Genomic DNA, 575,163 nt, shown 5'->3' with positions numbered 1-575,163 from the left:
ATTAGCTCCTTGGCAGTGGGGACGTCAAATGCTTTCTTGTTTTGGGTTTTCTACGTATTCCTATATCTCCTCTATGTGCTCTCCCCTTGTCATGTGATCCAAGTCCAACCACATTGCTGCATTTGCCCTATATCTAAAGTCCACAAACGAGGGAGAACATATGATTTTTGGTCTTCTGAACCTGGCTAACCTCGCTCAGAATGATGTTCTCCAGTTCCATCAATTTACCTGCAGATGATAAGATTTCATTCTCCTTCATGGCTAAGTAAAATTCCATTGCGTACAAGTACCACTTTTTCATAATCTATTCATCAGTAGTGGGACATCTTGGTTGTTTCCATAACTTGGCTATTGTGAATAGTGCTGCAATAAACATGGGTGTGCAGGTGTATGGAGTGTCCTGTGTCACTTTCATTTGGGTATGTCCCCAGGAGTGAGATTGCTGGATCATATGGCAGGTCTATGTTTAGATTTGTAAGAAGGCTCCAAATTTTTTACAAGAGTGGTTGCCCCAGCTTGCACTCCCATCAGCAGTGTACCAGGGTTCCTTTTTTCCAACATCCTCACCAACACATGTTGTTGTTGGTGTTTTGGATGATGGCTATTCTAACAGGGGTGAGGTGGAATCTTAGTGTGGCTTTGATTTGCATTTCCTTTATGGCTAGAGATGATAAGCATTTTTCATGTGTTTTTTGGCCATTTGAATTTCTTGTTTTCAGAAAGTTCTGTTTAGTTCAGTTGCCTATTTCTTAATTGGTTCATTGATTTAGGAGAGTTTAGTTTCTTAAGTTCCCTATAGATTCTGCTTATCAGTCCCTTGTCTGATGTATAGCTGGCAAATATTTTCTCCCACTCTGTGGGTGGTCTCTTCAGTGTAGAGACCATTTCTTTTGTTGTGCAGAAGATTTTTAATTTTATGAAGTCCCATTTGTCCATCCTTTCTTTAGTTGCTGGGCTGCTGGGGTTCTGTTGAGGAAGTCTTTGCCTATACCTAATAGTTCCAGAGTGTTTCCTGCTCCACCCTGTAGTAACTTCAGAGTTTCAGGTCTGATATTTAGGTCCTTGATCCATTTTGAGTTGATACTAGTACAAGGTTATAGACATGGATCTAGTTTCAGTTTCTTGCAGACAGTTAACCACTTCCCAGCAATACTTGTTGAAAAGACTGTCTTTTCTCCATCATATATTTTTGGCACCTTTGTCAAAAATGAGGTGGGTATAGTTCTGTGGATTCACATCTGAGTCCTCTATTTTGTTCCACTGGTCTTCATGTCTGTTTTTGTGCCAGTGACATGCTATTTTTATTGCTATTGCTTTGTAATATAGTTTGAAGTCAGGTATTGTGATGCCTCCAGCATTGCTCTTTTTGTTGAGTATTGCCTTGGCTATTCGCGTTCTCTTGTGTTTCCAAATGAACATTAGTGTAGGTTTTTCAATCTCTGTGATGAATGTCATTGGGATTTTGATGGGAATTGCATTAAACATGTAGATTGTTTTTGATAGTATAGCCATTTTTGCTATGTTGATTTTACCAAGTTATGAGCACAGAGATCTTTCCATCTTCTGTAGTCTTCCTCGATCTCTTTCTTCAGGAGTATGCAGTTCTCTTTGTAGAGGTCATTCACATCCTTTGTTAAATTTACTCTGAGGTATTTGATTTTTTTTGAGGGTATTGTGAATTGAATTGTTTCCATGTATTCCTTCTCAGTTTGTTCATTATTAGTGTATAGAAAAGTTAATGAATTTTGTAAGTGATTTTCTTTTCTGCCACCTTGCTGTAGCTGTTTATGGTATCTAAGAGTATTTGGGTAGAATTTTTTGGGTCTTTAAGGTATAGGATCACATCATCTGCAAATAAGGATATTTGGGCAGTTTCTTTTGTATTCCTTTTATTTCTTCTTCTTGCCTAATTGCTCTGGCTAAAAGTTCCAGTACTACATTGAATGGGAGTGGAGATCGTGGGCACCTTTGTCTCCTTCCTGATTTTAGGGGAAATGGTTTCAGTTTTTCACCATTAAGTATGATGTTGGCTGTAGGTCTGTCATATATACCCTTTACAATGTTGAAATACATTCCTTCTAATCCTAGTTTTCTTAAAGCTTTTATCATGAAGTGGTGTTGGATCTTGTTGAAGGCATTTTCTCCATCTATTGGTATGATCAAGTGGTTACATCCAAAGGAAATAACAATTATTAACTGATATGCACCCAATGTCAATGCACTCAAATGTCATCAAACATACTCTGAAAGACCTGAACACATATATAAACTCCAACACAGAGGTAGTGGGAGACCTTAGTACCCCCATCCCATAACCAATAGATAGATTATCCAAACAAAAAATCAATAAAGAAATCCTAGAACTAAATCACACCATAGATCAAATGGACTTAGCTGATGTCTACAGAATAGTTCATCCAACTTCTGCACAATATACATTCTTCTCAGCAGCCCATGGAACCTTATCCAAAATTGATCACACCTTAGGGCACAAAGCAAGCCTCAGCCAATATAAGAAAATCCCATGCATTCTATGTGATCACAATGCATTAAAACTAGAAATCAACAACAAAAACAGCAGTAAAAACCATGCAAACAATTAGAAGCTGAACAACACATTGCTCAATGATCAATTGGTCATTGATGAAATAAAAGAGGAAATTAAAAGGTTCCTGGTAGTTAATGAAAATGAAAACATGACCACCAGAACCTATGGGACAGAGCAAAGGCAGTCCTAAGAGGAAAGTTTATACCCATGAGTGCATATATTAAAAGGACAGAAAGATCTCAAGTCAATGACCTAATACTACAGCTCAAACTCCTAGAAAAACAGAACAAGCACATCCCAAAACAAGCGGAAGAAAAGAAAAAACTGAAATAAGGGCTGAAATCAATGAAATAGAAACCAAAAAACCCATACAAAGAATCATTGAAACAAAAAGCTGGTTCATTGAAAAAATACATAAGATTGACAGACCCCTGGCAAACCAGACTAAAATGAGGAGAGAAAAAACCCAAATGAGTAAAATCATAAATGCAAAAGGGGAGATAACAAACCATGGAAATCCAGGAAATCATCAGAGTACTTTGAGAACCTATACTCTAATATATTTGAAAATTCTGAAGATTTTTAGAAACTTACAACCACCCAAAACTGAACCAAGAGGATATTAATCACCTGAATACATCTATAACACAAAATGAAATTGAAGCAGCAATCAAGAGTCTCCCAAAAAAGAAAAATTCAGGACCAGATGGATTCACTACTGAATTCTATCAGACATTTAAAGAAGAACTAATAGCAACTCTCCTTAAACTGTTCCATGAAATAGAAAGGGAAGGAACAGTACCTGACTCTTGTTATGAAGCCAATATTACTCTCATTCTCAAACCATACAAAGACACCTCCAAAATGGAGAACTATAGGCCAATTTTCTTAACGAATATCAATGCAAAAATTCTTAATAAAATAATGACAAACCAAATACAACAACACATCAGAAAGATCATACACTATGACCAAGTTGGCTTCATCCCTGGGAGCAGGGATGGTTCAACATACAAAAAAAACCACTTGACCTTGTCTGCATTTTAAATGAATCATGTCACTGACTTCAACTTCCTTGGTCATTGAAGAACAACCTGCTCTTGCTCATACTGAAGATTCTTTATGTGATGGGTGTCTATGAATTGCTGGTTTTCAACTCTTTCTGTGTGTTTTTTATTTTCAGCCCTTTTATTAAATATGGTTTAGTATGAATCTACTTGGCTGTATCCTTTTCATAGTTTATTGAACTTCCTACATGTATAGATTCATGATTTTCCTTAAATTTGAAAATTTTCAGACATTATTTCTTCAAATATTTTCTGTCTCTTTCTTCTTTCTCTAACCCCCTGAGACACCTATAAAGGTATGTTGATAGGTGTCTGTAGACTTTTCAGGCTCTATGCATTTTTGTATCTGAATATATTCTGTAGGCCTCTTAGGCTGTATTCATTCTACTTTTCTTTCTACTCTTCAGGTTATAAATTTTATGTTCTTTCTTTGTTTTAGCTGTTTACTTCCTCCTCTTATTTAAGTGTAATATGAATTTTTTTATCAATTGTATTTTAGCTCCCAAATATTTTTCCCTTTTAAGAGTTATTTTCTAAAATTGATCATCTTGACTTTTTCATAATTTGTTCTTTTTTATTTCTTGGTTACATGGTTTTCTGCAGCTCTCTAAGGATGCCGAAGACACATGTCATATGGTTATATCTAGGAAATTTGATATCTTGATTTCCTCAGTGGTGATTTCTATTATTTGCTTTTTAAAGCTATTAAGGATCATAATACTGGTTTCTTTTTTATACATGCAATTAATTTTCTTGTTGAGACTTGGAGATTTAGTATATCTTAATCTTTTAACTTAAGAAATAAGATTAGTTTTATTGTTCTAACAATTACCACTGTTATTTGATGAAGGCTGTAGTAATCCACTTATCTGTTGACTTTCCAAAATAATTTTTGCAGATGTATTTCTTGTCATTTGTGATCAATTACATTTCTGTTCTGTTCTGTTTGTACTAGTTCATTGAAATTATTCATATTTTCTTTTTTTTCCCTCTGGCAGTACTCAGGGCCTCACACTTGTTAGGCAGGCAATCTACCACTTCAGCCACTATGCCAGCCCTATATCATGTTAGATTTTTTTCCAATAGGTTTTCAGGAACTATTGGCCTAGGATTGCTCCTGATAACAATCTTCCTGATCTCTGCCTCCTGAGCAACTAGGATTACAGATGTGAACCACAATTGCCTGGCTAGATATTTTCTAATAATTCTGGACTCAATAAGAAAACAACAGATAAGCAGTAAGCCTTTTTTTATTAAATCTTTTGTTTTATGCCATTGTGGAAGTACTATATTCCATCAAGATGAAAGAATGGACAACATCTTTGGCATCTGATGAGTAATCAAATGCCACAACTTTGATCTATGAAAGACAAGGTTCTGATTGCCCTTCTGGGTCCAGAAAACTGTCCAGCAACACAGTATGCTATCCAGCAACACAGAATACTGTTCCCAAACATTTTACCATTTTGGCCTCTATGTGAGAGGACTAATGTACTGAAATTTATGAGATACTTTCTACTTTAAGCAGTTACCAGGATGCTTCAAGGGTTTGCCCAAACTTCAGTGTCCTAAAATAATTTTTTCAAAGTTTCACCAATTATTTATAGTCTTCATTGTATAGGTCTTTCACTGCTTTTGATGAATGTATTCCTAGATATTTTATTTTTTGAAGCTATTGTAAATGGCATTCTTTTTCTAAATTCTTTGTCTGTTCATTGTGATATATAGGAAAGCTATTGATTTTGTTTATTGATTTTGTACCCTGTTTCTTTGCTGAAAGTGTTTTTGGTGTCTCAGAGTGTTTGGTGGAGTTTTTAAGGACTGCTCAGTATAAGATCTTATCATCTGCATATAGGGATAATATTACTTCTTCTTTTCCTGTTTAAGTTTTTTTTTTCCTCCACCTGTCTCATTGCTCTGTCTAGCAATTCCAAAACTATTTTGAATAGGAATGGTAAGAGTGAACACCCTTGTCTCATTACTGTATTTCTAGGAATTGTTCTACCTTTTCCTAATTTAGTATGATGTTGGCTGTAAGTTTGCCACATGGCCTTATTAGGTTGAAATATGTTTCTTTTATTCCTAGTTTCATCAGCACTTTTATCAAGGAAGTTGTGGAAAAAAAGAAAAGATATTGAATTTTTTCAAAGGCCTTTTTTGCCTCTGTTGAGATGATCACATGATTTTTGTACTTGGTACTGTTTATGTGCTATATCCTACTTATTTATTTGCATATGTTGAACAAATTCTGCATCCTGGAATGAAACTGACTAGGTCATGGAGTATGATCATTTTAATATTTTGTTGTACTCGGTTTGCTAGTATTTTATTGACAATACTTGCATCTCTGTTAATTAGAAAAATTGGTATAGAATTCTCTTTTTCTGTCAAATCCTTCTTGGATTTTGAGATCAGTGCAATATTGGCTTCATTGAATGGATTTCGTCATTTTCCTATCCTTTCTGTATCATGGAAAAGTTTGAGGGGTATTCATATTAGTTATTTAAAAGTCTGGTAGAATTCAGCAGTGTATCCATCAGGTCTGGAGGGTTTTTTTGGTTGGGGAGAACTCTTTATTACTACTTCAATTTCCTTGCATGTTATGAATCTATTTAGGTGGATTATGTTATCTTGGTTCAATTTTGTTTTGTCAAAAACATCTAGAAATTTATCCTTTCCTCCTAGGTTTTCCAATTTATTTGAATATGGATTTTCAAAGTGTTCCCTTATGACACTCTGAACTTCATTGCTATTTGCTTGTTATAGTCTCTTTTTCATCACCAATTTTTATTAATTTGTGTCTTTTACTTTCCTTCTACTTTTATTTACCTTTTTTTTTGTGGTACTGGGGTTCCACAGGGCCTACTCCTTGAGCCACTTCACCTGCCCCCATTTTATGTGATGGGTCTTTTGAGATAGGATCTCAGCAACTATTTTCCTAGCCTGACTTCAAGCTAGGATCCTCATGATTTCTGCCTCCTGAGTATCTAGGATTACAAGCATGAGCCATAGGTGCTCAGCCTTTTTGTTTGTTTTGTCTTTTTGAAGTAACAACTTTTTCTTTGGTTCATTCTTTGTATAGTTTTTCTGATTTGTATTTCATTGATTTCAGTCCTTATTATTTCTCTTCTTCTGATCTTGTGTTAGCTTTTTCTCTTTTTTTCTAGGAGCTAGAGTCGCAGCTTTAGGTCATTTATTAGAGATTTCTCTATTTTTTAATGTAGGAACTTATAGGTATAAATTTTCTCCTTAGGACTGTCTTTGCCATATGCAATAGGTTCTTGTAGGTTGGTTTTTTAGTTCATTTTCATAAGACTTCAGAAACTTTTTGATATTCTTTCTTATTCATTTGATGACTCATTTATCATCCAATAATATACTAGTAAGTCTCCATATTTTCTGTAATTTATATTGTTCTTGAGTTCTAGTTTTACTTAACTGTGGTCAGACAGGACACAGGGGACTATTACAATTTTATTAATAATTTTTAAGATTTGCTTTGTGCAATAAAATATCCATTTTCAGAAAGTTCTGTCAGCTGCTGTGAATAACATATATCATGCTGCTGCTATATGAAATACTCTGTAGATATCTGTTAAGTCCTTTTGTTCTGTTGTTGCATTTAATTTGGAAGTATCTTTGTTAAGTTTTTTCTTTTGAGGGCTTATCTATTGAAGACAGTGGGATATCAAAATCTCCCGTGATAATTGTGTAGAATATATCTGTGCTTATCATTTCAGTAGTAGTGTTTGTATAAAAAAGTTGGGTTTGATGGCATTAGATGCACATAAGTTAACAACTGTTCTATCCTTTTAATGTTCCTTTTACTACTATAGAGTGACCTTCGTGTCTCTTCTGACCAATTTGGGCTTCAAATATCTCTTAGTAGATATAAGTATAGCTACTCCTGTCTGTTTTTTTAAAAATTTTATCAAATGGTTATTTGCATTTACCACTACCTTAAAATTAATAATGCAATATTCCAGAAATCATTGAATTTCTTTAATTAAGTGAATTATAATCTCAAAAATCTGTTTAAATTGACAGACAAAAGAAAATAAGGAAATATGAGGCTGTGTCAATGTTGGAAAACAGAATACAAGGACTAAAATTGTCCTTTGGTAGGTAGAATAAACATGGGTGTGCATGTGCCTTGGTAGTTACCTGACTCACATTTCTTCAGGTATATCTATGAGAGTAGTATTGCTGGATCTTATGACAGGTCTAATTTTAATATTTTAAGGAGCATCTGTCTTGTTTTCCATAGTGGTTCTACTGATTTACAGTCCCACCAGCAGTGTATGAGGGTTCATTTTTCCCTGCATCATCGCCAACATTTGTAGTTGCTGGTGTTCTTGATGATAGCTATTCTAACAGGAGTGTGGTGCAATCTTAGTGTGGTTTTGATTTGCATTTCCTTTATGGCCAGGAATGGTGAGCATTTTTTCATGCATTATTTTAGCTATTTGGACTTCTTTGAAAAAGTTCTGTTTGGTTCAGTTGCCCATTTCTTTTTTGGGTCACTGATTTTGGTTTTTTGAGTTCCCTATATACTGTTTATCAGTCCCTTGTCTCATGTATAGTTAGCAAACATTTTCTCCCATTCTGTGGGAGACCTCTTCAATTTAGAGGCCATTTTTTTTGTTGTGCAGAAGCTTTTAATTTCATCTTGTCCCATTTGTCAATCCCTTCTCATGGTTGATGAGCCACTTGGGTTCTGCTGAGGAAGTCCTTGCCTATGCTTATTGCTTATTGCTTCCATTGTATTCCCCACTCTTTCCTCTACTAGCTTGGTATTCCAGGTCTGATATTAAGGTCATTTATTCACTTTGAGTTGTACTAGAAGAGGGTGATAAGCATGGATCTAGTTTCAGTTTTCTTCAGGCAGATATCCAGTTTTCGTAGCAACATTTGTTGAAGCGGCTGTCTTTTCTCCATCAGATGTTTTGGAAGATGCATGGATTCATATCTGGGTCCTGTCTTCTTTTCTACTGGTCTTCATATCTGTTTTTGTACCAGTAACACACTGTTTTTATTACTATGGCTCTGTAGTATAGTTTGAAGTCGGGTATTGTGATAACTTCAGCATTGCTCTTTTTGCTCAGTATTGCCTTGGCTATTTGCAGTTTTTTGTGTTTCCAAATGAACTTTAGAGTAGAGTTTTCAAACTCTAAGATGAATGTGATTGGGGTTTTCATGGGAATTGCATTGAACACATAGATTGCTTTGAGTAGTATAGCCATTTTTACTATGTTGATTCTGCCAATCCATGAGCATGGAAGATCTTTCCACCTTCTGCAGTCTTCTTTGATCTGTTTCTTGAGTGGTTTATAGTTCTCCTTGTAGAGGTCATTCACATCCTTAGTTGAGTTTATTCCTAGGCATTTGATTTTTGTTGAGGCTACTAAAAATGGAATTGGTTTTCTATATTCTTGCTCAATCTGCTCCTTGTTTGTGTGTAGAAAGGCTACTGACTTTTGTTAGTTAATTTTGTATCCTGCTTCTTTGCTGAAGCAGTATATGGTGTCTAGGAGTTTTTGGGTCTTTAAGGCATAAGATCATGACATCTGTGAATAAGGGTAGTTTGACTACTTTTTGTCCATTTGTACTCCTTTTTTCTTCTTCTTTTTGCCTTATTGTTCTGGCTAGGACTTCTAGGGCTATGTTGAATAGAAGTGGGGAGTGTGGGCATCCTTATCTCATTCCTGACTTTAAGAGAAATGGATTCAGTTTTTCCCCATTAAGTATGACATTGGCTATAGGTTTGTCATATATAGCCTTTATAATGTTGAAGTGCATTCCTTCTATTCCTTGTTTCATCAGGGCTTGTATCATGAAATGGTGTTGCATCTTATTGATGTTTTTTTCTGTCTATGCAGATGATCTAGTGGTTTTTTCTTTGCTTCTGTTAATGTGCTGCATTACATTTAAAGATTTGCATATCTTGCACCATCCCTGCATTCCTGCAAGAAGCTGACTTGGTTATGGTGTATGATCTTTCCTCAAGGTTGCTGGATTCAGTTTGCTATTATTTTGTTGAGGATTTTTACATCAATGTTCCTTAAGGAGATTGGCCCTTAGTTCTCCTTTTTGATGTGTCCTTGTCCAGTTTGGGGATTATGGCTTCACGAAATGAGTTAGGCAGTGTTCCTTCCCCTTCTGTTTTGTGGAAAAATTGGTGAGGTGTTGATATTAGTAAAGGTCTGGTAGAATTCATCAGAGAGTCTGTCAGGTCTGGAACTTTTCTTTTGTTGGGATACTCTATTGCTGCTTCAATTTTCTTGTGTTATAGATCTTTTTTGTCATTAATATGCTCTTGGCTCAGTTTTGGATGGTCATATATACATAGAAATTTGTCCATTTTTCTAGATTTTCCAATTTATTGGAATATAGGTTCTCCAAGTAGTCACTCATAATTCCCTGGATTTCTGTGGTATTTGTTGTTATCTCCACTTTTTCCTTTCTGATTTTAGTAATTTTGGTGTTCTCCTTCCTCATTTTAGTCAGATTTGCCAGGAGTTTTTCTGTGCATTTACTTGCAAAGTGATCTTCACCCTTCTCATCAGAAAGCAATGTTTGTTTTTGTCAGTGAGATGTATTTCTTTTTTTTTCTTTCTTTCTTTTTGGCAGTGCTTATGTTTGAAGTTGGGAACTCATGCTTGCTAAGCATGCACTATATGACTTGAGCAAATCTGTCAGCCCAAGATGCATTCCTTGTAGGCAAAGCGTTCAAGTCTGGCTTTTCAATCCAGATTGCCAATCTATGGCTTTTGATAGGGAAGTTGAGACCATTAACATTCAGTGTTAACATTGAGAAGTATGTCTTATTCCATGCCATTTTTGTTGCTTGTGTGTGCGTGTGTGTGCGTGTGTGTGTGTGTGTGTGTGTGTGTGTGTGATTGATTCTTTCCTTCTCCACAGTGGCTTATGTGTGTACCTCATGAGATTTGTTTATTCCTATACTTTCTTGACTATGTTTTTCTTCATCTTCTGTGTAATATTCCTTTGAGCATCTTCAGGAGTGCTCATTTAGTCATCCTCAATTGCTTAAGTTTCTTTTCATAATGGAGGCATTTTGTTTCTCCCTCAATTGTGAATAATAGATTTGTTATTATTCACAATAGAATAAAAATTTCAAATTTTTTTTCAATGCTTGAAATATCTCATTCCATGCACTCCTTGCTTTTAAGGTTTGTCTAGAAAAATCTGATGTTATTCTGAGGTGTTCAGCTTTACAGGTGATTTGACAAATCTCCTTTAATATTTTCAATATTCTTTGGCTGTCCTCTGTGCATAATTATTTTTTAAATAAATTTAATATTTTAAAATTATTGTTGTACTGGATGCAAATTGTGGCATTTACCCAAGATTTACAACATGCCACCCCCATCATTCTCCTACATAACCCATACCCCCGTTTACATAAATATTTACAGAATATTTGCACCATATTAATCGTCTTACACCCTTGCCGTGAAACCTCCCCCCTCCCACTGGTACCAACCGACCAGACAGGACCTGTTCTGTTCTGCTTTTTTCTGTTTGTTAAAAAAAGCATGACATTTTTGTTTGATTAACACAGCTATGAAGGGAGTTTCAAGTGACCTATTCATATATATATATATATATATATATATATATATATGTGTGTGTGTATATATATGTATATATTCATATATATATATGTGTATATATATATATATATATATATCACATTCCTTCCTCCACTCTATTTTTCTTCTTTCTACCAATTATTCTTCCCTATACATGCATGTACACAGTGTGCAAATTCAGTGTCCCAATGCACTTTCTCCACTTCATCCTCCCTCCCAATGTTTTTAACACCCTCCCCCGGGAAAGACCTATTCAACCCTCCTGTTCTCTGATATTGTAAATGGAAAAATGAAAAAAATGTCTTCTTTTTTAAAGGTAGCAACACAAGGAGTTTCCTTGTGACATTTCCATATATCCATATGTTATATATATATTATGTTATACATAATATAACCAGATTATTAGATCTGAATTAATTTTCTCTTTCTACATTAGTACATTTTTTATGCTTTCTTTAGTAGGTTTAAAAATTCTATATTCATTCTTGTATAGAAAGTACATCAACCATATTCATCTTTTTACCTTCCTTCTTTTACACTTCCCCTCTTGTGTGACCTGTTTTTCGTAATACTGTTGTATTTGTATTAGGTCTATATTCCACATATAAGAGGAAACATGCAGCTTTGGGGCTGTTGAATCTGGCCAGCTTCACTTAAGATGTTTTCCAGTTCCATCTATTTCCCTGCAAAGGACAAAATTTCATTCTTTTTGTGGCTGAATGAAATTCTATTGTGTATATGTACCACATTTTCTTCATCCATTCAATTGTGGGGCATCTTAGCTGTTTCCATAGCTTAGCTACTGTGAATAATGCTACAATAAACATTAGTGTGTAGGTGTCTTTGTTGTAACCTGACTAACAATACTCTAATTATATCCCTAGGAATGGTATTGCTGGATCATATGGCTGTAATATTTTTGTGTATTGAGGAGCCTCTATACTTATTCCATAGTGGATGTATTAATTTACATTCTCACCAGCAGTGTATGTGGGTTTTGTTTTCTCACATTCTCGCCAACATTTGTTGTTGTTTGCTTTCTTGATGATGGCCCTTTCTGCAGAAGTGAGGAAGAATCTTAACTAAGGTTTTAACTTGGATTTCCTTTATTGACAGCGATGTTGAGCAGTCCTTCATGAGTTTCTTTTGTGCACTAGGACTTCTTCCTTTGTAAAAATTCGGATTAATTCATTTGCCCATTTCCTCACTGGGTCGTTGATTTCTGGGAAGTTTAGTTTTTGAGATCCCCATGTAGTCTGGTTATTTATCTTTTGTCAGACTTACAGCTTGCAAAGACTTTTCACTCATTATGTGGGTTGCATCTTCAACTTAGAATCCATTTCTTTATTGTGCAAAAGCTTTTTAATTTCTTTGTTCCCATTTGTCAGTGCTTTCTCTTACTTGCTGAGTCACTTGAGTTCATTGAGTAATTCATTGCCTATGCCTATTAATTCCAGTATGTTCCCTTCTCTTTCCTGCACTAGCTTCAAAGTTCCAGATCTTATATTAAGGTCCTCAAGTATCAATTGAGTTGATACTTGAACATGGTAAAAGATACAATCTAGTTTCAGTTTTCTGTATTCACATATCCAGTTTTCCCAGCAAAACTTGTTGAGGAGGCTGTTTTTCTCCATTGTATATTTTGGGCACCTTGTCAAAAATTAAGGGGGTGTATCAGGGAGAAATCATATCTGGGGTTTCTATTCTGTTCTACCTGTATTCATGTCTGCTTGTGTACCAGTACCATGTTGTTTTTATTGCTATGGCTCTGGTAATATATCTTGAAGTCAGTATTGTGATACCTCCAGCTTTGCTCTTTTTTGTTCAGTATTGCCATGGGTATTTGTGTTTTTTTGTGCTTCCACATGAACTTTAGACTTGAATTTTTTCAGTATCTGTGATGATTGTCAGTGGAATTTCATGAGGATTGCATTGAACTTGTAGACTACTTGTGGAAATATAGCCATCTTCACAATATTGATTCTGCCAATCCATGATCATGAGAAATCTTTCTATCTTCTGTTGTCTTCTTTGATTTCTTTCTTCAATAGTTTATAGTTTTTCATGTAGAGGTTTTTCCATCCTTTGTTAAGTGTATTTCTAAGCTGTAGTAAATGGGATTATTTTCCAAAATTCTTTCTCATTTTGTTCATTATTGGTATATTGAAAAGTTACTAATTTTTGTAAATTGAATTTGTATCCTGCTACTTTGCTGAAACTGTTTATGGTGTCCAGAAGTTTTTTGATGGAGTGTTTTGGGTCTTCTGTGTATAACATCATATCATCTACAAATATGGATAGTTTGGCTGCTACCTTTCAAATTCTATTCATTTTATATCTTCTTCCTATCTTATTGCTATGGATAGTAGTTCTAATACAATGTTGAATAAAAGTGAAGACAGTGGCCAGCTTTGTCTTGTTCTAGACTTTAGATGTAATGGTTTCAGTTTTTCCCCCTTTAGTATGATGTTGTCTATAGGCTTGTCACATAGAGTCTTTATTATATTATGGTACATTACTTTTATTACAAGTTTCATCAAATCTTTTATTAGGTAAGGATGTCAAATTTCAATCTATAGCTGTTGAATTGATCAAGTGGTTTTTGTCTTTGCTTCTGTTAATATGATGTACTACATTTGATGATTTGTGTATGTTGAACTATCCCTGCATCTCTGTTATGAAAAAACCAACTTGATCTTGAGGTATGATCTTTTTGATATTCTGTTGAATTCACTTTGCCAATATTTTATTCAGTTTTTTGCATCTATGTTCATTGAACAGATTGCCTGTAATTTTCTCTCTTTTTTACTTTTGTTGTGCCCTTTTCAAGTTTTGAGATGAGTGTAATATTGGCTTCATAGTGTGAGTTAGACAGTGTTTCTTCCCTTTCTATTTCATGGAAAAGTTTGAACACTGTTGCTATTAATTCTTGTTTTAAGAGCTAGTAGATTTCATCAGTGAATCTGTCAGTTCCTGGACTTTTCTTTTTGGGAGACTTTTTATTGCTTCTTAGATTTCATTGCTTGTTATAGATCTGTTCAGGAAATTAACTTCCTCTTGGTTCAACTTTGGATAGTCATATATCTCTAGAAATTTGTCCATTTCTTCTAGATTTTTCTAATTTATTTGAATACAGGTTTTCAAAGTAGTTCCTGATGACTTGTATTTTCATGGTGTTTTTTGTCCTTCCCTTTCCATTTCTAATTTTATTCATTATTTTGTTTCTATATCTTTTAGTCAGATATGCTAGACATTTGTCAATCTTGTTTATCTTTTCAAAGAACCAGCTTTTTTTTTCATTGATTCTTTGTATGGCTTTTTAGACTCTATTTCATTGATTTGAACCCTTATATTTAATTATTTCTCTCTTTTTGATAGTTTTGGGTTTAGCTTGTTTTCTTTTTCTGGGAGTTTGAGATGTAGCATAAGGTTATTTGATATCATTCAGTGTTTTTAATATATGAACTTTCAGCTATAAACTTTCCCCTTAGGACAGGATGGGTTCTAATAGGTTGTGCTTTAATTCTCATTAAATTCCAGGAACATTTTTATTTCCTCCTTTATTTGTTGATGACCCACTGCGCATGGAGCAATGTGTGGCCAGTCTCCAGTTGTTTATTTTTTGCTGCTTCCTTATTTGTTTAGTTCTAGTTTTATTGCATTGTGGTCAGACAGTATGCATGGGATTATTTTAAGTTTCTTTTTTTTTTCTCAAGCTCTCCTTTAATTCCACTTGAAATTCAGATGAAATAATCTGATTTTTTTTAAGTCAAAAAGCAATAGGATAAGGTTTTTCTTCATTTTCACACCATCCTGTTCCTTGAGAATAAATGTTAAATTGGTAAGATAAATAAGTTTGTGCATGTAAGATTTCCAAGTTTATAATCTTATTTAAGTTTTTTTTCTTTTATTATTCATATGTGCATACAAGGCTTGGTTCATTTCTCCCCCCCTGCCCCCACCCCCTCCCTTACCACCCACTCCACCCACTCCCTCTCCCCCCCACCCCCTCAATACCCAGCAGAAACTATTTTGCCCTTATCTCTAATTTTGTTGTAGAGGGAGTATACGCAGTAATAGGAGGGAACAAGGGTTTTTGCTGGTTGAGATAAGGATAGCTATACAGGGCATTGACTCACATTGATTTCCTGTGCGTGGGTGTTACCTTCTAGGTTAATATTTTTTGATCTAACCTTTTCTCTAGTTCCTGCTCCCCTTTTCCTGTTGGCTTCAGTTGCTTTTAAGGTATCTGCTTTAGTTTCTCTGCATTAAGGGCAACAAATGCTAGCTAATTTTTTAGGTGTCTTACCTATCCTCACCTCTTCCTTGTGTGCTCTCACTTTTATCATGTGCTCATAGCCCAATCCCATTGATAAGACTTGCTTTTTGACCTAAACTGTGATCTATTTTGGAGAAAGTTCCAGGAGTTGCTGAAAAGAGTGCATATTATGCTGTTGCAGGATAGAATACTCTGTACATGTCTGTCAGGTCCATTTGATTTATGGTGTCATTCAATTCTATAGTTTCTCTGTTGACTTTTTGTTTTCATGACTTATTTATTTGTGACAGAGCAATATACAAGTCTCCCACCATCATTGTGTTGTGGGTCTATATGTAGTTTTAAGTTCAGTAGTGTATGTTTAATGAAGTTGCATACACTGTCATTGGGTTTATGTACGTTAAGGATTATTTCCTCTTGTGTATTATTCCTTTTATCTCTTCTGCTCTCCTTCCCAGCCCTCCATTCCTGGAATAGTCACAAGTATCATTTTTGCATTTAGATACATGTGTACATAGTATTTGCACCATATTCACCCTCCCACCAACCTTTTGAGGAGTTATACTCCCCTGCCTTTTCTGATTTCTCAACCCTCTATGTTGAGATTTGCTTATCTGTTTTCAATTTTTGGTTGGTGGTTCTAGTGTGTGAATTCTTTCCCTTGGCTTAATTTCCACATTCTCACAGTACTGGTTATTGGCTATGCAGTTGTTTCATTTCTGTACAATGACATGGGGGCAGAAGTCAGCATGAATAAATTTACAAACTCAATATTAAACCATGTAGTAAAAATAGTATTTTTAGTGAAGGAGTTAAGATATAAAACTAATGGGGACAGGGGAGAACAGGTATGAGTTGTGGGTGCATCAGATAAATAAGAGCATAGTGTGTACAGATGTTGTTTAGTTGTTATAGAGAAGGGTGCTAGTGTGTACAGATGTTGTTTAGTTGTTATAGAGAAGGGTACTATTGCCAGGGTTGTAGGATAGAATGGATGGAAGTAATATAAGAAGTTTGTAGAACAAACCTCCAGTGAAGTGGATTATAATGAAGACATCAAGAAATTGAGGAAAAAGTAAGAAGAATGGAAAAAAGGCATGAGAAGCTTTTAATAAGTAAGGAGAAATTTTGGAATAAAAGAGGCATAGACAGCTGAATCTTTTAGAACAAGAAAAAAAACTTAAAATCTGAATTACACTTTGTTGACTAGAAAGATGGGTGTGTTCTGTGCTCACCCAATACCCTAAATACACCCCACCAATTGCTGTTCTTCAGGTTTTTGTCTACATTTTCCCTGATGTTTTTACTGATGTGTCACCTTAGGGTAGGTGCTATATTGCACATGTGTACCCTTCCCACCCAACTGTTTGAGGTCAGAAACTGGAGACTGGAGTCTGTATTTAGAGAGACAATGTTGAATGGCCAGCAGAACCTCTGCTCCTCTGTGGTGAAGTTCTAAGTCCCTTTAGTCAGAACCTTTCTCTCATTTCCTGCCCTTCCTTTGGATAGAGATGCAGGGCTTAGCAGCAACCAGAGGTACACTTCAACTTGCTGGAATCATATGGTAGCCTATGCACAGGGTGTTTCACCAATAGCTCTTCTTCCAGGGAAGAGGAGATGGGAAGCAGTCAGATTTAGCTCTCTTAGCTACAAGCCTTCTCAGAAAGGATTGAGGGAGTTATTATTTCTCTTAAACTGAGATCTAGCCTCCTAGCCTGCTTGCTCACTGCCCCTCCTTTGTATAGAGATAAACTGGGTTGAGCATTAGGCAGCAGCATGCCTGTCTTGCACTGAAAGTCCAGGAGATTTCTCTCAGTCTATTTGGCCAAAAGCAATCTCTTGGAGGAAGAGCAGGAATAGTTAGATTTCCAAGAGCTGAGCTGTTCTGTTCAGCAGCCTTCAAGACTTAAAAGTGGTTAGCTTACTTGAATGGTTTGTAGGCTCATCTCTCCCAATATCAGAGGGAAACCAGGTCAGCAGTCAGTGATTGTCCCTTTACTCTGCCATCTGAGAGTCCTAATGCTTCTGCCAGGCTCTCAGCATTGAGTGTCAGTGTTTAGGACTTTGGGTAGTCCTCATGAAGTAGAAGATATTCAGGTCCAGGCAAGAGAAGAAAGAGAAAAATGAAGAAAAAGGAAGAAGAAAGAAAAAAATAACCCACCAATAAAAGTCAAGTAGTGATGGTGACATGGTATGGAGTGGGTTCTTAGTGGTTCCCAAATGACTGGGATGCAGTTGAGCTTTAAAATGCTTCCTTAGATGTTGGTTTTTATACACATGGTCTATCTATATATTGTGATCTCTTTTCTTTTTTAGCAAATCAACTAGACCATTTACCATTGCCACCCAGATCCTGAGGTCTTATTATTTCAGGTTTCTGGATCCTCGGTCACTTGCAGGCTGTCAGGAATCAACCATCATGCCCCTCCCTTATTCATTTACTTGTTTAATTAATTTATGGGCAATACTGGAGCTCGAATTCAGAATATTGTGCTTAATTGAGAAGTGACTTATCATTTGAGCAGCACCCCTATCCTATCTACTTTAAGTATTTTTCAGATAGAGTCTCATGCTTATTGGACACCATCCTCATATTTAAATTTTACACATAGCTGTAACAAAAGATGCATGCCACTACATCCAGCTTTCATTTGTTGAGATAGAGTTTTATGAACCTTTTTTGCCTGGCTTGGTCTCAATCATAATTCACCTTACACCACAATCATACATATCTTTGCCTCCCAAGTAGCTGGAATTATAGCCATTAACCATATCCAGAAAGAACATAGCTTTAAAATAAAAATTAAATTTAAATTCACATTATATGCATTTTAAACATTCTTCATTGGAAACTGGAAATTTACTAGGCAACAGTGTAAGCAAACAGGCAGTCTTGTACACCAAAATAAATTCAGCTCCTCAGTGAGACATGTCCAGATGTCTTATTAAAATTGTGTTTTCCCCACCTTTACAACTACCCCAAACACTCATCTTCTAATATCCTTTCTGTTTCTTTTAGAAATTAGTTGTTTATTTACTTGGGCTTTCTCATAAAGGTGGAAGGTAGATGGTATTGATATTTGTTCCCATTGCTACTATAACAAAATTTTATACCATTTTAAAGTTAGCTGAATAAAACTATAAAAGATTATCTTACAATTCTATATTTCAAAAGTCCAATATCAGTTTCCTTGGGAAATGAAATATTGGCTGGAGTGGTTCCTTCTGGAGCCACTAGGAGGTAATTCTTTTATCTGAGTATTTCCCATTGGTAGTGGTGTCACACATTCCTTAGCTTGTGAAATTTTTCTTTCCATTTATGCAGCATTTTCTTGGGTTAGCATAGAATCTATTATTGACTTTTATCCTCATATTTTCCTCTCATGAGGACCTCTGTGACTTTATTAGGCTTATCAGGATAATCTAGTAAAATCTGTACTTGTCATGATACTTAGGATAATCACATCACATGTTTCATACTGTTTCTTACATTCAGTGTCCCTTTTATCAGGTAAAGTGACATATTTATTGGGTCAGAGTTTCCAAATGCTTGTGCATGGACAAATTTAGTGGGGTATGAGTTCATTATTCTACCAATTACAGTATTATAATACGCACTTTACCATTAAACACTGAGATGATATTTTCTTTAGTATCTTGTTTATAGTCATACAGCATTTAGGCACGTCATCTGACTAAAATGTAGTGTTCACTAAACACTGTGTGAATACCTTTTACCTGGTTAATTTTTAATGCTGATTTTCCTCCATTACCATACTTGTTCTGTGGTAAACACTTGTTGACTACCCAGGTATGGTTTCTGTTGACCACATCATAACCACCATGCTATGGTGGGGTCTAGATGGCCATGAGTCCTCTGTACCACACTAGATCACTATGAAGCAAATTGATCCTGCATGGGTTGTATAATTATTAAATTGCAATAGGTATGAAGAGCTTTATGGCAGAACCCCTTGTCAACAAGAGTGCAGGTCTCACTGTTCCTTGATATCCTTTGGAGATGATAGATATTGTCCTGATGTTTCAGTTGTTCACAGTTGTCTTGCTTTTAGTAAGAAATTTTATCCAGTAAATGAAAAGCTTTCTCTGACAAAAGGCAAGCAACCTCCCAGGCAATTCAGCAGCCCAGATCTATCACATTGTTATGTATTTCACAAGCTTCATACTTAGAGAGAACAACAGAAAATGCAGAAGTGTCTGTGGGCATGGACATGTCTACATGTGGCATGAAGAATTTATCAGCACCGTTGTAAAATATAATGAAAGAAGTGATCAGTATTTAATGTGAAAAGAGGTGATATTAACTCTTACGTGAAAGATACTGGCTCTGAATATGAATACTATTCCACCAAAATGCAAGTATAAGACCAAAACGGCAGTTAGTTATATTGGGAGCAACTGACAAAAGAATTAGGGTCTCCACAGTAAGCTGTAGGGGCTGTGTAGAGAGGGGGGCAATTTCTTTGTAGGACATTCGCTGAAGGTCAATGTCCTAGTGGCATCTGTGTGTGGGAGACTGGGATTCATATTAAGGGTTCGTGTGCTGGAAAGAATATTAAAAATGTAATGAGTAAATCCTATAGAATCCAGAGGGAAGCTGCACTGTCAAGTGCTCATTCAAATACCTCAAATAGCAAAAATCCTCATACATTTTTGGAGGGGTGCGGTACTGGTTTTGAACTCAGGATCATGTGCACGGTATATGACTTCACCACAGTCCTACCCCTAAACCTCCCTGTCTCAAACCAACACAGCTGAAGAATTGTGCTCATCTGACAGGACATTATGAAGAAGTCTAGGCTAACAAAGCCTGTATCTAATAAGAAAACCAAATTGATTCATTTTGGAACATATGCTGAAGTACTAAAGTGTAAATAAATATATTGACGTAGAAGACCAATGTATTTAGAAAGAAGAAAGAGTAGTTTCTGAGCCTCATAGGTTTTTCCTGACAAGACAGACAATGTCTTGCAGCAAGAGGTTGAAGGTTCTGAAGCAAATGACGCAATCAGGTGCTGTAGTCCTACACAAAGTGATTCAAACATTATGAACAGCAGGAAGGAAGCTTTTATTCTCAGTAGCTGATCTTGTCCCGGAACTGAAAGCTCATGATCATTTTAAGAGGAGTGTGGAAACAACACGATTCCAGGCACAAGTTCTAGATAGGCAATAACAATCACTAGTGAATATCTAATGTTGAGCTTGTAGAAGTGAATCTTGAGCATTTGATGATATTGGCATAGCATTTGTTACTGAGAATTTTCTCCCGATGTTTGGATACAGACTCACTTGAGACACCAGTATCCTTCCCATTTTTCTCAGATCTTTGCTTTATCCTCTAAACTCCTTGTTCTCTTTCACATTTCCCTCACCTGTTTCTGGCGAATATAAAAGGAGAGTTTCTTCCAGAATATGTCTGCTAGTCCCCAGTAATTCAAAGAACCTTGGATACTGCCATCTGGTCAATTTCTAGCAAGGTGCTCTTGTCTTCTTTTCTTTTCATCAGAGCCTGAGTTCTTCCAATGACACCACAACTCCATCCACAAAATGGCAGTCACATCCTGGGTCAAGCTGATATGACTCTGAGTATATAATACTATCACAAAGAAAGCCTACCCCAAACACTGGTTATTTCCATTTGTATAGTAACATTTATAATAGATATTTATTTTTACTTCAAAATAAATTTTCATGTTGGCTGTTTTACTGTTGTTGACTTGAATCTTATTTTGTTATTTTCAGGCCAGTTTAATTAAATAATCATACTCATTCAATCGTATTGATTTGCTAATATAGGTTGAAATTTAAATTTTATACATTCATATGATGATCTTTGATCATATTCATTCCCCATCACCCTCTCCTTTCCCCATCCCATTTCACTGGTTCTTACCCTCATGTGTTCCCCCTTTTATGTTCATGTCTTTTTTCAAGGTACAGATTCCACATGCGTTAAAAATATGTGATATCTACCTTTGTGAATTGTACTTGCTTTTCTAACATGATGATCCTTAGTTCCATCTGTTTTCCCAGAAAGCAACATAATTCCATTCCTGTTTAGGGGTGAATAATACTACATTATGTAAATGTACCACATTTTCTTTATATGCCCTAGGCTGATCCATAATTTGGGCTTTTGTGAAAAGTTCCTCAATATGCATTAATTTGTATGTGTCTCGCTGGTATGCAGATTTACATTAGTTTATGTTTATGCCCAAGAGTCATACAGCAGGATCACATGTTAATTGCCTTTTTAATTTTTGAGGAAATACCATGCTGATTTACATAGTGAGTATAATAATTTATATTCTCACCAACAGTGTATAAGAGTTCTTCCCCCCCACATTCTCAGTAGAATTTGTTACTGCCTATTTCTTTGATGATATGGTGGAATGAGAATGTCGTTTTGACTTGTGTTTTCCTTAGGATATTGAACCTTGCTTCATGTGTTTATCAGCCATTTGTTCTTTTGAAAGCTGTCTGTTCTATTTACTTGTGTATTTCATAATTGGATTATTTGTTGTTTTGGCTTTTCATATTTGACCTTTCTAAATATTCTTGGTATCTGTATATTATCTCTTCATTCAGATAATTATTTCTCTACCTGTGCAGAAGCTTTTTAATTTGATTCAATGCAATTTTTCTATTCTACCTCTTAATCTTGGCAATTCATGAAGTTTTTGCCTATGCATCTATAATTAATTATTTTCCTGTAGACATTTCAAAGATTGAGGTATTACATTAAGGTCTTTGATTCTCTTTGATTGGATTTTTATGCTGGGTGAAACATAGGAATACTGATTCAGTATCCTGCTTGTCGATATCTAGTTTTGAGCACTGTTATTGAAAAGGCTATCATTTCTCCAACTTATTTTTGGTTCTGCTGTCTACAATCCTTAGCCTGTAAGTGCATAAACTTATTCATGGGTCCTCTGTCCTTTTCTTTTTCCATTGGTTTCCACCATGCAGTTCTTGCTTCTATGGTTTTGAAGTGTAATTTGAACACAGGAATTGTGAAACCTCCAGCATTCCTTTTTTTTTTTCCAGTACTGGAGTTTTGCCTCTTTGCCTTGTGCTTGCTATGCACGAATACATACAAGTTGAGCCTTGCCTTCAACCATCAGCATTGCTCATTTTTCTCTGGATTGTTTTGGGTAGTCAGCCTATTTTATACTTCATTATGAGTTCTTTGTTTGTTTTTTCTGTGTCTATGAAGAGTGTCATTGGACTCTTGATGGGCATTACATTGAATCTACAGACTGATTTTGATAATATGGTTGTTTTCACAATTTTATTCTTCTGATCCATAAACATAGGAGAAAAACTGTTGTGAATGAGATTGTTCTCCTGATGTATTTCTCAGAATATTTGCTTTTGTTATATACAAGTGGTACGGGCTTTTGGTAATTTTGTAGCCTGCCAGTTTTCTGAAAGTATTTATCAGATTTAATAATTCTATATCTGTAAGGTCATATCTTCTACAAATAGGGAGATTTTGACTTTTTGCTTCCCTATTTTTATCCCTTTTATTTCTTCTTGCTTTATTGTTCTAGCTAATACTTCAAGCACCATATTGAATAAGAGTTGATATATTGGACATGCTTTTTTTGATTTTAGATAAAAACTTTCAGGTTTTCCTTATTTAGTAAAGCATTGACTAAAGTTTTAGTTTATATTGACTTCATGGTATTGTGGTATTTTCCATCTATTCCTAGTTTCTTCAGAGCTTTTATTATGAAGGGATGTTGAATTTTGTCAAAGGTTTTTTTGTTATCTATTGAAAAGATAATGTAATTTTTGCCTTTAATTCTATTTATGTGCTGTAATATATTTATTGACTTGCATATGCTAAATCATACTTACATTTCTGGAATGAAATCAACTTAGTCATGGTATGTGACCTGTTGTTTTAAATTTTAACTTTGAGTTAACATACATTAATAATATGAGGGATTTCCTTGTGATAATTCCATACAAGTTTGCAGTGCACCTTGAACAATTTCTTAATGTATTGTAGTCTTCACTTGGTAAATATTTCATTGATAATTTTTCATCTATGCTCATCAGGGAATTTAATCAAAGTAGATTATATGCATGCATGAAAATATCATAAAGATACACTTTTGTAAAATTAATATTCAATAACAAATACATGAAAAAGAAATTAGCATGTAATTTTCTTTTTTCTGTCTTCCTGTTTTGAAATCAGGTCAATACTGGCTTCACAGAATGGGTTTGGTAGCTTTCCTTCCCTTTCTATTTTATGAAATAGCTTTAGGAACATTGTCATTAATCTTCCTAAAAGGTCTGATAGAATTCAGTGTTGACTTGATTTCTGTTCTAGTGCTTTTATTTGTTATGTGAGTCTTTATATTACTGCATCAATCTCTTTGCTTGTTATAGATATGTTAAATTTGCATTCTTCTGGAGTCATGGTAGGTCATATGTACCCAGAAATTGAGCCATTTCTTCTAGATTTTCCAGTTTAATGGAGTATTTTAAAATACTCTGTAATATCCTCAGGATTTCATTGCTATCAGTTGTAGCATCCTCTTCTTCTCTAATTTATTATCATTTCATGTCTCTTCTTTTCCTTTTTTTGGTTATTTTGGCTAAGTTTCTGGTAATCTTATCTTTTTAAAGAATCAACTCTTTGTTTAACTGATTCCTTATATTTTTTGATGTTACTGTTTTGAACTCAGGGCATCATTCTTGCTGGACATATGCTCTACCACCTGAGCCATGCCTCCAACACGTTTTTGCTTTAGTTATTTGCAGATAACATCCTGCACTTTGTTCCCAGGTCCAGCCTCAGATCATTTTCTTCCTACTATGGTCTAACACATAGTTGGGAATATAGGTATGTAACCACCAAGCCCAGATTGTTTGTTCAGATGGAGTCTCACTACTTTTTTTTGCCAGAGCTGGCCTTGAATCTCTATCTGCCTTAGGAGCTTGGATTATAGGCAATTGCCTCCCTGTCACCTTTTACATTGGTCTTTTGTTCTCCTTTTCTGTAAGTTCTGCCACAGTGTTTGTAGATATTTATATTTACCTCATTGGGATTTTCTTTGTTTTTCTTTTTCTAAGACTTTGTGGTGTACCAAAAGTTTATTTATTTGAGATTCTTCTGAGTTTTTAATGTAAGCATTCATACCTATAAACTTCCTTCTTAGAACTTGACTGTATTCTGAAGGTCATGTTTTTGTTTTCATTTTATTCTAAGAATTTTTAAAATTTATTCCCTGATTTCTTCAATGGCCACTGATCATTCAAAAGCATATTATTCAATCACCATATGTATGCATATTTTATGTATTTTCTCTTGCTATTGATTTCTAGTTTTATTCTTCTATGATTTGATAAGGTTCATGAAATTATTTCAGTTTTGCCTTTATATGTTTTAAAACTTGTTTTCTGGACTAAATTGTACTCAATTTTGAGACTGTTCCATGTAATGATGAGAGGAATGTGCTATCTGCGTAAGGAATATTCTGTATATATGTGGAAATTTGCCAAATCTATGATGAGGTTAAATTCTTAAATTTCTTTTCTTTCCTTTTTTTACGTAGTACTGAAGTTTATACTCAGGGACTTGTTCTTGGTAGGTGGAGACTGTACCACTTGGGGCATAAGCACAAGTCTTCAATTTTTATTTGTTTTCCTGTCTGGATGATCTATCTATTCATGGAAGTGGTCATTGAAGTTACTCACTGTTGTTTTATCTGGACCTTTTCCCCCTTAAGTGCAGTAGAGATTAAATTAATTATTTGTTCATCTATTTATTTATATTACAGCACGGGGGATTGAGTCCAGGGCTTTAACTACAATAAGCAAACATTTTGCCACTGAACTATCTGGTCTAGTAATATTTAATTTATGAGACTAGGTGTACTAATGTTCAGTGCATTTATATTTAGAATAAGTATATATTTTTGATGGATTTGTTATTAATATATAGCAACCTTATTTATATTTTCTGAGCAATTTTGACTTGATATCTCCTTTGTCCAATATATGTTTACTTATTCAAGTTTGATTTCATCTTCTACTTGTTTGGTATATTGATTTCCATCGTTCCTCTTTTAATCCTATGTTTGTCACTGAGATATGCTTTTTACAGACAACAGAAGCTCTTGAACCCCTATCTACTCTGGCCTATTTGAACACTAATTGGTAAAATTTTATACGTTGAATCATTTGAAATGTGAAGGTGCATTATTCTGCTTCTGGTGTTTTTTGTTTGTTTTGGTAGATTATTTTCCCATTTGTATGTGCTTAGTTTCTCTTTTGACCTTGTTAGGATTCCTGGAATGATATTCAAGCAATTTGGTTCAAGAGGTCATCCTTATTATATTTCCGCTCTGCAAGAATGAGTGAAAGTTTACCATTGTGTTGTTAAAATGATGGTTTTAGTAGATTATTGAAGTTAGTTATCAAATTAGTGATGTTTTTCCTCCTGCCTTATTTTTATTTGAATTTTGGTCATAAATTCATGCATAATATTATCACATTGATATTTTGCATTTATGGAAATTATTTGTATATATGTGCATATATGTAACAAGTGTATTCATTTCTCTATATGTATCTATTGAATATAAATTATTGGATTTCATTTGCTATATATTATTCATGGATGATGTATTTATTATCATAAGAGATTTCAGTCTGAAATGTTTTTCTCCTCAAAGTTCTCTTCTAAGTTTTTTTTTAATATTGAGACAGTCACGATTCCAAAAATATGTCAAAAAATGTTCCCTTATGCACATTTGATTTCTTCTAATTCACAACTGGATATTGTAAGAGCACAGTTGAAAACTGGTTTTACTTTATTGGTCTGAAATGACTTTTGTGCCGTTCTTCTAGATGTGGATCAAGACATCAATTTTTGTCTTACATGCTTCAGATACTTTCTAAAGCAAGGTGCCTGCATTCATACGCACATTTGGGTTGCCATGTTATGTTCTGTTCTATTTCAGTGGATACCAGGTCATATTGTAATTAAATTAAAAATAATATAACTGAAAATTGCATTTTCCTAAGAATGACTTGGAAAAACAATTGTAAAAATGATCAATGATTTCAAAGAAGAAACAAAAAAGTTAGTATTTGACCTCAGAGGACTTGAATAAACAATTAAATGAGCTCAAAGAAAATACAAACAAACATGAATGAAATTGAGAAAACTATACAAGGTATGAAACAGAAAATAAACAAAAACATGGCAACTCTGAAAAATAATAAATCCTAAATAAACAACTCAATATCCCAAATAAATATCTGATTTGAAAACTTGGTGAACAGAGTGGAACAAGTTGAAAACAGGAGTACCAGGGACAGAAGACAAAGTATAGGATTTAGGCCAAACAGTAAAGGACCATGAAAAAATGCTAATACCAATGGAACATGCACAATATCTGGAATACCATGAAAAGATCAAACCTACAAATCATGGGTGTGGAAAAAGGAGAGGATATACAAACTAAAGCACTGACAACCTATTCAATATAATAATAGCTGAGAACTTCCCTAACCTCTAGAAAAAGAGAGTCACCCAGGTGCAGGAAGATTACAGAACACTAAACCATCAGTATCAAAAAAGAAACACCCCCAGACACATCATAATTAAAGCACTCAACACACAGAACTAGGAAAGAATTCTGAAAGCTGAAAAACAGAGAAGGCAAGTCACATATAAAGGCAAACCTATTAGAATAACAGCAGATTTCTCGACTCAAACTTTGCATGCAAGAAGGTTATGGTTAGACATAATTCAGGATCTGAAAGAAAGCAATTGTCAACTTAGACTAGTCTCCCAGCAAAACTCTCCCTCCTATTTGAAGGAGAAATTAAAACCTTCCACAATAAGGATAAACTAAGAAATCTGCAACTATGAAGCCAGCACTACAGAAAATACTTAAAGGATTTTTACATATAAAAGAAGAAAGTAGATTGAGACAAGAATACTCAAGAAAGAATAAACCATTTTGTGCAACTAACAAATAAACAGGGAATAGGTAAAACCAAACAACATGGCCATAATTAGGGTAATAACAAATGCTGGTGAGGATATGATGAAACAGGGACCTTTTTACACTGCTGGAGGTAAGGCAAGTTAGTACAACCACTATGGAAAGCAGTATGAAGATTCCTTAAAAATCTAGAGATAGAACTGCCATATGATCCAGTGATACCTCTCCTGGGCATCTACGCAAATCAACATAACATGGGATACAGTAGGGATAACTGTATACCGATGTTCATTGCAGCACTATTTACGATAACCAAGTTCTGGAAACAACCCTGATGCCCTAAAACTGATGAATGGATAGAGAAATTATGTTATATATACACAATGGAGTATTACTCAGCCATAAGGAATAATAATATGTGGTTTGCAGGTAAATGGATGCAATTGGAGGACATCAGGTTAAGTGAACTTATCATGGATCAGAAACAAAAGCCATATGTTTTCTCTCATTTGTGGAAAATAGATCCAATGATAAATGTATACACAAAAACAAGCATGATCTTATACAAACTCAGAAGAAGAACAAGTTTGTAATAGTGGCACTACTCTGGAACTCAGAGAAAGAAGGAAAGGAAAAGAGAATGATATAGCATGAGTAATATGGTATAAGATAAGATGTGAATTTAAAGGATATAAGAATGTGTAATGAAAGACGTTGAAGAATTGGGGGCAGGAGGTAAAGAGTTAAGGGAGAGCAACTGAAGGGATTAAACAGCTCAAAGTAAAGCGTACCCACCGTGGGCATACATTAAGACACAACTTTGAATGTCAACTTGAACATTAATGACGAAAACAAGTAAGCTATGTAAAATTGGCATAGTGTGGGGTGGTACTATAAGGAGTGAGGACTTGAAGGAAGATTAAAGTGATGACATATAGTTGATGGACTTCATGTACCTGTATGAAACAAAACTAAAAACCTCTTGCAATTGCTTTGGGTGGGGTGGGGAGTAGACTGAGGGGGAGAGACGAAGGGAGGTGGGAAGTACATAATTTAAAATATAAGTCTGATCAAAATTAACACTATGAATGCCTCTATATAATGAATATATCCTAATAAAAATTTACAATAAAAAAGTAATAGTAGCAGAAACTGAAGATAACATCTACTGTGAGCCAGTGTATAGAAATTACCCATAATAGAAAAATCCACAGAGACAGAAAGAAAACTAAAGTTTTCCAATGATGGTGTGGAGGAAAGGGCAGTGACCATTTAATATATAGATTATGTCGTTGTTAAATGTTGAAAAAGTTTTGAAACAAATGAGAGTGATTCTACAATATTGTGAATGCAACTAATACCATTAACATACACACAAAGCATGGTTATTTGCATGGTACATGACTTTCAACTCAATATTAAATGTCATCACTCACTGAACTGATCAACCTATTTAAGGCAATCCCTGTCAAAATCTCCACTGCCTTAATGAAAGACACTGACAAACACCTACTTAGTACCGTGGCCTAGGACACACACACACTGCAGTAATTGGAGCTGAGTGTGGAACTCACATCCCCTGCATCTTGCCCTCTTCCCTTCAAGTCAGGCAATCACTTCAACCTGGTTCACTACTTTCGTGACTGTGCGGTATGGTTCATTATTTGGTGATTGCTCTCAATCACTGATATTAAAAATATACACAAATTTAGTTAATGGTTAGCGCACCAGATTATTAAAATGGAAGTCAGAATATTTCGTTTTTATAACCTTTATAACTTCAGTGACCCTAGGTTTTGATGAGGTAATTGTTCAGAATAAAATAGGCAGTTTTTGCAGCCTGATTAATATAGGTCTAGACTCTAAACGGAGCACAACAGTTTATTTCTGATAATGTAAGCTCGATTATCTTTTCTAATATTTGTATCTTTCTTTTCCCTGAGAGATAAGTGTCACTGCTCTGCTTCTTCTTCCTTGTGCTGCCTGGACATTTTCTTTTACACAATGAAATATGGGAGGTCATTTGAAGATAAAAGGGATCTCTGAAATCAAGTATTCTAAATGTTGTTTTGGTTTAAGGAATGAGTAATTGATGGTGCACTAAAATATAGTAGACTTACTGTGCACCAGTGAAAGATTTGCCTCAGAATTGTGATTTGTCATCCTGTAGTTCTGTGACATCTCAATTCCTATTGTGCAGGATTCTGTTCCAAGTCCAAATGTACAGGAGGGTATCAGGCTTAAACCCTGGGATTCACAGAATAATATTTCTCAGCTGGCTGAAAATGTGGATTAGAGTTTGTTTTATAATTAGTTCTAAAACATATTTTATTAGAGTAGTTCTACATTCACAGAAAAACTAACGTACACAATTCCTGTATGAATTTTTCTGGCAATTCACACAGCCTCTCCCACATTCAACAATCCTCACCACTGATACAACTGGTTCATTCACACTGACATATCATTCAAAGTTCAGAGTACACAGGGATTACTCTTTGTAGTACATATTCTACAGATTTTCAGTAATGTGAAATTTTCATGTACACACCATTGCAGAATCATGACATTATCTTAAAAATTATCTTGCTCTACATAATCATCATTCTACCAAGCCCTGCCTAAAAATGATATTTTTTGTTTCCCCAGATTGTTGCATTTTCCAGGAGGGTATATATTTGAATCATATGGTATGTAATATTTTCAGTTTGGTTTCTTTTACTTAATAAGCTTCCTCCATGTTTTTATGCCTTGTATAGGTCATTGTCTTTAACAGTAAATAACATTGCATTGTGTGGCTGTACCACAGCTTGTTTACACATAAACCTATTAAGAGATTTTTGCTTGCTTCCAACTTCTGGCTGTGATGAAGACAGGTGTCTTAAATGTCTATGTGCAATAATTTTGCGGACATAAGTGTTTTACTTATTCAGATCAATGCAAAGGAGCAGAACTGGTTATTAAATAGGAAGCATATTCTCATATAATAAGAAACTGGAACAATATTGTCGAATATATTAGTATCATTCTCTCTCCCCAACAGCAATGACTTCCATTCCTCAGTGTATCATACATATCCTTGCCTACATTTGGTTTCATCAGTGTTTTGATTTTAGTCACATGATTTTAATAGAGTTGACCAATTTCTTATTGTTTAACTTATGCATTATTTTAAAGTTTAGGATTACAGTCCTTTATCAAGTATGTTATTTGAAATATTTCTTCTAGTCTTTAGCTTTCCTGCCCATTCCCTTGATTCTGCCATTTGCAGACTAGAAGTTTTTTATTATTTTAATGCAGTCAGCTTATTTCATGAATACTAATATTTTGCTATTTTTAAGAATGATTGCAAGACTAAGTGATCTAGTTTTTCTTGATTGCTATCTTCTCAAAATTTATAATTTTGTCCTTTATATTTATCTCTCTGAGCTATTTAAAGTTATCCTTTGTGAAGGGCATAAGGTCTACATATAGACTCATCTTTTTACATGTGAATGTCTAGTTGTTCCCAATACATTTGTTGCAAAGACTCTCCTTCCTTCATTGAATTGCTTTGGTCCTTTCATCAAGGATCAATTAAGCATACATTTGTAAATATATTATAGGCTCTCTATCCTCATTCATTTATCTTTTTGTGTACTATTTCCTCAATGTTACAGATTCTGGACCCCAGACTCAGTCTCCTGACTTTGTTCACATTCATTGACTATTTGTAGTTATTATGGGTTTCTTTGGTTCATTTTTTTCAATAAGTTTAAAATCAGACTATGAATATCTAAAATAGAATTTCCTTGAATGTTTGTTGGGGATTAATTGAATCTGACCTCAAATCATAAGACTGATGTGTGTACCCAACTCTCAGTGAATCTTTCATCAAATTAAGTGTGTGCATTAATTTGATTTTTGGTTCACATATATGGTATACTCTAAAAGATTGACACTGGTTTATATTGGATTAAAGAAAGTTAGATGCTCACTGTTGATCAATGACTCTCTTCCCAAAGACATGGGTATCTTTTTCTGATGCTCTTTCCATCTCAGGTTCTGCTTGATATGAAAATAACATAATGGAAAACTCTTAAAAAGGGGAGCATTAATGAGGATGGTCATTAAGAAAGAGTAGGTAGGAGGATGGAAGTTTTAAGATCAACTCCCAGGGAAAAACATAAGATTCTACCAGAAAATTAACTAAATAAAAAAGGGCTGCAATGAAAATGAGCTCAAGTAATAGAACATCTGCCTAGAAAGCTCAAGACCCTGAGATCAAAACTTAGTACCATCAAAAAATATTGTTATGGATATTTGGTTATATCCATTTTGTCATTATTATAAATATTGCTGTTTTGATCATTCCTATACAGACTCTTTTGTTCTTCTAAAGTATTGCATTTCTGATCAATGCATAATAATGCTTGCTATGTATGTCTTCATTTTCATTGACTCCTGACAAGAATTGTCCAAATGGTTTAACAAATGCACAGTGTTTTTGCACTTTTGGTGAGCTAACCCAAGACATGTTCATGCTAGGCAAACACTTTAACACTCAGCTACATCACCAGCCCCTATTCAAAACTTTTCTATGAATTATTGTTTCATTTTTTGCCTACATTTAGCATAGTGATTCTATTTACATTCCAAACAATTGATGGCTATTTAATAACATCTCAATATTGTTTTAATTTCCATCTCTCAGATAATAAAGTTAAGAAGTAAAATTATGCTATGGTAGTATATTTTTTCTCTATAACTCTTGTACATTGACTATGATCCAATTTTGTTAGACATGTATGTATATACACAATATACATACACAAACTTCAAAATTAACAATCAAATAAAAACAATGCAGTATTTTGTTTTCAAGGTGTTTGAGAGCAAATTACTGACCTGATGTCCAAATGTAATATATGTGCACACGTATTTCCTAATACATGGCCATTCATGTACATACCTGTAAAAATCTTTAAAATCAAGCAGTAATATTGATTCATAGTTGGCATAAAATCTCATTTTCATGTGTGTTTCACACAAAAATCAGAGTAATATCTTTTCTTCCCTATTTGACTCCAGTGCAGGACCCATCTCGTAGCTTTTCTTATTTATTTTGTAATAATTAGTTTGAAAAAAATTCTCATTATTTGTATGAATTTCATGATCTTGCCACACCTGAAAAACTCATTCCAGCTGTTTGTGTAACATAGGGCACACTGTAAGTGTCTTTTACTCCTTTGTGATTAGATCAGGTAATGCATCTAAACCAGGAATATTCCAGAAAAATGGTGCTATTCTTCCCATTACAATCTGGTAGATGACAATTTTAACCATTTTGTTATCTATATGTGTTTTGAGATTTCAATTTTGAGATTTTCCAGAGCTTGCGATTTCAACAGTAAAAGAAATGTCTCAGAAACAAAAGTGTGACAGTAACCAGAATTTGTTCAGAAAAACCTCAAACATTCTAAGAGAAATTATTTACAATCTAAAAAGTTAAGCTTAGGCATCTTTCAAATAAATGGAAGGAAGATACCAGAAAATTATCTTTCATTCACCTTTTTTTCAGGAAAATATGTATTCTTCCAGAGGAAAGCACAAAATGAGTCTGAGAAGAACTGATTTCAGAATGCTGGATCCAACATCAGGGTCAAAGGAAGAACTGCAGATGATGTTGAAGGTAGATCCTAAGAGGAGGAGCTAGTTCCAAAGGAACTGGAGCCTAGGAGTAGGTGAAATGTTTTTGGAGGATTTTTTAAGATAAAATTGGTAGGTAACATGTGATTGCACCAGTATTGATTTTCTGAATATGAGGGGTAAAATATCTCAACTCTTCAAGAGAATTAAGCACATGGGAACAGAGACATTTACTGTACCTATGTGCACAAAAATGTGGTAAGAATGAAAAATTACCATGTAGGCTAGTGGACTACAGGGAATTCATGGCAATATGAAAAGAGACTGGGAAAGGATGGAAAACCACCCAGGATAGTGTTTTTCTGGAATCAGACCTCCCCACCACTCATTTCTCATGACCCAAGTCAATTGCCATGTATCCAGGCTCAAAAGAAACTTCTCCTTACTGTTATCATGATGGTACATAAAAAATAATAGAAATGAAGTGTCCCTTGATATTTGACATTATTTTGGTGACTTACCCATTTGTCTTTAGGAAACTCTGGATAAGCTCACCTGATAAAATTTTTTATTTAAACACACTAGGGAATACAATTGAATGAGCACAGACTATGTAATGTATAAGAAATATTAGTAAAGTAAAAATCATAATATAGTCAATATGTAACAAAAGTAAAACAATTCCTTTGAAAATTAATTTTAATTGGAAATAAATATGTGCAATCCAAAATTATAATCGTATTGAGGAAATATCAAGAGGTTTTTGGTGCTTACCATTTTGAGGGTTTTACACCAAGGGTCATATCATACTGAAATAAGAGCTGACTGTCACTTTCTGAACAGGAGTGAGGAAGAACCCAGGGTGAGATAGACAGAATATAGAACATAAGGATATCACATGGAAGATATTAGAAATGGAAATATAAAGGCCCAGTAGAGAGTAATATAAATAACTATAAACGAACATATTGGGCTGCCTAGGAGAAATAGTTTTCTGTGCACATATAACTTATAAAAATTGACCAATAAAGGCATAAATTGCATAAACACTCCAATAATGAGCAGTGAGATTGAAAGTAAAAAAGTATATCCTGACAAAGTCTAGAAAATGATGACTTTACTTTTGATTCTATGAGACTTTTAAAGTTTTAAAAGTACAAATTAATGGATTTTTCTGTGACATTTCCATACATGAATATATCATTCTTTGATTGAATCTGGCCTGCCTAATAACATCTCTTCCCCGTTCCACTGTTCCTCTTTAGTTCCCTTTATCATCAATCATATGTGCTCTTCATCTTTCAAGTCAACATTTGTAAATGATTTTCTTACATATGTGAGAGAAAACAAGTAATACTATCTTTCTAGTCTGGTTACTTTGCTTAACATGATGACCTTAAGTTCCATTCATTTTCTTGAATAGAACATTTTTTTTGTTCTTCCTTTTGCCTTGATAATCAATTGGAGTTATATACCATATTTCTCTTATTTAATCCCCTTTTGACAAGCACCTAAACTGATTAAACATCTTGGCCATGGTCAATATCAAGGAAATAAACATGGATGTTCAGGGATTCTCTCTTCCATACTAACTTCATATCTTTCAACAATATACCCAGGAGTGGTGAGTTTGATCACATGGCAGTACTTTTTCAGATTTTTGAGGAAACTTCTTATGTTTTTGCATTCCTACCTTTAGCCCTTCGGGTCTCCTTTTACTTGATATTCTCACCAGAAGTTGCTATGTGTTTTTTGTTTGGTTGTTTTTTTTTTTTTTTGGTTTTGTTTTGTTTTTGCTTTTGAATAATTGTCATTTTAACTGGGTGGGATAAGATCTCAAAATGGTTTTTCCTGCTGTCTAAACATATTGAATATTTTTTCCACATATTTTTTGGCAATTTATATTTCTTATTTTTAAAGGTAGCTGTTCAAATCATTTGCCTGCTTGTTAACTGGGTTGCTTCTAATTTCTTGCTAACCTTTTTTGGGTCATTTTATATTTGGGATATTGATACTCTGTCAGAGGAATAGATGGTGAAAAAATCACTGTCTCTGTTGGTATCTTCAACTGTATACCCTATGTTTCTTTTTCCTGGTAGTTTCAGAGAATTGTGCTTTATTGTCTTTTACTAAATTTGCAGTGATTTTTTTTAATATGGTGAGAGACAGAGACCTAGCTCAAATCTTCCACATGTGGCTGTCTACTTTCCCTAGCAGGAACTGCTGAACAGGCTGCCTTTTATTCAAGGTATGTTTTTGGCACCTTTGTTAAGAATCAAATAGCTGTAAGCATATGGATTTATTTCTGCATCCTTTACTCTGTTCCATTTGTCTATGCATTCTTTTTGTGACAGTATCATGCTGTTTTGATTCTATGGTTGTAGAGTATATTTTGAGATCAAGTATTGGGATGTCTCCAGAATTTCTCTGTTTGCTCAGATTTGCTTTCACTATTCTGGGTCTTTTGTGATTGCATATTCATCTTAGCATCACATTTTCTATTTTTATAAAGAATGACATCAACATGTTGATGAGGATTACCTTGAATGTGTAGATTTCTTTTGTTAATATGGGCATTTAAAATATTAATTTTCTAATTCATGAACTTGGGATTTCTTTTCATCATCTAGTGTCTTCTACAATTCCTTTGCTCTGTTTTGTATAATTTTCATTTAAAAATTTTTCTCCTTGGTTATATATGTTTTGTGCATTTTATTTTATTTTAATTCATGCTTGCAGTACTGGGGATTGATCCCAGGGCCTAGATCATGTAAGCACCCTACCACTTGGACCATACCCTGTGCACTTTTGTTTGTATTAGGTTTTGGAGAAGTGGTCTTGCTAATGTTTCTTGGATCTGTCTCAAACTCATAGTCCTCCTGCTTGTATATCATGAATAGTTAAGAATATAAGTGTATACCACCATGCTCAGTTTCTTTTTGGTGTTATTGTGAGTGGGGTTGTTTTCCTCATATTTTTGCAGCAAATTTGCTATTGATGTACAGAGAAGCTATTGACTTTGGTAAGTTGATTTCCTGTCCTGGTACTTTGACAAATTTGTTAGTTCTAATAATCTTTCTGTGGGGTCTTTAGAGTATTTTAAGTATAAAATAAAATCACCTGAAAACAAGAATAACATTATTTCTTTCTTTCTTAATTGTATTCTTTTATATTTTAAGTATAAAATAAAATCATCTGAAAATAAGAACATTATTTCTTTCTTTCTTAATTGTATTCTTTTATTTTATTCTTCATGCCTAATTGTTCTGGCTAATATTTCAAGTATTATTTTGAGTAAGAGTGGTCACCTCTCTTTTATTCACAATTTTAGAGGAAATGCATTTATTGTTCTCTCCATTTGGTATGGTGCCAGCTGTTTTTAGCTTGGTTGAATGTAGCCTTTTATGTTGAATTATGACCCTCTTGAACATAAGTTTTTTCAAGGTTTTATCATGACCGGCTGTTGAGATATGAAAGACTTTTCTGCTTGTATCAAGCTGATAATGTGATTTTTGCTCTTAATTCTATTTATGTGTTGTTTTAAATGTATTGGTTTGGATATGTTGAACTATTTTTGAATCCCTGGGATGAAAGCAACGTAACCTTGTCATATGATATTTTTGATGAATTGTTGAAATCTATTTGAACATATTTTCCTGGGAATTTTACCAACTATACACATCAAGTATATTGTTATATTGTTTTGGTGCTGTCCTTATTAGTTGAATGCCATGTGATTTGAATGTTGAGTTTTGCTATGTCCGTGCTCATGCATCAACTGTATCTAATGAACCACACTGATGAGGGCTGCTGGTTATAGGAGAGACTGTGTGGGTGTGGGGACATTCATATTGGAATTGTGTACTTCACATTTAGTTTGTCTGTGAACTTCAACTTTCTCTAAAATATAATTTCTGTTAATTATTAAGAAATAAATTCAAAATCCTTGACTATACACAAGATGAGGTTTGTATTACACTGTAAATATCAAAGTATTAATGCTGAAATCCTCCATAGTATTTGGACTGAGATTAGAATTTGGTGTAGTAATAAGTGAGAGGAAAGCAAACTATAAGTTGGAGAACCAGGATTTTGAGAGAAGATTTCATACTGATGCACTGCTGACAGTTTACTTCAGTGTGTGACCAAGTGTTCATTCCTTAAAAAAAAGGTTTAGATTTCTTGATCTCAAATATCCCATTTACCTTTAAATTACCTCTTATTCTTCAGGGTATAAAGCAATAGCAGTAAAAACAGCATGGCACTGACATAAAAACAGACATGAAGACCAGTGGAGCAGGATAGAGGACCTGAGTATGAATCCACACAACTATACCCACCTCATTTTTGACAAAGGTGCCAAAACTATACAATGGAAAAAAGACAGACCCTTCAACAAATGTTGCTGGGAAAAGTGGTTATCAATCTGCAAGAAACTGAAACTAGATCATATCTATCACTCTGTACTAGTATTAACTCAAAATGGATCAAAGACCTTACTATCAGACCTGAAACTCTGAAGTTAGTAAAGGAAGGAGAAGTAAACACTCTGGAACTAATAGGTATAGGCAATGACTCTCTCAATAGAACTCCAGAATCGTAGCAACTAAGAGAAAGAATGGACAAATGGGACTTCATAAAATTAAAAAATCTTCTGCACAACAAAAGAAATGCTCTATGAACTAAAGAGACCACCCACAGAGTGGAAGAAAATATTTGCTAGGTATACATCAGACAAAGGACTGGTAACCAGAATGTAGAGGGAACTTAAGAAAACAGTCTCCCCAAATCAATGAACCAATTAAGAAATGGGCAACTGAAGTAAATAGAACTTTCTCAAAAGAAGAAATTCAAATGGCCAAAAAACACATTAAAAAATGTTCATCATCTCTAACCATAAAGGAAATGCAAATCAAAACCACACTAAGAATCCACCTCACCCCTCTTAGAATAGCCATCATCAAATACACCACCAGCAATATGTGTTGACGAGGACATGGGGAAAAAGTAGCCCTCGTACACTGCTGGGACAACCACTCTGGAAAAAAAATTTGGAGGCTTCTTAAAAATCTGAATGTAGATCTGCCATATGATCCGGCAATCCTACTTCAGGGGATATACCCAAAGGAATACGACACAGGTTACTCCAAAGGCATCTGCACACCCATGTTTATTGCAGTGATATTCACCTAGACAAGTTATGGAAACAACCAAGATGCCCCACTACTGATGAATTGATCAAGAAAATGGTATTTATACACAATGGAATTTTACTCAGCCATGAAGAAAAATGAAATCTTATCATTTGCAAGTAAACAGATGGAACTAATTCTGAGTGAGATTAGCCAATCAGAAGAACAAAAATCGTATGTTCTCCCTCACATGTGGTCTTTAGATCTAGGGCAAATACAGCAATGTTGTAGGACTCAGGTTACATGATCGGGGAGAACATATATGGGAGGTACATGGTTAGATAGAAAACCCAAAACATGAAAGCATTTGTCATCTCCACTCCAGAGGAATCAATACAGAAACCTTAAAGTGACAGAGGTCAACACGAGAAGGGGATCAGGAACCAGTGTAAAGATCAGTTAGAGATGAATCAACCTGGGTTGTAACACATTTCTAAATGAAAGCAATGCTAGGAATCTCTCTGTATAGCTGTCCTTCTCTCAACTAGCAAAAATGCTATGTCTTTCTTATTATTGCTTATTTCTACTCTTCAATGGAACTGGAGAAAAGTGCAGAACAGGTTCTGCCTGGAAGGGAGGGGGTTGGGGTGGAGAAGGTGGGAGTGGGGGCAGGAGGGAGAAATGACCCAAACAATGTATGCACGTGAATAAATGAATAAATAAAAAACAAGCTGTTGTGGTACTTTTGGAGCTTAGAGCTATATGGGTCAGGAACAAATTATGGCTTGTTTTGTTCAGGATAATGGACTCAAAGACTTGGGATCACTCTAGTTCTAAAGGTTAGAAAAGCAAACTTTTCTAACCTTTATTTTAGTGAGTGGTGCTGTAATTATTGACCATATTCATGTTTATTTTGAATGTAACTGATTAAGAACTATCAACCAGTACTAAACCATAGTGCACAGTCAGAAAAGTTTAGTGAAACTGTTAGAACTGTAAATCTTCCTTGAGGTGAATGTGAGTTACAGCCTCAGATCTAACAACTGTGGTCTGTGATTTTATTTTAGTTTCTGAAAACTACGTGTTTATTCATACATCTTTTAGTGGTTGTTTAATGGAATGGTTGAATGTGACATTGTCTGTGTTTTTAAAATTATTTAAAACTTGAAATATAATTTTGACTATGTAAGGATTTAATCTTGAAGATTGTACCAGTGCTGGGAAAGATTGATTTCTGTATCATATACAAGCCTTGCTGTACATAGAATCATTTCTGTTTGTTTGCTATTGTACTAAATATATAATATATTCATGCACATAAATAAATACAAACATGCTAAGTTATTGCCACATTACCAACTGGTGGCCTTTCATATTTTATTTAATTTTTAAATTTTTATTTATTTACATATTATTCCTTTTTTATAGCTGTGTTGTGTTGGGGTACATTAGGGTATTTAGAAAAGTTCTTATACTATATCAAATATATTATGCTTGAATGAACTCCCTCCACTATTCTCCTTTATACCCTTTCTCCCCATTCCTTGAGTAGTTTCAACACATACTATTTTTTCATTTACATACTTATGTACACAGTATAAGCATTGTTCTTAGCCAAGTAACGAATCTCTATGTTCCAGCTTCTCAGTCCTAATATAGGAAAAAGGAAGAGAACATTTTATTTTTATCTCTGCCATTGCGTCAATGTTCATTCCAAGGAGACCTTGACATAGACTAAAGTGCATCTAGCTGAGTGCTCAGTTAGTTGTCTACAAGTCACAGGTGAACTGGTAAAGGGTATATAAAAATTTGGGTTTTGAGCTTGCATGCATCATAGCAACAAGAGAATGCCCCACTGGATCCAGGATTAGTCTTGGGGTTCAGTGTGTTCTTTTTCTCCTTTCACTATGGAGACAGAGCCCTGGAAGAGACAAACTCCCTTCAGGACCCACTTCTCTCCCAATTATTGAAAATATCCTCCAGATAAATTTTAAAGACATGAAGAAATCCTTAATCAATGTAAGCATGCCTTATTATCCTCCATAGGCTTGCAATTGGGAGTAAATTGATTCCTTGTTTTAAATAAAATATGTTGTCTAAGATACACATAGATTGTGAAACTAAATACTTCCTGTAAGCTTTGACATACTTGTTACCTTTTTCAGTTTGTCCTAGTATGAAATTATGAAATGAAATTATGCATTCTCTGAGTAGAGAAATATTTAGCTCCTTGTACAAGAAAATCAAAACTACAAGGTGACAAATATCGTGAATGCTTCTTCTCTTCTTTGTCTTTTACACATATACATTCACTAACTCATGCAACATTTTAGCCATAAATTTTTGTTCAGCTTTCTTTTTTTCATGTCTGTGCCACTGAGTCAGGACCTACATGGGAAGCTATTTACAGGTTACACTGAAGCACCTATCTGTGTATTTATTTAAAGGTAGCTTTGGCATGAGGTAATTCCTTCTGTGCTTATCCAGAAAGGTTCACATTAAAATGATTATTTGTTAGTCATGGCACAATATAAATGATTTTCAAATTCTCTGACCTCATTTTTGTTTCTTAGAAAAATAGCCCAAAAACCCACTCTGACTGTGTTTATGTTAGGTTTATTTGCAATCTGTGTATCAATTTCATGGGCCACTGTGTAGCATATGATAGGTCACACAGATGTGACGGCTATCACATAAACTTCACAAATGTTTGAAGGTATGCTGATAAACATAAAAAATACAACTATAACATATCTTTGAATAAGGCAAATTGTATGTACTGAACATGAATTTTTTTATTAATATTTGCAATTCTCACCTACTTTCAGTTTTCAAAATTCTGTGGCCCTGTGTTCACTATGTATTTGGGAATGAAAGAAACCTTGGTTGATTACAGGAAGGAGTTTTCTGGAAGAGGTGAATTAGAAATGCCTGAAAAAAATTAATAAAGGCCTTGCAAATGTGGATTTGTGTGCAAGTGTGTGCTGGGCAATAGTCATGGAGATGAGGAAGATGGAAAATGAAGATGGAAAAGTTGCTCAGGCAGAGCTTGGCCATATCTGTTGTAGAAAGCAAAAAGCACCTTCTTCATTGCCTAGCATGTCCCTCTTACTTTATGATCCCTCTTTTTTAGGAATTGTTTCCAGTAATGGGAAATACTGGAAAGAGATGAGGCACTTCTCCCTCATGACTCTGAAGAATTTTGGGATGGGGAAGAGGAGCATTGAGGACTGCGTTCAAGAGGAAGCTCACTGCCTTGTGGAGGAGTTGAGAAAACCAATAGTGTGTGATATTTCGTGTCATGATTTCAATAGACTGATCTTTTCTCTAATATGGTCCCTGGGTTTATTGCAGAGGTGACTTGAGCTTTCAATTTGCATCCTGGCTGTGAGCTCCTGGGGGGAAGGGAAGATTTGAAGGCAGACCTCACAGATTGTTTAATATCCATGCTGTATGTGTGCAGACATGACTGTGCCTCCAGTGGGGGGTATAACATTCTTTTAATTTCACTCTGTTGCTAAATTTCTGTCTTTTTGTACAACTAAAAAGCTTGAATATAGGTTTTGAGCTTACTTTCTGAAGAGTAATGAGCTGTGTTTTTCTTATCACAAGTGTGGTTCACCTGTTACTGATCGTTTCACCAGAGAATTTGTGGTTATAGTGGCAGTGACTCCACCATCCACCTAAGTGGCAAGTTCTAAGTGATATATGCTTTCACTTAAATGAACAATTGTTGTATAACTGTTTTCACAGACATGTCTCACATTTTCTGGTAGGTTCATAAATATAATAGAAATGGTGCTCCGTACTGTTTTTGTTGTTGTTGTTATTGCTTGTTTAACTGGACCTTTCTCTTTTTTATTTTCTTTTGGGCAGCATTCTGGTTAGCTCAGGGTCTTACAACTTGAAGCAATGGGCCAGCCTTTTTTAGCTGTATTTAATAAATTTCTCCTCAATTATTGTTTTCTCTAAACTCATCACAAATACTTAGCATTATTTATTTCTTATTCCCCAATATTTCAAAGATTCATCTACATGTCTTAGATTAATATGTACTCTAGTAAAAATCTACAAAATAGAGAAATTGTAATTTATAAATTGATTCATTTACCTAGATTTCAACTCTTAATGGTAACTCTAATCTGATATTTCCAAATGTGATCTGGGTTTATATTCAGAGTTGCCTATCTGACCTGTTTATTGGAATTGGATTAGAAATTTATGAAGATTGTTTTTCTCCCACTGGCAGCTCAATTTACCTAAGAAGTGTTTGACAAAATAAACCTAATTATCACCTCAGATAATCATAATATCATAATTAATATTTTTTATTTGTTGTTGTTATTGTTGGTACCTGGAGTTTCAACACAGGACCTTGTACTTGGGAGGCAAAGGCTCTAACACTGTAGCCATACCCTAGCCCTAACAGTTTGAATTCTAAATGATCTATTTTTAAAATTCTTTGCAAATCAATTGAAAAGATCGATATCCTTTATTTCATTTGACTTATACACACACACACAGACACAAGCATACACAATCACCAAAGCTTCCAACTCCATGACTAAAATAAAACTTTTTCTATTTTTCCCTTTTTTATTGTGCGTTGTGGGAATACATTGTGACATTTTCACAGTTTCTTACAATGTATTAAATATACCATACCAAAAAAATTCTTCAATTCTATCACCTGTAAAGTAATAGATTTTCCCTAAGAGATGAATAAAAGCTTTAAATTATTAAGACATACCAATCTCTACATGGCTAAATATGGTTCTTCTTTAGTACTGTTGTTTGAACTCAGGGCTTCACACTCGCTAGGCAGGTGCTCCACCACTTGAGCTATGCTTCCAGTACTTCAGGCTTAATATGACAATATCATATTATCCATGAAATAACTTCGTCTATATGGGTTAATATGAAGTTTAAGTGGAGACAATGGACATTCACTTCTTTGACATTGTGGACATTCACTTCCAAAGAAAGAAAATTCCTTTTTGCTTTTCTATCTTTTTCTAAAGATCAAAATGGGAAATAATCAGACTACACTTAATAGTTTACTATATTTGTTTGTCTTATATGTGAATATATTTGAAATTTAGAACTCTCAATTTATTTCTGCTTCCTCCTTTTAATTCAGAAAAATCCTCTCCCAATACCCAGACAGCTGTGATTTTCTGCTCTAACACTTTTTATTAGGTTAAAACATCTTTCTTTTTCTTCCACAACAGCCGACAGCTGGGATTAAAGGTTTGGAAGTAAATGCAGTGGATGTGAACTGAATATATTTAACTCTGTTATTTAGCTAGATTATGATGGCCAACTCAGATTTAAGGTAAATGTGATATGTTGATTGAATATATGCTGAATATTTTACTGTTAGGGGAATGGGTATGAAATGTACTGCCTTAATTTCTTAAAGAATCCTACTGCTAAAAATGAAAGCATGTTTTATGTGCATTTTAATAGTTTGTAAGTTGTTTTATTCTCCAATTCTACAGGTTCACCTTGCGATCCCACCTTTATCCTGAGCTGCTCCCAGCAATGGGATCTGTTCTATTATCTTCCATAATCTCTTTGACTATAAAGATCAGAATTTTCTTATCTTTATGAAAAGATTCATTGAAAACCTCAGTATATTGAGCTCTCGATGGATTCAGGTGTGGCCCAAATCCTTTTTTCCTGACAAATCTAAGGCATTTTTGGTACAAAACTTTGTGTAAAAAATTCTATATGGACCAAGAGATGACATGAATGTTTAGACATCAGAGTGCTGGCAAAAACAGCCTTTAAAGTTATTTATTTTAAATTTAGGAAAAGAAATGTGAAGATATTTATCTGGCTTTCAACCTCTTAGCTATCTGTTCATGGTTTCCCCTTAAATTGCTATGTGCTTTTGTTACCTATGTAAAGGTATTCATTCCACACAAAGAGTATTCAGGAACTTTTTTCCCAAACCTTGTCTCTCAAACAACACTTAGATACTTCATCATAGGACTTTTCAGATATATTTTAATTTGGGAAGACAATATATTCTTCTACGAAAAAATGAAAGTTGCTAGGACTCACTGAGTAGGTTGGGACTTTTGATTTTCAATTAGCATTCTAGTCAAGAATATTGCTCAGTTAGGAAAGATTTATAGTGTTTGAATCATAAAAAGTGCAATTTTACCTGTTCTGTATTGGCATACTCTCAACTCTTCCTAAATAATACTTGTGTGATAAGAAAGAATTCTTATAACTATTCTAGATCACAAATGTTTTTCACGATATCTCAAGCACTTCCTACTTCCATCACACTCATTCTGTTTTATATCTGAAACTGACCCATAGAAATAAAAGCAAGGACTGCAGCTGGGCATAGTAGCACACGTCTTAGAATTCTGGATGTAGAGGCAAAAGGACCACAAGTTCCAGGCCAGTGTAAACCCAGAACAACTTGAGCTTCATAAAAAGACCATGCCTCAAACAAACAAAAAAAACATACATACATACATACATTCAAACAGTAGGGACTGGCTTTATACTCTAGATAAGAGTACTCCAGGTCCTTAATCTCTGTTCTCATCTACCAATTGTAGTCTGCAGTTTTTTTACTTTTCAACTTGAATGGAAGTATAGAATATGAGTGAATTGATGAAAATACTTTTGGAGAAAAATTATGCTCTTTGACTACTCATGGAATATTTTCATCTTTGAGGTTCTTGCCAAAATTTTCACCCAGAGATCTTTCTATGGGCATAGAATAACTTTATAGACTTGAAATACATTATACCTCAATAGAGACACCATAATTTATTATAAACCATGATTTCTAGCCAGTGATAACTATATGGGTCATTGTTAATTATTTGAGTAAGTTATTCTTTCCTTTTGTAGGTATGCAGAATTTTTCCTGATTTCAATTATTACTTCCAAGGAAGTCATAATAGACTGCTTAAAATATTTCTAAAATGAGAACTTATATTGTGGAGAAAGTAAAAGTATACCAAGCATCACTGGACATTAACAACCCTTTGGACTTTATTGATTGTTTCCGAGTGAAAATGGAGGAGATAAGATGTTACCATCAGCTCAGTTATTTCAATATTAGAGGATCTCATGGTTTATTGCATAGTTCTATACATTCTAGGGTTGTTTAAATGATCAGGACAGTTTTGTTTGAAAAACACACTGAGTAAGTTTTGTGTTCATGAATCTCTACTAAGCATCATGGAAGAAATAAAATTAAATTATGCAATAATTAGAATACCTTGACCATTTCCTTCAGAAAAAAAATATCTAAGCCATTAATGGTGACACACACTTACATTTCTTGCATTTTTTAATTATTCATTTATTCACATGTGCATACATTATTTGGGTCATTTCTCCCTCCTACCCCCACTCCCACCTTCTCCACCCAACCCCTTCCCTTCCAGGCAGAACCTGTTCTGTGCTTTTTTCCAGTTCCATTGAAGAGTAGAAATAAGCAATATTAAGAAAGACATCGCATTTTTGCTAGTTGAGATAAGGACAGCTATACAGAGAGATTCCTAGCATTGCTTTCATTTAGAAATGTGTTACAACCCAGGTTGATTCATCTCTAACTGATCTTTACACTGGTTCCTGATCCCCTTCTCATGTTGACCTCTGTCACTTTAAGGTTTCTGAATTGATTCCTCTGGAGTGGGAACATCAACTGCTTTCATGTTTTGGGTTTTCTATCTAACCCCGTATCTCCTGTATATGTTCTCCCCTTGTCATGTAACCCAAGTCCTACAACACTGCTGTATTTGCCCTAAATCTAAAGACCACATATTAGGGAGTATATTAGGGAGAATATATTTTTGGTCTTCTGAGTCTGGCTAACCTTGCTTAGAATGATGTTCTCCAGTTCCCTCCATTTACTTACAAATGATAAGATTTCATTTTCTTCATGGCTGAGTAAAATTCCATTGTGGATAAATACCACATTTTCTTGATCCATTCATAAGTAGTTGGTTGTTTCCATAACTTGGCTATTGTGAATAATGCTGCAATGAACATGGATGTGCAGGTGATTTTGGAGTAACCTCTATGACTGCACCATTTTTTACCTGCCAACAATGTATGGATGTCCCTATTTTTCCAAATAATTGTCAATTTCTGGTGTTCATCAAAACCAATCCAATGAGTATGAAGTGGAATATCATTTCAGACTTGATTTTCATTTCCTCAGTGACCAATGATAATGAACATCTTTTCATATGCTATTTTCCAACTCTTTACCTTCTTCAGAAAAATACTGGTCAAGTCTTTTTCCTGTTTTAAATTGGTTTGTTTGTTCAGATGTGAAAGTTGTTTATGTGTTCTTGGTATCAAAACCTTACCTATGAATAACTTGAAGTATTTTTTTATTATTTGGGTTGTCATTGTACACTCTTAATTATGTCATTGAATGCACAAACATTTTGATTTTGATGAGGTATTTTTTTGTAGCTTTGGTAACAAATCTATGAGTCTATTACCAAATTTGAAGTCATAAAGATTAACATGAAAGTAAATCTAAATTAATCATTTTCATGTGGTTATTCAGTTGTTTCAACATCATTTGTTAAAAAGACTCTGGGTTCAAAGGTTTTGGAACTCTTGTTTAAAGTGACACCACCATATTTGACTAGATATAGTTCTGGATTTCAACATTTTTTGTTGGTATTTTGTTATCATTTATTTGTTTGGTTTGATTACTGTGGCTTACTGTAAGTTTTGACATTAGAAAGTTAATATTCCAGTTCAATCTCATATGAGCTTGAGAACTGGTATTCACATTTATACAAAAAAGTTAATGTAATTTTAGGATGGTTATTAAATCTTTGGATTACTTTGGAGAGCAATGGCGATCTTAACAATATTAAGTGTTCTGATCTTTGAACATGAGAAAGTTTTTTATTTTCTTAGATGGTCTTTATTTCTTTACAACATTTAATAGTTTTCAGTGTATGAGACTTTCACCTTTTTGTATTCTCTTAGACATTTCTCCCTCCTGGTTGCTATTGTTAATGTAGTAATTTCTTGCTTTCCTTTTCATAGTGCTCATTTCTGTTGTAAAGACATGAGTGAATTCACATTAATTATATATCCTGAAATTGTACGAAAATCACTTATTAGTCTCAGGTGTTTCTTTGTGGTTTGTGTAGGATTCCCTATATGTTGATTCATGTTATCTTCAAATCAATATGATCTTACCTTTTCCTTTTCTATTGTAGGTGTTTTATTTCTTTTTGTCATCTAATTTTTCTGGTCAGGACTTCTAGTACTATGTACTATATAGTGAAAAAGTGGATGTTCCTATTTTACTTATTTGCATTTTCTCTTGGGATATACTTTTGGATCTTACCAGAAATATGCTACCATTTTGTTTTTTCTTTGATGGCACTTGGGCTTGATCTCAAGGCATCAAGCTTTGTAGACAGGCACTCTTACCCCTTGAGACACATTGCCAGCCCTTTCTTGTGATGTCTTTTTTGAGATATGGTCTGGTGAACTGTATGCCCAGGGCTGGCTTAGAACCAAAATACTCCTGATCTCTGCCTCCTTGATTTTTCTATTGAACCACACTTGTAATTCTGGTATAAATCCTATTTGATCATGGTTTACACTTCTTTGAAATATTTTTAATTATGTGGAATTTTCCATATGATTTTGTTACTTTTTGAAGTTCCTTATATATTCTATATATACTTCTCAGAACAACATATTCAAATGTACAAGAAACATGAAAAATGTTCATCATAGTCAGTTATCATGGACATACAAGTAAAAAGCAGAGTGAGTTATCACCTCTCCCCAACTGTCTTGGCTCTCATCAAGAACACACACACAGACACACACACACACACACAAACACACATACAAATGTTCGTGAGGATTATGATTAATGATATTAATTCATAAAATAGAATGATATCCCATCATAATCACTAAAGTAGATGGAAGTGGAGGATATTATGTTACATGAAATAAGTCAGATAAAGAAAGTGATGTTACATTTTGATCTCTTATTTGGACATTAAATAAATGTCTATAGAAATGTGTAGTAGTTATTCCTAGAGGTGGGAAGGATCCAGGGGCAGGAAAGTATAGTATTGAATACTAAGCACCCAATTCAGTTCTAATTTTCTTCAGAACAGCAGGGAGACTTTATTTCACAAGCATCTATTTCACGTTTTATGGCTATCTTAAAGAGAGGAGCTCAAAGCAAACAAACAAGTAGCTAAGGATGTGACAGATGATTTTCAAAGAACCCATACTTGGTTTCTTTGTTTGCGCTTTGATTTTTCTACTTCATTATACATTGATCTCTGCTGTCTTCTGCTGGCTACATTTAGTTTGTGGTTTTCCACTTCCTGATTCCTAAATCGTTAAGTTGCATGGTTTATTTAAGTTCTTTCTTCTCTTTTAATGTATATTTCAAAAATTTTAAAATAATTTTTAAAATTTGCAAAGTTTTAAAATATAATTTTATTATATTTGTGCATGTCATTATTTTGTTATGCTGTGTGGTGATTTTCATTATGTCTTAATATATTCTAGTTTTTCTAGATTTCTTATTTAACATATTACTTGTTCAAGGGTATGTTTGACATCTAAATTCCCTTTTGATATTAATTTCTAGTTTCATTCCAAAGTGTTCAGAAAAGTCATTTTTTATTATTTTCATATTTTAAACTTTACTGAGAATTATGCATGACCTAACATGTAGTTTATCCAGAAGAAAGTTCTATGTGGATTTTAGTAGCATTTTCTGCTGTTGTTGACTGAGTATTCTGCATGTGCCAGTTAAGTATAATGAATATCTAGTCTTTAAGACTTGTATTTCTTTTTTGATTTTTTTTTTGTGTGAGGCTTACCCGTTATCAAAAGTTGAGTATTGCAGTTTCCAGCTTGTATTGCAGAACTGTCTATCTGATTCTTTGAGTATCAGTGATTTTTTCATTTATGTTGGGGTTGTCTTGATGAATGTATATATGTTTATCATGTTAAATCTTTTCATGAATTCACCTTTTTTCTAATATAAAATATATTTCCTTTCTTTAACAATGTTACTTGAAATCTACTTTGTATTATATTAGTATAGCTATCCTATTGAATTTACTTATTTATTTGCATAAAAAAATAAATTTCCAGTTTTCATTTTTTAATATAATGTGTCTTTGAGAATGAAGTGTCTTTTAGACTGCATGAAATTTGTCAGAATCATGCTTTTAATATCTCTATTTCAAATGAAAATATTTAATCCTGGTATGATTCATTAATAATATTAGAGGAGTTCATTCTACTCCAATGTTCCCCTCCAAAGTCTTATGTTTAATGTCTCATATTTATTTGATCAATTTTATTCTATCGTATCTTTCTGATTACCTCGACTTTTTTCTCTATGTATTTTAAAGATATTTTCTTAATTTTTTTCCCTTCATAACTACTTTCCAAAATTCATTTTCACAAATATTTGTTAAATTGTTCTTTTGAATTCTTCGTATTTGGTTTCTTTAAACACTCTGAAAATATTTAAGACACTTAACAAAAAAGTTTTATGTAATATGTTTGATATCTGACCTCATCATGGATAATTTCTGTTAACCTAGTTTTTTAGCTATTAGAGAATCACATTACAGATTTTTTTGAATATTGTGTAATTTTTGTTGTTGTGAAGTAGACATTTAATATATTGTTATCTGTTAACTCAAGAAGATGCTTTACTTTTCCAGAAATTACTGTTGTTATTTGAATAAGACTGTAGAGATCCATTTGTCTACTGTTTATTCCAAGTTATCTTTGCTAAAACCATTTTTCTTGTCACATATGATCAATTCAATCTGTCTTCTTTTACATTTGCAGCCAGTCAATTACCAGAAAGATATTTCCTGTTACCCTGAATCCAGTAAGGAACAAAAAATCTAGTTATCCTGTTTCCTTATGTGCCACTGTGGAAGTACCTTGATTTCATGAGGCTGAGACAATGGCTAATGTCTTTACCAGTCCGTGAGCAATCAAAAACAGAACCTCAGCTTTATGAGAAAATGGTCACAGTTGCCCAGGCTGGGATCATCCAGCTATACACTAGCATGGTACATAGTATTAAAAACTGCCAGCCACATTGCTTGGGTATAAAAAATGCTAAGTTCTATGTGAGATGCCAAATATACTGGAATGTATATGGTGCTTTCTTCATCTTGTTCTCTTAAGGATGCCACAGGTGTTGCCTAAAATCTCAAGGTAATTTCTTCAGGTTAATATGCAAAAGTCAGTGGCTGTTTTGGCCAAGAAACAGTTCCTGAAATTCTTGAAATACCATCTTTGTGACATTACATCGTCAATGCTAATGTAAAATTATTAGTGATTCATTTAATCCATGGAATTAATTTTTACATATTTAAGATTTCTTTCATTTCCTTCAACATTGTTCAGCTCAGCTTAAGTCTAATATAGTATGTGCCTATAAACAGAAAATATCCACATTCACTCAAACAGATGAGAATATTAACATTGGCTTATGAGTGTACCACTTACAGTAATTTTAAATATACTTAAGACTTAAGAGAAACTAGAAAAACTAAGAAAACTACACGAAGGTAAAAATTTCAATCAAAATGATTATGTTTGTCTGGAACTTACCCAGATTGAGATAGTCCAATTTATTTTAGTGGTTTTGATTGCATAATGTTACATATAATGCAGATCACATGAAGATTATAAAAGCATCAACAATTTGATTCTGGCCTAGTGACTAGTTATAACATAATATATTCTTTTGTGTATTAACAAATAATGTATATAGTATTGTATATTAATGAACTATTTAATATATTCAATATTTAAAACATAAAATAAGTGACATTTAGTGGTCACATCACTTTCTAAGTTTTAAACCTTAACATTGGAATCTGCATTATCCTTACTCTGTTCTTTATCCCATTTGGGCTGTTAATGCCTCAACAACCTGTTTTCAAAATTCAGAGTATTTTTACTTCACACATTTCTATTGATTCCTCCACTTGGTCCTAGAGTTCCTTCCATTCAGACTATAATAGTGCTGAGTGATCCTCTCTTTGTGAAACCATTCTTACTCCTATTAAGCTTTGTGTTTTATAGATATATATATATGATATATGATAGATAGATACATACATACATAGGTACATAGATACATAGATACATAGGTGGGTTGATAAAATTTCATCTTCATCTTAACAAAGTAGTGAGTGGCAAATTGTCAACATGGGCTTAGAACAGTTAGATTGCTAGGTCCCTAAGATTCTTATTTGTACACAAATAAGAATAAATATACTTATTGATGGCTTAATCAGTGTCTATATTTATCTTTAATACAAGGACACTCCTTATGGGCCATCGTAGGGACACAATGGCTCCCAATCATGAGGGTCAAAAACCTGACATTTTTCTATACCATATTTAGAATACAAGCTTCGTTTTCATGATTGAATCTGCATATCTCTAGATAATGAATGCATGCAACCTTCTTCATGTCTGTGTTTAAGTGATAATAAGGAAATAGAAAATAGAAATAGAATTCTGTTTAAGATTTTGTGAAGCAAGTTCCTGCATCAGACACCTAAGTACAAAGAGTCTCATGGATAGCATTTTTAGGAAAGTAAGAAATAGGGAGCAGGAAATGAAGTTTGGGTCAACTGATCCACAATATCTTTGATATCATGTTAGCTTCTCTTCATACTGAGATCACTATCTAAGTTCTATGTTGGCTAAATTTATAACATTGTAAGTTTTTTTAAGACTTTTAAGATATGTCAATTTTTACTTCAAATGCAAATGTTCTAAGTATACCAATCCAAAAACAAAGATTGGAATAGTGGATGTAACATCATGATCAAATTATATGCTATTTACAAGGAACTCAATCAAATTCATCAACACAAATTAAAGAAAATGATGGAAAAATATATCTGAGCCAGGTACATTGCCTGAAGTCCCAGCTCCCTAGGAGGCTGGGACAGAAAGATTGTCTGAGCCCAGGAGTTTGAGACCAGCTTGGGCAGCATAGTGAAGTCCTGTCTCAAAAAAATAAAAATGATAGCCTATGAAAATGTAAATGAAAAACCAAAAAGCAGTAGTTTCTTTAATTATAAACAAAGTACATTTAAAAAAACGTAGAAAATTTCTACAGACAAGGATAGACTTTACATCATGGTAAAAGAATCAATCTACTAGGAGAATATAACAACCTGAAATGTACATAAAATAAATAGAGGCTCAAAGTACATGAAGCTATAGCTGATACAGCTGAAATAAACCCAGAGTTATAGTTGGAAAACTCAAAATCCCAGCTTTAGCAACAAATAAAATTGCTAAATAGAAAAGCAACAAGTATATAGAATAAATAAATAAATTAACCCAAGCTAACTGATAGACATATACAGAATATTTCTTACCACAACAGCAGAATATACATTCTTTTTAAGCATACTTACAACATTCACTAGGAAGACTTGGGGTGTGTCTCAAGTGGTAGAATGCTTGCTTAGCATGCTAGGCCCTAGGTTCAATCCCAACTATTATTTTAAAAAATCACTATGAAAGACTATATCCTGAGACTGGGGGCATGGCATAATTAGTAGAGCACCTGCTTAGCAAGCACAAGGCCCTGAGTTCAAACCACAGTATCACACACACACATACACACAAAACAACTGTATTCTAGGTCATAAACTAAAACTGAAGAAACATAAAAGAATTGAAGTCTTAGAAGATATGTTTTCTGACCATAACAAAAATAAACTAGAAATCAATAATAGAAAAGCAAAAGAAAATCATTAAACCCTTGGAAATTAAACAACACATACACAAATAATCCAAATATCAAGGAGGATGTCTCAAATATAATTTTAAATAAAGGCATGTAACTGAATAAAAGAGGAAAAATTTTAAATCAGTAATGTAAGTTGCTACTTGCAGAAACTAGAAAGAGGAGACAAAATAAAACAAGTCAAAGAAGGAAATGGTAATGGTAAAAGCAGAAATTATCAAATTGAAGATAACAAAACCACAAAGGAAAATCAATGAAATGAAAGCTACCTCCCTGCAAAAATCAAAACAATTGAAAAACATCCAGAAAGACCAACACAAAAGAGAAAAAAAATCATAAATATCAGATACAAGAGCGAGAACATCACTAAATATGTTACAGCCATTCATAATAAGAGACAACTGGGAAAAACAGCTTATTAGTTAGATGAATTAGAACATGGACCCATTTTTGAACACAAGAAGCTATAAAATTTCAACCAAGATAAAATAAATAATCTAAATGTAAGTTGTTTTTTAAAATTTTTATTTATTTTATTCATACATGCATACAATGTTTGGGTCATTTCTCCCCACTTCCCCCCACCCACATCCCCTTCCTCTCCTCCCTATCCCCTCACTTCTGAGCAGAAACTGTTTTGCCCTTACCTCAAATTTTGTTGAAGAGAGAGTATAAACAATGATAAGGAGAACCAAGGGTTTTGCTAATTGAGATAAGGATAACTGTACAGGGAGATTCCTAGAATAATTTCCATGTACATATGTGTTATATTCTAAGTTGATGCTTCTCCAACTAACCTTTTCTCTAGTTCCTGGTCCCCTCCTCCTATTGGCCTCTGTTGCTGTAAAGTTTCTGCATTAGTTCCTTTGCATTGAGGACATCAAATGCTTTCTTGTTTTTTGGGTTTCTTACCTATCCTCATACCTCCCTTGTGTGCTCTCGCCTTATCATGTGATCAAAGTCCAGACCTCTTGTTGTGTTTATCCTTGATCTAAAGTCCCCATATGAGGTAGAACATATGATTTTTGGTCTTTTTGGCCCGGCTAACCTCGCTGAGGATGATGTTCTCCAATTCCATCCATTCACTTGCAAATGATATGATTTCATTCTTCTTCATGCCTGCTTAAAATTCCATTATTTATAAATACCATATTTTCTTAATCCATTCGTCAGTAGTGGGGCATCTTGGCTGTTTCCATAACTTGGCTATAATGAATAGTGCTGCAATAAACATGAGTGTACAAGTGCCTCTGGAGTAACCTGTGTCACATTCTTTTGGGTATATGCCCAAGAGTGGTATTACTAGATCATATGGCAGATCTATGTTTAGATTTTTAAGAAACCTTCAAATTTTTTTCCAGAATTGTTGCCCCAGCTTGCATTCCCACCAGCAGTGTACAAGGGTTCTTTTTCCCCCACATACTCACCAACACCTGTTTTTTGGTGGTGTTTCTAATGATGGCTATTCCAACAGGGGTGAGGTGGAAACAGTGTGGTTTTGATTTGCATTTCCTTTATGGCTAGAGGTGGTGATCATTTTTTCATTGGCCATTTGAATTTCTTCTTTTGAGAAAGTTCTGTTTAGTTCACTTTGTGATTTCTTTATTGGTTCATTAATTCTGGGAGAGTTTAGTTCTTGGAGTTCCCCATATAGTCTGATTATCAGTCCTTTGGGTGATGTGTAGCTGGCACCCACTCTGTGGGTGGGCTTTTCAGTTTAGAGAGCATTAATTTTGTTGAGCAGAAGCTTTTAGTTTTATGAAGTCCCATTTGTCTATACTTTCTATTAGTTGCTGAGCTGCTGGGTTCCATTGAGGAAGTCCTTTCCTATACCTATTACTTCCAAAGTATTTTGTTCTTTTTCCTGTGTCAACTTTAGAGTTTGGGGTCTGATATTAAGGTCTTTGATCCATTTTGAGTTGTTAATAGTACAGGGTGATAAACATGGATCTAGTTTCAGTTTTTTGCAGACTGCTAACTAGTTTTCCCAACAGTATTTGTTGAAGAGGCTGTCTTGTCTCCATCATATATTTTTAGCGCCTTTGTCAAAAATAAGTTGGTTATAGTTGTATAGATTCATATCCGGGTCATCTATTCTGTTCCACTGGTCTTCATGTCTGTTTTTGTGCCAGTACCATGCTGTTTTTATTGCTATTGCTTTGTAATATAGTTTGAAATCCGGTATTGTGATACCTCCAGCATTGTTCTTTTTGCTCAGTATTACCTTGGCTATTCATGGTTTCTTGTGTTTCCAAATGATCTTTAGGGTAGATTTTTCAATGTCTGTGATGAGTGTCATTGGGCTTTTGATGGGAATTGCAATAAACGTGTAGATTGCTTTTGGTAGTATAGCCACTTTTACTATGTTGATTCTACCAATCCATGAGCATGGGAGATCTCTCCACCTTCTATAGTCTTCCTCAATATCTTTGTTCAGGAGTTTATAATTTTCCTTGTAGAGGTCATTCCCATCCTTTGTTAAGTTTACTCCTAGGTATTTGACTTTTTTGAGGCTATTGTGAATGGAATTGTTTTCATGTATTCTTTCTCAGGTTGCTCATTATTAGTGTATAAAAAAGCTAATGATATCTCTACATTTATTTTATATCCTGCTACTTTGCTATAGCTGTTGATGGTGGCTAGGAGTTTTAGGGTAGAGTTTTTTGAATCTTTAAGGTATAGGATCATATCGTCTGCAAATAGGGATATTTTGATAGTTTCTTTACCTATTTACGTTCCTTTTATTCCTTTTTCTTGCCTAATTGCTCTGGCTAGGAATTCCAGTACTATGTTGAATAGGAATGAGGATAATGGGCATCCTTATCTTGTTCTTGATTTTAGAGGGAATGGTTTCAGGTTTTCAGCATTATGTATAATGTTGGCTGCAAGTTTGTTATGTATAGCTTTTATAATGTTGAGGTAATTTCCTTCTATTCTTAGTTTTCTTAGAGCTTTTATCATGAAGTGGTGTTGGATCTTGTTGAAGGTTTTTTTCTGTATCTATTGAGATGATCAAGTGGTTTTTGTCTTTGCTTCTGTTAATATGGTTTATTACGTTTATTGATTTTCATATGTTGAAGCACCCCTGCATTCCTGGGATGAAGCCAGCTTGGTCGTGGTGAATGATCTTCCTGATGTGTTGTTGAATTTGTTTTGCCATTATTTATTGAGGATTTTTGCGTCAATGTTCGTTAAGGAGATTGGCCTATAGTTCTTCTTTTTGGAGGTGTCCTGGCCTGGTTTTGGGATGAGTGTAATACTGGCTTCATAAAATGTGTTTGGCAATTTTTCTTCCCTTTTAATTTCATGGAAAATTTCAAGGAGGGTTGGTATTAGTTCTCCTTTAAATGTCTAGTAGAATTCAGCAGAGAATCCATCAGGTCCTGGGCTTTTCTTTTTTGGGAGACTATTGCTGCTTCTATTTCATTTTGTGTTATAGATCTATTCAAGTGATTAATGTCCTCTTGGTTAAATTTTGGATAGTCATAAGTATCTAGATATCTGTCCATTTCTTCAAGATTTTCAAATTTATTAGAATATAGATTCTCAAATTACTCTCTGATGATTTCCTGGCGTTCTTTGGTGTTTCTTGTTATCTCCCCTTTTGCACTCATGGTTTCACTGATTCAGGTTTTTTCTCTCCTCATTTTAGTCAGGTTTCCCAGGGATCTGTCAATCTTTTTATTTTTTCAAACAAGCAACTTTTTGTTTCATTAATTCTTTGTATTTTTTTGTTTCTATTTCATTGATTTCAGCTCTTATTTTTATTTTTATTTTTATTATTTCTTCCCTGTTTGTTTTGGGATTTGCTTGTTCTTGTTTTTGTACGAGTTTCAGACATAGCATTAGATCATTGATTTGAGATCTTTCTGTCTTTTAAATATATGCCCTCATGGCTATAAACTTTCCTCTCATGACTGCCTTTGCTGTGTCCCATATGTTTCCATAGGTTGTTTTTCATTTTCATTAACTTCCAGGAACATTTTAATTTCCTCTTTTATTTCATTGATGACTCATTGGTCATTGAGCAATGTGTTGTTCAGTCTCCACCTGCTCGCATGTTTTTGTTATTATTTTTCTGGTTGATTTCTAGTTTTAATGCATTGTGATCAGATGGAATGCATGATATTATTTCTATTTTCTTATATTTGCTGATATTGCTTTGTGCCTTAGGATATGATTAATTTTGGAGAAATATCCCTGGGCTGCTAAGAAAATATATAGTCTGTGGAAGTTGGATGAAATGTTCTGTAGATATCAAATAGGTCCATTTGCTGTGTGATATGTTTTAGATCTTGAATTTCTTTATTGAAAGACCTATCTATTGCTGATGGGGGGTATTAAAGTCTCCCACTACCACTGTGTTGGTGTTTATATATGTTTTTAGGTCCCTCAGGATATGTTGATAAAATTGGGTTCATTGATATTGGGTGCATATAGGTTGATAATTTTTATTTCCTTTTGGTGTATTTCCCCTTTTAGTAGTATGGAATGCCCTTCTTTATCTTGTTTGATCAATGTAGGTTTGAAGTCTACTTTGTCCAAGACAAATATTGCTACTCCTGCCTGTTTTTGGGAACCATTGGCTTGGTAAATCTTCTTCCAGCCTTTCACCCTAAGCCTGTGTTTATTTCTATTGATGAGATGGGTCTCCTGTAAGCAACAAATTGTTGGATCTTTCTTTTTAATCCAGTTTGTCAAATGGTGTCTTTTGATGGGGGAATTAAGTCCATTAACATTGAGTGTTAGTATTGATAGGTATAAGGTGATTCCTGTCATTTAGTTTGAGGATTTTATTGTGTGTAGCTAAATCGATATTACTCCCTATTTTCTTGCCTTTTCTTATCCTATGGTTTGTTACTGACTGTCCTTTCATGGTTTTATTGGTTTTCACTTTTTGTGTGCAGAATCCCTTGAAGAATCTTTTGTAGCGGTGGCTTTGTGGTCACATATTGTTTTAGTTTCTGCTTATCATGGAAGACTTTTATTGCTCCATCTATTTGAATGACAGTTTTACTGGGTAGAGTATCCTGGGGTTAAAGTTATTTTCATTCAGTGCCCTGAATACCTCACCCCATGCTCTTCTTGCTTTTAATGTTTCTGTTGAGAAGTCTGACGTGATTTTGATGGGTTTACCTTTGTAAGTTATTTGTTTTTTCTCTCTTAGAGCCTTCAATATTCTTTCTCTATACTCTGTGCTTGCTGTTTTAATGATAATGTGTCATTGGGTAGTTCTTATTTGATCAAGTCTGTTTGGTGTACTGTAGGCTTTCTGAACCTGAATGGGCATAGTTTTCTCTAGATTTGGGAATTTTTCTGTTATTATTTTGTTGAATATATTACAAATTCCTTTTGTTTGCACCTCTTTTCCTTCTTCAATGCCCATGATTTTCAAGTTTGGTCTTTTGATGGAGTCATTGAATTCTTGCATGATCCTTTCACAGGTCTTGAGTTGTCTAAGTAGTAGTTCTTCAGTTTTTCCTATAATTAACAATTCATCTTTGAGTACTGAGATTCTGTCTTCTGCTTGCTCTTGTCTGCTGGACTGGCATTCCACTTTGTTTTGCATTTTTGTTTTGTTTTTTTTTCTGAGGTTTTCCATATCATGGGTCACTTTCTCTTTAATGTTGCCTATTTTCATTCTGAGTTCATTTATCTCTCTATTTATGGTGTTCTTTGTTTCACTTTCTTCTTTATACAGTGCTTCTATAGTTTCTTTTATTTGTTTTTGTGTTTTCTCAAATTCTCTATTTTTATTGTCTTGGAATTTCTTGAGTGTCTCCTGTACATTTTGGTTGACCATACCCAGTATTGTCTCTATAAAATTCTCATTGATTACTTGTAGAATTTCTTCTTTCAGGTTGTTCTTATGGTTTTCATTGAGATCTTTGGCATAGTTTATCTTTGTTTAGTTGGAGTCTGGATCTGGGCATCTGTTTTCTTGATTTCCCTCTGGTTCTGTACTAATTTATTATTGTGGGGACAATAGTTTCCATCCTTTTTCTGTCTTCCCATCATTCCACTTGCTACTGTTACTGTTCCTATACTATGTTTAATTTAGTGTTACCTACCTTGTAATAGTAAAAATAATGATATCTGGAATGGAAGGGTAAGAGGAAAAAGAAAGCAAAGAAGGTAAAGAAAAAAGAAAAAAATACAGAGCCAAAGAAAAAAAACAAAGAGAGATAATGCACTAATCAACAGTGAGCTAAACAGACATTAAAGAGACAGAGAAAGATAAAATGAAGAGAGAAAAAGAAAGAGAGGAAAAAATATCCCAGGTTCAAATGCAATAAAGTTTCAGTCTTAATAGTTCTGGTGTTACTCCTTCAGCCTCCAGTCCTGGTGTTGGTGTTTGAGTAGTAGTTTTGTCGTTGTCTCATCAAAGGAAAAACAAAACAAAAGAAAATGAAACAAAACAAAATAATAATAATAAAAAGAAAAGAAGAAAAAAATAATTAAAAAAATAGAAAAGGTCTGTAAAACTGTAAAAGAATAAATGTTTCAGTTCCAGAAACCATGCTGTTTCAGCCTTAGTAGTTGTGGTGTTGCTCCTTCAGCATCCAGTCCTGGTGTTGGTATTTAGTCAGTAGCAGTATGGTTGTTTCACCTGGTGGTTGGGTCTGGAGATAGCTTTGTGAGCCTCTATCTGCTCTGTTTGAGGTTGTATCTCACCTGCCACCTACTGTCAGCTGGCTGCAGCTGCAGGCTTTATTTATGTAGGCGCAGGGCTGAGCTGTCACACTTGCCTAATCCAGTTGGCTTTATTTATTTAGGGTTCTCCTGGGTGCATATCCCTTCTCTTTTCTCCAGTGTGAAGTCCTGCCAGGGTGCTCTATCACTTGAGCTATGCCTCCAGCCTCTCTGTGTACATTTTACATATTTGCATAATTGCATTGCTTATGCAATCCAAAATTTATTTCATTCAGTCAATAAATTCTCAAGATTTAGTCACTTAGGGAATTTGGATCTAGTTCATTTTATATTGTATGCTATTCCTTTGATTGTACTTTGTGCAACCATTCCCTGACTGTACAATACTTTCTTTGCCACTTTTTCAACCTATGTCACAAATAATCACTTCAGTTGTTCTTAGAATATGTGAACAAATGTTTTGATGATGATGTTAAACATCTTTAAATTTTTTATTGTGTTAAAATATGTATGGAACTTACATTTCAACTGCTTTATGTATAAATTCTGTTTCATTTAATACATGTGAAATATGTGTAAACATGACCACTTTCATTCTAGAACATTTTCCTCATTCCAAAAACAAACCCCTATATATCCAGAAGGCACTGTTCCCATCCTAGCCCTTGTATACCACTGATACACTTTCTATCTATATGAGATTATCTATTCTGGATATTTCCTGTAACTGGAATTATACAATACCTGGCCTTCAAAAAAAAAAAAAGTCCTTCCAGCCTATTTACAGTTGCAGACCTTGTTTATTTAGAATTCCCATGGGGAAGTGACCATCCCCCACTCTCTGTGCGAAGCATGCAACATGTCAACCACTGTTGGAAACCTTCCCCTCTCTAAGCTCTCTGGGTGGGGCTGCTAAACACTCCTTCTCCAGCAGGCTTGTTCATTCACAGCTCGGGTGGGGAACTGCCCCCTCCCACTCTCCGGCATAGTGTGCCAGAGGTCAGACACTGTTACAAGCCTTCCTCACTCCACACTCGCTGGAGGGCATCGCCACATCCGCCTTCTTGGCAGTCTTGTTTACAGTATGTGGGGGATGTGCCCCTCACCCTTTCTCTGGAGCTCAGGGTGCCCCGCCATCTTTGGTACATGCCTTTTTTTCAGTTGCTTGTTTATTATTCAGTATTTTTTGTTGTTGCTATTTTTATTTTTTATGGGACAGGGGTGGGTCTGTCCAGGGGGCTATGCTGTTTTATCCTAGGGGTGGCTGTGGGAGTACCATGTGGTGCTTATTTGATCACCTGTTGGTCTGTGTCTCCCAAGCAGGTTAGGAGCCTGTGCCTGGTGGCATGGGAGCCATCCTGTTTTCTGTGTATATCATGGCGTGGGGAAGCTATGTGCAGGCTGGGGTGCAGAGGTGTCAGAGTTTTGCCTCTTCTTGTTGGCTTTTCCTGCCAGTTGTGTCTCCAGCATCTCGGCAAGACTTTTACTTTAAGGAACACATGCTAGCTACTTCCTCCCTCTAGTTGCCATCTTGGATCCCCCTATAAGTTGGTTTTGATTCATTGTAATTACATACACCAGTAAATAATTTACAATTGCATGAAATTATTCCTAGGAAAATCACAATAAAGAGTTGGAGTTCACTTATGAAAAGTTGCTGATCTCTGTATCTGATATATTTGTGTGGGACAAAGTCCACAAGCATGATGCTGAGATATACTCTGCTACTCCTAATGAAGCACCCACATGTCACAGGTATGAACACAGAAATTTGGCAGAAAATTTCAGAGAGATGCTAGTTAGGCACTTCTAGTGGCCCTCATATTGCCTGCCTTAAAGGAGGTTTAGTATTATTTATTTAATCATTTATTTTTATTTTTCTTTCCTGGTGATTCTAGAATTTGAACTTGGGGTTTGTTCAGCAAGGAAACTGCCACTCCAGCCATGTCCTACTTTTTTGCATTATGTGTTTTAAATATAGTATCTTGCACATTTTGCTAAGGCTGGTCTTATTCCATTAACTTCCTACTTCTACCTCTAAGTACCTAGAATTGCAAGTATATGCCACCACATTCAGCTGGTATACTGAGATAGGGTTTTACCAGCATTTCATTTGAGCTGCCTTCAAAGTGTGATCCTACTAAATTCACCTACAAATTACAGGGATGGGTGACCAGCAAATCTGACTATTTTTTACTATTTACCCATCTGTGCCACAAATTATAATTTGCAAGATTACTGAGAGAAGACAGCATGGCATTATGTAAAAGAATAACATACTGGTATATTTTCTTACTGTTATGGAAGGTAATTTGTGGTAGGCACACCAACATAAATGGCATGGGATTACATACTGGTTTTAATGTATAAAAGGGCACTTTAAATAGTAGCTATATATTCTATAGGATATCTTTCTTCATTCTGACAATTCTGCTGCTGAGGCAGTTAAATGTAAACTCTTCTTCCTGAAGCATAAATGGAAATCCTTTTGTTTAATGCAGCTTCCCAGATAATTGCCACTCTAGGAAGGATTTTAGACAATTGGAATGATTGAAAAATGATTTCCATTTAGGAAGAAGATAATCTAAAGGAATTTTGTTATTTCAGAATTCTGTTTCCATAAACCTCCTAGTCAACAAGCAAAGGAATTTTTGATGGGAAGTAAATAACTGTGCAGTTTTTGAACATTACTGTACAAATATTGTCCTAAAAAGTTCTAGCTTTATAGGACATAAGAAGCATACCTACTTTGCATCTTGTGTCAGGATTTTACAAAAATGATAGTAATATACTTAGAAGTGGAAAACAGTCTTTTTAAGATAGGAGGAGAGTTGAATACTATATTCCAACAAATTTTGACCAAATTTCTGAACATAACAGAAGATTGATGTGTGACAACTCATGGAACAAAGAGGAGAATCCTATAACCTGAATGAGAAATTGAAGAAGATTTTTCAAGAAATAAAATTGATCTGTTTCCTTGTTTGGAAATTACAGATGTCAAAGGAAAAGAAAGTAAGTTTAAAAACAAGTTCCTTTATAGGTTCCCTCCACATTCCCATTCATCATATGGCTCATTTTTCCCCACAGGAAAAGAAAAGCTTTCTCTGGAGAGAAATTGAGTCCATGAAACCCTGTATTCAGGGAGCTTGGGTGGTAGAAAGAGTAAGGTATTGGGAAAGTTGATCCCTTGAATTTTGAGTCATGTGCTTTCTCCCTATTGCTTGTTGAATTCAGCAGTCAGACAGATTTCCCAGAGGTTTAAGTACTGTAAGGACAACTGTAACCTGTCATTTTAATAGAAATTTCTCTCCAAGCACCCATTACAATGACTGAAATAAAAGTACCCAACCATGATGTATGGTCATGGAATTTCAGAGCAGTAGGTTTGAAGACTAAATCACAAGTACTTTCAAGTAGAAATACCAAGCAATGAATAAATATTAACATTCATACTCCACCAGAATTCTTGAGAGTAACTATTTCCTTATATAGTGATAAAAAAAAGTGTAGGAAGAGAGTGTTTTTATAATCTCATATTTTCTATAATTTTCCCAATCTATATGTTTACAAATATAAGAGAATATGCTCCATCAAGCTGTTTGAAATCAAGTCAGAATGAATCATAGTCTCAAAAATCAGAACTTTGGCGAGAAGAAGACAATCTCAGAGATATAATAAAATGAAATTTATTATTTCCAACATAAAATGGTATAATGGTATATTAAACTGCTTATTAAATACCCACTTTAGAATGGAGCATGTGCATAATGAAGTTATGACAGAGATACCAGGAGTAAAATGAGTGCTTCATATTCTGAGGTTTTCAGAAATGAAGCATTTATTTTTGGGAGTCTGAAGTACTTCCCTGAGAGTTTGGAAATGATTGTAACTAAGGAAATAAAAAATTATGCACTTACCTATAGAACTCTATAGTACAAATAGAGAATACTCTATAAATAGAGTTTATTGTAACATAATCACAGCTTTGTTACTAAGGAAAATGTTTACATACTAACAGTGATGTAAAAATCATGTATACTTATAAAACCAAAAATTTTAGTCTAATGTACTCTGGTAAATGTAGCAAGGGTAATCTTTTGCATGTGTACATATTATTTATATGTAGATGTGTTGATATACGGGAGGATGTGTTAGTTTTTGTCACTGTGGCAAAGTAAATGAGAAAATAAACTTAAGGAAAAAATATTTATTTGGGCACATCGTTTCATCAGTTTCAGTCAGTGACCAGCTAGATCTCCAGTTGTGGGCTTGAGGTGAGGCAGAATATCATGGTAATGGGATTATGTGGTGGGGATGGAGGCCACTGCTCACTTCATGGCCACCAGCAATTAGAGACAGAGAGGAAACCAGCAAGATATAGTCCCCAACAAGGGACCGTGATTCCTCAAACCTTAATAGCTCCAGCATTCCTTTAATGTCGAAGCCCCAAATTTTCTCTGAGACTCAAAGTGTATCTTAGCTGTGAGCCCCTGTAAAAATAAAATGAAATTTATGTTTCCAACATATAATGGTATATGGTTAGCCTTACAATTACACAAGTTAAGAATGATTAAATAGCAAGGAAACATCAGACCAAAACAAGACCAAAATCAAACAGAGCAAACATTAAACTGTGTAGTTCCATTTACAGTTGAGCACATACTGGAATGAAATGAGTTTTAAAGGGCTTAGGTAAGTAGCCCTTTTGTGTCTCCATGAATCCTCAAGTAATGTATTGTGCATGCCTACAAAACAGCATCATGTAGTTGATACCAAGGTTTGGGCCAAGGCTGAAGTATCCTATGGGCAGCTGAGCAATTGAGCATGGTGAAAGGAATCCTGGGGAAACAATTTCCTAGGATGCCCTGTATGAGCATGGTACTTGAAGAGTATTCTTTTCTCAAGGAAGATCAATTTAAATGAGGTTACAATTTAACACCCTTGAGCCGGTAATGGATGAGGTCCTCCTGATTTCTTTGGTTTTCTTGAAGCATCTTTCTTATTGTGCTGGTAGAAAGCAGTCAACTTATTTTCATTGATGATTATCACTTCAGAAGCCATGGTGTCGTTAGACACTATTCTACAGGCGAATTTCTCATCAAAATGCAAGAGATTTTTTTCAAATCTTTTTTACTGATCTCTTGATGCTTAGTAAACATGGCTATAAGCAACCAGCAACACCCATGCAACAACCCTAATATTTGGCTACAGAAATTTCCCCCACCAGATGATTAGTCTTTAACCTTTAAACTCAGCCTCACACAAAATATTAAAACATGGACAAAAATGTGGATATGTTCTTGCCAGAAGGTAATGTGGATGACCTCAACTCTAATTCCCAATGGAGTCTTCATTTCCATATGAAACCTCATAAGTCCAGTTTTTATTGAGAAATTTTGATGAGCATTGTGGTCTTCTGAGCTCCCTCCAGAATCACTCATTAAGCTCTGTTTACAGAATTTTTGGGTTAATCAATCCCAAAACTCTAATATTGTCCACACTTTTTCATAGAAAGTTCCAAATGTTTCTGAACTACAAGCTCAACAATGTTACATCCTCCAGTAGTGATTTTCTGAGTTAGTTTTCATCACTGTAACAAATAAACTGACAAAAGCAACTTAAAGGAGGAAAGCGTTTATTTTGGCCTGTGGTTTCAGAGGTTTTAGCCTCATGGCCAAGCTGGTTCCATTGGTTTGGTTTGGTCTATAAAGAGGTAGCATTTCAAGGTGAGAGTGTGTGGTGGAAGATGGTGCACATATCAAAGTAGTCAGGAAAAAGACAGAGAAGAGCCCAGGACAAGATATCCACCCAAAGACTTAATCCCAGTGACCTATTTTCTCCAACTGGGTCCAGCCTTTGAAACATTCCATCACCTCTCCTTACTTCCTTCAAATTATGAATCCATAAGTGGATTAATCCATTGATTGTATCCGAGCCTTCATGATCATATCACCTCTCAGATACTGGATCCACCACCTGGAACCAAGGTTTCAACACATAGCCATTTTGGGAGACACTCTATATCTAACCCATAACAGATGGGTATAGAGATGAAAATTCTCAGTTCCCATTACAAGTCAGTAAATATTGTCTAACATATGTACAAGGAAGAACAGAGTTATTATTGAGAAATATGAATATAAGTTTCAGAAGCAGCTGCTAACCAGTAAGAAGTGTCCACATTTGAAAATAGGAAAATGATGAGAGTCTCACTGTAAGTTACCTTTCACCTAAAAAACACACACACGTGTATGTATAGATCCATTATAATTTAATCAAACCACATGTATTATTTTGATGAAAATTTAGTATTTCATTTCTATTTATCTTTCTGCCAGGACAGAAAATTTCCACTTATGTTCTTTTCATTTTAAAAATATTCCATTCCTTACATTTATGTTATCAATCATTGGTGCTAAATTATAGGGATAGTTTTATGTATCACAATGCCCATTTAGCACAAAGTGTTGTATACATATATTATGCCAACTTTCTTTACATGTGTAAGTGTACACCTTCTCATATGAATAAACATTTATAGTGTGTTGAGACACCTTCATCATTCTCCATGTAGTTCTTAATCATGCCATTTTACTCCTATTCCTTTATTACTTGTGTCTTATCAACTAAACTACAGGAAAAGAATTGAATGTGTGGTTGGCATACACTGGAGCCCCTCTATGCAGGATAAGAGCCAAATGCATACACAGATGCTGTGTTGCATGAGATCCAGAGATACCTGATCTCATCCCTAACAATCTGCCCCATGCAGTGACCTGTGACATAAAATTCATAAATGATATTCCTAAGGTAAGCCTGTTTTTCTATGCTGCACCTCAATGCTCTTAGTGTTCCTGAATTCACAGTATAATTCCAATCTCTGCCAATACAAGAAGAGAGAAGAGGAAAATCTTTGCTGTGGCACCTTGATTAACTCTGTGTTATTTCCAGTTTGAAGCTAAACATCTTTATCACAGTTCTCAGTATCTGGCACTGTGAGTCTTCTAAATTTGTTCTGCTTCTTTAAATAGTTTTTTCTACTCATATGTGTTTATAGTTCTAAATGTGTCATAAATACTCACTTTGCTAATGTCAAAAATACTCACTGGGATTTTTGTCAAAGTACCAGTACATCTGTAGATGAGTTTGGAAAGAATTGATATCTTGACCTGTTGATTCTTTGAATTAATAAATAAGAATATGCTTATTCACTTGGGCTTTGCTTTATCATCTCTGTAAAGTTTTGTTTTTAATGAAGATTCTTGCCATTTTTTTAGGTTTTCCTAGAAAATGAACTTTTTGTACTTGTTATAAATATTCATAATGACTTTAACATTTTACCCTTGGTTTATAAAAACATAATTGACTCAATAAATCCATTTTCCTTATATTTAGGAACCTTGTGAAATTTACTACTAGTTTCTAATGATGTATGTGTAAATGTTGGAATTTCAAGATGAATTTTCTTGCTATTTGTCTTAACATAATTTTATTTCTTGTCTTCCAGTTTGTATGCCCTTAACTTCTTCTTACTGCCACATTTCACCTGTCAGGATTCCCAGGATAGTGTTGAATAGATTTGTGACAGTGAGTAATCTTTTTTAATTTGTGATCTCAATGAAGACATAGGGATTTTCTGTCTCACTGTCAAGGAGAATACTTTATATGGAGTTAAGTAAATGTCAGATTAGGTAAATTTGACCTCTTCTCTTAAATTTCTTGAATTTTAGCTCAAAAAGTGAATACAATTTTATCAGATATATTCTTTAAATATATATGTGTGGTGAAAAATGCTCAGTCAATATACATATTGCAATTTTATAACTACATTGGGATTTGATATACTACTTATTATTACTGATTTATCCTTATTCTTGAGAAATTTTCCTTGATAATTATTTTTCTCAAAATTTCGCTGTCAGATATTTAATATTCAAACAGTGTTGGGTACATAAAATCAACTTAGAAATGTTCCATAAGATGATGATTATCTTTTTCCACTGTGGGTTTATTTCTCTCAGTTGGATAGTGAGAACAATGTAAAATATCTGTCTCAGATTTAGAATCGCATATGATTTATTGAAATTGAAATGACATGAACTTGATTTGTGCACTTGTGTCCTTTCTGAAGAAAATTGACCAATATTATGTAGCAAAATTCCCAATCTTTTGCTACATGTTTTATTGATTTAACTCTTGTAGTTACATCTTGGCCATTGCAACTTTTTTCTTGGTGGTGATACTAGTGTTTAACTCTGGCCCTTGCACTTGCTAGACATGTACTCTATCATTTGAGCAATGCTTCTCACTTTTAATTTTTTTGTGTTTCAGTTATTTTTCAGATAGAGTCACACTTTTTGCCAAGATAAACTTGGACTAAAATCCTCTTCCTATTGTTTCTCAGGTAGATTGGACGATAGGCATGACCAGCATGCAAAGTTTATTTCTTGAGATAGGATCTCATCAACTTTGCCTGGGTTGACTCAGAATCCGAATTCTCCACCTCCCCAGTAGCTAAGATTACAGGCATAAGCTACTATGACTGGATGCTTAAATTTTATTTATTGTGTGGACTGATAATGATGCTTAATTATTTGCAATGTATTTCCAATTGTTTCGATAGTTTCTGCTGAAAATATTTGCTCTACCTTAAGGATAAATTTTCATCAATCACTTGTTTAAGTCATTGACGGAATAATTTCATGAAATAAATTTGTCAAGATTTTATATGTTAAACTTAGGAAACAGGATGTTTCCTTGCATGTACATTCTTATTAAAATGAATCCAGATAAAATTAACACATGTATGCAACTGCTTTAGTAGATCTCTGTGTATTTATGTAGTAGCCCATATTTAGTGTGTAGATCTCAATGAATCACGAAAGTGAGAATGACCTATGATGATCAGGGAGTGTCCTGCTTAATCAGAACCATATGTCTTGGATAATGTCTGTCCATACCTGAACAGTGTGTGCTGATTTCTCTAATCATGGGACCTCATTCACTGACACCATGATTTTTGATTATTTGCTTCATATTTGTCACTGTGTCTACCTTGATTTGAAAGTAGGGATTGGTCTTCAAAAATTCACAGTTATACCCAAAGTAAAAATAAAAACAGTAATTAGAAAGTTTTGATTCCATTTGATCTGAGCCTCAGTGAAAATATAATGTTCAGGAAATAAAGTAACAGTATGACAATTTTTGCTTGAGAGTATCACAAAGAGTGAAAAAGAGGAAATGAAATTTGACCTGTGTCTTAATTGTTGGGTTAAGAAAAGTGCATCTGAGCCAAAATGAATAGCACAACATAACACTTGAAATTTATGTTGTGCTGCATATTGATGAAAAGTTTGGATACTTGGAATATAAAGAGAATGGTGTGATGAACAGGGAAAAATTTATGGAATATTACCCTAGAAACAGAAAACACAATCAATGTAGATATGTTTCTAGAACATAGATGGAAAATTGAAATTTCAAAACAACATTTATAATGTGAAAATAGTTAATGTAATCACATGAAGCTGGTGCTCAACAAGCATTTTGAATGATATATGTGTTAAGGTCACATGGTAACGTGTCATTACAGGAGAATCAGCCTGCCCATCATTTCACTATTTGTCTATCTAGCTGTCATTTCATCTCTCCAAATAGAGTGCCAAAAATGTTATTGAATAATTAATCATCTTCTCTTGACTCATTTCCAAACTAGTACTCAGTCTCAGTATCATACTAAGAGTAACTATACTCTTTATTTTTATTTTTAAGAAAGTGAATTTGTGCAGGACAGGGCGTAATCCACATGGAACTGTTTATAAACCGGACAACCATTTACAGAACTTTAATCTAAAATCTCTGGTTGTCCCAAAATACTTCAACTCCATCTGGGTTGCAGTGGATTAAGTTCTGTGCCATCCTCATGCAAGCTCTGCTTCCTTCTTATCTGAAAAAGAGAACTATGTGGATCCTGATCTACTGTCATCTAATATTTCTTCTCTGGGGCATTGTTCACCTCTTTTACCCATCAGGGATGCCTTACCTCATATCTCTTCCTCCTTATTGATCCAAGAAACATCCATCCTCTGTTCTAGAGTTTCCAGGGTCACTACACAAATATAAGTGCTATTCCTGATTATCTGTAACAGTTGTATAAATACATATCTAATGCTGAGTTATTAATATGTAATCACTGCAATACAGTGATGTGATTAGTATGTCAAAATATAGATTCACTTATCTTCTGCACAGTCACAATAATAAACATAATAAATATTTTTGCGGTTAGACTTTCTTTTTGAGTATAATTCAGTAAAGATGTGAAAGAAAATAGAATCCCAAAGGATATATTGGTCCATACAATTATAAACACAGAAGTTGTAAAAGTGAATATGGTAGAAAGCCTCCTTAGCTGAGTGTCACCCAGTGATTCTAGAGTTATGGATTTTAAACAGAGAAACAATGTCCAAATGAAGCTCTAACATGTAGGGAAATATTGAAATAAACAGTCATGGGAAAGAATTAACATCAAAGTTAGAATGCATGTCCATGTTTTCCATGCTTTGATATTACTATGAAGACAATATAAACATTTGAAATAATATATTTACTTCATTTTTCAATCTTAAAAGTGAGTAAAAATTTGTGCTTTCATAGTGCTTATCATGTGTTCTTAGTATATCCTTCTCTCCCAAACGAGAAAAAAAATATTCTTAGCAGGTAGAAAATCTGAAAAATGGATAAATTTCTAGAAGTGTATGACCTACTAAAATTGAAACAGGGTGATATAAAACACCTAAACAGATCATTAGAAAGAAAGAAATTGAAGCACTAATATTCTCCAACCAAAGAAAAGCCCAGGACTGGATGGATTTATATGAAAATTCTACAATACCTTTAAAGAAGAACTAACATCAATTCTCCTCAAAATGAAATAGATAGGGGAAGGAATGCTACCAAACTCATGGAATTACCATGATTTGATGGTATTAACATGAAACCAGTATTACACTTATACCAAAACAAGATAGGACTTGAAAAAAGAAAATTACATACTAATTTGCCAGATGAACATAGATTCAAAAATTCTTAATGAAATACTGACAAGTCAAAGTCAATAATACATTAGGAAGACTATATACCATCAAAGAGTTGGTTTCATTTCAATTATGTAAATATAGTTCAAAATATGAAAATCAATGAATATAATTATCACATAAAGAGAATAAAGGACAGATATCACTTCATTTTCTCAATACATGCAAAAATGCTTTTGATATAATTCAATATCTCTTCATTATATAAAGTCCTGTACAAATTAGGAATATATCTCAATTTAATAATGACTATATATGATAAACCTATAGCCAACAACATACAAAGTTGGGAAAAACTGAAACAATTTTCATAAAAGTCAGAAGAGATAAGGATGTCCATTTCTTCCACTTTTATTCATTATAATGATTTATTTCTTAGCTAGAACAATGAGGAAGGAGAAAGACACAAAAGGGATACTAACAAAAAAAGAAAAATTCAAATTATCCCTATTTGTAGCTGATATGACACTATGCTAAACTTAAAAATCCCTAAAAACTGTACCAAAAACACTCTAAGATCTGATGAACACTTTAGGTGAAGTAGCAGGATAGAATATCACATACAAAAATCAGTAGCTTTCTTATATGCTAATAACAGCATTCTGAGAAAAGAATCACGAAAAAAATCTCACTAACAATAACAATTGCCTCAAAAATATATAGGAATAAACTTTGGTTATTGTTCACTCACTTCATTTGCCCATTTTTTTTCTTTAATAACACTTATTTACTTTTATTTTTAATATTATTTATATGTGCATACAAGGATTGGGTCATTTCTCCCCCCTGCCCCCCACCCCCTCCCTTACCACCCACTTCGCCCCCTTCCTCTTCCCCCTACCCCCTCAATACCCAGCAGAAACTATTTTTCCCTTATTTCTAATTTTGTTGTAGAGAGAGTATAAGCCATAATAGGAAGGAACAAGTTTTTCGCTGGTTGAGATAAGGATAGCTATACAGGGAGTTGACTCACATTAATTTCCTGTGCGTGTGTGTTACCTTCTTGGTTAATTTTTTTGATCTCACCTTTTCTCATGTTCCTGATTCCCTTTTCCTATTGGCCTCAGTTGCTTTTAAGGTATCTGCTTTAGTTTCTCTGCGTTAAGGCATTTGCCCATTTTTGATTGGTGTTAATTTACTGAGTACTTTATATTCTCTGGATGTTAATACTCTGGTAGATGAATATCTGGCAAATATTTTTCCTCATTCTGTAGACTTGCTCTTCACTCTGCTTATGGTTTCTTTTGCTTTGTAGAAACTTTCATTTTGATAAAATCCCTGTTGTCAATTGTTGCTCTTATTTCCAAAGATCTTGGAGTCCTATTCACAAACCCTGGCCTATGTCTCTACCTTGAAGTGTATTCCCTATGTTTCCTTAAGTATTTCAGATATTCAGGATTTAGATTAAGTTCTTTGGTACATTTTGAGTTGATTTTTCTTTTTTGTCTTTTTTATTTGTTATGTCATTTATTGAATAGATGATAATAATTATAAATTACTGCAGTTGCTTTTTTCATTTTTATTAAAATACACAAGGGTTTATCTTTTACATTTCCATACATGTTTACAATGTATTTGGGTTAGATTCATCCCCCACATAATTCTTTCTAACCCTCTTGGCTCCTACTCAAAACAATCAAACACAAGTTCTATTGTTTTATATTCAAACAAGTATATAAAGTACATTGATCTTATTCTCCTTCCTTCACCCTCCCCAGTTACCCTCCCACACCCCCCATTAGTACATACGCAACAACTGTACCTGATTTTCATACCTTTCAGTTTTCAAGTGAATATTACTTTTTACTATGTTTTTTATTGATATACTTGTTATAGAAGCAAGAATCATAGTGACAATGCCAACTAGGTTTATATTGTACATTGGTTAGATTACTCCCATTGTCTCTCCTCATCAACCCCCTCCCTGCCTGACTTCAAGCAATTGCAAGAGGTTTCCTTGTTCAATTTCATATAAGTATATGAAGTCCGTTAACAATATACCCTCACCTTAATCTCCTTCATTCACTCTCCCACCTTCCACTAGTACCCTCCCCTACACACTGTACCTATTTTACAGTCTTGTTTTTCATTATTAATATTTAAGGTTATGTTCAAAGAGGTTCTTCAATGCATCCCTGCTGTGGGTATACTTTTCTTTGGTCTGTTCAATCCCTTTCATTACTCTCTTTTGTCTGTTTACCTCCCATCCCCTATTTTTCAACAGCTTTCAATACACTCCCTTATTACATCCTCAACCTTCACAGATGTTATGTTTTGCTGCATTGTTGATGCTGCTCTATCAATCTCTTTTCTTTATTCCTTTCCCAATTTCCATAGAGCAGTTCCACTATTGCAAACATGTTTTGCATATGAGTTTGAATATGATCATGCTTGTTTTTGTGTATAAATTTATCATTTGGATCTATCTTCCACATATGAGAGATAAACATGTGGCCTATGTCTTTCTTAAACTGGTTTACATCACTTAACATGATGTCGACTAATTGCATCCATTTACCTTTAAATCCCATGATGTCATTAGTCCTTATGGCTGAGTAAAACTCCATTTTATATGTATATACATACATATATATATATATATATATATATATATATATATGTCACATCTTCTTGATCTGTTCATCAATTATAGGGCATCTGGGTTGTATCCAAAGCTTGGCTATTGTGAATACTGCTACAATGAACATTGATGTACAGGTGTCTCTATTGTATACTGCCTTACTTTCCTTTGGGTAGATGGACAGAAGCAGTATCACTGGATTATATGGCATTTTTATCTTTAGCTTTTTGTGGAATCTCCATACTGCTTCCCATACCATAGTTGTTGTACTAATTTGCATTCCAGCCCACAGTGTATAAGGATTCGTGTTTCACCACATCCTCACCAGCATATGTTTTTGTTATCGCCCTTGAATATGGCCATTCTAACAGGAGTGATATGAAATCTAAGTGTAGTTTTGATTTGCATCTCTTCTTAACCAGGAAAGTTGAACATTTCTTCATGTTTTTATTGATTATTTGCACCTCTTCTTTTGAGAATTTCCTGTTTAATTCATATGCCCATTTCTTCATTGGGGTGTTAATTCTTTGGGGGTTGAGTTTTTTGACTTCCCTGTAGATTGTATATATTCGTCCCTTATCAGATGAATAGCTGACAAAGATTTCCTCTCATTCTATGGGCCATCTATTTATTCTAGTGACTGTTTCTTTTGCTGTGCAGAAGTTCATTTTTTTGATGCAGACCTATTTGTTCATTCTTTCTCTTAGATGCTGAGCCTTTTGAATTTTACTTAGGAAGCTTTTCCATAAGGGCATATTTCCTGGTGTATTTCCTATTACTTCCTGGAATTATTTCAAAGTATCAGGTCTTATATTAATATCTTTGATTCACTTTGACTTGATTTTGGTACAGTGTCAATGATAGGGATCTGGTTTCAGTCTTCTACATGTAGATAACTAGTTTTCCCACTAATAATTGTTAAAGAGGGTGTCTTTTCTCCATAATGTGTTCTGGGTGTCTCTGTTGACAACTATTTGTCTGTAGATGCATGGGTTTATGTCTGGGTATTCTATTTTAATCCAGTGGTTTTCCTGCCTGTTTTTGTGTCAATACCATGCTGTTTTTGTTGTATGGCTCTTTGGTATATTCGAAGTCACGCATTGTAATACCTTCAGCCTTGACTTTTTGCTCAGAATTGCTTTGTCTAGTCAAGGTTTTTTGTATTTCAATGCGTATTTCAGAATAGATTTTTCTATTTCTGTGCAGAAATTCATTGTTATTTTGATAGGGACTGTGTTGAATAGAAAGATTGCATTTGGTAATATGACCATTTTTACAATGTTGATTCCACTTATTCATGAACATGGGCTATCTTTCCATCTTCTCATGTCTTCACCAGCTTCTTTTTTCATTGGTTTATAGTTTCCATTGAAAAAGTCTTTGGTTTCCATCATTAAATTTATTCCAAGGTACTCTATTGTTTTTGAGGCTGTTGTAAATGGGAGGAGAACAATTTGAACAGGTTTCATTGTTATATTTTCACACAGAAATACAAAATACATGTGCATATTCATCCTCATTTACCTTCTTCTTATGCCCTTCCCTCTTCCACTGATATCCATCCCAGATGGGACCTGTTTTACCTTCTTGTCCTCCATTTTTTAAGTTTATGAGGGGAATTTGTGAGGGGAGTTGCCTTAGTATTTCAGACATGTATATATCATCCATTAATGAGATTAACTTCCTTATTATTTTTGTAGTCCTACTCTCCTATTTTTGAACAGCTTGCAGTGTATTGCCCTATATCATTTTCATACACATTTGCAATGTGTTTTAGTCTGTAATTTTCTCTTTTCTTCGCCCACATAAGAACTTCCTACAGAAAGCCTAATACAATCATGTTCTGGCTACCTCTCTCTTTCTCTCTCTTTCTGACTCTGTGTTTGTATGTATTTATAGTTATGTAACATGCTTTTAAAGAACTAATAGTTCCTCAAGTAGTCCATCAAATAAAAAAGGAAAGAATGCTACCAAACTCATTCTATGAAGCCATTATTACCCAAATATTACTAAAACACAAGGGCCACAACAAAACCAATATATGCCAATATCCTTGGTGAATGTAGACACAAAAATTCTCTAAAACATACTTTCAAACTCTGTTTAGCAACATATTAAAACATACACCATGAACAAGTTAGTCTCATTCCTACAATACAAAGAGTTCATATATGCAAATGAATAAATGTAATAGAAGGTTCAAACAGAACAAATCATAAAAATAACCTGATCATCTCAATTTACACAGAAAAAGTCTTTGACAACATTCACTGTCCGTTCATGATAACAGTTCTAAATAACCTAAGAATAGAAGAAATGTACCTCAACATAAGAGAGTCTTTATATGACACATTTATAGTGAACATCATATTAAATGGATGAAAACCAAAAGTTATTTCCTCTAAAGTGAGGAATAAGACAGAACTGTCTTCTCTCCTTACTACTATTCAAGATAGTACTGGAAATCCTAGACAGTGCAAAAAGACATGAGAAATTTAAAAAAAGGATTCAGAGTAGGAAGGAATAAGTTAAATTTTTCTTATTTTCAGATGACATGATCATATAGCAAAAAGACACTGAAGACTACAGAATATACTCTTAGAACTCATCAATTTCAGCAAAGTAGGGAGATATGAAATATTTTGCTTTATTCCAGCAATGAACAAGCTGAGAATAAACTAGGAATGTAATTCTATTCACAATGGCTTCATTAAATTAAGTATCTATTTATAAATCTAACTAAGGAAGTGAAAGAAATCGACAATGAAGACTGTAAAATTATGAAAGTAGAAAGTGAATAAGACACCATAGTTGGATTTTCCATGTTCATGGATTGGCAGAAGTATTATTGTGCAAATAAATATGCTGCCAAAAGTAATCTATATTCAGTGGAACTCCCACAAAAAAATTCCAATGTCATTGTTCACAGAATAGAAAATTCCATCTTAAAATTTATAGAGAACTATGAAAGATCCTGAATAATAAAATTAATCCAGACCAAAAGTAGAAATACTGAAGATATCATAACACCACACTTCAAATTATACTACAGAGCTATAGTAACAAAAACACCATGGTGCTGTCACAGAAACAGGCATGAAGACCAACAAAACAGACTAGAAGACCCAGGAATGATTCCATTCAGTTCTAGTTTTTGGTTTTTGACCAAAGAGTCAAAAACATAACACTAAGGAAATGACAGCTTCTTCAACATATGGTGCTGGACAAATTGGTTATCTATACATAGAAGACTGAAACTAGAGCCCTACTTCTCTCTTGTAACAGCAATCAACTCAAAATGGATCAAAGAAAATTATGTAATATTTGAAAATTTGAAACTAATATGGAACGCATACAGAAAAGTCTGGAATATATAAGCATAGGCAATTGTTTTCTGAGATGTCTTTAATTGTTCAAAAAGTAGAAGCAAGAATTGACAAATTGAATTTCATCAAAGGAAAAATATACCACACAGAATGGGAGAAAACCTTTGCTAGCTTTCATTAGATAAAATGTTCATTAGATAAAGCATTTTATCCAATTAATTGGATAATTTATTTTTATCCAATTAATTGGATAATTTATTATTATCCAATTAATAAATGATCATATGAATTGAACAGATGATTCTTGGATAAAGAGTTACAAATAGCTAATCAATCCATGAAGAAATGTTTACCATCCTTAGCCAAAAAGAAACATCAATGCAATTCCATCTCACCCTTGCCAGAATGATAATCATGAAGAAAATGAACAAGAACAATGCTGGTGAGTATCTAGGGAAAATGAATCCTCATACAATGCTGGTGTGAATGAAAACTAGTGAGGCTATTATAGAAGTCAATATGGAATTCATAAAAAGAATGAAATTAAGTTGTTTGAAGGAGAAATAATCTCACTGGAGATTGTCATGTTGAGAGAAACAAGCCAAGGGAAGAAAACTAAATATAACATTTTTATATACACAATCCAGACCTAAAATGATGGCAATGATAATGATAATTATAATAACTATGGAATGTGAGCTTAAAATGCAGAATGTTGGAAGGGAGAAGCAGTGAGAAAATGATAGGGAAAGAAGTGGATAGACTATGTCATATATGATATATATATATATATATATGTATATGTAGGTAGCATATTAAACCCACCAATTAGTGTTTGAAAAAGGAAAGAGAGTAGGGACAAAGCAAGTATAATAAAGGAGGTGAACTTTCTCAAAGATCACTGATTATATCTATTGAATTATCACAATGAAGCCCACTTTAATGTTAATTTGTGGTATTTAAAATTTTCATGGACTTAATATTTCTTTCATAATGTGGTATGTAACTGAATGCACAATATACATAGGTTATTGTAATGCATACATATTAATGTATTACTTGGGGTTAGGTGATATAAAATTGAATGCAGGGGATAGTTTAATTGTAAGAATATCAGCTTTGGGTGCTGATGGTGGGACTTTGTTTCCTCCCTGATGTCCTAAGGGGATATTTCCGCATTGTTGGTTTACAAGACCAAAGTAATGGTTTATACTATAAGGACTCTTCATTTAAGTATTTTGTTTTCAATTAGGCTAGTGGTGGGTATGAGAACGAGAATGATGAGAATGTATAGGATCGATGCTATTTGACCGATGATGATAAATGGGGGTTCAACAGGTTGTCCACCAATTCATGTTAGGGTGAGGAGGTCTGCAGTTAGTGCTCAGAATAGGCATTGGCTGATTGGGCAGAATATTAGGCTTCGTTGTTTTGATGTATGAAGGAGAGGGAAGGCTGCTAAGATTAGGATTGATAATACTAGGGCTATCACTCTGCCGAGTTTGTTGGGGATGGATCATAGGATTGCGTATGCAAATAGGAAATATCATTCTGGTTTAATATGTGGTGGTGTGTTTAGGGGGTTGACTGGTGTGTGGTTGTCTGGGTCTCCTAATAGGTCTGGTGAGAATAGTACTAGGACCAAGAGAAGGGCAAATAAAAGTAGAAATCCAAAGGAGTCTTTGATAGTAAAGTATGGGTGGAATGGGATTTTGTCGGAGTCTGAATTGATTCCTGATTGGTTGTTTGATCCTGTTTCGTGTAGGAATAGGAGGTGGACTATTGCTAGTGCTGCAATAATAAAGGGTAAGATAAAGTGGAATGTGAAGAATCGGGTTAGGGTGGCTTTGTCTACAGAGAATCCACCTCAAATTCATTCTACTAGATTGGATCCAATGTACAGGATTGCTGAAAGTAGATTGGTAATTACTGTGGCTCCTCAGAATGATATTTGTCCTCATGGGAGAACATAGCCTATGAACGCGGTGGCTATAACTGTGAATAGTAACATAATACCAATGTTTCATGTTTCTATGAAGGCATATGGTCCATAGTAAATTCCTCATCCTACATGTATGAATAGGCAAATAAAGAATATGGAAGCTCCGTTGGCATGGAGATACTGGATAATTCAACCATAGTTTACATCTCGGCAGATATGTTCGACTGAAGAGAATGCTGTTGTGGTGTCTCATGTGTAGTGTATTGCTAGAAATAATCCTGTTGCAATTTGTAGGATTAAGCAAATTCCTAATAGGAAGCCGAAGTTTCATCATGCTTAGATATTGGATGGCGTTGGGAGGTCAATGAATGAGTGGTTAATAATTTTTATTAATGGGTGTGTTTTTTGGATGTTTGTCTTTAAGAGTTTCTGTAGTTGAATTACAACGATGATTTTTCTTGTCATTAGTCTTGGTTTGAGTCCATGTGGAAATTATGACTTATTCTATGTATTTATTGAGTGTTATGTTTATGTTGGGCTTTGTAGGATTTTCTTCTAAACCTTCTCCTATTTATGGTGGTTTTGGGTTGGTCATCAGTGGTGAGGTTGGTTGTGGGTTGGTTTTAAGTTTTGGTGGTTCCTTTTTGGGTTTAATGGTGTTCTTGGTTTATTTAGGTGGGATGATAGTGGTGTTTGGTTATACTATGGCGATGGCTATTGAAGACTATCCTGAGACATGGGGTTCTAATGTGGTTATTTGAGGTGCTTTGGTGTTTGGTTTGTATGTTGAGTTGATTTTTTTGGTTTTATTGGTGAAGAATGATGAGGTGGATGTGTTGGGGGGTGTTTATAATACAAGTAATTGGGTTATTTGTAGTGGTGAGGGGGTGGAGTATGTTAATAAAGATGTTATGGGTGTTGTGGCTGGTTATAGTTATGGAAGTTGATTAATGGTGTTGGCTGGTTGGTCTTTGTAAGCATTTTTATTGTTCTTGAGACTACTTGTGGTAGTTAGATAATAATTGTTAGTACTAAGGCTATTGATAGTAGGAAGGATAGGAAGTATAGCTTCATTATTCCTTTTTGGTTGGATACGGTGATAGAGGCTTTAATTTGTATGTTGGCTATTAATTTGGGTGTGTTTTTTTCTATTCAGATTATGTCTAGGCGGGTTGATGCTGCTTTTTGACTGAGTGTTAGTGTGTTTTTGGGTGATGTACGGTGTATAATAGTTGGGAAAAATCCAAGTATTGTAGAAAATGATTTGGTGTTGGAGTTTAGGTTTAGTTTTAGGTTGTAGGTTATGTTGTTTAGTTCTATTGCGATAGTGAAACCTAGGATAGTGAATCCTAAGGCTATTAGTTTTAGGTATAATGTTATAGTGAGTGTGGGGTTATTTATGGGGGTGATGTTATTTGAGATAATAAAGCCAGCAAAAATGCTTCCTAAGAGTAATCGCTTTTCATTTATGTTGATGAGTGGGTAGAATCGGGGCTGTCTTAGGAGGGCAAAGAAGATGACTCATGTGCTGTATACAGCTGTAAGGGAGGTTGCAATCAGTGTAATTAGTAGGGCTCAGGCGTTGGTGTACGACATGTTGGCAGATTCGATGATAAGATCTTTGGGGTAAAATCCTGTTAGGAAGAGTATGCCTGTGAGTGCTAGACTTCCTACTGTTAGAGAGGAAGTCGTGAAAGGTATGGCTTTGGCTAATCCACCTAATTTGTGGATGTCTTGTTCATCGTTCCATGAATGTTGGATCCTGAACATATGAATACTATTGCTTTGAAGAATGCATGATTGCAGATGTGGAGGAATGAAAGGTAGGGTTGGTTAATTCCGAGGGTGACTATCATTAGACCTAGTTGACTGGAAGTTGAGAATGCAATGATTTTTTTTTATGTCATTCTGTGTTAGAGCACAGATTGCTGTGAAGAGGTTTGTGATAGCTCCTAGGCATAGTATAGTTGATATAATTAGTTGATTGGATTCTAGGAGGGGGTGGAATTGGATTAGGAGGAAGATTCCTGCTACAACCATTGTGCTTGAGTGGAGTAGGGCTGATACTGGTGTGGGACCTTCTATGGCTGAGGGGAATCATGGGTGGAGTCCGAATTGGGCTGATTTTCCAGTAGCAGCTAGTAGTAGGCCTAGTAGGGTGATTGTTGTTATTTTAGGGTCTATGAATAGTTGTTGTAGATCTCATGAGTTGGAGTAAATTAAAAATCATGCTATTGATAGGATGAATCCAATGTCTCCGATTTGGTTTTATAGGATTGCTTGTAGTGCGGAGATGTTGGCGTCAGTGCATCCGTATCATCATCTGATGAGGAGAAATGATATGATGCCTACTCCTTCCCACCCGATGAAGAGTTGGAATAGGTTATTTGCTGTGACTAGGATTAGTATGGTGATAAGGAAAAATAGTAGATATTTAAGGAATTGGTTGATGTTGGGGTCAGAGTGTATGTATCATAGGGAGAATTCTGTGATTGATCATGTTACAAATAGGGCTACTGGCACGAATAGTAATGAAAAATAGTCTAGTTTGAGGCTGAGTGAGAGTTTTGTGGTATGGATGGTGAGTCAGTGTCAATTGGATACAATGGTTTCATTACCTAGGTGGAGAAATATAATTATGGGGATTATGCTAGTGATGAATGCTAGTTTGAGGTTTTGGTGTATTCAGGATAGTTTTAGTTTTTGTAAAAGTCTGTTAGGGATATTAGGATGGGGTATATAAGGATGGTGAATATTATGATTATAGATGAGGTTAATACATTTATTACTTTTATTTGGAGTTGCACCAATTTTTTGGTTCCTAAGACCAACGGATAGCTACTATCCTTTAAAAGTAAAAAAACCATATTTTTAGGTATGGTGGCATGAGTTAGCAGTTCTTGCATACTTTCTTGGTAAATAAGAAAATTTTATTTTCTGATTCTAGATTCACAATCTAGTGTTTTTGTTAAACTGTATTTATAGAATATTGTGCTAAGAATGATCTTTGGATTTAAAGATAGTAGGAGCAGGGGGAGTAGGTGGAGGAGGACTAAGGAGTTTTCTCTTGTGAATGATGGGTGAATGTTATTTATGTGATAGGTAGGCTTGCCTTGTTGAGTCGTGGTTAATATATATAGGGTGTATAAAGCTGTGATTAGTGTGTTAGTTCCTATAAGGAGGATGGTGAAGTTGGATCATGAGAACGAAGAGGTGATGATTATTAGTTCTCCAATTAGACTAATTGTTGGGGGTAGTGAGAGGTTGGTTAAGCTTGCTGTAAGTCACCATAGAGTTATTAGTGGGAGTATTGTTTGCAGGCCTCGAGTTAGGAGCATGGTTCGACTATGTACTCATTCATAGTTTGTGTTTGCTAGGCAGAATAGGACTGATGAGTTTAGACCATGGGCTACTATTAGTGCTGTAGCTCCTATAAAGCTTCATGGGGATTGGATTAAGATGGCAATGATTACTAATGCTATGTGGCTGACTGATGAGTATGCAATTAGGGATTTTAGGTCTGTCTGTCATAAACAAGTTGAGCTGGTCATTACTATGCCTCATAGTGAGAGTAGTATAAATGGGTATATTATCTGGTTTGTGACGGGTGATAGGAGGATGGTGACTTGTATTATACCATATCCTCCTAGTTTTAGTAGAACGGCTGCTAGTACTATGGAGCCAGCAATAGGTGCTTCAACATGGGCTTTGGGTAGTCATAGGTGTAGTCCATATAATGGTATTTTAACTATAAATGCTATTATGCATGCTAGTCAGAGCAGGTAGTTTGATCATGATAGGACCCTAGCGAGTTTTGTGGGTAGATTAATGTGACTAAAAGGGGTAGGGATCCAATTAGTGTGTAGAATAGGAAGTATAGGCCTGCGTTAAGTCATTCTGTTTGGTTTCCTCATCATGTAATGATAATTAGTGTAGGAATTAGTGTGGCTTCAAATAAGATGTAAAATAAGATTAGTTCTGTGGATGTAAATGTTATAATTAATAGGACTTGTAGTAGTACTAGTATAGTAATATACATTTTTTTCCATTCTACTGGTTCTTTGTTCATGTGTTGTTGGCTAGCTATAATTATTAGTGGTAGTAATCAGGCTATTAGGATTAAGAGAGGGGTGGAGAGGGAGTCTGAGGAGAATAATAGTGAGAAGTTAAGGCTGTTTTCGTTTGATTGGTTTAGGATAAGTAAGCATAGTATACTTATTAGTAGACTGTAGGCAGTGGAGTTAATTCAGATTATGTTGTTCTTTGAGAATCATGTTATAGGGATGAGTATGATGTGGGTATAATAATTTTTAGCATTGTAAGAGGTTTAGGTTTTGTACATAGTCTGTTCCATATGAGTTTGATATTGTAACTAGTAGGGCCAGTCCTACTGCGGCTTCACAGGCTGCGAAGACTAGGACGATAATGGGGAACATAAATGATAAGGTGATGCTGAAGTTCAGGGTAATTAGGGTTGTAGTGATAAAAATTGATAATATTATACCCTGTAAGCATAGGAGTGAGGATATTAAGTGTGATTGATAAATTAGTGCTCCTAATAGGGATGCTGGGAAGGCTAAGAATAGGTTAATTAGGATAGGGGACATTTTGGTACTTATGAGTGGTTCATAATCTAATGAGTCGAAATCATTTGCTTTGTATTAAACTAAGCACCATATTCACTTCATTCTAATCCTTTTTGAGACCATTCGTAGGCTAGTCCTAATGATAGGATGATGATTAGGGCTAATGCTATAAGGATAACTGGGTAGAGGTTGTTTGTTTGTAGTGCTCAAGGGAGGGGAAGAAGTAGGGCAATTTCAAGGTCAAATAAGAGGAAGGTGGTTGCGATTAAGAAGAATTTTATTGAGAATGGGAGTCGTGCTGAGCCTATGGGGTCAAATCCGCATTCATAGGGGTTTGATTTTTCATTGTAAATGTTGATTTGTGGGACTCAGAATACGATAGTGATTAAGAGGGTTGCTAGGAGGGAATTTAGCATTAATGCAATGATTAGGTTGATTGCTCTTTTTTGGGTTTATACCAAATCTAGCTGATTGGAAGTCAGCTGTACTGATTAATACTAAGAGAGCATGAGCCTCATCAATAGATGGAGACGTATAGGAATAGTCATACTACATCAACAAAATGTCAGTATCAGGCTGCGGCCTCGAAACCAAAGTGATGTTTTGATGTAAAATGGAATTTTAGTTGTCGAGTTAGGCATACTAGTAGGAATGTGGAGCCAATAATTACATGTAGGCCATGAAATCCTGTTGCTATGAAGAAAGTTGAACCATAAATGCCATCAGAGATTGTGAATGAAGTTTCAAAATATTCTGAGGCTTGTAAGAGGATGAAGTAGATGCCTAGTAGAATAGTGATTGATAGTGCTTGGATTATATTTTTTCCGTTTCCTTCCATTAGACTGTGGTGGGCTCAGGTAATGGATATGCCTGATGCGAGAAGAACTGATGTGTTGAGAAGAGGGACATCTAAGGGGTCTGGTGGGTTAATGCCGGTGAGTGGTCAGCAACCTCCTAGTTCTGGGGTTGGGGCAAGGCTTGAATGGTAAAAGGCTCAGAAAAATCCAGCAAAGAATACTTCTGAAACAATAAACAGTACTATTCCGTATTGCAGCCTTTTTTGAACAACTGGGGTGTGGTGGCCTTGGAATGTGCCTTCTCATACCACATCCCATCACCATTGATATATAGTTAGTGAGTTGGTGAGCAGTCCTAGTATTAAAAGGGATTTAGAGTTAAAGTGGAATCATATTGCTAAGCCTGATGTTATTAGGAGGGTGGATAATGCTCCTGTTAGTGGTCATGGACTTGGGTTAACTATGTGGTAAGCATGGACTTGGTGGGTCATTATGTGTTGTCATGGAGATATAGGCTAACTAGGAGTGTAAATACATAGGCTTGGATTAGGGCTACCGCAAATTCAAGAATTGTGAGGAGAACTAGGATAATAAATGTCACGAAAGCTGTGGTTGGGTTAATAGTTAGTAGTGCTAGTGTAGCTCCACTGATTAGGTGGATTAATAGGTGACCTGCTGTGATGTTAGCTGTTAGTCGAATGGCTAGTGCTATTGGTTGAATAAGTAGGCTAATAGTTTCAATAATGACTAGTATTGGGATTAAGGGGTTCGGGGTTCCTTGTGGTAAGTGGGCTAGGGATGATTTTATTTTATGGCGGAAGCCTAGGATTACAGCTCCTGCTCAGATTGGGATAGTCATTCTTAGATTTATTGGTAGTTGAGTTGTTGGGGTGAAGGAGTATGGAAAAAGTCTGAGTAGGTTAGTTGACCCAATGAAAATAATAAGTGATATTAATATTAAAGATCAGGTACTTCCTTTAGAGTTGTGCATTGTTATTATTTGTTTAGTGATTAGTTTGATTGCTCATTGTTGGATGGAAGTTAGTCAGTTATTGATTAATCGGTTTGGAGCTGGGAGTATAATACTTGGGAAGAGGATTACTAAGGTGACAATAGGAAGTCCTATTATAGTAGGGGTAATGAAAGAGGTAAATAGATTTTCATTCATTTTTTTCTCAAGGGTTTTCTTGTTTTATAGATTCGACATTTTTGGGTGTAGGGTTGGGTGAAAAATTGAATGTTTTTACTTTTAATTGGAAGATAATAAACAGGGTGAGATTTATGGAGGTAATTGTAAATCATGTGGATGTGTCAAGTTGTGGCATATCATTATGGAGAGCTGGCTCTCTGTCTTTAACTTAAAAGGTTAACGCTGCAGTAGCTTCATAATGTACTTATAGTGTAGATAAGGATCAGTTTTCAAAGTATTTGAGTGGGACCATTTCTAATATGATTGGTATAAAGCTGTGGTTTGAGCTGCAAATTTTGGAGCATTGGCCATAGTAAAGTCTTGGTCATGTGGAGGTGAGGGTTGCTTGGTTGAGGCACTCTGGGATGGCATCTGTTTTTAGGCCTAATGATGGGATGGCTCATGAGTGTAGTACATCTTCAGATGAGATTAATATTCGGATTGGTACTTCTATTGGTAGTACGACTCGATGTCAACTTCAAGGATTTGGTGTTCTCCGGGTTTTAATTCTGATGTTGGGATCATGTAAGAGTCGAATGTTAGGTCTTCATAATCGGTATACTCATAGCTTCAGTATCATTGATGTCCTATGGTTTTTACTGTTAGTACTGGATTGTTGATTTCATCTATCATATATAGGATTCATAGGGATGGGAGAGCAATTATAATGAGAATAATTGCTGGGAGGATTGTTCAGATTGTGTCTACTTCTTGGGTGTCTATTGTGTTGGTGTGTGTTAATTTAGTGGTAAGCATAAGTGAAATGATATAAAGCACTAGGGAGCTAATGAGGTAGACAATTATTAGTGTATGATCATGGAAGTTTAATAATTCTTCTATGATGGGTGATGTTGCATCTTGTAGGCCTAGTTGGAGGGGGTGAGCCATGAAGATATACGGGGGATTAGCCTATAATTTAACTTTGACAAAGTTATGTAATTATTTTACTAATATCTTATGTAGAGAAAGACATATAGGATATGGGGCTGGCTTGAAACTAGTTCTAGGGTGTTCGATTCCTTCCTTTCTTGGTGTGTTTTTACGTATATGGGTTCTTTGAACGTGTGGTATGGTGGTGGACATCCATGGAGTCACTCTAGGTTTGTTGTTGTAAGCTCAACTACTCCTACTTCTTGTTTTGAGGCAAATGCTTCTCAGATTATGAAAACTGTAATAATTACCACAGTTAGGGAAATGAAAGAGCCTATTGATGATACTGTATTTCATGCTGTGTAGGCATCTGGGTAGTCAGAATAGCGTCGTGGTATGCCAGATAGGCCAAGGAAGTGTTGAGGGAAGAAGGTTAGATTTACTCCTACAAATATAATGGTAAAATGGATTTTTGCTCATATTTGATCTAGTGTATAGCCTGAGAATAGTGGGAATCAGTGCACAAATCCTCCTATGATTGCGAACACTGCTCCTATTGATAAAACGTAGTGAAAATGGGCTACTACATAGTATGTGTCATGCAGTACGATATCTAGGGATGAGTTGGATAGAACAATGCCTGTTAGGCCACCTACTGTGAAAAGGAAAATAAAGCCTAGGGCTCAAAGTAGAGCTGGAGATCATTTGATGTTACCTCCGTGAAGTGAAGCTAGTCAACTGAAGACTTTTACTCCTGTGGGAATGGCAGTAATTATAGTAGCAGATGTGAAGTAGGCTTGGGTATCAACGTCTATTCTGACAGTAAACATATGGTGTGCTCAAACAATGAACCCCAAGAAGCCAATAGACATCATAGCTCATACTATTCCTATATACCCAAATGGCTCCTTTTTACCAGAATAATAGGTAATGATGTGGGAGATTATGCTGAAGCCTGGGAGAATTAAGATGTATACTTCAGGGTGACCAAAAAATCAGAATAAGTATTGGTAGAGGATTGGGTCTCCTCCTCCTGCAGGGTCAAAGAAGGTAGTATTTAGGTTCCAGTCAGTTAAGAGTATTGTAATATTGGCTGCTAGGACAGGGAGGGAGAGTAGTAAGAGGATTGCAGTGACCAGGACTGATCATACAAATAATGGTGTTTGGCATTGTGATATTGCAGGGGCTTTTATATTAATAATTGTTGTGATAAAATTAACAGTGCCAAGGATTGAGGATATACCAGCTAAGTAAAGGGAAAAAATGGTGAGATCCACTAATGCTCCTGCATGGGCTAGATTACCTACTAATGGGGGGTATACAGTTCATCCAGTTCCCGCTCCGGCTTCTACTATTGAAGAGGCCAGTAGGAGGAGGAAAGATGGTGGGAGAAGTCAGAAGCTTATGTTATTCATTCGGGGAAATGCTATATCAGGGGCTCCAATTATTAGTGGTACTAATCAATTGCCAAATCCACCAATAAGGATTGGTATTACTATGAAGAAGATTATTACAAAAGCATGGGCTGTAATGATGACATTATAGATTTGGTCATCTCCTAATAGGGTTCCTGGTTGTCCTAATTCTGCACGAATTAATAAGCTTAGGGCAGTTACTACTATTCCTGCTCAGGCCCCAAATATTAAGTACAGGGTGCCGATATCTTTGTGGTTTGTTGAGAATAGTCAACGGTTGACAAACATAGGTAAAATGGCTGAGTAAGCATTAGACTGTAAATCTAAAGACAGGGGTTGAGTCCTCTTTTTACCAGGCTTCGAGGTGATGGATCACATTGAATTGCAAATTCAGAAGAGCAGCTTCAACTCTGCCAGGGCCTCTCCTGCCTTTTTTTTCTAGACGGCGGGAGAGGTAGATTGAAACCAGTTGTTTAGGGTATTTAGCTGTTAACTAAAATTTCGTGGGTTTGAATCCCATCAATCTAGCGAGGACTTAGCTTAGTAAAAGATTGATTTGCGTTCATGAGATGTAGGGTGGTATCCTGCAGTCCTTATTACAGGAATTAAGTTTATTTAACTTGCTTAGGGCTTTGAAGGCTCTTGGTCTATTTAACCTAAATTCCTAGTTTAGGGCAAATATGATAGGTGTTAGGGGTAGGGTTATAGTTGTAATGGTAAAAAGTGGGGGCAAAAGAATTGAGGGTTTGTTCTTGGGGTGTTGTCATTTTATTTTTGTGGTGTTTTTGGTTGGGAATAGGGTTAGGGTTGTTGAGTAAATTAGTCGTATATAGAAGTACAAGTTTAGTAAGGCTAGTATAGTTATAATTGTTGGTGTTAAGTTAGATTGTTTTTTGTTAACTCATTAATGATGATTCATTTTGGTAGGAACCCTGGTAGTGGTGGGAGTCCTCCAAGTGACATTAGTGAGATGAGTAGTATTAGGGTAATTACTGGGATTATGTTTCAGGAGTGAGCTAGAGTTAGTGTGTTGGTGTTTGTGTTAATAGTCGATTATTGTAAACATGGTAATAGTAGGATGTAGATGATTAGGTTTAGTATGAAGGCTATGGAGTTGTATGAGATGATGGCTATTATTCATCCTATATGGGCGATTGATGAATAGGCTATGATTTTACGCAGTTGTGTTTTGTTTAGTCCTCCTCAGCCACCTACAATGATTGAAAGTAGGGCTATTGATATGATGAGTTGATGGTTGATTGATGGCGTTACTTGGTATAGGATGGAGATTGGGGCTAGTTTTTGTCATGTTAGTAGTAGCATTCTTGACATTAGGGTGGTTCCTTGGGTGACTTCTGGTACTCATAGGTGAAATGGGGATAATCCAAGTTTTATAGTTAGTGCTACTAGGGCTATGAATGATGTAATGGGGTTTTGCATATAGATGATTGATCATTGGCCTGAGTCTAGTATGCTGATTACAATTGCTATTAGTAGTAGCATAGATGCTGTGACTTGTGTTATGAAGTACTTAGTTGCTGCTTCTGTGGATTGTGGGTTCCTTTATTGATTAATAGGAGGATGAATGATAATATATTAATTTCTAAACCCGCTCATATTACTAGTCAGTGGGAGCTTGTTATTGTAATTATTGTTCCTATAATTATAGTGGGTAAGATAATTAATTTGGCAGTGGGGTTGATTAGTACAGGAAGGATATAAACCAACATTTTCGGGGTATGGGCTTGATAGCTTAATTTAGCTGACCTTACTTTAGAGTTGGGTATGATATGGTAGCACGAAGAATTTTGAGTTCTTAAGATTAGGTTCGATTCCTGTAGCTCTAGAAATAAGAGGGTTTGAACCTCTATATTTTACTCTATCAAAGTAATTCTTCTGTCAGACATATTTCTATATTTGTGGGGGGATGCTTGATATGGCAATGGGGAGGGATACATATAGTATGCAGGTGGCCAAAGTGAGTGGGAGGAAGTTTTTTCATAGTAGGTGTATGAGTTGGTCATATCAGAATCAGGGGTATGATGCTCGGATTCATAGGAACAGTATGGTGAGGCAGAGGGTTTTGATGGTGAAGTTAATAGTGTATAATTCTACGGTTAGAGAGTGGTGAAATGCTCCTAGGAATATGATTGTTGTGAGAGCATTTATTATAATGATGTTCATATATTCTGCTATGAAGAATAAGGCAAATGGTCCGGTGGCATATTCTACATTGAACCCGGACACGAGTTCGGATTCTCCTTCAGTTAGGTCGAATGGGGCCCAGTTTGTTTCTGCTAATGTTGAGATAAATCATATGATTGCTAGTGGTCCTGTCGGGATGATGAGTCAGATATGTTCTTGTGTTGTAATTAGTGAGAATATAGTGAACGATCCATTTATAAGTATTACTGATAAAACGATGATGGCAAGGGATACTTCGTGTGAGATTGTCTGTGTGACAGCTCAGAGTGCTCCAATTAGAGCATATTTAGAATTTGATGATCAGCCTGATCATAGGATGGCATAGACGGATAGGCTAGAGGTTGCTAGAATAAATAGGATACCAAAGTTTATGTTGATTAAGGGTTGTGGTATTGGAAATGGGATTCATATAATAAGGGCTAGGGTTAGTGCTAGGGTTGGGGCAATGGAGAATAGTAGTGGGGAGGAGGCTAGTGGTCATATTGGTTGTTTAATGAATAGTTTTAGTGCATCAGCGAATGGTTGAAGGATGCCATAGGGGCATACTACATTTGGGCCTTTTCGTAATTGTGTATACCCTAGGAGTTTTCATTCTATGAGGGTTAAGAATGCTATTGCAAGTAGAATGGGGATAGTTAGGGTGAGGACATTTATAATGAACATGGAGTGTTAAGGAGAGGAGTTGAACCTCTGAGGGTAAAGTTTTAAGTCTTATGCAATTACCAGGCTCTGCCACCTTAACCAACCCTGTTTTAGGGTAGGTGAGTAGACAATTTACTAGATTAATGTTAGTGTATGTATTGGATTTAAGGCTCTGATGGGGAGTTGGCCTTGTTTCTCTTGTCCTTTTCTTGGGAAAAACTTGTAAATAGATAGAAACCGACCTGGATTACTCTGGTCTGAACTCAGATCACATAGGACTTTAATCGTTGAACAAACGAACCTTTAATAGCAGTTGCACCATTGGGGTGTCCTGATCCAACATCGAAGTTGTAAACCCTATTGTCAATATGGACTCTAGAATAGGATTGCGCTGTTATCCCTAGGGTAACTTGGTCTGTTGCTCAAGTGATGGGTCAATTTATGATTTTTTTCTGTATTTTGACTTGTTAGTCTAGATTTAAATCATTCGGAGGTTGTTTTGTGCTCCGAGGTCACCCCAACCAAAATTATTAAACCAGAAATTATAAGGTTAGGAAAATTAGGGATGGTTGAAAAATTAAAGCTCCATTGAGTCTTCTCATCTTATTGGTTTATTCCTATTCCCGCCTCTTCACGGGAAGGTCAATTTCACTGATCAAAAGTAAGAGACAGATAAATCCTCGTCAAGCTGTTCATACAAGTCCCTATTCAGGGAACAAATGATTATGCTACCTTTGCACGGTCAGGATACCACAGCCGTTTAACAATTGTCACTGGGCAGGTGGTGCCTCTAATAGTTGTAATGCTAGAGGTGATGTTTTTGGTAAACAGGTGGGATTTTTGTTTGCTGAGTTCCTTTTACTTTTTTAAATCTTTCCTTACAGCACTCCGGTGTCAGGTTAACATTTTGTTTTATAGGTTAGGCCTGTGTTTGTTTTTTTCTATATATATGTTAACTATCAGTGATTCATTCAGTCTGATATAAGTTTGTGCTTGGAGAATTTTTTCTTGTTACTAATATTAACATTAGCTCATCTATTGGGAAATAGATTAACTCAGTTTGTATTACAGGAGGCCATGTTGGTTCTTGTAATTTAGGGGTTGATGTGGTTGAGCTTGAACACTTTCTTAATTGGTGGCTGCTTTTTGGCCAACTATGGCTGTGTAGGTGATTTTACTCTCTATATAAGGGTGTATCCATATCTAAAGGGCTCTCCCTCTTTAGACTAACATTAAAATTTACATGTTGGAGTATTATTTCTTGTGGTAAATTTTAAGTGGAACTGAAATTCGGTTCTGAGTAACCAGCTATCATCAGGCTTGGTAGGCTTTTCACCTCTACCTAGAGGTCTTCTCACTATTTTGCCACATAGATGAGTGTGTTCATAGATAACTGTCTTTAGGTAGCTTGTCTGATTTTAGGGTGCTTAGCGAAGTTCTCTGTGTTAAGCTCTGTCTAGTTAAATCATTATGCAAAAGGTACAAGGTGTAATCTTTGCTTTTTAGTGCTTTGAATTAGTATTTCATCTTTCCCTTGCAGTACTGGCTCTATAGCTCCTGGTACGTATTTCTATCACCTATACTTTACAGATTGGTGAATGGTTTATTTTACAGGTTTGGTGTAGTTGTGGTTGTTGGTTTTTGGGCTACAATTAGCTCAAAATGTTCATTGTGTGAAATGTTCTGGTATAAGCCAGGTGCTTTATAGTTAAGCTACATTTTGATGTTCCAAGCACACTTTCCAGTATGCTTACCTTGTTACAACTTATCTCCTCTTAATTTTTGTGGCAGTAGTTTATGTAAGTCTTGTAGTAAAAATGTTGAGGAGGATGACGGGCGGTGTGTGTGTGCTTCATTGCTCGGTTCAATTGAGCTTTCTAAATTCAATTTACTGCTAAATCCTCTTTATCCTCTTCAGTTTCATAAGAGTGTCCATTGATTTTCTTAGGGTAAGAAAATGTAGCCCATTTCTTCCCATCTATTGGCTACACCTTGACCTAACGTTTTTATGTTGTATGTTTTAGCTTACTTTAAGTGTCTTAAGTAGGGTTTGCTGAAGATGGCGGTATATAGGCTGATTTAGCAAGAGATGGTGAGGTGAATCAGGGTTTATTGGTTATAGAACAGGCTCCTCTAGATGGATATAAAGCACTGCCAAGTTCTTTGAGTTTTAAGCTGTTGCTAGTAGTTCTCTGGTGAATATGTTTGTTGGGTTTGCATATTTAGGTTTATGGCTAAGCATAGTGGGGTATCTAATACCAGTTTGGGTCTTAGCTGTTGTGTTATCAGATTTGTTAAGATTACTTTCATAAGTTATTTTTTCTTTAGCTGTAGCTTTTACGGCCTAGGTAAAGTTTATTCTTATTGAGGATCAGAAATTCTTAAACACACTTTGTGCTGGGGTTTATTAGTTTGGGTCTATCGTATGACCGCGGTGGCTGGCACGAGATTTACCAACCCTTATAGTCAGTGTAACTTAGTCAAACTTTCGTTTGTTGCTTAATTTTTATCACTGCTGTGTCCCGTGGGTGTGTGGTGAAGCAAAGCGTCTTTAGCTACAAATTTTGTGTGCTTGATGTTTGCTCCGTTTGGTCTGTTAGACTTAGAGGGCATATTCACTGGGGCACGGAGATTTGCATGTGTAATTTCACTGAAAACTAATAAAAAGGCTAGGACCAAACCTTTATTTGTTTATGGGATTATGCAATCCATCTAGGCATTTTCAGTGCCTTGCTTTGATATATAAGCTACATTAACTTTTGTATTTGAGGTTAATCTTCTTCTTTTATGTGGTTAGTTATTTTAGGTATTTTACTAGTATGTAGGGAGGGAGTGTGGAGAAATCATGATGAATTTGAAATTTTGTGAAAGTTAAGATATCAGAAAAACCTACAATTAATCCTAGGAGGTAAGAATATCTTAACAAAGACCACTTCAACTGGCACTTTTATAGTGTAGCTTGAAAGTGAATAAGAACTTAGAATATAGAACAAATGGACAACTGAGTAAGATTGCAAAACTAAGCTGACTCCAAATTATTAAGACAGGTTGTTGACACTTTGCCTGAGCAAATAGGGGTATTAAATTTGCCAAGGCTAAGGTTTATGACTGAGAAGATGATATGAATTAGAATTGTCAAAAAGGTTTAGTTTTATATGTCTAGCCGTGGGATCATTAATATGAAAAATGTTTTGAGGGTGCTTAGAGCAGATTCATGCACATTATAGTTACCTAAAGATTTTTCTAAGCATTGCTGACCAGACTGTTTAAATACCTTTACTCAGTACGGAACTACTCCATGAATCACAAAATTCTCAAGCAAACAAATATCTGAGGTGATGTAAACATTTTACTTACTCCAATTTTACCAGGAAATAATCAATAAAGCTGTGAGAATTATTAACATCCAGCAAGTTTTTATGTTCTTTTACTTTCACCAAAATACAACTTTTTCTATAAGTAACATTTTTAGTGTTATGACTTGGAAGATAATCAATGAGAGCAGGGAAAATATTGCATATCTACAACAGAAAACAATGATTTATTAAATAAACATATAATGACCATATCTGTATAGATAACAAATATTTACACACACATATATGTATAACTTATAGACCTTACTAGAAATTATAGCTAGAAATATGAATGATATATGGTGGGAACCTTGAGAAGAAAACGTTTATTGCACATATAAAGCTGTTGGGGTTCAAAGATACCATTAAATACAATTATGTAAGAGCATTTAGGCGACTTCTCTTTGATCACACCATTATTATTTATGGAGTGTGTGGGACATGCAATTATGCACAGAGAAACTTATGAGGATTTTTTTTTGTTTCATACACCATAAAACCCAGCAATTTATTATTCCTTATTCACTTACCTTGTCAGCTAGGATCACCGTTAAAGAATTAAATACCCTGACCCTTTTCAGTGATTATTGGTAGCTTTCATTGTCCCAAAATTCTACTTTCTTGAGGATTTTTCTACTCTTAAGTTAGGACTTTTCTCCTCAGTAACTGGATGAAAATGAGCAGATGATTTATGAACAATCCTGTGGTAATGGAAGTTTTCATAAAAGATCTGGGTTTTCATAGAGTGATTGGGCATTGCTCTAGAAATTCACAAAATATTTTTTAAAATATTCCTTTTGAGGGAGAACATATGACTTTTGGTCTTTTGGGCCAGGCTAACCTCATTATTTAATGAGAAAACCAATACACAGTGAGCCAATAGGCTTGAGCAGGCCCAATATCTGCAGTTTTGTTTTACAGGGTAAAAAATAAAGCGATTAGATATCTTTCTCAGATATGCACTCTATGATTTTTTAGGTGGAAATGTGGTGTCCATTCATTCACTTCAATATTGGGTCCAATACTCATTAGAAAAGAAGACCACAAATGTTTCGCAGGAAGAAATGATCTTGGATTCATCTGTATCCATGGTGAGCCCCCAATCTTTATGTTCTCATTTAATTTTTTAATCATGTTAAGAAAATTCTTAGCTTTATAATCAAAGCAATTCTTCAAAATAATGGAGCAGATCACATTGCAGTGAGCACAGCTCGGGATAAAGGTGGAATTACAGGGTGAGCCTGAAAATTTGTAAATAATGTTAAAACACATTTAAATATACACATGAAACACTTTGCCTTTTTAACAGGTAAAGATACTTTAGAAAACTTAAGTATTATCTTACCCTCAAATTCCCCTAACAGCAAATATCCAGAATGAATTAAATCAAAGCATCACTTTTTACCATGAACCTGACTTTCCACTTCTAACCTAGCTAGTTAAATAATGTACATTAATAGTCATTGCCTCAACTACGCCCTTTTCATTCTAGCTCCCTGCTATGCTGGAAGAGAAATGATACTTTGAAAACTTAATAATTCAAATATTTAGTCTAAAATTGCATCTATCTCCAAAGCCTGTAAAGGTCATAGCACTGACATGATTAGGGAGAGAAAAGTAGATACCTGGAAACTTTTTATAGGTAATGAACACTTGAAAGAGTCTTGAGTTTAAATAGAGACATTGTGCATGAGTTCAAGTATTAAAATTGACAAATTAGAAAACAGGATGAATCTATGTTGCATGAAAAGAAAAATTAATATCAAGATAAAAGAAAGTACAATATAGATTTGTGTGTATTAATCAAAGAAATTTTAATTTCAAATTTCCAGTTTAGGAAAGCAAATTCATGAAAGATAAATGGAGATATTTTGTCATTTCTTTGTTGGCAACAATGAAATAGAAATTGAAAGTCCACCACTTCCAATCAAACTGTAAAATTAATTCATTTGAACATAGCTGAACCTTTAGGATTTTGGAATATTGCTCTATGTAGTCTTCAGTAGAATCACGTGTTCCAGTTCATTTGAAGAATTGTTTCTCAAGGAAGCCATGCCATCATTTTTCAGATAAAGAAATCACATTGAAGGATATATTTTTTATTGGGCTATCTTTACTTTGAAATTGTTATGATCAAATGAGCAACATATTTTATATCTATGGAGCCCCAAATATAAATCTGTAGGTCCTAAATAATTGAAGGGTTATTTGAAATTAAACTGTTCGGAATAAATGCTTGGACATTTGAGAAATATGAATCCCAATACAGTTGGTTGACTGTATGAAAGGCTGCCTAAATTTTGAACCTCTCTAACTTATCAGAAAGAATTTTATTTTTGTCAAGGAGGTTGGGGATAATTTGGAATGCCCATGGAATTTTCTCTGTGTGTGTGTGTGTGTTTCATAAGTAAATTATGCTTTTACTCTTTAATTTATTTGCAAGAGAAAATTTTAAAACAAAATCAATTTGAATACAAAGGATAACCTGATTCACTACAACAAGCACTTGATAAAGAGTGGCAGTAGGAAAAAAAATTACCATATATTTTCTAGTATAAAATACAATGAACATTGGGGAAAATAATAGGAAAAATTAATACAGAGCCAGAAAAATTTAAAAAAGACTAATAAAGAGTTACCAATAATAGTTGAAATTTGTGAAGTGAATCATGTATTTTTATTTTTGTATTTTGTAAATTTACGGTATAGCATGTATTCACTCAAAACATATAGAAAAGCAGTAAGGGTTGTAAAAAATGAAATAATTAATGATAAATTAAAAAATATTGAGCTTTGTTTATAGAAAAATTGATATAATAGTTGATAAAAATTATATGAAGAGAAATAAAAGCAATTAAAAACACTATATTATGCTATGACTTGTGAAAACTATAGGTATGGGCATTGAAGAATTCATGAGACATGTGAGTGTAGCTGGGCATACCAATACAGTTATATTAAATGAAAGCAAATGTCATCTGGTTTGGGCTCCACAATAGCTGAGGGTGTCACTGACAGCATGTTCACTTAGCAAGTATTCTCTCCTGTAATGATTGGAATGGGTAACCTATACTTTGCTAAGGGGAATGCACTGCATTGTTTCTTAACTCTTCAGAAATTAAATCTAAAACCTAGGTTCATGATTTCTACTTTGAAAACAAAAAGAAAAAGGTTGGTACAGAATATGATCAAGAGAACTTTTATACTCATATCTACCTGACTAGATTACTGTTAAAGTCAGTGATATAAAATGGTACTCACCATTGGTTTTCTTTAACAACTCCACAGGACAATGAGGTTCTTCTTAAACACAGTCTTCAATGCTCCTCTTCCCCATCCCGAAGTTCCTCAGTCATGAGAAAGAAACAACATCCATTGCTGAAAATTATTCCTAAATGAAGGGGAGCAAAACTAAGGATGAAAATCCCAATTGTGAAGTGGGAATTGACAAATAAGAGTCATAGAGATAGCAAAGCACTGCCTAAGAGACATTGAAGCCTCTTTTTTCCATCCTCCCCTTCTCCATGTTAACTGCCCAGTACACTCATGTGTGCCACATCAGCATGTACACTTACTAAGGACTTCATTAGTTCTTTCAGCTACTGGGAAACTACCTCTTGCAGCAAACTCCTTTCCTTGATAAATCAGAGCTTCATTCACTGCTTCATACCTATGCAACCCACAGTGGGCTTCATGCCCAAATATAGAGTGAAAACAGGGACATAGACTTTTGAGAACTTAAAAAAATGAAGGAAAATAAAAACACTAGGGAAAGAATTCATCATTTGTTTCATAGTGGTAGTATGATTAAGACCAATACTATCATTGTATTTTTTGTTTCTTTATTGTGGCACACAAAGCTTAAAATATTTTTCAGATATATTCATAATATGATGGTGATTATTATAGATTTCACTCATAGGTGTTCTTTAATGTGCCAGGAAATGGTATAGACAGTTGGTACACAAATAATTAATCCTTACATCATAATCTTCATTAGGTTTTTCATGTTTGACAAAGAAGCAGCTGAGGTCATAGTTTTCTAAATTCATTCAAGCATCCAATATAAACTGAAGAAAGGGCTCAAATTTGTAACTTAGCTTATTCAATATTTGGTGCTTATGAAATTTATCATCCTCCCCCTGCATACCTTCTCAATAATCATATACCTTCTTCAGGATCCCCTGTAAAGTTCTTAGTATGGACAGACTGATATCCCTGTGAAGGCAATAGCACTCTTTTCTTGAGTCACTGCAGGTAATTCTACTTACAAGCAGTTTTGGGCTTACTGGTAAAACAAACACAAATAATGGGCACAACAAAGACAAACCCAGAGCATGAAGCTATCTCTTACTCTACACAGCATACTTTGCTCTAGTCCAACAATTTGGGCAGAATCCATGTTTATTTGGTACCATCAATTTTGACCTAAATAATTGCTTCTTTCTATCATTCCTTTTGCTATTCCATATCCATAGGTGTTTTGTGACATCAAGCATCATTTGGTTTTTTAGAGAAGTTCAAGTTCAATTGTTATTCTGAATAAAAATGCATATCCAGTAATACAAATAATGTTTATTTAATAAAATACCTAATCATGATGCTTCCCTAAAAATTGCCCTTCAGAGAACAGTAAAGGCTATTTCTATAAATCAAAGATAGGAACAAATATCAACAATTTTTGCAATATTGTGATTTGGAAGAAATATAGAATGATTTAAACATTTTTATACTCACAAAATAACAGTACTTCATTCCTTGATTACTGACAAGGACAAACTGGATAAATCATCTGCACATCAAACAGTCAATGACTATTTTGCTGTATGACAATCTATTATAGCACTGTGCTTCTAATAGTAGATTTATACATTAAAACAGTGTTCAATTTATTACTTATACACATCAACATTTGAGGAATATAGAGTACATACACTGGTTAGGTACTTGCTGATGCATTTAACGTCAATATGGTGGAAATTTTCAGAGAGGAGTTGGACCAGGAGATAGCTTCCCTCTATCAGCGATAGAGATAAAAACTTACGTTCTTTACTCTTGACTCTCTTTCTGGATTGCACATGGGAGATTGTGGTTTAGATGTACTGGGTCATGAACAAATATTTCTAATTTGAACAAATGCAGATGTTTACAACATTATTGAGAAAGAGTAAATTGAGTGACCTGATACAAGAAAATTACACAAAGTTCTGCATTCCCAGAGTTGGGTTGGGAATTTATTGCATTGAGGATATTCTACATGATCTAGGAGGAGTATATAAATTTTTTTCTCTGCTATGTGAAACAATTTGAGATGTGTTCTCAATAATGGGAGCCTTTCAAATATTTAGTAAATAGTCTTTAAGAATTATGATAAATCATTGTATCTAACTTAGTAGGGCAGAAAGGTTCCAGCTAGCTTGCTTGTAATACTGGGCTGGTCTTCCACGAGGGGATGGAAGCTTCACTCCAGATCTTGTTGCCACCGATTCCCAATTTCTGTACTAATTTCCTCCCCACTTACTCGAGCTGTGGTACTGAATGCCGGGCTAGCACAGTTCATGCCCTCTTCATTATTTCATTCAATATATACAACTTCAAGTTAGGTAATCATCAGCATGGAGATTCTGCTCATCTACTCAAAGTCACCCCTGAAGCTGAACAACTTCTCTTCATAGCCCACATCTCATCTATCACTCCAGGATAGCCATACTTAGGTGTATTCTTTTCAATCTGAAATTCATTCTGAATTGAGTGTGTGTGTTCAAACTTTTAATTCTTTTATTAATCTTTTATGACATGGTTAGTGCTTTTTGTGTCATACTTAAGAAACATTTTTAAAGAGGGAAAATAGATAGTGGTAGAGTAACAGCCTCCAGTGATAATTTATAAAGACATGTTAATTTAAAGTTATTTGTACACAAATCTACTTTTGAAAGACCTAAGAAAGCCAGATAGAAGACTGCATTGCCAAATTTCAGTATAATAAAAGAAAAGAGACATTAAAGAAGGTAAGAAGGAAAGACGTCTTTGCATAAATATTCCTCAACTCCAAGCCAGGCAGCAAGAAGAGAAATCTCTCTTGGTTGGGGAAAAAGAAAGAACTGTTTCCAGGTGTTTTACTTGAAACCAGTAGCAGGCTGACCATGATGAAATCTCTTTGTGAGGAGAGCTCCATGACTCCTGTTCCTTGGGTTGCACTTTCATATGAAGCCACTTAAATGATAGCAGCCTAGCCTCCAAGGAACTGCCACTATTAACCATCTTCTGTATCTGGAAAATGGGAGGAGAGCAAGAATCTACTTACTGGAGATCAGGGCAAGAATTAGTCTTGGGTCTATATTTTGGGTCCAATTCAGGGGAGTCTAGCAACAGGCAGAAAATAAAAGTTGCTATATTTAGGCCAGAGGTTGCAGACAGACCCTCTACACCTGACACTGCACTAGTTACAGACCTATGTTCAATGGTGCATGGCAGTTCCATCTTTGTAAGTACTTGTGACTGTGAGAAAAAGATGTGACCAACTTAGTGTCAGCTTTGGGTCCAAGGAACTTTCTTCACAACCCTGGGCAGCATAGAATGGAATCAGTCTCTACTCATTGGGTTTAGTTCCCAGTAGCACATGGTCCTTGTCTTGCCAATATGGCAAACCCCAACAGGGGACAGATCCCAGTGGCTGCTGTCTCTGGGCTAACGCCTAAGGATAATGCCTCTGGAATAGCCAGAGCACCAGGTATCAACACGAGACTCCTAACTCTTGGACTTCTTTTCCAGCCAGGATCACTTGTATCTTGTTGCAGTAGTCTTGAGTTTCAAGTCCACCTTCTTAATAGGCAGTACATAGCAATGTGTGGTTTGATCCTACATCAGTGCTGTGCTGTTCTCAACAGATGTGGGCTTAGGTTATGACATAGATGTGTGGTGTTGGTTGTTATAGGATAACCCACAGTATTCCTCCTTTAAGTCCAGATACATGGTAACTGAAACTAAGGTAAGTACTAGTTTGTAAAGGACACAAGTGAGTATAATTAGTTATTTCAAGAATTTTTCAATGGATCTTTGGAGAGATAGAAGGACAGCTAGATAGGCAAATGTAGAAATGATGAGGAGGTTGGTTACTCCCCTGTAGTAATAAGTTTCCATGTGATCTTAACAAATACATTATTCAAAATGCTTATTGAGGATCAGCTTCATATGAATATATTTAAGTATTCTCACATTATAAATGCTATTTTCAAATTTGAGGTTTCCATCTACGTTTTTGAAGCACAACAATGCTGAGTATGTTTTCTGTTTCCAGGTAATGTTCCATGAATTTTTCTCCATTCATCATACACTCTATTCTATTCCAACTTTACATATTTTATATCATTCTGCAAGACAACATATAATTAGGGTGTCATCTTATGCTATTTCTTTAGGCTAAGATGTTCTTTTCTTATACAACAATAATGACAGGTCAAATTTCATTACCTCTTTCATTCTTTATGACACTGTCAAGCAAAAACAGTCTTGCCCTCAGTTGGCTTCCTAAGCACATCATATTCATATTTGCATTGAGGCATGGATTGCCTGAAATGGTACTTTCCTAATTAATATTTTTATTTTTCCCTTTTGAATACCTGAGAATTTCTGAAATGACATCTCTTCTTTGTAATCATGGTATCCACAGTGACAAATGTAAAGTACGTATCAAAAGTCAGTATGTCAATGAAGGTGGTTCCATGGACAGAGAGTCAGCACACACATTACATTTATAGAAATACAGTATTCAACACACTTGATTCTGATGAAGCAGGCCAATCTGTGATCTCCACAGTGCATTATGCTTTATATCTACTATTCTATAACCTCATGATCATTGAGCAGCATTCTGACATTCTTGACTAAAAGCAAATATCCTGATCCTTCATTACCTCCTTAACGGCCCACCCTTTACCTCTTTTGATTCTCTCTGTCCCCTTTAATGCAATTAAAATGCCATTTTAATGATGAGAATCTTACTCCATTTTATGCTTGATAGTGAGTTATGAAAGAATAAAACAGTGGTAGCTTCTTCCCAATAATCCCCAACCCAGAACTCTGTACTTCCTTCTTTCACAGCATTGGTCCCACTGAATTATAATCAACTATTTACTCACCTTCTTCCTTAATTGGATGTCAGGCACTTGCCACCTTTTTATGTATTTGAGAATTTATATCTCAAATAGCTGACTCAGCATCATAGCACAGAAGATGCTTAATTCAGATGTGGAGTGATACCACATTTTTCTTGGTGGGAAAGGAAATTATAAATGATATTAAACTTCTAGGATGAGCGCTTCAATACCTTTTTAATATATCTAAAGGAGAGTGCAAATAACCTACATGATATCTTTCTCGGTTTGCAAGAAATTCATCAACAATTTAAAGCACACAATTTTAGCACAATGGTGTGACTACAGCAGTAAATGGGCATTGGGAGTTGTACTCCTGGTCATGAACAGAAAACAAATCTGCTACCCCATAATTTGTAGCATGGAAGTTGCAACTGATACCCCAAAGTTATTTTGTCCTCTGAAGCACACATGGAATGCTTTCCTATTACCTGAAGAGAAAGGCATGAAGTAGTCACTTTTCTTGCAGTTGTTACTCTCATCCAGAAAGTTGTCATGGTCAGACATCTTTGGGCTGGGGAGTTCGTTGTTGCGTGCACCACAGAAGTCAGTGATGATAATATGTCTGTGCCCTGGAATAACACACACAGTTAAACCAAGTCATACAAGAGGCCCTTTTGCTGAAAGTGAAATGGAAATGGAAACAGCTTAATTCTTTTTTTTTTTTGTTCAATGTAAGGGAAGCCATGTCAAAAGAAGAATAGAAGATGTGGCAGAGTTGAATTTGAGGTCATTTACAGTGGTCTTGTTAATATACCCTCCAACAGCATTTGAAGTACTAAGTACTTTGGTATTTGTTGCCAAAACTCTGAATCTGCTCTTTTCATCAAGTGGTGTCTGTCCATAGCAGTGGCTGCTGTAGTTCATAACTTCACTTTATATACAACTCATGTGTATCATGTTTTCAATTAGCAGATTCCATTGAAACATGAACACTCAGAATAGACATGATTTTCATAAAAATACTTGATCTGTTCAACAATATTTGATCTATTCAACAAGGTGTTATTTTGGAGCAAAAGCCAGTCTATAGAAAATAAAAAAATGAATGTTTAGCATTGAAACATAGTTTGTCTTAATTTAAAAATGTGGAGGACTTCTTTATTATAGATTAAGCTACTCAAAAAAGTTTACATTTTGTATCATTTCTAATCAAATCATCAGCTCAGGAAATGATCGCACATTAAAGCCAAAACAGCTGGGTGGTTTATTTAAGAATCAGGATTTGCATCCACTCTGTCAGTACCACACCTTATATATAACAATATATAATACCAATTCCACATGAATGCCTAATTTGCTAGATGGAAAGACTAGCAAATATTGCCTTATTTATGAGACAATCAGCATATTTAATAATGTCTGAGGTGACATTAGTTTCTCCACCCCACTATTGTGATTCATTGAAAACTTCATACTAAATATAGGAAAATAGATAGGTACACAGGTGGATATTAATGTAGTTACATAAGCATGTTATTTTTACATAGGTTCTTTTTATTAGAAATGCCACTGGTAAGAAAATATCCCATCCCATTGGTGTCTTAAATAAGTTATTAATGCAAATTTATCATTAAGATATAAAAATTAAATATTTTCATAAAATACTATTGAAACAATTGGAAATTCACTGCAAGTGAAGCATCACCATTGGTCCACAAATAAATATTTGTTTATGTTGGTAATTCCACCTACTTGGGAGATGGATATTGGTAGGATTGTAGTTTCTAGTTAGCCCAGGCAAAATGTTATTGGATCCTTATTTCAGGAAACAAACTGGGCATATTGCTTGATAACTGAAATCCAACCTCCTGTTAGGTAGAAGAATTTGGGTCCAAGTTGATTTTGGAAAAAAAAGGGTGACACTATTGGAAAAATAACCAATGCAAAAAATAAAAAATGGAAGCCATGCTAAAGTGATAGAGCACCTGCCTAGCAGGTGCAAGGGCCTGAGTTCAAACATAAGAACCACCACTAAAACATAGTTGAAATAGTCAAGGTGTAAATATCAAAGATAAATAAATAAAACTTGCAGCAAACCTTGGTACCTAATTCTGGCAAATTTTTTTTAAACACCTATGTGTAGGCAAAACGATTGTAAGGAGCCAGAACAAATTTAGAAGACTCAGAGTGCCAGATACCGAGAACTGTGATAGAGATTTATAGCCTCAAACTGGAGAGAGCACAAAGTCTGTCAAGTTTCCTCACCTAAGATTTTCCACTTCTCTCTTTTTGTATTGGCAGAGGATTGGAATTACACTGTGAATTCTGGAACATTAGGAACACTGAGGTGAACATAGAAAAAACACGAATATTATACTTTGTGAATTTAATGTCACAGTTCACTGCATGGAGTGGGATGTTGTTAATGAGGTCAGTGTATCACTGGACCTCATGCAACATAATATCTGTGTAGGGCATGTGGCTCCTTTCCTGCATGGAGCATCTTAAGTGTCTACCAACTACACATTCAGTTTGTTTCTGGATATTAGCTGATAAGACACAAGTAAAAATGGTTGAATAAGAGTAAAATGGCATGCTTGTCCTAGCAATTAAGAGCTACAAGGAGAATAATGTAGGTGTTCCCAACACACTATAAATGTATCTCCTATGGCAAAAGGTACACTTAGACGCATAAAGAAAATTTGCAAAATATATGCATATACCACTCCATTACTAAATAGGCATTGTAAACCTATGACTATAATTTAACATCCATGATAGATAATATAAATATAAGAAATGAAATATTTCAAAAAGTAAATAGAACATAAGAGAAAAATTTCAATCCTCACAGAAAGACAAATAGGCATCAAGCATTAAAATTTCATCAACATAATACCTGTGATTTAAAATTAAATTATAATGGATCTATTCATACGTGTGACTATTTTATTTGACAGGAAATTTGCAAGGACACTCTCATCAATTTCCCAATTTCAAATTTGGGAACATTTACTATTTAGCAGCTGCTCCTGAAACATATTCATATTTCTCATTTCCTTACTTGTCAATGAACAAATTATCTGAGAAAAGAAACTTTTAAAACAGGAGAAAAGCTTTATTTTGGAGCATGTTTCAGAGAACTTGGATCCATGTTTAGCTGTTTCCATTGCTTTGGGCCTGAGAAGTGGTAAAATATAACAGTGGTAGGAGTGTGTTGGAAGATGGTGCTCATTTCAAAGTGGTAAGGGAAAATAGAGACAGAGAGGAACCCAGAATAATATATATCACCAATGATATAGCCCCAGTGACTTATTTTCTGTAACTGGATCCAGCCTTTGAAAGTTACTATCGACTTACAATACTTTCATTAGAATATGAATCTATCAGTGGATCAAAGATCAAACTGCTTGTTAATCATTGGCTCACCATCTAGAAACCAAAACGTCACACAGGTCTGCCTAGGAAATTGTTTTCCCAGGATTTATTTCCCCATGCTCAGATGCTCAGTCTTTCACAGGTCACTTCAGTCATCGTCCAATTATGACTGGAAGCAAATCTTAGTATCAACTACATGATGCTGGATTTGTGGGCATGCACAAGACTTAGTTGGAGGTTTATAGATGGAAAAAAGTCCACAGGGATAGGGTTGACCAAAGCCTTTGGAGCTCATGCCATATCACCATATGCAATAGATGTTGGGCATGGAGCCACAGTATCGTTTACTCTGCTTGGTTTTGCACTTGCAATGTCCCAATTTTTCCCTGTCATTTTCCCATTTCTACCTTTTTAAATTAGAAGGATAACCACATTCCATTGTATGTTTAAAATTGTAAATTTCTTTATTTTATTGCTAAACTTCACCTTGAGTCTCAGATGAAACAATGGACTTGTAATTTTGAACAATACTAGATCCATTAAGATGTTTAGGAATAATGGGGATAGAATGAAGGCATTTTGTATTTTGAAATTGGAATGATTCTAATTTTGGTCAGTGTGGATTATTTTGGTTTAAATATAAAGTATCCACTCAAAAGCTTCCTGTTGACACCTTATGATAGACCTAATCATTAAAAGGTGATTGTATTATGAAACAATTGATCTAATCAATGGAGTAAGCCACTGATGGCTTCATAATTTGATGGCAGTATTGGGAGGTGATGGAAACTTTTGGAAGTATAGTTTAGTATAACAAAGGAGTCATTGGGTAACCCTAGTTGGGGGCTATGTCTTACTGGGTTCCTTTCTGTCTCTCTCATTTCTGGTGGATATGAAGTGATAAACTACCTCTATCACACAATCATACTGCCATGATACTCTGCCCTCAACCCAGGAAAGTGGATCCAGATGGCCACTGACTGAAGCTGATCAAATTGTGAGTCTGAATAATATTTCCTCCTTAAGTTTTTTTCTCAGGTACTTTTCCACAGTACCAAAAAACTGAGAAATATAACACCTCTTATATACAACCACCTATAAATAAATAAAACACATGCACACACAAGCTTCCTCTCATTGCATTTACCAGAATATATTAGACTATAATTAGTGATTGTATAAATGTTCATCACTTACATCATTCTGAGCTGATAAATATTGTTCCCTAGTTACAAAGCTTTGATTATGTTACATTGTTGGTATTTTCTTAGATTTAAGCCTGTTTCTCTATCTGAGCTCATAAATGATTGTTTCTTGAGTTATGAAAATTTACAAATGCTCAGGGAGATAGTTCAGACATCAAAGAGTAAATGCCTGTTTACTGCCTCAGAATATGGAGTTTGTCTCTTTTGTTCTGTTGTCACACTCACAGTGTCATCATCCATCTGCTCTATTTTAAACCTGACAATCTAGCCTGTGCTGCTAGTGATCGCTCAGATTTTCATCCTCCCACCTGAGTTCTCCTGATTGCTGGAGCCCGTAATTTACTCTGACTTGATTTCAGATAGTTGAATGGAGAATATTCTCTATTATTTGTGAAAAATAGAGAAATGGAGAGAAAATTTATAACAAACTTGAAGATATAAAAGCACTTTCACCAAACATTTTCTTTTTTTCTGATTTACTTTTCCTTTGTTTTTTTTTAAATTCATTTATTCACATGTGTATACATTGTCACCAAACATTTTCTTATCAATATATAATGAAATATTCTTGAGAATTCTGGTGAGTGTGAAACTCATTTTACTCATGACTTGGAATATCAATTTGAAAGTATTTATAATTTTGTTTTCAAACCTGCTGCTCTGAAATTCCATGACCTCCTCCACCCAAGTTCCTTGAACAAATGGTTTCTTAGGCTCAGTTTCATTCCAAAGTGAGTTACTCTTTTCCTATGGGGGAAAATCAGTCATCTGATAAATGGGAATGTGGAGGAAACCTGCTTTTCCAACCTGCCCCTTTTTCTTTGACATCTATTATTTCCAAATGGGGATGCAAAATTGATTTTATTTCTTGATAAATCTCCCTATATTGCTATTTAGGATATAGGATTCCCCTCCCTTCTCCATAAATTATCTATTTTTAACTTACTACTGTATTTCAGGAATGCAGTGAAAATTTTGGTGATATAGTATTCTCTCTGCCTATCTTAAAATGACTGATCACCACTTCTAAAAATCATACTGTTATTTATGCGCAGTCCTGACATGAGGCCAAATAAGTATGCTTCACATAACTCTACTGAAAAAGTGGAACTCTTTAAGGCAATGTTTGTGAAGAAATTGTTTTTCAAAAATGATAAAAATTTTGCTCCAACTTTTCTCAAAAACTCCTTCCTTTCTCATTGGAAGTTTAATGGAAAGAGAATTCTGAAATAATAAAAATTCCTTTTAGTTACCTTCTACCTGAATTGAAATGTCTTTCTGATGAATATAATTTTCTGAAATATTTTCCAGAGTAGAAATCATTTCAGGCATTCTCACTAAATTTTAAGATTTCCAGTTATGCTTCAGTAAAAGAGTTTCCTTCTACTTGCCTCAGCAACAGAGTTCTTAGAGTGAAGAAAGGTATGCTCCAGAATATATCTCCTTTTCAAAGTGGCTCTTTTGTATTTAAAATCAATATGCAATCTCACACCATTTGTGCTGCTGTGCCTGTTGTAAATTACCTCCTATGAAAGATAATTATTACACCACTGTGTTATTGGTTTACCTATATCCATTCTGTCCTCTCTTCTCTCAGTTATCTTCCCGGTTACAAGTGGTAACACAGAAATGTGAATTATGAAGATTAATTTTGGTTGATGGTTCACTCCTGTACTATCAGCTAATTTGTAATTAGAGATATGAGTTTCCTGGTTTGAGGTCAGGAAAAAATTAGCAGGACTCTCTAAAAATCCATTTTGGATATAGTGGCATAAAAGTAAACCCTGATACTTCACGGTAGAGGTATGAAAACCATGGAGCAAGTCAAGCAGGAAACTGAGAGATACTATCCACAGAAAAAAACAACAAAAGCAAAAAAGGGTTTGGGAAGTGACTAAAATGGTAGAGCACTTGCTTAGGAAGCATTAGTTCAAATATCAGTACCACCAAAAAGAGATAAACAAATAAATAAATAATCAATCAGTCAATTGATGATAGTGAAGTTCTTTTAAAACAGACATCACAAGGGCCTCTAGAAGTGGATTCCAAATAGCTGTCAGATTTCTCTTGCTAAACTTCTATGGTCATACTGGTGACATGTTGGATGTTTTATCATGACCAGCAGAGTGTATCTCAGTGTTGTGCTTGTGGTCTCTGCCCCAGCATCAAAGAAATTACAGTCATCACCAAGTTTTTATAAGTAAACTCTGACTTTTAATTGTTCTTTTACAGAAATAATTTGGTGCAAATATCTTATATTCATTACCACATTAAATAACAATGAATCATTATTAATATTTAATTTGAGGTTCAAAGAGTTCTCTAAAAGTATGCCAACTGTGGCTATACATTACTTCGGTCTGTTCAACCCCTTCCATTACTCTTCCTTACTGCTTTACCTCTCACCTCCCATTTTTCAAAAGCTTTCATTACACATCCTTTTATACTCTACCTTCACAGCTTATGTTTGATGATATTACTGATACTCTATCATTCTCTTTTCCTTTCCCTATTTCCCTGAATTCCATAGAGTAGTTCTGCTGTTATAATCATGTTCAAAATCTGAGTTTGTATATGAGCATGCTTGTTTTTGTTTATATGTTTGTCTTTTGCATCTATCGTCCACACACACGAGAAAACATGCATTCTTTTTCTCTCTGAGACTGGCTTTTCTCACTTAACATGATGTCCTTCATCTGTATCCATTCACCTTCAAACCACATTCATTATTCTTCATGGCTGAGTAAAACTGAATTATATATATATATATATATATATGCCACCTTTTCTTGATTCATTCAACAGATATATGACACCTTGATTGTTTACAAACATTGGCTATTGTGAACAGTGATGCAATGAGCATCAGTATACAGATATCTCTATTGTATCCTGGCTTACATTCTTTTAGATCTTATGGCAGCTCTATCTTTACCTTCCTGAGGATGCTCCATACTGCTTTCCATAGAGGTTGTACTATTTTGCATTCCAACCAACACTGTCTAAGGGTTCCTGTTTCACTGAATCCTCACCATCAACTGTTGTTGCTAATGCCCTTGATTGTGGCTATTCTAACTGGCATGAGATGAAATCTAAGTGTTGTTTTGATTTGCATCTCTTTTCTAACCAGGGAAGTTGAACACTTCTTTGTGCATTTACTGGCAATTTGTGTCTCTTCTTTTGAGAATTCTCTGTTTAATTCATGTGCTCATTCCTTCACTGGGGTATTGATTCTTTGGGGATTGAGTTTTTGAGTTCCCTTAGTTTCTGTATAATAGTCCCTTATTGGATGAGTAGGTGGCAAAGATTTTCTCCAATTCTTTAGGCTGTCCTTCGAGTATGGTGACTGTTTCTTTTGCTGTGCAGAGTGTCTTTAGTTTGATTCAGTCTCATTTGTTCATTCTTTCTCTCAGATACCTTGCTTTTTGAGTTCTATTTAGGGAGTTTTTCACTAAGCCTATCTATTCCAGTGTATTTCCTACTACTTCCTGGAGTTGTTTCAAAGTTTCAGGATGTATATAAAGGTCTTTTATCCATTTGATTTGATTTTGGTACAGGGTTAAAGATAGGGATATAGTTTTTAAAAATAGGGATATAGTTTCACTATTCTATGTGTAGGTATCCAATTTTCCCAGCAACATTGGTTAAATAGGCTGTCTTTTCTCCATTGTGTGTTTTGTGCTCCTTTGTTGAAGACAAATTGACTCTAGATATGTGAGTTTGTGTTTGGGTTTTCTATTCTGGCCATTGGACTTCTGTCTGTTTTCATGCTATTTTAATTGTTATGGCTTTGTGGTATTGTTTAAAATCGGGTATTGTTATGCTTCCAGAATTGAACATTTTGTTCAGAATTGCTTTGGCAATTCAAGGTCTTTTGTGTTTCCATATCTATTTCTGTGTAGAATATCATTGGAATTTTGATAGGGATTGCTTTGAACATGTAAATTGATTTTGGTAGTATGGCCATTTTCATAATGTTGATTCTATGAATCCATGAGCATGGGAGATTTTTCCACCTTTTGATGTTTTCTTCAATTTCTTTCTTCAAGGGTTTATAGTTTTCATTGTAAAACTCTTTGGTTTCCTTCATTAAATTTACTTCAAGGTACTTTATTGCTTTTGAGACTATTGTAAATGGGATTGTTTTCCTGATTTCTTTCTCAATCTGTTTGTTGTTAGTATACAGAAAGCCTACTGATTTTTGTATATTAACTTTTTACTCTTCTACTTTGGTGAAAGAGTTTATGATTTATAATATTTTGGTTAGAATTTTTAGGGTCTTTTTGGTTCAGGGTCATGTCATCTGCAAATAAGGATAGTTTGACATCTTTCCTATTTGAATCCCTTTTATTTCTTGGTCTTGTCTTACTGCTCTGGTTAGGAGGTCTAAAACTAAATTGAATGGAACTAGAGAAAAGGACATCCTTGTCTTGTTCCTGACTTTAACAGGAACATTTTCACTTGCTTTCCATTTAGTATAGTATGGACTATATCTTTGTCTTATATAGCTTTTATTATTTTGAACATTCCATCTAGTCCTAATTTCCTCACAGCTTTTATCATGAAAGGGTGAAAAATTTTTTCAAAAGCTTTTTCTATGGCTATTAAGAGGATCATGTGGTTTTTGTCCTTGCTTCTCTTTATATGCTGTATTGCGCTTATGGATTTATGTATGTTGAATCATCCTTGCATCCCTAGAATGACACTGATTTGCTCATGGTGTATGATATGCTATTGAATTCTGTTTGCAAGTATTTTGGTGAGAATCTTTGCATGTATAGTCATTAAAGATATTGGTCTATAATTCTCCATTTTGGTCGCATATTTATTGGGTTTTGCAATGAGTCTATTGCTGGCATCATTAAATGAGTTTAGTAGTGTTCCTTCCCTTTCTATTTCCTGTAAAAGTGAGGAGTACAGCTGTTAGCTCTTCTTTAAAGATTTGGTAAATTCAACTGTGACTCCAGGTCACAGGTCCTGGGGTCTTGCTTGTAGGGAGGCTCATTATGACCGCTTCAATTTCTTTGGTTATATTTTAGGAACTATCTTCTGTGTTCAAATTTGGTTGTTTAGGTATCTAAGAATTTATCCATTTTATTGATATTTTCCAGGTTAGTTGAATATGAGTTTTCAAAATATTCTCCATGATTCTCTGGATTTCAGTATTTTTTGTGATTATGTACCCTTTTTCAACTCTGATTTTATTAGTGTGGGTCTTTTCTCTCCTTTGTTTTGCTGTGTTGGCTAAGGGTTGTTGATCTTGTTAATATTTTCAAAGAACAAACATTTTGTTTCATTAGTTATTTGTGTAGTTTGTTTGGTCTCAATCTCATTGATCTCAATCCTACTCTTTATTATTTCTCTCTATCTACTGTTTGGGGTTTGATTTGTTCTTGTTTTCCTAGAAGCTTAAGGTACATCATTAGGTCGTATATGTGAGCTGTCTCTGTTTTATTGGTGCAGGAACTTATAGCTGTAAAGTTTCCCCTTAGCATGGCCTTTGCTATGTTCCAGAGATTCTGGTAGGTTGTATTTTCATTTTCACTGGATTCTACAAACTTGGTGGATTCTTCTCTTATTTTTTTGGTCATTAACTTGTCTTTTATCAGTGTGATGTTCAGTCTCCATGTGTTTGAATATTTTCCATTGTGATTTGATATGATACAGGGGATTATTTCAATTTTCTTGAATTTGTTGAAACTTGCCCTGTGTCCTAAAACATGATCTATTTTGGAGACAGTTCCACGAGTTGCAGAAAACAATGTGTATTTTCTGGTTGTTGTGTGAAATATTCTGTAGATATATACCGTGTCTATTTGGTCTAATGTGTGGAGTAGCTCTTAAATTTCTTTGTTGCTCTTTTGCCTGAATTAACAATATATTCATTACAGTTGGGTTTTGTGGTGTCCTACTACCAGTGTGTTAGGATGTATCTGTACTCTTTGGTCTATTAGAGTTTTTTTAATGCAGATGGGTGCCCCATGTCTGATGCATGTATGTTAAGAGTTGATATTTCCTCTTGAACAATTGTTACTTTAATTAATATGAAGTGACATTCATTGTCTCTTCTGACTGATTTTAGTCTGAAGTCTACTTTGTCAAATATGATTATAGTTACCCCTGATTATTCATGGGGTGCCTTTGTTTGGAAAAACTTTTTACACCATTTGACTCTAAGCCAGTGTTTATTTTTTTATGTGACATGAGTCCTTCATAAGTAACATGTGGTTGGGCTTTGTTTTTTAACCTAGTTTGCTAGTCTATGTCTTATGATTGGGGCATTGTATCCATTTACATTCAGTGTTCATATTGAGAGGTTTCTGTTGTTTTTTGGCATTCATATTCCCATGTTGTTTAGTTTTTCCTATTCCTTGTTTACTGTGTTGCTTACTCAAAGGGTTCTTTCTTTCTTGAGTCTTTCTGTCTCACTCTAGTTTCTTCTTCTGTATGTAGAAGTCTTTTAAATATCTTCTGCAGTGCTGGCTTGTTAGTTGTCAGTTTCTTTAGTTTTTCCTTGCTGTGGAAGGTTTTAATTTATCATTCTATTATGAGGGATAGTTTTGCTGGATAGACTAGTCTAGGTTGAGAGATGCTTTTTTCAGGGGCTGAATTGGGACTTTCCATGATCTTCTTGCATTTATTGTTTGTGTTGAGAAAGCTGCCATTATTCTAATTGGTTTGCCTTTGTATGCGACTTGTCTTTTCTCTTTTGCAGCTTCTGTGCTCTTTGTTTGTTCTGTTCTGTGAGTATTTTGATTACAATGTGTCTAGAGGGTTTCTTTTTGGTCCTGATGGTTTGTTGTTCTGTAAGCTTCCTGTACCTGGATGACTCTTTCTTTCTAGAGGTTAAGGACATTTTCAGCAGTTGTTCTGAAGAGTAAGTTGTCAATGCCTTCAGTTGTAGCTCTTCTCCTTCATCTACAGGCATAATTCCTAGGTTTGGTCTTTTCATAGTGTCTTGGCTGTCTTGCATGTTCCATTCATATTTTCTTAGCATTCTTTTTTTGATTTTTTACTGTTTGGTCTAATTCTTCTACTTTGTCTTCCATTCCTGATACTATATTTTCAACTTGATCCAGTCTGTTTGCCAAGCTTTTGATTGAGAATTTTATTTGGGATATTGGGTTGTTTATTTCAGATTAATTATTTTTCAGGGTTCCCATACCTTTATTTATTTCATCTTTTATGTCTTGGATAGTCTTAATTTCATTCATCTGTTTGTTTGCATTCTCTTTGAGTGCATTTAATTGTTATTCGCATCCTTCTTGAGGTCAAATGTTAACTTTTGTGTTTCTTCTTTGAGATCATTAATCAGTTTTTTGAATTTTGTTTTTTGGAATTCAGTGTTTGTTATCTCTTCCTTTATATGGGTGCTTAGATCCTTAGTAGTGGAATTTGCTTTTGAGGGAGAGTGGTTGTCTTGCTGTTTCATTCTGTGTTGAGATTTAGGCATCTGCATTTGCTCTTGGTTAGGGTTTTAATCACTTTGCCCCTATGGTTGGGGCTTTGAGCTTTTTCTCCTGGGATTTCAGAAGTTTTCCTCAGAGGTGGGTATCTTGGAAACATTATCCTTTGCAGTGTTCTTGTTCTGGTGATTGTTCCTCTTTCCTCCCCTCAGTGAGGAAGTCCTACTCTTTGATGGGCTGTGGGGACTCTCCTGCTGTTGGGCCCATTGGGGAGTGATGGGCCTCTGTGCACTGTGTGAGGCAGGCTTCCTGACACTGGCAGAGTAGCAGAATACTGCTTAGTAGAGGATCTGGGATTTCAGCTCTTAGACAGGGAATTCAGGACTCTCCTGAAGGCAGGTGTGGAGTAAAGTGCTGGGCCTCTGTGCACTTTGGAGAAGCAGGACTTCTTGTGCTACCAACATAGTAGCAGGTTACAGCATTCCTCCCCTCAGTGGGAAATCTGGGATTCTTCTCTCAACAGGAGAGTGTGAGCTCTCTTATGGTCAGGTATGGTGGGGAGAGTTGGGCCATTTGTGTGCCTTAGGAATCATTTTGTGAATGATTTATGACATTTGCAGATCTGTACTTTTTCACATCTATAATATGTTATACAGTTTCTGAAAAGATAAATTACAAGATTAATGAATGGGTTAGAATAGTATCTAATGACAATATACAAACAGTTCTGTGTTTATAGAGAAATAGTAATTGGTGTTAATTATATTAACTGTAGCTAAGCAATTAAAACCACCCTCCATCATCATTGGGCAGAAATGTAAACATGAGCCTGGAATAAACACTGAGCCATGACAACGAAGCTGGAAATATCAGTGCAGTTCAATAAAATAAATTCAGATGTCATTAAGTATGTGCTTCATAAGGGTTCATGATGTCATTGCCAAGATTGATTGGCACTTACAAAACACTCTGATGAAATGATCTGGTAACCCACATTTTTGCTAAGGGGAAAATATTGCTTATTAGCTCAGAAAATAACCACAACATCTCCACTTATGAATTCTCATTTGAAAATAAAAATAACAAATTTTGGAAGAGAATAGGATTAGTATATCTTCATATCCATACTGAAGGCATAATCATGCCTACTCTCACACAGCATAGACATAAAACTATCAGGTTATAATTCTACTTCAAACCATCCCTCCTTTTCATGAGCTCACATCGGGGACACAGAAAGAACAGTCTTGCCACTGCAAAATGTACTCAAGGAGTTTAATAGAGAATAGAGTAATGTGTGGTGGTTAGGGCTATAAAACAGCACCTACCATTGGATTTTCTGACTCTCTCCATAAGACAGTGGACTTCAGCTTGAACACACTCCTCAATGCTCCTCGTCCTCAGACAAAAATTCCTGAAGGTCATGAGGGACAAAGTCTCATCTCTTTCCATTAGTAAAAACAATTCCTAAAAGAAAGGGTTGCAGCAGACTGTGAGGGAGTTCCCAGGAAAGGAAGAGGAAGATGACATATGTGACAACACCGCTTATGGCCAGGCTCTGCCTAATGAGAACATAATGTCTCTCTTTTCCATCTTTCAACATGACCAATATGACCACTACACAGTACACATAGTGCACACACACATTTACTATGTCCTTTTAAAACTTTATCCATCACTGGGAAGCTGCCTCTTTCAGCAAACTCCTTCCCATGCTCTATGAGAGCTTCCTTCACTGCAAAGAACTCATACAACACCAAAGTGGTTTTTGTGCCAAAATACACAGTGGACATAGGACCCTAGAGGTTTGATAACTGGAATAAAAATGCAAATATTAGCAAAAGAAGTCACTATTTGGTCTATATAAAGAATCATATTCAAAGTGACATTATCATTTTTTTATGTTTATCTTCTGGTGCACAGTTTCACATATTTTGGAACTTTATAGTAATGTATTTCATAACGATTTTCACAGTTATCATTGATGGATGGCCTACAATGTGACATGCAATGATTTAGGCAGTTGGATACAGATTACAATTAGGTTTCACATTGATATATTCAGCAGGTTTATTTTTCATGACTTTCCAAGAAAGATGCTAAGGATGACTAAATTCTCAATTAATTTCCAGTGTCCCTTGATTAATGAATAGAAGACAAACATTTGAACCTCTGGTTAGTCACCATATGATGCCTGAGCAATTTGTCACTTCTTGATGCTCAAGTTAAAATAAAAACCAAGATGACTGCTTCAGGATCATCTGTAAAATGCTTCCTGTGGAGAATCTGCCTTGAAGTCCAGTGATAAACAGTACAAATTTCTCTTTATATATTACTACAGGCTATTCTACATTCCATGGCAGATTGATTATATACCAAATGAATGTCTAATCAAAACACTTCCCATACTCTTGACTTTCAGGCAAAAATTATAGTAACTAGCTATAAACTCATGGATAAAAGCCCTCACAACTTTACTTAGTAAATTTTGATCTATTGACAAATATATTAATTTAGTCCATGATTTCTTATTACAACAAACTTAAAAATGCAGAAGGTACATCAAAGCTTACATGGAGTATTTTGTTTTGTAATCCTCTACATTACTGTGCCTCCAGCTAAGTGTTTTTATTGTTAAAATAAAGCATAGTTAGATTACTTAAGGAGATGCCAATATGTTAACATCTACCTGAAGTAAATTTCCAATAAGTGGTATAGGAGTAGATCCAGAAGACATTTTTTCTCTCCCAGAGCCCTACCCTCAGAGTGAAAGGAGAAGTAGGCAGGCAAGAACAAGTACCAGAGTCATTTCTGGATTCATAAAAGTCTTCTCTTTACCACAGTTTCCTAAAGAATAGTTGCAGGATACTCCTATTCTCATCACTGTAGAGTTGAAATGTGCTAGGTATAAATATGTGGCAATTTATTTGGGGGAAAGGCTTGAGGAACTATAGTTTCTCATTTTTCTTCACCAAAGACAAGAGTTTTTTCAAATTTAATTTGGATTCTCACTGTCAGGAATAAAAATTAAAACAATGCACAATAGAAAGAGTGGCATGATAACTATGAATGTAATTAAGGATGGAAAGTAGGGATGTTTAAACACAGCATGCCCACTAAGTGCCTACTATCCCCACTCCTATTCAACATAGTTCTGGAATTTCTAGCCAGAACAATTAGGAAAGAAGAAGAAATGAAAGGAATACAAATAGGTAAGAAACTGTCAAAATATCCTTATTTGCAGATGATATGATCTTATAGCTTAAAGTCCCAAAAAAACTCTACCCCAAAACTCTTAGATAATATAAACAGCTACAGCAAGGTGGCAGATACAAAATCAACTTACAAAAATCATTAGCTTTTCTATATACCAACAATGAACAAACACAGAAGGAATATATGGAAACAATTCTATTTATAATAGCCTCAAAAAAAATCAAATACCTAGGAGTAAACTTAACAAAGGATGTGAATGACCCCTACAAGGAGAATTACAAACTCCTGAAGAAAGAGATCAAGGAAGACTACAGAAGATGGAAAGATCTCCCAGGCTCATCGATTGGTAGAATCAACACAGTAAAAATGGCTATGCTACCAAACGCAATCTACATGTTTAATGCTATTCTCATCAAAATCCCAATGGCATTCATCATAGAGATTGAAAAATCTACCCTAAAGTTCATTTGGAAACACAAGAGAACACGAACAGCCAAAGCAATACTGAACAAAAAAGAGCAATGCTGAAGGTATCACAATACCTGACTTCAAATTATATTACAAAGCAATAGCAATAAAAACAGCATGGTACTGGCACAAAAACAGACATAAAGACCAGTGGAACAGAATAGAGGACCCAGATATGAATCCACAGAACTACATCAACCTCTTTTTTGACACAGGTGCCAAAAATATATGATGGAGAAAATATAGCCTGTTCAACAAATGTTTCTGGGAAAAGTGGTTACCCATCTGCAAGAAACTGAAACTAGATCCATGTCTATTACCTTGTACTAGTATCAACTCAAAATGTATCACGGACTTTAATATCCAACCAAAAACTCTGAAGTTACTACAAGAAGGAGAAGGAAACACTCTAGAACTAGTAGGTATAGGCAAGGACTTCCTCAATAGAACCCCAATAGCTCAGCAACTAAGAGAAAGAGTGGACAAATGGGACTTCATAAAACTAAAAAGCTTCTGCACAACAAAAGAAATGGTCTTTAAACTGAAGAGACCACCCACAGAGTGGGAGAAAATAATTGCCAGCTATACATCAGACAAGGGACTGATAACCAGAATATATAGGGAACTTAAGAAACTAAACTCTTCTAAAATCAATGAACCAATTAAGAAATAGGCAACTGAACTAAACATAACTTTCTCAATAGAAGAAATTCAAATGGCCAAAAAACACATGAAAAATGCTCACCATCTCTAGCCATAAATGAAATGCAAACCAAAACCACACTAAGATTCTACCTCACCACTGTTAGAATAGCCATCATCAAAATAACCACCAAGAACACGTGTTGGCAAGGATGTGGGGAAAAAGGAACCATAGCACTCTGCTGGTGGGAGTGCAAGCTGGTGCAACCACTCTGGAAAAAAATTTGGAGGCTTCTTCAAAATCTAAACATACACCTGCCATATGATTCGACAGTTCCACTCCTGGGGATATACCCAAAGGAATGCAACTCAGGTTACTCCAGAGGCACCTGCACACCCATGTTTATAGCCAAGTTATGGAAACAACCAAGATGTCCCACTATTGATGGATGGATCAAGAAAATGTGGTATTTACACACAATGAAATTTTACTTAGCCATGAAAAAGAATGAAATCTTATCATTCACAAGTAAATGGATGGAACTGGAGAATATTATCCTGAGTGAGGTTAGCCAGGCTCAGAAGACCAAAAATCATATATTCTCCCTCATATGCAGACTTTTGATCTAGGGCAAATGCAGCAATGTGGTTGGACTTGGATCACATGATGAGGGGAGAGCACATACAGCAGGCATGGGAATAGGTAGAAAACCCAAAACATGAAAGCATTTGATGTCCCCACTCCAGAGGAACTAATACAGAAACCTTAAAGCAACAGAGGTTAGCATGAGAAGGGGCTCAGGAACCAGTGCAAAGGTCAGTTAGAGTTGAATCCACATGGGTTGTAACATGTTTGTACATGAAATCAATGCTAGGAATTTCTCTATATAGCTATCCTTAACTCAACTAGCAAAAATGCTTTGTCTTCCTTATTAAGCTTATGTGTTCTCTTCAACAAAATTAGAGATAAGGGCAGAATATATTCTGCCTGGAAGTGATGAGGGGAGGGAGAGGTTGGGGGAAGGGGTAAGGGAGAGAAATGACCTAAAAAATGTATGAACATGTGAATAAATGAATAATTAAAAAATTTTACAAACACAGCATGCAAAACTGCACATTAGACAATATTTAGGCATCATGAGGATTCAAATACATTTGAAAATACGTATGTTATTAAATGGTTAAACCCTTGTTTTTAAAAGTCATTATCATATTTGTTCTAAATTGACTAGTGAAAGTATTTAGAAATTTTCTTAGTATAGAAAAGAGAGAGCACACAAGGGAGGGGTGAGGATAATTTTTTAGGTAAGACACCTAAAAAATTACCTAGCATTTGTTGCCCTTAACGCAGAGAATCTAAAGCAGATATCTTAAAAGCAACTGAGGCCAATAGGAAAAGGGGACCAGGAACTAGAGAAAAGGTGAGATCAAAAAGAATTAACCTAGAAGGTAACACACACGCACAGGAAATCAATGTGAGTCAATGCCCTGTATAGTTATCCCTATCTCAACCAGCAAAAACCCTTGTTCCTTCCTATTATTGCTTATACTCTCTCTTCAACAAATTAGGGATAAGGGCAAAATAGTTTCTGCTGGGTATCAAGGAGGTGGGGGGAAGAGAGAGGGGGCAGAGTGGGTGGTAAGGGAAGGGGTGGGGGCAGAGGGGAGAAATGACCCAAGCCTTGTATGCACATATGAATAATAAAAGAAAAAAAAAGAAATTTAAGTTGGTAAACCCTTTTATATAACAGATTATAGTCACGTTTATTGTGGTTTACAGAGAATTTTCACAACAGTCATACCCTTTTTGTTTCCCTCAGTTTAATTGCCTATGGTAAAATCATTCCCATTTTAGGGCTGAGATGTTGGGCCTTCGAAGTTTGGTACCATGGCTATGGGCACACACATGTTGCATTTGGTAGAGGTGAGAATGGAACCCATATTACCTGCATCTTACACCTTTCCCTGCAAGCAAGATATTCATTCCTTGCACACTGTTGATGGAAATATAAATTAGTACAGCCATTATGCAGAAGTGAATGGAAGCTATCCCTAAAATGATTCTGCTGTCTCACATTGGGGTTTATATCCCAAGGAAAATATATCAACATATCAAAATTTTATTTAATGTGTCATCTTCCTGCTACTGAGGTGAGGCTTCTGATGGATTTTTCCTGTAATCCAATGAATAATTTAAGGAGAGAAGAGATCTCTCAGATCAACTAGTCTCAACTTTGCTTTATTTGAAGGAATGAACAATTAATGACTTGTTGAAATCAACTATTAACAATGCAACAATAGGAGACTTTGTTCTAATTTTCCAAGTCACATTTCAGTGACTTCAGACTTGCATGGCAGAGAACTCCTGGGTCAGTCCAAGTGATCATGAAAGCATCATCATTAAGTGCTTGAGATTCATAAGGAATGGATACTTCAGATTGGCTAGACTTATGGATTGGAGTGGCATTTTACTAATTCATAAACTTACATTTTAAAGTAGTTTTATGCTCAGAGAAAAACTATAATGAAAATAAAGAGTTAAAATATGTACTTTTCCCATTGCAACACTGATTGTCCCACAATCTACAATGCTTGCCACAGTAAATCTTTAGATAAAATCAATGAATCAATATTGACATATCCTAATCATTGAATGCTATTAGTGTCTGTGGGGAGAACTCTGTGTTGTACATTCTATGGGTTTTGACTAATGTGTAATTACTTGTATATAAAATTGCTGATTCATGCTGCATATTTTCATTGCCCTCAAAACTCTGATTTGTCTATTGACCCCCCATTTTCTAAAGGCCTTGGCAACAAATAATATCTTCACCATAGTCTTAAATTTTTCAGAACGTTATATGGTTGAAATCATATAGTATAAAGCTATTTCATTTTTTTTATTTCCAAATATGCATATAGTTCATCCATAATTTTCTCTTGGCATATATTATTTATACTTAATAAAATGTTTTGCTATGGTAATTCCAAACATGCTTAAAATGTACTTTGTTCTTAATCACTCCTTCATTACTTTCTCTTATCCACCTGTCACATCACTTTTCTTTTTTCCTTCCATCACCCTGGTAGTTCCACTCTTTTCTTGACCCCTTTTTATTTTGTAGTTATTGTTGTTGTTTACCTTCTACCTAACTTCCAAACAATAGAGAATACATGTGATACTTGACTCAGTGGGACTGGCTTAATTCCCTCAATATGATAATCTCTAGTTCTATACATTTTCTTAAAAACGACATAATTTCATGCATCTTAATGACTCCACCATGTATGTAATCCACATTTCTTTATCCATTGACCTATTAATAGGCATATGTTATGATTCCATAATTTAGTTACTGTGAATATTGTTAGTATATGTGTATGTAGGTGTCACCAGAGTAAGCAGACCATGATTCTTTTGAGCATATGTCCAGAAGGTGTATGGTTGGATCACATAGGAGTGTTGTTTTAATTTGGGGAGGCACCTTCAAGCTGACTCCCATGGGCACATTACAAATTTACATTCCCACCAAGTGTTCATAAGAATACTTTTTCACCAGGCTCCCTCAGCAATTCTTATCATTCATTAGCTTGATGATAGTCATTCTTACTGGGGAGAGGTATTATCCTAATGTACTTCAGATATTCATTTCCCTGGTGGCTAAGGAGGTTGACCTTTTCCATGTATTTAGTAGACATTTGTACTTCTTCTTTTGAGACATGTCTATTGCATTCAATGGCTCAAGTATTAATTGGATAATTTTTATTTTGGTGTTTAATTTGATAGTTCTTCACATATTCAGGATATCAACACCTTGCTAGATGAATAAATTCTGTATGCAATCTCCTTACTCTTTTGGTTGTTTCCTCTCCTGTGTAGAAGCTTTTAAGTTTCATCTAATACCACTGGCAATTCTTGCTCTTATTTCCTGAGCTAGTCAGAATGTTGCTGCATATGCCTATATCTAAAAGTGTCTTCCATATACTTTCTTCTATAGATTTAATGTTTTAGATTTCACATTCAGGTTTTTAATCCATTTTGATTTTATTTTTATACAAGGTGAGAGATAGATATCTCATTTCATTTTCCTGTATGTGAATATTCAGTTATGAAACACATTGATAAAGAGGCTGTCTTTCTGCCAATGTGTGCTTTTGGCACATTGTCAAGTATCAGATCGCAGTACCTGTTTATGATTGTTTCTGGATATTCTATTCTCTTCTATTCCATGTGTCTGTTTTATTCAGAGCCATTTATTACTATGGCTCAGGAGTATAGTTTGAGACATTAAAATTCTTCTTTCAGCTCAGGATTGCTTTGGCAATTAAGGGTAGTTTGTGTTTCTATATGAATTTTGGCATTGTTTTTTCTAATTCTATAAAGAATGTCATTGGCATTCTAAGGGAAATGTATTAAATTTATATGTCATTTTTGTTAGAATAGCCATTTTCACAATATTTATTCTGCCCTGCTTTGATCCTATATATTATCGTGTGCTAGTCTGTGTTTCATTTATACCTATGAATTATGCATTTTCTCTCTACAGAGAGAGGGGAAGGGTAAGGGACAAGTTATACCCTTCAAAGGAACATTACCAATACCAGCTTCTTCCAACAAGAACTTATTTCCTAATATTTCATTCAGCAATGAATGCATTAATGAATTAATCCATTGATGAAATTGGAGCCCTTAACATAAATACCTTTTCAAAAGCCCATCAATTGGGGACATAGTCTCTAATACATGAGGCTTTGGGGGATGTTCTCAAGTATAGACGTGAAGCGGTCATATGAAGTACAGCCATAGGTGCTGGAGAGGTAAAGGGATAAAGAATAGATAGCAGCTTCAGCCTGGTCTAGCCGCTGGTCAGGTTTACTTTGATTCCCAGCACCACTTCTCTAATTTTATGAACAACTACACCATGGTATTATTAAATGGCCTAATGATGGCAACATTAAGAACACAAAGCAACATTCAAACCACAAAATAATATGGAGGTAAGCTAAATGCATTTTTTCTAAAGAAAACAAGCCTAAATGCAAGTTTCATATTCTTCTGAATTCCAAATACATAACACTCAAGAAAATTTACAACTGTTGATAGAGTAAAGAAAAGATTGGGGAGATGTCAGGATTTTTGTGACCCCTCCTTTATGTGGGCTTTTTCTCTCTTTTTGTCCTCTCTACTTAATAAAACTGTACTCATTAATTCAAAAAAAAAGGAGAAAGAAGATCAGTGAATACTACATCTTGGGAAAGGGGGTTGGTGGTGGTAAAGAGAGAGGAATTACCAAGTGAAGGAAAGAGAATATTAAGTGAATTTATTCTGAATGATATGAAAAAATTGAACAGATGATAGCATGCATTTAAAAAAATCTGTAAATTGTATAGCACAATTGTGAATCATAACATAAATTATGAGGCTTATTTAATAGGAAAGTATGAATATAGGGTCATTAATTTTAATAAATGGATCACTCCAGTACTAGGTAATAATGTGAAACTCTGGCCAGGAAGACAAAGACATGAAAACTCCCTAGACATTCTGATTAGATTTTATGTTTATGGTTAGTCTACAACTGCTCAAAAACATAATCCCTATTTTTTGAAGTAGCAAAAGGACTTCTGAATGTTAACTATGACATGAGGGACTGTGTGTGTTGCAATCACAACTACTCATGAGGTAGAGGCAGTAGGATTGACTTTTGAGGCTGGCTAAAGGAAATTTAGCAAGAACTTTTCTCAAAAACAAATTCAAAACAAGTGGACTTGGTGCATACTTAAAGTGCTATACTTTACTAGCAAGCAGGAGGCCCTGTATCAGATTTCCAGCATGAAATAAAATACTACTTCAAATATGCAAAACAGAACACTCAACCTAAGGATACAACTTAATTTTAACAAAAATGAATGACTTATATATGTGTAAATATATTAAAAATATGAAGAACAGAACAATTAAACATTTTAAATATCAGTCCAGATTTTCCAACATGTGAATAATAAAAATATCAGTTAGGGGGATCAAAGGAAACAAAGGGAGAATTCACTCTTAAAAATTCAAAGAGTTTGTTTTTAAATAATGTAATTTGGTTTTCAGATTGTAAGGGCTCTGAAAGATAAATGAGGCTTTATCTAGTGAAATGTTGAATAAATGTTAGAGATAGAGACAGGTATTTGTGGAATTCATGGGATAAGATAGCTTCATACAAAGGATCAAGATTCAGGAGGACATGCAGTTCCTCAAAATCATAAAATAAGTACCTTGAACATATCCGGAGATATTATTTAGATTCTGAAAACTTATGCCAAATCTAGCTTTGTTCCTCAAAATCATAAAATATGTACCTCGAACGTACCTGGAGATATTATTTAGATTCTGAAAACTTATGCCAAATCTAGTTTTGTTCCAATGACTAGATAAAATATTTGTTTACAATTACTCAAGCAAATGCTCTATGTATTTCATGTTCAAATAAAGACTTACATATGAAGCTGTAAACCACTTGTGAACATTTTAAGAAATGGATTGATTAACTAGAGCAGAATTGGGGTCAGACACCACTGTCCAAGCTTAATAATAGAGAGAAATTATTTAGAAATATTGGCACCAAGTACTCAGCACTTCACATGTTTTTCCACAGCACTTTAGCAAGATCACTGTCATTGACTTCAAACTCATTTTTGTTTGTTAAGTGATCTGAGTGGCTGGAGCCATCATTGCATTTTTTGGACTTGGTATGTCTTCTATAGATCAGAGCAATGTTCTAAGTGATTTCCATTAGATTTTCTTTATAACTTGACTTATAAGTGTATTTTACTTCCTGGGAACAATCATAATAACATCACTGTCATCTGTGATGACAAGGAATAGCCTAAACCAGAGATGTTCAATCCTCACTTATTTCTAAATGAGGATGGCAACTTTAAGAATAGTGATTGCTTTTCTAGTAACACCAGAAACCTCCCTGAGTGGTTGGAGCCACACATGGGTAATTCTGATTGCTCCTAGCCAAAATAATAACTTCCATCACATTAGTTGCAGATAAAATTCAAAGGCTTACCCTTAAATCAGCCTTTAATTGCACCTAAAAGCTTCAATGTCAGGAAGGCATTTTCAGCCTCCAGCTCTGTGGAAAAAGCCCCTGACCACTTCTCCTTTTTTTCCTTCTTTCTTCTCCAAACAAGCAGAAGACAGAGCATCAATAAGAATCAAACTCTGCAACATCCTGGTCCCCTAACCCATGGAAAGCCTCCCTATGTCATGCCAAAATGAAAAGAGTGGCAACATTTTTCCCTGCCTTCTGGCTCCAAAGCTTCCTGTGTGAAAATGCAGAAAGAACAGGAAAGCATCATGCACCACAGGAGGCTCCACTACCTCACCACCAATAAAATAATCCAGCACAGCCTCTGGGCAGATTGAACGCCCTCCCCCGCCCCAGCCACACTGGAAAACATGTACAAGAACTGTAATCTAACACCAAAATCAAAGGTGGTGGTGGAATGCTGAACCTGCCTCATTGAATAGGGGTGGGGCAAAGAGATGAATTCTCAGTTCTGAACTCTCAGGGGTGGGGCAAGGAGCTGAACTCTCAGTGCTTAATTCTCAATGACACACACATAAAGCAGTAAAGGCTGAGCATGGAAGTGGAGCAACAAGCCAACTTCCAAGAGAAGCCACCAACACCCAGAAGAGATTGGGAGAAGCATAAAGGCTGAGAGAGGGAGTAGAGTGAGAAACTAACCTCCCAGAGATGCTGCCAGCACTCAGCAGAGATCAGGAAAAGCACAAAGGCTGATAGTGGGGGTGGGAGGACAAAGGAGAGAAGGAAGTGGATCCCAGAACTGATCTTTGGGACTAAGGCAGCACTCAAAATTGAATAGCTCCACTCTGCTGGGGGAACAGCTGACCAAACAGAGTTGTAGTTGTAGGGCAACATAACTGCTGCCTGCTGAAAACAACTCTGACCACCCTGCATGAGCTGGCAGTCTTACCTCATCTTACAATTCCAACTAATCTTGTGGAAAGAAGGTCCAAATACTACTCACAAGATCTGGTAAGACTACATCAGAGCTTCCAGTTGATAATCAATACTAAGACTGTACACCTAAGGAATAACTCCAGAACTTTTATGAACAGACTTTCTGTGGTCCCTGAATCTGGTGTTTTTTAACTTGTATTTCTTTTTTCTTTTTTATTCTTATATTATTAACTCCATAATCACCATTCTCTTATCCTTATTCTCACTCTCTTTACTTCCCCTTCTTCTGTTCTACAATCCATTGTTCTCCCTCCCAACTACTCTTTCAGCAATTTCTCCTCCTCTCTTTCCCTTGTCTTCACCTCCTCTTTCTGCCCTCCCCCAACCTGTCAGCACACTACTCCTCCCTACTACGTACTTACCACTTGCTGACAAATCTACTGTACCAATTGTACATAATCCCAGCATGGATTGCAGAGGTGCAATCCATGAAAAAAACACCTTCCACTACAACAACAGAAATACACAGAAACACACACGAGGGCCATAAAAACCAGCAGCCACCATAACTTTTAACCAACCCCCACTCATTTTCCTGTCCCCCCATTTTAGTGCCATCTTTACCAATTCCCCCAAATCTATAACAACTCTAATAACTATTACCCCCCTCCAATTCCAACTGTTTATATTGATATTATCATCAAGGGATTTTCTATATATTGTGTAAATAATTGGTCTGACATTGAACCAGTGAATTTGTTATGGCTAAATTACATCTCCAGACCAGAGACAGATAGAGCACAAAAACCTAGCCAACAACCAAGTCAGCCACAACACAGAAATTAAATCAGTGAAAGAAAACAGGTGATGAAACCCACCAACTAACCTACCAAAAACATAGTTGTACACCAAGTGGAGTGATGGGAAGAAAAAGGGATGGAAACCCACTTTTCTCTAAAAAATAATTCAATACAGGATTTAGTGGTAAATGAAGAAAATGGGTACCCAGTTCCTGACCTCAACAAAACAATGACAAATGTCACTAAGGAACACAGTGTTGCCCATGAAAAACCCTCAAAGAAAAAATATCAGAAGAAAACTCTAAGAAATTCAGGGAGAAAATATGAGACATGGTCAACCAGAATATATAAGATGTACTCAAGGTATTTTAAGACACCAAAAATAAGTATCATGAGATGACACAGAAACAAATAAAGGGACTCAGAGAGGACTTCAACAAACATGAAAGTGAAACAAAGGACCCTATGAAGAGAGAGATAAATGAATTAAAGAGGACAATGCAAATTATAAAAGAGGAGTTGAACAAAGATATGGAAAGCCTAAGAAGAAAGAATCAATTAAAAATCCCAGAAATAAAAGTCCCCTATAGTCAAATGAGAAATATAGAGTAAGGCCATTCCAGCAGACTAGAACAAGTAGAAGACAATCTCAGAGCTCAAAGATAAAATACAAATTAAGGAAAAAACATAAGAACTCTTAGTCAAGAAACTCAAGAGCTGTGAAAAGAATATGCTCAGTGACTTCATCCAAGTACCAAACCTAAGAATCATGGGCACTGAAGAAGAGCAAGCCAAAGGGATATATAACATATTCAATAAAATAACAGAAAATTTCCCAAATCTTGAGAAAGTTTTGCCCATTCTTACAGGAAGCCTCCAGTACACCAAACAGACTTGACCAAAATAGAACTACCTCATGGCATATTATCACTAAAACAAGTAGAGAGAACAGAGAAAGAACAGTGAAGGCTGTAAGAGAGAAAAAATCAATAACATACAAAGGTAAAACCATCCAAATAACAGCAGATTTTTCAACAGAAACCTTAAAAGCAAGAAGGACATGGAGTGTGGTATTTCTGGCATTGAATAAAAATAACTTCAGCCCTAGAGTACTCTACCCAGCAAAACAATCATTCAAAATTGACAGAGCAATAAAAATCTTATTTTCTTTCTTATTGACAGAAGTAAACACTGGCTTTGGATGAAATACTGGTAGATTTACCAAGCCAATGGCCCATAAAAACAGGCAGGAGTAGGAATACTTACATCTGTGGCTATCTGTGTGTGACTTGATAGTATCAATTCAACATGGATCAATGACCTTAATATCAGACTTGAAACATTGCAATTAGTACACAGAAGAGCAGGAAATATCCTGGAAACGATAGGTATAGGCAAGGACTTCCCTAGTAGAACTCCAGCAGCCCAACAACTAAGAAGGATGGAGAAATGGGACTAAATGAAATTGAAATCCTTTTGCACAACAAAAGAAATGGTCTCTAAATTGAAGAGACCACCCATAAAGTAGGAGAAAATATTTGCTACCTTTACTTCAGACAAAGGACTGATAACCAGAATATACAGGTAGCTCATAAAAACTAACCTCCCAAAAATCACAGAACCAATAAAGAAGTGGGCAACTGAACTAAACAGAACTTTTTCAAAGGAAGAAATCCAAATGGCCAAAAAACACATGAAAAAATGCTTACCATCTCTGGTTGTAAAAGCAAGGTGAATCAAAACCACAATAATATTACACCTTATTCTTCTTAGAATGGCTATCATCAAAACACCAACAACAACAAATGTTGGTGAGGCTGTGGGGAAAACAGAACCCTCATACATTGCTGGTAGGAATGTAAGCTAGTATGAACACTTGGAAAACAACATGGAGACTCCTTAAAATACTAAACATAGATATGCCATATGATCCAGCAATCCCACTCGTAGGGATATACCTAAAGGAATGTGACTCAACGTATACAAAAGCACCAGCACACCCATGTTAATTCCAGCACTTTTTATAATAGATAAACTGTGAAAGCAGCCAAGATGCCCCATAACTGATTTATGAATCAGGAAATCAACCACAAAGAATGAAATTTTTGAATCAGGAAATCAATCACAAAGAAGAATGAAATTTTTGTCATTCACAAGTAAATAGATGGAACTAGAAAGCATCACCTTAAGCAAAGTTCACATATGAAAGATAGCTTTCCCAAGAAGAGTAATATAGGTTGGCAGTTGTTTTCTGCCATCGTTCAATGCCCTTGTTGCTTCTAAAGTTTCTGTTGAGAATCTGTTACTTTGTTGGATTTTTCATCGTAAGTGGCTTGTCATACTCTTCTTGCAAATTTCAGGGGTTTTTTCTTTTTTGTATATGTCTAGATTCTTTTTAGACTTTTCTGTTTAGAGTCTGAATAGCTTCATGTACCTGGATGACTAACTCTTTCTCAAGATTTAGGCACTTTTCTCCTATTATTTTATAGAATATATTTTTCAATGTTTTTAGCTTGCACATCTTCTTCTATTCCCATTTTCATAGATTTAGCTTATTAATGTTATCACAGAGGTCTTGCCTGTTTCATTCATACTGTATTTTTTTCTCTATCTTTATTTCCATGCTGTCACACATCTACCTTGTCATCTGCCCTGATGTTCTGTCAAGTTTTTCCATTCTTTATAGGATAGATTTTTAATGTTGTTTTAAATATGGCTTATTAATCTTTTCATTTCTAGAATATCAATTTGGATTTTTCCCCCATAATTTCTATGTCTTTATTGAATGCCTCTGTCATGTTTTGAAAAGTTTTATTTAAATTCAGGTCTTCATTTGAATTTTCTTGGAAATCATTCAGATGTTTATTCATGACCTTTTTCATTTCATTGATCATTCTTATAATCATTTGTTTGAATTCTTTGTCTGAGGTTTCATCCCATACGACTCACCAAAATTGAATAAAAAGATGATTAAAAACTTGAACACATCTATAACAATTAATAAGATTAAGACAGTTATAAATAGCCTTCCAAAAAAGAAAAGCCCAGGCCCTCACGGATTTGCTATTGAAGGAATACTACCAAACACATTCTACAAAGCCAGTATTACATTAATACCAAATCCAAGGAAAGACACATCAAAGAAAGAAAGTTATAACCCAATCAATGTTCTTAATGATCGTAGACTCAACAATCCTCAATAAAATATTTGCTAACAGAATCCAACACCACATTAAAAAGATCAAATACCATAATCAAATAAGTATCATTCCAGGGATGCAAGGATGTTATAACATTCACAAATCAAGAAACATAGTACAATATGTAAACAGAATCAAGGACAAAACCACATTGATATAATAAAAGATGCAGAAAAATCCTTTGACAAAATTTAGCATCCTTTCATGATAAAAGCTCTGAACAAATTAAGAATACAAGGCACATTTCTCAACATTTTAAAGGATATACATGAAAACATAGATTACATCATACTTGATGAGGAAAAAGATAAACTATTTCCTCTAAAATAAGGAACTAGGACAGAGTGTCCATTCTCCCCACTCTTAATGCTATAATTCCTAGCTAGAGCAACAAGACAGGAGAAAGAGGTACGATGGATCCAAATTAGTAAGGAAGGCATCAAATTGTCCCTATTTTGCAGATGATATGATCCTAATACCTGAAAGTTGCTAAAACTGAACCAGAAAACTCTTTCTTTACTTAGCATGATGTCCTCTAATTGCATTCAATTGTCTTCAAACCAAATGGTTTCACTCTATTTATGGTTGAATAAAATTCCATTCCATCTATCTATCTGTAATAATCTATCTATCTATCATCTATCTATATACACATATTTTGAGAATCCTCCATGTTATTTTTTCATAGTCATCGCACTAATTTACAATCCCACAAACACTGTGCAAGGGTTCCTTTTTCCCCACATCACACCAACATTTATTGTACTTTGTGTTCTTGATGATAGCCATTCTAATGGGAGGGAGATAGAACCTTAAAGTGGTTTTGATTTGTATTTCCTTTATGGCCTGGGATTTTGACCATTTCTTTAGCCACTCATTCTTTTTCTACATGAAATTGAAAAGCTTCTTCACAATGAGAGAAATGGTTACCAAACTGAAGAGGCAGCCCACATAATGGGAGAAAATCATTTCCAGGTATACATCTAATATGGGTGTAATAACAAGAATATACAAGGGGCTCAAAAAACTCCTTCTAAATCAATCACTCATTGAGGAAATGGGCAAATGAACTGAACAGAGCTTTTCCAAAGGAAGTCCAAATGACTAAAAAACATGAAGAAATACAGGTAGATTTATAATCTGTGGGCCAGGGAATTTCCTACTTGCTCCAAAATCTCCCCTCAGTTTTGTCCCCATGGGAAGAAAGCATCCACGTCTCAGGGTGACTGCTGACTGCATCAGAGAGTGAGATAGCAAACAGAGCACTGAATTTTGCACAGGCTGGGAAACAATGAGGGACATAGATATTCTGCTTGTTGTTATCAACACTTATAGCCCCCATTCAGCAGTTTAAGTTCTTTCTTGTGAGGAAGAGGCGGATATGAAAGTCTCCTGTTTAGAAGGTCTATACTCAGGGTTCTCAGTCCTGTCTGGCACCAACCTCACTTTGTGATGTAGTTCCCATAGGCAGGTTTTGCTGTCTCCATGTCCTACTTTCCTGTCTTGTTGAGGAGAGTATGCAAGTCAGGTGATTTGAATGATCTGGGCTCTAGGTCTTCAGAACACATGATAGCTAACCCATGCTGAGATGAAGTTCCCAGTTGTGGGTGTCAGTGCTTTCAGAACCCAGTCAGCAGTTCACCTCCTTGTGTACTAAGCTCTTGGCCCTCAGATTCAACTAAGAACAAACATACGGAAGGATGCAATTCCTAGGCATGAGTATCAATGCTTTAAGGCCCTGACTGACAGTTTACCTCCTGTACTTGGGAGGAGCCTGAGGTATTGCATGATTCTGAGAGCTAGTTGATTGACTCAAGTGGTAGAATGCCTGACAAACATGATTTGGAGAATCTGGGCACACTCAGCCAGGAGGTAGTCCTAGAGGACAAATAATATGCTAGCCATAGTTTTGGTGATTGTCATGATCTTCAGGTAACTGGAATAGTGTCTCACCACTGAGGGTATGAACTCCAACACCAATCCCTTCATCACTGAAGATCCCTTCTGTTTGAAATTCTCTGTAGCACCACATCAGATATTCTAGCTCTCCATGACATCCTATCATGGATAGCTCCTACCCAGGCATTGTAGCATGGAGACCTGATTCCTGACTATTCTTGTTTTCAAGTCCCTAAGTATCTCAATCTCAAACAATAGACATTCTCTCAAGACAGCATCTTGCTATAAACTCTTGGAGATAAGAGGAGAAACAGAATGCTTTTCTTCACTGAAGTTTGCCTTCCACATTGGAACAATCATTATCTCACAGAGTCATACTGGTTTTAAGGACGGTGGAACTGTGAGATGTGTGGGCTTACCTTGCAGCTAGAACTGTGGGTCTGTTCCCAGGCTTCTCTACTTACCTTTCAATCACCTTTCCCTTCCTCTTCCCCATGACCTAGCGAAAGGTGGGGAAATGTTTGCTGCTTTTCTTTTTTGCTTCAGTTCTTCTGTGCTTTTCTGCTGTTGTGAAATGATTTCCCTCATTCCCAATACTCTTCCTTTGTTTTCTTTTCAGAATATAGTCTCTCCTCTGTTACCTCTTTTCACTCAAGAAATGATACAGTGGTAGTTTAAAATCTACCCTCTAGTCACCTCCTGTCCAGTTTAGTAGTCTTTTCCAATATGGTTGCTGCTCCTTTTCTCTTACTTAAGACACGTTTTTGAAAGTTGGAGGAAGATGGTAAATAAAATTTCTCCCAGTTTTATTTCTCCTCACATACACATTGATTTGAACTGCTATTTATGCACCCAAATTATCTTCACCTAACCTATGGAATCTGTGTGCAAGACTATAGTGCCAAGTATTAATATAGTAATAAGAAAAACTCATTAAGAATGTAAGAAGGAATGAATTCCCTTTCAACTGCATGCCAGTCAGCAGGAAAAGAGATATTTCCTGCTTATGGAAATGAGAAGGATATATTTCCAGGCCTTGGACTTGAAATTGGTACCCAGCAGACCATAATAATATCCCTTGGTGAGGAGAGCTCTAGGATTCCTTTCCCTTGTCTTGACTTGTATACAAAGTCTCTTGAACTACGTGAGCCTGGCATCCAAAGAACTGCCACCACAATCTCTACCCAAACTTTTACAAAATACAGGAGAGCAAGAATCCAGTTGCTGAGAAACAGGGCAAGAAACTGAGTGCAGGACTTGACACTGTATACAGTGTTGGATTCAACTCAGTGAGGTCTAGCAACAGGTAGAACATGAAAGCCCCTACATTTAGACTAAAGATTGCAGATGAAGTCTCTACACCTTTCACAGATCAAGAGGAGAACTGCATTTCAATGGGACATTTTCATGTTATAGTCTTCATCACTGCCAGCCTTGGTTCTACCTTTGAATGTGGGACTAATAAAGACCTAATTTAGTGTCAGCCTTTGAGGCCAAGAAATTTCCTGCACAAACATTACCCAACCCTGGACATTACAGCATTAAACATTACATTTCCTGGGCCTAAAATAGTAGGATGCATAGGACTTTGTTTTGGAATTTAGTGCCAGGCTGGTGAAACTAATGTAGGTCAGATCCTAATGGCTTCTGTCCCCAGGCTACCACCTAAGAGCAGTGCCTGTCAAACAGTCAGGGTAACAGATGGTTTTTCCATTGCCCCTATCTTTGGGCTTTTCTTCCAGCCTGCATCACTTGTGGCTGCTTACAGTTGTCTTCAGTCACAAGTCCACCTCAGCAGTCAGCAGCACATAGCTGCTGTGTGGATCTCTGGGTTCAGCTTGTGACAGAACATTGTTTTGATGCTGGTCAGAGAACTTCACATAGTATCCCTCCCAAACTCTTATTTGGAGAATAAAAGAGAGGTTGTCACAAAGTGTAGACTAAAAGCCTGGAGCTTACCTCTTCATGCTGTTTCTGTCTACTGCAGGCAGAATCATTTAGGAACTGGCCACTGACTTGTGACTACAGACAGGTGCTTTTGCCTACCTTGGCCCTGGAGAGAGGCTTGCAGGATGGAGTACCTTCTCTAGGTATTCCCCTACAAATTATTTAAATACACTACCTATGGATTCCAGACAAACATGGGCTTGGATTACATCTAGTGCTGAAAAAAACAATACCATGGCAACAGAGGACTGTCACAGAACATGAACATAGGGCACCATCTAAGGGTGTAATAGTAGTCATAAAACTCTTCAGAGAAAAGCTAATGAAAGTGAAAAAGGAGATACCACCTCATTGCAGTTAGAATGCTAGTCTTAAAATGACAAGAGATGGCAAATGTTGGTGAGGATGTAAGGAGAAGGGAACTCTCACAATTTTGGTAGGAATATTAATTAGTACACCCACTATGGAAAATAGTCTGGAGATTCTTCAAAAAATAAAACTACCATGTAATTGAGCTTCTAAATGTTCACATACATTCAAGTGAAATTTAACCCTAATGTTGAGGACACATTTGCACTCTCATGTTTACACCTAAGAAATGAAAACAACTTAAGGGTCTAACAAGCAAAGACTAGATAACAAAATGTTATACATGTGTACAATGAAATAATAAGTAATAGTATACATGTTGAGACATGAGTGGAAGTGCAAATCATTATGTTAAATGAAATAAGCCAGGCATAGACAGACAAGACAGACAATGTCACCATTATCTCAATCATATGGAATATATGTTTAAAATGTTAATCTCATAGTAAATGAGAGTAGAATGGTTATATCCAGAGCTTGGGGAGTTTAGAGGGCAATGATAGCTTCAGACAATTTGATCAATGTGTACTAAGGTATAGTTACATAGGACATAAAATGTGCTGTGCTATTGCAAAGTATACTATTGATAATAACAATGTTGGGTATACTTCCAAAAGACAGAAGAAAGGATTCTGAACATTTATAGCACATAGAAATGATATAATTCTTTCAGGAAATGGGATATGTTTAATCTGATGTAAACATTGCACAATATATATTTATATGAAAAATATCAAATGGGACTACATGAATATGTATAATTTTATGGTTTATGCATCAGTTAAAATAAACACAATTTAAATGTAAAAATCATATTCCATATTTATGTCTTAATGGGTTTTTGACATATTGCTTAGTATAAAATCAGCACATTGTACAACATACATATCCCATGAGACCAATTTTATAGAAACCTAACCCATATATAATGTGTATATATGTATATATATGTATATGTATATATAGTATGAATTGTGTGAATATATACGAATGCAATGAAGTATGCATTGGTACATAAGTGCACCTGGATAATAGTATATTAGTTTAAAATGACTGACAAAAGTTCAATCTCAGGTAGAAGAAATCAGGAAGGTTAATGAGTAAAATCACTTTTCACATAACATATTTCAAGATCAAAGGAAGGGAATAATAACAACTGGTATTTTACCATACTGATATGTTTGGTTTTGTAAGTTCTGGAGATTAAATTGTGTGCTTACTTCATGATCATAGCATCAAATTGCCATCACACTTATACTGAGTCTAAAACAAAGTGTGAAACATAGAAAAATGATAGAAAAGGATCATTTTGTTCTTCTTGGGGAGTGAAGAATACACTCAGAACATATACTTATCACTATGAAAGCATAAATTTAAACTTGTGTTTAAGAGGGAAAAGTGAAGTAAATATATTATTTCAAAGGTTTATATTTTCTTCGTAATAACATCAAAGCATGGACATGAATTCTAACTTTAATGTTTCTTCCTTCTTGTGATTCATTAGTTCAATATTTCCCTAGAGGTTAGAGCTGTTCCTGGACATTGTTCCTCTGTTTCAAATCCATAATTTTAGCATCAGTGGGTGACACTCAGATAAGGAGGCTTCCTACCACATTCACCTTTACATCTTCTATGTTTATAACTGAGTGAACCAATATATTCTATGTGATTTTATTTCCTTTCATTTCTTAACTGAATTATATACAAAAAAGAAAGTCTGATAGTCATCCCAACAATTAATAATATTTATTATTAGGAATGTGTAAAAAAGAGGTGGATCTGTATTTTCATATGTCAATCATTTCACTGTTTTATAGCAATGACATAGTAACAATTCAGAATTAAATATATATTAGTATTTGAGGTGGTTCATTCAAATGTTCCACATAATCAGGTATAGCATTGTATATGTGTGGTGTCACAGCAAACTCTCCAGAACCGAGAATGTGTGTCTCTTGGATCCAGAAGGAAGAAGAGAAGTGAAGTTTGGCAGCCCACATAAGAAAGGAGGAATGAAATGTCCCAGAAGAACAGACATTAGATGATAATATAGCAGTAACTACATAGTGCTCTTTTTCAGATAGGAATGAAGCAGAGCTTGTATGAGGATGTCACAGAACCTAATCCATTGGCAACTAGGATGGTGTTAAGGTCTTTTTGGTCAACCAGAGATTTTAGGATAATTTTCTGTAAAATGGTGGTCAGGTATATAACAGCTCCATGCACGCCAGACCCTCTTCAGCACAAATTCATTTATTTGAAAATAAAAAAAAAAGAGAGAATTGTTACTCATTGTATGAAATTGAGACTAAGAGAAGTACCAGTTTAGAAATTACATAAAAGAATATAATTAGTTATCAGTGACTTTTTTGAACCACTACCTGGGGAAATGAGAGGACATCTAGATAGGCAAATGGACAAATAGTCAAATAGGCCTATGTGCGAGTTGGTTACTCTCCAGAAATGACATGTCACACTTTGATCTTTAAAGATATATCACTCAAAATGCTTATTGAGTACCAACTTCATAAGTTTAAATTAAATATTTTTGCTTTATAAATGCTATTTTGAAATTTCAAGTTTCCATGTATGTTCTTGAAACATATCTACATTTACTGTGCTTTCTTCTTCTAGACTAATGTTCCATGAATTTTCTCCATTCATCACACTCTCTATGTACATTACAATTATACTTTTCATCAATGTGCAACACAATATAAAATTTCAAGTATTATGTCCTGCTATTCCTTTTGGCAAAGATGTACTTTTCTTATACAACATTTAAGACATGGGTCAAATGTCATTTTCGCTTTTCACTCTTTGTGATACTCTCAAGCAAAAAAAGTCTCACACTTACTTGCTTTCCTAAGCATTATATTCATATTTTCATTCAAGCACAGATCAATGGGAATCAAAACTTCCTAATGATTGTGTTTATTTTTCCTTTGTATAGAACTGTGAATTTTGGGGGACATATCAGTGCTTTCAAACCTTGGTATCCACAGTGACAGATATAAAGCAGATATCAAAACTCAGTGTGTCAATGAAGGAGGCTCCATGGTCGGAAACTAGGCATACATATTGCTGTTGTGGAGATACAATATCCAAGACACATGATTCTGAGGAAGCAGGACACTCTGTGATCATCACAGAGCATTCTGCCTCATCTCTAATATTTCCATAATCTCATGATTATTTGGCAGGATTCTGACATTCTTGACTGAAAGCAAAAATCCCAATCCTGTGGGTTCATTGCCTCCTGAACCACCTGCACTCCCCACAGCCTTTACCTCTTCACAGTCTTTCTATTCCATTTAATGCAACTGAAATGCCATTTTAAGGACTAGAATATTAATTATTGTTTTGTTCTTAATTGTGGGTATTGAGAGCAAGATGCTAGCAGCTTCTTCCCATAATCCTTACCCCAGCAATCTGTGCTTCCTTCTCTCACAACACTGATCCTACAGGACTATAATGAAGTACTTACTAATGTTCTTTCCTAATTGGATGTCAAGCCCTTGCTGCCTTTTTATGTATTTGGGAACTTGTATCTCAACAGCTGACACAGAGAGGTGAACATCACAGCACAGGACATACCCAAAGAAGATGTGAATTGATAAGACCTTTCTCATGGTGGGCAAGAAAATGTTAATGAAATATAATTTCTATTAAGTGATCATGAATATCTCTGTTATATATCTGTTAGAGACTACACTGCAAATTTCTCAATTCATGAAAAATGGCTCAATAATCTAAAACAACACAATTCAAGGCTCAACAATGAGTATATGGTATAAGCAGTGAAAGTGCATGGGTGTTGAGAATTGTACTCCTGCTCATGAACAGAGAGCAAAACTTCCAGCCCCAGAGAGGTGCCCTGTATCTCCTTAGGCACACATGGAAATGCATCACCTGATGATAAAAGCATGAAGTAGTCACTTTTCTTGAAGTTCTCACTGTCATCCAGAAGTAGCCAGGGTCAAACATCTCTAGGTTGGGGAATTCCTTGTTGTCATGCAGCACAGATGTTAGTGATGGTAATATGGTTCTGCCCTGGAAAAAAACAGGCAGATTTGTCACCAAAGCCACAAAAAATATAAATCATATCTCATCAGAATTGAAATGTTCTTGCATTCAGGAACAGTGTGAAATGAAACCTAAAGAATAACACAAATATTTTAAGTTGTTTGTGTGCAAGAGTTTTATGTCTAGAATGCATTAACAATTATTATATCTCAATAAATAATCCAATTTAAAAATTAACATTTCTCTGAAGAAGATACACAAATGAGAGACAGTACATGCAAAGATGATCATTACCATTGGTCATTAAGGAAAACAAAGTCAAGACTGCAATGAAATTCTACTCAAATAGGGGTAAAATATGATGTCCACCTTAAGGAATGTGTTTTTACTTTATTATCTATATATATATTCATAATATATATTATGAATTTTCTATGCTGGCAGAACAATTTGAGGGAAAAAATTCTGACCAGATGGTTAAAGATGTTAAACATTTCCAGACTCATGTGTTTTTCTCATAAAAGCTTATATATATAAATTAATTCAATTTTTATATCAAATTTCCCTACAACTGTAAAAGATGACATGATTCCTATAATACAAATTTTAGATGACAGCAAATGTTAAGCGACTTTGGGAAACTGATTTAGTTCACAAAGCTAGTGTCTGTGGTTTTTACTGTTAGCAACAGCCTCAGACATTAGATAAGTATTTTAGAAATAGAGGGTGCTCAAACATACCTTGAAACCTAATTACACACCACAACAGGGAAGTGACTTCTTTGAGCTCACACAATTATTATTTAGGTAGAGTGTAGGACATACAAATTTACCACAGGGAATGTTGTATTTTTATGGTTCATAAACCATAAAAATAAGCATTTTGTCACTTCTAACCTATTTATTCTGTCAACTTGACCATACTGGAACCATCAAATACCTCTACACTACTCAATGTCTCATGAAAATGTTCATGGTTCCAAATATTCAGTCTGCTTAAGGAGAATATTCTCTTTCTAAGTTAAGATATTTCTGCAAATTAATATGACAAGGTAGTCTTTAAATATTCACTGGAAGACAAGCCTAGTGGTCAATGGAAGCTTCCAAAAGGGATTTAGTTGTCCATTGAGTGATTGGGCATCATTATGGAACAAACAATGTAATTCATAGGAGCAGTGCATTGGGATTTAATAGGAAAGTCCACAGCCAGGGAGCTGACAGAATTGGAAGCTATCCCTATATTTGGACTTTTGATTTCCTGGTTGTAACATAAAGGGCTTAGATGTCTTTCCCACATACTGTTTCATGATGCTCTAGACATGACCATCATGTCAAAGTATTCACTTCACTTTTCATCAATGTAAAATTTTGGTAAACATATTAAAAAAGACTGTAATTTTTTCTCAAGAATAAAACATTTTGTCTTTACCTGAATCCATAGGGAGCTCTGAATCTTGTTGTTGTCCTTAACTTTTTCCAACAAGTTTAGAAAATTCTTGTATTTATAACCAAAATATTTCTAGAAAATAATGCAGCAGATCAAATTGCAGGGAGCACTGCACAGGATAAAGGTGGGGTCACAGGGTGGGCCTGAAATTTGAAAAATGGGAAAACATTTTAAAAAGCCATTAAAACAAAAACTACATATACATATATACATATAAACATAAACAAATAATATACATAGGCATACACATATACATATAGTATAAAAACTATATATACATGTATACACATATGTATATGCATATGTACATATATGTATATATATACATACACAGATATATAGGTACGTATATTTAAATATGCATTTATATAATCACTATGCCTTTGGTACAAGGTTGGATATTTTAAAAATTTTAATTATTATCTTGTCTTCATATTCCCCTAACAGCCAATTATTTAACATGCATTAAAACAACAAATCACATTTATCTTAAGCCTGAGTTCAGTATTACATCCTAGCTAGTAAAATAATGGAGTTTAGTATATTCAATTTACAACTGCTGCCTTCATTTACAGCTGTTTAACATTGGATGCCTGCTATTTTGGAAGGAAAAAGACAGGCTTAAAAAATTAATAATTCAATACTCAAAGCAAGTCACTTCCACCTCAAAACCTGTAGACCATACTACACTAGGATAGAAAGTAAAAAAGAGTGAAGAAATGGAGCTCTTATATATAATTAATATTTGAAGGACTTGTGCATTAAATAAGTAAGTACAGAGAGCTAAAGACAGAGATTATAGGTGAGTTCATGCATTGGAAGGAACACACATGAAAAGCATTATTCATCCATGTAATGTGAGTAGAAAAACAATATCATCAAGAGTGAGTAATTTCAGCAGCAGAAGCTACAGCTCAACATATGTTTTAATGACCTGCACACAGGCAAGTGCATTTTGCACAGTGTGTGTTTTCCTGTCTTGCATTTACAAGTAAGGTGAATGGGAGTAGCATGGAGAACATTTGCTGTTTTCCTATTTTTTAAAATTAGTCTTGTTTAAAATTTGATCATCTTAACTACTATAAACATAGCCTATTTTTGTGCTTAAGATACTGATTAGAAAACTCCATTGTGCTTTGCTGGACTCTTTTGGAAGTATTTGGAAAAATGTGTTAATTTGGCTATAATAGTATTTAAAGCAAATAAGCAAACAAAAAGCTGTGAAAATGACCTTGGAGCATTATCTTCACTTACTGGAAGAATTTCTAGGTTTTTCTTTTTATAAATTCAGTTTATGTTAAAGAATTTTTATTGATTTAGAGAAGACAATCAATATCTGTGAGAAAACTGACTTTCTTTTTTTTTGTCATTGTGAGTGATTGCTTTTTCCTTTGTTTAGTTTCACATTTTTTCCTTTGTTTTAAATCTTAGCCTGATATCTAGCTTTGACAATAATAGTATGTTTTATTTTCCTGAGGGGGGAATAACTTTTAATGCTGTTTAGTTTTGTACTACTAGTGTGTTGGTGAATTTTTAAACTGTGTGCTAACTGCAATAAATTACATGAACTGAGAAAAAAAAGAAGAGCAAGTAAATACAGAATATTTTACTCAAATGAATCAAAAGACAAGTTTTTGCTTCAAATATTCACTTTGGGCAAACAAAAACAACAAATTGAAAATGGGAGTCCTGGTGTGGTGTGGGTACACATGTAACCTCAGCTACTTGGGAAGCACAGGTGGGAGGACTGAAGAACAGGGCCAACCCAAGACAAAAAGCAAGATCCTATCTGAAAAATATTTTAAAAAGAACTGGGATGTTGTTCCAGTGGTAGAGCTTCTTCTTCGCAAGTGTGAGGTCCTAAGTTCATACCACACGGCTGCCAAAAAGAAAACAAAGATTTTTTTTCTCATTTCATGTTTAAGACGGTTCATTTACATTCCTTGGGAGTAAATGTACAACATCTCTCCAATAAAATCCAGGTTGAACTTATTTGGACAAGGCTGATCTTTGTAGAATCTCAAATATATTTCATATATAGTCATCAACAGAATGATATGTTTAATAGATTTAAAATTTTGCCTATCATATAAGCCAATCTATCATCTTACAGGTAAAGAAATTAAATTATAATCAAGGGGTTTTTTTGACATTTTTGCTATACTGAATTTACAGTGATTAATTCATGAATATTAATGCATATTGATGAATTAATCAATTTCAATGTGCTTGAAATTGATATTGATGAAATTAATTAATTCATCAATATGCTTGAAACATATATGTTTTATGTGTATCAAGTCCTCCAATTTACTTCAAAGAGCCTAAACAAAGGTCCCTTGAATCAAAAGCCTTCTAAATCAGTAGTAGAGCATTGAGTAGTAGGAATCTTGTTCAGTTATTGTCTTGTAAGTCCAGACTCTAAAAGCATTATGGTATTCCAGGTCTTCAGAAAATCTGTTATTTTTTTCAGCATGGAGGAGGGTACTTTGGGCAATCTGAGATTGTGTTGGTGAATGTGTGTGTGAGTCACAGGTAAAATCTGATTTTCAGTCTGTATTTTCACAGCATTTGGAAGAGAGAATTTCAAAACAAGGTCATTTATAATCCAGGTGGATAATCAGGGTCATCATAAAAAGCATTTACTATGTGAGTGGAGCTGGCAGAGAGAAGAAAATAATTATAAATTTTTAACACAAAATAAAATTAAAGGTTCACAACTGAAATCCCAGCTACTGGGGAGACAGAGGTAGGAAGCTTGTGGTTTGAGGGCAGTAAGTAAAGGAGAATATAGCTTAAAAATAGTTGAGGTCATGGTACACGTCTATAAACCCAGCTATTAAGGAAGCTTAGGTAATAAGGTCATGGTCCATGGCAGGCCCTGACAAAAGAGCAACAATCTATCTAAATACAAACAAAAGCAAAAAGAGGTGGGAATGTGGCTTAAGTGGTTGAGTACTTGACCAGCAAGTAGAAGATTCTCAGTTCAAACCACAGTACAGTGAAAACATATCTAATTAACATGGAGATAGAAATGATACTTATAACTGAAAACAGCTCCACTATACTTAGAGATGAAAAGATAAATTTACTGATAAGGCCAGGTGCTGGTGGCTCACGCTCGTAATCTTAGCTACTCAAGAGGCAGAGGTCAGGAGGATTGCAGATCGAAGTCAGACTGGGCAAATAGTTTGCGAGACCCTATCTCTAAAAAGCTCATCACAAAAAAGGGTTTGGTGGCTTGGCTCAAGGTGTAGGCCCTGAACTCAATCACAAAAAAAAAAAAATTTGCTGATAATAGTTGATATCATTCCATGGATTGCTGTTTATGAATTTAACAGGTCTATACTATAGCATATATTTACTTAAAATACAAATGACAATAATAATGATTGGATTAGAAGAATAATTAATGATGTTAAAGATGTTCTTTGTTTACAGAGAAATGGTAATTGATATAAATTATACTACAGTATAACTAAGTTATTAAAACCACACACTATACTGTTACAAAACAGAATTATAGATATGAGATAAGAATAAACACTGAGACATGTCAATGAAGCTGGAAGTACCAAAATATTTCAATTAAATAAATTCAGATGTCACATAAGCTGGCTCTTGTAAAAGTTGATGGTGTCATTGCCAAGCTCAATTAGCACTTATATTCTCTTCGGTGAAACGATCTGAAATAGGTAACCCACATTTGTGCTAATGGGAAAGTATTGCTGATGAGCTCAGAAAACAGCTAAAATGTCTACATGTACGGTTTCTCATTTGAAAACAAAAGAAACAAAGTTTAGAACCGAATAGGATTAATAGATCTTTCATATCTACTCTGCAGTGACACTGTCACATACACAGCATAGATAAACAACCACTGCTTATCATTCTACTTCAAATCACCCTTCCTTCCCATAAACTCACATCCAGGACACAGAATAAAAGCTCTTGCTGACCTAGGCACGTTTGCAGTGAAAGCAATAGAGAAGAGAGCAATCTGTCAGTTTCAGTCACATAAAACAGTGCATACCACTGGTTGCTCTCAATTCTTTCAAAAGAAATTGGGGTTCTGAGCCTAGTTAACCTGGCTTAGAATGATATTCCCTAGTTCCATCCATTTACTTGAGAATGATAAGATTTCATTCTCCTTCGTGACTGAGTAAAGCTCATTTTACCATTTTCTTAATCCATTCATCTGTAGTGGGGCATCTTGGCTGTTTCCATAACTTGGCTATTGTGAATAGCGCTGCAATAAACATGGGTGTGCAGGTGCCTCTGGAGTAACCTGTGTCAAGATGAGTCAATTTGGGTTGTAATACACTTGTGCATGGAAGCAATGCTAGGAATCTCTCTGTATAGCTATCCTTATCTCAACTAGCAAAAACACTTTGTCTTTCTTATTAGTGCTTGTATCTTCTCTTCAACATAATTGTAGAAAAGGGCAGAAGAGGTTCTGCCTGGAAGTGGGGGGGGGGTGGTGAGGAGAGGGCAGGGAGGAAGAAATGGACCAAACAATGTATGTATATGTGAATAAATGAATAAAAAATTTAACTCAATTAGCAAAAACTCTTTGTCTTCCTTATTATGCTTGTGTCTTTTCTTCAACAAAATTAGCGATAAGGGCAGAACAGGAGCTTCCTGGAACTGAGCGGGGAGAGAGAGTGGGAGAGGAGGGCAGGGTGGAGAAATGACCAAAACAATGTATGCACATGTGAATAACTGAATTTAAAAAAAAGAAATGAAATAGCTTCGCACAATGCAATATTAAAAAAAAAAAGAAAGTGGGCTTCCTCTTGAACATGCTCTTCAATGATTCTCATCCCCATCCCCAAATTCCCCAGGGCCTTGAGGAAGAAACATCTCATCTTTCCATTGTTGAAAATGAGTCACAGAAGAATGGGCAGCAGAAATTAGGAGGAAGAGTTGAGGAAAAGAAGAGGAAGCTGATACATGTTGTAACCAAACTGGTGATCAAACTCGGACTGGGGGGGCTTAATGCTTCTGCTTTCTGTCTTCTACATTATCGTGACCAATGCCCAATACACAAAGTGCACACACATTCATATACACATTTACCATTCCTGTGATCTTTGGCTACCACTGTAGAGCTGCCTCATCCAGCAAACACTTCACCATGGTCTGTTAGGGCTTCCTTCACAGCTTCATTTCCATTTAATACCATGGTAGGCTTTGTACCAAAACACAGAGTGAGCACAGGAATGTAGACTTCTGAGAACTGTCATAGGAAAGAAAATGCAAATATTAGCAAAACAAGTCACTATGTGGTCTATTTATTTTGCTTTTTTCAAATTGACATTATCATTGAATTTTTATGTTTTTATTCTGGCACAGCAAGTTTCACTTATTTAAGTGTATAGTAATATATTCAATGGTGATTTTCATAGCATCATTGATGTATAGCTTATAATATGCCATTTGATGAACCATGCAATTGGTGCAGAGATTACTATTAATCCTCACATCGATAGATCCAACAGGTTTATTTTTAATATTTTGTAAGGAAAGAACTGGGATTAGAGAATTCTAAATTGATTTCCAGTCCTAGGACTAATGAGTAGAGGCCTCAAATTTGAACAACTGGCTGTTCAACATTTTCTTTTTTATTTATTTCCTTGAGCATACATTGTTTGGGTCATTTCTCCACCATGCCCCTCTCCCTCACCCTTCCTCCCCTCCCCGCCACAGTTCCAGGCAGGTCCTGTTCTGTCCTTATCACTAATTTTGTTGAAGAAATGACATAAGCATAATAAGGAAGACAAAGTGTTCAACATTTTTTGCATGAGTAATTTAAATTTCCTCCATGATCAAGTGGAAAAGTATACAAAGATAATTATTTCAAGATCATTGGTAAAACTCTTTTTGTGTAGAACCTGCCTTCACTGTACTGTGATAAGCAGTAGAAATTCCTAATTTTATGTTACTGAAGTTGATTCTACTGTCCAGGCCAAATTGTGGTCTACTGGTATTGCAGAGACAGAAATTTGGACAGTTCCTGAGCATGTAACATCCCCTGGAGGAATAATTTATTCCACCCTCAATATATTTTGTTCCAAAAGTATTATGCAGAATCCAAATGGATTTGTATACTGAAAAGTATGCACTGTCTCCTTGCTTCCTTCTTTCATTCTGAATTCTATTCTATAAATTTAGCTAATCTCTTCATATTATCTTTAAATTAATTTCAGAGAAGTTCTGTTTCATGCCTATTCTGAATAAAAATATATGACCATATGCTACATGACCTACTCACTTGAAAAGAAATGGAATGTCTAAATCACACTTCCTTTATCCTTGACTTTCATAACAATGGCTGTTAAACAAGTAAGAAAAGGAGCATTCACAAAATCTTGATACTTTGTGACTTTAATTGTAACATACAATGACCTCACTTTTGCTCTATTGGTAAAAATGCATTGACTGAGTCCATAGTTTCTGGAAATAACAAACTGGAAAAGAAAATAGGTACATCAAAGTTTGTAGGAACTGTTTTGCTTTCTGTGAGCTACTAGGGTACTCTGTCTCTAGTAATACATGTTTATTTTCAGACAAGAAACTGGGGTTAATTTTCTACCTTTTGCAAGTCACAAAAGAAACATAAAGTATACTTAAATTATGGAAGGATTTGCTGAGGTCTTGAACATCTATCTGCAAGAAATTCCCAATAAGTGGAAGAGGGTTTGGGCCAGGAGCGAGCTTCCCTCTTCCAGAGCTCTGCCTCCAGAATGAAAGGACAAACATAAGAAGCATACTGGTGAGAAAAAAACAGAACCATGCATAAATCCATTGAAGTCTTCTCTTTTTACTGAGATACCGGTGAACTTGCAATTCAAACTTCTATAATGTTACCTGGTAATTAAATGGGTGACTCTTCCCAAAATAAGTACATCAGCTAGGTATACTTTAATCTCTTTCCTGAATGGAGTTTGTCTGGGTGATAGAGATTAATAAATTGTTCATTAATCTTACCCTTTTTTTCCAGGGCATACATGAGGTTTGTGGTTTAATTGCATTTGCTGATGGCCAGGTATTGACAATTATATACAATCAAACATAGACCTTTTCAATGTTCAATTGTGCTTGATAAAAACTGGAAATGATGATTGAATCAAGAGGATTAATCAATATTCTGGATTCTCATATTAATTACCAGTGTGATATTTGTGACTTTATGATATGCTGTATGTTCTATGAATTATACATTGAAAAATGTTTCTTTGTCAAATGAAACACTTGGAAATATGTTGTCAAAAATTCAATACTTTAAATTATTTAGCAGATTTTTAAAATTTTTTAATTGTTCTGCTGGGTGAGAGTACATTCTGGTATTTACAGAATTTCTTGTAATATATCAAATATATCATACTTGACTCTACCTGCTTCACTCCCCTCTGCCCCTGTTCCTAGAAGAGTTTCAGCATATATAATTTTTTGATTTATATACTTGTGTACACAGTATTTGCACCATATTCACTCTCTTTTTTGATCATTATAGCTAACTGAAATTAAAATATCTAATATGACTCATATATCTGGAATGACTAAATGTATTTCATGTATAATTTCAAAAAGTTACATGCCAATCATCATGGTACAGTGAAAGAATGGAAGACAGAGGTGATTATTATGACTTAGTTTTCCAATGTGGAAACTCTCAGTGTCACACAGCTCATAGGTGAAAAAACTGGGATTTCAGATATACCTTTATATTGCCATGCACTATGACTCTGCCATAGCAGTTTTAGAATTCTCCTTTTCCCTTCACAGCAGAGTTGAAATGTGCTGAGTATAACTCATGGAAGAGCTGTTATCAGGAATTATATTTGGGAAGAGGACTTGAGAAACTATGGCTTTTCTACTTTCTGTCCACCCAGACAAGTAGTTTCATTTTTATTTGGTTTCTCATTTTCATTAATAAAAAAATGCAATGAACAGTAAGAAAGTGAAATTACAGAAACAGAGTTATGAATGCAATAGAGGATGAGACATAGGAATATTGTAACTTGAATTACAGAATGACCACAGCATAGAGAACTGAGTGATAGAAAGGGTTTAGGTATTATAAGGACTCAAATACCTGTGAAACAAAATATGTTATTAAACATTAATAACAATGCTTAAGCAAAGGGATATTTTGTAAACATGTCATCATATTTGCTCTAAATTGACTAGTGAAGTTATCTCTATATATTCTTAGTATGAAAACTTAACTCTTGTAATACAGTTACATATTTTATCAGTTGTGTTTCTAGGAAGTCTGAGAATTTACAAAGAATTTTCACACCCACAATATCTATCCATTTTGATTCTCTCAATTTTCTTTGCTTACAGTAAAAGTATTCCCATTTTAGAGCTGAGAAGCTGGGCCATGGAAGTTTTATACCATGGAATGGCCACACACACACACACACACACACACACACACACACACACACACACACTGCACTTGGTAGACATGCAGCCTCTGCATCTTTCAGCCTTCCTTCCAGTCAAGACACTCATTGCTTGGACACCACTGATGGAAATATAAATTAGACCAGCCATTGTGGTGAACTGCATGGATGTTTTCCCTAAAATGAAAAGTATGTCTCTCATATGATCTCAGTACCCTACTTTGGGGTGAATATCCAAAGGAAATTATACCAGCACATGAAAGAAATTTTGCACACTCACTTACCTTGTAGTACTATTCAGAGTACCTAATATATAGTATCAGCCTAAGTACCATCAACAGGTGAATGGATAAAGAGAATATGGTATATGTACATGACACAGTATTATTTTGCCATGAGGTAGAGTAAAATGTCATTTGCAGGAAAATTGTAGAACTGTAGGACAGTATGTTAAGTATAACATCCACGCACAGAAGGTTATGACAGCATACAGTCTTTCAAATATAGAAGCTAAAAATATCAAACCAAATGAAGAACAACAATTATTAGTTTGGAAAGGGAAGTATGGTGTTTCAGGGAAGGTAAAATATGACCAGTGCATACTGTTGTGTATGAAAACTTCACACTGAAGCCATTAATATGTACAATTAAGGCATGCTAATAAAAACTAAAAAACAAGAGATTGAAAAGAAAAATAAGCACTTCTAATGGATTCTCCAACGTGTACTAAAAGTGTTGTGGGTCATTATTGCATGACTCACACTCATCAGTGACTTTCAAAATAAACATGAAATTAGTTAAAAATTATAGAAAAGTTGCATAAAATGGAGGTCAGAAAAGATTGTGTACATAAAATTTGTATTACTCCTAGTCCGGGTCAGCGTGTTATTTAGGGCAAAGTAAACAGAAATTTACTGCTTGACTCAAATAATTACAAACAGTTGACTAAAATGGAGGGCAGAAAAGTTCACTTTTATAAATTTTAAACATGGATAATTCCAATAATTCCAGCTTTATGTCCAAAGCAAAGTAAGCAGTAACTTACTGCCAGAATCACAGACTTATGAACTCCAAAAGAATCTTATTGGAGGGAAGATACGCTCCGTTATTCTCTTTAGAACAATTTCTTTTCCCTTGAGAGAAAGGTGTTTCTGTTCTGCTTTACTGTACTTTCCTTCTGCTAAACCAAGGATTCTGATGGACCTTTTGTTCAATACAATGAGAAAATCATAGATAATTTAAAGATAGAAATGATGTCTGAAATCAAGTAGTCTAAGGTTCATTTTATTTTGAAAGAATGAGTAATTAATGACTGGGTGAAATCAAGTGTTATCAATGAATGAATAGAAGATTTTGTTAGTTTTCCAATGCACTGTTCAGCTATTTCCCATCTCCCATTGCAAAGAATGCCCATAGCAGTCCAAATGATCATGAAGGTATAGTCTTTAAGCCTTTGAAAATCACAGAGGAATGCAAGTTTCATTTTGGGAAGAGTTGTGGATTAGAGTGATCTTTTATTAATTCATAAAATTTACATTTTTATAGTTGTTTTAGGTTCAGGGCAAAGCTAAATGAAAATACACAGAGTTCACATATGCACTTTCTTCATATCCACATAGATTTACACAACCAACAACCCTCACCATTTGTGATTCATTAGGTAAAATTAGTGTATGAACAATGACATATCATCAGCATCCAAAGTGTTTCTAGGAGTTATTGTCCCTATTTTGCACATATATGAGTTTTGACTAATGTATAATTACTTATACATACAATTATATAGCCATATAGTATAGTACCACTGCTCTCAAAACCCTCTAAGATGTGCCTATTTATCCCTCCTTTCTTCTAAAGCCCTTGGCAAAATAACCTTTGTAGTGTTCACATTGGTTTACATTTTTCATATTGTATGGAGTCATACAATGATAGCTGTAGGATTGCTGCAATCATGCAGTATGTTGCTTTTCATTTTTGTTTCATTTAGTTACTAATATGCATAAGGTTCCTCCATGTTTTTATATTTGTGTACATTAATTGTGCTTAATAAGGAGTTTCATTGTGATATTTTCATACATACAACACTTTTATCCTAATCACTCCTTCAGTACTCCCTCTTATTTTTCTCTCACATCACCCTTTTCCTTTTCCCTTCCAGCACTCTCAAAGTGTCTCCTCTGTTTTCTGGAACTCCTTATTTTTTGTCATTTATTTTTCCATTAATTTGCACTAATGAGAGAAAACGTGTGTATACTTCTCTTTACGGAACTGGCTTATTTCATTTAATATGATGATCTTCAGTTAGATCCATTTTCTAAATTCAACGTAATTTTCTTCTTCTTATGGATGTGTAAAACTCCAAAGTGTAAGAATACCACATTTTCTTATCCGTTAATGGACACCTAGGGTGATTCTGTAATTTGACTATTGCGAATAGTGCTGGTATAAACGTGTGTGTAGGTATCTCTATCGCAAACAGATCATGATCCTTTTGAATATATTCCCAGAAGCTGTATGACTAGATCAGAAAGGACTTCTATTTTTATTTTTAGAGAGACCTTGATACTGATTCCAATAGTGGCTAGACAATTTATATTCCAACCAGCAATTCATAAGGGTCCTTTCCACCACATTTCCACCAGCATTTGTTGTTGTTCATTTGCTAAATTATACTCATTCTGTGTGGGGTGCAGTAGAAATTTAGTGCAGTTATGACTTGTATTTCCTTTATAGCTAAGGATGTTGAAGTTTTTCATATATATATTAGTAATTTATGCTTCTTCATTTGTAAAGTGTCTGCTCAGTTTAATATACAATTTATTGACTGAGTTATTTTGAGGTTCTTTTTTATATTTCTTTACGTATTTATCCCTTGTTAGATGAATATCTGGCCAAGATATTCTCCGTTCTGTAAGCGATCTCTTCACTCAGGTGATTATTCCTTTTGCTATGTTGGAGCTTTTCAGTTTGATAAATTTCATTTCACTTCTTGCTCTTAATTCCTGAGCTTTTCAAAAAGTTGTTGTCCATGCCTGTATCTTGAAGGATCTCCCTGTGTTTTTCTGTGTTGTTTCAAAGTTTCAGGTTTTACACTGAAGTCTTTGACCCATTTTGAATCTTTTAAATTATTGTTGTACTGGAGAAAATTGTGAAATTTACAAAAGTTCTTAAATTGTATTATTGTTGAATTCACTCCCTCCATTGTCTCTTATCCCATTTCCTCCATTTCTGCAACAGTTTCAATAGGTCTCATTTTTCCATTCTCAGGCATGAATACATAATATTTCCAATACCTTCACCCTTCTACACTCTTTCCCTACATCCTCTCCCTCTCACTACTGCCAACCCCAGACAGGACCAATTTTACCTTCCTGTTCTCTGTTTTTGAAAAAAAAATCTTTGTTTCTATGAGACAGTTGCACAGGGAGTTTCATTGTAACATTTCTATGTATGTATGTATTATAAACTGAATTTTTCTAATTTTCTCCTTTTTTCTGCTTTGCATTTCTATATTTTCTCCTTTGTATCTTAGTCATCTTCTTATGGTGATTTCAACAGGTTTAAAAATTCTATATTCATTCTTGTATACAAAGCACCTCAACCATATTGACATTTTTAACTTCCTCCTCTTACCCCTAATCTCCCTTTATTGACCTTCCCTTAGCCTGACCTATTTTTTCTAACATTACTTGTATTTGTATTTGGCCTATATTCCACAAATGAGAGAAAATATGATGTTTTTGGCTTTCCAAATCTGGCTAACTTTGAGTTGAGAATATACAGGGTGTGTAACAGAGATCTAGCTTGTTGTGGATATCCATTCCCCCACACCATGTGTTAAAGAGGCTGTTATTTTTCCAATGTATGTTTTTTCCACCTTTGTCTTGAATCAAATGGCAGTGGCTACTTGTACTTGTTTATGGGTCTTCTATTCTATTGGTCTATGTGTGTATTTTTCTGACAATACCATTCTGTTTTTGTTACTATGACTCTGCAGTATAGCTCATGATAACCTCTGTTGCTTTAAGGTTTCTGTAGTAGCTTTGAGAGCAGTTTTACTATGTGAAATAAATAACACAATAACTGGCAGTTTTTAAGCCCCAATCCTTGCTCTTCCATTCTGTAGACATGTGAACAAGTGGATTAAAAAGCCCACGTGCTAAGATGGGCAAAGTCTCTCGCACAGTTAATCCTAGCTACTGAATAGGAAGGGACCATAAGGATCCAGACTCAAGACCCATTTGAGCAAAAATTTGTGTGACCTCACATTAACCAATAAGCTGTGAGTGGTGGTATGCACCTGACATCCACGTACTTGGGAAAAACAAATAGGAGGATTGTAGTCCAGGCCACCCAGTTATAGAGACACAGTTCAAACATTACCTAAATCAAAAAAGGCTGGTAGTATGACAAAAGAAGGGGAGCATCCGTGTAATGAGTACAAGGACTTAATTAAAACTACGGCACCACCAAAAATAAATAAATACTATTTTTAAAAACATAAATGTTCCCTTTTCCAGCTCAAGCAGGAAGATTAACCCATAAATCCCTTATTTTCATAGAGAACACTCATCCTGGCCCCACCACCCTACCACCACAAAATCCCCAAGGCAGTAACATAGACTTTCTTGGAGCTTATTAATCTCTCAAGAAAACATGACTGTATGAATTAACCTTAGCTCTTCTTCACAATTAGCTCTTAAAAACCTCATAATAATTCTGTGAACCAAGTGCTACCCACACTTATTTTACTGACAAGGGTGTTGGAGTGATGACCTTCAAATCATCTTTATTTGGAAGCAAAATGCTGTCTCTAAAGCCATGCAGCTAATGTCGTGGTGAGTCCAAGTCATAAGAGAACTTGTCATACCTCACTTTTCTGATACTATTTGAATATAAGGAGAATCATTAGAAGGAGGCAATTCTCAAGAAGGTGAGGTTTGGGGATATGTGTAAGACCCTGGGTCCAATTCCCAGTGCAGAGAGAAAGAGACAGAGACAGAGGAAGAAACCTTACAACAATAAATAATATAGCTATTGACCAAAAGTTCATTTTAACACAATGCCCTATTTGTTTAAACTCTTCCACAAAATATGACCTTCACATCAAGAAAAACCAACATAAAAATACCAAAGGCAAGACAAGATCTGGGGAAACAGAAGTTCAAGGAAGCTTATACAGAAACATCTCAGAGAACAATGTGGAAGAGAAAAGAACTTCTATGTCTACCTTTCCAGAATCCAGTGATTCATTAAAAGGCTAGACTCTTTGAAATCAGCTTCAAAATAATTATCTGAGATACTGACATGCTCAGAATAAATGAGGTTTCAACTTCTGATTTTTTTTCTGCTTTGCAATAGTGCAAAGGGATATGTATTCAATAGGGCCATAATGCAAATTTTGAATTCTCATCCTTTTCTAGGTCGACATATAATGCAACATTTTCTCTTAATCTTGTGCAGCACAAATGAACCAAAACTTCCAGTCAGCCATGCAATAATGGGGCAATAATTCCACATTCTGAAGTGTGCTTTTTTGCAAGGCTATGAAATTTGGGAATTTAAGTGTACTGAATGCAGTTTTATCTAGAATATTTCCAGCATAGCTATGCTTATAAGAATGTAAATCAAACAGCATGTGCAAATTTCTTAACTTTGAGAATAATCATTGTGTTTCCCCATGATCCTCATTTCAGAGCATCATGCTTCAAGTATTTCTTAGACTTTTGTAAAAGAGTAGATGATTGAAGAAATGTCTGGAAATAATTCAAATTTATATTGGTTCCTATAATACATAACCTTCTTAAATACTCTGTTGAATCTATACTTCAGGTCAGGAAGCAAAATATTTGGTGAGTAGAATACTTTAAGTCATTTTCTCCCCATGTTTACTCTCAGTCTCTTCCTCATTATCTTAAATGGATTTAAGTTAAAATGATTGTGTCTTCATTTTTAGTAATAGTGGGATCTGAACTCGGAGCCTCATGTTTGGTAGGCAGGTATTCTTGAGCTTTAGCTGTCTTTTAGTTAGGGTCTCATGTTTTCACCTGGAGTTGACATTAGAATTCAGTCCTTCTACCTGTGTTCCTGTATACCTCAACATATTGATTGTGAAGGGTTCTCTCTACTTTTCTGCATAGGAAGGCCTCAAAGTGAGATCCTCCCAATCTCTACTTCCTAATTAGCTCAGAGTAAAGGAGTGAGCATGTTATCTAGTTCTCTGAAGGGAATGTATCTTAATCACAGATTCACAGAATAGCAGTGCCTCCATGGTTTACTTTCACTGAATTTGATATTTCATGGGGACAGTGGGTCACATTCATGGATTTTAAATGAAGGTTAATGTTGATACCTTGCACAAAAAGTATTCACTAGTCATTACTAGAGTTTAGAAGGATGGGGAGGGTACAGAAAGTAAGGCTGCCTTTCATCAATGCACAGTGTAAATATAACTAATGTGTATTAATCAAAATTTAATAAGATTAAAAATTTATTCTTGGACTTACTTTGTAATTATGAAATGTGTATTAAAAGTATATCCATAAATGTCCTAATTTCTCAATTTTTTGCACATTGGAATTGTTTGCAATGTATAAATCCATGAACATTCCCCCCAAAAGAAGCATACAGGATGCTTGACAGAATTTGTCAAGCATGGATAATCCTCTCTGCCAGAAAACTCCTCTGCCTGGTCGATGTGGGCTTTGTTCACTGCTTCATATCCATGCAACACCACAGTGGATTTCATGCCAAATGATGAAGTGAACACAGAGCCATACTCTTTTGCTAGCTGGAAAAGGAGCAGGAGATACAAGTAGAATTAAGATTTCAAAATTGAAACATTTATAAGTTAGGGAATTATAGTTAATTTATTCTTAGTGAAGAGACAGTTTCATATTTTTTCACTCAATATAAAATAATTCAACTTATAAAAACAGTAAGTTAATAAGACAATAAAGTAAAGGGCAATTGCCATTATACTAGTTGTGCAGTTGCTATTGCTATTATTCTTATTCAGGTCCTTCTATATATCACAGACTATATTATGCAGTTGTTCATATTATTTCATTAACCTTTGTTGCCAAACCTATAAATGCTTCAAATTTTTACTTCCTGCCTACTCTTAAAAAAGTGATGTCTTTTTCCTTCAGTTTGGGGAAGGCCTTCTGATTCACCCCGTAGGTCGACTAATAATCATCCCTTAGTAATTTCTCCATGTCATGCTGTTAGCACTAAAGGCCTGTAAGTTTAATCATACCCAACAGCATGGAAGTATGTTCAGAGTAAAGGCCTGTACCCAGGACTACAAGTTCTACAATGATAGTGTCTTTTTAATTTTCATTCAACATTAAAATTCCCTATATGCACCCATAGTGCTTAATGCAAATTAGCATTTTATTACCATTGGCTACCTGATATAGCCAAGTAATCTGTGAAAAACTATTACCAGTTATATCTCACAGAAATGGAAATTATAGCTCAGAAATGTTGACAACATGTCCATTCTTCTGAATTAGCAAATTGAAAATCTGAGGTGTTGACAAAATCTCCTTTACCTAGACAATTGAAAGGAAGCAGGAGCTTCCAGGGGCAATTCTGTGTTAGATACCCATCTCAGAGAAAAGGCAGATTTCTGATCATACCTCAGGTAGCAGAGCATTACAACTGTGCAAATAAATTGGAGTACTGAAATTATTTACTCCTTTATTCAGTAAATATATGAACGGTCTATTTTTGAATTGTTACATATGAGTAATGTCAGTTTTTTTGTTTTTGTTTTGTAGCACAAGGCCTTTTTCACGCTTGGCAAACACTCTACCACTGACCTACATTTCAAGCCTAATTATGTCCTTGACTTCAATGTGCCCTTTAGAAAAATTTACTGTGAGGCCCAGTAAAAACTGCAAACAGTTTCATTTCTTTTAGAATTTGTCAAAGAATAATTACTATACAAAAAAGTGTCTCAATGAAGACAGAGGATTCCTGTTTTGATATTTACAACAATAATCTATCTTATGGATATCATTTCCTTACAGTTCTACATATTATAGGGAATTATGAATTAGGTTTGGTAAAAATAAACAAAAACCTCATTCTTCACTTGGGCCTGCAGATGTTCAATGTTTAAAAACAGAAAGGATAAAACTTGGCTCTCATTTTGTCTCTGTCCCTGTTGCCTGAAACTTTGAGTGAGATTTCTGTTCAACTCTGCATGTAGGCAAGTGGAAGACACAAAGATAATTGAGGCATTTTCAAGATTTAGAGAGAAATTTGCAATTTCCTATTCCAAATCCTTTGGGATAGCACTTAGATGTCTTCAAAAATTACCCTACACCTTCCAAAAAGAGTGGCACCTTGCAAAAATGATGAGTATAGCCTCTGAGCAGAAACAATGATATCATGGGAACCAAATTACTATCATTCCATGAACAGGAATGAGAGACAAAATATCATGTGAAACAAATGGAGATTATATATATGAAAATAGTAGCTAATTCCTGAATGACATATACAGGCAATTTCCTTAACACCTTGTGTATATATTTTTCCCTAGGTACCAAGCATCAATCACTTCCTTGACACTAAGAAGACTCCATGTGCTATGTAAAACCCCTCAACACTTGCCCTTGTCCTTTCTCTTCCATACAGTTTTGAGGCTGCTACCGTTACTTGAAAGACAGACCCTAGATCTGTATTCCCCTGAAGACAATGAAATTTAAATACCTTTCCTATTTAAGTATTAATTTTGCCAGTTTTTCTTTGGTGATATATCTGTGCCCTGCATGAGCTTGTCCTAGAAACCTTAACTGGGGATGACAGGAGATGCCAGAAAAGACAACAGACAGAAGCTCATACATGCATAAAGCTGGAGCCAGGTAGGCTGGGAGCTCAGATGGAGACACACCAACCCCCTCCACCTCCAGTGAGTTTATTATATACAGTAGCAACATGAGGTGGAGAGCATTTATTGGGGGGAGGGGAGGGGGCATGACATGGTAATCTTCGGAAACAAGAGGAACTTCTGACAGCTTCTCCCTGAACATAAACATTAAAGGAAAAACAGCTGTACTGCATCCTGCCCACTTATGCAGCTGAGGCTGTCCCAATTCAAGCATGCAATTTATTGGGCATAACTATGCTTGCTCCCTTCTGTGGCTTGGGGCTGTGCCAAACTCAAACACACGGCTTATTTGATACACCTGTAAGTTACCCACGAGGATAATTGGCAAAACCTAGTTATCTAGGACCCTTAAAGTCAGGCTTCTGCTTTCAGACTCTAGTATCAGATAGATTCTAAAATCGCTTCTGAATAACCAATGGACACTTTCCTTTAATACCATGTCTTTAAAATGCCATCTGAGCACTGAATTACATGCTGAGCTCCAGGACTGTGATATACATTCATTTCAAACAACTGAAAGAAAGCTAATCATACTATCATGCTTGAGGATATGTTAATATTCTTAGTGTTTAACTATAGAAAATTTCCAACAATTGGGAAAAGAGTTGGGCCTGGTGGTAGCTTCCCTTTGATAAAATGTTGGTTCCACAGAGAAAGAAGAATTAAGTAAGAAAGACAAAACCCCAATAGGAGGAAGAGATCCACTGATAGACTTTGTGTAAGTGCAGTTGAAAGCTTTGGCTCCAAGTATTCTATAAATACTGTGTACTCCAGTTATCAACCAAGTACAAAGTCTATGTTTGAGTAAGTATTGCTTATCCTTGGTACAATTTGACCAGGTGGCAGAAAGTAAAACAAATCAATAGCATGTCTGATAATGAGTCCCTAACTTAATTTGCATTCAAGCCAAAACCTAATTCTCCATAATTCAGAGGTACTGTGCTCATATGACCATATTTTAACAATAAAGTTGAAGACTATTTAATGTTCAACAGATTAGTTTCAGGTAATGATTTGGATGAATGAATAAAAAGAAAATAACTTCTGTTAAAATTCTTCATCATTTAAATGCAGAAAGAAGCATTCTTTTAGTGGATATTATACAGAATATGCCAGGTGAAAGTCCAGAACAAAGGCATTAGTGAATAGGGAGCCACTCTTTTCTTTCAGAATTTGGAGATGCACAAATTCTCTTGACACAGCCATGTTCTTTCAGGCAGCAATAACAACACCCCCAAAAAGGGATTCAGGGTTAATAGACAATTGATGGAATGTACCACATCAAGGAAAGAAAGTGCTTAAACACAAGGGAGGGAGGAAAGCCTGTTAGCTGTGCAGCCTTGTGCCCTACCTTGTAACCCATTCCTAAAAAATGCCCTATTGTTGCAGCCTGAATTTTACCTTATAAATGCAACACACACATGCAGCCTTTACTGATCAAATTCAACCTCACTTTATCCACTCCTCCCATCTGAGCACTTCCCAAACTCTTATAAATGCTGTTTTACCCTCAAGTCAACATTCTTGCTGTTGTTTACTTCCACATATGAGAGAGAAAATGTTAGTTGTCATTTTGTGTCTGCCTTACTCTACTTAAGATAATGAAAGTTCCATCCAATTTGATGCAAAAGACAGGATTTCATTCTGAATAATGAAAAATATCCCATTACATATTTTTATTATTGTTCAATTGGTGGTACATTGTGATAGTTACAAAAGTTCTTACAATATATCATACTTGAATTCAACCCCCTTCATCATTCTTCTTTATACCTCCTCCACTCATTTCTAGAATAGTTTCAACAGGAATCATTTCTCCATTACACACATCTGCACATAATAGTTCCACCATATTGACCCTTTACAACATTTCTTTATATCCTCTCCCTTCCCACTGTTACCAGCCACCAAGACAAGATGTGTTTTGTATTACTGTTCTCTTTTTTGGGAAAAAACGAAGAATATTTTATTTTTGTTTGTTTGAGGTAGCTATGCAGGAAGTTCCTTTGTGATATGTTCATGTATATATACATTTTAACACACTTTAATTATCAATTCATCTTTGATGAGCATTTAAGTTGATATCACATCGTAGCTTCTGTGATTAATGCCCTAATAAACATAAAATGTATGCATCCTTTTGATGAGTTGATTTTATTTCTTTTGAATATATAAGCTGAAGTGGGTTAGTTGAATGATAATATAGATATTTGACTATTATTTTTTAGGGAAACTCATACTGCTTTCCATAATGCCTGTACCAATTTACATCCCCAGCAAACATATATAAAGGCTCCTTATTCTCTATATCCTCCCTAGTTTTTTCTGTAGATACAACAGCAAAACATTCTGTCTTAAGAATCAAAAATTATGCCCAGATGATGGTTCACTCTTGTAATCCCAGCTATATGGGAAACAGTGTTCAGCTTGATTATGGCTCAAGGCCAACCTCAGCAAAGAATTAAAGACAGCTTGTCTCAATCAATATGGTTGTCCTATCGGCACACATCTCTCATTCTAGCTATGTGGGAGCCCATAGAAAGGCATATTTGGTCTGAGGTTGACTCAAGTGGTAGAATACCTACTAAGAAAGTGAGAGGCTCTGAGTCTAAACACTAGAACCACAAGAAACTTAATAATAATAATAATAATAATAATAATAATAATAGAACACAAATATAAGGAATGGGGATTGAAGAAAATTTTCCTAAACTGAGGAAAAATCCAAAGGATATCAAGTTCTAAAGAATATTAAAGTAAAACCCCCACATTCCTACATCCTGGAGAAATCTGAGAAACCATTTATATCCTAAAACATCCAACAGAGAAGGAAATCATAACAATGAATTAGACTCTGATTAGAACAAAGTTTTCCATACACAATGCTTTTAAAGATAGACTACAGTGGAGTACAGTTTTTATTAGTTCATCGGATAATAATGTTCAGGAAAATTTCTCTATAGGAGAAAACTAGAATTCAAAAATTAAGATGAAGTATTGAATTTTAAGATGTGAAAATGCATAGTTTTAGAACCTAGAAAAAATTACTAAATTATTTATTTGGGGAAAAGTGCAATAAAATAAAAGACACAATAACATACAGAATGTGGTATACAAAAGTAATGATATGCAAAAGAAAAAACCATGAGATTTGAAAAATTATAATGGTATAATAGTACAGAATATTTTTTCATAAGAAAAGAGCATTGAAATTTTTGATGTATTCAGCAAAATACATAAGTTGGGAAAATTGATAACAGAATTCTGAGAGTTTCATATTAGTTCTTTGTTTTTATATTATTTTTGCACACTTACTAGCACATATTAGTAGTACAGGGGGTTTAATTGTGAAATACCCATATGTGTTTAAAACGTACTTGGGTTCAGTTCATCCCATTATTATTCCCCCTCATCTTCCTCCCCACTATTAAAATGATTTAATTTTATAAATAGATAAAAGTGATTAATATATGGAATTGTTTACCGTAACGCATGAGTATACTACAGAAATAATTTTTCATTTTAGTGGAAGAAAACAATGAAATAAAGGAAATGTTATCCAGCTTGGAATAAAATACAACATGGACTCTATTAAGTGTCAGATAAAGATCATCACCTGCATGATTAAAATGCCCCATTTCCTACCAAGATTGGATGGACATTTAAAGGAGCACTCCAGAAAATACTGCCCAAGGCCCATAATAAACCAAACAAATACAAAGAATGAAAGTGAATTCTGGGTATGGAAATCTAAGTTCCATAACTGTAACAAAAATTACAGTTATGTGACATGGACAATATTTCTAGAAGTTATGACATGGCTAGCAAGAATGCTAATCATGTATAAGTCAAAGATAAACTTCGGTAATATTTCAGTAGCTTAATTTCACAATATAGTTACATAAATGTACCAGAAGTATATATGCAATAGCACAAGATCAAAAGGAGAAATACCTTATTGGCTCTTCTGTGTCAGATATTTTCTGCCTGGCTAGTTTACTCTTTAAAACACTTTGTAACAGCAATGTTTATGGTTGAGTTACACTGAAAACAGTTAACTCCCTATCCAGTTGGTAAACTGTAGAACTGGAATTTGAGCCTCACAGGAATGGAGACACATCACATCTGCCCACTATAATTTAAGAAAAGAAGCAATAATTACACATACAACAGCAGCCCAAAGAGGGAGATGATCCCAGAAGGAGCCATGCCCATGTAGAACTACACATGGGACTGAAAATTTTGCTTAGTTTTCTTCACTGAGGGACTCCGCTCAGTCCTGCTGAAGAAAAGATCTGTATCAGTGGAAGTGGTCAGCAAATGTATGAAGTTAACAGCTTTCCTCCATAGTTAGTGAAGCTACAGAAAACAAGGCTAATAAGCAGTCATCAGGTATGTGAGCTTAGAGAAAGGGGTGGGGGCTTCACCACCTCAATATGGCTTAATATAGAAACACTTCATGTCCCAATTCCACAAACAAAGCTAAATACACATTAGATCAGGATCAAAATAGAAGTAAATCAAAATGACATTTTATACCACTTTTCTAAAAGAACCTAATTTATTTTTATAGTTTTATTGACAAATAATATTTTTATGTATTTATAAGGTACAATGTGATGTTTTGTTTCACTTAAACATTAGATAGTGATCTACTCATAGAAATTACATGTTTTTTTCTCATGGTGAGTACATTGAAAACCCTCTCTTCTTCACATATATAAGGTATTACTTACTGTTAATTATGTTCACCCTTCTATCCTCAGCATTTATAGCTCCTACTTAACTTTAACATTGTATTCATTGACCAGAGTCTCCCTGAACCCCCATTCATCCTATTCTCAACATTCTCTGGAAACCACTTTCAGCTAATGTAAGGTCAAAGTTTTTATATTTCACTTTTGAGTAAAGTCATTCTATACTTGCCATTTGTGCCTGACCTATTTTCTATAAAATCCTTCAGAATCATCCATGTCGTTAAGAACAACCTTTTTAGTTACTTATATAATCTGGATATAAACCCATTGCCACATGCATACCTTGCAAATATTTTCTTCCATTCTGTAGGTTATATGTTCACTTTGTTGAATGTTTCCTTGCATGCAGAAGTTTTTCACTTTCATGTTGTCAATCTCACTTTTTGCTGCCTTTTCATTTAGGGTTAGCCTCCAAAATATTTAACAGGCTAACAATTTGAAACACTTTCTCTGTTTCCTTTTTTCCTTTATTCATTTTTTTTCCGAGACTGTGTTTTCAGTATGAAGTCCTGGTTCAACTTGACCTTATGATCCTCTATCCTCTACCATCCAGGAGCTGGATTTCAGGCATGCAGCACCACACCCAGATTTGCTATTCTTTTCTTTAAGTAGTTTAATAGTTTTGGAGTCTCCATGTAAATAGCTAATCAATATGAATAAGTATTTCTAACTGGTAAAAATACAGGTCTACTTTCACTCTTAGCCACGTGTGTACCAAATTTTCCCATGTTATAAACAATCTTCTTTAGAGCTACTAGTAGTTTTTGAAATAGTTAGAATTTTTCATTTTAAAATGAAAATAAGTTGCTTTTCTTCATTCAAAAATATTTCATTTTCTTTGAGAACCTGTGACTCTCATGAAGATCTTTGTAAATATTTTGTATTTGCAACTCATGATCAAAAATTAGGGAGGAAAATAGGATTTTATCCATTTTAATACAAACATGAGAACCACACCAGAAGTGATTTGTCCAAATTGCCCCTGGTAACACAGGATAAATACTCCAACATGAACATTATAACTTGTGAATTCTATCTTAGAAAAAATTTAAATGCAAGGCACTCAAGAGATACTACTTAACCATTATGGCTCCACACAGTCTCATTAGGGTCAGAAATGATTAATAAAAACCAAACAGTTTTGTCAATAATTTCACCATTGATAAATAAAAATAAGAGTTTAAAGGTGTCAAGGGCACAAGATATCATGGGGTTATGCACGGACGCAAAATGGGTTCCAGAATGAGAGGCAAGAGCACCAGTTACAGGCAAGAAAGAAACTTTATTGATAGAGAAAGGCTGAGCAGAGAGACACACAATGGGGTCTGGAAACCAGGTGCCCCTTGAGCACTGAAGTGGGGGTTGTGTATATATATGTAAGGCTTTCACCTTAACCTAAAGAAAAGGTCATAGTTGAATCCTATAGGTCCATTCTTGGCATGATCAGGCCTCCTGTACCTCCTGGTTCCTCAGCTTCTCCCAGGTTGTGGTGGGCTTTTGCATTCCTCAGATGTCATGGGGCAGATTTATGTTATGGGACTGCTACAAATCCCCCCTATAGGTTGAGACTCCAGTCATTTGCTACTTTCTTCTGAGAAGGGGACCGGAGGTACTCTAGAGGGTCACAGAAGTTCTGCACTTCATTTAAGTCTGAGTCTTGAGGAGAAGAGTCTTTTGAGGGGTTCCAGCACTTGACTCTGGAGATGTGGATCCAAGATTCAAGTCCAGCCACTCAGAGACATGTTGGGGTGGAAAGAATCACAGGGTATGACCCCTCCCATAGGAGCTCTGAAGGCTCTCTGGATATGTAAGGAATTTTAATGAGCACCAAATCACTGGGACAAAAGGGTGGAGGAGAAGAAGAGGGGGCATGAGAGATGCCTTGGTGTAACTCAGATAGGATTTGTTGGATCTTAGCTAATTGGGTGATATGGAAGGGAAGTCTGTCTGTTTTACCATCCAGAATGAAGTCACTAGTGAGAAATGGACAGCCATAAAGAGACTCAAAATGGCTGATACCCAGTTTTCCTGGGGTGTTTCTGAGGCAGAGGAAAGCCAGGGGCAAAGGTTTGGTCCAGGTAAGATGTATCTCCTGGGCTAATTTGGCGAGGTGGCCTTGAGTTATCCATTGGCCCGTTCCACCTTCCCTGAGGACTGGGGCCTACAGGCACAGTGGAGGTGATATTTTATTCCTAGGGCCTTGGATATCCCTGAGTCACTTTGACTCAGAATCCTGGGCCATTGTTGCTCTGGAGGCTGTGAGGGAGACCTAATCAGGGAATGATTTCCTGAATTAGAACCTTGACCACTTCTAGGTCCTTTTCTGTGGAGCAAGGAAAAGCCTCAACCCACCCTGTAAAGGTGTCCACTAGCACTAGAAGCAAATGGGAGCAAGGACTCCCTGGCATGTAGGTGAAATCAATTTTCCAGTCCTGTCCAGGATAGGAGCCTGGCTTTTGAGCGCTGGCAGGGGTAGTAGTTGGTTGCATGGATTATTACACTGACAGATCGTGCATTCCCTAATTATGTCTTGTAGGGTTTCCCTAATTTTTACACTCTCAAACATGCATTTGACCAAGGACAGGGTGTTTTCTACTCCCAAATGGTAAGTTTGATGTAAAGTTTTGAGGAACGTTCACTGTAGGCTCTGGGGTAGGTAAAGGTTGTCTTCAGGGGAGGCCCACCACCTTTGTGGTCCAGACAGTAGCCCTAAGATGAGGCCATTTGGGCCTCAAAGGGGAGGTAACAAGGTCTCTCAGGCTGGAGAAGAGATTGCTCCCACAAAAGGGGACCCCGGATGTAGGGTCATTGAGCTGCCTCCTTTGCAGCTGCATCTGTTTTTTTATTGCCAGAGTTATGGGGTTATCGGTCTTTTGGTGTCCTGGAGAGTGAATAACTGTCTTTTGGGGCAAGGAAATGCTTCATGGGAGACCCAGAGGCAGTGAGCATTCCCCATTCCCTCCAGATGGCTGCATGGACATGTAAGATCAGAAAGGCATAACTAGAGTCAATATAAATATTGATGCTTTTGCCCTGGGAGGGGTTGTAAGGCTTTGGTGAGAGCAGTAAATTCAGCTAATTAGGCACTGGCATTAGGGGGCAGGGGTTCTGCCCACAACATTTGAGCAAACATGACTACTGCTGCTCTAGCCTGTCACTATCCTTTATTAACTGAGGAGCTCCCATCAGTAAAAATGGTAAGATCTGTATCTGGTAGAAGTTTGTTGAGGAGGTCGGATCTTGGGGTGTAATTTTCAGCGAAGACCTCCACAGGAATGACTGAGGACATCCCCCTCTGTAGGGGGGGAGGGAAGCAGGGTTGAGATTAGGACAGGTTTTGAGGGCCACCTGCAGACAGTCCAGGACCTGGGCTGGTACCTGAGTAATCAGTCATCAGACAGTCGTAATCTTTCCATAGAGCTTAAGATGCCTCCCAGTTTGTGGGGGGTGTAAACAGTAAGAGGTTTTGTTGTGGGAAGTTGCTAGCTGACATACAAGACACTGAAGCAATTTAGCAGGAAGCAACGTTTTATTGTGCCAGCACAGGCCCAGCTGAGCCCCAAGAACAAGGGGGGTCTCACATTATATACCCTTGCAAGCAGGTTACTGAAGCAAAAAAGCAAGTTCTAATCCATATATAGTTATATTTAATTTTATAGGCTACTTTATCCTAGTACTACATGACTTTTTCCCCTCCCCAGTGGTACGCGACCGTCCTCATGTTTAGATTTCTCAAGTTTTATCTCTCTGCTATGCCATCCCTACTTCCCTGTTACTTTCTCAGGACTCAGACCTAGTTTGTTTTCTTCTGATCCTCCTCCTTGCTACATTATTCCACCCTTTGATGATCGGACCACCTAGAGTCAAAGAGCATCATCTTGATCTAAGGGGTTTATATTTCCATAGCATCACCACATGTGTGGCCGTTTTTCTTTCTATAATGGCCTTTCTATAACAATAGTCTTGACAGAATGCAGCACTAGTGGAACAGGGCAGGGCATGTTTTTAGAATTAGGTCCATTGTCCCTATCAGGGTGTTGAATACACCATCTTTAAAATTTTTTATAAAATATTCTAAAGCCAAGTGGTTATGATAGATAGCACTGTGCGTATTAGTGTTTTGTTTTACCAGCAAATTGAGGGCTCTTGTAGTTTCATTAGTTATAATTTTAACAACAGCCTGCAGCCTGATGATGAGGTTGAGCATATATATATAAGGAAGCAATAGCTCCAGGACCCATCTTCTGACAAGGTGGTAGGACTATAGTACTGGTTGGTTTACTCAGGAAGCCATTTGTCATCTTTCCAATTGCCAATTTGTAAGGCAACCCATTTTTGTCTACTTAATCTTTTTTTTATATGTGGGAACTCCCAGTTTTTCACCTTGTCTGAGGGGAAGCAAGAAGAAGGATGGTCTGATTGAGTCTTGCACACAAGACCCAATCCAGCTTCTAGGTAGCACTGTATAAACTTGCTTCCCACAAATCCAATGCCTGCCAATCTATGTTTGCAGTAAGATCATTCCATGCTCTCTGGAAACTAGAAAAGTTGGCTAGTGGGTGGGCTGGGCTTCTATATGGTTTGGAGCTCCCCATCATTGGGCCTCTTGGGCAATATCATTGTAAAACTTTCATACTAAACAAGTTTAATTCCCCACTGAGGTGGAGAATTGGCCTTCTGGGCATGAGATACAATAATTTCCCATGACGGAAACATTTTTTAGGAGCAAGATGTCTTTTCTATGTTTTGAGAAAACGGTCTCATTAAAAGGCTCCCATGGGTCCAGCTCCCTTGCTTTCCAAAGTCAACAGTCTCCCGTGTTGGTTCCTCCACAAACATAGCATGAAGTGACATTCAGTGTCTGGGCTATAGACTCAGCCAGTGAGAGGAACAAGTTTTTTATTTGGCAGAGATGGAAAATTCTCTCCTCATCTCCTCATAAACAGAGCAAAAAACTTGTTATGAGAAACTTTCATGGGTAACAGTTACTACTTTGTGGTGCATCAGGTTCCCAGGGTCAGGGCCCTTTCCATCTATTCTTGTGCTAATTACTTGTCCCGTGTCCAATCAGATGGCTTAAGTACAGTGAAATTTACAGGGTTACAGGTGTTGCAGGTGCAGTCAGGGGCAGCTTTCCACTTGTGAAGGAGGTCTGCGTATTTAGCACCCTGCCATGTGTCCCATGAAACACAACCCCAATAAGGTCAATAATAAGACCCACATCATCACATGGCCAAGAGTTTTCTCCCAGGCACATAAAATTATCATTTGACCAATAGGTTCTTTTCCAAGCTATGCCCCACAGTCACAGCCTGTACCTCCACATCCACCTTTGTCTATGGATGCATATGCATCAAAGAGCATTGACACTAGCTTATCAGGACTAAACACCTGGGTGTGGCTGACTAGGTTCCAGGGTGGCAGATGCTCCTGGTCTCTAACCATTACTCCTGAGGGCAGTTAGTGTGGTTGAAGCAGATATGCTGATAACCATGGGAGCACACTAGGATGAAAGGTCATCAGCCAGGGATAAGGACAGTAGCCTCTCAGGAGCATGTGACATTTTCAGGCTGCAAAGGCCCTGGAATGGCAGTGGGAAGCAGGGGATGGAAAAAAGGCAGACTGCTCTGCCAAGCACAGGTCTGCAAAGATTCTGGTACAAAGTGTTCTTGGGATCCAGGGACCTGGCTTCACCAAGGCCCACCTGTGGACAACAGGGATCCAAGTACTATTGTAGACAATTTCTTGTACTTTTCCTCAGACTGGTCCTGACACCAGTCTGGTCAGCTGTGAAATGGAGTCAGAATCTCCTGCCCGGACCCAAAAGAACTCAGGGGCATGACAGGTGCCAGACTTTGCAAAGCTATTTTCACCAGGCTCATGTACACATGAACCAAACCTATGATGTGGCCAAAAAATCCTCTCCTGGCCAGGGACTACTCGTGTTCAGTCCTCTCCCTATCTCAGTCCCATAGGTAAAGGTCAACAAACACCAGGACAGATTTTATAGGACCACAAATATTTTTGAACCACTTACAGCAAATAAATGTCTCTACCACCAGTGTTCATTCCAGTGTGGACAGAGGCAGCAACACACAGGTGAGAGAGGCAGCCCCTTCCAGGCTGCCAGTGTGCAGCTAGGGAAGGGAAGACCCAGTCTCCTCCTTGGGCACTGCAGTGTGGGCATCAGGAAGGTAGATTATACAGCAGCCTTTTCTTCATGTGGTTCCACTGTGGAAGCAGTGGAGAAGGGGCAGCCTTGGCAACCAACTCTTCCTTATTCCAGTGTATGCCTTGGCAGAAGTTGGGAAGGGGCACCACAGATGTTAACCTCTGGCTTTTCTTTAGTGCTGAAGTGAGTACACTGCTCTCATCAGTGCCCACAGATGTGGGTGATGTGGATCCAAGGGCCTGACCAGTGGCTGTGACTCTTTGTAACTGACAGGGAAGGCAGTAGACATTCAGAGTTCCATGAAGGAAGACTTGGCCTCTGGCTCTACAAGTGACTGTAGAGAACAGTAGAGGCCTGGTAAGGGGTCACCTACACCCCAAGAAGCTGGGTCATGGTGAGCACATTCCAGTGAGACTTTCCATTTCACATTTATGGCTGCTCACTTCACAAAGCAGCTAGCCTGTTGAAAGCAACCACCTGAGAGCTCCAACAGAGGGACAGAAGTTGCTGCAGCCTCACCTACCTGCACAACAAGTTGCACCCAGTGACTCTTAGTAGTAAATCAGCAGCCACATCAAACTCTGTCAGGTTGTCTGGGCTGGGGTTCTCGGTGCCACTAGTCACACATGGTTTCAGGAGTGTTTCTGAATGGTGACTGTACATCAGTACCACAAATAGTAGAGGGCCTAGAATGACCTTCTCCGAAGCAATCAGTGCCTGCCCAGGGATCAGTGGTAAGCAGGGACTGTGACCAGAGCTTCGTCTGGAGGCCTCAAGATGTCTACATTATGAGGCCTGTCCTGATGTGTGTTCACAGCTGCCACATTCAGGAATATGGACTCCATTTTACAACTGTAAGCCAAGGTGTCAGCTTCAGAACTGTGTGTAGGGGATGCTTCAGGTACAGCAGCTGTTCTGCTGCCTCATCAAGGAAGTAGGTCAGAAGGCAGCACATCACTGCTTGGTTGCAGATGACCAGCATGTTCTCTGGCCTCTCTAGTTCCATGATAACAGGCTCCAGTCACTGGACCAGGTCCTGGTAGGACTCTCCCTTGGGGTACTGGTATCTGTATTTGTCCTGGTCCCACAGGGCAAATTCCAATGGATAATGATTCTGAATCTCCTCATAGATCATTTCCTCACAGACATCCTTTCACTGTGAAACCAATCAGTGGGGATGGCTTCTGCCAAGCCTATGGAAAAGACTAGGGTGAGAACTACAGCAGCAGATACAGACAAGGGGTGACCATACATTACAGTGAGATAACTGTTGTGAAAAACACCGTGTGTCCCATTGGTGAGTTGACTCCACAAACTTCTGCTATGCGTAGACTACTCAGCTTCTAGGAGTGACTAGAGCAGGGAGTCATCCCACCATTCTTGGTCCCCTGTTGTTTCCTGGAAAGTGGAGTCCTGCCAAGGGAGGGTGCACAGGTTCCATAAGGTGATCCTGCACTGTGAAGTTGGATCAGGGATTCACTCCCACTCAAGAGAAGCTGGCTTGATTCAAGTAGTGGATCCAAGGAGCAATCTCTGCTACTTTAACTTCAGTGGGAGTAGACAAATAACAACAAAAGGCCTTTTCAATGAGGCTTTAATGGTTGGACATTCCATTCCTTTACCCAGACAGCATCCCCTGGCCTGTATGGGTGTGTGGGAGTTGTTAGGCCAACAGGAAGCCTCTCCTAGACACAGGCATCAATCTTTGAAAGAGCTAACCCAAGAGCCTGCATCTGCTGCCTCAGGGTGAGGTCACCTATTTCCTTTTGTGTAGAAGTCCCTCCCAGCAACAAGTGAGCCTCAATAACTGAGTTCAAAGTTATCACCACATATCCAGCAAAGTGTGTGCTATCCTGGACAAAGCTGTTATCTGTGAAATACTCAATATCTGGATTGCTGATTTGACTGATTGGTTAAATCTAGCCTGCTTGAGAAAACCTTATCCATAATCTCCAAGCAGTCATGCTCCAGGCAGCCAGTGTCAATCTACAACAGTGTGGCCAGGTTTAGAGTCTTAACAACCTCCAGCTGGATGCATGGGTTTTCACATAGTATACTCTGGTATTTGACCATCTGAGAGTTAGTCAGCCAATAATTTCCCTTATACTCCATGAGTGTCAGGACAGAGTAGTGAACTGAGACAGTGAGTTCTTGCCCCAAGGTGAACTTATCTGCTTCTGTTACCATAGCAATAGTAGTTGCCAACACAAGCAGACACAGTAGCCAGCCTCAGCAAATGGCATCAAGGTGCTTTGATAAATAGGTGACTGGGTGGTGCCAGGAACCTAGCAGTTGGTCAAGACTACAACAGCTGTCCCAATCTCTCATGTACATATAGGAAGAAAGCCTTCACTTCATCTGGCAGGCCCGGAGCAGAAGCATTTGTGAGTGCTCTTTTTATTTCTTTAAAGGATTTTTCTTGTTTTCTTTTCCATATCAAAGTCTCCCATTCTCCCCTCCCACCACCCGTGGCCTCATAGAGGGATTTGGCTATGAAGCAGTAGTTAGAGAGCCAGATTCGACAGAAACCTGCAGCTCCTGAAAATTCTCTGATTTGCCTGTGAATTTTAGGGGTTGGGATGAAACATATAGCCTTGTTTTCTCTCAGGACAGAGTTTGCATTGCCTCTGGGAGAGGTGAAAGCCAAGGTACTTAAGAGTGTTTATGTTCCCAGTGGCTCAAAGGCCTGAAAATGGAAAAGCAAAAGGGAGTCTCCACTTCTGATATAAAGAAAAAGATAAAATTCCTTACTTTGTAGTACTGTGAGCACACCATTAGATGGATGCATAATCTGACCAGCCATTAACAAGGGAAACATAAGCATCTCATTACTGTCTCAATAACAGACCAAGCTTACTGCACCAACCTTTTGGAACAGTTTTTTACCAGCAAAAGTCAAAGTTGCTTCTTTTCTTCTCACCCCTTTAGGTAGGTTCTTCCTGTTTATGCTCCCTAGAAGTAAAGGTGCCAGCAAATTCAATATTTGGGGCATATTTTAATAATCGCATATTGTTTTATATTTACTTTTTATTTTTAAGACATAAAAACTCAACTGAAGGAGTATATTAAACTTTTTATCCTTTTCTGTCTTTAAATAGTTCATGACATTTACACTTTCAATTTACTGGACATCATCCATGAAACCTCATCCCAATTTTGTTTCCATTCCTCCACTTCCCCCTCTCCACATTCACAGTCCTTCTGCAACATTTCCTTTCTTTCAAATAGGACCAGATCTCATGTATCAGTGCAAGTCTATCCATCATGTGTTAATTTTTGTTAGAGTTCAGTTAGTGCTGCTACTCAGTCCTCCTTCAAGATGCCCATTTTGGGTGAAGATGTGCAAACTGGGGCACCAAAGCTACCCATCAAGATTGAAAGACTCTAATTTCTCCTTCAGTCTGCCCAATAAATTGCTACCTGAATTCAAATAAACAACAGAGTCTGGTTTTTGAAGACCTCAATTGGTTCTGTTGTGCATCCAAGGCCTTCTCCCTGACTTGCCGGGAGGATGAATCCCCTTCCAGATCAAGCTGCCTGTTGGCACCTGGTGTGATCTCCTCCCAGCAGTCCCGGGGGAAGCACCCTGGTAACAAGGGAGGTGATAATTCACCATGTCCACAATCCCAGACAATGAGACCCCAGTAAATGTTGAGGGAAGTTGTTAGCTGAGATAAAAGGCACTGCTACAGTTTTCCTAAAACAAGTTTTTGAGCCTCTGTATTAGCATGCTAACAGCACTGATGGCCCTGAGGCAGCCTGGCCATCCTTTAGCTACATTGTCTAGTTCCTTGCTTAGATACTCCACAGGTTAAGAAGTGTTTACTTGAAGTTCTGCTATGACTCCAAGGGCCAGCTCCCCTTTTTCATAGATATATAGCTGGAAAGTGTCTTGAGTGGGTAGGCAAAAGGCTGGGGCTGAGCCAAGAGATTGTTTGAGCTTAAGAAAGGTGACTTAGCTTTCTTTTTCCCACTCAAGGAGGGATTAAGAGTGTTGTTGGGCCTCTCACTGAAGGCAATGAAGGGAGTGAGCAATCTTGGAACAGCAGTGAATCCATATTCTACAGAATCCAGTAACTCCCATAAAAGCTTTGAGTTGTTGAAGAGTTTTAGGGAGAGGATAGTTTACAATTGTGTGAAATTTTTCTGGACCTACGGACCTAGTTTATTTTCTAAGAACCAACCCAACGTATTTGACCTTAGGGCTTCATAACTGAGCTTTTTCCCTGGAGACATTATAGCCATAACCAGCCAGGAAATTTAATAGGGACTCTGTGGCCCTGGAAATAGTGGGTTCATTTGAAACACAAAGGAGAAGATCATCTATGTTTTGGAGTAAAGTAACCTCCTGGGAGTGCCAGTCCATTAAATCTCATACCAGTTCCTGGCCAAAAATGTTAGGACTATCCCAAATCCCTTGGGCATGACTTTCCATGTTTGTTGTCCTGCAGTTTGGTGGGATTCTCAAATGCCAAAAGCGGTTGGCTGCCAGAGTGGAGAGGTATGTAGAAGAAGGCATACTTTAAATCTAGAACTGAATAGTACTGGAAATCAGGGGAAATCTGAACCAGGAGAGTTTAAGGGTTGGGAACCACTGGGTGTAGGTGCACTACAGCCTCAATAATGAGTTAGAGGTTCTGTACCAACCTGATTTATTGGAGCCTTTTTATACTGCCAGAATAAGGGAATTGTAGGGGCTGGAGAACTCGATCAGGAGGCCCTGTTGTTTGAGGTTATTTATGATAGGCAGAAGATCCCTCTGGGCCTCTGGTTTTAAGGGGTATTGTTTTTGGTGAGGGTACTAGAGGGGATCCTTTAGGTGAACCCAAATAGGAGAGTCTGTTTTTGCCCTTCTGATGGTGGAGCCATCTGTCTAGACTGACAGATTCACTTTTTTCTCAATTAGGGGCATACAGAAATACTGTCTTCAGGGATGTTATATTTGGACCTTAAGTTTGGACAGGAGGTCTCTTCTCAACAAGGGGATGGCGGTCTCAGGAACTAGCAGAAACAAGTGACAAAAGTGGATGTACCCCCAAAAGCATGCCAAAGGTTGGGTAAAATATCATTTTAAGGGCTTGCCCAGTATGCCCTGAACGCTGACTTGATATTAGACCTGGAATCTGGAGAGAAAGGAATGACAGAGAACTAGGCTTCCCTATCTAAAAAGAAGATGACCTTGTGCTTCTCATCGGTCAGAACTACCCAAGACTCATCAGTCTTGATGTCACAAACCAAAGCCTGGACAGGAGGCCCTGGGACCCATCATTTGAGGGAGCAGGCACAGTGTGACTTCCTGTGACTATTCTTACAGAGAGGGCAGAGTCCCAGAAGGGGCCAGGGCTATCTCCTGGGGAGCCTCCCTTGTGGACACTCTAATTTGAAGTGTCCCTCCTGTCAACAATGGTGGTAGGTCCTGACTTTAGGTCCTCATTGGGAGGGTAAAACTCTTTAAGAACCATCAAGAAGTCGTGATGTCTTTTGCCTTCTTCTTTCTTTTTAGTAAGGTCCAAATTATAGTATACAGAAGTAGCTATCTGTACCAGCTGGTCTAACATTTTGTCACCCTTGGCCACCAGCTTTTGAAGTTTTCTACAAATGTCTGGGGATGATTGGGTAAAGAATTTGTCTCTTCAGAGAACCTACCTGCCCTGTGACTCAGGATCCACTGTGATGTGTTTTGTAATGGCCTCTTTAAGATACTGTAAGAAGGCCATGGGGGATTCATCAGATCCTTGTTGACTAGCAGTAGCCTGGGAGTAATTAAGAGGTTTAACACAGCCCTTTTTAAACCTTCTATGGTGAGGTGAATGAAATGGTGTCTAGCTCATTCTTGGCCTCACTTCAGGGATACCATCTGGGGTCCATCCTGGGAACTGCTGGGGCTTCAGTTGAGACTCCAGGGTCTTTGTCTTCCTTTTCTAGGGGTGTAGGCTTAACAGAAGACATTTGTAGTCCTGCCTGAGTGGCCTCATCAAGCACTCTTTGCCTGCTCCAGGGAAGTGTGTGTTTGGTCTACAAGCAGCATGACATCTTTCTGAGCCAGTGATAAACAGTGATACAGAGATAACAGTAATAAAAAAGGCTTCAAAGTACCACTCTGGGACATCACTAAAACTGCCCAAGTCCCACTTAGTTTCCTCATGGTTGCTTAATCTAAAGGTGATATAAATTCTTTCCCTGTGGCTACCCCTCCCTCTGGGAACCATTTGGAGGGGATAGTAGCCAATGGTCACTGAGTAAGGAAGCAAGGGAGCTGTGGAGGTTGGGTGGCAACCTTCCTAATTTCCCTTGGATTGGAGGGGATTGTGGCTTTCTTAGGGGCAACTGGAATGTTTTAGAGGTATCCTCTTTTTTAGGTGTGTTTTCACAAACCATGGTCAGGGTTTGAGCACCTCCCTTACATTGTTCCACCCATTCTGGTGTTCTTTAAGGAAAAAGAACAGCTGCACATAGTGGATTTCTGCCCATTTGCCCTTCCTCTTGCAAAACAAGTTTAACTGGATCATAGTATCATAGTTAAGCATATCATCTTTGGGCCATTTCACATGATCTCCAAGGGGATTCTGGGACTAGGCCTGAGTGCAAAAGAAAATCAAAGCCTTTTTGCTAAGGTTGTCAGGATTGATGTCCTACCTGGGTTTTAGCAGGCAGAACCTTCTGGAACTTGAGAGGAGGAAGTTCTCATATGGATAAAGAACATGTGGTCTACAATGGAGAGGTCTTTCCCTGGGGGAAATCCTTCCTGGCAGAGAGCATCCTCTCTCCTCCATTTTGTTCCTTCTGTGTCTGTGATTAAGACCAAGGGGAAAGCTGAGAAGGCCTTCTGGGGTTGCAGTCACTGAACAGGTGTGGCCTCAACCACATGTGTTTCTGTTGGTCTTAAAGCCCAAATCCTTATAATGTCTCCAGTTAATGAAGGTGTTCCACTCAAGGGCAGATCACTGGAGGAAGGGCTCAGTGAGGGACATGAGGGCACAGAAGGCCCAGTAGGTGTCGGGTAAGCCTGCGTTTAAGCTTGTCTTTTAGAGAAGACCACAGGGAAAAGGGCTGTTTTTGGAGAATATGATCTCCTGGCCACTCTGAAGATGGACACTGGGGAAGACCCAAATGATGTGTGCCACAGCATAATGCAAATACATTCCCTAGGGCAATCCTGAAGGATAAAGATAAGTCAGTGGGGGTGCAGGAGAGGGCAGTGCTCAGTGAGGTGTCATAAAAATCCCAGAAATTGGCATTTGATCAGAGGGGCATATGTCATCCAAGAAAAAGCAGGGGAGCAAAAAGGGCAGGGAAGTTCCTGAGGGCAAAGATGCTTTACTATATACCTACTAAAAGAAGGCATGGTTTCCTACCATATGTACCTGATGAAGGTCACCCAGTATTGTCGAGGTAAAAGATGTCAAAGGGGAATCAACGGACATGCTAATGGGTTCTTGCTCTCAGAACAACCTCGGGAATGAGAGGCTGGAGCATTAGAGTTACAGGCAGCAAAGAAACTTTATTGATAGAGAAAGGTTGAGCAGAGAGATGCACAGCAGGGTCTAGAATCCGGGTGCCCCTTGAGCACTGGAGAGGGGGAGAGGGGTTTATATATATATATTTATATATAATGTGTGTGTGTATGTGTGTGTGTGTGTGTGTGTGTGTGTGTGTGTGTGTAAATAATTGCTTTAAAATTTGCTATATTCCATGACCTGAAATATCCTGCAGTGGACAACTGATAATAGCATTTTCAAGGAATAAATAGACTTCATATTTTGGTATTCCAATGTTCTAAAGATTTAAAAGGGAGAAAAGTTTGTAGCAGTCTCATAACATAAATCAGCTCCATGACATCTTAGGAATGTGAAAACCCCCTGCAACCTGGGAAAAGCTGAGGTACCAGCTCAGCCAGATGACCAGGAGGTAAAGGTATATATGTGTGTGTGTGTGTGTGTGTGTGTGTGTGTGTGTGTGTGTGTGTGTGTGTTTATGCTTGTATATACATATATAGACATATATATGTCACAAAAGTTATGTGTCAATTTAATATTTGTGATACACCATAAATGTATCATTTAATTTTCTGTTTGTACACATGTGTGTTTGTGTGTGTGTGTGTGTGTGTGTGTGTGTGTGTGTGTGTGACATGAGCCACACAGATCAATCACAGTGTCTAAGAAACTTTTGCCCTGGCCCTGCCTACATGGCATCTATGGTAGTGGATAAGAAGCCTGGCTCTTTCACTCTTCATTGAAATAAGAAAAAGTAGAAATAATTGAGTAGAAACAGATGTTGGAAATATTCTAATGAAATGCCTTTTTCCATATTTTAAAAGTAATGGATTACTGGGTAAGAGAGAGGAAAAAATTTCATTTTATCACACTATTGATTAACATTAGAGCTCATAATTTAAGAGTGCTGTTCTCTCAAATACATTTTTTTAAAAATTCTGAATCTAACAAAATTCCACATTTAGCATTTAAGGTAAGTAACACTTGCTTTTAAATTTTAACGTTCTTCACCAATACACAACCTTTCTTAAACTTGTGAAACTTCTCATTAAACTCTTCGACTTCAGGTGGTGGTAAGCAAAATTCTGATCAACAATAGGGTAGTCAAAGGACTTGATAAAGTTGTTTCTTTCCCTGAAAACTGAGTTTTTGCTCAAAAAGAAACAAGTCTTTAAATCCAAAGCACACTCTTTAATATTGGTGATGATAAGAATCCTTAATGAAGATTATGTGGGAATATTAGAGGACAAATAGTATTTTCTAGGTATCTTGGAATAATTTCTGAGTAGGTGTACTGCTATAGCTTCTCCACAGCAACAAAAACAATGGCTTTTGATACATATGTATCAGAAGAAGTTTGTCAGGGGAATGAACTAGCATGACTTTGCAGCTGAGAAATCCCACATTATACCATTTGGTAGCTAGAAAAGCAAGAACACAAATGATGTAACTCCCAGTCCTAGCACCAAGATAAGAAGTGGCCTGCCAGTATAAGTTTTGTTTGTTTCAGAAATCTTTCGTGAAGTATTCTGGGTACTATTATAGGGATCAAACCCAGGAATTTATGCAAGATAAGCAAGCACTCTAATACAGAGCTAATTCCCCAATCCCAGTGTAAATTCTAGAATCCAAAGGACAGACAAACAGGAACTTCAATGTCCAAGAGCAAGAGAGTATGGGTTTCCCAGCCTGAACCCTCAATGGATTGGATGCTGTCAATGGATTGGATGCTGTCAACCCACATTAATAATAGGGAATTTCTTTAGTCAGCCTACTCATTTGAATGCAAATTTCTTCCAGAAATATGTTCACAGCCACAACAAGAAGTAATGTTCACCAGCAAACTTGGCCTACTTCAGCCCACTCAACATGACACAGCATGTTTGGATCACCTACAGTAGGCAAAAGTAAGGTGTGGAAATGAGGAATCCTGATTGAATTTTTGCTTACCAGGTACATTCCTAGGCTTTACGACTGACCCAGTGTGCAGACATAAATATAATTTGCCATGACAGACTCCTAGTAAAGTGGAAAAACACATTTTGCTCCACTCCTGTGATTGCTAGTAAGACTACCAATGACTTGACTTCAGATGGAAAAAAAAAATCTCAACACAGAAAAACATAACAAATAAAAAATGCATGTGACTCCTCTAAAAGCCAAGAAACACAAACACACACACATGCAATAAAGGAACCAAATGATAAAGAAATGTACAGAATCTCAAATATTGCACTCAACAGACTGATTGTAGAAATGAATGAAATCAAAGATGATAAATATAAATACCACAATAATTTAAAAGGGAATATGAACAAACAGTTAAGTGAATTCAAATAGAATACATGTCAGAAGCTAAATGAAATAAGATGCTTGAAGATAGTGGGAAATTCAATGAAGATATAAAAATGCTGAAAAAAAACCAACTTGAAATCTGGAAATGAAAAGCTCTGTAAGTGAAATAAAAAAACTTCATTCAAAGTCTTTCTAGTCAACTGGATAGAATAAAAGACAGAAGATAAGGACTTAAAGACAAGGTGGATATAATAAATAGAAATCAGATGGACATTGTATAAATAAGGAAAAATTAAGAATGAAGCATGCAATACCTATGTGAAAACAATTAAGATACCAAATCTGTGAATCATGGGATTAAAAGAAGAACAAGCATAAGCTAAATGCACAGGAAACATATTCAATAAATTAATAGCAGAAAACTTCCCAAGTCTTGAGAAACACATAGCCATCAAGGAACAGGAAGCCTTTAGGATTCCAAATAAATAAGACCACCAATAGAACCTTCCAATATCACCTTTTAAGGCAAAGCCATCAGCATGGCAACAGAGAAACTTTAAAAATAAGGACAACATGGAAGGGTGTATTTTAAGCTCTGAGAAAAAATAACTACAAACTTAATTACCACCACAGCTAGCCTTCACAACTGATGAAGAAATAAAAACCTTCCATGATAAATAGACCACTAAACCAGGACTTTAGAAGATAAAGGAATCCTACACACAGAAGAGGACGATAAATTCAATTATGAAAATATGGGAAAAGTAAGTCTGCCTAGATGAGTAGATAATTAAGTGAGGTGGAGTTAACAATCAATATGGCAAAAAAAATGAAGTGTAATGAATTACTACATATCCTTCCATAAGAACTCTGATTGTGAAAGGTCTCAAATCTCTAGTCAAAACAGTCAGTCTAGATGAAAAAACAAGGCCCAACCATTTATTGCCTAGAAGAAAGCTACCTCAGTGAAAAAGATGAACATGAAGTTGGTTAACAGAGATAAAAAGGTCATTTGTTATGAACTGTAGGAAATAAATGTCTGATATTGAGTCCATTGAGACTATGGTGTTCAAAAGTAGAAGCACAAATGTGAGACAGTAGGTGAACCTGTGTCATCTTCAGAAGAGGTGGAGAAAAATAATTAGATCAGAGTGAAAGGTACAATTTGGGCAACCAAATTTCTATTGTTCCTGCATAAGTCATTATGCTTATAAGATGAGTTTCATGCCTATAATCCCAACTCCTTGGAAGGAAGAAATAGGAGGATCATGGTTCAAGGCCAGCACAGGCAATAAATTAGAAAACCCTGTCTCAAGGAACCAGCCATTCAGGGCAGGGTGACACACTCCTATAATTCCAACTACTCAGAAGCCAGAGAGTGGAAGACAGTAGTATAAAAGTAGCCCAGCATAAAAGTTAGCAAGACCCTTATCTGAAGGAACAAACGGAGGGTGACAGCACATAATCATAACCGCAGGGATACAGAGGGCAGAGGTAAGAGGGTCCATATCCAAGAACAGAATACAAGCCAAAAGACTGAGTCCTTACCTGAAAAATAAATAAAGCCAAAAGGATGGGAAGCTTCCTTTTTCCTAGCTAGTGTGTGGACCTGAGTTCAAATCCCACTAATATCAAAAATAAATAAAATCAAGTCTACAAGAATGCAAAAGTAAATCCATCCATTCCTGGGGAATTCTTTGTTGGAGTACAATTTTGAGACATAATAATTGGGATTGAACCTACAAAGAAGAAGAAGGAGGAAGAGAGGAAGAGGAGAAAGAGGAGTTGGAGGAGGGAGAAAGAAAGGGAGAAGGGCAGAGAGAAGGGGAGAATGTGTATTGAACATGGAATGCAGTTGCTGAACCATACTTCCATCACTAGGATCCAGATTTCCCAATACAATTTGTTGAGGAGACTATCTTTTCTCCAGCAGGTTTGTGGATCCTTTGTTAAAAATCAGATACCAGCATCTATGTGGGTTTACTTCTGGGTCTTGTAAAATATTCCAATGATATATGTGTCTGAGTTTATGCCAGTGTCATCACTCTGTAGAATAATCTGAGTCATGTAGGGTTATGACTCTAGAACTGCTCTTTGTTCTCAGGTTTGCTTTTGTTATTCATGGTCTTTATGCTTCCATATGAATTTTGTATTTAGTTTACTGTTTCTGTGAAGAATAACATTGGGATTTTGATGGAAACTTCATTGAGTCTATAGATTGATTTTGGTAGTATAGTCATTTTCACAATATTGATTCTGCCAATCCATCAACATGATAGGACATTCTACCTTCTAATATCTATATCAAAATCATCTTCCAATATTTTATAGTTTTCATTACAATGGTCTTTTACATCTGTAGTTAAATATATTCCTAAGTAATTTCTTTTTTTGAGACTACTGCAAGTGACACAGCTTACCTGATTTCTTTTACAGCCCTTTCACTTTTGATATATATAAAAGCTACTGATTTTTGTATGTATTTTATTTCTGGCAACTTTGCTAAAAACATTGATTGGTCTAATGGTCTTTTGGAGTCTTGAAGATTTTCTAAGGCTAGAATCATTCATCTAAAAATAGGAAAACTTTTACTTCTTCCTTTCCTATTTGAATACCTTTTCTTTCTCTTTCCTTATTGCTCAGTCTGTAATTGGTGGCATTGTATTGGATAAGAGTGGGGATAGTCTGTCTCATTCTTGATTTTTACAGGAAATGTTTCAGCTTCTCCCCATTTATTGCAATTGCTAGATCCATTTAGTCAAATGTATCTAGAAATTTGTATTTATCTTCTAGATTTTCCAGTTTGGTTGAATATAGATTTTTAAAATATTCCTATTTGATCAACTAGGTTTCAATGGTATTTATGGTAAAATAGACCTTTTCATCTCTTATTATATTAATTTCTATCTCTTATCTCCATATTTCAGTCAAATTGACTAAGGGATTAACAATCTTATTTATCTTTTCAAAGAACCAGTTTATTGTTTCAATGATTCTTTGTATAGATTTGGGGTCTCTATTGTCCTTAATTTCTGCCTAAATCTTTATTATTTCTTTCCATCTGCAAATTTTAAATTTGGGTATTCTTGTTTTTCTAGGATCTTGAGGTACATTATTAGGCTATTTAAGTGGGACCTCAGTGTAAATTTGTTTGTTTTGGGAAATAATAGCATTTGACCTCAGGGCCTCAGTCTTGCTACACTGGCACTGCACCTTTTTAGCAATTCCAGAAGCCCTGTTTTTTATTAGGTAGTTTTGAAATAGGGTCATATGAACTAATTGCCTGGATTGTTGTTGATGTATAAGCCTCCTGATCTGTGTGTCCTGAGATGTTAGGTTTAAAGGCATGAACCTCAGGTACCTGGCACTTACTTCCTTAAATCCATTTTTTCTTTTCTTTTCTTCCTTCCCTTCCTTGCTTCCTTCCTTTTCTTCATTCCTTCTTTCCTTCAATCATTTCTTCTTTTGCTTATTCTTTCCTTCCCTCCTTTCACTATTTTTTAATGTATGCACATGTAGCTGTAAAATATCATTTAAACATTGCTGTATCCTCAAAATTGTAAGGTCATGATAGGTTGTGGTTTCAGTTTTTTTTAGATTCTAGGTACTTTTGGGTTTCCTTCCTTAATTATTTAATGTTCCAGTGATTGTACAACAATGTGTTGTTGAGCCTTTATGTGTTTTAATATTTTCTATACTTTCTTTTGCTGTTAAATTTGAGATTTGTTCCATTATGATCTGATAGAATGTAGTGAGATATTTCAATTTTCTTATATTTGCTAAGATTAGCTTTATGTCCTAAGACATGATCAATTTTGGATAAAGTAACATGGACTGCTGAGAAGGATGTGTGCTTTGTAGATGCTGGATGAAACATTCTGTAGATGTCAGTTGTGTCCATTTGGTTGATAGTGTCAAGTATTCTGAGATTTCTTTACTGATTTGTTTGGACTACCTATCTGTTGGTAAATGTGGGGTATTTAAATATCCAACTAGAATGGTATTCGGTTCCATACATGCTTTTTTGGTCCAATAGTGTTTTTTTTTTTGTTTTGGGGTTTTTTTGGTACTATTTTTTATAGTTGTGCTGGGGTACACTGTGACGTTTTAAAAAGTTCTTATAATATATCACTTATGTCATAGTTGAATTCAACCCCTTCACATTCCTGTTATAGCTTTGATAACTCTCATTCACATACATGTGTACATAGTATTTGCACCGTATTCCCCCTCCTACACCCTTTCACTACATCCAACCATCCCATTGCCACTGGTAATAAGCCACAGTCAGGACCTATTCTGGCCTTCTATGATTTTGTAAAAGAAAAATAAATGACATTTTTGTTTGTTTAAGACACATATACAGGAATTTTCCTTGTGACATTTCCATGTATATATGTATTATAACCCAAATTGGGTCATCACTCCTATTTTTCTGTTTTGTACATTAGACACCTTTCTACAGAGATTTCTACAGGTTTAAAAATTCTATATTCATTCTTTTATAGAGAGTACATCAACCATATTCACCTTCTTAACTTCCTTCTTTTACCCTCCTGCTGTCGTATGTGATGTCCCATTAGTGTGATCTGTTTTTCATCATAATGCTTGTATTTTTATTAGGTGTATATTCCACATATAAGAGAAAACATGCAGTCTTTGGCTTCTGAATCTGGCTAACTTCACTTAAAATTATGTTCTCCAGTTCCATTTATTTACCTTCAAATGACAAAATTTCTTTCTTCTGTGTGGCTGAATGCAATACAATTGCATATAAAAACCACATTTCCTTAATACATTCATCTGTGGTGAGGCATCCTGACTGTTTCCTTAACTTATCTATTGCAAATAATGTTTCAATAAACATGGTCCTGCATTTGCCTTTATTGTAGCCTGGCTTATATTCCCCAGGCTATATCCCCAGGAGTGGTATTGCTGGATCATGTGAGAAAAGTCCAAATGGCCAAAAACACATGAAGAAATTCTCAACATCCCTGGCCATAAAGGAATTACAAATAAAAACCACATTAAGATTCCACCTCACTCCTGTTATAATGGTTTTCTTCAAGAACACAAGCAAAAATGTTGAAAGGCAATATCAAGGTAATATAAAATGGTTGAGTTGCCCATACAAATCTGTACACACATAAGTGAATAGGTATACATTCACACATAATATGTACTGTATTAATACACAGTATGTATGGGATAAAATATGGTTCTTTATAAAACTGTGTACACAGTACGTGAATTTTAAGCAATGTGCTTTTATTCTAATGAACAAAATTCAAGGAAGCCCTTCAAGATGATAGAAACATGTGATGGGATTTATTAAGCTTAGATTAAATTAATTTTAACTGATATACAAAACATAAAATTTATAAACATTTATTGTTCATAAGGTATTTGACATATATACATCATTCAATCTTCACAACAGGTTAAAATGCCAAATCATGAATCACTCTTCATTTTTTGTGAAAACATTCAAACTTCTTTCTACTATCTTTTGAAATAGGTACTACATTAGCATTATCAGGTGACCCTACAGTGAAATGCAATTCAGAATTTCTTACTCCAATCTAACTCAAATTTAGTACCCACTAATCAACCTTTCTAAAAAACAGATGTTCCTCTACTTTTCTTAAGCTCAGATAACAACCATTCTTCACTCAATTTCTGAGTCAACTTTGTAAAAATATATTTCACATGAAGGACATAATACAATCATTCTATGTTTTTGCTGAAGTAATTATCTTTAATATAATGATTTCCACTTCCACATATGTCATAAGGAATATTTTATTTATACAACTGTATAATATTCTATTATGTACATGAGCCAGATTTTCTCATTCATTCATAAATTGATGGGCATTTCAGTTGCTTGAATTTTTGAGGCATAGTGAAAAATGTTGCAGTAAATATGGGAGTACAGATTTCCTGCACTTCAATATAGTGAATTAAGTTTCTTTGGATATGTACAAGACTTTGGACTGCTGGGTCATATGGTAGCCCTGTCATTAATTTCTGAGGAATTTACAGACTATTTATATTCACACTGGTATGTGGAAGAGTTCCGTTTTCACTATATCCTCACCACCACTGATTACATATGGTCTTTTTGAGAATAGCCATCTGACTTGGCAAGATATTATTTGGTGCTTTTTCTGATTAACTATTCCATGATGATTTTTAGAACAACAAATTCATCAATAGGTGATGCCCTAGGAACAGGTTTACTCTGAGTCCAATGTTGGAATGCTGTTGCTATTTTAAATGATTTGCTCTCCATGTACAGATTTGTCATCTACATTTGCTACATTGTTTAGCATGAAATGGAGGAGTATCTAAAAGGGATATTCCTCCCTACAAGCCTCTCTTGGGGGCCATAAAAAGTCAAAACAACATCTCCATGGTCAACATTCTGCAGTCAGGCAATGTAGGATACTGTCTGGCTCTAAACAGACACAGTAGTGAAGAGAGAAACTCCAAGTTTCAGGTTAACATTTGACATCAACTTCCCTGTTCTTCCTCAAAAGAGAACTTTATTCTTTGTGCTTTGCTTGGGGTTTGGAAGTGAATACTATGGGTTGTCCTGCAACAAACAACACCACAATGTTTGTCATCCCCTCAACCAGTGGCTGAGACCAGCACAGTTCTGGAGTAAGACAATACTGCTGACTGCCAAATTGGACTTGAGTCACAAGACAATTGCAGGAAGCCACATTCATGGTGGTTTGAAAAGAAGACTGATAGATGGGAGTAACAGGTCTGTACATGATTCATTAGCTCTTCCAGGGACACAGCCCTTCAGTATTAGCCTGAGAACAGAAGCCATTAGAATAGGTCCTGTATTAGGTTTAACAACACTGAATCTAGTTCCAAGGCAAAGTCCTGTGCTTCTAACCCAAGTTTATGCCTACATAAATGGATCCTCCTTTCACACTGTGGCCCAATATTGGGCCCAATACTACCCCCAATATTGGGGTAGTATTTGTTAAGGAAGTCTCTTTTACTTGGGTCATATGTTAGTGTCATAGTCACGAGTACTTCCAAAGCTGACAATGATACAGGCCATACGTGAATCTGCCCCATTGAAGCAAATGTTTTCATCTGATCCTGTCGCAAGTATAGAGACTAAATCTGAAGCTCTGGACAAAATATAGGGACTTATGTTTTCTGCCTGTTGGTAGACCTCATTGACTTTGACCCATTACTCAATCCAAGGTGTAGTCCTGAGCTGGGTATCTTCCTCTATTCCCATGCCAGTAGAGTTTTGCTTTCCTTTGTGTGTCCAGATTTTTGAGAGGCCATAGTGATGAACTTTTCTTGTTTTCCAGGCTAATACAGTTCAAGAAGCTTAGACAAAACCAAAAGGCCAGAGTCATGTAGCTCCATTCACAAAGGAATTTTATCATGGTGTCCATGATAAAACTGGTTTCCATTCTAAGGCATTGAAATAATTCCTTCTCTTTCCCACAATAAGGAGATATTTCTAATCCTACTGTCCACCCTCAAGTTGAGCTAGATTAATCCAAGGAAAACTTTCTTTCTTACCTTCCTTATCATGGTTTTCTTCCTTATCGTGATTTTTATACTAAAATCAGGCACTATAGTCTTTCACCTGCCTTCCTTAGCTCTTGTGAATGAAGTTTGGGGCAAAAATGTTTCCAATCTAATGTGTCTCTGGGGAGAGCTCCCTGGAGGATCTTACTTATCTGCCATCTTGCTCCACGCTTCAAAACTGTAACTTAAGAAGGATGCACTTAGTAACAACCACATTAGTAAAGATTATTTAATTGATGGAAATCTGATCATATGAAAATACACCCAATTCTGAATATAATTGCTAAATATATAACTATACTTCCAATTCCTTCTCTCCTTACCTTCTCCATTCTTCTTAAAAATGAAAGGTATGAAATCCACTCTAGGTCCAAGCAACTAAGGTATTTATGGCACTAGTGATGAAGCAAGCAATCTTCTACATATTAGTTGTAAGTTTCCTCTTGGATTGAAAAGAATAAACCTGAGCAGTATTTGCTTATGGTGGTCCATGTCACCCTGGATAGGGACAGCAAGCTTTTCACAGAAAAAAGTGGCTGAGGCTAATACATCACACCCTGAGCACATTGTCAGAAACTCCATTCTTGCAGTTACTTAACTTAAAATTTTATAGATAAAGGAGAGAATGTGTAAGGCATGCCTTATTGCAGAAACGAATTAGATACTATTGCTTAAGTAAGTGAGGAGAACATTGATGTAGAACATGGAGATATCTGGTAAGTAGATTGAGAGAAAAGCTAGGTTAAAAGGATATCCCAATGAAGGACCAGCCCAGTGTTCCAAACTCCCTGACTGTAGTTCTTCTTCTCCACATGTATACATAAGGTCATTATTGAAAGAGAAGTAACTTCATTTATCTAATTTCATATGAAGTTGTTTGTATTCTTTCACAGGAAGTGGTGGTAGTTGAATGTGGACAGAGTCAAGGGAAACCCTAATATACCTTGATGTGGGGGCTAGGACACTTGAAAACCAGAGAGGTGTCAGATTCAAGGGTGCTTGTCTTTGGGCCAACAACAATTGTTCTGGAACTTGGAGAAAAATCACCTGGCACTTTTCAGCATTTATATGTGTTCACACTACCATCTACTGGAGGCACCCCTGTCAATGGATTTTGTTCCAAAACCACTCCTGCTGATGATTTCTGTGATATCAGGATCTCCTTATTGGTCTGCTGGTCTCATTTCAGTATGACTCAAGCCAACTGACCACTGCTCTCCCCTCTACCACTACTTATTATCTTCTATTTCTTTGTGTTATCAGCTCATATTCTCTACTAATGAATAAAATCAAAAGTAGACAGAAAGACTATCCAAGAGACTTTTTTATTTTACCAAATATTACTATAAGAAGGGGCAGCACAGCAAGGTGTCTCAACAAATGTTTATATGTTTGGTGTTATTTCTACACAAGAATGAATATAGAACTTTTAAAACTGTTGAAATCAGCATAAGAAGGGGACTAAGGTAGAAAGGAGAAAAATAGAGGGGATGAACTAACTCGGGTAATAATACATATATAAATGGAAATGTCACAATGAAACACTCTGTATAACTACCTTAAATAAACAATGTTACATTTTTTTTCAAAAATGAAGAGCAGGAAGGTAAAGCAGGACTTGTCCGGGGTTTGTTACCAGCGGAAGGGTGGATATAAGGAAAGAGTATAGGAGGAGGTGAATCTGGTGGAAATATTATGTACTCATGTATGAAGATTGAAATATGAGACCTTCCAAAACTATTTCAGAAATGGGGGTGGGGTGATGAAGGAGGAAGGGTGAGTTCAACTGTGATATATTGCAAGAACGTTCACAAATGTAACAATGTACCCCTTGTAAAAGTAATAAAAATATTTAAAATTTTAAAAAATTTATATAAAAAGTAAATAGAAAAACATTAAAGGCACTTGACATCATTATGTTAAAACTAGCATGTCAGGCACAGAGAGAGAATCACTCTTTGGTCTTATTCATATGTAATATCAAGAAAGTTGAACTCAATACACAAGTGCATATAAGCAACGCTAGGAATCTCTGTATAGCCAGCTATTTTTATATCAAACTAGCAAAAACATTATATGTTTCTTATTGTATCCTATGTTCTGTCTTCAACAAAATCGGAGAAAAGGGCAAAATAGATTCTGCCTGGAAGTAGCAGTTGGGGGGGTGGACAAGAGGAGGGGAGATGTGGCTCAAACAATGTATACACATGTAAGTAAATGTAGAAATTATAAAATAAAAGACAGAAAGTGGGAAAAAAAGTTGAACATACAGAAGTTCAGAAAAGAATGGAGCTTACCAGGTCTTGGAATATTGGGTAAGAAGGATGGATCTGGAAAGTTTGAACAACGTATACTATCTTTTAGTCAGAATGGACTCGGAATTTCTGGTGTGCTATGGCACAGTAGAGTAAATATTGATAACAGAAATTGAATATAAATTTTAAAAAGCTGGAAGAAAGGATTTTATATTTTTTCACCATGAAGAATGAAACTTTGTTTGACGACTTAGCTATGTGTCACATGATATCTTAGACATGTGTACATAATATATACCTATGTCAAAACATCACACAAAACCCCATTCATGTGTATAATTTTTGTGTTTCATAATTCAGTCATAAATAAACCTAATTGAAATAAAACTGAGAGGCTCACATTAGGACTAATGTTGAGGCCCTTGACACTTTATTGGAATGATCAAGGACAAGGCAAGATGATGCCTTCTACTGCTCCTTTCACATCATAATGAAATTTCTGATGCGGTATAAAGAAAAAGAAATCAAATTATACTTATTGGAAAGGAAGAAATAAAACTGTCATTTTTTTAAACATTGCAAGAATGTCTGTGTAAAAAATCCCAAAGAGCCAAAATATATTCCAAAATTGAAATAAATAAATGGGAGATCTCCTCAATCAGAACAAGGTCAGAGGATTGCCCCTACCTGACCACATTTCAAGGCTTATTATAAAAATACTGGCATGGTTGCTTGTCCATGTGGCAGTTCAATTTTCATTATTTTGAGGAACCTCTATACTATTTTCCATAAGGGATGAGCTAGTTTAGATTCTTATCAACAGTGAATTTGGGTTCCTTTTCCCCACATTCTTCCCAGCATTTGCTGTTTGTTTTCTTGATGAGAGCCATTCCAACAGGAGTGAGGTAGAATCATAATGTGGATTTTATTTGCATTTCCTTTACTGGCAGGGATGTTGAGCTTTTCTTCATGATTTTTTTGTTTTTTGTTTGTTTGGTTGGTTGGTTGTTTTATTGTTGTGCTTGGGGAACATTGTGGTATTTACAAAATTTCTTATAATATATCGTACTTGAAGTCATCCTTTCATCATTCTCCATTATCCTCTTTCCCCCCATTCCTGGAACAGTTTCAACAGGTATATTTTTCCATTTGCATACATGTGAACACAGTATTTGCACAATAGTCACCTTGCTATGCCTTTCCCCCACCCCCTCACCTCTTCCACTGGTACCGATCCTCCATGAAGGATGTGTTGTATCCCCCTGTTCTCTGACTTTGTAAAGGAAAAGAATGACGTTTTTTGTTAGTTTAAGATAGCTACACAGGGAGTTTCCTTGTGACATTTGCAAGTATATATGTATTATAACAAGAATTGGTTCATCTCCATTTTCTTCTATTTTAGTCTCCTTATGGTGGTTTCAACAGATTAAAAGATGCTATAGTAATTCTCTTATAGAGAGTACATCAACTACATTCACCTTCTTATATTCCTTCTTTTACCCTTCCCCACTCATATGTGACCTCCCTTTAGTGTGACTTGTTTTTCATAATATTTATGATTTGTATTAGGTCTATATTATTGTTTGTGTTCTTGATGAGAGCCATTCTAACAGGTGTGAGGTGGCATCTTAATGTGATTTTGATTTGCATTTCCTTCATGGCCAGGGATATAGAGTATTTCCTCATATGTTTTTGGGAATTTGGACTTCTTCCTTTGAAAAAGCACTATTCAGTTCATTTGCCAGTTTCTTCATTGGGTTATTGATTTATTGGGGAAGTTTAGGTTTTTGAACTCCCTGTACAATCTGGTTCATTCCTTGCTAGATGTTTGACTGGTAAAGATTTTTTCCCATTCTGTAGGCTAGTTACCCTTTGGTTTGTTGTATAGAAAGAAGCCTTTTAGTTTCTTTAAGTAACATTTGTTAATCCTATGTCTTAATTGTTAAGCCATTGGAATTCTATTTAGGAAGTCATTGCTTATGCTTATAAGTTCCAGTGAATTCCCTACTGTTTGCTGCACTACTTTCAAAGTTTCAGGTCTTATAGCAAGGTTCTTAATCCACTTTGAGTTGATATTTGTACATGGTGAAAGGTATGGATCTAGTTTCTGTATCCTGCATGCAAAAGTCTACTATTCACAGCAACATTTTTGAAAAAACTGTCTTTTCTTCATAGCAAGTTTTGGGCAACATTGTCAAAAATGAGATGAACATCGTTGTGTGGTTTCATATCTGGCTATATATTCTATCCCATTGGTCTTTATATCTGTTTTTTTATTTCAATACCTTGCTGTTTTTACTGCTGTAGCTCTGTAGTTCAGTTTGAAGTTGAATTGTAATGCCACCATAAAAAATGGTAACCACTCTTTAACTTTTTGTAAATTTCAGCACTGATGTCATCTGGTCATGTGTTTTTATTTGGTAGGAGACATTTATTAGTGACTTGATTTTAATACTCTTTCTTCTATGTTTTCTACATTTTCATATTTCAGTTTTGGTAGGTTACACCCTTCAATATGTGGATAAGGATTGTTTTTCATAGTTATCTGTAATGGTCATTTGCATTTCTGTCATACATGTTGCAATGCATTTTTTTCCTACCTGTACTTTCATTTATTTGTGTATTCTCATTTTTGTTCTTAGTTTACTGAAAGTTTTACTTCATAGATTTTAGTTTTTATTGGCATATATTAATGGTATAAAGTAATGCATTTCATTTTGACATTTCTATACATGCATATAATGTACTTGATTATATTCTTTTCCTTTGTTATCCTTTCTTTTCTTACTTCCCAACTGCTCTTTTACCTAATCCACGTCCCTAATGCTCCACTTTTTACTTCATGTCTCTTTTACCCCTAATTTCACATAATAGAGGACAGGAGTCCTTGTGCTTGTGAGACTGGCTTTTTTTTGTTTTATGTAATAATACAGGGATGCATCCATTTTCCTACAAATGACATGATTTTGTTCTGTTCTGATCTGTAGCTATATAAAAACCATCTGCACATATACACATTTTCCTTCTCACTCATCAGTTCATGGTCTTTAGGCTAATGATCACTAGACTATTGTGAGCACTCAAGCAAAAAGCATCTTTATACTGGTAACTCTTTAGGAACTGACTTTTATTCTTTGTGGTCTGTCACAGAAATGGTATAGCTTGATTATATTGAAATTTCATTATTGAGTAAACTCCAATCTATTTCCATAACAGGTCCACTAAATAATATACACACCAACAGCTATAAGGGTTCCTTCCAAGCAACCTCATCAACCATTGTTGTTTTGTGTTCCATTGATGATACCCATTCTTATTGGAGTGAAATAGAATCTCAATGTGGTTTGCATTTGCATTTCTCTGATGGATGAAAGATATGAAAATTTTCATGTACTTATTGGCCATTTTTCTTCTTCGTTTAAAAACTTTCTGTTTGACTCATTTTACTATTTATTGATGGGTTCATTTAATGTTTTGTGTCTAATAATTGAGTTTTCTACTTTTTCTATGGGTTCTGAATATAATTCCCAAAATAAATCATATTAATAACTAGAAAACATATTCTTCTATTCCTTAGCCTATCTCTTCTCTCTATAAGTTGGTTCTTTTGCTGTGAAGCAACTTCTAAATTTGATCCAAATCCATTTATTAATCTTTGCTATTAATTCCTGAACTAATGGAATACAGGCACTGCCTGTTTTTATATATTGAAGGGTTCCTTTATGTTGACTTCTGGTTGTTTCAAAGTTTCAAATAAAATGTTAAGGACTTGATGCAAGATTTTTGGATTTTGTTTATCTATTCAAAAACAATTCTTTGTTTTGTTATCATTTGTATACTTAATCTCTATAAGAATTATTTCTTCTTTGATATTTACTATTTCTCTTAAAGTTTTAATTTATTTTAACTTTACTAGGTCCTTAGGGTGCATATATTATTTGGTGTAAATCTTTTGTTGGTTTTCTTGTAGGTGTTTGTTGTTATAAACATTTAATCTCTGCTTTTACCAAATTACTTAAGTTTTTTTGCTGTGCTGTCATCATCTATTTCTACACAATAGAAACAGCCAGGAATGCACTTTATGGGATGAAGAGAAAGAGCAGAGACCCTCATCTCTGATGGTAGTAGTGGTTTCAGCAATCTATACATATGTGTAAATTCGAAGAAATTTATGCCAAAAAAGTCACTTTTACTGCATCATAATTTTTAAATAAAATAATGGTTTAAAAATTTTTTAAAAGTCAGTGAATGATCTAAATAAAGCTATTCAAAGTTGATTTTATCCAGAATAAGAGACTGTGGTTCTGGTACTTTTTGGAGCTTCACTGGGTTAACTTAGATGTCATAGCTCTGTGAGTCATGAAGTACATTAATGCTTCTTTTTGTTCTTAAATGACAAGCCATAGTCAGCCTTTCAGCCTCTTAGATCCTAATTTCAAATCAGCAATCATTTCAAAGGTAAAATTCCATCAAATACCAGGCTTCAAATATGAATTTAAGAATCATTTCATTACATTTTTCAACACAAACCCTCATATGTGACACTGTTCCATGCTCACAGTGTGCACTGGCATGCACATATATGTGTGTGTATGCATGAGCATATTCAGTCAGTAACAGAAATATAGTCATGGAGACAGAAACAATAAAGATACAGACACAAATGTAGATGATAGTTCTGGAAAATGCCAGCCATTTCAGTGAAATATTACCAGTAATATTTCCACTTGAAAACTATGAAAGCTAGCCAAAACTTAGTAAGTCTACAAAAATTCGATCATCAGTGTTTACAAAGATTTAGTCAAATAGATCTTAATTTCACTAATAAGAGAAAAATAAAAATATAACATTTAACATAACATTTGTCACTATTTCTCAAAAATAATAGTCTATATGCACTATAGTGCAGATATACAAGTAGGACATCATTGTGAAGAAATAGACAAGAGTAATAAAACCCATATGTCCATAGTAGCATTTGAATTGTAATAGTTAAAAATAATCTACATAGCATTGAAAAGGAAAATAGTTTTAAATTCAAAAACAATTTTGAAAATTATGCATTAGCAAGACAATGAGATATTATGAGATGAAATAACTTATGGTATTTTAAAAATATAGAGATGGGCTGGCGGAGTAGCTGAGGTGGCAGAATGCCTGCTTAGCAAGTGTAAGACCCTAAGTTAAAACCCCAAGAACAAAAATAAAAATATCTATGGAAAGCCATTATATAATAATCACCATTAATCATATCTTATACACCTATACAAATCCACACACAGATTTCTGCATGTGTGGGATCAAAAACAACTATATATACATATTTCCCTATCTTAGCCATAATCTTTCTGTCCATTTATATTTGTGTGCGAGTTTGTGTGAATTTCAACGTTATAAGGGAAAAGGAAGGGTAGGGAATCCCTCCACACCCTGACCTCTTCAAGTTTTAATTCATATTATTTCCTCTGGCTATCATAATTTTCTCTTGTTCTTTCCCCATGTATGTACATATAAACACACAAACACACATCCATGCATACATTTATACATAAAGATGTATACAACATATAGGCATGTACACACAATTATATTTTAATAAACTATTTGGAAAAGACAAATGTGTTCATGAAAAACTGTAAAGAGATTTTTCATCTACAGATTTACATATGAGTCATTTTCATATTTTATTTTCAATACATTTTAATAATGTCATAGAATAATTTCTGATTGATAATTTTGATATGACAAAATATTAAATGTATAATGTGCTTCACATTTTATATATGTTACAGGTAAAGATGAAGGTTATAATATCAGGATTGTGTTACCAAACCAATTACATCAGAAATGAAGCAGTGAGAAGTCATTCAAAAAAAGAAATGAGATCTAGACTCAGAGATGGTATGTCTGCTTCTAAGGAGAGAGTGAGTGCAGAATGTCTGGCACACAGAGCAGAAAATATTTGCTTATTCAGATGAGGCTGCCTGGTCTCTCACTCAGCAGTCTGACACCTGCCTATTTTTTCAGATGAATGAAAGGATGTTCAGAATGAGGTGTAGAGACACTAAAGCAGTTAAATGTCAATGTCCTTTGGATCAATCAGAGGTTTCAACTAAAATTCTCTAAAATGTGGGTGATTTTCTCTAATCAGTATCTAAGGGATAATCTCAAACTTCTCACATACCTGCTTAAAATTTTACCACAGCTAACTCTTGACAGGTGTGTAAAGAAATGTTACAAACTTGCCACAAACAATTCTTAGAATTCAATATTTTCCTGCTCCTACCCAGTTTACACATGCTCATGATGTTACTAGTTATTCACTAATCCCCAAATTGAAAAGAAATTTTATCTTTATCTCATATTTCAGTCACTCTTCTACAAGAATGGTCTTACACTATGCTCTGCCTCTTATTCTCCATATACTTTCATATTTATCTGAGATGTAACTATTATATGCATAATTCTTTCTTAAGCTAAGGATTGAATTCACTCCTTTATATACTTATCAAAATGCTCACAAGTGATGCTAATGTAGTACATTTCACATGAAGTTTAAATTATTCACTTGCTACCAGGGAATGAAATGTAAGCTCTTGAGAGAGACCTTAGCACTTGTAATGATACTTACAATGCCAAGACATGCAGATCTGCATGACGTGAGAGATGAACAGAAATTTCATGTGGTAATGGACTCCAAAACACAAGAAGAAGATGTGGAATAGAATTTTGAAACTGCAATACAAAGTCTGCTCAGTATACACTGTCTTAGATATTCTAGAACAAATTCATTTTTCCTGCTTCTGTTTCAGTAATTTCTACAGAAAAAGATTTTACCCTTCACTCTTCCTTTTGCTTCTCCTTTAAATCTGCCAAATATCTTTTATCCCTCTTTCCAGATCCAATGTCTTTTTTCATTCCTTATGCATACCTATTCCCAGGAAACTGACTTCTACAAACTTCATTGACCAAAGAACTAGTGCACTTTATGCTTCTGCGTGAACTCAGAAGATCAAAAATTTAAAAATCAGAGTACCTATTACATCAACTCATCATGCCACATCACAGTTTGGGTAAAGCTTGACCTTTCCACTAATGCATGCATCTCCAGTTGAAGCATCCATTTTCTCTAAGCAAATTTGTATTGGAGAGCCAGAATCACTTTTCTTCCCCCATTCCTTCATTCCAGGAGTGGTAACAGTTTCCCACTGATGCTTGTCCTGAGTAATTTACCTCATGTCTTTATTTTCCCTGTTCTTTGCTTACCACTGCAAATAGTGTATTCATTTAATTTTCTCATTAACCTTTTGAGGGTGACACCTATTACTTTTTAGTACCATTAAAATTGAAGAAAGATACTCTTGTGTTATTTTGAGCAGGAATATTTCCCTTATCTTCCAATTAAACTGTCCCTGCTACAAAGTGGGCAGACACAGGATCTATTCTCTCTGATCTTCAACAGCAGCCTCCAGCTTGTCTTTTATAACACTTCAGTCTTATTGCCTATTACTTTGTCTTCCTATCTCTTACAAGGAAGGTTTGCTTCATATCCATATTTTTATCTGTGTCTGGAATAATTTCCAATACAGGTGTTCAATAAATTTAAGAGAACCAACTTTTCAAGATATAAAGATAGTTGACAAAAGCCTTGGGAAAACTGGACCTTGAGAAAGAATTTGTAAGAATCTTAGTGCTAAATCAGGGAGAAAAGTCAAGGAATAGAAAGTACAATCTAATAAGAAACAAACTGGATATTATGAGTTGTGCCTCTGGCCTCATAGAGACAGCAATTTATCCAGCCTAGAGGACATCCCATGCAAAGTCCTTGCTCCTCTTTTTTGATCACTATGCACAAATGAAAATAAATCATGCTTACCTGCTGAAAAAGACACGAAGTAGTCATCTTAAAAGTGCCACATGCATCCAGAAAATGGGCAGGGTTAAATCCTCAGGGTTGGGAAACATTTCCTTCAAGCAGGACAAAAGTCAGAGATGTTAATACATTTGTGGCTTGATTAAAGAGAAATACAAAACAGATTATGAAGGAGGTCATGGAATTTTTTAAAAAACTAAGTATATATCAGTTAATAGTTTTATCTTGTAGATGAGGAAATTGAGGCACAGAAGGCAAAATTATTTGCTCAGTGTTACAGAGCACATTAGTTCCCAAATCTAACTGATCCAAAATTATATCAAACCTAGTCCAGGGCAATGTTCATTGAATGCAAGGCTTTATCCACCCAGTTTGAAGTCTGGCACCAGTACTTACTTTGCAGGAAACCAATGAAGCCCCATGGAGTGCATGCTGAAATAAAGTATCATTGTAGTATCATCTAAGACTGCTGGTGTTACTGAGAATGCAGCTCCTTCCCTTTTGAACCAAGTAGGCTTTTTCAAGAATTCATTAGCTGAGTAGTCATATTTGAAAAAATTCAGAAAGGAGTAAAGATCCCATTTCTATTATTACTTCAAGTGACTTAAACAGACTGTGGTGGAAAGAAGATAGTATTTTCAATTTGTAGGCTTTTCCTAAACATAGTTATAGTGTACTATAAGGTGTTAGAGTCTAGTTTGCAGAATTAATGAAATATTCATCTCTATTGAATTAAACTCAGTGCATATAGTAAATTGCTTAGCATTTCAAAGTTTAATTTTCATCATTATTTAAATGGAGATGCATTTGCATTAGATTCTTATAAATGTTACATGAAATAATATCAGAAATACCTTTTTGTGCTAGGAGTTTAACCCAGGGACTTCAGCATGCTAAGCATCAGTTCTACTGCCAGCTGCACCTCCAACCAAAAACACTTTTTTACAAAGGGATTATCACATGTTAAAATTCTCAGTGGAGAATAGTTTGTTACTATTGTGATGGCAAAGAAATTGTTAACAATGCTTTAAGATTTATATCATGATCATACTTACACTATTTGGCAGAGGCAAATTTAAAATTCAGATCTGTCTGAATGCTTGCTGTAGCAATGGATGTCTCCTCCAACTATATGATGTAGGTCTTGTCACATAAAATCCATAGGTCAAATCCATGAAATGCCATTTCCATGTGCACATAGGAAAGGGAAACTGAGGTTTCAGTCTCTCTGGGTCCTTTTCTCCTGTAGCACAGCTACATCCATGATTCTTTTTGCTGGCCTGGGTGAACTCAGCGCACATGGAGCAGGAAATTTCTATGGTCAGCCCCACAGCAGGTTCCATACATAGTCAATTTGTAATAACAATTCTCCAGGCTGGTAGGTACAACAAACTTTGGCTGTGGTGGTACAACTATTTTGGAATTGTCTTGAAGCTAGACAAAGATAAATCTGGGGGGAAAGGATCCATAACTAGCTTTTATCATTTAAGAAGGGAAGACTTGATTATAATAGTTTACTAGAAGGAAAATTGGTCCAAATTCACCCTGGATTTCAAACAATATTTTCCTTTCTCAGTATAATTTGGTAAGGACCAAGAATAGTGATATTGATTTTGAGCTAAGGAATGAGACCTAAATGTTTATACCCCAGAATCATAAGATGGGGTACAAAAGGTTAGGAACCTAAAAATGGGGAAGATGTAGTAGTGTACAGGAGGGTTCTCTGTAATCCATGGATATGGTTTGCTGGCCTATTTGCTAAAGGAAACTCCATGCAGTCCATTGCAGTATGGCTGTTGGGAGCTGAGAACTGAAGTCTGCTTGAGAGTTGGCATGTTGTGCAGGGACAGTAGAAACTGAAGTTCCAACCCAACCAGTGTAGAAAAATATCTTAATTACTCAGAGACTATCAGAAATTTGGGTTGATTCCCCAAATTCTCAATACTTTGACCAAGGAATCCAGGAAAATCTACACACCATGCCCAACACTGAATCCAAGTTGAATTTAAACCACAACAAAAAAGAATTTTACTAGCACAGCCAAATGAAAACTATCCTTCAGTAGATTAACTGCTTGTCAAAATCAAAATCAACACCCTTAAAGAAAAAAAAAACATAACACAGATTCTCTACAGGCACAATTCAAATTGCTCACAATACAAAATAGTTAAAACAGTAGTATTGAACATTGGTCACACACTAAGGGGAGAACTCAAATGGGAGGAACAGAGAAAGGGACAGTAACCTAAAACTTGAATGTTGTTGTTGTGCTTACTGTAGAGGAAAGAATATTTTACCAAGGCCACTATGGGAAGGGGATTAGGAAGCAGTGAAGAGGTCTGATAGAGATGAACTAATGAGGATTATAATACACATGTGCATGGAAGTAATGCTAGGAATTTCTCTGTATAGCTATCTTTATCTCAAAATAGCAAAACACTATCTCTTTCTTATTATCTTTTACGGATCTTCAATAAAATTCGAGCACATGAGGGAGGAATAGATTCTCCCTGGAAGCAGAAGGGGAGGGACTTGGGGGGTGGCCCAAACAATGTGTACACATGTAAGTAAATGTGAAAATGATAAAATTAAGAAAAACAGTAGACACAGAATAGAAGGAAATATGTCCCATAAACAAATGAAAAGCCATATGATGTACTGTGTGTTAGAATTATCATATACCAATTTCAAAATACACATATGTTATTAATAAAACCAAGTACTTAAAGAAATGAGTATATGTGAAAAAAATCCAAAAACAGAACTTTCAGAAGTGAAAAAGAACAGAAAAGAGAATTTGCTAAATGGGCTTAATAGCAATTGGAAATAAAAAATAAATGTTTAGTAAGGTTAGTAAACTAAAGACATTAATGTTTAATTGCTGAGAAATTCCAAAATGGATACCTCAAACATGAACCCACATACTGGAAGTTGGTACACAAATCAAAGGTGGTACACACGTCCAGCATGTTCAAGGTCCTGGTTTCAGTAGACAATACTGCAAGAGCAAAAAAATTTTAAAAAACAATGCAGAAAAATGAACAAATAAAGAATTACTGGTGGGTAACTAAAAACGTTAATGTCTAAGACACAGAAGGCTCTTAAGAAATGATACTGGTACTGAGAGAGCTTTTCTTTTCATGGCTTTATCTTGAGAGCAGGCAGCAGGGGGCAAAATATTGAATGACTAAATCAGAGCTACAAAAGATCAGATTCCCTTGTACAAAGAACCAGGGAAAAGATTCAGGCATACTGCCCACACAGATGCTGAAAAATAAAGATAAATTCCAGAAAAGAAATCATCCAAGAAGCAGAACATTAAATGCTCTATATGAGCTCTACAATATCTATAGATATATCTTGAATTAAACATATATGGACCAAGCCAAAATACTTGAATCTATGCTTAAGAATTACAGTCCAGGTTACAGTCCAGGATAATATAAAGATATTTTCAGAGAAAGAAAACTTATACATTTATCTCTAGCAAATTTTAATTCAACAAATGGACACATAACAAAATGAACTACATAAAAATTAAATATATACAGAGATTGCAGGGAAATCAAGTGATTGTCAAATTGCTGATGTGGAAAGTGAGAGCATCCTAATGAAAGACATTCGGAAGAGTATTAAGTGCTTCCATGTTTTAAAACAAGGCCTGGAAAATGTTAATTAGGTTTAATAATATGGAGACCATCTAGGGTCATGGTGAAAATTGTGTCAATGTAATAGAAAATAATTTTCAGTTAAGTGAGGAATAAGACATGCTAGGAAAATTTCAAGACTATGCCTAACTACTTTTTAAAAAATTCTTAAATCTTACAGATTGATCAAATAAGTTTGGACATGAAAGGAAATAATTCATAATAGGTACATAGTATGATGCAAAAGAATTGAGCATACTCAAATGCTAAAAGAAGCCAGGAGGGAGAGAACAGATGAAGATTCTGAAGCAAAACAAAATTATTTATGAAGATTCTTGGAAATGGAGACATGTTACATGTAAAAACATTTACTTTGAACAAAAGGAGGGTCCATTTTTCACAATAAAATGAATTAAAAAGTTGTGTGAATGTTGTTAGGTAATTTATTACAAAAAGGAATTGAGGGAGTTTCCTTCTAATACTTTGATTTTCTCTACCATGCAGAAGGCCAGTGCACCTGGGAAAAAGGAAATGGTGAAGAGCTGGAATTTGGGAGAAGATTCAGGGTTAGAAGGGTCATTGTTCTACACAGTGTAGCAAGTTGAATTGGGTTAAAAGCAGAAATATTTAATAACAAGTAAACATATTTGGGCTTGATGAAAATGATACCAAAATACTTGTGTTAGGAAAATATAATAAAAACCCTGCTGAGATGCATGTTATTCCTGGCAGGATTCATTAGCCTAAGGCAAGCAGGAGACAGGATTCTATTGGCTAAGACATTTTAAGAGTTAGTGAAGATGGTGGCTAGAAGGAGGAAGCAGAAAGCGTGTCTCCTAAAGTGAGATCTTGGAGAGACATTGGAGACACACCTTGCAGGCAAGGCCACCGAGAAGAGGCAAAACGTTGACCCCTCCACACCTCCAGCCTGTGCAAAGCATCTCACTTCATGTTGAACAGAGAAACCAGGAGGGCCTCCAGGCCACAGCCAGTCACCCGCACCCAGATGGCTTGGGAAGATGTGGACCACAAAGTGAGCTAAGTGGTATGTGGTACTTCCACAGACATCCCTGGGCCAGATCAGCATAGCCCCTGGACAGACTGACCCCCACCCGGGGAAAAAACAGAAACTGAATAATAAGCAATAAGAACAATAAGACACGTTGCAAAGAGGGAGGGGCACCCTGAGTGTCGAACAGAGGGGGAGGGGAATCCCTCTGGAACTATAAATAAACAAGCCAGGCCTGGCTGGAGAGGGCAGAAGCAGGGGTGTGCATCCAGTAACCAGGAGCAGGAAAGCTTGTGAGAGTGAAAGAGGGAGGAAAACGCCACAGGAGAGGGGGAAGACCCATCTCCCACGTGAGCTGTAAACAAACACGCTGGCTGGCAGGAGCAGCAGCACTGCCCAGCAATCAGTAGTGAGAAAACTTGTAAAAGCGGTGGTGGGAGGAAAACTCCACAGGAGAGGGGGGAAGACCCTCTTCCCACATGAACTGTAAATAAACATGCAGGCTTGAGAAAGCAGGTGCAGTGTCACCTCCCCTGGTGTGCTTGGAAAGGGGAAAGCTTGTAGCAGTAGCATCGTGCACAGAACTCTAGGTAAACAAAGACTGCTGGGCCAGATGAGTGCTAAGCTCACTGCAGAGATCTGCATAAATAATGCCTCCAGCTACAGCAGGCTGACAGCAGTGGCCAGGCAAGCCACAGCTGCAGATAGCCATTCACAGAACTGTCTCCAGACTCTTTTTTATTTCTCTCTCCTTACCTTTGATGAGAAAACAACCGAAATACACCTGCATGCTGAAAAACTTACTGAAACGGTATTGCATTTGAACTTGGGAAACTTTGTGGGGTTTTTTTTCTTATGTTACCCCTTTGATGAGACAACTACAGAACAACATCTGAGACAACATCTCCAGGATTGGAGGCTGAGATATGAACACCAAAATTATTAAGACTGAAACTTCATTGCATTTGAACTTGGAGGGTTTTTTAATTTTATTTTTTTTATTTTATATTTTATATACATATATATTTTTTCTTTCATTTACTTATTTTTTATTTTTATTCTTATCTTTATTCTTTTTATTTTTTATTTTTTACTTTCAATCCTCTCTCTGTCTCTCTAATGCCTTTTCAGCTTACTGTTGATTAGTATACTGTCTCTCCCTGTTTCTATCTTTGAAACTTTTTTTGTTTGTTTCTTTGTTTTGTTTATTTTTTTTCTACTTCATTACTTGTTTTTCCCTTTTCCTTTAACTTCTTTGCTTTCCATCCCCTCTCACCCTTCCATTCTAAATATCACTAGTGCTATTATTACAGCCAGAAAATACTTAATTGCACACAGTACAAGGACAATAAGAACACCAAGGGCAATGACAGGAAGAGAGAAAAACCAGGGAAACCAGTTTCCCCACAGCAAAAAATTAGTACAGGAACCAGAGGGAAATGAAGAAAACAGATACTCAGATCCAGACTCCAACAAAATGAAGATAAACTATGCCAAAGAACCCAATGAAGCCCACAAGAATAATCTAAAAGAAGAAATACTACAGGTACTCAATGAGAATTTTATAGAGATGATACTGGATATGGTCAACCAAAATGTACAGGAGACACTCAAGAAATTCCAAGACAACAAAAATAGAGAATTTGAAAAAGCAAAAGAAGAAATAAAGGAAACCATAAAGTACTGTAGAAACACCAAAGTGAAACAGAGAACATGATTAATAAAGAGATAAATGAACTCAGGACAAAAATAGACAACATTAAAGAGGAAACCACCCAGGATATGAAAAACCTCAGGAAAAAGAATGAAACAGAATTGTAAAACAAAACGTTAGGCCAATCCAGCAGAATAGAACAAACAGAAGACAGAATCTCAGGACTCGAAGATGAAGTGGTAATTAAAGGAAAAACCAAAGAACTATCAATTAAACAACTCAAGACCTGTGAAAATAAAATGCAAGAACTCACCGACTCCATCAAAAGACCAACTTGAGAATCATGGGCATGAAAGAAGGAGAAGAGGTTCAAGCAAAGGGAATGAGTAATACATTCAACAAAATAATAACAGAAAATTTCCCAAATCTAGTGAAAGATATTCCCATACAGATGCAAGAGGCCTCCAGAAAACCAAACATACCAGATCAAAATAGAACTACCCCACAACATATCATCATGAAAACAACAAGTTCAGAAACTAGGGAAAGAATATTGAAGGCTGTAAGACAGAAAAAACAACTAACATACAAAGGTAAACCCACCAAAATCACAGCAGACTTCTCAACAGAAATATTAAGAACAAGAAGAGCATGGGGTGAGATCTTCCAGGCACTGAATGAAAATAACTTCAACCCCAGGATACTCCACCCCGCAAAACTATCATTCAAAATAGATGGAGCAATAAAAGTCTCCCATGATAAGCAGAAACTAAAATAATATGTGACCACAAAGCCACCACTACAAAAGATTCTTCAAGGGATTCTGCACACAGAAAGTGAAACCCAACTTAACCATGAAAGGACAGGCAGCACAAAAATACAGGAAAAGAAAAAGCAAGAAAGTAGAAAGTAACCTCAACTTAGGTACACACAATCAAAGCTTCAAACAACTAAGACAACTAAATGACAGGAATCACCACATACCTATCAGTACTAACACTTAATGTTAATGGACTTAATTCAGCCATCAAAAGGCACCGTTTGATGAAATGGATTAAAAAGGAAGATCCAACAATTTGTTGCTTACAGGAGATCCATCTCACCAACAGAAATAAGCATAGGATTAGGATGAAAGGCTGGAAGAGCATTTACCAAGCCAATGGCCCCCGAAAACAGACAGGAGTAGCAATACTTATCTCTGACAAAGCAGACTTCAAACCTACATTGATGAAACGAGATAAAGAAGGACATTCCATACAAATAAAAGGGGAACTAGACCAAAAGGAAACAGTAATCATCAACCTATATGCAACCAATGTCAATGCACCCAATTTCATCAAACATACCCTGAAAGACCTAAAAGCATATATTAACGCCAAGACAGGGGCTGTGGGAGACTTTAACACCCGATTATCATCAATAGATAGGTCATCCAAATGAAAAATCAATAAAGAAATCCAAGATATAAAATATACAATAGATCAAATGAACCTACTTGATGTCTACAGAACATTTCATCCAACTTCTACACAATATACATTGTTCTCAGCAGCCCATGGAATCTTCTCCAAAATAGTTCATATCCTAGTGCACAAAGCAAGCCTCAGAAATATAAGAAAATAGAAATTATACCATGCATTCTATCTGATCACAATGCAATAAAACTAGAACTCAATGACAAAGGTAAAGACAAAAAACATGCAAACAGCTGGAAACCAAATAACTCATTACGTAATGAACAATGGGTCATTGATGAAATAAAAGAGGAAATTAAAAAGTTCCTGGAAGTCAGTGAAAATGAAAACACAACCAAAAAGAACCTATGGGACACAGCAAAGGCAGTCCTGAGAAGAAAGTTTATAGCCTTGAGTGCATATATTAAAAAGACTGAAAGATCCCAAATCAATGACCTAATGATACATCTCAAATTCCTAGAAAAACAAAAACAAGCAAATCCCAAAACAAATAGAAGAAGAGAAAAAATAAATATAAGTGCTGAAATCAACTAAATAGACACCAAAAGAACCAAACGAAGAATTAATGAAACAAAAAGTTGGTTCCTTGAAAAAATAAACAAGATCTACAGACCCCTGGCAAACCTGACTAAAATGAGGAGAGAAAAAACCCAAATTAGTAGTATCAGGAATGCAAGAGGGGAGATAATAACAAAATCCATGGAATCTAGGAAATCATCAGAGACTACTTCAAAAACTTATATTCAAATAAATTTGAAAATCTTAAAAAAATGGAAAGATTTCTAGATACATATGATCATCCAAAACTAAATCAAGAGAAAATTAATCACCTGAATAGATCTATAACACAAAATGAAATTGAAGCAGCAATCAAAAGCCCAAAAAGAAAAGTCCAGGACCTGATGGATTCTCTGCTGAATTCTATCCGACCTTTAAAGAAGAACTGATACCAACCCTCCTTAAACTGTTCCATGAAATAGAAAGGGAAGGAAAACTACCTAACATATTTTATGAAGCCAGTATTGCACTTATCCCAAAATTAGACAAACACATCTCCAAAAAGGAGATCTATAGGCCAATCTCCTTAATGAACATTGATGCAAAAATCGTCATCAAAATAATGGCAAACCGAATTCAACAACACATCAAAAAGATCATTCACCATGACCAAGTAAGCTTCATCCCAGGAATGCAGGGGTGGTTCAACATACGAAAATCAATAAATGTAATAAACCACATTAACAGAAGCAAAGACAAAAACCACTTGATCATTTCAATAGATGCAGAAAAAGCCTTTGATAAGATCCAACATCAATTCATGATAAACACTCTAAGAAAACTAGGAATAGAAAGAAAGTACCTCAACATTATAAAAACTATATATGACAAACCTACAGCCACCATTATACTTAATGGAGAAAAACTGAAACCATTCCCTCTAAAATCAGGAACTAAACAAGGATGTCCACTGTCTCCACTCCTATTCAACATAGTACTGGAAATCCTAGCCAAAGCAATTCAGCAAGAAGAAGGAATAAAAGGAATACAAATAGGCAAAGAAACTGTCAAAATATTCCTATTTGCAGATGACATGATCCTATACCTTAAAGACCTAAAAAACTCTACTCAAAAGCTCTTAGACACCATCAATAGCTATAGCAAGGTAGCAGGATGTAAAATCAACATAGAAAAATCATTACCATTTCTTTACACTGATAATGAACAACTAAGAAATAATATACGAAAACAATTCCAATTACAATAGCCTCAAAAAAAAATCAAATACCTAGGTGTAAACCTAACAAAAGATTTGGATAACCTCTACAAGGAAAATTTCAAACTTCTGAAAAGAGATTGAGGAAGACTATAGAAAGTGGAGAGATCTCCCATGCTCATGGATTGGTAGAATCAACATAGTAAAAATGTCGATACTCCCAAAAATAATCTACATGTTTAATGCAATTCCCATCAAAATTCCAATGACATTCATTACAGAGATTGAAAAACCTACCGTGAAATTTATATAGAAACACAAGAGGCCATGAATAGCCAAGGCAATACTCAGTCAAAAGAACAATCTGGAGGTATCATGGTACCTGACTTCAAACTATATTACAAAGCATTAACAATAAAAACAGCATGGTACTGGCACAAAAATAGCCATGAAGACCAGTGGAACAGAATAGAGGATCCAGATATGAAGCCCCAAAACTATAACCAACTTGTCTTTGACAAAGGAGCTAAAATTGCTGGGAAACTGGTTAGCAGTCTGCAAAAAACTGAAACTATACCCATGTATATCATCCTATACCAACATTAACTCAAAATGGATCAAGGATCTTAATATCAGACAACAAACTCTAAAGTTGATACAGGAAAGAGTAGGAAATACTCTGGAGTTAGTAGGTATAGGTAAGAACTTTCTCAATGGAACCCCAGCAGCACAACAACTAAGAGATAGCATAGATAAATGGGACTTCATAAAACTAAAAAGCTTCTGTTCATCAAAAGAAATGGTCTCTAAACTGAAGAGAACACCCACAGAGTGGGAGAAAATATTTGCCAGCTACACATCAGACAAAGGACTGATAATCAGAATATATAGGGAACTTAAAAAACTAAATTCTCCCAAAACTAATGAACCAAAAAGAAATGGGCAAGTGAACTAAACAGAACTTTCTCAAAAGAAGAAATTCAAATGGCCAAAAAACACATGAAAAAATGCTCACCATCTCTAGCAATAAAGGAAATGCAAATTAAAACCACACTAAGAGTCCTCCTCACCCCTGTTAGAATAGCCATCATTAGTAACACCACCAACAACAGGTGTTGGCGAGGATGCAGAGAAAAAGCAACCCTCTTACACTGTTGGTGGGAATGTAAACTTGTACAACCACTCTGGAAAAAAAATTGGAGGCTACTTAAAAATCTAAACATTGATCTACCATTTGATCCAGCAATACCACTCTTGGGGATATACCCAAAAGACTGTGACACAGGTTACTCCAGAGGCACCTGCACACCCATGTTTATTGCAGCACTATTCACAATAGCCAAGTTATGGAAACAGCCAAGATGCCCCAGTACTGACAAATGGATCAAGAATATGTGATATTTATACACAATGGAATTTTATGCAATCATGAAGAAAAACGAAATGTGATCATTCGCTGGTAAATGGATGGAATTGGAGAACATCATTCTGAGTGAGGTTAGCCTGGCCCAAAAGACCAAAAATCATATGTTCTCCCTCATATGCAGACATTAGATCAAGGGCAAACACAACAAGGGGATTGAACTTTGATCACAAGATAAAAGCAAGTGCACACAAGGGAGATATGAGGATAGGTAAGACACCTAAAAAACTAGATAGCATTTGTTGCCCTCAATGCAGAGAAACTAAAGCAGATACCTTAAAAGCAACTGATGCCAATAGGAGAAGGGGGACCAGGAACTAGAGAAAAGGTTAGATCAAAAACAATTAACCTAGAAGGTAACACACATGCACATGAAATCAATGTGAGTCAACTGCCTGTATAGCTATCCTTATCTCAACTAGCAAAAACCCTTGTTCCTTCCTATTATTGCTTATACTTTCTCTCAACAAAATTAGAGATAAGGGCAAAATAGTTTCTGCCGGGTATCAAGGGGGTCGGGGGGAGAGGGAGGGTGTGGAGTGGGTGGTAAGGGAGGGGGTGGGGGCAAGGGGAAGAAATGACCCAAGCATTGTATGCACATATGTATAATAAAAAAATAAAAATTCAAAAAAAAACCAAAAAAAATAGTGAAACAGAGAAAAGGCTAGTTTGAGAAGCATTAATTTGGAAGATAATACACATGCACAGGAAGGCAATGCAAGTCAACTCCCTGTATAGCTATTCTTATTTCAACTAGCAAAATCCCTTGGTCCTTCCTATTATTGCTTATACTCTCTTTTCAACAAAATTAGAGATAAGGGCAAAATACTTTCTTCCTGGTAGCGAGGGTTTTGGGGGGGGAAAGGAAGGGGGCAGGGGTGGGGGTAAAGGGGAGAGAAACTACCCAAATATTGTATGCACATATGAATAAAATAAAACAAAAAGAGTTAGTGAAACAGAAAGGAGAGAAGAAGGTGTGGGGAACCAGGACACGGTTATTTACTAAGGGTAAAAACACATAAGCTGGAAAGCAAAGCAGTGGATAGCACACTGCACAAGTATACAGCCAAGGTACGGACCTATTAGTTTACTGAGAAATATGTGAGATTATAAACACTAATATATCTGGGTTGTTTCCACAGTGTGGCTATTGTGAATAGTGCTGTGATGAACATCAATGTATGGGTGTCTCTACTGTATCCTGTCTTATGTTCCTTTGGGTAGATGCCCAGGAGTAGAAGCACTGGATCATATGGCAGTTCTATCTCTTGTTGTTTAAGGAATTGCAATATCTCTTTCCATAGTAGTTGTACTAATTTTCATTACCACCAGCAGTGTATAAGAGTTCCTGTTTTGCCACATCTTCACCAGCATTTGTTGTTGATATTATCCTTGATTATGGCCATTCTGACCTACAACTGTAGAATGGATCATGAAATTGTGGTATACATACATAATGGAGTATTACTCAGCCACACAAATAATGACATTGGTTTTGAAGCTAAATGGATGCAATTGTAGGACATCATATTAAGTCAAGTTAGCCAGGATCAGAAACACAAAAGATGCATGTTTTCTCTCATACATGGAAGAGAGATCCAACGATAAACACATATACAAAAAACAAGCATGATCATATACAAACTCAATTGTAGAACATATTTGTAACAGTGGAGCTACTCTGTGGAACTCGGAGAAAGAGAGAAAGGAAACTAGAATGAAAGATCATCTGCAATATTGCAATATTGTGAAGGTAGAGTATATGAGGATGTGTATTGAAAATGGTTGAAAAATGGGAGGGTGGGAGGTAAAGAGGTAAGGCAGAATATTCAAAAGGATTGAACAGACCAAAGTAAAGCCCACCAACAGCAGGTATACACTGAGACGCCCAGTTGAATATCAACTCAAACATTAATAATGAAAATGAGGACTGTAAAATATGCAGGGTATGTGCAGGGAGAGGGGAGGTACAAGTGGGAGAGGAGGGTGGAGGATGGAGGGTAAAGGAAGAAGATTAAGATGATGGTATATGGTTGACAGACTTCATACACCTGTATGAAACAGAACTAAAAAACCTCTTGCAATTACCTTAAGTGCAGTGTGGGGGCTGCTGATGGGGAGAGGTGATGGGAGCAATGTAAATAATATACAATATAAGACTAATAAGAGTTATTATTACAATTCCCCCACACAATGAATATATCCTAATAAAATTATTTTAATAAGCACTAATATATTAAAAAATTGGATCAACAAATAAAATGAAAGAGTGGTAATAGGGTAAAGTGCATGAGTTATGAATACCTCTCATCTTTGGAATGAAGTATTCTCTGAAGCAAAGCTCCTTAGTCACTGCATGGGGAAATTTGGTGGGGAGGTCAACATGTCTCTGGATGTCATACACCAGAGCATCTGTGTAAGGAATGAGGCTCCTACCCTGCATGCAAGAGTTTCAATTTCTGCCAATCACACATTCAGACTCTTTCTGGATTCTAGCTGAAAAGGCATAATTAAAATTTAAGTGAAATGGATAATAAGTATTTTCTGCATAATTCCTTAATTATTGTTGCATTATGACTACACATATAGAAAGGGGAAAAGTATATGTTGATTCCTCTTTAAGAGTGAAAAAAGACAGACATCTATTACCAAGGCATATAAACAAACCACCTCACTCATTAGACAGGTTATTAACAAAAAAGAAATTAAGAAGTATGGAGAAATGGGAATTCTCATGTTTTGATGGTGGGAATAGAAAATGGAGCAGTTGCCACGGAAAGAAGTCAACCAGACACTCAAATGATTAAAAATAGAATTATATTATAATACAGCAGTTGAATTTATAGATATATATCCAAGAAAATTGAAACCAGGGAAAAAATAGATTTTCATTTTCTCATGCTCTTAGTGGCAGTTTTCACAAGTGCCAAAATGTAGAAGCACCCTAAATGCCCATCAACAGATGAGTGGATAAAGAATATGTATACACATACAGTGGAAAATTATTCATTCTCAAAAAAGAAGGCAATTCTGCTACATTAGAAAACATGAATGAATCCTGATGGTATTATGATTAATGAAAAACATCAGTTAGCAATAACAATTCCTTATGTTTCTTCTCTATGAAACACCTAGAAAACCTAAACTCAGAAAGTTGAATGGTGGTTGGTTGCCAGGGTGTGGAGGTAGTAAAGATGAGCAGTTGTTGTTTAATGGGCACAGAGGTTGATTTTGCAAGTTGAAGTGTCCTAGAGATAGATGAATTGTGGCCATGGGTTGCACAGCATTTCAATGTATAACATGACACCCAACTGGACAGTTAAAATGGTTAATGCACCATTTTTATATTTTGCAAACTTTACCACAATTTATAAAATTAAATAATTGTTTGTATTACTTAATGATCAAATCATGGGAGTTAATATTTTAATACATGAATACAACATGTACTAGTCAAATACAGGTAATTAATATTTTCATATCATATAAATAGTTCTTGTTTATTTCCTTTGAGCTCCTCTCTTCAGGGTATCTGGAAAATATTTAATGGATGTCTATCTATGTCTCCCTGCTCCTATGAAACACACTAGAACCCACTTGGGTGCTCATTAGTCAACATTTACATACCCTACTGGAATCACTGGTAGATGTTTCAATTGACATTTATTTGAGATCTACACAAGAGACAAAATGCCATATTCCTTACTGCCCCTGACTTATTTCATGTAGCATAACATCCTTCAGTTCCATCCACTTTCCTGATTATGAGAGGATATCATTCTATTTTATGAAATGATAACATTCCATTTTGTATATTTACCTCATTTTCTTTATCCATTCATCTATTGGCTGTATCTAAGTTAATGCCATGTCTTTTGTATAATGAAAAATGTTGAAACAAAAAGGGATGTGAAATCCTGGTATATTTTTTTACTATAAATTCGAAAATGAAATAAATTGATCAATTGGGAAATCTATTTTTGTTTATTTAAAAACCCTCCACCCACTATTTTCCATAATGGACATACTAATCTACATTTTCACCAAAAGCATATGAGGGCTCTTCATTTTTTTCATTCTCAACAGCATTTCCTCTTTTTGTTCTGTTTTGCTTTTGTCTTCTTGAAAATAGATATGCTAACTGGAATGAAGTGATAACTCATTGTGGCTTTTACATATATTTTCATGATGGCCAATTGTAACCAGCATTTTTTCCCAAGTTTGTCATCTGAATTTGTTCTTCTTAGTAGTCTATCCAGAATAAATGAATAATTTTAAAAATTAATAAACTCATGTGGAACATTCCACAATTAAAAATTATTTCAAAGAATTAAAAGGCATGACTAAATGTGGTATATCCCAGAATTGCAAGAGTAGTTCAAATAAAAATCAGTCAGCATAATATTCCACATTATTAGAATGAAAGAAAGATAACACATGATCTTTAATACAGATAAAAATATTTGACCACACTTAATAACAAATAACCTCAGAAAAATATGATTGAAAAATTACATTTAGGGAAGTTATAAGACTAATTGGCACTATTATTTGGTATGATCCTAAAGTCTATCCAAATCTTATGAGAAATACATAAATAAACAAAAATAAAAACATTCTTTTTACTGCTATACAACCTAGTATTGAAGTGCTGGCCAGAAAAATTAGACATAAAAAGAAAGAAAACACATCTAATAGGAAAAGAAAAAGTAAGACGATGTCTGCTTGAAGATAATATGATTCAATATTTAGAAAATCCTACACAATCCACAAAAAAATACATCAAAGGCTAACAAATTATTGTGGCACAATTTCGTAGTACAAGATCAATGCAAAATTTATGTCTTTCTACAACAGAAAAGACAACCTGAAAAGGAAAGCAAGTAATTACCTCACTAAAAGGAAAAAACTAAAGAAACTAAAGAAACTAAAAGGAAAAAAATACTAACAGTATATGAAGAGGTGAATGTTCTATACAATACAAACTACTAAATGTTAAAAAGAAATAAAGACCATCTAAGTAAGTGAAAATATACTTCCTCCTCAAGAAGATTTAACATTATTAAGTTTGGGATTGCTCACACAACGTAATTCAATTTTTCAATGGCAGTTCTAAAATTCCATTAAATTTTTTTGAAGATAAGTGAAAACTGGTTTTCAAATTCACATGCAACTATACAGGGAGATCTCAAGTTTCTAACTGTGCAAAACTTACAAAAACCCATAGTAAGCAAAATGGTAAGGAACGGTCATAATGATATATGTCAGGACCACAAGAATGGGCTGATTTGAGATTGATCAGCAGTCCATGCTAGTGTGTTCAGTGCCAAGCTGGATTACATTGGAAGATATCACTTCATTTCAAACAAGCGAAAGAAAAGTCCAATGGAAAAACAGTGAAATCCAGAAATGTATCTAGGTGTATATGACCAAGTTATATTCATCAAGATTTCCAAAATGATTCAACCTAAAGGAAGAGTCTTTTCAGCAAATTATGCTTAAACAAGTAGGTAAAAGCCCAAACATGATTAATTTGTAAGACTTACATGGGGGTTAACTTTTGCATCTTCCAACTTGGTAATGGGCTCATAGAATTGTCACCAAACCCACAAAAAATGGATAAACCAGACTTCTTCAAAATCCAAATATTTCTGCACTCAGGGACATAATTAAGACTAGGAAATGGCAACCTAAAGAATCTGAAGCATGTTTTCAGTTTTCTCCTAAGGAAGGGTTTTACATCCATAATGCATAAGCAATTTTTACATCTGAACAAACAACCCAATTGCAATTGGGCAAAGGACATGAATAGCATTCCTCTGAAGAAGACACGGAGAACAGCACATGAATAGATGTTCATTATCAATGGTTATTAAAGAAATGAAAGTCAAATCTGAAATGAGATTCCACTTCACACTCAGTGGGTTAGATCTAATGAATATAAAATTTCACAATTATTTAGAAAAAAAGGAATATTCATACATTGCTGTAAGTATAAAATCACACAGACCTTATAGAAAATTTAGATGTTTTCCCAAAGGGTAAACATAAAATTGCCATATGGTCTAGAACTGCCAGTCCTGGGATTTTACACAAGAAAATGAAATAAAATGAAAACATGTTATGAAGAAACTTGAAACAAATAGCCATATAATAATGATTTACAGTTGTGAGAACTTGAAAATAATACAATATCATTCAATGATTAATGATTATTTGTGGCACATGTATATATAAAAAAGAAAAATATACAACCACAAAAAGGAAGTACTAATATACTCTACAAATTAGATGAGTCTCCAAAAGATTATTCTAAATGGAACAAGTCAGGAAAGTAATGGCCCCATATGCCATCATGTATTTAATATGAAATATTCATAAGAGGCAAATCCATAGAGACAGAAAGCATGTTAATGTTTCATAATGATAAAGTAAAGGAATGGGGTACAGTGATTCAATGGTTATGGTATAATTTTATAGAGTGATGAAAAACATTGAAAGTTGACCAAGTTGGTGTTTGAAGAATGTTGAGGATGCACTAAATATTAGTGAAGTATACAAAAAAACATGGATAAGAGTATGGTGAGTGAATTTCACATTGGCTTCTTAAATGGCTGTGATCTACAGAGTTAACCCCATCTGCCGGTTTCCACTGGCTTTGCAGAAATAGACACACTGATGCTGTTTCTCTTCAGCTAATTTTTTTATATAAAGGAAAAGGTCAATGTGTTTGAATTATTTACCAAATTAACTTTATGTTTTCCATGATTGCTAGTGCTGATTCACATATATAATGGATATTAATGTTCTTTTTAAATGTTCATCACCTGACCATTTAAACCTCTGTAGTTAACACAGAGCTATTAAAGAACCATAAATGCATAAGTGGTCAAAGAACTCTATGTATGCAAAATTTTATCTGTTCCTTATTTATCAGAAAACAATAAATAAAGTGCAGAGGATTGTTTCTATACAATGTTTCTTTATGTTCATTCACTTCACCCATAAAATAACTTTTAAAATAATTTATATTTTAAACAATGTTTTATGACTCCCTGGAAGATAACTAACCAGAGCAGGAAGTTTATTGCACACCTGCAAGAAAAACAATCAATTGTTGAGAAAACATATTATTCATATATGTGTATATTAACAATATAACAACCCTAAATAGATAATGTAGTTATAAATATTAATAAAATATGGTGTCCACCTTGGAGAAGATTTTTATTATACATATGCAGTAATTCTATATGCTGGTAAAAAATTTGAGGATGCAGATTTTGATCAGAAAGTCAAAGATAATGTTTTCCAGACTCATGTCTTTTTTATAAAAGCACATGTATATGTTGATGCTCAAGTTTTAAGTAAATATTTCCCTACAGTTTTGAAGGATAACTTGACATGATTTCTATAATCCAAATTTTTGGATGACAACATATGTTAAGGAATTTTGTGAGTAACCACAAAGATAGCATCTGTGGTTTTTACTGCAGCAACAGCCTTGCACATACAATGAGTATTTTAAAAGTGAGAGGGGCCCAAAAATGCCTTTAAATTCAATCAGGCTCCATAACAGGGAAGTGACTTCTCGGAGATCACACTATTGTTATTTGTGCAGAATGTAGGATGTGCAAATTCAACACAGAGAATTGTGAGGATTTTTATTGTTCATATACCACAAAACCAAGCATTTTTTCATTCCTCAAGTATATTCTATCAACTAGAACCACAGCTGAACTGTCAAATACTTCTACCCTACAGTGCCTTCTGGCAGCTTTCATTGTCCCGAATATTCTTCCTGCTTGAGCATAATATTGTCTTTCTTAATAAAGATATTTCTGCTAATTAATATAACAATGGACTTTCAAAAAGGACCCAAACATTTACTAAGTGATTAGGCATCCATGTGGACACAAAAAAATTGAATTTATAGAAACAGTCCATTGATATTTAACATGAAATTCAACAACTGATATCATTGGAGACCACCTCTCTATATGTGCTTTGTTTCTTTGGATGTAAATTAAAGGGTTAGATGTCTTTACCAGATGCTCATTTCATGATGCTCTAGGCATGACAGTAATCTCCAGGCATTCACTTCACTGCTTGTAGAATTTTAGGGAAATGTCTGAAAATAATATTGCTTATTCTCAAGAATAAAAGATTTTTAGCTTCATTGGAATCCATAGTAAATTAGAATCCTGAGGTCCTCATTCAGTATTCCATGAAGTTTGAAAAGTCTTATCTTGTCTATGGCCATACCACCCCAATGTGCCTGACCTCAACTGATAGACTCTTATCTTTATAATTAAAACATTTCTGGAAAACAATGGAGCACATCGGTTTGCAGGGAGCACAGCCCAGACAAAGGTGAGATCACAGGATGAGACTGAAGATTAGCAAACAATTTTAAAACCCACTAAAGAAAACATATATAATCTTTTGTTTACACATAAGTTATTTCAGTACTTTTAAGGATTATTTTACTTGCCAATGCAGCTGAGAGCCAATTATTTAGCATTCATAAAAACAATAAATTTCATTTTTTAAACCTGAGTTAGGTGTTACATCCTAGCTATTAACATAATGGAGTTTAATATATTCAGTTTGCACACACTGTCTTCAATTACACACAATTAACACCACAGATCTTCTACTTTGTAAGAAAAACAGGAAGACTGTAAGAACCACAACATTATTTCCAATAAATTCCAAGTTTAACATTTTTGGACATGGATGACCTGTATGGAATTCTGGATTTTTCTACATAGTCATCAACAGAAAAATATGCTTAATATATTTAAATTTCTTCCATCACTTATGCCAAGTCTATCATATTACAAGCAAACACATTAAACTATACTTAAGGGTTTTTTCAGAAGGATCTCTATACTGAATGTACTATAATCAATTGATAAATGTGCTTTATGTGTAACAATCAAATTTGTATCAGTGGACCCTAAACAAGGGTGTCTAGAATCAAAATAATTTAGAGTAACTAGTAGAGCATTTGCGTATTAAGAAATTTGTTGAGTTAATTTTTTTGTATGCCAGGATCCATATACATTGCACTGCTCTAAAAGATCAGATAACCTATTGTTTCAATCAACAAGGTGGAGGGTAATTTGGGAAGTCTTGTGTTTGGTAGAAATCTGTGTGTGTGTGTGTGTGTGAGTGTGTGTGTGTGTGTGTGTGTGTGTGTGTTTGTGTTTCATTCACAGGTAAAATTTAATTGGCAGTGTATCCTTTCACTTCACTGGGAAGAGAGAATTTCAAAACAAGGTCATTTATAACCCAAGTTGTTAATGCAATTCATAGTGACAAGTACTTAGTAGATAAGTGGAGCTGGAAATGAGAAGAAAACAATTACCATAAATTTCTAACACAAAATATCATTAAAGCCTAGGTGTGTTGATTCACATCTGTAATAGCAATTAAATGGGAGGCAGAGATAAGTAAACTGTAGTTAAAGGACATCAGGGGCAAAACGTAAGGGAAAGCTACTTCAAAAACTAGTTGGGCATAGCTAGATTACACCTCTGTAATCCTATTGCTATTTGGGGCAGCAAGACCCCATTTGGAAAACAAAGTAAAGCAAAAAGTGCTGGGTTGTGACTCAAGTGGTAAAGAGCTTTCCTAACACATGGGAGGCTCTAGGCTTAAACCAGAGCCAGACTATATTCTAGAGAAGTTTAGGTAAATTTACTAGCAATAGTTGAATTCCAGTGGGAGGAATCCTTTCATGCCTTCAGGATATAGACTTCAACAAAGTTTTTTCCCAAAGCACGAATGACAACACTAATGATTGGGTTAGAATAATAATTAATGACAATTTAAAAATCATCTCTGTGTTTACAAAAAAGTAGTAATTGTTGCAAAATTCTATTAAGTATAGCTAAGCATTAAAACTACACTTTATCATCATTGGTCAGAATTGTAAGCATGATCCAGGAAATGAACACCGAGACATTTCCATGAAGCTGGAAATACAATGTAGTTGAATGAAATAAATGTAGATGTCACATAATTTGGGATTCTTGGGGGTCTATGATGTCATTACCAAGATCAAGTAACTCTTAACAAGCACTTTTTGGTAAAATGTTCTAGAATACGTAACCCATATTTTTGCAAAGGGCAAATTATTGCTCATTAGTTCAGAAAATAACCACAATATCTACATTCATGAATTTCCATTTGAAAACAAAAGAAACAAATTTGGAACAGAATAGGATTAACAGACCTTTCATACCCACACTGCAAGCACAGTTATGTCTTTACAGGCAGCAAAGATACACAACCACTGCTTATCGTTCTACTTTAAACCATTCCTCCTTATCACCCTTTGTCTTCATATAACCTTACATCCAGGACATAGAATGAACATTCTAGCCAACTCTGAAATCTGTTCAAGGACTTTGATAGAAAAGACAGCAATATATGATGGTCAGTGATATAAAGCAGCACCCACCATTGATTTTTATCAACTCCTCCACAAGACACTAGGCTTTTTCTTGAACATGCTTCTCAATGTTCCTCCTTCCCGTCTCCAAATTCCTCAGGGTCATGAGAAAGAAATTTCTCATCTCTTTTCCCTTCTTTCAATTACTAAATATGATTCCTAGAAAAAAGGGCCATAAGAAACTATGAAGGAGATCCCAAGAAAGGAAGAGGAAGATGACATATGACACAACCACTAATCATCAGGTTCTCCCTGAGGATCACTTAATGTCTCTGTTTTTCATCTCCAACATGATCAACATGACCACTGCACATTACACATAGTTCACAAACATCCCATGCACACTTACCATGCCCTTTTATCTTTATCATTGCAAACTGCCTCTTCCAGCAAACTCCTCCCCACAATCTATCAGAGATTCCTTCACTGAGTAGTATCCATACAACACTACTGTAGGCTTTGTGTCAAAGTGCAGAGTAAACACAGGGCCATAGACTTTGGAGAAATAGAAATAGGAAAGAGAATGCCAGTATTAGGGAATGAAGTAACTATTTGGTCTACATGTAGAATCATATTCAAACTGACACTAGCATTAAATTTTTATGATTTTATTCTGACTCACAGAGTTTCACAGATTTTTCAAGTTTATAGCAATGTATTTTATGGTGATTTTCATCACTATCATTGATGGATAATCTACAATGTGACATGCAATGGTTTATGCAGTTGTACACAGATTACAATTATTTCTCATAGCAATACATCCTGGAGGTTTATTTTTTATGTCTTTCAAACAGAGATGCTGAAGATGGCTAAATTCTGATTTCATTTTTAGTGTTCCTTAACTAATGAATAGAAGACACAAAGTTGAACCTCTTGTTATTCACCATGTGGTGATTGAGGAATTTGTCACCCCCAACGATCAAGTTGAAATAAACTCCAAGATGATTCTTCAGGATCATCTGTAAAACGCTTCCTGTGGAGAACCTGCCTGGGCTTCCCTGGAATAAACAGAAGAAATTTAATATGCTGTGTTACTGCAGGTGATTCTATTACCCTGGACAGATTGGTGTGAGATTCGGCCCCATAGAAACAGTTCCACATCATTCAGCATCTTTTGGAAGATCAATTACTTCTACTGTTCAGCATTCCTTGCCCCAGTCAAAAGTTCTGTGAAAAATCCAAATGGATTGGAATAATACCAAATATTACCATCTCATTTCTTTCTTCTCTCATTCTTTTTGCTAACCCACAAAATACAGGTAATTTTCTGACAATAGACATTCATCAGAAAAGTTCAACTTTATGCCTATTTGGAATAAAACACATTGTCAAAATGCTACATTTCATACTGAATCAAATATTTAATCACAACACTTCCCATATCCTTGACTTGCAGGCAAAAATCATACTAAATGGCTATAAAACAGCGGTAAAAGACCTCACAACTTTTGCTACTTTGTTATAACATACAATAATCTAAATTTTGCTCCAGTTCCAAAGGTATTAATGTAGTCCATGATTTCTGATTACAACAAAGCAAAATAAGCACTAGGTATATCAAAGTTTACAGGGAGTATTTTGCTTGGTATTGTCCTCTGTAGTACTGTGCCTCTAGCAAGGTGTTTTTATTTTTAGAAAAGAATCTGGGGGTTTATTTCCCTTTGCAATAAGTGAGAGGATAATAAAGTATATTTATATTGCTTCAGGATTTGCAAATATCAATAACATCTATTTGAAGGAAATTTCCAATAAGTTGTAGAGCAGCGGGACCAGGACTCCATTTCCAGAGTGAAAAGAGAAGCAAATAGGTGAGAACAAGCACCACTGCCATCACTGGATCCATGGAACTCTTGTCTTTTTTTTGAGAGAGCTGTGAGAATGTAATCCAAAGCTTTTATAATGCTCTCTGCTATTTTAATGTTGTTTCTTTGACTCACATGTGACAAATATCTAGATGTACTTTAATCTGACTTCTGAATTGACTTTGCGTGACAGAGATAAAATAAAATGTTCTTTACTATTATCCTTTTTCTGGGACATACACCATTATTTTGATTCAATTGTATTGGCTGGTAACCAGGTATTGGTAATGATAAACAAACATGGTTGTTTGCAATGTGTAGTAATGCTTGATAGGTGCTAAAACTGACGATTTGAATTAAGAAGATTAATCAAAATTATGAATTCTTAGACATGATATTAGTGTAGAAGTTAGGATTTTATGAATATTCTGTACATTCAATGAATTATGCATTTAAAAATGCTTCTTTGCCTTATGAATCACCTGGAGATGTGTTCTCAATAATGGGATCCTTTAAACTATTTAGTATAGTCTTTTATCATTGGATCTAACTAGTAATAAAATACGTAATGTTACTCATACAACTTGAATGAATAAATATACACTAAATTTCATTTAAATAATGTTGCATATCCTTAATAATATAACAAAAGCATGGAAAACAGAATATTATTTAATTTTCCAATGAGAAAAAGAAAGAACAGGAAAATTGTCAATGTCACAAAGCTAATAGGTGGAAGAACTTGGGTTTCAGTTAAATCTTCTCTTGGCAATTGTAATACATGATGGCTTTTCCACAGCTTCTTTAACAACAGTTTTAGGTTTGTCTTTTTCCTAATGTGCTTAGTATATCTGAGGGAAAAAACAATATCAGAAAATTTACTTGAGGTTAGGGCTTCAGGCCAAAGGTTCTCTACTTTCCATAACCCCAGTCCAGTTGTTCCCACTTTAATATTTTTTCTCACTGTCAGGAATGAATACTAAAATAATACAAACCCCTAATACCTAGGAATAAACTTAACAGAAGATGCAAAAGACCTTTCCTAGTAAAACTACACACCATTGAAGGAGATTATAGTGTGGAAAGATTTTCCATGCTCATGAATTGGTAGAATCAACAAAGTGAAAATGGCTACATTACCAAAAGCAATCTAATAGTTCAATGCAATTCCTATCAAAAATTCAAATGACATTAATAACACAGATTGAAAAATCAACCCTAAAGTTCTTCTGCAAACCACAAAAGACTGCAAATACCCAAGGTTATATGGAGCTAAAAGAACAATCTGAATATTTCACAGTACTCAACTTCAAACTACACTACAGAGCCATAGTAATAAAAAAAACAGCATGGTAGTGAAGGAAAACAGATTTGAAGACCAATGGAACAGAATAAAAGATACAGGTATGAATCCATTCAGCTATGACCACCTAATTTTTGACAAATGTGACATTCAATGGAGAAAAGACACCCCCTTCCACAAATTTTGTTGGGAAAACTGAACATCTGCCTGCAGAAAACTGAAACTGAAACCTTCTTTAATCTTGCATAAGTGTCAACTCAAAGTCTATTAAGTATCTTATTTTATACAGGAAAGATCAGGGAATACATTGGAATTATGTAGGCATAGGCAATGACTTCCTTAGTAGAACTAAAATGACTCAGCAGCTAAGAGAAATGACTGTCAAAGAGGACTACTTGAAATTAAAAAGTTTCCTTATGACAAAACAATGGTTTCTAAATTGAAGAGGCAGCATACAAATTTGAGATAATCTTTGCAATCTATGTATCTTAAAAAGGGAATGTTAACCACAACATACAGGGAGACAAATATACTAAACTCCCCCAAAAAATCAATGACACTATGAAGAAGTGAGCAAGTGAACTGAACAGAGCTTTTTCAAAGGAAGAAGTCTAAATGGCTAAACAAAAAACCTAAAAACTGCTCATCATCTGGCCATAAAGGAAATCCAGATCAAATCTATGTTAAGATTTCACCTTACTCCTGTTAAAATGGATATCATTAAGAACACAAACAATACATTTTGGTGAAAATGAGGGGGCAAAGGAAAACTTCTGGTGGGAATGCAAATTAGTAAAACCACTATGAAAAGCAGTATGGAGGCTCCTCAAAAATTAAAAATGGAACTGCCATATGATCAGCAATGCCACTCCCACGCATATATGCAAAGCAATATGAGTCAGGTTACAACAATGGCACCTGCACATCCATGTTTATTGCAGCATTATTCACAATACTTAAGCTACATTAACAGCCAAGATGCCCCAATATTGATGAGTGGGATTAAGAAAATGTGAGATTTATATATTATATATATATATTATATATATATACTATATATACAATACAATTCAGCCACAAAGAAGAATGATATTTTGTCATTTGCAGGTAAATGGATTGAACTGGAGAACATAATCTTAAGGAAAATTAGTCAGATTCAGAAGGCCAAAAGCTCCATGTTTTCTCATATGTGGAATATAGACCTAATAAAATAAACTAATATTATCAAAAACAGGTCACACTAAGGGGAGTTCACATATAGGAAGGGTAGGGTAAAAGGAGGAGATTAAGATGGTAAATATGGTTGAGGTACTCTCTATACAAGAATGAATATAGATTTTTTAAAACAGTGGAAACAACCATGACAGAGGGATGAAGGTAGAATGAAGAAAAATAGAGGTGATGAAACAATTTGGGTTATAATACAAATATACATGGAAATGACATAAGGAAACTCCCTGTAAAGTATCTTAAGCACAAATGTCAGGTTTTTTTATTTTTACTTTTTCTTCTGTAAAATTGGAGAGCAGGAGGGTGGAAGAGATCCTGCCCAGGCGTGGGTATTATTGTTGCCCATGGAAATGGGGAGGTGGTAAGAAAAGAGTATAGGAGATTAAATATGTTGTAAATACTGTGTACACATGTGTGCAAATGGAAAACTGATACCTGTTCAAACTATTCATGAAATAAGGGAGGGAAATAAAGGAGACTAGTGAATCAAGTGTGATATATTTGATACATTGTAAGAACTTTTCTAAATCCCACAATGTCCCCCTGTCAGTACAACAATAAAAAAAAAGATGCAACTTAATAAAGAAAAAAAAGAAGGCAAATGTGGGTGAAATTCCTTTTTATAAAATTTTTATTGTTGTGCTGGGTTGGGTACATTGTAGCATTTACAAAGGTTTTGAAAATGCATCAAATATATCATATTGGAATTCACCCCTCCAGTGTTCTCACCCATCCTCCCTCTTCTGATTCCTGGAACAGTTTCAACATGTATCATTTTTGCATTTACATAAATGTGCATAAATTGTTTGCACTCTATTAATTCTCCTACCCCTTTCCCTGCTACCTCCTCCCTCCCAGCTATATCAAGTGTCCCCTACCCCCAAAACCAACCTTGCCTCCACAACTGCAAAACCTGTTCTCTATCTTCCTGTTCCTTGAATTTTTAGAAGAAAAAAACATAAACGATAAAATGAGAAACATAGTGTTTTTGCTAGTTTGAAATAAAGATAGCTACACAGGGAGTTTCCTTGTGTTGTTTCCATGCCTATATGTATTACAACCCCAACTGATTCACATATTCCAGTCCTCTTCACTCCTCCCAAATCCACTTCCCATAGTGACCTGGGCCACTTTAAAATTTCTATATGTATTCCTGTATAGTGGGCATATCAACCACATTCAAGTTTTTAGTTATCTTCCTTTGCCTTATCCCTCCCTAGTGTTACCTGTGTCCCCTAACATTGCTGAGTTTGTTTTAGGTCTATAATCTGCATATGAGGAAGAACATGTGGCTTTTGGTCTTTTGAGCCTGGCTAACTTAAGATGATGTTCTCCACCAGCATTGTATAAGGGTTCCTTTTACCCAAATCCTTACCAACAATTGTTATTTGTGGTAGCTATTCTAAAAGGAGTGAGATGGAAACTTAATGTGGTTTTGATTTGCATTTCCTCTTTTTTATGGTACTGGGGTTGGAACTCAGGGCCTTCACCCTGAGTCATTCCACTAGTCCTATTTTTTTTTTGCCTGTGTCAAGGGTTTTTTTTTTTTCTTTTATTCATATGTGCATACAATGTTTGGATTATTTCTCTCCCCTTCCCCCTGCCCCTTCCCTTACCACCCCAACTGCTTGCTACCAGGAAGATACTGTTTTGCCCTTATCTCTAATTTTGTTAAAGAGAGAGTATAAGCAGTAATAGGAAGGACCAAAGGTTTTTTCTAGTTGAGATAAGGATAGTTATACAGGGAGTTGACTCACATTGCTTTCCTGTACATGTGTGTTACCTTCTAAATTAATACTTCTCCAACTAAACTTTTCTCTAGCTCCTGGTCTCCTTCTCCTAGTGGCCTCAGTTGCTTTAAAGTATCTGCATTAGTTTCTCTGTATTGAGGGCAACAAACGCTATCTAGTTTTTTGGGTGTCTTACCTATCCTCATACCTCCCTTGTATGCTCTTGTTTTATCATGTGATTGAAGCCCAATCCCCTTGTCATGTTTGCCTTTGATCTAATGTCTGCATATGAGGGAGAACATATGATTTTTGGTCTTTTGGACCAGGCTAACCTCACTCGGAATAATGTTCTCTAGTTCCATCCATTTACCTGTGAATGATAACATTTCATTCTTTTTCATGGCTTCATAAAATTCCATTGTGTATAAATACCACATATTCTTAATCCATTCGTTGGTAGTGGGGCATCTTGGCTGTTTCCATAACTTGGCTATTATAAACAGTGCTTCAATAAACATGGGTGTGCAGGTGCCTCTGGAGTAACTTGTGTCACAGTCTTTTGGGTATATCCCCAAGAGTGGTAATTGCTGGTTCATATGGTAGATCTATGTTTAGATTTTTAAGAAGCCTCCAAATTTTTTCCAAAGTGTTTGTACTAGTTTACATTCCCACCAGCAGCATAAGAGGGTTACTTTTCCCCTGCATCCTCACCAACACATGTTGTTAGTGGTGTTGCTAATGATGGCTATTCTAACGGGTGAGGTGGAATCTTAGTGTGGTTTTAATTTGCATTTCCTTTATTGCTAGAGATGGTGAACATTTTTTTCATGTGTTTTTTGGCCATTTGAATTTCTTCTTTTGAGAAAGTTCTGTTTAGTTCACTTGCCCATTTCTTTATTGGTTCATTAGTTTTGGGAGAATTTAGTTTTTTAACTTCCCTGTATATTCTGGTTATCAGTCCTTTGTCTGATGTGTAGCTGGCAAATATTTTCTCCCATTCTGTGGGTGGTCGCTTCAGTTTAGAGACCATTTCTTTTGTTGAGCAGAAGCTTTTTAGTTTTATGAAGTCCCATTTATCTATGCTACCTCTTAGTTGCTGAGCTGCTGGGGTTCCACTGAGAGAGTTCTTGCCTATATGTATTAGTTTCAAAGTATTTCCTACTCTTTCCTGTACCACCTTTAGAGTTTGGGGTCTGATATAAGATCCTTGATCCACTTTGAGTTAATATTGGTATAGGGTGATAAACATGGATCTAATTTCAGTTTTTTGCAGACTGTTAACCAGTTTTCCCAGCAGGTTTTGTTGAAGAAGCTGTCTTTTCTCCATCGTATATTTTTAGCACCTTTGTCAAAGATAACTTGGTTATAGTTGTATGGCTTCATATCTGGATCCTCTATTCTGTTCCACTGGTCTGCATGTCTGTTTTTGTGCTAGTACCATTCTGTTTTTATTGTTATTGCTTTGTAATATAGTTTGAACTGGGTATTGTGATACCTCCAGCGTTGTTCTTTTTACTGAGTATTGCCTTGGCTATTTGTGGCCTCTTGTGTTTCCATATAAATTTCATGGTAGATTTTTCAATCTCTTTGATGAATGTCATTGGGATTTTGATGGGAATTGCATTAAACATGTAGATTACTTTTGGGAGTATGGACATTTTTACTATGTTGATTCTATCAATCCATGAGCATGGGAGATCTCTCCACTTTCTACAGTCTTCCTCAATGTCTTTCTTCAGAAGTTTATAGTTTTCCTTGTAGAGGCTGTTCATATCCTTTGTTAACTTTACACCTAGGTATTTGATTTTTTTTTTGATGTTATTGTAAATTGAATTGTTTTCATATATTCTTTCTTAGTTTGTTCATTATTAGTGTATAGAAATGCTAATGATTTTTCTATGTTGATTTTATATCCTGCTACCTTGCTATAGCTATTGATGGTGTCTAGAAGCTTCTGAATAGAGTTTTTTGGGTCTTCAAGGTACAAGTTCATGTCGTCTACAAATAGGGATGTTTTAACAGTTTCTTTGCCTATTTGTATTACTTTTATTCCTTCGTCTTGCCTAACTGCTCTGGCTAGGAATTCCAGTACTATGTTGAATAGGAGTGGAGATAGTGGGCATCCTTGTCTGGTTCCTGATTTTAGAGGGAATGGTTTCAGTTTTTCTCCATTAAGTATAATGCTGGCTGTAAGTTTGTCATATATAGCTTTTATAATGTTGTGGTACTTTCCTTCTATTCCTAGTTTTCTTAGAGCTTTTATCATGAAATGGTGTTGGAGCTTATCAAAGGCTTTTTCTGTATCTATTGAGAATTTCAAGTGGTTTTTGTCTTTGCTTCTGTTAATGTGGTTTATTATGTTTATTGATTTTCATATGTTGAACCACCCCTGAATTCCTGGGATGAAGCCTACCTGGTTGTGGTGAATGATCTTTTTGATGTGTTGTTGAATTCAGTTTGCCATCATTTTATTGAGGATTTTTGCATCAATGTTCATTAAGGTGATTGGCCTACAGTTCTCCTTTTTGGAGGTGTCTTTGCCTAGTTTTGGGAAAAATGTAATATTGGCTTCAAAAAATGTGTTAAACAGTTTTCCTTCCCTATTTTGTGGAACAGTTTAAGGAGGATTGGTATCAGTTCTTCTTTAAAGGTCTGATAGAATTCAGCAGAGAATCCATCAGGTCCTAGACTTTTCTTTTTAGGGAGACTCTTGATTGCTGCTTCAATCTCATTTTGTGTGATAGATTTATTCAGGTGATTATTGTCCTCTTGGTTCACTTTTGGATGATCATAAATATGTAGAAATCTGTTCATTTCTTTAAGATTTTCAAATTTATTTGAATATAGGTTCTCAAAGTAGTCTCTGATGATTTCCTGGACTTCCATGGTGTCTGTGGTTGTCTCCCTTTTTGCATTCCTGATTTTACTAATTTGGGATTTTTCTCTCCTCATTTTAGTCAGTTTTGCCAGGGGCCTATCAATCTTGTTTATTTTTTCAAAAAACCAACTTTTTGTTTCATTAATTCTTTGTATGGTTTGTTTTGGTTTCTATTTCATTGATTTAAGCTCTTATTTTTATTATTTTTCTCCATATGTTTGTTTTGGGATATGCTTGTTCTTGTTTTTCTAGGAATTTGGGATGTATCATTAGGTCATTGTTTTGAGATCTTTCAGTCTTTTTAACATACGCACTCATGGCTATAAACTTTCCTCTCAGGACTGCCCTTGCTTTGTGTCATAAGTTCTTGTAGATTGTGTTTTCATTTTCATTGACTTCCAGGAACTTTTTAATTTCCTCTTTTATTTCATCAATGACCCAGTGTTCATTAAGCAATGAGTTATTCAGTTTCCAGCTGTTTGCATATTTTTTGTCTTTCAAGGGTTTTTTTAGATAGGGTGTTGTTAACTATTTGCCCAATCTGACTTTGAACTACAATCTTCCATTTCTCTGTTTCCTGAGTAGCTAATATTACAGACGTGCACCACTAGCACCTGGCTTTGCATTTGCTTTATGGCCAGGGATGGTGAGCATTTTCCTTGCATTTTTTTAGCCTTTGTATTTTTCTTACTTTGAAAAAATTCTGTTCAGCTCAGTTGCACATTTCTTTATTGCATCATTGATTCGTTTGGGTATTTAGTTTTTTTGAGCTTTATATATATTCTAGCAATCATTCCCTTGTCTAATGTATAGAGAGCATAGATTTTTTTCCCATTCTGTGAGTGGCCTCTTCCATTTGGAGATGATTTCTTTTGTTTTGAAAAAGGTATTTAATTTCATGTAGTCCTAATTGTGGATCCTTTCTCTTAGTTGCTGAGCCACTTGTTTTCTCCTGAGGAAGTCCTTGTTTATGCATATTTCTTCCAGTGTATTCCCTGCTTTTTACTGTACTAGCTCCAAGGTTTCAGGTCTGATATGAAGGCACTTAATCCACTTTTAGTTGATGTGATGACAAACCTGTATCTAGTTTCAGTTTTCTGTGGACAGATACTCAGTTTTCCCAGCAGAATTGTTAAAGAGACTGTGTTTATCCATCGTATATTTTTGGCACCTTTGACAACAACTAGGTGGGCATAGCTTCATGGATTCATATATGGGTCTTCTATCTGTTCCACTGGTCTTCGTATCTGTTTTTGTGCCAGTACCATGCTGTTTTATTGCTATGACTCTGTAGTATAGTTTGAATTCGGGTACTCTGATACCTCCAGCATTGTTCTTTTTGCTTTATATTGCCATGGCTATTCAAGGTCTTTTGTGTGTCCAAATGAACTTTGGGGTAGATTTTTCAATCTCTGTAATGAATGTCATTGGGATTTTGATGGAAATTGTGTTGAAAATATAGATTGCTTTTGGCAGTATAGACATTTTTACTATACTGATTATGCCAATTCATGAGCATGGTAGACCTTTGCATCTTCTGTAATATTCTTTGATTTCTTTCTTCAGTAATTTGTACTTTTCCTTGTAGAGGTCATTTACATCCTTTGTTAAGGTTATTCCTAGGTATTTGATTTTTTTTAGGCTATTGTAAATTGAATTATTTTCCTATTTCTTTCTCAATCTGTTCATTTTTGATAAATAGAAAGGCTACTCATTATTGTACATTGAGTTTGTATCTTCCTATGTTGCTAAAGCTGTTTGTTTGTGTTATCTAGGAGTTTCTTAGATCTTTTAGGTATAAGGTCATGTCACCTGCAAATAGGAATAGATTGATTTCTTCTTTACCTATTTGTATTCCTTTTATTTCTGAATAAGAGTGGGGACAGTAGGCAACCTTGTCTCATTCCTGACTTGGGGAAATGCTTTCAATTTTTCCCCACTGACAATGATGTTGGTTATAGATTTCTCATATGTAGCCTTCATTTTGTTGAGGTAAATTCCTTCTATTCCTAATTTCATCAGAGCTGTTATCATGAAATGGTGTGGAATGTTGTCAAATGTTTTTTTTCTGCATCTATGGAAATGATCAAATGCTTTTTGTCTTTGCTTCTGTTAATATGCTGTGTACATTTAGCGATTTGCAAATGTTGAACCATCCCTGCATCCCTGGATGAACCCGACTTCATCATGATGAGTGATCTTTCTAATGTGTTGTTGCATTCACTTTGCCATTTTTTTTATTGAGGATTTTTGCATCAGTATTCTTTAAGGAGATTGGCATGTAGTTCTCTTTTTTGGATGTGCCCTTTTCCAATTTTGAGATAAATATAATACTGGCTTCATAAAATGAATTCCTTCCCATTCCACTTCATGGAAGAGTTTAAGGAGTTTTGGTACTACTTCATCTTTACAGGTCTGGTAGCATTCAGTGAAGAATCCATCAGATCCTAAACTTTTCATTTTGGGGAGACTCTCTATACTGCTTCAATTTCAGTGCATGTTATAAATATGTTTAGGTGGTTAATATCCTCTTGGCTAAGTTTTAGGTGGTCATATGTATCTAGAAATTTGTACATTTCTTTTAGCTTTTCCAATTTATTTGAATATAGGTTTTCAAATAGTCCCTGATGATTCCCTGGATTTCCTTGGTGTTTGTTAGCTCCCCTTTTTGTTTCTGATTTTATTAATTTGGGTCTTTACCTTTCTCATTTTAGTCAGATTTGCTAGGAGTTTATCAATCTTGTTTATTTTTTTCAAAGAACCAGCTTTTTGTTTAGTTGATTCTTTGTATGGTTTCCTTGGTCTCTATTTCATTGATTTCAGAACTTTAAAAAAATTATTTCTCTCCTCCTTGTTTTAGGTTTAACTTGTTCTTGTTTTTCTAAGAGCTTGAGATATAGCATTTGGTTGTTTATTTGAAATATTAATGTGTTTTTAATATATGAGCTCATGGCTATAAACTTTCTTTTTGGAACTGCCTTTGCTGCATCCTACAGGTTCTGATAGGCTGTTTTGTTCAGCTTCCAATTGTTTGAGCATTTTCTGCTGCTGCTTTAGTTGTTGAGTTCTATTGTTATTGCATTGTTATCAGATTGCAGGTTTTTTCAATTTCCTTGTATTTATTAAGAGATTCATAGTAAAAATTCTGATTAGTCTTTTATTGTACATTACTTGCATTGCCCCCATCATCTCTCCCTTTCATCCCCCTTCCCACCTCACTTAAACAATTGCAAGAGGCTTTCTAGTTCTTTTGCATATAGGTATATGAAGTTCATCAACCATATACCATCACCTTAATCTCCTTTCTTCACTATCCCCCTCTCACTGTTACTACCCCCCACACTGTTGCTATTTGACAGTCCTGGTTTTCATAATTAATATCTAAGTTGATGTTCAAATGGGTGTGTCAATTTTTGCCTACTGTGGGTGTGCTTTACTCTGGTCTATTCAATCCCTTCAAATACTCTATCTTACCCCTTTTCCTACACACCCACATTTTTCAACAGCTTTCAATACACATCCTTATATCCTCTACCTTCCCATCTTATGGTGTGGTATGTTACTTATGGTGTGGTATGTTATTTATACTCTATTTTTCTATTTTCATTTGTCTCCTTCTTTGAGTTCCATAAAGTAGTAACACTGTTACAACCATGTTCTCCAACTGAGTTTGTATATGATCATGCTTGTTTTTGTGTATATGCTTATCTTTGCATCTATTTTTCACACATGAAAAAAATATGCACCTTTTGTGATTCTGATCCTGGATAACTTCACTTAACATGATGTCCTCCAATTGCACCCATTTGCCGTCAAACTTCACATCATACTTCCTTGTGGCTGAGTAATATCTGTTGTCTATATACCACGATTTCATGGTCCTTTCATCAGATGTAGGGCATGTGGGCTGTTTCCAGAGCTTAGCTATTGTGAAGAGTGCTGTGATGAACATCATTATACAGGTGTCTCTACTGTGTCTTGTTTTACATTCTTTTGGGTACATGTCCACGAATTCTATCACTGGATGATATGGCAGTTCTAACTCTATTTTTTTGAGGACTCTCCACACTCTTTTCCATAGTTGTTGTGCTGATTTGCATTCCCACCAGTAGTGTATAAGGGTTCTTATTTTGCCACATTTTTGCCTTTCTACCATTCATTATGGCCATTCTAACTGTGGTCAGATAAAATCTAAGTGCTGTTTTGATCTGTGTCTCTTTTATAACCAAGGAATTTGAGCACTTCTTCATTTATTTACTGACCATTTGTACCTCTTCTTTTGAGAATTCCCAGTTTAATTCATGTGCCCATTTCTTCACTGTTGTGTTGATATTTTCAGGGTAGAGTTTTTTGAATTTCCTGTAGAATCTGATTATTAATTCTTATTAGATGAGTAGCTGGAAAAGAATTTATCTCATTCTGTGGGCTGTCTCTTGAGTCTGGTGACTATTTCCTTTGCTGTACAGAAACTCTTTTGTTTGATATAGTCCCATTTGTTTATTGTTTCACTTAGATGCTGAGCCTTTTGAGTTCAGTTTAGGACATTTTTCCCTGTACCTATTTGTTCCAGTGTATTTTCTACTGTTTCTTGGAGTTGTCTCAAAATTTCAGAGCTTATATTAAGGTCTTTGATCCACTTTGATTGATTTTGGTACAGGGTGAAAAGCAGGGATCTAGTTTCAGTGTTCTGCATGTCAATATCTAGTTTTCCCATCAGCATTTGTTGAATTGGCTGTGTTTTCTCCATCTTGTGTTTTGGATTCCTCTATCAAAAATCAGTTGGCTATAGATACATGGGTTTATGTCTGGATCTCTTATTCTGATATATTTGTCTTCCTGTCTGATTTTGTGCCAATACCATGCTGAATTTGTTGTTATGGCTCTGTAATATAGTTTGAAGTCAGGTATTGTGATGCCTCCAGTATTGGACATTTTGCTCAGAATTGCCTTGGCTACTCAAGGTTTTTTTGTGTTTCCATGTATATTTCAAGATTGATTTTTCTATTTCTGTACAGAATGTCACTGGAATTTTCATAGGGATTGCATTCAACATATACATTGCTTTTGGTAGTATGGTCATTTTTACAGTGCTGATTCTACTAATACACAAGCATGGAAGATCTTTCCATCTTCTGATGTCTTCTTTGATTTCTCTCTTCAGTGATTTATAATTTTCATTAGAAAGATCTTTGATTTCTTTTGTTAAATTTTTTCCAAGCTAATTTATTATTTTTTAGGCTATTGTAAATTAGATTGTTTCCTTGATTTCTTACTCTGTCTGTGCATGGTTGTTATATAGAAAAGCTACTGATTTTTGTATCTTAATTTTGTATCCTGCTACATTGCTGAGTTTCTGGTTTCTAGTAGATTTTTTGGCTGAGTTTTTAGGTCTCTTAGGTATGTGATTATGTCATCTCTAAATAGGAGTAGTTTGAAATCTTACTTCCCTATTTATATTCCTTTTATTTCTTCCACTTGTCTTAGTACTTTGGTCAGGAATTCCAAAACTATACTGAATAGGAGTGGGAAAAGTGTACAGTCCTGTCATATTCCTAACTTTAAGGTGAACAGTCTCAGTTGTTCTCCAATTACTATGATGTTGGCTCTATGTTTGTCATATATGTCTTTTGTTATATTGAGGAACATTCCTTCTATTCCTAGTTTCTTCAGAACTTTTATCATGATATGGTGTTGGATTTTTTCAAAGGCTTTTTCTGCATCAGTTGTGAGAATCATATGACTTGCCCTTGCTTCTGTTTATATGCTCTAGTACTTTTATAGATTTATATATGTTGAACTATGCTTGCATCCCCATAATGAAAGTGACTTGGATGTGGTATATGATCTTTATAACGTGTTTGTGAATTGAGTTGGTAAGTATTTTGCTGAAAATCTTTGCATCAATATCCATTAAAGATATTGGTCTATAAATCTCATAATTCTCTTTCCTGATTGTGTTTTTATTGGGTTTTGGAATGAGTGTAATTCTGGCTTCATAGAATGAGTTGGTAGTGTTCCTTTCCTTTCTATTTCCTGGAAAAGTTTGAGCAGTATTGGTGTTAGTTCTTCTTTAAAGGTTTGCTAAATTTCAGCCATGAATCCATCAGGTCCTGTGCTTTCCTGTGTAGGGAGACTGTTTATTACTGCTTCAATTTCATGGCATATAATAGAAATACTAAGTTGTTTAGTATCTTCTTGGTTCAATTTTGGTTGGTTATATGCATCTAGGAATTTACCATTTCATCTAGATTTTCCACTCTACTTGAATATATGTCTTCAAAGTACTCACTAATTATTCTTCAGATTTTGTTAGTATTCGTGGTTATGTTTCCTTTCTCATCTTTGATTTTATTAATTAATATTAATAACAGTAATGGAATGCAAAATTTAAAAAGCTAGATGAAAGGATTATGTATATTTTCACCATAAGAAATAGAAAAATATAATAGAACTTACATATGTATAGAATGAATTAACACTACATAATGTGCATAATAAAATACCTCATTTGTATATATATTTTTATGTTTCTTATGTCTGTCAAAATAAATCTAATTTAACTAAAACCCAAGAGCTCATACCAGCACTAATGTTAAGAACATTGATATTTTATGGTTAAGATCAAGAAGATAAGATGTCTGTTCCTACTACTCCCATTTAAATCATAATGAAAGTCCTAGCTAATGAAATAACAAGAAAAGGAAACAAAAGTTAAATCTATTGAAAAGAAGAAAGTAAAACTGTCATCCTTTGTACATTTTGTGATGGACAATGCACAATATCACAAAGTTTCAAAAAAAAATCCAAACCCCAAATAAATTAATGACAGCTCTATATGAAGTCTCATTGTTGTTGTCAGTCATCTTAATTTGATCATTAGATAAGTTTAGTCCTGATCAAAGGTATTGACAATCTGGTTGCAACATTTATATTGAGCAGCACAAAGCAAACTAGCTAATATGGAAGGAGAAAAGGTCAGAATATGGATCCCACCTGACCTCACTTCAATGATTATTATATATAAAGGTAATCAGCTCTCTGCAATACTGATGAAAGAAAAAAGGCCGTAGTCAAATGAACCTTGAAAAATATGCTGATTAATTGGTGGTAGTTCACATTGGAACCATTTGTTCAATTTGTAAAAACAAACCAATATTTATACTAGTTGATTTTCAAATGCATATCTATATTCATCTATAATTCTTACACAGTTCAAGAGGAAATTTCTATGCAGTAACCTCACCACAGTTAAAGGAAGAAGGACCAAAGCAGGGACAACTCTTTCTTAAGACATTAAAAAATACTGCTACTTAGAGAACGCTACAGAGTTTCTTTTTATCTAAAAAAAGATGGTTAATTATGTTGGAGTTTTGAGCTTTATAATTCAGGTAGCAAATTACTCCTTATTTACTCCGGATAAAAGACTTGTGATACATGGAATCATTCAGATTCTGTAATTTAAAATTTTTTTCTGACATTCATTTTAATCAACTGATGCTATAATTATTAACCAAATACATGTTTATCTGAAGGTTACTGATTATGGTGAATCACCAAATATTGAATCATGGAGCCCCCTCAGTAAATGCAGATGAACCTCCTTGAACTATTGTCTTGCTTAAAGATTTCAGTGATGAGGGTTGTATCCTCAGCTATACAAACTGCAGTCTATTTGTCCTTGGCCATGGCACTGAATCTCCAAAACCCAGTTTCACAGCCCATAAAATGGAATGATGTCACTGTTGACAAAGCAAACTTGAGAGAATCAAAGGAATGATATGCATAGGTAAAAATCTGTGTAAGATCTTGGGTTTTTTTTTTAATTACTAATTAAATGCTATGTAACAGGGTATTTTTAAGACTTCATTTACTAAATTAAGAAAGTAGAAAATATGTACATTTTCCAATGTGGAACTAATATGATACTTTCATAAATCCTATGTTTGGTTAAGCATTGTCATTAGTATCCTAATAACATACATGTTTGCAGAGATATTTGAATCATAATGACTAGATGATTCCCCCGTTCAGTTCTGCATGCCATTTTGGTTTTGCACATTTTGATGAAATTTTCCTACCACCAACCCTCCATTACATAAACTACTATTGCTATTCATAGTTTCTTTTTGTTAATTTCCATTGTTTTAATATTTTGTGCTTGACAATGATACAAAAAACAGCAACAGCTTCTCTTGGGTGACTGGAAAGTGGAGAAGCCACAGTTCTTCAAGCCTTTCCTATGAAATTTCCTGATACTGTCTCTTTCTTTAGTTATACTGACCAAGTTTCTCCTCAAGTGATGGAAAGGGGAGAATCCTAAAACTGTTTTTCATGAATCTGTGGTAAATTTAATGTGTATCAAATGGCCATGAGAATATCTAACTGTGAACCCAGTTCTTCCAACCATATAAACTGTATGAAACTGACAGTTCTCCTGTTTTTCCTTTCCATGTTAGAAAATTAAAAGTAATAATAATATCTGCTTTTCCATGTTCTAGTTATACAATGGTGGATGATGTGCAATTTACTTAGCTAAGTACTTGACATATAGTTGATTATCCAAAATGTAGGAGTCATAATGAATATTTTATATGATTTATAATAATTCTCAAATAGTATATGCTAAGTATACATTATTGTTATCAATTATGAGAGCCATTTCATATACCAAAGAAATATTTTAAAACACACAATTCATAGAATACACAGAATATTGTCAATGTCATAAATTCCCAACCTTAATAATAGGAATGCAAAATTTTCAGTAATTTTCTTGTATCAAATCATTAAATATCCTATTTCTTAATCATGGCTACATGTTGGAAACATCTGGTTTTGTTTAAACTCGTTATATTCAGTCATGACTAAGTATACCTAAACTATAATTTCCTATGCGCACTCTTGAAAGAGGGGTAAGAGTAAAGTGCACAGTTTTTGTAATCTTTATCATTGTAACAAAGTTTATTCTGAACAGAGATTAAACTTCAAGTAGCTAATTGGTCACTTATGCATCAGAAAAGTCAAGCACTGAATAGTCAGGGCACTTTATAAACATTTCTTTAGCAAGTTCATAGATCTCTCAGTAAGTGAACAGGCTTCAATGGATCCAGTTTTGTTATTGTTCCTAGGCCTTGCCTGTCTGCTTCTTCTTTCTTTCTGGAGTCAGACCTCTGGGAGAAGAAAGCTCCCTCCTGGCCCAACTCCTCTCCCAATTATTGGAAACCTCCTTCAGATTGATACTAAAGATATTAGCAAGTCCTTAACCAATGTAAGTACTGTTTGTGTTCCTCAAATACTGATGATAGAGACATATAAAAGGTGATAAATTGAAATCTGTTTTAAAATATAAATCTATTATTAAAGACAAAGTGCTTTAATAGATTATCATAAAGCAAAATAGTTCTTCAATGTGATGTGCAAGTGAATGCTGGATATAATCAAGGAATGAAGTAATGTATTCCGTGTGTATAAGAATGTTTAATTTGTTTTACATTATCCTCCATGTCACACCTTTGGAAAAGTCATTGATGTGTCTTTCTATCCTTCTTTTATAGACATATTCTTGATATTATTCTTAAGGGCTTTATAAGGGAAGTATTGTGATTATATATTTCATTCAATATATTATTTAGCCTCCTGGCCATGCATTTTTTATTCAGAACAGCAATTGAAATTGAATTATCTGAAGAACATTATGCCTGATGTCAAGGAAATACTTATAGATACAGACTAGCAAAATAATAAAAGAATGAAGCAATGATTTACAACAAAAATAATGATATAATACAAACATGGATGCTGCCCAAATTGTTTGCCTAGGGCAAAAAATTCTAGAGAGTAAGAAATTGTTTCTTTGAGAGATATTTCAACTTCTGGAGCAGCCTCTGTGGGACCTCTTTTTATGTTTCTATACCAGTAGACTCCAAACTGTACTGGGAAGTAGAACACCCTGTAGTGAAATTTAAAAAAAATTGCTATTGCCATCACTGGACTGTCAGTTTAACCAAGGTAAGAGTTTTGAAGGCAATCCTGAAGAAGGCATATGATTATTGAGAAGGTTTGAAAGGGGAAGTTGATGAATTTCACAAGCATCAAATGGCTTATAAGCAGACATATAAATCTGAGTCTTTTATTTTATATTAGATGCTTGAACAAATTTCATAAATTGAACTTAGCTTTTTCCTTTGTGAAACATGACAAACTTGATGAATATTTTGATGTAAGAATTGTTATTTGTTTATCGGTTGTCTGTACCATTGCCTAGCAATTAAAAAAAATCTTTAAGTAACCAATGGTAACAATAATAATCATATTATGTATAAATACTTCACAGTCTCACTATGAAGCAAATAATGACTTCTTTTCCTAGTGTTTTGATTTTCCTCCCTGTTTTCAGTTCTCAAAAGTCTATGGCCCTGTGTTCACCCTATATTTTGGCATGAAGCCCACTGTGGTGTTGCATGGATATAAAGCAGAGAAAGAAGCTCTGATTGATCAAGGCGAGGATTTCACTGGAAGAGGAAGTTTCCCAGTGATTGAAAGAATTATTAAAGGCCTTGGTAAGTGTACATGTGCATGTTGCACACATATGTATACGCAGCAGTGAACAAAGTGAGGGGTAGGTGGAAAAGAGACTTGAATGTCTTTCAGGCAGTGCTAGGCCATCTTTGTGGCTACTATTTGTTAATTACCTCTTCCTTGATTGGGATTTTAATCCTAGGGTTTTTTTTGTTCCCCTTTATTTAGGAGTCAGTTTCAGCAATGGAAACAAATGGAAAGAGACACATCATTTCTCTCTCATGACTCTGAGGAATTTTGGGATGGGAAAGAGGAACATTGAGGACTGTGTTCAAGAGCAAGCACACTACCTTGTGGAGGAGTTGAAGAAAACCAATGGTAAATTCCACTTTATATCACTGACATTAATATAGTATTCTAGTTACAGATATAAAAGATTTCTTGAACTTATTTTGTCCCAAACATTTTCTTTTGTTTTCAAATTAGAAATCATCAACCAAAGTTTTGGATTTAATGTCTGAGGAGTTAAGGTGCAATGCAATTCATTCTCCTTAGCATAATGTGGGTTACCTATTGCAATCATCACAAGAGAAAATACTTGCTAAATGAACATGGTGTCAATGACACTAACTGGGGAGTCCAAACCAGATAACATCTGGTTTCATTTAGTTGAACTTTATTGGTATTTCCACCTCCAGTAACATGTCTCAGGAATTCTTCAATGCTGATTCCTAGAGTCCTGGCAAGTAATAATGTTAAGTTTTGATTGTTTTGCTATCTTTTAACATAATTCATATCAATTATTTTTCTGCAAACACAGATAAATATTTTAAAATTTATCATTAATTCTTCTTTTATAATAATACTTTATATGATTTTAGTAAATACATGTTATGGCATAAATACACAAAGTATACAAAAATGTATGATTTATTTAATAGACTTCAATTATTATTAGTAACTCTTTATCTAGTCTTTTCTAAGTTTATTCTGACTGCATATTAAGTTTGGATATCTTTTTCCCCCATGTTCATTGGATTTTGTAGGAGAAAGTTTATGGCAATTATTTTCTTTCCACTGCTAACTCTACTCACCTATTAAATGGGTGCTGAAGTTAATCAGGTTATCCACCTGGATTCAAAATTTCTTTGTTTTCACATTTTCTCTTCCAAATAAAGTAAAAGGAAATACTAAAATCAAAATTGACTTGTGAATGACACAAACACTCACAGGCACATACCCAGAAAATTTGAAGGACATTCCAAATTATCCCCAACATCTTTGACCAAAATAAAATGCTTTCTCATAACATAGAGTACTTCAGAGTTTAAGCAGCCTGGCATACAGGCAGGCAACTTCAATGAGATATGTATTATTCAAATGATCCATCTGTTATTCAGCACACTATTAATGAAAGCCACTCTTATTTAGAGTTACAGATAGAAATTTCTGAGCTCCTTATGTATAAATAATGTGCTCATTTGATTATAACAATTTCACAGTAAAAATAGCAGCATAAAAGAAATTTTTCCTTTAATTTGATTTCTTTACTTACAAAATCATTGAGAGATGAACCTTCAAATGTATTGGATCATGTTATTCTACTGAATATTGTACAGAACAATATTCCAGAATCCAAAAATTTTTAAGGGGTTAAATTCATCATTTCAAATATAGAAATGAAAGGTTTCCATTTATCCTTCCTGTTTTTGTTTTCTTAACTGGCATTATATTTGAAATTAAAATTTCTTTCATTAACACTCAACAGTCCACAATATTCTTCCTTTTTACTTGATATTACTTTTTCTTTTCAATGGGTGTATTCTACTTCCTACATTTGTTCCTTCTAATACTTGAACTCATCCACAGTATCTGTTTTGTTCATCTCTACTCAAGACTCTTCAAATTGCTCATTATCTATAAAAAGTTTCTTGGTTCAATCTGTTCTCTCCCTTATTATCTCAGTGTTGTGTTGTCTACAGACTTTGGAGATAGATGTAATTTTACACTGAATATTAGGTTTATGAAAGTATTCTTTTTCTTCCAACATATCAGAGAGTGAGCCTAAAACATCCGTGGGTAAGATAATGGCTGTTAACTAACATTATTTAACTAGATAGGTTGGAATGGGCAAGTCAGGTTCATGGTAAAAAGTGATATGCTGGTTTAACTTATGCTTCGTATTTGACTGATGGTGAAATTTTAGATACAATAACACTTAAAATTTTTAAAGTCCCTTTACCTGTTAAAAAGGCAAAGTGTTTCTTATGTACACCCAAATGTATTTTGACATTGCTTACAAATATTTAGGCTCACCCTGTGATCCCACCTTTATCCTGGACTGTGCTCCCTGCAATGTGATCTGCTCCATTATTTTCAATAATCGCTTTGATTTTCAAGACAAGGAATTTCTTAACCTGATGGAGAACTTAAATGAGAATGTCAAGATTCTGAGCTCAGCATGGACACAGGTAAAACCAACCTCATTTCTTCATGTAGAAATACTTGTGGTTTTCTTTTCTGACAAGCATTGGACCAAGTATTGAAGTGAATGTTTGTATACCATAGTCCCCCTGAAATTGTCATGGAGTGAATAACTGAGAAAGATATGTAAGTCCTTTATTTTACACCCTGGAAAGCAAAAGGGAAGTACACACCTTGTTCAAATCTCTTGCTTCTCTGTTCATTGGTTTCTTCATTAAATACCATAGAGATATTTCTATAAAATACTTTGCCCAAATGGGCACCCAGGTCCTTTACGGTGTATGAACCATAAAAATCTTCACAATTTTCTGTGTGCTGAATTGCATGTCACATTCTGCCTAAATAATAATTGTGTAGTCATAGAGAAGTCAAGTAAATGCCCTTACACAACTGAATTTCAAGGTATCTTTGAACCTCTTCAACTTTATATATACAATACAATTTTCCTCCTCAAGGTGCACACTGTAGTTCATTCATGTTTCCAGCTATAACATCTATCTATGTCTATGTTACACATTTATCAGTGTATAAATGTATGTATACCTTCTTTATATGTTTATTTAATAAATTATTGGGTTTTTTTCTTATAGATCTGCAATACGTTCCCTGCTCTCATGGATTATCTTCCAGGGAGTCTTAACAAATCAGAAAAAAGTATTGCTTACATAAAAAACTACATTTTGGAGAAAGTAAAGGAACATAAAGCATTGCTGGATGTTAATAATCCACATGATTTTATTGATTGTTTCCTGATAAAAATCGAGCAGGTAAAATATTTATATCACCTCAGATATTTGATTGCTTATGCATTCTGTGATTCATGTACAAGTTCTGTATTGAGAAGAGTTATTTAAATGATCAGGTTAGCAATACTTGGAAAAGTATCGAGAACTTACAATATGTGTGAATCTGTACTAAGCACCCTGGAAATATTTTTTTACATGTTAGTGGTCCCCTGACTCAAAATCTAAAGCTGCAACTTTTTTGACAATACTAATTCATATCATCTTCTTGGGCTTTACCTTAGCTTTGGCAAATCTGTACCCTATTTTTGGCATTTTATCTCTTATACTTAAAACACACTGGCAGTCATTAACTGTTGATCTTGGTGCTCATAACTACACTTTTCTCTTAGCATTTCCTTTGCTACATCATGAAGGAATACAATGTTTTATTTCACTTTCATTAGGTTCTAGGAAATTTTTCATTTCCCCCATTATTTCTTTGATGACCCAGTTTTCATTTCACAAACTACTTTGCAGTCTCCTTGTGTTTCTATATATCTGTCATTTATCTTGCTGTTGACTTCTAGGTTGATTGCACTCTGCTGTGGTTGAATACTTGGTGGTTATTTCAATTTTCTTGTACTTTTTAGACTTGATTTACATCCTAAAATATGATCTATGTTGGATAAAGTTCCAGAGCCCAAGTAAATTTTAACTAATTGGTAAAATGAAAATATTAGGTAGGTTATTAATATCAAGCATGATAATGACCATAATTTTCATATATCTTATTAATTAACTTTGCGTTTCCTTGTAAATAAGAAAAAGTTTAGCTATAAATGGCTTAAACAATACTGGGTTTATTTAACTCAAATACAAGCACACCTATTATGAGCCATTGTCAGTATAATACAATGACTTCAAAGCATGAAAGGTTAAAGCATGGGGCATCTGCCAGTTTTATATGCTACATTCAGCATATAGGTCTTCATTTAATGTTTAAATCCTTATGTTTCAAGATAATGGATACATCAAACCTCATTCACATCTGTGTTTTCACTGATAATAATAAGCCAGCAGAAATGGTCTTCTTTGTACATTTTTCATAAACAAAGAACCTATATAATACACATAACTACAAAGTTTCACACTAAGAAGTTTAAGGAAAATAAGAAATACAGGGCCAGGAAAAGAAGTTTAGGTCAATTTATTTACAATATCTGTGATATCACAATTTCTTCTGATGCTGCTCTCTGTAGGTTCTTTTTAGTCCAAATGAATAACATTATAGGGCATTTGAGATTCATTGTAATTCAATGTAAAGATAAATAACTTATCAGATAATTTCATAAAATTATTCCTAGGAAAAGCACAATGAATAGTCATTATTTACTGATGAAAACTTGGTAACCACTGCATTTGATTTGTTTGCTGCTGGAACAGAGACAACAAGCAACACTGAGATATTCTCTGCTGCTCCTTCTGAAGCATACCTGTGTCACAGGTATGACTACAGATAATGAGTAAGTGAATTTCAGAGAGATATTGGGAAAAACTATTTCTAGCCCCTCTCTTGTTTGTCTTAGAGGAATTTCACTATTTCATCTTCTGTCCCACTATCTGTAATTGGGAAGGTGATTGATAGGAGTGAAGATAGCCTTGTACTTGAAAAGCAGTAATCAATTTGGGTTGTAATACACTTGTGTATGGAAGCATAGCAATCCTTATCTCAACTAGAAAAAATGCTTTGTCTTTCTTATTATTGCTTATGTCTTCTCTTTAACAAAATTGGAGAAAAGGGCAGAACAGGTTATGCCTGGAAGTGAGGGGGACGGGGGGAGAGGAAGAGGACAGGGGGCTAAGGGAAGAAATGGCCCAAATGATGTATGTACATATGAATAAGTGAATAAAAAAAGAAAAGAAATAACAATCTGGTTCAATACCTGGCTTTCATGGGAGTTGATTTATGGCAGGAACAGACAACATAAGTGGAATAACAAGGAATCACATATTGATTTTGTTGTAAAATGGAAATTTTGAAAAGTAGGTATATTATGGAGAATTCCTTTGTTCATTGTGATGGTTCTGTGGCTGAGTTAGGGAAAAAGAAACTCTCCATACTGAGGAATAAATGGCAATTCTATAATTTAGTGAGGCTGCCTGAGAAAATTTCCACTCTGCAAACTATTCTAAAAATCTACATTTACTAGATAGGTATTTCCATTTAGTCATAAGGTAACTTGGATGGATTTTATTATTTAATTAGTATGTTTGCATAAAACAGCTGTAAACAAAGTAAGGATTTTTTGAGGTGGACCTGAGAGTCAAACATTTTATCATTTTTAATGAACAGTACTTCAGAAATTTTCCTTTAACAAGTTTCAGATGTGCATCATATATGAAACATATGTATTTTGCATTCTGTGTCATAATTTCAAGAAAAGGACAAAAATTTACTATGAATGGCAAAATGTTTTTAAGATAGTAGAAGAGAATACTAAACAAACAACAAATATTCACCAAATATCAGATCCACAATAAGATGTTGAGTGGTGAATTCACTAAGCAGGGAGGATGATGTGGTAACAGGACAATGTATCATGGAAAAAAGGAATCTTTGTCCCTACACTTCATAAGAAAGTCCTTGATTGGAAATAAAAGATGCCAAATAAAGTAGAGAATAAGGATCAAAATGGATATTTTCTTTTTAAAACACTAATATTAGTATATAAATTAACATATAGTATATATACAGAGGATTTTATTGTAATATTTCTTTTTTATGTGACATTTCCATATATACATATATTATGCCCTGGTTTGGTTCATCCCCCTTCATTACTCTCTCTCTTACTCCATTCTACCTCTTAAAATAACTTCAACAAGTTTCAATCTTCCATATTTAGACATGTTATAAAGTATAACAGGTATATCATCCTTTCCATCTTGATTTACCCTCCCTCTCTCACTAGTGCACTATCCTTAACATTATCTTTTAAGGGTAATTCCTGTCCTTCATTGTTTAAATGTCTGTTCATTGGGAAATTGATGTTGGCATTTTAACTACAAATATATTATGCTTAAATCATATAACTCCCTATACTCTTCTTCCTCACTCTTTTTTTCCATACTATGTATTGTTCAACAGTTTTTTCCTAGGTTCCCACCATATCTCCATTCATCAGGTGATTGATTTTCTCCCACAAGAAAGAAAGGCTCACCTGAAAGGACCTTGAGCCCCATTTCTGCCTGAATTCAGCAGACATGTATTTCCAGAGAATTAGTAACCTTAAAGCGTACCTCATATTTTTCCAACTTATAGAAAGTTCTCTCAAAGTTCTCATCAAAATGAATGAAATAAAATCACTCTCCAAGGAAAGAGAGTCTTGGAGTTCAAGATTACCAGAATTGAATACATAACCATAAGCATTCTGAGAGATATATCAAGTCATATATGATTATTAGGATTCAATCTGTACCTCAAGAGTAGCTGTTAAATTACAAATCAGTTTAAAATGGTGTGGGAGTATGTTTTCATACCTACATTTTTGCCATAGTTTATCTGTCTACTTCCCAGTCTTTACCAAATGCTGCAGAATATGTTTTATCCAACTGTCAGAGGAAGCCATGGACTCCAAGAATCATGACAGCTCATAGAGGTTGTCAAGAATGACAGCAATGTTGTTGGCACCAGGCCTAGGTACATCACTACATAAAAGATGAGGTGGAGGTTGCAGGTGTGAGGAAGAGGATAGAACCAGGAAAAAACAGAGTCAATTGATAGTCTGAGGCTTCCCAATCACTAGGCATTTATTCGAATGAATAAATTATCTCTCTGATTACTGGAAATAATTCTATCTCAAGAGTTGGGAAATTATAAAATTATATAGAGTAACAGGGTTTATTGCAAGAAAGTAGCAAGAAGATATCATAATCAAAATTTTGATTCAAGGATACAGTATTTATGTCACCTGAGTGATATTAGCCATCAATATTTATATATACAATGATTGTAATCTAATATATTTTGGTAAATGTGGTAATGGAAATATTGCTTTTTTATGCAGATGTTTTGCATATAAGCAGCATTGTGTTAGTCAGTTTTTGTCACTCAGTCAAAGTACCTCAGAATACCAATTTAAAATCCAACTCAGAGTATTTTCATTGTATGCCAATCAGTGATCAAATTATGAACCCAGCAGTGGATTTTTCCATTCATTATGTCAAGACTGTAACAACCTCTCAAGGATGAGTCAAACCATCACACATGAAGACAAAAAAAATTATGTTTCCCATAATAGGAAATCCATAAGCATTGTATAACAATTCCATAAGTAAGGAATTGAGTTCATATTGAGAAAGATGAATAAAATCTTCAGTATCAGTGGCTAGAATATTCTAAGTTGTGACACTTGGGAAGTGCTCCATTGCAAATTGCTCTCTCTCACACACACAAATATGTTAAAATAGATTCATTGTATCTATAAATCTCAAATATTATTTTGTTATAAAATTAATATGAGATTCCTGTGTACCTTTCAACAAGGCTCTGATTTCTTCACAGAGGTGTGTTTATTTTGTGAAATATTTAATTCCATTATCACAAATGCTACATTATAAGCCATATGTTTAATTTTATATATTTTAAGTGTACCTCTGTAATAATTTGCATTTATTTTGCTGCTCATGTATCTTCATCATGCTTTATATATCACTGAATTGTTATGAACAATATTTCTCTGTTTTTCCATTGATTTCTACTTGTGTTTTGCCAGCTAAAATCCAGGAAGAGATTGGCAGTGTGGTTGGAAGACAACGGAGTCCCTCCATGCAGGACAGGAGTCACATGCCCTACACAGATGCTGTGTTGCATGAGATTCAGAGATACATTGACCTCCTTCCCACCAATCTGCCCCATTCAATGACCTGTGATATTAAATTCAGAGACTATCTTATACCAAAGGTAAGGTTGTTTCTGCAATGCTGCACCTCAATCCTCTTGATGTTCCCCAATTCACAGTACAAATCTCATCTTCCTTTTTGGATTGCTGTGCTGGGTAGGGGAACATTTTGGCAATTACAAAAATTCTTACAGTATAGAAAATATATCATACTTGAAATCACCACCTCCACCATTCTCCATTAACCCTCCACCCCCAGCCTCTTTCCTGGACCAGTTTCAACAGGTATCATGTTTTCATTTACATATATGTATAAACAGAACTTGCACTATACTCATCCTCCCAAACTCTTTCCCCAGCTCCTCTGCCCTCCCACTGGTACCAACTCCCCCAAGCAGGACTTGTTCTGCCCTCCATTTCTTATGATTTTCTAAAATACAAAAACAACAACAACAACAAAAACGGACATTTTTGTTTATTTATGGTAACTACACAGAGAGTTTCCCTGTGACATTTCCATGTATGTAGATATTTTAACCCCAACTGGTTCATCTCTATTTTTCTTCTTTGTACATTAGTCTCCTTCTTATGTTGCTTTCAGTAGGATTAAAAATTCTATATTTACTCTTGTTTAGAGAGTGTATCAACCATATTTACCTTCTTAACTTCTTTCTTTTAAACTCCTAATATATATGACCTCCCCTTAGCATGACTTGTTTTTCATAATATTACTGTATTTGTTTTAGGTTATATTCCACATATGAGAGAAAATATGTGGCTTTTGACCTTGTGAACCTGACTAATTTGACTTAAGTTCATGTTCTCCAGTTCCATCATTTGCTTGTAAATGACAGATTTTCGTCCTTCTTTGTGGCTGAATATAATTCCATTGTATATAAATTACACATTTTCTTAATTCATTCATCAGTAGTGGGGAATCTTGGCTCCTTTGATAACTTAGATATCATGAATAATGCAGCAATAGACATGGGTGCAGGTGCCTTTATTGTAACCTGACTTACATTCCTTCAGGCATGTACCTAGGAGTGGAATTGCTTGATTAGATGGCACTCTACTTTTAGTTTTTGAGGAGCCTCCATTTTGTTTTCTATAGTGGTTTTACTAACACACATTCACACCAGCAGTGTATGAAGTCTGCTGTTTCCCCACATCCTCCCAAACATTTGTTGTTTGTGTTCTAGATGATTACTATTCTAACAGGGTTAGAGGGATAATCTTAAATGGGGTTTTGATTTGCCTTCACTTTATGGGCAGGGATTTTTAGCATTTCTTCATCTTCTGTCAAATTAATGTAGTACAAAGTCTTGTTATTGTTTCCAGTTTGAGGCTGTAAATCTTTATGAATTTTTTGTATCTGGCAGTGTGAGCCTTTTAGTTTTTGTCTCTACTGAGCTCCTACCCTTTATTCCTTCTGCTGTTGGCTCTTGCTGGAATGGTGTCTTTTCAGACTAGAGGACTAAAATGAACTCTTCTTAACATTCTTCATAGACCTTCTTAGAAATAAGTCTGCATGGATGATCTTATCCCCATTCAAATGAGATATCTCATATCTGTAGGATCAAACTGAGGCACTTATCTCAGTCCATATAATAGGTTAAGGCACCATCTGACAAAATTTGTTTATAAATCAACACGATAGCCCACACTTCAGACTTTCCAGATTACAAGGATTTTGTTGCCATGTCTAAACTCTGTCATTACAGGGTGGAAATAGTCATTGGTGATGTGTAAACAAATGAAGACAGGTCTGTTCTCTGTTTATTGAAACTGAAATTTAAATTTCATATAACATACATATATAAATGTACTCATTTTTAATTTTTATACATATAACATACATATATAAATGTACTCATTTTTAATTTTTATATCATGAAAGCTTTTTTACATCGAGTAGCTTGTCAATCAGGTTGAGAATAGCTGACACCTTATAGAACATATTCCTTTCATTAGCTCTTTCTAAAAAGACATGAAGTTGATGTGTATGTTTGTGTCTTAACTGAAGAAAATTGGCCAGACCAGGTCACAAAGATCTCAGGTCTTTTTCTAAAAGTTTATTGATTTGTATATTATACATATTTCATGACTGTTTCAGCCTCAATTTTCTTTATGTGTGAACTCAGGTGGTGCTTCATAAATTGTATTAAATGTACAATTGGTTGAATAATATTCACTGAAATTATGTATCTTTTTATACATAATAAAACATTTTCATAAGTTACTAGAGTGTACAGTGTCAAGGAAATATCTTTATAAACAAATTATATAATAAACTAGAATTTTCCCTCACTTTTGTCTTTAAAATTAGAATGAAAATAAAATTAAAGTATTATGTAAATACGTTCATATGTATTCATCAGTCTACTCTCATCTTGAGCATGTATGCCCCAAGCACAAGGATTATTTCCCTATTTAGCAGTAGTGGCATTTATATTCAGTAGTGCTCATTAATAGAATATCATTTAATCAACAGCTTATATTTAATTTCTGTAACATTTCTGAATATTATTTATAAATATTTTTTTCTCTTTCAGCTGATGATCTAGTTAAGGAACAAGAAAACAATGTAAATTGTTTTATTTTTTATTCATTTATTTGTGAGATGGAGTATATATATACATACGCATCTCAAGCTAGAAACAATGAATAATCTTCTTGCCTTGGGCACAGGGAATAAATTGTGTGACTCCAACTCACTTAATGTAGATATATTTTCCATTTAGTCTCCAATAATCAGGAACAATGTGCTTGCCTTTCTCTCGATATGTTGCCATTCCTGAGGAATCAAGCCAACAAAATTGGAGATATTCCACCAAGGTGGTCTGTTTCATTGCTTCCTATAGACTAGATTACACATTTGATTTTTTAAAAAATACATCTTTTATTCATATGTGCATACAATGTTCGGGTCATTTCTCCCTCTCTTCTCCTGGCCCTAAATCTCAAGTTCGCATATGAGGGAGAACATACAAGTTTTGGTCTTTTGGGCCAGGCTAACCTCACTCAGAATGATGTTCTCCAATTCCATCCATTTACCAGCGAATGATAACATTTCGTTCTTCTTCATGGGTGAGTAAAATTCCATTGTGTACAGATACCACATTTTCTTGATCCATTCATCAGTAGTGGGGCATCTCGGCTGTTTCCATAACTTGGCTATTGTGAATAGTGCTGCAATAAACATGGGTGTGCAGGTGCCTCTGGAGTAACCTGTGTCACAGTCTTTTTTTGCTGGATCATATGGTAGATCAATGTTTAGCTTTTTGAGTAGCCACCAAATTTTTTTCCAGAGTGGTTATACTAGTTTACATTCCCACCAACAGTGTAAGAGGGCTCCTTTTTTCCCTAATCCTCGCCAACACCTGTTGTTGGTGGTGTTTCTAATGATGGCTATTCTAACAGGGGTGAGGTGGAATCTTAGTGTGGTTTTAATTTGCATTTCCTTTATTGCTACAGATGGTGAGCATTTTTTCATGTGTTTTTTGGCCATTTGAATTTCTCCTTTTGAGAGAGTTCTGTTTTGTTTACTTGCCCATTTCTTTATTAGTTCATTAATTTTGGGAGAATTTAGTTTTTTGAGTTCCCTGTATATTCTGGTTATCAGTCCTTTGTCTTATGTGTAGCTGGAAAATATTTTCTCCCACTCTGTGGGTGGTCTCTTCTTTTTAGAGACCATTTCTTTTGTTGAGCAGAAGCTTTTTAGTTTTATGAAGTCCCATTTATCTATGCTCTGTCTTAGTTGCTGTGTTGCTGGGGTTCCATTGAGAAAGTTCTTGCCTATACCTATTAATTCCAGAGTATTTCCCACTCTTTCTTGTACCAACTTTAGAGTTTGGGGTCTGATATTAAGGTCCTTGATCCATTTTGAGTTGGTACTAGTACAGGGTGATAAACATGGATCTAGTTTCAGTATTTTACAGACTAACCAATTTTCCAAACTGTTTTTGTTGAAGAGGCTGTCTTTTAGCGCTTTTGTCAAAAATAAGTTGGATATAGTTGTGTGGATTCATATCGGGGTCCTTTATTCTTTTCCATTGGTTTTACTGTCTGTTTTTGTGCCAGCACCATACTGTTTTTATTACTATTGCTTTGTAATATAGTTTGAAATCAGGTATTGCGATACCTCCAGCACTGCTCTTTTTGCTAAGTATTGCCTTGGCTATTTGTGGTCTCTTGTGTTTCCAAATGAATTTTAGGGTAGATTTTTCAATCTCTTTAATGAATGTCATTGGAATTTTGATGGGAATTGCATTAAACATGTGGATTACTTTTGGGAGTATAGACACTTTTACTATGTTGATTCTACCAATCCATGAGCATAGGAGATCTCTCCACCTTCTATAGTCTTCCTCAATCTCTTTCTTCAGGGGTTTTTGTTTTCCTTATAGAGGTCATTCACATCCTGTGTTAAGTTTACTCCTAGGTATTTGATTTTTTGAAGCTATTGTAAATGGAATTGTTTTCCTATATTCTTTCTCAATTTGTTCATTATTAGTGTATAGAAAAGCTAATGATTTTTGTAAGTTGATTTTGTATCCTGCCACCTTGCTACAGCTCTGAATGGTGTCTAGGAGTTTTGGGGTACAGTTTTTGGGATTTTAAGGTATAGGATCATATTGTCTGCAAATAAGGATATTTTGACAGTTTCTTTATCTATTTGTATTCCTTTTATTTCTTCTTCTTGCCTAATTGCTATGGCTAGGAATTCTAATACAATGTTGAATAGGAGAGGGGATAGAGGGCATCCTTGTCTCATTCCTGATTTTAGGGGGAATGTTTAAAATTTTTCACAATTAAGTATAATGTTGGCTGTAGGTTTGTCATAAATAGCTTTTATAATATTGAGGCACATTCCCTCTATTCCTAGTTTTCTTAGAGCTTTTATCATGAAATGGTGTTTCATCTTGTCAAAGGCTTTTTCTGTATCTATTGAGATAATCAAGTGGTTTTTGTCTTTGCTTCTTTAATGTGCTGCCTACAGTTCTCCTTTTTGGAGGTGTCTTGCCTGGTTTTGGGATAAGTGTAATATTGGCTTCATAAAATGTGTTAAACAGTATTCCTTCCCTTTCTATTTCGTGGAACAGTTTAAGGAGGGTTGGTATCAGTTCTTCTTTAAAGGTCTGATAGAATTCAGCAGAGAATCAGGTCCTGGACTTTTCTTTTTGAGGAGACTCTTGATTGCTGCTTCAATTTCATTTTGTGTTATAGATCTATTCAGATGATTAATGTACTCTGAGTTTAGTTTTGGATGATCATAAGTATCTAGATATCTGTCCATTTCTTGAAGATTTTCAAATTTAGCAGAATATAGTTTCTCAGTGTAGTCTCTGATGATTTCCTGGATTTTCGTGGTGTTTGTTGTTATCTTCCCTTTTGCATTCTTGATTTTACTGATTTGGGTTTTTTCTCTCCTCATTTTAGTAAGGTTTGCCAAGGGTCTTTCGATCTTGTTTATTTTTTCAAAGAACCAAATTTTGTTTCATTGATTCTTTGTATGATTTTTGTTGTTGTTTCTATTTCATTGATTTCAGCTCTTGTTTTTATTATTTCTCCCCTTCTGTTTGTTTTGGGATTTGCTTGTTCTTGTTTTTCTAGGAGTTTGAGATGTATCATTAAGTCATTGATTTGAGATCTTTCTGTCTTTTTAATATATGCACTCATGGCTATAAACTTTCTTCTCAGGACTGCCTTTGCTGTGTCCCACAGGTTCCCATATGTCATGTTTTCATTTTCATTAACTTCCAGGAACCTTTTAATTTCCTCTATTATATCATCAATGACCCATTGATCATTGAGCAATGTATTATTGAGTTTCCAACTGTTTGCATGGTTTTTTTTTCTATTTTTTGGTGTTGAGTCCTAGTTTTAATGCAACGTGATCATATAGAATACAAGGTATTATTTCTATTTTCTTATATTTGCTGAGGCTTGCTTTGTGCCCTAGGATATGATCAATTTTGGAGAAGATTCCATGGGCTGCTGAGAAGAATGTATATTGTGTAGAAGTTGGATGAAATGTTCTGATGTAGACATCAGCTAGGTCCATTTGCTGTATGGTATGATTTAGATGTAGGATTTCTTTATTGATTTTTTGTTTGGATGACCTGTCTATTGGTGATAGGGGGTTATTAAAGTCTCCCACTACCACCATGTTGGCTTTTACATATGTTTTTTGGTCCTTCAGAGTATGTTTGATGAAATTGGGTGCATTGATGTTGGGTTTATATTGTTGATAATTGTTATTTCTTTTTAGTGTATTTCCCCTTTTATTAGTATGGAATGTTCTTCTTTATCTCATTTGATCCATGTAGGTTTGAAATCTATTTTGTTGAGATAAGTATTGCTCCTCCTGCCTGTTTTCAGGGACCATTGGCTTGGTAAATCTTCTAGACTCTCACCTTAAGCCTATGCTTATTTTTGCTGATGAGATGCGTCCCCGTAAGCAAAAAATTGTTGGATCTTCCTTTTTAATCCAGTTTGTCAAATGGTGTCTTTTGATTTAAGAATTAAGTCCATTAACATTGAGTGTTAGTATTGATAGGTATGTGGTGATTCCTGTCATTTAGTTGTCTTAGTTGTTTAAAGGTTTGATTGTGTGTAGCTAAATCAATGTTACTCTCTACTTTCTTGCTTTTTCTTTTCCTGTAGTTTGGTACTGTCTGCCCTTTCGTGGTTATGTTGGCTTTCACTTTTTGTGTGCAAGGTCCCTTGAAGAATTTTTTGTAGTGGTGGCTTTGTGATCACATATTGTTTTGATTCTGCTTTTCATGGAAGACTTTTATTGCTCCATCTATTTTGAATGATAGTTTTGCTGGGTAGTGTCCTAGGGTTGAAGTTATTTTTATTCAGTGCCCAGAAAACCTCACTCTATGCTCTTCTTGCTTTTAAGGTTTCCATTAAGAAATCTGCTGTGATTTTGATGGTTTTACCTTCGTAAGTTATTTGGTTTTTTCTCTTTTACTGCCTTCAATATTCTTTCTCTATATCCTGTGCTTGTTGTTTTAATGACAATAAGTCATGTGGTAGCTCTGTTTTGGTCAAGTCTGTTCAGTGTTCTGGAGGCTTCCTGTACTTGAATGGGCATAGTTTTCTCTAGATTTGAGAAATTTTCTGTTATTATTTTGTTGAATATAATATGGGTTCCTTTTTTTTGCACTTCTTCTCCTTCTTCAATGTCCATGATTCTCGGGTTTGCCTTTTGATGGAGTCATTGAATTTTTGCATATTCCTTTCACAGGTCTTAAGTTGTCTAAATAGTAGTTTTTCAGTTTTTCCTTTAATTACCATTTCATCTTCATGTTCTGAGATTCTGTCTTCTCCTTGTTCTAGTCTGATGGATTGGCCTTCCATTTTGTTTTGCATTTCTGTTTTGTTCTTTTTTCTGAGGTTTTTCATATCATGAGTCACTTCTTTTTTAATATTGTCAATTTTCATCCTGAGTTCATTTATCTCTCTCTATTTATGGTGTTCTTTGTTTCACTTTGGTGTTTATACAGTGCTTCTAAGTTTCCTTTTATTTGTTCTTGTGCTTTCTCATATTCTTCATTTTTGTTGTCTTAGAATTTCTTAGTGTCTCCTGTACATTGTGGTTGACCATAACCAGTATTATCTCTATAAAATTCTCATTGATTATTTGTAGTATTTCTTCTTTTAGGTTGTTTTTGTGGGCTTCATTGGATTCTTTGGCATAGTTTATCTTTGTTTTGTTGGAGTCTAGATCTGGGTATCTCTTTTTTTTTTTCATTTCTCTCTGATTCTTGTACTAATTTATTATTGGAGGGAAATAGTTTCAATCCTTTTTCTGTCTTCCCCTCATTCCACTTGGTGGTGTTACTGTCCCTGAACTGTTTGCAATTTAGTATTATCTAGCTTGTAATGGTAATAATAATGATATCTAGAATGGAAGGGTAAGAGGAGAAGGAGAGCACAGAAGGAAAAGAGAAAAGGGAAAAAAAAACACCATCACCAGCACCACCACCAAAAACATAACCAATGAAATAAACAGGGAGAGATAGTGTACTAATTAACAGTGAAATAAACAAGCATTAGAGAGACAGAGCAAAAAGAAAAAAAGAAGAAAAGAAAAAAAAATTCCCAGGTTCAAATGCAATAAGTTTCAGTCTTAATAGTTCTGGTGTTACTCCTTCAGTATCCAGTCCTGGTGTTGGTGTTTGGATAGTAGCTCTGACATTGTCTCACCAAAGGAGAAAAGAGAAAAGGAAAAATAATAATACCGATAAAAAGAAAAAAATAATTTGAGAAAAAGAAAACAGAAAAGATATATAAAACTATAAAAGAATAAAAATTTCAGGTTCACAACCATGCTGTTTCAGTCTTAGTAGTTCTGCTGTTCTCCTTCAGCATCCAGTCCTGGTGTTGGTATTTAATCAGTAGCACTGTGGTTGTCTCACCAGGTGTTTGGGTCAGGATACAGCTTTGTGAACCTCTATCTGCTCTGGTTCAGGCTGTAGCTAACCTGCTACCTATTGCGAGCAGGCTGCTGCTGCTGGTTTTATTTATTGCAGTTCACGGGTCGGGGGGAGCCATCACATCCACTTACTCAAGCAGGCTTTGTTTATTTAGGGTTCTCTAGGGCACCTGCCCCTTCCCTTTTCTCCAGTGTGGAGTCTTACCAGTCTGCTACAGTTGCAGTCCTTGTTTATTTAGAGTTCGCCTGAGGAACTTCCCTTCCCCAACTCTCTTGCAGAGTGTGTTGCAAGGTCAGCCACTTTTGCAAGCCTAGTTCTCCCAAAGCTCGCTGGGGGGGCACCACCAAACCCACCTTCTCTGGCAGGTTTGTTTATTTACAGTTTGCATGGATGCCTGCTCCACCCTCTCCAGAACTCAAGGCGCCCCACCCTCTTTGCTACATGTCTTTTGCAACTCTTTATTATTCAGTTTTTTTTTTGTGGGGCAGAAGTCAGTCTGTCCAGGGGGCTATGCTGGTTTGTCCCAGAGGTGGCTGTGGAAGTACTGCATGCTGCTCATTTGCTCACCTGTTGGTCTGTGTCTCCAAAGCAGGTTAGGAACTGGCATCTGGTGGTGCAGGAGCCCTCCTGGTTTCTCTGTATAATCTGGTGTGGGGAAGCTATGTGTGGGATGGTGGTTCAGGGGTGTCAGATTTTTGTCTCTTCTTGGTTTTTCTTGCCAGGTATGTCTCCAGCGTCGTAGCAAGATCTTTACTTTATGAAGCTCATGCTATCTGCTTCCTCCCTTTAGTCTGTACCTCATTCTTTTCTCCAGATTTGATTGTGGAAGAAAACTACAAAGGTGCTATGTATACTACACTTAATCACATTGTTGAGGTGGGGACACTAATTATACCTCTGAGAATATTGATTAGCTAATTTCCTTCTTTAATAAGGTACATTGTCAGGTCACTCTGTGGGTTTTATATGTAATAAATGACAATCTATGCTGTGGTACATTACTATTGTTTCAAATCCTGTCTTCTAAAATACCCTTCCAAGTGTTTTGGTTCAATCAATGATCCTTGTGTTAACAGATGATCTTGACCTAAGTGATATAAAATTAATATTGTTCTAATTTTGTGATTCTTTTCTGTTGTGTCCAAATGGCTGGAAATATAATAACTCTTCCACTTTTTAAAGTTAATACAAACAACATTGCTGAACATTAAGTAGTTTTATATGTTTTAGATTTTAGACATTTCAGAAGAACACAATATTGAATATATCAAACATTTGTTTTATTAAAGTCCTATGAATAGACTCTCTGGACATTTCACTTTCAAACAGAATCATCTATTTGAAAATGTAATCCACATGAGTTCTGTGGAAATGGAAATGATGAACTAGTGCTGTAGTTGAGAGCAAACACCAGTGTCAAACCTTGACCTCAAGAAAAAATTCAGAGTTTTGGTGACGGATACCAAAGTATTCAGTACTTCAAGTGATATACAGGGAATGCTAACAAGACCCCAGCCAAAGACCTCAAACTCATCTCTCTTTAGAGTTTACGTGATCTGTCTTCCTGGAAATGCCACTGTTTCTCCTCAGACTTGGTTTCAATATATTGAGCTAACTGATTTCCATTGTAACATTCAGCTCTATAACTTCATTATACCTTTTTTTATGTGTGTGTGTGTGTGTGTGTGTGCGTGTGTGTGTATTGTTTCCAGGGCACAACCATATTAACATCACTGACTTCTGTGCTTCATGACAACAAGGAATTTCCCAATCCAGAAAGGTTTGACCCTGGTCACTTTCTGGATGAGAGTGGCAACTTCAAGAAAAGTGACTACTTCATGCCTTTTTCATCAGGTAAAAGGAATGCATTTGTATTTGGTCTTCAGGGGGCACAATAGCTTTTAGAGATCAGTTGAAACTTACATATTACCACTTCGGGTGTATGAGATTTGCTTTCTGTTCATGAGCAAAAGCACCGCTCCCAAAGCCTGAACACTTTAACTGCTCATGGCACACCCTCATTGTTTGTATAGATTAGAAAATTTAGTTTTATGATCATTTCTTCCACATTGAGGAAGCAAGATTGTAGTTTTTTAACATTCTTACTGTAGAGACATCATAGAGATACTAAAGACTGTCTCATAGAATGTAAAACTCATAAACATTCCTCCCCCACTATAAAAAGGCTAATATTACCCCATAGCTTCATTAGGTATATTCTGTAATGTGATGCTCACCTCACCCCTTAGAGTCAGTTTTATGGATTCAAGTCTCCAAAAGCACAGACCAACATGATATGAAAGCAGATAAGTGAATAGCTGTTTGTAACCCAATAGAACAGTGATGTGAGAAAATGATGCACAGATTTCTGGAATTGGGATTGCTGAAAAGAACCTTGAAGGTTTTGGTTCTTTCTTACCTTATTCTGAAGCATAAAATGAAGCAGGTAGCAGGCTAATTATGAAACTTTTCTGAGCTTTGTCCAAAAGGACAAAGACAATGGAAAGGAGAGATAGAGTGACATTTTTACATGGCAATGAAACACTGGAACCAGACATTTACTTTCAGTAAAGATTTTCAGAAAATCTCCCAATAACCATTAGGGTATGGTCAAATTTGGGATGTGTTAGGACACTGCAATGATCACAGAGCATGTAGTTTTTCCTTTGATCAGAATTAGGATATTGTCTTCAAAATCCAGATAGTAAATCTCCAGATTTACACTGTGTGGTCTGAGATTCTGGCAAAGCAAACTCCTTCATTAATTCTGTATTTTTTATTAACAGTTTTATACTAAGATTAACTACACTCTGTTTATTTTTGTTTTCAGGAAAACGGATGTGTGTGGCAAAGGTCTAGCCCATGTAGAACTGTTTTTATTCCTAACTACCATTTTACAGACCTTTAAACTGAAATCTCTGGTTGACCCAAAAAATCTCAACACCACCCCAGTTGTTAATGGATTTATTTCTGTTCCACCTCCATACCAGCTCTGCTTCATTCCTGTCTGAAGAAGAGCACTGTCAGGCTGCTGCTGTGATGTCAAATAGTGTCATTAGTCACCACCATGAAGGATGGGTTCCCTCATATCTGTCACATCTGTTTTCCTCTTCAGATTGTCCATTGCAAAGAGTGTTCTGAGTCACTTCACAAGTATAACTGGTATTGCTGATGCTCTGTAACAGTTATATTGACCTCTTCAAGTGCTAATATGTGTCAAATGCCACTTATTGATATGTTCTGATTTTAAAGCATTGAGATGATTAGCATATTACAATTCAGATCCATTTTTTTCCCTGTGCTTCTTCTTAATAAGAAGTATGATTAATTGCTGGTCCCATTCTCAGACTTTCCTTTTTTGTGCATAGTTCAGATAAAAACTGACAGAAAAGAGTAACCCAAAGAACATTCTAGTTCACATGGAAATCAGCATAAAGAATGTAAAGGGAGGGATGTTATGAGTTTCTTTGACTGTCACCTAGTCATGATGGAGGTATAGATTTGAAACAGAAACAATATCGAGCAGCAGTTTCAACCTGTAAGGAAATATTGTGAGAAGAAGATAAAGGGAGGAATAAACATTATGTTTAGCATTCATGACTCTACTTTGGTGTGACTGTGGAAAAAAAATAGAAAATTTGGTCTCTGTTTTGTACTTCATTATCCAACTAAGAGCCAAGTATACATTAATGCTTTCATGTTGAAAATCATATGACTTGAATGCTTTGTTTATATGTTCTTAATTTTACCTTTCTGTCTGCAATATGAACAAAATTTCAAAAAAAGCATCCCCTTTTCTGTTATTTTTTCTACTTTCCATGTATTATTTCATACTGAGTAAAAGTGTGACTGCCATGAAGCCAGAACCCAGTTATTCTTCAGAACATGTACAACTGAATATCTCCATATGACAAATTACAGTAATTTATATCATTTCCTTTAGTCTTGAAATGTATTAAATGAGAAATGACTACACTCTTTCTATTTCCTCATCTTCTTTCCCAAAGGAAGTCCCATTGAGAGGCAATATCAAACTAACATGTCAGGTTCTATGTGCACATATGTATCTGTACACATAGGAGTACATAGACATCCACTCATACATAGCATATATTTGTATATACACAATATGTATGGATAAATATGAATATTTATAAAATTGAGCTCATAGTATGAACTTTTGCATATGGTTTTTCTACTAAATAAAATGCCAAAAAGCACCTCAAGATGATGGAAACATAGCATGTGCTTTATTAGGTTTAAATTACCATAATTTTAACTCATGTACAATAATAGAAAAATTACACATATTGATAAAATACCGCTAACTATTTTGTTACATATATACATTGTGTAATATTTGCATCAGTTTAAACATGCACATCTGGAATGTTTATCATTTCATTGTGGCAAGAACATTCAAATTCCTATCTTTTACCTTTTGAATGTATGAACTACTTCATTATTAGGTGACTGGACAGTCAAACCAGAATTTACTCCTCTCTCTGTCTGACTCCATACCCATTAATCAACATTTCTCTAATCCTCATTCCATTCTACCCTTTTCAAGTTTTCATAACAACAAATATACTCTCAATTACTATGAGGTCAAAGTTTTGAATGTATCTTCCACATGAATGAAATAATCTAAGAATTCTTCATCTGTGCCTAGCTAATTACATTTGACATAAAGAGTTACATTTCTGCTTATGTTACAAGCAATATTATATTACTGTAGCTGCATAATATTCTGTTGTATACATGTACGCATTTTTTCCATTCATAAATAGATCAGTACTTCAATTGTTTGCATATTGAGAGTGTAGTGAAAAGTTCTTCAGTAAACATGAGAATACAGTTTGCTGTACTTCAACATGGTGATTTAAGTTCCATTGCATATATATAAGCATTGAGATGGCTGGATAATATGGTAGTTCTGTATATAATTTATGAGGAATTGACAGACTATTTTCCAAACTGGTTTTGCTGATTTATCTTCCCACCAGCATCTGTAAGAATCCCCATTATTTCACATCATTGCAACCACTGATTACTGTTGTCTTTTTGAGAATAGCCATCCTTACTGTAATGAGTTTATATGTCTTTGCTGTGTTGATTGGCTCTCCTTTGATCATTTTTAGAACTTCTTTTTGAACCCTAGGTAGTAGCCTAAGTTCAGGTTTTCTAATAATCCTCTGTTGAAATGCTGCTGCTTTGTCAAAAACTCAGCTATCCAAAGTGTGTTTGCATCAATCACAGCAGAATCCTTGTCACCCATCATGGCAGTCCATTATGTAAATGAAAGACTATGTCACAGTTCTACTGAGCAGGAAGGAGTGCTTCTCCTTTAGGATAGGAGGAAGTCTTTATATTCACCAAAGCTTATCATTGGAAAAAGTTCAACTTCAAGCTGTTTGCTGTGGCACTACCTTTAGAAGCCAGACTTGTGCTTTGGGTTCATGACAGCTGGTACTTACCTGTAGGTAGTCTGACTGTCTGACTGGCAACAATATATTCAAACTAGCTCAGTCCCCAGGGAAGGACTTAACAAATGTCAATCAAGGAGCCAAAATTCCCCCATACCCAACAGCTCACCATATTAAAAAAAAAAAACAGCAAAATATGGGGCTTATTTTTGACAATATCAGAGTTTGAACAAAATTCGATATTTCTTAAATAATGCTTAAATGCAAGTAGAGGTGGATCCTTACCATCTGTTTCTCCAGCATAGAGTTTCAGGACACAAGAGACATGAGAAAGACATGAGTCACATGGGGGGGCATTCCCTTGACTGGGGAGTCAGAAAATAAGTTCTGAAATATAAGGAATATAATTTTCATTTATTGGGAAATGAGCAATTTGGCACCAAAAATTATGTATAAGAATGTTAATAAAAGAATGATCCATAAAAACCCCTACTAGAAGTAACACATATGTCCATTATATAATGAAAAAACTTAAATTATATAATAGTCATAAAACACTTTTCATAAAACATTTCTATTATTATGTACAAATTTATGAGTATATGTTGAAATATACTTTTAAGTGAAAACAGCTAAATGTCATTATGTTGATTTTATCCAAAATAAGGGAATGTTATTCTTTTACTTTTTGAAGTTTGAATTTGTTGGTACAAAGATCAGAGTTCTATGAATCAGGCAGAAGATTAATGCTTTTTTGTTCTGGGTAGATTCCATCAGTTCCCAGAGCTATGAAAGTTCTAAAAATTAAATTTCCTGACTTCTATCTTAATCAATGGATTATGCAATTGGTAAATCAATATTCACTTACACAGTCCCTGATTAGGAATATTCAGGACACATTAATTCCAGCCTGAATTCTATATCTCTTTGGTCTGTTGATCTTGGCCAAGGCACAGAGATGATGAAGCCCAGTTATTCATCCCTAAAACAGGACCAATGTTACATTAGCCATAGGTAATTAAAAGAATCAACAGTGAAATGGTAAGTGTAACAATGTCCCTTAATTATCAGATATTCTGGGAAATAAGTCTTAAACCTTATATAACTGGAAACTTGACAACAACTTGATTCTTCTTAGAGAGTTTATAAATAACTATGTTCATTGATGTAATGCAAATACAGGCTACATTTGCCATACTCATCTTTTTTACTCACATTTATACAAGCACTGCCCTTAGTATCTAGATGTGTATAACATTTCACTGACATAAAACTCATGATTACAAAATAGCTAGCATTTGTTGCCCTTAACACAGAGAAACTAAAGCAGATACCTTAAAAGCAACTGAGGCCAACAGGAAAAAGGGACCAGGAACTAGAGAAAGGGTTAGATCAAAAAGAATTAACCTAGAAGGTAACACACATGTACAGGAAATCAATGTGAGTCAATGCCCTGTATAGCTATCCTTATCTCAACCAGCAAAACCCCTTGTTCCTTCCTATTATTTCTTATACTCTCTCTTCAACAAAATTAGAGATAAGGGCAAAATAGTTTCTGTTGGATATTGAGGGGGCGGGGGGAGAGGGAGTTGGCAGAGTGGGTGGTAAGGGAGGGGGTGGGGGCAAGGGGGAGAAATGACCCAAGCCTTGTATGCACATATGAATAATAAAACAATAAAAAAAGTTAGATGCTAACTACAATGGGTAGAGTAATTGTGCAGGATGCTTAGAACTTTTTAGGCATGCAGTGCCATAGCTAATTAAAAATAGTCTATTAACTCTGTGTGTTAAGGCCCAGCCCAACATCATATACCTAGAAAAGTAACCAATAGGGAGTTAAAGCTTATCCAAGTGGGTACCCAAATACAGGATCACTACTGTGATTTGTGCTTTAGATAATTAAAAATAACCAGAAATATAATGAGCACAAACAGAGTTTAATGACATTTAGTTAAAGGAAGAATGGACTCAAATTCTTAATAAAACCCAGGGCTTGATAGCTGCACAATTGGAAGTGAAAGGAGAATAAAGTTGTACATATTCAAGATGGTTTGGAGTTGAGGGATGCTTCCACTTCTATTTTACAGGGGTGTTGATAAATAAAAGTACATAGTTATAATCTGCACACATGATCATTCCTGTAAGCTGCAGCATCAGCCGTCCAGTGATTATACATTCAAAGTCTTTCATTCTTAAGTACTTACTGCAATCACAGTCCCAGTAATTAATGTAGAAGACTCAAAAAAGGAGCCAGGCATCAGTGACTCCAACGTAGAATTCCAGCTACTTGACAGGCTGAGATCAAGAGGGCCAGAGTTTGACGCCAGTGCAGTCAAATAGTAAAGAAGAACCTATCTCAACCAACAGCTATGTGCAGTGTGTTATGTTCAAAATCCACAGGATTGCAGTTCCAATCCAGTCAAGATGAAAAAATATTGTAAGACCACATCTCAATGGAGAAAACGATGGCTATTATGACACATGCCTATGTCCACAGTGAAAAATAGTAAAGTAAGAGGATGGTGCAAAAACAATTAAAATATGGATTTTTTTCTTTCAAAAAAATAAAAACAAACAAAATGTAGTGTCCAATTAAGATTGGCATATTGTGTTGTTGGGCTTTGTGGCTCAGACCTGTAATCCTAACTATTCAGGAATCAAAGATAAGTAAAATCTCAATTCTAGGCCTGCTTGGGCCAAAAAAGTAATATTAATCAATACATTTCTAGGTATGGTGATGTGTATGCCAATCATTCCAGCTATGTGGGAAATGTACATAAGAGGAAAGAACTGCAGGCTCTCTCAGGTATAAACAAAAGACCGAACATTTTTGTTGTCAGTCTTCTCAATTAGATCCATAGATACAATATAATCCTGATCAAAATGCAGGCATGTTCTGTTTTAGGTATTGGCAATCTGATAAAGCCCACACTACAATACTAAAATAGACCAAGGGCAGAGAACTGACCCTCCCTGACCTGACTTCAAGTCCTATAAATATACAGTAGTTAGGTTGCTGTGATACTGATAAAAGAAAAAAAACTGTGATAAATGAGACAGAATGGAGGCCATAATCAATTGAACCTTGACAAATCCACTGATTCACTGGTGACAATATCACATTGTCCCCATTTGTTCATTTCTTCAAAATAAAGCAATGTTTAGACTAGTTAATTTCAAAGGACCCTACTTTCTTTAAATTATCTAGAAATATTATACTCTTTAAGATGAAAGATCCATGAAAAGACATTACCTCAGCCAACAGAAGGAGGAGCAAAGAAGGGACAACTCATTCTTTGAGCATTAAAAGATACTACTGTTCAGAGAAAGTTTCTGGACTTGTTTTATCTAAAATAAGATGATGTTCTGGAGTTCAGGCTATATGATTCAGGTATCAAATTATTGCTTGCTTTACAATGAATAAAGGACTTGTGATAGCTAGAATCACTCAGGTTCTGCTGTCTATAAAACAAACATTCTGACCTTCATTTTAATCACCTGCTTTTATAATTATTAATCAAATACATGTGTTTTTTTTTCAAAAGCAGCAGTAAAATTTTTTTTAAAGTGAAATCATGAAAAAAGTGAGGAGAATGATTTTTAAAGGAACTGTGACTAATATATCTTGGTCTTGGGAACATCAGTGCAGGAGTTCACTCTCAATTTATAGTAAATGTTCTACATATGAATATCCAACTTTTCTGTACATATGGGATAAACAAATCTATCTTCATAACCAAAAAATAAAGGATATCCAAACTATACATAACCATTCATAACAAAATATTCAATATTAAAAATGGTTATCTGCCACCTTGGTGAGGTAATAGAAAAAAAATCTGATTTGGACTACCATATGATCCAGCTCTACCACTCCTGGGTATATACCCAAAAGAATCATAGTCAGCTTACTATAGAGACACCTGCACACCCATGTTTATCTCAGCACTATTCATAATGCCAAGTATGGAATCAGCCTAGGTGCCTATCAATGTATGAGTGGCAAAAGAAAATGTGTTATAAAAAAAGAATGGAATTTTATTCATCCATAAAGGAAGATGAAATGATGTTGTTTGCAGAAGAAATGGATGGGATGAAGTGAAATAAGCCAGACTCACAAATATCGAGTGTTTTCTCTCATAAGTGGAATTTAGAGGGAAAAAAATGGCATGAAAGTTAAAAATGGACTAATAGGAATGTAGAAAAGAAAGAAGGGAGGGGGAGGGGGAGATGAGAGGGTAACAGAGAAGGTAAATATCATAAAGTATATGTGTATTGTGAAAATGCCATAATGAAAGCCATTACTTTGTAAAATTAACATACAAGAATAAAAAATTAAGAATAAAAATAAATAAATAAATAAAATAAAAATGGTTATCTGAAAAGAGTCTCAACATCATCAGTGTTCACAGAAAAGACAAGTATATCTAAAATCACATATAACTGCATGCTTATTAGAAAATTTAAAACAAAAGACTTACCCTACTAACTGTTGCCAAGGAAATGAATTATTTGACATTCTTATAGTGAAGTTATAAATGGCCTAACCAGTTCAACAGTTTTTTGGCAATATTTACTAAAATGAAAGGCAAGGATATCTAGAAATTGTATTTCTATGTATGTACTAAACAGATGTCACTTACTGGGATGTAACTTATTGGGATGCCAAAAGTTACATATAAGAATTTTAAAAGTATAGTATGTAAAAGTCCCCAAAGAGGAGAAAATCATATCTCCATAAAAACAGCAGAAAAATAAATCGTAGTATAGTTATATCAATAAATATTCAGAAATAAAATCTACTATTATTTGCAAAAATATGAAAGCATCCTTCAAACATAAACTCACATACATATATTTATATGTAGGCATAATTTTACATTATATAGGCATAATTTTACATTCTGTTGCACAGAAATTGTAATGTAATATTTTTTCACCTGTACTTTCATTTATATGTTAGTCCCTTACCTTTCTTCATTTATCTAAAGAATTGCTTTTTAGATTTCAGTTTTTGATGTTTATTATTAGTATGGGTTTATTTTGACATTTCATACATGAATAAATTTATGTTGATGATATTCACTGCCTCTATTATCCTTTCATATCTGACCTCCCCACTGTGCATTTATCAATTCCATATACCTAATACTCCCCCTTTTGATTTGGTATCAATTTTCCCCTGAATTCCACACAATAGGATAAAAATGCAATGTTTTTTTCCCTTTCTTTTATTTTATCATTTTTACATTTACTTACATGTGTATACGTGGCTTGGGCCACTTCCCCACTCCTCCCCTCCCCCTGCCACTTCTGGCAGAACATGTTCTGTCTTCTTGTTCTATGATTTTGTTGAAGACAAAATATAGGAGATAATAAGAAAGACAGCATTTTTGCTAGTTTGAGATAAAGATGGGTATACAGAAAGATTGCTTCCATTCACTTGTGTATTGCAGTCCACATTGGTTCATCTCTGCCAGACCTCTTCACTACTTCTGGTTCCTTTCCATAATGGCTTCTGCCAGTTTAAGATTATTTTATTAGCTCCTCTACAGAGAGCACATCAGCCACATTCAAGTTTTAGGTTTCCTTCCCTTTTATTATACCTCCCATGCACATTCTCTTATTAGTGTGTGATCCAAGTCAAATAATATTACTGCATTTGTTTTGGGTCTTATGAGGGAAAACGTAGTATTTGCCCTTCTGAGCCTCTCTAACTTCACTTAAGATGATGTTCTCTAATTCCATCTATTTCCTTGCAAATGACAAAATTTTATTCTTCTTTGTGGCTGAGTGAAGTTCCAATGTATATAAATACCACATATTCTTGTACTGGGGCATCTTGGCTGTTTCTATGGCTTGGCTACTGTAAATAGTGCTGCAATAAACATGGCAGTGCAGGTGCCTTTGTAATAACTTGAATCGCATTTCTTCTGGTATGTCCCTAGGAGTAGTACTGGTGGATCATATGGCAGATCTGTATTTAGTTTTTTAGGAAGCCTCCATGTTGTTTTCCAAAATGGTTGTTCTAGCTTACATTTCTACCAGCAGTGTATGAGACTTCCTTTTTCCCCACATCCTCAATAATATTTGGTTTTGGCGGTGTTCTTGATGCTAGCTATTCTAACAGGAGTGAGGTAAAATCTCAGTGTGGTTTTATTTGTAATTCCTTTATGAACAGGGATGGTAACCATTTTTTCATGTGATTTTTGTCCATTTTTAGACTTCTTACTTTGAAAAAGTTCTGGTTAGTTTGGTTGCCCACTTTTTTAATTGGTTCATTAATTTTGGGGGAGTTTAGTTTTTGAGTTCCCTATATATTCTGGTTATCAGTCCTTTGTTTGATATATAGCTAGCAAATATTTTCTCCCATTCTGTGGGTGGTCTCTTCAGTTTAGAGACCATTTCTTTTGTTGTTCAGAAACTTTAATTTCATGTATTCCTATTTTTTCCATCCTTTCTCTAAGTTGCTGGGCTGTTGGCATTCTGCTGAGGAATTCCTTTTTCTTACCTATTGTTTTCATGGTATTCCCTCCTCTTTCATGAACTAACTGCAAGGTTACATGTCTGATATAAAGGTCCTTAATCCACTTGGAGTTGATACTAGTACAAGGTGATAGACATGGATGTAGTTTCAGTTTCTTGCAGGTAGATATCCAGTTTCCCCAGAAACATTTGTTGAAGAGGCTGTCTTTTCTCCATAGTATGTTTTTGGTGACTTTATAAAAAATAAGGTGGGCATAGTTGTGTGGCTTCATATCTGGGTCCTCTATTCTGTTCCACTGGTCTTCATGTCTGTTTTTGTGTCAGTACCATGCTATTCTTATTGCCATGGCTCTGTAGTATACTTTGGCGTCAGGTATTGTGAGACTGCCAGCATTGCTTTTTATGCTCAGTATTTCCCAGGCTATTCATAGTCTTTCATGTTTCCAAATGAAGTTTAGGGTAGATTTTCAATCTCTGTGATGAATGTCATTGGGATTTTGATGGGAATTGTGTTGAACATGTAGATAGTTTTGGTGGTATAGCCATTTTTACTATGTTGATTCTGCCAATCCATGATCTTCTGAAGTCTACCTAGATCTCTTTCTTCAGTCGTTTGTAGTTCTCCTTGTAGAGGTCATTTGCTTCCTTTGTTAAGTTTATTCCTCTGTATTTGATGTTTTGGGGCCCTTGTACTTGGAATTATTTTCCTATATTCTTTGTCAGTTTGTTCATTGTTGGATATAGGAAGGTTATTGATTTTTGTAAGTTGATTTTGTATCTTGCTACATGGCTGAAGCTGTTTATGGTGTCTTGGAAATTTGGGGCCTTTGAAGTACTCATCTGGTGAGATTCATTTTTCTCATATTTTTGTGGTGACGTGTACCTTTCTCTTTTACCAATAGAATTCATATAATTATCATCTGCAGTGCAGGTTTAGTGTTCATAAACTGCTTTAGATTTTACCATGTAACATTTTCTTTTTTCTTTTTTTTTCTCTTTCAGTAATTAGCAATGCCTTTTCTGGGTAAAGTAATCTAGGTTTACATTTTTTTCTTTCAGTACTTGAAATACTCCATTCCATGTCCTCCTTGCTTTTCAGGTTTCTGTTGAGAAATTTACTATTATTTTGGCAGGTTTTCCTTTATATGTGACTTGTTGCTTTTCTCTTAAAGATTCCAAGATTCTTTCCTTGTTCTGCACACTTAATGGTTTAATTATGATATACCTTGAAGTGGTTGTTTTATGGTGTTGTCTGTTCAGTGTTCTAAAACTTTTGTACCTGAATGGTTGTCTCTTTCTCAATATTTTTGAAATTTTCTCCTATTATTTTTATTGAATATGATTTCTCTATCTGCTACATCTGTGACTTGCAGGTGTGTTCTTTTCATTATGTCCCTGATGTCTTCCATGTTCCATTCATACTTCTTTAACTTTTCCTTTCACTTAATCTGGCTGTTCTAATACATCTAACTTGTCTGAAAGCCCAGATATTCTGTTGTCAGTTTGATTTACTCTGGTGGAGAAACTTTATAATGAGTTTATTATTTTGGACATCTTGGCCTTTTCATCTACAAAATATCAATCTGATTCTTTCATGGTTTCTTTATCTTTATTGAATACTACTTCCATAACCTGTACTGTTTCAAAAATTCATTCTCTAATTTCCATTAACTTTGAATTCATTCATTTTTATGCATATCCTTTTTCAGTTTATTGATTATTCTTGTAATCATACTTTTGGGTTCCTTGAGCTTTCTTCCCTTTCACTAATGTATAGTGTCAGTTTATGTGGGCAGTGGCTTTGTGGGTATCATTTTTCCTTGTTTTTTCACATATCTTATGTTTCTGCATTGAGACTTATGGATCTGTTGCCACAATCACTGATTGTAAGATTTTATTACCAGTGGTCTGCAATTGAATTCTTCTCAGTTTTCAGGAAGAACAGCATAGTGGAAGGGTTATGTTGTAGATTTTTTATCAGTGGTCTTGGGATAGCTCCACAAATGGACTTTTGTCTCCATATCCATATCAGTAGACCTGGCCCCATGCAGAAAGATATGTAGATCGAGTCTCTGGTCTTTCCTTGTGTATGTGTTGGTGTTATATATTATCTCAGGGCAGGGCTGATATAGGGTCAGTTTTACATTTCTATACTGCTTCCAACTTAGAGCCTTCCTATGTTTGTGAAATGGGACCTCTATTGACCACAGGGTGCTTTTTAGTCTGTAAGCCAGGGGGGATCTGTTTCATAAACAGGTCCAATCATGTGCTCACTGAAGCAACACTTATGCAACATTCATTGTGTTCCCCAAATGGAAGTGATGGTGGGAAGAAAATAGTGCATTGCAGTGCACCTGTGATAGAGAACTGAGAGACTCAGTTGCTCTGCCCTCATGTGTCAGTTCTTATAGTCCCTGTCCAGAAGGGATGAGATGTGGAGAGATTATGAGAATCCTCTGTCCTATGGCACAGAGCTCTCGGTTCCACTTAAAACTAAGCCTTGAGAGATACCAGATAGCTGCTGAAACATGAGCAATGACCAAATCATGAACCCTAAGCTGTTTCTTCACTGATTCCAAGTTAATCTAGCTTGCTCTAGCCAAGGAGAGCAAAACAACAACCACTAGTACCTTAATGTTTGAGTTCTTGGTGTTCCTTTAATTTCTCTGTTCACCCCTATCAAAGATCCACCCTCTGTTCAATCATTCCTTGTGGCTGTCTCTATCTTAACACTGTGACTGGTAGCTGCAATTTTTTTTAATTTTCTAAGGGGTGTGGTTGGCTCATTCCCAAAGCATTCCTGGTTACTAGCAGCTGGAGGAGGTCCTATAGCCGGATCTCTCAGCTGGTGGAGAATAGGTGCTTTGATTGTGAAATTGTTCTCAGAAAATGGAGTTGCTTTCATCATGTAGGGCCTTTTGCTACTTCCTGGAATCCTACCAGGAACCCTTGCAATCCAGTCAAAACCTCTCCCTCTCTACATCCATACCTTCTGGCCATCTCTCACCTAGGCACTGTGGCCAGGAGTCCCAGACCTCTTCAACTGGTTATGTAACCCCACTATGTTTCTCAATATCAAAACACACCTGCCTAAAAGTTGTTTTCAGGCAGATTTTGTGTACTGACTTTTCTGTTATTCATAGCAATGGAGACTCTCTCATCAGGCACGGTGGAGCCACCAAAAAGTGCACCTTTCTCTTTTTGAGCTCCCTTTAATTTACCAACTCACCCTAAGTCAAAGCTTCTGTTATCGTAAGTCTCTTATGGCTTTCCCTTCTCATAAACTATGGCTAGGTATCTCTAGAAGCCTTGACCTGTAATTGCTCCTTGTATTCAAGAACCCAGGAGAACATCAGTAGCAATCAAGAGGCCCTGTCTCAAGATGGTGCCTTGCAACAGCTCTCTAAATATGGGGAATGAAAAGTTGTCATGGCTGATGCTGTAACAGTGGGAATGTCACTGTACCATCAAATCTCTGCACTGGCTGTCAGGATTGTGAGATATATAATGCAGTCCCACAGCTAGGTTTTGAATTCTATTGAGTGGGCACTTGGCTTAACTTAAGGTAAAAGGTTCAGTTTCCTCAACCCCTGAGAACCCTGCAAACTGTTTTTTAATTTCTTCTATCACTTTTCAGTTTCATCACATTTTTAGCTGTCCTTACCTCTTTCATGCTTCTTGGTATTCTACTTCCCTTTGTTCTTCTGAATATAGTCTCTTCTTTATCACTCAGACTTTTCTCTTTCATGTAGTCTGATAGAGAAAGATCCTGCTTATATGCCCTCTTGCTTTCTGGTCACCCATATAAATTTTTGAACAAGAAATTAATTGCAAGTTTTTGAGGTGGGTTTTTAATGCCTAGTATGAAATGCTCCTAATTTTTCTATTTCTATTACATTTGTGCTTCTTCACAAATCAGACAAAGTCTGGTTGTCAGTGCCTTGAATAAATACTGAGTTTATTTGCCTTAAATACAAGGATATTCATTGTGAGCAAGTATAGGGGTAAGAAAATTACTACAAAGTATGAGAGTCTAAACAATGAGGATATTTTCCATTTTTCTTTGTCGTATTTAGCAGATAGGCCTTCATTTATATGATTAATCCTCATGTCTCAAGATATTGGGTACACTCAACCTTGTGCCCATCTGATATTTGACTGAAGAAAATAATGGAGTGACAATAAGACTTCTGTTGTGTATCTGGAAAGAAATGTCCTACATATTACACATAACTACAGTCTCACAAATGGAAGTTTTATTTGAGCAAGTAAGAATGAAGGAAACAAAGCTTGAATTAACAGATCTAAAGTCTCAGTGACACCATGCTTATTTCTCCTGACAATGTTTTCTCCAGTTCTGTATTGGCTAAATTCATAACATCACAAGATACATTATATTTATTGTAATTAAATACATTTGTGACTAATTTATCAGGTAATTGCATCAAAATGATCCTGGAAAATCACAAATAATAGTCAATTTATAATGAAAAGTAGTATTCATTGCACTTGATTTGTTTAGCACTGTGATAGAGACCAGAAATACAATACTGAGATATGCTCTGCTGCTTCTGAGGAAGTACCCATCTGTCATAAGTATGACCATAGATTATGAGCAAGGAAATTTCAAAAAGATATTGAGATGACTTTGCTAGTGACGTTAGCATTGTTCATCTTAGACCAGCCTCACTATTTCAACTTTTGTGCCCCCAACTGCAATTGGGAAGAAGACTGAGAGAACTGAAGACAGCATGTCAGAGGGAATGGCAGTAACATTCTGGTGCAGTGTCTGGCTTATATAAGACTGGTTTGTGGTGGGAAAAGTTAGCCTATATTTGCATAGCATCGCAAGTTGGTTTTCATATAAAAAGGACACTTTGAACAATAGGTATATTCTAGAAGATAACTTTGTTCATTCTGATATGTCTGTTGCTGAAGGGAAAAGGGAATTCTCTTTTCTGAGGCCTATAGGATTTCCTAAATAATAGGAAATCCTATAATTTAGTGAGCCTTCCTAAGTAAACTTCTAGTCTAGACACTGATATATAAACTTATATTCATTAGAAACATATTTCTATTTTGGCAGAAGTGGAAGCTAAAGAAACTTTACTATTTCATGAGTCTGTTTACAAAAAATTGTTTGACAAGATAAGGATTTTTAAGAGGTGGGGGGGTTGATGTCAATTATTGTCTTTTTTCAATAATGTTAACTTAGAAAAATTTCCTGTAAGAGTTCCAGTCATACTGCACATAAGTAGCATACTTTCTTTGTGCCCTGTATCACAATTTTACTGAAATGTTATTATGAATGACACAATAATTCACAAAATTATTATGAATGACATTTTTCTTTTTATGTAGAAGGAAGGAAGAATTTTGAACAGGCAACAAATTGTCACAAAATATCTGAGATGCAATAATAGATTAGAAGATGATAAATAACTGAGCAGGGAGGATGATGTTGTAACTTAATTGGGCTGAAGAGGAAGGTTTATCAAGGAAGAAAAGCAACCTGTGTCCCTACAATCCCTATAAAGATCCTGGTTGGAAATAACAAATATCAAAGAAGAAAGAGAAGAGGGATAAAAAGGAAAAATTTTTTCCCTTGATTCTCTCATGTCTTCGTTAATTGGTTTACGGATATTCCTAAGAGGGTGAGGCTCACCCTCTAGAGAAGCTTCTCTATCCAAATATCTGAAACCATGTCAGAGGAAATTGTAGGCTTTAGGAAGCTTGGAAGAGGATGAGAGTGTCAGCAAGGTTTCTGGCCACAAGCCTAGGAAGTACCTACTTCAGAGTAGATCACTTACATGATCCAGGTATGAGGAGAAAACCAGGAACAAAAGAAAAGTAATACTATCTATGGTCTAACTGGACATTTATTCTTAGGAGTTTGAAATATTTCCATGAATATTTGTAAGTAATTCTAACTTAAGAACTGGAAAATTATAAAATGATATTGAGATACAGAGTTTATTCCAAGAAGGTATCAACAGCATAAACATAATTTTGTTACCAAGGAATAATATTTTTGAAGTCTAAATGATGCAAACAATTGATATTCATATAATCCATAATTGTAGTGTCATATATTCTGATTAATATACTGAGAGGAATATTTCATGTGTGTGCACATTATCTATTTGTAAGCATGTTTATACATGAGATGTTGTGTTACTCAGGTTTTGGCACACTGACAAAGTACTTCAGAAATCTTACTGAAAGGAGGAAACATTCATTTTTGCTCAGATTTTTCAGAGGTTTCAGTCCATGTCAGCTGAAAGCCACTAGTCTTGGATAGAATTGGGAGAGAAAATCATGGTCCTGAGATCCTGTGGCAGACAAGGTTGCTCATCTTACGGAAGCCAGGAAAGAGAGAAACAGAAAAACTCAGGTTGACATATAGCCTCAAGAATGAACAAACAGTGACTTACACTCTCCACTTAGGTCCCAAGTCAGAACAATATCTCAAAAAATACCTTCATCAAATTATGAATGCATCAATGGATTATTCCACCCATCATCCTGACACATAAGGTCAGGAACCTCATGATGCAATCATCTATCAATTATGGATCTACTTCCTGGGCATGAAACTTTCAATAAATGAACCAAAACATAAGAGATGAAGACAGATAGAAAATTGCATCTCCCTTAACAGGAATTCCATAAGTTTTTTTCTAACACATTGGTAAGTAAGGAAGAGAGCCGACACTGAAAAGAAGTGCATATGCTTCAAAAGCAGCTGCTGGAATACTCAAAGTGGCCACACATGGGTAGTGTTAAAATTGTAAGTGCACTGTTGCAAATTGTTCTCATAAACACAAATATATGTGTGTATATATATATATATATATACCAAGTATTGCTGTGATATAAATTTAATATTTGATTCCTGTTGTCTTTCTATAAGTAGTATACATTTCTTGACCAAATTTTACTTCTTTATATTATGAAACCTTTAATTACATTTATTTATTATCACTCTCACAGATGCTGTATTATAGGTGTATGCCAATGTACCATGACTCTTGTTTAGTAGAAGAATTGTGTATTTATATATCATGGAAACTTATTTTATATGTCTAAGTGTGTCCTCGGTAAAATATATTTTTTAAATGCTGCTGCTTGTGTATCTTCATCATGCTCCCTGACTTGCTTTTTCACAGAGTTTTCTCCTTTTCCATCATTTCCTACTTGTGCCTTGCCAGCTAAAGTCCAGGAAGAAATCGACCACCTTGTTGGCAAACCCTGAACCTTCGCCATGCAGAACAAAAGTAATATGCCATGTATAGACACTACACGTTATGAGATGCAGAGACAAATTAATCTCTTCCCCACTAATGACTCACATTAGGAAGCTATGGCATTATATTCAGAAACTATCTTATTCCAAAAGTAAGCTTACTTCTTCTATATTGCACCTCAAGTGGTCCCTTATGACAGGGTGCAAATCCTGCTCCCTAAACTCCCCTGTCAAGTTGGTGAATTTCAGTTGATGGTATTTTTACTTGAACTCTGAATCCAGACATGAAATGCTACAAAATAAATAAATATTAACTTCTATATTCCTTTTATATTTATTCCAGTTGGCCTGAAATAAAATATTCCCTCTACTTTTTAAAATTAAAGAACACAGCATGCAATGATATATATTATTCTTGCTTTAGACTTAGTCTCATTCCAGAAGAAAGAGTACATAAAGTACTCATTTTTAAAAGACCTGTAGGATAGTATGTATAACTCAAGTGGTAGGACACATGCCTAGCAAGTGCTAAGCTCTGATTTCAAACCCCAGGACTACAAAGAAAATACAAAAAATGTTCTGTCATTTTGGGTATCATAATAACAAGATAAAGCTCTCTCTTCCAGAGGTCACATGTATCCCCAAGAAAAAAATTAAGAAAATGATTAGAATATTATGATTTCAGGTGATTCATACTTCAAAGAAAATATGAACCTGATGTTCAAGAAACCTAGTAAAGGCAACATATCAGAAAGACTGAAGTGAAGGAATGAAATTTTACCTGAGTCTTGAATGTGTTATAAGAAAACTGTATCTTAGTCAGAAGGAATAGCATGACACAACACTTGAAGCTTCATGGTGTGTTGCATAGTGAAGAAACATATGTATACTCAATATTTTAATGCAGGGAGTAAAGACTGGAAAAATTATGAAACATGAGACTTCAAGCAGAGAACACAAGCCTTGTAGAGGAGTTTCTAGTAGAATATCAATGGAAATTTGAGATTTCAAAATAGCAGTTTCAATGTGAAAGTACTTAATAAAGTGTTACAATGGACCTGACTTTCAATAAATATTTTTGAGTGATAGTTTGTTATGGTCACATGTTAACATGTTGCGAGAGGGGAGTAACAAATCTTGCCATCATTTGTTCATTTGACTGTTTGCTGCCGATCAATTGATACAATGATCCATCCAATCACTTATCAAATGATTAGTTACATTATTATGTGCCTATATAGTGCTTGTTATATTGACTGTTCCATTCTGGGGGAAGCTAAACTCATTTTTATTTTCAGAAAAACAAATTTGTGCAAAACAAGGTGTAGCCCACATGAAACTGTTTTATCCCTGACCACCATTTCATAGAACGTGAAACCAAAATTTCTGGTTGACAGAAAGAACCTCAACACCATCCCAGTTGCCAGTACATTTGCTTCTGCACCTCCCTCATACATACTCTGCTTTGTTCCTTTCTGAAGTAAACCAGGGTCTGTTGCTACAGGTTTCTCATTCAATATGTGTTTCTTCAGCACATTTACCTTCTTTCCCCATGAGGGATGCTTTCTGTCACATGTGCTCCATCCTGCTAAATACAGCAAATGAACATTCTCCACTCCATAATTTCCTGTTGCTCTGTAAATATTGCATTGACTGCACCAGGTAGTAATATGTATCAAATGCTCAGTTATTAATATGTTATCACTGTAAAACCATGAGATGATTAGTATATGACAATAAAGATCCATTTTCCTCTGCATTTCTTAATAAAGCATTAAGTTTATTAATAATTCTGAGAGTTTTTTTATTGTTTTATTATTCATATGTGCATACGAGGCTTGGGTCATTTCTCCCCCCTGCCCCCAACACCCTCCCTTACCACCCACTCCATCCCCTCCCTCTCCCCCCACCCCCTCAATACCCAGGGTAAACTATTTTCTTCTTATCTCTAATTTTGTTGAAGAGATTCTCAGACTTTTATTTCTCATATTTCAGGGAAGAAATGAAAAAAAACAGCTGTCCAAACAACATGCTGGCTCATGTGGTGATAAGTATAGAGAATATAAAGTAGAGAAAGGTAGAATTCTCCTTGGCTATCAACAAGTCTTAATGGAGGTATAGACCTATTTTTTTCACATTATTACATATTTTATTTTATTTTAATTATTTTATTCATTTATTCACATGTGCATACATTGTTTGGGTCATTTCTCCACCCTGCCCCCCTCCCCCAACCTTCCCTACCTCCCACCCTCAGTTCCAGGCAGGTCTTATTCTGCCCTTATCACCAATTTTGTTGAAGAAATTTCATAAGCATAATAAGGAAGACAAAGCGATTTTGCTAGTTAAGAATAGCTATACAGAAAGATCCCTACTATTGCTCTCATGTACCCATGTGTTATGACACATGTTAATTCAACTCTAACTGATCTTTACATTGGTTCCTGATCCCCTGTTCATGATAACCTCTGTCGTTTTAAGGTTGCTATATCAATTCCTCTGGAGTGGGGACATCAAACACTTTCAAGTTTTGGGTTTTCTACCTATTCCTGTATCACCCATATGTGCTCTACCCTTGTCATGTGATCCAAGTGCAACCACACTGCTGCATTTGCCCTAGATCTAAAGTCCGCATATGAGGGAGAACATATGATTTTTGGTCTTGTGAGCTTGGCTGACCTCGCTCAGAATGATGTTCTCCAGTTCTATCTATTTACCTGCAAATGATAAGATTTTATTCTTCTTCATGGCTGAGTAAAATTCCATTGTGTACAAGTACCACATTTTCTTGATCCATTCATCAGTAGTAGGTCATCTTGGTTGTTTCCATAACTTGGCTATTGTGAATAGTGCTGCAATAAACATGGGTGTGCAGGTGCATGGAGTATCCTGTGTTGAATTCCTTTGGGTATATCCACAGGAGTGGGATTGCTGGATCATATGGCAGGTCTATGTTCAGATTTTTAAGAAGTCTTCAAGTTTTTTCCAGCGTGGTTGCACCAGCTTGCACTCCCACTAGCAGTGGATTAGGATTCCTTTTTCACCACATCCTCACCAACACATGTTGTTAGTTTTTTTTTTTGATGATGGCTATTATAACAGGGGTGAGGTGGAATCTTAGTGTGGTTTTGATTTGCATTTCCTTTATGGCCAGAGATGGTGAGAATGTTTTCATGTGTTTTTTGGCCATTTCAATTTCTTCTTTTCAAAAAGTTCTATTTAGTTCAGTTGCCCACTTCTTAATTGGTTCATTGATTTTTAGGAGAGTTTAGTTTCTTACGTAACCTGTATATTCTGGTTATCAGTCCCTTGTCTTATGTATAGTTGGCAAATATTTTTTCCCACTTTGTGGGTGATCTTTTCAGTTTAGAGACCATTTCTTTTGTTATACAGAGGCTTTTAAATTTTATGAAGTCCCATTTATTCATCCTTTCTCTTAGTTGCTGGGCTTTTGGGGTTCAATTGAGGAAGTCTTTGCCTATACCTATTTGTTCCAGAGTGTTTCCTGCTCCTTCCTGTTGTAACTTCAGAGTTTCAGGTCTGATATTTAGGTCCTTGATCCATTTTGAGTTGATACTAGCACAGGGTGATAGACATGGATCTAGTTTTAGTTTCTTGCTGAAACCACTTCTCCCAGCAACATTTGTTGAAGATGGTGTCTTTTCTCCATCATATAGTTTTGGCACCTTTGTAAAAAATGAGGTGGGTATAGTTGTGTGGATTCATATCCAAGTCCTCTATTCTGTTCCACTGGTCTTCATAACAGTTTTTGTGCCAGTACCATGCTGGTTTTATTGCTACTGCTTTGTAATATAGTTTGAAGTCGGGTATTGTGATACCTCCAGCATTGCTCTTTTTGCTGAGTATTGCCTTGGCTATTCACGGTCTCTTGTGTTTTCAAATGAACTTCATGTAACCTGCCATCAAGAGCCTCCCAAAAAAGAAAAGTACAGGACCTGATGGATTCACTGTTGAATTCTATCAGACGTTTAAAGAAAAACTAATACCAACTCTCCTTAAACTGTTCCATGAAATAGAAAGAGAAAAAACACTGCCTAACTCATTTTATGAAGCCAATATTACTCTCCTCCCAAATCCAGACTAAGACACCTCCAAAAAGGAGTACTACAGCCCAATTTCCTTCATGAATATCTATGCAAAACTCATCAATAAAATAATGGCAAACTTAATCTAACAACACATCAGAAAGATCATTGACCACAACCAAGTTGGCTTCATCCCAGGGATGCAGGGGTGGTTCAACATATGCAAATCTATAAATGTAATACAGCACATCAATAGAACCAAAGACAAAAACCACTTGATCATCTCAATAGATGTAGGAAAAGCCTTCGACAAGATCCAACACCACTTCAGGATAAAAGCTCTAGGAAAACTAAGAAAAGAAGGAAAGTACCTCAACATTGTAAAGGCTATATATGACAAACCTACAGCCAACATCATACTTAAGATACTTAAATGAAACCATTCCCCCTAAAATCAGGAATGACACCAGGATGCCCACTATCCCCACTCCTATTCAACATAGTACTGGAATTTCTAACCAGAGTAATTAGGCAAGAAAAAGAAATAAAAGGAATACAAATAGGTAAAGAAACTAAAATATCCTTATTTGCAGATGATATGATCCTATACCTTAAAGACCAAAAACAGCTACAGTAAAGTGGAAGGATACACAATCAACTTAAAAAATCATTAGCTTTTCTATACACCAACAATGAACAAACTGAGAAGGAATACATGGAAACAAGCCCACTACAATAGCCTCAAAACATCAAATACCTAGGAGTAAATTTAACAAAGGATGTGAATGACCTCTGCAAAGATAATTACAAACTCCAGAAGAAAGAGATTGAGGAAGATTATAGAAAGTGGAGAGATCTCTCATGCTCAACATAGTAAAAATGTCGATACTCCCAAAAGTAATCTACATGTTTAATGCAATTCCCATCAAAATTCCAATGACTTTCATCACAGAAAGATGAAAGATTTAAAACAGAAACAATGTCCAGGAGTAGTTCTGATGTGAAGGGAAATATGATGATAATGAATCATGGGAGGAATAAACCTTGACACTTGCTCTCAGGACTTGCTTTGTTGTGACCCTGAATAAAAAAGAAAAGCTGGCAAATTGATTATTCTTCAATATCCAAATAAGAGCCAAGTATGTATGTGAGCATTCATACTTCAAATCCTATGTTCTTAGTGTTATAATTCTCTCTCATCAAGAGCAAAATTCCAAGATAGCAACCCCTTTGCTATTATTTTTCTACTTTCCCCAGGCTGTTTTCATGCAATATAAGTGTAATAGCAATTTGATGTTATGGCCCTAAAGTCATTACTCAGTTCACTCTCTAGATATACACAACTCAGCATCTCAATATGGCAAATTCCAGTTATTCTTGTCCCTTCCTTCTGTCTTGAAGTGAGTTAAATGAGGCCATCACTCATTATATTTTCACATCCTCTTTCCAAAAGGATGACTCTTTGACAGGCAATATCAAGATAATATAATAGGTATCTGTTCACACATGAGAACATAGATATACATTCATACATAACAAGTACTGTATACATTATGCATGTGGTAAAATATGGTTCTTTATGAAACTGGACTTACAGTACATGGTTTTTGTACAATGTAATTTTATTCTACTAAACAAAATGCCAGGAACCCCTTCAAGATGATAGGAACATGGAATGGGGTTTATTACTCTTAGATTAAGTTCATTTTAACTGATGAACAAACTACTAAATTCATATACATTTATTGGGTATAATAAATATCTTTATATATATATCATATATATATAATATACATATCATATATATATAATATACATATCATATGTATATAGCTTAATCTTAATATCAGGTTAAAGATACTAACATCCTGAATCATTCATCATTTTATGCTAAAAATATTCAAATTCCTTCTACTGCCTTTTGAAAATAGGCACTACATTATCATTATCAGGTGATTCTACAGTGTAATGCAGACCAGAATTTCTTACTCCTCTCTAACTCAAACTTAGTACCTGATAATCAACCTTTTACAAACCACATGCTCCTCTGCTTTTCTCAAGCTCAGATAAAAACCATTCTGCTCTCAATTTCTATGAGTCAAATTTTTAAAAATAAATTCCACATGAATGACATAATGCAATAATTCTATACCCTTGCTGAAATAATTATATTTAACATAATGATTTCCACTTACACATATTTCATAAGCATTATTTTATTTATACAACTGTATAAAATTCTGTTGTGTAGAAGAACCAGATTATTTCATTTATTCATACGTTTGTGGGCATTTCAGTTGCCTGCATTTTTTGAGGTATTGTGAAAAGTGCTGCAGAAAACATGGGAGTACAGGTTTACTGCACATCAACACAGTGAATTCAGTTTCCTTGGATATATACAAGCACTGGGATTGCTGGATCAGATGGCAGTCCTGTCACCAAGTTTTGAGGAATTCAGACTACTTTCCACACTTGTTGTCCTAATTTATATTCCCACCAGCATCTGCAAGAGTTCCCTTTTCAGCATGTCCTTGCCACCATTGGTTAACTATTGTATTTTTGAGAATAGCCATTCTTACTTGATAAGGTGTTATCTAGTGTTTTTTGATTGATACTTCCATGATGACATTTAGAAATACCATTGCAGCAGTACACTATGCCCTAGGTTCTGGTTTTGCTGAGTCCAATGTTGGAATACTGTTGCTATTTTAAAATAGCTGATATCCAAGTCCAGGTTTGTCATCCACATTTGCTGCATTGCTCAGTGGGAAATGGAGGAATATCTAAAGAGGGTAATCCTTCTTGTATGCCTTTCTGTGGGGCCAGAAAAAGGCCAGACTATTGCTCCATGGACAACCTTCTCAGTCAGGCACTGTAGGATCTTGTCTGGATCTAGGCAGACACACCAATGAAAACAGAAACCCCAAGCTTATATGCTAACACTTGATTTCAATCTCCTTGCTCTTCTCCAAAAGAGAGACTTACTTTCTGTCCTTTGAGGTAAAAACTGTGGGTTGTGCTGCAACAAAAAACATCACAATGTTTGTCATACCCTGAGCCAGCAGCTGAGACACTGGAGTAGGACAAAGCTCATGTTGCTATGTACTGCTGACTTCTGAGTTGGAGTTGTGTCACAAGGCAACTGAAGCAGCCACAGTTATGGTAGCTGGAAGAGATGGGAGCCATATGTCTCTACATGATCCTTTGGCTCTTCTAGAGACACAGCCCTTAGGCATTAGCCTGGTTACAGAAGCTATTAGAATACATCCTGTATTAGGTTTAACAACCTTGAAACTAGTTCCAAGACAAAGTCCTGTGCATGCAACCCAAGTTTATGACTACAAAAATGTATCATCCATTTATACTGTGGCTCAAAACTGGGGTAGAGTTTGTGATGGCAGTCTTTTTCAATCAAACCTGACACTTACTTGTATCATATATCAGTCTCATACCCACAAGTACTTCCAAGGCTAACACTGATTCAGACCATACATGAGTCTGTCTTATTGAAGCAAATATCTTCATCTGAGGATGTGGTAAGTATAGAGACTAATTCTGCAAGTTTTGGACAAAATATAAGGACTTATGTTTTCTCTCTTTGGTAGACATCACTGATTTAGACCCAACATTGAATCTAAGGTAAAGTCCTGAGCTAGGTTTTCTGCTCTATCCCAAGCAGGTAGCATTTTGCTCTTCTTCCTGTTGTGAGATTTTTTGGGAAGCCAAAATGGTGAAATTTTCTTGTTTGCCAGGCTAGTACAGTTTAAGAGTCTTAGAACAAGTCAAAGGACCAGAATCATGGATCTCTACACACCAAGAGATTTCATTATGGTATCTCTGTTTCTGGTTTCAAATACGAGGCATTGAAATAATTCCTTCTTCACACAAATAAGGAGTTATCTCTAATCCCACTGCACAGCCTTGATTTAAGGAAGGTTGATCCAAGGAGGTCTTTCTTTATTATCTTCTTTAACATGTCTTTTCTTATTTTTATTTATTTTTAGGATGCACTTTAGCTTTTATTAGAAAATACAAATAACTGTCCAGAGACACCTGGTAGACAGTAAGTTTCCTATTGCTGAAGGAATTTGGCTCTGAGCCAGAGGGATCACTTGGTTGAGATCTTCTCCCCATAATTGCCTTGGCTGTCTTTTCCCCTGAAGAAGTCTCCATGTTTTGAGAGCTATTCTATTTTTATTATTATTATTCATATGTGCATACAAGGCTTGGGTCATTTCTCCCCCCTGCCCCCACTCCCTCCCTTACCACCCACTCTGCCCCCTCCCTCTCTCCCCTCACCCCATCAATACCCAGCAGAAACTATTTTGCCCTTATTTCTAATTTTGTTGTAGAGAGAGTATAAGCAATAATAAAAAGGAACAAGGGTTTTTGCTGGTTGAGATAAGGATAGCTATACAGAGAGTTGACTCACATTAATTAACCTTCTAGGTTAATTCTTTTTGATCTACGCTTTTCTCTAGTTCCTGGTCCCATTTTCCTATTGGCCTCAGTTGCTTTTAAGGTATCTGCTTTAGTTTCTCTGAGTTAAGGGCAACAAATGCTAGCTAATTTTTTTAGGTGTCTTACCTATCCTCACCCCTCCCTTGTGTGCTTTCACTTTTATCATGTGCTCGAAATCCAATCCCATTGTTGTGTTTGCCCTTGATCTAATGTCCACATATGAGGGAGAACATATGATTTTTGGTCTTTTGGGCCAAGCTAACCTCACTCAGAATGATGTTCTCCAACTCCATCCATTTACCAGTGAATGATAACATTTTGTTCTTCTTCATGGCTGCATAAAATTCCATTGTGTATAGATACCACATTTTCTTAATCCATTCATCAGTGGTGGGGCATCCTGGCTGTTTCCATAACTTGGCTATTGTGAATAGTGCCACAATAAACATGGATGTGCAGGTGCCTCTGGAGTAACCTGTGTCACAGTCTTTTGGGTATATCCCCAAGAGTGGTATTGCTGGATCAAATGGTAGATCAATGTTTAGCTTTTTGAGTAGCCACCAAATTTTTTTCCAGAGTGGTTATACTAGTTTACATTCCCACCAACAGTGTAAGAGGGTTCCTTTTTTCCCTAATCCTCACCACCACCTGTTGTTGGTGGTGTTGCTAATGATGGCTATTCTAACAGGGGTGAGGTGGAAACTTAGTGTGGTTTTAATTTGCATTTCCTTTATTGCTAGAGATGGTGAGCATTTTTTCATGTGTTTTTTTGGCCATTTGAATTTCTTCTTTTGAGAAAGTTCTGTTTAGTTCACTTGCCCATTTCTTTATTGGTTCATTAGTTTTGGGAGAATTTAGTTTTTTAAGTTCCGTATATATTCTGGTTATCAGTCCTTTGTCTGATGTGTAGCTGGCAAATATTTTCTCCCACTCTGTGGGTGTTCTCTTCAGTTTAGAGACCATTTCTTTTGATGAACAGAAGCTTTTTAGTTTTATGAGGTCCCATTTATCTATGCTATCTCTTAGTTGCTGTGCTGCTGGGGTTTCATTGAGAAAGTTCTTACCTATACCTACTAACTCCAGAGTATTTCCTACTCTTTCTTATATCAACTTTAGAGTTTGTGGTCTGATATTTAGATCCTTGATCCATTTTGAGTTGATATTGGTATAGGGTGATATACATGGCTCTAGTTTCAGTTTTTTGCAGACTGCTAACCAGTTTTCCCAGCAGTTTTTGTTGAAGAGGCTGCTATTTCTCCATCATATATTTTTAGCTCCTTTGTCAAAGACAAGTTGGTTATAGTTGTGTGGCTTCGTATCTGGATCTTCTATTCTGTTTCACTGGTCTTCATGTCTGTTTTTGTGCCAGTACCATGCAGTTTTTATTGTTATTGCTTTGTAATATAGTTTGAAGTCAGGTATAGTGATAACTCCACCATTGTTCTTTTGACTGAGTATTGCTTTGGCTATTCGTGGCCTCTTGTGTTTCCATATAAATTTCACGGTAGATTTTTTCAATCTCTTTAATGAATGTCATTGGAATTTTGATGGGAATTGCATTAAACATGTAGATTATTTTTCAGAGTATAGACATTTTTACTATGTTTATTCTACTAATCCATGAGCATGGGGGATATCTCCACTTTCTATAGTCTTCTTCAATCTCTTTCTTCAGAAGTTTATAGTTTTCCTTGTAGAGATCATTCACATACTTTGTCAAGTTTATACCTAGGTAATTGTTTTTTTAGAGGCTATTCTAAATGGATTTATTTTCATATATTCTTTCTCAGTTTGTTCATTATTAGTGTAGAGAAATGCTAATGATTTGACTATGTTGATTTTATATGCTGCTACCTTGCTATAGATATTGATGATGTCTAGGAGCTTTTGAGTAGAGTTTTTTGGTCTTTAATGTATAGGATAGTATCATCTGCAAACAGGGATATTTTGACAGTTTTTTTACCTATTTATATTCCTTTTATTCCTTCTTCTTGCCTAATTGCTCTGGCTAGGAATTCCAGTACTATGTTGAATAGAAGTGGAGATAGAGGACATCCTTGTCTAGTTCCTGATTTTAGAGGGAATGGTCTCCATTTTTCTCCATTAAGTATAATGCTGGCTGTAGGTTTGTCATATATAGTTTTTATAATGTTGAGGTACTTTTCTTTTATTCCTAGTTTTCTTAGAGCTTTTATCTTGAAATGGTGTTGGATCTTATCAAAGGTTTTTTCTGCATCTGTTGAGATGATCAAGTGGTTTTTGTCTTTGCTTCTGTTAATGTGGTTTATTACGTTTATTGATTTTCATATGTTGAACCATACGTGCATCCCTGGGATGAAGCCTACTTGGTCGTGGTGAATGATCTTTTTGATGTGTTGTTGAATTTGGTTTGCCATTATTTTGTTGAGGATTTTTGTGTCAATGTTCATTAAGGAGATTGGCCTGTAGTTCTCCTTTTTGGAGGTGTCTTTGCCTGGTTTTGGGATAAGTGTAATACTGGCTTCATAAAATGTGTTTGGCAGTTTTCCTTCCCTTTCTATTTCGTGGAACAGTTTAAGGAGGGTTGGTATCAGTTCTTTTTTAAAGTTCTGATAGAATTCAGCAGAGAATCCATCAGTCCTGGACTTTTCTTTTTGGGGAGACTCTTGATTGCTGCTTCAACTTCACTTTGTGTTATAAATCTATTCAGGTGATTAATTTCCTCTTGGTTCAGTTTTGGATAGTCATATGAATCTAGAAATCTGTCCATTTCTTTAAGATTTTCAAATTTATTTGAATATAGGTTCTCAAAGTAGTCTCTGATGGTTTCCTGGACTTCCATGGTGTTTGTTGTTATCTCTGTTTTTGCATTCCCGATTCTACTAATTTGGGTTTTTTCTCTCCTCATTTTAGTCAGGTTTGCCAGAGGTCTATTGATCTTGTTTATTTTTTCAAAGAACCAACTTTTTGTTTCATTAATTCTTTGTATGGTTTTTTTGGTTTCTATTTCATTGATTTCAGCTCTTATTTTTATTATTTCTCTCCTTCTATTTGTTTTGGGATTTGCTTGTTCTTGTTTTTCTAGGAGTTTGAGATGTATTATTAAGTCATTGATTTGGGATCTTTCAGTCTTTTTAATATATGCACTCATGGCTATAAACTTTCCTCGCAGGACTGCCTTAGCTGTGTCCCATAGGTTCCGGTAGATTGTGTTTTCATTTTCATTGAGTTCCAGGAAATTTTTAATGTCCTCTTTTATTTCATTGATGATCCATTCTTCATTAAGTAATGAGTTATTTAGTTTCCAGCTGTTTGCATGTTTTTTGTCTTTACTTTTGTTGTTGAGTTCTACTTTTACTGCATTGTGATCAGATAGTATGCATGGTAAAATTTCTATTTTCTTATATTTTCTGATGCTAGCTTTGTGTCCTGGGATATGATCTATTTTGGAGAAGGATCCATGGGCTGCTGAGAAGAATGTATACTGTGTAGAAGTTGGATGAAATGTTCTGTAGACATCACCTAGGTCCATTTGATCTATTGTATATTTTAGATCTTGGATTTCTTTATTGATTTTTTTTTTTTTGGATGACCTATCTATTGATGATAATGGGGTGTTAAAGTCTCCCACAACCACTGTGTTGGTGTTAATATATGCTTTTAGGTCTTTCAGGGTATGTTTGATGCATATGGGTGCATTGATATTGGGTGCATACAGGTTGATGATTATTATTTCCTTTTGGTCAATTTCCCCTTTTATTAGTATGGAATGGCCTTCTTTATCTCCTCTGCTCAATGTAGGTTTGAAGTCTACTTTGTCAGAGATAAGTATTGCTACTCCTGCCTGTTTTTGGGGGCCTTTGGCTTGGTAAATCTTCTTCCAGCCTTTCATCCTAAGCCTATGCTTATTTCTGTCAGTGAGATGAGTCTCCTGTAAGCAACAAATTGTTGGATCTTCCCTTATAATCCATTTCATCAAGCAGTGCCTTTTGATGGGTGAATTAAGTCTGTTAACATTAAGTGTTAGTACTGATAGGTATGTGGTGATTCCTGTCATTTAGTTGTCTTAGTTGTTTGAAGGTTTGATTGTGTGTACCTAAGTTGAGGTTACTTTCTACTGTCTTGCTTTTTATTTTCCTGTAGTTTGGTGCTGCTTGTCTTTTCATGGTTATGTTGGGTTTCACTTTCTATGTGCAGAATCCCTTGAAGAATCTTTTCTAATGGTGGCTTTGTGGTCACATATTGTTTTAGTTTCTGCTTATCATGGAAGACTTTTATTGCTCCATCTATTTTGAATGATAGTTTTGCTGGGTAGAGTATCCTGGGGTTGAAGTTATTTTCATTCAGTGCCCGGAAGATCTCACCCCATGCTCTTCTGGTTTTTAATGTTTCTGTTGAGAAGTCTGTTGTGATTTTGATGGGTTTACCTTTGTATGTTACTTGTTTTTTCTCTCTTACAGACTTCAATATTCTTTCCTTAGTTTCTGAACTTGTTGTTTTAATGATGATATGTCATGGAGTAGTTCTATTTTCATCTGGTCTGTTTGGTGTCCTGGAGGCCTCTTGCATCTGTATGGGAATATCTTTCTCTAGATTTGGGAAATTTTCCATTATTATTTTGTTGAATATATTGTGCATTCCCTTCGCTTGCACCTCTTCTCCTTCTTCAATGCCCATGATTCTCAAGTTTGTTCTTTTGATGGAGTCGGTGAGTTCTTGCATTTTCTTTTCACAGGTCTAGAGTTGTTTAATTAGTAGTTCTTCAGTTTTTCCTTTAATTACCATTTCCTCTTCAAGTTCTGAGACTCTGTCTTCTGTTTGTTGTATTCTGCTAGATTGGCCCTCCGTTTTGTTTTGCAGTTGTGTTTCATTCTTTTTTCTCAGGTTTTCCATATCCTGAGTGGTTTCCTCTTTAATGTTGTCTATTTTTGTCCTGAGTTCATTTATCTGTTTATTCATCGCATTCTCTCTTTCACTTTGGTATTTATACAGTGCTTCTATGGTTTCCTTTATTTCTTCTTTTACTTTTTCAAATTCTCTACTTTTGTTGTCTTGGAATTTCTTGAGTGTCTCCTCTACATTTTGGTTGACCCTATCCATTATCATCTCTATAAAATTCTCATTGAGTACCTGTAGTATGTCTTCTTTTAAATTATTCTTGTGGGCTTCATTGGGTCCTTTGGCATAATTTATCTTCATTTTGTTGGAGTCTGGTTCTGAGTATCTGTTTTCTTCATTCCCCTCTGGTTCCTGTACTAATTTTTTGCTGTGGGGAAACTGGTTTCCCTGTTTTTTCTGTCTTCCCATCGTTGTCTTTGGTGTTGTTACTGTCCCTGTAGTGTGTGCAATTAAGTATTTTCTAGCTTGTAATATTAACAGTGGTAATATTTAGAATGGAAGGGTGAGCGGAGATGAAAGCAAGAAGTTAAAGAAAAAGGAAAAGCAAATAAACAGGCAAGAATGACAAAACAGAACAAGAAATCAGACAAGAAAATTTCAAAGGTATAAACAGGGAGCGTTAGTGTACTAATTGACAGTAAGCTGAACAGGCATTAGAGAGACAGAGAGAGGATTAAAAATAAAAGGTAAAAAAAAGATAAGAATAAAAAAATAGGTAAATGAAAGAAATATCTGTATATAAAAATAAAATAAAATAAAATGAAAAATAGAAAATTTTTTTCAAAAAACCAAAAAACCAAAACACCTCCAAGTTCAAATGCAATGATGTTTCAGTCTTAATAATTTGGATGTCTGTCTCAGTCTCCAATCCTGGAGATGGTGCCTCAGATGTTGTTCTGTAGTTGTCTCATCAAAGGGGGCACATAAAGTAGAACAAAACTACACACACACACATACAAAAACCCCATCAAGTGTCCCAAGTTGAAATGCAATACAGTTTCAGTAAGTTTTTCAGCATGGAGGTGTAATTTGGTTGTTTTCTCAGCCAAGGTAGGGAGAAAAAGAAAAAAAAGAGTCTGGAGACAATTCTGAGAATGGTATCTGCAGCTGTGGCTTGCCTGCCCACTGCTGTCAGCCTGCTGTTGCTGGTGGCATTACTTATGCAGATCTCTGGGGTGAGCGTAGCACTCACCTGGCCCTGCAGGCTTTGTTTACTCAGGAGCCTCTGCTACAAGCTTTCCCCTTTCCAAGCACACTGGGAAAGGTGACACTGCACCCCCATTGTCAGGTCTGCGTGTTTATTTACAGTTCATGTGGAAGGTGGATCTTCCCCCCTCTCCTGTGCAGTTTTCCTCCTAATACCACTTTTACAGGCTTTCCTGCTCCTGATTACTAGATGGTGCTGTTGCTCCTGCCAGCCGCCATGTTTGTTAACAGCTCACATGGGAAGTGGGACTTCCCTCCTCTTCTATGGAGTTTTCCTCCCTCTGCCACTCTCACAAGCTTTCCCACTCCTGGTTGCTGGGCATGCACCCCTGCTCCCACCAGAGCCTCTCTGACCACCTGGCTTGTTAATTTACAGTCCCAGGAAAGATTCCCTTCCCCCAATCTTTGGAGCTCAGTGCACCCCACCCTCTTTCCCACATGTCTTTATTGTTCTTATTGCTTATTACTCAGTTTCTCTTTTTTCCCCGGGTGGAGATCGGTCTGTTCAGGGGCTATGCTGCTCTGGCCCAGGCTTGTCTGTGGGAGTACCGTGGTACCATGAAGCTCACCTTGTCCGCGTCTTCCCAAGCTGTCTGGGCACGGGTGACTGGCGGCCCAGGGGCCCTCCTTGTTTCTCCGTTTAATGTGAAGTGGAGATTCTCTGCGCTGGCTGGAGGTGTGGAGGGGTCAGAGTTTTTCCTCTTCTCAGTGATTTTGCCTGCAAAGTGTGCCTCCAGCATCTCTCCAAGATTTCACTATAGGAGGCTCACTTTCTGCTTCCTCACTCTAGCCGCCATCTTGGAATCCTCTCTTTTCTTATTTTTATACTGAAATCAGTCACTATGGAATTTCAACTGGCTTCCTCAAGTCTTGAGAATGAAATTTGGGGCAAAATGGATCCAAGCTAATGTATCTCTGGAGAACTTCCTGCAGGATTTTACTCATCTACCATTTTTCTCCACTCTGCAAAACTGTAACTTAAGATGGGACACACTTAGCAACAAGCATATTAGGAAAGATTATTAAATTGATGAAAGTCTGATAGTATGAAAATGCACCCAATTCAAAACACATTTGCAAAATATATATCTTATGCTTCCCATTCATTCTTACCTTACCTTCTCTATCATTTTTAAAAATGAAAGATATGAAATCCACTCTAGGTCCAAGCAGCTTAGGCACTTATGGTTATATATTCCATATTAGTAGTCAGTTTCCACTCAAGTTGAAAATATTAAACTTGAGGAGCATTAGCTTTGGATATTCCATGTCACCCTGGACAGAGACAGCAAGGTTTTCACAGAAAAGTGATGCTGAGCTTCAGACATCACACCCTGAGCACCATTATGAGAAAATTCATGCTTAGAGTTATTTAACTTGAAGTTTTATAGATAAAGGGAGATATTGAGTAAGGCAGGCCTTGTTGCAGAAAGGCATTAGGCACTACTTGTTGAGTAAGTGGGGAGAACTTTGATGTAGGACATGGAGATATCTGGCAAGTAGACTGAGAGAAAAACTAGGTTAAAAGGAAATTCCCATGATGATCTAGCCCAGTGTTCCAAACCAACTGACTGCAGTCCTTTTTCTCTACAGGGATATAAATGTGGTTATTGAAAGACAAGCTCCTTGATTTATCTGTGTCCATATGAGGGTGTTTATATAATCTTTCATAAATTGCAATGGTGGACAGTGTCAGGTGGTACCCTCTGTATCAAGCTAACATATCATTCAGAAGGAGTTAGGACACTTGAAAATCAGAGATCAAGTGATGTCTCCTTCACCCAAGCAGTCTGGCTCAAGGGTACTGGAAAGTTGTGCCAGGAACAAGTGCTCTAGAACTTGGGGGAGAATTGTCTGGCCTTTCTCAGAATTGATATGTGTTAGCACTCCTCCCACTTCAGGCATCCCCATCCATGAATGTAGACCCCAAATCCATTCCTGCTGATGGTTCTTGTGATATCATAATCCTTATTGGTCTGTAAGTCTTATTTTAGGATAACTCAAGCCAACCAACCACTGCTGTCACCTCCACCACTACTTAATCTCTTCTATTTCTATATGTTACCAGCTCATATTCTGTACTAATGACTAAAATCAAAAGTAGACAAAAAGACTATCAAAGAGAATTTTTATAGTATCAAAGGTAACAAGAAGAGGCAGCACAGGAAGTTGTTTCACAATATGTTAATATGTTTGATGTTTTTTCTATACAAGAATGAATATGTTTCATGAAATGAAGAATTATTTAAACTGTTGAAATCACAATGAGAAAGAGACTAAGATAGAAAGGAGAAAAATAGAGGGGTTTGTTTAACTCAGGTTATAATATATATGTACATGGAAATGTCACAATGAAACACCCTTATAACAACCTTAAAGAAACAAAAGTACTTTTCTTTAATAATGGAGAACAGGAAAGTAAAGCAGGGCTTGTATAGGGATTGTTACTAAAGGGAGGGCAGATATAAAATAAGTGTGTTGGAGGGTGAAACTGGTGGAAATATTATGGACTTAGATATGAAAATTGAAATATGAGACCTGCTGAAACTATTTCAGGAAAGGGGGTAGGAAGGATAAAGAAGGATGGAGTGTATTCAATTATGATATACTTAAGAACTTTTGTAGAAGTAACAATGTACCCTCAATACAAAAATAATAACAAAAAACAGATTAAAAATTAAAAAAAAATCTGTTTATGTAAAGGTATAAGTAGAACAACATTAAAGTAACTTGATATCATTATGTTCAGAGAAGTATGTCAGGTAAACATGCAAAGAGAATCACTGTATGGTCCCACTCATATGTAACATCAAGAAAGGTGAGTTCACAGAAATTCACAACAGAATGCTGCTTATTGGATCCATGGGATATTTGGTAAGAGGGATGGATTGGGAAAGTGTGAACAATGGATAATAACTTTTAGATATAATGGACTAGGAATTTTGGCTATGGTACTGCACAGTAAATATTGATAACAGTAATGGGATGTAAATTTTAAAACCTAGAAGAAAGGAATTTTGTATGTTTTCAGCTTGAAAACGACAAACAAAAAATGTGTGAAGCCTTAGATATGTGTAATGTGATTTAACATTACATAATGTATACCTGTTTCAAAACATCACAGAAAAATCCATGGATGTGTATAATTTTTGTATTTCATGATTCAGTCAAAAACAAATCTAGTTGAGCTGGGAGCTGGTGGCTCATGCCTGTAATCCAAGCTACTTGGGAGGCAGAGATTAAGAGGATCACATTTGTAGCCATCTTAGTCAAATAGTTCCAGGAGATCCTATCTAGAAAAAAAACCATCAGAAGAAACATGCGGGTGAAGTGGCTCAAGGTGAAGGCCCTGAGTTCAAACCCAAGTACTGAAAAATAAGGAGAGAGAGAAAGAGAGAGAAAGGAAAGAAAGAAATCTATTTGAAATAAAACACAACAGTTCACATCAGGACTAATGTTGAAAACATAGACACTTTATTGATACGATCAAGAAGAAGGTGAGATGTTTACTTCTACCACCTTTTCATATCATAATGCAATTTCTAACTGGTGCTGAAATAAGAAATGGAAAACAAAATTATACTTACTGGAAAGGAAGAAGTAAAACTGTCACTTTGTTGAACATTTGTTGTCACTTTATAGAAAATCCCAAAGAGTCAAAAAATATCCTGTAACCCAAATAAATAAATGAGAGATCTACTCAATCAGAACAAGGTCAGGGGATTGCCCCTACCTGTTCTCACATCAAGGTTTATTATTAAAGTAATAATAAACCTTTGTGATACTGATGACATAATAGAACATAGATAAATGGAGCATAATAGAGGCCATAGTCAACTGAAGATTTGTATATTGACTGTTTGGTGAGAATCTCATATTAGTTCCAATAGCTCATTTCTGTTAGAGAAAGTATTGACTAGTTTATTTCAAAGACCACTACTGTCTTTAAATTGTCTATGATTCATTTTACAGCATAAAAAGATGCTAATGTTTATGGAAGGCTACCAAACTCTTTTTAACCAAAGGGTTATGATTTGGAACTATTATGAGTCAGTTCACAAATTATTGCTCCTTTTACTCTGGATAAAGGATTCATGATACCTGGTATCAGTTTCTATAGTTAACAAAAACAAGCTTTCTGATGTTCATTTTAGCCAACTTATGCCATAATTATTAACCAAAGCCATGTTTATCTGAATGATCCTGATTAAGGTGAATCACCAAATGTTAAGTCAAGGTACAAAGTCAATAAATGTGGGTGATAATGATTGAATTAAATGACTAGCTTTTTGATGCAGGGGTTTTACCAGTGGGGTGCTCAAGGATATAAGGAAAGGGTTTGGAGGGTGAATAAGTGAAAATATTAAATACACATGCCATGTAAATGGAAAAATGAGACCAGTTGAAGCTAATCCATGAATAGGGGGAGGCTAATAAAGGACAATGATGGAGGGGATGAAAACAGCTATGAATATTTAAGAAGTTTTATAATTATCATAATGTACCTCGAGTAAAAGAGCAATAATTAAAAGAAAGATGCAAGGGATCCAGACTCAGTTCTACCAACTGCAGGCTATAATATTCCTTGGCAATGGTCCTGAATATCCAAAATGCAGTTTCTTAGCCCTAAAGTGGAATAATTTCTCTGTAAATAAAGAAAATTGAGAGTATCAAAAGGGATAGAATGGATGTGAAAATTGTAAGTTCTTAGAATCTTTACAAACATGACTGAATAAATGTTATATAACAGGTGAATTCTCAAACCCAAACTTCAATTCTATGAAAGCTGAAACATCTGCCCTCAGCAATTTGGAACAAATATAACATAGGTCTTTACAAAGCCTGCCTTTGGTTAAGCATTGTAATGATAATTCTAATATTGTGTTTCATGATGCCTCTCATTCAGTAGTGAATGCTTTGGTGGTTATCAACATCATAATGAAATACTTCTACCACCAATTCCCTATTACATCCACAAGTTATGCTGTCTTTGGTTAAATTGCCATTCTTTGCACTGTGTTAATTTTTATTCCTGGTAATGGTTAAGCAAAAAACCAACAATAGCTTGTATAGGTTGACTGGAATAGATAGAAGCCATGCATCCTCTAGCCATCTCCACTAAATTGTCTCACACTAGGTGTTCCTTCAATTCTACTGAGCAAGTTTCACCCCTGCTTTGATGGGTAAAGGAGAACCCTAAAACCATTCTGTAGGAAGCTGTGGTAAAGCCAAACTATATACAATGGCCATGAGAAGATGTAGTTGAAATCCAAGTGCTGTCACATAACAGCTGTTGACACTGAGAGTTTTCTTGTTCTACACTTACACAATGGAAAAATAATTTATGTCTTCCTTGTTTTTGTGAGTAAAACATGGTGAAAGAGATGCAAAATTATTTTAGTAAGAACTCAATATATATTTGATCATTAAAGATATATGAGTCACATTAGGTATTTTATATAATTTATGTAATGCTCAAAGACTCTGCTAGGTATTTAAAATGCTCCAAGTATCAATAACAATGTGTTCTCATCTTTGAGATGTTCAAAGTGCTTCACATAAAAAGAAAATATTTTTAAATGTTCAACTCATGCAATCTATGACTATCCTCAAGATCATAAATTACCATATGACATTACTCTGGGAATGCTGAATTTTGAGAAATTCTCTTGCATCAGTTTTTTAACTTTCTTATTGCTCAGTCATGGCCATATGTTGGAAACATGTGGGTTTAACCACTGTCTTAGTGCCTCATGAAAGAGTGGGTACCTCTCCAGCATACAGGAGGGTGAGGAAGACAGGACATGGGACAGGTGAGAGGGGATAAATTGACAGAGGAGTCAGAGAATGAATTCTGTACTGATAAGGGATATCATTGACATCTGCTGAAGAATCAGGAATTTGTTTTGAGAATCACATGGCTATGATGCAAAATATAAAATTCCTAATTGTTTTTATTAACATAATTTTATGTGTGGTAAATTGTGATATTTTCAAAGTGCTTATTATACATCGCAGATTCACTCCCTTTATCTTTATCTTTTATTCTCCCTTCCCTTTTCTTAAACATTCTCAACAAGTGTCATTGTTCCATTTTTAGAGATGAATACATAATATTTACACCACATTTGCCCTTCCTCACCCTTCCCTTATGACCTCCCTACTCCCACTGGTACCATCTACTAAACAGGAATTGTTTTACTTTCCTGTTCTTCATTTTTCTTTAATAAACAAAATATTTGTTCATAATGATTAAACAGGGAGTATCATTGTGACATTTCCACACATATACACCAATAGATATTGGTACATATATCTGCATTATACCACAAATTTGTCACCCCTCCATTATTCTTCCTGTCTACCTTAGTCTTCATCTTATGGAGATTTCAACAGGTTTGAGTGTTCCATATTCATTCTTGCATGAAAATACATCAACAAATTCACCTTCTTCATTTACTTGCCTCCATTAGTGCCCTCCCTTATAGTTTTATGGAAGAATTGATTCATTGAGTAATGGTGTTTGAAATCAAACCCTCATGCTTGGTAGACTAGCACTCTACCACTTAAGCCACATTTCAAAGCCTATGAAGAATAATTTTTGAAGGAATGATGTATCAACAAATTTCAAATCTTAGTAATATCAGGAGAGGAGATTATACTCAAAAATTTGAAGGAAAAGTTCTATATATGAACAACAATTTTTTGTACCTATGTGGTTGTCAAATCTATGTATCTAAACAATAATGGATATTCAAATGACAAGAATCCATTCACTAAAGAATATTTGATACTGTAAATGTACATGTCACAAACATCTCAGCATCATCAGTCTCCATAGCAAAGTCATAACTACAATGAGATATGATTACATGTTCATCTGGAAATTTGAAATAAAATAGATTGGTTCCTCTATGTGCTCTCCAGGAAGTAATTTATTTGATATTCTCATATTAGCATTATAAATTGTCTCAATAATTCTTTGACTCCATTTGCAAAATAAAATACATTCATATGCATAAATAATATTTCTATGTATGTTCTAAGCAGATGTCAATTATTAGAATGCCAAAAGTTACATGTAAGAGTGGTAATAACAGCATGGCCCATAAAAGTCTGCAACAGGAGTAAAACATGTCCATAAAATTAAACTATGGTACACATATAAAAATAACTTCAGAAATACTATCTATTGTTTGAAAAATATAATGCATCTTACAAACATAAAGTCAAATGTCAAAAATATATATATGCTTACATATGAATATAAGTATTATGTATGTTTGACTTCAGTTACATGAACATCACAACAAGAAAACTACTTTTGGTATGATCATGATAAGATTTAGGGAGAGTAGAGTTAGTGAAAGGAGTCAGAAAGTCACAAGGGGGCTTATAGAGTCCATTGGCTGCTATGTTACTGAGATTTTTTGTATGCATTTCCATCACAATATTTATCTGTAATCTTTTGGTTGTTTTGATGTGTTCTTACCTTGTTTGGGTATTAGGGTAATTCTGAATTTTAGAAGGAGTTTGGAATTGTTTGTCCTTTTCAATTATTTTAGACTAATTGTTTATTTAAAGAAATTTTATTATCATATTATTGTTTTATTAGGGGTACATTGTGATATTTACAAAAGTACCTACAATGTATATAAGTTAAATTCACCCTCTTGATCATTCTCCTTTACCCTTTCGTACCCATTTTTAGAATATTCATACATGAGTAAATAATATTTTTCTACCATATTCACCCTCAAACCCCCATCCTTACATCTTCCCCTCTCCCACTGAAATGAACCCACAGAGAGGACCTGTATTACCTTACCTTTTTGAAAAAAAAACATGTTTTTGTTTCTTTAAGATAACTATTCAGGGAATTTTATTATGATACTTCCATATTTGTATGTATTATATTCTGAAATTTTGAGTTTTTCTTCATTTTTGTATTGTGCTTGGGAGGATATTGTAGCATTTACAAATGTTCTTACAATATATTAAATATACCAAATGTCAAGTCACTCCTCCGTCATCTCCATTATGCCCTCTTGCCCCTTCCTGGAAAAGTTTAACAGTTATCATTTTTTGACTTATATATATGTGAACACAGTATTTGCACAATATTCACCCTGCTATGCCTTTCCCCCACCTCCTCTCCCCATCCATTGGTCCCAGTCACACAGGGAGTTCTTGTTCTATCCCTCTGTTCTCTGGTTTTGTGAAAGAAAAAAATGAAATTTTTGTTTGTTTAAGATAGCTACACAGGGGGTTTTCTTGTGACATTTCCGTGTGTGTGTGTGTGTGTGTGTGTGTGTGTGTGTGTGTATGTCTATGTATATATATATATACATATATACACATATATATATACTTTTTTTACCCTTGATTTTGCATAATAGAGTATAGGAATACTTGTATTTATGAGACTGGCTTTGTTTGTTTAATGTAATGATACCCAGATGCATCCATTTTCCTACAAATGACATGATTTTGTTGTATTCTGTGACTGAATAAAAACCATCTGTACATATACCACATATTCCTGCTCAGCCATAAGTTCACAGTCTTTAGACTAATTTGATCACTTTGCTTTTATGAACAGTCCAGCAAAAAGGATCTTTATTCAGGTATCTCTATATGAACTGTCATTTATACTTCAAGATATATCCCAGAAGTGGTATAGCAGGATTATATTGAAGTTTCATTTTTAATTATTGAGGAGCTCCACCCTATTTCCATGATAGGTGCACTAAATAAGATACCCACCAACAGAATAAGAGTTCTTTCCTGCCACTCCTCAAGCAACCTCACCAACCTCTGTTTTCTTTTTGTTTGATTGATGATAGGCATTCTGACTATCATGAGATAGAATGCAACAGTGATTTGGATTTGCATTTTCTCTGATGGGTAAAGATATGAAATTTTTCATGTAGCTATTGGTAACTTACTGTTCTTCAATTTAAAACTTTCTATTTGACATTTCACCATTTATTGATAGATTCATTTATCCTTTTCTATCTAATAATTGAGTTTTCAATTTTTTTCTGTGAATTCTAAATATTCATTCCCAAAATAAAATCATATTTGTAGCTGGAAAACATATTCTTGTATTTCTTAGCCTTCTCTTTACCCAATAAGTTGGTTCTTTTGCTGGGAAAAAACTTTTAAATTTGATCTAAACCTATTTATTAAATTTTGTTATTAATTCCTGAAATACAGGAGTACAGGCACTGCCTATTCTTAAATGCTGAAGTGTTCTGTATGTTGACTTCTAGTAGTTTCAAAGTTGCAGATATTGTGTTAATGGTTTACTGCAAGGTTTTTATCTATTCAAAAACAATTCTTTGCTTTGTTATCATTTGTATACTTAATATCCATAAAATTTTTTTCTTCTCTGATATTTGCTATTTCTTTCTCTTAAGTTTGGGTTTAATTTACTCTGTCTTTACTAGGTCCTTAGAGTGCATATATTATTTATTGCAACTCTTTTGTTGTTTTTGTTGTAGGTGTTTGTTGTTATAAACATTGAAGCTCTGCTTTTGCCAAATCTCTTAAGTTATTTATTTTTTTAATGTGTGTTGTTTTCCCCTATTTCCACACAAAAGAAAGAGCCAGGAATGAGCTTCATGAGATGAAAAGAGAGAGAGCAGAGACATTCATCTCTGATAGTAGCAGTAGTTACAACATTAAGTGTGTATAAATTCAAAGAACTGTATATCAAAAAAGTCACTTTTACTGAGTGGAAAATTTTAAATAAAATAATTGTTTGAAAATAAAAGAAGAATTGGAATTGCCTAAAGAAAACCATCAACTTACAGTATCCAAATCAGAAGAGTATTGTTCTGGTACTTTTCACAGCTTCATTTTGTTCATTTAGAGTTCAGAATTCTGCATTCCATTAAGTACATTACTGCTTCTTTTTGTTCTTAAATGTCATTTCATAGTCAGTCTCTTAGATCCTAATTTCAAACCAGCAATCATTTCAAAAGTAAAATTCCATCAAAAGTCAGGATTGAAATAGAAACATATTAATCACTCTATTACATTTTTCATGGAAACCATTACATGTGTCATTGTTCCGTGCTCACAACAGGTATTTGCATGCAAGTGTGTGCGTGTGTGTATGTGTATTTCGTAAAAGAAATAGGGTCAAAGAGCTATAAAAGATAAATATACAGACACAGGTATAAATGGTAGTTCTAAAATTTTTTGGCTATTTCAATGAAATATTACTTGTAAATGACAGGATTTTCCACTTGAAAACCATGTGAAAGCCAACCAAAACTTAGCAAATCTACAAAGAATTCAATCATCAGTGTTTACAGGGTTTGGTCAAATAGTCCTTAACTTCACTTAGAAGATAAAAGTAAACACATAACATTTAATGTAATGTATGTTTCTGTTTCTGAAAAATAAAAGTCTATACATACAATCATGCAGATATACAACAACAGGGTGATGTAAATGTCCTTTTGATCAACCAGAGTTTTGAAAGTAAAGTGCTATAAAATGTTGGTTAGGACTACAAACAGTTCCATGCAGGTGAGGCCCTCACAAACACAAGCTCTTATTTCTAAAAATGACATTCAAATTGATTAATAATTTAATTTTGATTAGAACTTAGCACACACAAAGTATAATGTAAATATAATAGTAATAAATGTATTAATAAATGACTAATTAACCTGTTTGCCTCTGTGTTTGCAAAAAGCCTGTTTCTTTTTTTTCTTCTGCATAAATTTCTGTGTGCATGCTATATGAAAAAATATTTTCTGTGCAACCACATCTACACTACTGTGCTGAGGCTTGGAGCAACTACTTTCTGTAAACACACACATACACACATTCCAACTGACATGATTCACAAAGTGAAACTGATTTCTTTAGTTTATTTTCTCTAATCAGTATCCTAAGGGATAATCTAAAACTTCTCATATATATGCTTAAAATTTTTCCACAGCCTAGTCTTTCCAGGTAGAAAAAGAAATGTTACAAATCTGTCACAAACAATTATTAGAAAATAATTTTTCCTGCTCCTTCCACCAGTTCCCACATACTCAAGATGCTCCCAATTATTCACCAATCCCCAAACAGATTAGAAAAGTCAACCTTTATCTCAAATCTCAGTCACTCTTCTAATAGGAACAGTCTTCCAATATACTTTGCCTATTATTCTCCCTATTCTTTTATACTCAGTTCAGATGCAACTTATTCTACTTCTAATTCTTTGATATCCTCAATTATAAAATTCACTACCTTATCTGCTTATCAAAGTGCTCAGCAATGTTGCTAATTTAGTAAATTTCACATGAAGTTTAAATTATTTACCTGCCTCAGGGAATGTAATGTAAATACTTAAGGTAGGCCTTAGCGCTTGAAATGATATTTACAATACCAGGACAATGTAGGCCTGCATGACATGTGAAATGAATAGAAATCTCATGTGGTAGTGGACTCCAGAACACAAGAAGGAAGATGTGGAATGGGACAGCAGAAGTGACTTTGAGACCATCCTTGAGCATTGTACATATTTTTGGAGGCACAACACCAAAGTCTGCTCAGTTTATGTTGTCTTAGATATTCTAGAACAAATTCCTTTTTTTCTTCCCCTGTTTCAGTAACTTTTATAGAAGTGGATTTTACCTCACCTTTGAAGCCTGCCAAATATCTTTTATCTTTCTTTCTAGATCCAATATCTTTTTTGTTCCTTATGCTTACCTACTCCCAGGAAACTGACTTTCTATGAACTTCATTGACCAAGCAGCTAATACACTTTAGGCTTCTGCATGAACTCAGAAGGTCAGATATTGAAAAATCAGAGTATCTATTGCATCAACGTAAAAATTCACATGCAAATGGATTTTTGTGTGATAGAGGTGCATATGATGTAATGTCAAATCAAGTTATACTTATCTAAACTCTTCAAACTTGTGTAATTATCCATATTGAAAACATAAAAAATTCCTTTTTGTAGTGTTTTAAATTTAAAGTCCACTTGTGTTATCAATATTTACACTACCATGCAGTATCACACCAGAAATTTGTAGTCCATTTTAACAATAAGTTAGTAACCATTGTTCAATTTTTCCAGATCCATCCATCCCACCTAATCTACCCAGGCTGTGGTAACATCTTTTGTGACTACAACCAAAACTTCTGTGAGCTCAACTTTTTGACATCACAAGTGAGTGAGATTAGGCAGTATTTCTCTCTTTGTGCTTGACATACTTCCCTTAATAAAATGGTGTCAAGTTCCCTTCATGTTGTTTTAGGTGAGATGATTTCTTTTTGTTTCATTGTGAAATAGCATTCCACTGTGTGTGTGCTGCACATTTTCTTTATCCATTCTTCAACTTTTGAGGTGATGGAATACAAGAACTACACTAAATGGACTTCCATCAGAGGACAATACAGCAATATGCAAAAATATCTTTTTAGTGATACTGAACTTTTATTTGGAGCCTTTGCTTCCTAGGCAGGTCCTCTGTCACTTAAGAAATGGCCCCACTCCTATTTTATTTAGTTGCTATTTTTTAAAGTTTTATTTGCATATATTAATTTTGCAGAAGGTTTCATTGTGACATTTGCATATGTAATACAATTCATTGTAATTATATTCATCCCCTCCATCATTCTCCATCATTCCCCTCAACCTTCCTGGAACAATTTCAACAGGTTTCATTGTTCATTACTCATACATGTATACAAATATATCAATCATTTTTACCCTCAACTCTCTCCACTTGTGTTATCCCCTCCCACAAACCCCTCTCACTGACAAGGTTTGTTTTACTTCCCACCATTCATTTTTAAGTGTATATTTTCATTTAAGAGAATTTGGATTGGGTATGTCACATATGTATATATTTCCACCTGCTGGTATATGTTTTTTTCCAATATTCCACTTTTACTTTATGTGTGTCTTTGGTTTTGAGGTATGTTTCTGTAGACAACAGGTTTTTGGACCTTACTTTTTGATCAAAGCTGACATTTGTGCCATTTGATGGATAGTTAAGTCCATTTATATGAGGGTTTTGATCAAGAGGCATTTACTGATTCTTCTGTTTCTATTCCTTTATTTCTATGTTGAGCCTAGTGTTGATCGATCCTCACTTTTCAAATTATTCATCTTCAGATTTTGCTGATTGATCATTCTTGTTACTTTCATACTCTCATTGGTTCATCACCTTGTTTTGAATTTCATTCTTTCTTGACCTCTCACTTTTGTGATTGTTTTTCTTCTTCTAGTGTGTGAATTTTTCCCCTTGAGTATTTGTATAATTTATGCTTGGAGGACATGAACCACTTTAGCTATCCTTATCCTGAAAGGTTATTATTTCTCAATCAAGATTGAAAGACAGCTTTGTAGATATAGAGTTCTTAGTTGGCTGTTATTCTTTTTCAGATCTTTAATTATATATAAATATAATATAATATATATATAAAGAACTTCTGTAAATGTCACAATGTTCCCCAAAACATGTTAATAAAAAATAAAATCAAAACTTAAAAGAAAGATGAAATATTCAGTACCAATTTGTATACATTTTAAAATATTGTAAGTATGAACATGATATAGATCTTAACCATTGTTTTTTTTTCTTTTTCTTTTATTACTCATATGTGCATACAAGGCTTGGGTCATTTCTCCCCCCTGCCCTCACCCCCTCCCTTTTAACCATTGTTAATGACATCCTTACCATCAGTATGGTAGCAAAACACTCTCCACTGTGAACTTTAACTTGTGACTATCCCTTATTAAAAAGTATGTTTGATTGGATGTGCTGCTAGAAGTAGAGCTGGTGCCTAGCATGCTGAAGTCCCTGGGTTAAATTCCTGCACCAAAAGGTTTTCCTGGTATTATATTATTTAACATTTATAATAAGGTAATGCAAATGCATTAACATTTTCATAATGATGAAAATGAAACACTGAAATGTTAAACTAGTTACATATCTTCCCTGAGTTTACTTCAATACAGACAAATATTTCATTGTTTCTGAAAACTGGACTTTGATTCCTTATATTACACGGTACCTATGTGTTTAAGAAAAGTTTAAAAATTGAAAATACTCCTTTCTATCACAGTCTGTTATAATTCACTTGATGTAATAAATAGAAAGGGATCTCCATTTCCCATCATGGTATGCAACTGATGTTTTGTGTTTTTAAAATATATGACCACTCAGCTAATGAATTCTTACAAATGCCTCCTACTTGGTTCAAAAGGGAAGGACTAAACACTCAGTAACAACACCAGCAGTCTACAATGATGCTTTTATTTATCAAGACCAATGAACTCCAAGGGTCTTTCTTGTTTTCCTGCAAAATAAGTTCTGGTGTCAGAGTGCAAATTGGGTGAGCAAAGCCTTGCTGTCAAAGAATAGTGTTCTAGATTAGGTTTGATATGGTTTAATGTCAGTTAGATTTGTGTATTAATGTGTTCTGCAACGCTTAGCAAATAAATTCTCCCTTCTGAGCCTGAATCTCCTCATCTACAAAATAAAAGTATTAACTGAAGTGTACTTAACTATTATTTTCAAATATCATGGCCTCCTTTAAAATTTTGTTTACTTTTCTCTTCTATCAGGGCACAAATGTGTTTAAATCTCTGACTTCTGTTCTGTATGATGAAAAAAATTCCAAACCCTGAGACGTTGACCCTGGACACTTTCTGGATACAAGAGGCACCTTTAAAAAGAGTGACTCCTTCATGCCTATTTCATCAGGCAAGCAGGCTTTGTTTTCATCTGTGCATCAGGTATCAAAGAAAGGATCATTGACTTTACATGGAATGTTCACTGAAATGGATGAATTGTCATTTCTATGAGGCCAGGGACACAATTCACAATGTTTGGATGCATTTTTTCCTCCTCAGAGATAGGAAGACAAATTAATAGGCAATAAGACTGAAATATTATGAATGCCAAACTGGAAGCTGCTGTTGGGGACACAGAGTGACTAGGTATTACACCTGTTTTTTTGAGGGGTAGGCACAGTTTATTTGGAAGATAAGAGACATTTTCTCACTGAAAATAACATAAGAGTGTCTTCCTTCAATTTTAAGGGTAATTGAAATAAAATAGGTATCACCATTGAAAAGGTTACTGACCATGTTAAATGAACATACTATTTTCAGGGGTGAGCAAAGCACAAGAGAAATAAAGACATGAGGTAAATTATCCAGGCCAAGCATCAAAGAAAATGTTACCACTCACAAAATGAAGGAGTAGAGGAAGAGGAGTGATTCTGGGTCCCCAATATGCCTTTTCTTAGAGACAGTGGATGCTTCAACTGAAAATGCATGTATCAATGGCAAGGTCATGCCTTACCAAAGCTGTGACATGGCAGGAGGCATTGATGCAATAGATACTCTGATTTTTCAATATCTGACCTTCTGAGTTCATGAAGAATAATGCCTAAAGTGCATTAGCTGCTTGGTCAATGGAGTTCATAGAAAGTCAGTTTCCTGGGAGTAGGTAAGCATAAGGAACAAAAAAGATATTGGATCTAGAAAGAAGGATAAAAGATATTTGGCAGGCTTCAAAGGTGAGGTAAAATCCACTTCTGTAAAAGTTACTGAAACAGGAAAAGAAAAAAAGGAATTTGTTCTAGAATATCTAAGACAACATAAATCTATGTCAAATAAAGTCTGACACCTAATATCAGTACTAATGGTGAAAACCTTTAAGGCTAAGATCAAGAAGAAGGAAAGATGGTTCATCCTACAACTACTATTCACATCATAGTGAAATTCCTAAGGAATTCAATAAGAAGAAAGAAACAAAGCCTATACTTACTGAAATGAAAGCAGAAAAACATTCATGGTTTGAAGATTACATGGTGGTCTATGTTGAAATCCCAATGAGTAATGAAAAAGTGCAAAATGCAAAATAAATAAGGAGGAGAAACAATTTGTGCATGAATGTAGAGACTCATTATTGTTTTCAATATTCTCCACTTGATATCAAGATACAATTTAATATTAATCAAAATCCAGCCAAATTCCATTTTAGTTATTGAAAATCTGATAGTAAAGTTCATATGAAGAGACACAAAACCTCTTCATAGAGGCCCACTTGACCTCACTTCAAGGCTTATTATAAGTGTACAGTAATCTGGTCTCTGTGATAGTGATGAAATAATAGAATAATGATAAATGTAACATCATAGAGGCCTTAATCAGTTGAAACATCTACTGATTCCTTTCAGACAATCTCATATTTGCTCCTTTCATCAAAACAAAGAAAAGTTTAATCTAATTTATTACTTTCTTTAAATGATCTATGTATTTGCTACTCTTTAAAAGGAAAGTTCCATGAAGGAATCTCACCTGAGTCAAAAGAAGGAGGATCATAGTAGGAACAATTCATTCTTAGGGCATAAAGAGTTTCTAACTTTAGAGAAAGTTAACTGAACTTGTTTAATATAAAATAATGTGGCATGCTGATTTTGGAATTCAGAAATATATAAGTCAGATAGCAAATTATTATGTATTTTACCCTAGATAAAGGATTTGTGATACCTGGAATCATTCAGATTCTGTAGTTTATGACGTGTCTGGCCTTCATTTTATCAATTGATGCTGTAATTATTAACCAAAAATATTTATTTGAAAGACAGACACTGAAAAGCCAAAGCAATCTTCACCAAAACAGAAATGGTAGAGGTATCATAGTACCTGTCTGTATAAATTTTACTACAGAGTCATAACAAAAATGGCATGGTACTGGCACAAAAACAGACTGATACACAAATGGAAAAGAATAGAATGTACAGTCTGTTCAACAATTGATTTTAGGAATCCTATATGTCCACAAGTGGAACACTGAAGCATGACTCCTATATGTCACCCTGTACAAAAATTAACTTAAAGATCTAAGTGAAAAAACTGAAACTTTGAAATCATCAGAGAAAACACAATGAAGTCCCTTGAAGATATAAGCATAGATAACATCATTCAGAATAGAATTCCAAGTTCTCAGGAAGTAAGACCATTAATTGACAGACCAGATAACATCACATTAAAAACTTGCACAGTGAAGGAAAGAATTTTCAGAATTAAGAGACAGCATACAAAATAGGAGAAAACTTTTCCCTGCTATTCATCAGATAAAGATTTAATAGAATTCTTAAAGAGCACCAAAAGTTAAACATAAAAAAAACAAATAATCTGATTAGTAAATGGGCAAATGATTTGAGCAGGTAGTTCTCAAAACTGCATTTCCCTTCTGTTCATTCTACTGTCTTACTGTTTTGCCTAGTAATTCACTCCCTACTTTGAATAAGTGGAAAGAGTAGACACCTGCATCTTATTCCTTAATTCAAAGGAAGTATTTTCATTTTTTCCTTGTTTAGTGTGATATTGCATATAAATTATGTATATAGTATTTATTGTTTAGGTACATACATTCCATTTCTAATTTTTTCAGGAATTTTGTCATTAAAAGAGATGCAGTTTTGACAATTTTTTCTACACCTGTTGAGATGACCAAGTGATCTTTTTTCTTGATTCAGCCTGTGTGCTGTACTACATTTATTGATATGTGTATTTTGAACATTCTTTCATTCCTGAAATGAAACCAACTTGATTATAGTGTTTTGTTTTTTATGTGTTGTTGAATGTTTTGCTAGTATTGTAATGGGAATTTCATACCTAATTTCATTAAGGAATTGATCTATAATTTTATTTTTTGTGTCCTTATCTAGTTTTAGGATCAGATTAATATTTGTTTCAGAGAATGACTGTGGAAGCATCCCTTTGTATTTTATATTATACTTTGAGAAGCATTGGTGTTAGTTCTTCTTTAGAATTCATCAGTAATTCAAACCTAATTCCACTGGCACTTACTATGATATTCCTGTTTTCTGGCATAATTTTATTATTTTGGTTATTGTTTTCTTTTGGGTGGTTTGGCTAAGAGATTGTTAATATTGTTTATCTTTCAAAAGAAGCAACTCTTTGTTTCATTGGTTCTTTGTATTGCTTTTAGTATCCATTTCATTAATTGCTACCCTTATATTATCTTTTTGCACTTACTGATTTTGGTTTGAATTTTTCTAATTTTTTATGATGTTGAGATGCCTCATTGTCTTGTTTATTTGAGGTATCTTTGATTTTTTTTTTAATGTAGGAGCTCAATATCTATAGTCTTCCCTCTTAGCACTGCCTTTACTCTGTCCCAAAAGTTTTATTATGCTTCCATTTCCCTTCTTAGATATTTGATGATACACTGATGACTAAAAAGTGAATTTTTGAATCACCATATGTGATATTTTCTGCAATTTCTTTTGCTATTATTTTCTAGTTCAATTTTATTGTGGTCTGATAAAATCGGGAAGATTTGTAACTATCTTATATATTTAACACTTGCTTTATGTTCTGAAATATGAACTATTTTTGGAGAAAATAGTGTTGCTGAGAATAATGTATATTCTGTGGCTTTTAAAAAGAATATTCTGTAGTTGTCTGGTAAGTTAATTCATCAATAAATTTGGTTAGTAACAATGATTCTTTGTGGCATTTTTTTTGACTAGATGACCTATCAACAAGAACAGGGTATTGTCACAGCATATTATTGTGTTGGGTTATTTCAATATTTTAACATGAAATATTGTTCATTTTCTAGAATCTAGAATATATATATGTGTATGTGTGTGTTTATTCACATAAATAAACAAATAAATAAATTTAAAACATTTGGTTTGAAGTATTCTTAGTCAGAAACAAATACACTTACTCCAGCTTATATTTGTGACTCCATTTTCCTTGATACTTTTCAGTTTAAGCCTATGTTTATCTTTAAAATTTAGGTGTTTCTGGTAGGCAAAAATGGTGTGTCATCTTTTTTAATCCAGTATTTTAGCCTCTGTCTTTTGAAATTAAAATTGAGATTTTTAATATTCAGTGTTGTTACTAAAAGGTACATAATAATTCCTAACATTTTTGACTTTCAGAATATTTTACTGATTCCTATTCATGATTTTCTCTTCTTTGTCAGAATGATATTAATTCTTTCCCATATTTTTATGATTATATTTAATTTTCATTTTTGTGTTTTGAACTCTTTTAATTACCTTCTGCAATGCACTGAATGGTCACTAATTCATTTAGGTTTCCTTTACAGTGGAAAGGTTTACTTTTTCATCAATCATTGATGACAATTGTGCTAAATAAAGTAATCGAGGTTGTAATAACTTTATTTTAGGGCTTATAATTTTTACCCTCCTTGCTTTTAGTTCTGATGGAATGCCTTTATATGTGACTTGGAGGTTCTCTCTTGCATTTTCCAATGTTCTTTCCATGTTCTCTATATCCATTTTTAACTATAATATGATATGATTTTTTTTCTGGTCTTGTCATACAGACAAATGTTCTGACAGGTGTTGTAAAGGACACCTGTGCCTTGATGATCATGACTTTTTCAACATTTGGGCAATTTTCTCCTATTAGTTTTTGAATTTGTTTTCTGTGCCTTTTGCTTGCATTTATTCTCCTTATTCTTAAATAATGATTCACAGGATTGGTGTTTTAGTGGTGTCTCAGAGATCTTGCATGGTCTACTCACACTTTCTTTTTTGTTCTTCATTTTTATCTAAATGTTCTAACTCATCTAATTTGTTTTCAAGCCTTAATATTCTGTCTTCAAATTGATCCAGTCAATTTGATAGGACTTCTACTGAGTTTGTACTTTACTCATTAAACTTTCATTTATAGAATTTCAATTTGATTTTTTCAGAATTTATATTACTGTATTTAATTCGTCTTTCATGTTCTCCATTATTCTCCTTATTTCATTCAGCTCTTTCTTTGTATTCCCTTTAATTATATAGCTAGTACTTTGTATTCTCTTTGAATTAATTCAGGTGCTTATGTGTGTCTTCTGTAATTACACTGTATATATCTATTTTTTATTATTCATTTATTCACACGTGCGTACATCATTTGGATCGTTTCTGCCTCCCGCCACTGCTCCCACCCTCTCCAACCCTCCCTTCCTGGCAGAACCTGTTCTCCACTTCTGTTGAAGAGTAGAAAAAAACAACAATAAGACTAATATTTTTGCTAGTTGAGATAAGGACAGCTATACAGAGAGATTCCTAGCATTGCTTTCATGTACAAATGTGTTACAACCCAGTTTGATTCATCTCTAACTGATCTTTACACTGGTTCCTAATCCCTTTCTCATGTTGACCTCTGTCACTTTAAGGTTTCTGTATTAATTCCTCTGGAGTGGGGACATCAAATGCTTTCATGTTTTGGGTTTTCTATCTACCCTGTACCTCCTGGATATGTTCTTCCCTTGTGATGCAACCCAAGTCCTACAACATTACTGCATTTGCCCTAGATCTAAAGACCACATATGAGGGAGAACATGTGATTTTTGGTCTTCTGAATTTGGCTAACTTCGCTCAGAAAGATGTTCTCCAGTTCCATCCATTTACTTGCAAATGATAAGATTTCATTTTTCTTCATGGCTGAGTAAAATTCCATTGTGTAGGAATACCACATTTTCTTGATCCATTCGTCAGTAGTGGGGCATCTTGGCCATTTCCATAACTTGGCTATTGTGAATAGCACTGCAATAAACATGGGTGTGCAGGTGCCTTTGGAGTAAAATGTGTCACATTCCTTTGTGTATATCCCCAAGAGTGGGATTGCTGAATCATATGGCAGATCTATGTTTAGATTTTTAAGAAGCCTCCAAATTTTTTCCAGAGTGGTTGCACCAGTTTGCATTCCCACCAGCAGTGTACAAGGGTTCCTTTTTTCCCCACATTGTCACCAACACATGTTGTTGGTGGTATTTTTGATGATGGCTATTCTATCAGGGGTGATGTGGAATCTTAGTGTGGTTTTGATTTGCATTTCCTTTATCGCTAGAGATGGTGAACATTTTTTCATGTTTTTTTGGCCATTTGAATTTCTTCTTTTGAGAAAGTTCTATGTAGTTCAGTTACCCATTTCTTAATTGGTTCATTGATTTGGGGAGAGTTTAGTTTCTGAAGTTCCCCATATATTCTGGTTATCAATTCTTTGTCTAATGTATACCTAGCAAATATTTTCTCCCACTCTGTGGGTTGTCGCTTTAGTTTAGAGACCACTTCTTCTTTTGTTGTGCAGAAGCTTTTTAATTTTATGAAGTCCCATCTGTCCATTCTCTCTCTTAGTTGCTGTGTTGCTGGGGTTCTATTGAGGAAGTCTTTGCCTATACCTATTAGCTCCAGAGTTTTTCCAGCTTCTTCCTGTACTAACTTCAGAGCCGACATCATAATTAATGGTGAAAAACTGAAACCATTTCCCCTAAAATCAGGAAAGAGAAAAGGGTGCCCGCTATCCCCACTCCTTTTCAACCTAATACTGGGATTTCTAGACAGAGAAATTAGGCAAGAAGAAGAAATAAAAGGAATACAAATAGGTAAAGATACTGTCAAAATATCCCATACCTTAAAGAAACAAAAAACTCTACCCAAAAACTGTTAGACACCATAAACAGGTATAGCAAGGTGGCAGGATATAAAATCAACTTACAAAAATCATTAGCGTTTCTATACACCAACAATGAACAAACTGAGAAGGAATACATGGAAACAACTCCATGTACAATAGTCTCAAAAGAAAATTCAAATACCTAGGAGTAAACTTAACAAATGATGTGAATGACCTCTACAAGGAGAATTACAAACCCCCGAAGAAAGTGATCGAGGAAGACTACAGAAGATGGAAAGATCTCCCATGCTCATGGATTGGAAGAATCAACATAGTAAAAATGGCTATACTACCAAAAGCAATCTACATGTTTAATGCAATTCCCATCAAAATCCCAATGACTTTCATCACAGAGTTTGAAAAATCTACCCTAAAGTTCATTTGGAAACACAGGAGACTGCAAATAGCCAAGGCAATACTCAGCAAAAGGAGCAATGTTGGAGGTTTCACAATATCTGAATTCTAAATATATTACAAAACAACAGCAATAAAAACAGCATGGTACTGGCACAAAAACAACAAGAAGACCAGTGGAACAGAATAGAGGAACCAGATATGAACCCACATAACTATACCCACCTTATTTTTTACAAAGGTGCCAAAAATATACAACCTTATTTTTTACAAAGGTGCCAAAAATATACAACAGAGAAAAGACAGCCTCTTCAACAAATGCTGCTGGGAAAAGTGGTTATTCATCTGCAAGATACTAAAACTAGATCCATGTCTATCACCCTGTACTAGTATCAATTCAAAATGGTTCAAGGACATTAATACACTGTGTATTTTTATAATCATTCTTTGGAAGACTTTGGTAGGATTTCTGCACTTCACAATGGAGTCCATTCTTGTGAAGTTGCTTACTTTTAGAGGAGTTATATTGCCTTGTCTCTCAGGTTCTTTATTTCTGCATTGGGATTTGAATATTGGAGGCCAAGCTACTCTTGTAAGGTTTCAATAAAGTGTAATTTTGTGTTCAAGTATTCTCAATATTCAAGCAGTCCTCTTTATTGGTAGCATTTAGGTGCAATTTCTCACCTAATTATGATATTGCTGAGTAGATAAACATTAAACCACATATCCAGAGCACTAGGTTTGATTCCCAGTACCATTTGGAAAGAGGAAAACTTATTGGTGTCTCTTATGTTTCGTATTGTGCAAGTTGGTGATATGTGAGTTGAGGGCAAGGCCCGTGATAGCAGTTGTTCAATGTTGTGCTGCTTTCTCTTTAGCAATTTCCCTTCCTTTTGAACATGGAAACACTGATGACCACTAGAAGCTTTATAACCTATGGGCATGGCAATTTTCCACTTGTTCCACAGACCCTATAAAATCTTCTTGATGACTTGCTCCTGTATTACTATGCACTGACCTTTCTTATCTCTTCTCAGTAATTTTGGATCGAAGTCTACATTATCTGATATTATTAAAGCTATTCATACTTGTTCTCAAATGCCATTTGCTTAGTGTGTCAGTTTACATTCTTTCATTTTCAGTTTATACGTCAATTGGGTGTATTTCTTTTTTGTTCTGGAATGAGTTGATCTTTATTTTAATATAATCAGACAGTCTTTGTATTTTTATTGGATAATTAAGGCTATTTATACTTAGGGTTGAAGTTGGAAGGTATTTGCTTATTCCTTATTTGCTTATTGTGATTTTCTCAATTTGTTATCTTCGTTGATCTTAATACCATTTCTTTCTTTCTTCCTTGAGACTCTTGGGACTTTGCTGGTATAGGAAGCTGAGCAATTTTGATTGTTTCTTAATTCTAATATATCCATCTATTCCTCTCATGAAATTTATTCTTTCTTATATTCTGGCCTCTTATATTTTTCTGTCTTTCTTCCTCCTCTTTATGTAGAATTTATTTAAGTATCTTATGCAATAATACTTATTGGTCATGATTTTATTTCATTTGTACTTATCTTGCAAGGTCTTTCCTTCTCTTTCAGGGTTAAAGGATAACTTTGCTGAAGAGAGTAATCATGCTTGGCATTTATTTAATCTTAGGTCTTGAAATGAATCATTTCATGTTTTCATAGTATTTAATGTTTCTGTTGAGAGTTGACATAATTATGATAAGTTTTAATTATGATAAGTTTACCTCTTTAAATAAATCTGTGTTGTTTTCTTACATGTTTCATTATTCTTTCTTGGTGGTGTATTCTGGGCATTTTGACAAAATGTGATGAAGTAATGCCCTTTTCTGTTAATATCAATGTGGAATTCTAAATGCTGTCTGTACTTTCATGTCAATTTTTTCCCTATATTTGTGAAATTTCATGATATAATTTTAGTGAATAGGGTTTCTATGCAATTAGTTTGTATTTTAGCTCATTTTTATACCCCAAATATGTTTATGTTTGGTCTCCTTATCATGTATTAGAGTTCTGGAAAATTCTGCTTATTTTTGTTTATATATTTTTTATTGAAATTGATTCCCAGAATTTCTGGGCTTTTTTCAGAATCTCAATTTTCTTCCTTAATTTCTCAACCACACTTTTTAACTTTCATATCTAGAGCTTAAATTGATTTCTATATTTTTATCTGTTTATTTTGATCCTATTTAAGGTCAATGATCTTTTTTAAACCTATACTTTGAATTCCTTCTCTGGTATTTGAACCATTTCAGTATATTCAAATTCAGTTTTTAAAGAATTACAGGCTCTTGAAAGAGCCATGTTGCCTACTTTTCTATATTCCTTGTGTTTATTTGTTGTAATTCATATATCTGCTGGTATTTATAACTCACTACAACTCAGAGGAGGATTGCATACATGATTGGTAAAATTGGTAATTAAAAAAATTGCTTTAATGTAGCAAAAAATGGAAGTTTTTACAATACCTCTAGTTAGTCTAAAAAACAGAAAGGATCTGTGATTTATATAAGCTAAATTAGGAGTATAAATTAGAAGTATTAAAAAAATCAGAGAACAGGAGGGTAAAATAGGTCTTGCCTGGGGGTGTTGACACCACTTGGGGGATGTGTTGGGAAAGTGGGTGACAGGGTGAATATAATGCAAACACTGTGTACACATGTATGAAAATGGAAAAATGATACCTACTGAAACTTTTCCAGTAATGGGGTGGGAATAAAAGGACAATAGTGTGGTGATGAATTCAAGAAAGATATATTTGATATATTTTAAGAACTTGTGTAAATACCACAATGTAACCCCATCCAGAACAAAAATTTAAAAAAAAGGAAAAATAATAAATAAATACATTAGGAGTATTACTAAGTAATAAAAGAATGGATGGGTTAAGGAAGCAAAATAACAAACTTTGGGAAAGTACAAGTATAGAGCTATAACTATAAGAAATAATAGTGAGAACCAGGAGGCCAGTGGCTCACACCTATATTCCAAGCTACTTGGGATGTTGAGATCACTAGATGCATGCTTTAATGCCAGCTTAGGCAACTAGTTTGCAAGACACTGTCAATAAAATAGCCAGAGAAAAATGGACTGGATGCTTGATTCACATTGTACTGAACTGACTTTGCAAACATGAAGCCCTGAGTTCAAATATCAGTTCCACAAAAAAAGATAATGAATGTGAACTCAATAAACTAACTATAGAGAAAGAGAAATCAGCAAGTAAATCCAAAACAGAACAACAAAAAAACAAATGCAACAAAGAATAACAAATGCATCGCATATTTATTGACAATGTGTACTGCGTGTATTGAAAACTGTTCGGTTCTTTTTCTCATTTATTTTATTACTTTTTGTCATTTAAGTTTTGAGTTCTTTATATGTTCTTGATATTAATCTCTTCTCAGATGAATATGTGGCCTAGATATTTTTACCATTCTATAAGCTATCTCTTCACTCTGTTTATTAATTCTTTAGCTGTTCCAAAACTTTTTAATTAATGCAATCCAATTGGACAAATCTGACCCTAATTTCCTGAGCAATGGGAGTCCTACTTAGGTGTTAATTAGTGGTGCTTGTATCTTGAAATGAATGTTTCCCCTGTGGTTCCTTTAGGTTAGAATATCAACTTCAAATTTTTATACTTCTTTAATGTTTTTGATCCATTTTGACTTGATTTTTGTACAGGGTGAGAGATAGGGTTCTACTTTAATCTTCCAAATATTACTATAATGTTTTCCAGTTCCACTTGTTTAACGGGCTATTATTTTTTACATTGTGCTTTTGGCACATTTTTCAAAACTAATATAGAAGTAAATGCATGAGCTAATTTTTAAATCTTTTCTACTTTCCGTTGCTCTATTTGTGTGTTTTGTACAACTGTCATGGTGTTTTTGTTGCTATCACTGTGTAATAAATACCTCAAAGAATCAAAGTCAGAATAGTGTATAGATAAATATATATCCATATTAATCCAGCAATATTCACAAAAGCCTAATTATTGAATACCCTTGGTGTCTATCACAAGAAATGATACATTTAATGTGGAACATATAGATAATGGAATTTTCATCAGCCATAACCATTTAAATTATGTTGGTTGCTGAGAAATTAATGGAATTAGAGATAATCTCCTTAAATAAAATAAGACAATCCCATGAAAACAACATTTACATGTTTTCATTAATTTTAGGTGCTAATAAGCTTGGAAAGCTTGGTCATCAAAGTAAAAGGGGGGACTTCTGTGGAAGATTAGAAAAAATGGAGAGGGGGAAAGAAAGAGCAATAGAGCTGGTGAACATGATAAAAGTGCATTATAAGCATGCATGAAAATGTCACAGTGGAACTTTGTGGAATTGATATACACTAATTTTAAAAAAACAGCACATAAACCTTCCTTGCTTAGCAGGAGGGTTGACTCCTGCTGCTTATCCTTAGGAGTTTCATTTGTGGACAAGGCAGGTGCATTTCTCTCTGAAGTCCAAACATGTAGATCAGGAAGAGATCTTGCAGGCTGATCCTCATCAAAGAAACTGGTGTTTTCCTAATGTCTCTAGTCCTCAGATTTCCATCTCCAGCTCCACAATGTGTTACTTCAGACTACTTCTTTAAGTATCAATGTGACTGCAGTCACAGGTGGCTCACAGTTGTAATCCTAGCTACCCAGGAGGCAAAGATTAGGAGTATTGCAGTTCAAAGTCAGTCTGGACAAATAGTTCACAAGACCCTATCGCTAAAAACCACTCACAAAAAAGAGCTAGTGGTGACTTAAGGTCACTCACTTAAGTCACTCACTTAAGTGGTGACTTAGATCTTGAGTGCAAACCCCAGCATCATAAAAAACAAGTACCAATGGGCTGTTAAAGCATGTTGTCTCACAACTATATTAATTTTTTCTGTACATGGAGACATAGAGGACTCAGGCTTCTTGGATGTCCTGGAATCCTCTCTAGGAATCTCCCAGCACTGATAGATCACAAGGTGCTAAAGAGACTGGCAGAATGATCTGGGATCTCTGAGAAAAGGAGGAAATGTCTGGAGATTTCTAGCATCACCTGAAATTCCATTCTTCAGTGATTTATAGTTTTCAGTATAGAATTATTTTGCCTCCTTGTTAAGTTTATTCCTAGATATGTTTTAGGCCACTTTGAACTGGATTATTTTCCTGTTTTCTTTCATATGATGTTGTTACTGGTAAATAGGAAAGTGACTGGCTTTTGTATGGTGTATTGTATCCTGTATTTGTTGACAGTATTATCAGACATAACACTTTTCTGGTGGAGTCTTTTGTGACTTTTATGTGCAAGACCATGGATAACCCCACAAATATAAGGGGGGGTTCTTATATTCTTGTAAGTTAAGTTCCTGTAACTTCTTCCTTTCCTATTCATATACCTTTTATTAATTTCTATTACCTTATTTCTAAGATTTCATGCATATTATTGAATAATAGTGGACACCCTAGCTTTGTTTCTGATTGTAGAAGAAACTCATTTAATAAATCCCATTCAGTTCAATCCTGGCTACAGGTTTTTCATGTATACATTTATAATGTTGAGGAATGATACTTCTATTCCTAATTTCTTCAGATATTTCGTAATGAAGTGTGCTGAATTTTGTCAAATTAATTGATTTTTATCCCTGATTATATTTATTTGATATATTATACTTTTGATTTGCATATGATGAATCTTTCTAGCATGCCTGGAATGAAATCAAGTTGATCATCATGTTTCATTTTTTTATTGTGTGGTTGAAATTCCAAGTATGTTATTGATGATTGATGATTGTTGTGAATATTCTCAACAACTAAATTGATCTGGAGTTTTGTTTTTCTCTTGGGTCCTTATCTGGACTTGCTAGGAGAGTAATACTGACTTTATAAAATGACTTTAGAAGATTTCCTTTTCCTAATATTTTACTGATGATTGAGGGGCATTAGTGTTAGCTTCCCTTAAAGGTCTTTTGGAATTGAGCATTGAATCTATCTGTTCCTGGGAATTTCAAGGAAACTTCTTATAACTGCTTCCATATCATTGCACATTACTTGTCTGTTTACATTGTCTATATCCTCTTGGTTCAATTTTGATGTGTGATATGTGTCTAGAAATTTGTTCCATTCTTTTACATTTTTCAGTTTATTTTAAAGTAAGATTTCAAAATATTCACTAATAAATCTCTGTATTTCAATGTTTTTTGAGGTAAATCCTCCTTTCACTACTATTTTTGTTGTTTTTCTTCTCTTTCTATTGATTAATTTGTCTAAGGATTTGTCAATCTTATTTATCTTTTCCAAGAAAAAACACTTTATTGCATTTATCTGTTTTATTCTTTCAGTATCCTTTTCATCAATTTCTGCACTGATTCTTATCATTTCTGTGCATTTATTAATTTGGGGTTTGACATTTTCTAGTTTTTATTAGACCTCATACACAAATTTCTCAACTGAATACTTACAAAACAAATTCAAGAAAACATTAAGAATGTTATATGGCATGATAAAGTTGGTTTCATTCCAGGAATGTGGGGATAGATTAACATGAAAATCAATAAATATAATATATCACATAAACAGACTAAGGGACAAAAGTCATATGAAAATTCTAATACATGCAGCAAAACCTTTCATAAAATTCACTTGTCTTCATGATTACACACCCTGAACAAACTAAATATGAAAGAAATGTACCTCAAATTTATAGTGGCTATAAATAATAAACCCATAGTCAACATCATCCTAAATTTGGAAAAAGTGAAGCCATTTCCCCTAATATCTGGAACAAGATAAAGCTGTCTACTTCTTCCAGATTTTACACTACAATGCTTTAATTCTTAGGCAGAGCAATGAATAAAGAGAACTAAATAAAAGAGATACAAAGAAGAAAGAAGTCAAATTAGATGATATGAGCCTGTACTTATAAAAGCCCTGAAAACTCCACCCAAAAATCCTAACATCCAATAAACTCTTTTGGCAAAGTATCAGGATATAATTTACCATGTACACAATTCAATATCTCTCTCATATTCCAATAACAAGAATTCTGAGACAGGAAAACAATTTCATTAACAATAGACTCAAAAAACTATATGGAAATAAACTTAATCATGTAGATGAAAGACCTCAACAAGTAAAGGTATAAAATCTTTAAGAATGAATTTGAATTTCCACTAGAATACTTCCATGTTCATGAATTAGCAAAAGAAATATGGTGAAAAAGGCTAAACTACCAAATGCCATCTATATGTTTCATGCATTCACCACCAAAATCCCAATTTCATTCTTCACAAAAATAGAAAAATGAATTCTAAAATATGGAAGCACTAAAGTTCCTATATTTCTAATGCAATCCTGAGTAAAAAGAGCAATGCTACAATTGTCACAATACCAAACATCAAGTTATTGTACAAAACAAATCACACTAAGTGGAAGGCACTAATGGGAAAAGAGGGTTAAAAGAAAGAAGTTAAGAAAGTGAATATGGGGGATGTACTTTCTTTACAGCAGTGAATATAGAATTTTTACACCAGTTGAAATTACCATAAAAAGAAGATTAAAGTATAAAAGAGAAAAATGGATGGGATGAAATAATTTGAGATACAATACACATACACATGGAAATATCACAATGAAACTCTCTGTATAGATATCTTAAAGAAACAAAATGTTTTTCTTTTCAAAAATTGTGAACAAGAAGGTAAAACATGTCCTATCTGAGGGTTGGTGTCAGTGGAGGGGGGATGATTTACTTAGTCATGAAGAATGAAGTTTTATCACTCACAAGTAAATGGGTGGAACTGGAGAACATCATCTTGAGAGAGGTTAGGCAGGCTCAGAAGACCAAAAATCATATGTTCTCCCTCACATGCAGACTTTAGACATAGGGCAAAGGCAGTAATGTTGTTGGATGTGGGGAGAGAACATATGGGAGGAATGGGGATAGGTAGGAAACCCAAAACTTGAAAGTGTTTGATGTCCCCACTGCAGAGGAGCTAATACAGTAACCTTAAAGTGACAGAGGTCAATACGGGAAGGTGACCTGGAAGATAGAGATGAGTCAGCTGTGGTTGTAATACATTTCTGCATTGAAACAATGCTAGGCATCTGTCTGTATAGCTATCCTTATCTCAACCAGCAAAAATGCTATGTCTTTCTTATCATTGCTTATGTGTTCTCTTCAACAAAATTGGAGAAAAGGACAGAACAGGTTCTGGCTGGAAGTGAGAGGGTGGTGGGGAGAGAGAGGGAGTGGGGGGCAGGGGGTAGAAATGGAACAAACAATGTATGCACATATGAACAAATGAATAAAGAATAAAAAGGAAAGGATTTAGGATGGTGAATGTGCTGGAAATTTTATGTACTCATGTATGAAAATGGAAAAATGAGATCCTTTGAAACTATTCTAAGAATTGAGGGATGATGATAAATGAGAATGATGAAGGGGTTGAATTTAACCAAGATATATTGTCAGCATTTTTGTAAATATCACAATGTACCCCCAGTACAACAATAATTTGATAATAAAAGTTACAAAATGAAATTATACTGCAGAGTTATAGTAAGAAAAACAACATGGTATTGGCACAAAAACAGACATGTAGACCAACGTAATAAATTAGAATATCCAGAAATAAGCCCACAGAGCTAAAGCAATCCTTAAATATAATAAAATGTTGACACTAGTTACATTAAATAATATTTAAGGAAGGGTATACATGACATACCATTTTTGTGCAAACTTTCCAAATCCAAGAACTCATCCTAAAGAAGTGGTAATACTATACATATTCACATCATAGCGTTTGTATTTTAATACTTCAAATATATTCAAAATGTCATGTACTATTGACATAGATCAAGGGCAAATGCAGCTATGTTGTAGGACTTGGGTTATATGACAAGGAGAGAACATATACTAGAGATATGGGGTTAGATAGAAAACTCAAAACATGAAAGCATTTGATGTTCCCATTCCAGAGGAATTAAAACAGAAACCTTAAAGTGACAGAAGTCAACATGAGAAGGGGATCAGGAACCAGTGTAAAGATCAGTTACAGATGAATTAACCTGGGTTCTAACACATTTGTACATGAAAGCAATGCTAAGAATCTCTCTGTATAGATGTCCTTATCTCAACTAGCAAAAATGCTATGTCTTTCTTATTAGTGCTTATTCCTACTCTTCAACAGAACTGGAGAAAAGCACAGAACAGGTTCTGTCTGAAAGGGAGAGGTAGGGGGGTAAAGGTGGGGGCTGGGGCAGGAAGGAGAAATGAGCCAAATAATTTATGCACATGTGAATAAATGAATGATAAAAAAGTAAATAAAATGACATAGATGTGAACAAGAAAAAATGTTCAGAAAATTATGGCATACTTACGTAATGGGATATTATAAAATATATTGATATATCTCACCTATAAAATCTTGTAATTGATTTTTTGAGTATTTATTGGCATATGTTAATTATGCATACAATTGTACAATTGTAAGGGATTTCATTATGACTTTTCCATACATGTATGCAATGTTTAGATGATTCTAACTGTTTTATATTGGTACAGACTTGAGCCACTGATCTCAGTGCAGATAATTGGCTAAGAGCTGACAACATATTCTGTAATTAGGCTGATATCCAATATCTCAGAATTTCCATTGTTTGTTTTGCCACTTGTGAACTCCTCTATGAGAGTGTGAAAGTAGTCACAGATGATGTGTAAACAAATGAGGAATGCTAGGTTCATTGTTTTTTGAAACTGAAATTTAAATTTCATACAATTTATTTTTTTCAAATTTTTATTAGTACATAATAGTTGTTCAGGGAATTTTGTCATGACATTTCAATACATTCATATAATATACCCAAGTTTAGTTCATTCTCTCCATTATTCTCCCTTTTCTCCCTTCCACTTCTAAAAATGACTGTGATAGTTTTTAATGTTTCATATTCATACAGGTATAGAAAATACAACGACCACTTCACCCTCCTTTACTTGGTACTCAATAAATACTTTTGAATTATATATTTACTGAGGTCACATATTAACATGTCTTAAGAGGGAAGTAACAATCAGTCCATCATTTGTGCATTTGCCTATTTGCTATCCTAACATCCATCCAACCATCCATCCAATAATTCATCATTTAGTCAGATGCTCTTGTGCCAGTTACAAATGCAGTTCTAAGATGAATATTCGGTTTATCATTTTGTTATCAAGAAAGCAAGTTTGAGTGGGCAAGGGTCTTGCTAGCACAAAACTGTTTTTATTGCTGACCACCATTTTACGTTTCTTTAATCTGAAATATTTTATTGACCCAAAGAATCTCAATTCCACCCCAATTACCAATGAATTTACTTCTGTGCCACACTCATACCAGTTCTGCTTCATTTCTATCTGAAGAAGAGCACCATCTGGATGCTGTTGTGCTGTTGTACAATACCTTTTAGTCTGTCACTTCAGCCACATCCCTTAGCAATAAGGGATGCCTTTCCTCAAATCTCCTGTCATGTCTTCGCCTTCTCTCAAGATCCAAAAATCTTCCACTACTCATCCTGAGGAATGTACTAAATCACTGAACAAATATAAGTGATATTCCTGATGTTCTGTAACAGTTATATTGAGAACTAGAAGTGCTAATATGTATCTGATGCTGAGTTACTCATAGGTTATCAGTGTAAAGCAGTGTAGCATATGACAATTCACATGTATTTCTCTTCTGCATACTATTAAAAATAAGAATTACTAAATTGGAGTCCAATGGAATATTTTCCATTTTTGCGTATAATTGAGAGAAGAAATAAAAGGAAATGGAATCTTCAAAAACATGCTTACCCACATGATCAAATGCACATGGAATGTCAAGGGAGGGAAGATAGATAACCACTTCAACTGAAGGTCACCCATTATTTCTGGATTTGTGAATTCAAAATAGAGAATCAATGACCAATACTACCTCTGGCCTTTAGAGGATTATTGACAGAATAACTCATAATGAGGGATGTTACTATGAACAAAAACAGAAAACTTCAAATATTGTTTTTACTTTATGTTTCTAACTTAGTCAAGTATTACTTAAAGCCTTCATATTGCTATCCAGATATTCTGAATGCTATGCTTCTCTCTACAACAAGATCAAAATTCTCCAAAATATTTCATTTTTTATTATTTTTCTGTTTTCTACACATTATTTTTCACTCAATGTAAGTATGATTGCAATTTAATGATATAGCCTTGATGTCATTACCCATTTAATCTCTAGAACATACACTAATGAACATCTCAAACATGAGAAATTCCAGTTGTCATTATCCCTTCCATAGGTTTGAAATGTATTAAATGAGAAGTGGTTTTGTTCATTACCCTTTTTGATCTCCTCTTCCAGAAGGAAAACTTTTGTCTGACAATTTTTAGCTAATATTAGTAACTAGATTATACATGTATCTCTGCATACACGAGTGCATCGTTATACATTAACACTATATATTTTGAATATGTGCACAGAATTTATTAGCTAAACAAGATTCTTTATTAAATTGGTATCATAGTTACATGTATTTTTTACAGCATAGAATTTTTCTACTAAACAATATTCCAGGAAAACATCAGCAATGATTTTTGTATTTAAAAAATTAAATTTTGCTGATACGTAAAAATATAAAAATCATATAACTTATGGTATCCCATGTGCCTTAAACATATCCATATCCTGAAGTATACATCATTTCTTTGTGGATAAAACAATCAATGTATTTTCATCTATCCTGTGAATATAACTACAATATTATCATTATAAAGTCACCCTACTATTGCATTAGCACAACAGAATTTCTTACTCCTCTCTCATTGTAACTTACAAAGATTAACCAACCTTTCCCCAACAATCATTCCCCTCTACTCTTTCCATGCTCTAGTAACTACCATTTTACTCTCAATTTCTAAGAGATTAACATTTTAAAATTTATATGCTACATGAATTACAAAAACAAATATTTTCTGTCTATGCCTGGTTTATATCATTTAAAATAATGAATTATACTTCTGCTTATTTCACAAGAAATATTACATTTATAGCTGTGTGGAATTCTTTTGTATACTTGTATCACATTTTTATCCATTCATAAGTTGATGAGCACTTTAGTTATTTCAATTTTTGATGTCTAGTCAAAGGTTGTAGTAAAAAACAGAAGTCTAGATATCATTTCAACATTCTTTTTTTAGTTACTTTGGATATATACAAACATTAGAGTTGCTCAATCATATGGTACTTATGTCTTTAAATTTTGAGAATGTTACAGACTATTTTCCAAAGTGGCAGTGCTAGTTTATATTTATATTATACTTCCAAAAGTATGTGCAAGACTTCTCTTTTCTTCACGTCCTTTCCACCACTGATTACCTATTACCATTTTGAGAATAGCCTTCTTAATGTGATGAGGAGATATCTCCTTGCTGATTTGATTAGCTCTTTCTTGCTAATTTTAATCACCACTAAGTTCAGGTTTGTTCTGAGTCCTCCATTGCAGTGCTGTTACTGTTTCAAAATAGCCACTGACCAAACCCAGGTTTGTCATCCATATTTACTAAGTTGTTTAACATGAATTGGTATGAGACCTAAGCAGGTAGTCCACTCTTCAAGTCTCTCTCTGGGACCAGGAAAAGCCCACACACTTTATCCTTGGTAACAAGCCTATAGTAAGGCATTGGAGGATCCTGCTTGGATGTATGCAAAAGCACCATGGAGAGATTAGCTTCAAGCATTTTACCCTATTAATTTGTGCAACTCCCCCTTTCTTCCCAAAAGAAGACAGCTACTCTTTGCACCACATGCTTGAGGTGAGGGAAGGAATATTGTGGGCAATCTTGTGGCCACAGATACCACAGGTTATATCATAATCAGAGCTCATATCTGTTGAAATCTACATAGTACTGGTTTAGGATCAACCCACACACTGCTATGTACAGCCTATTAATGAGATTGACATGAAGCTCAAGACTAACCCAAGAAGCCAAAAATGATTCTATTTGGAAAAGAAATCCAAGAGATAGGGGTGCTATCTCTACTTGTTGCCTTGGCTATTCCTTGGCACTGTTGTCAGGCATTAGCCTAGGGAAAGCAGCCATTAGGATGTGGTATCTGTTAAGGTAACAACTCTGGAATTTCATTATGATCTGCTTGGTATTGGTTGCAAATACAAGGCCTGAAAATAATTCCTTCTCCTTTTCCCAAAAAGGAGATATCTCTATCTTCTTGCTTCCTGGCTTGGACTTGAAGAAGGTTGATGCACAGAAATCTTCCCTTATTACCTACTTTAACATGCCTTTTCTTTTATTGTACTGAAACTTGGGGGGGGGTCTTTCATTTGGCTTCCTTAGGTCTTTCTACAGTAGCTTGGTGTACAAGTAGCTTTCAAATTAGGTATCTTTGGAGAGACAATAACTGGAGGAATTCAATCTGCCATAATTTGCTTTTCTCTTTGAAAATGTGTCTTAAGTATGACACAAGAATCACCAAACATATTGTAAAAGATTAACAAAAATATGAAAGATTTAAATGTTTTTACACACATTTAACTTAGAATGAATTTTAATTTGAAAAGGATACACCAAAAGATGGTTGGTTAACCTTGGGTGTTTGATGAGACCTTGGACAGGGAGAGCAAGGTGTGCACAAGGAGGAGTGGCTGTGTATGGTTCATCAAACCTTGAGCAGATGAGCAGGACTTTCATCCTAAGAATTACCTAACCTAACGTTTTACTTTTCATTTTCTTTTAATTTTTTCTTTTTTAATTATATCATTTTTACATTTACTCACATGTGCATATATTGTTTGGGCCACCTTCTCTCTCACTTCCCCCTCCCACCCTCCCACCCCTTGCTTCCAGGCAGAACCTGTTCCACTCTGTTGTTCTCCAATTTTGTTGAAGAGAAAACATAAGAGATAATATGAAAGACATAGCATTTTTGCTAGTTTGAAATAAAGATAGCTATACAGAGAGATTCCTAGAATTGCTTCCATGCACATGTGTATTGCAACCCACATTGGTTCATCTCTACCAGACCTGTTTGTACTTTTTGGTGCCCTTCCCATAGTGGCCTCTGCCAGTTAAAGATTACTATATTCGCTCCTCTAAAGTGAGCACATCAACCCCATTCAAGTTTTAGGTTTACTTCCCTTTCCCTATTCCTCCTGTGTGTGTTCTCCCCTTAGTGTGTGACCCATGTCCAATAATATTATTTCATTTTCATAGGTCTATATACCCACATATGAGGAAGAACATGAGATATTGGCCTTCTGAGCCTGACTAAATTCACATAAGATGATGTTCTCCATTTACTTGTGAATGACAAAATTTCATCCTTCCTTGTGACTGATGTTTCATATATCAAGAAAACAATGAAGAGGGCATGAAATGTGGTGACCAGGCATTGGGTACCACAACCCAAGTAAGTCAGAGGGACACTGGTACAGAATGTGAGGATACCTGGCAAAAAGATTGGGAGACAATGTTCCATTCCCGTTGAAGATGAGCCTAGTAATATAATCAATTTAGGTGGAATCTTAATGCACTTCTCAATTAGATAGCATGATTAGACAAAAAAAATCCTTTTGTTATCCCTGGCCCTCAGATGGTGGTTGTAACCTTTAGCATACTGCAGCAGCAATGGAAGACAGTGTCACAAGACCTATAGTCCTCTATAGTTACTATTCCCACATCTCCTGGATCACAGACTGGGCAATTAACAGCTGTGGCAGTAATATGGTTTCCCATGCCTTAGGAGTCAGGGCCTATTTTCTTGACAACTGCAGCATTGGTGGGCTCCTGCACCCTAGGGATTTGCTACCATATGACAGTTGTTTTTTTTTTAATATTATTGTTTTATTATTCATATGTGCATACAAGGATTGGGTCATTTCTCACCCCTGCCCCCACCCCCTCCCTTACCACCCACTCCGCCCCCTCCCTCTCCTCCCCACCCCCTCAATACCCAGCAGAAACTATTTTGCCCTTATTTCTAATTTTGTTGAAGAGAGAGTATAAGCAATAATAGGAAGGAACAAGGGTTTTTGCTGGTTGAGATAAGGATAGCTATACAGGGAGTTGACTCACATTAATTTCCTGTGCGTGTGTGTTACCTTCTAGGTTAATTCTTTTTGATCTAACCTTTTCTCTAGTTTCTGGTCCCCTTCTCCTATTGGCCTCAGTTGCTTTTAAGGTATCTGCTTTAGTTTCTCTGCGTTGAGGGCAACAAATGCTAGCTAGTTTTTTAGGTGTCTTTCCTATCCTCACCCCTTCCTTGTGTGCTCTCGCTTTTATCATGTGCTCAAAGTCCAATCCCCTTGTTGTGTTTGCCCTTGATCTAATGTCCACATATGAGGGAGAACATACGATTTTTGGTCTTTTGGGCCAGGCTAACGTCACTCAGGACGATGTTTTCTAATTCCATCCATTTACCATTGAATGATAACATTTCGTTCTTCTTCATGGCTGCATAAAATTCCATTTTGTACAGATGCCACATTTTCTTGATCCATTCATCAGTAGTGGGGCATCTTGGCTGTTTCCATCACTTGGCTATTGTGAATAGTGCTGCAATAAACATGGGTGTGCAGGTGCCTCTGGAGTAACCTGTGTCACAGTCTTTTGGGTTTATCCCCAAGAGTGTATACCTACTCTTTTTGATGGATGCTGAATTTTGGGGCAACGAGAAGCCATAACCCTTTTTATCCCTTTTGGGCTAGGGATGTCCCCTCTCCTTCACAATGGGTGTAGGGAGAATGGGAAGTAGCAGCCACAGTGCATTTTTGCTTTACTTATTTCTTGTGAGTCAGTCTGAGGAAAGAGAAATCTGATCTTAGTTACACCTTTGTAACTAGCAAACCATCTTTCAATCAGCTTCAAACACTGCTCAGGTTCATCTTCCCTATTGCTAGAGCTTCAGTGGCATCTTATGGGTACCAAGGCTCTAGATTTTTAGACAATGGAGGCACAGACATGAATATTGATTGTTCTCTTTTCACTTTTCTTTCTGTTTTGCCTTTGCATCCATTTTTTTTGCCTCCAGAGTTCATTTTCTCTGATTTTTTTTAACAGCATAGGTAAATGAAAGGAAGATAGACTGTAGAGTATCAATAATCCAGAGTCTCAACACCACTACTTTCAGTTACTAGTTGTGTGGCTTTGGCCAAGTTTCTTTCCCTTCCTGAGTGTTAACATTCTCCTTTAAGGACTGCCCTTGCAACTACACATCGTATCCACAAAGACAGTGTTCATCCAGTGGAAGACACTCGGAATGCTACTTGTGATTATTATTTCCTGTATGCCTCTGTCTCCCCCCAACACTTTTTCTCTCATCACTTTCCATTCATTATTGGGCTTGCATAGGCCATGCATTTATAATCTTTGAAAATAGTGGTTTCCCTCTTTTGCCTTCTTGATAGAAGATCATCATTGTGATATATATGCCACCCCCCAAAAAATAAATAGCTTCTGCAAAATTTGCCTAAATGTAAATTCAGGAATGACCAAGTCCAGCCAGAGCCTGAACGTATTTTAGAGACAGATGAACTGATCCAGTAAAGATAAGCAATCTGCCTAAACCCCACAGTGGAGGAGATAGGAATCTTAAGATTTCTATACTTTAAGAAAACATATATATATATATACACATATATATATATAGTTGTGCCAGGGTTTAAACTCAGGGGCTCCACCTTGAGTCACTTCACCAGTCCTTTTTCATGATGGGATTTTTTTGAGATACGGTCTCTTGAACTATTTGCCCAAGATGGCTTCCAACCATGATCCTCCTGATCTCTGCCTCCTGAATAGCTAGGATTACAGAATTACAGGCATGAGCACCAGAATCCAGCTCTTTATTGTCTTTAATGACTGTAGAGTGGGTCATCATATGGTTATAGGTCTATGTGGTTTACTAAACCTGAAGATGCATATCTTCTTCCAATTGTCTGCTAAATAGAGTAGTTTGCGTCCTGATCTGTGGAGTGTTAAATACTTTGGAATCCCAATATTGGAGAAATAGTAGGAAAGACTTCCATTTCTCTAGGAGCAGCTTGGATACACTAGGAAATTCATGCATCAGTGAAAGCTAGATAAACTTGAGGCTTTTTCTAATTTTAGATTCTTTGGTTCTTGGGATTAAAACCAAAAAATGGTAAGGCTAGGGACATACAAGGACTGAGAATTATGAAGAATCCTGGATTTAGTCTTCCTTTTACTAAAGACTAGCTCTGGGTCTTTGGAAAATTACTAACTTCTGAACCTCAGTTTCCTCATTTTTGAAATAAGGTAATGAACTAAAGAGGTCACTGCTGTGATAGACTTCAACTGGAGTACTGCTCAGTTGACCATGATTCTTCCTTCTGCACAAAAAGTTCTGTGTCACGTGCATGGGACCTCAGTAGCCATCTTGTGCTATGATATTCTCTCTCAGATCAGTCTACTAGGTTGATCTAGTAGAAACAATTTGCCACAAGCCAAGTGTATCAAAATCCTTCTCTAGATTTTTTGAGTTTGAACCACAGAATATGTGAACAGTTTCTCTCTTGTGGTAGGAGCCTGTGAGAAGTGAAACTTGGTAGCTATTGGTAACCATGTTATCAGCACAGTGAGGTTCTAATGTGGAAAGGACAGGAATGGGACTGCCTGTCTTGTGGGTTAGTGGGGAAGTTTCACATAAAAAGGAGCAAACTTGGTGGGCACAGGTGGCTCACGTCTGTAATCTTGGTTATTTGGGAGGCTGAGATTGGGAGGATCAAGGCTTGAGACCCACTGGGATGGGGGGTCCAAATACTTCATAAAAATCCCGTCTTCAAAATAACCAGAGCAAAATGGACTGGAAGGGTAGTGCAAGTGGTAAAGCACATGCTTTGCAGCTTTACAAATGCCAAGCCCTGAGTTCAAACTCCAGTCCTACAAAAAAAAAAAAATGGAGCAAACACTAAAGGCACGATGAGATGTATCATAAGGTCATTGTTTTGGGATCTTTCAGTCTTTTTAATATATGCTCTCATGGCTATAAACTTTCCTCTCAGGACTGCCTTAGCTGTGTCTCATAGGTTCCGGTAGGTTGTGTTTTCATTTTCATTGACTTCCAGGAACTTTTTAATTTCCTCCTTTATTTCATCAATGACCAATTGTTCCTTAAGCAATGAGTTATTCAGTTTCAAGGTGTTTGCATGTTTTTTCTCTTTACTTTTGTTGTTGAGTTCTAGGTTTATTGCATTGTGATCAGATAGTATGCACGGTATAATTTTCATTTTCTTCTATTTGCTGAGGCTTGCTTTGTGTTCTAGGATATGATCTATTTTGGAGAAGGTTCCATGGGCTGCTGAGAAGAATGTATATTGTGTAGAAGTTGGATGAAATGTTCTGCAGACATCAAGTAGGTCCATTTGATCTATTGTATATTTTAGATCTTGGATTTCTTTATTGAGTTTTTGTTTGGATGGCCTATCTATTGAAGATAATGGGGTGTTAAAGTCTCCCACAACCACTGTGTTGGCGTTAATATATGCTTTTAGGTCTTTCAGGGTATGTTTGATGAAATTGGGTGCGTTGACATTGGGTGCATACAGGTTAATGATTATTATTTCCTTTTGGTCTATTTCCCCTTTTATTAGTATGGAATGTCCTTCTTTATCTTGTGTGATCAATGTAGGTCTGAGGTCTACTTTGTCAGAGATAAGTATTGCTACCCCTGCCTGTTTTTGGGGGCCACTGGCTTGGTAAATCTTCTTCCAGCCTTTCATCCTAAGCCTATGCTTATTTCTGTCAGTGAGATGGGTCTCCTGTATGCAACAAATTGTTGGATATTCCTTTTTAATCCATTTCGTCAAGTGGTGCCTTTTGATGGGTGAATTAAATCCATTAACATTAAGTGTTAGTACTGATAGGTATGTGGTGATTCCTGCCATTTAGTTGTCTTAGTTGTTTGAAGGTTTGATTGTGTGTACCTAACTTGATGTTACTCTCTACTGTCTTGCTTTTTCTTATCCTGTGGTTTGGTGCTGCCTGCCTTTTCATGGTTAAGTTGGGTGTCACTTTCTGTGTGCAAAATCCCTTGAAGAATCTTTTGTAGTGGTGGATTTGTGTTCACATATTGTTTTAGTTTCTGCTTATCATGGAAGACTTTTATTGCTCCATCTATTTTGAATGATAGTTTTGCTGGGTAGAGTATCCTGGGGTTGAAGTTATTTTCATTCAGTGCCCGGAAGATCTCACCCCACGCTCTTATTGCTTTTAATGTTTCTGTTGAGAAGTCTGTTGTGATTTTGATGGGTTTACCTTTGCATGTTACTTGTTTTTTCTCTCTTACAGCCTTCAATATTCTTCCCCTAGTTTCTGAACTTGTTGTTTTATTGATGATATGTCATGGAGTAGTTCTATTTTGATCTGGTCTGTTTGGTGTCCTGGAGGCCTCTTGCATTTGTATGGGAATATCTTTCTCTAGATTTGGGAAATTTTCCATTATTATTTTGTTGAGTATATTATGCATTCCCTCGCCTGCACCTCTTCTCCTTCTTTGATGCCCATGATTCTCAAATTTGGTCTTTTGATGGAGTCGGTGAGTTCTTGCATTTTCTTTTCACAGGTCTTGAGTTGTTTAATTAATAGTTCTTCGATATTTGCTTTAATTACCATTTCATCTTCAAGTTCTGAGATTCTGTTTTCTGTTTGCTCTATTCTGCTGGATTGGCCTTCCGTTTTGTTTTGCAATTCTGTTTCGTTCTTTTTTCTTAGGTTTTCCATATCCTGGGTGGTTTTCTCTTTAATATTGTCTATTTTTGTCCTGAGTTCATTTATCTGTTTATTAATCATGTTCTCTGTTTCACTTTGGTGTTTGTACAGTGCTCCTATGGTTTCTTTTATTTTTCTTTTACTTTTTCAAATTCTCTATTTTTGTTGTCTTGGAATTTGTTGAGTATCTCCTGTACATTTTGGTTGACCCTATCCATTATCATCTCTATAAAATTCTCATTGAGTACCTGTAGTATGTCTTCTTTTAAATTATTCTTGTGGGCTTCATTGGGTTCTTTGGCATAGTTTATCTTCATTTTGTTGGAGTCTGGATCTGAGTATCTGTTTTCTTCATTCCTCTCTGATTCCTGATCTAAATTTTTGCTGTGGGGAAACTGGTTTCCCTGTTTTTTCTGTTTTCCTGTCATTGTCCTTGGTGTTGTTACTGTCCCTGTACTGTGTGCAATAAAGTATGTTGTAGCTTGTAATAATAACAATGGTAATATTTAGAATGGAATGGTGAGAGGAGATGGAAAGCAAGAAGTTAAAGAAAAGGGAAAAACAAATAAACAAACAAGTAGGAGAAAACAAAACAAGGGATCAAACAAGAAAATTTCAAAGGTATAAATGGGGAGCGTTAGTGTACTAATCAATAGTAAGCTGAACAGGCATTAGAGAGACAGAGAGAGGATTGAATATAAAAAATAAAAAGAATAAAAATAAGTATAAAAATAAAAAATAAGTAAATGAAAGAAATATATATATATATATAAAATAAAACAAAATGGAAAATAGATTAAAAAAAAAGCCTCCAAGTTCAAATGCAATGAAGTTTCAGTCTTAATAATTTTGATGTCCATCTCAGTCTCCAATCCTGGAGATGGTGCCTCAGATGTTGCTCTGTAGTTGTCTCATCAAAGGGGATGCATAAAGTAGAATAAAACTGCACAAAAAAAAAAACCCTCACAGTGTTCCAAGTTCAAATGCAATACAGTTTCAGTAAGTTTTTCAGCATGCAGGTGTAGTTCAGTTGTTTTCTCATCAAAGATAGGGAGCGAGAAAAACAAAGAGTCTGTAGACAGTTCTGTGAATGGTATCTGTGGCTGTGGCTTGCCTGCCCTCTGCTGTCAGTCTGCTGTTGCTGGAGGCATTTTTTATGCAGATCTCAGGGGTGAGCTTAACACTCATCTGGCGCTGCAGGTTTTGTTTATTCAGAGTTCTCCTGTGTGCAAGCCTCTGCTACAAGCTTTCCCCTTTCCAAGCACACTGGGGGAGGTGACACTGCACCCGCTTTCTCAGGCCTGCATGTTTGTTTACAGCTCAAGTGGGAAGTGGGTCTTCCCCCCTCTCCTGTCGAGTTTTCCTCCCACCGCCACTCTTACAAGCTTTCCCGCTCCTGGTTTTTGGGCGTGCGCTCCCGCTCCCACTGAAGCCCCTCTGGCCAGCCTGGCTTGTTTATTTACAGTCCCTGGAAGGATTCCCTTCCCCCAATCTTTGGCACTCTGTGTGCCCCACCCTCTTTCCCACATGTCTTTATTGTTCTTATTGCTTTTTACTCAGTTTCTCTTTTTTCCCCGGGTGGAGATCCGTCTGTCCAGGGGGCTATGCTGCTCTGGCCCAAGGTTGTCTATGGGAGCACCACAGTACTGCTAAGCTCACCTTGTCCGCATCTTCCCATGCCATCTGGGTGCACGTGATTGGCAGCCCAGGGGCCCTCCTGGTTTCTCCATTTAACGTGAAGTGGAGATGCTCTGCACCGGCTGGAGGTGTAGAGGGGTCAAAGTTTTGCCTCTTCTCGGTGGTTTTGCCTGCAAGGTGTGTCTCCAGCGTCTCGCCAAGATTTCACTATAGGAGGCATGCTTTCTGCTTCCTCCCTCTAGCTGCCATCTTCCCATATGGCACTTGTGGTAGCAACAATATTTACCACCCTTGAACACAGAGATTCAGTTTAAGAGTCATTTAGCATTTTTTAGCAATAACAAGTGGTCAGCTCTCCCATCCATACACAGATCCATTTGATTGCCATCAGTTGTCACTTCTTCTGAAGACTGCAGGCATAGAAGGATCTGCTTGTTGGATATGCTGCTGATCCTCCTAGCATGGCTATAACTACCCACTGCTCTCAACTATGTTGCTACTTGTTCTCTTCTGTTTTCATTGTATTATAAGCACAGTCACTCTACTAATGGTGAAAATCAAAATCAGACAAGAAAGACCACTCAACCTAATTTTGAAAAACCATGGAAAAATGTCTCCTGGATGACTCACAAAATGGGGCAGAGTCTGCTCATGCTGCCAGAAATGGATGTACCAATCATGGATGCCCCATCATGCAAATGAAGGACTATATTTGAATCAAAGAATTTCTGCTAGGTCACAAAGGAATGCCCCCCTCCAGCCTGCAAGGAAATAGCTTCTAGTATGCTATATTCACCAAAGCATGTGGTGGCAAAAAGTCCAATTCAACCTGTTTTCTTGGGCACTGCCTTCAGAAACCAGAAAGCAGTTCAAAGCAGCTGTTGCTAGCCAGAGTGTATCCTGTGTGCTTATCTGGCAACTTTTCACTCAAGCAGCTGTGTCCCCACAGAAGGATCAAACAGTTGTAAATTAAAGAGTCAAACTTTGCAGTCTCCAGCACCTCAGCATAGTTGAAGGAAAAAATATACTGTGCTAGAGGAACTTACAGTAAGGCTCATTATCTACAATATGAGAGCATTTTAGCAGTATTCAACAATGCCCTAATGATGCTTAACTCCTGCCCCAGTGTTCAGAGAGAGATGGATCTCTATCATGTTTCACTAGCATAAAATTTCAGATCCCAAGAGAGGTGAGGTGGTATCCTATGGGACACATAAGGGAGGTTCCCTTGATTTGTGAGCTAGAGAGTAAATTCTGAATGATAAGAGGTATCATTGGCATTTATTGAGAAGTGAGCAGTTTGGCCTGAAAACTAGATGAGTGTAATATTAATTTTTTTTACAGTAACCATTTACTTTTTGTTTATTTTTAAACAGATTTGGTTTTGTTGTGTATGATAGGTACATTATAGTTGCATGGGAGAAATCAGTTTTAAAAAAATAATATACTAACGTATCTGGGATCATAGGTACATCAGCTCAGGTGTTTACTCCCAAATAATTTAAAGTAAAATATATTCAACATAGCAACATCAAACCTTTCTGTATGCATGCAATTATGAAATCTATGTATCAGAACAACAATGTATATCCAAGCTATCTGTGATCATTCACAAAAAAATATTTGATATTGCAAATTGACATCTGTAACAATTCCTTTGCATCACCAGTCTTCACAGAAAATTAATCTTAACTACAATGGAATATGATTATATGCCCATCAAGTAACTTACAATTAAAAAAATACTGACTGCACTAAGTGCTGTCAAGAAAGTAGTTTATTTGACACTCTCAGACTAAAATTATAAATTGTTTTAACCAGTTCAACATATGGAAATTATATTTTTAGGTGTGTTGCAAACTGATGTTTTATATTGTGATACCATAAATTATATGTAGGGATATGCATAATAGCATTATCCATAAAAACCTTAAAATGGAAACAAACCGTATGTCCATAAAATAATGGAATGACATAAATGATGGAATAGTCATAAAATTCACTATTCTTAAATCGCTTTATTGTTATTTGAAAAATTATAACTGCAACTTAAAATGTACTGTTAAGTAAAAATAGCTAAATGCCATCAAGGTGATTTTATCCAGAATATGGGACTGTGGTTCTATTAGTGTTTAGAACTTGAATTTGTTGATTCAGAGTCAGAATTCTGTGACTCAAGCATAAAGTTACTGGGTTTTTTTTCTGAATAAAGAGTTCATCAAGACCTGGACTTATGCAAGTCCTAAACATCAATTTCTGTGACCTCTTTCAATCAATGAGTTTTGTAAGTATTAAGTTAATAGTTACTTTCAGTCACTTGTTAGGGATAGTCATGGAAGACTATGAAATATTATATATTTGGGGAACTTCGAACTTTCTAGAACTGAATGTTACTTGTACTTAGATTTGTGTGATTCATGACACATGGTTTCCAACCTCAGTTCTACCATGTTTTAGTCTGTAATTGGCCAAGGCACAGAGAATATGAGGCCCAACTCATTCATTCCTAAAATAAGAATAATGTGACATTATCCATAGGTAATTGTGGGAATCCAAAGTGAAACAGTATGTGAACAAAAGTCCAGTAATTACAAAAATTCCTATAAAATAAGTATTAATCATTGTGTAACTGGGATCTTAACAATAACTTGATTCTCCTTAAGAAGTTTATAAATAACTTTATTCACCAATGTGATACAAATACAATGAAATGCTTACTGAACTCAACTTTGTACAAGCATTGCCATTAATATGTAGATGTGTATAGTAATCCACTGGCATATTAACTCATGATGACCAAATGTAGTCTCCTATTACAGTGGCATAATGTGTTGCTGGGCACAGTGGTTCACACCTGTAATCATTGCTACTCAGGAGGTGGAAATCAGGAAGATCACAGTTTAAGAACAGTCCAGGATAAAAAAAAATCATTAACAAGATCCTCATCTTAAACAATGAAAAGACAGGTGTCCTGGTGTACCAGTGTAACCATGAGGATTGTAGTAGAGATTGGTCTGGGCATGAGCACAAGTCCCTACTTGACAAAATAGCAAAAGAAAAAGATCTGGAGACATGACAAGAGTGGTAGAGTGAAAGGCCCTGTGTTCAAACAACAGCACCTCTTAAAAAAAGATTGGCATATTTCTGTGTCCTTCTCTACTGGGAGTCTGTTTGATGTAGTTTCTGTATCCCATCACCTCTGAAAGTGAAGAATTAATTTTAAAAAGGTTATTAATATTCACAATGAAATGAATTTCATGATAAAACATTATGAGGTCATGTCATTTGAAACAACCTGAAAGGGACTTGACATTATTATGTTAAGGGATGTGTGGGGAGCTGACAGGTGTTTTGAATAAGCTACATGTTTGAGTTTGGCACAGCCCCAAACCACACAGAAGGGAGCAAGTATGGTTATGTCCAGTAATTTGCATGCTTGGATTGGCACAGCCTCAGCTGCAGAAGTAGGTAAGATGCAGTACAGCTGTTTTTTTCCTTTAATGTTTACGTTTGGAGAGAAACTGTCATAGGTTCCTCCTATTCCCGAGGATGACATTGTCACACCCCCTCCCCCAAGAAATGCCTCTTCACCTCTTGTTGCTACTGTATATAATAAACTCACTGGAGGTAGAGGTTGCTGGTGTGTCTCCATCAAAGCACCCAGCCTACCTTGCTCCAGCTTTATGCATGTTTTGTCTTCTGTCTCTTGTCTTTTCTACATCTCCTGTCGCCCTCAGTTAGGTTTCTAGGACAAGCTCGTGTGGTGCCTGAGAAGGATGTATGCCAAGCACAGAGAGAGAAATAGTTCATAATCTTACTTGTATGCTACATCAAAAAGTTGAGCTCATAGAAGTTGAGAATAAAATGGTAGTTACCAGAACCTCTGGACGTGAGGAGGGAGGGATGGATCTAGAAAGTTTCAATAAAGGATATGAATTCTGAGTTGGAATAGACTAGGAATTTCTGTTGTTCTATTGCAGAGTAGAGTAAATATCAATAACAGTAATGGAATGAAAAATTCAAAACCCTACAGTAAAGGATTTTGTATTTTTTCACTATAAAAAGTTTAAAATGTATAAGGACTTAGATATGTGTAGCCTGAGCTAGCACTACATAATGTGCACTTATATGAAAACATCACAGAATCCCCCATTTATGTATATAATTTTTATGTTGCATGTTTCAGTGAAAATATGTCCAATTTAACTAAAACCCAACTGCTCATACCAGCACTACTTTAAGAACATTGATTCTCTATGGCTAAAATCAAGAAGAATGCAAGATGGCTTTTCCTAACACTCTCATTTAAAACATGATGAAAAAACTAACTAAAGAAAAAACAGAAAAAGGAAAAGTATATATACTTATTTGAAAGAAGTAAGAAAACTCATTTTTATGGCTTATATCATGGTCTTTGCAGAAAATGTCAGAGACAAAACCATCAATAAATGCAGATGAAATAATGGGAAATCTATATGAAGAAACATTATTGTTGTCAATCTTCTTAATTTGATATTGGATAAGTTTAAACCTGATCAAAAGCCAGGCAATTTCTAGTTTAGGTATTAACAATCTGATTGCAACATTTATATTAAAAGCACAAAGCCCACAAGACAACACTGAAAGAGAAGAGGGTCAGAAGATGGATCCCACCTGACCTCATTTTTAGGCTTATTATGTACAAAAGTAATCAGGTCTTTGATATGCTGATGAAAGAAAAGAGAACATAGTGTAATGAACCTTGATAAATCTGACAATTCTCATTGGCATGATTTGTTCAATTCTTAAAACCAAAGCAATGTTTAGACTAGGATTTTCAGATGCATACCATTAATTGATCTATAATTCTTACACTCTATAAGAAGAAAGTTTCATGCAATAGCCCCACCACAGCCAAAGGAAGAAGGACCAGAACAGGGACAACTCATTCTTAAGACATAAAAAAATGCTGCAATTTATAGAAAGCTACAGAGTTTCTTTTATGTAAAATAAGATGGTGTATAAGTCAGGTAGCAAATTCTTATTTATTTTACTGTGGATAAAAGACTTGTGATATCTAGAAACACTCAGATTCTGTACTTTATAAAAACAAATTTATCTGACCTTCATTTTAATCAACTTCTGCAGTAATTATTAACCAAGTACATGTTTATCTGAATGTTATTGATTATAGTGGATCACCAAATGTAGAATCATAGTGCACCCTAAGTAAATGTAGATAAACCCTTTTGAACTCTTGCATTGCTTAAAGATGCCAGTGATGAAGGCTCCAGCCTCAGCTACACCAACTGCAGTATATTTGCTCTTGGCTATGGCACTGAATCCCAAAGTCCAATTTCTCAACGCATAAAATGGAAAAAGCATCACTGCAGACAAAGCAAACTTGAGAATTGAAAGGCATAATATGGAGGGGAAAATTCTGTATAAGTTCTTGGAATCTTTTATAAATGACTGATTAAATGTTATATAAGGTGATCTTTAAAAGACTTAATTTTCTAAATTCAGAAAGTTGTGAAATGCCTACACTAGTCAATTTAGAATAAATACGACATTGTCACCAATCCTCTCTCTGGTTAAGCATTGTCAATAGTATTCTAATAACATACATTTTCACAGAGGTATTTGAATCATTATAACTAGATGATGCCCCCAGTTCAGTTCTGCATGCTGTGGTGGTTTTGCAAATTGTGGTGAAACTTTCTTACCACCAAATCATCCATTACAACCACTATGGTACTGCTGTACCCTAGTTTTCTCCTCATGTTGCACTGTTTTAATATTTTATTCATGACAATGACTTAAAAACAGCAACATCTATTCTGCAGTGAGTAGAAAGTGAAGAAGGCATAGTTTTCATTAAGACCTTCCCATGAAATTTCCTGATATTTGATCTATCCTCAATTACACTGACCAAGTTTCAACTCTAGTGATGGGAAGAGGAGACTCCTAAAACTGTTCATCATGAAGTTTTGGTAAAGTTAGAGTATATCAAATGGTGATAAGAGTATCTACCTGTAATTTCAGTACTTACACCCACAAATGTTCTAACACTGACAGTTCTGATTTTCTCTTCAATATTGAGAAAAAAGTAATAATAATGTCTGTCTTCCATGTTGTAGTTATACAATAGTGAAAGATATGCAATTTTACTTAGCTAAGTGAGAACCTGTGTAAATGCCACAATACTCCACCCAGACCAAAAATAAAGGAAAATATAAAATAAATTAAAATTTCTCTACATTTGTGAAGTTAAGTATTTTATATGGATTTCTAACATTGTTATCATAATTATTTGAAGTTCTTAAGTGTATTAAATCAGATTTAAAATTTTCTTATAAAACTTAAGACAGTGAAAATTATATTTCTGAAGTCAATTCATGCTTTAATGGAAAAAGTAGAACAGAAAAGCAGTCATCAAAAGAAAAGATTATCAGAATACTTTCTTAAAATCCTCTCTACCTCATTACACTATGAATAAACATCAAACTTCTGAAAGTTAAAAAAAGAACTTGATGTATATTTGATCATTCAAATATATGAGTCATAACGGATATTTTATAATTCTCAGATTGTATATGCTAAGTATTTAAAAGTTTCCCATTACTGAGAACCCTTATCAAATTATTTCACATAGCAAAGAAACATTTTCAAATACACAACTCATAGAGCATCCAGAATATCCTCAACGTCATGATTTCCCAACCAAAGTTTTATCCTGAAAATGAAGAATTTTTAGTAATCATTTTCTATTAGGTCATTAAATTTACTGTTTCTCAATCATGGCTGCATGTTGGAATCATCTTGGTTTCTTAAACTAGCAATGCTGGGTCATGACCCAAAATACCTAAACCACAACTTCACATGTGCACTCTGGAAAAGGGGGCAAAAGTAAAGCACACAATTTTTAAATCTCTATCATTGGGACAAAGTTTATTCTGAAGTGTAACTAGCTAATTGGTCACTAAGGCATCAAAGAGTCACACACTGATTACCCAGGGCACATTAAATATTCGGTCAGCAAGTTCATAGTTCCTTCAGTAAGTTTTCATTGAGAAAGCTTCAATGGATACAGTTTCATTACTATTGCTAGGTCTTGCCTGTCTGCTTCTTTCCTTCTGGAGGCAGACCTCTGGGAGAGAGAAGCTTCCTCCTGGCCCAACTCCTCTCCCAATTATTGGAAACATCCTTCAGATTGATGTTAAAGACATTAGCAAGTCCTTAACCAATGTAAGTAGTCTTTGTGTTTCTCTAATATTGATGTGTAAAAGGTGATAAATTGTACCAAGTTTTAAAATCTAAATCAATGTGAAAGGTGCAATGGTATAATAGATTAATGTAAACCAAAATAGTCATTGAATCTTTGATTTACAGGTGATATTTCCAGCTTGTCCTTGTCAGTAATCAAGGAATGAAATAATGTGTTTTGTCAGTGTAAGAATGTTTATGTCATTTTACATTATCATGCAAATTGCAATGTTGCAAAAGTTATTGATGTTTCTTCCTATCTTTGTTTTATAGACATATCCTTAACATTTTTCTTAAGGGCAATGTTAAGGAGGAAGTGTTGTGATGAGATATTTCATTCAATATGTTATTTAGCCTCCTGACCATGCATTTTTATCCAGAATAGCAATTGAAGGTGAACTCTCTGAAACACCAAGTTATGCTTGCTGTCAAGGAAATACCTTTTGATGTAGAACAGAAAAAGGAATGAAAAAAAAGGAAGCAATGACTTAGGGGAAAATTTATGGTCCCAAACAAACATGGATTTGCAAAGTACCTTTGTCTGGGACAAAGAAGGCTACAGATTAAGAAATTGTTTTCATGACAGATGTTTCATGCTCTTGGGATGTCTGTTTGTTTTTCTATATGAGTAGTCTCCACACTGTGTTGGAAATTAGAATCACCTGTGGTGAATTAAAAAATACAGACTAACATTGCCATCACAGTACTATCAGTTTATCCATGTAATAGTTTTACAAATGAACCTGAAGTAGGAATATTGTTATTGAGAAGGATGTAGGAGGATGATAAATTTCACAAGCATCAAATGTTGGATAAGGACAGGTACAAATTTGTATCTTTTATTCATTTTTCATAGTACACTTGAGCAAATTTAGTATACTCTGACCACATCTTCTTTCTTTGCACAACATTGTAAATAAACCCAATGAATATTTTGATGTGTGAATTCATTGTTAGTTGTGTATTAATTGTCTGTATCATTGAATGGCATGTTAAAGAATGTCTTTAAGTGAAATCTATAACAATCATCATCATATTATTCATACACTTGATTTCAAGCTATGTGTGCTAGAATAATGAACCATAAGAAATACAATGATAAAATCAGTCTTAACCAGATTCTGTCTATGAAGCAAGTAATGACTTCTTTTCCTAGTGTTTTCATTTTCCTTCTTATTTTCAGCTCTCAAAATTATATGGGCCTGTGTTCACTTTATATTTTGGCATGAAACCCACTGTGGTGTTGCATGGATATGAAGCAGTGAAAGAAGCTCTGATTGATCATGGAGAGGAGTTCTCTGGAAGAGGCAATTTCTCAGTATCTGAAAGAACTGCTAAAGGCCTTGGTGAGTGTATGTGTGCATGTTGCACATGTGTGTATTTGACATGGAACAAGGTGATGGGAGGATGGAAAAGAGTGTTAAAGTTCTCTCAAACAGTGTTGGGCACCTCTGAGGCTACTATTTTCAGTTTTCTCTACCTTGCTTGGGATTTCCATCCTAATTTTTGCACCCCTTCATTCAGGAATCGTTTTCAGCAATGGAAACAAATGGAAAGAGATGCGTCGTTTCTCTCTCATGACTTTGAGGAACTTCGGGATGGGGAAGAGGAGCATTGAGGATCGTGTTCAAGAGGAAGCCCGCTGCCTTGTGGAGGAGTTGAAGAAAACCAATGGTGAGTCCCACACCATTTCACTAACTTTAAAATATTACTCTAGGTGTGTGGATAAAAGATATCTTGATCTTATTCTGTATCCAAACTTTTCTTTTGTTTTCAAATTGGAGATCATGAATCTAGGCTTTGGATTTATTTTCTGAAGAGTTAAGAGACAAAGCAATGCCATTTCTATTAGAATAATGTGGGTTACCTATTCTAACCATTCTAACAGAGAATACTTACTAAATGAACATAGTCAATGATGCCATGAACTACTGTGGAGCACAAAACAAAATGATATCTACTTTCATTTAATTGAACTATGTTGGTCGTTGCAGCTTCACTAACATGTCTTGGAATTGTGCAATGCCTATGCCTACAGTTTTGGCAAGTCACAGTGTAAAGTAAGGTTTTAATTGCTTTGCTATCTCATAATGTAATTCATATGCATTGTTTTTCTCTAAATATGATCACCATTTTAAAACTGATCATTAATTATTTCTTCTTTTTGCAACACTTTTGCTTTTATTTACATTTTGAGTAAATATATGCTCTAGCATAATATACATATGTAAACAAAATTTATAAACAAAAACTCATGATGCATTTAACAGATTTCAATTATTACTTGTAACACTTTATCTAACCTTTGTTAAGTTTATTCTGGCTTTTTATTAACTTTTGCCTATTATTTTCCCCCATATTCATTGAATTTGTATTAGAAGATATTTGGTAATTATTTTCTGCCCATTGCCAACTCTACACACATATAAAGTGCTTGCTGTAGTGAATCAGCCTATCCACTTGAATTCTAAAGGACTTTGTTTTAGAATTATCTTTTCCAAATAAAGTGAAAGGAAAGATAAAAAATCAGAATTTTTTTCATGAATCACAAATACACACACACACACAGAAACATACACATAAGATTACAAGGAAGTTCCAAATAACTTCAAACCTCCTTGACGAAAATAAAATGTTTTCTGATTGCTAAGAGATCTTTAAAGTTTAAACTGCCAGGCATATAGCCAACCAACTTCAATGAGATTTATATTGTTCAAATATCTAAAATATCTAACTATTTATTCAGAACTCTTTTAATTCAATTCACCTTTATTTGGGGCCTAAAATTTTAAATTAGGGAGCTCCATCTGTATAAAGCATGTTTCTCATTTGACGGTACCAATTTCACAGTAAAGATAGCTCCATAAAAGAAGCATTTTCAGCTTACTCCCTCCACTCTTCCTCAGCATAGATTTGGAATTCCTAGCAATAACACAGAAAGAAGAAATAAAAGGAACACAAATAGGAAAGGAAGAAGTGAAATTACCCTTATTTGCAGATGGCATGATCTTATACATAAAGACCTGAAATACTCCACCAAAAAACTCCTAGACACCATGAACAGCTTCAGTAATGTAGCAGGATACAAAACTAATTTATAAAAATCAGTAGCCATTCTATACACCTATAATTAACAGATTTAGAAAGAATATAGCAAAGCAATCCCATTTATGACAGCCCCCAAAATTAAGATACCAAAGAATTAACTTAACAAGGATATGAAATACCTCTATAAGAGACTATCACCATTGAAGAAAGAAGTTGAAGAAGATTAAAAGTTCTCCCATGCTCATGAATTGGTTGAATCAACATATTAAAAATGGCTATGTCATCAAAAGGAATCTACATGTTCAATGCAATTCCCCTCAAAATCCCAATCACAGAGATTGAAAAATAAACCCAAAGGTTCATTTAGAGGCACAAAAAAACCCCACAAATAGCCAAGGCAATGCAGAACAAAAAGAGCACCACTGGAAGTATCACAATACCTGACTTTAAACTATACTACAGAGCTATAACAATAAAAATAGCATGATACTTGCACAAAAAAAGACATGAAGACGACTGGAACAGAATACAATACCCAGATGTGAATTCATGCAACTATGCTGATCTAATTTTTGAGAAAACACCAAAAACATATCATGGAAAAAAGATAGTATCTTCAGCAAACATTGCTGGGAAAACTGCATCTCTTCCTGCAGAAAACTGAAATTAGATACACGTTTGTCTCCTTGTACAAGTACCATCTAGAAGTGGATTAAAGACCTTAATATAAAACCTGAAACGAAGCTAGTCCAGGAAACAGCAGAGTATACACTGGAAATGATAGGCATAGACAATAATTCCCTCAACAGAACACAGATGGGTTAGGATCTAAGAGACAAGATTGACAAATTGGACTACAAGAAATTGGAAAGCTTTTGCACAACAAAAGAAATTATTTCAAAATTGAAGAGAAAATCTGAAAATCTCAGAAGGTAATAATAATCAGTATAGACATGAAGTTCAAAAAACTAAACTCCAAAAAAGTCACTGACCTCCATGAAAAAATGGGCAAATGAACTATGCAGAGACTTTTCAAATGAACAAGTCCAAATGGCTAAAAATCACATGAAAAAATGCTCATCATCCCTGGCCACAATGGAAATGCAAATGAAAACTATATTAAGATTACACCTGACTCCTCTTAGAATGGCTTCCATCAACAAATGGCTTTCCAACAACAAATGTTGGCAAGGATGTAGGGAGAACAGAACTTTCATACACTGCTGGTAAAAAAAAAAAAAAAAAAAAAAAACCATGACAGTATTTGATGTCCTCAATGCAAAGGAACTAATGCAGAAACTTTAAAGTGACATAGGTCAATAGGAGAAGGGGTCAGGAACTAGAGAAAATGTCAGTTTGAGAAGAATCAACTTATAATTAACATATTTGTACATGGAAGCAATGGTAAGAATCTCCCCGTATAGCTATCCTTATCTCAACTAGCAAAAATGCTTTGTCTTTCTTATTATTGTTTATACTCTCTCTTCAACAAAATTAGAGATAAGGGCAGAATGGTTTCTGATTGGAAGTGAGGGGTACGGGGGAGAAGTGGTCCAAACATTGTATGCACATATGAATAAACAAAAAACAAAAGAATGTAAACTAGTAACAACCACTATAGAAAACAGTATGGAGGCTCAACAAACTAAAAATAGATTTGCCAGAAGAATAAGCAATAGGATTCCTAGGAATATACCTGAAAGCACATGAGTCAGATTACAATAAAAGCACCTGTAAACCCACATTTATTGCAACCTTACTCGTAATAACTAAACTATGGAAATGGCCAAGATGCCCTACTACTGATGAATGGATTCAGAAATATGGTATTTATATACAATGGAATTTTATTCAGTCACAAAAAAGAATGAAATTTTGTTATTTGTAGGTAAATGGATGGAACTGGAGAATATCATCTTAAATGAAGTTAGTCAGGTTCAGAAGAGCAAAAGCTGCATGTTTTCTCTCATATGTGAAATACAGACCTAATGCAAATATAGAAATACTATGAAAAACAGGTCACGCTAAGGGGAACCCAAATACAAGAGATTAGGTTAAAAGAAGCAAATTAAGAAGGTGAATATGGTTGATCTACTGTCTGTACAAGAAAAATATAGAATTTTTAATCTGGATGAACCCTCCATAAGAAAGGGATTAAGGTAGAATGAAAAAAATAGAGATGAACCAATTTGGATTGTAATACATACACACATGGAAATGTAACAAGTAAACTCCCTCTGTAGCTATCTTAAACAAAACTGCTTTTTTTTTCATTTAGAAAAGCAAAGAACAGGAGGGCAGAGCAGGTCTTGGCTGGGTATGTTGGTACCAGTGGGAGAGGGGAGGTGGCAGGGAAAGAGTTTAGGATGCTGAATATACTGTGCACACATATGTAAATGTAAAGATATCTGTTGAAAGTATGCCAGAAATGGGGGAAAGGGGTTAAAGGAGAAAGGTGAAAGGGTTAAATTCAAGTATTATATGTCTGATACACCACCAACAACATGTGTTGGTGAGGATGTGGGGAAAAAGGAACTCTCATAAACTGCTGGTGGTAATGCAAGCTGGTGCAACCACTCTGGAAAAATTTTTGGAGATTTCTTAAAAATCTAAACATAGACCTGCCATATGATCCAGCAATCCCTCTCCTGGGGATATACCCAAAGGAAAGCAACACAAGTTACTCCAGAGGCACCTGCACTCTCATATTTATTGCAGTGCTATTTGCAATAGCCAAGCCACTATTGATGAAAGGATCAAGAAAATGTGGTACTTGTACACATGGAGTTTTATTCAGCCATGAAGAAGAATGAAATCTTATCATTTGCAGGTAAATGGATGGAACTGGAGAACATGATTTTGAATGAGGTCAGCCAGGCTCAGAAGACCAAAAATCATATGTTCTCCCTTATATGTGGACTTTAGATCTAGGGCAAATGCAGCAATGTGGTTGGACTCAGATCACATGATAAGGGGAGAACACATTTGGGTGATATAGAAATAGGTAGAAAACCCAAAACATGAAAGCATTTGATGTCCCCACTCCAGAGGAGCTAATACAGAAACCTTTAAACAACAGAGGTTATCATGAGAAGGGGATCAGGAACCAGGGTAAAGATCAGTTAGAGATGGATCAACATGGGTCATAGCACATGTACACGAAAGCAATGCTAGGAATATTTCTGTATAGCTATCCTCAACTCAACTAGCAAAAACGGTTTCTCTTCCTTATTAGGCTTGTCTCTTTTCTTCAACAAAATTAGTGATAAAAGCAGAACAGGACCTGCCTGGAACTGAGGGGGGGAGGGGGCAAGAGGGGAGGGGAGGGAGGCAGGGGGGAGAAATGACCCAAACTATGTATGCACATGTGAATAAACGAATAAATTTTTTAAAATTGCAAGAACTTTTGTAAATCCCACAATGTACCCCTACCCACTACAATAATAATAATAATAATAATAATAATAATAATAATAAAACTTTCAGTATTTATTGCAAGAAAAAAAAGAAAACTTCACTAAAATTTCATTTCTTTACCTGAAAAATGGTGGAATGGCCTTATTGAGAGATAAATCTTCAAATGTATTCAAACTCGTTATGCTTCTAATGACTACACAGAACAATATTCCAGAATCCAAGAGGTATAACTTTGTCCAAATAAATTAACTTGAGCTTGATTGGAAGTGATAAAATTTCAATCCTTAGGAGTTAAATTTATCATTTCAAATATATAAATGAGAAAATGTCTCCATTTTTCCTTCCTGTATTTGTTTTTATTACCTTGGATTATATTTGAAATTAAATTTTCTTTACTTAACACATAAAACTCTGTATTATAATTTATTTTATTGGGTAATATTTTTATTTCATAAAACATGAATGTCTTCTGTTTTCTACACTTGTTCCTTTTAATGCTGGAACTCACAATATCTCTAGCTAATTCATCTCCACTGCTAAATCCAAGACTCTTTCAACTGTTCACTATCAAGAAAATGTTTCCAGGTTCTTAGTATTCTCTCTTATTAGCTCATTACTGTATTCACTATAGGATTTGGATATACATTTAATTCTACAAGGAATACTTGAATTAATGGGTTTAAGAAAGTGTTCTTATTTTTTGACAAACTTGAATTAATGGGTTTAAGAAAGTGTTCTTTTTTTTTTGACATAGCAGAGACCTAGGACAAAAAGTGTGCAGGTAAGGCAATTGGTATTAACTATAGTTAGAATGGCCAAGTCAGGTTCATTGTAAAAATGATGTTTTCTTTCATTCATGGTGAATATTTGACTTTTAGGGGAATTTTTGGTAAGACAATACTTTAAAATTCTAAATTACCTTTACCTGTTAAAAAGTTAAAGGGTTTTCATATGTACATTTGAATGTATTTTAACATTGTTTACAAATCTTCAGGCTCACCTTGTGATCCGACCCCTGTTCTTGGCTGTGCTCCCTGCAATGTGATCTGCTCCATTATTTTCAAGAATCGTTTTGATTACAAAGACAAGGATTTTCTTAACCTAATGGAAAAATTAAATGAGAACATCAAGATTCTGAGCTCACCATGGACTCAGGTGAATCCAAGATCATTTCTTCCTGAGGAAGTACCTGTGGTCTTCTTTTCTGACAGTAATTGAGGAAGTATTGATGTGAATGTTTGGACACCACAGTCCCACCTAAAGGGTCATGTAGTGAATATCTAAGAAGGCTATCTAAGCACTTTATTTTGTACCCTGGAAAAAAACATGCAAACATAGGGCCTGCTCAAGGATCTTGGCTCACTATGCTTTAGTTTTTCCATTAAATACCAGAGATATTTCTATAAAATTTTTCCTTCATTTTAAGAGCAATGCCAATTCACTCAATGGATATCCAGGACATTTATGAATGCTTCCATTACCCATTGGCTTGTCCTCAAATCAACTGCTCATTTTCATTTGATTTCTGAGGAGATGGGTCCTAATTTAAGAGGAGAATAATTTCCTCAACAGGAAGAAAATTTGAGACAATAAAAGTTACCAGGAATCACCAAGTAGAGATGATTCTTCATCTGTTACCCAAGGTGACAAGGTAACTGGGTTAAGAATAAACAAGCACTGTTTTTTATGGTGTAAAAACTATAAATACCCTCAAAATTTTCTGTGTGCTGAATTGCATATCCCACACTCTGCCTAAATAATAATTGAGTGATCGTAGGAAAGTCACCTAAATGCTCTTACGCAGTTGGATTTAAAGGCATCACTGAGTTTCTCCAACTTTGTATGTATAACACATTTTTTTTTCTCCTTGAGGTACACACCACAGTTCAGTCATATTTCTAGCTATAATATCTAACAGTGTCTATGTTATATCTAATGTGTATATATATATGTTCATTACATGTTTATTTAATAAATTATTGTTTTTTTCTTGTAGATATACAATACATTCCCTGCTCTCATTCATTGTCTTCCAGGAAGTCATAACACATTAACTAAAAATATTGCTTATATAAAAAGTTATGTTTTGGAGAAAGTAGAAGAACATAAAAAATTATTGGATGTTAATAATCCACAGGACTTTATTGATTGTTTCCTGATAAAAATGGAGCAGGTAAAATGTTTACATCACCTTAGATATTTGATTACTTGAGCATTTTGTGAATCATAGACTAGCTCTGTATTTAGTAGAAATATTTAAACTGTCAGTTCAGCAATGCTTTTCAACCCTTTAAGCATTCATAATGTACATCAATCTGTTAAAAAGCACCCTGTAAACATTCTTTGCTTGTTAAGGATCCCCTTAACATATAAAACTGCAACCTTTTTGACAATTCTAATTCATATCATCTTCTCAGTCCTACAAATTATCCTTTGCAAATTTTATAACCTTATGTGCATAGGCAATCTGTCAACAACCTGTTTTAATAATTTGGAATCAGTTCAGTTTTGCAGTCATATTTAGTCCTCCATTTGTTTCCTCTCTAAGTTCCTGGTTGCCTTCTATCTACAGTATAATAGTTTTGGCCAAAGTGGTCATTGTGAAGATATTTTTACTCCCTATGATTAATTCTAGGTTTGTCTGCCTTCTTAGCTTTCACAAAATTTTGAATTCATCATGGGTCTGAAGGAAATAATGAGTCCACTACAGTTGTAATTAGCACACATCAATACTAAAAGTGGGTTTCATTGTAATGATTTTGTAGAAAAAGTTCACCACCTCTATTATGTTTCTACTCCCCCCTTTTCAAACAGTAATTGGTTGATTTCATTATGCTATCTTCATATGAACAGATATACATTCATACACATGTAAAATACTCTATATATGTAACATACTCTATATATGTAACATACTGTATTATATATATGTTAAATACTCTATTCTTTGATATATGTGTAACATACTTTCTATGTATCTATCTATCATTTATGTAACATACTCTATTCTTTTCACTCTCCATTATCCACTCCTTGTCAGAGGTTCAACTTCTCCCCTCCAAAAGTTTGCATTTTAAACTCATGCCCCATAGTTATTATTATTAACAACATCATCATCACCACCACCATCATTATCACCATAATTTTAGGTCTAGAGTCTGCATATAAGAGCAAATGTTATATTTAGCTTTTTTTCCTTGGCTTCTTTCTCTCAACATGAAAATCTTCAGTTAAATCATTTCTACTGTAAATAACATAATTTCATTCTTCTTTATGAACTCCATACTGACTTCCATAGTAACTGGGCCAGTTTATATTCTCACCACCATTGTATGAGGATTTATTTTTCCCTAGCACCTCAGCAGCATTTGTTTCTGTTTAATTTTTGTATGTGATTTTCATTCCAACAGGGGTGAGATGAAATACCATTGATATTTTGATCTATATTTCTTTTATGGCAAAGGATGTGAACATTTCTTCATAAATAGATTAGCGATCTCACCTCTTCTTCCAAGACCTATTTGTTCAATTCATGTGACAATTTATTAAATGGATAATTTGTTCTTTTCATAGATTTTTTAAACCTTTGTATATTCAATATATTAATCATTTATCTTACAAATAGCTGGCAAAGATTTTCTCCCATATTGTGGGTTGTAGCTTAGTTCTTCTAATTGTTTCTTTTGATGTTCACAAGGATTTTAACTCAATTTGTCATTTCATAGGATCTTAGTTCTTGAATAACTGGAGTCCTTTCTGAAAATAATTGTCTATGCTTACATCTTCCAGAGTTTTCCCTATGTGTTCCTGTAGCAGTTTCATGTTATACATGAAGTTCTTTGATTCATTTTGAATGGATTTTTATGCCTGGAAAGAAACAGAAATACTTTCAATCTTCTTTGTGTAGATAAACAGTTTCCTCAGGACCATATGTTGAACAGGCTGTCTTTTCTCCAGTGCTACTTTTGAGCCTGTGTTCAAAAATCAGATATCTAGAAATGTGTGGGTTCATTCCTAGATCTTCTATTCTGTTTTGTTTGTATTCATGTTTTTTTTTCCTACCAGTACCATGCCGTTTTTTTTACTATACTCTATGGAATAATTTGAAGTCTGGTATTATTATACCTCTAGTATTGTTCCTTTTGCTCAGAATTAATTTTGCTATTCCAGATCTTTTATGTTTCCCTTTAAATTTTAGGATGGAATTTTCTACTTTTGTGAAGAATGACACTGTGGTTTATTTGGGAATTCCATAGATGGTAGATTGTTTTTGGTAGTGTTTTCACTTTTACAATATTAATTCTCCCAACCCATGAACATGGAAAATTGTTCCATCTTATGGTATCTTCTTCACTTTCTATATTCACAGTTTTATGGTTTTCATGGTTGAGATCTTTCACTTCTTCTACATATTTAATTTTTTGAGGTTGTGGTGAATTAAATTATTTTCCTGGTTTGTTTCTCAACTTGTTCATTGTTGGTATAAAAAAAAAAAAACCTCCTGATTTTACTCTGTTAATTTCTTATCTGGATGCACTGTTGAAATTTAGCAGGTCTAATATTTTTTCTGGAGTCTTCCGGGTCCTTTAGATTTATGAATATATCGTCTGTAATTGAGGATAATTTGATATCCTTCTTCCCTATCTGAATCCCTTTTCTTTCTTTTTTATGCATATTGCACTGGCTAGAATTTCTAGTACTGTATTGAATAATAGTGGGAAGGATAGACAGTCCTGGATTGTTCTTCACTTTAAAATAAATGATTTTTTTTCTCTCTCACTTAATATAGTATTAGCTATAGGTTTACCATATATAGACTTTCTTATATAGAAGTACTTGTCTTCTATTCCTAGTTTCTTTAGAACTTTTATCATGAAAAGATGCTGAATATTGTCAAAGGCTATTTCTGCATCAATTGAGATGATCATGTGGTTTTGTGCTTGGTTCCGCTTATGTGTTCTGTTAAATTTATTGATTTTCATGTATGAATTATCCTTGTATCACAGGAATAAAACTAACTTGTTCTTGTACAATGTTTTTAATATGTTGCTGAAGTCAATTTGAAAGTATTTCTTAGACAATTTTTGTGTCTACGTTTACAAAAATAGTGGTACATAAGCACTCTTTTTGTTGTGTCCTTTTGGGTTTTACTGTCAGGGTAATACTGGCCATAGAATGTGTTTGCTCGCATTCCTTTCTTTAGTATTTTATGGAGTATTTTGAGGAACAGTGGTATTAGTTCTTCTTGAAAGGCTTGCATACATGGTTACACACACCCATATATGAACCCCCTCCCCAAACTATTAATATACACTTAAAAAATGAAGGACAAGAAGGTAAAACAAGTCTACTCTAGGGAAGACATCAGTTGGAGAAGGAGGTAACAACAAGAAAGTAAAGGAGATTATTGTGGTGCATTTATTTTGTATTCATATTTGAAAATGGAGCAATGATACACCTCTTGAAATTGTTCTAAAAAGTTTGGGAGGGAGATGAGGGAGACTCAGTGTGGGGATGAATCTAATTAAGATATGTTATAAACATACATGTAAATATCACAATGTATCCCTCCTGTAAAGCTAGTATATGCTAACTAAAAATAGTTTAAAAATAAAGGACTGAGAGAATTTAGCAGTGAATGCAATTGGTTATGGACTCCTCTTTTTTGGGAGACTGTTTATTACTGCTTCAATCATATTGCTTGTTATACATCTGTTTCTGTGGCTTATATCCTCTTGATTCAGTTTTGCACTCAAACATACTGAGGTATTTATCCACTTATTCAGAATTTTCAATGTTATTAAACTATAAGTAATTTGAAACATTCTCTAAAGATCCTCTAGATTTCATTGGTATTTTTTGTGATAGCTAATTTTCATCTGTTATTGTGTTAAATTGGATCTTCTTCATCTTTGTATGTTTGATAAGAGTTTAACAAACATTATTTATCTTTTTAAAGAACCCAGTTTTGGTTCATAATTCTTTGTCTTATTGTTTCCTTTCTTTTTTATTAATTTGCATCCTGACCTTGTTTATTTCTTTAAGCCTACTAATTTCTGCTCTGGCTTGTTCTTATTTTCCAAAGAGCTTAAAGTGCAACATTACCTTTTCTTTAGATCTCCTTGGTTTTGTTTGACTGTATTTTTTGGAGAGTGGGGGCAACACATGGGTTGGAACTCAGGGCCTCACACTTTCTAGTCAGATGCTCTTACTACTTGAGCCATTCTGCTAGACCTTGACTGTTGCTGTAGGTGATCACAACTACACTTTTCTCTTAAAATTTCCTTTGCTGTATCACACAGTTTCTGGTAATATATGTTTCATTTTCGTTAGATTTTAGGAAAAATTTCATTTCCTCCCTTATTTCTTCAATGAACCAGTGATCAATCTACAAGTATTATTAAGTCTCCTTGTATTTCTATGTATATGTCATTTCTTCTGCTGTTGATTTCCAGCTTTACTCCATTCTGTTCTGATTGAACACATAGGGATTGTTTCAATTTTTAAATATTTTTAGACTTGCTTTATATACTAAAATGTGATCTATTTTGGAAAATGTTCCAGAGCCCAAGTAAATTTATGTACAAGTTTTAAATTGCAAGTTCTTTTTGTGGTTTATCAACATCAAGCAAGAGATGACCATAATTTTCAAATTTCTTATTAATTAAGTTTGTATTTGTATTTCTTTGCAAAGAGAAAGCCTAGCTGTCAATGGATTAAACAATACTGGGTTCGTTTACTTCAAATAAAAGCATGCTTATTGTGATACAGTGATGGTATAATACAATGACAACAAAGCATGGAGGATTAAAGCAGGGGGCATCTCTCATTTTTCTTTGCCATATGTAGCACATAGCTCTTCATTTCATGATCAAATCCTCATGTTTCTTGATAATGAACACCCAAACTTGTTCACATCTGAGTTTTGACTGATAGTAATAAAGCAGAAAAAATGATCTTTGTATAATTTTTAAGCAAATATCTTTATACACATAACTACAAAGTTTCAAAAAAGGAAGTTTAAGGGAAGCAAAAATAGTTTGCATCAAATGATGTACAATATCTGTGATATCATGTTAGTTTCTCCTGATGCTTTTCTCTCCAGGTTTTTTGTTGGCTAAATTTATAACATTAAAAGTTATTTTGGATTCATTGCAATTCAATGTTCAGGTATATCATTTATCATATAATTTAATTAAATTATTCTTAGGAAAGACACAATGAACAGTCAATATTTACAGATGAAAACTTGGTAACCACTATACTTGATTTGTTTGGTGCTGGGACAGAGACAACAAGCACAACACTGAGATATGCTTTGCTGCTCCTTATGAAGCATCCACATGTCACAGGTATGACTACAGATGATAAGTGATTACATTTCAGAGAGATATTGGTAAGAAACTAGTACTTGCCCTTCTCTTGTTTGTCTTAGAGGAACTTCACTATTTAACCTTCAGTACCACCATCTGAAATTGGGAAGATTATTGAGAGAAGTGATGATCACATTGTACTCAGAAAAGCAATAACAATCTGGTTCAATATCTGGCTTTCCTTTTTTTTTTGAGAAATTATGGTGTGATAATTGAAGTCTTTTTCCTGTGAATTGTTTTATTTATTTATTTTAAATTTTTGTTATTCATTTTTCACATGTGTGTACACTGTTTAATATCTGGCTTTCATAAGAATTTATTTATGGCAGAAACAGCCAGACAAAGTTGGCAAGAGAGCACATATTTATTTTATCATAAAAAAGACACTTTGAATAGTACATATGTCATAAAGGATACCTTTGTTCATTGTGAATAGTCTGTGGTTGAGGAATGTAAAAGGAAACTCCTTACTGAGAAATAATTGGCAATCATACAATTTATTGAGGGTGACTAAGAAATTCCCATCCTGCAAACGCCTCTAAAAAGCTAGATTAATTAGGTAGGTATTTTTGTTTAGGCACACGTTAATTTTAATGGATTTTCTTATTTCATGAGTCTGTTTACATAAAACATCTGCAAACATCTGATTTTTTTCATGTCAAGCTGGGAATCAAACATTTTTTCATTTTTAAACAACAATAATATAGAAATTGTCCTTTAGCAAGTCTCAGATGTGCATCACATATGAAATGTAACATTTTTGCATCCTGAGTTATGATTTCACTAAAATGACATAAATTTACTTATGAACAGCAAATAGGTTGTTTAAGATAGGAGGAGAAGAGAATATTAAACAATTCACAAATCTTCACCAAATACCTGATCCACACTAAGATATTGAATGGTGACAATTCACTGAGCAGGGAGGATGATGTGGTATGAGGACTATGTACATTGGAAGACAAGTAACCTGTGCCTCTACAATCCATATGAGGATTCTTGGTTGGAAATAATAGATGTCAAACAAACTAGAGAATGAGGACCAAAATAATGTGTTCTTTTTTTAAATGCTTATATTAGCATTTAAGATTTATACAGCAAATTTTATTGTGACAGTTCCATATATACATATATTATACCCTGTTTTGGTTCATCCCCTCCATTATTATCCTTTGTGCCCAATTCTCTTTCTTAAAATAACTTCAACAGGTTTCAATGTTCCATATTCATAAATGTAAAAAATTATAATAGTTATACCCACCCTACTTTACCATCTTCATTTAGCCTCCTACTCTACCCTCCCACTCTCACATGTGCCCTAACCTTAACATGACTTGTTTTACCTTTCGGGCCTTCATTGTTTAAATGTCTGTCCATTATTCACTTGAAAATTAGCCTTGGCATTTTATCTATAAATATATTAAATCAGTCTAATTCCATCCACTATTTTCCTCACTCTTTTCCCCCTACCTTATATTATTCAACATTTTTATTTCCAAGGTTCCCACCACATCTCCACTCATCAGATGACTGATTTTCTCCCACAAGAGCGAAAGGCTCACATTAACAGAACTTGAGCCTGAGAAACACTGTACTCAGAGAGTTTGGACCATGTCAGAAAATTAGTGAGATGTTGGGCTGAAAAGAAAGGTTTAGCAAAGTTTCACTCCTTTAATTTTGACACTCATCACTTTTCTCCTTCTTGTTCCCTAAATTCAGCAGACATATATTTCCAAAGAATTAAGAACTTTAAAGAATTCCCAATATTTTACCATCTTATAGAAGGTTCTCTCAAAGTTCCCATTAAAATGAATGAAATAAACTCACTCTTCAGAGAAAGAGAGTCATAGAGTTTCTCATTATCAGAACTGAATACATAATCATAAACCTTCAGATTGATATATCAATTTATATATTATTATTGTTATTCAAGCTGCACCAGAATTGTCAAAAGTAGCTATTACTTAATATATTAGTTTAAAACAGTGTGGGAGTATGTTTTAATACCTCCATGTTTTCCACAATTTATTCCTCCATTTCCTAGTCTTTAGCAAACACTAGAGAATATGTTGTATCCAACTTGTCTGAAACCAAGTCACAGGAAGTCATGAGATCCAGAAATCAGGAAAGTTCATGTAGGATGTCCAGACTGTCAACAAGGTGGGTGGCACCAGGCCAAGGTACATTAACTTCACAAAAGATTAGCTGAATGTTGCAGGTCTGAGGAGGAAGAGAGAACCACCAACAAAAGAGGGACTATAGATTATTTGAGGCTTCCCAAGCACTGAGAATTTATTCCTATGAGTTTAAAATATCTCTCAATATTGCCATCAAATTATGCACTAGTGGATTATTCCATTCATTAGATCAGGGCACTCATTATGAAATCACCTCTCAATTATGAGCTAAATCTTCATACATGAAGATAGAGAAAATAATTACAGCTCCCATAATAAGAAATCTATAAACACTGTCTAACAACTTGATGAGTAAGGGATTGAGCTGATACCAAGAAAGATGAATAAAACTTCAGAAGCAGTTGCTAGAATATTCCAAGTGGCCACACTTGGGAAGTTCTCCATTGCAGATTGCTTGCTTTCTCACACATGCAAACACACACACACACAAATCATATGTTAGTAAATATCCATTATAATTATAAATCCCAAGTATTATTTTGTTATAAAATTACTATATGATTCCTGTTTGTCTTTCAACAAGGACTGTGATTTCTTCCCAGAGGTGTGCTTATTTTGTGAAACATTTAATTCCATGTATATTAGTTATTAAAAATGCTATATTATAGCCATATGTCTAATTTTATGTGTCTAAGTGTACCTCTGGTATAATTTATATTTATACTACTGCTCATCATACTTCATGCATCCCTGAATTATTATGAACATTTCTCTCTTTTTCCATAATTTTCTACTTGTGTATCATCAGCCAAAATTCAGGAAGAGATTGACCACGTAGTCGGAAAACAAAGGAGTCCTTCCATGCAGGACAGGAGTCACATGCCCTACACAGATGCTGTGTTGCATGAGATCCAGAGATACATTAACCTCCTTCCCACCAACCTGCCGCATTCAGTGACCTGTGATACTAAATTCAGAAACTATCTTATTCCAAAGGTATGATTAGTTTTTCTATGATGCAACTCAATGGTCTTGATGTTCCCAGATTCACAGTAGAGTTCTCGTCTCTTCTTTTTTTTTTTTTATTGTTGTGCTAACAGGGGATACATTGTGGCATTTGCAAAAGTTCTTACAACACAACAAATATCCCATACTTGAATTCACTATTTCTACCATTGTCCTTTATTCCCCCCTCCCCCATTCCTGGAACAGTTTCAACAGGTATCAGTTTTTTATTTTTATACAAGTTTACACAGACTGCATATATTCACTCTCCCACAATCATTCCCCACCTCTTCAGCCCTCCCATGGGTACCAGCCCCTCAAATCAGGACATGTTCTGCCCTTCTGTCCTCTGGTTTTCTAAAAAAAAAAATGACATTTTTGCTTAAGACAGCTGCACAGGGCATTTCCTTTTGACATTACTATGTATATAGGTATTATAAATCAGATTGGTTCATCTCCTTTTTTCTCCTTTTGACCTCAGTCCCCTTCATATGGTGCTTTCAAAAGGATTAAAAAGTCTATATGCATTCTGTTATAGAGAGTACATCAACAATTTTCACCTCCTTAGCATCCTCCTTTTAAACTTCCCCTCTCATATGTAATCTCCTCTTAATATCACCTGTTTTCACAATATTGCTGTTTTTGTTTTAGGTCAGTATTCCACAGATGAGAGAAAATATGTGGCTTTTGACATTCTGAACTTGACAAAATTTCATACTTTTTTGTGGATGAATAAAATTCCATTGTACACAAATTCTACATTTTCCAAATCCATTCATCAGTAGTGTGGCAACTTGGCTGTTTCCATAATACTGCAATGAACTTGGATCGCAGGTGCCTTTATTCCTCCAGGCATATTCCTGGGAGTGGAATTTCTGTATCATATGGCAGTTCTGTTTTTAGTTTTTTGAGGAGCCTCAATATTGTTTTCCATAGTGTTTGTACTAATTTACATTCTTACCAGCAGTGTATGAGGGTTTTTTGTGTTCTTGATGGTAGCGATTTTAACAGAAATAAGGTATAATCTTAATTTGGTTTTAATTTCCATTTATTTTATGGCCAGGTACATTAAGACTTTTTCCATCTTCTGCCAATTTAATGAAGTACAAAAATCTTTGATGTTGGACCTTGACTTTGTTGTTTCTAGTTCAGGGATGTAAATCTTTATGAATTTTGTTGGTATCTGGCAGTGTGAGCATTTGAGTTTTGCCTCTACTGAGCTCATAACCATTAATCCTTCTGGTGTTGGCTCATGCCAGAATGGTGTCTTTTTAGACTAGAGGACAACAATGATCTGTTCTTACCATTCTTCATAGAACTTCCTAGAAAAAATCAAAACTACATGAATGAATTTACCCTCATTCAAATGGGATATCTCATATTTGAAGGCTCGGATTAGAGGCAGTCATCCCAGTATATGTAATAGGTTAAGATACCACCTGACAAATTTTGCCTTTAAATTGACCTGATAGTCCATATTTCAGACTTTGCAAACTACAAGGATTTTGTTGCCACGTGTGAACTCTTTCATTACAGGGTGTAAATAGTCATTGATAATGTGTAAACAAATGAAGAAAGATGTGTTCTCTATTTATTAAAAATGAAACAAATTTCATAAAACTTACACATATAAGTATACTTCATTTTATTTTTATATCATGAACACTTTTTTACCTCAGGGTAGCTTATTAAACAAATTTTTTAAAAATTTTTTTTTATTGTTGTGCTGGGTGGGAATACATTGTGGCATTTACAAAAGTTTTTACAATGTATCAAATATATCATACTTGAGTTCACCCTCCACCATTCTCCTTTATCTGCTCCCTACCAATCTTCCATTCCTGGAACAGTTTTTAAAGTAGTTGACACCTTATAGAACATTTTCCTGTCATTACATTCTTCTGAAATAACATAAAGTTAATCTGTGTGTTTGTGCCCTATCTAAAGAAAATTGGCCAGAACCAGGTCACAAATATCCCATGTTATTTTCTAAAATTTTCTTGATTTATATCTTAGACATATGTCATGACAATTTCAACCTCACTTTTGTTTATATGAGAACTCAGGTGATGCTTCATAAATAGTACTGAATTTACACTTTGTTAAATAATATTCACTGGAATTACATATTTTGTACATTAATGAAACATTTTCATAAATTTCTATAGTATATAGTGTCAAGGGAATATGTTTATAAACAAATTATATGATAAACTATATTTTTTCCTTACTGGTATCTTTACAAACTTGAAATAAAATAAAATTAAAGTATTATGTAGCTAATTTTATATATGTTCATCAGTCTGCTCCCTGTCTTGAGCATGTATGTCCTAAGCACAAGGATTATTCTCCTATTTAATAGTAATGGCATTCATGCTTAGGAGTTCTCATTGATAGAATATCATCCAATCAACAGTCTGTATTTAATTTATGTAATATTTATAAATGTTTTTAGAGATTTTGTCATCTTTTAAGTCATTACCTACTTAAAGAAGTTAAAGAACAGGCACATAATGTGGATATCTTTATTTTTATTCATTTATTTTTGAAATGGTATATATATATGTGTACATATATATATATATATATAAAACATATATATTCCAGGCTAGACTCCTTTGATAATCTTCTTGCTTTGGGCACATAGAACAAAATTATGTGACAATGTGACAACTCAACTAATGCAGATATATTTTCTGTTTAGTGTACTATAATCAGGTAATCAGGAACAATTCACTTTTCTTTGTATGTTTCCTCTCAGTATATTACCTTTTCTGAAGAATTAAGCCAACACCATTTGAAATATTTCACCAAGGTGGTCTGTGTCACTGCTTCCTATACATTAGATTACAAGCATAATTTTGTAAGCAAATTACAAAGGAGCTATATGTATGACACTTAATCACATTGGTGAGGTTGGGACACTAATTATACTTGTGCCAATATTGATTAAGGTAATTTTCTTCTTCAGTAAGGTGCAACATCAGGTCACTGTAGCAATACTTTGGCTTTTGTATGTAATAAATGCAAATCTGTGGTATGGTACATTACAACTGTTTCAATTCCTGTTTTCTAAAATACCCTTCCAACTATTTTCATTTCAATTGATGATCCTTGCCTGAACTGATGATCCTGACCTACAGGATTATAAAGTGAATATATTCTGATTTCTGATTTTTGGTTATGTCCAATTAGATGGAAATATACTAACTCTTCTTCATTATAAAATTAATATGAACAGTATTGCAATTGTAAATGTTAAATAGTTTTATAATTCTTTTAGATTTTACACATTTCAGAAGAATACACTATTAAATATATCAAGTGTTCTTGTATAAAAGTACTATGAACAGATACTCTGGACATTTCAAATGGAACAGACCTTCAAATGGAATCTTCTATCTGAAAATATAATACCTATGATTTGTACAGAAACAGAAATGATGAACTAGAGCAGTAGTTGAGAGCAAACATCAGCGTCAAAGCTTGAAGTTCAGAAAAGAGATTTTGTGGCAGACACAAAATATTTAGGACGTCAAATGATGTTAGAGGGAATTCTAACAAGACAAGAGCCAATAGCCACAGACTCCTCTTGTTTAGTACATGGTCTGTCTCACTGGATATGTCACTATTTCTTTTTGTACTTCAGTTCAAAATATTGAACTAAATGAATTCCACTGTAACACTTGGCTCTACGACTTCCTTATAATTTGAATTATCTCTGTGTCTTGTTTCTAGGGCACAATCATATTAACATCACTGACTTCTGTGCTTAATGACAACAAGGAATTCCCCAACCCAGACATGTTTGACCCTGGTCACTTTCTGGATGAGAGTGGCAACTTCAAGAAAAGTGACTATTTCATGCCTTTCTCATCAGGTAATAGGAATGCATATCATTTGGTCTTCAGGGGGATCTTTTGGGTATCAGTTGTAACTTTCATATTTCCACCTCTGAGGTACCAGATTTGCTTTCTGTTCATAAGCAAGAGCACCACTCCAAAATCACATGCACTTTGCTGCTCATAGCACATCCTCCTTATTTGTCTAGATTAAAGAATTTAGTTTGCTAATAATTTCTTCTGAATTGGGAAATCTAAAGGGTAGTTTGTTAGCATTCTTCTTGTTCATACCTCATATATGTATTATAGATCACCTCCTAGAATGTAAAACTAATAAACCTTCTTTCCCCACTATAAAAATACTGATATTACCCCATACCTGCGTTGAGTATCTTCTGTGATGTGATGCCCATCTCACCCCCTAGAGCCAATTTTGTAGATACAAGTCTCCAAAAACACAGAACAATACCAAAGGGCCTCTCAGGCAGAAAGGGAAGAAGATGAGTGGATAGTTGTTTTTAACTCAGTAGGATCAGTGATTTGAGAGGAGAAAGTGCAGATTGCTGGAATTGGTATTGCTGGGGAGAACCTTGCAGGTCCTGGTTCTCTACTACCTTATTATGAAGCATAAAATGAAGAAGGTAACATTTTAATTACAAAAATACACAGAACTTTCTCTAAAAGGACAGAGAGAATGGAAAAAAGAAAAGGGATGACATTTTTAAATTGTAACAAAACACTGGAACCAGATATTTGCTTTTGTCAAGATTTTCAGAAAGTCTTCAAAATAACCATTAGGTTATGGAAATTTTGACTTGTATTTGGACATTCTGTAGAGGTCAAACAGCACATTGGCTTTCCTCAAATCAGAATCAGGATAGTGTCTCCAAAATCCAGATATTAAATCTCCACATTTGGACTGTGGTCTGAGATTCTGGCTGTGGAAACTCCTTTACTAATACTGTACTTTTTTTTTTTAACTAACAGCTGCAGTTATGTACCAGGATTGAACTCTTTATTATTTTTTTTTAGGAAAACGGATTTGTGTGGGAGAGGGTCTGGCCCGGATGGAATTGTTTTTATTCCTGACCACCATTTTACAGAACTTTAACCTGAAATCTCTGGTTGACCCAAAGAACCTCAACACCAACCCAGTTGCTAATGGGATGGTTTCTTTGCCACCTCAATACCAGCTCTATTTCATTCCTGTCTGAAGAAGAGCACTGTTAGGGTGCTGCTGTGCTGTCAACTAGTATCTTACTCCATCTCCTTTCTCCATGAGGGATACCTTCCTTCACCTCTCCTGTCACATCTGCTCCTCCTCTCACAGTTGTCCACTAAGAAGATCATCCTGAGTCACTACACAAATGTAACTGCTATTCCTGATGCTCTGTAAAAGTTGTACTGACCACCTCAAATGCTAATTATATGTATCTAAAGCTAAGTATTAATATTCTCTGATAATAAAGCAGTGAGATACTTCTCATATGACAATTCTGATCCATTTGTCCTCTGCTTGTTCTTAGTAAGAAGTATGCTTAATTGCTGGTCCCATTCTCAGGTTTTTCTTTTTTGCGTGGAATTCAAGTAAGTAGTGGAAGAAAATAGTAACCCAAACAACATGCTGTTTCACATATGATAAGCATAAATATAATGAGTAGGATGTTACAAGTCTTTTTGACTGTTACCTTGTGATCATAGAGGTATAGATTTGATCCAAAAATAATATTCAAAAGGAGTTTCAAACTGTAGGGAAATATCATGAGGACAAGTCACTGGGAAGAATAAAAATTATGTTTAGCACTTGTGACCCTGCTTTGGTGTGACTGTGAAAAAAATGAAAATTTGGTCTACAGTTTTTACTTCATTATCCATCTAAGAGCCAAGTATACATTAATGCTTTCACATTGGAAGACATATGACTTGAGTGTTTTCTTCATGTATTCTTAGTGTTACCTTTCTGCCCCAATAAGAACAAAATTCCCAGAAAGCATCCCCTTTTCTATTACTTTTCTATTTTCCACAAATTGTTGCATTCTGAGTATATGTGATAGCCTGAAGTTAGTACCCCAATTATTCTCCAGTACATAGACAGTTGAATATCTCCATATTACACATTCCCATAATTTATATTATTTCCTTCAGTCTTGAAATGTATTAAATGAGAAATGGCACCACTCTTTGCATTTCTTCATTTTCTCTCCCAGAGGAAGCCCCATTGTCGGGCAATATCAACCTACCATGTTAAAGTCTATGTGCACATATATATCTGTATACACAGAAGTACATAGACATCCATTCACACATAATATATATTGTGTATACACACATTATATATGGATAAATATTTATAAAATTGTGCTCATAGTATATAAACTTTGCACATGATTTTTTTTCTACTAAACACAATGCCAGAAAACACCTCAATATGATACAAACATAGGATGTGCTTAATTAGGTTTAAATTTTAGTAATTTTTACTTATGCAAAACACCATAAAAATTATATCTATTTATGGCATATCATAAAATATTTTGTCACATGCATACATTGTTTATTGTTTTCATTTGGGTAAACACATATAACTGGAATGTTAATCATGTCATTGTAGTAAAAGCATTCAAGCTCCTTTGTCTGTGCCTTGCTAATTGCTTTTAACAAAGAGTTACATGTCTGTTTATGTCATAAGCAACATTATATTTATATAGCTATATAATATTCTATTGTATACCTGTACCTCATTTACTTTTCCATACTTAAGAAGATTGGTACTTCAGTTGGTTTGTATATTGAGGGTATAGTGAAAAGTTCCATAGTAAACATGAGAGTGTAAATATGCTGCACTTCATAGTGGTTGATGTTCAATTGGATACATCCAAGGATTGGGAGTATTGGATCATATGATATTCCTATCTTCAATTCATGAAGAATTTACAGACTATTTTCCATACTAGATATACTCAGAGTTCCCATTCCTCCACATCCTTGCCACCACCATCACCTATTGTCTTTTTGGGAATAGCCATTCATAATGTGATGAGCTTATATCTCCTTGCTTTTTGATTAGCTCTCCTTTGACCAGTTTTAGAGCTACGATTTCATCACTAGATGGTGGCCTAAGTTTAGGTTTGCTATGAATCCTCTGCTGAAATGCTGTTCCTTTATCAAAAAAGCTGCTATCCAAGCCCAAGTACATAAGTCATACTTGCTACATGGTTTGGCATGAAATGGAAGAGTATCTAAGGAAGGTAGTCCTTCCTACAAGACCTCTGTGGGACCAAGATAAACACTGAAACATTGTCTAAGATCACAAGCCTGTGATTAAACACTGCAATTCTGACTCTAGGCAGAAGGACCATGAAAGATCAGCTCTAAACTTTTATGCTAAAGCTTCATGTCAACCTCCATCTCTTCATCAAAATAGACATTTACACTTTTTGCTTTTTGCCTGGGTTAAGGGAGGAAGTCCCTATGTTGTCCTGTGGCTACTAATACCACAATGTTTTGTCATACCCTCAGACCACAGTGAGACCAGCGCAGTGCTAGGGTTGGATAAAGCTTAACCGTACTATGTGCTTGTGACTGTTGAGGAAGACTTGTGCTTCAAGAGCCCCATATGCAATCACAAGTGCTGCTGGCTGGAACAGAAATCTCATAGATAGAGGAAATGGGTTTCTACCTGGTTACATGGCTCTTCCAGAGTTGCTATCCTCAGGTATTACCCTGGTGTCAGCAGCCATTATGATATGGCTCATGTTAGGTGCCACAACCCTGACACTACTTCAAGGCAATGCCCTGTGCTTCTTACCCTGGCTTATGTCCAGTGAACAGACTTTTTCCATGCTAAGTTACCTTAATTATGATAGTGATTGTGAAGTCAAACACATGGACACCAAGGGTGACACTATGTTGATTTATATCTTATTCTCATAGCCACAAGTACGTCCAAGCCTGGCACTAGTTCAGTCTAAATATAAATCTTCCCCATTGAAGGCCGGGTCTTCTGGACTTTACAAGTGTAGAGGCTTCATCTGCAAGCTGTGGACTAAACATAGGGACTTTGTTTTTTGGTCATGGTTGTACTTCACTGAGTTTGACCCAAAACAAATCCAGAGCAAATTTTCTTGCTCTACACTTCAGCAACTGAATTGATGCTCGTCTCTTTCTTATCAGAATTTTAAGAAGTGAAGTTGGTGGCAGATCCTTGACTGCCAGGCTAATACACTTCAAGAGCCTTAGTACACAAGTGTATCAAAGGGCAGGAGTAAAAGAGATCCATTCACCAAGTGATTTCATCATGATCTGCCTTGTGCTGGTTTCAAGTCCATGGCTTGGAAATAATTCCTCACCCTTCCCCCTAGAAGGTATCTCTTTTCCTCCTTCCTGGCTTGGATTTGAGGAGGGTTGAGGCAAAAAGTTCATTCCTTCTTACTTCCTTCCATATTTCTTTTCTTTTTCTTATACTAAAATTGTTCTTCATCTGGATTCAACATAATATGTCTACAGGGAGATGCTCCCTGGAGGATCTTACTCATCCACCATTTTGATCTACCCTTCAAAACTGTATCTTAAGTAACATACTGGTAGCACCTACCATATTAGGAAAAGTTAATAAATTGATGAAAGGATGAAATTATGAATATCATACTCCATTAAGAGCATATTTGCAAAATACATAACTTATAATTCCTATTCCTTCCCTCCTTACTTTCTCCCTGCTTCTTAAAAATTTATTGGTGAAATTAACAATAGCTGTTTTATAGCTATATAGGAGAAATGATTTAAAGAATATTAACATATTTGGAGTCCTAGGTTCATCAGTTCATCCTTTTAAAAAAATTATTCATTTATTCACATGTGCATACATTGTTTGGGTCATTTCTCCCCCTTAACCCTGACCTCCACCCTCTCACCCCACCTCACTTCCAGGCAGAACCTGTTCTGTGCTTTTCTCCAGTTCCATTGAAGAGTAGAAATAATCAATAATAAGAAGTGCATAGCAATTTTGCTGGTTGAGATAAGAATAGCTATACAGAGAGATTCCTAGCATTGCTTTCATGTACAAATGTGTTACAACCCAAGTTGATTCATCTCTAACTGATCTTTACACTGGTTCCTGATCCCCTTCTCATGTTGATCTCTGTCACTTTAAGCTTTCTGTATTAATTCCTCTAGAGTAGGGACATCAAATGGTTTCATGTAAATAATTTGAAGTAAATGACATTCAGTGTACAAACATCCACTTCTCTATACACATGTGATTTTCAAATCTATGTATCCAAACAACAATAAATATCTAAACTATGTGTAATCATTCACAAAAGAATATTAGATAGTGCAATGGATGTCTATAAAATTCCTTAGAATAAAGACTCTTCATGTAAACCCAATTATAAACACAATGAGGTATAATTATATGCCTGTACATGCCAATACACAAATGATATTTTTAATTATATTCTTTTATTGTAATACCAAAAATTAGGTTCAAGAATGTTTATAACAGCATTATCCATAAAAGTTCCTAGTGGGAGTAACCCATATGTCCATTATACAATGGAAAAAGTTAAATTTGGTAATAGTCTTAAAACACTATTCATAAATCTTTCTGTTATTATTTACAAAATATGAATGCATATTAAAATATAATTTTAGGTAGTAACAGATAAATGTCATTAAGTTTATTTTATCCAAAATAAGATAATGTTGTTCTCTTACTGTTTTAAGTTTGAGTTTGTTCATTCAGATCTCAGAGCTCTATAATCAGGCAGCAAATTACTGCTTTTTTGTTCTGGGTAGAATTCATCAATATCTGAACATATGCAAGTCCTTAAAATTAAATTTTCTGTCCCCTCTATTAATCAATGGATTGTTCAATTAGTAAATCAACATTAATTTTCAAAGTCGCTGAAGACACATGAGATCCAGTCTGAACACTATCACCCTGCAGTTGATCCTTGGTCAAAGACACAGAGATGATGAGTGGCAACTTATTAACACCTAAAATAGGAGCAATGTTACTTTAAATTATTTGAGAGTGAACTCCTGCACTGATGTTCCTAAGACCTGAGATATATTAGTCATTGTTCCTTTAAAAATCATTTTCCTATTTTTTCATGATTTTACTTTCAATAAAATTTTGTTGTTGCTTTTGAAAAAAAAATACATATATTTGACTAATAATTATATTATCAGGTTATTAAAATGAAGGTCAAATATTATTTCAATAAACAGCAGAACCCAGATGACTCCAGATACCACAACTTATTTATCCATAGTAAAATAAGCAATAATTTGATACCTGACTCATATGACTCTAAACTCCAAATCATCACCTTATTTTATGTAAAACAAATCCAATAATTTTCTGTGAACAATAACATCATTTAATGCCCTAAGAATGAGTTGTCCTTGCTTTCCTCCTCTTCTTGTTGGCTTAGGTAATGTCTCTGCATTGATCTTTCTTCTTAAAGAGTGTAATAAACATAGATCATTTAAAGAAAGTAGGGTTCTTTGAAATTAACTAATGTAAGCATTACTTTATTTTTTAAAAAAAGAGCAAATGGGGTCAATGTGAGATTGTCACCAGTGAGTCAGTAATTTATCAAGATTCAGTTGATTATGGCCTCTATTCTGTCTCACTTTTCACTGTTTTTTACTTTCATCAATCAGTAGCACAGCATATATTGACTATTGTGTATTTATAATAAGACTTGAAGTCAGGTCAAGGAGGGTCAGTTCTCTGATCTTGATCTATTTCATTATTGTAGTTGGGCCTTGTGACTGTTGATATTAGCACTACAATCAGATTACTAATACATGGATTTTGGATTTTGGTTATGATTATATTGTATCTATAGATATAAGCAATAAGACTGACAACAATAATGAACCTTCCTGTTTATTAACAAAGTGTATTTCCCAATTATGTAATAAAGGGTATCCAAACTGTGCATAGCCATTCATAATAAACAATTCAATATTGCAAATTGTTATCTGAAAAGATTCTCAACATCATCAGTCATTACAAAAAAAGTCATAAATGACTGCATGTTCACCAGGAAATTTAAAATAAAAATGTTTTATCCTATTAAGTGTTGCTAAAGAAATGACTTATTTGACATGCTTATAGTGAAGTTATAAATTGCCTAGCTAGTTCAAACTTTTAGGCAATATTTACGAAAATAAAATACATGTGTATCGAAAAATTATATTTCTATGTATGTATTGAATATATGTCATTTATTGGGATGCAAATAGTTACATATTAGAAGTGTGGTAATAGCATGGTCCAGAAAAGTCCACAAATAGGAGCAAATCCTATCTCCATAGAACAATGGAAAATAAACTTTAAGATAGTTATAAAAATAAATATTCAGGAACAAAAGCACTTAAGGAGAAACAGCTGTTCTTCTTCCAGGGCTGTGCCAATCTCAGAAAAACAGGGATAAAAAGCTGCAAGAGGAGATCCAAGCTGATATACAGTGTGGCAGAGTTGGGTCTAAAAGCAGAAGTATTGCATAACACTTGGAAGACTTTTGGGTTTTGTGAAAATGATCCCAAAATATTAGGAGTTAATAATAATAATATCAACTTAGTTATCTGCAGAGTTTTCTCTAACAGGAATCAGTAGCACAAGGAAAGCAAGAGGAAGTGAACTGGACATTTTCAAAGCCAGTGAAACAGAAGAGAGAGAGAAGGAGGGAGGGAGAGAGGGACAAAGAGACATGGAAGCATTATACTAGTTAATAGCTAAGAGTAATAAAACATAATCTGGAAAGCCAGGAATCAGACAAGACATTGAAAAATATGGACAGGCCCAATGAGGAGCTATCAATGAACTGAAAAGTATGTCTGATTTAAGCACTGTTACATTTAGAAATTGAGTCAACAAACAAGAAGAAATGTAGCAGTAGACACGGGGTGAGATAACTTAGTTATGATTGTGCCACATATGTAGAAACACAGGCAATCTGCAATTCTAATACTCTGATTACTGGAAGGCTAAGATTTCCAAAGAGGAGTGTAGATAAAAAAAAGCACTCACCTTTGGAATAAAGAATTCTCTGAATCAAATATCCTTAGTCAGTGAACAAGGCCCACCTGTGGGGAGGAGATCAACAAACCTCTGGATCTCATGAACCACAGCATCCATGTACAGCATATGGCTCCTGTTCTACATGCAAGGGCTCTGGGTTCTGCCAATCACATGTTCAATCTCTTCCTGGATTTTAGCTGATGGGCAAGAATCAGAATTTATATGAAAAAGAAAATAAATATATTTTACATAATGTCTTTGTAATTGTTATTTTTTAACCATTGTGTGTTTAAAGTTCTATGTGCCCTTTTAATAATAGCTTGTCCTTGTGGATTATAAGGGAGGACAGTGAAATGAACAATGTTCCATTTTTTACAAAATTGTTTAAATTGACAACCATATAAGCAGGTCCATTGTCTGTTTTAAGCTTAGAAGGCACTCCCATAACTGCAAAACATTGTAAAAGAGAGGCAATTATAGCACAAATATTTTCATTATGTTGAGGAACAGCCCAAATGAATTTAGAAAATGTATCAATAACAACATGTAAACATGGTTGCTGTGGAAAGAAGTTATGTGAGTCAAATCCATTAGTCATAACTTATTAGTATGTACACCTCGAGAATTAGTACCAGATGGGTGAAATCTAAAATGTAAAGGAGCACGTACAGGACAAGATTTAACTATATAATGACTAGTATGAAGAGGGATTTTATAATGCACATGTAATCTGTTGGCATTAATATGTAAATGCTGATGTTCTTCTTCAGGGGAAGAAAACACTGTACATGTAAGTTTATCTGTAACATCATTTCCTCACACTAGAGGTCCAGGCAGATTAGAATGAGCCTTAATATGAGTAACATATGAGGTATAAGTGCAAGTTTGTATTAGATGTTGTAATGTGGATAATAATGTTTTCATAGCTTTAGAAGTAGTAGAAGTAAGAGCAATTTCAGTAGCAGAAAACAGTCCTACTACATAAGCTGAATCTGAGACAATATATAATGGTTTATCTATAATTTTTTGCAATAAATAAATCAGAACTTCTAATTCTACCTGTTGTGAAGAAGAATAATTAGTTTGAATAGTGTCATGTAAATCATGTCCATGTATGCCTCCTTTACCACATGATGATCCATCTATACAATAAACTGAAGCACAAGATATAGGATTTAATTTTACTATAGTATTAACAATAAATGGAGTTCATTTAAAAAAATCCCACAACTTACCTGTTGGGTAATGATTACCTATGTATCCATAATAATTGCTTATACTATTACTTAAATTATCATTAAGGGGTAACGGATTTTCAAACTGGTTGTTAGTAAGGGATAAAATAATGATTTGTGGATCAAATCCCAAAATCTGTAGGCATCTTGTTCTTCCCTGTATAATTAAAGAGGATATTAAATCAATATATGAAGTTAACACTTTAGTTTCTCTTTGTTTTAAATATAACTATTTTAAAGGAGAGTTCTCTCAGGCTAAAATTCCTGTAGGAGAATGTGGAGAATTAAAGATTAACAAGAAAATAGGTTTTAAAAGATCAAATCTTGTTAGAAAGGCAGTCTGTAACTGTGACTCAAACAATTGTAATTCATTTTCAGGAACAAATGTTAAAGTCCGAGTGCTGTCCAGGGTGGTATCACCTTCTAAGATAGAAAACAAGTTAGTAAGTTTATAATTTGGTATACCTAAAGAAGGATGAAGCCAATTAATGTCTCTTAGTAACTCTTGAAAGTCATTCGGAGTTGTCAATGAGTCTCTTCACATGGCAGATTTTTGAGGACGAACAGTGAGTCACTCAACTGTATGACCTAAATATTGAAAAGGAGTAGTAGTTTGTATTTTTTCAGGAGTTATTACCAATCCTCCTATTTATAAATCTTTTGGTGTGGTTTTAAAATTTTTATGTAATTGTTTAAAACATGTGTGAGAAATTAGAATGTCATCCATATAGTGGATGATATATGCATCAGGAAATGTTACTCTAATAGGTTGTAATATTTTTTCTACAAAATACTAACACATAGTGGGGGAATTAGTCATACCCTGTGGCAGCACTGTCCATTGATATCTTTGTAAAGTTCTTGCTGATTTAAGCTAGGAACAGAAAATGTATACCTTTCCCTAGCTTTGAGATGTATACATATAGTATAAAAGCTATCTTGTAAATCTAAAGCAATCAAAGGCCATTCTTTAGGAATATATGCAGGAATAGGCAATCCAGGTTGTAAAGCTCCCATAGTCACCATAGATGCATTTACATTTCTTAAATTTATAAGAAGTCCCCATTTTCCTGGCTTTTTCTTAATAACAAACACTGGGTAAATCCAAGGAGAAAAGGAAGGTTCTATATGTTTGTGCTCTAATTGTTCTTGAACTAATTGTTTTAAAGCCTGTAATTTTTCATTATTCAGGGGCCACAATATGAAAATCATAGGGAATCTACCCAGAATCATTGCTCCATCTTGTCAAGTATTCTCTACAAAAAGGAAAAGCAGGACCATAAGTTACACAAGCCTTTTTAAAGTCTTTTATAAGATGCATATCCAATCCATTGTAAGTGTTATTGCTATTCATATTAAATTTAACAGGAAACAGCAGTCACAATTCATGTGGCTGTGGGGGGATAGGAATGCAAGCTATTAATGGAGGGTCATTCTTTCTTCCCAAGGCCTTGTTGGGGCGAATATGTAAGTAACACATTTCCTCTTTAATGATCCTCCTTTCAGGATGTTCATTCCAATCCTCCTTCTCTGGTTACAGATTTAACCAGAGCCCAGGTTATCCAAAAATGAACAAGTATCTTTTCTCCCTGTCTGTATGCCTTTTCAACATTTTTATGTGCTCACTCCCAAACTTCTTTATCTAAAGTACCTGCCTCAGGAAACCAAGGACTATACTCACAAATTACTTCTAAGCAGTACTTTAACTGCTGTTTGGAAACTCGAGTTCCTCCTTGTAATAAAAAATGATGCAGAAGTGAAAGAAAAGGCTGGACTCTGCACTGATTTTGACCTATCCTGTCTCACTTACCTCCTTCTGTGAGGGTCTTCACGTCACTTTGAAAATTCTCCTTCAGTTTCCTGTTTGGGCGCCAATTATAATGCTGTTTACTGGTGGAACCTGGGTGACCAAAGCCGGAAAGGATGAGGGGACTGACTACTGAGTCCTGTTCAATTGCCCCTTTAATGAATTATATATTGCTTTCCATAAACTCCTTTTACACAGAGAGCATTTGGTTAGAAAAAGCATGCTAAGTATTGCATGTCAAGGTTACATTAGTACAGGAAAGCACAGTTAAAATTAACTCTTTTTTATGTCCCCTTTAAAATGGGAACAGAGAAGCAGGAGAAGCACACGATCAGCATAACTTTCTTATTTACATCTGAAGGACACGAAGCCACCTGGAAACCTTGAATACTGTTTTTCTGGACGTCTGGCTTTCTCACAAGGCCACATACCAACTCACACAGGCAAGGTCTGTTCTGAGACTTTTGCCCTAGTTCCTTGGGGTTTTCTCACAAGACCAGATGCTGACTCACACAGGCAAGGTCCCTCTGCTGACTCATACAGTCTTAATCATTGTCACAATTGTGATGAGAAATAGGAAAATGATCTGTTCTTCTCTCTATAAAGTGGAAAAAAGACAGAAGTTCCCCTCATGTGGGGCAAATTGGAAATTCTTTAAATATGTGAAATTCATTTCTATACTCTACTTGTCTATCTTGTGAAATTTTTTGATGGACTTTGAGATCTACCATCTTGAAAAAATAAGTAATGTAATATAGTTTAAATATGTGTATGACAGTTTAGGTTATAAACATGTAAATTCCAAGAATGCAAAAAGTACCCAGTCCAGTAAATGCTTAATAAACAAAATAATAATATAAGATACTTAGGTGATTCAGTACTAACAATGTATGCCCAAAAAATGTATGCATAAATAAATGAATTTAAAAAATGACAGGATTGAGTATTTCTGAATGTGAAGCCTAAAATATTTAACACAATCCTCTTTCATATGTCAATCTCTGTTCTAGAGTAATAGAACAAAGCAACTTTAATAAATGAAAAAATAAGAGAACAGATGGAATATAACAGTTTCAGAAGGTAAAAATATGGCTGACACACCATACTATTCATTGCATTTCTTAATAATTCCTCTAAATTGTTCTAATTACAGGGTATTATTTTGTGTAGTTTACAAAAAAAAAAACAGTGGAAAGAAGTAAATATATGTTAAGGATACCATAGTAACATGCAGTCTTTCCCATATTATCTCTCTGGAAGACATAGGTATCAGAGCAATGGAGTGTTAGTCAGGAAGCTGAGGTCCCACAGCTGCTTCTTAGTGGATTCACAATATTAAACAAATATTATTAGAATCTGTCACCCCTTTTCCAATGTGGCAATGCTTTATTTCTACTTATGTCAAGCAGTATTTATCTACTACTTGAAGAATGTGATTTAGTAATGGAGCATATGAAAATTCTGTAGATGGTTGTAAGAAGGAACAGGAGCTGTGTGTATGTGTACACTCCTGCAATCACAGTATTCAGAATGCTGAGGCAGTGTATTCACAGTATAAGATCAGCCTGAGTTACACAAGAAGACATGAAGAAGTCTGGAATACAAAAAACAATGTGGATTGCAATACACAAGTGCATGAAAGTAATGCTAGTAATTTCACTGTATAGCTATCTTTACCTCAAACTAGCAAATACAATATATCTTTCTTATTATCTCCTATGTTTTCTCTTCAACAAAATCAGAGAACAAGAGGGCAGAACAGGTTCTGCCAGGAAATGGGTGGGGGCAGGGAGGACTGCGGGAGGTGTGGCACCAAGAACGTATCCACATGTAAGTAAATGTAAAAATGCTAATTTAAAAGGATAAAAAAGAAGTAGAAGGAGAAAGAGAAGGTGCAGAGGAGGATGAGCAACTGGAAGAGGAGGAGCATGAAGAAAAAAAAGAAAACTTTCTCATGTAGAAAGTGACTTTTTCTAGAGGAATATGCAGTAGAATGGCATAGCAAAGGATGAGATTGGAAGAAAAAAAAGCAAAATATACATAGATGCAGTTCAAGAAAATAAAAATCCAGAAGGAAAGTAAAAGTGGAAGTGATAAGAAAACATTACACTAGAAATATGAATAATTTAAAGATTCATAAAATAATATACACTGTTTCTACCAATAATCAATATTTGTTTTATAATAATTCATGAGGTTATTTTGTGAAATATGTGTCATGTGGAAAAATATGGAAGACCATATTCACAATGTGTGCTATCAAATGGACCATTTAGGCTGTTTTTAAATTGTGCTATTCACCAGCAATCTCCCATTTATAACAGATGAGGAGAGCACTGCAAAGTAGAAATTTTGGTGTTGATTTTATGGAATTAATATTCATGAAGTTTGCTCCTAGTGAAAATGTAAAATGCCTCAATTCAAACCATGACATTCATTAGTGAAGGAAATAACCTCACACATGAGAACACAATAAAAAAGAGGTGGATAAAATTTCATATCTGAGAGGAGGTATGTTTGTAAGGAAATATATGTTTATCAAAAAGAATATAGACGTGAAACATGGATAACCACACTTGTAGTCTCAGCTTTCCAGTAATAGAGGCAGCAGGATCATGAGGTTGAGGCCAGTCTAGGCTAAACAACAAATTCAAGTCTAGCCTATGCTACAGAGAGAGACCCTGTCTCAAAACAGCTAGGGATTGGAAATGAATTTAATGATAGAGTACTTACCTACCATACTCAAAGTCTTGGGTTAAATCCCCACAAAACAAAACAAAAGATATATTAAAAAGGATTTTTTTCATTTGGGCTATAATATTTTTCTATTGAAGAGTGAGTCTTTTATTTAATTGTTTATACATACATTTGTGTGTATATACATTGTTTGAGGCAGGTCTCACTCCTGCCCCCTCACCCCCCAACCCCTCGCTTCCAGGCAGAAACTGTTCTGACCTCTTTTCCAATTTTGTTGAAGAGAAAACATAAGAGATAATAAGAAAGACATAGAATTTTTGTGAGCTTGAGATAAAGATAGCTATACAGAGAGAATGCAAGCATTGCTTCATTGCACATGTGTATTACAACCTGAATTGGTTCATTTCTACCAGACCTCTTCACTACTTCTCAGTCACCTTCCCATAGTGGCTTCTGTCAGTTTAATATTACTAGCTCTTCTACCGTGGGCACATCAAATACTTTCAAGTTTTAGGTTTCCTTCTCTTTCCTTATTCTCCTCTACATGTTCTCCACCTAGTGTCCAATAATATTACTGCATTTCTTTTAGGTCTGTAATCTTCATATGAAGGAAAACATATGATTTTTGGACTTGAAGAGCCTGGCTAACAGCACTTAAGATGATGTTCTCCAGTTCCATACATTTATTTGTGAATGACAAAATTTCACTCTTCCTGTGGCTCAGTAAAATGCCATTGTGTATAAATACCACATTATCTTAATCCATCTGTTGGTAATGGGGCATCTTGGCTGTTTCCATAACTTGGTTATTGTGAATAGTGCTGCAATAAACATGGGTATTCAGGTGCCTTTGGAATAACCTGAGTGACATTTCTTTGGGTATATCCCTAGGAGTGGTATTTCTGGATCGTATGATAGATCTATGTTTATTTTTTTTAAGAAAGCTCCATTTTGTTTTCCAAAGTGGTTGTACTAGCTTACATTCCCACCAGCAGTGTATGAGGGTTTCTTCTTCCCCATATCTTTGCCAACATTAGTTGTTGATGGTGTTTTTGATGATAGCTAGACTAACAGAAGTGAGGTGGAATCTTAATGTGGTTTTGATTTGCATTTTCTTTATGGCCAGAGATGGTGAGCATTTTTTCATTTGCTTTCTGGCCATTTGAATTTTTTCCTTTGAAAAAGTTCTGTTTAGTTCAGTTCTCCACTTCTTAATTGGTTCACTGGTTTTGGGAGAGTTTAGTTTTTTGAGCTCCCTGTATATTCTGGTTATCAGTCCTTTGTCTAATGTATACTCAGTGAATATTTTCTCCCACTCTGTGGGTCATTTCTTCAGTTTAGAGCCCATTTCTTTTGTTGTGCAGAAGCTTTTAATTTCATGTAGTCCCATTTGTCTATCCTTTCTCTTACTTGCTGGGCTGCTGCAGTTCTACTGAGTTATTCTTTGCCTATACTATTGCTTCCAGAGTATTCCCTGCTCTTTCCTGTACTAACTTCAGAATTTCATGTCTGATATTAAGGTCATTAATCCACTTTGAATTGATACTAGTGCAGCGTGATAGGCATGGATCTAGTTTCAGTTTTCTGCAGGCAGATAACCATTTTTCCCAGCAACTCTTGTTTAAGAGGCTCTCTATTCTCCATCGTATGTTTTTGATGCCTTGGTCAAAGTAAGGTGGGTATATCTGTGTGAATTCATATCTTGGTCCTCTATCTTGTTCTACTGGTCTTCATATCTGTTTTTGTGCCAGCACCATGCTGTTCTTATTGCTGTGGCTCTGTAGTATAGTTTGAAGTTGGGTAATGTGATACCTCCAGCTTTGCTCTTCTTACTGGGTATTTTCTTGGCTATTCATGGTCAAATGAACTTTTGGGTAGATTTTCCAATCACTGTGATCAACGGGACTTTGTAGGGGATTGCATTGAACATGTAGATTGCTTTTTATAGTATAGCTATTTTTATTATGTTGATTCTACCAATCCATGGTAGAATCATGTAGTCTTCACCTTCTGTAGTCTTCCTCAGTTTCTTTCTTCAGAGGTTTGTAGTTCTCCTTGGAAAGGTCATTCACATCCTTTGTTAAGTTTACTTATTGGATTTTTTGATGCCATTGTAAATCTAATTGTTTTCATATATTCTTTCTCAATTTGTTCATTGTTTGTGTATAAAAAGGCTAGTGATTTTTGTAAGTTGTAAGTTTTGTATCCTGCTGCATTGCTAAAGCTGTTTTTGGTGTTTAGGAGTTTTGGGGTCTTTTAGGTATAGGATCATGTTGTCTGCAAATAAGGAAACTTTAATAGTTTCTTTACCTATTTGTATTCCTTTTATTACTTCTTCTTGCCTTATTGTTTTGGCTAGGAATTCCAGAACTAGGTTGAATAGAAGTGGGTTGAGTGGGCACCCTTGTCTTGTTCCTGATTTTAGGGGAAATTGTTTCAGTTTTTCTCCATTAATTATGATGTTGGCCTCATGTCTGTCATATATATCCTTTATAAGAATGAGTCTTTTTGATAGAAGAATGCTATAGGTTTGTCAATTACATCCTTGTGTTGTTAATGCATTTGAGTACAAACAGCTTTTGAAGGGAAGATGGAATGTGGCTCAATAATAGAGTGCCAGCTTAGCATTCATCAAGTACTGGGTTAAATATTCACCAATATAAAACAAATATCTTTGGAAAAGATATATTTGTCTGATCAGAGAAGTTACATGGAAAAAAGGAGGATAATTTTGTCCACATCCTAAAACAAGTGTTATTGCATCTGTCCCAACCCAAATCAAAGATTCTGCACCATTCCATGGAAAATAATGACTACTCCTTTCTGATCTTTGTTGTTGTTTGTATATTTCATTCTGTTTTACTTTTACTGTGAACTAATTTAAATGAAATTAATCCAATGATAGGCAAATGTACTCCCGATGGAACTTTTTCTCCTACATTATCTAGGAAAGCAAAGGACAGAATAGTTATCTGTGTTTTCTCCCAACTTCTATGACTTCACATGTCCATCTCCTCCAATCATACCTGAGATCTCTGGATGCTAAACAGGAGCAAAAGTCCATATCTCATTGTGAAACTTACTGTCTCTGTTCCAGCAATAAACATATCCCATATGGTGATAGGTACGGTTTCTACTGTAAACTAAGACTGTTTATTGTGGTTTTTTTTCTCTAGAAATGATGCGTGAGAATTACTTGGTTTAAAAAAAGCCTCACTAGAAACATAAAACAATTCAATGTAATATAGGTACTTGAAAAGTTAGGGCATATATTACAGAATACCATAGCTAAAGGTAAAGTTAGAATGACATTAAAGTCCTTCACAATGACAACTGTAAGAGTTAAGATTATCAAAGTCTTTTATGATACTGTTCCATCACATCAATCATAGCAAATCAGTTCTAACTATTTATTTCAAACATAAATTGTATTAAGACACTACCTGATACTCATTCTTAATCTAGGGTTTATTGTCTATTCTCGTGTGTCTGAATATTTCATATAAGTCTTCAGTGCTAAACCCCCCAAAACTGCATCATTCTTCTTGACCATATCATGCTTTACACCCTATAACCTTCTTCAATTATAATCAAGATACTTTCCTTAAAACCTCCATTCACTTAGTCATTATAATTATCATTTCCTGAAATTGTTTTATCCTACTTCTTAATCATAGGCAGTTTCCTCACAACTTACCTGAACTGTGAACATTTCCTGGAGTCTGTACAAAGTGAAGCTTTTCCAAATTTGTATCCATTCCTATGTCCCCTATTCATTATATCTTCCACTCATAAAGATTAGTTTGCATGCAGTGACATGTTATCATCAATCTTTGATGGGTATATATATGTTTCAGTCTGCCCCTAAATAAAGAATTATCATTAAGCTTCTTACTCAGGAGGTAGAGATTGGAAGAATCATGGTTCTAGGCCAGACAAGGCAAAAGTTACAAATATTCTATATCAATCAATAAAATCTGGATATGGTGGCACACACCTATAATTCCAACTATGTTGGAAGCATAAAGATCAGAATCATAGTCCAGACTAAACTATACATGAAAACAAGACACTATACAAAAAATACTAAAGCAAAAATATCTGAGTGTTTGGTTCAAGTGATAAAGCACCTGCCTAGAAATGCTCTAAGATCAAATGCCAACTAACAAATTTCCTATTCTTAGTCCACTGAGAATTTGACTTGGACAAACACTAGTTTGGACAAGCAATGAATATTCATACAGGAAGTGTTAAATTCAGTATCCTGGATTCACCAAAAAAAAAATAAAATAAACACAAAGACAATCTATGAGTCACATAACTCCCAAAAATGAACTATCAAGTCAGAGTCACATTATACCTTTTCCACTCTTATCAGAAAATATTAAAGTCCTGAGGTTTATTAAGGTCCAGAGATTTGTGACATTCCATTATTTTCTCAAAAGTAAACTTTATTTGCTCAGCAACAATTTTAAAGTATTTGTGATGATTTCCTGGGAGATAATGTAAAACCAAGAAAGCATTGTAGACCTGAAAGAGGAAAGAATCTTTATGAACTCACTGGAGAAACCCTTATAGAACCTTACTTGGTGGCAGATATTTTGTGATATGCTAAGTAAAGATGGATGAGATGATCGTGCAGTAAAAACATTTAGAATTTGAGGGACAGTACACTGATAAAATTATCAAACTCACCATCTGTATAGCAACTTCTTAAGCACTTAGAATGCCTTCTCAATCACAACTTTCTGAAGGAATTTGGTTGACAATCACCTGTCTTCTGATGAGAAGGTTGGGATTCAGAATGGCAGTCTACAAGTCTAAGACAGCAAAATATTGATATCAATTCTATAATCCAGTTTTTCTCTCAGTTTACCCCACACATATTTCTCCTGGTATATCCAAAAAGTTATTAGGGTCCATACTTTTTGTTATAATAAAGAAACAGTATGTCGGTATGACTAGGGAGTGCCCAAATAACTTACATACTGGTGTTTAAAAAATGCTATTCTCAAGAATGTGATTATTTCCCTGACTTACTGGGCTTGGCTGGTCCCAGAGTCCACTGACCCTGCTTTATATGATAACTTACAGGCACCACAGAAGTTACTCATGCTTGAATCAAATCAGATACAGAATCAAATTTTCTAGATTATTTGGGAAAATGTGCTTCATACCTCTGATGTTCAGTGTCTTGTTCCAAAAACTGACAGTCAAATTATTTTTCCCCTAGGGTCCTTCCCAGGTGGAATACTTCATTTCCTTTCACTCTTCACTGAATTTTAGCTTTCAATGATTATACAACATTGGTTAATGACATGTTCTGATAGTAATAACTACATTCTGTATCATCAAACTCTACATTTTTAACAGAAGAAAATAAAAAAAATGACTACCTGTAAAAGAAGGACTTGGATGTTATAGTTATCATTCTATTCTTTTATTGTATTCCACATTGTAAATTTCACTTGAATAATTACAGAGATTTGATAACTTGAAATGGTTCCACATGCTGTGTTTTCTTTTAATTGTTGTTCTGGGTTGGGGTTAGTTTCAACAGGTATCATTTTTTCATTTGCATACATGTGTGCACAGTATTTGCACATTTTTCCCTTCAACACTCTTTCCTATATACTCCCCACTCCAATTGTAGCAACATCAGCCCTCCACTGGACCTGTTCTGCCCTCTTGTTCTCTAATTTTGTAAAAGAATAAATAATGACCTTTTTGTTTGTTTAAGGTAGCAATACAAGGAATTTCCTTGTGAAATTTACATGTAGATATGTGTATCACTTTTTCTTCTAAGAACATTAAATCAAAAAAGAAACCAGCTTCAAAGTAATGGAACTGGTTACTTGCTTGCATTCACAAATCATCACAATGATTACTCAACTATTATTCCATTACTCTCCCATCCTCCTGATAAGACTCACTCACGTAATTCAGCTCCCTAAAATAGTCTATTTATTCAAGGATGAGAGCTTCTCAATATCTTCTCCTGTTGTCAGCAGTTGAATAAACTTAATTTATTTCTCACCAACTTTTGTCTTCTAAGATTAGCTTTTCAGCAGTGAACAACTGGACCTGGGTCCAATAACAAAGTTCAGATTTAAATAGAACTCAATCTTACCTACTACTCTAAGGAGTACTTACAATTCTGATAATTTCATGAAAATGCCTAATCAAGATGTTAATTCTTTTTATTTATTTATTTATTTATTTATTGCAGTACTGGGGTTTGAACACAAAGCCATCACCTTGAGCCATTCTGCCAGCCCTTTTATTTGTGAAGGTTTTTGCGAGATAGAGTCCTTCAAACAATTTGCCTCCTGATCCTCCTGATTTCTGCCTCCTGAGCACCTAGGATTATAGGCATGAACCACCAACGCCTGGCAAGGTGTGAAATTTTTGATCACCATAGACAACACAATTCTGGAAAATGAATGAGGAGATAACATCGCCAGGAACACAGGACAGAAGGAAGCTAGGATCACATGCAGACTCTAAGAATAATGGAAGTTAAAAGATAATACACAACCCTCACACAAATATTAAATTCACTATTTAAATACTTAGACAGGGTGAAGTACCTCAATTTGCCCTCTTGTTTATAGATGCTACATGTCTAAAAATTTATTGTGCTTCTCCATCAAAAGCATCTAATTTGCTTTACCTTCATGTGAAATTCTCCTGAAATATTGTGCTGTTTTCATTTTATTCTGAATATCCTAATTCATAATAGGATACACATTAACAGAAGACACTTAAAATTCTTAAAATGTATGCAATTTAAATGTCAGTAGAAACACTTCCTCATTGACCTCATAAAAATCTTAGCAAACTAATATTAAAAATAATGAACAGAACATAGTAGAAATTATCAGTTTATTTTTATTTTTTCTTCCAGAAGATTATAGTAAGAGAAAGTGGGTTACATTTTTATATTCAGATATTCAAATGCATGTCATAGTTGTGGGAGCAGCTTTCTTATGTAAAATAAATAGCATAAGGCCTGGCAGCTTTTCAATACCACCATAGCTATAGGGTGTGTTTCTTTGTGACATTTCCATGTGTGTATATTTTTTAACAAATTTTATTTACTCATCATTAATGAGCATTTAAGTTGATATCACATCTTAGCTAATGTGACTAGTGCCCTAATAAATGTAGAATACATACATCCCTTTGATGTGTTAGTTGTATTTCACTTTGACATATAAATAGAAGTAGGTTAGTTGAATGATAATACAGATCTTTGACTATTTTTTAAGGAAACACATATTGCTTTCCATAATCCCTGTACTAATTTACAACCCCACAAAATATATATAAAGGTTACTATTTCTTTATATACTCCCTGCAATTTTAAGTTAATACAGCATCAAAAACAAAAGTCTAGCTTAAGAGTCAAAATATTAGGCTTGGCATGGTGGTTCAATCTAGTAATCCCAGCTACATGGGAGGCAGAGTTTAGCTGAATCATGGTTCAAGGACCACCTGTCCAAATAGCTAATTAAATCTTATTCAAACCAATACACCTGGTCTGCTGGCATGAATCTGTCATTCCAGCCATTTGAGATCCCATAAGAAGGCATATTAGATCCAGTGCTGACACAAGTGGTAGAGCACCTACAAAAAAGTGAAAAGCTCTGAATTTAAACTCCAGAAGTTTAATAATAATAAAAAGAATATTAATATTAATAATAGAACACAAATATAATGAAAGGGGATTGAAGAAAACTTTCCTAAACTGATGAAAAGTGCAAAGGACTTGTCAAGATCGAAAGAAGATTAAAGTAAAAAGTCCAACATTCTAACATTCTGGAGAAATCTGAGAAACTTTTTAAATCTTAAAATGTCCAGGAGAAAAGAAGGAAATTACAAAAATGAATTAGACTCTGATTAGAATAAAGTTTCTGAAACAAATGCTTTTAAAGATAGAATACAGTGGAATATAGCTTTTATTAGTTCACTGCATAATGATTTTCTACAAAATTTCTCTATAAGAAAAAACTAGAAATAAAAAAATGAAGTAGAAGCATAGAATTTTAAGACATGTGGAAATCTATATTTTAGAATCTAGCTAAATTTCTGCAATATTTATTCGAGGGAAAATTACAGACAAATAATGCACTCCCAATAACATGCAAACTGTGATATACAAAATTAATTATATGCAAAAGACTAAACCATGTGAGTTTGAAAAACTATAATAGTGTCATAGTAAAGGTTACATATATTTTCATGAGAAGAAGGATTGAAATTTTTGATGTATTCAGCAAAATACATAAGCTGGGAAAATTGATGACAGAATTCTGAGAAATTCATTCCTTACTCTCATAATAAAGCTGCAGGTATTAGTCCTCACTTTGTTTTTATATTTATTAACATTTTATTAGCACAGATTAGTAATATGGATGGTTCATTGTAACAAATCAGTATATATTTATAAGGTACTTTAAGTTTACCCCCACTATTGGTCCCCCTCATCTTCCTCCCCAGTACTGAAAAAGAATTGAGTTTAAAAATTGATACAAACGATTAAAGTATAGAATTTTTTAGCTTAATGTGTAAGGTATACCACAAACAAATTTTTGCATTTTAGTGGAGGCAAAGAAGAATAAAATAAAGAAACTGTGATCCAGCTTTATAATATAAAACATTGGCTCTATTAAGTACACCAGATAATGGTCATCACCTGAATGATTAAAATGCTTCATTTCCTGCAAAGATTAGATGGACAAGGAGCACTCCCTGAATATATTACCCAATACTTATAATGGACAAAGTAAATTGAAAGAATTCTGGGCATGAAAAACTAAGTTCCATAACTATGATAAAAATTACACAAGTTATGTGACACAGACAATAATTGTAGAAGTTACAACATGGATAACAAGCATACTAATCATGTGTAAACCCAAAGTAAACTCTGGACATATTTTAGTTAATTTATTTTCACAGTATAGATACATCAATAGATTGGAAGCTTATACACAATAGCACAAGATTGAAAGAAGAAATATCTCGTTGGATCTTTTCTGCCAACTACTCTCCATACTGCTACTTTACTCTTTAAAAACACTGTGTAATAGGAATGTTTATAGCTGAGTTACACTGAAAACAGAAAACTTCCTGTCCGGTTAGTAAAATGTATCACTGGAATTTGAACCAGAGCAGAATATTTACACATCATCTCTTCTCACTATAATTTAAGAAAAGAAGCAATATCACAAAGAGGAAGAAGATCCCTGAAAGGGTCATGAACCCCCACACAGGACTCCAGTGTTGCTTAGTCTTCAGCACTGCTGGACTGTGATCAGTCCTACAGCAAAAAGAGTCAGTCCCAGTGGAAATGGACAAGAAACGCATGAGAATCCAGAGGTTTCCTCCACAGCTCCTGAAGCTACAAAAACAAGGCTAAGAAGTCATCAGGTATGTGAGTTTAGAAAGAGGGGTGAGGGACTCACCTTGTCAACATTGCTCAGTCCACAAACACTTCATGTCCATCCCACAAACAAAACTTAATGCATATTACATCAGGATCAAAATAGAACAAAGTCAAAATGATACTGCTTATACCACTTTTCTAAAAGAACCAAATTTATTTTTATATTTTTATCAACAGAAAATATTTGTACATAATTATAAGGTACAATGTGATGTTTTGTTTCACTTAAACATTAGGACATGATCAACTCATAGAAGTTAGCATATTAATGACCATAAATTCTTATCATTTTTTCATGTTGTATACATTCTCTTCTTCATATATATAAGGTATATTACTGTTCATTATATTCACTCTGCTGTGCCATACAACACCAACATTTATTCCTCATGACTAATCATAACATTGTATTAATTCACCAGAGTCTCCTGTCCCCCATTCATTCTACTCTCACCAATCTCTGGAAACCACATTCAGATTCTAGGAGGTCAAACTTTTTATATTTCACTTTTGAGTGAGATCATAGCATGATTGCCAATTGTGCCTGATGTATTTCCCATAAAATTCTCCAGACCTACCCATGTTATTTAAAAGGACAACTTTTTTTAGTCACATATATCATCTGGATATAAATCCCTTGTCACATGTATACCTTGTAAATATTTTCTTCCATTCTGAAAGTTGTCTGTTCACTTTGTTGAGTGTTTCCTTTGTGGTACATAAATTTCTCAGTTTCATGTTGCTAATCTTAGTTTTTGTTGTGTACTAATTTGGGGTCATCTTCAAAAATTCTTACCAGGTTAATGGTCTGAAACATTTTCCCTGTGTTTACTTTTATATTTGTTTATTTTCTTTCTGAGACAGGATCTCAATATGAAGCCTCAATTACCTTGACCTCATGGTCCTCTAGACTCTACCTCCCACAAGCTTGTATCAGGCATGCAACACCACACCCAGCTCTTCTAGGTTTTCTATAAGTAGTTTCATAGTTTTGGAGCCTCCACTTATGTAGCTAATCAATATGAATTGGTATTTGTTACTGGTAAAAGATACAGGTCTGCTCTACCTCTTTGACATGTGTGTACTGAATTTTCCTAAGATATAAACAATCTTCTCTAGAGATACTAGTACATTTTGAAATAAAGTGGTTAGGATTTTTCATTTTAAAAATGAAAATAACTTATGTTTCTTAATTCAAAAATATTTAATTTTCTTAAAGAATATGTTGCTCTTGTGAAGTGCTTTCATGAATATTTTTGTATTTGAATCTCATGATCAAAAATAAGACCAGTGTAAAGATCAGTTAGAGATGAATCAACCTGGGTTGTAACACATTTGTACACGAAAGCAATGCTAGGAATCTCTCTGTATAGCTGTACTTATCTCAAGTAGCAAAAATGCTATATCTTTGTTATTATTGCTTATTCCTACTCTTCAATGGAACTGGAAAAAAGCACAGAACAGGTTCTGCCTGGAAGCAAGGGGGGAGGGGGTGGAGAGGATGAGAGTGGGGGGTGGGGGGAGAAATGACCCAAACAATGTACACACATGTGAATAAATAACAACAAATAAATAAATAAATAAAAATTTTTAAAAATAAGACAGTAAAATAGGATTTTATCCATTTTAGTTGTAAGATGAGAATCACACCAGAAGGGATTTGTTGAAATTGCCTCTGCTAAAATGAGATTAACTCTCCAACATAAGTATTACAACTTGTGAACTCTATATTAGATAAAACTTAAATGCAATGACCTTTAAAGGATATTAGTTAATCATTTTAGTTCTACACAGTCTAGTTTAGGTCATAAACTACTCATATAAACTGAATAATTGCTCTGTTAATAATTTCTCCATTGATAAATGAAAATAAAAGTTCAAAACTTTCTCCATTTTAATCTTTAGGACACTGGTAAACCAAAATTTGAAGATTATTTATTCCAAGGAAATGCCATTATGAGTTATCTGATACCATACACTGCTGCAGTACACTTCAGTGTATGGAATAAGAGCAAAACTTAAGGCAGTTATTTATGTGTGTGTGTGCCTGTATATACATATATATATATACAAATATAGTACGCATATATATATACATATATGCATAAATCATATATACATATGTATATATATACACATATGTACATATATATGTCACAAAAGTTATATGTCAATTTCACGCTTATGATAAATCATAAATGTATCATTTTATTTTCTGTGCGCACACGAGTGTGTATGAGTGTGTGTGTGTCACAGGAACCCCACACATCAATCCCATTGTCTAAGAAACTTGTGCTCTGGGTCTGTTTATGTGAAGTTTACGATTGTGAATAAGCCTGGCCATTTTACTCTTCATTGAAATAAGCAAACAGAAATAATTGAGTTTGAATACACCTTCAGAATAATCTAATGAAATTCCTTACTTCCATTTTTAAGAGTAATGACTAATGGTAGAGAGAGGGGAAATTATTGTTTTTTTACCACACAGTTCATTAGCATCACAGCTCCCAATTAAAGGGTGTTGTTTTCTCAAATACAAAAATTTTTAACAATGAATCTAACTAAATTCTAAATGGAACATTTCATGTAAATAACATTTCTTTTTAAATTTTAACTTTCTCTGCCAAATCATGACCTCTCTGAATTTTATGAAACTCCTCAATCTGATCTTCTTCACCAGAGGTGATAAGCAAAATTTTGGACAGCAACATGTTGGTCAAAGGACTTGATGCAGTTGTTCGAGTACCTGGAAACTCCATCTTTTCCTCAAAAAAGAAGTTAGACTCTTAATTCAAAGTGCACTCTATTTACTATTAGTGATGATGAAAATTGTAATATGTGAGAATATTAGAGGGGAGAATCTATTAGGTACTCCCAGCTAATTTCTGAGAAGATGTATTGCTAAGGGTTCTACAGAGAAACAAATCATATCAGAAGGCATTTGTTACAGGAATGAGTTCACATGCTGTGCAGCTTTAAAAAATCCCACAATATGCCATTTGCTAGCTGAAAAACCAACAAAGCAAATGATGTAACTCCCAGCCCTAGGACCATGATCTGAGAAGAGGGAAAGAGTGGCTTCCAGTAAAGTTTTTTTTTTTAAATTTCAGATATCTTCTGTGGGGTAGTATGGATGGGGGTGCTGGGCCAGGGATCAAACACAGAGTCTTATGAAAGATAAACAAGCACTCTACCACTGATTTATTAACCTAATCCCTGTGTAAATTCTAAAATCCAAAGGCCAAACAGGAATTTCAATGTAAAAGGGCAAGAGAGTATGGTTTTCCCAGGTTGAACCCTCAATAGATTGGATGCTGTCAGTCCACATTGATTCCTTATTCAACCTGCTCATTGAAACACAAATGTCTTTCAGAAATACCCTCACAGATACACTAAGAAATACTATTTAATCAGCAAACTTGGCCTACTTTAGCCCACTCAAAATGACACAGCATATTTGGATCATGTACACAGAGCCAAACTTGGTAAGGGAATGAGCAAGCCTGGTTGAATTCCTGCTAACCAGGTATTCCTCAGCCTCCCACCTGATACAATGTATAGGTGTAAACATAATTTCCCATGACAGACTCTTAGTAAGGTGCGCAATCACACATTGCCCTACTCCTTTGGTTTGTAGTAGCACTACCGATGACATGGCTTCAGTTGGAAAAAGTTCAACACAGAGAATATGTAACAAATAAAAAACAAGTCATATGATACCTCTAAAAATTAAAAAACAATCACACTATAAAGGCACAGAATTAAAATGCAGTGGATGAAATCTTAAATACTGCACTTAAAAGAGTGATGATAAAAATGGTGACTAAATCAAAAAAGATAAATATCAGCACCAAAATAAGTTCAAAAGGAATACTAATGAACAGTTAAATGAATTCAAATAGAATACACATAAAAAGCTAAACAAAATTAGGAAGATGCTTCAAGAAAATGGGAAATTCAATGAATATATAAAAATTCTGAAAATATCTACTTGAAATCTGGAAATAAAAAGCACTTTATGTGAAATAAAAAATTTCACTCAAAGCCTTTCTAGTTGACTAGATCAAATAAAAAACAGAAGTTCAGGACTTATTCAATAAATTACGAGCAGAAAACTTCCCAAATCTTGAGAAAGACATGGCCTTCAAGGTGAAGGAGCTCTTTAGGAGTCCAAATAAATAAGATAAGAATAGAACCTTCCAATATTATATTATAGTTAAAGGATTAAGTGTATAGGAAAAAGAAAGAATATTGAAAGTTCTAAGGTAGAAGTGCCAAGTCAATTTCTAAGGCAAATGCATCAGCAGGACTACAGTGAAATATATGGACGACATGGAAGGATGTATTTTAAGCAAAAAATGAAAAAAATAACTGCAAACTGAAATAACCCATCACAGTTGAAGAAGAAATTGAAACCTTCCGTGATAAATAAAAGATAAATCAATTCATGACAACTAAACCAGGACTTCAGAAAATAAAGAATTTTTACATAGAGAAGAGGAATATAAATGCAGTCATAAAAACATGGGAAAAATAAATCTGCCTAGAAGAGTAGATAAACAAATGAGGTGAGGTCAACAATAAAATACTGCAAAAATAACAAAATGTCAGGAATTACTACATATCTTTCAATAAGAACTCTGAATATGAATGGTTTCAAATATCCAGCCAAAACAGGCAGTCTAGATGATAAAACATAATGTAACCATTTTTTTTGCCTACAAGAAAGCCACCTCAATGACAAAGATGAAAAGAAAATTAGCAGAGATTAAAATAAGTTTATTTCTTTTGAACTGTAGGACATAAATGTCTGTAATTTATTTCACTTAGAGTGTGGTGTTCAAATATAGAAGCCCCAAATTTGTGAGACATTAGGTGAACCTGTGTCATCATCTGAAGATATGGAGAACAAAAATCAGGTCAGAGTGAAAGGTACTATATGGGCAACCAAATTCTTGTGATCTTGCATAAGTCATTCGACTTATGTGCTGATTTACATGCCTGCAATTGCAACTCCTCGGAAAGAAAAGTTAGGAGGATCATGGTTCAAGGGCAGCACAGGTAATAAATTAGGGGTCCCTATATCAAGGAACAAGCCAGCCAATAAATGGTGGCTCATGCCTATAATCCCAGATACTCAGATGCCTGAGATAGGAGGTCTGCTGTATAAGGCCACCCCAGGAAAATAGTTAGAAAGACCCTTATCTGAAGGAAGAAGCTGAGTGTTACAGCACACAACTGTAAACCCAAGGATACAGAGTACAGAGATAGGAAGATCCTCATCAAAGGATGGAAACCAAGTCAAAAGCATGGGACCTTATCTGAAAAGTGCATAAAGAAGGACAGGAATCATGGCCCAATCTGTAGACTACATGCTTAGTTAGTATGTTGACCTAAGTTCAAATACCAGTAATATCATTAAATAAATTAAATAAAGGTCTTTGAGAATGTGATGAATTCATCCATTCCTGGGGAAATTTTGTTTGAGCACACTTTTTGGGTATGTTAGTGGGGATTGAATTTATGAAGGAGAAGAAGGAGAGAAGAAAAAGAAAAGAAGGAAGAATAAGAGAGAGGAGTTGGACAAGTTGGAGAAGGGAGACAGAAATATATAAGGAGAGGGAGAGAGGGAAAATATGCATTGAACATGGAATGCAGTTGCTGAACCACACTTCCATCATTAGGATCCATTTTTCCCAGTACCATTGGTGAAGAGACTGTCCTTTCTCCAGCAGGTTTGTAGATCCTTTGTCAAAAATCAGAAACCTGTATATATGTGCGTTCACTTCTGGATTTTTATAATATTCCTGTGACATATGTGTCTGACTTTATGCCAGTGTCATGATGTTTTTGTCACCTTGGTTCTGTAATATAATCTGAATCAGGTAGTGTAATAATTCTAGAATTGTTCTTTGTTCTCAGGCTTGCCTTAGTTATTCATGGCATTTATGTTTCCATATTAATTTTGTATGTAGTTTAGTGTTTCTGTGAAGAATGACATTGGGATTTTGATGGAAACTGCATTGAGTCTGTAGATTTATTTCGGTAATATAGTCATTTTTACAATATTGATTCTGTCAACACTTCAACATGAGAGGACATTCGACCTTCTAATACCTTTCTCAGCTTCCTCCTTCAATATTTTATAGTTTTCATTTCCATGGATTTCTACATCCTTAGTTAAATTTATTCATAAGAATTTTCTCCTTTTTAGAGACTACTGAAAATGGTAGCTTACCTGATTTTTCTTTCTGCCTATAAATTTTTGGTATATAGAAAAGCTACAGATTTTTGTGTTTGTTTTGTTTCTGGCTACTTTGCTAATAGTGTTGACTAGGTCTAAAAGTCTTTTGAAGTTTTAAGGTTTTCTAAGGATAGAATCAGATTATATAAAAATAGGAATAATGTGGTTTCTTACTTATTTGAGTGACTTTTATTTCTTTCTCTTGCCTTATTGCTTAGCCTAAGAATGATAGCATCATATGGAATAAGAGTGGAGATAGTGGATACCTTTTACTCATTCCTGAATTTACCAGAAATGTTTCAGTTCTTCCCTATTTACTACATTTTCTAGATCCATTTAGTCAAAAGCATCTAGAAATGTGTGTATATCTTCTAGAATTTTCCAGTTTGACTTAATATAGGTTTTAAAAGTAGTCCCTTATGATCATATGGATTTCAATGGTATTTGTGATGAAATACCCCTTTTCATCCCTTATTTTATTAATTTGTGTCTTCTACCACCACATTTTACCTGGACTGCTTAGGATTTAACAATGTTATTTATCTTTTCAAAGAATCAACTTGTTTCAGAGATTCTTTGTGTTGTTTAGGGGTCTCCATTGTCCTTAATTTCTGTGAGAATATTTATTATTTCTTTCCATCTGCAAATTTTAGGTTTAGCTATTCTTTTTTATCTAAGAGCTTGAGGTGCATCATTGGTCTATTTAATTGAGATCTCCATGTTTGTTTAGTTGCTTGTTTTTTGGGGGATCAATAGTAGCACTTGAACCAGGGCCTCATGCTGGCTAGGTAGGCACTCTACATTTTCAGCAACTCCAGCAGCCCTGTTTTATTGTGGGTATGTTTGAAATAGGGTCATATGAACTAATTTCCTGGACTGGCTTTGAATGACAATCCTACTGATCCCTGTGACCTAAGACACTAGGATTATAGGCATGAGCTACAGACCCCAAATTGTTTCTCTCTCTCTCTCTCTTTCTCTCTCTCTCTCTCTCTCCTTCTCTTTTTCTCTTGCTTACCCACCTCCCTCCCTGCCTTCCACCCTACCTTCCGTCCTTCTTTCCTCTGTCGTGCTTCCCTTCCACCTTCCCTCCCTCTCTCTATCCCTTTCCTTCCCTTCCCCCTCCTTCCTTTTTCCCTCCCTCCCCAATGATTGTAAGATTGTGATTTGCTGTGGTTTCATTTTCTTTAGATTTCCTTCCTTAATTCTTCACTGTTCCAGAGAGTGTACAACAATGTGTTGTTGAATCTTCACATGTCTGAATATTTTCTGTAGTTTCTTTTGCTGTTAGCTTCTAGATTTGATCCATTATAATGTGATAGGATGCAGGGGGCTATTTCAATTTTCTTTTATTTGCTAAGGTTTGTTCATGTCCTAAGATATGTTCAATCTTGTATAAAGATACATGGACTGCTGAGAAGAATGTGTATTTTGTAGATGCTGGGTGAAACATTCTGTAGATGTCAGTTGAGTCCATTTGGTGTATAGTGTCAGTTCTTTCTGAGATTTCTTTGCTTATTTGTTTTATTTGGACATCCTATCTTGTGGTGAGAGTATGGTATTAAAATATCAATATATTGGTTTCTTTCCATGCTTTTAAATCCATTAGTGTTTGGGGTTTTTTTCATTTTTTCCTTTGTTTTGACATTTTAAATTTTGTACTGGGGGTACATTGTGGTGTTTTAAAAAGTTCTTGTAATACATAAAATATTTCATAGTTGAATCACATTATCCATGATTTTCCTTTATCCCTACCACTCCCCATTCCTGGAGTTTCAAAAGCTTTCATTTACAGATGTGGGGGCACAGTATTTGTACCATATTCCACCTCCTAAGATGTTTTGGCATATCTTCTGCATTCACAATGCCACTGGTACCAAGCCTAAGCCAGGACTTATTCTGCCCTCCTATGATTGTCTAAAAGAAGAAATGACATTTTTGTTTGTTTAAGATAGCTACTTGGAGAATTTTCTTGCAAAATTTCCATATATATATATATATATACATATATATATATATAAATAATATGTATGGTAACTCAAATTGTTTCATCTCCTCTATTTTTCTCATTTACATTAGTCCCCTTCTTATAGTGATTTCAACAGTTTCAAAAATTCTATATTCATTCTTGTGTAGAGATTACATCATCATATTCACCTTCTTAACTTCCTTCTTTTACCTTCCCTCTCTCCTATGTGAACTACCACTAGTATGATCTGTTTTTCATAATATCGCTTGTATTTGTATTGGGTCTATATTGCACATATGAGAGAAAACATTCAGCTTTTGGCTTTCTGAATATGGTTAGCTTCACTTAAGATGATATAGTCTACTTCCATCAATTTACCTGTAAAATGACAAATTTTATTCTGCATGACTAAATAAAATTCCATGACATATAATTACCACATTTTCTTAATCCATTCATCTTCAATGGGGCATTTTGACTTTCCATAGCTTAGCATTTGTGAATACTCTGTAATAAACATAAGTGTGCAGGTACCCTTATTGTAACCTGACTTACATTCCTTCGGAATATCCCTATGAGTTGTATTGCTGAATCATATGGCAGAAGTCCAAATGGCCAAAAAACATATGAAAAATGCTCAACATTGCTGGCCATAATGAAATGCAAATCAAACCTACTTTAAGATTCTACCTCACTCCAGTTCGAATGACTATCACCAAGAACACAAACAAGAAATATTGGTGAGGATGTGGGAGAAAACAAACCCTCACACACTGTTGTAAGAATGTAAATTATTGTACTCACTATGGAAAGCAGTTCCTGGGCTCCTTAAGTCCACTAGTATTTGTTTAATGAAGTTGAACTTGCTTACATTTTGTTCATATGTTAATAATTATAATTTCTTCTTGATTGATTATCCTATTTATGAATATGAAGTGACTTTCTTTGTCTCTTCTGATGAATCTTGGTTTTAAGTTTACTTTATCATATAAGAACATAAAAAATACTGCCTGCTTGGGGGTTTCATTCCTTGGAAATATTTTTCTACCTTTTCACCCTAGGATAATATTTGCTTTGTAGGTGAGATGTATTTGTTGTTGGCAATAAATGGCCAGGTCTTGCTTTTTGACTCAATACATTATTATGTGTTTTGATCAGAAAATTAAAGCCACTAATATTGATTACTGATATCAAAATATATGAAGTAGTTACTACCATGTTGCTGTTTGTGTAGTGTTTGCTACTTTTCTATTCTTCATTTACTAATGTATTCACCTGGTGTTATTCATTTTTCTCAGATTTTTTGTAGTGACATTTACCTTGCTCTTTTGTCAGTAGAATCCCTACATGTATCTTCTGCAGTGCAGGCTTAGTAGTCATAAACTCCTTTAGATTTTATCATGGAATATTTTATTTTTCTTTTCCCCTTCCAATAATGAACAATACATTTTCTGGGTAAAGTAATCTAAGCTCTCATTTGGTTGTTTTCAATACTGACAATCCATCATTCCCTGTCCACCTTGCTTTTTAAGGTTCTATTGAAAAATCTGGTGTTGCTCTGGTGAGTTTGGCTTGATATGTGACTTGCTAATTATCTCTTATAGACATCAATATTTCTGTTTTGTCACATTTAATGATTTAACTATGATGTACCTTAGAGTTTTTCTTTTATGGTCTTTATTTTTTAACTGTTTTTAAACTCTCTTGTACCTGAATGGCTGTCTCTTCCTCAATATTTCTGAAATTTTCTCATATTATTTTTATTGAATATGTTTTCTGACCCTTTATTTTGAACCTCTTCTCTATCGCCTATGACTATGACTTGCAAAAATGGTTTTTTAATATTGTCCCAGATATGTTGCATGATCCACTTATACTTCATTCATACTTTCATTTTTTCCCGTTTCTTAGTCTAGCTGTTCTAATATATCTAACTTGTCTAAAAGTGCAGGTATCCTGTCGTTAATTAGTTCTACTCTCATGGAGAAACTTTATAGTGAGTTTTTTATTAGACATCTTGCCCTTTTCATCTACACACTTTCAATCTGATTCTTCTTCATGATTTCTATATGTTTATTCAATTCCTCTTTCATAGTCTGTACTGTTCTCTTAAATTCATTTTCTAATGTCCGTCAATTTTCCATTCATTTATTTTTTATACATGTCCCCTTTCATTTCCTTAATCATTCTTATAATCATACTTTTGAGTTCTTTTATCTTTCTTCCTCTTCACTATCTATAGTGTCAGTATGTGTTGAGATTTGGTTTTGTGAGTGTTATATTTCATTTTTTTTGTGGGGGGGCATGGGTACGGGAATTCAACCCAGAATTTCCTACGTGCTAGACAAGTACTGTATCACTAGAGCTGTACTCTCAACAATTTGTTGTTTATTTATTTGTTACGATAGTACTGGGGTTTGAACCAAGGCCCTTATGGAAGCTAGGCAAATACTCTGTTGCTTGAGCCATGCCTCCAGCCCTGTTTATTTATTTATTTTTTTTTGGGGGGGGGTTTAGCAATATATTTTTTTTTCATTTTTCTTTTATTATTCATATATGCATACAAAGCTTGGTTCATTTCTCCCCACTGCCCCCACCCCCTCCCTTACCACCCACTCCGCCCCCTCCCTCTCCCCCCCAATACCCAGCAGAAACTATTTTGCCCTTATTTCTAATTTTGTTGTAGAGAGAGTATAAGCAATAATAGGAAGGAGCAAGGGTTTTTGCTGGTTGAGATAAGGATAGCTATACAGGGCATTGACTCACATTGATTTCCTGTGCGTGGGTGTTACCTTCTAGGTTAATTCTTTTTGATCTACGCTTTTCTCTAGTTCCTGGTCCCATTTTCCTATTGGCCTCAGTTGCTTTAAGGTATCTGCTTTAGTTTCTCTGCGTTAAGGGCAACAAATGCTAGTTTTTTAGGTGTCTTACCTATCCTCACCCCTCCCTTGTGTGCTCTCGCTTTTATCATGTGCTCATAGTCCAATCCCCTTGTTGTGTTTGCCCTTGATCTAATGTCCACATATGAGGGAGAACATACGATTTTTGTTTTTTGAGCCAGGCTAACCTCACTCAGAATGATGTTCTCCAATTCCATCCATTTACCAGCGAATGATAACATTTCGTTTTTCTTCATGGCTGCATAAAATTCCATTGTGTATAGATACCACATTTTCTTAATCCATTCGTCAGTGCTGGGGCATCTTGGCTGTTTCCATAACTTGGCTATTGTTATTAGTGCCGCAATAAACATGGATGTGCAGGTGCCTCTGGAGTAACAGTCTTTTGGGTATATCCCCAAGAGTGGTATTGCTGGATCAAATGGTAGATCGATGTCCAGCTTTTTAAGTAGCCTCCAAATATTTTTCCAGAGTGGTTGTACTAGTCTACATTCCCACCAACAGTGTAAGAGGGTTCCTTTTTCCCCGCATCCTCGCCAACACCTGTTGTTGGTGGTGTTGCTGATGATGGCTATTCTAACAGGGGTGAGGTGGAATCTTAGCGTGGTTTTAATTTGCATTTCCTTTATTGCTAGAGATGGTGAGCATTTTTTTCATGTGTTTTCTGGCCATTTGAATTTCTTCTTTTGAGAAAGTTCTGTTTAGTTCACGTGCCCATTTCTTTATTGGTTCATTAGTTTTGGGAGAATTTAGTTTTTTAAGTTCCCTGTACATTCTGGTTACCAGTCCTTTGTCTGATGTGTAGTTGGCAAATATTTTCTCCCACTCTGTGGGTGTTCTCTTCAGTTTAGAGACCATTTCTTTTGATGAACAGAAGCTTTTTAGTTTTATGAGGTCCCATTTATCTGTGCTATCTCTTAGTTGCTGTGCTGCTGGGGTTTCATTGAGAAAGTTCTTACCTATACCTACTAACTCCAGAGTATTTCCTACTCTTTCTTGTATCAACTTAAGAGTTTGGGGTCTGATATTAAGATCCTTGATCCATTTTGAGTTAATCTTGGTATACGGTGATATACATGGATCTAGTCTCAGTTTTTTGCAGACTGCTAACCAGTTTTCCCAGCAGTTTTTGTTGAAGAGGATGCTATTTCTCCATCGTATATTTTTAGCTCTTTTCTTAAAGATAAGTTGCTTATAGTTGTGTGGCTTCATATCTGGATCCTCTATTCTGTTCCACTGGTCTTCATGTCTGTTTTTGTGCCAGTACCATGCTGTTTTTATTGTTATTGCTTTGTAATATAGTTTGAAGTCAGGTATTGTGATACCTCCTGCATTGTTCTTTTGACTGAGTATTGCCTTGGCTATTCGTGGCCTCTTATGTTTCCATATAAATTTCACGGTAGATTTTTCAATCTCTTTAATGAATGTCATTGGAATTTTGATGGGAATTGCATTAAACATGTAGATTACTTTGGGGAGTATCGACATTTTTACTATGTTGATTCTACCAATCCATGAGCATGGGAGATCTCTCCACTTTCTATAGTCTTCCTCAATCTCTTTCTTCAGAAGTGTATAGTTTTCCTTGTAGAGGTCTTTCACATCTTTTGTTAGGTTTACACCTAGGTATTTGATTTTGTTTGAGGCTATTGTAAATGGAATTGTTTTCATACATTCTTTTTCCATTTGCTCATTGTTAGTGTATAGAAATGCTAATTATTGTTCTATGTTGATTTTATATCCTGCTACCTTGCTATATCTATTGATGATGTCTAGAAGCTTCTGAGTAGAGTTTTTTGGGTCTTTAAGGTATAGGATCATGTCGTCTGCAAATAGGGATATTTTGACAGTTTCTTTACCTATTTGTATTCTTTTATTCCTTCTTCTTGCCTAATTGCTCTGGCTAGGAATTCCAGTACTATGTTGAATAGGAGTGGAGATAGTGGGCATCCTTGTCTGGTTCCTGATTTTAGAGGGAATGGTTTTAATTTTTCTCCATTAAGTACAATGCTGGCTGTAGGTTTGTCATATATAGCTTTTATAATGTTGAGGTACTTTCCTTCTATTCCTAGTTTTCTTAGAGCTTTTATCATGAAATGATGTTGGATCTTATCAAAGGCTTTTTCTGCATCTATTGAGATGATCAAGTGGTTTTTGTCTTTGCTTCTGTTAATGTGGTTTATTACGTTTATTGATTTTCGTATGTTGAACCACCCCTGCATCCCTGGGATGAAGCCTACTTGGTCATGGTGAATAATCTTGTTGATGTGTTGCTGAATTCGGTTTGCCATTATTTTGTTGACGATTTTTGCATCAATGTTCATTAAGGAGATTGGCATATAGTTCTCCTTTTTGGAGGTGTCTTTGCCTGGTTTTGGGATAAGTGTAATACTGGCTTCATAAAATGTGTTTGGCAGTTTTCCTTCCCTTTCTATTTCATGGAACAGTTTAAGGAGGGTTGGTATCAGTTCTTCTTTAAAGGTCTGATAGAATTCAGCAGAGAATCCATCAGGTCCTGGACTTTTCTTTTTGGGGAGACTCTTGATTGCTGCTTCAATTTCATTTTGTGTTATAGGTCTATTCAGATGATTAATTGCCTCTTGGTTCAGTTTTGGATGATCATATGTGTCTAGAAATCTGTCCATTTCTTTTAGATTTTCAAATTTATTTGAATATAGGTTCTCAAAGTAGTCTCTGATGATTTCCTGGACTTCCATGGTGTTTGTTGTTATCTCCCCTTTTGCATTCCTAATTCTACTAATTTGGGTTTTTTCTCTCCTCATTTTAGTCAGGTTTGCCAGGGGTCTATCGATCTTGTTTATTTTTTGAAAGAACCAACTTTTTGTTTCATTAATTCTTTGTATGGTTTTTTTGGTTTCTATTTCGTTGATTTCAGCTCTTATTTTTATTATTTCTCTCCTTCTATTGTCTTGGGATTTGCTTTTTCTTGTTTTTCTAGGAGTTTGAGATGTATCATTAGGTCATTGATTTGGGATCTTTCAATCTTTTTAATATATGCACTCATGGCTATAAACTTTCCTCTCAAGACTGCCTTAGCTGTGTCCCATAGGTTCCGGTAGATTGTGTTTTCATTTTCATTGACTTCCAGGAACTTTTTAATTTCCTCTTTTATTGCATCGATGATCCATTCTTCATTAAGTAATGAGTTATTTAGTTTCCAGCTGTTTGCATGTTTTTTGTCTTTACTTTTGTTGTTGAGTTCTACTTTTACTGCATTGTGGTCAGATAGTATGCACAGTATTATTTCTATTTTCTTATATTTGCTGAGGCTTGCTTTGTGCCCTAGGATATGATCTATTTTGGAGAAGGTTCCTTTTGCTGCTGAGAAGAATGTATATTGTGTAGAGGTTGGATGAAATGTTCTGTAGACATCTACTAGGTCCACTTGATCTATTGCATATTTTAGATCTTGGATTTCTTTATTGAGTTTTTGTTTGGATGACCTATCTATTGATGATAATGGAGTGTTAAAGTCTCCCACAACCACTGTGTTGGCGTTTATATATGCTTGTAGGTCTTTCAGGGTATGTTTGATGAAATTGGGTGCATTGACATTGGGTGCGTACAGACTGATGATTATTATTTCCTTTCGGTCTATTTCCCCTTTTATTAGTATGGAATGTCCTTCTTTATCTCGTTTGATCAATGTAGGTTTGAAGTCTATTTTGTCAGAGATAAGTATTGCTACTCCTGCCTGTTTTCGGGGGCCATTGGCTTGGTAAATCTTCTTCCAGCCTTTCATCCTAAGCATATGCTTATTTCTGTTGGTGAGATGAGTCTCCTGTAAGCAACAAATTGTTGGATCTTCTTTTTTAATCCATTTTATCAAACGGTGTCTTTTGATGGGTGAATTAAGTCCATTAACATTAAGCGTTAGTACTGATAGGTATGTGGTGATTCCTGTCATTTAGTTGTCTTAGTTGTTTGAAGGTTTGATTGTGTGTACCTAACTTGATGTTACTCTCTACTATCTTGCTTTTTCTTATCCTGTGGTTTGGTGCTGCCTGCCTTTTTATGGTTAAGTTGGGTGTCACTTTCTGTGTGCAGGATCCCTTGCAGAATCTTTTGTAATGGTGGCTTTGTGGTCACATATTGTTTTAGTTTCTGCTTATCATGGAAGTCTTTTATTGCTCCATCTATTTTGAATGATAGCTTTGCTGGGTAGAGTATCCTGGGGTTGAAGTTATTTTCATTCAGTGCCCGGAAGATCTCACCCCACGCTCTTCTTGCTTTTAATGTTTCTGTTGAGAAGTCTGCTGTGATTTTGATGGGTTTACCTTTGTATGTTACTTGTTTTTTCTCTCTTACAGTCCTCAATATTCTTTCCTTAGTTTCTGAACTTGTTGTTTTAATGATGATATGTCGTGGAGTAGTTCTATTTTGATCTGGTCTGTTTGGTGTCCTGGAGGCCTCTTGCATTTGTATGGGAATATCTTTCTCTAGATTTGGGAAATTTTCCATTATTATTTTGTTGAATATATTACGCATTCCCTTCGCTTGCACCTCTTCTCCTTCTTCGATGCCCATGATTCTCAAGTTTGGTCTTTTGATGGAGTCAGTGAGTTCTTGCATTTTCTTTTCACAGGTCTTGAGTTGTTTAATTAATAGTTCTTTGGTTTTTCCTTTAATTACCATTTCATCTTCAATTTCTGAGATTCTGTCTTCTGTTTGTTCTATTCTGCTGGATTGGCCTTCCATTTTGTTTTGCAGGTCTGTTTCGTTCTTTTTTCTGAGGTTTTCCATATCCTGGCAGTTTTCTTCTTTATTGTTGTCTATTTTTGTCCTGAGTTCATTTATCCATTTATTCATTGTGTTCTCTCTTTCACTTTGGTGTTTATACAGTGCTTCTATGGTTTCCTTTATTTCTTCTTTTGCTTTTTCAAATTCTCTATTTTTATTGTCTTGGAATTTCTTGAGTGTCTCCTGTACATTTTGGTTGACCCTATCCAGTATCATCTCTATAAAATTCTCATGAGTACTTGTAGTATGTCTTTTAAATTATTCTTGTGGGCTTCATTGGGTCCTTTGGCATGGTTTATCTTCATTTTGTTGGAGTCTGGATCTGTGTATCTGTTCTCTTCATTCCCCTCTGGTTCCTGTACTAATTTTTTGCTGTGGGGAAACTGGTTTCCCTGTTTTTTCTGTCTTCCCGTCATTGTCCTTGATGTTGTTACTGTCCCTGTACTGTGTGTAATTAAGTATTTTCTAGCTTGTAATAATAACAATGGTAATATTTAGAATGGAAGAGTGAGCTGAGATGGAAAGCAAGAAGTTAAAGAAAAGGGGAAAACAAATATACAGACAAGAGGGAGAACGCAGAACAAGGTATCATACAAGAGAGTTTCAAAGGTATAAACAGGGAGTGTTAGTGTACTAATCGACAGTAAGCTGAACAGACATTAGAGAGACAGAGAGGATTGAAAATCAAAGATAAAAAAATAAAAAATAAGTAAATGAAAGTAATATCTATATATAAAAATGAATTAAAATAAAATGGAAAATAGAAAATGAAAAAAAAAACCAAAAAACTTCCAAGTTTATATGCAATGCAGTTTCAGTCTTAATAATTTGGGTGTCTATCTCAATCTCCAGTCCTGGAGTTGGTGCCTCAGATGTTGTTCTGTAGTTGTCTCATCAAAGGGGATGCATAAAGTAGAACAACACTACACACTCACACACACACACACAAACACACACACACACACACACACACACACACACACACAAAAAGCCCCACCAAGTGTCCCCAGTTCAAATGCAATACAGTTTCAGTAAGTTTTTCGGCTTGCAGGTGTAATTCGGTTGTTCTCTCGTCAAAGGTAGGGAGAAAAAGAAAAAAAAGCATCTGGAGACAGTTCTGAGAGTGGTATCTGCAACTGTGGCTTGCCTGCCTGCTGCTCTCAGCCTGTAGCTGGTGGCGTTATTTATGCAGATCTCTGGGGTGAGCTAGCACTCACCTGGTCCCACAGGCTTTGTTTGCTCAGAGTTCTCCTGTGCGGGAGCCTCTGCTACAGGCTTTCCCCTTTCCAAGCACTGGGAAAGGTGACACTGCCCCCACATTTTCAGGCCTGCATGTTTTTTTACAGTTCATGTGGGAGGTGGGTCTTCCCCCCTCTCCTCTGAAGTTTTCCTCCCACTGCCACTTTCAGAAGCTTTCCTGCTCCTGCTTACTGGGCGGTGCTGCTGCTCCTGCCGGCCGCCATGTTTGTTTACAGTTCACGTGGGAAGTGGATCTTCCCTCCTCTCACAAGCTTCCCCACTCCTGGTTGCTGGGTGCGCACCCCGCTCCCACCAGAGGCTCTCCGGCCTGCCTGGCTTGTTTATTTACAGTCCCGGGAAGGATTCCCTTCCCCCAATCTTCAGCGCTCAGGGCGCCCCACCCTCTTTCCAGCGTGTCTTAACTGTTCTTATTGCTTATCACTCAGTTTCTCTTTTTTTTTCCCGGGTGGAGGTCAGTCTGTCCAGGGGGCTATGCTGCTCTGGCCCAGGCTTGTGTGTGGGGCTACCGTGGTACTGGGAAGCTCACCTGGTCTGCATCTTCCCAAGCCGTATGGGCGCTGGCCACTGGCGGCCCCGGGGGACCTCCTCGTTTCTCCATTTAACGTGAAGTGGAGATTCTCTGCACTGGCTGGAGATGTGGAGGTGTCAAAGTTATGCCTTTTCTCGGTGATTATGCCTGCAAAGTGTGTCTCCAGCGTCTCTCCAAGATTTCACTATAGGAGGGTCACTTTCTGCTTCCTACCTCTAGCCGCCATCTTGGAATTTTCCATATTTCATTTTTTTAACATGTCTTTTGTTTCTGAATTGAGACTTAGGCATTTGATAACATAATCATTGTCTGTAAGTTTCAATTAACAGTGGTTTGGAGTGAAAGTATTCTCAGAGGTCAGGCAGGACAGCATGGTAAGAAGATTGTTCTGAAGTTTCCTACTAGTGGTCTGGGTGATAGCACCATAGGCATGCTTTTGTTTGCATGTCCATATCTCCAGACCTGGCCCCATGCAGATAGAGGAGAAGTTGATGCAGTCTCTTGTGTTTCCTTGTGTATGTATTGGTGTTACATATTGTCTCAGAGCAGGGCTGATAAAGGGTCAGATTTCTATTTCTATACTCTTTCCAACATAGTCTTTCTATATTTGTGAACTGGGACCTGGCTGTAAGGTACTTTTTATTTGATAAACCAGAGAGGTTTCCATTTCATAGGCCAATCCTACTATGTGTCCCCTGCAACAATACACATACAACCCTTAGTGTGTTCCCCAAATGTAACTGATGGTGGGAAGAAAATAGGGCACTGGGCTCTGCACATGTAGTAGAGAACTGAGGGATTCAATTGCTCTGCCTTCAGGTTTCAGTTCTTCTTGCCCCTGTCCAGCAGGGATGAGATGTGATGATATTGTTGTAGAACAGTTCAGACAAAGAGATGGGGCAACAAAGCTTTATTAATAAGTTTATTAAGCAGGCTGGCAATGACTCAGTGGACTTGAGTCCATAAGCTGAGCCCCAAGAAAAAAGTGGGCTTTCCCTACATACAAATTAGAGCAGGTTACAGAAACTGGGTTACAGCTTGTCCCATGCATATTATTTCATTTGCTATTTTAACCTCTGGGACAAGGTGACCCTTCTCTGGTCTCATCCCAGGTGCTACTTGACATTCCTCAAATCGATTTATATTGTTTTGTTCTGTTTTGATGTTGCATTCATTATCTCTCATTATCTCCCTCATTGTCTCTCATTATCTTCCTTTCCCTTCTGCCTTTGAGGCACATTTCCCTCTTCTTGGACAAAGAGTATCATCTCAATCTATGGGTTTATATCTTCACAGTCATTACATATGTAATGACATATAGGCCTCTGCAGGTGTTTCCAATACCCTGAGGTCGATAGTTTTATGCACACACATCAAAGTATATAGATGTTGGCCTTTTTGGATTGTTAACCTGTGTCCAGCTAATAAGCTCCCTAGTGCTGGTGAAGCATCAGACCTCTAGCCATTGCTCCTGAGGGTGATAGATGGTGGTAAAACAGATATACTGACTATCATGAGAGCACACTGAGTAGGTGGTATGGTTTGGAGTGCACGACTTAACTGTGCCTGCAAAAGAACAATAAATATGGAAAACCAGAGTTTTGGCAACATTTCCCAATCCTGTAAGTACCCAGGTAAAGAGCTGGTCATGATTAGCAAGAAGACTACTCATAGAAGGGATTCATTCTCAAAGATGAGATGGGTGATTCCTCAAGCTTCTGCCATCTGTAGAGTAGTCATCTTCTGGAATGATTAGAGCAGGGCTGATATCTTGTTTCCTGTTTTCTCCTGGGAGCAAGGTCCTGCCCTCCTGCAGCAAGCTGGATAGCCCTTATGAGAACACTGATACTCAGCTATGGTGGATCCAAAGAATGATCTCTGCTATCTTAACTTAGGTGGGGGTGGATTAAACAACAATGAAAGGGCCCCTCCAGTGGGGCTTTAGTTGTTGAACATTCCACTCATTTACCCAAACAGCATCCCCTGGTTTATAAGAGTGTGTGGGAGTTGTTAAGCTAACATGGAGTCTCTCTTCCCGGTCATTGATTTTTGAAAGAGTCAACCCAAGGGCCTATATTTACTGTCTCAAGGTGAAGTCACCCATTTCCTCAAGGTTCCCTCACAGGCCCTTGACTGAAGGGGTTGGGCATCCAAAAAGAATTTCAAAAAGGGAAAGGCCTAACCATCTGGTGGGGCTAGACCTAATCCTGAGCAAGGCTATGGACACTAACTTATCCCATTGTAGGTAGGTCTCCTGGCATAGTTTTCCGAATTACAATTTTAGAGTCCTGTTCATTCGTTCTACTTTTCCTGAACTCTGGGGGCAGTAAGCTGTATGTATCTTCAAAGTTATTTCTAAGCCCTTAGCCACCAACTATACCACTTCAGCCATGAAGGCCAGCCCATTGTTTGATACAATAGACACAGGTATTCCAAAATGAGGGGTGATTTCCTTTAACAAGCACCTGGCTACTTACTGGGCTTTCTCAGTACAAGTAAAGAAGGTTTCCACCCATCTTGGGAAGGTGCAGACAAACACCAGCAAATATTTACATCCTCTGGCCAGTATCATCCCAATAAAGTCCACAATCAGGTTTTCAAAAGGAGTTCCTCTAACTTTCTTCACCTAGGGTGGAGCCCTTGGCCCTTGTCAGGTATGTTTTTTATTATTATTATCCATTTATTCACACATGCATACATTGTTTGGGTCATTTCTCTCCCCTGTCCCCTGCCCCCACCAACTCCCTCCCAACCCCCCTCACTTCCAGGCAGAACCTGTCTGCCCTCATTGCTAATTTTGTTGAAGAGAAGACATAATCGTAATAAGAAAAACAAAGTGTTTTTGCTAGTTAAGTTAAGGATAGCCATACAAAGATGTTCCTAGCATTGCTTTGATGTACAAATGTGTTACACCCCAAGTTTATTCATCTCGAACTGATCCTTACATTGGTTACTGATCTCATTCTTGTATTGACCTCTTTCGTTTAAGGTTTCTGTATTAGTTCCTCTGGGGTGGGGACATCAAATGCTTTCATGTTTTGGATTTTTTACCTACTCCCATACCACCCGTATGTGCTCTTCCCTTGTCATGTGACCATAGTCCAACAACATTGCTGTATTTGCTCTAGATCTAAAGTCTGCTTATGAGGAAGAACATACATTTTTTGGTCTTCTGAACCTGGCTAACCTTGCTCAGGATGATATTCTCCAGTTCCATCCATTGACTTGTGAATGATAAGATTTCATTCTTCTTCATGGCTGAGTAAAATTCCATTGTGTATAAATACCATTTTCTTGATCCACTTATCAGTAATGGGGCATCTTTGTTGTTTCCATAATTTGGCTATTGTGAATAGCACTGCAATACACATGGGTGTGCAGATGCCTTTGGAGTAATCTGTGTTGCATTCCTTTGGATATATCCCCAGGACTGGAATTGCTGGATCATATGGCAGATCTATGTTTAGGTTTTTAAGAAGCCCCAACATTTTTTTCCAAAGTGGTTGCACTAGCTTACATTCCCACCAGCAGTATATGAGGGTTCTTTTTTCCCCAAATCAATACCAACACTTGTTGTTGATGGTGTTTTTGATGATGGGTATTCTAACAGGGGTGAGGTGGAATGTTAGTGTGGTTTTAATTTGCATTTCCTTTATCACTAGAGATGGTGAGCATTTTTTCATGTGTTTTTTGGACATTTGAAGTTCTTGTTTTGAGAAAGTTCTGTTTAGTTCAGTTGCATATTTCTTTATTGGTTCACTGATTTTGGGAAATTTCGTTTCTCAAGTTACCTGTATATTCTGCTTATCAGTCTTTTGTCTGATGTATAGCTGGCAAATATTTTCTCTCACTCTGTGGGTGGTCTCTTCAGTTTAGAGGCAATTTCTTCTCTTGTGTAGAAGCTTTTTAGTTTTATGAAGTCCCATTTGTCCATTCTTTCTCTTAGTGCTGTACTGCTAGGGTTCTATTGAGGAAGTCTTTGCCTATACCTATTTGTTCCAGAGTGTTTTCCTGCTCCTTCATGTACTAACATTAGAATTTCAGGTCTAATATTAAGGTCATAGATCCATTTTGAATTGATACCAGTACAGAGTGATAGACATGGATCTAGTTTCAGTTTCTTACAGATGGATAACCACTCTTCCCAGCAACATTTGTTGAAGAGGCTGTCTTTTCTCCATAGTGTATTTTTGGCCCCTTTGTGAAAAAATGAAGTGGGTATAGTTCTGTGGATTCATATCCGGGTCTTCTATTCTGTTCCACTGGTCTTCATGTCTGTTTTTCACCAGTACCATGCTGTTTTTATTGCTATTGCTTTGTAATATAGTTTGAAGATGGGTATTGTGATACCTCCAGCGTTGCTCTTTTTGCTGAGTATTGCCTTGGCTATTCATGGTCTCTTGTGTTTCCAAATGAACTTTATGGTAGATTTTTCTATCCCTGTGATGAAAGTCATTGGGATTTTGATGGGAATTGTGTTAAACATGCAGATTGCTTTTGATAGTATAGCCATTTTTTACTATATTGATTCTACCAATCAAGGAGCAAGGGAGATCTTTCCATCTTCTGTAATCTTCCTTGATCTCTTTCTTCAGGGGTTTGTAATTCTCCTTGTAGAGGTCATTCACATCCTTTGTTAAGTTTACTCCTAGGTATTTGATTTTTTTTTTTGAGGCTATTGTAAATGGAATTGTTTCCATTTATTCCTTCTCAGTTTGTTCATTGCTGGTGTATAGAAAAGCTAATGATTTTTGTAAGTTGATTTTATATCCTGCCACCTTGCTATAGCTGTTTATGGTGTCTAAGAGTTTTGGGGTTTTTAAGGTATAGGATCAAATTGTCTGCAAACAGGGATATTTTGACAGTTTATTTACCAATTTGTATTCCTTTTATTTCTTCTTCTTGCCTAATTGCTCTGGCTAGAAATTCCAGTAGTATGTTGAATAGGAGTGGGGATAGTGGGTATCCTTGACTTGTTCCTGATTTTAGGGGAAATGGTTTCAGTTTTTCACCATTAAGTATGATGTTGGCTGTAGACTTGTCATATATGGCCTTTACAGTATTGAAATACATTCCTTATATTCCTACTTTTCTTAGAGCTTTTATTATGAAGTGGTGTTGGATCTTGTTGAAGACTTTTTCTGCAACTATTGAGATGATCAAATCTTTTTGTCTTTGTTTCTATTAATGTGCTGTATTACATTTATAGTTTTGCATATGTTGAACCACGCCTGCATCCTTGGGATGAAGCCAGCTTGGTCATGGTGGATGATCTTTCTGATGTGTTGTTGGATTCAGATTACCATTATTTTATTGAGGATTTTTGCATCGATATTCATTAAGGAAATTGGTCTATAGTTCTCCTTTTTGGAGGTGTCTTTATCTGGTTTGGGGATGAGAGTAATTTTGAGTTCATAAAAATATTAGGCAGTGTTCCTTTCCTTTCTATTTCATGGAACAGATTAAGGAGGGTTAGTATTAGTTCTTCTTTAAACATGTGATAGAATTCAACTGTGAATCCATCAGTTCCTGGACCTTTCGTTTTTGTGAGACTTTTAGTTGCTACTTAAATTTTGTGTTATAGGTCTATTCAGGTGATTAATATCCTCTTGGTTCAGTTTTGGATGGTTGTAAGTATCTAGAAATCTGTCCATGTCTTCAAAATTTTTAAATTTATTAGAATATAGGCTGTCAAAGTAGTCTCTGATGATTTCCTGGATTTCTGTGGTGTTTGTTGTTATCTCCCCTTTTGCATTTCTGATTTTACTGATTTGGGTTTTTTTCTCTCCTCATTGCAGTCAGATTTGCCAGGGGTCTGTCAATCTTATTGATTTTTTCAAAGAATCAGCTTTTTCTTTCATGGATTCTTTGTATGTTTTTATTTTGTTGTTGTTTCCATTTCATTGATTTGGGCCCTTATTTTAATTATTTCTCTCTTCTCCTTGTTTTGGGGTTTGCTTGTTCTTGTTTTTCAAGGAGTTTCAGACGTAGCTTTAGATCATTGATTTGAGATCTTCTGACATTTTAATGTATGCACTCATGGCTATAAACTTTCCTCTTAGGACTGCCTTTGCTGTGTCTCATAGGTTCTGGTAAGTCGTGTTTTCATTTTCATTACCTTCCAGGAACCTTTTAATTTCCTCTTTTATTTCATCAATGACCCATTGATCATTGAGTAATGTGTTGTTCAGCTTCCAATTGCTTCTATGTTTTTTACTGCTGTTTTTGTTGTTGATTTCTAGTTTTAATGCATTGTGGTCAGATAGAATTCATGCGATTATTTCTAATATTTATATTAGTTGAAGCTTGCTTTGTGCCCTAAGATATGATCAATTTTGAAGGTTACACAGGCTGCTGACAAGTTGTATAGTGTGCAAAAGTTGGGTGAAATATTTTGTAGACATCAACTATGTCCATTTGATCCATGGTGTGATTTAGTTCTAGAATTTCTTTATTTATTTTTTGTTTGGATGACCTATCGATTGGTGATACAGGGGTATTAAGGTCTCCCATTACCATTGTGTTGGAGTTTATATATGTTTTTCAGTTCTTCAGGGTAGGTTTGATGAAATTGGATGCATTGACTTTGGGTGCATATAGGTTGATAATTGTTATTTCTTTTTGGTATATTTCCCCTTTTATTAGTATGAACTGTCTTTCTTTATCTCATTTGATGAATGTATGTTTCAAGTCTACTTTGTCTAAGATAAGTATTGCTACCCCTGCCTGTTTTGGGGGGCCAATGGCTTGGTAAATCTTCTTCCAGCCTTTCACTCTCAGCCAGTGCTTATTACTGTCGATTAGGTGGGTCTCCTGTAGGCAGCAGATTGTTGAATCTTCCTTTTTAATCTAGTTTGTCAAGTGGTGCCTTTTGATGGGGGAATTAAATCCATTAATGTTCAGTGTTAGTATTGACAGATATGTGGTGATCCCTGTCATTTAGTTCTCTTTGTTGTTTAGGGGTTTGATTTTGTGCAGCTGAATAAATGTTATTCTCTACTTTGTTCCTCTGTGGTTTGGTATTATTGCCTATCTTTTCATGGTTTTGTTTACTTTCACTTTCTGTGTGCAGAATTCCTTGGAGAATCCTTTGTAGTGGTGGCTTGGTGGTCATCTGTTGTTTTAATTTCTGCTTATCATGGAAGTCTTTTATTACTCCATCTATTTCAAATGATAGTTTTGCTGGGTAGAGTATCCTAGGGTTGAAGTTACTTTCATTCAGTGCCCAGAAATTCTCACTCCATGCTCTTATTGCTTTTAAGGTTTCCTTTGAGAATTCTGCTATGACTTTGATGGGTTTACCTTTGTATGTTATTTGTTTTGTCTTTCTTATAGCCTTCAGTATTCTTTCTCTATTTTCTGTGCTTTGTTTTTTTTAATTTATTTTATTCATATGTGCATATAATGTTTGGGTCATTTCTCTTCCTTCCCCACACCCCTTCCCTTTTCCTCCACCCCCTCCTCTCCCTGTGCTTGTTTTTTTAATGATAATATGTCATGGGGTAGTTCTATTTTGGTCAAGTCTGTTTGGTGTCCTGGTGGCTTCCTGTACCTGAATGGGCATATTTTTCTCTAAATTTGGGAATTTTTCTGTTATTAATTTGTTGACTATATTATGCATTGTTTTGCTTGCACCTCTTCTCCTTTTTCAATGCCCATGATTCTCAAGTTTGGTCTTTTGATGCAGTCAGTGAGTTCTTGCATATTCCTTTCACAGGTCATGAGTTGTTTGACCAATAGTTCTTAAGTTTTTCCTTTAATTACCATTTTATCTTCATGTTCTGAGATTCTGTCTTCTGTTTATTCTATTCTGATGGAATGGCCTTCCATTTTGTTTTGTATTTCTGTTTCATTCTTTGTTTTTGAGATTTTCCATATTGTGAGTCATTTCTTCTTTAATATTGTTCATTTTCATCCTTAATTCGTTTATCTCTCTATTTATGGTATTCTCTGTTTCACTTCGGTGTTACTCCTTTAGCACATAGTCCTGTCTGTCTGTGTCTCCTAGGCAGCTTTGGAGCCAGTGTCTGGTGGTATTGGAGCTTTCTTGTGGCAGGCAGCAGGTCGGCCAGGGTTCAGCAAGCCTCCGGGGCAGTGGCCTGGTGGAGCAGTGATTGCTAGGCCTGTGGAGTGTGGGCCTGGTGGACCTGTGAGGTGGGAGCCTGGCAGAGTGGAGATCTGGTGGGCCTGTGGGTGGGGGCCTGGTGGAGCAGTGGCCCAGTGAGCCTTCAGTGCAGGGACCTGGTGGGTCTGTGGGGTGGGGGCCCTTTGGGCCTGTGTTGTGGGGGACTTTTGGGCCTGTGTAGTAGGGGCCTGGCAGGCCTGAGGGGTGGAGGCCCAGTGAAGTGGAGATCCAGCAGGCCTGAAGAGCAGTGGCTCAGAGGGCCTATGGAGTGTGGGCTTGGCAGGCAATGACTGGCTGTTCTTTTAGTAAATTGCGGCATGGAGAAGCCTTCCATGAGCTAGGGGTTCAGAGTGCCAAAGTTTCAGCTCTCTCTGATGATTTACCTTAGCCAAGTGTGTCTCCAGTGTCTCAGCAAGGTCCTTGATTCATGGAGCTCATGCAGTGTGCGGCTGTGTGGATCACTTGGATCCATATTGGATCTCTCTTTTTGGGGACTTTATGACACACAGACTGTACCTTTCACATACTATCTTATGCTGGAGAGCTTGGGGACATGAAAATGCTGGACCAAGGTTTTCTTGAGAGCTGGTCTTAAGTGAGTTCCTTCATGGAACCACTTGACCAATGTGGGAGGTAGTGATTTTAAAAATGCAATATAGCCTTTGGCAAACTTCTACCACAGTCTAGCAGGAAAATGCCTCCTTCATTGTCAAACCAAGTCTGTTCTTTTGACGTATACTGTGGGTCCCATTAAAGGCACAAGAATAAGACAGCTGTCAGTGTGGCTGAGGTTTGTCCTCCTGTGAGGGTTGCTCACTTGGATTCCCTATCAGCTTTCAGTTTTCCTGAACAGCTGTTGTCTCCCCTTCTGGTGCCCTCATCAGTGCATAACCACTACTCACTTAGGGGCCCATACAGCTACTAGCAATTACAGAATTTCTTGTCTATACTTTAAAACACTGTGGAGAACTCAGACTATGAGTTCTTATCCCAAAATAAGTTTCAGCCACCAAGACATCAGTGGCCACCAGCACATGCATTGCAGGGCAGCCAACCTTGGGAAACTGCATCAAGTTGCCTGGTTAAATAGGCCACCAGGCTGTTCCAGGAATCTAGCAGCTGGGTCAAGACTCCTACAACTGTCCTTAGGCTTTCATGTACATATAGAAAGATGGGCTTCATCACATTTGGCAGACCCAGGGCAGGGGCATTTGTGAGTGCCTCTTAATTTTTTTAAAGGCCTCTATTGCTCCTCTCCCCATATCATGGGTTTTTATTCTTCCCCCTTTGTGGCCTCATAGAGGGGTTTTGCCAAGAGAGATTAATTGGGGATCCAGATCCAGCAGAAACCTGAAGTCCATAGAACCATAGAAATTCTCTAATCTGTCAGTTGGTCTTGGGAGCTGGAATGGAACAGATGGCTTGTTTCCTCTTAGAGGCCAGTCTACATTGTCCTTGTGATAGGGAAAACCCAAGGTATTTGACAATATCCTGGTAAATCTGGGCTTTGTTTTGGGAAACCTTATATCCTGTCTTCTGCTAAAGGAGAGAATGAGGTGATTTCCTTCCATACACACCTCCTGAGTTGGTCCAGCCAACAAAAGGTCATCTATGTACTGGAGGATTGTGCAGCCATACTGGTTAGCCACAAAATCCTTTTGTTGGACTCCAGGACAGACTCAAAGAAAGTGGGAGAGTTTTTGAAGCCTTATGGAAACTGGGTCCAAGTCAGTTGTCCCTTCTCTCCAGTACTAAGATTGTTCCATTTGAAGGCAAAGATGGGTTGGCTCTTTGGAGCCAGGAGGATTCAGAAAAATGCATCCTTAAGGTACAGGCAGGTAAAAAATACTTTGCCTCAGCTGGGATAAGGTCCCAAAGTGCATGTGGGTTTGGGATGATATGGTGTAAAGTAACAGTAGTTGAATTGACTTCATGGAGGTAGTCTCTCAAGATGCTTTTTTATCTCAATTTGGGCCTTTCAAGAAATGTAGTATTGTCTCTTGCTAATAGGAATAGCTCCTAGCTTTAATTCTACCACCACCTCAGATATGTTCTGAGCCAGTCCAGGGTTGTCCTCAGCCCATTCTCCCCCAATCTTAAAGGGAAGCACAGGAATATCAGGAATCTCTTTCATAGAGGCACAGAGTCACCATTCCTCCTCCTGTTCAACCATGAGAATTAGAATCTTGGCTACAGGCCCTCTTAGCTGTAAGACTGCCATGCCACCAGAGTCAAAATTATCTGTGCCCTTAGTTTGCAGAAGTCTCAGCCTGTCAAGGCTGCAAGGAAATCAGAAAGGTAGAGGAACTCATGCCTTACTTCATGCTTTCCAAAATTGCATTTTGTAGATATAAGGAAGGGTCAACAAGTCTGATCTCTTGTGGCCCCGACAATAGTAGCATATCGCTATGAGAGAGGACCCACGGGTTGAGTTACAACCAAATGGGTGGTGCCAGCATCCACAAGTAAGTCAACAGGATGGCCTTCTATCTTCATTTTGACTATAGGCTCCTGGGGTCCAGTAGAATGTAGCCCAGTCCATCCCAGTTCACCTCATAAATGTCAAAAGTGGCCAGCCTGATGATGTCTTCTTCCCAAGAGCTGTTTCTCTCATGAGCAGGTCGATACTTTCTTTCAACTCCTCAGCCTCTGCCTCTGGTCTGGGGGGCCTTCTAGTGGTCCCTGGGACATTGGGGATATTCATTTTTTTCCAGTGCCCTTCCTGATAACAGTAGGGACACTGGTGACACCTTAGTTCCTTTTGAGGGTGAAGTGGTTCTGGGAGTGCTGACCACCATCTATGGGGATCGCCTCTTCCTCTGCCATGGCCTGCACACTGAGGCCTGCCAGAAAGTTTGACTATAGCTGAAGAAAGGAGGTCCACCTTCCTTTTTATTTTTCTATTGTCCTCCCATCTGCATCCTGATTTTGATTAATAAAAACTTTTGCAGCCACCTCCAGAAGCTGGCTGGCATTCATACCAACAAACCCCTCAAGCTTTTGTAATTTTTGTCTAATGTTCCCCTGTGCCTGGCTGATAAATGCTGCATTAATCATTCCATGGTTTTCAGCTGCCTCTAGGTTGAAGAGATGTACAGGTGGAAGGTCTCACTTAGCTTCTCATAAAATTGGCTGGGGCTTTCATCTGGCCCTTGGAGGATTTCTGTTGTCTAACCTATGTTCATGGCCTTTTCCTCTCCTTCCTTCATACTTCCTGATACCATTCAAGTATCATCATTAGGGTCCCAACAGGGGTCCTCTTCGGGGAACTGGCCCTGAGCATAAGCTTGGCCATTTAAAGTGACCAAAGGGGCATGATCTTCCAGCCAATTTAAAGCTCCAACGTTACATGGCATCACTCTTCAATATTAAATGGTCATAATATATTGGCCCCTGAACCTCTCTCAGGGTCATCTGCAGAGCAGTGGATTGTAAGGGAGAGGCTAGGTCTATAGTGGGACTGCTAAAATGTTCCTGGTTGAAACTAGGGGCCAGTTTCAGGTGCAGAATGAGGATTGGTGGGCTTGGAATGAGCATGAGGTTCACAGGGCGTGAAGATGGTGGGATTGTTGCATTTTCAAGGACTCCTGGGTCCAGCTTTGTAGGCATATTTCTGGCTGGAGCTTCCCCATCTGATGTTGCTTCCCATTCCAAGGGTGATGGCAGAGGGGCAGAAGGGGGTGGGTACAATAGCACATAAGGGGGTGGGGTCTCCTTGAGGTCTGCCACTAATATGGGTTTCTCTGGCTTTTTACCTTTTTTCCTGCACTTGGAAGCTGCATCCACCCTGGCTACAATGACCCTACATGCTTTCTGTAGATGAGGATTTAGCCACATGGGCTGACTGAGGACTGCATTCTGCCAGCAGTCAATTAAAAAAAAACTGATCTGGGTGTCCAGGCTCCCCTACAATGACTTCAAATATGTTATTGACTATGACCTTACCTAACAACCTCTCCATTGGCCAACCTATACTGAAAGTAGGCAAGTTTATTTCACAGAAGGTCCTAAGCTTGTCAAGAATCATCTTGACTCCATAATTTCCATTAAATCTCATTTTAAAGGTCTTAAGAATGCACTGTAAGGGGATGTTCTCACTCTGTCCTCCTGCCTCTCCTCCCATTACCAGACCTCAAGACAAATACTGAAACAGAAGTGTTGAGGGTTGTGAGAGGAGGTAAGGGGTCCTCCTCTCTGGCACACAGGGGAAAATAAATAACACCACTCACTTCTTCCATCTCTGGCTGCTCCCCTCATAGGGATTTAGGCATCTCTTAGCTATAGTGAGTCTGTATGAGGTCTAGACCAGAGGCCCTGTTAAGTCTCACCCTGGACCATATGAGTTCCCCAAGGACCCACAGATTGGGACTCCACATTCACCTTGCAGCTGGGCTCAATCTTGAACTTTCACATACTCTCACACAGCACAGTACTTCTGACCCACTCCCTGATCTTGAGAGACATGGTTTCACCCAAAAGTCTGTTAGTAGGATGTCCCGGTGGGAGTTGATCAGACTCTCCTTCTGCCTCCTAAGGCAGGCCTTAATTCGAACCCTGTTTCTCACCAATCTGATGAGTAGGGCTCCCAAGGTGGTTCCTGATCCTTTCTGGATTCCTTTGTGTGACTGAAACTCATCTCCTTGGTTCACCAGGAAATAAACTCCCTCCCCTGAATCAACAGGTACAGTTTTGCCTGGCAGGGGTGGCCCTTCCAGTGGGCCAGAGGCACTGAGCTGGTGACAAGAAGTTGAAAACACCAAATTCTGAAACCCAGATGAGTGCCCCAGAAATATTGTAAGAAGGCACAGACACAGAAAAGGGCACAAAATCTATTGGAAACAAGTTTATTAAGCAGGCTGACAGTGACTCAGAGGACTCTAGTCCAAAGGCTGATCTCTGAGAATGAAGGGGGCTTTCCTTATATACCATTTAGAGCAGGTTACAGGATAGGGGATAGAGCTTATCTCATACATGGTCACATATTATCTCATTGGCTATTTTAACCTCTGGAGTGAGGTGACTCTTTTCTGATCTTGCCCAAGGTGCTACTTGACATTCCTCAAATCCATTTATTTTGTTTGTTTGCTTTGCTGTTGTAAATATTTTCTCTCATATCTCCCTCATTGTCTCTCATCTCCCTTCCCTTTTCCTGCTTAGAGCACTCCGTGTATGACACAGAGCTCTCAGCCCCACTTAACACCAAGCCTTGAGAGATACCAGATCACTTCTCAAAGCTAAGCATTGAGCCAGCCATGAGCTCTGAACTTTTTCTCCACTGATTCCAAGGTATTAGGGCTTGCTCCAACCAGAGATGGCAAACCACAAACCACTATTCCCTTAATGTCTGAGCTCCTGGTGTTCCTTTAATTTCTCCTCTCACAAGTGTCATAGCCTTTCACTCTTCTCAACCATTGCTTTTGGCTGTCACTATCCCAACACTCTAACTGCAAGCTGCAATATTTTTTAAAATTTTCCAAGTGCTGTGGTTGGCACAGTCTCAAAGCTTGCCTGGTCTTGTAATAGATCTCTCAGCCAGCGGGAATAGGTGCTTTGATTTTGATATTGTCCTCAGAAAATGGAGCTCCTTTCACCATGTAGGGCATTTTTCTGCTTTCTGGGATCCTACCAGTCAGTAATCATCAATTCACTCCAGTCAAAACCTCTCCCTTTCCACATCCATACCTTCTGGCTATCTCCCACCCAAGCACCATGGCCAAGAGTCCCAGACCTCCTTGGCTGTGATTATACAAATCTCCTGAGTTTCTGTATATTAAAGCACAACTTCCTGAAGGCTGTTTGCAGACAAATTTTGTAACCTGACATTTATGTCAGCAAAAGCAAAGTACTTTGTTTGTGATATTATCCACAGGCAATGGAGCCTCTTTCACCAGGTAGGGTGGGACCACCAAAAACTGTGCCTTTCCCTTTTTGAGCTTCTTTTAACTTCTCAGTTCACCCCAAATCAATCTTCCCCCATCCTGAGTCTTATGGCTGTCTACTCTCATACAGAGTAGCCAAGTGTCTCTAGATACCCTTAGATGTGATTACTCCTTGTTTTCAAGATCCCCTGAGTACTTCCCTAGAAATCAAAAGGTCCTCTCCCAAGATGGTGCCTTGCAACAGTTCTCTATATATGGGTACTGAAAGGTTGTCATGTCTAATGCTGGTCTGTAACAGTGGAGAAGTCACTGTACCATCAAATCCCTGTATAGAAATTCAGCATTGTGACTTATATGATGTTGTCCCATAGCTAGGTTTTACATCCCATTGAGGGGACACCCGGCTTCACTTAAGGTAGAGGTATCAGCTTTCCCAACCCTTGTGAATGCTGGGTCTGGAGCTGTAACTGTAACTTAATTTCCTCTATTACTTTTCAGTTTCATCATATTTTTAGCTATCCTCCACCTCTTTCATGCTTCTTGGTATTCTACATCTCTATTATTTTTCTGAATGTAATCGTTCCTTTGTTACCCAGATTTTCTCATTCATGTAGTCTGATAGAGAAAAATTTTGCTCCTGTGGATCTACTTTCTGGTCACCCATATAAATTTTTGACCAAGAAATTAATTGCAAGTGCTTGAGGTGGGTTTTCAATAGAAAGTAGGAAATGGTCCTAATTTTTCTATTTCTATTACATTTGTGTTTCTTTACAAATGAAAAAAAAGTGTAGTTATCAGTGCCTTAAATAAACACTGAGTTTTTTTGCCTCAAATACAAGGATACTTGTATTTATTTTCCTGAGCCAGTATCAGGAAAATAAAAAGACTCCAAAGTATGAGGGTCTAAAGAATGTGGATATCTTCCATTATTCTTTGCCACATTTAGCATGTAGGCCTTCATTTACATGATGAAGTCCTCCTGTCTCAAGAGATTGGATATACTCAAACCTGTGTCCATTTGTGATTTGACTGGTGATAAGAAAATAAAGGACTAAGAATAAACCTCCATTTACATTTTTGGGAAAAATATGTCCTACATTGTTCACATAGGTACAAAGTCTCACAAATGGAAGTTTTAAGTGAACGAGAAATAAGAGTGAAGGAAATGAAGCTTGAATCAACATGTTTACTTCTCTTGATAATGTTCTCTCCATTTCTATGTTGGCTAAATATATAACAAAGCAAGTTACAACATTCATTGTAATTAAATATATTTATAACTAATTTGTCAGCAAATTGCATGAAAACATTCCCAGTAAAATCTTAACAATAGTCAGAGCTTATTAATGAAAACTGGTATTCTCAGCAATTGATTTGCTTTCTAGTCTCTGGAACAGAGACCAGAAGCACAACCATGAGACATGCTTTGGTGCTCTTGAGGAAGCACTAACATGTCACAGTTATGACCACAGATTATGACCAAAGGAAATTTAGAAAGGCTTTGGGGAGACACTGTTACTGGCCCTTACATGGTTCATCTTAGATCAGCCTCACTATTTAAACTTCGGTGTCCACAACTATAATTGTGAAGATAACTGAGAGAAATGAAGACAGCATTGTAGCAGGAGTGGCAATGACATTCTGGTGTAGTATCTGGGTCTTATGGGAGGTGGTTTGTGGTAGAAACAGCCAGCCTATATTTGCATAGCAAATATACGAGTGTGGTTCAAAACAGCAACATGAAGAATCACTGTGATGATGGATGTTTCTGTGTCTTAACTACCAATACCAGTATCCTAGGTTTGCAAAATATAATCTTTATAAAATTCTGAGAAAAATAAAAAGAGATATATTTCTATTTTGGCAGGAGTGGAAGCTAAAGAAATTTTGCTATTTTATCAGTCTGTTTACAAAAAACTTTAGTTTTACAAAACAAGAATTTTGAGTGGTGGGTATTGGAGTCGATTGTTGTATGTCTTTCAACAGCATTTAGAAAATTTCCTCTGAGAGTCCCAGTTACACTTATGTATGTATGTGTGTATGTATGTTTACAGAACATATGTAACATATTTCCTTTGCATTCTGTGTCACAAGTTCACAAAAATGATACAATATTATTATGAGGGACAATTATATTTTTTTAGGTAGGAGGATAAGAGAATACTAAACAGGCAACAAATTGTCGCAAAATATCTGAAACACAATAGTAGATTGGAGGGTGATAATTAAATGAGCAGAGAGGATGAAGCTGTAGCCTAGGTGGGCTGAAGAGGAAAATTTATGAAGGAAGAAAATCAATATGTGCCCTTCCAAAGAGGAAGCTAACTTTTCAGAGAAACTGATCCTGAGAAGACCTGTACTCAGGGAGCTTGGGCAGTGGCCAGGATTAAAGGTAACTTGGAACTGAAAATGAAAGTTTGGTAAAGTTTCACTTCTTGAATTTTAACACTCATTTCTTTTCTTCTTCTTGCTCCTTGAATCAAGAAGAAGTGTTTATTCTGAGAGAATTAAGACCTAGATATAACTATCTATATCGTGATATAAAAAGTTCTCTCAACCTTCCCATCACAATGATTGAAATAAAAAATCTTAGTTGTGAAATTTCAGAATACCAGGAATGTAGGCACAATCATAAACTTTCAAAGAGATTCATCAGCTCATATATGAATGCTGGGATTCAGAGTACACAGAAAATTTCAAAGGTAATGTACATATTATGTATTAGTTTAAGAGGATAAGGGAAGGTGTTTTCACAACTTCTTGTTTTTCATAACTTATCCATCTATTTCCCAGTCTTCACAAATACTGAAGAATATGTTCCATCCGGCCATCTGAAACTAAGAGGAAATTATGGGCTCCAGGAGTCATCGAGAAGGATGAGTATGTCAGCAAGGTTTCTGGAAACACACATAGAAAATAGCTACCTGGTAAGAATGGACCAGGTTGATGAAGCAGGTATGAGGAGAAAACCAGGAACAAAAGAAATGCAATGTAGTATATGGTCTAATTGGACATTTATTCCTAGGAGTTTGAAATATTTCCTTGAATGTTTTTAAGTATTTCTAACTTAAGAACTGGAAAATTAGAAAATGATAAAGAGACACAGAGTTTATTCAAAGAAAGTACCAACAACATAATCATAGCTTTGTTACTAAGAAACAATATTTATGCAGTCTAAATAATGTAAACCATTGACAATCATATATTCCATAGTTTTATTAGTCTCATTTGTTCTTATTAATTCACTGAGGGGAATCTTTCATGCATTATATCTCTTTGTAGATGTGTATTTTTATGAGATGCTGTGTTATTCAGTTTTTGTCACTCTGACAAAGTTCCCAGAAATCTTACTGAAAGGAAAACAGATTTATTTTGGATAAATATTATTCTGGCCATTGCTCTGGCCAGAAGTAGACAGAAAATCACGGCACTCCGCACCTGTGACAAAGAAGGCTGCTCTTCTTACATATTATGGCAGTCAGGAAATAAAGAAACAGAGAAAAGCTCTGAGCAACATATAGCCTTAAGAACTGACCAACAGTGACCTACGGTTTCCACCTAGGCCCCACATTAGAACAACTTCTCACACAAAAATACTGCCATAAAAATATGAATCCACCAATGAATTATTCCACCCATTATCTTGACTCCTAAGGTCAGGAAAATCATGAGGCAATTACCTCTCAATTATGGATTTACTTGCTGGGAACAAAACCTTCAAGAAAAGAGCCAAACCATAACAGATGAAGGCACAGAAAAAAAATCATCTCCCATAACAAGAATTCAATAAACATTGCCTAACACATTGGTAAGTAAGAAAGAGAGTTGACACTGAAATGTTGTATATAAGCTTCAGGAGCAGTTGTTGGAATACTTAAAGTGGCCACACATGGGTAGTGGGAAAATTGTAAGTGCAACATTACAAATTGCTCTCATCCTAACAAAATACATGTGTACCTATGGGTCTATTATAACTTTAAACACCGAGTATTGCTGTGATATAGACATAATATTTGATTCCTTTTGTCTTTCTATAAGCAGAATAATTTCTTGCCTAAATTATACTTATTATATTGTGAAACATTTAATTACATTTATGTATATTCACTCTCACAGATACTGTATTATAGGCTTATGCCAGTGTAACTTGACTCATGTTTAGTAGGAGAATGGTGTGTACATTTACCATGAAAACTCATTTTATATGTCTAAATGTGTCCCTTATATATTTTATGATTATAATGCTGTTTGTGTAGCTTCATCCTGCTCCATGTAACCCTGAATGGCTTTGTCAAGTATATTTCTCCTTTTCCATCATTTCGTACTTGTGTCTTGCCAGCTAATGTTCAGAAAGAAATTGACCACCTGGTTTGCAAACTCTGGAACCCTGCTATGCAGGAAAAAAGTCACATGCTCTACACAGATGCCATGTGTTATGAGATGCAGACACCCATTGACATCATCCCCACTAATGAGCCACATTAGGGAAGTAAGGCATTATATTCAGAAACTATCCTATTCCAAAAGTAAGCTTATTTCTTCTTGCTGCATAAAACGGTACCTTATGACTTGGGGCAAATCCTGCTTCCTAAACCACCCATCTAAGTAGTTGTTCAACCTCAGTTGATGATCTTTTGCCTGAACTGATGATTCAAACATGAAATGCTACAAAATGAACAAATTTTTAATTTTAATCCTTTTTGGATTACTCCAGTTTGCCTAAAATATAATACATCCTTCATTTTTTAGAACTAAGACAGGTCTGCCAGGAGGCGGGAGGGAGGGAGGAAGGGGCCCAAATAATGCATATATATGTAAGTAAATGTAAAAATGATAAAATAAATCAAAGACAAAAAATTAAGATAAACTGCATGCAATGATACATATCATACTTGCTTGGAAATTGTTTTCATTCTAGAAAAGCACATTATTAAATACACTAAGTGCTAATTTTTAAACACCTAATATAAGACTGGATGTGTGACTCAAGTTGTAGAACACCTTCCTAGCAAGTGCTAGGCTCTGATTTCAAACCTCAGTACCACACACACACACACACACACACACACAAAAGTACTGCCATTGTGGATATCATGATAACAAGATAAAACTCTACCTTCAAGAATTCACATATCTACACAAGAGAAAAATAAAGAAAATAACTAGAATGTTAATATTCCAGATTACTCATGTTTCTAAGAAAATATGAATGTGATGTTCAAGAAGCATAGGAGAGCAAGATAACATTTGTTTGATGGTATCAGAATGAGTGAAATAAAGAAATGTAATTTTATCTGGGTCTTGAATGTTTTATAAGAAAAGTGCTTCTTAGTCAGAAGGAATAGCATGGCACAATATTTGAAACATAATGGTATGTTGCATAATGAAGAAAGGTGTATATACCAAATGTTTTAATAAAAGGAGCGAAAACTGAAAAAGCTATGGAACATGAGAATGGGAACAGAAAACACAAACATTGTAGAGAAGTTCCCAGTAGAAGATCAATGGAAATTTTAAATTTAAAAATAGCACTTGCAATGTGAAATTACTTAATAAACTTTTATAATGAACCTGACATTTAATAAATATTTTTGAGTGATATGTTTGTTAAGGTCACATGGTAACATGTCATAAGAGGGGAGTAACAAATATCCCTTCATTTGCTCATTTCCATATATTGCTATCAATCCATCTGTAAAATGATCCACCCAATAATTTATCAAGCAGTTACATTCTTGTGTTCCTCTTCCACATATAGTGTTTATTATACTCACCATTCCATAGTAGAGGAAGCCACATTCATTTTTTATTTTCAGGAATATGGGTTTGTGCAAAAGAACATATAACCCACATGAACCTGTTTTCATTCCTCAGTACCATCTTATAGAACTTGAAACTCAAATTTCTGGACGAGACAAAGAACCTCAAAAGCATCCAGATACCAATAAATTTGCTTCTGCACCTCCCTCATACCTGCTGTGCTTCATTCCTGTCTAAAGAAGAACAGAGTGTGATGCCAGTGGTTTCTCGTTCAATATCTTTTTCATGGACATCATCTACGTCCTTTCCCCATGAGGGATGCATTCCCTTACATCTCCAATCACACTAATTTCCTGATACCTGATGCTCACTAACTGTTGCACTGATGATACTGGTTGGTAATATGTATCTAATGCTCAATTATTAATGCTATTATAAACAGTGAAATGAATAGCATATGACAATTAAGATACATTTCTCCTTTTCATGTTCTTAACAAAAAGCATTATTAATTGTTGAGCCTGTAAATTTTTGTGCATATTTCAGGTAAGAAATGAAAAGAAGAAGCAGTATCCCAAACAACATGCTGTTTCATATGGTGATAAGCATAAAGAATATAAAGTAGAGAATGGCAGAATTCTTCTTGGATGTTAACCAGTCATAATGAACGTATGGATTTAAAACAGAAAAAGGAACTGTTCAGGAGCAGTTCCAATGTGAAGGGAAATATAGTGAGATTGAGGCATAGGAAGGAATACATTTTGCCATTAGCACTTTTGACCCTGCTTAGATGTTACTATGAAAAAAAAACTTGGCATAGTGCTTATGCTTCAATTTTCAAATAAGAGCCAATTAAGTATGTCAGCATTCATATTTCAAATCCGATGTTCTTAGTATTATTCTTCTCTCCAATCATGAACAAAATTCCCAGAAAGCAACTCCTTTTCTATTATTTTTCTACTTTACCTAGATTGTTTTCACTTAGTGTAAGCGTAGTGGTAATTTGACGTTATGGCCCTAAAGTCAGGACTCCATTCAATCTCTAGAATATACATAATTCAGCATCTCAATGTGACAAATACTGGTTATTAGTATCCCTTTCTTCACTCTTGAAATAAATTAAATGAGAAGGACATAATGAGTTACACCCTTTTTCTCATCATCTCTCCAAGTGGATGCCCTTTTGAAGCCAATTTCAAGATAATAGAATACAGTTAAGGTGCCTATATGTATCTATACACATGAGTGCATAGGTGCACGTTCATACATGATATACAATCGTACATAATGTGTAATGTATATACTCACATTGTGTATGGGATAAAATATGGTTCTTTATAAAACTGGACTCACAGTACACGGTTTTTATATAATGTGGTCTTATTCTAATGAATAAAAATGCAATTGTGCTCTTCAAGATGATAGAAACATGGGATGGGATTTATCAGCCTTTTATTAATGTTAAATTATGCACAGACATTAAATTAAGACATATTTATTGAATATAATAAGGTATTTGATATATTTATATAAAATATTATACATACATATATTATCTCCATATCAGGTTAAAAATACTGAGATCCCAAATCATGAATCTTTTTTTATTGGTAAAAAATTCAAACTCCATTCTACACCTTTTGAAAATAGGTACTACATTGTCGTTATCAGGTGACCTTACTGTGCAATGCACACCAGAATTTCTTATCTCAAACATAATACTGGCTCATCAACCTTTCTACAAACCACATTTCTTTACATTTCTCAAGTTCAGATAGCAACCAATCTACTATAAATTTATTTGAATCATCTTTTTGAAAATTATATTCCACATGAATAACATAATACTTTAATTCTGTGTCTTTTCTGAAATAATTACATATAACATAATGGTTTTTACTTCCACATCATAAGCAATATTATATATATAAAACTGTGTAATATTCTATTTTATACATGAACCAGATTTTCTCATCCTTTAACAAGTTGATTGGCATTTTAGTTGCTTGAGGTGTAGTGAAAAGTGCTGCAGTAAACATGAGAGTGCAGATTTACCACACTTCAACATAGTGATTTCGTTTTCTTTGGACATACAATGATAAGTGGGATTGCAGGGTCATATGGTAGTCTTGCCATTAATTTTTCAGGAATTTACAGAGTCTTTTTCAAAGACACAGAATTAGCCATTCTTGTTAATAAGGTATTATTTAGTGCTTCTTTAATTGACACTCCATGATGATGTTTAGAAATACTGTTGCAGCAGTAGGTGGTACCCTAGGTTCATGTTTTGCTCTGAGTGTATTGTTGGAATGCTGTTGCTATTTTAAAATAGTTGCTATCCAAGTCAAGTTTTGTCATTCACATTTGTTTCATTGTTCAGCATGAAATGGAAGAGTATCTAAAGAGCTTATTCCTTCCTACAATCCTCTCTCTGAGGCCATGAAAAGTCCAGACATCTTCATGATCATCCTGGAGTCAAGCACTGCAGGATACTGCTTGGCTCTAGGAAGAAGCACCAATGAACAGAGAAGCTCAAAGCTATTACATTAATACTTGATGTCAACTTCTCTGTTCATCCCAAAAGTGAGCCTTACTCTCTGTGCCTTGCTTGGAATTTGGGTATAAATACTATAGGTTGTCCTGGAACAAACAACACCACATGGTGTGACAAAATATCCTGAGCCAGCAGTTGAGACCAGCACAGTACTGCAGTAGGACAAAGCTCATGTTGATATGTACTGCTTGCCTGCTAAGGTGGACTTGTGCTGCAAGACAATTGCAGGCATCCACAGTCACGGTGGCTGGAAGAGAAGGCTGAGATATGAGAGCCATGGGTCTCTACATGATTCATTGGCTCTTCTAGAGACATAGCCTTTAGGCATTAGCCTGGAGACAAAAGCCATTAGGATAGGTCCCATATTAGATTTTATAACTCTGAAACTAGTTCCAAGGCAAAGTCCTGTGCTTCCAGCCCAAGTTTATGCCTACATAAATGGATTCTCTTTTCACACTGTGGCCCAAAATTGGAGTAGTGTTTGTTAAGAGAGTCTTATTCCACCAAAGCTGAGACTAAGTTGAGTCATATCTTAGTCTCATACACACAAGTCACTCAAGGTTGGCCCTGAAGCAAGCCATACATGAGCAAAGATCTTCATCTGATGCTGTGGTAAGTATAGCGACTAAATCTGCAAGCTCTAGACAAAATATAGGGACTTATGCTTTCTGCCTGTGGTAGAACTCACTGACTTGGACCCAACATTCAGTCCAGGGTAAAGTCCTGAACTAGGCTTCCTGCTGTACTCCCAAACAGGTAGTTTTGCTCTCCTTCCTGTTGCCAGAGTTTTTGGAAGACACAGTGGTGAAATTTTTTGATTGCCAAGCTAATACAGTTCCAGAGGCTTAGTATAACCCAAAGAACCAGAGTCATAGAGCTCTACTCACCAACAGATTTAATCAAAGTGTCTCTGGTTTCAATTCCATGGCATTGAAATAATTCCTTCACCTATGCACAAGTAGGAGATATCACTAATCCCACTGCCCAGTCTGGAGTAGAAGAGGATTGATCCAGAGATATCTTTCTTCTTACCTTCTTAATGATGTCTTTTTATACATTATACCAAAATCAGGGTCTATGGTTTTTCAACTGACTTCCTTAGGTCTTGTGAAAGTATATAGGGCAAAAATAGGTTCAAAGTAATGTGTTCCTTGGGAGAGCTCCCTTAAGGATCTTACTCATCTACCATCTTGCTCTGCTCTTGAAAACTGTACCTTAAGGAAGACACACTTAACATCAAGCACCTAAGGAAAGATTATTAAATTGATGAAATACTGATAATATGAAAATACATCCAGTTCAGATTATATTTGCAAATAATTAACTTATACACCTATTCCTTAGTTCCTTACATTCTCTATGCTTAAAAAATGAAAGGTATGAACTCTACTGTAGTTCTAAACAACTTAGCTATTTACAGCAGTATTGAGAAAGCTAATATGTTCTCCATACCATTTTTCAGTTCCCACTCAGGTTGAAAAGAATAAACCTGAGAAGTATTAGCTTGGAGTGGTCCATGTCACCCTGGACAGGGAGAGCAAAGTGGTCACAGAAAAGTGTGACTCAGCATCATACATCATACTCTGAGCACATTATCAGAAACTCCATTCTTATAGTCACTTAACTTGAAGTTTTTTGATAAAGGGAGATAATTAGTAAGACATTCCTTGTTGCAGAAAGACATTAAGTACTACTGCTTGAGAAAGTGGGGAGATCTTTGATGTAGGACATGGAAATACCTGACAAGTAGATTGAAAGCAAAGCTAGGTGAGACTACTGCAAATGAGATAATTAACTTGATCTCTCTTGCTGTTCATTTTTGATATATAGTAAAGCTATTGATTTTTGTATTTATTTTGTTTCTGGCTACTTTGCTAAAAATGTTGACTACATCTAATACTCTTTTGGAGTTTGTAGGGTTTCCTAAGGATAGGATCATATCATCTACAAATAGGAATAATTTGACTTCTTACTTTCCTACTTGAATACTTCTTATTTCTTTCTCTTGCCTTATTGATCAGTCTAAAAATGGTAGCTTTGCATTGGGTAAGAGTGGGAAAAGTGGATACCCTTGTCTTATGCCTGATTTTAGAGAAAATGCTTTAGTTCCTGCCCATTTATTACAGTTTCTAGATCCATTTAATTGAAAGCTTCTAGAAATTTGTGTTTATCCTCTAGATTTTCCAGTTTGGCTGAATATAGATTTTCAAAGTATTCCTCCATGATCAACTGGATTTTAATGGTATTTATGGTAATATAGACCTTTTCATCTCTTATTTTATTAATTTCTGTATTCTACCTCCACATTTTAGTCAGATTGCCTGAGGTTTTAGCAATCTTATATTTTCAAAGAAGCAACTATTGTGTCAATGATTCTCTTTATAGATTTAGTGTCTCTGTTTTCATTGATTTCTGCCCAAATCTTATTACTTCTTTCCATCTGCAAATTTTGAGTTTAGTTATTTTTGTTTTTCTAGGAGCTTGAGGTGCATCATTAGCTATTTAATTAAGATCTCAGTGTTTGTTAGTTTGTTTGTTTTGAGCAATAGCATTTGTGCTCAGAGCCTTAAGCTTGTTAGGCAGGCACTCTACTTTTAGGCAACTCCAGCAGCTCTGTTTTTTGTTGGGTATTTTTGAAATAGGATCACATTGACTAATTTCCTAGACTGGTGTTGATCCACAGCCTCCTGATCTCTGTGTCCTAAAATGCTAGGATTAAAGGCATGAGACACAGGCATTCAGCACTTCCTTCCTTCCTTCCTCTTTTCTTGCTTCCTTCCTTCCTTCCCTCCCTCCTTCTTTTCCTCCCTCCCTCCCTCCCTTCTGATTGTACAACAATGTGTTGTTGAGTCTTTCCATGTTTGAATATTATCTGTAGTTTCTTTTGATGTTAACTGAGATTTATTCCATTATGATCCGATAGGATGCAGGGAATTATTTCAGTTTTCTTATATTTGCTAATATTTGATTCATGTCCTAAGACATGATCAATTTTGGATACAATTACATGGACTGCTAAGAAGAATGTGTGTTTTGTAGCTGCTGGATGAAGCATCCTATTGATGTTATTTGAGTTCATTTGGTCTCTATTTTGAATTATTCTGATGTTGCTTTAGTGATTTGTTTAATTTGTACAATCTATCTATTGGTGAGCATTGGGTATTGAAATATCCTACTAGTATTGTATTGCTTTCTATATATGCTTTTAAGTCTAGAGTGTTTTGTTCTGTTTTTTTTGGGGGGGGTTCTTTTACTATTTTTTATAGTTGTACTGGGGATACATTGTGGCATTTTAAAAAGTTCTTATACCTTATTTGTATACACATGTAAGTAAATGTAAAAATGATAAAATAAAATAAAGAAGGAAAATAAACTTTAAAAAGTTCTTATATCAAACATATCATAGTTGAATTCACCCCCTGTATGATTCTACATTACTCCTCCCCCAATTCCTGTTATAGTTTCAATAACTCTCATTTACAAACATGTGTACACAATATTTGCACCATATTCCCCTTCCTATACCCGTTTGCTACATCGTCCACCCTCCCAGTGCCACTACTATCAAGCCCCAGGTGGGACTTATTCTGTCCTCCTACAATTTTGTAAAAGAAAAAAATGACATTTTTGTTTATTTAAGATACAGATATAGGAGTTTTCTTTTGACATTTCCATGTATATATGTATTATAACCCCAATTGTTTCATCACCTCTATTTTTTGCCTTTCTATACTAGTCCCCTTCTTATGATGATTTCAACAGTTTAAAAATTCTATATTCATTGTTGTACCTGGATAGATTCACTTAAAATTATGTTCTCCAGTTCCATCTGTTTACCTGCAAATGACAACATTTCTTTCTTCTTTGTAGCTGAGTACAATTCCAATGTATATAAAAAGCATATTTTCTTAATGCATTCATCTGAATTGGGACACCTTGACCATTTCCATAACTTAGCTATTACAAATAATGCTTAAATAAACATGGGCCTGCATTTGCCTTTATTGTAATCAGGCTTACATTTCCTAGGGTATATCCCTAAGACTAGTATTTCTGCATCATATGACAGAAGTCCAAATGGCCAAAAAACACATGAAGTGGTGCTTGACATCCTTGGCCATAAAGGAAATGAAAACCAAAACCACATTAAGATTTTACCTCACTCCTTTTATGGCATTCATCAATACAACAACAAATGTTGGCAAGAGTGTGAGGGAAAAGAAACACTCATACAATGTTGGTTGGAATGTAAATTAGTTGAACCACTATGGAAAACATTTTGGAGTTTCCTTAAGTTCAGTAGTGTTTGTTTAATGAAGTTGGGTGCAGTGACATTTGGTGCATTGTATTAAGAATTATTGGTTCATCTTGATTGATTGTTCTCTTTCTTAATATGAAGTGATTTTGTCTCTTCTGAAAAATTTTGGTGTTCATTTTACCTTACCATGTTAGAGCATAAAAAATCCTTCCAGCTTTATGGGTTGATATAATTGGAAAATCTTAATTAAACTTTTCGCCCCAAGCCAACATTTGCTTTGCTTATGTAAGTAAAATGTGTTTCTTATTGGCAACAAATTGTCAGGTCCTGCTTTACTACTCAACCCATTATTATACATGTTTCATTTAGAAAATTAAAGACGTTAATATTCAATTTTAATATTGAAAGGTATGTACTAGTTCCTACCATTTTATCCTTTATATAGTGTTTAATTCTTTTCTATACTTCATTTCCTTATATACTCATCTGGTGAGATTTTTCTCATATTTTTATGGTGATCTTTACCTTGCTCATTTGTCAATATAATCCTTTTAACTGCCTTCTGCCATTCAGGTTTAATAGTCATAAACTGCTTTAGATTTTATCATGGGAGGTTTTCTTTTTCTTTTTTCTTTCATTGGTGAGTAATACCATTTCTACATAAAGTAATCTAGGTTTGCTCTTGTTTTATTTCAGTATGAAATATATCATTCTATGTTCTCCTTACTTTTCAGGTTTCTGTTGAGAAATCTACTGGTGGGTTTGCCTTTATATGTGACTAGTAGACTTCAATATTCTTTCTTTGTTCTGTATACTTAATGGTTTAACTATGGTATAACTTGGAGTGGTTCTTTTTTGGTCTTGTCTGTTAGGTATTTTAAAACCCTCCTGTACCTGAATGGTTTTCTGTTTCTCAGTATTTTTTAAATTCTCTCCTATTATTATTATTGAATATGTTTTCTGTATCATTAACTTGCCCCACTTCTCTGTCTTCTATGACTATGACTTCCAGGTGTGGTCTTTTAATGCTGAGCCAGATGTCTTCCATGTTCCATTCATTCTTTTTTATTTTCCCCTTTTCTTAATTTAGCTGTTCTAATCCAGCTAACTTGTCTGAAAGCCCAGAAATCCTGTCATCAATTAGATCTACTTCAGTAGAGAAAATTTATGATGAGTTTATTATTACACATCTTGGCCTTTTCATCTACACAATTTCAATATGATTCTTTTTCATGATTTATGTATCTTTATTCAATTCCCCTTTTATATACTGCACTGTTTTCAAAAATTCATTTTCATGTACATTTTATACATGTCCTCTTTCATTTTATTGAAGATTCTTGTAATCATACTTTTGAGTTCTTTGAGCTTTCTACCCCTTTATTATATATAGCATCAGTTTGTATGGGGATTTGGCTTTGCAGGTGTTATGTTTCATTGTTTTTTCACATATCTTGTGTTTCTGAATTGAGATTTAAGCATCTGAAGCCACAATCATTGGTTGTAACTTTTAATTACCAGAGGTCTGCAGTTGATGTATTCTCAGTTTTCAGGCAGGACAGCATAGTGGAAGGGTTGTAATGTAATTTCTTACTAGTGGTCTGTAGGATAACTCCACAGGGAAATTTTTGTCTCCATGTCCACAGCACCAGGCCTAGCTCCATTCAGAGGGAGAAGTAGAGTGAATCTATTGTGATTCCTGTGTATGTGTTGGTATTATTTATTGTCTCAGGACAGAGCTAGTAACAGGTGACTTTTCTATTTCTATATTCTTTCCAATTTAGAACTTTGCTATATTTGTGAACTGGGACCTCTGTTCACCACAGATGGCTTTTTAGCCTGTAAGTCAGGAAGGATCCCATTTCATAAGCAGGCCGAACCATCGGCCCTTGCAGCAATATACATACAGCCCTCAGTGTGTTCCCCAAATGTAGCTGATGGTGGGGAGCCAAAAGTGCAGTGGAATATGGAACTGTGAGGCAGGCTAGGTTGTGGATAGTCTGGGACTATTTTCCCTCTTGACTCAAGAGCTTCTCTCCATAGCCCACAGGTGAGTGGATCCAGGTGATGATTTATTCTCTCCCCACCTCCAAGTTCAAGGTTGTATAAAAATGACCTACCAAAAGAACCCAGCCCTTTGTCTTCTCTTCCCTCACCTGGCAGAATAGGTGATTTCCCTTCTTTCAATAAAACTATGCTACCTCACCCAATCCACATGTTCTGCTTCTATTCTTCCATGCAGAATGCAGGAACCAATATCTTATGTAAACACCATTTGCCAATAACATTTGTGGTAGAAAACTGAGGGATTCAGGTGCTCTGCCCAGATGTTTCTGTTCTTACAGACTATACCTAGCAGGGATGATATGTGGATATATCAGGATATATCATGAGAGCCCTGTGTCCTATGGCACAGAGCTCTCAGTCCCACTTGGAACCAAGCCTCGAGAGACACCAGATAGCATTTGAAATTGAGCACTGAGTTAGCAGTGGCTCTCAGGTGTTTCTTCACTGATCCCAAGGTATTAAGGCTTTCTCTAGTCAGTAAGAGTGAACCACCAACCACTATTCCATTACTGTCTGAGCTCCTGGTGTTCCTTTAATTTCTCAACTCATCTTTGTCAAAGTTCCTCCTTCTCCTCAACCATTCCTTGTGGATGTCTCTATCCCAATACTGTGATAGTATTTTTTTAAAAAAACTGAAATATATATTTTTTATTTTTCCAAATGCTCTGATTGGCTCATTCTCAAAGCCTGCCTGGTCACCAACAGCTGCAGGAGCTCCTGTAACAGATCTCTCAGCCAGTGGAAATAAGTGCTTTGATTTTGAAATTGTCCTCAGAAAATGGTGCTGATTTCACCATGGAGGGCTTTTTGCTGCTTTCTTGAATCCCACCAGGAGCCCTCAGTCTACTCCAGACAAAACCTCTCCATCTCTACACCCACACATTGTGGCAATCTCCCCCCCAGACACTGTGGTCAGGAGTCCCAGACCTCCCTGACTGATTATACAAATCCCCTGGGTTTCTTAATATTAAACACACCTGAGGGAAGGCTGTTTGCAGGCAGATTTTTTCATCCTGACCTCTCTGTCAAAGATAAGTGCTTTGTTTTTCATATTATACACAGGCAATGGAGCCTCTTTCATCAGGTAAGGTGAGGCCACTGAAATGTATGCCTTTCCCTTTCTGTGCTCCCTTTAACTTATCAGTTCACCCAAATACAGAACTTCTCTAATCATGAGGGTCTCATTGCTGTCCCCTCTCATACGCTGTGGTCAGGAGCCTGTAGATGCTCTGATCTGTGATTGCTTGTTGTTTTCAAGAATTCCTGAGTACTTCAATAGCAATCAAGAGGTCCTCTTTCAAGATGGTGACTTGCAGTGCTCTATAAATATGGAGAATGAGAGGTTGTCATGTCTGATGCTGGCCTCTAACAGTGGAGATGTCACTGTACCATAAAATCCCTGCACTGGCTCTCAGGATTGTGAGATGGGTGGTTGTTTGACCCACAGCTAAGTTTTGCATTCTACTGAAGGTACATCTGGATTAACTTCAGGTGGAGAGTTCAGCTTTGCCTCCCACTGGGAATACTGGGTCAGGAGCTGAAAACTCTTTTTTAATTTGCTCTATCACCTTTCAGTTTCATCATTAGTTTTAGCTTCTTGGTATTCTACTATCCTTTTGTTCTTCTAAAGGTAGTCTGTTATTTGTTATTCAGAATTTTCTCATTCATGTAGTCTGATTGCAAGATTCTACTCTTATGCCATCTTGCTTTCTGGTCACCCATGCAAATTTTTGAGAAAGAAGTCAATTGCAAGTTTTTTAGGAGGGTTTAAAAAATTTATTGTATCATTTTTACATGTACTTACATATATATACATTATTTAGGCCGTGACCCCCCTCCCCTTTTCCTTCTGAGAAGAACCTGTTCTGCCCTCTTGTTTTCCAATTTTGTTAAAGAAAACCACAAAAGACAATAAGAAAAACATGGTGTTTTTGCTAGTTTGAGGTGAAGATAGATACACAGGGAGATTACTTTTGTTGTTTCCTTGCACATGTGTATTACAACCCAAATTAGTTCCTCTCTACCAGACCTCTTCACTACTTCCTAGTCTCCTTACCATAGTGGCCTCTGCCAGTTTGCAATTACTATGTTCATTCCTTTTCAGTGAACATATCAAGCACATTCAAGTTTTTGGTATCCTTCACTTTCCCTATCCTACCATATGCAGTCTCCCCTTAGTATGTGAGCCATGGCCAAAAATATAACTCCATTTGTTTTGGGTCTATAATCCACACATAAGGAAGCACATGCAATTTTTGGTCTTTTGAGCCTGACTAACTTTTTTTAAGAGGATATTCTCCAGTTCCATCCATTTACCTGTGAGTGACAAGATTTCATTCTTTTTGTGTGTGTGTGGCTGAATAAAATCCCATTGTGTATAAATAACCACATTTTCTTAATCCATTCTTCAGTAGTGGGGCATCTTGGCTGTTTCCATAGATTGGCTATTGTGAATAGCACTGTGATAAACATGGGAGTGCAGGTAACTTTATAGTAACCTGACTCACATTCCTTCAGGTATATCCATGGAGTAGAATTACTGGATCATATGGCAGATCTATTTTTAGTTTTTTGAGAAGCCTCCATATTGTTTTCCCTAGTGGTTGTACTAGCTTACATTCCCACAATAAGTGTGTGAGGGTTCCTTTTTTAATGCATCCTCACCATCACTTTTTGGTTTTGGTTTTCTTGATGGTAGCAATTTTAAAAGGAGTGAAGTAGAATCTTAGTGTGGTTTTGATTTACATTTCCTTTACAGTCAGGGATGGTGAGCATTTTTTCATGTGTTTCTTGGCCATAGGAATTCTTCCTTTTAGATAGCATAGCAAATTAAGATCAGGGCAAGTGGAACAGAAACTACAATTTCTCTTAAATAAAGCATTCAAAGATCAAGGAACATGCTTATCTTATCAAGATCAAACATTGAATGGATGCCTTCATCCTTCCTGGAGGAGGTGACTTCACATTTCTCCTCTTTGTTTACAATCTCTTTAACCATGCCTGAACTCCAACATCTCTCCATTTTTTGTTTTGTAGATAAAAATCCTGGTTGTGAAAATTGGGATCACCTGTAGGTTGGAATGTTAGGCAGAGTAATTTCCAGATTGCTGCAAGGGTGAGAAAAATGAGAATAGTGATTATCACTTGTTTATAAAGTGTACCTTAAAATAGGAGACCCAAATCTAAGGATTTAACCAATTGAATCCTTTTTTTTGATCCCAAGTAAGCATTTGTTGTTGGTGGTCATGAATATTTTTCACAGGTTGGGAAATGCTACCTTGAAATTCTGAAAGAGTAGAGAAAATGTTCCCCTTAAAAACACCATTTAACTCTTGTTTAACATCTTCCCATCCATAGTAATGGGATGACGGAAATGTGTCATGAATCCAGTCACACATCAGATTTATCTGAGACCAGATGTCTTCTTGTTGTTCTCCAAGCCACATTACTGCAGCCTTGACAGCATTCAAATGAGTCAGAAATTAATAATCAATGTGATGCTGGAGGCCCAAAAACTTAGTCACATTAGTCATGACCTGATCTACACAGTGGATAGTATTTATAGGATGTGAAAGAACAACTGCAGCTTAAGTGGTGGTAGTAAGAATGGCAATAGCAGCAAGAATTCCTGAGACAAGCAGCCCCACAAACTTTGGATGTAGTAATGATCAACAATTTTAAGAACCCTGCCAGGGCCTTGTGAGATTGACAGGAAAAATGGTGAAAACTTGTCTTTTGAGAACAAATATATCAGATATGTTGTTATGTCTAACATTGTGGTGAGTAGCACTGGCTACATACCTTCTTTATAAAGCTAAAGAGGAATTAATGTAGATAATGGATGTGGATAGAAACATAACACAGGGGTGTGGGACACATATTTGATTTTCAAAAGAAAGATTTTTGTGGAAATTTATAATGTAAGAGTTTTATGAGTGAGAGTATTTGCCATCCTATAAGTTTAAAAATTTTAACATAAATAGAGTCTGAGCTAATAGAGCCCTGGCATCCTTTATTCCCATATCCCTCCTTTTTTAGTTTTTGTAGCAAGTTTTTAAGAAAACGGTGGACCTATTTTACAATTTTTTGTCCTTGGGGGTTGTACAGACACCTTTAAATTGATGTAAAGTTTCATTAGACAACAGTTATAATGTTTTACAAGGAAAATAAAAAATGACCCCAATACTTAAGAATGTCTGACCTGGTGGGGAGATAAACACTTGTCAGAGTCATCTTCCATGGGCTGTCTGTGAATGTCCCAATAGAAATAGAACTGTAATGACTAAACTCAAAGTAACTGTGGATAATAGTTTAGCAATTAATATAACAGTATAGTACTATTTACTATGTAGTAGTATAGTACTACTGAACCAGTTTTATTACAATGGGAACATATACACAAATTTGTGAAAGCTAAGGCACCATCTTGGTACAGTGTCTTTTTATAACTATTTTAGAAGGCTTATATACTTGAAGAAGACAAGGACATCTATGAAAGAGCCAGTAGTAGTATTTCAGTTTAAACCTTAAATTTTGATTAGGTAAAGTAACAGGCTAAATGTTACAGTACTGACAATTAAAAACCCAAAATTTTTTAACTGTTAAGGAGAAGCAGTGTCAGTAATTTTAAAGAGCCCCTGTTTTGATGTTTAATTAATATTATATGTATATACATAAAACAATGTTTATCTAGCCAATGTCAGATAAACCAGTATTCATCCAGTGAACAAATGTCAGATAAACCACTGTTTAGCTGACAAACAGATGTCAAGTGTAAATGACAGAACTTTTAGTATTTGTCATAAAGCACAGAAATGTCAAAGACCTTATAAGAAGGTACCTAAGATAAAAGTACTATAGGAACTATAGCTGTTTACATGTAAAAACCCAAATTTAGATAATGTTTATACCTTAAAAAACTTAGGAAGAAAAATTAAACAATTTTTAATAAAAGCAACGTACAACAACACATGGGTTAATAAACTTAATTATAAAAAAGTTAAATGTAAATTATACTCACAATAGAATGAAACAGATTGATATTATTGTCTATAAATTTTCTTCAGTTCTAAGGCAGTGAATAGTTAGGTCTGGTTGGAATTAGAACTTTAGATAACTTTTGAGACAGTTGTGTGCATTAACTTCATAAAAGTAGCTTAAAAAACATCCTAAAGACATCAAAACACACACAGACACACAGATGTTATAACCTACGCATGTCAAAGAATATGTCTGCATAATGAGCTTAAAAAAGTAAAAACTAAGAGGCCATAATTGGTAGATTAAATACATACAGAAAACACACAATGACACACAAAATAATCACATTAATGTAGAGTGTACTCTTAAACCATTTTTATTATTATCTTTAGAAGATTAGTTAGCTAGATTCCTAAGTAATTTATAACAGATCTTTAACATAAATATTCTACTTTTGGCCCAATCTTTAATGGATTAATGTATCAAGAACAACATTTGTCAAAACTGTATTAACTTACAGAATTTTAACCACAAGTTAGTTATAATTTTTTAGAGAATGACAAGGTGAAATCACCCATGAGTTTTCTATTTCTAGGTTGTGGCAAGATGGTGGTGGATACATGGTGGCTTCATCATGGTGGCAGCATTTTCTGTCACCACATGGTCTCTCCAAAGGGTCTTTTAAATAGAACACAAAGACATGTTACATGCGACATACAGGTTCAAAGTAGCAATCTGTTATAGGAGTAAAAGAAATCTCCCATTGAGAGACAGGCATGAGTTAGGCATGCTAATGAAAAGGCCAGGAAATTTAAGCAATATTAAGGGATGATTTAAAACATTTTGTATTATCCCGTTACTCCAATTGTTTATGATTAAAACTTGGGTTACCTCATAAAGGGACTTTGTTATTACATAGAAAGCCAAGAATTAAAATCCTGTAGAACCCAGCCATTTACAGATGTACAGTTTAGAAAGAACCTTAAGCAAGTATAGAATCTGAAATGCTACATTGAGCTGTAGAGAACACATTTCTACTAATTTTAAATTAAAATAATTATTTAGTATAAAGCTGTAATTGAATTGCCCATTTAAAATACCCACACATAAAGATCCTTCCTTTTTTCTTAATGTTTTGCCCATAAGCCAAATTTTATCAACAGAGAACAGCTAAAGTTTTGTAAGAAAAATACAAAACCAATGACAAATTAGTATCATTAAGCTCTTTTTATCTTAAGTAGGTATTTAAAACTTGCATTTTAGGATTTATAAACTTTATTAATAGAATAAGTCCCCCTTTTAATTTTGTCTTTAGAGTAAATGAATTTTAAATTACAATACTTTTTTATATATGTGTTTTATAAATGACCAATGTCCAATCTTTAACTGAATGGCACTATTTTCAATTTTACAAAACTAATATTTAGAGAAATTAAGTACATTTAACATTTAAAGACAGTAACAATAGGCATCACAGCTATGCAGATTTCATATACATTAATTTAAATTTTTACCTTTAGAGTGAGATTTAGCAAATGTTTTAGACCTCTTACAAATTTAGGGAGAATGTCGGTGCCCCATGTAGACTGGTTTTTTTATTGAGTGTTGGTCACTTTGTATTAAATTTTTAACTTTAATCCTATGAACTTTTATGTAACATTTAAATGAAATTTAGACATATAGCCTACATATTTTAATGGTGTTAAATATATTAAAATCACTGAAAGGACAGACAAATAATGAGATTTAGTTAGAACTCAGTTTCCTAAATGGATAAAATCCCAACAAAGTTAGCAAAATACAAGCAACTACTATTTGAAAAAACAAACCTTTTCTATAAGCAAGTTTTTAACAGTTACTAAGGGTAGAATATTTAAGATAAAATTAGATGCTAGCTTTGCTACTTTATTAAATTTTGATTTTTAGGAAATCATTTAGATAATCTTTTAAATTATAGTCAGATTAATTACATCATATATATTTTTTTTTGTTTTCCAAAGTTTTCTTTTTTTTTTCCTTTTTCTTTTATTATTCATATGTGCATACAAGGCTTGGTTCATTTCTCCCCCTGCCCCCACCCCCTCTCTTACCACCCACTCCACCCACTCCCTCTCCCCCCAACCCCCTCAATACCCAGCAGAAACTATTTTGCCCTTATTTCTAATTTTGTTGTAGAGAGAGTATAAGCAATAACAGGAAGGGACAAGGGTTTTTGCTGGTTGAGATAAGGATAGCTATACAGGGCATTGACTCACATTGATTTCCTGTGCGTGGGTGTTACCTTCTAGGTTAATTCTTTTTGATCTCACCTTTTCTCTAGTTCCTGGTCCCCTTTTCCTATTGGTCTCAGTTGCTTTTAAGGTATCTGCTTTAGTTTCTCTGCGTTAAGGGCAACAAATGCTAGCTAGTTTTTTAGGTGTCTTACCTATCCTCACCCCTCCCTTGTGTGCTCTCACTTTTATCATGTGCTCATAGTCTAATCCCATTGTTGTGTTTGCCCTTGATCTAATGTCCACATATGAGGGAGAACATACGATTTTTGGTCTTTTGGGCCAAGCTAACCTCACTCAGAATGATGTTCTCCAATTCCATCCATTTACCAGTGAATGATAACATTTCATTCTCTTCATGGCTGCATAAAATTCCATTGTGTATAGATACCACATTTTCTTAATCCATTCGTCAGTGGTGGGGCATCTTGGCTGTTTCCATAACTTGGCTATTGTGAATAGTGCTACAGTAAACATGGGTGTGCAGGTGCCTCTGGAGTAACCTGTGTCATAGTCTTTTGGGTATATCCCCAAGAGTGGTATTGCTGGATCAAATGGTAGGTCGATGTCTAGCTTTTTAAGTAGCCTCCAAATTTTTTTCCAGAGTGGTTGTACTAGTCTACATTCCCACCAACAGTGTAAGAGGGTTCCTTTTTCCCCGCATCCTCGCCAACACCTGTTGTTGCTGATGATGGCTATTCTAACAGGGGTGAGGTGGAACCTTAGCGTGGTTTTAATTTGCATTTCCTTTATTGCTAGAGATGGTGAGCATTTTTACATGTGTTTTTTGGCTATTTGAATTTCTTCTTTTGAGAAAGTTCTGTTTAGTTCACTTGCCCATTTCTTTATTGGTTCATTAGTTTTGGGAGAATTATTTTGGTTATCAGTCCTTTGTCTGATGTATAGTTGGCAAATATTTTCTCCCACTCTGTGGGTGTTCTCTTCAGTTTAGAGACCATTTCTTTTGATGAACAGAAGCTTTTTAGCTTTATGAGGTCCCATTTATCTATGCTATCTCTTAGTTGCTGTGCTGCTGGGGTTTCATTGAGAAAGTTCTTACCTATACCTACTAACTCCAGAGTATTTCCTACTCTTTCCTGTATCAACTTAAGAGTTTGGGGTCTGATATTAAGATCCTTGATCCATTTTGAGTTAATCTTGGTATAGGGTGATATACATGGATCTAGTTTCAGTTTTTTGCAGACTGCCAACCAGTTTTCCCAGCAGTTTTTGTTGAAGAGGCTGCTATTTCTCCATCATATATTTTTAGCTCCTTTGTCAAAGACAAGTTGGTTATAGTTGTCTGGCATCATATCTGGGTCCTCTATTCTGTTCCACTGGTCTTCACGTGTCTTTTTGTGCCAGTACCATGCTGTTTTTATTGTTATTGCTTTGTAATATAGTTTGAAGTCAGATATTGTGATACCTCCTGCATTGTTCTTTTGACTGAGTATTGCCTTGGCTATTCGTGGCTTCCTGTGTTTCCATATAAATTTAACAGTAGATTTTTCGATCTCTTTAATGAATGTCATTGGAATTTTGATGGGAATTGCATTAAACATGTAGATTACTTTTGGAAGTATCGACATTTTTACTATGTTGATTCTACCAATCCATGAGCATGGGAGATCTCTCCACCTTCTATACTCTTCCTCAATCTCTTTCTTCAGAAGTATATAATTTTCATTGTAGAGGTTTTTCACATCTTTTGTTAGATTTACACCTAGGTATTTGATATTTTTTAAGGCTATTGTAAATGGAATTATTTTCGTACATTCTTTTTCAGTTTGCTCATTGTTAGTGTATAGAAATGCTAATGATTTTTCTATGTTGATTTTGTATCCTGCTACCTTGCTATAGCTATTGATGATGTCTAGAAGCTTCTGAGTAGAGTTTTTTGGGTCTTTAAGGTATAGGATCATGTCATCTGCAAATAGGGATATTTTGACAGCTTCTTTACCTATTTGTACTCCTTTTATTCCTTCTTCTTGCCTAATTGCTCTGGCTAGGAATTCCAGTACAATGTTGAATAGGAGTTGAGATAGTGGGCATCCTTGTCTGGTTCCTGATTTTAGATGGAATGGTTTCAGTTTTTCTCCATTAAGTATAATGCTGGCTGTAGATTTGTCATATATAGCTTTTATAATGTTGAGGTACTTTCCTTCTATTCCTAGTTTTCTTAGAGCTTTTATCATGAAATGATGTTGGATCTTATCAAAGGTTTTTCTGCATCTATTGAGATGACCATGCGGTTTTTGTCTTTTCTTCTGTTAATGTGGTTTATTACGTTTATTGATTTTTGTATGTTGAACCACCCCTGCATCCCAGAGATGAAGCCTACTTGGTCATGGTGAATAATCTTTTTGATGTGTTGTTGAATTTGGTTTGCCATTATTTTGTTGAGGATTTTTGCATCAATGTTCACTAAGGAGATTGGCCTGTAGTTCTCCTTTTTGGAGGTGTCTTTGCCTGGTTTTGGGATAAGTGTAATACTGGCTTCATAAAATGTGTTTGCCAGTTTTCCTTCTCTTTCTATTTCATGGAACTGTTTAAGGAGGGTTGGTATCAGTTCTTCTTTAAAGGTCTGATTGAATTCAGCAGAGAATCCATCAGGTCCTGGACTTTTCTTTTTGGGGGGACTCTGGATTGTTGCTTCAATTTCATTTTGTGTTATAAATATATTCAGGTGATTAATTTCCTCTTGGTTCAGTTTTGGATGATCATATGTGTCTAGAAATCTGTCCATTTCTTTTAGATTTTCAAATTTATTTGAATATAGGTTCTCAAAGTAGTCTCTGATGATTTCCTGGACTTCCATGGTGTTTGTTGTTATCTCCCCTTTTGCATTCCTGATTCTACTAATTTGGGTTTTTTCTCTCCTCATTTTAGTCAGGTTTGCCAGGGGTCTATCGATCTTGTTTATTTTTTCAAAGAACCAACTTTTTGTTTCATTAATTCTTTGTATGGTTTTTTTGGTTTCTATTTCATTGATTTCAGCTCTTATGTTTATTATTTCTCTCCTTCTATTTGTCTTGGGATTTGCTTGTTCTTGTTTTTCTAGGAGTTTGAGATGTATCATTAGGTCATTGATTTGGGATCTTTCAATCTTTTTAATATATGCAGTCATGGCTAAAACTTTCCTCTCAAGACTGCCTTAGCTGTGTCCCATAGGTTCCGGTAGATTGTGTTTACATTTTCATTGACTTCCAGGAACTTTTTAATTCCCTCTTTTATTGCATCGATGATCCATTCTTCATTAAGTAATGAGTTATTTAGTTTCCAGCTGTTTGCATGTTTTTTGTCTTTACTTTTGTTGTTGAGTTCTACTTTTACTGCATTGTGGTCAGATAGTATGCACAGTATTATTTCTATTTTCTTATATTTGCTGAGGCTTGCTTTGTGCCCTAGGATATGATCTATTTTGGAGAAGGTTCCTTTTGCTGCTGAGAAGAATGTATATTGTGTAGAGGTTGGATGAAATGTTCTGTAGACATCTACTAGGTCCACTTGATCTATTGCATATTTTAGATCTAGGATTTCTTTATTGATTTTTTGTTTGGATGACTTATCTATTGATGATAATGGGGTGTTAAAGTCTCCCACAACCACTGTGTTGGCATTTATATGTGCTTTTAGGTCTTTCAGGGTATGTTTGATGAAATTGGGTGAGTTGACATTGGGTGCATACAGGTTAATAATTATTGTTTCCTTTTGGTCTATTTCCCCTTTTATTAGTATGGAATGTCCTTCTTTATCTCATTTGATCAATGTAGGTTTGAAGTCTACTTTGTCAGAGATAAGTATTGCTACTTCTGCCTGTTTTCGGGGGCCATTGTCTTGGTAAATCTTCTTCTAGCCTTTCATCCTTAGCCTATGCTTATTTCTGTCAGTGAGATGGGTCTCCTGTATGCAACAAATTGTTGGATCTTCCTTTTTAATCCATTTCATCAAGCAGTGCCTTTTGATGGGTAAATTAAGTCCATTAACATTAAGCATTAGTACTGATAGGTATGTGGTGATTCCTGTCATTTAGTTGTCTTAGTTGTTTGAAGGTTTGATTGTGTGTAACTAAGTTCAGGTTACTCTCTACTGTCTTGCTTTTTCTTTTCCTGTGGTTTGTTGCTGCCTGTCTTTTCATGGTTAAGTTGGGTGTCACTTTCTGTGTGCAGAATCCCTTGCAGAATCTTTTGTAGTGGTGGCTTTGTGGTCACATATTGTTTTAGTTTCTGTTTATCTTGGAAGACTTTTATTGCTCCATCTATTTTGAATGATAGTTTTGCTGGGTAGAGTATCCTGTGGTTGAAGTTATTTTCATTCAGTGCCTGGAAGATCTCACCCCACGCTCTTCTTGCTTTTAATTTTCTGTTGAGAAGTCTGCTGTGATTTTCATGAATTTACCTTTGTATGTTACTTGTTTTTTCTCTCTTACAGCCTTCAATATTCTTTCCTTAGTTTCTGAACTTGTTGTTTTAATGATGATATGTTGTGGGGTAGTTCTATTTTGATCTGGTCTGTTTGGTGTCCCGGAGGCCTCTTGCATCTGTATGGGAATATCTTTCTCTAGATTTGGGAAATTTTCCATTATTATTTTCTTAAATATATTACACACTCCCTTCGCTTGCACCTCTTCTCCTTCTTCAATGCCCATGATTCTCAAGTTTGGTCTTTTGATGGAGCTGGTGAGTTCTTGCATTTTCTTTTCACAGGTCTTGAGTTGTTTAATTAATAGTTCTTTGGTTTTTCCTTTAATTACCATTTCATCTTCAAGTTCTGAGATTCTGTCTTCTGTTTGTTCTATTCTGCTGATTTGGCCTTCTGTTTTGTTTTTCAGTTCTGTTTCATTCTTTTTTCTGAGGTTTTCCATATCCTGGCTGTTTTCCTCTTTAATGTTGTCTGTTTTTGTCCTGAGTTCATTTATCTGTTTATTCATCGTGTTCTCTCTTTCATTTTGGTGTTTATACAGTGCTTCTATGGTTTCCTTTATTTCTTCTTTTGCTTTTTCAAATTCTCTATTTTTGTTGTCTTGGAATTTCTTGAGTGTCTCCTGTACATTTTGGTTGACCCTATCCAGTATCATCTCTATAAAATTCTCACTGAGTACCTGTAATATGTCTTCTTTTAAATTATTCTTGTGGGCTTCATTGGGTCCTTTGGCATAGTTTATCTTCATTTTGTTGGAGTCTGGATCTGTGTATCTGTTTTCTTCATTCCCTTCTGGTTCCTGTAGTAATTTTTTGCTGTGGGGAAACTGGTTTCCCTGTTTTTTCTGTCTTCCCGTAATTGTCTTTGGTGTTGTTACTGTCCCTGTACTGTGTGCAATTAAGTATTTTCTACCTTCTAATAATAACAATGATAATATTTAGAATGGAAAGGTGAGCTGAGATGGAAAGCAAGAAGTTAAAAAAATGAGAAAAACAAATACACAGACTGGAGAGAGAAAACAGAACAAGGTATCAGACAAGAAGGTTTCCAAGATATAAACAGGGAGCTTTAGTGTAGTAATCGGACAGTAAGCTGAACAGACATTACAGAGACAGAGAGAGGATTGAAAATCAAAAATAAAAAAAAAGATAAGAATAAAAATAAAAATTAAGTGAATGAAAGTAAAATCTATATATAAAAATGTATTAAAATAAAATGAAAAAATAGAAAATTAAAAAAAACCAAAAATCCAAAAAACCTCCTAGTTCAAATGCAATGAAGTTTCAGTCTTAATAATTTGGGTGTCCACACATGCACAGGAAATCAATGTGAGTCAATGCCCTGTATAGCTATCCTTATCTCAACCAGCAAAAACCCTTGTTTCTTCCTATTATTGCTTATACTCTCTCTACAACAAAATTAGAAATAAGGGCAATATAGTTTCTGCTGGGTATTGAGGGGGTTGGGGGGAGAGGAAGGGGGGTGGAGTGGGTGGTAAGAGAGGGGGTGTGGGCAGGGGGGAGAAATGACCCAGGCCTTGTATGCACATATGAATAATAAAAGAAAAAAAATAAAATAATTTGGGTGTCCAAATAGAAAATTTAAAAAAAACAAAAAAGCAAAAAACCTCCAAGTTCAAATGCAATGAAGTTTCAGTCTTAATAATTTGGGTTTCCATCTCAGTCTCCAGTCCTGGAGATGGTGCCTCAGATGTTGTTCTGTAGTTTTCTCATCAAAGGGGACACATAAAGTAGAACAAAACTACACACCCACACACAAAAAAAACCCTACCAAGTGTCCCAAGTTCAAATGCAATACAGTTTCAGTAAGTTTTTTAGCTTGCAGGTGTAATTCAGTTGTTCTCTCATCAAAGGTAAGGAGACAAAGAAAAAAAAAAAGAGTCTGGATACAGTTCTGAGAATGGTATCTGCAACTGTGGCTTGCCTGTCTGCTGCTGTCAGCCTGCTGTTGCTGGAGGCATTATTTACGCAGATCTCAGGGTGAGCTTAGCACTCACCTGGCCCTGCAGGCTTTGTTTGCTCAGATTTCTCCTGTGTGTGAGCCTCTGCTATAAGCTTTCCCCTTTCCAAGCACTGGGAAAGGTGACACTGCACCCGCATTCTCACACCTGCATGTTTATTTACAGTTCATGTGGGAGGTGAGTCTTCCCCCCTCTCCTGTGCAGTTCCCCTCCCATCTCCGCTTTCACAAGCTTTCCTGCTCCTGATTACTGGGCGGTGCTTATGCTCCTGCCAACCGCCATGTTTGTTTACAGCTCATGTGGGAAGTGGGTCTTCCCTCCTCTCCTGTGGAGTTTTCCTCCCTCCGCCACTCTCACAAGATTTCCTGTTCCTGGTTGCTGGGTGCGTGCCCCTGCTCCCGCCAGAGGCTCCCCGGCCATACTGGTGTGTTTATTTATAGTTCCGGGAAGGATTCCCTTCCCCCAATCTTCAGCGTTCAGGACACCCCACCCTCTTTCCCGGGTGTCTTTGTCGTTCTTATTGCTTATTACTCAGTTTCTCTTTTTTCCCCAGGTGGAGGTCAGTCTGTCCAGGGGGCTATGCTGCTCTGGCCCAGGCTTGTCTGTGGGAGTACCTTGGTACCGCAAAGCTCACCTGGTCCACTTCCCAAGCCATCTGGGTGCCAGCGAATGGTGGCCCGGGGGCCCTCCTGGTTTCTCTGTTTAACGTGAAGTGGAGATTCTCTGCACTGCTTGGAGGTATGGAGGGGTCAAAGTTATGCCTCTTCTCAGTGATTATGCCTGCAAAGTGTGTCTCGGCATCTCTCCAAGATTTCACTATAGGAGGCTCACTTTCTGCTTCTTCCCTCTAGCTACCATCTTGGAATCCCCGAGTTTTTCCATTTTATTGAAACTCCTAGACATCATAAACAGCATCAGCAATGTAGCAGGATAAAATATCAACTGACAAAAATTCAGCAGCCTTTCTATACACCAACAATGAACAAATTTAGAAAGAATATAGGAAAACAATTCCATTTAAAATAGTCTCTAAAAAAATAAAATACCTAGGAATACAGTTAACAAAGGATGTGAATGACCTCTATAAGGAGAACTATAAACCACTGAAGAAAGAGGTCAAGGAAGACTACAGAAGGTAGAAAGATCTCCAATGCTCATGGATTGGCAGAATCAACAGAGTAAACATAGCTATACTACCAAAAGCAATCTACATGTTCAATGCAATTCCTATCAAAATCCCAATGACATTTATCACAGAGATTGAAAAGTCTACCTTAAAGTTCATTTGGAAACACAAAAGACCACAAATAACCAAAGCAATACTGAGCAAAAAGAGCAATGCTGGAGGTATCACAATATCCATCTTCAAAGTATAGTACAGAGCCATAGCAATAAAAGCAGCATGGTATTGGCATGAAAACAGATATGAAGACCAATGCAACAGAATAGAGGGCCCACATATGAATTCACAAAGCTACTCCCACATTATTTTTGACAAAGGAGCCAAAAACTTATGATGGAGAAAAGACAGCCTCTTCAACAAATGTTGCTGGGAAAAGTGGTTGCGCCCACTTCAATTTCAGGAAACTGAAACTAGAATGCTTGTAACCCTGTACTAGTATCAACTCAAAGTGGATTAAGGACATTAGTATCAGATCCAAAACCTTGTAGTAAGCACACAAAAGAGCAGGGGGTACCCTGGAAAGAATAGGAGTAGGTAAAGGCTTCCTCAGTAGAACTGCAGCAGCCCAGCAGCTAAGAGAAAGGGTGGACAAATGGGACTACATGAAATTAAAAAGCTTCTGCACAACAAAAGAAATAGTCTCTAAACTGAAAGGACCACCAACAGAGTGGGAAAAAATATTTGCTGGCTAAATATTAGAAAAAGGAATGATTAACAGAATATATGGGAAGCTCAAAAAACTAAACTCCCCCCAAATTAGCAAACCAATAAAGTGTGCAACTGAACTAAACAGAACTTTTTCAAAGGAAAAAGTCCAGATGGCAAAGCAACACATGAAAAAATTCTCAACATCCCTGGCCATAAAGGATTCTACCTCACTCCTGTTAGAATAGTTACAGTCAAGAACACAACACAGTTCTATTAGAATAGCTGACATCAAGAATATCAACAACAGCAAATGTTGGCAAGAATGGGGTTGTGGAGAAAGGAACCCTCATACAATGCTGCTGGGAATGTAAGCTATTACAGCCACTTTGGAAAACAATATGGAGGCTTATAAAACCTAAACATAGATCTGCCACTTATCCAGCAGTCCACTTCTAAGAATATACCCAAAAGAATGTGACTCAAGTTATTACAAAGGCACCTGCCTATCCATGTTTAAGCTATGAAAACAGCCAAGATGCCCCACTGCTAACAAATGGATTAAGAAATGTGGTATTTATACACAATGGAACGTTGTTTAGCCACAAAGAAGAATGAAATTTTGTCATTCACAGTAAGTGAATGGAATTGGGAAATATCATCTTAAGTGAAGTTAGCCAGGCTCAGAAGTCCAAAAATCGCATGTATTCCCTCATATGCGGATTATGGACCTAAAACAAATACAGTAATAGTCTGGGAAATGGGTCACTCACTAAAGAGAGAATGTACAGGGTTAGAGTAGGGAAAGAGAAGAAAACCTAAAAACTTGAAGGTGGTTGATGTGCTCACTGTAGAGGAGAGAATAAAGTAATCTTAAACTCACAGAGGCCACTATGGGAAAGGGACCAGGAATAGTGAAGAGGTCAGACAGAGATGAACCAAGGTGGGTTTCAATACACAAGTGCATAGAAGCAACACTAGGAATCCATATGGAAAAATAAATATGTAGAAAGATTACAGGAAAATGAAGAGATTTCACATCACTGTTGTAGAAAGTGAGTACATCCTAATGAAAGATATTCAGAAGAGTTATAAGTGCTGCCAAAGTTTAAAATAAGGCCTGGAAAGTATTGATTGGGTTTAATCATATGGGGAATGTCTATGGCCATGGTGAAAATTGTGTAAATATAAAAGAAAATAATTGTCAGTGAAGTGATGAATAAAAAATGGCCTAGGAAAATTTCAAGGCTATGCCCAACTATTTTTTAAAAAAATCTTAAATATACAGGATTGATCAGATAAGTTTAGACAAGAAGGGACACAATTCGCAATACATACATATTATAATGCAAAAGAGTTGAGCATTCTGAGCTAGAATGGAGAGAACAGATGAAGATTCTGAAACAAGACAAAAATGTTATTTAAGAAGATTCTTGAAAATGTGAGATGGAAGGGAGCCATGCTACTTGTAAAAAACATTTACTTTGGATAAAGTGAGAGTCCATTTTTTTCCACAACAAAAGGAATTAAAAAGAATTGTGTGACTGTCACTAAGTAATTTATAGAAAGGAATTGAGGGAGTTTACTTCTAATTCTCTGATTTTCTCTGTCATGCAAAAGAACAGTGCACCTAGGAAAAAGGAGATTGTGAAGAACTGGAAGTTGGGAGAGTGTTCAGGGGTAGAAGAATCATTGTGCTACACAGTAGAGCAGCTTGAGTTAGGTTAAAAAGCAGAACAGAATATTGCATAACAACTAGACATTTTTTGTGTTGGTAAAAATCATAACAAGATACTTGGGTTTTAAAATTATAAAAACTCAGCTGAGATGCATGGTATTTCTGGCATGATTCATTAGCCTAAGGCAAGCAGGAGATAAGATACTGTTGGATAGGACATTTTAACATTTAGTGAAACAGAAGGAAGTTAAGGTTGGAGATGAGAACAAAGGACTCTGGCTAATAACTAAGGGTTAAAATACATAATCTGGAAAGCAAAGCAATGGATAGCACATTGCACTAATGAATAGGCAGGGTATGGAGCTATCAATGTACTGAGAAATCTGTGAGTATATAAACACTAATATATTAAAAAATTAGACCAACAAACAGAAAGGAATAATAAGGTAACATGCTTGAGTTATGAGTTCCTCTCATGTTTGGAGTAAAGTATACTCTGAACCAATGTCCTTAGTCACTGCAAGGGGCAGGTTGGAGGGGAGGAGGTCAATGTATCTCTGGATCTCATGCACCAGGGCATCTGTGTAGGGTAGAGGATCCTGTCTTGCATACATGGATTCCAGTTTCTGCCAATCACACATTCAATTTTTTCCTGGATTCTAGCTGAAAAGACTCGAATCAGAATTTTTGTGAAATGGATGGGAAGTATCTTTTACATGATGTCTTAATTGTTGTCATACTGTGATGATACATGGGGAAATTATATGTTGCTTTCTACATAAGAGTGTAAAAAGACAGACTTCCATGACCAAGACAAATTGGATCATGGTTGCCAGGGTTTGGAGGTAGTAAAGATAAAGAGTTGTTGGCTAATGGATCCAGAGGTTGATTTTGCAAGATGAAAATTTTCTAGAGATAGACAAATTGTGGGAATGTGTTGCACAATGATTTGAATATATATGGTGACACCCAACTAGACACTTAAAATGGTTAATGTACCATTTTTATATTTTGTGAACTTTACCACAATTTGTGAAGTTGAAGAAATGTTTACAGTGTTTAATTATCAAATCAGGGGAGTAAATATTTCCATATTTCAATACATTTTTAGAATATTTACTGGTCAAATAAGGGTATCAAATGTTTTCAAATTATTATCACTACTTGTTTTTTATATCCATTGAGGACCTGTCTTCTGGGTATCTAGAAAATACGTAATGGATGCTTATTAACTAAGTCTCTCTGCTCCTCTGAAAGACACTAGAACACACTTGGTGCTTATTACTCAGTATTTCACACAGCCTGTGAAATCCTTCTAAGGCTATAGGAATCACTGTTAGACATTCCTATAGACATTTATTTAATATTGACATAAGAGACAAAATGCCATATTTCTTTCTGCATCTGATTTATTTCATGTGACAAAACATCCTTCAGTTCCATCCATTTTGTTGATTATGATAGGATAGCATTCTACTTTATGAAATAATATCATTCCATTTTCTATATTTACCTGATTTCCTTTATCCATTCATGGTATCTAAGCTCATGCTACATCTTTTCTATAATGAACAATGTTGCAACAAACATGGGTGTGATATCCTGGTATATTTTTCTTGTGACTACAAACTCAAAAGTGAAATAGCTGGATTGATTGGGAAATCTATTTTTGTTTTCTTGAGAACCCTCCATCCACTGCTTTCCATAGTGGCCACACTAATCTACATTCCTACCAAAAGCATATGAGAGCTCCTCTTTTTATATCCCCACCAGTATTTCTTGTTTTTGTTTTTTTGAAAGAGTCATGCTAACTGGGATGAGATGATAGCTCATTATGGATTTTACATACATTTTCCTGATGGCTAATTATAATAAGCATTTTTTTCATACGTCTGTCACCAGAATTTGGTCTTCTGTGTAGTATAACCAAAACATATAAAGAACATTAAGAAGTAATAAAATCATATGGAACATCCACAGTCAAAAACTATTGCAAAGAATTATAAGGCATGACCAAACGGGATATATCCCAGAATTGCAAGAGTAGTTCAAAGAAAAATCATTCAACAAATTACAAAAAAATCATTCAGCAATTATTACAAATAATTGGAAAGAAAAAAAGATAACACATGATCTTTAATGTGTATAAAAAATAATTTGACAACATTTAACACACTTCATAATAAAAAATCTCCGAAAACTACGAATGAGAAATCACATTTAGGGAAATTATAAGACCAATTGGTATTATTTTGGGTGAGGTTAGATCCTAAATTGTATCCAAATCTTATGAGAAATGCATAAACAAACAAACAAAGAAAAATAAAAACACTCACTTTTTACTGCTATACAACATAGTACTGAAGTCCTGACCAGAAATATTAGACATAAAAAGAAATAAAATGCATCTAATAGGAAAGGAAGAAGTAAGACAATGTGTTTGAAGACAACATGATTCAATATGTCAAAAATCCTATGCAATCCACAAAAAATACAACTGAGGATAATAAATTATTTGGACACATTTTCAGAATACAAGATCAATGCAAAATTCATTTATGCCTCTATAGAACAGAAAAAACAATCTGAAAATGAAAGCAAGGAATTAACTCACTAAAAATAGCAACCAAGAGGAAAAAATACATATGAATATATGAAGAAAGAGGTAAATGCTCTATACAATGAAAACTACTAAATGTTGTACAGAAAAAAAGAACATCTAAGTAAATGAAAAACTATCTCACACTCAAGGATTAGAAGATCTTTAAATGTCAGCTCTAAAATTCCATTAGCTCTTTTTAAAGATAAGTGAAAAACAGTTCTCAAATTCATATTCAACTATATAGGGAGATCTCAACTGTCTAACTCTGCAAAACCATAGTAATCGTATCTTTAAGGAGGCAATCATAAAGATGCATGTCATGAGCACAGGAATGGTCTGAGTTGAGATTGATCAGCAGTCCATGCCAGCCTGTGCTACCTCGTGAGTTCAGTGCCACCCTGGACTACACTGAAAGATTTTTTTTTTCATTTCAATCAATTATTCAAACAAGCAAAAGAAAAGTCCAATGGAAAAGTAGTAAAATCTAGAAATGTATCTGGATACATATGGCCAAGTCATTTCCATCAAAATTTCCAAAACCATTCAACCTAAAGAAAGTCTCTTCAACATATTATCTTTAAACAACTGGATAACAACACAAACGTGATTAATTTCCAAGATTTACATAGGGGTTAAGTTTTATATCTTCAGATTTGTTAATGGACTCACAGACTTGTCGCCGTAAGCCACAAAAATGGATAAACCAGATTTCTTCAAAATCCAAATATTTGTGCACTCAGGGACATTATTAAGATTATGAAATGACAACCAAAAGAATGGGTTACATGTTTTCAAGTTATTCCTATGGAAAGGTTTTATGTCCATAATGCATAAGCAATTTTTACATCTGAATGAACAACCCAATTGCAATTGGGCAAAGGAGGTGAGTAACATTTTTCTGAAGAAGATATAGAAATTGAAAACAGCACATGAAAAGATGTTCACTATCATTGGTCATTAAAGAAATGAAAGTCAAATCTGAAATGAGATTCCACTTCACACTCAGTGGGTTGGATTTCATAGATACAAAAAAATGGCAATTATTTAGAGAAAAGAAACATTCATACATTACTGGTAAGTATGAACTCATGTAGATGTAGAAAAAATTGTTTTACCAAAAGTTAATCATAAAATTACCATATAGTCAAGAAATGAAAGGAAATAAAAACACGTCATGAAGAAACTTGAAACAAATATTCATATAACTATTATTCATAATTGCCAGAAGTTGAAAATAATACAATGTCCTTAAATGATTAGTGATAAATTATTTGTGGTACATGTGTATGTAAAGAAGAAAAATACAGAGCCACAAAAAGGAAGCACTGAGACCTGCTACAAATTAGATGACCCTCTAAAAGATTATGCTAAATGAAACAAGTAACAATGTAATGGGCACATATGTAATGATTTATTTAATATGATATAACCTTCAGTGACAGAAATCATATTAATATTTTGTAATGATAGAGTAAAGGAATGGGGCATATTTATTTAGTGACTATGGTATAATTTTATAGAGTGATGAAAAGTATTGAAAGTAACCAGAGCTGGTGTTTGCAGAATATTAAGTATGCACTAATTATCAATGAAGCATACAAAAATGGATAATTATATGGTATGTGAATTTGACCTTGTTTTTCTAAATGGTTCTCTGACTTATATACTTAACACAATCTTCCAAATTACTTACCAAATTAACTTTATGTTTTCCAAGATAGCTAATGCTGATTCACATAATATAATGTAATGGATATTACATATATAATGGATATTAATGTTCTTTTTAAATGTTCATCACTGACCATTTAAAACTCTGTAGTTAACACAGAGCTATTAAAGAACTACAAATGCTGAAACTGTTAAAGAACTCAACTAGTGTAAAATTTTACCTGGTCAACATTTATCAGGAAATAATCAATAAAGTACCAAGAATTGTTTATATCCAATGTTTCTTTCTGTTCATTCACTTAGTCCATAAAATAACTTCTAAAATTTTGAACAATATTTTAAAACTCCCTGGAAGATAATCAATGAGAGCAGGAAATTTATTGCAGACCTGCAAGAAATAAACAATCAATTGTTAAAGAACACATAATTTATATATGTGTATATTAAGAATATATAATAACAATCCCTAAATAGAAAATATAGCTCTAGTTATGAATACAATATGGAGTCAACCATTTTGACTCCATATATTGAGGAAGATTTTTTATTGTACATGTGAAATAATTCTGTATGCCAACAAACAATTTGAGGATGAAGAGTATGATCAAATAGTCAAAGATAATGTTTTCCAGACTCATGTCTTTTTTCTAAAAGCATGTCTATATGTACATATTGAAGTTTTACATCAATATTTCCCTACAATGTTGAAGGATAACTTGATATGATTGCTATAATCCAAATTTTTAGATGACAACATATGTTAAGGAACTTTGTGGGTAACCATGAAGATAGTAGCTGTGGTTTTTATTGTAGCAACAGCCTCACATATACAATTAATATTTTAGAAGTTGAAAGTATCCAAAAATGGCTTTAAACTCAATCATGCTCCCTAAAAGGGAAGTGACTTCTTGGGAATCAATTATTATTAGACAGAATGTAAGACATGCAAATTCAACACAGGGTGAATGGTGAGAATTTTTATGGTTCATATACCATAAAATTAAGCATTTTGTCATTCCTTACCCATATATCCTGTCAACTAGAATCACAGCTGAACTATCAAACACTTCTAACCTACACAGTGACTCCTGGTAACTTTCACTGTCCCAAATATTCTCCCTGCCTGAGCATAATATTCTCTTTCTTAATAAAGATATTTCTGCAAATTAATATGATGACAATGGACTTTCAAAAAGGAACTGGATGTTCATTGAGTGATTGGGAATCCATGTGGACATGAAAAATGGAACATATAGGAGTGCTCCATTGAGATTTAAAGGGAAAGTCAACAGTTGATAGTATTGACAGCCACTCCTCTATTTGTGAATTGTTTCCCTGGGTATAAACTAAAGAGTTTGGTGTCTTTCCAAGATACCCATTTCATGATGTTCTAGATATCATGGTCATGTAAAGGCATTCACTTCACTGTTTGGCCCATGTAGATTTTTGGGGCAGTGTCTGAAAGAAGATTATAAATTTATTCTCAAGAATAAAGGACTTTTAGCTTCATCAGAATCCATGAGGAGATTAGAATCTCAAGGTCCTCATTCAGTATGTCCATGAAGATTAGAAAACTCTTATCTTGTCTATGGCCATACAATCCTGAACATGCCTTATCTTGCCTGATAGATTCTTATCTGTATATTCAAAACAATTCCGGAAAACAATGGGGCACACCAGTTTGCAGGGAGTACAGCCCAGAATAAAGGTGGGATCACAGGCTGAGAATAAAGAATGGGAAACAATTTTAAAACAAATTAAAGAAAATGTATATAATATTATCTTTGAAGGTAAGTTATTCTGGTAAAAGGGGCTGATGAACCCATGAGAGTAGGAAAGTAGCAAGCATGATCAACCAGCAACCCTGAAGATGAACAATTCCAAAAATAAAGACTAATAAACACTAGACTCAACCTACAAATAAAGCAATAGCAACACAAGAACCAGTATTGTAACCTGCAATGTAAATGGACTTAACTCCCCTTCAAAAGACACAGAAGTGTCTTATTGGATCATAAAGTAAGATCCCAAAGCCTGTTGCTATCGAAATAGACCTGACAATCAAAGACACACATAAAGGAAAAGTGAAAGTTTGGAAAATAAGATATATCAGGCAGGTGGGATTATATATGTGTGTGACATACAGAGTCAAAATTCTCTTAAATAATCAATATACACTTAAAAATGAAGGGCAAGAAGCAAACACAGACCTTGTCCATGGGAAGTTATGTGTGGGATGGGAGAATATAAATGGAGAATGTGAAGGATAGTGTATTTGGTTGATGTATTTGTATACATGATGAATATTTGAATAATGAAACCTGTTGAAATTGTTCTAGGAAGGTTGAGGAGGAATGAGGGAGAATGATGAAAAGCATGAATATTAAGATATATTGTAATCACATTTCTGAATGTCAAATGAAAACCTCTGTAAAAATAGTACATACTAAGACTTAAAAAACAAGAACAAAAGAAAATAGTACTGAGTCCATGAGCTTAGTGATAGAATACCTGGTCATAAGCAAAAGGTCCCAAATTCCAAGTCCAGTGTCACTGGAAAAAAAAAAAGTTTGTTATGTCATTGTGTTGTACTCCAAAGCATGTCTATTTGATGTAGTTCCTGTGTCCCATTACCTCTAAAGTTCAAGAATGGATAAAGAAAATGTGTAGCACATTCACAGTGGGTTGCTCTTCTACAATGAAATAAAGAAATCATCTCAATAGAAATAGCATGAAAGGAACTCGACATCCTTACCTTAAGGGAATTATGCCAGGCACAGAGAGAGAAATACTGCATAATCTCACTCACTTGTGATATCAAAAAGTTGAGCTCACAAAAATTAATGTTATAATAATGATTGCCAGAGCCTGGGAATGTTAGGTGGGATGGATGACTCTCAAAAATTTGAGCAATGAATGCTAACTTATTGTTAAAATGGGATAATAATTTATAATGTGATAATGCATGGTAGTGTAAATACTGATAACAGTAAAGGACCATAAATTTAAAACTCTAGAAAAAGGAACTTTTTAATGTTTCTAATATTGAAAATGATAAAAGTTTGGACAGTTAAATATGTGTAACTTGATTTAGCATTACAGAATATGCACCTCTATCAAAACATCACACAAATGCCCATGTGTGTGAATTTTATACTTCATGTTTCAGTCAAAAATAAATCTAATTCAAATAAAATCTAACAACTAATATCAGTACTAAGGTAAGAACCTGGATTCTTTATGGCTAAGATAAAGAAGAAGGCAAGATGTCTCCTTCTAAAATTACTATTCACATTATAATGAAAGTCCTAACACAATAAGAAAGAAACAAAGCTTATGCTTACTAGATGGAAAGAAACAAAACATTTTATTGTTTAAAGATTACATAATGGTCTATATTGAAAATCCCACGTAGTCCAAAAAAAATTCAAAACACAAAATAAATAAACAAATAGGAGATATACTTTGTGCATGAATATGAAGATTCATTATTGTTCCCAGCATTCTTCATTCAAACTCTAGATACAATTTAATGCTGATAGAAATTCTGGTGACTTCCATTTTAGGTACTGAAAATCTGATTTTAAAGTATATATCAAGTGTAGGAAATTCATAAGCCTATATTGAAAGAGCATCCAACTTGAGCACACTTCAAGGCTTAATATAAATATAGAGTGATCAGGTCTTTGTGATGCTGAGGAAAAAATAGAGCAGTGATAAGTGAAACACAGTAGAAGTCAGGGTCAGTTAAAACTTTTCAAATCTACTGATTTCTTTCTGACAATCTCATATTTGCTAATTTCTTCAAAACAAAGAAAAATTTAATGTAGTTTATTTCAAATGTACCTACTTTCTTTAAATGACCTAAGTATTTTCTATTCTTTGAAAGGAAAGGTCCATGAAAGAATCTCACTTCAGTTAAAAGAAGTAGGATCAGAGTAGGAACAACTCATTCTTAGGGCATAAAAGTTTCTACTTTTACAGAAAGATAACTGAGCTTGTTTTATTCAAAATAACGTGGCATGCTTATTTTGGAATTCAGAGCCGTGCAAGTCAAATTATAAATTAATGGAATCGTGACACCTGGAACCACTAAGATTCTGCAGTTTATAAATTATCTGGCCTAAATTTTTATCAACTGATGTTATAATTATTAGCCAAATATATGTTTATCTAAATGAAAAACACTGAATTGTGAAAGCAAGCTTGAGAAAAAGTGAAATGCTAGAGATATCACAATGCCTGTCAGTATAAATTAAACCACAAAGCTATAACAAAAATGGCCTGGTACTGGAACAAAAACATATCATTCACAAATGGAAAAGAACAGAATGATCAGTCTCTTCAACAAGCAGTGTTGGGAATACTGGGTATACACATGTGGAAGATTGAAACTAGACCTCTGTCACCTGTACAAAAATTAATTCAAAGAATTAAATGAAAATGAATAGAACTTTAAAACCTTCAGAGACAAATACAATGAAGATCCTTGAAGATATGGGCATAGTTGTCATCATTCAGAATAGCCTTTGGGGCAGAACAAAGGAAATGCTAAGAGGAAAGTTTATAGATATGAGCCCTTGCATTAAAAAATCAGCAGTATCTCAAATAAGTAACATAATGATTCACTTCAAGATCATAGAAAAATAAGAAAAAGGCTATTCCCAAATTAGCAAATTTTTAAAAATTAAGACTATCTGGGCAGAAATTAATGACATGGTTACTAAAAAATACAACAAATCAGTGAAACAGTTGTCAATTTATCTTCTTAGATATTTGATTACCCACTGATAACTCAAAATTGTAGTCTTCATGTGTGTGTATATTTTCTGTGTCTTTTGCTATTGATTTCTACTTTAAATTTCTTGTGGTCTGATAAAATACAGGAAGCTATTTAAAGTATCTTACATATTTAAGACTTGTTTTACGTCCTGAAATATGAACTATATTAGAGAAATTTCCATGTGCTGCTGAGATTAATTTAAACTCTCTCACTTTTAGGACAATATTTTATATATGTCTGGTAAGTCAAATTGTCTAGAAATTTGGTTAATAATAATATTTCTTTGTTGATCTTTTTGTCTAAATGATGTATCACAGGTCAGAGTAGGGAACTGTTGTCACTGAACATTCCTGTGCTGTGTTCTTCTAATGCTTTAACATACAGTAGTGTTTATTTTATAAAATCTGTAATACAAATAGATATACATATATATCTGTATCTCTATATATACACACATAGATATGTGGGGAGTGGATTAAAGCCTATGAGAACTGGGCACAAGCAAGGTGAGGTGCGGTTAATTGCTACTACCTATACACCTACACAGGAACAGCCCTGGATCACAAAACAGGGAAACATAGAACATCCCCTCCCCGTGGTGCCACCCCGTTTGCTGCTATAAAAGACCCCTGAAAGAGGAAGAGGGGGTTTTGCTTTTTGCTTTTGGCTTGTGCCTTTTGGGGCTTTACTTTGGGCTTTTTGGTGTGGGAAGCTTTTGGAAGGGAAAAGAATTATTAAAGGGAAAAATTGCTGAAGGGAAAACGCTAAAGAGGGGTTGATAGAAAGTCTGTACAGAGAACTTTAGCACAGGCTTCAGAAAGCAAAGCTGAGAAAGAACTTCATACATGGGCCTTAGGAAAGCTGCAGCTAAAGAAAAGCCAAAGAAAACCTGGACAGTGCACAGTGCAAGTCTAAGGACAGAGACTTTAAGAGTTATGCATATGCATGTTGAAGGCCCAGCTGTTTGTAAGTTTGAGCACTGAGGCTTTGAGAGAGCTAAAGGAAGATTGGACAGTGCAAGCCTGGGGACAAAAGACTTTAAGAGCAATTAAACTAAAGATAAGCTAAGAGCAAACATGGGACAGTTTGAGCCTAAGGAAAGAGGTTTTAAGCAAGGTTTTAAAGAAGGCTTTAGAAGCAAGGTTTTAAAGAACTGCAAGAAGCAAGGCCTTAAAAAATCAAGATAGAGAAAAAGAAGCAATGAGGGTTGTGTGTCTCCAGCTAGGCGTACAAGACATCTGACCCCAAATTTATTTCTTTCTGTCTGTCTATCCTGTATCTTCTCTAAAATCTCCAGTTGCCTCCACTTAAGCCCAGTTAGAGCCAGTAATAACCAAGGAGAGAGAGAGAAAAACCTCGTTCTAGCAAGGGAGGAAGAGCAAAAACAGCGCCCCCTTCATAGATATATAGATTATACATATATATATATATATACATCCATATATTTGCAAATGTTATTGATGTATTCTCCTTTTTATTAATAGTGAACTTCTTTTACAACTTTGAATGAGTTTGGTTTGAAGTGTGCTTTATCTGTTGTTAGTATAGATACTTAGTTCTACTTGTATTTGGGACTCTTTTTTCCTTTACTCCTTTCACTTTAAGCCTATGAATTTTTGCCCCTCTCGTGTGTTTCTGACAGGCATACTTTCTTAATCACTTACATTAGTCTCTGTTTTTGATATTAAAATCTAGACCTTTGACATTCATTGTTGTTATTAAAAGGCCTATAGTAATTCCTATCATTTTTTGGTTTCAGAATATTTTACTGATTCCTAGTCATCATTTTCTCTTCTTTTTTATAGTGACATTTATTCTTTCCCACATTTCATGACTATATTTAACTTTCACTTCTGTTTTTTTGACTCATTTAATAATCTTCTGCAGTGTTGTAAAATGTCATGAATTAACTTAGGTTTTATTTATCATGGAAAGTTTTACTTTTCTATCAATCATGTAGGACAGTTGTGCTGGGTAAAGTAATTAAGACTGTATTTATTTTAGGGCTCAGAATACATCATTTTTGCCCTCCTAGTTTTTATTCCCATTTAAAAATCTGTTATTCTGTTGGGATGTCTTAATATGTGACTTGGAGCTTCTCTTATGCTTTCAATATTCTTTCCATGTTCTCTATACCTATTTTTACATTATAATATTACATGAAGATATGTTTTTTTCTGGTTTTATGTGTTTGGTGTTCTAAGGGACACCTGTACCTGAATTATCATCTCTTTCTCAGCATTTGGGGATTTTTCTCCTATTCAGTTTTGAATGTATTTTCAATGTACACATTTAGCTTGCATAGATTCTTCTTGTCCTAAATCAGTGAGTCATAGGATTGGTGCTATAGTGGTGTCCCACAGGTCTTGCATGGTCTGCTTACACTTTGTTTTTTTCTTTATCTTTTCTAAATGTTTTAGCTCATCCAACTTGTTTCAAAGCTTGATATTCTATTGTCAAAATGACCCAGTCTATTTGACAGGATTTCAAATGAGTTCATATTTTAATCATTAAACTTTTCATTTACAGAATTTAAAATTGATTTTTTTCAGAATGCATATTTATTTAATTTACCTTTCATCTTCTCCAGCATCTATCTGCACCTATTTTATTTCTTTAAGCTGTTTGTTTGTATTCTCTTTAATTATTTGTTTGTGTTTTCTTTGAATTCATTCTGGTTCTTATGTGTGTCCTCTTTAATTGCACATTAAATTACACATTCTTATAATCATTCTTTTGAAGTCTTCGTCTAGGATTTCTTCCACTTCAATATAGAGCCTGTTTTGTGAAGATGTTTTCTTTTGGAGTAATCATATTGCTTTTTCTTTCATAGATCTTGTGTTTCTACATTAGATTTTGAATATCTGAGAATAAGCCATTGTTAGTAGTTTTAACCAATTGTAGTTTGTATTCAAGTATTCTCAATATTCAGGTTGGACTATGTATGGGTAGGGTTTAGGTGCAGTTTCTCATTACTGTGTTGTGATAGTTCAGTAGACAAATATTATCTTAAAAGCCAAGATTATCAGGTTTTGAAATCTCTCATGTTTCCTAGTGTACAAGTTGGTGTTATATGTGAGTTGAGGGAAAGGATAGTCAACAGTCAATTGTTTCTTTTTGTGCTGCTTTCTGTTTAGAATTTCCCTTTCTTGTGAACTAGGAAGCCCTGACAGCCACTAGAAGTCATCAGTAGGCGTGGTGAGTTCCCAAATGCTCCACAGTCCCCATCATATCTTACTGATGAATTGCTCCCTGTATTACTAGGCACTGACCTTATTTATATCTTCTGAGTAATATTGGTTTGAAGTCTATATTTCCTGGTATGTGTATAAGTATACCTGCTTATTCTCAAATGCTACTTGCTGGGCATGTCACTTTACATTCTTTCATTTTCAGCTTATGTGTGAGGTAGGTGTGTTTCTTGTTTGTTCCACAATGAGTTGGATCTTTATTTTACTACAATCCAATAGCCTTTATCTTTTCATTGAATACTTAAGAGCATTTACATTTGGGGTTGTGGTTGAAAGGTATTCCTTTTTCTTGTGATTTTCTTGGTTTGCTATCCTAGTTGATTTGAGTAGTGTTGCTTTCTTTCTTTCTCCTTGATCCACTTATGACGTTGCTAGTGTAGTAAGCTGAGCAGTTTTGATTTTTTTCTAATTCTCACATATCTGTCTATTCCTCTCATGAAATTTATTCTTTCTTACCCTCTAGCCTCTTATGTTTTTCTTTCTTCCTTCCTCATCTCTGTGTTGGATTTCATTATCTTCTGAAACAAGACTTTCTGTTCATGAATTGCTTTCATTTGTACTTATATTTCAAGGTCTTTATTTCTCTATCAGTGTAAAAGGATACCTTTGCTGAATATACTAATCATGGTTGGCATTTATTTACTCTCAGGTCTAGAGATGTATTGTTTCATAAAATTAAATGTTTCTTCTGAGAGGTGTGAAATAATTCTGATATGTTTGGCTTTTTAATTAAGTTGGTGTTATTTTGCAGGTTTCATTATCCTTTATTTTTTGTGGTGTAGTCTGGGCATTTGGACACAATGTAATGAAGATATATCCAGTTCTGGTAATATGAACCTGGAATCTAAGTGCTACTTGTAATTTCATGTCATCATTTTACCTTTATTTGTGAAATTTTCTGAATAATATCATTGAATAGGTTTCCTATGCCATTAGTTTCTATTTCAACTCCTTATTCCACCCCAATGATTCTTATGTTTGGTTTATTTATCCTGTACCAGAGTTCTTGAAAGTTGTGATTATTCTTGTTTATATATATCTTTATTGAGATTCATTCCAAAATTTCTGGTTTTTTCCATAATCTCAAATTCCTTATAAATTTTCATCCACATTTTTTACTTTCATATCTAGGGCTTAAATCAACATCAATGTTTTATTCATTTTTTTCTTTTAATGGTATTTGAAGCCACTGATCATTTTTAAGCTTACAATTTTGAATTCCTTCTCTGGTATTTCATCCATTTCAGTATATTCAAATTCAGTTATTGGGGAGTATGTGCTTTTAAAAAAGTCATGTTGCCTACTTTTATATTTCTTGTGTTTCATGGTTACAATTCCTGGATCTCATGGTACTGATGATTCTCATTACCACTCACAGGAGAGACTGCAGACATAATTGACAAAATTAGTAATTAAAAAATAATCAATTATTTAAATCTAGTAAAGACATGGCCACTTTACCTCTACCCCCACTTAGTCTACTAAAGAAAGGATCTATGATTTTTGTAACATAAATTAGGAATATAAATTAGGAGTATTAAAAATTGGGGAGCAGGAAGGTGTAATAGGTCTTGCTTGGTTGTGGAAGATTGGCCCCATGGAAGGAGAGAGGAGATGGGAAACATCTGGGGGTGGGTGAATATAGTTCAAATACTATGTACACATGTTTGTAAATGGAAAAATGATACCTGCTGAAACTATTCCAGTAAAGGGGATAAAGGAGAATGCTACAGGGGTGAATTAAAGTATATTTTTGATTATTATAAGATCTTTTCTAAATGACACAATGTACCTCCATCCAGCACAACAAAAAATCTAGTGGAAACAAATAAATAAATAAATTAGGCACAATAGCCAAGTTATGGAAACAACCAAGATGCCCCACTATTGATGAATGGATCAAGAAAATGTGGTACTTGTACACAATGGCTTTTACTCAACTATGAAGAAAAATGAAATCTTATCATTTGCAGGTAAATAGATGGAACTAGAAAACATCATTCTGAATGAGGTCAACCAAGCTCAGAAGACTAAAAATCATATGTTCTCCCTCATATGTGGACTTTAGATCTAGGGCAAATGCAGCAATGTGATTGGACTTGGATCACATGATAAGGGGAGAGCACATTTGGGTGATATAGGTAGAAAAAACAAAACATGAAAGCATTTGATTTCCCCACTCCAGAGGAGCTAATACAGAAACTTTTAATCAACAGAGATTATCATGAGAAGGGGATCAGTAGCCAGGGTAAAGATCAGTTACAGATGAATCAACATGGGTTATAACATGTGTACATGAAAGCAATGCTAGGAATATTTCTGTATAGCTATCCACAACTCAACTAGCAAAAATGCTTTGTCTTCCTTATTAGGCTTGTCTCTTTTCTTCAACAAAACTAGTGATAAAGGCAGAACAGGACCTGCCTGGAACTGAGGGAGGAAGGGGGTAGAGGGTGGGGGATAGGGGGAAGGTTGAAGAAATGACCCAATGTATGCACATGTGAATAAAAGAATAATTACAAAAAAAACTTCATGACAATCACAAGGAAGACTAAAAAAATAAATTAATTAAGAGTATTATTAATAATTTATTACTAAAAAGTGGAAGAGTGGATATGGGATAGAAGCAATGTAAGAAAGTTGGGGAAATTATAAGGATGGAGCTATGAAAAGTAATATTAAGAACCAGGGTCCAGTGCCTCACACCTGTAATCCTACCTACTTGAGAGGTTGAGAGCAGAATGTTCCTGGTTTGAGGCCAGTTTACGCAAATGATTTGACAGACTCTATCTCCAAAATAACCAGAGAAAAATGGACTAGAGGCTTGGCTTATGTGATATAATACCTACTTTGCAAGCATGAAGCCCTGAGTTCAAACACCAGTTCCACAAGAAAGAGAAATAATAGTGAGAGAGAACACAATAAAATAACTATAGAGGAAGACAAATCAACAAGTAAAACTAAAACATGACAACAATGAACCAAACCACAATAAAGAATAACAAAAATATCATGTATTTATTGACAATTGCTACTTCTCTTTAAAACTGTTCTGTTCCTTTTCCCATTTATTTGTTTGATTATTTTTTGTTATTTAATATTTGAGTTCTTTATATGTTCTAGATATTAATCTCTCAGATGAATATTTTTCCCATACTGTAGGATATCTTTCCACTCTGTTGATTCTTTTCTCAGCTGTGTCAATACTTTTTAATTAGTGCAATTCAATTGGGCAATTCTTACTCTTATTTCCCAAGTATTGGGAATTCATTGCTTGTGCTTATATCTTCTAGGTTAGAATAGCAGTTTCAAAGTTTTATATTCTTCTTTAATGTTTTTGATCTATTTTGATTTGATTTTTGTACAGCATGAGAGATAGGGGTCTACTTTCGATCTTCCACATATTGATATACTGTTTTATATAAGTTGCTCAACAGGCTATTATTTTCCCACTGTGTTTTTGATACAATTTTCAAGAATCAGAAGGAAGTAAATGCATGGGCTTATTTTTGGATCTTTTATACTTTCCAGTAGAGTTATAGACAGGCACTCTATCTGCTTGATCAGCTCTGCCAGCCCCTATCGCAATGATACTTTTCATTAAATTATCTGATTAAAACATTCAAGGGAATAATTTTCAAAAAACATATAGAGCTTTTATACGTAAACATGGGGATAGAATTTTCTTTACTTGTGTATTCAAAATATTCATACTTAAATACAATTAAATTCTGTATATAATGGCTTTATTATATCTAGCTCTCTACTCTATAATGTTTACAAGATATGACACCCTTAAAACAACCACTATCCTATTTAATAATAATTGCATTCACACTTTGGAGTTTTCACTAATATGACATTATCAACAGTGTAAGTATTTATACAATTTCCTAAATCTTCTTGATCATTTTCTCTATTACTAATTTTAATTAATCTGTAGTTAGTAATTTCTTCTTTAAAGAAAAAAGAATAAGGGTAATTTTGAACCAAATATTTCTGTGAGTAAAAATATAAATCTAGATTATAGTCTATGGCCACAGCACCCTAAATGGGCCCCATCTCATCTAGATTATTTCATAAGCCTAGAGTGTACTGTTTTATCACATGCTACACACATTCCTCTCTCATCAATGCACACACCCTTCCCTTTTGCCCAGCCACCTCCCAGTGAAGCCCATCCTCAAACACAAGCTATTTTACATACCTGACATTCTGTTTTAGGGATTAAATTCCACATATGGGATAGAATATGAAGTATTTGTCCTTCTCAATAAGAATTATTTTGTTTAGCATCCATTTTCCTGGAAATAACATGATTCAATTCTTCTTAATGGTTGAGTAATACTCAACCATTGGTTGATTAACCATTGGTTAGTGGGCATATAAGTGATTCCACATTTTGGGTATTGTGAATAGTGTGGCTACAAACAAAAGTGTGCAGCTACCTCAACTGTATGTTGCCTTATATTTGTTTAATAAATTCCTAGAAGTAATATAGTAGGATAAAATGGCAGTTCTCTTTTCAGCTTTTTAAGGAACCTCCATACTGATTCCCACAGTAGCAGAACTAATTGACATTTCCACCAATTGTGACTTCCCACCAGCATTTACTGTTGTTTGTTTCTTGATGATAGCCATTCTGACTAGGGTGACATAGAACCTCAATGATGTTATTTGAATTTTCTTCTCTTTGTAAAGATTTGCTTTCTTTCCTAAAAAATTATCAATTTTGGAAAAGGTTCCATGGACTGCTGAAAAGAATTTGTATTTTTGGCTATTGGGTATAATTCAGTGCCCATTCAGGAAACAGGCACACAGTGTGGCTATCTTTTCCTAAATTAATTAATTTTTTAGACACAGTTTCCATGGATAATCTAACCTGGTCTTAATTAGCAATGACCCTGATTTAGCCACCTGCTAGGATTGCAGGCATTTGACACTAAGCCATACTTAATGTGAATATCTCTTCTCTTTTGTTTCACATAATCAGGAACAATTAATTCCTTTTTCTTTGTGTGTTTCAATATGAAAAACTCCTTGTAGAGTCAAGCCAGCAGCCTTTTAAATATGCCTTAAGTTGTCTTTATGTCCTTACTTTTTATAGACTAAACCCTAGATATGATTTTGGAAGAAAACTACGTAGATCCTTTGCCCATGACAATGACTAACAGTGGTGGGGTGGGAAAACCAATATTGCTTCTATCATAATTGAGTATGCAGCTTGCCTAATTTAATAAATTGGTATGTGGCAGATGTCTCCATTTGAGAGGACTGACTTTCATACATAAATAATAAAAATCAATGCTATAGTACTCTAAGATTAGTTGCAATTTCCTAAATCACTTTTCCTACTCTTCTGTCTCAGATATCTTTGCCTGAACTGAAGATACATACCTTAAATGCTACAAAGTGAAGAATTTTCTATTTTTATCACCACTTTTGTTTTCTCATGGCTTAGTTTATAATAAAGAACTCCATAGTTAAAATTAAGACAAAACACATTGAAGTAGTAAACATTAAATAGTTTCACACTTGTTTTGGACATGTTTTCAATCCAGAAGAGCACATTGTTAAATAGATCAAATGTTTACTTATAAAAGTCCTGTGAACACAGATTCTAGACATTTCATATTCAACCGGAATCTTCCAAGCTTGATGAAAAGCTGAAGAGATTCAGAAACTTTGGTACCAAATACTCAAGAACTTAGTATTTCAAGTGTTATTAAAAGTAGGTTCACACTTAAAGAACATGGTCAATGGCTTCAAATCCATTGTGTTTGTTATATTATCTGTCTTACTGAAAAAGTAACCATTTCTCTTTGGACACAGTTTCCTTTGTATAGACCAAAATATCTAACTTACTGATTTCCATTGTAGCATTTAGCTCTATGACTTCCTTGTAACTTGGCTTATCTGTTTTTAGGGCACAATCATATTAACATCAACTTCTGTACTGTTAGACAACAAAAAGGTTCCTTAATCCAGAGATATTTGACTCCAGCCAGTTAGTAGATGACAGTGGCAACTTTAAGAAAAATATCTTCTTTATACCGTTTCATATATGCTTCAGCATAAAGAATAACTTTGGATGATCTACTGAGCTTACATGGCACCTCTTCTGGGGTTAGTAGATATGCTGTCTGTTCGTGGCAAGAGCACCATTCCCAATGCCCATGCACTTTCATACTCATGGCATATCTTCATTGGACTAAAGTAGTACGGATTTAGATTGTTGACCCACGTCTTTAAAATGAGAAAGCTAGAGTATAGTTACTTGCATTTTTACTGTAGATACATCATGCAGTACTGAAGAAATCAAGGTAGAATTTAAAAATAATAAAATTTCCTTATCCACGAGAAAAATCAATATCACTCTGTAGCTTCATTGAGTCTTTTCTGTATTGTGGTGTTCACCTCACTACCAAGTATAACCTGTGGAGGAACAATTCTCCAAAAGCACAATATAGGACCAAAGGACCTCATATCCAATTAAGGAAAAAGAAGAATTAGTTGATTGCAATCCAGTTGACCTCTGAAGAGAGAGAAGGAAACACAGATTACTGGGGTCAGTTTATTGTGTAGAAGGTGCTATCTTTCTGATCTCTCATACCTCACCATGAAGCATAAAATGGATTAACATTATAAGCATAAAAGTGACATTTGAGACTCTTCTTAGAAAAAGTGGAAAGAAGAAAAAGCATGGAATTTTAAAGGAGGTAATGAACCACAGGAGCCAGACATTTGCATGCAGTAAACAATAACAAAAACTGTCATATAGCCAAGAGGTTCTGGACATATTAAAGATATAGCAGGATACTTTGCTGTGATTACAGAAGACATTGCCATTCTTCCAATCAGAATCAGAAATTTTGGATATTGTATCTCCACTTGTACAATGTTTGTGCTGAGACTCTAAACATGGAACTTCCTTCATTGATACTATGACTTTTCATATCTACATTCTAACTGCTACTGTGTATACCATGATGGCAAGGACAGAAATTTATCTTCAAGAATTCCTGTTTGTGGGGGCAGGCATGATGGCCCAAGCCAGTTATCCCAGATACTTAGGAGGTAGATAAAGGTTGGTTGGGGTTTGAAGCCAGGGTTGAAAAAAAATTAGCTGCACAGTATCTCAAATAACAAGCTAGGTGGGGTGGCACACACCTCTCATCCCAGCTATGCTGGTGGTATACAAAGAGGGCTAATAGTCAGAGTTAAGACTGGAAAAAATTGTGAGACCTTATCTGAAAATTACTTAAAGCAAAATGGTCAGATGTATGGCTCAAGTAACAGAGAACTTGCCTAGCAAATGCAAGGCCTAAGTTCAAAATTCCAGTATCACCCCCTCCCCTCCAGAAAAACAGACTTCACATGTTAACACAAGGGAAAAGTAAAATAATATATGGAAAATTGTGATGCCAGGTAATCCATGCTTTAAGGAAAATATAAATCAAACACAATATTCAAGAACATACTGAGGAAAAGATATTTTTTGCTTGAGGGTATTTCAAAAAGGAAATGAAATTTGACTAGTCTTATGTACTTTATGAAGAAAGTGTGCATCTAATCCAAATGGAGTAGTATGACACAATAGCATGGTTTGTTGCATATTAATTTTTAAAAAGTACGTATATTTCAGCTCTGAATGGTGTATATGAAAATGGGAAAGAAAACTGTGGAACATTAAATTGGGAACAGAAAACACTAGCCATGTAAATATGTTTCTAGAAGAGTATGGATGGACACTTGAGACTTCAACATTAACAATGTGAAATAATTAATAAAGAGATATAATGAACCTGATATTCAATAAATATATTTCAATGAACTATTTGTTAATATCACATTAACATTTCCTAAGAAGGTGGTAACAAATATTTCCATCATTTCTCCTTTAACCTATTTGCTGTCCTTATGTCCATCCAACCATCTATGCAATAATTCATCAGTTAGTCATAATCCATTGTGCCAGTTGGAAATGCAGTGCTTCTTATACTCAAAGATACATACTGGGATTAACTACACCCTGTTTATGTTTTGTTTTCAGGAAAACAGATTTGTGTGGGAGAGGGTCTGGCCTTAATGGAACTGTTTTTACTCCTGACCACCATTTTATAGAATTCCAACCTGAAATATTTGGTTGACCCAAAAAACCTGAACACCATCCCAATTAACAATGCTTCTGTGCCACCCTCATACCCACTCTGCGTCATCTAGTATCTTTCTTCTGTGACATCAGTTACCTCTCTTCCCCATGAGGAATGTCTTCCCACACTTCTCCTGCTATATCTTCTTCTGTCAAGGTCCAAGAAACTCCCAATGTCCATTCTGAAGGGTTTCTCGAATCACTGTATAAATATAACTGCTATTCCTGAGGTAATAGTTATAGTGACCATTCCAAATGCTAATATGTACCTAATGCTGAGTTACTGATATATTATCACTGTAAAGCAGTGAGATGATTTTCATGTGAAAATTCAGATCCATTTCTCTTCATTATGTTATTAATAAGAATTTTTAATTTGGGGCCCATTCTCAGCCTTTCCTTTTTTGTGAATAATTGAAGTGAGAAATTAAAGAGAATGGAATCCTAAACTATATGCTGATCCACAGAATAATAAGCATTGGGAACATAAAAGGGTGGATGGTAGATAATCCCTTTAACTGTCACCCATTATTTCTGGATGTATGAATTCAAAATAGAAAAACAATGTCCAAGAGTACCTCTAACCTGTAGAATTTTGACAGAACAACTCATACTGAGGGATATTACTATGAAGAAAAAATAAAACTTGAAATATTATTTTTGCTTTATGCTTGTAACTTAGAGCCAAGCATTAATTAATGCCTTCATATTAATATGCACGTATTCTGAGTATTATTCTTTTCTCCACAACAAGAACAAATTTTCCCAAACCATCTTCTTTTCTATTACTTTTCTACATTCCACACATTGTTTTACACTCAATATAAGTGTGATGGCACTTTGATACATTTATTCTCCAGGACATACACAAATGAACATCTCAATCATTACAAATTTCATTTGTTATTATCCCTTTTTAGATTTTGAAATCTATTAAATTAGAAGTGATTTTGTTCATTACTCTTCCTGCCAGGGTGTATTTATTTCAAGGCAATCATTTCTGGCATGAGCACAGTCTGGCTGCTTAACTGGCATCCTTTCACTCAAGCAGCTGTGCCCCCACAGAAGGGTCTAACAATTGTAAATTAAAGAGTCAAACTTTGCACTCTCCAGAACCTCAGCATATTTAAAAGAAAAAATAAACAGTTTAAGAGGAACTTACTGTAAAGGCCCATGATCAACAATATGAGATCTTTCTAATAGTATTCAGCAGTGCTCTAATTATGTTTAACATCTTCTCCAGTGTCATAGTGAAAAATGGATCTCTATCATCTGTTTCACTGGCATATGATTTTAGAGCTCAAGAAAGGTGAAGAGGGTATCCCAGGGGTCATGTGAGGGGGCTCTCTTGATTTGTGAGTCAGAGAATGATTCCTGAACTATAAAGGATATCACTGGCATTTATGGGGGAAGTGATCAATTTGGCCTGAAACCTGGATGAATGTGATATTAATTTTTTGTTATTTATAGTTGTATTATTGCTTTATGGGGGAATTGATTTTTAAAGGAATAATATACTAACATATCTGGGATCTTAGGTACACGAGCTCTGTTGTTTACTCCCAAATAATTTAAAATAAAATAAATTCAGTGTAAAAACATCAAACTCTTCTGTACACATGTGATTGTCAAATCTATCTATGTACTCAAACAACAATGTATATTTAAACTATTTGTGACCACTCACAAAAAAATTTGACATTGCACATGGGCATCTATAAATTTCTTTGTATCACCAGTCTTCAGAGAAAACCAATCTCAACTACAATGATATGTGATTATATTCCCATCAGGAAAGTTAAAATGAAAAAAGATTGACTGCAGTAAATGTTGTCAAGAAAGTAATTTATTTGGCATTCTCAAAGCAAAATTATAAATCATCTCAACAAGTTCAACATACAGAAATTATATTTCTATGTATATACTGAACTGATGTCACTTATTTGGATACCATAAATTATATATAGGAATGTTCATAAGAGCATTATCTATAAAAGCCCCCAAATTGAAGGAAACTATATGTCCATAAAATAATGGAAAACCAAAATTATGAAAAATTATAAAATAAAAATCACTATTCATAAATAATTTCTATTGTTATTTTTAAAATATTGCTACATCTTTTTTTTGTGGTATTGGGATTTAAATTCAGGGCCTACAACTTGAGCCAGTTCACCAGCCTTCTTTTTGATGGAATTTTCAAGACAAGGTCCCATGAACTATTTGCCCACTCTGGCTTTTAAAGTGATCCTCCTGATCTCTGCCTACTGATTAGCTAGGATTATAGGTGTGAGTCACACATACCCAGCTTTACTGAATCTTAAATACACTGTTAAGTAAAAATATCTAAATGTTATCACATTGGTTTCATTAAAATAAAGCACTGTGGTTCCATTAGTATTTAGAACTCAAATATTTTGATTCAGACTCAGAACTCTGTGAATCAAGCAGAAAATTACTCCATTTTGTTCTGGATAAAAGGGTTACCAAGACCTGGACTTATGCAAGTCCTAAAATTCAATTTTTGTGACCTCTGAATGTTTTATTTAGATTTATTTTGTGAGAATCATGACAGATATATTCAAGTCTCAGCTCTACCACCTTCAGTCTATATTTGGACAAGGCACAGAGACTCTGAGGCCTAGCTTATTAATCCCTAAAGTAGGAGTAATGTGACATTAGTCATAGTTGATTTAGGGGATCAGAAGTGAAATGTTATGTATAAAAAATGTCCATTAATTATAAGAATTCCTATAAAATAAGTATTAATCCTGTGTAACAGGTGTCTTGAAAAGGGATTCTCCTTATGAAGTTTATAAATAATTATACCCAACAATGCAATATAAATATAATGATATGTTTACTAAACTCACATTTGTACAAACATTACCTTTAGTAATGGAGATGTGTAGATATGTGTAACATCTCACGACTAAACAATGTAGTTTCTAATTACAATGAGCATATTGTGTTGGTAGATACTGTTGTTCTCACTTGTAATCATTGATATTCAGGAAGTAGAGATCAGGACGTCCACAGTTTGACACCAGTCTGGAGCAAAAAATGATCTTTAGCAAGATCCTTGTCTCAACCCATAAAAAGATGGATGTGCTGATGTAAAGATATAAATATGAGGATTGTAGTTGAGCTTTACCTGGGCATGAATGCAAGACCCTACTTAAAAAATAGCTAGAGGAAAAAGAGCTGGAAGCTTAACTCCAGAGGTAGAGTTTAAGGCCCTGAGTTAAATATCAGTAAGTCTTAAAAAAAATTACAATTGTCATATTGCTGTGTCCTTCTCTGCCACAAGTCTGCCTGATGTAGTTCCTGCTTCCCATCACCTTCAAATGTGAAAATTGATGAAAAAAAGGTGTTGCATAAACACAATGCAATGCTATTTTGTAATAAAACAGGATGAAATCATATCACTTGAAACAACGTGACAGGCACTTATCATTATTATGCTAAGAGAAATATGCCAAGTGAAGAAAGAGAGAAATACTGCATGATTTTTATGATTACTTCTATGAAAAAGCTAAACTCATAGAAGTTGAGAATACAATGGTAATTACCAGAGCCTGAGTATGTGAGGTGGGTGTGATGGATCTAGAAAGTTTTAATAATGAATACTAATTTTGACTTAGAATTTCTGGTATCCACTGCACAATAAAACTGTTATTCCATTAATAACAGTAATGGAATGTAAATTTTAAAATGCTAAAAAAAAGATTTTGTGTATTTTAACCATAAAAAGTTGAAAAATATATTAGGACTTAACATTATATAATGTGCATCACAGAAAACCCTATTTGTATGTATAATTTTTAAGTTTCATGTTTTTGCCAAAATAAATCTACTTTAACTAAAACCCAAGAACTCATATCAGCACTAAGGTTAAGAACATTGATATTTTATGGTTAAGATCAAGAAGACAAGATGTCTCTTCCTACCACTCCCATTTAAATCATAATGAATGTCCTAACTAATGAAATAACAAGAAAAGGAAACAAAAATTAAACTCACTGGAACAAAGTAAGTAAAATTACCACCATTTGTAGATTTTGTGATTGATAATGCAGAAAAATCTCAGAGTTAAAAAACATCCAGAACCCAAATAAATTAATAGCAGATCTATATGAGGTCTAATTATTGTTGTCAGTCTTCTTAATTTGATCATTAGATAAGTTTAAAACTGATGAAAATCCAGGCAATTTCTAGTTTAGGTACTGACAATCTGACTGTAACATATTTAGAAGCACAAAGCCCACAAGCCAACACTGAAAGAAAACAAGGTCAGAAGACAGATCCCACCTGACCTCACTTCAAGGCTTGTGATAATTAAAAGTAATCAGGTCTCTGAGATATTGATGAAAGAAAAGAGGGCATAATCTAACGAGACTTGAGAAATCAACTTTTTCATTGATGTCAGCTCACATTGGCACCATTTGGTCAATTTGTATAAAGAAATATGCATTTTCAAATGTGTATCTTTAATTTATTTATAATTCTTACATTGTACAAGAAGAAATTTCCATGCAGTAGCCTCACTACAGCTAAAGGAAGAAAGACCAGAGCAGGGACAACTCATTCTTACAACATAAAAAGATACTATTATTTAGAGAAAGCTATGGAAATTCTTTTATCTTAAATAAAATGGTATGATTACCTTGGAGCTTTGAGCTATATAAGACTGGTAGCAAATTATTGCTTATTTTACTCTGGGTAAAATAATTGTGTTATACGGAATCATTTAGATTGTGTAGTTTAAAAAAACATCTGTGACTTTCATTTTATTCTACTGATGCTGTAATTATTAACCAAATACATGTTTATCTGAGTGTTACTGATTATAATAGATCATCAAATACTGAATCATAGGGCACAGTTAGTAAATGTAGATGAACCCTTTTGAACTATTATCTTGCCTAAAGATGCCAGTAATTAGAGTTCTAGCCTCAGCTGTACCAATTGCAGTGTATTTGTCCTTGGCCATGCCACTAAATGTCTAAGGCCTAGTGTCACTGCCCATAAAATAGAATAATGTCACTATAGACAAAGCAAATTTAAGGGAAACAAAAGGAAAAATATGGATAAGAAATTCTCTGTAATTTCTTGGAAATGTTTTTATAAATTACTAATTAAATGCTATATAACAGGGTCTTTCAAACACAATTTTCTAAATAAAGAAAGTAGAAAATAATACATTAGTCAATGTAGAATAAATATTACATCTTCACACATCTTGTCTTTGGTTAAACATTGTCATTAGATCCTAATAACATACCTGTTGTGCAGATAATTGAATCATAATAACTAGATGATTTCCCCCTTTCAGTTGTACATGCTGTGGTGGTTTTGTAGAAATTTTTCTACCACCAATCCTCTGTTACAACCACAACTGTTGCTGTTCATAATTTCTTTTCCTTAGTTTCCTTTGTTTTAATATTTTATTCCTGACAGTGAAGGGAAAAACACCAACAGCTTCTCTGGTGTGAATGGAAAGTGGTGAAGCCATAGTTCTTCAAGACCTTCCCAATGAAATTTCAGACTTTGGCTCTTTCCTCAGTTATTCTGACCATGTTTCAATGTAATGATGGGAAGAGGAGAATCCTAAAACTGTTCTCCATGAAGATGTGGTAAATTTGAATTATATGAAATGGCCATAGTACTATCTAACTGAAAACCCAGTACCTCCAACCATAAACTGTGTGACGCTGACAGTTCTCTTGTTTTTTCCTCTCCATATTATAAAAATAAAAATTAATAATAATGTCTACCTTTCCATGTTTTAGTTATACAGTGGTGGGTGAGACTCAATTTACTTACCTAAGAACTTGGTATGTAGTTGATTATTCAAGATGTACGAGTCATACTGAATATTTTATATGATGTATAATAATTTTAAAATAGTATATACTAAATATATATCATTGTTTTTAATAATGGGATCAATTTAATATAGTAAAGAAACATTTTAAAATATGCAACTCATAAAACACATAGAATACTGCCAATGTCATAAATTCCCAGCTCAACTTTAACCCTAGGAATGCAGAATTTTCAGTAATTTTCTTGTATTGGATCATTAAATTTACTATTTCTCAATCATGGCTACATGTTGAAAACATATGGTTATGTGTAAGTTTGCAATATTCAGTCATGACCAAGTACACCTAACCCATAGGTGCATTCCTGTATGCACTCTGGAAAGACGAGTAAGAGTAACGAGCATAGTTTCTTAACCTCTATCATTGCAACAAAGTTTATTCTGAAGAGAGAGTAAAAATCAAGTAGCTAATTGGTCACTTGTGAATTAAAGAGTCATGTACTGAATATTCAAGGCACATTACAAACTTTTGGATAGCAAGTTCATATATCTCTCAGTAAATGAAAAGCTTCAATGGATGCAATTTTATTACTGTTTCTTGGTCTTAACTATCTGCTTCTTCTTTCTTTCTGGAGACATACCTCTGGGATCAGGAAGCTCTCTCCTGGCCCAACATTCTTCCCAATATTTGGAAACATCCTCCAGATTGATGTTAAAGATATTAGCAATTCCTTAACCAATGTAAGTACTCTTTGAGTCCTCAACTGCTGATGATAGTGATGTGTAAAAGTTCATAAACTGGGTGGTTTTTTCAAGATGGTGACTAGAAGGAAGTACCTGGCAGCATGAGCTCTGTAAATCTGGAATCTTGCTGAGACACTAGAGCCACACTTAGAAGAAAAAAACCAGCAAGAATAAGCAAAACTCAGACACCCCAAACCCCCAGACTTTACAGGGCTTCTCCACACCACGTTACACTGAGAAAACAGGGGAGCTTCCACACCGCCAGATGCAGCCAGCTCCAAACCTGCTTGGGAGACATGGACCAACAGGTGAACAAATAAGCAGCATGCAGTACTCACACAGTCACCCCTGAGAAAGGCGAGCATAGCTCCATGACAGAGTAACCTTCACCCTGCAAAAAGAAAAAGAAACTGAAAATAAACTGGAAATTGAAAAGGACACACAGCAGAGAGGGTGGGGTGCTTTGAGCATACCAGAGAAGGGGAGAGGGCAGCTCCCCATGCATACTTTCTGCAAGTAGCCAGCAGGAGTACCCAGCTGCTGAGCTTCTCCACCTGAGAAGGGGGGTGGGGCAGCCTTCCCTGCAAATGGTAAGCAAGCAGTGTGCACAGGAGTACTGGGCTGCTGAACTTGAAGTAACACCATAACTACTAAGACTGAAATACCATTGTCCCTGAACCTAGAATTCTTTTTTCTTCTTCTTTCTAAGTGCTTGTCTTGTTCACTGTGTAAGTCAACCATCTCTCCCTGTAGATTTCTTTGGTTCTCTATTTTTTTTCTTTCTTTTCCTTTTTTCCTCTAAGTACTTATCTTGTTCACTGTTTGTTAGTCCATCATCTCTTCTTGTTGATTTATTGTTTTATTTTATTTTTTCTTCTCCCTTTCTCTTTCTTTTCTCTCATCCTTTCCATATTTTATTAGTTTAAATATAGTAAGTTAGCCAATACTAAATTACACACAGAACAGATTTAGAAATAGCACCAAGCAGAACAATAGGAAGATGAAAAAGGGATGGAAAGCATTCTCCTAATTCAGTACAAGATACAGAGGTAAATGAAGAAAACAGATACCCAGTCCCAGACCCCAACAAAACAAAGACAGACTATCCCAAGGAACCCAATGAAGCCCACAAGAACACCTTCAGGGGGAAATCCTGCAAGAAATCACTGAGAATTTCAAGAGATGTTACTAGAAAAAGTCAACCAAAATGTTCAGGAAGCACTCAAGAAATTCCAAGACAACAAAAAGAGAATGTGAGAAGACACAAAATCAAATAAGTGAACTCATAGGAGCCCTAAATAAATACCTCAGAGAAACAGAGAACACCATAAATAGAGAAATAAATTAATTAAGGATAAAAGTTGATAATATTAAAGAGGAAGTGACCCATGATATGGAAAACCTCAAAAAAAAAAAAGAAACAGAAATACAAAACACACTGAAAGGTTACTCCAGCAGAACTGAAAAAGCAGGAAACAGAATCTCAGCACTTGAAGATGAAATGAAAATTAAAGGAAAAACTGAAAAGAAATTACTCAAACAACTCAAGACCTATGAAGTAATATGCAAGAACTCACCAACTCTTTCAAAACACCAAACCTGAGAATCATGGACATTGAAGGAGAAGAGGCACAAGCAAAAGAAATTCATAAGATATTCAACAAAGTAATAACAGAAAATTTCCCAAATCTACAGAAAACTATGCCCATTCAGGTACAGGAAGCCTCCAGAACACCAAACAGACTTGTCCAAAATAGAACTATCTGACAATATATTATCATTAAAACAACAAGCACACAGAATAGAGAAAGAATATTGAAGGCTGTAAGACAGAAAAAACAAATAACATACAAAGGTAAACCCATCAAAATCACAACAGATTTCTCATCGGAAACCTTAAAAGCAAGAAGAGCATGGAGTGAGGTCTTTTGGGCAATGAATGAAAATAACTTCAACCCTAAAATACTTTACCTAGCAAAACTATCATTCAAAATAGATGGAACAATAAAGTCTTCCATGATGAGCAGACACTAAAACAGTGTATGACCACAAAGCCACCACTACAAAAGATTTTTCAAGGAATCCTGCACACAGAAAATGAAAATATAAAAAACTATGAAAGGGAAGGTAGTACCAAACTACAGGAAAAGAAAAGGCAAAAAAGTAGATAGTTTAACTCCATACAAAAAAACACTTAAACAACCAAGACAACTAAATGGCAAGATTCACCACATACTATCAGTACTAACACTGAATATTAATGGACTTAATTCCCCCATCAAGAGACATCAATTGGCAAATTGGATTAAAAAAGAAGGTCCAACAATGTGTTGCTTACAGGAGATCCATCTCATCAACAGAAACAAGCACTGGCTTAGGGTGAAAGGCTGGAAGAAGATTTACCAAGCCAAGGCCCCCCAAAATAAGCAGGAGTAGCAATACTTATCTCAGATAATGTGGACTTCAAACTTACATCGATCAAATGAGATAAAGAAGGATATTCCATTTTAATAAAAGATGAAATAAACCAAAAAGAAATAGTAATTATCAACCTATATGCACCCAACGTCAATGCACCCAATTTTATCAAACATACTCTGAAGGACATAAAAACATATATAAACTCTAACACAGTGATAGTGGGAGACTTTAATACCCACCATCACCAGTAGATAGGTCATCCAAACAAAATATCAATAAAGAAATCCTAGACCTAAATCACACCATAGATCAAATGGACCTAGCCAATGTCTACAGAATATTTCATCCAACTACTGCACAATATACATTTTTCTCAGCAGCCCATGGAATCTTCTCCAAAATTGATCATATCTTAGGGCACAAAGCAAGCCACAGCAAATACAAGAAAATAGAAATAATCCCATGCATTCTATCTGACCACAATGCATTAAAACTAGAACTCAACAATAAAAACAACAGTAAAGAACATGCTAACAGTTGGAAGCTGAACAGCACATGACTCAATGATCAATGGTCACTGATGAAATGAAAGAGGAAATTAGAAGGTTCCTGGAATTTAGTGAAAATGAAAGATCTCAAATCAATGACCTAATGCTACATACAAAACTCCTAGGAAAACAAGAAGAAACAAATCCCAAAACAAACAGGGGAGAAATAATAAAAATAAGGGCCAAAATCAATGAAATAGAAACAAACAAAAAAAAGTACAAAGAATCAATGAAACAAAAACTTAGTTCTTTGAAAAAATAAATAAAATTGACAGACCCCTGGCAAACCTGACTAAAATAAGGAGAGAAAGAACCCAAGTCAGTAAAATCAGAAATGCAAAAGGGAGATAACAACAAACACCATGGAAATCCAGGAAATCATCAGAGACTATTTTGAGACATATATTCTAATAAATTTGAAATTCTTGAAGAAATGGAGAGATGTCTAGATACTTATGACCATCCTAAATTGAACCTAGGGGACATTAGCTACCTGAAAGATCTTATAACACAAAATGAAGTTGAAGCAGCAATAAAGAGTCTCCCAAAAAAGAAAAGTCCTGGACCCAATGGATTTTCTGCTGAATTCTACCAGACTTTTAAAGAAAAACTAATACCAACCTTCCTTAAACTATTCCAAGAAATAGAAAAGGAAGGAAAACTGCCTAACTCATTTAATGAAGCCAGTATTACACTCATCCCCAAACCAGACAAAGATAGTTCCAAAAAAGAGAACTATAGGTCAATATCATTAATGAACATTGATACCAAAATCCTCAATAAAATATTAGCAAACTGAATCCAACAACACATCAGGAAAATTATTCACCACAACCAAGTAGGCACCATCCCAGGGATGCAGGGACGGTTCAACATATATAAATCTATAAATGTAATACAGTACATAAGTAGAAGTAAAGACAAAATCCACTTGATCATTTCAATAGATGCAGAAAAAGACTTTGACAAGATCCAACACCACTACATGATAAAAGCTCTGAGATAGCTAGAAATAGAAGGAAAGTACCTCAACATCATAAAGACTGGGTATTACAATCTTACAGCCAACATCATACTTAATGATGAAAAACAAAAACCATTCCCCCTAAAATCAGGAACAAGACAAGGGTGCCCACTATCCCCACTCCTATTCAACATAGTACTGGAAATCCTAGCCAGAGCAATTATGCAAGAAGAAGAAATAAAAGGAATGCAAATAGATAAAGAAACAGTTAAAATATCCCTATTTGCAGATGATATGATCCTATACCTAGAAGACCCACAAAACTCTACCCCAAAACACCTAGACACCATAAACAGCTACAGCAAAGTGGCAGGATACAAAATCAATTTACAAAAATCATTAGCTTTTCTATACACCAATCATGAACAAACTGAGAAAGAATATATGGAAACTATTCCATTTACAATAGCCTCAAAAAAATCAAATACTTAGGAGTAAACTTAACAAAGAATGTGAATGACCTCTACAAAGAGAATTACAAACCCCTGAAGAAAGAGATTGAGGAAGACTACAGAAGGGGGAGAGATCTCCCATGCTCATGGATTGGTAGAATCAATATAGTAAAACTGGCTATACTACCAAAAGCAATCTGCAAGTTTATTGCAATTCCCATCAAAATGCCAATGACATTCATCACATAGATTGAAAAATCTACACTAAAGATCATCTGGAAACACAAGAGACCATGAATAGCCAAGGCAATGCTCAATAAAAAGAGCAATGCTGGAGGAATCACAATGCCAGACTTCAAACTATATTACAAAGCAATAGCAATAAAAACAACATGGTACTGGCACAAAAGCAGACCTGAAGAGCAGTGGAGCAGAATAGAGGACCCAGATATGAACCCACAAAACTAGGCACAACTGATCTTTGACAAATGTGCTAAAAATATACGATGGAGAAAAGACAGCTTCTTCAACAAATGTTGTTATGAGAAGTGATTATCTGTCTGCAAAAAACTGAAACTAGATCCATGTTTATCATGCTGCACTACTATCAACTCAAAATGGACCTAGGACCTAAATGTCAGACCTGAAACTCTGAAGTTATTAAATGAAAGAGCAGGGAATACTCTGGAAGTAATAGTTAATAGGCAAGGACTTCCTCAATAGAACCCTAGCAACTCAGCACCTAAGAGAAAGGATGGACAAATGGGACTTCATAAAACTAAAAAGCTTCTGCACAACAAAAGAAATGGTTTCTGAACTGAAGAGACCACCCACAGAGTGGGAGAAAATATTTGACAGCTATACATCAGACAAAGGACTGATAACCAGAATTTACAAGGAACTCAAAAGACTAAACTCTTCCAAAGTCAATGAACCAAAAAGAAATGGGCAATTGAAATAAACAGAACTTTCTCAAAAGAAGAAATTCAAATGGCCGAAAAACACATGAAAAAATGTTTACTATCTCTAGCCATAAAGGAAATGCAAATCAAAACCACAGTAAGATTCCACATCGCCCTTGTTAGAATAGCCATCATCAAAAACACCACTAACAGCAGGTTTTGGCAAGGATGCAGGGATAAAGGAACACTTTTACACTGCTGGTGGGAGTGCAAGCAGTGCAAACACTCTTGAAAAAAATATGGAGGCTTCTTAAAAATCTAAGCATATATCTGCCATATGATCCAACAATCCCACTCCTGGGGATATACCCAAAGGTATATCCAGAGGCACCTGCACACCCATGTTTATTGCAGAGCTATTTACAATAGCCAAGATATTGAAACAGCCAAGATGCCCCACTACTGACTATTGGACTAAGAAAATGTGGTTTTTATACACAATGGAATTTTACTCAGCTATGAAGAAGAATGAAATCTTGTCATTTGAAAGTGCATGGATAGAAGTGAAGAACATTCTGAGAGAGGTTAGCCATGCTGAGAAGACCAAAAGTCCACATATGTTCTTCCTCATATGCAGACTTTAGATCTAGAGCAAGTGCAGCAATTTAGTTAGACTAGGGTCATGTGACAAGGGGTAAGTACTCACGAGAAGTATGGGGATAGATAAGAAATCTAAAACATGAAAATATTTGATGTCCCTACTATTGAAGTACTAATACAGGAACCTTAAAGTGATAGAGCTCAACATGAGAAGAGTATCAGGAACTAGTGAAAAGGTCATGAAGAGATGAATTAACTTGGGATGCAACACATTGGTACATGGATGCAATGCTAGAAATCTCTCTGTATAGCTTTCCTTATGTCAACCAGCAAAAACACTTTGTCTCTCTTATTATTGCTTTTGTTTTCTCTTCAACAAAATTAGAGATAAGGGCAGAACGGATTCTGCCTGGAAGCGAGGGCGGTAGGGGGAGTTGGGGGGCACAATGACATAAACAATGTATACACATGTGAATAAATGAATAAAAAAAGAAAAGAATATATTACTAAGATTATAGTATGTTAAGACAGAGAATTAGAGGCTCATTTTACATCAGAGTATTAAATTTTGACCTCAGAAAATTTTTTTTAAAAAGTTGATAAACTGAAATCTGTTTTAAAATATAAATCTACTGTGAAAGGCAAAGTGCTATACTAGATTATCATAAAGCAAGATAGTCATTGAATTTGATGTACAGTTAAATTTTCCAGCTCATCCTTGTCAGTAATCAAGGAAAAAAGTGATTTATTTTATGAGTATAAGAATGTTTAAGTCATTTTATATTTTCCTACAAATTGCGACTTTGCAAAAGTAATTGATGTTTCTTCCATCAATATAATTCACCAGTAAAAATTTTTTATACGGGTGTTTGTATACTAGTAGACTTCAAACTGTGCAGGGAAGTGGAATCAACTGTAACTGTGGTAAAATAAAAAAAATTGCCATTGCTATCACTGGGCTATCAGTTTACCCACAGTAAGAATATCACATGTGATCCTAAAGAAGGCATATGGTTATTGAGAAGATTTGAACAAGGAGGCTGGTAAATTTCAGAAGCGTCAAGTGTTGTATAAACAGACATACAAATTTGAGTCTTTTGTTTATTTTACATTGCATGCTTAAACAAATTTCATACACTCGGACCTCAGCTTCTTCCTTTGTGAAACATGACAAATAAACCTGATGGATATTTTGATGTGAGGATTGTTATTTATTTATCAATTGCCTGTAACATTGCCTAGCACATTAAAGAACATCTTTAAGTTAAAACTATAAAAATTACCATCATATTATATATAAACTTGAAAAATATTTGAAGCTGTGTGTGTCAGAATAAAGACACATAAAAATACAATTATAATATGTTTTAGTCACAGTCTGACAATGAAGCAAATAATCACTACTTTTCCTAGTGTTTTAATTTTTCTGCCTATTTTTCACCAACTGGTAAACTGCCCATTTTCAAGTGGGTTATTAACATCAAGCAGGATAATGACCATAATTTTCATATTTCTTATTAATTAACTTTGTGTTTCCTTTAAAATGTTTAGTTATCAATGAATTTAAAAATACTAAGTTTATCTACCTTAAATACAAGCACACTTATTAAGAGCCAGTTTTGGAATAATACAATGACTTCAAAGCATGAATGATTAAAACATGGGGGCATCTCCCAGTTTTCTGTGCCAGAAAACATCATACAGGTCTTCATGATCAAATCGTTATGTTTCAGACTAATGGATATATCAAACTATGTTCACATCTGTGTTTTGACTGATAATAATAAACCAACAGAAATGGTCTTCTTTTAAATTTTTATTAAATAAAGAGCCTCTATAATGCACATAAGTACAAAATTTCACAAAAGGAAGTTTAAGGAAAGCAAGAAATAGAGGGTCAGGAAATTAGTTTGTGTCAACTGATGTATAATATCTGTGAAGACATGTTATTTTCTCCAGAACCTGCTTTCTCCAGGTTCTTAGTTAACTAAATTTATAACATTATGAGTTATTTTAGATTCATTTTAATTCAATATACTGGTGAATAATTTATCAGATAATTTCTTCAAATTATACCTAGGAAAGGCACAACCAACAGTCAATATTTACTGATGAAAACTTGATAACCACTGCACTTGATTTGTTTGCTGCTGGGAAAGAGATGACAAGCACAACACTGAGATATTTTCTGCTGCTCCTTATGATGCATCCACATGCCACAGGAATGACTGTAAATGATGAGTAGGTGAATTTCACAGAGATGTTGTGATAAAACTACTACTGGCCCTTCTCTTGTTTGTCTCAGGAGCTTCACTATTTAGCCTTCTGTGCCACTATCTATAATTGGGAAGGTGAATGACAGAAATGAAGGTAGCATTGTACTTGAAAAGCAAATAACAATCTGGTTCAATATCTGGCTTTCATGGGAGTTGACTTGTGGCAGGAACAGCCAGCATAAGCTGGAAAGGAATCACATATTTATTTTATTAATAAACATTTTCAAGAGTAGGTATGTTAGAGAGGATATCTTTGTTCATTGTGATTACTCTGTGACTGAGATAGGGAAAACAAAACTCTCCTTAGTGAGGAATAAATGGAAATTCTATAATTTAGTGAGACTGCTTGAGAAAACTTCCACTCTGCAAACTACTCTAAAATACAGATTTATTAGCTAGGTGTTTCCATTTAGTCAGAATGTAACTTGAATGGATTTTGTTATTTCATCAGTCTGTTCACGTAAAACATCTGTAGACAAACTAAGGATTTTTTGAGGTGGTCCTGGGGGTCAAATACTTTACCATTTTTAATCAACAATACTTAAAATAATTTCCTTTAGTAGGTTTCAGATGTGTATCACATACGAAATATAACTTTTTTGAATCTTATGTTATAATTTCACCAAAATGACAAAAATGTAATTATATATGACAATTTTTAAGACAGGAATAGAATACTAAACAATAAACAAATCTTCATCAAATTTCAGATCCACAATAAGACATTGGATGATGATAATTCACTGAGCAAGGAGGAGGATAATGTATCTTGGAAGAAAAGCAAACTGTGTTCGTACAATCCATGTGAGAATCCCTGGTTGTAAATAGTAGGTGCCAAAACAACTAGAGAAAAAGCATCAAAATGGATGCTTTCTTTTATAAAACACTTGTATTAGTATGTAAGACTTATACAGAGGATTTTATTGTAACATTTCAATATATACATATATTATATCCTCGTACATCCCCTCCACTATCCTTCCTCCTTCTCTAGTCTCCCTCTTAAAATAACTTCAGCAGGTTTCAACGTTCATATTTATACATGTATAGAATTTATTGGCTCACATTTTCAGAGACTTTAGTCCACGGTCCACTGAATCTCTTGCTTTAGACAAACAGTAAGGCATGGCATCATGGCAGTAGTGTCTTTTGAAATAAAAGGCTGCTCATCTCATGGCAACCAGGAACTAGAGAAAAAGAAATGCCCAAGCCATGTAGCATAAAGAACTTACCATAGTGACCTATAGTCTCCAACCAAAATCCAACTAAGAAAGTTTTCATCATATGCCAATATTGCATATGAATGTACCAGTAGATTGTTCCATTCATTAGCTCAGGACCCTCACTAGGCAATCACCTCTCAATGATGAGCCAAACCTTCATACATGAAGATACAGAAAAAAATTACATCTCCCATAATTAGAAATCCCTAAACTCTGTCTAACAAATCAATAAGTAAGGAATTAAGCTCATACTAAGAAATATGAATAAAAATTTCAGAATCAGTTGCTAAAATAAATTGGTGACACTTGGGAAGCACTCCATTGCTAATTGCTCTCTCACACACAAAAAAACCTATGTTAATAAAGGTCCATTATATTTAGAAATCACAAGTATTATTTTGTCATAAAATTAACATGATTCCTATAATTTCTTCACACAGTTGTATTTATTTTGTGAAACATTTAATTCCACTTGTGTCAGTTTTCACAAATGCTACATTATAGGCATATTGCTAACAGTATATGTTTCAGTGTACCTCTGGTATAATTCACATTTGTAATCCTGCTCATGCAACCTTCATCATGCTCCATGTGTCACTGAGTTGTTATGAACAACATTTCTCATTTTTCCCTCATTTTCTGCTAGTGTTTTGCCAGCTAATATCCAGGAAAAGTTTGAACATGTGGTTGGAAGACAATGGAGTCCCTCAATGCAGGGCAGGAATAACATGCCCCACACAGATACTGTGTTGCATTAAATCCAGAGACACATTGACCTCATACCTACCAATCCAACCCATTCAGTGACCTGTGACTTTAAATTCAGAAACTATTTTTTCCAAAGGTAAGGTCATTTCTTCTATGCTGCATCTCAATGCTGTTGATGTAGCCAAATACACAGTACAATTTTCATATTCTTTATATATCTGTTGTGTTGGGCAGGGGAACACTGTGGCAATTACAAAAGTTGTTACAATATAGCAAATATATCATACTTGAATTCACCCCCTTCATCATTCTCCTTTAATCCCCCTACTCTCATTCCTGGAATAGTTTCAACAGGTATCAGTTTTTCATTTACATACATGTATACACCTAATTTGCACTATATTCATCCTCTCAAGCTCTTTCTCAACCTGCTCTACCCTCCCACTGGTACCAACTCCCCCAAGCAGAACCTGTTTTCCTTTCTGTTCTCTGATTTTCTAAAAGAAAATAATGACATTTTTGTTTATTTAAGATAGCTACACAGGGAGTTTCCTTGACACATTTTCATGTATATAGGTATTATAACCCAAATTGATTCATCTCCTCTCTTTTTCTTCTTTACACATTACACCCTTCTTAAGTTACTTCTTTCTTTTAAAAATCCCCTTCTGAATATTTGCAAGCTATACATCAGACAAAGGACTGATAACCAGAATATACAGGGAACTTCAGAAACTAAACTTTCCCCAAATCAATGAACCAATTAAGAAATGGACAACTGAACTAAACTAAACTTTCTCAAAACAAGAAATTGAAATGGCCAAAAAAACACATGAAAAAATGCTCACCATCTCTAGCCATAAAGGAAATGCAAATCAAAACCACACTAAGATTCCACCTCACCCATTAGAATAGCCATCCTCAAAAACACCACCAACAACAAGTGTTAGTGAGGATGTGGGGAAAAAGGAACCCTCGTACACTGCTGGTGGGAATGCAAGCTGGTACAACCACTCTGGAAAAAAATATGGAGGCTTCTTAAAAATCTAAACATAGATCTGCCATATGATCCAACAATCCCACTCCTGGGGATACACCCAAAGGAATGTGACACAGGTTACTCCAAAGGCATCTGCACTCCCATGTTTATTGCAGTGCTATTCACAATAGCCAAGTTATGGAAACAGCCAAGATGCCCTACTACTGATAAATGGATCAAGAAAATGTGGTATTTATACACAATGGAATTTTACTCAGCCATGGAGAAAAATGAAGTCTTACCATTCGCAAGTAAATGGATGGAACTGGAGAACATCATTCTGAGCAAGGTTAGCCAGGCTCAGAAGACCAAAAATAGTATGTTCTCCCTCATATGTGGTCTTTAGATGTAGGGAAAATACAACAATGTTGAAGGACTTGGGTTATATGACAAGGGGAGAACATATACAGGAGGTATGGGGATAGATATAAAACCCAAAACATGAAAGTGTTTGATGTCCCCACTCCAGAGGAATTAATACAGAAACCTTAAAGTGACAGAAGTCAACACGAGAAGGGGATCAGGAACCAGTGTAAAGATCAGTTAGAGATGAATCAACGTAGGTTGTAACACATTTGTACATGGAAGCAATGCTAGGAATCTGTCTGTATTGCTGTTCTTATCTCAACTAGGAAAAATGCTATGTCTTTCTTATTACTGTTTATTTCTACTCTTCAACAGAACTGGAAAAAAGTGCAGAAAAGATTCTGTCTGGAAGGGAGGGGGGATGGAGGAGAGGGTGGGGGAGAGGCAGGAGGGAGAAATGACCCAAACAACGTATGCACATGTGAATAAATGAATAAAAAATAAAAATAAAAAATAAAATTCCCTTCTGATATGTGACCTCCCCTTAGCATGATCTGTTTTTCATAATATTGCTATATTGTACTAGGTATATATCTCACATATGAGAGAAAATATATGGCTTTTAACCTTTTGAACCTAGTTATTTTTGCTTAAGATCATGTTCTACCCTTCCATCCATTTACCTGTGAATAACACAATTTCATCCTTTTTAGGTGAATAAAATTCCATTATAAATAAATTCTACATTTTCTTAACCTATTTGTCAGTAGTGTGGTATCCTGGCTTTTTTGATAACTAAGATATTGTGAATAATAGTGCAATAATCATGGGTGTTCAGGTGCCTTTATTACATTCATTCAGGCATATCCCTAGGAGTGGAATTGCTGGATCATATGGCAGTTCTACTTTTAGTTTTTTGAGGAGTCTCCATAATGTTTTCCATTGTAGTTGTATAATTTACATTCTTACTAACAATGTATGAGTTTTCCTCTTTTCCCACATCCTCCCCTATATTTGTTGTTTGTTTTCTTGATGGCAGCCATTTTAATACAAATGAAATGTAATCTTAACATGGTTTTGATCTGCATTTACTTTATGGCAGGGCACACTGACCATTTCTTCATTTTCTGTAAAATTAAAGAACTACAAATTCTTTGATGTTGGACCTTCAGAGACTTTGTGTTGTTTCCAGTTTGTTGTTATCTTGCAGTGTGAGCCTTACAGTTTTGCCTCTACTGAACTCCTACTCATTAATCCCTCTATTGTTGGCTCATGTTGGAATGGTATCTTCTCAGAACATAGAACTGCAATGACATATTCTTATAATTCTCCATAGAACTTCCTAGAAATAAGTGAGACTGCAAAAATGATCTTACCCTCATTCAAATGAGATATCTCATATCTACAGATTCAGACTAGAGGCATATATATCAGTCCATATAATAGGTTAAGGCACCACCTGACAAAATTTGCCCATAAATCAACCTGATAGTTCATATTTCAGACTTTCCAGACTATAAGGATTTGTTGCCACATCTGAACTCTGTCAGTATACCATGGAAATAGTCATAGGTAATGTGTGAACAAATGTGATGGGTGTGTTCTCTGTTTATAGAAATTGAAATTGAAATTTCATATAACATTTTTTGTACTCTATTTTTATATCATGAAAACATTTTTTACCTCACATAGCTTGCAAATCAGGTTTGAGAATAGTTGACACCTTAGAGAGTATATTCCTGTCACTAACTCTTTCTTAAATGACATGAGATTGATTTGTGGGTTTGTGTCATTTCTGAGGAAAATTGGCCAGAACCAGGTCACAAAGATCCCAGGTCTTTCTCTAAAAGTTTATTGATTTATATCTTAGACATATTTCCTGACCATTTCAGCCTCACTTTTCCTTATGTGTGAACTCATGTGATGCTTCATAAATTGTATTGAATTTACAATTGGTTGAATAGTATTCACTGAAATTACATCACTTTTTATATATCAATGAAACATTTTCATAAATTAATAGAGTATCTAGTATCAAGGAACTATCTTTATAAATAAATTATTTGATAACTATAATTTTTCCTCACTTGTGCTTTTATAAATTAGAATGAAAATATATTAAAGTATTGTGAACTACGTTAATATGCATTTATAAGTCTGCTCCCTGTCTTGACATAAATGTCCCAAACACAAAGATAATTCTCCTATTTTATAGTAACACACTTAGGAGTTCTCATTGATACACTGTCTAATAAACAGCCCATATTTAATTTTTATAATGTTCCTGAATATTCTTTACAATATTTTTTTCTCTTTCAAATCATGATGCAGTTAAGGAAAAGGCACATAATGTGGATAGCTTTATTTTTTTTTCATTTATTTTTGAGGTGATACATACATATACACATATGTGTGTGTGTGTGTGTGTGTGTGTGCGTTTGTGTATCCCAGTCTAGACTCAATTGATAATCTTCCTGCGTTGGGCACGGGGAATAAAATTATATGACAGCAACTCACTGAATGTGGTATCTCTTCTGTTTACTCTCCTATAATCAGGAAAAATTCCTCTACTTTTGTGTGTTTCCTCTCAGTATGTTATCATTCATTAAGAATCAAACCAAAAACATGTGAAATAGTCCACCAAGGTGGTCTGTGTCATTGTTTCCTACAGACTGGATTACAGATATGGTTTTAGAAGAAAACTACAAAGGTGCTATGTGTATGACATTTAGTCACATTGTTGAAGTGGTGACACTAATTACACATGTGCAAATATTAAATTTTTCATTTTATTTTTTAAAATTTTTTATTCATTTATTCACATGTGCATATATTGTTTGGACAATTCCGCCCCCCTGCCCCCTCGTTCTCCCCCCCAACCCTGCTCACTTGCAGCAGAACCTATTCTGCACTTATCTCTAACTTTGTTGAAGAGGAGACATAGCAATAATAAGAAAGACATAGCATTTTTGCTAGTTGAGATAAGGAAAGCTATACAGAGAGATTCCTAGCATTGCTTCCATGTACAAATGTGTTACAAACCAAGTTGATTCATCTCTACCTGACCTTTTAACCAGTTCCTGATCCCCTTCCCATATTGAACTCTGTCGCTTTAAGATTTTTGTATTAGTTCCTCTCCCATGGGGACATCAAACACTTTCATGTTTTGGGTTTCCTACCTATCCTCATACGTCCTGTATGTGCTCTCCCCTTAGCATATGACCCAAGTCCTACAACATTGCTGTATTTTCCCTAGATCTAAAGTCTGCATATGAGGGAGAACATATGATTTTTGGTCTTCTGAGCCTAGCTAACCTAGCTCTGAATGATGTTCTCCAGTTGCATCCATTTACTTGCAATGATAAGATTTCATTCTTCTTAATGGCTGATTAAAATTCCATTGTGTATAAATACCACATTTTCTTAATCCATTAGTCAGCAGTGAGGCATCTTGGCTGTTTCCATAACTTGGCTATTGTGAATAACACTGCAATAAACATGGGTGTGCAGATGCCTTTGGAGTAAACTGTGTCGCATTCCTTTGGGTGTATCCCCAGGAGTGGGATTGTTGGATCACATGGCAGATCTATGTTTAGATTTTTAGGAAGCCTCCATATTTTTTCCACTAGCTTGCATTCCCACCAGCAGTGTATGAGAGTTCTTTATCCCCACATCCTCACCAACACCTGTTGTTGGATGTGTTTTTGATAACAGCTATCTAACGGGTGAGGTGGAATATTTTTGTGGTTTTGATTTGCATTTCCTTTATGGCTAGAGATGGTGAGCATTTTTTCATGTGTGTTTGGCCATTTGAATTTCTTGTTTTGAGAAAGTTCAGTTTAGTTCAGTTGTCCATTTCTTAATTGATTCATTGACTTTGGTAGAGTTTAGTTTTTTAAGTTCCCTGTATATTCAGGTTATCAGTGCTTTGTCTGATGTAGCTAGCAATATTTTCTCCCACTCTATGGGTGGTCTCTTCAGTATAGAGACCATTTCTTTTGTTGTGTAGAAGATTTTTAATTTTATGAAGTCTCATTTGTCTATCCTTTCTCTTAGTTGCTGAGTTGCTGGGATTCTATTGAGGAAGTCTTTACCTATAACTATTCATTCCAGAGTATTCCCTGCTCTTTCCTTTAATAACTTCAGAGTTTTGGGTCTGATATTAAGGTCCTTGATCCACTTTGAGTTGATAACATTACAGGGTGATAAACATGGATCTAGTTTCAGGTTTTTGCAGATGGATAATCACTTTTCCCAGCAACATTTGTTGAAGAGGCTGTCTTTTCTCCATTGTATATTTTTGGTTCATTTGTCAAAAATAAGGTGGGCATAGTTGTGTAGATTCATATTTGGGTCCACTGGTCTTCATGTCTGTTTTTGTGCAAGTACCATGCTTTTTTTTGTTGCTATTGCTTTGTAATATAGTTTGATATCATGTATTGTGATTCCTCCAGCATTGCTCTTTTTGCTGAGCATTGCCTTGGCTATTCACAGTCTCTTGTGCTTCCAAATGAACTTTAAGGTAGATTTTTCAATCTCTGTGCTGAATGTCATTGGGATTTTGATGGAAATTGCACTAAACGTGTAGATTGCTTTTGATAATATAGCCATTTTTACTATGTTGATTCTATCAATCCACAAGAATGGGAGATCTCTCCACCTTCTGTCATCATCCTCGATCTCTTTCTTCAGGGTTTGTAGTTCTCCATGTAAAGGTTATTCAAATCCTCTGTTAAGTTTACTCCTAGGTATTTGATTGTATTTGAGGCTACTATAAATGGCATTTTTTCCATATATTCTTTCTCTGTTTGGTTGTTAGTGGTGTATGAAAAAGTAATAATTTTTGTAAGTTGATTTTGTATCCTGCCACCTTGATGTAGCTGTTTATGGTGTCTAATAATCTTTGGATAGAGTTTTTGGGTCATTAAGGTATAGAATCATCTGCAAATAGGGATATTTTGACAGTTTCTTTACCTATTTGTTTTCCTTTTTTTCTTCTTCTTCCATAATTGCTCTTACTAGGAACTCCAGTGCTATGTTGAATAGGAGTGGGGATATTGGACAACCTTGTCTCCTTCCTGATTTGGGGGGAAAAGGTTTCAGTTTTTCATTATTAATTATGATGTTGGCTGTAGGTTTGTCATGTATAGCCTTTATAATGTTGAGGTACTTTAATTCTATTCCTAGTTTTCTTAGAGCTTTTATCATGAAGTGGTGTTGGATCTTACCAAAGGCTTTTTCTGCATCGATTGAGATGATCAAGTGGTTTTTATCTTTGCTTCTATTAATGTGCTTTATTACACTTTTAGATTCACAGATGTTGAACCACCACTGCATTCCTGGAATGAAGCAGACTTGGTCTGGTGAAAGATCTTTCTGATATGTTTTTGGATTCAGTTTGCCATTATTTTATTGAGGATTTTTACATTAAGATTCATTAAGGAGATTGGCCTACAGTTCTCCTTTTTGGAGGTGTCTTTGTCACATTTTGGGATAAGTGTAATACTGGCTTCATAAACTGAGTTAGGTAGTGTTCCTTCCCTTTCAGTTTCATGGAACTGTTTAAGAAGGGTTGATATTAGTTCTTCTTTAAAGGCCTGATAGAATCAGGTCCTGTACTTTTCTTTTTTGGGAGACTCTATTGCTGCTTCAATTTCATTTTGTGTTATAGATCTATTCAGGTGATTAATATCCCCTTGGTTCAATTTAATATGTTCATAAGTATCTACACACCTGTCCATTTCTTCAAGAATTTCAAATTTATTAGAATATAGGTTCTCAAATCAGTCTGTGATGATTTCCTGGATTTCTATAGTGTTAGTTGTTATCTCTCCTTTTGAATTTCTGATTGTAAAGATTTTGTTTCTTCTCTCCTCATTTTAGTCAGGTTTGCCAGGGGTCTGTCAATCTTGTTTATTTTTTCAAAGAACAAGCTTTTTGTTTCATTGTTTCTTTGTACAGTTTTTTTGTTTCTATTTCATTGATTTCAGCCCTTATTTTAATTATTTCTCCCTTTCTGCTTGTTTTTGGGTTTTCTTGTTCTTGTTTTTCTAGGAGTTTGAGATGTGGCATTAGGTTGTTGATTTGAGATCTTTCTGTTCTTTTAATATATGCACTCATGGCTATAAACTTTCCTCTTAGGACTGCCTTTGCCATGTTCCATAGGTTCCATTAGGGCATGTTTTCATTTTCATTAAATTCAGGTTTGGTCTTTTGATGGAGTCAATGAGTTCTTGCATATACCTTTCACAGGTCTTGAGTTGTTTGACTAATAGCTCTTCAGTTTTTCCTTTAATTTCCATTTTATAGTCAAGTACTGAGAGTCTGTCTTCTGCTTATTCTAGTCTGCTGGAGTAAGCTTCCATTGTGTTTTGTACTTATGTTTCATTCTTTTTTCTGAGCTTTTCCATATCATGGGTCACTTCCTCTTTAATATTGTCTATATTTGTCTTTCATTCATTTCTCTCTCTAGTTATAGTGTTCTCTGTTTCACTTTGGTGTTTATTTAGTGCTCCTATGAGTTCATTTATTTGTTTCTGTGTCTTCTTGTCTTCTTTATTTTTGGTGTCTTGAAATTTCTTGCATGCCTCCTGTACGTTTTGGTTAACCATGACTAGTAATATCTCCATGAAATTCCCTGTGATTACTTGTAGGATTTCTTCTTTGATATGGCTCTTGTGGGCATGGCTGGGTTCCTTGGAGTCATTTATCTTTGTTTTGTTGGAGTCCAGAACTGGGTATCAGCTTTCTTCATTTCCCTCTGAATCCTGTATTAAATTATTTTGAGGAGGGAATGGTTTTCATCTATTTTTTGTCTTGTCATTGCTCCTCTTGGTGCTGTACAGTTATGTTCTTAATAAGTTAGTTGGTGGTTTCAGTCACTTGTTTTTTTTTTTCCCTTGGTTTAATTTTATTTTGTGACTGTATTGGATTTATAGCTAAGTGTGGGTTTGCTATTTCTGTCCCTGGTCTGTGTGTAATATAGTATTAACTAATTCACAATAGTAAAACTAACCCAAAAACAAAGAAATCAATGTGGACAGATGACCAAACAAAAACAAACAAGGATCAGAACAAACAGACAAACAAACATACCAAAAAATTTCCAGGTTCAGGAACATTAGAATTTCAGTCTTAGTTTAAGTTCTGGTGTTACTCCTCCAGCATCCAATCCTGGTGTTGGTATTTAAGTAGAAGCTCTGTTGTAGTCTTTCCAGGTGGTTGGGTAGTGTTTGTTTTTATTTTTCTTCTGTCTTTCAGAGGCAAATGTTTGGTCAGCTCCTCCCTCAGTGGGTTGTGGCAGTTTATGTTTGTATGTTGTCGTCAGGTTTTGGATCAGCTCTGTAGCCCACCAGCTGTCCTGCGTTGGAGTTGGGGTTTCACTGTGCTTGATTACTGAAGGCTTGTTTTGTTGCCTCACTCCCTTTCTCTGGGGCAAGGCCAGTGAGCCATCAGCTGGCCCCTTGCTGTCAGTGTGTTGTGATGGTTTGCTGATTATTTATCAATTTTGCAGTGTTGTTTGACTTTGGATGCTGTTCACTGGTTCAGGAGATGAGTTTTGTGGATCGCTACCTGCCCTATTTTGGGCAGCAGCTTATCACCCACCCACTGTCAGCCTTTCTGCCTTTCCACCCTTTGTTTACTGAAAGTTTGCTCAGAGATCAGCTCTTCGCTTCTCCCCCCTTCTCTGGTGCACTTTCAGCAACTCTGCCCCTCTGCTGTCTGTTAATTTTCAGTTCCTTGTTTATTGTTAAGGGTTTTGTGTGTGTGTGTCTGGTGCAGGGATCAGTCTGCCCTGGAGGCTATGCTGGTTTATCCCAGGAGTTGCTGGGGGAATACCACATGACGTTAAGCACTCACCTGTTTGGTCTGCCAAATGTCTCCCAAGCAGGTTTGGAGCTAGCATCTGGTAGTGGTGGCAGTTTTCCTCTTTTCTCAGTGTAACGTGGTGTGTAGAAGTTTTCCGTGGGCTAGGGGTTCAGGGTGTCAGTTTTGGCTCCGGCATCTCAGTGAGGTTTTGGAGTCACAGATCTCACTTTGTCTGCTTCTGCACCCTAGTCACCATCTTGGATCCCCTAGGCTATTTAATATGTAGTCATTTGATATGAAAGTTTTTTATAAAATAGAACTTTAAAAAATGTAAAACTGTATTCTGCCTCACTGTTATGAGATAGACTTTAAAATGATGTACTTTTCTAGTTACAGTTCATCTCTGCATACTTGTCTCTTCTTATTCTGATTATAGATATCAAATTTTCCTTGGCAGTATCACCCTTAGATTGATGAGACTGATAATATAGATTTTTGATTATTATTTTTAGGGAACCTCATACTGCTTTCCATATGGCTGTACTAATTTACATCCAAACCAAACATATATAAAGGTTCCATTTTCTCCATATCCTCCCCAGGATTTTAAGTAAATACAACAGAAAAAAATATAGTTGAAGAATAAAAAAATTAGGCTGGGTATGGTGGTTCACTCTAGTATTCCTAGCTACATGGGAGGTGGAGTTCAGCTGGATCATAGTTCAAGGCTAACCTGAGCAAAGAGTTAATGAGGCCTTGTCTCAACCAATGCACCCAGCCTTTCATTCTAGTTATGTGGAAGCCCATAAAGACCATATTTGGTCTGAGGTTGACTCAAATGGAAGAGCACCTAAAAATCAAGTGAAAGGCTTTGAGTTTAAGACATAGAACCACCAGAATTTTAATAATGTTAATAATATAAAGGAACAAAAATATAAGGGAAGGGGATTGAATAAAAATTGTTAAACTGATTAACAATCCAAAGAACTCATCAAGTTCTAAAGAAGGATAAAGCAAAAATAACCCCAAATTCCCACATTCTGTAGAAACTGTAAAATATTTTAAGTCCTAACATATCCAAGAGAAAAGAAGAAAATTAAAAACATGAATTAGACTGTGATTAGAACAAAGTTTCCCACACATAATTCTTTTAATGATTCACTACAGTGGAGTGGAGTGTTTATTATTTCACTGGATAATGTTCAATAAATAATGTTCAATAAAATTTCTGTACAGTAAAATACCAGAATTCAAATATGAACTAGAAGTATAGAATTTTAAGATGTGAAAATTCATTCTTTTTGTGCCTAGAATCAATTACTGAAATATTTATTTGGGGAAAAGTACAACAAAATACAAACACACACAAGAACATGCAGAATGTGGTATACAAAAGCAATAATGTGCAAAAGACAAAACCATGTGAGTTTGAAAAATTATAAGTTTAATATTAGAGATTAAATAATTTTTCATAAGAGAAAGGATTGAAATTTTTTATATATTCAGCAAAATAATTAAGTTGGGAAAACTGATGACAATTCTTAGAGCTTCATTCCTTACTCCCAATGTGCATGTCATAGTTTTCACTTTGTTTTTATACTTTTGAACATTTTTATTAGCATGTATTAGTAGTACAGGAGGGGTTCATTGTGACATATCCATATATGTTTAAAATGTTTTTTGGTTAGGTTAACCCATTATGATTCCCTTCATTTTCCTCCCCACTACTGAAAATGATTTAATTTTATAGATAGATATAAATCATTAAAATATAGAATTTTCCAGTGTAACCCATTAGGGATACCACATAAATACTTTTGCATGTTAGTGGAAGAAAAGAAAAAATGAAATAAAGGAAATGTGATTCAGCTTGGAATAATATAAAACATTGGCTTCCCCTAAGTATCAGGTAAAGGTCATCACCTGCACGATTAAAATGTGTCATTTCCTACAAAGATTGGATGGGCATTTAAGGAACACTTCCTGAATATACTGTCCAAGGCTCATAATAGACCAAGTAAACACAAAGAATGAGAGTGAATTCTGGGTATCAAAAACTAAGTTCCATAACTATGTGTGTGTCTCACATGAACCACACAGATCAGTCCCATTGTACAAGAAATCCATGCCCTGACTTTTCTGAGTGACATTTATGGTAGTGGATAAATTGGCCCTTTAACTCTTCATTGAGATAAGGAAAAAAATTGAAATAATTGAGTTGGAAATAATCTAATGAAATATTTTGCTTCCATATTTTAAGAGTAATGACTAATGGCTGAGAGAGAGGCAATAATATTTCATTTTACCATACCATGAATTAACACTATAGCTACCAATTTAAGGGTTCCATATTCCCAAATTCAAAGGCCTTTAAAACTAAAAATAGGACCAGAATAGAACATTTCAAAATTATATTATAATGAAAACATTAATTGTACAGAACAAATAAAGAATAAGGAAAGCTGTAAAGGAGAACTTCTAAATCACCTTTTAGGGCAAAGGCGTCAAAAAAACAACAGAGAAACTTAAGAAATAAGGACGATTTAGAAGGATGTATTTTAAGCTCTGAGAATAAAACAACTGTAAACTCAAATTACCTGTCAAATCTAGCTTTCACAATTGAAGAGAAATTAAAACCCTCCATGATAAATAGACCACTAAACCAGGACTTCAGAAAATAAAGGAATCCTACACATAGAAAAGGAAGATAAATGATGAAAATGAAGTCATAAAAATATGGTCAAAAATAAATCTGACTGGAAGAGTAGGTAATTAAATGAGATGTAGTCAACAAATACTACAGAAATAATGAAATGTCAGGAATTACTGCATATCTTTCCATAAGAACTCTGAGTGTGAATGGTCTCAAATCTCCAGTCAAAACAAACAGTCTAGATGAAAAAACAAGAGCCAACCATTTGTTGCCTACAAGAAAGCCACTTCAGTGACAAAGATGAAAACAATTAGTTAGCAGAGATAAAGAAGGTTATTTCTTAGGAACTGTAGGAAATAAATGTCTTTCATTTATTCCATTAAGACTATGGTGTTCATATATTGAAGCCCAAATGTTGTGAGAAATTAGGTGAACCTGTGTTATTATCTGAAGGGATAGAGAACAAGAACCAGATCAGAGTTAAAGGTGTATATTGGCAAATAAATTTCTAATGATCCCATATAAATCATGCTAATTATGAGCTGAGTTTCATGCTTGTAATCCCAACTCCTAGAAAGGAAGAGATAAGAGGATCATGGTTTAAGGCCAGCACAGGCATTAAATGAAGGAGACCCTATCTCAAGGAACCAGCCAGGCAGGGCATAGTGGTATATGCCAATAATACCTGCTACTCAGAAGCCAGAAATAGGTGGACTATAGTACAAGATCACCCCAGGAAAAAAAAGTTAGCAAAACCCTTATCTGAAGGAAGAAGCTGGACTATTCACAAGAGCTAAGCTATGGAAATAGCCAAGATGCTCTACTACTGATGAATGGATTAAGAAAATGTGGTATTTATATACAAGGGAATTTTACTCAGCCACAAAGGAGAGTGAAATTTTGTCCTTTGCAGTTAAATGGATAGAATTGGAGAACATCCTCTTAAGTCAAGTTAATCAGGCTCATTTCTCCCTCATATGTGGATTGTAGAGCTTAAACTGCACTATTATGGTACATGGGTCACACTAAGAGGAGGCTGTGCAAGCGAGGGATAAGACAAGGGAAAGAAACAAAAACCTTGAATGAGGATGATTTGTTCACTGCACAAGAATGAATTTTTAAAAAATTTTAAAAGATTTTTAAAATTTTTTTTTAATTTTAAAAGATTTTTTTAAAAGTTTTTAAAAATTTAAAAAAAAATTTTTTTAAATTTTAAAGTGGCTAGTGCCAACAGGGGAAGAAGACCGGTGAGGAGTGAAGATAAATGCAAGATGAGAATAAACTGGAGCTGTAAGAGGAACAATACAAGGAAACTCCCTGTATTGCTATATTTATCTCAAACTAATAAAATGTCATGTTTCTTGTCTATTATGTTTTTTTTCCTATAAAATCAGAGAACAGGAGGGCAGAACAGGTCTTGCATGAGGGGAAGTTGTAGGTGCAGTTGGCATGGGTGACAGGGGAGGAGGTAGCTGGGAAAGGGGTAGGAGGATGAATATGGTTTAAACAATGTATACACATGTATGTAAATGCAAAAATGATAATTGTTGAAATAGTTCCAGGAATCAGGAGAAAGGGGATGGTGTCAAGAAGTGAAAGGAGTGAATTCAAGTATGATATATTTGATACGTTGTAAGAAGCTTTGTAATTGCTACAATACACCCACACCCAGTACAACAATGAAATTATTTTTTAAAAAATGAAGAAAAACAATAATAATAAAGTGGAAGAAGCTTAGTGTGACCGTACACAACTGCAAACCCAGGGATGCAGAGGACTGAGGCAGGAGTGTCCTCATCCAAGGGCACAATCCAAGCCAAAAGCCTGACACCTTATCTGAAAAATAACTAGACCAAAAAAGTATGAAAGCATGGCTCAAGTTTTAGACTACTTGCCTAGCTAGTGCATGGCCATGAGTTCAAATCCCAGTATAATACCAAAACACAAATAAAATCAAGGTCTATAAAAATACAACAGTGAATTCATCCATTCCTTGTGAAATTTTCATTTGGGCACACTTTTGAGACATGGTAATGGCAATTGAACTTATCAAGAAAGAAGAAGGAGGAGGAGGAGGAGAAGCAGAAGGTGGAGAAGGAAGAGGAAGAGGAAGAAGAAAGAGAAGCAGGAGTTGGAGGAGGGAGAAAGAAGGGGAGGAAAGGGGGAGAATGTGCAATGAACATGGGATGTAGATGCTGAACTGTACTTCCATCACTAGGATCCAGATTTTCCAAATGCTGTTGGCTTTCTGAACCTGGCTAACTTCACTTAAGATTGCATTTTCCAGTTCTATCCATTTACCTGCAAATGACAAAATTTCATTCTTCTTTATGGCTGAATTAAGTTCTAGTGAATATAAATATAATATTTTCTTAATTCATTCATCAGTTGTGGGGCATCTTAACAGTTTCCATTTCTTAGCTATTGTGAATAATGCTTCCATAAACATAGGCCTGCATTGGCGTTTATTGTAACCTGACTTACATTTCCTGGGGGATAGCCCTAGAAGTAGTATTGTTGGATCATATGGCAGAAGTCCAAATGGGCAAAAAAACACATGAAGAAATACTCAACATAGCTGGGCATAATGGAAATGCATATCAAAATCACATTAAAATTATACCTCACTCCTGTTATAATGGCTTTCATCAAGAACACAAACAATAAATGCTGGCAAAAATGTGGGGAAAAGAAACCCTAATACATTGTTGGTCATGATGTAAAGTAATACAACTACTATGGTAAACAGTTAGAGGTTCCTTAAATCAGTACTGTTTGTTTAAAGAAATTGGGTGCACTGATATTTGGTACATTTATATTAAGAGAAGGGGATCAGCATCCAGGGTAAAGATCAGTTAGAGATGAATCAACATGGGTCATAACTCATGTACACAAAAGCAATTCTAGGAATATTTCTGTATAGATATCCTCAATTCAACTAGCAAAAACACTTTGTCTTCCTTATTAGGCTTGTCTCTTTTCTTCAACAAAACTAGTGATAAAGGCAGAACAGGACCTGCCTGGAACTGAGCGGGGAGGGGGGAAGAGAGTGGGGGAGGGGGACAGGGTGGAGAAATGACCCAAACAATGTAGAGACATAAATAACCCTGCTGGCTTTGGGGGTTGAATTCATTGGAAAAACTTTCTCCAGTTTTCTACCCTAAGTCAATATTGTTTTGGTAGGTGAGATGTGCTTCATATTGCTTTTTGGCTCAACCCATTACTATATGTGTCTTGATCACAAAATTAAACCCATTAATATTCATTGTTAATATTGAAAGGTATGTAGTAGTTCCTACCATTTTTTTGTTTATGTAGTGTTTGATTCTTTTCTATTCTTCATTTGCTTATGTCCTCATCTGGTGAGGTTCACCTTTCTCATATTTTTGTGGTGACATTTACCTTGATCATTTGTCAGTAGAATACCTGTAAGTATCTTCTGCAGTGTAAGTTTCTGGTCATAAACTACTTTAGATGGAAGGTTTATTTTTACTTTTCTCTTTTAATAATGAGCAAAGCCTTTTCTGGGTAAAGTAATCTAGGTTTACATTTGTTTTCTTTCAGTACTTTAAATACATCCTTGCATGTCCCTCTTGCTTTTTAGGCTTCTGTTGAGAAATTTACTGTTATTCTTGTAAGTTTGTCTTTACATGTGAGTTGTTGCTTTTCTCTTAAAGAGCTCAATATTCTTTCCTTGTTCTGCACACTTAATGGCCTAACTGTGATATACCTTGGAGTGGTTGTTTTATGTTCTTTTTTGTTAGCTGTTCTAAAATCCTCCTGTACTGGAATGGTTGTCTCATTCTCAATATTTTTGAAATTTTCTCCTATCATTTCTATTGAATATGGTTTCTTCTATTAGCTTGTACTATTTCTCCATCTTCTACATCTGTGAGTTGCAGGTGTGGTCTTTTTATTTTGTCCCAGATGTCTTCCACATTCCATTCATACCTCTTTATTTTTCCCTTTTCTTAATCTGACTGTTCTAACACACCTAACTTGTCTAAAAACTGAAATATTCTGTCATTAATTAGATCTACTGTGGTGAAGAGGCTTTATAATGAGGTTATTATTGGACATCTTGGCCTTTTTATTTACAAAATTTCAGTCTGATTCTTTTTCATGATTTCGGTATACTTACTGAATTCCTCTTTCATACCCTGCACTGTTATCATAAATTCGTTTTCTAATTTCCATCAACTTTGAATTCATTCCTTTTTATACAAGCACTCTTTCATTTCATTGATCATTCTTATAATTGTACTTTTGAATTCTTTGAGTGTTCTTCCCTTTTAGTATACATAGTCTCAGTTTATGCAGGGATGTAGATTTGTGGGTGTTATGTTTTCTTGATTTTTCACATTATGATTCTGCATTGAGGCTTAGAGAGCTGATGCCAGAATCATTGGTTGTAAGTTTTAATTGCCTGTAGTCTGCAGTCTAAGTGTTCTGAGTGTTCAGGAAGGACAGCATAATAGAAGAGTTGTAATGTAGTGGTTTGGGGGATAGCTCCACAGGCAAACTTTTCTCTCCATATCCATAGCACCAGGGCTGGCCCCATGCAGAAAGAGAAGTAGATTGAGTCTCTGCTATTTCCTTGTGTATGTGTTCATGTTATGTATTATCTCAGCACAGGGCTGGTAAATGGTCAGTTTTCCATTTCTATACTGTTTCTAACTTAGAGCCTTCCTATATTTGTGAACTGGTACCTTGGTTGACACATGGTGCTTTTTGGTTTATAAGCCAGGTAGGATCCCATTTCATAATCAGGTCCAACTATGTGTCCCCTGCATCAATATACATGCAACTGTCATTGTGTTCCCCAAATGTAACTGACAGCGGGTAGCAAATAGTGCAGTGGGCAGTGCGGCTATGGTAGAGAACTGAGGGACTCAGTTGCTCTGCCCTCAAGTGTCAGTTCTTGTAGTTCTGACCCAACAGGGATAAGATGTATCCTATGGCACAGAGCTCTCAGTCTCACTTAACACCAAGCATCCAGAGACACCAGATAGCTGCTGAAAGCTGAGCACTGACAAAGCCATGAACTCTGAGCTGTTTATCCATTGATCCAAAGTTTGCCAGGGAGGGCAAACCACCATCCCCTGTTACCTTACTGTTTAGTAAGGTAATAGTTTAAGCTCCTGGTGCTCCTTTAATTTCTCAGTTCACCCATGTCAAATCTCCTCCTTCTTCTCAACCTTTCCTTTTGGCTGCATAATTTTCCAAGGGATTTGGTTGGCTCAGTCTCAAAGCCTGGCTGGTTACTAGAAGGTAGAGGAGCTCCTGCAACCTGATCTCTCAGCCAGTGGAGAATAGGTGCTTTGATTTTGAAACTGTCCTCAGAAAAAGGAGCTTCTTTCACCATGTAGGGCCTTTTGCTGCTTTCTGGAATCCTACGAGGAACCATCACTTCAAGTTAGCCCAAATCTCTCTCTCTCTACATCCACAACTTGTGGCAGTCTCCCACCTAAACACTGGCCATGAGTCCCAGACCTCCCTGACTTTGGTTGTGCAATCCCTGTGGGCTTCTCAATATCACCTACCTGAAAACTGTTTGCAGGCAGATTTTGTAACCTGACCTCTTGGTCAGGCAAAGCTAAGTGCTTTGTTTTTTATGTTATCCACAGGCAATGGAACCTCTTTCTCCAGGCAGAGTAGGGCCACCAAAAAGTATGATTTTCATTCTGAGCTCCCCTTATCAAGTCACCCCATATCAAAGCTTCTTCCATCATGAGTCTCTCATGGCTGTCTCTTCTCATATACCATGGCCAGTGTCTCTAGATGCCCTGCTGTGATTGCTCCTTGTATTCAAGAACCCATAAAAACTTCATTAGTAATCAAGAAGCCTTCTCTCAAGATGGTGCCTTGCAACATCTCTATAAATATGGGAAATGAAAGGTTGTCATATCTGATGCTGGCCTGTAACAACAGGAATATCACTATAACAGCAAATCCCAGCACTGGCTTTCAGGATTGTGAGATGTGTAATGTTGTCTCACAGCTAGGTTTTGAATTTTATTGAGGGGACACCTGGCTTAACTAAAAGTGGAGGATTCAGCTTCCCCAACCCCTGGGGAACCTGGGTTACAGTTGCAAACTGTTTCTTAATTTCCACTATCATTTTTCAATTTCATCATACTTTTAGCTGTCCTTTACCTCTTTCATGCTTCTTGGTATTCTACATCTCTATTGTTCTTCTGAATGCAGTCTCTTCATTGTTATTCAGAATTTTCTCATTCTCCTATTATGATGTAAAAAGACTCTACTTCTTCTGGTCACCCATGTAAATTTTTGATCAAGAAATTGCTTGCAAGTTTTTGAGATTATTTTTAATGCCTAGTATGAAATGGCCCGAATTTTTCCATTTCTATTACATTTGTGTTTCTTAACAAATGAGGGAAAGTCTGGTTGTCAATGCCTTAAATAAATACTGAATTTATTTGCATCAAATACGCAGATATGCAGTGTGAACAAGTATAGGGGTAATAAAATTACTACAAAAAATGAGGGTCTAAACAATGGGGATGTTTTCTATCTGTCTTTGCCATATTTACCATATAGGCCTTAATTTATATGACTAAATCCCAATGTCTCATGATGTCTTATACACTCAACCTTGTGACAATCTGTGATTTGACTGAAGGAAATAAAGGAGCATCAAAAGACTTCTGTTGTGTTTTTGGGAAACAAATATTCTACATTTTACATGTAACTACAAAGTCTCACAAATGGAAGTTTTACATGAGCAAGAAGTAAGAATGAAGGAAATGAAGCTTGAATCAACAGATCTAAAATCTCAGTGACACCATGTTCACTTCTCCTGACAATGTTTTCTACAGTTCTGTGTTGGCAAAATTTATAACACCACAAGTTATATCATGTTCATTGTAATTAAGTTTATTTGTGACTAGTTTAACAGGTAATTGCATCAAAATATTCTTAGGAAAGCACAATCAATAGTCACAGTTTACTAATCAAATGTGGTATTGGCTGTACTTGTTTTGTTTGGCAATGGGACATAGACCAGAAACACAACACTGAGATATGCTCTGCTGTTGCTATGGAAGCACCAGCATGTCACAAATATGAACACAGATGATGAGCAAGGACATTTCAAAAAGATGCTGAGGAGACTGTGCTAGACAACGCTAAGACCTTAACACTGTCTTAGATCAGCCTCACTATTTTAACTTTTGTGCCCCAACTGCAATTGGGAAGAAGACTGAGAGAACTGAAGACAGCGTGTCAGTAGGAATGGCAATAACATTCTGGTGTAGTACCTGCCTTTCATGAGAGGTGGTTTGTGGTGGGAACACTCAGTTTATTTTTGCATAACATTAAATATAGATTTTCACTTAAAAAGTCCATTTTGAATGATAGGTATATTGTAGAGGATATCTTTGTTCATTCTGATATGTCAGTTGCTGAAGGTAAAAGTGAACTCTCCTTTCTGAGGCATAAGTGGAAATCTTACAATTTAGTGAGGCTTCTGAAGTAAATTTCTACTCTGGACACTTTTATAAAAAAATGATTCATTGGAAACATTTCTATTTGGGCAGAAGTGGAAGCAAAAAGAATTTCACTATTTCACCAGTCTGTTTACATAAAACTTTTGTTTGACAAGGTAACAATTTTTGAGAGTTAGAGGTCAAAGTCAATTATTCTGTCTTTTTTCAAATAGTGTTAATTTAGAAAATTTTCCTCCAGTCATACAGCACATATGTGGCATACTTTCTTTGTGTCCTGTGTCACAATTTCACTGAAATGATATGATAATATTATGAACGACAATTGTCTTTTTTGTTGGAGGAGAGTAGAATTCTAAACAAATTTCACAAAATATCTGAAACACAGTATTAGGTTGGAAGGTGATAAATAAATGAGCAAGGAGGATGATGCTGTAACCTAAGTGGGCTGAAGAGGAAGGTTTATCAATGAAGAAAAGCAGTATGTTTCCCTACAATCCTTACAAAGATCCTTATTTGGAAATAACAGATGTCAAAGAAAACAGATTAAAAGGAAAACTTCCTTTACTTAGTTCCTTCCATATCTCCATTCATTGGGTGACAGATATTCCCAAGAGGTGGAGGCAAATTCTTTAGAGAAGCTGATCCTGTCTCTTTTGGAAAGACAGCCCTTAGGCATTAGTCTAGGGACAGTAGCCCTTAGAAAAGGTCCTATATTAGGTTTAACAACCCTGAAGTAAGTTCCCAGGCAAAGTCTTGTGCTTCCAAGCCAAGTTTATTCCTACATAAATGAATTCTTCTTTCACACTGTGGCCTAAGATTGGCGTAGTGTTGATGAAAGGAGTCTCTTTCTCCATCAAAACTGACACTAACTTAAGTCATAAATTATTCTCATAACCACAACTACCTCCAAGGCTGGCACTGATGCAGGCCATATATGAGTCAGTCCCATTGAAGCAAATGTCTTCTGATACTGTGGCAAATGTAGACTAAATCTGCAAGCTCTGGACAAAATATAGGGACTTATGTTTTCTGCCTTTAGTAGACCTCACTGACATAAACCCAACACTTACTTCAAGGTAAAGTCTTGAGCTAAGTTTCCTACTCTACTCTCCTTTTTGTTGCCTGATTTTTGGGAAGCCTTAGTGGTTAATTTTTCTTGGTTGCCAGGCTAATATAGTTCAAGAGGCTTAGTACAACCTAAATGACCAGAATCTCAGAGCTCTACTCACCAAAGGATTTCATCATGTTGTCCCTGGTACTAATTTCAATTCCAAGGGATTGAAATAATTCTTTCTCCTTCCCCAATTCGGAGATAGCTGTAATCTCACTGCCTGGCTTTGAGTTGAGGAGGGTTGATCCAGGGAACTCTTTCTTTTTACCTTCTTTAATATGTCTTTTCTTATTTTTATATTAAAGTCAGGCACTATGGCCTTTCAAGTTACTTTCTTAGGTCTTGTGAATGAAGTTTGGGGCAAAAATGGGTTCAATCTAATGTGTCTTTAGGGAGAATCCCCTGGAGGATCTTATTCATCCACCATCTTGCTCCATTCTTCCAAACAATAACTTAAGGATGACACATTTAGCAACAGCCACATTAGGAATGATAATTAAATTGGTGTATTGGGGTTCAGACATGGTTAAAGAGATTGTAAACAAGGAGGCAAAGGTGAAGGAACCTCCTCCAGGATGAAAGAAGACATCCATTTACTTTGATTTCAATAAGACATGCCTGTTCCTTAATCTCTGAACCTCTTGCTTAAGAGTAATTGTAGTTCCTGTTCCTCTAGTTCTAATCTTAATCTGTTATAATACATGACTTTCTTGTTTATGTCAGTGATATCATGGATTTCTTGCAAAAATATGTTTTATCCTTCTTCTGCACTCAATAAAATCTGTGATGAATGCTGATTCAGAGAGCTACTCTTGAGCTAACTCCCCTCAGCTTCTCTTGCACAGATCCCTGTGTTTGAGTAATCCTTCACCTATTGCTTCAAGTGCGCTGGTCCCAACAGGAAAAGAGGTGCCCCACATGAGAAACATTGCGACCCTTGCAAAAAGCAGCATGAAGACCCAGAAAATGGAAGTAAAGGTGCTTGGAGTCATTGGTGTGTGCAGGCACTGCCAAAGTCTTGGGAATTTTCAACTGAGGGCAATTATGGGGCAGCAACTCTCTGACAATGAAAAATGCTATGTAAGAACTGTTAAACAGTTACTTATAACCAATGGGGCTATTGTAAGTGAAGATCAAATTGGTAAAATGTTATCAACAGTAACCCTATGGCATCCTTGGTTCCCAGAATGAGGAACCCTTGATTTGGCTATTTGGGAAAGAGCAGGTAATAATATGACAAAGAAACAAGCTCCGGGGGAAAGGTACCTCTTGCTTCTCTAACCACATGGGCTCTAGTATGGGCCACTCTAGTTCTCCTACACACAGAGGAGCCTTGGCATCTGTGGACGTAACACTTCAACCTTCCGCTCAGTGGAGGAGGACATGCCACCTTCGGGCACCCCTCCTGTTTTTGATTGGCCTGAAAAAAATATCTCAAGCTTCAGTGCTTGGAGAATGCCTAAGAGGGACAACACTTACAGGGGACCTGATGGCCTTCCCTGTTATTCAAACTTCACAGGGATAGTGACAACGTGATTCTCTTGATTATGATACCTTTAAGAAAATTAGAAAGAGAATCCAAGAGAATGAAGCTAATGGCCCATTCACAAAAGGAATTATTGTGTCTTTATCTGAAAATTATCATATGACTCACTGGGATTGGCAACATCTGGCTAGAACTTGTCTTGAGGTCCCACAAAATCTCATGTGGAGAGTTGAATTCAGTGATCTTTGTCTTGAACAACCTTGACAAAGTGAATAACCTGGAATACCTATCAATGCCTCCAAGTAGCAGGGTTTAGGAAATTATATAGCTATGAACCAGCAAATTTTGTGTGATCCTGTAGTATTTCAACAAGTTTCATTATTTTCCTGAATGGCTTGTGACCACATTCCCTCTGGAGGTCCCACTGAAGGATCTTTTGCCAATGTGTGGCAACAGTTATGTAGATTGTATTGCCTGCCTAACAGTACCTATTCAGAGACAAGTAGAACATTAAAAGGTTGCTAACATTATATTAATGCAGTTGGCTGTGGAGAATGCTAATCATGATCCCCAAATGGCTATTTAGCCCATTAGAACAAAAGTTACAAAATTAGGGGACTTTATTGAGGCTTGCCAAGTCATAGGATAGGCCATTCATCGAGCAAGCTTCCTTGTGGCCACCTAAAAACCAAGATATACTTCAAATGGACCCTAAAACCTAGGATGTTATAAATTTGGACAAGAAGGCCACATGCAAAGAAAGTGCCCCCAAAATATGGCAGAAAAGTCCCCAAACCCCCTGGGCCTTGTCCCAAATGTAAAAAGGGATTTGACTGGGCTACCAACACAGGACAAAATTGACAAGGGAGAAATTCCTTTACCCTCCTAACAGGGAAATGGGATGAGGGGCCAGTCCTCAGCCCCTACACCCAATGTGGGCCTTCATGGCAGGAAATATACCATCCAGTCCTTTCTATCACCACCAGAGGAAGTGCAGGACTGGACCTCAGTGCCATTACCGATATCATCTTAAAGGAAGACAATCCTCCCCAAAAGGTTTCTACTGGGGTATTTGGGACTTTATTCCAAGACACAGTGGGACTAATATTAGGTAGATCCAGCTTAATTTCAAAGGGAATTACTGTACATACAGGGGTGATTTATTCTGACTATGATAAAAAGCTCATTTTTTTTGATATCTTGAAAAGGATTACAGAGCTTAGAAAACGGGACTCATATGGCACAATTAATAATTGTCCCCTACTGGGTTCCAAATGGGTCCAAAGCTGTTTGTGACACAAGAGAATTTGGGAGCATGGGCATATATGGCATCCAAGCTTTTTCAGCCCAGAGATGTTTTTTAACCATAAAAATACAGAACTTTTCACAGGACTATTAAATATAGGGGCCAACATTACCATTATTAGATTACAAGAATGGTCATATTCTTGACGAGAAAACAGAGTTCCCATATTGCAGAGTGGACTGGAGAATCCTCAGAGGTCTATCAAAGTTCTAGATATGTATTATGCCTGGAACCTCTTGGTTCATCATTTATTTAAAACATCTAATACACCCTATATACCAGTTAATTTATGGAGTCAGGATTCAGTAGAACATTGGACAATATTCTGATAAATATTTTCAGAATAAAAATTCTGATAAAAATTTACCATAAGGGCCACTATTATAGTACCTCCCCTGCTCTTAAAATGGCTCCAACAGAAGCCCATTAGGGTTGAACAGTTGCCCTTGAAAGGGAAGAAATTAGTACATGCATATTTTTTAGTTCAGGAACAACTTTCAGCAGGGCATAGAGAATTCTCCACTAAGTCCCTGGACTTTGCCTATTTTCATAATTCCTAAAAAATCTGGCAAATGGAGACTTTTGTATGACCTAAGGGCCATTAATGTTATCTTACAACCTATGAGACCACAACAACCTGGTACCCCTTCCCTAGCTATGATCCCAAAAATTTGGCCACTAATAGTCATGGATCTTTGGGAATGCTTTTATACCATCCTCCTAGCTCCTTAAGACAAAGTAAAATTTGTTTTTACCATAATGAAACTAAATAATGAACATCTTGCTCAATGTTACAAATGGAGAGTCCTCCAACAAGGCATATTTATCAGCCCCACTATGTGCCAGCATCATGTCCACCAGGAATGACAGCCTGCTTGCCTTAAATATCCCCAGGGTAAAATTATCCATTACATGGATGACATTTTCATTACTGCCCCCACTGGGGAGCTACTGCAATAATTTTCTAAATGGGTTTCTCATGAAATCTAGGCCAGAGGTCTAATCATTGCTCCTGAAAAAATCCAAGAAAGCTCACCATGGAAGTATTTGGAGCACATTTCAATTGCACAACATGAGCAACCCCCAAAAATTATCTCTACAATCCCTCTTATATTCACCCTGAATTCTCTCCAAAAACTACTCAGTGACAATAATTCACTTCGACTGATGTTAAGAGTCCCCACCAATAAATTAACACTTATTTTCCACTCTGAGAAGAGATCTGCTTTAAACTCTCCTTGCCAACTAACCAAACAGGCAAAACTGGAAAATTTGTTGATAGTGGTGGCTCTCTATTCAAGATATCTCAACTGAATCACTATTTATCAGCTCTTACGGCTCTTAATTTTCCTGATTTAAATGTCTCATACAGCCTTGATTTGCCAATTACAACCACAAATAGCATAGATAGAATGGATTCTCCTTCCCCATACCTAGAAAAAAAATGCTTATTCTCTATTTAGATAAAATCAGTGAACTCATTCTTAAGGGAGAGAAAGAGCCCCAAAATTAACTGGTTTTGACTCTTTTGGCCTTCAAATCTCTTTATGACCAAAACAAATAGAAACATTTTTGGCTGTTATCCTAGCTATGCAACTAGCTTTGGCAGATTTCATTGGATTACTCCAATCGTTACATGTTAAGGACCCTCAGTTATAATTTCTTATTGAATGCCCCTTCACTTCTCCTACCAAACTGTCTCTTCAATCTATTCCACAGGCTCCCACAGTATTTACTGATGGCTCTGCCAGTTCAGGAAAGGCTGTCCTTGTTTCCTAAGCACAATTATGGGTAAAAGAATGTTTTGCCTCTGCCCAGATGGAAGAATTGGGTGCCATTGTCTATGCCTTTGAAATGTTTCCTAAAGATCATCCCTATTATAGTCAGTGTTTTGGCATATTCTGTACTACTTTGTACAAAATAAATTGAGACCTCTCTAATTCACCCTAATACTACTCTTAAGTTTTTAACTATTATGTTACAATTACAAAAACTGATCTGCCAGCATAGTCTTCATTTTTTTGTTGCTCACATATGATCTCATACTAGGCTTCCAGGTTCCACTTCCACTAGGAAACTTGCAGGCTGACACTTTGGTTGTCACAGCCTTTCAGGAGGCCCATCTATCTCAGAATTTCAACTGTCAAAATTGGCAAGCATTAAAAAAATTTCTAATTACCATACACTATGTAAAACAAATCATTCAGGCCTGTGAGGACTGTCATCCATATGGGGTCATCTACCCACTGACGAAAGCAACCCCAGAGTCTTCAATCTAACCAAATTTGGCAGATGGATGTCACTCACATACAGTCATTTGGGAAACAAATTAATTCATATTTCCATAGATACTCATTCAGGGTTTATTTTTGCATCCCTTGCAAAATTCATCCCAAATTATCTTTCACTATCTCCAAATTTTGCTGTTAAGAGAGTCCCACTCCAATTTAAAACAGACAATGGACCAGCATATATTAGCCAAACAATTGCTGAATTATGTTCATTGTGGCAAATGTGCCATCTTACTGGCATCATTTACAGCCCCCAAGGCTTATTGTAGAATGGGCCCATCAGACCCTCAAAAACATGCTACAAGCAAAAAAGGGAAATATGGGAATAAAGGATGTCAGGGCTCTATGAGCTCGGGCACTATTAACTTTAAAATTTTTATACATTTGGGAAGATGAATACACAGCAGTTTATTGCCATTTTGGGAGAGCAACAGACTCTAAGCATGGACAAATTTGATATAAAGATATTGATACTAATCTACATGAAAGGACTCCATAGACTTATTGACATGGGTCTGAGGTTATGCTTGTTGTCTCCACAGAAGATAGACCAGGATGGATTCCCAGTGCCCAGTGGAAGAATCAAACCTTTCCTGAAATTGGCCCCCACAAAGGAACCAGAGATAAGAATTTAAACTCAGGCTTCCAAACCTTCAAGGGATGTGGCTGCCCTGACAGAGCAAAGCTTGACCCACATGGGGAAACCTAAAGATGCTAACACAACAGGCTGAGGACTTACGTCATCAAACCATAATTAAATATGTAATCTTTAAATTAGGCTGCCAAGTATTCCAACCAAAAGGTGAGCCCAATATTCACAACTAGGCTTTTTATCTGCAAAACAAAACAGGGTGAGATGTTGGGGTTCAGGCATGGTTAAAGAGATTGTAAAAAAGAAGGACAATGGTGAAGGCACATCCTCCCGGATGGAATAAGTCATCTGATCAATATTTGATCTTGGTAACTTGATCTCTGAAGCTTTTGCTTAAGAGTAATTGTAGTTCCTATTCCTCTAGTTCTTACTTAATCTGTTATGATATGTGCCTTTCCTGCTGATACTAGCCACTTGCTGTACACAATAAAAGCTGTGAGGCATGCTGATTCAGGGAGCTAGTCTTGAGCTAGTTCCCCATCAGCTTCTCTTGCACAGATTCCTATGTTCGAGTAATCTCTCATCTGTTGCTTCATGTCTGCTAGTCACAATCCGTCATTGATGAAAGTATGACAATATGAAAATAGACCCAATTCAAAATACATTTGCAAAATATATAACTTATCCTTCTCATTCATTCTTTCCTTACCTTCTCCAAACTTCTCAAAGATGAAAAGTATGAAATCCACTCTAGGTCCAAGCAACTTAGGCATTTATGGTGCTAGTGAAAGTTATGTTTTCCATCTTAGTAGACAGTTTCCACACAGGTTCAAATATTAGCTTGGGGTGATCCATGTCACACTGGAGAGGGAGAACAAGGTTTTCACAGAAAAGTGTGGCTGAGCATCATACATTACACCCTAAGCACATTTTCAGAAATGCCATGCTTATAGTTACTTAACTTGAAGTTTTATAACTAAAGGGAGAAAATGAATAAGAAATGCCTTGTTGCAGAAAGGTATTAGGTACCACTGCTTGAGTAATTGGGGAGAACTTTGATGTAGGACACGGAGATACCTGTCAAGTAGATTGAGACCAAATCTAGGTTATAAGAATATCCCCATGAAGGACAAGCCCACTGTTCCAAAACAACTGGCTAGTGCTCTCTACAGGGACACTTATGGTGGTTATTGAAAAAGAAGCTCCTTCATTTACCTGAGTCCTTCTGAGGATTTTTATAAATCCTTCACGAACTGAACTGGTGGGTGACTGAGGAAAGAGTCTCCATCAAAGCTCACATACCTTGTAGTTGGGGCTTGGAGACTTGAAAACCAGAGATAAAGTGAGTTCTCCTTCACCCAAGCAGTCAGGCTCAAGGGTGCTGGAAAGTTGTGCCAGCAACAAGTACTCTGGAGCTTGGGGGAGAATCACCTGGCAGTTCTCAGAATTTATATGGGTTAGCACCCCACTGCAATCCTCTATCCATTAATGTTGGACCCAAAGCCACTCCTAGCGGTCATTCCTGTGGTATCAGGCTCTCCTTAATGGTCTGCTAGTCTCATTTCAGTAAAACTCAAGCCAACCCACTACTGCTCTCACATCTACCACTACTTATTCTCTTATGTTTCTATGTGTAACCAGCTCATATTCTCTACTAATGAGTAAAATAAAAAATACACCAAAAGATTATCCAAGAGAAATTTTTATTGTATCAAAGATTACAATAAGAAGGGGCAGCACAGGAAAGTGTCTCACAAGATGTTAATATGTTAGTTGTTCTTATGAAATGAAGAATTTTTTGAAGTGTAGAAATCACCATAGAAAAGAAGACTAAAATAGAAAGGAGAAAAATAGAGGGGATGAACCAATTTGGATTATAATACATATAAACATGGAAATGTCACAATGAAACACCCAGTATAACTACCTTAAACAAACAAAATTGCTTTTAAATGGAGAACAGGAAGGAAAGCAGCACTTGTCTGAGGGTTGTTACCAGAGGGCTTATGGATATAAGGAAAGTGTGGAGGAGGGTGAAACTGGTGGAAATATTTTGTACTCAGGGATGAAAGTTGAAATATGAGAACTGCTGAAATTATTTCAGGAATGTTTGTGAGAGAATAAAGGAGAAGGGGGTGAATTCAACTATGATATATTGTAAGAACTTTTGTAAAAAATAACAATGTACCCCTGGTAGAAATGTAACAATAAAAAAATTCAAAATTAAAATAAAATGTTTTCTATTTATAGAAAAAAGTAAATAGAACAATATTAAAGAAACTTGACATCATTATGTTAAGAGAAGTATGTCAGGTACACAGAGAGAATCACTGCAGGTCCAATTTATGTGTAACATCAAGAAAGGTGAGCCACAGAAGTTCCGAGGACAATGGTACTTAGTAGAGCCTTGGGATATTAGTTGAGAGGGATGGATTTGGAAAGTGTGAACAGTGGATACTAACTTTTAGTTGGACTAGGAATTTCTGGTGTGCTACTGTACAGTAAATATTGATAACAGTTATGAAATGTAACTTTTAAAAAGCTAAATGATTTTGTATGTTTTCACCATGAAAAATGAAAAATGTGTGAAAACTTAGATATGTATAATGTGATTTAACAAAACATAATGTATACCTCCTTCAAAACATCACAGAAAAGCCCATTCATATGTGTAGTTTTGTGTTTCATGATTTAGTCAAAAATAAATCTAATTGAGCCCAGTGCAGGTGACTTATGCCTGTAATCCTAGGTACTCAGGAGGCAGAGATCAGGAGAGTAATGGTTAAAAGACAGCTTGGGTAAATAGTTCTGCAAAACCCTATCTTGAAAAAACCCACCACAAAAAAGGGCTAGAGAGTGACTCATGGTGAAGGTCCTGAGTTCAAGCCCCAGTACCTCCATAAATAAATAAGTAAATAAATAAATAAAGGAATAAATGTTTAGTTGAAATAAAACTCACCAGCTCACATCAGGACTAATGTTTAGAACATTGACACTTTATTGGTAAGATCAAGAAGAAGGCAAGATGTCTCATTCTACCACCCCTTTCACATCATAATGAAATTTCTAACTGATGCAATAACAAGAAAAGGAAACCAAGATTATACTTATTGGAAAGGAAAAAGTAAAACTGCCATTTTTTGAACTTTACATGATGGTCTGTACAAAATCCCAAAGAGCCAAAAAATATCCTGAAACACAAATAAATAAATGATAGATGTACTCAATCAGCGCAAGGTCAGGGGATTGCCCCTACCCAAATTCATATCAAGATTTATTATAAAAAATATATAAATAAAGTGGTAATGTCACTGTGATACCAATGACAAATGGAGCAGAATAGAGGCCATAGTGAACTGAACCTTCATATATCTACTGATTCATTGGTGAGACAATCTCACATTAGTTCCAATATTTCATTTCTTTTAGACAAAGTTTTGATTAGCTTATTTCAAAGATCACTGCTTTCTTTATATGATCTATGATTCATTTTCAGTCATAAAAGATGCTAGTGTTTATGGAAGGCAACCAAGTACTTTTTATGCAAAGGGTGCTGTTTTGGAGCTTAGAGCTATGTGAGTCAAATAACAAATTATTGCGCTATTTACTCTGGATAAAGGACTCATGGTACCTGGTATAACTCAGTTTCTATAGTTTATAAAAACAAACCTTTTGATGTTCATTTCAATCAAGTGATGTCATAATTTTTAACCAAACACATGTTCATGTGAATGTGCCTGATTCAAGTGGATAGACAAATGTTGAGTCATGGTACAATGTCAGTAAATGTGGGTGATCATGATTGAATTAAATGTCCAGCTTAATAATGCAGGGTTTTTACCAGTGAGATACACAAGGATATAAAGAAAGTGTTTAGAGGGTGAATATGGCAGAAATATTACATACACACTTATGAAAATTGAAAAATAAGACCAGTTGAAACTGCTCCATGAATAGGAGAGGGTAATAAAGGAGAATGATGGAGGGGATGAATACAGCTATCATATATTTAAGAACTTTTGTGTATCACAATGTACCCTCCAGTAAAACAACAATAATTTTTAAAAAGACGCAAAGAGTGAGGGTTCCAGTCTCGGTTCTACCAAACGCAGGCTAATAGTCTTTGCAATGGTCCTGAATCGCCAATGCCCTGTTTCTCAACCCTAAAATGGGATAATTTCGCTGTAAATAAAGAAAATTGGGAATATCAAAAGGGATAGGATGGATGTGAAAATTTTAAGTTATTAGAATCTTTTTATTCATGACTGATTAAATATTATGTAAGAGTGAATTAGGAAGCCTAATTTTCCATTCTATGAAAGTTGAGAAGTATTTGCCCTTAACAATTTGGAACAAATATAATGAGGATCTTTTCAAAACCTGCCTTTGGTTAAGCATTGTAATTATAATTCTAATGTGTTTCATGGAAGAGGAAAGTGAATCATTATGATGCCTCTCATTCAATAATGAATGCTGTGGTGGTTCTCAACATTGTAATGAAATACTGCTACCACCAATTCCCTATTACATCCACAGCTTATTCTGTCTATAGCATGGACAAAAAAAGCATAGTGCAAAAATTTCCATTCTTTGCACTGTTAATCTTTATTCCTGACAATGGTTAAACAAACAAACAACAACAAAAAAAAAACAATAGCTTGTATGGAGTGACTTAAATGTAGAGAAGCCATGCATCCTCCAGCCCTCTCCACTAAATTGGCTCATGCTAGCTGTTCCCTCACTTGTACAGAGCAAGTTTCACCTCTGCTGTGATGGGTGTAGGAGAACCCTAAAACCATTCTTTAGGAAGCTGTGGTAAGGCCAAAGTGTATCTAATGGCCGTGAGAATATGTAATTGAAATCCCAGTGCTTCCACATAACAAATGTTGACATTGACATTTCTCTTTTTGTCCCTCTACACATCTGAAAAATAATAACAATGCATGTCTTCCATGTTTTCGTGAGAAAGACAGGTGAAAGAGATGCAAAATTATTTGCGAAGAACTCAATATATATTTGATCATTCAAGATATATGAGTCATGTTAGGTACTTCATATAACTTATATAGTGATTAAAGAGTATGCTGGGTACTTAAAAGGGCTCCCGTTTTTGAGAATGATGTGTTCTCATCTTTGAGATGTTCACAGTGCTTTATATAGAAAAGAAATATTTTTAAATGCACAGCTTATGGAATCCACAGACTATCTGCAAGATCATAAATTCCCAACTTGTCATTATTCTGGGAATGCAGAGTTTTGAGCAACTATCTTATATCAAATCATTAACTCTAATATTTCTCAATCATGGCTATATGTTGGCAACATTTGGGTTTTATATATATATACATGTATGAATGCTTGTATATGTATATATATATATATATATATATATATATATATATATATATATATATATGTATGTGTGTGTTTGTGTGTGTGTGTGTATGTATCTGTATAATACCCGAAATTGGCCACTCTTCCATTTCTCTCCTTTCTACCTTAGTCTTCATAAGGAAATTTCAACAGGTTTGAAAGTACCATATTCATTCTTGTACAAGAATACATCAACAGTATTCACCTTCTTTACTTTCTTTACTTTCTTGCCTCCATCAGTGCCCTCCCCTATAGTTTTATGGGAGAATTGATTTTTTGAGTGAGCTTTGAAATCAGGGCCTCATACTTGGTAGGCTACCACTCTACCACATAAGCCAAATTTCAAGGTCTACGAAGAATAATTTTTGAAGAAATGATGTACCAACATATCTCAGATTTTAGGAATATTAGGATAGGAGTTTACACTCAATAATTAAAGGAAAAAAGACAACTTTTTCTGTACACATGTGATTGTAAAATATAACTGTGTATCTAAACAATAATGGATATTCAAATTTCATGTATCCATTCACAAAAGAATATTTGATATTGTAAATATGCATCTCACAAACGTCTCAGCATTATCAGTCTTCATAGCAAAGGCAAATATAACTAAAATAAGAAATGATTACATGCCCATCTAGAAATTTGAAATATAAATAGTTGTTCCTCTATGTGCTGTCAAAGAAATTATTTATTTGACATTTTCACAGTAAAATTATTAATTATCTCAACAATTCTTTGGCTGTATTTGCAAAATACATTCATATACAGACGTTATATTTGTATATATGTTCTGTACAGATGTCATTTATTGGGATGCCAAAAGTTACATATAAGAATGTTTATATATATATATATATATATATTATATATACATAGATATATATTCTTATTTGAAAAAATATAATGCACCTTACAAACATAAAGTCAAATGTTAAACATATATATGTATAATATGTTTACATATAAGTATGTGCATGTATGTATGTTTGACTTCACATACATGAACATCACAACTGAAAAACTAGCTTTGGTATGGTCCTGGTAACATTTAGTCAAAGAGTAGTATTAGTAGAAGGAGTCAGAAGCAGTCTTACAGATTCCATTTACTATTATATTACTGAGATTTGTTGTATGCATCTTCATCAGCAATATTTAATCTCTAATTCTTTGGTTGTTTTGATGTGTTTTTACCTTGTTTGAGTATTGGAGTAATGCTGAGTTGTAGAAGGAATTTGGAATTGCTTCTCCTTTTCAATTGTTGAAATTTGTTTGGAGAAAGTTTATTTAAAAATTTATTATCATATAATTGTTGTATTACGGGTACATTGTGCACTTACAAAAGTTCTTACAATATATCTAAGTCTCCCCTCTCCCCCTGAAATGAACTCACAGACAGGACCTATATTACCTTCCTGTCCTCAGTTTTAGATACATAAAGAGGGAGTTTTATTATGATAATTCCATGTTTAATGTATTATATTACGATTTTTTCGCCTTCGTTTTTATCCTTTCTACCTTAGTTCTATTCTTAATCTTGATTTAAATAGGTTTAAAAATTTTATATTCATTCTTGAGTAGAAAGGATGTCAACCGTGTTCCCTTTCTTTATTTCCATATCTTTTTTTGAGCAAATTTTTATGTATTTATTTGTATTGTTGCACTGGAGGTACATTGTACTTATAAAAGTACTTCAGTACTTATAAAAGTTCTGAAACTATAAGATAGATGAATTTACTCCTCCATTATTCTCCTTTATCCCTCCTCCTCCACATTCTTGGAACAGTTTGAAAACATCTCATTTTTCTACTTACCTGCGTACATACATAATATTTCCATCATATTCACCCTCATGAAGACTTTCCTTATATCCTCCCTCCTCCCACTGATACCAACCTTCCAGACTGGACCTTTATTGCCTTCTTATTCTACATTTTTTAAAAAATCATTTTTATTGGCTTAACATAGCTATATGTTGTATTTTGTTGTGACATTTGCATGTATGTGTATATTATAGCCCGAATTGGTACATTCCCTCTATTTTTCTCCTTTCTACCATAGTCCCCTATATGTGCTGATGTTATTAGGTTTTAAAATTCTATATTCATTCACACATAGGAAATACATCAACCACATTCACCTTCTCTACTTCCTTCTTTTACCCTTCCACTGCTGATGTGCCCTCTTCTTAGGATAGCCTGTTTTTCATTCTTGCCCTCCTTGTTAAGTTTCCTTCGTCAGTGGGATTTTTGCATTGCTATTATACCTGTACATGCATTATTCTTAAACCAATATAACACTCCTCCACTGTACTTTCTTGCTCCTTTCCCCTTATCTTGTGTTCTTTAACCATTTTGAACATGCTGACATGTTTCCTTGAGTCTTGTTCTTAAACAGATGGGATTTATTTTATTATTATTTTCTATCTTTCTTTCTTTTCTTCCTCCCATGGTTTTCTGTGCCAGTTCCACTTTTGGATATATGATCTGTATATATTTCTATGGATGCATAATATTGTTTTTATGTTCATTGGTCTTATATTCTACTTATGAGAGAAATCATGCAGTCTGATTTTTTTAACATGGCTAATTTCACTTATGATATTCTCAGGTTCCCTCCATTTAATTTCAAACAGCAAAGTTTTAATTTTTGTTCATTTTTACATTTACTCATATGTATATACATTATTGGAGCCACCTCCCCCCATTTCACCAATTCCCCTTCTTCACTTCCAGCCCCCCTACTTCCAGGCAGAACCTGTTCTGCCCTCTTGGTCTTTAATTTTTTTTAAAAGAAAAACATAAGAGATCATAAGAAAGACATAGAATTTTTGTTAGTTTGACATAAAGATAGCTATACAGAGAGATTCCTAGTGTTGCTTCCATGCACATGTGTATTGCAACCCACATTGGTTCATCTTTACCAGACCTCTTCACTATTTCCTAGTCCCTTCCCATAGTGGCCTCTGCTAGTTTAAGGTTATTATATTCATGCCTCTAAAGTGAGCACATCAACCACATTCAAGTTTTAGGTTCTTTCCTTCTCCTTAGTCCTCCCTTGTGCATTCTCCCCATATATGTGACCCATGTCCAATAATATTACTGCATTTCTTTTAGGTCTATAATCCACATATGAAGGAGAACACATCATTTTAGCCTTCTGAGCCTGGCTAACATTACTTAAGATGATATTCTCCAGTTCCATCCATTTACTTGAAAATGACAAAATTTCATTCTTTTTTATGGCTGAATAAAATTCCATTGTGTATAAATACCACATGCTCTTAATTCTTTCATTGGTAGTGGGGTATCTTGGCTGTTTCCATAGCTTGAGTATTATGAATGGTGATGCAACAAACATGAGTGTGCAGGTGCCTTTGTGATAACCTGAGTTACATTCTTTCTGGTATATCCCCAGCAGTGGTACTACTGAATCATATGGTAGATCTCTGTTTAGTTTTATAAGAGGCTTCCACATTGTTTTCAAAAGTGGTTGTACTAGCTTAGATTCCTACCAACAGCATATGAGGGTTCCTACTCCCTGTATACTCTCCAACATTTGTTGGTGGTGGTGTTCTTGACAACAGCTATTCTAACAGGAGTGAGGTGGACTCTTAGTGTGGTTTTGATTTGCATTTCTTTTATGGCTAGGGATGGTGTACATTTTTTTCACATGGCTTTAGGCCATTCTGGAATTTTTCATTGGAAAAAGTTCTGTTTAGTTCAGTTGCCTACTTTTTTATTGCTTCATTGAAGTTTGACAAGTTTAGTTGTTTGAGCTTCCTATATATTCTGGTTATCAGTCCTTTGTCTGATGTATAGATAGCAAATATTTTCTATCACTCTGTGGGTTGTCTCTTCAACTTAGACACCATTTCTTTTTTGTGCAGACACTTTTTGATTTCACATAATCCCATTTATCCATAATTTCTCTTAGTTTCTGGGCTGCTGGACTTCTGATGAAGTCATTGCCTATACTTATTGCTTTAAGCATATTCCCTGCTCCTTTCCTGTACTAACTGTAAGGTTTCAGGTATGATATTTAGATCCTAAATCCATTTTGACCTGACACTAATACAGGGTGATAGGCATGTAACTAGTTTCAGTTTTCTGCAGGCAGATAACCATTTTTCCCAGCAACATTTGTTGAAGGGGCTGTCTTTTCTCCATTGTATGTTTTTGGTGCCTCTGTCAATAATAAGGTAGGCATAACTGTGTGGATTCATATCCAGGTCCTCAATTCTGTTCCACTGGTTTTCATATCTGTTTTTGTGCTAGTACCATGCAGTTTTTATTGCTATGGCTCTGTAGTATAATTTGAACTCAGGTATTGTGATACCTCCAGCATTACTTTTTTTGCTTAGAATTGCCTTGGCTAGTCACAGTCTTTGTGTTTCCAAATGAACTTCACAGTAGTTTTTCAGTATTTATGATGAATGTCATTTGGATTTTGAGTTGAATTGCATTGAACATGTAGATTGCTTTTGATAATTTCGCCATGTTTAATGTGTTGATTGTTGCATTCCATGAGCACAGGAGATCTATCTACCTGCTGTAGTCTTCTTTGATCTCTGTTCAGTGGTTTGTAGTTCTACTTGTAATGATCATTTGCATCCTTTGTTCAGTTTATTCCTAGGTATTTGGATTTTTGTGGCTATTGTAAATGGAATTATTTTCCTGCATTCTTTTGTAACTTTTTTATTGTTGGTGTAAAGAAAGGCTAATGATTTTTTAAAGTTGATTTTGTAGCCTGATACATTGCTGAAGATGTTTATGCTGTCTAAGAGTTTTTGGGTGGAGTTTTTTGGGTCTTTGAGATATAGGATCATGTCATCTGCAAATAGGGATACTTTGACTATTTCTTTACATATTTGTGTTCCTTTTATTACTTCTTATTATAGCTCTGACTAGGAATTCCAGAACTATGTTGAATAAGAGTGGGGAGAGTAGGCATCCTTTTCTCATTTTCATTAACTTCCAGGGAACTTTTGATTTCCTCTCTTATTTTTTCTATGACCCACTAATTATTGAACAATGTGTTGTTCAGCCTCCAATTATTTGTGTATTTTCAGCTGTTGTTTTGTTTGTTGAATTCTAATTTTAATTATTTGTGACAAGCTAGAATGCAGGAGATTATTTCTATTTTCTCATATTTGCTGAGGCTTGCTTTGTGCCCTAAGATATGATCTATTTTGGATAAAGTTCATTGCCTCCTGAGAAGAATGTATATTGTTCTGTTGTTGGATGATATATTCTGCAGACATCAGTTAGGTACATTTGATCTATGGTCTTATGTAGTTTTAGAATTTCCTTGTATATTTTTTGTTTTGATGACCTGTATATTGGTGATAGAGGGGTAGTAAAGTTTCCCACTACCACTGTGCTGGAGTCTATAAATGTTTGATGAAATTAGGTATACTTATATTGTGTACATATAGGTTGATAATTATAATTTCTTTTTGATGTACTGCTTGTCTTAGTAGCACGAAGTGTCCTTGTTTGACCAATGTAAGTTTGTTGTCTACTGTGTCTAATAAAAGTATTGCTACTCTTGTCTGTTTTCAGGGGCCATTGGCTTGGTAAATCTTCATCCAGCCTTTCACTCTAAACCAGTTTATTTCTGTAAATAAGATGAGTCTCTTGTAAACAACAGATTGTCTAATCTTTTTTAATAGTTTGCCAAATAGTTTCTTTTGACAGGGAGTTGAGTCTGTTGACATTCAGTGTTAATAATGATAAGTATGTGGTGATTCCTGCCATTTAACTGTTTTTGTTGTTTAAAGATTTGATTGGGTGCAGCCAAATCAATGCTACTCTCTGACTACTTCTCTTTTCTACTTCTATGATTTGATACTTCCAGTCCGCTCATGGTTTTGTTTGCTTTCATCTTCTGTGTGTGGAATTCCTTGTAGAATCGTCTGTAGTGGTGGCTTGGTGGTCATATGTTGTTTTAGTTTCTGTTTATCATGGAAGATTTTTATTGCTCCATCAATTTTGGATGAGAGTTATTTTGGGTAGGGTATCCAAGGGCTGAAATTATTTTCATTCAGTGCTCAAAATACCTCACTCCAAGGTATTGTTTTTAACGTTTCTGTTGACAAATCTGTTGTTATTTTGATGGGTTTACCTTTATATTTTATTTGTTTTTTCTCTCTTACAGGCTTCAATATTCTTTGTCTATTCTCTGTGCTTGTTATTTTAATAATAATATGTCATAGGGAGGTTCTATTTTGGTCTAGTCTGTTTGGTGTCCTAGAGGCTCCCTATACCAGAATGGGCAAAACTTTCTTGAGATTTGGGAAATTTTCAGTCATTATTTTATTGAATATATTACATATCCCTTTGGCTTGTACCTTGTCTCCCTTCTTCAATGCTCATGATTCTCAGCTTTGCTCTTTTGTTGGATTCTATGAATTCTGGCATATTGCTTTCACAGCTCCTAAATTGTTTGACTGAGATTTCTTCTGTATTTTCTTTAATTTCTATTTTATCTTCAAGCTCTGAGAGTCTGTCTTCTACTTGTTCTACTCTGCTGGAGTGGCCTTCCACTGTGTTTTTTGTTTGACTAAAGGGACTTTTTATGTCCAGGATTTCTGTTTGATTATTTTTCTGAGGTTTTCCATATCTTTGTTGAACTCCTCTTTTACATTTCGTATTTTCACCTTTAATTCAGATATCTCCCTTTTTATAGTGTTATTTCACTTTGGTGTTTGTTGAAGTCCTCTCTGAGTTCATTTATTTGTTTCTGTGTCTTCTCATGTTATTTTTGGTATCTTGAAATTTTGTGAGTGCATCTTGGACATTCTGGTTAACCATGTCTATTATTTTCTCTATGAATTTCTCAGTAATTTCTTCCAAGATTTCTTCTTTCAGGGTTTTTTTGGGGGAGAGGGGTCACTAGTCTCCTTAATGACATTTATCATTGTTTTAGTGCGGTCAGGAACTTGGTATCCATTTTCTTCATTTCCTACTGAATCCTGAATTGAATTATTTTCTGAGGAGAGTGGTTTCCATCCTTTCTTCTTCCTGTTGTTCCACTTGGTGCTATGCAACTATATTCTGGATATGCTAATAGGTGGTCTTAAATGCCTTTTTTCTTCCCCTTCATTTAATATTTTGTTTTGTCACTGACTTGGTTGTTAGCTAGGTTGATGTGCTCTTTCTGTCCCTGGCCTGGAGATGTAATTTAGCAATAACAAATTCACAAGTCCAATGCCAAACCAGTTGATAACATATTATGTAGAAAACCACTTGATGATAATGTCTATAAGCAGTGGGAGTTGGGGTAATATTTATTAGGCTAGATACAAATATTTGGGAAATTGGTTAAGGTCACACTAAAAGCGGGTGCACAAAAAGGGATGGGTGGATTGGGGAAAAGTTATGGGGGTTGCCATGTTTTGTTGCCTTTGTGCATATTTGATTGTATTTGTATTGTTGTAGTGGAGCGTGCTTGTGTCAGGGATTACAGTGGGCTGGGGTTGTGCAAAGTTGGTGCAGTAGGCATGTCATGGGGTGGTGAGTGTGTAGGAGAGGCTTGTAGTGTGGTGACACATTGGGGGAGGATATGAGGAGGAGGTGAAGATGGGGTGGGGGGGACAGTGGATGAAAAGGAAAGAGTATTCGCAAGAGACAACAATGGATTGTAGCACAGGAAAATGAGGGACAGTGAAGGGAGCAAGAAGAGGGATAAGAAAAAAGTGAATGGTGAAGTTTAATAATATAGAAAAAAAAAAGAAAGGAAAAACCACCACCACAGTTTCTTAATTCATTCTTCAATAGTGGGGCATCTTGGCTGTTTCAATTACTTAGCTTTGTCAGTAACACTGCAATAAACATGGAAGTACAAGTGTCTTGATTGTAAACTAACATATAGTCCTTTGAGTATGTCCCTAAGCTTGGTACTGCTGGAACAGTTCAATTTTGAGTTTTTTAAGGAATCTCTATACTGCTTTCCAGAGTGGTGAACTAGTATATGTTCCCATCAACATTGAATTTGAGTTCCTTTTTCACACATCCTTGAAAATATTTGTTGTTTGTATTCATGATGATAACTATACTAACAGGAGTGAGGTAGACCTTATTTCATTATTTTTGCATTTCCTTTATAGTCAGGGATTTTGAGCTTTTCTTCATTTTTTAAATTGTTGTTCTTGGGGGGACATTTTGGCATTTACACATGTTCTCACAATATATCAAACGTATCATACTTCAAGTCACCCCTCCTTCATTGTCCATTATCCCTTCTCCCCCCTTCCTGGAACCATTTCAACAGGTACCTTTTTTTCATTTACATACCTTTGAGCACAGTATTTGCACAATATTCAACCTGCCACACTTTTCCTCCAACTCCTCCACCCTCCCATTGTTACCAATCATCCAGGCAGTTCTTGTTCTGTTCCCCTGTTCTCTGATTTGGTAAAAGGGAGAAAAATGACATTTTTGTTTATTTAAGATAGCTACACAGGGAGTTTCCTTGTGACATTTCCATGTGTATACATATTATAAGTCAAATTGGTTAATCTCTATTTTTCTTCTGTCTACCTTAGTATCCTTTTATGGTAGTTTCAACAGGTTTAAATATTCTATATTCATTCTTGTATAAAAAGTACCTCAACCATATTCACCTTAACTTCCTTATTTTACCCTCACCCTCTCATATGTGACTTCCCCATAGCATGACTTGTTTTTTTATTATATTTCTATATTTGTATTAGGTATATATTGTTTTTGTTCTTGCTAATAGCCTTTCTAACAGGCTAACAGGATTGAATTCTAATCTTAATGTGGTTTTGATTTGCATTTCCCTTGGGGCCAGGGATGTGAAACATTTTTTCATGTGTTGTTTGGGCATTTGGACTTCTTCCTTTGAAAATACTCTGTTTAGTTTATTTGCCAAATTCTTCATTGGGTTATTGTCTTTTTGGAAGTTTAGTATTTTGAGCTTCCTGTATATTCTGTTTCATTCCTTGCCAGATTTTGGGTGGTAAAAATTTTCTCCAGTTCTTAGGCTATCTCTTCAATCTGGTGACCCTTTCGTTTGTTGCACAGAAGTCTTTTAGGTTCATTAAGTACCATTTGCTAGTCCTTTCTTTTAGTTGCTAAGCTATTGAAATTCTATTTAGGAAGTAATTGCCTGTGTTTGTAAGTTCCAGTTCATTCCTTACTCTTTCTTGCACTAGTTTCAAATTTTCAGGTCTTGCATTAAAATCCTTAATCCACTTTGCATTGATATTTGTATAGTGCAAAAGGCATAGATCTAGTCTCAATTTTCTGCATGCATAAGTCCAGCTTTCCCTGCAATATTTATTGAAGAGGGTGTCATTTCTTCATTGTATGCTTTGGGCAACTTTGTCAATAATCAGGGGGTGTAGTAGTATGGATTCATATCTGGCTCTCTATTCTGTTCCACTTTTTTAGATATAATCTTTTAAAAAATTATTCTTTTATTCACATTTGCATACATTGTTTGGGTCAGTTCTCCCCCCTCACTCCCCTCCCCTCCCCTCTCCCCCTTCCCCTCCTCAGTTCCATTGTTTTTTATGTCTGTTTTTGTAGTACCATGTGGTTTTTTATTTCTATGGCTCTGTGGTTTAGTTTGAAGTTGAATTGTGATACCATCAGACAAATTGCAATTGTGTCCTTACATTTTCATAAATTTTAGCACTGATATAATCTGGTCATGTATTTTTATTTGGTAGGAGACATTTATTAGTGACTTGATTTTAACTCTTTTCTCTATGCTTTCTATATCTTCAAAGTTTGATTTTGGTAGGTTATGCATGTCTAGAAATAGATTCATTTCTTCTAGATTTTCCAATGCATGGATAGGTATTATTTTTCAAAGTAGTCTGTAATGGTCATTTGCATTTTATTGATGCATTTCATAGATTTCACCTATGACATGAATATCATAGATGTATTCCACCTGTATTTCAATTATTTCTGTATTCTCTTTTTTCTTAGTTTACATAAAGGTTTGCTTTGTAGATTTTAGCTTTTATTAGCATATATTAATAATATGAAGTAATACATTTCATTTTGACATTTCTATACATGCTTGATCATATTCTTGTCCTTTATTACCTTTTCTTTTCTGACCTCCCAGCTGCTCCTTTACCTATTCCACATCCTTAATGTCCCACTTTTAGTTTCATGCCTTTTTTACCCCTAATTTTGCATAACAGAATACAAGAATACTTCTTTTGTGAGACTGATATTTTTGTTTAATGTAATGATGTCAGAATGCATCCATTATCCTACAAATGACATGATTTTGTTGTAGTCTGTGGCTGAATAAAAATCATCTGTACATATACCACATTTTCCCTCTCATCTGTCAGTTCTTGGTCTTTAGGCTAATTGATCTTGTTGATATTATGAGCAGTTGAGCAAAAAGTATCTTTATGCAGGTTTCTCTATTGTAATTGGTTTATATTCTTTGAGGTCTGTCTCAGAAATGATATAGCTGGATTATATTGAAGTTCCATTTTTATTTATTGAGGAGCTCCACACTATTTCCATTATATGTTCACTAAACAATATACCCACCAATAGTTTATAAGGGTTTCTTCCTACCACACCCCAAGCAACCTCACCAATATTTGTTGTTTATTTCTTTGATTGATAACACCCATTCTGACTGGTGTGAGTCAATCTCAGTGTTGTTTGGATCTGCCTTTCTTTTACGGATAAAGATATGAAATTTTTCATGTATTTATTTGGCACTTATTCTTCCTCAACTTAAAATTTCTATTTGACTCATTTATCCATTTATTGATGGATTCGTTTGTTCTTTTGTGTTTAATGGTTGAGTTTTCAATTTTTTATATGAATACTGAATACTTATTCCCAAAATAAAATCATATTATTAGCTGGCAAACGTATATTGCCATTGCTTAGTCTATCTGTTCACTCTATTATTTGGTTCTTTTGCTGTGCATCAACTTCTATATTTGATCCAAAGCCATTTGTTAACTTTTACTATTAATTCTTTAACTACTGAAATATAGGCACTGCCTGTTATTAAATATTGTAGTGTTTTTTATGTTGATTTCCAGTAGCTTCAAAGTTTCAGATATTGTGTTAAGGACTTGATGCAAGGTTTTTGGATTTTGTTTATCTACTTAAAACCAATTATTTGTTTTGTTATTTGCATATTTGACCTTTATAAAATTTATTTCTTCTTTGACATTTACCATTTCTTTCTCTTAATTTTGGGTTTAATTTACTCTGTCTTAACTAGGTCCTTTGGGTGAATATACTATTTACTGAAGAGCTTTTGTTGTTGTTGTTGTTGTTGTTGTAGGTGTTTGTTGTTATAACTATTTAAGCTCTGCTCTTGCCAAATTTCTTAAGTTTCTTTTGCTGTGTTGTTGTCCTATGTTTCTGTACAAAAGAAAGAACCAGGAATGAGTGTCATAGGTTGAAAAGTTAGAGCAGTGACACCTTTGATGGTAGTAGTGGTTACAGGAACATATACTTGTGTATAAGTTCAAAAAATTATACACCAAAAAAATAACTTTTACTGTCATAATTTTTAAATAAAATAATTGTATATAAATTAAAAAAGAAATGGAATGATTTGAAGAAAGCCATCAAAAGTTGATTGTATCCAAATTAAGACATTATGGTTTTGATACTTTTCAGTGCTTCGTTAGGTTAGTTTAGAGTTCAGAACTCTGTATCATGAAGCACATTACAGCTTCTTTTTGTACTTCAATGACAGTTCATAATCAGCCTCTTAGATACTGATTTCAAACCAGCAATCATTTCAAAGGTAAAATTCCATCAAACATCAGGATTCAAATATGAACATATGGATCCTTCTACTAGTTTTTTCAGAACAATCCCTTATGTGTGACAGAGTTCCATGCTTACAATATGTATTTGCCTGCATACGTGCGCATGTGTGTACACGTGTATTCCTTAACAAAAATAGCATCTGAAGGACATAACAGATAAAGATACAGACATAGGTATACATGATAGTCTTAGAAATTTCTGGCTGGCCATTTTGATGAAATATTACTTGTAAATTACAGGATTTTCTACTTGAGAACCATATGAAAGCTAATCAAAAGTTAGCAAATCTACAAAGAATTCAGTCATCAATGTTTACAAGGGTTTGGTCAAATGGTCCTTATTTTCATTTCTAAAAGAAAAGTAAACTCATAACATTTAATTGAACTTCTGTCACTATTTCTGAAAAATAAGTCTATATACACTATAGTGCAGTCTGTAACCACAGGGGTGAGGTAAATGTCCTTTGGATCAACCAGAGATTTCAAAGTAAAATGCTGTAAAACGTTGGTCAGGACTACAAACAGTTCCATGCAGGCGAGGCCCTCACCAACACAAACTCTTATTCCTAAAAATGACATGCACATTGATTAGAGATTTAATTGTAATTACAGCATAATATATATGGAGTGTAATGTGAATATAAAATTAATAAATACATTAATGACTGATTAACCTATGGTTGCGCAAAGCCTGTTTCTTTCCACTCCTCAGCATAAATTTTTATGTGCATGCTGTATGAAAAAAAATTTTTTTTCTATGCAACCACATTTACACTGCTGTGCTGAGGCTTGTAGCAACTGCTTTCTCTAAACAGACACACATACACACATTCCAACTGACATGATTCACAAAGTGACACCTATTTCATTAGATTATTTTCTGTCAGTATCCTAAGGTATAATCTCAAACTACTCACATACCTGCTTAAAATTTTTTCACAGCCTACTCTTGCCATGTGCAAAAAGATATGTTACAAACTTGAAACAAACAATTCTTAGAATTTAATTTCTTCCTGCTCTTTCTACCCAGTTCCCACACACTCAGTATGCTCCCAATTATTCACCCATACTAAAACAGATTTTAAAATTCCATTTTTATATCAGATTTCAGGCACTCTTCAAACAGGAATGGTCCTCCACTATGTTCCTCCTATTATTCTCCATAGTCTTTCAGATTCAGTTCAGATGCAACTTACTCTATACATAATTCTTTGATATCCCTAGTTATAAAATCCACTCCCTTTTCTGCTTATCAAAATGCTCACTAATTCTGCTGATATAGCACATTTCACATGATGTTTAAACTATTCACCTGCCTCAGGGAATGGAATATAAATTCTTAAGGTAGGCCTTATAGCACTGGTAATGATACTTACAATGCCAGGACAAAACAGTCCTAAACGATATGTGAAATGAATAGAAATCTCACATGGTAGTTGACTCCAAAACACAGAAATGAAGATGTGGAGTAGGACAGCAGAAGTGACTTTGAGACAATCCTTGAGCCTTGCCCATAATTTTGGAATTACACCACCGAAGGCTGGTCAGTATATAGTGTCTTAGATAGCCTAGAAAAAATTCCTTTTTTTCTGCCCTTTTTCAATAACATCTACAAAAGAAGATTTTACTTCTCCTTTTAAACCTGCTAAATATGGTAACATTTTCAGCTGATTTTTTTTGTCCTGAAAAATTTACCTCATGTCTGTATTTCCCTTGTGCTTTGCACACTCCTGAAAACAGTATGTTCATTTAGTACTGTCAGTAACCTTTATAAGGGTGGCACCTGTTTCTTTTCAATACCCTTGAAATTGAAGGAGGATACTTTTGTGTTACTTTCAGTGAAAAAAATTTCCCTTGTCTTCCACTTAAGTTGTTTCTACCCAAAACAGAACAGATATAGAACCCAGTCACTTTGAGTTCCAACAGCAGCCTCTAGTTTGGCATTCACAATGTTTCATTCTCATTGCCTAATAATTTGTCTTCTTATGTCTTAGAAGGAACATCTGCTTCATATCCATATTCTATCTTGGATCTGCACATGGTATAAATTCCCATACAAGATGATCAGTAAATTTAAGAGATCCAACTTTTCCAGGTATCAATATAGCTGACCAAATCCTTAATAGAACTTGCACTTGAGAACAAGTTCATAAGAATCTTTGTGTGGATTCAGGAAGCAGATTCAGGGGATGGAAAGTACAATCTAATAAGAAACAACCTGGACATTGTGAATCGTGCCTCTGGCCTTCATAAAGACAATTCATGGAGCTCAGTGAACATTCCATGCAAAGCCATTGATCTTTTCTTTGTTCCCTGATGCACAAATGAAAACAAAGCCAGTTTGCCTGATGAAAAGGGAATGAAGGAACAAAGTTGCCACTCCATCCAGGGAATGGCCAGGGTCAACTTCTCAAGGTTTAGAAACTTTTTCATCATATAGGACACACAAGTCAGAGATGTAAATAGATTTGTGTTCTGATAGAAGAGAAAAATAAACCAGATTATAAAGAAGGTCACGATATTTGAAAAGGAAGTTAAGTATACTTTAGTTTACTCCTTTATTTTGTAGATGAGGAGATTGAGGCATAGAAGGGAGAATTTATTTCCTCAATAATGCAGAACACAAGAATACCCAAATCTAACTGATCTTAAATCATATCAAACCAAATCCAGGACACTGTTCATTGCCATAAAGGCTTTGTTCACCCAGTTTGCAGTCTGACACCAGAAGTTGCTTTGCAGGAAACTAAGGAAGTCCCCTGGAGTACATTCATCTTGACAGATAAAGTCCCACTGTAGCATTATCTAAGATAATGTTACTTAGCATCAGTGCTTTCCCTTTTGAACCAAGTTAAGAGGCATTTTTAAGAATTCATTAGCTGAATCATCATATTGTTAAAAAAAGTCAGTTACATGCCATGATAAGAAATGGGAAAGATCCTCTTATATTATTACATCAAGTGAATTATAACAGATTGGTGTGGAAAGAAGAGAGTATTTACAATTCATAGACTTTCCCTAAATACATAGGTATAGTGTACTATTAGGAATCAGAGTCTACTTTTGAGAATTAATTGAATAGTCATCTGTATTGAATTAAACTCAGGAATAATGGGTAAACTATTTAACAATTTAGTGATTCATTTTCATCATTAAGAAAGTGCAAATGCAATTGCATTACATTATTATAAATGTTAAATGAAATAATATCAGAAATACATTTTGATGCTATGGATTTAACTCAAGGACTTTAGCATGCTAAGCATCAGCTTTACTGCCAGGTACACTTCCAACCTATAGTACTTTTAAAAAGGGATTATCACATGTTAAAATTCTTGGTGGAGAATGGTTTGTTAATATTGTGAAGGTAAGGCTATCATTTGCAATGCTTTAAGATCTATATCATGTTCATACTTACCCTATTTGTAATTTAAAATTCAGATCTGTCTGAATGCTTGCTGGAACAATGGATGACTCTTCCAACTATATGATGTAGGTCTTATCACACAAAAGTCATGAATCAAACCCATCAACTGCCATTCCCATGTGCGCATAGGAAAGAGTGACTGAGGTTTTATTCCCTCCTGGTCCTCTTCCTCCTGTAGCACAGCTACATCTATGATTCTTTTGCTGGCCTGTGTGAATTCAGAGCACATGCAGGATGAGGTACAAGAAAATTAAATGGTTGGCCTCACAGCAGTTTCCACAGATAGTTAATTTGTAATGAACATTTCTCAAGGCTGGAAGATACAACAAATTCTGGTTTTGGTTGTACAACTATTTTGGAATTGTCCTGCAGCTACATATATCAATGTATATATTTGGGGTAAGAAAAAAGACAAGTAACTGGCTTTTATCATTTATCAAGGGAAGTCCAGAATTATGATATTTTGCTAGAGGGGAATTGGGCCCTATATTCACCCGGGATTTCAAACACTGCTGTCCTTTCTCAGTGCAAATTGGCAAAGACCAAGAATAGTAATTTTCATTTTCAGCTAAGGAATGAGACATAAACATTAATAACCCAGAATTGTAAGATGGAGTACAAGAGTAGGAACCTAAAAATAGGGAAGATCTTAGAAGTGTATATGTGTATTTTCTGTAATCCATGGTTATGGTTTAGTATCATGTGTGCAAGAGGAAGGTCCATGAAACCCATTACAATATTACTCCTTAGGAACTAAGAACTGAAGTCCTACTGCTTGGGAGTTGAGAAATTGTACAAGGACAGTAGGAACTGAGTTTCCAGCCAACCCAGGGTGGGAAAACTATCTTGGTCCCTCAGATATTATGGGATGACTCTTAAAATTCTTTATACTTGGACTAAGGAACTCAGATAAAATTACATACCAGCAAACACTGAGTCAAAGTTGAATTTAAGAGACACTGACAAAGAATTTTACTAATACAACAAAATGAAAACTATCTTTTAGTAGTTTAAAATGCCTGCCAAAATAAAAGTCAACACACTTAAAGGAACAAAGCATAACACAGATTCTCCACAGGCACAATTCAAAATGCTCACCATACAATAAAGTAAAAACAGTAGACGTGAAATAGAAGGAAATATGTCCCATCAATAAGTGAAATAAATCCATATGATAAACTGTGTGCTAGAATTATCATATAACAACTTAAAAATAAATGTATACTATTAGTAAACCATGTACTTAAAGAAATGATTATATGTACAAAAACTACAGAAACAAAACTTCTAAAAGTAAAAAATATCAGAATGGAAAATGTACAAAATGGATTTAATAGCATTGCAGAATACAAAAGAAAAGTTTAGTAAGTTTAGTAAACTAGAGATATTAATGGTGAATTGCTGAGAATTTTATAAAACAGATCTCAGATATGAACTGAGGAGTAGGTATATAGATCAAGGGAAGAACAAATGTCCAGCAAGTGCAAGGCCCTGGTTCCAATATGTAGCACTGCAAGAGAGCAAAAAATTAAAAGAAAAACCAAGACAGTAAAATGCACACATATATGATTACTGGAGGGTAGCTGAAAACATGAAGGTCTAAAACACAGAAAACTCTTAAGAAATGACACTGGTACTCAGTGAGTTTTTCATTTTCTTGGCTTTATTTTGAGAGGATGTACCAGAGGGCAAAATACTGAATGACTATGGCTATAAAACATCAGTCTCCCTTGTGTGAAGAGCCAGGGGAAAAAATTCAAGAATACTGTCAAACAGAAGCTGAAAAAAAAAAGATAAATTCCAGGAAGGAAAGCACCAAAGAACGAGATCCCTAAATTCTCCATAAGCTATACAATATCTCTAAGTAGCTTTTGAATTATTCAGGTGCTGGCCAAGATAAAATAACCTGAAAAAGATGCCAAAATATTACTGCCCAGTTGGTAATATAAAGATGTTTTTAGAAAAATAAATGCTCTATATTTATCCCCAGCAAACTTAAATGCAACATATACATACATAATCAAATAAAGTACTTTAAAAATAAATATCTAGAGAGACTGCAGGGAAATTAAGGGATTGTCACATCACTGATGTGGAAAGTGAGTGCATCCTAATGAAGGATATACAGAAGAGTATTAAGTGCTGCCAATGGTCAAAATAAGACCTAGAAAGCTTTGACTGGATTTAGTAATATGAAGAATATCTATGACCATGGTGAAAATGGTGTCAATGCAATAGAAGTTGATGAATAAAAGACAGGCTAGAAAAAATTTCAAAGCTATGCCCAACATTTTTTTGAAAGATTTTAAATCTAAGGGTATTGATCAGATGAGTTTGGACAAAAAGGGACACAATTTGTAATTTGCATATTATGCTGCAAAATAATTGAGCATGCTCAAATGTTAAAAGAATCTAGAAGGGAGAGAACAGATGAAGGATCTAAAGCAAGACAAAATTTTTATTTAAAAAGATTCTTGAAAATGTGAGATGGTAGAGAGCAATGCTGCAGATAAAAACATTTACTTTAGGTAAAAGGAGTGTCCATTTCTTCACAATAAAAGGAATTGAAAAGAATTGTGTGAATGTTGCTAAATAATCTATGGAAAAGAACCAAGGGAGTTTCCTTCTAATGCTCTGATTTTCTCTATCATGCAGAAGGCCAGTACACCAGGGATAAAGGTGATGGTGAAGAGCTAGAACTTGGGAGAATATTTAGGGTTAGAAGAATCATTTTGGCACACAGTGCAACAGGTTGAGTTTGGTTAAACAGCAGAACTACTGCATAGCAAATAGATATCTTCGAGGTTGGTTAAAAGGATAACAAAATACTTGTGGCTGGAAAATATAATAAAAACTCTGCTATGATACATGGTCTTCCTTGCTGGATTCATTAGCCTAAGGCAAGCAGGAGATGGGAGACTATTAGCTAGGACATTTTAAGAGTTAGTGAAACAGAATGGAGGGAAAGAGGGAGTTGGAAACATAAGATACTGGTTAATTACTATGGGTAAAACATATAACCTGGAAAGCAAAGCAGTGAGTAGCACATTGTACTAGGGATTGGGATTGTAACTAATGGTGGAGCACTTGCTTATCTTACACATGGTCCTGGGTTCAATTATTAGCAACAACAACAAAGGGGGCATATTAGAAACAGGGTTTTTGTTTGTTTGTTTGTTTGTTTGGTGTATAACTCTTTTCTGATGTAGACCTAGTATTTTAAATACAGAATTCTAATAAGGTTTTCAAGTAAATCCTTACATTGCAAATGGAATTGAGTGGAAATAGATTTGATGGGAAGTGGAAGTGTAGCTTGGTAAAAGAGTGCTTGTTTAGTGGGCAAGTGGCCTGAGTCAATCCTCAGTACCAAAAAAAAAATAAATCTTTTGATGAAGATATATTTATCAGGACAGAGTAGGCACACAGAGAAGGCAGAAGAATAATACAATCCACATCATGAAACAAAGGTTACTACATCTATCACAGACCAAATCAAGAGTTCTTTACCATAACAGGGACATACTAACTTCTGCCCTGACAATTCCTGCTGTTTCTCGAAAAATTAATTCATGGTATTGTTTTTCTTATGTAAACTTACTTAAATGTGATTCATCCAGTGACAGGCAAATGCATTAATGATGCAAATTTTTCTTGTACATTGTCTAGACAGGTAAGGTGTGGGATAGTTATCTCTGTAGTCTGTCAATTTCCATCTTGACATTCATTTCTTTGTACTCTGTGATCAAACCAGAGATCTCTGGATGTTTCAACAAAAGCAGAATTCCATATTTCATTGTGACATTCATTATCTCTGTTCTACCAATAAACATATGCAACATGGTAATGACTAGGTTTTTCATGGTAAATGGAGAATGGTTATTGTGGTTTTTCTAGAAACAATGTTTGAGAATTACTTGGAAAAAAACAAAACCTCACAGGACATTAAAAGCATTCAGTATAATAAAACCATTTGGTAAATTAATCCAGATATTACAGAATACTGTCAGAGAAGTTAAAGTTAGACCACTAATCAAATCTTTCACAATGATAACATATACTAAAAGTTACAAATATTCCAGTGTTTTCTAATTCCATACATTCTCCAACTTTGAATCAAATCATTTCTTCTGTAATACTTTTTGAACGTAAGTTGTACTATGTCATTCACTAAAAACTCACTGTCAATCTAGGATCTGTTGTCTAGCCTATCATGTCTAAATTTCTTGAGCCCCAGTATTACACTCTCCAAAATGCTTCACTTTTCCCAACCTCATCAGTCATTACATACACACTTGTACCCCAAATGAAATAAAGATCAAAATTTTCATACACGTGATCACTACATTTTAATATTCCCTAGGACTATTTTATCCTCTTCTTAGTCTCAGCCAGAACTTCCAAAATTAACCTTAACTGTGAAGGCTTTCTCAGCTCTCCACAAAGTGAACTTCTCTATATTTCTACCCATTCCTATTTCCCAACAACTTGTTATATTCCATTTATGGAGGGTTTTCTATGTGCAATGACAGGTTAACATCATTCTTGAATTGGTGTGTATGTGCTTAAATCTGCCCCAAATAAACAACAATGTTGAATGCATACATGTGGAATTTGGGAGGGCTGAGTTCCTCAGGCTAAAAGTTACTGAGATTACTTATCAATCAATAAAATTTGAGTGTGGTAGTGCAGATCTATCATCCCAGCAATCCCAGAAGCGTAAATAGTAAGATTGTAATCCAGGACAATTTGGACATACATGGGAGATCTATTCAAAAACTACCAAAAGCAACGAGACTTCAGCACATGATAAAAAACATGCATAGGGTCAGCACTCATTAGAAGAATACAATGTAAAACCATATAAACAAACTACTTCACTGATTAGAAGTGAGGTAGAAATTCACAAGTAAATATATGGAGAAAGGAATATTCACGTTTTGCTGTGGAAAGAGAAAATGGAGCAGTTGCTATGTAAAGCAGTCAAGCAGACACTCAAATGAATAAAAAAAATTATATTATCACCCAGCAATTGTATTTATAGATTTATACCCAAGAGAATTAAAACCAGGGAATAAAATATATTTTCATTTTCTCATGCCTTTAATGGAAGTTTTCACAAGTGTCAAAATGTATAAGTAACCTAAGTACCTACAAACAGATGAGTGGAGAAATGAAATATATACACATATAGTAGAAAATTATTCATTATCGAAAAAGAAAGTAATTCTGTCACATGACACAACATGAATGAATCATGAGGATATTGAGATAAATGAAAATATCACTAATAATAGATATTCTATGTTTTTTCTTTATGAAATACCTAGAAAACCTTAAATTCAGAAAGTTGAGTGGTGATTGCCAGGGTCTGGAGGTAGTAAAAATGAGGAGTTCTTGGTTACTGAGTATAGAAGTTGGTTTTGCAAATATGAAAAGTGTTGTAGAGATAGATAAATACTGGGGATGGGTTACATAATCATTTGAATTTACATGGTGACACCCAACTAGACAATTAAAATGTTTAATTCACCATTTTTGTACTTTTCAAAATTTTCCAAAATTGAAATTGAAGAAATGCTTACAGGGTTTAATGACCAGATCAGGGGAGTTACCATTTCCATATTTCAATATGTGTTTACAACATTTACTGGTGAAATGAGAGTAATTAATGTTTTAGTATTATTATCACTACTTTTTGTTTATATCATTTGAGCTCCTCTCTCCTGGGTATCTGGAAAATATGCAATGGCTGTTTATTAACTAAGTGTCCCTGCTCCTCTGAAAGACACTAGCATAGACTTTGGTGCTTGTAAATCAATATTCCTCAAGCCCCACTGGATCCTCTAAGCCTAAAGGAATCACTGTTAGACATATCTATTGACAATTATTTAATGTCCACATAAGAGACAAAATGCTATATTTCTATCTGCATCTGACTTATATCTTGTTACATAATATCCTTCAGTTCTATCCACTTTCCTGATTATGATAGGATATCATTCTATTTTATGAAATATCATCTCATTTTGTGTATTTACCTCATTTTCTGTATCCATTCAACCATTGATGTTATCTAAATTAATGTCATGTCTTTTCTGTACTGAACAATGTTTCAACAAACTTGGGTTAGATATCCTGGTAAGCTTTTCTTTGACTATAAACTCAAAAGTGAAATAACTGGATGAGTTTGGAAATCTACTTAACTTTCCTCTTCAGAACCCTCCATCTATTGTTTTCCATAGTTGTCACACTAATCTACATTACCACAAAGAGTATATGAGAGTCCCTCTCTTTTTATATCCTCACCACTATTACCTGCTTTGATTTGTTTTGTTTTTATCTTCTTAAAAAGACCCATGTTAACTGGGATGAGGTGACAGCTATTGTGGGTTTACATACATTTCTTGATGGCAAATAAAATTGAGCATATTTTCATAAGTTTATAATCTGAATTTGTTCTTCTGAGTCATAGATCCAGAATTTAAGATGAACTTTAAAAAGCAATAAAATCATATGGAAACTTCCAAAATTAAAAATATTCCAAAGAATTATAAGGCATGACCAAATGGGATATATCCAAAAATTGCAAGACTGGTTCAAAGAAAAGTCACTCAGCATAATACTCCATATTATTAGAATTAAGAAAATATAACACATGATCTTTAATATAGATGAAAAAAGCATTTTACAACATTTAACACACTCAGAAAACTATGAATGATAAATCACATTTAGGGAAATTATAAGAGAAATTGGTACTATTTTTGGTAAGATCCCAAAGTGTATCCAAGTATTATGAGAAAAACATAAAACAAGCAAACAAACAAAAATAAAAACATTCAGTTTTGTATTGCTATTCAACATAGTACTAGAAGTCTTGGCCAGAAAAATTCAACATAAAAAAAAATAAAACAAGAAGTCACTGTGTTCTAATTATCACCAAATTATTTTTATGTTTTCCAAGATGCCTAGTGCTGATTCACACATATAATGGTTATTAAAGATTTTTAAAAATATTCATCGCTTAACCATTTAAACCTCTGTAGTTAACACAGAACTATTAAAAGAACCATAAATGCTCAAGCAGTCAAAGAACTAGACTGATGCAAAATTTTACCCCCCCCATATTTATCAGGAAACAATCAAAGTGCCAAGGATTATTTATATCCAAAGTTTCCTTGTGGTCATTCACTGGGTCTATAAAAAAATTTTTAAACAATTCATATTTTTAAACTATATTTTATGACTGCCTGGAATGAGAGCAGAAAATGTATTGCAGACCCTAAATAAACACAATCAATTATTAAAGAAAACATATAACTCATATATGTTATATTAATGATATATGATAAAAATCCATAAATATAAAATATAGCTATAAATATGAATAAAATATAGTGTCCAGCTTAAGGAAGATTTATTTTGTTGTACATATGCAGTAATGCTATATGCTGGTAAAAATTTGAGGATGAAGTTTCTGATAAGGCAGTCAAAGATAATAAATGTTTTCCAGACTCATGTCATTTTTATAAATATAGATTATATATGTATTCTAATTTTGCATCAATATTTCCCTACAATTTTGAAGGATAACTTGACATGATTGCTCTAATCCACATTTTTAGATGACAACATATGTTAAGGTACTTTTGTGTAACCACAAAGCTAGTATCTGTGGGTTTTATTACTAGCAAAAGCTTCACTTATACAATGAGTATATCAAAAGGCGGAGGGGCCCAAAATGCCTAAAAACCAAATCTTCCTCCATAACAAGGAAGTAACTTCTTGGAGATCACACAATTATTATTTACGCAGAATTCAGAACATGTTAGTTCAACACAGTGAGAATTTTGAGGATTTTTATGGTTCATATAGCATAAAACCAAGCATTTTGTCATTCGTCACCCATACATCCTGTGAATCAGAATCACAGCTAAATCATCAAACACTTCTACCCTAGACACTGACTCCTGGCAGCTTTTATTGTCCCATATATTCTTTCTACTGGAGCATAATATTCTCTTTCTTAATAAAGATATTTCTGCTAATTAATATGATGACAATGGACTTTTAAAAAGGACTTGGATGTTCATTGAGTGATTGGACATCCATCTGGACACAAAAAATGTAATTTATAGGAACACTCCATTGAGATTTAAAGGGAAAGTCAACAGATGATAGTATTGAAAGCCACCCCTCTATCTGTACTTTGTTCCTCTGGGTGTAAGCTAAACAGCTTAGATGTCTTTCCAAGATGCTCATTTCATGATGCTTTAGACATGAATGTCATGTACAGGTACTCACTTCATTGCTTGATCCATATAGAGTTTTGGGAAATGTCTGAAACAAAGTTTTTAAATTTATTGTCAAGAATAATGGATTTTTGGGCTGGTACAGGGGCTCAAGTGGTAGAGTGCCTGCTTAGCAAGCATGAGGCCCTGAGTTCAAACCCCAGCATAAAAGAATAATGGATTTTTAGCTTCATGTGGATCTATGGGGAGATTAGAATCTTGAGATTGTTTTTCGGTATTTTCACAAAATTAGAAAACTCTTATGTTTAAAATCAAAACATTTTGGGAAAACAATGGACAGAGCACATCAAATTGAAGGGTGTTCAGCCCAGGATAAAGGTGGAATCTCAAGGTGAGACTGAAGAATTGGAAACAATTTTAAAATCCATTAACTATAACATACATAATATTTTGTTCACAGATATATTATTTCAGTAATTTTAAGCATTATTTTACTTGCCAATTCCCCCAACAGCCAATTAAAACTGCACTAAAGACTGAAAGGCAGTCTGTTAAAATATTAATGTACTAAGATAGTATAAGATTTTTGGTTGTATAACAAAGTTTACCTCAAAATTTTAAGATATATTTTTTGGTAAAAAATTCAAAATACAAAATCCTGCTTTGGAGGCAGTAGAGTGATATGTCAGGTTGAACATCATTTCAGTGGTTTGGAATTACTTAGCGCTAACAGGTGTTAGATATGTGGTGTTAGAGGTTTTTGTTGTTTCTTTTTTAAGCTATGTCACCTGAAAAACTACTGGTTTGATATTGCTTCATTTATCTGACTCTTCAGAAACCAGCAATATTCTGGCCTGGGCATGATTGATGATTTTGCTGGGAAAGTCATAGGATCAACCTGGTTATTTAAAGTCTCATCTGGTGAGACCTAAATAATCTCTTAATACCTTCCTATTTCTCAAATATCAGTAAGCCATAAATATGAATGTGACCAGTCCTCTCACATCCTTCCCAAGAATCAGTGTTGAGCAACCATTTGATCTGCATGAGTTACATGCGGCATTGGACTTTTCAGAAATAGTGGGAGGTTTTATTCAGTAAAGCCTTCAGTTTGTTGGTAACCAGCTTCTGTACACAGGTGGAATCCATTTGGTCCATAAGAATCAAGAGTTACAAATCTTAGTCTTAATGTTTAACATACCTTTTAGTTTTCATATTTCATAAATCACTATCTAACCAGAATTGAGGCCCAGGTGGCAGAGAAATTCCTATAGACTCTGCTTAGTTTACTTATTACTCATTTTATTTGTTACAAGTAATAAGAACCATTTTGTCCTTATATAACCATGAGGTATTTAAAATCAATAGGAAAATGGGGCTTATCCAATTTCCTTTAGAACTACTACATAATTTATTTTAAGCTTTGAGAATGGATACATTGTACTTTAGTCCAAGTGGTAATTAAGAAAAGCATAAACTCCCAAATAACCAGGTGATCTTCCTCTGAAGAAGAAAAGCCAATATCTAGTTAACAGAGGAAAACAGTATTTAATGCAAGGAGAGAACTAAGACTTAGAAATGGAGTTGTTTTCCTTTTGCAAAGTTTTTATATTTCAAATAGGTAATCCACTTCTTACTAAGTTTTCATCCTGTGGCGTTTCTTACTTCTTGTTTTACTCTCCTGTGTGTGTGTGTGTGTGTGTGTGTGTGGTTGTTTACACTGTTAAATTTCCCATGTTTTCTTTGCATTTCCCCTAGTTTAGAGCTGATAATCCCCTGTACATGTGTGATAGTTCAGCTAATACTGATTCTCAGAGTTGATCTTGTTACTTTGAAATTCTAGTTCCTGATTCCAAAGCTTTCACTGAAGAGCTCTGTGAAAAATGTTGTAGTCTTTGTCCTAGTAAAATCTCTGCACTGTTTAATGACAAATGAATAAAAGGATTGTAAAATTAAAAAAAACAAAACACAAAAAACATCAGATCACATTTACTTTAAGCCTGAGTTGAGTGTTGTATCCTAGCTAGTAACATTATGGAGTTTAATATATTCAGTTTGTACCCACTGTTTTTAGGTACACACAATTATCACCATATATCTGCTATTTTGGAAGAAAGAAAAGGATGACTTTAAGAAAACTAATAACTCAATATTCAGATCACCTCTCTTCTGTCTACAAAACCTGTAGTCCATATAGCACTAACATAAAAGTGGAAAAAAAGTAGAGACTTGGGATTTTTTATGTGTAATTAATATTTGAAAGAATCATGTGTTAAACATGTAGAGTGAGTTCATGTATTGGATGGAACAAATATGGAAAGTAGTATACACCCATTTAATGTGAGCAGAAAAAGTACTATCAAGAACTTAAGTAAAATATGGAATTTTTTTTTAAATAAATGAAATGAGTTTTTCTTTTGAGTATCCACCCAGGTAAAGATAAACAAAAAACTGAAAAATGGATGCCTTTGTGGTATTTCACGCCAGTAATCCCAGCTATTCAGGAAGCTTATGTAGGAGGACTGAAGCCTGGGGGACATGCAGAGCAAAAAGCATTATCCTATCTGAAAATACTAAAGAAAAAGATGGGGTGTGGTTTAAGTGGTATAGTACCTGCCTAACCAGCAGAAGACTTTGAGTCTAAACACCAGTACCTCAAAAAGAAAAACAAAGAAAATAAAATGTAGTCTTCATTTTTCTCTTTTCAATGTTTTGCATGAATACATTTTTATCCCAAGGAGTAAATGTACAACAGCTCCAATAAAATCCAAGTTTAACTTATTTGGACAAGGATGATCTATGTGGAATTTTGGATTTTGTCTTACAGTCATCAACAGAAAAATACTCAAAATATATTTAAATTTTTGCTATCAATTATGCCAACTCTATCATATAATAAGCAAACACATTAAATTATACTTAAGGGTTTTTTTGGCAGGATGTTCATACTGAATGTGCTATGATCAACTGATAAAATGCTTTATGTGTAACACATTCCAAGATTTATATCAGTGGACCCTAAATTAAAGTACCATGAATCAAAAGCATTTTGAATAAATAGTAGGGTGTTTGCAAATTAGGAAACTTGTTGAGTTAGTTTTTGTATGCCAGTGTTCATAAATATTGCACTTTTCTAATAGATCAGAAAACATATTGCTTCAGCCAACAAGGTGGAGGGTTAATGTGGAAAATCTTGTGTTTGGTAGGAATGTGTGTGTGTGTGTGTGTGTGTGTGTGTGTTTCATTCATATGTAAAATCCAATATGCTGTTTATCCTTTCACTTCATTAGGAAGAGTGACTTTCAAAACAAGGTCATTTACAACCCAAGTTGTTAATGATGTACATAGTGACAAGTACTTTGTAGATGAGTGGAGCTTGCAGTGAGAAGAAAATAATTAACATAAATTTCTAACACAAAATATAATTAAAGAAAGGCTAAGTATGTTTGCTCACACCTGTAACACCTGCTAAGTGGAAGGCAGAGATAAGTAAACTGTAGTCAAGGACAGCAGGGGCAAAATGTTAGGGAAAGCTGCTTCAAATACAAGTTGGTCATGGCAGTACACCTCTGTAGTCTTAGATATTAGGGTAGCTAAGGTAATAACATCATGTTCTGAGGCTGGCCAAAGCAAAAGTGCAAGATCCTATTTGGAGAACAAAGTAAAACAAAAATGGCTGGGGTGTGACTCAAGTAGCAGAGTGCTTTCCTAGCAAATGGGAGGCTCTAGGTTCAAAGTATAATACAGTAATAAAATTCCAAATTAACATGAAGACAACAATGATATAACTGAAAACAGAGCCAGACTATACTCTAGAGAAGTTCAGATAAATTTAGTAAGAATAGTTGAAATCTGGTTAGAGGAATCATTTCATGAATTGCTCTTAATACCTTCATGGTCTATACCACAACAAAGATTTTTCTCAAAAATATAAATGACAACACTAGTGATTGGGTTAGAACAATCGTTATGGCAATTTTAACACAACAGTTCTGTGTTTACAGAAAAATAGTAATTGTTGAAAATTATATTAAATGTATCTCAACAATTAAAACCACATTTCATCATCATTGGCCAGAATCTTAAGCAAGATCCTGGATTAAGCTCTGAGACACAACAATGAAGCTGGAAATACCAATGTAGTTCATTTAGATAAAGGCAGATGCCACATAATTTTGGCTCCATGAGGGTTTATGATGTAATTACTAAGATCAAGTAACACTTAACAAGCACTTTTTGGTGAAATGTTCTGGAATAGGTAACCCACATTTTTGCCAATGGGAAAATATTGCTCATTAGCTCAGAAAATAACTGCAATACCAAATCCATGAACTCCTGTTTGAAAACAAAAGGAACAAATTTGGAACAGAATGCACCCACACTGCAAGCACAATCATGCCTGTACACATACAGCATAGATACACAGCCACTGCTTATCATTCTACTTCAAACCATTTCTCCTCATAACCTCCATCCAGGACACAGAATGATCACTCTAGCAAATACTGAAATTCTTTCAAGTACTTCAATAGAGAAGACAGAAGTCTGTGATGCTCAGTGATATAAAGCAGCACTCACTATTGGTTTTTCTCAAATCCTCCACAAAACACTGGGCTTCCTCTTGAATATACTTCTCAATGTTCCTCCATCCCATCCACGAATTCCTCAGGGTCATGAGGAAGAAACTTCTAATTTTTTTCCACTTCTTTCCATTACTAAATATGATTCCTAGAACAAGGAGCAACAATAAATTATGAGGGAGATCCTGTTGTGGAAATATTGTCAAGTGACATTTGGAGAAGTGGAAAACTCAAATTTTATTTCACACCGGTGGTCCCAGATGAGTTCATACTCATAATCTGGGCCCTGAACAAAGACTTTACAGAATATTTAAAGGGCAATACAGGACATTAAGTTACAAGGAATGTGCTGGGATTAATAGGTGAGCTAGTGGTGAGTTAGAGACCTAAGGTTGTTTAGATAAGAACAGCAGGGGAGATCTGCTTTGAAAAGTTCATTTACAAGAGGAGACAAAGGAAGGCAGGAATGGGCAATTATCTCTACATGGTGCCTTTTGTCTCAGCCCTGAACTTTCTTTTATAGCTTTAATTGGCAATTTCTTATGTCCTAAGGACTTGCCTGAGAAAAATCTTCTTTAATCCCAAGAAAGGAAGAAGATGACATATGTGACACCACCACCTATCAATAAGCTCTCTCTAAGGAGCACTTAATATTTCTGTTTTCCATCTTTCAATATGATCAACATGACCACTGCACATTACACATAGTTCGAACACATTCTCATGCACAGTTACCATGCCCTTTTTTTAAAAACTTTATCACTGGCAAATTACTTTTTCTAGGAAACTCCTCCTCATGATCTATCAGCTCTTCCTTCCCTGCATAGAATCCATACAACACCACAGTTGGCTTTGTACCAAAATAGAGAATGAACAGAGGGCCATAGATTTTGGAGAACTGGAAATGGGAAAGAAAATGCAAATATTAGCAAAAGAAGTCACTATTTGTTCTATATGAGGAATCATACTCAAACTGACATTATCATTAAATTTTTTGTTTTTATTTTGGCTCATAGATTTTCTCATATTTCTGCATTTATACTAATGTATTTGATCCTGATTTTCTTAGAAAGTCTTGATGAATGGCTTACAATTTGACTTGCAGTGGTTTAGGTAGTAGTATATAGATTACTATTAGGTCTTACATTAATATGTTCAACAGGTTTATTTTTCATGTCTTTCAAAGAATGAAGTGGAGGACAGCTAAAGTCTAAATTAGTTTCTACTGTTCCTTGACTAATGAATAGAAGACTCACATTTGAACCTCTGGATATTCACATGTGCTGTTCAAGCAATTTGTCACCTTTCTATGCTCAAGTTGAAATAAATATCAAGCCAATTGCTTCAAGATCATCTGTAAAATGCTTCCAGTGGAGAACCTGCCTTGGCTTCCCTGTAATAAACAGTAGAAAATTAATAAATTATGTTATTGCAAGTGATTCTATTGGCCAGACCAGATTGGAGTTTACTGAGATTGCACCCCACAGAAGCAGTTCCTGAGCATTCAGCATCTTCTGGAGGATGAATTACTTCCACTGTGCAGAATTATTTGCCCCAGAAAATGGTTTCATGAAGAATCCAAATGGATTTGAATACTACTAAGCATGCACTTCTCTTTGCTTCCTTCTTTCATTTCTTATGCTATTCCACAAAATATATCTAATACCATGTCCTTAGGTATTCTTCAGAGATGTTCAACTTCATACCTATTCTGAATAAAATACATGGTCAAAATGCTACATGATAGACTGAATGAAATACCTAATCAGAACACTTCCCATACCCTTGACTTCTGGGCAGAAATCATACCAAATGGATATAAAATAAAGGAAAAAATTTCTCACAACTTTTGCTATTTTACTATAACAAATAATCTTCTGAATTTTGCTATACTGACAAAATGTATTAATTTAGCCCATGATTTCTCACTACAAGAAAGTAAAATACTCAAGAGAAACATCAAAGTTTTGGGGAGTAATTTGCTTCATATCATCCTGTACAGTACTGAGCCTCTAGGAATATGTTTTTATTTTTAGACAAGAATCTGAGTTTAATTTATTTCCTTTTGCAACTAGTGAGAGGAAAATACAGTATACTTTCATTGTTTATGGATTTGAAATTGTCTTTAATATCTATCTGAAGGAAATTTACAATGAAAAACTATTGGTGTAGAGGTTATGAATGTATGGATATTCTGAATGTTCAAAGAACTATGCATTTAAAAACATTTCTTTGCCATATGAGTCACTGGGAGATGTGTCCTTAAAACTAGGACCCTTTAAGTATAGTCATTGATCATTATACCTAACTAATAATAAAATACCTAATGTGACTCATACAACTTGAATGACTAAATATATGTCAAATTTTATTTAAATAATGTTGTATGTCCTTCATAATTATGTAACAAAACATGGTAGAGTATTATTTAGTTTTCCAATGTGAAAAGAGAAAACAAGAGAACTGTCACTATCACACAACTCATAGGTCGAAAAACTGAGGTTTTGGTTAGAACTTCTATTAGCCCTTGTGATGCAGTATGGCTTTGCCACAGCATCCTGAAGAATAGTTTTAGGATTCTCCTGTCCCACTTACTGTACAGTTGAAATGTGCTTAGTATATCAGATGGAAAAGGCAAAAGTCCTATGTTTTCCTTATTATGTCTTCTTTTCTCTTCAACAAAAGCAGAGAACAAGAGGGAGGAACATGTTCTGTTTGGAAGTGGGAGAGGGGGCAAATAACATATACACATGTAAGTAAATGTAAAAATGATAAAAATAAAATTAAAATTAAAACAAGACAATATTATACAATTTAGTTGGGATGAGGACTTGAGGAATTATAGCTTCTCCAGTTTCCATGCTCCAGAGAGTTGCTTCCACTTTAATTTGGTTTCTCACTGTCAGAAATGAATATTAAAACAATGCACAGTAAAAAGTGAAATTATAGACAGAGAAATAACTATTGATGTAATGCAGGATGGAAAGTGGGGATATTTAAACAGAATTTATACACTATCCACAGCATGCAGAACTGCATGGTAGATGACATTTAGTCATCATGTGGATTCATATACACATGGAACTACATATGTTATTAGAACAGTAAGGGAGGATCCAAGATGGTGACTAGGGTATGGAAGCAGAAAGCCTAACCTCCCTGACTCCAAATCTCCCTGAGAAATTACATCCACACCTGAGTAACTCTGACTGCTTCTAGCCAAAATAATAACTGCCATAACACTAGGTGGAGGAAAAAATTCAAAGACCAACCCACAAATCAACCTTTAATTGCACATAACAGCTGCGACTGTCTACACAGCTAGCAAGGCGTGTCCAGCCCCAGAAAACCCTCCTTCACCTTGGCGATTTATTTTTCTTTCCTCTTTTATTTTTCTTCCCTTCTCTTCTCCTTCCTCCATCAAGCAGAAATAAAGCAACAAACAGAATCAAACCTTCCACACCCTGAACCCCTAGCCTGGGGAAATCTTCTCCACTCCACATTGCACTGAGATAATTTGGAGCCATTTCTCACTGCTGTTGCCACCACCCCTACTGCCGCAGCTACTGCCACCATCGGCACCACCAGTCCTAAATCCACCTGCACATCATTTGACACAACAAACTGGTGAGCACCATGCACCACATGGAACACCCTCAGCCACCCCCAGGAACATAAAACAGCACACCCTTGGGGAGAATGACCCCCCCAACAAAATTAAACAACAAACAGTGAACTGTAATCTAGATAAACAGCAGAGGGGTGGGAATACTGAAAGTGCACCTGGGAAAGGGGGGAGAAGCAAGGAGCTGGTCTCAGCTCTGAACTATCAATAAAAAATCACAGGAAAGCAGGAAGGCCAAAAGCAGGCAGGTGATAAGCCACTCTCAAATCAGGGCAGTTAATGGATCATAGAGATCATCTCCTGAGCCAGTAAACAGCACCCAAAATCGAAATGCCCTGAAAAACTAAAAGACAAACAGTGAATCATCATAACACACCGACAGCAGAGGGGGCTGATGGAACACTGAACCTGCCCCAGAGAAAGGGGGCAGGAAAAAGAAATAAACCCACAGCACAGAAATCTTAGTAAACAAACACAGTGAAAAGCCACCTTCAAAACAGGGCAAGTATGATAGCAGAGCTGATCTCCTGAACCAGAGGAAGCATTCAAAACAGAACTGCCCCACCTTGCTGAGGATGGAACTAACTAACAGCTGCAGACAAGGGTAACACAGCTATCATCTGGGGAAATCAATAGCTCTGACAACCTTGCATGATCTGGCAAACCTACCTCACTTCACAATTTCAATTTAACTGGTAGACAGAAGAACAAAACCTACACACAAGCCAATCAACTGGTAAGACCACATCAGAGCTTCTGCTTATATACCAATTCCAGAACTGGATGCCAGCAGAGTAACTCCAGAAGTTAAAGTAAGACTGAAATTATGTTGTTCCTGAATCTGCTAGGGGGGTTTTTGGAGATTTTTTTTTGTCTGTTTATTTTCATGTCTTTTTTTATTTGTTTTTTGTTCATTTTGCTATTGAGGGTTTTCTATTTTTATTTCTAACCCTATTACCTTTTCTCTTTCTAAACTATCAACTTAACAATCATCATCTTCTTATCACCACTCTCACCCCCTTCACTCTCCCTCCTTCTCCTGTGCCAAAATCCATTGCTCTCCTTCCCAACAATTCATTCTGTCACTTCTCTCCCACTCTTTCCTTCTTCCCTTTCTTTCCCTTCTCATTCTCCCCAAACCTGTCACATTACCCCTCCCTCCTACACACTCATCACCTGCTGACCAACCTACTATACTAACTTTACACAATCCCAACACCCTGAAATCCCTGACACAAGCACACTCCACTATAACAGAACATACACAAGGACCACAAAAACCAGCAGCCCCCACACTGCTTCCCCCACTTCCCACATCCCCTTTTAGTGTCACTCTATCCAGCTCCCCAAATTTCTATAGCTAGCCTAACAAAGGTTAACCCCAAAAATCCCACTGCTTATAGATATTACCACCAAAGGATCCTCTATATAACATACAAATATTGAACCTGTGAATTAGGTATTACTAAATTACAACCAGACCAGGGAAAGAAATAACACATCAACCTAGCTAAGAATCAAACAACCACAAATCAAAAATTAAATCAAGGGAAAGAAAATGGGTTACTAAAACCACCAACTAACCTATCAAGAACATAGTTCTCAGTATCAAGTGAATGATGGGAAGAAGAAGAAAAAGGAATAGAAACCACTTTCTTCAAAAAGACAATTTAATATACAATTCAGAGAGAAATGAAGAAAACAAATACCCAGTTCCTCACCCCAACAAAGCAAAGATAAATGACAGCAAGGAAACCAGCGATGCCCCTATAAACACCCTCAAAGATGAAATTCTGCAAGTAATCACTAAGAATTTCATGGAGAAGATAGTAGACATGGTTAACCAAAATGTACAAGATGCACTCAAGAAAGTCCAAGACACCAAAAATAAAGAATATGAGAAGACACAGAAACAAATACATGAGCTCATGGGAGCCCTGAATTAACACCAAAGTGAAACAAACAACATTATAAATAGAGAGGTAAGAGAATTAAAGGTGAAAATATAAAATATCAAAAGGTAGTGGCCCATGATATGGAAACCTTAGAAAAAAGAATCAAACAGAAACACAAAACACAGTGGAAGGCAACTCAAGGAGACAAGAACAAGTAGAAGACAAAATCTCAGAATTCAAAAATAAAATAGAAATAAAAAAAATTGAAGAAATGTTAAATAATTCAAGACCTACAAAAAGAATGTACAAGAGCTCACCAACTCCATTAAAACACCAAACCTGAGAATCATGGGCATTAAAGGAGAAGAGATCCAAGCAAAAGTGATTCATAATATATTCAATAAAAATAACAGAAAATTTCCCAAATCTCAAGAAAGTTATGAGCTTTCAGGTACAGGAAGCCTCCAGGACACCAAGAAGACATGACCAAAATAGTACTTCCCCATGACATGTTATCATTAAAAAAACAAGCACAGAGAATAGAGAAAGAATATTGAAAGCTGTAAGAGAGAAAAAACAAATAACGTATGAAGATAAACCCAAAAAACTCATAGCAGATTTCTCAATGGAAACCTTAAAAGCAAGAAGGGCATGGAGTGAGGTATTCCAGACACTGAACGAAAATAACTTCAACCCTAAAATACTCTACCAAGCAAAACTATCATTCAAAATAGATGGAGCAATAAAAATCTTCCATGATGAGCAGAACCTAAAACAGCATATGACCACCAAGCCACCACTACAAAATATTCTCCAAGGAATTCTGCATACAGAAGATGACAGCAAAAACCACAAGAGGATGGGAAGGGTCAAACCACTAGAGAAGAAAAGACAAGGAATCAGAGCGTAGCACTGATTTAGCTGCACACAATCAAACCCTTAAACAAAAAAACCCAACTAAACGGCAGGAATCACCACATAACTATTAATGTTAACACTGAATGTCAACTGACTCAATTGTCCCATCAAAAGCCCATTTGGTAAGCTGGATTGAAAAGAAAGACCCAACAATCTGTTGTTTACTGGAGACACATCTGATTGACAAAACAAACACTGGCTTATGGTGAAAGGCTGGAAGAAGATTTACAAAGACAATGGGCCCCCAAGACAGGCAGAAATAGCAATACTTACATGAGACAAAGTAGACGTCAAATTTACATTGATCAAATAAGATAAAGAAGGACACTTCATAGCAATAAAAGGGAAATATACCAAAAGGAAATAACAATTATCAACCTATATGCAGCCAATGTCGATCCACCCAATTTCATCAAACATACTTTAAAAGACTTAAAAGCACATATGGACTCCAGCACAGTGGTAGTGGGAGAGTTTAATACCCCCCCATCACAAATAGATTGGTCATCCAAGCCAAAAATTAATAAAGAAATTCTGGAACTAAAAATACCATAGATCAAATGGACATAGCATATGTCCACAGAATATTTCATCTAACATCGACACAATCTACACTCTTCTCAGCAGCCCAAAGAACTTTTTCTAAAATTGATCATGTACTAGGTCACAAAGCAAGCCTCAGAAAATATAAGAAAAATATAATAATAATCTCCTGCATTCTATCTGATCACAATGCATTAAAACTAGAACTTAACAACAAAAACAACAGCAGAAAGTACACAAACAATTGGAAGCTAAACAACACATTGTTCAATGATCAATGGGTGATTGATGAAATAAAAGAAGAAAATAGAATGTTTCTGGAAGTTGATTAAAATGAAAACATGACCTACAAGAGCCTTTGGCACACATCAAAGGCAATCATAACAAGAAAGTTTATAGTCATGAGTGTGTATGTTAAAAGAATCAAAAGATCTCAAATAAGTGACCTAATACTACATCACAAATGCCTAGAAAAATAAGAAAAAGCAAAACCCAAAATAAGGAGAAGGAGAGAAATAATAAAAATAGGGCCAAAATTAATGAACTAGAGACCAAAAAACCACACAAAGAATCAACAAAACACAAAGCTGGTTCTTTGAAAAAATAATTAAGATTGACAGACCCCAGGCAAATCTGACTAAAATAAGGAGGCGAAAAAACCCAAAACAGAACTGCAAAAGGGGAGATAACAATAAACACCAAGGAAATTAAGGGATTTGTAAAAGACTTCTTTGAGAACCGATATTCCAATACATTTGAAAATCTCGAAGACATGGACAAATTCCTAGATACTTTTCACCATCCAAAACTGAACCAAGAGAATACTAACCACCTAAACAGATCTATAACATGAAATGAAATTGAAGTAGTAATAAAGTGTCTCCCAAAAAAGAGAAGTCCAGGACCTGATGGATTCTCTGGTGAATTCCATTAGACCTTTAAAGAACTAATACCAAATCTCATTAAACTTTTCCATGAAATAGAAAGGGAAGTAAAACTGCTTACCTCATTCTATGAAGCCAGTATTACACTCATCCCAAAACCAGACAAAGACACATCTCCAAAAAGGAGACCTACAGGCCAATCTCCTTAATGAACATTGATGCAAAAATCCTCAATAAAATAATGGCAAACTGAATCCAACAACATATCAGAAAGATCATTCACCACAATCAAGGCAACTTCAGATGCAGGAGTGTATCAACATATGCAAATCCAGAAATGTAATAGAACACATCAGTAAAAGAAAAGACAAAAACCTCTTGATCATCACATAGATGCAGAAAAATCCTTTGATAAAATTCAACACCAGTTCATGATAGCTTTAAGAAAACTAAGAATACAAGGAATGTACCTCTACATTATAAAAGCTATATATGACAAATCTATAGTCAACATCATACTTAATGGAGAAAAACTGAAACTATTTCCCTTAAAATCAAGAACAAGACAAAGGTGTCCACACTCCCCACTCCCATTCAACATAGTCCTGGAATTCTTAGCCAGAGCAATAAGGCAAATAGTAGCAATAAAACGAATACAAATAGGTAAAGAAATTGTAAAAGTATCCTTATTTACAGACAACATGGTCCTATGCCTCAAAGATCAAAAAATTCTACCCAAAAGCTCCTAGATACCATAAAACGTTTCAGCAATGTGGCATGATATGAAATCAACTTACAAACATCATTAAATTTTCTATACACCAACGATGAACAAATTGACAAAGAATATATGAAAACATTTCCATTTACATAGCCTCAAAAAAATCAAATACCTAGGAGTAAACTTAACCAAGGATGTGAATGACCTCTACAGTGAAAACTACAAACTTCTAAAGAAACAGATTGAGGAAGACTGCAGAAGGTGGAAAGATCTCCCGTGCTCATGAGTTGGTAGAATCAACACACTAAAAATGGCTATACTACCGAAAGCAATCTACATGTTTAATGCAATTCCCATCAAAATCCCAATGACATTCATCGCATAGATTGAAAAATACCCTAAAGTTCATTTGGAAACACAAGAGACCATGAATAGGCAAGGTAATTCTCAGCAAAAAGATGAATGCTGGCGGTATCACAATACCTGGCTTCAAACTATATTACAACGGCATAAAAATAAAAACAGCATGATACTGGCACAAGAACAGATTTGAAGACCAGTGGAACAGAATAGTGGACCTAGATATGAATCCACACAGATATGCCCACATTTTATTTTTGACAAAGGCAACAAAAACATATGATGGAGAATAGACAGTGTCTTCAACATATATTGCTGGGAAAAGTGGTTATCTGACTGCAGAAAACTGAAACTATCCATGTCTATCACCCTGTACTAGTATCAACTCAAAGTGGATCAAGGACCTTTATATAGGACCTTAATATAGGATCAAGGACCTTAATAATAGGTAGTGAACATGTGTCTCTTCCTGACACTGGTTTCAAGGCAAAGTCCTGTGCTTCCTACCCTGGTTAGCATACATTTGGAGATATGACTGGGAAACTTGACAATCAGAGCTGAAATGATGTATCTTTCACCCAATTGGGTCAGGCCCAGGCTGTTTGACAACTGTGTCATCAATAAGGGTATAGTTCTCATATTCTGGAAATTGGGGGAGAAACATTTGACTCTTCTCAGAAGTCACTAGTATTACTGCTCCCCACAATGCAGGTGGCCCCAACACTTCAGTGGTGGCCCCAGAGACACTCCTACTGATGGTCCCCATAATAACAGAAGCTGCCTGTTGGTCTGTTGCATCTCAGGGCAATAGCTCAAGCCAGCACATCACTGCTGTCTCTTCTGTCACTGCTTATTCACGTCCCTTCTTTGTGTTAGCAGCTCATATGCTCTACGAATGACTGGATCAAACACTGCAACACTTAGGGACAGCACATGAAGGTCTCTCCTAATGGATACAAAATGAGCCAAATAGAAGCTCATATCAGAAGGAAGTGTAACAAGGAAGTCTACACTGGTTATAGCAGTTCTTTCATGCAAATGAGGGACTCTGTTTGTACCAATCATGATACAGTCCTTCTTACCAATCAGCATTCCCTTATGCAGATGGCAGGCTGTTCTCCTTCCAGTTTCAGTTCTACTGATTGACCCATTAGTGCTCCTCCTCTAGCTTAGGAAGAAGTAGCTCCTACTAGTCTATATTCATCAAGGTTTATTATGGCAAAAAGTCCAGGTTCTAGCTCTTTCCTGGAGCACTACCTTCAGGAGGTTAAGCAGTTGATGCTGGCATGAGGTGAGAAGAGCAGCCTGACAGGCAATCATTCATTCAAGGTAGATGACACCCTAGAGAAGGATCTATTAATTTTTAGTTTAAGATGTCAATCTTCGCCACTTCCAAACACTTCAGTATGTTTAAAAGAAAAAATAAACTTCATAAGAGGTGCTTACAATAAGAACTTATTGATAACATTAACACTTTAACAGTATTCAATAGCTTTTTAATGATGCTTAACACCTTCACGGTGCCCTCCAGAGAGGTGGATCCCTTCCATTTGTTTCATCAGCATAGCTTTTCAGAGACCAAGAGAGGTAAAGTGAGCACCCTTTGGGGCACATAGGGGATGCTGCTTTGACTGGAGAGGCAGAGAATGAATTCTTAACTATAAGGGATATCACTAGCATTTATTAAGATATGAGTAATTTGGCTTGAAAATTAAATGACACTAATGCATCAATATTAGTTTCCTGATATTGATAGTTGTATTAGATTTATTTGAAAGAATTATTTTTAGGAACAATGTAAAAATACATTTTGGGTCTTAATTACATCAATTCAGTGACTCTCCCTCAGATAATTTAAATAAAAGAAATTCTTGAATAAACATCCAAATTTTATTAGAAATGTGATTGTCAAATCTATCTATATAGCCAAACAACAATGTATATTCAAACTATAATATGAGCATTTACAAAAACAATTTGATATGGCAAATGGACATCTGTAAAATTCCTTACCATCATGAGTCCTCATAGAAATCAAGCATATAAAATATGATATAGTTACACGCCCACAAGAAAAGTTAAAATGAAAGCATATTGACTCCACTAAATGTTAACAAGGAACTAAATTATTTGACACTCATAGGAAAATTATAAGTTGGCTGAACCAGTTCAAAAATTCTTTGGCAGTATATACACCAAATTAAATTTATATGTGTACAGACAGTCATTGTATGTAAGGAAGTACAAATTTGATGTCATTTGTTGCAATATCAAAAAGTGTGTACAGGAATATTCATATCAGCATTATCTATAAAAGTATACAAATGAGAGTAAAGTGTATGTCCATAAAAATGGAAAAAATGAAATTATGGAGTAGTCATAAAAATTATCCATAAAATAATTTCTGATCTTATTTGAAAATATATGAATGCACCATAAATTATACTATTAAACACAAATAGCTAAATACCATCAAACTGATTTTATTCAAAATAAGGGACTGTGATTCTACTCATTTTAAAGCTTGAATTTGTTGGGTGAGGGGGTGGGGAGGAGAGGAAGGGGGCGGAGTGGGTGGTAAGGGAGGGGGTGGGGGCAGGGGGGAGAAATGACCCAAGCCTTGTATGCACATATAAATAATAAAAGAAAAAAAAATAAAAAATAAAGTCTATGGAAGTAATTCTTCTGTAGGTGATTATGTCACCAACTGAATATATAATAGATTTAATTTCTTTTATTTAAAAAAAAAATAGAATTTAAAGATACGTTAACAAGGCAGGAAATTACTGCTTTTTGTCCTGAATAAACAGTTCATCAGGAACAAGAATTATGTAAATTCTAAAACTCAAAACATCCTGACCCCTGTTGTAATCAGTAGATTGTGCAAATATTAAGTAAATGTTTATTTCCAAAGTCACTGATTAGGGAGGAACATGGACTACTACAAAATATTACGCATTCAGGGAACATTGAACTTTCCTGAACTGAATGTTTTACTTTGATGAAAATAGTGAGGTTCAGGACAGATGGGTTCCAGTTCAGTTCTACCATGTTCAGTCTGGTTTTCTTTGATGAAGTCACAGAGACTTTTTTGGCCCAGCTTATACATCCCCAAAATGGTAGCAATGTTACTTAACCCACAGATAATGATAATGATAATTTTCACAGAATAAAAATGTAATTGTAAAATACTCCATTTGTTGTCATAATTCCTGCAAAATAAGTATTAAGCATGTTGTAACTGATATCTTCACAACAACTTGACTCTCCTTACAAGGAGTTTATACATAACTATACTCACCATTGTAAATGAATAAAGTGATAGATTTACTGTATTTACCTTTGTAGAAGCATTGACATTAATAATCTAGATGTGTATAGTGATCCACTGGCATATCAACTCATGACGACAAAATGTATTCTCCCATTAAGACAGGATTTATGTGGTTTATACCTATAATGCTAGCTACCAAGATGGTGGAGGTAAAGATGAGGAAGATTACAGTTTGATGCCTTCCAGGGCAAAAAAAATAAAAATAACAAAACACACAATCAAATACACCCCCCCCCAAAAAAAAACAGGCTCTTGAACAAATGTTGAATGTTATGGGAGAAAACCTTTAGCAAATATACATCAGAAAAGGGACTGATAACCAGAATATACAAAGAGCTCAATAAACTAAACTCCCAAAAATCAATGACCCCATGAAAAAATGGGGTCAAGCAGAGCCTTTTCAAAGGAAGAAGTCCAAATGTCTAAAAAACACATGAAAAAAATGCTCTTTTTATTGGATAGTTAAGACCATTTACATTTAGAGGTGAGGTTGGAAGGTATTTGCTTATTCCTGTGATTTCCTCAATTTGTTATACTAGTTGATCTGAATACCATTTCTTCTTTCTTTCTCCCTTGATGTTCTTGGGACTTTGCTGGTATAATGAGCTGATCAATTTTTTAATTTTAATTTAATTTTATTGTTTTTACATTTACTTACATGTCTGTATATTATTTGAGCCACCTACCCCCACCTCATTTCCAGGCAAAACCTGTTCAGCCCTCTTGTTCTCCAAATTTGTTGAAGAGAAAGCAAGACATAGTAAGAAAAACAGTTCTTTTAGTATTTTGAGATAAAGATAGCCCATACAGAGAGATTTCTAGTGTTGTTTCCATGCATATGTATATTACCACCCATATTGGTTCATCTCTACCAGATCACCTGACAAGTTCCTAGTTCCTTTCCTATAGTGGCCTCTGCCAGTTTAAGATTATTTACTTCTATACAGTGTGCATATCAACCACATTCAAGTTTTAGGTTTTCTTTCCTTTCCCTATTCCTTCCATGCATGGACTCCCCTTAGTGTGTGACCCATGTCCAATAATATTACTGCATTTGTTTTCGGTCTATACGAGCTGAGCAATTTTAATTGTGTCATGATTCTGATGTGTCCATCTATTCCTCTCATGAAATTTATTCTTTCTTATACTACAATCTCTTCTATTTTCCTTTCTTCCTTCCTCTTCTTTGTGTAGGATTTCTTTAAGTATCTTCTGCAATAATACTTATTGTTCATGGTTTGCTTTCATTGGTACTTATTTTACACGGTCTTTACTTCTCCATCAGTGTTAAAGGATAACTTTGCTGTATGTAGTAATCATGTTTGGCATTTATTTAATCTTGGGTCTCAAAATGAATCACTTCATGTTTTCATAGTATTTAATATTTCTACTGAGAGGTCTGACAAATTTTGATAAGTTTGCCTATTTGAATAAATTGGTGTTGTTATCTTGCATGTTTCATTATTCTTTCTTGGTAGTGTAGTCTGGGCACTTTGATAAAATTTGATAAGGTGATGTCCTTTTTTGTTAATATTGATGTGGAATTCTAAATGCTGCCTGTACTTTTCCCTGTGTTTGTGAAATTTTCTAATATAATTTCACTGAATAAATTTTCTATGCAATTAGTTTTTATTTTACCTCCTTATTCTATCCCAAATATATTTATATTTGGTCTCTTTATCATATACCAGAGTTCTTGATAGTTTGATTTTCTTGTTTATATAATTTTTTATTGGATTCATTCCTAAAATTTCTGTTCTTTTTTTTCAGAATCTCAACTTTCTTGCTTAATTTTTCATCCACATTTTTTTAGTCTCATATCTGGGGCTTAAATTGACTTCTATATTTTATCTGTTTATTTTAATCCTATTTGAGGTCAATTGTCTTTTTTAAATCTAGACCTCTGAATTACTTCTCTGGTATTTCAACCATTTCACAATATTCAAATTCAGTTACTGAGGAGTTACAGGCTTGTGAAAAAGCCATGTTGCCTTTTTTTTATATTTCTTATGTTTCTTTTCACAATTTACGCATTTTCTGGTATTGATACCTCTCACTACAACTCAGAGGAGAGAATGCAGACATAATTGGCAGAATTTGCAATTCAAAAAATTATTTAAATGTAGCAAAAAATGAGCACTTTAACTACAACCCAGTTAGTCTAAAAAAGAAAGAATCTATGATTTGTATAAGATAAATTAGGAGTACTAAAATCAGAGAACTGGTGGATGGACCAGGTATCTGGCAGGTGTCTCCATTTAAAAGAATTGACTTTTATAGGTAATTGATGAAAACCTGTGTTATGGTACTCTAAGACTGGTTCCAACTCTTGTTTCCAAAATCACCCTTTCCACTCTTCTGTCTCAGAAATCCTTGCTTGAACTGATGATCCATACCCGAAATGCTACAAAGTGAAGTATTTTCTGTTTTTATCACCACCTGTGCTTTTTCCATGGCTTAATTTATGATTAAGAACTCTACTTATAAAATTAAGGCAAACTGCATTGAAGTTGTGAACATTAGTTTCACACTTGCTTTCATTCCATAGAGCACATTGTTATTAAACTGATCAAGACTTTACTTATAAATGTTCCGTGAACAGAGGTTCTAGATAGTTCATATTCAAAGAGAATATTCCATGCTTATGGTAATGTGAAGAAATTCAGAAGTTTTGGTTCAAATACCCAAAAACTTAGTATTTCTAGTGTTATTTAAAAGCATGTTAACACTAACAAGATAATTGCTACTAGTCTCAAACCCATCCCTAAATATGATATGTTTTGCTGAAAATGTGACCATTGTACTTTGGATTATTTCCTTTGTATGGACCAAAACATCTAACTAACTGATTTCCCTTGTAACATTAAGATTCTATGACTTCTTTATATGTTGGCTTATTTGTGTGCTTGATGTTCCCAGGGCACAATCACATAAACATCATTGACTTCTGTGCTATATGACAACAAAGAGTTCAGCTACCCATAGGTGTTTGGCCACTTACTAGATGACAGTGGCAACTTTGAGAAAATTGACCATTCCATGCCTTTCCATGTGTGCTTTGGGGAAAAGAATAACTTTGGAGGATCTGCTGAGCTTGCATGTTACTTCCTCTGGCACTAGTAGGTATGCTGTCTGTTCATGAACAAGAGCACCATTCCCAATGCCCACGAATTTTCATGCTTATGGCATATCTGCATTGTGAGTCTAGAATAATGGGGATTTGGACTATAGTCCCATTTCTTTAAAATGAGAAAGCTAGAGTATAGGTCATTTTCATTTTTATTCTAGATGCATCATTACAGTACTACAGGACTCTTCCTAGAAAATAAAAATCATAAAATTTTCTTATCCACTAGAAAGCCAATATCATTCCTCAGCTTCATTGAGTGTCTTCTGTGTTGTAATGGTCACCTCACCACCTAGAGTCAGCCACGGAGATACAGTCTTGAAAAACCACAGTATGGCACCCATGAAATTCACATCTGATTAGGGAAGAAGATGAACATTTAGTTAATTGTAATCTAGTAGCCCAAGATGAAAGAGAAAGAAACACAGATTGCTGGAGTGGGGTTTACTGGGGAGAAGCTGCTATCTTCCTGCTCTCTCATACCTCATTTTGAAGCATAAAGTGGGTTACCATTGTAATTATAGAAGTGACATTTAAGTATCCTCATAGAGGACAGAGAGAATGGAAAGAAGAAAAGACATGAAATTTTAAATTAGACAATGAACCACAGGAGCTAGATATTTGCTTGCAGTAAACAATGTCAGAAATTATTATATAATCATGAGATTATGGACATATTAAAGATGGATCAGGATATTTTGCTGTGATTACAGTGAAGCCTGCATTTCCTCTGATCATAATCAGGAATTTTGGATATTATATCTCCAGTCCTACAATATTTGAACTTCACCGGAAGTTCCATGTGATATTTGATATCTGCCTTCTGTCTGTATGTATGGATACCATGATGTCAGGGACAGAGATCTATTTTTAAGAACTCACATGCTTAGGGTCAGGCATAATGACTCATGCCTATAATCACAGCTATTTAAGATGCAGATATAGATGGATTGCAGTTTGAGGCAAGCCTTGAAAAAAGTTTATCTACACTCTATCTCAAAGAATAAATCAAGTGTAGTGTCATAAACCTATCACTTCAGGTACTATGGAGTGATTCATAGAGGGGTCATGGTCAGAGGTCAGACTGGGCAAAATTTGTGATTCCCTTTCTAAAAAACACCCAAAGCCAAACTGGTCAGATGTGTGTCTCAAGTAGAATGCTTGCCTAGTAAGTGCAAGGCCTGAGTTCAAAACTCCAGGATGCCCCCACACACTGCAAAAAAGCCCAAGAATCTACATTTCTATACAAGGGAAAAATAAAAAGATTATAGAATAAGTTGTGATTGCAGGTGATCCATGGTTCAGTGAAAATACAGATCAGATATTATACTTAGGAACAGAGTGAGAGCAAGATATTTTTTGCTTGAGGGGATCACAAAGAGGAAATGAAATTCGACCTGTATCTATATTTTGTAAGGTAAGTGCATCTTATCCAAAAGGAGTGGTATGACACAACAACATGGAGTGTTGCAAATTGACAACACTCTGAACAGTAAGAAAGAAAGTGTATGGAACATTAAACTGGGAATAATTATCACTAACAATGTGGATATGTTTCTAAAGAATATAGATGGGCACTTTAAAGTTCAACATAGCATTTACAATGTGAAAATAATTGATAATGTGATATAATGAACTTAGTATTCAATAAATACTTTTGAATGATATATTTGTTGAGATCACATATTAACATGTCTTAAGAAAGGAGTAACAATCTGTCCATCATTTGTGCATTTGCCTATTTGCTATCCTACCACCCATCTCAACCATACATCCATAAATTCATCATTTAGTCACATACTCTAGTGCCAGTTACAAATGCAGTTCTTTATATATTCAGTTACATACTAGGATTAACTACACTCTGTTTACATTTTGTTTTCAAGACAACAAATTTGTGTCTGGCTGGCATGGAGCTGTTTTTATTCCTGACCACAATTTTACAGAACTTTAATCTGTTATATTTATTTGATTCAAAGGACTGAAATACCATCCCAATTACCAATGTATTTACTTCTGTGCCATCCTCATACCAGATCTGTTTCATTCCTGTCAGAAGGAGAGCCATCTGGATGCTGCTGTGCTGTTGTGTAGTATCTTTTGTCTGTGGCCTCAGCCACATTCCTTCCCAATGAGGGATGCCTTCACTCAAATCTCCTGTTATATCTTCTCCTTCTCTCAAGATCCAAAAATCTCCCATAATCCATTCTGAAGAGTGTCCTGAGTCACTGAACAAATGTAACTCCAGTCCTGATGTTCTGTAACAGTTATATTGAGGATCCCAAGTGCTAATATGTACCTTAATGCTGAGTTAGTCATATGTTATCAGTGTAAAGCAGTGAGATGATTAACACATGACAAGTCACATACATTTCTCTTTTGTACAATATTAATAAGAAGAATTATTAATTTGGGGCCCATTAGAATATTTTCCATTTTTGTGCATAATTGAAGTGGTAGATAACCACTTCAACTGAATGTTGCCCATTGTTTCTGGATTTATGAATTCAAAACAGGGAAACGATGTCCAAGAGTACCTATACCCTGTAGGGGAATATTGACAGAATAACTCCTAGTGAGGGATATTACTATGAACAAAGAAGAAAACTTGAAATATTGTTTTTACTTCATATTTGTAACTTAGAGTCAAGTATTACTTAATGCCTTCATATTGCTATCCATGTTTTCTGAATGTGATTCTTCTCTCCACAACAAGATCAAAATTCTCCAAAACATTTCCTTTTCATTACTTTTTTGCTTTTTACAAATTGTCTTTCATGCAATATGAGTGTGATTGCAATTTAATGAGATACCCCTGAGATCATTATACCATTTGATCTCCAGAACATACACTAATGAACATCTCAAACATGACAAAATCCAGTTGTCATTATTCCCTTCCTTAGGTTTTGAAATGTATTAAATGAGAAGTGATTTTGGTTATTTCTCTTTCTGATCTCTTCTTCCTTTCAGAAGAAAAATATTTGTCTGTCAATTTTTAGCTAATATTAGTAACTAGAGCATACATGTATCTCTGCATACATGAGTACATAGCTATACATTCATACATTTTGAATATACTCATATAATTTATTGGCTAAACAAGATTCTTTATTAAATTGGCCTCATAGTACATGCATTTTGTACAGCACACAAGTTTTCTACTAAACAATATACCAAGAAAACATGGGTAATGATTTTATATTTAAAATAAATTAAATTTTACTGATACATAAATACAGTAAAATCACACACACACACATACATACATTATATCTCATGTCCTAAGTGGATTGAACTTATCCATATCCTGAATCATTCACCATTTCTTTGTGGCTAAAACAATCAATGTACTTTCATCTATCTTTTGAAATATATATAATATAATCATTATAAAGTCACCCTACTATTGCACTAGCACAACAGAATTTCTTTCTCCTCTCTCATTACAACTTACAAACATTAATCAACCTCTCCCCAACACTCATTCCCCTTTCCTCTTCCTATGTTCTAGTAACTGCCATTCTATTCTCAGTTTCTAAAAGTTAAATATTATAAAATTTATATGCTACATGAATGACATAAACAAATATTTTCTGCCTATGTCTGGTTTATTTCACTTAAAATAATGAATTATAGTTCTGCATATTTCACAAGAAATATTGCATTTTGTAGCTGTGTAGTATTGTTTTGTATACATGAATCACATTTTTATCAATTCATAAGTTGATGAGCACTTTAGCTATTTGCATTTTTGATGTCTAGTCAAATGTTGTAGTAAACATAGAACTCTATATATAATTTCAACTTACTGTTTTTAGTTGCTTTGGATATACATACAAGTATTGGAATTGCTGGAGCATATGGTACTTATGTCTTTAATTTTTGAGTAACTTACAGACTATTTCCCAAAGTGGAAGTGCTAGTTCATACTTCTATAAGCATATCCAAGGCTTCCCTTTTCTTCACATCCTTATCACCACTGATAACCTATTTTCTTTTTTAGAATAGCCTTCTTAGTGTGATGAAGTGATATCTCATTGATGTTTTGATTAGATCTTTCTTGCTAATTTTTATGACTACTAAACAAAGATAGATGGTGCCCTAATTTCAAGTTTGCACTGAGTCTACCTTTGGAGTGCTACTGCTATTGTTTCAAAATGGCCACTATCCAAACACAGGTTTATCATCCACATTTACTGTGTTGTTCAACATGAAATGGAGAGGTGCTTAAGCAGGTAATGTACCCTTCAAGCCTCTCTCTGGGGCTAGGAAAGGCCCAGTCACTTTGTCCATGGTCACAAGCCTGTAGTAAGGCACTATAGAATTCTGCATGGATGTATGCAGAAGCACCATGGAGAAATTAGCTTTGAGTCTTTCACCCTATTCATTTCTGCAAGCCCTCCCTTTCTTCCCCAAATAAGACAGTTATTCTCTGCACTGTGTTTGTAGGGTGAGGGAAGGAACATTGTGGGTATTCCCGCGGCCCCAGATACTACAGGTTATGTCATAACCTGGGCCCATATCTGATGAAATCTACACAGCACTTATGTAGGATCAACACACATACTGCCATGTACTGCCTATTAGTAAGGTTATCTTGAAGCTCAAAACTACTATAAGTAGCTAAAAATGATTCTAGTTGGAAAAGAAATCTGAGTGATAGAAGTGCTGTGTCTCTACCTGTTGCCCTGTCTATTCCAGAGGAACTGCTCTCAGGAATTAGTTTGGGGACAGCAGCCTTTAGGATATGGTCTCTGTTAAGACTTACAATTCTGGTACTGAGTTCCAAGGCCATTTTTTTTCTAATGTGGTCTATACCCAGTGAATAGAATCTTATTCCATGCTGTGCTGCCCAGGATTGAGAAAGTGTTTGTGAAGGAAGTCTTTTACCCACCAAGGCTGATACTAAGTTGTATCACATAGTCACAAGGAGCTCCACAGTTGGCAGTGATGCAGACTACAACATGAGTCTGTCCCACTGAAGCATAGGTCTTCACCTGATTTTGCACCAGGTATAGCAGTTCCATCTGCAAGCTCTGGATTAAGTATAGGAACTTTGCTTATCTGCCTATTTTTGTACTTCACTGAGTTGGAACCAACACAAAGATCTACAGCCAAGTCCTATGCTAAGTTTCCTTCCCTGCTCCCAAGTCCTTGGATTCTTATTCGCCTTCCACTTGCCAGAATGTGGCGCATAGTTGTTGGTGGCAGTTCCTTGGTTGCCAGGGTAATATAGTTCAAGAGACTTTGTACTAATGTGCAAGCCAAGGGGCAGTAGTCATGGAGCTCCTCATTAAGGAATTTCATCATGGTCTGCCTGGTATCGGTTTCAAGCACAAGGCCTAAAAATAATTCCTTCTCCTTTTCATAAGAAAGAGTTAGAGTTGAGGTTGGTTACCTGGCTTGGAGTAGAGGAAGTTTGATGCACAGAAGTCTTTCGTTGTTACTTGCTTTAACTTGTCTTTTCTTTTCTTATACTGAAAGTGGGCATTATAGTCTTTCATTTGTCTTCCTTAAGTCTTTCTAAAGTGGATTGGTGTACAAGCAACTATCAACTTATTTATATTTGGAGAGACTATTGCTAGAGGAACTTACTCTGCCACAATCTTGCTTCACTCTTTGAAAATGTGCTGTAAGTTACCATCCAGGAAGCACCAAACATATTGTAAAAGATTAATAAAATATGAAAGGCTTAAATGTTTTTACATACATTTAACTTAGAATAAATTTAAGTTTGAAAAGAATACACTAAAAGAAGATTGGTTAACCTTTAGTGTTAGTTGCAACCTTGGACAGGGACAGCAAGGTGTGCACCAGGAGGAGTGGCTGGGTATGGTACATCAGAGTACATGAGCAGGACCTCCATCCTGAGAATTACCTAACTTGACATTTTATATATATACGAAACAATGAAGACGGCATGAAATGTGGTGGTCAGGCATTCTGTATGACATCTTAAGTAAGTTGGAAGGACATTGGTACAGAATGTGTATTACCTGGCAAAAAGATTGGGAGACAATCTTATAATCCCATGGAGGATAAACCCAGTATTGCAAGAGATTTAGCTGGAATCCTGCCCTTCTCAATTAGTGTGAATGAATATCCCCAATTTATCCCTGGACCTCAAAGAATATTGTAAACCTTAGCATGCAGTAGCATCTTCTCCCAACTGTAGACCCATGTAAATGCTATCAGCTACAGTACTACTTCTGCTAAAGACTCCAAGTATAGAAAGATCTGCTTGTTGGATTTGCTGCTGCTCCTCCCAGAATGGCTCTAGCCTCCCTGTCACTGCTGTCAACCATGCTGCTACTTATTCTCTTCTGTTTTCATTGCATTACCATCACAGTCACGCTACTAATGGTAAAAATCAAAATTAGGCAAGAAAGAAAACTGAAGGTGAGTCTACACTGAACCTAATTTTGCAAAACTAGGGGAAAGGGCAGAATAGAATCTCCTACATGACTCACAAAAAGGGCAAAAGTGTCTACTCATGTAGCCAGAAACAGGGTGTGACAAGGAATTCTGTGCCATTCATGGATATCTCATTATGCAAGTGAAAGACTTGGTTTGAACCAAAGAATTTTTGCTGGCCACCAAGAAGTACTCCCCATCTACCCTGCAAGGGAATAGCTTCCAGTATTCTGTATTTATCAAGGATTGTGATGGCAAAAAGTCCAATTCAATCTGTTTTCTTGGGCACAGTCTTCAGAAACCAGAGTTCAAAGCAATTCAAAACAGCTGTTGCTAGCAGGATTATGTTATGGGTGCTTATCTGGCAACCTTTCACTCAAGCAGCTGTGTTCCCACAGATGGGTCTAAAAATTGTAAATTAAAGAGTCAAACTTTGCAGCCCCCAGAACCTCAGCATATTTAAATAAATAAGCAGTGCAAGAGGAACTTACAATAAGATTCATTATTAATAAATATGAAAGCTTTTTAATGGTATTTAACAGTACCCTAAAGATGCTTAACTCCTGCCTCAGTGTTCCAGGGTGAGATGCATCTCTGTCATGGTTCACCAGCATAAGATCTCAGACCACAAGAGATGTGAGGAGGCATCCCATGGGTCATGTGAGGGAGTTTGCCTTCATTTTTGAGTCAGAGAGTAAATTCTGTATGATAAGAGATATCATTAGTATTAATTGGGAAGTGTCAATTTGGCCTGAAAACTAGATAAATGTGATATTAATTTCTTTTTTGATAGTAGCCACTTACTTTTTTATTTACTTTTAGTTTCCTTTATTGTTGTGTTTGATAGGTACTTTATAGGTGTTTGGGAGAACTGAATTTTAAAGAAATAATGCACTAACATATCTGTGGTATTAGATATATCAGCTCCCAATAATTTAAATTTAAAAATTCAATGTAAATATATCGAACCTTTCTGTACTCATGTGATTGTCAAATCTATGTATCCAGACAACAACGCATATCCAAAATATATGTGACCATTCATAAAAAATATTTGATATTGCAAATTAACATCTGTGTAATTCCTTTGCATCATCAGTCTTCATAGAAAACCAAGCTTAACTACAATGGAATATGATTATTTGACCATCAGGAAAGTTAAAATGCAAAAATTATGACAGCAATAAGTGTTGTCAAGAATGTAACTTACTTGACAATCTCAGAGTAAAATCATAAATTGTTAAAACCAGTTCAACATATAGAAATTATATTTCTATGTATGTTGAAACTGATATAATATATTGTGATACCCTAAGTTATATATACAGGAATGCTCACAATAATCTTAAAAGGTGAACAAACTTTATGTCCATAAAATAATGGAAAAACATAAGTTATGGAATAGTAACAAAAATCACTATTCTTAAATCATTTCTGTTGTTATTTGAAAAACTATTACTGCATCTTAAAATATACTGTTACATAAAATACTCAAATGCCATCAAGTTGGTTTCAGCCTAAATAAGGGACTGTGGTTCTATTAGTGTTTAGAGCTTGAATTTGTTGATTCAGAGTCAGAAATCTGTGAATCAGGCAGAAAATTACTGCTTTGTTTTCTGAATAATGAGTTCATAAAGACCTGGACTTATGCAAGTCCTAAAAATCAATTTTGTGACCTCTAGTTTAATCAATGAATTTTGTAATTTTTAAGTTAATTATTATTTTCAAAGTCACTTATTAGGGATAGTCACGGAATACTAGGAAATATTATGAATTTAGGGAACATTGAGCTTGTTAGAACTGAATGTTACTTGGACTTAAGTTTGTGAGATTCATGACACATGGCCTTTAACCTCGGCTATACCACCTGCAGTGTGTTTGTAATTGGCCAAGTCTCAGAAACTATGAGACCCATCTCATTCATTCCTAAAATTGGACTGATGTGACATCACCCATAGATAATTGGGGGAATCCATAGTGAAGTGGTATGTGTAAAACTGTCCATTGCTTGTAAGAATTCCTATAAAATAAGTATTAATCATTGTGTAACTGGGATCTGGACATCTTGTTTCTCATGAAGTTTATAAACAATGTATCACCAATGTAATACAAATACAATGATATGTTAACTGAATTTACCTTTGTACAAGTGCTGCCATTTGTATCTAGATGTATAGAGTAATCCACTGGCATATTAACTCATGACTACAAAATGCAGTCCCCTATTATCACTGGCCTATGTGTTGCTGGACACAGTGGTTCACATCACTGTAATCATTTTTACTCAGGAGGTGGAAATCAGTAGGATCACAATTTAAGAACAGTCTGGGCTAAAAAATAATTGTTAGTAAGATCTTCATTTTAACCAATAAAAAGACTGGTTTGGTGGTGTAGAGGTGTAAATATGAGGATTGTAACCAAGGTTGGCCTGGGCATAAACACAAGTTCCTATGTGAAAAAACAGCTATAGGAAAAAGAGCTAGATACATGAGTGGTAGAGTGAAAGATCCTGAGTTCAAACAACAGCACCACTTAAAAAAATAAGATTGGCACAGTTCTGTGCCCTTCTCTGCTGGGAGTCTGTTTGATGTAGTTTCTCTATCCCATCACTTACAAAGGTAAAGAATTAATGAAGAAAATGTGTTCATATGCACAATGGAATGCTATTTCATGATAAAACAGAATGAAATCATGCCATTTGAAACAACTTGGAAGGCACTTGACATTATTATGTTAAGGGATATACATTTAGCACAGAGAGAGAGATACTTCATGATCTCCATCATATGCATTATCAAAAAGTTGAGCTCATAGAAGGTGAAAATAGAATGGTCGTTACCAGAGCCTGGGGATGTGAGGTGGGAGGGATGGGTCTGAAAAGTTTCAATAATGGATATGAATTTTGAGTTAGAATGGACTAGCAATTTCTGGTGTGCTATATCATAGTAGAGTAAATATTAATAACAATAATGTAATGTAAATTTTTAAAAAGCTACAAGAAAGGATTTTGTATGTTTTCACCATTAGAAAATGAGAAATATATGAGGACTTAGATATATGTAACACTACATAATGTATACCTGTTTGAAAACATCACAGAAAAACCCATTCATGTGTATTATTTTTATGTTTCATGTTTCAGTCAAAAATAAATGTAATTTAACTAAAACCCAACAGCTCATACCAGCACTAATGTTAAGAACCTTGATACTTTATGGCTCAGATCAGGAAAGCAAAAAGATGTCTCTTCCTACCACTCCCATTTAATGATAAAGTCCTAACTAATGAAAAAATAAGAAAAGGAAACAGGAATTATACTTATTGGAAAGAAGGAAGAAATCTGTCATTGTTTATATATCACATGATTGTCTATGCAGAAAATCCCAGTCAAAAAACATCAAAAAGCCCAAAAATATTAATGGGAGATCCATATGAAGAAGCATTATTGTTGTCAGTCTTCTTAATATTATCATTAGATAAGTTTAAACCTGATCATAATCCAGGAAATTTCTAGTTCAGCTGTTGACAATCTGATTGCAATATTTACATTGAGAAGCACAAAGCCCACAAGACAATGCTGAAATATTGAGAATAAGGTCAGAAGATGGATCTTACCTGACCTCAGTTCAAGGCTTACTATAAATAAAAATAAACAGGTCTCTGTGATACTGATGAAAGGAAAGAGGCCATAGTCTAATGAATCTTGATAAATGTACTGATTGGTGATAATTCAGATTGTTACCATGACAGTTGATTTTCAGATGCATATTATTAATTTATCTGTAACTCTTATACTGTACAAGAGGAAAGTTTCATGCAGCAGCCTCTCTACAGGCAAAGGAAGATGGAGCATGTCAGGGGCAATGCATTGTTAAGAAATAAAAAGATGATACTATTTAGAGAAAGCTATAGAGTTTCTTTTAGCTAAAAATGATGGTGTATAAGTCAGGTAACAAATTATTGTTTATTTCTCTGTGCATAGAAGAAAGACTAGTGATACCTGAAATCACTCAGATTCTGTACTTTACAAAAACAAATTTTTCTGATCTTCAATTTAATCCTGTGATACTGTAATTAACTAAATACGTTTATTTGAATGTTACAGATTAAGATGAATAACCAAATACTGAATCATAGTACAACTTCATCAAATGTAGGAGAAAGCTTTTGAGCTGTTGTCTTGCTTAAAGATGCCAGTGATGAGGGTTATAGCCTCTCTTATACCAATTGCCATCTATTTGTCCATGGCCATGGTACTGAATCTACTAGGACCAGTTTCTGAGCCCTAAAATGGAATATTGTCACTGCAGGCAAAGCAAACTGGGCTGAATCAAAAGGGATAATATAGACGGGAAAATTCTGTATAAGTTCTTGGAATCGTCTTATAAACAACTGATTAAATTCCATATAAAAGAGTTTTTAGAAGACATAATTTTCTAAACTAAGAAAGTTGAACATACCTACACAAACCAACTTGAAATAAACATGATAACTTCACAAATCCTTTCTTTGGCTATGCACTGTCATTAGTAGTCTAATAACACAGAACTTCACGGAGGTATTTGAGTCATTATAAGGATGATGCCCCAGTTGAGTTCTGTATGCTGTGGTGATTTGTACATTGTGATGAAATTCTCCGACTACCAATCCTCCATTCCTTCCACAACTATTGCTTTCCACAGTTTTTTTCCTTACTTTGCATTGTTTTAATATTTTGTTCCTGACAATGACTTAAAAAACAGCAACAGATACTCTGCAGTGAGTAGAAAGTGAAGAAGGCATAGTTCTTCAAGTCCTTCCCATGAAATTTCCTGCTGTTAGATCTTTCCTCAGTTATACTGACCAAGTTTTAACACTAGTGATGGGAAGAAGAGAATCCTAAAACTGTTCTTCATGAAGCTGTAGTAAAGACAGAGTATATCAAATGGAAATGAGAAGATGTACATGCAATCCAAGTACTTCCACGTAGGAGCTGACAGTTCTCCTGCTTTTCCCCTCAATTTTGGGAAATAAAAAGTAACAATAATGTCTGACTTCCATTTTTTAGTTATACAATGGTGAAAGATATGCAATTTTACTTGACTAAGTAAGAACTTGTGTAACTGCTGCAATACCCCACCCATCACAACAATAAAGGAAAAAGATTAATATTCCTCCACCTTAAATACATTATTTTTTTAAATTAAGAGCTAACATTTGTGAAGCTGAGTATTTTATTTGTATTGTCTAACTTTTATATCATAATTATTAGTAGTTGTTAAGTGTATTAAGTCATATTTTAAATTTTCTTATAAAATGAAAGAGTGAAAATTGACAATTATGGACTCAAGATCTAAAGCTCATGTTTTACTGGAAAAAGTATATCAGAAAACTAGTAATTAAATGAAAAGATTTTCAGAATACTTTCTTAAAATCCTCTCTACCTCATTGCACTATGAATAAACATCAAAGTCCTGAATGTTAAAAAAAGAACTTGATCTATATTAGATCATTCGAGATGTATGAGTCATAATGGATATTTTATATGATTTATAATAATTCTCAGATAGTATATACTAAGTATTTGAAAAGCTCCCATTATTGAGAACACATCTCAAATTTTTTCATCTCGCAAAGAAACATTTTTAAATACACAACTCATAGAACATACAGAATATCCTCAATGCCATGAATTCCCAACCCAAAACTAATTCTGGAAATGCAAATTGTGAGTAATTTTTTTCTTTTAAGTCATTAAATTTACTATTTCTCAATTGTGGCTGCATGTTGGAAACTTTTTGCTTGTTAAATTAGCAATGTTTGTTTGTGACACAGTCCATCTAAACCACAACCTAACCTTGTGCACTCTGGGAAGAGGGGCAAGGGTAAAGAACACAATTTTTTAATCTTTATCATTGGGACAAAGTTTATTCTGAGAACAGATTAAAGTGCAACTAGCTAATTGGTCACTTACACTTCAAAAAGTCACACACTGATTACTCAGGGCACATAATAAAATATTTGGTTAAAAAGTTCATAGTTCTCTCAGTAAGTTTGCATTAAGAAAGCTCCAATGGATCCAGTTTCATTACTGTTGCTAGGTCTTGCTTCTCCTTTCTTTCTGGAGGCAGAACTCTGGGAGAGAGAAGGTTCCTCCAGGTCAATTACTCTACCAATTATTGGAAACTTCCTTCAGATTTACATTAATGGCATTAGCAAGTCCTTAACCAATATAAGTACTCTTTATGTTCCTCAAATATTGATGTGCAAAAGGAGATAAATTGAACCCAGTTTTAAAATTTAAATCAATGTGAAAGGTGCAATGCTGTAAATAGATTAACAAAAAGCACAATAGTCATTGAATCTTTGATGTACAGGTGATATGTCCAGCTGGTCCTTGTCAGTTTTCAAAGAATGAAGTAATATATTTTGCCAGTATAAGAATGTTTATGTAATTTTACATTATGATGAAAATAATGTTCCAAAAGTTGTTGATGTTTTTTCCTATCTTTGTTTTATACATATCCTGAAATTTTTTCTTAAGGGCAATATTAATGGAAGTGTTGTAATTAGGTATTTCATTCAATCTATTATTTAGCCTCCTAGCCATGCACTTTCATTCAGAATAGCAATTGAAATTGAACTCTGAAGCAACAATTTATGCCTGCTATCAAGGAAATACCTATTGATATAAAATAACAAAAGGAATGGGAGAAGGAACCAATGATTTAGGGCAAAACTGATAGTACCAAATAAACATGGATTCTGCAAAAAAACAACTTTTTCTGGAATCAAGAAGGCTACAGAGTAATATTTTTTTCTTGTGAGAGATGTTTCATGCTCTGTGGCTGCCTATTTGTGTTTTTGTATGAGTAGTCTCCAAATTGTGATTGAAATGAGAATCACCTGTAGTAAATTTAAAAATATAGATTACTACTGTCATCATAGGTCTACCAGTTTATCCACATAGGAAGTTTACAGGTCATCCTGAAGAAGGCATATTGTCATTGAGAAGATATTCAGGGAGCAAAATAAATTTCCCTACTCGTACCCCTTCACTCTGCCTCTTTCTCCTGTGCTAAAATCCATTGCTCTCCTTCCCATTCTCCCCTAACCTGTCATCAGACTACCCCTCCCTCTTACACATTAATCACCTGAGGCCAACCTAGTATACCAACTTTACACAACCCCAAATCCCTGCAATCCCTGACACAAGCACCCTCTACTACAACAACAGAAATACAACCAAACACATACAAAGACCAAAAAAACCAGCAGCCCCCACAGTGCTTCCTCCACACACCCACACCACTTCCCACCTCTCCTTTTAGTGCCACCCTATCCTACTCCCCAAATTTCTATAGCTAGCCTAAGAAATGTTAACCCTCAATTCCCACTGCTTATAGAAGACCAAAGGGTCTTTTATATAACATATAAAGTATTGCTTGGGTACTGAACCTATTAATTAGTTATTACTAAATTACACAAAGACCAGGGACAGAAATAACACAGCAACCTACCTAAAATCCAAGACAGCCACAAAACAAAAATTACATCAAGGCAAAAAAAAACTAAAACCAACAACTTACCTAACAAGAACATACTTGCACAATACCAAGTGGAGTGACGGGAAGAAGAAAAAGTGATGGAAACCACTCTCCCCACAAAAATAATTTAACACAAGATTCAGAAGGAAATGAAGAAAATGGATACCCAGTTCAGTGACTCCAAAAAAACAAAGAGAAAAGACACTAAGGAATCTAGTGATGCCCACAAAAACACCCTCAAATAAGAAATCTTGCAAGTAATCACTGAGAATTTCATTGAGAAGATACTAGATGCAGTTAACCAAAATGTACATGATGTACTCAAGAAATTTCAAGACACCAAAAACAAAGAATACAAGAAGATAAAGAAAAAAATAAATGAACTCATAAGGGACCTAAAACACCAAAGTGAAACAGACGACACTATAAATAGAGAGCTAAATAAATTAAAGTTGATGTGGAGAACATCACAAAAAATAAGCTATTCTAACAGAGCTGAGTGGAATCTTAGTGTGGTTTTGATTTGCATTTCCTTTATGGTCAGAGATGGTGAGCATTTTTTCTTGTGTTTTTAGGTTATTTGGATTTCTTCCTTTGAAAAATTTCTGTTTAGTTCAGTTGCCCACTTCTTTATTGATCCAAGAAACAGAAATGCAAAACACAGTAGAAGGCCACTCCAGCAGTCTAGAACAAGAGAAAGACAGAATCTCAGAACTCAAAAATAAAACAGAAACTAAAGGAAAAACTGAAGAAATGTTAGTCAAACAACTCAAGACCTGCAAATGGAAGGTACAAGAGCTCACTGACTGCATCAAAAGACCAAACCTGAAAATCCTGGGCATTGGAGAAGGAGAAGAGATCCAAGCAAAAGAGATTCATAATATATCCAATAAAACAAAAGCAGAAAATTTCCAAAATTTCAAGAAATTTATGCCCATTCAGATACAGGAACCTTCCAGGATACCAAACAGACTTGACCAAAATAGAACTTCCCCATGATATATTAACATTAAAACAACAAGCACAGAGAATAGAGAAAGAATATTGAAGGCTATAAGAGAGAAAAAACAAATAACATACAAAGTTAAACCTGTCAAAATCACAGCAGGTTCTCAATGGAAACATTAAAGGCGATAAGGGCATGGAGTGAGGACTTTTAGGCACTGAATGAAATTAACTTCAACCCTAGGATACTCTACCCAGCAAAACTATCATTCAAAAGATGGAGTAATAAAATTCTTCCATGACAAGTAGAAACTAAAACAATATATGACCACCAAGCTACCACTACAAAAGATTCTTCAAGGAATTCTGCACACAGAAAATGAAAGCAAACAAAACCACAAGAGGATGGGCAGTATCGAAACACAGAAGATAAGACAAGGAATCAGAGAGTAGCATTGATTCAGCTGCACACAATCAAACCCTTAAACAAGAAAACCCAACTAAATGGCAGGAATCACCACATACCTATCAATATTAACACTGAATGCCAATGGACTCAACTCCCCTATCAAAAGATACTGTTTGGCAAACTGGCTTCTGGCTCTTCTTTTTTGGAAAACTCCATTACTGCTTCAATTATATTTCTTGTTATATATCTGCTTATGTGGCTATTTCCTGTTGATTCAGTTTTGTAGGTCAGATATATTGAGAAATTTATTCACTTATTCTGGATTTTCAATTTTATTAAACTATAAGTTTTTTTAGTATTCTTTAAAAAGCCTCTAGATTTCATTGGTATTTTTTGTGATAGCCCATTTTTCATTTCTTATTGTATTAAATTGGGTTTTCTTCCTCCTTCTTTTGGTAAGTTTGGTAAGAGTTTACAAACTTTATTTAAAGGCAGTTAGTTTTTTTCTAAGATAGGAGGAGAAGAGAATACTAAACACCACACAAATTTTCACCAAATATCAAATCCACACTAAGATACTGAATGGTGATAACTCACTGAGCAGACAGGATGATGTTATAAGATGATAATGTATATTGGAAGAGAAACAACCTGTGCCCCTACAATCCATATGAGGATCCTTGTTTGAAAATAACAGAAGTCAAAGAAACTAGAGAAAAAGGATGAAAACTATGTTTTCTTTTTCAAAACACTATTAGTAATTCAGATTTATGCAGGGGACTTTATTGTGAATCTCCCTATATACATATTTTTAAACCTGGCTTGGTTCACCCCCTTCTATTATTATCCCACATGCCCCATTCTCCTTCTTAAAATAAATTCTACAGATTTCAATGTTTCATATTCATACATGTATAGAAATTATAGCAGTCACACTCACCCTACTTTACCATCTTCATTTACCCTTCCCCTCTCACTAGTGACCTACCCTTAAAATAACCTGCTTTACCTTCCTGTCTTTCATGGTTTAAATGTCTGTTCATTGTTCTGTGGGAAACTGGCCTTTCCATTTTACCTACAAGTACATTGTGCTAAAATCAGTCTAATTCAATCCACTACTCTTCCTCACTCTTTTTCTCCCACCTTGTATCATTCAACATTTTTATTACAAATGTTCCCAACACATCTCCACTCATTAGCTGACTGATTTTCTCCCACAAGAGAGTGACGCTCACATTGAAGCAACTTGAGTCTGAGAAACACTGTACTCAGAGAGTTTGGGCCATGTCAGAAATGAATGAGATGTTGGATGGAAAAGAAAGGTTTGGTAAAGTTTCTCTCCTTTAATTTATACACTCATTACTTTTCTCCTTCTCATTTCCTGAATTGAGCAGACAAATATTTCCAGAGAATAAGAACTTTAAAAAATCCCTATATTTTACCATCCTTGTTTTTCTTTTATTTATAAGTGCATACAATGTTTGGGTCATTTTTCCCCTTCCCCCCACCCGCTCCCTCTACCACCCCACCAACTTGCTACCAGGAAGAAACTATTTTGCCCTTATCTCTAATTTTGTGGAAGAGAGAGTATAAGCAATAATAGGAAGGACCAAGGGTTTTTGCTAGTTGAGATAAGGATAGCTATACAGGGAGTTGACTCGCATTGCTTTCCTGTACATGTGTGTTACCTTCTAAGTTAATTCTTATCGAACTAACCTTTTCTCTAGTCCCTGGTTCCCTTCTCCTATGGCCTCTGTTGCTTTAAAGTATCTGCATTAGTTTCTCTATGTTGAGGGCAACAAATGCTATCTAGTTTTTTGGGTGTCTTACCTATCCTCATACCTCCCAATTGTGCTCTTGCTTTATCATGTGCTCAAAATCCAAACCCCTTGTTGTGTTTCCAATTGATCTAATGTCCGCATATGAAGGAGAACATACAATTTTTGGTCTTTTGGGCCAGGCTAACCTCACTCAGAATGATGTTCTCCAGTTCCATCTATTTACTCGCAAATAATAAGATTTCATTCTTCTTCATGACTGTATAGAATTTCATTGTGTATAAATACCACACTTTCTTTTTTTTTTTTCATTTTTCTTTTATTATTCATATGTGCATACAAGGCTTGGTTCATTTCTCCCCCCTGCCCCCACCCCCTCCCTTACCACCCACTCCACCCCCTCCCGCTCCCCCCCCTCAATACCCAGCAGAAACTATTTTGCCCTTATCTCTAATTTTGTTGTAGAGAGAGTATAAGCAATAATAGGAAGGAACAAGGGGTTTTGCTGGTTAAGATAAGGATAGCTATACAGGGCATTGACTCACATTGATTTCCTGTGCGTGGGTGTTACCTTCTAGGTTAATTCTTTTTGATCTAACCTTTTCTCTAGTTCCTGGTCCCCTTTTCCTATTGGCCTCAGTTGCTTTAAGGTATCTGCTTTAGTTTCTCTGCATTAAGGGCAACAAATGCTAGCTAGTTTTTTAGGTGTCTTACCTATCCTCACCCCTCCCTTGTGTGCTGTCGCTTTTATCATGTGCTCATAGTCCAATCCCCTTGTTGTGTTTGCCCTTGATCTAATGTCCACATATGAGGGAGAACATACGATTTTTGGTCTTTTGGGCCAGGCTAACCTCACTCAGAATGATGTTCTCCAGTTCCATCCATTTACCAACGAATGATAACATTTCGTTCTTCTTCATGGCTGCATAGAATTCCATTGTGTATAGATACCATATTTTCTTAATCCATTCGTCAGTGCTGGGGCATCTTGGCTGTTTCCATAACTTGGCTATTGTGAATAGTGCCGCAATAAACATGGATGTGCAGGTGCCTCTGGAGTAACAGTCTTTTGGGTATATCCCCAAGAGTGGTATTGCTGGATCAAATGGTAGATCGATGTCCAGCTTTTTAAGTAGCCTCCAAATTTTTTTCCAGAGTGGTTGTACTAGTCTACATTCCCACCAACAGTGTAAGAGGGTTCCTTTTTACCCGCATCCTCGCCAACACCTGTTGTTGGTGGTGTTGCTGATGATGGCTATTCTAACAGGGGTGAGGTGGAATCTTAGTGTAAATACCACACTTTCTTAATCCATACGTCAGTAGTGGGGCACCT

General features: G+C 35.3%; 1 protein-coding gene and 4 pseudogenes across 1 annotated transcript; 3 read left to right on the top strand and 2 right to left on the bottom strand.

Moving 5' to 3' along the window:
• The first annotated feature begins 41,121 nt into the window (after positions 1–41,121).
• Positions 41,122–69,523, top strand: LOC109674578 (cytochrome P450 2C8-like; annotated as a pseudogene).
• A 19,913-nt stretch (positions 69,524–89,436) lies between these two features.
• Positions 89,437–90,393, bottom strand: LOC141424774 (NADH-ubiquinone oxidoreductase chain 1-like; annotated as a pseudogene).
• A 46,019-nt stretch (positions 90,394–136,412) lies between these two features.
• LOC141424858 (cytochrome P450 2C18-like) lies at positions 136,413–544,924 on the bottom strand (annotated as a pseudogene).
• On the top strand, positions 234,972–255,960 carry LOC141424773 (cytochrome P450 2C9-like; annotated as a pseudogene).
• Positions 336,980–359,531, top strand: LOC109702608 (cytochrome P450 2C9-like). Its single transcript, XM_020187905.2, has 9 exons — positions 336,980–337,190; positions 338,392–338,554; positions 338,733–338,882; positions 344,668–344,828; positions 345,670–345,846; positions 350,884–351,025; positions 353,993–354,180; positions 357,928–358,069; positions 359,064–359,531. The coding sequence occupies exons 1-9, from the start codon at positions 337,026–337,028 to the stop codon at positions 359,243–359,245; spliced, it is 1,470 nt and encodes a 489-aa protein (XP_020043494.1). The 5' UTR covers positions 336,980–337,025; the 3' UTR covers positions 359,246–359,531.
• Positions 544,925–575,163: the final 30,239 nt, after the last annotated feature.

The sequence above is a fragment of the Castor canadensis genome, chromosome 7 (assembly GCF_047511655.1).
Source record: "Castor canadensis chromosome 7, mCasCan1.hap1v2, whole genome shotgun sequence".
NCBI classification, from domain to species: Eukaryota; Metazoa; Chordata; class Mammalia; order Rodentia; family Castoridae; genus Castor; species Castor canadensis.
This window is presented reverse-complemented; position numbering and strand designations above follow the sequence as displayed.

Coding starts and splice junctions, on each gene's coding strand:
- LOC109702608 (XM_020187905.2), top strand. CDS start 337,026: ATGGATACAGTTTCATTACTATTGCTAGGTCTTGCCTGTCTGCTTCTT. Junction 351,026..353,992: donor GAAGCATCCACATGTCACAG/GTATGACTACAG, acceptor GTGTATCATCAG/CCAAAATTCAGGAAGAGATT. Junction 354,181..357,927: donor GAAACTATCTTATTCCAAAG/GTATGATTAGTT, acceptor TCTTGTTTCTAG/GGCACAATCATATTAACATC.